General features: G+C 50.6%; 13 protein-coding genes and 2 long non-coding RNA genes across 33 annotated transcripts; 5 read left to right on the top strand and 10 right to left on the bottom strand.

Annotated features, from left to right (window-relative positions):
* Positions 1 to 14,097: 14,097 nt before the first annotated feature.
* Positions 14,098 to 74,055, bottom strand: SMOX (spermine oxidase). Of its 2 annotated transcripts, none has more exons than XM_063401387.1 (7): positions 73,945 to 74,055; positions 37,517 to 37,751; positions 33,502 to 33,728; positions 25,474 to 25,647; positions 21,980 to 22,679; positions 15,870 to 16,030; positions 14,098 to 14,566 (listed from the first exon to the last, which is right to left on the bottom strand). In XM_063401387.1, the coding sequence occupies exons 2-7, from the start codon at positions 37,722 to 37,724 to the stop codon at positions 14,429 to 14,431; spliced, it is 1,608 nt and encodes a 535-aa protein (XP_063257457.1). In that variant the 5' UTR covers positions 37,725 to 37,751; positions 73,945 to 74,055; the 3' UTR covers positions 14,098 to 14,428. The 2 variants fall into 2 exon arrangements, with proteins under 2 accessions (XP_063257457.1, XP_063257456.1); XM_063401386.1 differs by lacking the exon at positions 73,945 to 74,055 and adding an exon at positions 63,008 to 63,200.
* Positions 74,056 to 130,548: 56,493 nt separating this feature from the next.
* Positions 130,549 to 159,544, top strand: RNF24 (ring finger protein 24). 7 transcript variants are annotated; one of them, XM_063401385.1, is made up of 7 exons: positions 130,549 to 130,659; positions 138,865 to 138,947; positions 148,099 to 148,248; positions 153,593 to 153,635; positions 154,529 to 154,570; positions 156,483 to 156,562; positions 158,344 to 159,544. In XM_063401385.1, the coding sequence occupies exons 3-7, from the start codon at positions 148,106 to 148,108 to the stop codon at positions 158,480 to 158,482; spliced, it is 447 nt and encodes a 148-aa protein (XP_063257455.1). In that variant the 5' UTR covers positions 130,549 to 130,659; positions 138,865 to 138,947; positions 148,099 to 148,105; the 3' UTR covers positions 158,483 to 159,544. The 7 variants fall into 7 exon arrangements, with proteins under 7 accessions (XP_063257455.1, XP_063257453.1, XP_063257452.1 ...); XM_063401383.1 differs by lacking the exon at positions 138,865 to 138,947 and adding an exon at positions 132,527 to 132,661 and having other exon boundaries at positions 130,550 to 130,659; XM_063401380.1 differs by lacking the exon at positions 130,549 to 130,659 and adding an exon at positions 132,526 to 132,661.
* Positions 159,545 to 160,754: 1,210 nt separating this feature from the next.
* PANK2 (pantothenate kinase 2) lies at positions 160,755 to 177,021 on the bottom strand. Of its 3 annotated transcripts, none has more exons than XM_063401376.1 (7): positions 176,549 to 177,021; positions 168,289 to 168,641; positions 166,924 to 167,177; positions 165,814 to 165,990; positions 165,451 to 165,574; positions 163,810 to 163,935; positions 160,755 to 163,159 (listed from the first exon to the last, which is right to left on the bottom strand). In XM_063401376.1, exons 1-7 carry the CDS (start codon positions 176,757 to 176,759, stop codon positions 163,109 to 163,111), a joined length of 1,296 nt encoding a protein of 431 aa, XP_063257446.1. In that variant the 5' UTR covers positions 176,760 to 177,021; the 3' UTR covers positions 160,755 to 163,108. The 3 variants fall into 3 exon arrangements, with proteins under 3 accessions (XP_063257446.1, XP_063257445.1, XP_063257447.1); XM_063401375.1 differs by lacking the exon at positions 176,549 to 177,021 and adding an exon at positions 176,291 to 176,385; XM_063401377.1 differs by lacking the exon at positions 176,549 to 177,021 and having other exon boundaries at positions 168,432 to 168,571.
* A 2,015-nt stretch (positions 177,022 to 179,036) lies between these two features.
* MAVS (mitochondrial antiviral signaling protein) lies at positions 179,037 to 186,341 on the bottom strand. Of its 2 annotated transcripts, none has more exons than XM_063401373.1 (7): positions 186,285 to 186,341; positions 185,517 to 185,646; positions 185,226 to 185,406; positions 184,674 to 184,891; positions 183,755 to 184,313; positions 182,514 to 182,653; positions 179,037 to 182,068 (listed from the first exon to the last, which is right to left on the bottom strand). In XM_063401373.1, exons 2-7 carry the CDS (start codon positions 185,631 to 185,633, stop codon positions 181,409 to 181,411), a joined length of 1,875 nt encoding a protein of 624 aa, XP_063257443.1. In that variant the 5' UTR covers positions 185,634 to 185,646; positions 186,285 to 186,341; the 3' UTR covers positions 179,037 to 181,408. The 2 variants fall into 2 exon arrangements, with proteins under 2 accessions (XP_063257443.1, XP_063257442.1); XM_063401372.1 differs by lacking the exon at positions 186,285 to 186,341 and adding an exon at positions 185,842 to 186,275.
* Positions 186,342 to 187,970: 1,629 nt separating this feature from the next.
* On the top strand, positions 187,971 to 303,033 carry PTPRA (protein tyrosine phosphatase receptor type A). 3 transcript variants are annotated; one of them, XM_063401368.1, is made up of 24 exons: positions 187,972 to 188,139; positions 214,744 to 214,878; positions 244,559 to 244,630; positions 279,259 to 279,337; positions 279,749 to 280,117; positions 282,077 to 282,094; positions 285,812 to 285,896; positions 287,123 to 287,196; positions 288,926 to 289,062; positions 291,526 to 291,616; positions 292,097 to 292,173; positions 293,004 to 293,040; positions 294,131 to 294,228; positions 294,357 to 294,476; positions 295,392 to 295,558; positions 296,295 to 296,430; positions 297,280 to 297,429; positions 297,543 to 297,636; positions 298,657 to 298,733; positions 299,986 to 300,120; positions 300,359 to 300,484; positions 301,521 to 301,672; positions 301,864 to 301,999; positions 302,680 to 303,033. In XM_063401368.1, exons 3-24 carry the CDS (start codon positions 244,619 to 244,621, stop codon positions 302,752 to 302,754), a joined length of 2,445 nt encoding a protein of 814 aa, XP_063257438.1. In that variant the 5' UTR covers positions 187,972 to 188,139; positions 214,744 to 214,878; positions 244,559 to 244,618; the 3' UTR covers positions 302,755 to 303,033. The 3 variants fall into 3 exon arrangements, with proteins under 3 accessions (XP_063257439.1, XP_063257438.1, XP_063257440.1); XM_063401369.1 differs by lacking the exon at positions 214,744 to 214,878 and having other exon boundaries at positions 187,971 to 188,139; XM_063401370.1 differs by lacking the exons at positions 187,972 to 188,139; positions 214,744 to 214,878; positions 244,559 to 244,630 and adding an exon at positions 244,650 to 244,672.
* LOC134552483 (uncharacterized) lies at positions 227,127 to 230,417 on the top strand. Of its 2 annotated transcripts, none has more exons than XR_010080875.1 (3): positions 227,127 to 228,155; positions 228,308 to 228,371; positions 229,677 to 230,417. It is a non-coding gene; the product is annotated as an uncharacterized LOC134552483 (long non-coding RNA). The 2 variants fall into 2 exon arrangements; XR_010080874.1 differs by lacking the exon at positions 229,677 to 230,417 and adding an exon at positions 228,514 to 229,670 and having other exon boundaries at positions 227,130 to 228,155.
* A 4,954-nt stretch (positions 303,034 to 307,987) lies between the features above and the next one.
* Positions 307,988 to 311,236, top strand: MRPS26 (mitochondrial ribosomal protein S26). The gene is made up of 4 exons (XM_063401371.1): positions 307,988 to 308,277; positions 309,087 to 309,221; positions 310,280 to 310,403; positions 310,647 to 311,236. The coding sequence occupies exons 1-4, from the start codon at positions 308,015 to 308,017 to the stop codon at positions 310,776 to 310,778; spliced, it is 654 nt and encodes a 217-aa protein (XP_063257441.1). The 5' UTR covers positions 307,988 to 308,014; the 3' UTR covers positions 310,779 to 311,236.
* Positions 311,237 to 311,702: 466 nt separating this feature from the next.
* Positions 311,703 to 312,957, bottom strand: LOC134552482 (neurophysin 1-like). Its single transcript, XM_063401168.1, has 3 exons — positions 312,755 to 312,957; positions 312,473 to 312,674; positions 311,703 to 311,752 (listed from the first exon to the last, which is right to left on the bottom strand). Exons 1-3 carry the CDS (start codon positions 312,872 to 312,874, stop codon positions 311,703 to 311,705), a joined length of 372 nt encoding a protein of 123 aa, XP_063257238.1. The 5' UTR covers positions 312,875 to 312,957.
* A 2,462-nt stretch (positions 312,958 to 315,419) lies between these two features.
* LOC134552481 (vasotocin-neurophysin VT-like) lies at positions 315,420 to 318,414 on the bottom strand. Its single transcript, XM_063401167.1, has 3 exons — positions 317,121 to 318,414; positions 316,479 to 316,680; positions 315,420 to 315,839 (listed from the first exon to the last, which is right to left on the bottom strand). The coding sequence occupies exons 1-3, from the start codon at positions 317,238 to 317,240 to the stop codon at positions 315,667 to 315,669; spliced, it is 495 nt and encodes a 164-aa protein (XP_063257237.1). The 5' UTR covers positions 317,241 to 318,414; the 3' UTR covers positions 315,420 to 315,666.
* A 4,083-nt stretch (positions 318,415 to 322,497) lies between these two features.
* On the bottom strand, positions 322,498 to 339,918 carry UBOX5 (U-box domain containing 5). Its single transcript, XM_063401367.1, has 5 exons — positions 339,787 to 339,918; positions 331,056 to 331,152; positions 328,665 to 329,841; positions 325,330 to 325,491; positions 322,498 to 323,322 (listed from the first exon to the last, which is right to left on the bottom strand). The coding sequence occupies exons 2-5, from the start codon at positions 331,107 to 331,109 to the stop codon at positions 323,108 to 323,110; spliced, it is 1,608 nt and encodes a 535-aa protein (XP_063257437.1). The 5' UTR covers positions 331,110 to 331,152; positions 339,787 to 339,918; the 3' UTR covers positions 322,498 to 323,107.
* On the bottom strand, positions 333,065 to 339,871 carry FASTKD5 (FAST kinase domains 5). The gene is made up of 2 exons (XM_063401361.1): positions 339,787 to 339,871; positions 333,065 to 335,778 (listed from the first exon to the last, which is right to left on the bottom strand). The coding sequence occupies exon 2, from the start codon at positions 335,738 to 335,740 to the stop codon at positions 333,356 to 333,358; it is 2,385 nt and encodes a 794-aa protein (XP_063257431.1). The 5' UTR covers positions 335,741 to 335,778; positions 339,787 to 339,871; the 3' UTR covers positions 333,065 to 333,355.
* A 1-nt stretch (position 339,919) lies between the features above and the next one.
* LOC134552621 (uncharacterized) lies at positions 339,920 to 347,945 on the top strand. The gene is made up of 2 exons (XR_010080905.1): positions 339,920 to 340,257; positions 340,358 to 347,945. It is a non-coding gene; the product is annotated as an uncharacterized LOC134552621 (long non-coding RNA).
* LZTS3 (leucine zipper tumor suppressor family member 3) lies at positions 342,663 to 389,045 on the bottom strand. 4 transcript variants are annotated; one of them, XM_063401363.1, is made up of 4 exons: positions 388,838 to 389,045; positions 354,146 to 354,634; positions 351,810 to 352,640; positions 342,663 to 350,675 (listed from the first exon to the last, which is right to left on the bottom strand). In XM_063401363.1, the coding sequence occupies exons 2-4, from the start codon at positions 354,593 to 354,595 to the stop codon at positions 349,965 to 349,967; spliced, it is 1,992 nt and encodes a 663-aa protein (XP_063257433.1). In that variant the 5' UTR covers positions 354,596 to 354,634; positions 388,838 to 389,045; the 3' UTR covers positions 342,663 to 349,964. The 4 variants fall into 4 exon arrangements, with proteins under 4 accessions (XP_063257433.1, XP_063257435.1, XP_063257432.1 ...); XM_063401365.1 differs by lacking the exon at positions 388,838 to 389,045 and adding an exon at positions 363,757 to 363,910 and having other exon boundaries at positions 351,810 to 352,571; XM_063401362.1 differs by lacking the exon at positions 388,838 to 389,045 and adding an exon at positions 363,757 to 363,909.
* Positions 389,046 to 424,222: 35,177 nt separating this feature from the next.
* DDRGK1 (DDRGK domain containing 1) lies at positions 424,223 to 457,441 on the bottom strand. The gene is made up of 9 exons (XM_063401360.1): positions 457,278 to 457,441; positions 450,648 to 450,812; positions 441,963 to 442,069; positions 440,331 to 440,432; positions 433,114 to 433,236; positions 431,074 to 431,112; positions 427,945 to 428,001; positions 427,212 to 427,260; positions 424,223 to 425,722 (listed from the first exon to the last, which is right to left on the bottom strand). Exons 1-9 carry the CDS (start codon positions 457,366 to 457,368, stop codon positions 425,550 to 425,552), a joined length of 906 nt encoding a protein of 301 aa, XP_063257430.1. The 5' UTR covers positions 457,369 to 457,441; the 3' UTR covers positions 424,223 to 425,549.
* Positions 457,442 to 530,272: 72,831 nt separating this feature from the next.
* On the bottom strand, positions 530,273 to 545,215 carry LOC134552615 (5-hydroxytryptamine receptor 7-like). Of its 3 annotated transcripts, XM_063401357.1 has the most exons (5): positions 544,911 to 545,215; positions 544,704 to 544,760; positions 541,385 to 543,289; positions 539,958 to 540,505; positions 530,273 to 532,560 (listed from the first exon to the last, which is right to left on the bottom strand). In XM_063401357.1, the coding sequence occupies exons 4-5, from the start codon at positions 540,464 to 540,466 to the stop codon at positions 531,789 to 531,791; spliced, it is 1,281 nt and encodes a 426-aa protein (XP_063257427.1). In that variant the 5' UTR covers positions 540,467 to 540,505; positions 541,385 to 543,289; positions 544,704 to 544,760; positions 544,911 to 545,215; the 3' UTR covers positions 530,273 to 531,788. The 3 variants fall into 3 exon arrangements, with proteins under 3 accessions (XP_063257427.1, XP_063257428.1, XP_063257429.1); XM_063401358.1 differs by lacking the exons at positions 544,704 to 544,760; positions 544,911 to 545,215 and having other exon boundaries at positions 541,385 to 543,551; XM_063401359.1 differs by lacking the exons at positions 541,385 to 543,289; positions 544,704 to 544,760; positions 544,911 to 545,215 and having other exon boundaries at positions 539,958 to 540,574.
* Positions 545,216 to 551,524: the final 6,309 nt, after the last annotated feature.

Here is a 551,524-nt window from a genome sequence, read left to right as displayed (position 1 = left end):
ACTCACAACACACAGTGGCACTAAGGTCACTGACAAGTAGGTTTGGGGTTTTTTGGTACCTCCTGTGGGATTCAGCTCATGGATTAAAACCTTTTCATTCCAATGAGGTATCCGTGCATGAGTCATGTTTAAATTCCATTAGAGAAAAAAAAATAATTAATTCTGGATTGACTATGGGCATTTCATGGCATTTGAGCCATTCTAGGCTGTCCAAGACATCTGCACATGTCAGGAAACAGGACAGAAAAGCTGATGTGCAAAACTGGCCCAGGATCACGGCAGAAGGACTTGGGCTGGGAGCTGGGTATGGAAATGTTGAGCAAAAACAGAGAGAAACTGAAAGTCTGAGCCCTCCTTTTCCTTGGTAAAAGAGGACACAGGATATTTACTGTGGTAGAACTCATCACCAAAAGTTAGGTCAGGATGGACCACACCACCCAGCCCCTGTGACATCCCAGGACACAGAGTCCTGCCAAGAGGCTGGAAAGGACAAACCAGAGAGTGGAAATCACACTGAGGTCCCAGGAGATCATTGGGACAAAAAAAAAAAGTTTAAAAAAAGTTTATAGCAAAAATGTTTAGTTCTGTTCAGTTCAATAAACCAAATTTGCCTGAATTTAAAGATTTCCTGTGTGCAATGCTGGTGGATAACAGATGTCTTAGGGTTTGAGGGTTTGAGGGAAGGGTGTAGACATCAAAAATAGGTTTTATGCACTTTCTGAGAACATTATCTGGCATTTATTGTGCCCAGATCTCAAATTTAACTTTTTATAATACAGCCTCGAGCAGGACATTTCACACAGTTTGGAGATGGCTGGACTTTGTTCACGTCTCTCTTTTGCCTTCAAAAAGACTGAGGCAAGGAGGGACTAAGCCCATTTTAGTCCAGCTCACCATGGCTAAAAAATCTCACTAAAAGACAGCATTTGGGATTTTCACCAAAAAATCAAGGCTTGATCCTGTTCCTCTGCTGAAAATTTACTTTTCTGTCCTCCACAGCTGCAGTTTTATGGATGAAAAAAAAAAAAAAGAAAAAAAAAAAAGAATTCCCTAAAGGCTATAGATGATTCATAAATCTCACAGAAATGTGACATAATTAAGTTAGCAGCACTGCTAACCCCTCTTCTCTCCCCTGGCAGATCCATGGTTGCTTTGAAACCTGTCAGAGCAATGGATGGGTCTGGAATTTGGGTTCAGCTGTGGCAGGAGAGAGTTTTTGGAAAGAGGAGGTCCCAAATCTCAGCCCCATCCGTGGCCAGGAGGCTTCAGCTGGGATCATTGGGAGAGGAACACCAAGATCCTTCTCCTCGTCAGTGGAGACTTCCCAAAGTCTGCAGGAGGTGCTTGAACTTCACAAAACTGACAGGAACACAAGAAAAAACCCCCAAAAGTCCTAAACCCAGCAAATACCTACAGGAAAAAAAAGCCAAACTCCACCTAGGTCAAGGTATCCCCAAATCCTCATTTTCAAGTTGGAAATTGGAATTTCTCCACACATCCTTGGGAGAAGGGAATGCCCTTGGGTAGCCCTGTTTTTCTCACAGTGAGGTGGTTTTCTGGGTTTAAAAGGTTTGCTGCCTTGACAGCACAGTTGTTGATATGTGAGTAAATTGCCATTGTTTTCTGCATGTTTATTACTGCAGTCCTCAGCAGATGATTCACAGAGCAAATCCAATTTCCCTTTGATTGCCGTGGGGCTCTCATTTCTCAGCTGTTTCAGAGTTTCAAGCTTAAATGCTGCTTCTTAAAGCTTTAGGGGACAGGGGAGGGGGGTTGGCAGGGTATAAATGTGTTTTTATGTAGGTGTATATCCATATATTTGTATTAATAGATATGTCTGCTCAGATCTGCACATAAGCACAGATAAATATGTGTAGAATTTATCCTTCTCACACTTTCTCTGTGCTCTCTTTGCCAAAGCACTCATGGAGCTGTGTCCCATGCCCTCCTCAGGCTACCCAAAATTCCGTATGTTCAGTGCAGCTGCTGAATCACCACATAATTGATGCAGGAATCAATAATGAGTGTTCTAATATTCCATTACTGAAATCATTTGCCCAGCTAGGGTGTGGATTCTCCACCACTGGAGTCCAGGCAAATATTAATCACGGGTGGCATCTCAGATAGGATGGAGTTTGAGGTTTCTGAGGACACAAAATGAACCACACTGGCCCTGTGAATTCTCAGAAGGCTAGTAAAAAAAAAAAAAAAGGGGGTTATTCAAAATTTGATTTCTTTATATACTGTTTACAGAGACCCATATGATTGGATGGGCAGGGTTAACACCTCTTCAACCACACTGGTCAAGCCAGAGGGCCATCAAGAAGTCCCTCCTCTAAAAGGAATGAACAACATAGGTACAGTTAGCAAAACATTTCTTTTTGTGTACAGCAAATAGCCTGGGAAAGAAATTTCACAGACCAAAGTATCTCAGACATGAAACCAGGGCTACACCTGTGAGCTGCAAAATTCCATATTCTGTACTGTTCCATGTGTTTGCTCTCACCTTTTTTTTTTTTTTTTTTTTTTTTTTTTTTTAGGAGATTGTTGAAAAGGGGGAGAGCAACTTTTTAGATGAGTAGATGTAGTGACAGGACAAGGGGAATGGCATTAAGCTGAAAGAGGGCAGGTTTAGATTGAATATTGGGAAGGAATTGTTCCCTGTGAGGGTGGGGAGCCCTGGCACAGGGTGCCCAGAGAAGCTGAGGCTGCCCCTGGATCCCTGGAAGTGTCCAAGGCCAGGCTGGACATGGCTTTATTCTTCTCCACAACACACTCCCAAGGAATTAGAACCTTTTTTTTTCTTTTTTTTTTCAATTTTTGTGACTTGGCCATCTATTTCTGGTTGCACAACAGGTATTTATCCCACCTCCATCTTTTCAAACTGTGCAAAAATGAATAATTGTGCCAACAAATTGCCTGTGAAAAGGAATAAACACACCCCTGCTGATTAATGTACCAGGAGATGTGATCTAACTTTGGTTTCCAGCCTCCACTTTCTCCAGTCAGCCTCTGAATTATCATCCTTGCTCTGGCACAGGGCTGTTCCTGAGGGTCTCCCAGGCTCCAGCTGACCCCAGCCTCTCGGGATCTGGGAAGCAGGACTGTCATTCAGCAGGCAAAGGAATGGAAAATCCACTGGCAGGGAGATGAAAATTTAAAAACTAAAATTAAACTAAAATTAAAAGCAAAAATTAACACAGGGAATTATTAACAAACAGAGAAAAAAATTCTCAAAAATGTGAGGGCAGAAGGGTTGAAATGTAAAACTTGGGAGAAAAGAGAGGATTATTTTGCAATGCATGGTTTAGCTGAGGGAAAAGTAATGGGTTTGATGTAAAGATTTGCTCTCCTGCCCTGCTTATAGAGGAGGTCAGGCTCAATTATCAAAATATGCTGTCTGCCCTTAAAAATATAAGTTTTTCTGCCTGACTTGGCAAGTCCTGCTGAGCTTGAAGTACTGGCCAGAAATTTCCCCTGTTTTGCAAAGGAGAAAATGCTGTGGTGAGGCATCTGCCACTGACCCAAAGGAACCTGAATAAAAGGGCAGGACTCCTCTCTCCTCTCCTCTCCTCTCCTCTCCTCTCCTCTCCTCTCCTCTCCTCTCCTCTCCTCTCCTCTCCTCTCCTCTCCTCTCCTCTCCTCGAATCTCCTCTCCTCGAATCTCCTCTCCTCGAATCTCCTCTCCTCGAATCTCCTCTCCTCTCCTCGAATCTCCTCTCCTCTCCCTAACTTTTACTTTATTTTTAGCACCCACTCTCTTTGCATTACATTTTTCTACCAAGAGCCTCCTCAGCTATATTTGCTGCTGGATATTGGCCAGATCAGTTTGTTGTTGGTTTTTTTACTCTTTTCATTTAGATATTTGTTCTGGGGGGATTTATTAGCAGAGAGAAGAACCTGACTGACAGCCTGAGAGGTCTCTCTCTCACTCCATCCTCTCTTTAAACCAAGGAATTGGATTTTGACACTCAGGGCATGCAAAGAAGGGGTCACCCATGGGCCTCAAATTGCTGGGTATTTCTAATTCCTTTTTCATCCTACATCTCCTTTCAGGATCCAAGCTATCCCACTAGAAACAAATGAAAAGTGTTTCCTCTGAGCCCAGTGCAGCCCTGGAGCAGGGATCCACAAAGGCTGTGCAGCTGCACCTTGGAGATGCCTGAAACCACCCAGAACAAGACCCTGGGCAACTTGGTATTGGCCCAGGACTGAATTAGAGACGTCCAACATCATTAATTCCTCAGTCCTATGATCCTTTGGAGATGGGTTTTTCTGCAGGCCACTGTTTGTCCTGTGTGAAATTCCTCTGAGGCTACGGTGAGAAATGCCATCCCTTTTTCCATGACATGCAGAGGGCAGAGCTTTGCATTTTCTCCTGGAGAGAAACAACCAGAGGCTCTGAAAAGCAGCAGCTCTTATCAGGCCTCAGAGCTGTTCACAGACTCCTCGAACAGCCTGACTTGGCTGGGCACAATTTTAAGGACATTTCATTTAAAAACACTGGCTGCCATCCAGGATATTAAAAAGATAATAAAATAAATTAAAAATATATAAAATAAAAAAAAGAAGTAAAACTGCTCTTCTCCCCTGCTGGTTTTGATTTGTTTACAATCATGGGGAGAACTCAGTCCCTGTTGTTTTATTTCAGATGTCCTCCGGAGGTCGGCACACCCTGCACCCCGGCAGTGCTCGTAAATCAGGGATGACCTAAGTTTTCATCACCCAAATCTGCTCTGGCCGGTCAGAGCTTTTTGTTACATCTTTCCCATCCAAAGGGTCAAAAGGGCACCAAGGTCAAGTGATGTGTTTCCAAGGGAAAGGCTCTCCCAGCCTGATATCCCATTATTTATGTGTGAGTGTCACCAAGGTGGGTGCCAGGAGAGAGGAGAGGAGAACGTGGAGCACAGCAGGGCCTGGCTGTGACTCCCCTCCCCAGGACACCCCACATGGGTGACAGCAAGCTCTCATTTCAGCAGGGTCTGGGAACCATTTGAGGGCACAAACATCATTTACCCAGGAAAGGGAGAAAGTTAACCAAAAATGCCGCCCTTGGCTGGATTAGTCTCACTCTCCCCAAAACAACAACAAAAAAAGTGTGTAAATATCACCAGCTAGGAAAAAAACGCTGATGACTGGAAGTGAAATTTGCCGTTCAAAGTGGAAAATAAATGTGGTGCACTCAGAAGCAGCTAGACTTAGAGACTGAGTCACTTTTATGCTAATACATCCTCACCGCCTCCCCAGTGGATACAAAAAATGGTCTTATTTGTTGTAATTGATGTTTATGATAAAAGCACTTCCATATTCTCTGTGAACATACACAGTTACTCAAAAAAACCCCTTATTTTTCTCTCCTTTTTTGTTTTCCATAAATTCTTCCTTGTTTTCTCTTTGGAAAGTGTGGCTTTCATGCACAGCAAGCAGCAAAATCTGCTCAGGAGTGTGAAGGCAGAGGTTGGCTCACACCACATTTGCACCACCCTTGTCCCTGGTCAGCTGTGGCTGGTGATGTGGCACTGATTGACTCTCACTGATGAGGTGCACAATTTCATTTTTCGTGTCCTTCTCCTCCTCTTTATCCTCCTTAATGACTCTGAGCTAAGGAGAAAATGGTTCCAGTTACTGGAGGGCTGTTGCCCTGATCTACGAGAGTTGCAGTTCAATAGAAGCCCAAAATGCAGCACTCAGCTGCAGAAAAATAGCTCTGAAGGGAATAAATAAATTCTGACACTTGTTCTGATCTCTGGGAGGACCAGCTGTGAGCATTCCCATATCAGAGCCCACTGATCCTGATCTCTCCCAATGTTTTGTGCCTCTCAGTTGTGGCTGGCTCAGATCTCTCTCAAATTAGGAGTTTGGAACCACACAGCACCTTTTCTTCTCTCTCTACCTCCTTTCAAATCCTTGGTGGTGCTCAGAATACTCTCCATTCATGCAGGAATTGGGAAAATCTCCCATTCCCAAATTTCTTCCCCAGTATCCAATTTATACTCTCCAATTTATCTCACTCCACTCTAGCAAGGAGATCTGCTCCAGGCCACCATCCCTCCTCCACTCCTGCACTGACACCCTGGAAATCATGAAAATTTGCAGGATTTATGATTCATGGTCTCCTTGCTTTAAGAAATCCACGAGCATCTCTGCTCTGGTCCTGGTGCTGAAGTGGAAGGGGGCCAGAGGATAAGGCAGAGCCAGGGGTTGGAAAGACATCTTGTGCTCCATGGCACTGCAGGACCTGCTGGAGGGCTAATGTGACGTGGACATCACAAAATCCCACCAGATTAAACCACAGATACCCCAGAGGGCTGAGTTCCCTGCCAGGTGCATGAGAAGGATTTCAACATTTTGATTGTATCCCACAGACAAACACAGAATATCTCCATTTGGAAGGGATCCAGAAGGATCACTGAGTCCAGCTCCCTGCCCAAACCCATCAGTGAGGAAAGCTGAATAATCACATGTGAAGGGACAAAATTGAGAGCAGGCTCACCAGAAAGTGCCTGTGTCAGGAAAAAAAAAAAAAGTCCAGCAAAGAGTACTTTGCCCTTCCATGAAAGATTCAAACTATGCAGAGGAGCTGCCAAATTTTTCATATGGCTGATGCTGCCAGGGGTTTTGACATCTTGGAAAAGGGCCAGTGCTATGATCAAGCATCTAAAACTTGTGTTTGGTCAGAGCAGCAGCACTCCTGGCTCTCAGAAGCAAACAGGCTCTACCAGGCAGGCACGGGGCTCCAGAGGGGCTGCCACCACCCGAGTCCCCCTGGCATTTTGAGATGACAGCCACTGGCAGGAACAGATGTGAAACTAAAAAAAAGAAATACACTCTTCTTGACAGGGGAGCAGGGACTGTCATTCCATGGCCCGGGAGGTGCTGCATTACTGAAAGCAGTTAGAGGGAGCTTGTAAAAAAAAGAGAAGTTTCTAAAAACAGAAGATAGTGGTAGGAAAATGGGGATAGGAAAACTACAGGAGGAGAGAATTTAATTGGACTTTAGGAAGAAACTGTTCCCTGTGAGGGTGGTGAGGCCCTGGCACAGGGTGCCCAGAGAAGCTGTGGCTGCCCCTGGAAGTGTCCAAGGCCAGGCTGGACAGGGCTTGGAGCACCCTGGGATAGTGGAAATTGTCCCTGCTAAAGGCAGGGGATGATTTTAAAGGTCCTTTCCAACTCCGAACCTCCTATGATTTTGTCAAAATTTCTCTCTGAAATGGAGAGTGAAAACACCATTCAATTGAAAAAATGAATTTCTTCCTGGTGGTATTACAATCCACAAACTCACATGCGTGCAATTATTTTCAGAGCCCCTGCCTCCTGGACAAGTCTCACTCAAATATAAAGCTCCCTCTATAAATTACAAAGTCATTTCCTTCCTCTCTAACTTTAGGAACACTTTCATTTAGGAAAGGCAACAAAGTCTTGCAATTTCAGTGAAGATCCTTTGGGCAAGCTTCGGTCCCTTTCCCTAATGGGATGACTTCTTGTCATCCCATTCATTTGCATTGCTTTTGATTGCTTTTGAAATTTTGCTTTTTTTTATTTAAAATTTTCATTGCTTCCAATTCCTCTCCTCTCTCTTCATTTATATTTCTTCCCTGATTTCAGGATTTGAATTGGAGCCATTTAGGCAAGTTCTGCTCCTTTTCACTGCTCCTGCTTTCATCTCACTCCATGGGGCACAATCTCTTCAGTGCCAAATTTTCCCAGTTTTTTCAATTGCCCTGTTTTCCCTCAGATCTCCTTTGCAGAGCCTTTGTCAGATTTTGTTCTCTGATTTCAAGATTTTGTTCCCTTTCCTGAAAGGAATACTTTCCTTTCAGGAAAGGCAATGAAATCTTGCAATTTCAATGAACCTTCATTGGGCAAGCTTCGGTCCCTTTCCCTGCACTTCTTGTCATCCCATTCACTTGCATTGCTTTTGCTTGCTTTTGAAATTTTGCCTTTTTTCATTGGAAGATTTCATTGCTTCCAATTGCTCTCCTCTCTCTTCATTTATATGTCTTCCCTGATTTCAGGATTTGAATTGGAATCATTTAGGCAAGTTCTGCTCCTTTTCACTACTCCTGCTTTCATCTCACTCTAGGGGCACATGGACCATCTCAGCAGCACATCAATAAATCCACTGCCAAGCCAAGGACCCTGCCCAGAGAGGTCCCTCAGTGTCCCAGCAGGACAGCACTGAGAGCAGAAATCTGTGCAGGAGCAGAGATTCCAAGGTGAGATGGATTCTCCTGCTCACCCTACAAAGGGGTGCGAGCTGATGATGACGAAGGTGGACACCCCAAAAAACAGTCCTTTGCTCAGGCACGTTTTTGGGACTGCAAATTGCACGGAGACCAAGTGACTCCCCAGCTCTGCAGAGAGGCCAAAATACCTCCTGTGCCATTCTGTGTGACAGCTGGAAAGGCCAACCACCATCCTCCCCATGGGCACTGGGGTGAATGGAAACATCGCCCCAGCAAGGAAGCACACGGTGATGGACACAGCCAGCACACACATCCCACCGTGTGTGAGGGAGGTTCAGATCTGCTCAGGTTACCAAGGAAGGGGATGCAATGGTCCAGGTGAGAGGAGGTGGCAGGGAAGGACTGGATGGGACCCTGGAGAAGAGGACACTGAGGGGAAACTCCTCGGGGTCTGAAGCTCCTCCTGAGGGACGGCGCAGGGGCAGCTCCACTCTCTGCTCCCTGTGACAGTGACAGGACCAAAGGGAGTGGCTGGACCTGTCCCAGGGAAGGTTTAGGTTGGATATCAGGGAAAGGTTCTTCCCCCAGAGGGTGCTGGCACTGCCCAGGCTCCCCAGGGAATGGGCACAGCCCCGAGGCTGCCACAGCTCCAGGAGGGTTTGGACAGCGCTCCCAGGGACAGGATGGGATTGTTGGGGTGTCTGTGCAGGGGCAGGAATTGGATGACCCTTGTCAGTCACTTCCAGCTCAGGATACTGCATGACTCCTGGCTTTTGCAGGAATCTTTTGTTCCTACCCCACAGGAGCACAATGGTTGTCATCACAAACACTCAACCCATTCGTCCAGGGAACGGGAGCGTGACCAGGAACAAGCAAAGATTGCTGCCTGCATTTATGGCCACAAGGACATCCAGGAGGTACCGAGGTGGGCTGAACGCCCCCAGGTCAGGGAGGAAGCATCCATTTGGATTTTGAAGCAGGAAAGAAGCATCCATTGGGACTTTGAAGCGAGTTACCTGTAAGCAGGGACATTCCGGGTTTGCAGTGAATGAAGCGAGGCAGGGCAGGGAAGGAGAGGTTTGCTTTGCTGTGTGCTGGAGTTTCCTGGGGATTTACAGCCCTCAGCTGGTGACTCGGGGCACAGCCCCGCTCTATATCCGTGTTCCCATCTCAACACGGCTGAGTGAGCTCTCTCCTGGCTAAGTCATCATCTGCACCCATCCACGTTACCCACAAAGCCAAAAATGCTCCCCTGAGCATCCCAAATTCCCTCCCAGTTCCTGGCATCTACCAGCTCATCCCTCACCCCCTGCGCAGCCAAATATGACATATTTAGTTCCACTATATAGATATATAGATATATATCCTTATAAATCAATAAATCAACTTTTCCAGCCCCTGAATCCCTGCCTCTGCTGTTGTCTTTTCTCTTGGCAGTGCTCAGTTGCCAAGTGCTTGATAAACGACCCTCAGGTAGCCACCCTGGCCAGAGCCACACTGCCCATGAGAAAAGAGATGCTGTTGCTCCTTCTCCAAGCCTAATTCCACCACCCCTTTTTTCTTTTTTTTAAATTTTTTATTTATATATTTATTTTCTGCTGTCCCACTTGTGTGACTCACTTTCAGGCAAACCACCTGCTGTGAACCCACCAGGATCACAGGATTGGGAAATCTCTCCCTGTGCTTCACAAAAGGATTTTGGAAGGAGTTTTGCATTGGGTCGGGTTGGATCAGGCATCAGAGTCCTTTGTTTGGAGAAGTTCCACACCAGTTTCTCACCCTTTGTGGTTTGTCCAGTGGAAGGTGTCCCTGCCCACGGGAACGAGATAAGCCTTTAGGTCGCTCCCAACCCAAAATATTCCATGATTCCACATCCCTGGAACTCACAGGAGTTCTGCATATCCTCCACATCATGGCTGGATCCTCACACAGGACCTGATGAACCAGTTATTTCTCCAAAGGGACACCCGAATTCCCTGGGAGATAGGAGGCTCCTGAGCCACATTCCTGAGACACCGAGCGCTGGGCACAGGGTGTCCTGGTGATGCCTTGGGAAGGCTGAGCTGGAACAGAGACTGAACAGGGCTAGAAAATAAAGTAGATATTTATTAAAAGGCCTTTAAGGATACACCTTGGGCAGGACAAGAGCCTGGCCAGGGCTACACCCAAGGTGGACCCCAAACAGTCACAAAATGGATGACCAGTCACACACTTTTATAAGTTTTGGGCGATTTGCATATTGGGGTTTAATTGTCCAATTACAGCTTCGGGTTGTGAAGTCTCATCCTTCTGGTTTTCTTTCTTCAGTCCACCATTGTTTGTGCTTTTGAGCCTGAAATTTGTATTTGTTGTCTTTGGTCTCCATCTGAGAAAGGATTTGTTCTGTCTCCCTGCTCTGTGAGGAGAGCTTACCAGCACTTAACAGGCTCAGAACCTCTAGGCAGCACAGAATCTGAAAAACACAAAAGCTAAAGCTTAGGGCATCACCAGGGAGCCTGCAGGGTGGCCAAAACCTCACACACGTGGCCTCTGAGAGCTCAGAGATTGTCCAGCTTCTTCCACCCACCTTCCACAGCTCCTGCCAGCCCTCCAGGGATACCTCAGGGCACTTCAGGAGTGGAAACAGAACCCACTGCCAAAGGATCAAATCTGCTCACCCCTCTGGGCTCCCACTGCTCATCCTTCACTCACTCGTGTGTCAGTTTGCAGGTATTTCCTGAAAGCCTCCAATTCTCAATTCTCCAAGCCTCTGTTTCTAGAGAATATTTTAGTGCCACGAGATGGCAGCACAAAATCACCTTTCCCTGGGTGTGCTCAGCTTGCAGGAGGTGCTCCAGACGCTGTGCCACGGAGAAGGCAGTGGTCTCACCTCAGGGAGGGCTCCAGGAGGAGAAAATATCCAACCATTCCACGTTTTCCATCCCTTTAACCACCTGCAATTTCAGCACCCACTCATTGCCAGCTCTGCTGTTTCACTGAGTTTGTCTCAGAGTCTCCCAATGGGTCCCAGTCTCCTTTTCTGCTTCGTGTCTGTGTTTGCAAATAAATCAGCACATGGGGAATTCCCTGGGCGCTAAACCCCATCCTTTTCTCTATTTTATAATCAGAATCCTCTGGAACAGCCCATTTGCAAGGTTCAGAGCCCAGTATGGATCCTGCGACACTCCTGCCATGGGGAAAGGGCTAAATTCTACAAATATCCACAGCCCTGTGACAGAAAATCGTGCTGGAGACCTAAAATGTGCTGGTGCAAAGTCCGGATGGTCCCCTCTGTGCATGGACATCCACAGGTCACTTCATGCCACCAGCCAGGCTGGATGAGAGCTCAGAGCTCTTCTCCAACCTTAATTCCGTGGTTCTGGGATTGGCCACACGGTGACACCAGCGGGGTTTTCTGCTCACCTCGGATTTGGGCGAGGAGAGCTGTGAAGGCAGCAGCCAGGACCTGCGCCAGAATCCCACCACTCTCCTGGTGCAAGAGGGTTCTGAGCATCCACGTCACAGAAATCCACTTTTTAAAAAATCCCCCTATTTTAAAGCATTTCTGGCTGCTGAGTTCAAGGAACAGAACCACAGAACTGTTTAGGCTGAGAAATTCTGAGGCCACTGAGACCCCCAGCACTGCCAATGCCACCACTGACCATGTCCCCAAGTGCCACATCCACACGGCTTTTAAGTCCCTCCAGGGACAGGGACACCACCACTGCCCTGAGCAGCTGTGCCAGGGCTGGACAACCCTTTCCATCATGAAATTTTTCCCAATAATTCTCTTATATAAAATTTTGTGAATGATTTTCCCTGGATCACCCAGGAAAGGGGTGGCCAGGGACAGCCATGGCCACTCTCCCATGGCACCATCACCCCACCTCTGCCAGCACCCTGCCTTCCCCACACAGCCAGCCAGGAGGAGCAATAAATAATTAATTCTGGGTAATTAGACGGCTCTTACCTTCCCAGCACCCCTTCATCACTGAGCTCGTGGTGGGCACAGCTGGAATGAAGATGCCACAGAGAAGGGAGAGCGGCGTGGAGGGTCACAGAGCCTTGTGGTGACACCACCTCTCCTTGTCACACGCTCAGGGTGGCCTTTGCTGCTTATTTTAAATACCCCTTAGTAAACAGCTGCTAAATTTAGTGTCCCTGGAACATGAGCATCATTTTAAAGGCTGGATTGCTGGTGAGTGATGGCAGCAGAGGAGAGAGGGGGACTGGCCTGACACAGATTCCTGCCCAGCAAAGCCAGACACCATCATCATTCTGACTGCACAGGGCACAAAAAGGAGCTCTGAGACTCTGGCCACCAGCACAGCAGCTTTCCTTGGATGTCCTGTGACAAAGAAGCCACAGGAATCACAGAATAATTTAGGTTGGAAAAGACATCTGAGGTCATCAAGCCCAGACTTTGACTGATCCCTACATTGTCGCCCAGACCAGGGCACTGAGTGCCACATCCATTCATTCCTTGGACTACTCCACCAGCTCCTGGGCAGCCCCTTCCAGTGTCTGACCACCCTTTCAGTGAGAATTTCTTCCTAAATTTCTTCCCTGAAGAGAAAAAGCAACTCCTTGCATTGTCCTGTGTCGTAGCCTCATATGCCCAAGGGATTTGGTTTTCTCCTCAGATTCCACTTTGCAACAGATCTGGCTGCTGGGGAATCAGTTCTGGCTCCTTGAGGCTGAAGGTGATTGAAGCTGAACAGAGTTTTTATGTCTCTTCAATCAAGTGTGCTGCACTTTCTTCCTGCAGCCCAACTCCCTCTCAACACAGTAACAGCATGAAAAAGAGATAAAACGGGAGAAAAACAGCAATAAATTCAACATACCACCATCCTTTCCAGCCAGGAAGGCATCCCACCTCCACACTACAGCAGGGAATCAGCACAGCTCAGCTGAGCTTGGAGAGAACCAGAGCTGGTGCCTCCTCTGCAGACATTTATCTTGGGATGCACTGACTCACCCTCTGGAGGGGCATTTTTCCCTCTCCCTGTCCCTTTTCCTCCCCTCTGTAACTCATTTATCAACACAGCTCCCACCCCACACACACGAGGAGGGAAGGGAGGCTTCACATGGGGCAGCAGATGCCAAAGCAGACACATCCCTCACTCCTCACATGAAGCTCTGGCCAGCAGCCAGCCAGATGGAGAAATGGAATGCAGGGAGAAAGGCAGTGGCTGAACGCCCATGGTCTTCACCCTGAAAACTTTTATTTTTGGAAACTGTTTAGCTATCTCTAAACTGTGCTGATGGCTACATTGTGCTCACTTGAGTTTACAGAAGAACACGATTTATCTCTCTGAGGAAGTTAAAAAAAAAAAAAAAAAAAAAAAAAAAAAAAGAAAAGGGAAAAAAAGGGGTTTTCTCATTCCTGATGGCAATTTCCACATGATCCAGACAAAGCCTTGGGAGTCACTAACATTAGGACTAAGTGACACACATTTGCACAGTCCAGCAGCTGCTTGGATGGAGGTGAGTGCTCCTGTTACACTGGAGGACACACAATTAAAAAATAAGGCAACAAAAGAATATCCTGAGTTGGGAGGACCCCACAACAATCCTCAAATCCCACTCCTGGTCCTGCACAGAGCATCCCAAGAATCCCACCCTGGGCTGAGAGCGTTGTCCAAGCTCTCCAGGAGCTCTGGCAGCCTTGGAGCAGTGACCACACTGCTGCCAGCTCTGCCCTAACCAGACCTTTTTGGTCAGGATTGTATTGCTGGCAAAGGAAATCTCCATTTCAGAAAGATTCTTCCATACAAACACCATTTGTGCAATGTGTTTCTGACCTATTTTCAACCTGTTTTCCTCCTACTCCAAATTTTATAGGGAAAGAAAAAATCCTATTTTTGTAACATTGAATAAAAGAGTTGGAAGTTACCAAGTCAAGTGTCCAGAAGTACCACAGCACCCAGTCTTTCTATTACAACATTTATTTTAGTATAGAAGGCACTTACAATACAGAAAGAAAAAAGAAACAAAACAAACATGATAGGCACCAAAAGTGAAATTAGAATTAAAATGACAGAGAAACAGTTTACCAGACCAAAAGGAGCACCCTTCCCTGTTAATACAGCACATGGAAATGAAGCTATTGATGACTAACATTTTTAACAATCGGGGCTTTTTATTATTTTTTTTTAATAGAAAAGATAAAAGGCTGTTCTACTGCGAACTGAAATAAAACAGAACCCCTCCCCACAGCTGCAGGAGGATTTGGGAGGTGGTGGTGGTCAGGCAGGGCTCCCTCAGGCCGGGCACTGCAGCAGGTCCTGGTACATCTCGATGAGCCGAGCAGCCTCCCTCTGCCCGGAGAGCACAGCACCGTGGGTCGTGGAGTAATACTTCCTGTGGGTGGCCTCCCCCGAAAACATCACCTGCATGGGCTGCAGGGCACAGCAGAGGGGCACAGATCAGCACAATTTATTGGGAAGCAGCTGGGAGGCTGAAAGGAGACAAACTTTCTGTGCCCTCCCACACAGGACGGTTTGGGTTGGAAGGGACCTGGAAGATCATCCAGTTCCAGCCCCTGCCACGGGCAGAGACACCTTCCTCTATCCCAGGTTGCTCCAAGTCCTGTCCCACCTGGCCTTGGACACTTCCAGGGATCCAGGGGCATTGATCTGTTTTGGAGTGCTGGTTCTCAAAACCCCCATGAGATGCACCACAAGGTACCAGTTCCAAAAACCTTAAACAAACCTGCACGAGGCACAGAGCACCTGCTCTGTAACATCTTTTTTTGCTCCCCTAAATTACATTTCAGCCTTTTAGGCATTAAGGGTATTTTTCTTTTAGACAGCAGCTTCAGAAGAGTAACAGTCATGTCTCAAAACCCAGAGGGTGAGACTCAGCATTGTATCTCTCATACCAATAGTGAGGCGCTTGCTAGAACTGCAACTCGGATTTGAGGCAGGAATTTCTGGGAGGATTTCTCTGGGAACTACACAGAAAGATTCCTAAAGCTCCTGCTGGGTCTTCTCAAGTAGATTTCTGCACTGAATAAAATTATTTTTGCTGGGGCCAGGCTCTGGTGGAGGAAATGGACTGGGCTGCTGCTTGAAGGCTGCATTTTCATCAGCCTTTGGATTTGGACACGTAACCCTGAGTGATGGGGTGAGTTTGGCTTAATGTGCTCCCAAGCTGTGTAACCACCTCCATGTGTGCTCCAGCCCTCCTTGCTAAATTCAGAAAGCAAAAGCAGTGTCTGGGGAGAGAATTCATCATCCCCTGCCAAAGACTGGGCCTCCCTCAGCCTGCACTGCAAGCACAGAAAGATTTCCTAATATGCACCCCTGACACATCCAGACCTAGACATTAGCAGGGTCATAATAATAATAATCTTTGGAACAGTTTAGCATGTGCTTTCCTGAGGAATTCTGAACTGAACAATAGGGCTGATGGTCATTAAATGCAGATACCACAATTCCAAGAGTCACACACATGTGCAGCTCTTGATAAATTCAGGGAGAGATGAGGGAATCCCCGAGACACTGGCATTCCAAACGTTAAAGAGGCAAAATGCCACACACGTTACTTGTCCATAGAGGCATCATTTGTACAAAAAAAAAGGGAAAACACACTCCTGGAGGCCAAAGCAGGGATTTTCCCTTTCAACCTCCCTCCCCAAAAAGCTGCTACCCAGTGTCCCATCAGTTTTACTGCCACAGACCCCATCTGGGCCATACTCACAGGACTTTTGGAGCTCTCGGCGTAAGGCAGAGGTTTCGCCAGCTTCTCCACGTCGGCCCCACTGGAGCCAACCTGGGTGTAGGAGTAGGACCCACGGAAGTGGGGATTGCTGCCCCAGGAGGACCGCAGGATCCGGCGAGGTTTCGGAATGTTTGGATTCCCTGGGTGGAGAGCAGAAGGAGAAAAAGTCAGGCTGTGTCCAAGAGGGAAGAGGGCAGTGCCTGAGCAAGGTGTGAGTGATGGGGATTCTGATTTATTCACCATCCATCCTAGCAGAGCCCCCAAACCAGATTTCTCTTCCATTATGGAGTTTTACCTATTTATGTTACAGATATTGCCTCCCTTTTCATCTCAGCTCTTCCATTTTCCAGGAATGTGTTGGAGTTCCCATCCCTGGAGGTGTCCAAGGAATGACTGGATGAGGCACTAATTGCCCTGGCCTGCTTGATAAGGTGGGGAATTGGTCACAGGTTGGACTCCATGACCTTGGAGGCCTCTGCGATTTATTTTGGAAAGGATCACTACAACGTTTAGGTTCCTAAAAGACTGGGGAGCTTCAGGACACATTCTGGTTGGAAATACAAAGCATTTGCAGTAGGGAGCCCAGTGGTAATCATGATTGATGTCACCAAAATTTAGGTATTTAATTGAGTACCCAGTCTAAACTGGATATTTAAGTAACCTTGTGAGAGAGATGTGGCTCCAAAGAGGAAAGAAGGCAAATCTTCATTATGTGGGGGCATTGAAAGACCTGTCCTAAAGTTCTCAAAACCTGTGTTAACTTATTCCAACAGCTTCCCATACAGCTGCCCCCCACACCAAGCTACAATCCAGGAGACTCTATATATTTAATGCACAAGGCATGGAAAGCAGGGGTTTGAAGCTGGAAGTAGGATTTTGAGATTGCTGTAGATTCCCACTGCTAAGAGATTGTAGGACCTAGAGGTGACGAATGCATCCATGACAGGGTCACCATCAGCCACTGTCCCCATCCCAAAGACCCTGGAGAACACGAGATCCAGGACTGCAGCCTGGCAGCACAAGAGCCTCAGGTACAAACAGGCAGGGTCACACTCTGGAGATCCTCTTGCTAGGCTGGTTTTGGACCATCCCAGTGCCACTGCTTTTGCTGGAGTCCTGTGATCGTATCTGGCGTGGCAGGAGAGGAACACAGGGACATGGAGAATTCCAGTGGAGAGAAATTCCCCCTCCAGGAGCCAAGATCCACCCCTGAGACAACATCACATATCCAGGCAAGGTTCAGCTACTTGGGTTGAATCTCAGTCTTCCACAGCAAGGGGACTGGAACTGGAGGATCTTAAAGGTCCCTTCCAACCCAAAGCATTTTGTGATCCTTCATGGAAAGGGTTGTCCAGCCCTGGCAGAGCTGCCCAGAGCAGTGATGGAGTCACCATTCTTGGAGGGATTTAAAAGCCATGTGGATGTGGCACCTGGGGACGTGGGTCAGTGGTGGCCTTGGCAGTGTTGGGGGAATGGTTGTGATCGATGGGCTTAAAGGCTTTTCCAACCTTAGGTAATTCTGTGATTCCAAAAGATAATCAGCACAAAAAACAGGAGTTTTGAGATGTTCCCATGCTCTGCCTGCTTCAGACCCTGACTCTGTGACAACTCAGGAAGTACAGCCTGCTATGAGACAACTCAAATTCCCCGACTTTCTTCATCCCAGTTTAGAGAGAGACACCCAAAAGCAAACACTGGTTAGGCACTGCATTATTCAGTCCTCATAAATTATCATTTAGCTGTGCCTTCAATTCCTTACAATCGAGAGCAGGTTCAGGAGTATCTTGTCAGCCAGAGCTATGGAATAAGGGGCTGGAACAAAGCAGGGGATGACCTGCCCAGAGTACTCTGTGAACACTGTAAAACCAGGCCACAGATCAAAATATGGCACGGACTAGCAAATAAATACATCCCACAAACAAAACACATCCTACAAAGCAATGTTGTTTCAGGAGCAACAGCTTTGCATAACAAAGGCCTCTAAAATATGTTCCTGCAAGCCTCTTCAAAGCAGGAATGCCTGGAAGTGGAAAGCCCAAGGGAGTCTGAGAACTGGGAGCTCTCAGATGTGTCAAGGAAATAAGTTATCGTGTTTTATTTTTGAGGGCTGTGGGAAAGCCCAGGGGAACACACCATGGAAGCCATCAGAGAACACTCCCCAGGCAGGGCCAGGGCAGCCACCCATCCCACTGCACTGCACAAAAACAGCACACGAGGTGTTTTCAAATAAAAGGAGCTTCTGCAGTGCCCTGGTGCATGTTTCCATATCCAAATCCATTCCCATGAGCTCCTTCAAAGGTCTCCAGCACACGAGGCCACGTTAGCAAGAACCAAGTGTGCACTGTGCAGCTCTGTGCCCCTACACTCTGCATTTCTGCACCTTTTAATGCAAGCAGCTGTTTCTAAGAGCAAAATCAGGAGACCCAGAGGGGGCTTTGGTTCAGACAGGAGCACGTAGCACAAGCTCTGATTCTGAGCTGTTGTTTGAAGACAGAAACTACAAAGGCTGAGAGCCACAGTCCTTCAAGAATCACACTTCACTGGACTTTCTCTTTTAAATTCTGCTTTTAAACAGGGTAAACATGCCTCTTTCTGCAGTGAAAGTAACAACACAGATGTGGAAACTTTTCGGTCTCCACCACCCAAAGAGAGATTAAATGGCTAAAAAAAGGATGCTGGCCTTCACTAAAACAGGAGGGCACATATCATCATGCCACAGATTTCCACTTGTGATGCTATGGAAGACAACTCCCTGTGCCTCACACAATCCCATCTTTCTTCAGCTCCTGGGAGGTGTGGATACAGAGGTTTATTGGTTATGGGGCTGATTGAATTGCCATAAAACCAACTCACCAGTCTAAATTAAAATTTATTTGAGAGCAGGGATCTAAGATTCCACCAAGGGAGATCTGTGGTACTTCCCCCACACCAGTGACTACAACCACCAGAGTGGCTACCCCAGACACCCACATGGGACTGGGAGATGTCATGCAGAGCCTAAAACAGATCTGTTCCCCTCCAGAGAAATAGCTGGAGGTCAGGGAGGAAAACTCAGGCACCTCCAGCTGCAGCCTTACAGGCTCCAGTGATGCCTTCAGCAGGGAGCCTCTGGCTTCTAACTCTGGGAGCTTATCCAACAAAGAAGGCAGAGTAGGCTCCTAATTGCTCAGAGGTATTCCATTTAATCAGATTTGGAGGACACTGCTTTTCACCATCCAGTTGTGAAAAGCAGTGATTGCTGATGGTTCTTAGGTTAGAACAATCCTCAGAGCTTTTCGCAGCAAAGCCAGATAATCCCCAACACCAACTTGAGAGGAAAATTCAAGGTCAGTTCTCAGCGTGAGCCTAAAAGAATGGATTTAACTTAAAACTGGTATAACATACTCTGAAGCCAAAGGAAATGCCACCATGAGCAACAGACTGGGAAAAAACCAGTGAAAGATGGGAACCTACCTGCTAATGCATTAATTCTTTCTCAGAAGAATAAGAGCATGGGGCATTTCATACCCAGAACATGAAAGCCACAAAAGGCAAAGCGAACAATAAAAGGCTCAAAGCATCTGCTTCATTACTGAATACTCCATACTCAGTAGAGAAAAGCTGGTTCCGCTGTCACAGAGTGAGGTGTAGAAGTTCTGAGCTGCCTTATGGAAGATCCAGGCTTTCCCCAGAGATCAGGATCCTGGCAGGACTGGTTTCCTAACTTGGTTAGCTGACCTGTGTGCACTTGAGTGGTGGGAGAGGCTTTCAAAGCTGGTTTGGGTGGTGCCAACTGGACCAGGGGAGTGCAGCTGTGCTCAGAAGTGACTCTAAGTCTAATCCCCTCTCACACTCCCCCTGGAACAGAGCAGCAGGGACAAAGGGAGGTGCACAGAGAGCACAGAGAGCTGAGCACACTTCTGTCATTTCAGCCAGCCTGGCACCTGGCCCAGATCAGCCCTGAGGTATTGCTCCTTCTGGGAACCTCTAGAGAAAACGGGAGCAAGGGAAACAGGATAAACCCAGGTCCCTCAGCCAGGGAATCCTGCAAGAGCTGTGAAAAGGTTTTCTACCCACAGGGAGTTTGGGGGCAGAAAGTGGAACAGGTCCCATTGGGTAGTGGGTGCTCCAAGAACAGGTTCTCCTCTCACAGTTTTGAGCAGCTGCAAGGCCACTTCTCAGCTGATGCACAAAATGCTCATTGCAGGGCAAGGCCCTGGTAAATCCAGTCTGGAATTCTCCAGGAAGAGATAACCTGGGATTAGCTCCATGGAAGGGCCTGATGGACAGTGACCAGGTGCAGCATCAGCTGGAAGAGCAACTGCAGCACAGACCCATGGCCCAGGGCCAACACATTTCCATGCTGGGAGGAGAGGAACACCCAACACACGCAAACAGTAACGCTGAAGAAGCCCAAGAAGAAAGAGGGAGAGCAAACTCCCACGTGCCAAACCACAACAGACCCAAAGAGCCACATTCCCATTGATGAACTGGATTTTTTTTTTTTTAAACTAGGCATTAAGCAAAAAAAGCTCCAACAAACCAGTTGTTTGTACATTCAGCACTGCAACAACTTGGCCTGTGAGAGAAGAGCCTCCTGCTAAGCCTGTGTGAAGCAGAAGTTCCCTGATGGGGTCAGGGGAAAGATGGCACATAAGGACTGAGGTGACACGGGACATGGGGACACCCAACACCCCTGAACACCAACAGCTCAGGAGGCATGGCTGAAATAAGGATGCAGGCTTGGGCACTGAATCAGAGTGTTTGAATCCAGTCTCTACCCTACAGCTCCTACAGAGAGTGGTAGAACCTCATCTAGCTGTAGTCAGTCATGCAGCAAGTCCTCAGATTCCAGGGCCCTTTCAGGAAAAAGGTTCTTCACACAGAGGTGCAGGAACAGGCTCCTCAAGGAATGGTCACAGCACCAAGCCTGTCTGAGCTCAAGAAGCATTTGGACAATGCTCTGAGGCACCAAGGGATTGTTGGAGTGTCCTGTGCAGGGCCAGCAGCTGGACACGATGATCATGATGGGTCCCTTCCAACTCAGGATATTCTGTGATTGTGACTCTCTGGATCTCCACCTTGTTAGCTGCAAATGGTCAGCAAGGACAGGGGAAAGCTGCACTTGTGAAGGCAAATTTCTCCAGTTATCTGGAGCTCCACGGACAAGAGGCAAGGTTGGAAACCCACTGCGTGCTAATACCAGCTAGCAGGAAGATATAAATCATTTAATCCCAGGAGCCATCTCTAAAATAGCCTAAATCACATCTAATCTTGGAGGATGCTGCTCTTATAACTGCTTGTAATTCTGTATAAATTCAAAACCCTTATTTCAAAACTGCTATTAACTCCACCACTATTTCTTTCAGTGTTACTACCTTACACCTGCACTTGCACAGTGTCTCCCATCAGAGGATGTCAAAGACTCTCAGATACAAAAATCCTTTTTCTTGGGAAGGTGTGTGACCTCTAGAGAAGTGACTGTGGACAAACTAAAGCCCAGCATCCAAGTATTATTGCTTTAAGTGATTTCATTTGGATTTTCTCAGTGTAATACACCTAAGATTTGCCTTAGTCCAACTGCTGCCCTTGAAGTGATGTGTGATCACAGAACATGCAATCTGTGAAGTCCAGGAAAGTTTTAGTGATGCACCCAGAAAATGGGAACTCTCAAGATCAATGGATTCTTTGGAATTTAGGCCATTGAGATTTCCACAGAGTTGATACTGAATGGAAGTCAGGGGTGTGATTCAACCACACCTCAGCTGATCTAAACAGATTCAACTTCAAGGGGCCGTGCTGCTCTCCACAGCTGAGATCAGCCCTCAGAGCCCGACAGCTTCAGCTGCTCCAGAGTTATTTGTGATTCAATAAAGCAGAGGATGTGGAATCCTCCAGCACTTCTGCCCACCACTTCCTGAGCTGGTTTATCAGCCCCTCTGTATAAATAGCTCTCAGGCACACCCAAGCAGGAGTTATGCTGGAAGCACACGCACATTCAAAGGGACACGAAATGCCAAAGAACTAAAAATGACTTTAAAGCATTTCCTTCCTCGTGGTTATTGGATCCCCCAGCCCCACGCTCCCTCTCCCACCAGAGCAGGGCTGACCTGTAAATTTACGTAGCATTTCGGTGCAGGTTTCTGCCACAGTTTCATCATCACACTTCTCCATAATCAAAGCCTCCTCTCCACAGATCCAGCCACTGAGGACGTGGCCGTACCTCTCGGGTGGGTAGAGCACATCAAAGCTGCAGATCTTCTTGTACCACAGCTCCTCGGGATAAGTCAAGCTCTCGCTCTCCGCCTCATCTTCCCAGACAAACTGGATGCTGTTGCATTCAGAGCTCCAGAAGGGCTCTTCGAACTCCAGGAAGATCTTGTCAGTGGTATTGATTCCCAGTTTCTCAATGGCCATCACCTTCTCCTCAGGCAGGCGGGGATGGAACAGGCTCTCGTGGCGCTTCTTCAAGACTCCCAGGGACACGGTCACAATGACGTGGTCAGCTGGGATGAACTCACAGTCCTCGCACTCTACGAAGACATTGGAGGCCTTGTTCTCCTCGGGGAGGTCACTGTTGTGGTCAGCCACCCTCTCGATCTCCTTGCTGACCGACTGGTTCCAGTGGATGCACTTGACCGGCTTGCGGAGCTGAATGACAGACTTGGGAATGGAGCGGGCCAGGATCTCCACGATTTTAATGAAACCACAAGGAATGACGTGATGAGCCCCGGGGATTTCGGTCCATTCCCCAAATTCACTCAGCGAGACTTCATCCATGCTGTGGGAGCTGCTCTCACAACTCTCTACCTAAGGAAAAGCAACACAAAAGCAACATTGCCACAGAGCAACTCCTTCAGCCACAGCGCAGCTCTGCAAGGGCACAGAGGAGCTGCATGAGATGAGAGTGTTGAATTCCACTCTGAAACCAGATTAGTTTCGCTAGGAAAGAAGTGCTTGGCCATAGGATCTGACAAAAAATCAATCCTCAGCCTTTCTTGCAACCAGAGAAACCATTTTGTCACGGTAAAGAGTTTGAGTTGCATCATCCAAAGTTCAGAGACCAGAGGGCTGGAGCCCTTCTGCTCTGGAAACAAGCTGAGAGCTGGGGCTGTTCAGCCTGGAGAAGAGAAAGCTCTGGGAAGACCTCCTGACACCTTTCAGTACCTAAAGGTGCTAAAAAGAGCTGGAGAGGGACTTTGGACAAAGTCATGGAGTGACAAGAGAAAGAATTATGGATCAAACTGAGGGTTGAATTAAATTATATATGAGGAATAAATTCTTCCTTGTGAGGGTGGAGAGGCCCTGGCACAGGTTGCCCAGAGAACTGGGCAAGAACACTTGTGGCTGCCACAGCCCTGCAAGTGTTTTCAAAGCCAGGATGGGGCTTGGAGCACTCTGGGATAGTGGAAGGTATCCCTGCCCATGGCAGGGGATGAAACTGGATGGTCTTTAAGGTCACTGTGAATCTGTAATTCTATGATGTCTTTGCTTCAGCACAATTCTGGGTTCAAGTTCTATTTTCTATCCTTTAAAACCCTCTGCAGTACCAGGGACCTGCTGCCTGGTGCTCCTACAGCAGAACCTGGAGCTCCATTAATCAGATGCTCATTCCAGTGCTAATAAATGTTCCCACGAGGAGCCACAAAAAACTTCTGGCAGCTATTTCTGCTGTCTGCAGCTTTCAGCACGCTGTCAAACAGTCAGCAAACAATCTGCCAGAGGTGAGAGGAGCCGGGCCAGGAGGAACTGATGGAGACGGGAAAGGGAAATGCCAAGATGCGAGCCACGTGTGTTTGATGTGATTACCAAAGCTTTAGAGCCATTAACCTGTTGGTTAATGTTTGTAGGAGTATTAAGCATAGCTGTAGCTCCCAACAATCCCTGGAACAAAGGCAGGATGTTTGGCCTGTCTTGTGATAAGCTTCTAATGATAATCCTGATGCACGGGACACAGTGATCTTAAAATCTTCACATCACCAGAGTCACAATCACTCACACACTGTAATTCTCTAAGCATTTCAAGGAATATTACAATTCCTTGCCTCACCCTTTGACCTGTTTTCCAGGCCTTTCCACACTTTAATGACTGTGCTTGGAAGCCTGGCAAGCCTAGACTGTCTCCCTGTGGAGCACCCTGGTGCAGGGCAGGAGTCTCTTGTGCTTTGTGGGACAAAGCGAACAGGGCAGGGCTGTACCCAGGCTGCTCCTGTGACTGCAGGGACAAACTGGTGCCTTCCCTGTCCTGGTCACTGCCTGATGACTCCAGTGGGGACTGAGTGAAGACCCATCCTTGGACTGTGCTGTGGTTCCACCCCACCCAAGCACTTTCCAGCCCTCCCCCAGGGTCACACAACACAAAACCCCGTGGCACACAGCAGGATCCTCATCCTGCCTGGATGCTCCAGCAGGACACTCGTCATTATGAAGTTAAACACTGGTGGCTGCTTGATTCTTTCAACCATGAAGGCAAAATGCCCGGGGGAAAAACAATCAACTACCAAGACTCTAACCCAAGACAGGTTAACCCCCACTGTTGTCATCTGATAGTCTTAAGTATGAGAAGCTTTGCTGTTCTCAGGTATTTGCATGAGAAGGGATTTGCAAGACTTGCAGGAACTGCTCTGCCTGTGGCAGCCCGGAGCAAGCACAGGAGAAACCACCAGGAAACCCAGGGCTGTATCCAATGACTTAACCCTGTCTGCATGGGTGCTTTATATGGGTAACACAATCAATAACTGAGCTTTACGTGGGAGCTGTGGGGACACCCCGTGATAAAAGGTTTTGTGTGAGGATGCTGAGGTATCAGGGTCAGGACACCAGGGTTCAAACCTCAGCTTTTATCTCAAATCTCCTGTGAAACTCTTTAGGTCTTTATTCCTCTTTGGTTCAGCTTCCCACCTGAAAATAGTGAACACATGACAAAGTGCTGCTTGCCTCCCCTGACTCATTTCAGAAGCTTTTAAGTCATTCTAATTGAAATAAAAATGACTGACACACATTACTCGTGGAGTGCTTGGTGCAGCATTAAGTCCTCATCCCACAGAGAATTCATGTAGCCAAGGCACCAAGGAGATAAAAAGAACTATGGAAGCCATTTGGAAAGCTGGTTTTATACAATCTATCTTGGATTTTATTGCTTTACCATCAAAATGCTTTCAGGGGATTTCTTCAGCAAATTACTGGTTTCAAAGTTACATTTCTTCTGGTCTCTGAGAGGTGAAAAACGCTCAGGCAGGATCAGGGAGTGCAGGTGTAAGTCACAAGGTAAGACATTACTAAAAGAACCTGACAACAGAGTAGCTTCAGGTGTTAAAAAAAACTAAATCACATCAGAAAATTTAACAAGGCCTAGGAAAGCCTCTTCTATTAAGAAAATTTGGAGTTTAAGGTAAGAAAAAAAATAGTAAAGGCATTATTCTTTGCAGCCCACTGTCTTTGGATCTCATCAGGAGGGAAAATTGTCAACAGAAATGCAAACCGCAAGAGAGCACAGAAAGCAATTTCCAGGGCTGGGCAGGGCTCAGGCAGGTGCCTGAGGTTCAGGATTTGTTTGCTCCTAGTTTAAACAAAAAGAAAACACCTCAATGACGTGCACACATACCTTCAGGTACTGCTGGATCATGGCCAGTTTCAACCTCTTGACGGCCTCCGTGTCATCCGGGTCGGCCTTGACGCGTTTGCGCACGACGTCCCGCGTGAAAACGCCCACGCTGTTCTGGCTCTCAGCATTGACTGGTTTACCTCGTTGGAAGAACTCCTGAGTCAGGTTATAGACCTGCCAGAGACAGGACACCAGGATGGGCCACGGGATTCCCAGCAGGATGCTCTTTCACCAGGTCCCAACCCTGTGCACTCAGATCACCTCCTCCTCCCAGCAGCACCCACGTCTTTCCTCATTTCTGACAAAAAGCACCAGCTCTTCTCCCATCTCCGTGTCCCAGGTGCAATCCCAGGCTGCTCTAAGATGAAAACAGCCCTTCCACCCTCTCCATTATTCAGATGGAATCCACCAGAGTAGGTGAATTCAGTTTCACATTTGTTTTTCTGTTGTCCCATGAAATTAGGAAGCGACAAACAGCACAGGAATTCTGTATGCACACACAATTTACTTGAGCACAGAGCAGGCAGAAATCCATGGAAAACAGTGACATCTCTAGAGCCCCTCACCAGGAGCCACAGGAAAAATCCCTTGTAACAAATCATTCTTCTTTGAAGATATTCCTGGTTTTCTTTAACCCCAGTTTTTCCATACGAGCTACTTAAAGTCAAGGAAACACCATTAACCTCGGCCCTCTACTTGCAGCTGCCTGGAATAATTTGTGTTTCTATCTACAATATTGCCTGCAATTGCATCATGGCTCTTCCTTTCTATGGAAAAAAAAACTCAAGAGGAATCTTTTAACACAGGAAAGCTTTCAAAAGATGCCTCTCAGAAATGCAGCACATCCCATTAATGACTTTGCCCAGAATGTGTCCACTTCTCATTCAGACCATGCCACAGGGTGCACAATAAATACTCTTATAAGCACAGGGGATATCCCTGCTTGGGAAGATTTTCCTGTCAGAGATGGTTTGATTACAGCTTATGATCATTTTTTGGAGACAGATGATTTGGGTATGTCGAGAAGCTGAAGTCTACAGTACAAAGCTGGTAAAACTGTGGCAGCCTTGCCTTCAAAAGCTCCTGGAGCTCCCCATGCCCTGCTGATGGGGCCAATCCACTATGGTTTATGTTCTTCCCACTCCAACTTTCCCCAAGAGCTTGATTTTATCTTGGGGTTTAGGAATAAAGTGAATTCGAGGAGGCAAAATAGAGGGAAGAGGAGGAAATGGAGGGGGATAAACACATTTCACTGGTTGGAGTGAGAGAGAGGAGGTCTGTGAGCTAATGGAGGAAGGCGAGTTGATAAGTAAGGGATGAGGAGGGAATTGAAGAAAAGTGAAAGAATGAAAAAGAAAGGGGGTAAAATAAACTATAAAAACAAGAGAAGAAACAATCACAACGAAAATGAGTGGGAAGACAGAAGAGTACTGCAGACGCTGCCTGGGACACGGCCATTCCAAGGAGATTCCCAGACAAGAAAGGTGGGGCCCAACGCCCTGCACGAAACAAAGGCTTCCAGCAAACGGAACTTTGGCAGTTCCAGCATCCCTTGGCTCTCAGGCCCGTGGATTTCTGAGGCCACAAGCCCTTGCAGCAGGCCCAGGCTGCACAGACCTTGCGTCAGCACAACCAGCTCGGCTTTCATAAGCTGATTGAGCTCTGTAAGCAGATAACACACTCACAGGACAAGCAAAGCCCTGCTAAAACCCAGCCACCACTTGGCCCACAGGAGAAGTGAGCCTGGCTATGTTTTTGTTAACCATTACACTCTTCACTGCCCCACAGGGATGAGAGCAGGGAGGCACAAGGTCTCTGTGCTGTAGTCATCAAGGAAAGTCTTTCCTGGAGGAGCTATTCCATTGATCAGACAGCAGGTAAGTTTATTCACATCAGGATTTCTTACTTCTCCTGTTATTTCCTTGCTTTTCAAGTTCAAGGAGCATTTGGACAACACCCTCAGACACAGGGTGTGATTTTGGGGGTTTTCCTGTGCAGGCACAGGAGCTGAACTTGGTGATCCTCCTAAGTCACTTCCAGCTCAGGATATTCTATGATTCTTGGGGGTACTGAACTATCTGAGGAAGAACAGGAGGCAAAGCTGTTGCGGGCAAGAAGCAAAAGGAGAAACAACAGCAGGTCCTATACTGAGAAATATATTGTCAGAATAAATTAATGAAAAAGATGCTCAAAATGTGTGTTTTAATGAACATGAGCAGCAAACACATAGAAGAAGCTATGGAGAAGCTGCACTAGGTTATCTCATTTAAGGTTGATTTCCAACAAAGCAGGAGCACAATTGTGCTGTCTGGAGTTGGAATTATCCAGGCTTTCCCTTCCCAGATGGGGAAAGCACTGTCATTCCTATGGGATGACCATTGTGGTCCCTGGGAATAGGAACTTGTAGTATCTGAAAACCCATGTTCCTGCAATCACTTCAGCATTTCAGCAGCAGGGTTCCTGAGAGAGTAGAAATGGGCTTTCCCTCAAAGATCCTGGGGAAAGGTAAGAACAAGAATGACCTCAAAGATTCTGCTGATTTTCTAATTAATTCTTCAAAATCTCCCTACACCCAAACCAGAGCTCCATGTCCAGCAGCAAAGAGAGCTACACCACAGACAGTCCAGACCACCTTTGCTTTTCTATTATCACACACCTGCTACAAGCAGGGAGCGAAACCAAAGGACAGAGTGCATCAACTCCCATCTCCTACCACTGAAAACCTCACATCCCAGCAGAATGACCTAAACATTTCTCACTCCAAAGCTCCCCTGGGTTGGGACTGAACAAGTGGCCTTGAAAGCCTGTCTGAAAAAAACAGAAGTAAAAAACAGAGAACATCTCAAATAACCATTAATTCTAAGCAGTTTTCCTTCCCTCATTCTGAAGGTTTACATACAATCCTCCAGGGAATTCACAAAACCATAGAATGGTTTGGGTTGGAAGGGATCTTAAAGCCCATCCAGTCAGGGACACTTCCACTCTCCCAGGTTACTCCAAGCCCTGTCCAGCCTGGCCTTGGACACTTCCAGGGATCCAGGGGCAGCCACAGCTGCTCTGGGCACCCTGTGCCAGGGCCTCATCACCCTCATAGGGAAGGATTTCTTACCAGTATCCCATCTAACCCTGCCCTCTGCCAGTGGGAAGCCATTCCCCCTGTCCTGTCACCCCATCCCTTGTCCCCAGTCCCTCTCCAGCTCTGTTGGAGCCCCTTCAGGCACTGGAAAGTGCTGGAAGGTCTCCTTGGAGCCTTCTCTTCTCCATGCTGAACAACCCCAACTCTCTGGGTCTGCAAGACAGAAGGGGTTGAAGGTAAGAAATTAAAACCAGTTAAGGGAATGTCTGTAGTCCTAAAACAGCTTCACTTCAGCTTCCATCTTCTGTCCTCTTTCTGACCAGCTCTGGGGCATCCCACAAGCAGGGTCTGTGCAGGGAATGTGGATTCCAGCAGGCATGTCCCCCTTTGTTACCTACAGGCTTCCTCCTCTACGTGTTTATTTACTACCTACGTGCTCCTCCACCACAGGAAAAGGCAATTTCTTAGGAAGAACAAAGCTAAATAAAGAAGTTTCTCCGCACTGAAGGAGGTCAGGAAAGCACATCCCCGTCCACACTCCTTCCTGTCAGCGCCGGTGATGATGCCCAGCATTGTCTTTTTCTCACTTGGCTTAAAAACTGCTGTGACTTAATCCCTGTGCAGTAAAAAGCCCCGATGGAGATAGGGCTGTGCTGTTCCCAGGCCAGACATCTGTCAGTGCAATAGAGGCAGGGAGGGAACGGTGACTCTCGGTGGCCCTTTGGTCCTGCTTTCCATGATAACTGCAAGGCAAGGCACTGGAGCTTAATTGGGGATGGCAGGAAGCCCAGCACGGGGTGGGGGTGAGGAGGATGGAAAACGTTGTCATTCTTTGGCTGCATCCCTCCCCCAGAAGCTGTTGCAGCACACAGGAGAAAGCTTACTGATAACGAGACCATTAATTAGCTGATTGTTAAAAAGAGGGTTCCTGGGAGGCAGCTCTTTAGGGACCACATCCTTGCTGAAAAGCTGAAATAAAAGCAGGCACTTTTCCTAAATCAGGCTGGTGATGGACTGTGTGATTTTCCAGCTGCATTTAACCTGTCCAGCTCAGCACTTCCCTCCCACTTTTCACTAATACCTGGGAATCAGCTTTAAATACCTCTCTGGAAAGGGAAATGAGGACTTAGCAGGGACAGAGGAACAACTGTGAGATGAATTCTCCCTGTTCACATTTTCTGAGGAGTTACACACACACACAGACCCTGAAGCTGCAGGCATTACCCTCAGAGGTCCCACTCTGGTCATCTTTCTGAGAGTCATGTAGATGTGGTATAAGGAGGGCCAAAATCCTCTCCCAGCCCCAGGATTCCCCCTGTTATCCTAGGAGGAGTGGAGAGGAAGGTGGGAAGATTACAAATACACGGTTATAGGCATCACATCCTGGGGAACCTCCCCGTGCTGATGCCTCTTTCCTTTTGAAGAGTGACCAAATGGAGTGACAATGACCCTGAGCAGTGCCAGCCCCCCACAACTAAGAAGGGCAATCCTAAAAGTCCTGTCCTGTCTCAGGGTGCTTCCCTTGGCAGTGAGTGGCTGGGAATCCAGGTGGATGCTCTGCAGGACTGGAGACCTTCCTTGAAGGCTCTCCTTCCACGAGGAGAACTGAGGTCACCTCGGTCACAAGCTCATGACAGATCCTGACTGACCCCAGTGCAGGACAACAGCCTCTCCTAAGGAACTCTCTGTTGGAGAAATTGAGAGCTGAGCAGTCTTCAGGCAGTCTGACTGCTCTGCTTCCTTGTAAACAAATAAAGGCTTCTGTCAGACATCCCTACAGCTATTAAAAATTCAGGCTACTGCAAACAGAAAAGCAGCAAAACTTAGTATTGAGGTAGAAGAAGCCAGCCAAAAAAGACTGGATAAGTGCCTGGAAAAAGCCTAAGGACTGTCCAGATGAATTAGTGAGGCAAAGCTCTGGAGGTACAGGGGTGCTTTGCCTTTCACTCCAGGAAAATTCAGCACAGAGAGACCTTGCCTTGCTAAAATCAAGTTTCAGAGACTTCACACACCCCAGTGAAACTCAAGGGAGAACGCCTGCACTTTGAATTCCCTAGAATTTGGTGTCCAGATGACAAGATAACCGGGGCTAGAGGGACCCAGATGGAGAAGCCGGGCTGAAGGCACAGGCTGGAGCCCCAGCAGCAGCTGCAGGGAAGGCCAGGCAGGGTGTGAGTGCGTGGGGAGCGAGCCGGCTGTGCACGGAGGGCAGGCCTTTGGAATGGTGACAGATTTAGCCCTGCTCATTCAGGAATACATTTTCCACTGTTCATGCCAGTCCTACATCCCTGATTCGGCTCTGGGTTGCTGTCTGTTTTGTGGGGAGTTCTTTCTTTCCAACTCAGGACAAGGTGTGTCACAGCCTTTGCTATCTCAGCCTCCTCTGAAGGAATGATAGTGGGATTGCCAAGAAAAACCTGAGGAAAGCCTGGGACCTCCTATGAGACAAGGAAGACCCTGACCTCAGGATTTAGTGATCTGTAGGATGACCTTTTTACCCTGGATAAGTTCAAAATGCCTTAACAAAACCAGTCATAAAACCCACCTCCCCAAAAAAAAAAAAACCCAGAGATGCAGAACTGAAAATTCCTGTTGCTCCTCCCCAGCATTCATTTCACCACCAGTTAAAGCAACAGAACTTTGGCCAAAAGAAAAGAGATGAAATAAACTGTAGTGAACATGCAAACCCCCCGCCACAGAATCACAGAATGGTTTGGATTGGAAGGGACACTGAGGATTGCATTGTTCCAACTCCCTTGCCATGAGCAGGGACATGTTCCTTTAGACCAAACTGATCCAAGCCCTGTCCAACCTGGCCTTGGACGCTCCAGAGATCCAGGGGCAGCCACAGCTTTCTCTGGGCACCCTGTGCCAGGGCCTCAGCACCCTCACAGTAATGCTGGGGAAGTGGGGGACATCACAAAACACAAACCAGAAACGCCCCTGCCACACTCAGCACGTGTGGAACACCCTCTGCACTTTGTACCAGAGGAAAATGTCCCCAAAGCCACACGCCTGCTGCACGTGCTCCTGGCTGCCCTCGCCCCAAGGCACTTATATCTCCCACAGCCATTTTAACTGGGTATTTTTGTGAGATCACACAGCTCCCCTGAATTCCCACTCTTCCTAGGCAGAGCAGGGAATAAACCACGGCCAAATGTCTTAAATCAGTACAGATCCTCCAGCCTTGCACCCTGAAGTGCTGGGACAAGCAGCTCAACAAAAGCAAGAGCTGCTCCTGCGAGGAATTCCAGCAGGCTTTAGAGGAAGGCAGAGAAAGCCCCTCCCTGCAAGAGCAATTAAGGCGCTGGCTGATGTCCCCTGCTTGGCTCCAGCTGTCCCTTACATATTTTTTATCGCCACGAGTGGCTGCAGACATTTTTACAGGCCGTAAATGTGAAAGCCTTTTCTGTCTCCTAGCGATAAAGATATCCTGTGGCAATGATAAGCTAATTAGGTGTTGTGTAAAGAAGATTAACTTTTAATGTGCTGTTCTCTCATGTCACTGGCTGCCCCCTTCTCTCCCCTTTAAAAGAAAGGGTAGATTTACCAAATTAATAATTTCTAAAACACTGGTACCTTGTTATGGACTTTATCTTACCGGGTTTATCTCCCAGCTAAGTGGCTCTCATCTTTGTATTCCCTTCTCATTTTGGAGTCTGCCCTCCCTTTGCTGGAGATTTTCCTGTCATCTTCCAGACAGGATGATCACCAAGCCCTGCATGCAGTTTGGCAGTGTTCCATTTACATAAATAATGCTGCTCACTGCAGTATTTTCATTTACTCTTTCTAGTCCCAGTTGCTGTTAATCTTCCTCCACACACATCTCACCTGGGTTTTTTTTTCCTGCCTGGAAAAATTCTGATTTTTTAATCCACTAATAGGAAAAATTGTTCAGATGAATTATATCCACCTGCACTTGTCCAAGACATTGTCCACAGGTTGACAAATCCTTCCCACAGCGAGATTTCTTTGAAATTCCTACTACTCCTCTCTAAAACTGAAATGATTTTGTGCCATCCCATCACTGATTCCAGTTCAGAAACACAGGACAGTGCCAAAAATCTTTTCAAATGAAAAAAAATCCCCTTCTCTGCTCCCCACCCAATTCTTGATAATTCTTCACAGGCTACACTGACTTTTGTAATGCTCCCAGACATATTTTTAAACAAAGTATGCAAGAGTAACCTGAATCTAGTGAGTGTTCAGCCAAGAGTCAAATACTGAGGTTTGCTGTCAGATGAAAATCTGAACTGTTTGGGCACAGCTACAGCCTGATGAAAATACTCATGTTTTGTTCCATTTTCTACAACCCGCTGAGAGATCACATTACCTGGAGGGCCAGACAGTCTGCCTAAATGTACTTCACAAGCAACATTTAAAAAACGTGGGGAATAATTATAATTAACTTTGGCAAGCAAAGGAGTTAAAATAACCTTCAACTGAAGCCCATGCTGGTCTGAATCTCCCAGAAAAGATGTTCCTTTCCTTCTGATGCAAAAAAAATTACAATCCCTAAGACACGACACTGACTTTGGCACACACCACACAGTATTTTGTAGTATTTATAACCAATAAAAAGTCACAGAGATACAATATTTAGCTGGTTGTTTTGCCTTCTACTTTGTTTAGCAGTTTGATCCCACCACTACTCTTTTAATTATGCAACTTTCTCCAGCACATTACTGGATCTCCCTGGAAATAGTTGCTGGAAGTGATTAAATAGATGAAAAAGGTGGAAAAATAGTTTTTCCTCACCACAGAGAGTTAATCCTACATCAGGAACAAATGAAGTGCAGTGAAGCACATGAGAGAAAACCTAGCATTGATTTTTTTTTTTCCAAGGAAATTAAAGACATCGCTTTTTTTCTACCTTTGTCCTGGAATGTTCTAACTGGTCTCAGTGTTCCAGGCAAACCTAGCACTTGACAAAGCAGCAGCTGGACACCAACCTCGTTGTATAAATCACTGAATTCTTCAACCACATCTTTCGGGATCCTCTGCCCGCTGTTGGTGAGGTGATAAGCCACCCCATTCTTGGAGTAAAGGCTGATCCGCCCAACGCTCCTCTCGCTGTCAGTGGTCTCTTCGAGCAAACCATTGTCTTCTGCTAGATGATAGACTGGGTTTCCATGTGAACCATGAATCCACGTAGCTCCCAGTTCAAAAGTGGCATGCCCTGCAGGAGAGGAAGCCAAGCAAACTGGTTACAGAAGCCTGTTTTCCTGAGAGCTCCTCACGCTCAGCCCTGAATGAAATGTGCAACAGCAGAAGTGCCCAAGGACAACACACGTTTGAACATCCCCTGAGGGAGTTTTCCCTGTCAGCATTGCTCAAACTGGTCCTCTGGGATACAGGTTTGGGTATTGCCAGAAGGATGGGATGTTGCAATAAAGATCCATCACAGTGACACACCTCTGATACTGAAGGAGAAATTCAGCCCTGCTCCCTTCCCAGTTCTCACAGTTGTTGTTAGCAGGGAGATGCAGGAAAATATGGACACCAACATTTGCCTGAATACTGAATTTTGTCCTGACTAAAAATGGTTGTTATTTACAAATACACCACGGATTAACTGTAATAAAAATACATTTCCATTCCCCAAATGAGTAAATAGGCTGTATTTTGTTATTTATGCCTTTGGAGATTTATATATCAGGTTCTTTAAAATGAGGCACTGTCAGGCTAAACACCAAAAGCATTTTGTTTTCATCACCTGTACTCTCTGCTTGAAAATCACAGAGAGTTTGGTCAGCCCCACTCTCTCCATCCCTTACAACTATCAGGATTTGCACCAGGGCTTTGTCCCTCTCAAATCCAGCACTGCCAAACTCAGCTGAAAGCACAGAGGGATGCTCAGCAGCTGAAAGGAGGTGCTAAAAATAAGCCTGGGTCGTGTCTTCCCCCCATATTTTGACAGATTCTCAGAAGTCCAAAGCTGTTCTAAAGTCTGACAGAACTGGGCATCTCCCAGCATCCCCACAGCAGTGTGGGAATGCCTGATCAGGCAGGGTGGTTCATAGGATCCTGCCTGATGAAGAAAGGATGGTGCAGTTCCCAGCTATCATTTGCTGTTTAACATGTAAATGTATGCTCAGACTGAGAGGCACTGCAGCACCGAGCTGTGCTGCAGTCAGGTTTAAAGGGTGAAAGCTCCAAGGAATGCTGTTCCCTGGCTGAGCCCTTGCCTCTGAGGAAAGCTCCACGGATCTCATTTTCCAAGCAGCCCCTTTGTCAGTGAGAACTGCACTGACTGCCCTCCAAAACCTGCAATACAGCACGAGGTTTCCACACCACAGCACCAACACAAACACGAATACTTCAGATGCCACCGGATCCCAGCACATCCCAGAGCCCCCAGGCAGGTGGAAATGGCAGCCAAAGGTAGAGAGCTCATCAATATTGCAAGTGGCAGTTCCCTGGTGAATGCAATCCTCCTGCAACGCAGCCCGTGCCAAGCAGCAGCAGGAATGCTGCCTCCTGCCCTAGGCAGGAGCTTGTTCTCTCCTGCACAGCAAATCCTGCTGTGACACCTAATCTTTGAAAGAAAACAATCTGTCAGCAGGTCCTGCTGCTGCCTTAGTGCTTGGTGATAGTGATGATGTGTTCCAAGTTCTCCTTGTTTAGCTGTGTGGAACATAATCAAATACCAACAAATTAAAAGCTAATTCTTACCTGTAGTACTCATCTATCTAGTGAGAGTATACTCACTATTATCAATACCAAGCAGATAAGCCAGGTCTTACCAGGTGTAAGTTAAATGATTAATTATTTAAAAGTGTAAAATTAAATAAAATTCTTTTAAACAGAGACAGTCAATTTACTTTCAGGGCCTTAAAGGATTTTAGGTTCAATATTAATCTACTTGGAATGAATCATCCCATACAACAAAAAACCCCAGAGAAACACACAGATTGTGCATAACACCCCCTGGATAGGGATGGCAACTTTCACATTTCCCTTTGCAGCCCTGGCCATTTCTTGGGTATCCTGTTGTGAAATAGCTGCAGTGGATACAGATGTTATAAATCATGTGCAGGAAACACACAGTGCACAAACAAAGCCTCTGCCTCACCTGTGCTAGAATCAAACCTCTGAATATCCAAATTACTCCCCTGGGTTGAGAAGCAACAGTCTGTGCACTTGAGGGAAAATACTGTGCCCTACAAGACGTGGCTCAGTGAGGGGGAAGGATTCAGATCTAACCCTGAGAAGATACCACAATGCCACAGAATGGTTTGGGGTTTGGAAGGGACCCTAAAGATCATCTCATTCCCACCCACCCACCTTGGGGCAGGGACACTTTCCACTAGCCCAGGGTGCTCCAAGCCCTGTCCAGCCTGGCCTTGGACATTTCCAGGGATCCAGGGGCAGCCACAGCTTCTCTGGGTACTCTGTGCCAGGGCCTCCCCACCCTCACAGGGGAGGGTTTCTTCCTAATTAGTAGCTCTGCTGAAATTTAAACCAGATCTTTAGTCAAGTGTGCAGACAGGGGAGAGGCCAGAGCCAGAACACAGATCCACCTTGGCAGAGAACTGCAGCCCACACCCACACAGGACAACCTTGAGAGCTTGCAGAAGATAAGGAAGTTTGTAATTTAAAATACTATTAAAAGACTGAGACTTTGGATGCCAGCCTCTGCTCTGCAACCAACAGTTAGATCTACAAACTTTGAGATAGCCTCCAGACTGAAACACCTGCTCTCCTCTACTATTAATTAAGAGGTGTTAATGAGGAGGAGGTGGATTCCCAGCGAAAGCAAAGATGTGACTTACTGGTGAAGGTGGGCAAAGGTAAGAGAATCAGTCTCAGTACTAAAACACCAGAACTATTTCACAAGTGCACTGGGAGAATGATCTGCTGCTCCCCAAAGATCTCAGCTCTTTCACACTTCCCTCCTCTCACAGGCACGATCCAGGATATTTTTAACACAGCGGATTGTGAGTAAAGGACACACTTCCCATCCTAACCTCTATGCCAAGTCTCAGCAGAATGTAAAGTGCCCCACTCAAACCCCTGGAGATTAGATTTTTCCGACTGCCTTTTCATTGGTTTCCCTTCTGCAAGTTCACAGGAGGCTGCTGTTTATTTACTGTGGTGAGTTCATTGAGTAAAACAGTAAGTGATGTAAGCACCTAAGAAATAAAAAGAAAGAAGGGCAGCAAGAAGGCAAAGGTAATATCCAGAGTGGAATCAGACACAGAATTAATTAATTGGAATCAGGAAAACAATTCAGGAAAAGTTGAGAGCTTTATGCTCCTGCAGAGCAGAGACAGGCACCATCCTTCTGGATACCAGGAAAAGCTTTCAGTGACCCCTGTGCTGCTAAGGGCAATGTTTGTTTCAGGAGTTTTGCCTGTAGAGATTTTTAAATTGACCTGGCATTCAAATATCCAGAGTCTGCACCTTTATTACACACTAAGAAAGGAGGCTGCAGAGGTAGGAAACCTGAAAATCAGGATAAACAGATACACTGAAGATGTTTTTCCAGCGGCTTGATTCCCAGTGGGTAGCACCCTACACAGTAAATTAGTTCTAGGGAAATGAATGGGTTGTTTGTGAAGCAGAACAGCTCGGGGTTTCCCCTTTCCAAGGGCTCTAAGCCTTGAGAAACAACCCTTCAACAGCCTGGAGATTTACTGGCTGCTCCTGGGAAAGAGTCAAGCTGGAAAACCTGGGTGGAAACCGTCTGCGTGCAGTTACTCAATCACAGACCTGTTACACGGAGCTCTTCCTGAGCGAGAGAAAACAATCACCCAGATCTTTTATTCCATGGAAGCACAGTTTTGGAGCAACGCTGGGCCAGAACCGAGGCACCAGACAGCACAGAACCACCCACCCCACCCCACGAGGCACCCGAATATTCACACTCCCGACACCGCCGCACCCCAAACCATTTCGCACACGCGCGTAACCCCGCTTCCAAGTTAATCTGGAAAATTTGGCCACACGAATCCCCCCTCTCACCGAGCTGGACGCTCTGCACGCGGCCCCCGATGCGGTCGGTCGCCTCGAGGACTGTTACATCCGTGAATCCGCTTTCCAGGAGCGCCTTGGCTGCCGACAGGCCCGCGAGCCCAGCACCGATCACGACTATTCGAGGCTGCCGCTTTCTCCGTAGGCCACTACTAAGAGGATCATCCGTGCTGTCTGCAGATATTTCACAACTTTGCATGCCGTCCAAGCTCTCTTTCTAAGGAACCTGCGGGAGGAAGCAGACAGCTGTGCTCAGGGAGCCCAGATCCAGCTTAGCCTCTGCTGTTAAAGGGATCAGAAAGGAAGAAGTCCAGTAGGAAAGGAGAACTTGGTGAATTAGACCCAGCCTTCAACACTGGATGCACAGAAAGGATAACTGAGGTCAAGCTGGGATGCAAAACAACTTTTTAGCCTGGAGCACCAAGAATTCTGGAAATCTCCACCCTTTCGTGCCATGTAGACTATTTCCAAACAAAGGACTTTCAAACTCCCATCTTTTTATATAACCTCCAAAAGTGGTAGTTTTGTGGTGAAGACATTTGAGGATAGAGAACCACGTTCCCAGTGCTGACAAGCTCCACAACCCAGCAATGAAGGTCCACTTTGCCACTGTGGCAACCACAAAGCCTGAATTTCAGATCTTAAAAGCAGGGGAGGAGGTAAGGAGGATTTAGCTCAAAGCAAAGAGATTGGATCTCAAACCAACCATTACAGAAATGGGACAAACAGGAAAATGTTTCAAGTGATGAAAGTCAACAAGGGCCAGTCCAAAATTTCACAAAATGCAGCCAACACTGTCCTGCCACATCAGGGTCAGCCTCAGGCTTAGATGAGGAGAGTTTCAAACCCACACCAGTCCTGATTAGTCCAAATTCACCCAAATCTCTACCTACCAACATATTCAACCCTGTTCTCCTTTGCAAACTCCTAGAAGACACCTTTTTACTGCTATCTGCCCTTATTTCTCAGATCCCATCACATAATTTTAGTAGGTGGGACCACAGCCTGAGCCCATGGTTAAGGTTCAACCCTAATCAAGGATGACCAGTGCAGGACGTCCTTAATCACAAAATCCAGCGTGTACTTACCAGGTTCTGGATGGTTCACACCTACCTCAGGAGCACAAAGAGCAGGGTGCAGAGATTCCTACCCCTGCAGACCTGAGCTGACATGAGTCCCAGCTTGCAAAGGATAAACACACAGCCCAGGATTTATCAGCCCTGGAATCAGCTGATGCCCAGTGATTTGGATAAAGCACACACACAATTCCTTGCCTTCCCCTCTCCCTCCCAAAACAGAGATAATCAAGGAGCTCGTAGTGTGCTGTCTCTACCTGCTGCCAAGCTGCTGGATATGCATTCTGAACTCTTCCTCAATTCTCCCAATATTTGGCCACTGACAAAGATTCCTACTCCTCTCTTCCATCACCAGAAGGGTCAGCTTAAAACCCTGCTGGCCTACTGCAGTATACAACCACAGGAACCAATGAAGCACAAAGCAAACAGCAGTTTCATTTGGAGAGTCCCTTTTTCTCCAGGATTTTATAGAATTTATGTATGTTGACCAAGCAATATCCACTCTCTGCAAAGGAGCTGACACCAGACTGCAGCCAGCAAGGATTTGGGCAGTGGTATGAAGAGGAGGGTGGTCCCACTGGAGCTCGGACAACTCTTTTGAAAATGTTGGGTTTTGACTGAAACAGCTTCAGCTCAATGCACCCTTCTGTGGACTCACCTGCAAGAGGGATTTGCACGGTGTGTGCAAACTCTGATTGTGCCACTGCAGCTCGTCCCCACAGGCCCTGCAGCAGCTCCAACCGCCACTGCAGCAGCTCCCAACGGCCACAGCCCAACAGAAGGCAGATCTGAGAATCCTGACCCATGGGACCTTCAAGATCATCCCATTCCCACCTTCTGCCATGGGCAGGGACACCTTCCACTAGCCCAGGGTGCTCCAAGCTCCCTCCAGCCTGGCCTTGGACACTTCCAGGGATCCAGGGGCAGCCACAGCTTCTCTGGGCACCCTGTGCCATGGCTCACCACCCTCACAGGTAAGACCTTCATCCTAATGTCCAATCTAAAGCGCTCTCCAGTTTAAAATTGTTCCCTCCTTGTCCTATCACTGTCTGCCTGTGTAAAAAGTCACTCTCTACCTTTTTAAGCCTCCTTCAGGCCCTGCCAGGGGCTCTGAGCTCTCCCTGGAGTTTTCCCTTCTCCAGGTGAGCACCCCCAGCTCTCCCAGCCTGGCTCCAGAGCAGAGGGGCTCCAGCCCTGCAGCAGCTCCGTGGCCTCCTCTGGACTCTCTCCAGCAGCTCCAGGTCCTGCTGATGTTGGGGATCCCAGCACTGCAGGTGGGGTCTCACCTGAGCAGAACATTAGGGGAGAATTCCCTCCCACAGACATTCTACAACCCTCTCCCGCTCTCATTCTCCTGATAACACTTTGGCCCGTGTATTTTCATTGCCACAGTAAAGGAACATCTTTTCTGCCATTTATATCCAGTAGAAATTGAAGGGGTTTAGCTCAGTTCTTTAAGCACAGCTTTCTAAATCCTGGCTTTGGAGAGCTGCTGTGAATTCTTCACATGACAGCTCCAAGAAAATGTTTCCCCTCCTGTTTCAGCATTTTAATACTGGATTGGGTGACCTGTCTAGACAGATGAGAAAATAACAGGGTATTTTGTGTGTACAGAACCCTGATTTGGAAACCTCCTTTAATTAGCCAACAACCTGTACCATATGATCAGCGGGGAAGGGCAATTACAATTTAGCAAAAGCTTGAGCTTTCCAACCAGGATCCACATTCCACACTGGAATGAACGGGTGATATAAACAGAGGAAGCCCCCACTACACTTTATTTCAGTATCAATTAGTCCCTCTAATTGATAGGTAGGTGGGCTAATTAGGTAGGCTCATAAGTGAGACAAGCACATAAAACACAGCCCAAAGTGTGCAGTGCTCTCCCTTCAGCACTTGCCAAGCCACCTGTCAGGGCTCTGAGCCACTGGGTATTACCAAGTCCTCTGACACAAAGACAATTTGGCTTTTTTCTTCTTGATTGCCAAAAAGGATCGTTTCTTTTTTTTTATTTTTTTTTTGTCTTTTAATCACGAGGTAAGAAGTGTGTTGGCTCTTGCACTGTGAATCTCTCTCAGACTGTAATTTTACTTTGTGTCCATCTAAGAGCAAGGGAAGCACTAAATCACAGCTCCACTGAGAATAAAATTCCCTTTTGTCTTGCTTACAGCGTTCCTGTGAGACAGCCAACAGGCACTGGTTACCCACAATAAGAAATTATCCAAATACACATCTTCCTTTTGTCTAAAACATACAGCTTTGATCCTCTTAGCTTGTGTGCTTGTGTCTCACTCAGGATATTTTAATCACTTCTACTTGCAGACTTGCCCCCTTTTCTCAGTCTCTATCACCCTTCTGTCCCTGAGTCCTTAGGAGAAATTACCCTCCATTCATCCCCTCACTCCTGTCCATTTCCTCCACTCAAACAAAGACCAAAAACCAACCAAACAAACAAAAAATCACCCAAAACACCTTTAAAAAATCCCTACAACCAACCCCTCCCCATCCCAAAAAAAATCCTGAACATAACTGCTGTTTTTCAGCAGACAGATTTTTGCAAAAAAATATATTTTCTAAGATGGGCATCATTCTACCCACCCAGAATCATGGGTTTCCATTCCTGGCATTTGTACCTGCTACAAATTCAGCGGGGTGATAACTTCATGATTTTTTTTCCCCAATTATTTTGCCAGTAAAACCTTGCAGGTCACAAGGAAGAAGCCAGAGAATTAAGGCAGTTCACAACTGCCCTCCTTGCTACAACAATACTCTCTGACCAGGCAACTCTTCCAGGACCCTTCAGAAAAAGGTTGCTAAGGCTCCAACTACTTAAAAATAGAAAACCAAAATAAACAAAAGCATTTCTCAAGGAAATCTGCTATTCTTAGCTCACCCAACTGCTCCTGTGGCAGTATTGTTGTAGCCCTGATGACACAAAGACTTGGGCAGGGCAATGATCTAGAAACAAGTGTGCTTGAAGGCTTGGATGAAGGTTGGTTGGGATTTGGGGGATTGTTTGGGGTTTTCCACCAGGAATGGTTAATCTTTAAAAAGTGACCTTCCTTCTGTATCACACAGCAGGTTGTCATTTACCCATGAGCTGGGACTGCTGCCATTCCCAGAGCAAATTCATGGTTATCCCAGAGGGACCCATCTCATCCCTGTCATTATTTCAGGGCATGGAGAGGAGCAGTGATCCATCCTGCTGACCTCTGCCATTCCTGTCTAAGGATGGCCAAGCCGAAAGGGAGCTTAACAGGCAGTTTAAATTGTCACCTGACCTTTCTGAGTGCTCCTAAATTGTGTTGAATCGACAGCCTCCACATTAACAAGTGTAACAGGCAGTCTGGAGGGTGAGAAATGCATCATCAACGCAAATAACTTCCCTGCTGACCGCACAGACCAGCAGAAAAATTTACCAGAATCACTTTATTCCCTGTAGGTTTTTATTTGATGAGCATTCAGCATCATCTCTAATCAGAAAGCTAAGCAATGGTATTGCATGTGTTTGAAAGGAACTTGGATAAAAGCAACAAGAGTCAGCTGAAAGACTAAATGGAAGCACAAGAAATAAACACACTACTATTTCCTCATTATTTTAAGTGCAGCTATTCAAAACACTATCAACACATAAAGGGACACTGCATTCACATGTGTTTATAATGCAGGTTTGTCATCACAGCCTGAAAGTGTTTACAGAGAAAATTTGACACCAAATTAATTCAATCTAAGCAGAGACAAAGCAAGATTGAGAAACCAAGAGCAGAAAATAGAAAAAAAATCACAACAATAATAAAATATCTAATTTTAACAATGCCACTAATCAGCTGTTGAAATAATTTTCTCTAAAGAGAGAGGATAGAAGCTTTCAACTCAGGATCCAATCTGTCATAAACATTTACACTCCAGTACCAGCAGAAGAAAGGGCTGTGGTGTTGGGAATTATCCTCCCAATTCAATGGAGATGGCCAGGTTTGAATTGCAAAACAAAATTTTGTGGCCTTTACACCTCAGGAATCTACTATGATGAAAACAGTAAAACAAACAAACAAACAAAAAAAAACAGCTTTTTTTTTTTTTGATCCAGAGTTTCAAAAGCCTTTTTTCAATAGATGTAATAACCTCTATTATTTCATCAGCTGCATAAGGAAAAGTGCTTATCTGAAAGCACTGTTAACTGGGCCCAAAGGCAAAAGCTCCATGACAGAAACAGAAAGGTGACTTATTCAGTAGAAATAAAGACACTGCAGTTGTTAGGACATTAACTCATTACACTCATTAACTCAGCACTGCTTGTACTGAGCACGGATGTATAGAGTAACCCTCACCTAAGTAACTGCAATAACAAAATTTCCAATCTTCATCTCTAATGCACCTTTTCCCCTAAGCTGTGGGAGAAGTGCTTGGAAGGATTATTGTGGTTGGAGCAATTTTATCTCCACTAACACCTTTGCAGGTTTCAGACTCGGGCTGTTCCCTGAGCACAGGTCAGGACAGATCATATCTCCGGGCAGATACAGCACTGAAGTGGAAGGGATTCCTGGGCTGGCTCCAGCACTGCCTGTCAATGCCTCCCAACGCTGTGAGCTGTGGCTTTCCACAGCTCCTGGCACAACAAACAAATATTTTGTAACCTCTCCCTCCTTCCCCCTTTCATCAGCCTTCTCAGACACAAGCACATTAATCCTTACTGCCTGTTATTTCAAGATGCTCTTTCCAAGCTCTCCGTGTTGCTAACATTTCAAACTGGGCGATGTGTCTCTTTTCCCCTCCTCCCTTCCTTTTTAACCCAGCAGGCTGTACACCAAACTCATAACCCTTTTCAACATCACCATTGACACCCCTTCAGGAGTGTTATTAATTGATCCCAAGTCTTCCACATCAGACACAGGGAGTGACAAATCCCTGCTTTTCCCATCAGTGAGGCTTCATCCCCCCATCACCTCTTCCTGCCTGACCAGAGCAAAGATCCTTGCAGATGCTGCATGGGGACAAGCCTGAGTGAAAATCCTGCCTGGCCTCAAGGAAGTTTTGAGTGAAACATCTCCACCATCTCTGCAGCACCCTCTGTACTGCATCCCACACCATTTATCCTGCATGCCTCACCTCTGCCCACCAGTTCTCATGATGGAAAGATGACCACACTCATCTTCCTCATGGTGGCACAACCCAGATTCACAAAACTAAGCCAGCATTCCAGTGCCAACAAGCAACTTGTGTCCTGCCTTGTATTTTCACAGGCAGAACCTGAAATGAAGTGGTTTGATTTCCAGAGAGCTGCTGGAATTTTAGGGGTGGCTGTGAGAGAAAACCAAGCTGGAACTGAAGAGAAATGCTACCATCCACTGCAATTTATCCCTGTGAAAGCCCAAGCCATCAAGCATGGCTCGGGGCACTGAAAACGCTGATCTTACATCAGCATCTACAGCTCCATTTACAAATTACAGGCCCACCCCAGTGAGTGACACACAGGGAGTGCAGGCTGGATCAGACAGCAAGGAAGGAAAGGCATTAATGACACACCACGTGCTCTCCTGGACAGCAGCGTGCCAAAATGCTCCCTGTTTTTCCCACACACCAAACCTGCAGTTCACTCCCAAACCTCCTCAGCACTGGTTTTTCGAAGGCAGCAGGGACTTTCAGGCTGGCTCTGTGCTCTTCTTCCTCTGGACACATCCCAAAAGAGACAGGGAAATACAGCATTAACCTATGCCTACCCAAATGCAGGTCTCATGTACTCTGAGAAGTTGACCTTACCAAGCCTTAACTTCATTTTCCTCCTCACTTCCAGGAATATCCCCTCCCCTCATCTCAGGAGAGACAGGGAAGGAGCCAAACAAAATTGTCTCCTCTTCCCAAACTGTGCTTCTTCAGTGCTCACAAAACAAATAGCAAACCCTGTAAACTACTCCAAAAGTTATGAAAGAGAAGAAGCCCAAAGTTGGTGGACATTTAAGCTGAGGCCATCAGACCTGATGCAGAATACACTCTGTGGTCCTGCAATGCTGGCCCACAAGTGAAGCAGAAATGTTTGAGCTCTTCAACAACGAAAAAATTGTTCTGAGAAATGGTATTCTTCTGCAAGTGTGATCCAGGACAGCCACCCCCTTTGCCTCTTTCCACAACACCATCATCCAGGAAAAACATCGAGGGGAGGCAGAGAATAAACCACAGCACTCAGAATACCCCTTAGGGTGGGAAAGACCCTTAACCATGATGTCTGACATTTTATAATTAACTCCAAATCAACGAAGATGGTGGAACAAGCTCCAGAATAAGATTTCCTGCTACTTTGGAGGCACCATACCCTCCTTTGCCACTTGATTTTTCAGAACACACTGAGTGGTCCCCAGAAACACTTGCCGCAATAAACCTCCTCCACCCTCCAAAATCACCAACTGGGAAAATCTCTGCACTTTTGAAGTTTTGAAGGAGATTAAAACAAAGCAAAACAAAACAAAAGAAAAATGGGTCACTGGATGGTGCTTTTGATCAGGAAACTACTGCACATTTTTACCACTGTGATCCAACTTGTTTTAATGCCTGCAAATATCCCTTGAGTCAAATGAACTTGTTCAAAGCTGATTCACACCAAGGCTACTTTTTAAATTGGGTAGTTGTTGACAAGTAGAATATATTTAACAAGCCCCAAGCGTCTTGGCATGCAGTATAAAGACTTCCTATTATGAGCTGGGTTTGTTGGTTTTTTTTTTTCAGGGAACATATGGGCAGAGCAGGTTGTCTGCCACCGGGCACTTCCATACAGAGCTTGCCACTGAGAAAAGTGCACAGATACCCAAAAAAAAAATAAACCAAGAACACAGGGGATGAATCACACCATTTAAAACTCCCTGATAAAACACACCATTATGTGTTTTTCAAATCCTCCTAATCTGAGGGAAAACAAATGAAAATAACTGTGTTCCTCTGGCTGAAGGGTACCATGAGAATGTGGCAGGTTCTGCCAGCTCCAAGGGGCTGGGACGGGAGCTGCCACCAGGAACACACCTCGGTGAATGAGGCAGCATCTTGATTTATAGTGTGGGGATAAAATGAAGGACTACAGGATTCTCTCCACCATCAGAAACTCCCACTGGAGGCAGTCATCATCCCCAAGTGATTTCCAGAGAAATGGGCTGAGGATGTAGTCTGGGCTACCCAGCTTCGCCTGCCCCCAATCCAGCAAGATCAGAACTGTAACACTGTGGTTCATGTGCCTGAGGCTACATTATCACACAGCTAAAAGGAGTCCCACAACAGCGACAGAAGGAACAGCTTTGGCATGTTCCTTGGGCAACAGAGAGGCAAATCCAGTAAATACACTGCTCTGCAAATCCCCTGCACAGAGAACAAGCACGTGCTGCAGCTGGCACATCAGCATCCCCTTGTTTTGGATGCTGCAGACAGGTAGAAGGTCCCACCTAGCCAGAAGGCATCACACAATATCCACCCATCACAGAGCCAGCTGTCACTGTCACAACACTCCCCTGCTGCGTCAGGAGAAGCTGCAGGGTACGGGGACACCAGCTGTATTCAACATGCTGCACTGAACAGGATATTCCTGTCTTAACCCTGGTGACAGGAATTGTCATCTAGCCAAGAACTCCAGTGCCTTCAGTTTCCAAATCCTGCTGACCACCAGGGATGAATCTACAGCTGGCCAGAACCTACACCAGTGCAGCAAGCTGCAGTTTGGCTCTGTCAGCCTCTGACACGACAAAGGGTTGACAGCTCAGGAACAACTCAAGAGTTGTTGAACTAAACGGAGCAAACAGCAACCAGTCCCAGACTGGCCTGCCTTTCCCTGTGTCTTTGAGAGCTTGCCAAGCTCTGGTGGACCCTTGGTGGGAGTTTTTGCCTGTTTTCAGCTCTGCCAGCCCCTATTTCCAGCTCCTCAAGCACACTGAGCATTGGCAGGTATCTGCCACTCCTATACTGCTGGTAGAAGCAAAGCTTGGCTTTTCAGGACTGTAAAAGGAAGGAAAGACAGACAGTAAACTACAGGAAAAAAAAAAGGTTGTAAGCTAAAAACACTGGCATAACTGATAGAACAATGCTGCAAATAAATTTCCTGCAGAAGTCATATTCCAGCTGCCAAAAAGAGCTGTACCCTATCCCATCTGCACAACCTTGAGATCTTACATCTTCCACCCTCCTTCTCTTTACAATTGTTTGGGAATCTTGATTCATAAAACGAGCCTTAATTAAATAGGAAATATGCCTGTGTTTGCACAACTCAGAACACAATTGTGTCTCAGTCAAATAAACACTGGTTTCCATATTACACTTGGGAGTTTGCTGTGGTTTGGGGTTTTAAATTCGTTGCAGCAAGCTTGGGAGCAAAGTTTCAACGGGAATCTTTTCTTCTCCTCCCATCTTCTGTACCAGGAGGGTGAGACAGGGAACAAATCCCCATGCAGAGAGGCTCAGCACTGGTTCCAGCTCTATGTGTACATGAGGATCATTTCAGGACACACCATATGAGACACGATAGCCAAAAGCAATTATTTTCCTCACCACTTCTCAGAACCCAGACCTACCAAACTGCCCTGAAATAGCAGCACAGCTCTCGAAATAGCCCTTTTTCTTCTCTTTTTGAGGAGCAACACCCACACTGAATCTTTGATTTTAAGCCATCCCCGAGCAGTTACCACATCTTTACCATTCAAGCCACAGGGAAAATCATTAAATCCAACAGCAACACTACGGGAAGAGAACCAGAATTAGAAAAGCCAAACACCACATGGATTTACTCCCACAGTAACTGGATCGACTTCAGCCTGGAACAGACTAGACATGACTCCAGGAAAAATATTCCTCTCCAGGTGCAGCTGTATCAAAGAGACTTTCCCTGGGCTCGTGCTTTGCTGGAGCATTAAACAAACCACATGTTCCAGCTTTGAGGCAGCAGACACGTACCCAGGGCTGGCCTCAGCATGCTGCGATTCACGCAGCCCTCTCCATCCTGCTGTCTGCACAAACACGCCCCTGGAGCAGCACAGAGCCCAGGGCAGGGGAATTCAGGTTGGGAAGCAAGTCCTTAGATCCTGTAGGCTGGGTTATGGTTGGCAGACTGGCTGTCTGGTCCCAGCAAAAGCTTTCCTTGAAAAAGATGGGAATTTTCCCCACGGGTTTGAGTACAGCAATAAATATTGTGTACAAAAGGAAAGAGATTCTCCTCAGTACAGACTGTCTACATTCAGGTCACCCGGAGAGATCCGAAGGAAATCAACACTGCCATGGAAAATCTCTTATACAGGACCACATCCTTGCTGTAAAGCAACAGGAGCAATTCCCCCCGCTGAGTGATTTTCCTCCTGAGTGCAGAACGGAGCAGAGAGCAGAAAGAGCTCATGAATCATGGAATCACAGAATAGTCTGGGCTGCAAGGGACCTTTAAAGGTCAAGACAAGAGACAGAAGGGTAGGTGAGGAAAGAGATGAAAACACAACAGTGACACCTTCACCTTTGTTCCCATCTTGTCGCAAACTTCAAAACAAAGCCCGAGGATGAAATTTTGTCTAGAGATTCCAACAGAAAAGCTCCTCCAGTCGAGGAGCAGCACACTCCTTCTTGTGCTTTGAGGTTTTAAGTGCCTTGCAGGCAAAGTGGAGCCTGGAGTGCTGTGGGATGCACTCCAGTGATGGATTACCACTGCTGCAAGGTGCCTTTCATTTCCCCTGACACACCTGAACTCCAAACGTTTCTTCTCTGCGACAATCAAGACATTTTACCAAAACAAAGGGAAGTTTACTTTAGTATTGATCCTCTGCATGAAGCTGCACCTCAAACAGCTTCACAGAACTGAGATAAAGTGTTGCTTGGAAAGAGAATAATTAAATACCACAGGCTGGGGGAAGAAAAAAAATGTATTATAGATCTAAGACATTTTTCAGAGAGCAGGAAGATTTGTCATATGGTAAACAGTAGAAACTGTGAATTGGGACACTTGTGATTTATCTCTGTTTCCACAGCCTTCCCATGTGACTGGGGTAAAAGAACAACAGTCCTACCTATAGCCTGCTCAAAATAAAGCCCATTTTCAACGTGTTTAGGTGGGAGCTCATTTTATTCAGCACACCACGCTTGATCCTTTCAGTATCTCAGCTTCACCGAATGTAAAACAGCACAAGCACCTGGCTGTGCCAGAAAAGCATTTCCATTAATGCCCTCAAATGAAAAAGCATCAGTGTAAGGTATTAAATCCCTACCAGAGCAGAGCTATGTGCAAGTCTGATGAGATAACAAGCCAGTAAATTTCAAATTACCACTTGCATCCATCCCATAACTACACGCTGAAATCCCTCCAGCTAGGCTGGCGTGTTGGCAGGAAAAAATTGTCATTGCTAAATTTAGCAGACACCTCAATCATTGTGCGATGTTTCAAAAGCAATGGAGATGTAAAGTGGAATTTGTAGGACACCATTTAAAGTGAAATGAGAGCTCCGCTCGCTGAGCAAAGGCTTTTCTTAATTCCCTTCCTGTTTGGACAATTTGATCCACTTCTTTTTTTTTCCACTATAACCACAAAGGTCTGTCCTGCAGTGAATGGATAGGCTTTTTTCTGGGATAACTTCCAGGTTAAAGAGAAAGGATTTACACTTGAATGAAACATAGGCACTGTATTTGGAAAATTTGTTTTGAAAACTTGGGAAGGAAGCAAAGCCTCCTTCATTTAAAAAGGGACTCAATTAACATTCTCCAACAAGTCTTCCTATCGAAAGGACAGTATTTGCTGGGGAACATGTGATCTGAAACTTGTTCTTCTCGCTCACAATGTTCCTTTCTGAAATACAGGGCACTGCTTTGGAGAGACACGAGGATCTTTGCACGGCTTTCCAAAGCACTGCCTGTCACAGGCCAGGCCTTGACTTCAGACATCAGATCTTCTGTGACTTAAGCTCAGGAAACTTAAAATAGTGCTTAAAGACCCTAACGAAGACCTAGAGTGACACAATCCTGCTGTGGCTCCCTCTACAAGGACAGCTCATCCATGCTCAGCCACAAGGGTGAGATGCATCCACAGCGTCACAAATCTCACCTCCTCACTGTCCTGAAAAAACACATTTGGAAAACTTTCTGGAAAGAACACACTAGAGGCCAACCAAGCAGGTGTTCTACTTTTGATTCCTACCTGTCTTGGTGTAGATTTGATCTGTAGCAGGCAGGACCACCCTAAGGGTTATCTTGGGTTTGAAAAACAATCCTGAGTGCTGGGCATGTCTAGAAATTGCCCACGCAGGTGGAAGAAAACAACCCATGCCAATTATTTTTTTTCCAGATAAAGAGGGGAAAAAATGCTGCTGACGGATTAATATGCACTTTTATTTCTAAATTCCCTTATCAAATGCATATGACAGAACATTCCTCACTCTTTAATAAGTACAGGTCGAAGTCAAGCCTGACTCGAAGATGATGATGGATTGAGAGTCCATGTCAATACCCAGCAGATTTGGGAGGGAGACAAAGGCAATATTGGTGTGCATAGCTACAGAAAACATGCTATCAACACATCCAACACTTTGGGGAGACCATCTTTAGCAGCCTACTCTCCTTCATTTCTTCTGGATGCCTCCAATTGCAGAATGACCCAGGCACAAGCAACAGAAGTGAAGTTACCTGCAGCTACCCCCCACCAGTGCCTCAGAGGGACTACCCAAGCAAAACAAGAACACAGGCTCTCTCCAGAGCCTTTCCCAGGAATTTGGCTGAGATATGAGCTATCCTTTGGAAAAAAACACTGTTTTTCCCTCCTGATCACACTTTTAGTGCAGGCACTATATCAGGTGTGGATAACCATAAAAATTCTTCTGCATTCAATCACTATTCTTTAGTTCCTCCATATGGGAATTTGTCTACACCAAAATGGACCAAACACCCCAAAATGTCTTCCCTCCATCCAAACTAAAAGCAATTTAGGGGTGCTGTTTTTAAATAACATTTTCCATGGAAAGTCAGCACACTTTAAATTCACAGTACAGTGGAATGGTGTCCTCACACAGACAAGAGCCTCGCTCTTAACCCTTGCTGGTCACACAGATGTCAGGACAAAGGAGCAGAGAATCCTCTGTACATCCCATACAAACCAACCACAAGCTGCTTTTCACAGCTGGGAATGAGCTGCTTGGTGATAAACACACTTAACTGAGTTTACATTTGGTTAAGACTCTTGCAGATTAAGAGGTTGGCTCCTGTCTTTCCTGCCAGCTACAGGCAGATGCTGGACAGCACAAAGTGAACATACTTCTCCTATGAGGTTCAGTAAGAAATAAATGAAAAGCTATAGGCACTTCACACAAGATCCAAGGCCAAAAGTTGGGCTCAAGTTGAGGTTTCTGTGAAAACCCTCCATCGGCCCCAAGGGAATCCAGAAAATACATGGAGAGGACACAGTTCACACAGCCATTCTCCCGTTACCTTGAGCTAAAGATCCCCTTGGCAGGTGCATCTCTTGCACCCAGAAATGTCCCTTGCAGGTCCCTTCTCCTGAGAATAGAACAGGTGGTGACAACTCACGAAATGTGTTCATACCCACATCTTCCACAAGAATCTGTCTTAGGTTTCATTGCACCTTTGGCAAGAGCAACCCACCCCAAAAGTTTAAAACTGGGTAACTGCAGTAACTGCATTTTTTTTCAGGAAAGAAAGGGAAGAGTATTTAGAAATTGAATAGCTTCTCTCCACATACAAAACTATGGAAGCTTTCTCATCCTGCCCACTGTGCATCTGCATGTGCTGGAAACAAGGACCAGGAACTGCAAAGTCCAGTATCACACACACACGATGCTTCTCTCTGTTCTACCACGCTGGAGTTAAAAACAGGTATTATATTATACTGCACATTTTATTAAAAAGAAATTAGAAATGGATCTAACTACTAGAAAATCCATGCTGTTGAAGGTGAAGTTTTCTGGCCAACATGGGTAAAGTGCTGCAACTCTCTGATCTGGGACTCCAGCATTGATGTAAATGCTGCAGACACAGAGATTCTCTGCCTCAGAAAGTTTCTGGGACTCCAGTGATGGGGACACAGCCCCATATTTACATCCCTGCCTCACTGTCCCTCTTCTTGAGTCCATTTGTCACCGAGCACATCTTCCCCTCCCTGCTCCAGAGCAGATTAAGCTTAATATACTTATGCAGTTGTGAAGTGTCCTGCCTATTATCCAATTAGGCAGCTAACGAGATCTGAGTAACAGCACGTAGGCACCGATAACTGCTGCCTGATATCAGTACAGATTAGACACGTTCTTTATGTTCCCAGCCCTTGCAGAAGAAGGCTTGGGATTCGTTCAAAGGCTGCTCCGAAGACTGGATTCAGGTAATTGTTTAATTTTGTTTGGGATCCATAAACACATCACGTTTGTTTCCTCTTGATCTCCTGGAGCTGTCATGTCACAACTGTCCCGTTACAAAACTCCTGATCAATCTGGTGTGGCTTGCTCTGCTGAACTTTCAGTGTGGACAGGGGCAGGATTCATCACCTGTATGGTCCCTTCTAGTATCAGAGATCTGTGGAGTCATAAAAGATCTGTGCATCATCAGGAAAAAACGTACAGGATTGATAAAGAGATTCAGAAATGCAATCTTTAGCTCTGACGCTGCTCCACATGACATTCCCATAAGATCCACCTAAGAAAACATTAATTAGATGTAATCACCATAAAATGGCTGCATGTCAACATCCTCCTCGGAGCATAATTACCAAGGGTTTGTTATCTAATTGGGAGGGCACTGGAAAGCGGGACCAGCCAGGCATAAGAGCAGTGCAATATTTTCATTACCAGTCGGGATGACAGACTGGAATGTACGGCCATAAACCAAACAGATGATTCAGCTGGGAGGATCTGCAAGCACCATGGGGTATAGATTTCAATTTCTAAATGATCTTCATGCACTGGTCCAGTATCAACATCAGGAAATAATTAAGAAAGAGGAGCACCAGGTACAAGTACAAAAACAGGGAGCAACTCTCTATTCAGCAAGACTCCAGAAAACACTCTTAGAGAGTCAAGGCAAAATGGTGTTTTTTACTGTCCCACAGGTGGATGAAGGCAAAGCCCAAAGGGATCAGCCATGGAAAGCACTCAGCTATGCCTTGCAAAGTCCTGCCCTGAGCTGCTCCCTGCCATGGTTTTTGGAACAGCAGACCTGAGAGCACCTTGTGGACAACAACAAAATTAAAAACCACCACGTGTGACATTTAGCTGCATCCATTTAAGCCAGAAATGTTCCTAAGAACAGACTAATGCAGGCAAGCAAGCAGGACACAGCCTGAGGGGAGACCTCTCCTTCCAAATTCAGCAGGAAAATTCAGAGTTTGGTTCTCTTGAATTGAACCCTCTGGTTTTAATCTCTGAAAACAAGATCACAGCCATCAATGTGGGTGGAAAGAACAAGAGTCAAGGGTTTATCAACGTAGAAAAATGGGGAGATACCAATTGGATGGGTGAAACACACAACTTTAAACTGACAGAGGGCAGGGATAGATGGGATATGGGAAACAAATTCTTCCCTGTAAGGGTGGGGAGGCCCTGGACAGGGTGCCCAGAGAAGCTGTGGCTGCCCCTGGATCCCTGGAAGTGTCCAGGGCCAGGCTGGATGGGGCTGGGAGCAACTTGGGACAGTGGAAGGTGTCCCTGCCCATGGCAGGAGGTGGAACTGGATGATCTTTATAGTCCCTTCAAGCCCAAACCATTCTGTGGTTTGTGATTCCATGACTCTGTGGTTCAGATTTGCTTGGATCACTAAGCTGGAAAGGCAGCAGCCAACAGAGTGGAACACCTGATGTGAGAAGGGAATGAGGGAATGGGTGCTGTTGAACTTGGAGAAGAAACAGTATTTGGTGGGGGATCCAGTTACTGTCTTCAACTTCACTGAGGTTTACTGAGCAGGTGGAGCCAGACTGGATGGCAGAAACAAAAGGACAAGAAACAATGGGGATTACTGACAGCGAGGGAAATACTGATCAGACAGGAGGAAAATATTCCTCACCATGAGAGCATTAAGCACGGCATCAACCTGCCACTCTTGACTAAAAAAGCTGCAAAAAAAGTTCACAAGAAACCTACCTTTGATCCTGGCCCTCTCTGAAGCAGGAGGTCAGATGAGAGAGCTTCAAATCTCCTGTGCCACTTCACTTACTCTTCACATCTAAGAAATCTTTATCAAGGGACTATGGAAAAGGGATTTTGCCCAAAAGTCTGCATCACTCTACACCTCTTCAGTGCCAGCAAGTACTTCAGACTCTAAAGCTGTCAATAAAATACCTTCCACATGACTAAAGATCCCAGTGTCTGCAACTGACAGAGAAAAAAAGTAAGGAATGAAACACCAGAGCTTTCACTGCAATTTGAAAGAGAACAAGAGAAACTGGGGACTCACATTACACAAGTTATCATACAAAGATTCTGCAAGAAAACTGAGGAATTCAAAGATACATCCTGATAGTTCAAACAAAAAAAGCCAGACTGCTCCTCCCTACCTGCTCTTCCCACAGCAATAAACACAAGTTGATGCCAAAAGATGTTTCAGACCTGTCCAGACCAGCCTTCATTTTGGTGAGAGCTTCTTCAGTTGTCTCAGGACAAAGGCTCTCTGTGTGCAGACAAATCTTTCACACAAACTTCCTACTCTCTCCCACTGAAAAGTATAATAGAGGTGTTAAAAGATCCAGAGAAAATGCCTGGAACAACACACACAGCCAAGTTTGGGGTTTTTCTCCCCCCCGGAAAATAAAGTGAAGGAGTTCACCTTAGCAAATAATGCTTCTAGTGCTGGCTGATGGTTTTTGTCATGTTTTATATTTGAGTGCTACCTCAGAATAATCTTCACATTCACTTTTTACCAGCTTTAGAAATGCATGAATAGCTGAATCCTTGAGGGGAACAAAGGGACAGTAGGCACAAAATCAGACGCACAGAGTGTAATCACGGCAGGGAGGGAGAAGGGAAGGTCACTCCTAAGCTACAGCTGACAGGTTCAGAGCAGGAAAGCACAATGGCTGAGCTGTAATCGAGCTAATCACGGGGAAAGCCTTGCTCAGGGCAGCTGGCAAGGACTTCCCTCACCTTACAGCAGGGAGGAATTATTCTGGAACAGTCAGAGATCCGGAACATATCCCTGTGGAAAAGACAGAGCTTGAGCAAGAAAAGCACGTGCTCTGTTTCTATAGCTGGTAAAGACACAAAGCCATAATAAAACCTTCCATGACAAAACACTTCACCACTGCTCTGTCCAAAACTAAAATGCATTCATCACACCCCAAAAGTCTGCTTGAGAGTCACAAAATGGTGTTTGCTGGCTCAGTACTCGCAGGTATCAAGACACAGCACTCCAGGCAAGTTTTGGACCCCGCAGCTCAAGGAAGACACGGCCCAGAGGTTCCCAAAGGCAGCTCCAGAGGACTGAACAGCTCGCTCTGTACAGTAACAAAAGGGCAAGAGGGCAGCAACTCTCAACTGCTGCACAGAAATCCAAGTCAGACACTAGGAAAATCTCAGTAATGGCAAGAACAATGACCGACTTTGAAGGATCACCCAGGGAGGATGAGGAAAGTCCATCACTGGAGGCTTTTAACAACTGCTTTGGACAAACATCTGCTGGGAAAGTTTAGATAGATCTGACCCAGCCTTGGGACAGGAAGTCAGATTAGACAACTTAAGGTCCCCTCTGACACCGCAGCTCTTTGCTTGTACCAGAAATATGACAACAGAACACGTCAGCAGCAGCCCCAAAGCATGCAAGCCTCCCTGCTATTTCCATCATACACTGGAGAAACACTGTAAGACCCCACGTGCAGCAGCTGCCTGTTCCCACATGGCACCTTCTCCCTCCATTCCTGGAGGAGCAATACAGGGAGAACACAAAGAGCTGGACTCAGAACAGGCACAGAAGGAGGAGCTCCCCAGCACAGCCTTCCCAACAACACAGTCCCTCTCACATCCCACAGCATGGGGACAATTATTAACAGGAGCCCAAACCCACTGTCCCTCCCATTTGCCCGCTTCCAATCTCAGCCTGCAGTCTGAGCACTTCTCTCTTTTTTCTCTTCAGGCCTTTCTTCTGTTCCTTCCTGGAATATTTTCATGTGTAAGATCTTCAAGACTGGATCCCTGCCCACCACACAGCCCTGGATCCCACCCCAAGGGAATCAGGGGACAAAAAGAGTAATGACCCGGTGCTTCACTCCAAAGCCCGTGGTCACACTCAGCCCTTTGTCAAGTTCTCTCAAAGCCCAAACAGAGACACCAGATGCCATTGTGACACTGCAGCGATGGTGTGAGCTCCCCACGACTAGGAAAGGACATTTAATTTAGTCTGCTGGGAGGATTTTATGCTCCTGCAAGCATTAATGAACGGCACCAAGTGTCCTGTGGGGTCAGAGCATCTGAGCAGCAGAGTGCAAACTGCAACCTCTGAAGTACCAACCTTTATCTCAGGGTTAAAGCTTGACCTATCAAAGCAGTTATAAGAATTTTTGATTCCTTGTGTGCCCCCTCACAATCCTCCTGGCTCATTCTTGAAAATCCAAAGTCAACCTCCAAGCTCTGTCTAAGGAACAGCACGGGAGGAAGGTGACAGAAGTGGCCCCAGGGAGAAATACTCCCACGTGTGAGTGTTTTTGTGAGCACACCCCAGCTATAACCACACGTGTGTGTGTGTCAATACAACCTGACACATCTAAGGGCACAGTTATGCAATCCCAGAAAACTTAGATCCCAGTTTGTGCTGTCCTTAAAGGACAGCCCTGACTGTACATGTAGTGCTGACAGCAGCAGTCATGGGACCGTGGGATTGGATCCAACTAAAAAAATAACCCCATAAAAATAATCATCTTCTGCCAGGTGTTGGGCTCCCTGACCGAGATCTCGCACCCACAGCCACAACAGAACATGCACAGGAATAGGATGACCCCTTTTCCTAGAAGTAGCATCTTAAATCTGTGTGTGTGACCCGCCAGCCTGTGCTCTGACGGCTGGAAAAGAGTTATGCAAGAGAGGAAACAAGCAGTCGGAGACAGGACAGCTCAGAGAAAACATCTCAGGGCAGCTCCACTCCTAAAGCCAGGCTCTTGCAAAACAACCCTCGTGCCAGCTTGCCAGGCTTTCCCAAAGGGTCTGGGAGCTTCAGGTCAACCAAAGGATTACCAAGCACATCTTCCTGGCAGAGTCCTCTGGGATCACAACAGTGACTGATTTCAGAGAAGAAAATCCTGTTAAAAGACTCGAGATCAAAGCAGGAGGTTACATCTATATCCTGGAACATGCATCCCATGGCACAGGAGAATTTTTAATTCAGTTTCAGACTAAATACTCATCCAACAGAAACATCAGGTGAGCACACTTGAATGCCTCATCCGTGCAACCTCTTTGGGAGAAAATCCATTCCCCACCTGCCCTGAGAAATTAGTTTAACTGAACCAACTCTTATAAAGAAAAAGAATTGCTTTCCTAGGCAATTGCCAGTTTGGGGATAGGCTAGGACTATCTGCTTCACTTAGCACAAGGCATTTTCTGCCTACATCAGCTATAAGGGAGCTTGAGTAAGTACTTCACAACACAAATGATGTAAAATCAACACGCTTTTTTTATTCCCCCCTTCTCAAAGTGTGTAAACATCACCATATCCTGTCCAATGTTTCGGTCATTCCAAGCTTGCCAGCAACCTACACTATTCCGTGCCACTCATCTCAATCTAGAGGGCACACTTAAGGAAAATCTGGCTTTATGAAGAATAATGAATGGTGAAGAAATGAATAACTAAGTATCCATTCTTCAAAAATTATCTACATCATTTGGTTTTCTACTTCATCAGCCAGGAAAATAAATATTTTCTTATTTCTTAAAAGGTAGTTCCTGCCTTTGAACTCAGTAAGTACACACACACACTCTGAAAGTGGAATTAAATGAACTTTTCAAGCCATTATAAAGGCTTTGCAGCCCTTAAAAGACCTATTGGATAAAAGAAATGTAAGTTACCAAACCAAAAATGCCCCACAAGCTGAAGTTATCTGGGTTTACATCAGTTCAGCTCTTTAGGGCCCTTCACAACTGAGATCTCCTCACACCCTCTCTGGCACTGATCTATTCTGTGGCCCCCACTGCTCCCCCCATTCTTCTACTCCAGGAAGTGAGAGAAACGTGGTCTCAGAGCATGATGTGTTAAACTGCCCCAAAAATAGAATATCCAACAACAACTCTGTAAATCTCTACTCTGGGGCTGCAAAATCTGCCTCCCTCAGACCCAGCAAGCTGCCAGCCACCACCATTTGGAATTAGAGAGCACCAACAATAAGTGCCTTGTTTAACTGAGACTTTAAAGCAGGGCCTGGTAGCAGAGAACTACCCGAGAACAGCTCGGGGATCAAACTCCAGTAGGAAAAGCAGGGAGGGGCTTTTTGACCCTCTTGCATTACATTCCTGCTGCTGAGCTCATCACCTTCAGAGCAACCCAGGCCTTTCCCAGGGCCAAACCATTCCCTGCTGCATCCTTACAACTTCCATCCATCCTTGCAACCTCACGGCCCCGGCCCCAACATGTCACAAAACAAAAACGTCAAGTCACCATTAAAAATAACACCAAAACTGCACTTAAAACGAAGAGCGTGATTAAAATTCACCAAACACCACCACATTCACTGCATTTACAGATTTCCAGAGGCAAAGGTCACCGGAATACAGAGCACATCTCCCAGAGCTCGTCATGCTGCTGTCGGGTTCAGACAGCAAATACATTGTTATAAAATCCCTGTGCGCTGTGTTATCCACAGCTCAGGGCTGCTGGCTGAATCACAGGATGGTTTGGGTTGGAAGAGATGTTAAAGATCATCTCATTCCCACCCCCTGCCATGGCAGGGACACCTTCCACTAGTCCAAGTTGCTCCAAGTCCTGTCCAACCCAGCCTTGGACACTTTCAGCATGGGGCAACCACAGCTTCTGTGCCAGGGCTTCATCACTGTCTGACTAAAGAACTCCTTTCTAATATCTAATCTAGAAGTCCCTCTGTCAGTGGGAAGTCATTCCCTCTCATCCTGTCACTCCAGGCTTTTATCCAAAATCCCTGAGCCCCTTTAGGCACTGGAAGGAGCTCAGAGGTATCCCCAGAGCTTTCTGTTCTCCAGCTGGACACCCCAGCTCTCTCAGCCACCCACCTGCACTGCTCCTTCAGCCTCCAGCCCAATCCTATCCCAGGGCCCTTCAAGGGCACAAAATCCTTGTGCCCTTGGTGGAAACACAAAAACAGGACCTCAAACTAAGGTCCCTCTAAAGCCACTCTCCAAAGCAGAGCCACACACCGTGTGAAACACCTGTAGCACACCAGTGTGCTCCTCAGGTGCCACCCACACTCATGGTCGTAACTGGAGGCACCACGAAGATTTATTTTCCAAGTGGTTCATATTCCCACCCACGGTATTTCTGGAACTTTTTGTTAAAACAGGAAAAAACCACTGAAATATTCGATTATAAAGAGGGAAAAAAAAATTCAACCAATTTCCACAGTGACTCCTGTAAACTTAAGATTTATTACAGGGCACACACCCACATGCCCTCAACACAGAGCATGGAACGCGCAGACACAGCAAAGCCAACACAGCAAAGGAGCCAGTGAAAACAGGACACAAAATCAAGGTAGCTGAAAATTTTCATGTTCCTTCAACAGGAAGACAACAAAGATGATAACACGGTCTGGAAAACACCATACAGGTGGTTTCGAAGTGTCACTTGTGAAGTATTTGTGTCTTAGGATAACATAATTTCATTAATTGGTCACATTTGGGATTTTTATGCTTCTATTCTCTATTCTCATGGTGGCTTACCATCTCTCTCTCACATTACTGACGTGTTTGGATCAGATTTTGCACGCAAGCAGAGCAGGACAGATCCCTCAGCCACATCTTAAAGCCAGAGGTTTAGAGTCTCCAAAGAAAGAAGAGTTCAAATCCATTTTTCACCCACATCAATTCCAAGAGGAGATCTTTACAGCTCTTTTATTTCTTATTTATCATGCTGACACAATGTTTTAGCTCACCAACAGAACTAAAAGAAATCAGTTATTTAATTTCCACAGACTTGACTTCATTAACTTCTAGAGAGGAGTAATGTTTGTGGCCAGTGGGAAAGGGTATTTCTACATTTTTCCATTTTCTGGTCTGTTAATTACAATTACTGAGAGAAGGAGACAGCGGTGAGGTTTGTGAAACACAGCAGGCTGCGTTTTAATATTTGCGAAAAAGAACAGAGAAAATAATGTCTCTTTTTTGTATAACCCAATCATACAAAGTAATTCCAAATACTTCAGAAGTCAGCATTACAATTTTCCTTAGACACTCACTTGGGCCAGCAGGAATTTGGCTGGAGAACCTCAGATTTGATTAGAAGGGATTACTTTTCATGAGATGATAGGAACAGAAAACATGAAATGATGGAAGTGGGGTTGAGAGACAGGCAGATACACTCCTGAGGCTGGCAGTGAGATGCAGAAATACTCCTCCAAGCTTCTGAGGCAGAGATGGGCAGGGCTCCAATAGCTTTTGAGGATGGATGAGTGAGAAAAACCCAAATTACACTACTTGGCTAAGGTGGAGGTCAGTAAAAGCACCATCACATCTCTTAGATGCTGTAAGGAGCCCAGAAACCACCACGTCTGCTGTTTGTAAGGAACGTCAATTTGACAGAATTCTCCAAACTCCACCTCAACCCCTCCAGTGCCACCAAGTCAACCAAGATTCCTCCATCCCAACAAAACCCTGAGTTTCAGAGACACCACAGCGAACTCATGACACTTTGGTGAGAGAGACACAACGGCAAGAAAGCACTTCCAGCTCAAACCAGAGAGAGACAACCACGAGTGGCTGCAGCAGGGCTGGGGACACGGGACCCCAGGACACGTGCAGCATGTTTGTGGTGTTCCAGCCGCACACTCCAGAGCTTCAGGGCAGCGTGGCACAAAGAGCCACTCCAGAGCCGCTGCTCCACGGAGCCAATGGATGGAGAGGGATAAAGGACTGCAGCACCAACACCAGCCAGCACTTTTAGCATTTAAAGCCTCAGACCTCTACACCCCTTTCCATACACAGCTTAGCCAAAATATCAGCTGGATGCTGCTCCAAACCCAAAGAAGTCCAGGTAAACATTTGATCAGCCACACAACGATTTGGATGCAGGCACTGAGTCAGACCAAGCCTGTTGCATTTTTGCCAGCTCAGTAGTCATCCAAACAGGCTTCCTAGTCCGGCTACCCACTCCACAACAGCAGCACGAGGAAAAGGCAGTGCTGGGGTTTTTTAAAAGGCAAAGCCAGCTGAAACCACAGAGCTTGCTATTCCCTAAAAAACACGGTACATCTGTTCCACAGCAATGCCATAAAAGATTAGTAAGTGCTGGCCTAACAATCTGGAAAGGGAAAAGGACCTACGAGAGCAAAATGTTATCACTAAGTCAATAGAACAACATCTGTAAAGGACTGAGAACATAACAGCATTCTTGCACAACACACAGAAATGCTCCTGGGCTGATTTCTTGTTCTCCACTAAACCTGTCTGGTAACTCTGGGAACAAGACTGCGTCGTACAGGCTACAGGAAAAGTGGATCAACAGGGTGAGCTAAGGACAGGGCTCTGGGCTCGACTTTGTTTGTGCAGGATCACAGAGTGGACATGTGTTAGCAGATACATATGGTTTCACTTTTATGTAAAGCTCATGTTTACATCTTCTATAACAGGCAATTACAGCTGGTCCCGGCACCAGGTTTGAGACAGCGTGTCTATAATCGACAAAAATCATTTTTTGGGATGAGAAGAGTAAGGATGCAACAGAGCAGCTCTGTGTGTGGGGCTGAGAATGTAAATAAAAGTTTTGTTTTGAGGTCAGTTTCAGTAATTGACAATCGGCTTTGTGCATTTGACTACCCGGCATTCAGGACTAATCCCTCATCTACCGATCTCAAAGACAGAGCAATTCCGCAGAAGTCGACGCCAGATCGGTGCGAACAGCCAAGCCCCCGGTGTTGTAACAGCTTTGTATAAACACGAAAACACCAGAAACACAAACAAGCCGCGAGTGAGCCTTCTCCGCTCGTCACTCACATCCCCAGCGCGGTGATTCCCGCTTCACCCCCGCTCCCGGTGTCATCACCGGCAGCGCCGGGGCGGGGAACGCGCAGCAGACTCGTGTCACATGCGGGAGACGCACTGACATCAACACACGGGAAAGGAAAATAACACCCAAACCAGCCCAAAATCCCAGCACGAGCACGCCTGTTCTGCCCTTAGCCGAGAGAGCGATCCCTTCTCCCGCGGTCCTCATAAAAAGCGGTCGGGATGACACCTGCTCCGCACCTGGGCTGGGGTGTCAAGGGGCGGAGGAACGAGGGTCAGCGAACTCCTGGGGTGGTTTTGGGGCGCGTAGGAATGGGGAACAAGGAACGTGACCCCTGGAGTAGTTTGGGGAGATGGGACTGTGGGATGGGGCACGGGGAACGGCCCCTCAGGGCGCTGTGTGGGATGGGGCACAGGGCTGGTTCCTCTGGGATCAGGAGCGGGATGGGGCACCGGGCTGAACCCTCAGGGTGGTGATTGGGATGAGGCACAGGGAATGGCCCCTCGGGCAGCTGTGTGGCACAGGGCACAGGGAATGACCCCAGGGGAGATGTGTGGGACGGGGGACAGGGAATGGACCCTCGGGCAGCTGTGTGGGACAGGGCAAAGGAAATGACCCCAGGGGAGATGTGTGGGACAGGGCAAAGGAAATGACCCCAGGGGAGATGTGTGGGACAGGGCACAGGGAATGACCCCAGGGAAGATGTGTGGGACAGGGCACAGGGAATGGACCCTCGGGCAGCTCTGTGGGACAGGGGACAGGGAATGGCCCCAGGGGAGCTGTGTGGCACAGGGCACAGGGAACGTCCCCAAGGGAGATGTGTGGGACGGGGGACAGGGAACGACCCCAGGGGAGATGTGTGGGACAGGGCAAAGGAAATGACCCCAGGGGAGATGTGTGGGACAGGGCACAGGGAACAACCCCAGGGGAGATGTGTGGGACAGGGCACAGGGAATGACCCCAGGGGAGATGTGTAGGACGGGGCACAGGGAATGACCCCAGGGCAGCTGTGTGGGACAGGGCACAGGGAACGGCCCCTAGGGCAGCTTGGCGAGGTGGGCGTGTGGGACGGGTCCCGGCTCCGTGCCCCCAGACAAAGCCCCCCGCCCTCTCCCCGCCGCTGCCCGGGCGCCCTGTGCGGGGACGGAGCCGGGCAGCCCCGCCGAGGCGGCACCGGCCCTCCCCGCCGCAGGTGCGGGCTGAGGGGGCCGAGGGGACCCTGCGAGGGGACCCTGCGAGGGGACCCAGCGAGGGGACGCTCCGAGGGGACGCTCCGGGGGGAGCGGGGCCGCCGCCCGCCGCGTACCTCTCTGTGCGGTGCGGTGCGGTGCCGGAGGGGACTGTCGGGGTCGGGGCGCCCGCCCGGCTCTCGCCTCGCTGCCTCCCGCGGCTGAGCGGCTCCCGGCGCGGCTGAGCGGCGGCTGCGGGCACTGCGGGCCGAGAACCAGCGCCGGCCTGTTTTCCAGCCGCCTCCCCTGCGGCCCGCCCCGGCTCCGCCTCGAGCATCCCCCGCCTCCGCCTCCTCCTCTTTCCCCTTCTCCGCCTCCGCCCCCTGCGCCGCTTCCTCCGCCCCGCTGCTGCTCTTGGGCGAGTTGAACGCGAAACTCTAAGGATATCAGCGCTTGTTTGGTGGAACAAGCACGCTAAACCTAATTTTCTTCCTAAGAGGGACGGGTCTTTTTCACCTTTTGCTATTGCCGCTGTTCTTCAAGGCTGCTTTGATACCCTTGCTCCGGGGCGTTCACCAAACTACAGCGCAGACCCAGCGTGGAAAATAACTTAATTCCTGCACAACTTTTTCCTATTCCTGTCCAGACAATGAAATTAATCTCATCGGAGTCCACCTCAAAATTAAAGCCCGGCCTGTGCACCAGGAAAACACAGCCCTCCAAAATCCTACCCAGACACCGTCACACTTTTCTTATCTCTCAGCATCTGGTTTCTGCCACTCACTGATAACAGTGTTCACGCAATTGCACGAGGCAGTGTGATATACTGAAAAAAAAGAAATATAGGCAATAAAAAATAGGCGTAGCTTTAAGCATTTTTTTGTCTTGAAGACCCCTAAAAGCTAGCAAAGGACCTTCTCCAACATTATATATATAATTATTATATATTATATAATTATATATTATATATAATTATATATATATATTATGTATATTATATATTATATAATTATATTATATATAAACCCTATAATATATATGCATGCATTATATTGCATATAATGTATATGCAATGTAAACATATACATAATACATATTTATATTTAAAAATATACATATATATCCTGCATATATATTATAATACACATTTATATATATATTTATTAAAAATAAATGTTTTGTATATGTGTATATTTTTATATATAAATATATACACACAAAATGTGTATTGGGGACCTCATCCCTAGAAATAATCAAAATCAGTTTGGACAAAGCTCTGAGCAACCTGGTCTAGTGGAAGGTGTCCCTGCCCATGGCAGGGGGTTGGAACTGAGTGATTTTTAATGTTCCTTCCAACCCAAACCACTCCGCAATTCTGAATATAATAAGAATACTCTTAAGTGGCTCTGGGCACAGAGCCTGTGCCATAGTGACTCTTTCCAAATGGAGGGGAAAGTCAAAAAAATCCAGTTCCAGTGTCCCAATTTGGGAGATGCCACTCAGAGCCCTAAAGCAAAGGGAAGATATCCCTGCTCCTTTTGAATTTTATGCCTTTCATGCAGCTGCAAGATAAAAGTCTCTCCAAGCAGCAGCCCCATAAACACAGGTTTTATTAAATTACAGCTTCTTTCCAAAAAAAAATTTTTGACCAGCATTGAGCAATGTGTAACTCATGGGATGCAAATCTACCAAGGAGCTGGAACACTCAGACATCCCACAGCCTTCCCATTAAACGCTGGCTGGAATTGCTTTTGGATGCCTGGAGGGAAAGTCTGGAGGAAAGACTGCGCCTTGGATAGAAATCAATCATGTCTGCACGCCGCCTTCAAGCATTTTAAGGTTTTATAAAACACGCTCAGCCACCTGCCAGAGGTTTGCACCTGCACGGCTGGGCTGAGGTTGCTGAGCCAGCCAAAACATCTGGGGAAAGCAGCAAGAATAACATGGATTTGGGGTTCCCAGCTTCCATCAGCTATCAGACAACTGTGTAAGCTTTTCAATTTCATATATGCAATGCTTGCAGGCTGTTTTCCTCTAGACCTTGAGCTTCTGTGACTGCCCTTCAGTGCTGCCATCACTGCTGGACTTAAAACCCTTCAGAGCCCCTTGAAGCACCCAGATGCTGAAGCCACTGTAGTGTTTGACAATCAGTGTAGGATAAGGGACAATGCAAGAAGGATATAAAGCTGTTAGAGAGCATCCAGATGAGCAGCATGAAACTGGGGAAGGGTCTAGAGGGAAAGCTTTACAAGAGGGGACTGAGGTCCTTTAGTTTGTTCAGCTGGAGGCTGAAGAGGGAAAGAGAGGCAGCTCCAATCTCTGCTCTCTGGTGACCACTGACAGGAACCAAGAAAATGGCATGAAGCTGTTCCAAGTGGAGTTTAGTTGGATATCAGGGAAAGATTCTTCTTTCCGCAGAGGGTGCTGGGCACTGCCCAGGCTCCTCAGGGAATGGGCATAGCCCCAAGAGTGCCAGAGCTCCAGGAGAGTTTGGACAACACTCTCAGGGACAGGGTGGGATTGTTGGGATTGTCATATGCCAGAGGGGCCAGAAATTAGACTGGTTAGTCCTTGTGGGTCCCTTGCAGCTCAGAATATTCTATGATTCTATGGCCACGTGGGGATGTGGTTTGTGAGCCTGGCAGCCTTCGGGGTGGCTGTCTCCATCTAGCACACCCCAGGAGCCAGCCTGTGCCTGGTGCTGGGCTCTGCCCTCCCACACGTGCCTCACAGCCTCAGCACTGGGTCTCCACCAAGCCTACAGATGGAAGCAGAGCTTTGCAAATTAAAGGACTTCAGGGAAATGAGCCATATCACTGTTCTAACCAGCTATAGCTAGAAAGAGAGGAATTGGCAACGAGGCTGGAAAGAGCAGCCTTTCCCACCAGAGCGGACAACGTTGGAGGTGATAAGGAAATGGGAACAGTTTGATGATCCAGCTTGGAGATATTTATCTGCAGAGGATGGAGGGGAAGCCAGGATTTCCTGCCTGGAGTTCTCAGCATCTCACAGAGCAACACCTGCCCCTCAGGGCTGCCTCAAATCCAGGCTGTGTTTGTTCATAGCCGGAGAGGGGCCACGAAGGACAGACTGGTGCCCCCTGTACCCGCAGAGAAGCCAAACCATGAGGGATGCTTGTCACCCAGCAGCTGGGAAAGCTGGTGAGCCAATTCCTACTGAATGGCACTTCTATTTCCTCCACAGCAAATAAACAACCATGCTGGAGGGCTGCACCAGCTCTGAGCTCGCCTGGCTGCAACGTGAAGGATTTGAACTAAATCTAGAAATCTCTGGGTGTTAGGAGTCCCCTGGGCTCTACCCTCTTTCTCCAGTTTAGATTTGGCAACAGAGCCAGCCCTAAATCCTAGGAATGCTTGTGGGGTGTTTTTAGAGTACACAGAAATGCAATTACCTGTGGGAAAATAAAGCTAAAATACCTTGCAAGCCCGTGTTTAATACAGTGTTCGATGCATTAAGGAAGAGTAATTGATAGATATGACTGAGGCTGGTGCCTTGTGCAGACAGTAGTTCCAAGGAAATTTGATGAAATCCTAAAATCAGCACTTTTTGTGCCTTTGACATTTGTTTCCTATGAGCAGATGACACAGTGAAAAAAGCATCTTTCCTGGGAAGCACTAGTGAAGGACAAGTTTATGACTGAAATGTAAAGCAAATGGTAAAAGTCTGGAGAGCCTAACCTAAAAGCTAAGGAGGAGAAAGACCTTGTGCCACACACCTGAAAAGATTGCCCAGAGCTGCAATCCAGAGATGTAATTGATGTGAAGAAAGAAAAACGTATGATTGCCTGGAAGGTCTCTTTCTGGAAGGGTTTTTTCACCACATAATGGACAGAAATAGCTCAAGTCTCATGTCCTTCAACACACACCTTCAGACAAGGAAGGAATTCTAGCAAACAAATCAGGGGAGCTCATGGTGGGCACAGGGAGGGTGGGAGGGTACCTGGACTCTCTATGAAGCTGTATTTCTGTTTTTGGGCATGTTTGAAGTCTGGCCAAGGAGATCTGTTGGATTGACTGATGCTGCTTTTTTTTTATATTCTGCCAAACAAAATAATGACTTAAAGCCATTAAGTGATTGTTCTCTAGATTCCTATTGACCAACATAATGCCCCATTCCTAGAACTGTCAGGTGAGATGAGCATTAAGCCTGGCGTGAAGCTTTTTTTAGGAAGATAAGGATCCAGCTGGCTGAAAAAGAGAGCAGGAGTGGCAAATGAAAACAGGCAGCACAGAGTACCCCTCTGTGCTCCAAAACACCACATTCCTGATGTTTGGCACAAAAAGGTTTTGCCTTTTACTGTTGTTGCACAGCATTTTTCATCCTCGGATTTAAAAATGTTGGGAAAAGTGCTGTTATCTACTTGAAGTCAGGAATCTCAATGCAAAGACCCCTGACATGAGCCACAGGGTGTGCTGTGCTTCAGAGGTTGCCCACTCTTGCCAAGATTTGGCTTTGGCATTAGGAGAGGGTCTGCAGTGAAAAGGCCTCACAAGTTTGGCTCAAATTTTTGGGTGATCCACTCACACACTGACATCTGGCAGGATCCTCCTGAAGTTAAAATATAACTTGAACAGAAAATATGTAAGTCAGAAGAGAGATTTCCAGTTTTTTAACCCAGGAATTATTATCCTAAGGGTACCTGGGTACTGATTTTGGCTTCTGCTCTGGGCAGGGTGACACACAGTGACAAAGTTGCTTGTGTTTCCCCAAGAAGGACACCACGTACAGTCTGAAAAAAATACTTGTGTTAAATAACTACAGCAACTCCAAACAAGCCCAGCTGGCTTTTCCATCCTCTACACTGTTTGTTTACTAGAGAAAGACTAATCCCATTTACCTGCAAAGTAGGCAAAGCAAACTAACCAGGAGGGCCCACATATAATGCTTTATTGTCTTTCCATCCGTCCATAATACGGAATTTCCATGATTCATTCACCCACTTGAGGAACACTTGAGCACTCAAACAAAAACATACATTCCCAGGAGAAAAACCAAACCCACGTCCAGTGCAGGAGACAGAAGCATTCTAACAGAAATACAAAATCCCACCAAAAATTTTATCTGAATCGAGGCACAAGCACAACGAGGAAGGACAGAGATCAAACAGTATCGCCTCTTGTGGGTGTTTCTCCCCTTTTCCTCACAATCCTCTGGCAACAAGTCAATAAAAGGTTTCACCAAGGCTACAAAGGGAACCTGAAAGCCCAGCAGCTTCTCTTTGAAAGTGAATTCAGGCTACAGGCAGTTTCAAACCTCACTTCAGAGAGTCTGGCCTTTGCTAAAAAAGCCTCTGTGACCTTCCAGTCATCCCCGTGTAGCTGCAGCAGTTTGTGGGAATGAGTAACAATGACCTTTGCTATTCAGTCATCATTTGACAGGCTGTCCAAGAGGCAGGGAGCTCTCTCATAAATATTTCCCTGTGATGATGAACAATCTGGACACAGAACAACCACTCAGCTCACCTCTGTGGTTAAAAATAAAACTAGTCCAGGTGAGAAGGAGAAACTCCCCTCCCATGTTTGTTCATCCTTATTCCCTTCTAGGGAAGTGATTGCTGGAATGAGACTGATAAAGCAGTAATTTCTTCTAATATTGTGAGAGCTACAGGCTTTGATGCTTTCCTGCATGGATGTCTGGAAGGATATAGCTGCTGAGAAAAATATCCAATCTCAACAATGGGAAAAAAATTCCACGTGTGGAAGATCCTTTGCAATCCTCAATAAATTGGGGTAGCAAGTACACACCCCAAAAGCTTGAAATGTGCTGCTCTTTCTGGGTTATATCTGTCGAGCTTCAAGTCCCAGTTACTTATCCTTACCACAAATTTCTCTGCTAAACTTAAAAATCCTTCGTGATTCCATTTCTGTGAGTTCTTGTACCTAAAGTTCCCTTTTGGTTTCATTTGGATGAGGAAAATTGGAAATGCTTTCCCTAGAGCACAGGCAGAAAGCAGATTAAAAGGTGGCTGTATCTCCTCCACACTCCTGCGTGCTGGCAAGGGAACAACCTGAGTCTCCACAAGTGGGAGAACAGCACTCACCACTCTCAGCTCCCAGTTATTTTCTGTCAGGGACTTTGTGGGGTAGACATGGTTCCTCTGTATTTAATAACCTTCTTTGGATTATGTTTCCACAAGCTGGTCTGTTCTCTTCAGGTAAATATTGACAGTGAATCAAAGAATAGTATCAGTGGCACATCCTTTGATTTGCATGGAGCTGCCTATTTCCATTCAGCATAAAATCATATTCATGGAGTGGTTTGGATTGGTAGGGACCTGAAAGATCATCCAGTTTCAATCCCCTGCCATGGGCAGGGACATCTTCCACTACCCCAGGGTGCTCCAAGTCCCATCCAACCTGGCCTTGGACACTTCCAGGGATCCAGGGGCAGTCACAGCTTCTCTGGGCACCCTGTGCCAGGGCCTGCCTACCCTCACAGGGAAGGATTTCTTCCCAATATCCCATCCATCCCTGCCCTCTGCCAGTGGGAAGCCGTTCCCCTTGTCCTGTCCCTCCATCCCTTGTCCCCAAGTCCCTCTCCAGCTCTCCTGGAGCCCCTCAGGCACTGGAAGGGGCTCTGAGCTCTCACTGGGAACTTCTCCAAGCTGAGCACCCCCAGCTCTCTCAGCCTTTTCTCGTAGGAGAGGTGCTTCAGCCATCAACCTCTCATGTCCTCACATTGTGTCACACAGTGAACAGCTGGATTCTCAGCAATTTATCACTCTTTTGTGTGATCCTTCACAAGTTATTCCCGGGAGATCCACTCTTATCTCACCCAACATGTCTTCTTGTGGAAGCAGCTATGAACATTTACACCCATTTGCCGCCAATTCAGCACAGGTCGCTTGAAACCACAATCACTTCAACTATTCCAAACACAAAAGGAATCCAGGAAATTAAAATTTGGCAGGTGCAAAGGGACAGGGTTGAATGTGGAAATCTGGGAGGAGGCTTTGCCGCTGACAGCAGCACAGCTCCTGTCTTTATCTCTCAGCAGGTAGAGGAAAGCGAGGTGGAAAAATGCAAACTAGCCCCATTTTGGATCTCCAGCACTCCAGGTGTTTCAGATAATAGATCTCTCTTCCAGGCATTATGTTACTGGTTTGGACATTTCCCTTCAAAAGCCAAGGGCTGATACCTGCAAAAGCCAGAGGATGATCCTGGGAACCTCCCCTGTTCCCATCCCAGTCTCTGCAGCCCCTGCCTCCCTTGCTCTGTTTTGGTGGTGCCCACAGCAGCCTCCAGCAGCTCTCAGCCCTTCTCCCTGCCCAGAGCAGCTCTATTTCCCTGCTGTGCCCTGTTCCCTGCCCGTGCCTGGCTCCCAGCTCCTGAGGGTGCCGAGCTCTGGGCTCAGCACAGAGGCTGCCTTTGTGCTCTTGGCAAGCTTTGTTCGCTGCCAAGAGCTCTGAGCCATCCTGGCACTGCGCTCCCTAAAAATAGCCTTGCCCCACGGGTAACCCACGGCCTCTCCGAGCAGCAGGGCCTAAAGATAAACCCTCGGGTAAACCCGCACAAAGTGAGGGCTGAAACACCCCTGGGGACAGAGCAGAGCTCTGAAGGAGCGGCCTAAGAGGTGTAATAAATACCACAGGCAGCCAGGAAAGCAGCGCCAGGGGGCCTGGGGAGCAAGTGTTGTGTACAACCCGCACACGGACGTAAAACGACAACTGCTGAGCTACAAGGGGCTCTTTTACAGTCAGCTCCAAGTTCTGTGTGGGAAGACACAAGACTGCCAGCGAAAGTAATCCAAAAGAACAGCAATCCATCTGAAAGAGCTGAAAAAACACTTCTTCTTCACATAGGGATGCGTATTTTGGATAGAAAATACACCCAGATAGCATTTCTGCCCTTCCACGACTTGCAATATATCCATTTACTCTTTCACATTTTATTTTAATAACAGGGGAGTCAAGTGAGCTCGACTGACGGGCTGGTTCCCAGGGAAACATGAGCAACTTATTTCTCTTAAATAGCAGGCAGAAATGTTTCCTGTGTTAAACTGCACAGCCTGCTGTGACATTCAGATCCCCAGGATATAATCCCAAAAGAACAGAATGTGTTTGCCTGGCTCTGAGGTGGGGAAGGAGAGAGGTAGCAGCACACTACAGCTGGTCAGGGGTGCTAGCAGAGATCTGGCACCCAAATAATTTTTGAGAAGCTATGTCCTTTGTCCCAACCTCCAAAGGAAGGGGAAAAATGAGAGTTTAAAAAAACAAAAAACGAAAAAAAGGTAAAATTACCCAGTGTTGCTGGGAGTGAAATGGAAAAAGAGAAATCGGTAATAGCAAGCCTTTAAAATCTCAGTCAAAATGCCAGGCTGGCTGCCCAGAGTTGCTGGGACACATTAAGGGAATAAAAAGAGCCACACTGCTCTGGCCCAGGTTCTATCCAGCTTGGGAAGCTGCTTTGGCTGGTGCAGATGAAGATAGGAAGGGACCTGGAAAAGAAAATGTAAGACAAAGCTGAGCATCCTCGTGAGGTGCCCTCTGGTATCACTTGGGGCACCCCAAACACCTGGCATTACCTCCATAAAGGACATTTTCCTGCCCTTTGTGCCCAGGGATGCTGTTCCCAGCTCTGATCACATGGTGCAAAGTACCATGGGTCTAGTGGCCAAGCTCATTTTTCCTCCTGCTGCTTCAGGTTGAAGTGATGGAAAAAATAAATAAAACCAGTGGCTACGAGCAGTTGCTGGAGGTCGGGTCAAACACACAAAACACATCTCCCCAAAGCTCTCCTTGCTTTCTTTATATTCACCTCAAGGGATGTCCTGAGCCTGATGAGATTTATCTGCTTAGTAAATCCCAGAAGAGATCTCTCAATAAATTCCATCATCTCAGTTGCCCATTTTCCTCCTGAACCCTTTTGTATCCACAATATCCTTCAGAAAGATGTTTCCAGCTCAGCTATACATGGCATGAGGACCCACCTTCATGGATGTATCCCACTAATTTCATGTGCTGGCCACTAGTTCCTGTAGAGCCAAGGCACTGGCTGGCTGTTCCCTCACTACCCTGTGCCTTGAATATAGGATTTTTCCAGACCTCTTTTGTGTGCTCCTTCAGTTCTTCTTTTACCTATCTGAGCCAATATTAAAGTGAGCAGGTGATAATTTGGCCTTGGAACAACTTTTCCCCCTCCTTGCAGAATTTCCTTTTTGGTTGAAAAGAAAAAAAAACCTAAACCTTTTTTCCCCTCTGTTTCCTTAGGATTCAGATGAGAAGGGAAAAAAAAAAAAAAAGGTAATGAAATACAAGTTTTGCTTGCCAAAATTTCCAGGTGCCCAAAGTCTTGTTACTGGGACGCTGAACAAACAGCCTTCAAACACGATCCCTGCCTTTGTTCTGCCAGCTGGAAACACAGGTCACTCTGCACCCAGACACCACCTCGGAGCAGAGATATTCCACTGAGAAAAATTCTCCTTTCATCAGGAAAAGGGTGCCAAAAAGGAACCTGGATTTTTTTTTTTTTTTCTTTTTTTTTTTTTTTTTTTCTGAGTTCCTGGTTCCTGGAGCAGTTTGTTCACCAAGGAATATTTTCTGTGAGGTCCTTGTCCACGCAAGTGACTCAGCTCAGCAAACAGCACGGGTGATTCACAGCTCTGGAGCGTGCCAGCAGAGGCTGGAGACCTGCGTGGTGCTGAGTCTGTTCCTCAGCAGGAAACAGCCCTAATAAATGACATCAGCAGTGTGATTCAGTCCCTAGGACCACAGGCTGCAAGGCTCACACTCAGATCCCCCTTCCCAGCCAGCTTTTTCTCTCCTGTGCCCTTCAGCTGCTGGATCCCAAGGATTGGCTCTTGCTGCACAACTAAGTGGTCTCCAAGATGGGCTGTAATGCAAATCCCAAAGTGACTGAAAGAAGGAAGATTTAGATGGGATATTGGGAAGGAATTCCTCCCTGTGAGGCTGGGCAGGCCCTGGCACAGGGTGCCCAGAGAAGCTGTGGCTGCCCCTGGATCCCTGGAAGTGTCCAAGGCCAGGTTGGACAGGGCTTGGAGCAACCTGGAACAGTGGGAGGTGTCCCTGCCCATGGCAGGGGATTGGAACAAGATGGGCTTTAAGGTTCTTTCCCCAAACCATTGCATGATTCTACAATTCCATGACTGCATGGTGAATTCACTCAAACAACAGAATTCAAACCACTGCCCTGAACTTTTCATGGAAAGTTTCTACACAGTAAAAAAAATTAAGTTACTGAAAGGAAATGAAGTGGACCGGCCACCAAAGGTAGCAGGCAATCCTCCATGGAATTATCTCCTCACAGATGCACATCCCCCAGTCCACCTCCAGCTGGAAACATCAAATGAGGTCATTGAAACCAATCAAAATAGGAGACGAGGCAGATTTTTGGTGCAGTCTGAGAAATTGTGAAAGCACATTTAAAAAGTCATTCTTTATCACTGCATTCAGGACAGCACCCAAACACCCAGTGGTTCTCCACGTCCTGATGCTTCAGGTTTGTCTGAATCTTGCAGGTATTTTCCACAGAAAGAAAAAAAAGTTGTCTCAAGTAAAATAACCACAATCTTACGCAACTCAGTTCTTCAGAACTAAGAATGAAACGAGCAGCTCATGACAAATTTTCTTTGTAAATATGAATATTCTATGTAAATATTTTCTTTGTGAATATTTCACATCTTTTTGCAATTGCTACTGTACACCTGCTACCAACACATTGTACAAGCCACAGAGCAGACACAAAATGGCATAATGCTTAATTCCTGCACAATTTTTCCTTGTCCTGTCCAGATAATGAAATTTATCTTATCAGAGTCCATCTCACAACTAAATCCAAGCCTGGGGAGCAGAAGATCACAGTCCACCACAATCCTACCGAAACACTATCAGGTTTTCTTATCTCCCAACATTTGTTTCCACTCAGACACATCAGTGTTTATGCAGTTCCACAAGGCACTGAGAAGAAAAAAGCTATAAAAAACCAAAAACAGGCATAGCTTTTAACTTTTTTCAGCTCAAAGACCCTTAAAAGCCAGCAGAGAATCAGCTCCCACTTGTGCATAGCTCAACCTACAGCCCACAGTCCTTTGTTACCTTTTGCTGAATCTTGCTGCTGGTGGAGGTGTCTCAAAGCAGGTCCCTTTAAATCCTTTGTTGTGTTTGCACAAGTGGAAAACAGCTCCTATTAAAAAAAAAAAAATCCCCTGTGTGTGCCAAGCTGTGTGTAGAGATTATGAATCACTAAATGGCAGCCACGTGTCAGCAAAAGTAGCAGGAAGTGTCTTGCCTTTGACCCTTTATTTATTGTAGCAAGAGCACTTCGTAGCATATAGTTATAGAGATCTAATCATGCCTGCTGGCCAAGAAACATCGGATTTATTGCCTGCATAGTATGCTTTGGCTATTAAAATTGAATTAAAAAGAATATTCAGCTTATCTGGCTAATAGTTTTCGGTCGGGAGAGAATTGGAGAGAGGCCTTTGAGTTTGCTGCTCCTGTGTGTTTGGAAGGCAGAGATTCCTCTGGAGATTTCCTGGGCTTGCAAGGGAATGGAGGGGTTTGAAATCAAGGTGAGCCTGCTGGCCTGTCCTCTGGCCCATCTCTCTCATTCCAACACACATCCTTGTTCCACAGAACTGAGCTGTGAGCTTGGGAAGCAGGAATGTGCTGACCCCTCTCCTTGTTGCACTCCAGGAATTTGATACATGTCCTTATTTTTTTAAATCCTACACACCAGAGAACATTTCTAAATCCGGACAAAGCCCCTCTGGGCTGCAGTCCAGGAGAGAGCCTGGAGATCTTCTTGAATTATGCAGCTTTGTAAGTGCTGTGCCTGGTTCTTCCTCAGGTGCAAAAGAGAATTTTGACATCTTTCCACATTAAGGGCAGCCAGGGTGCTTTTCCCACAGGAGAGGGGGGTGCAGTAGGGTCCTGAAGCATAAAGATTCATCCCTTAGGATCCCCAGACCTTTCTGCAGAGCTGTCACTGATGTAATCTACCAAGGAGATCACAGAATTATATATTCTTAGAATCACAGAATGGTCTAAGTTGGATGGGACCTTAAAGGCCACTTAGTTCCAACCCCCTGCCATGGGCAGGGACTCCTTCCACTATCCCAGGTCACTCCAAGCTCTGTCTTGGACACTTCCAGGGATGGGGCAGACACAATAATCCATAATAATGCCATCCATCCATAATCATGCTATCCATCACTGCCCTGTGCCCACCACACTCTGCACCTAGAAGTCCAAACCTGTCAGGACAAAAGAGCCCCAGTCTCTGCTGCTCCATGGTCTTTCTCTGCCTTCCAATGGGATCTTCTCCATGAACCCCCAAATAGAGACCGGGCTGCCTCACCTGGATTTTTTTTAATTAAAGCTCTTCTAATGACCAGGAGGTCTCTGTTCTGCTTTCAGTATAGCTCAGGGGTGCAAGAGCAGCCTGTGGCCTTCCCTCCAGCACTGGGGTCTCTGTGCTTGGTCAAACCAACTCAGCAAGAAACTGAGTGGTGTCAAAGCTGAGGTCAGCTGGTGGCCATTCCCAGAGGTGGCAGCAGGATCAGGACTCTAATCACACTGTTCTCCATGATCCCCCTCAAACTCCTTTTGTTGCTCTCTCCTACACTTCTCCTCCCCCTGCTTTTTCTGGTTTAATGCTGAGCTCATCCCTGTGTCCTGTCCACCCTGTCCAAGGGCTTCAGCTGGGACTCCACACCCCCCAGCCACATTCCTGGAAAGGGCGCACACACCCTGATGCTGGGGTTGCTGCAGCAACCTTGACATCATCACCTTCCCCACGTCTGCCACTGCCACGCAGGAGGTTGTGAAAGCCTCTCTGGCACCACAGCTGCATTTTTGGGTGGCTGGGGAGGAGACTCCTGCTCCAAACCAGGAGTGCAAGGAGATGTGTCTGCAGAGGAGCAGGGTCAGAGGGTGTCACAGGTGACACGAAAAGAACCACACGAGGATACGCAGGTGTGCAGAGCAGGAAAAGGGCTGACTTCATTTACAAAACTCAATTTTATATGTTTCCTATGAGGCCTGTGAATTGGAGGATGGAATTCCACCTCTCAAACCATATTGGTCAAGCCAACTGTCAATCAACTTTCTCTGCCCACTTAAAATATGTAGACAATTAAAGACAGTTAGCAAGACATGGCCATTGTTTATAGTACAAACTGTGAGAAAGTAAAAATTCTGACTCCAATATGAAGAACATTACAGAAGGCTTAGAAAAGTCTTCAAAACCAGGGTGACAAGAGGGTGGCTTGGCAGCACCTGGATTTCTCCGAGGATGCCCCTGGCTGGCAGCATGGAGCTTGCTGCTCCATTACAAAGTGCATCTTTCCTGCAGGGTGCAGCTGGGACAGGAGTCATTCAGCCCAAACACCGCCAGCAGAGGGGACTCCATTCTCAAATGAGTCTGGCATCCCTGTGGGACGTGATTCCTGGAGGAATCCAGACATCCTGTGTAGGTGTGGACAATGTGTGACTCTTGCTTTTGGTGGTGGCTGTGGCCATTTTACAATCAGGGCAGAGTCCGGATGCCAGGGCTCACAGGTTTTATCAGATGCCAGAAAATATCTCCTTTCTGTGTTGATGCATTTTGTTCACCTGAGATGTTTCTAGGACAAGGGACATCGCCAGCTCACACCTTGTCATCAGGAGTGTCCAAATCTTCATCACCCTTCCTAAACCCCACCCTTGCAGTTGCTCAATTAGGGGAGAAACCCAGATTTTATCAAGTCACATACACACCAAAATCCACTGAATTTTCCAGGCTTCGGCTGAAGGGCTGACTTATGACTTCCAAACATGTGAGCAGGTTGCTCCTGGAGCCTCCCTGCAGTCCCTTGAGGAGCACGTGAATTTTACAGCAGGAATGTTTATTGTTTCCACATTGTAGGCTTCTGGACAGCGAAGCCAAAAGTGCTACATTAACATGAAAAATTAATTTCTCCTCCTTTTATAAAGCAGCTGAATCTCAGAGGCTTTTGGAGGCCAATGCAGGATCTGGAGAGCAGCTTCATGGGCTCTGCTCTGCAGAGCAACAGCCAAAGGGGAAAGCAAAGGGACCCAGCCTGACTTGGGGCTGGGGAGAGCAACTACAGACCCCAGACAGAAGGCAAAAGGGAGATAAACCCTGCAAATTCCTTTTTCCAGCCATGTGCACCTTCAGTCTCACCCTGCAGGGACAAAAAGAGAAGTGGAGAGAGAATGATAGTTCAACATGCAAAGCTGGCAATGTCTCATGATTCCATGTGGATTTGTGCCTTGTGATCCCACTCTGGTGCAAGTCAACCACCAGCTTGTAAAACCTTTATATTTGTGACTCTGGCCATGAAATCTGGTGGAAGTTGGTCAAATGCTTCAAGGGAAGGTAAAGAACAAAGGTCACAGATGAGGCCAGGCCTCTTCCATACTTGAACAGAGTGTTCTCAGGAAAGATGAGTTTCCTTAGGAGACCAAGATAAAGATATGTTCATGGCAGAAATCTGTAGAAACAAGCTCACTGTGGACAGGGGAGCCAGGGCAGAGAGCCAGAGCCTCTATCCAAGAGTGACAGGTTATTCAGGTCTGGGATGAGGTTACACCCAGGGGATGGGATGGACAGCATAATGCTGTCACATTTCTTAATAGCACACAGAGCCAGTCAGGATGCTTGGGAATTTTCCAGGCAAACTTTTTTTTCCCCATCAGAATGTAGAGATTTGAGGAACGCTGGACATTTCACAGGAAACACATAGCATTTGTTGAACTTCTGATACAGCACAGCCAGGGCTGTTTCCACTGGACAGGACAAATTTCCTTTAGCAACCTGACTGCTAGTTCATGGGATGGTGTGAGGAACTCCTCACAAACCAGTTCCTCCTATTCCCAGGGAGCCAGGCTTCTTGATTTGCAGTCAGGATCCCAGGCTGATGATTTGATGCGCTCAAGACTTCTCCAAAAGTCTCTTCTGCAGTTCCTGATCAAATACTGGGTTCATCTTGGCAGTTCATGGCCCTGGAGAACCTACAAATTCATCCCTGTTCCCATTATCCCTAAGCTGTTGGGCTGTCCTGTAGGGAGCTGCACTGCCCCATCAGTCAGGTAACCCAGTGACCAAAACAGATCTAAATCTGTTTGCACTGGTTGAAGTCATTGCTCCTTCTTTCACCCCTAAAAATCTCTGCCCTGCCCCTGTTCCCACTGCACACAGAAACCTCCAAACCAAGTCAGGCCAGGCCAGGCCAGGCCAGTCCATTACCCTGGTCCAGCCTCTTTGCAAAGTCCTTACAGCTGCCTGTCCTTATGTCCAGTCACATTTCCTGCCTGTAGCTACTTTCTCCAGGGCCCAGACCTTCCCATTTCACTGTGTAAAACAAGGCCGTGGACTTTTTCCACTACAAAAGGTCAAGCAGGTCCTTCACACCTTTTGAACCAGCTACAAATGATCTCATTAGCCAGGACTCTGGTCACACTGCCTGAGTCACCCTCCCCAGGAAGCAGTTCCTGGTTAAATGCTGTGGACTCTTGTCTGTGCTGCTTGCCTGGAATAGATTAACCATGTCCACTCTGAACTGGGATTGCTGCATGTCCCTTCTGGGTCACCTGCTCCTTTTGGGCACTGAATGAAATTATTATTATTCCTTCAAACACCTTGTGAGGGCTGTCCTCAACCCCCCAGAGCAGTGTCCAGGGAATGTGAGAGTGCCCTTGGACAGAACCTTGGCCATATGGACATGGCAGATGGTGCAGGACACGCTGGGGTAGTGCTGGAGAGCCCTGGAGGTTGGCAGGAGCCGGGCTTCAACTCGAATGCTTTGAGCCAGGATGCCCTGACGAGGAAGGAATGGAATGAAGGATTGTGTGCAGCCCCCAGGCACAGGTTACTCAGCCCCAGCACGAGCCCAGAGCTGACACACACGGGGCAGGACACGTCCCCATGATCAGGGATTGTGTCAGTGCCCATTACGAGCTGCAGCTCACAGCTGTCACCACGCTCAATGGGTTGCTGGTCTCAATCCAGGGACTGGTTCCCTACCCCCAGGACAGCTCCAGTAGCTACATGCACTGCTGGGAGCTCAGCCCCACCCAGCCTGGCTGGCCCAGAGGTCCTGGCAGGTCCACGTGAGGCACAGATGTGCTCTGCAGGGCACCTACACACCTTCCCTTGTGCTGTCACCATGAGGAGCATCACCATGGAATCACAGGGTCATTTAGGCTGGAAAAACCCTTTAATGTCATCAAGTCCAACTCTTAACCCAGCACTGCCAGGGCCAGCACCAACCCAGGTGCCTCGCCTGTGTGTTTTTGAGCACTCCCAGGAGCTCCACCACTTTCCTGGGAAGCCTGTTTCAGTGACTGACCATTCTCACAGTGAAGAAATTTTCACTGAGATCCAGAGAGATTTACCCTTCTGGAAGCCAAATCTTTCCCTCCCACAGCTGCCCTCCTACCCCAAATCGTACATCTACCTTTCTCTTCAAGCTGGCAAGCCTGTGTTACTCAAGGTCAGGCGGTTTCAACCCCAGCTGCAGCTTTGGTCTTGCTGTTTTGTCGAGGAGACAGTTTCAGCATGTACAGCACTTCCTCTTCTGGGACTTCTGAGGACTCAGGCTGTGACCTTTGGCTGCTGTTTGGGTTCAGCAGCAGAGGCAGCAGTCCCAAGGGTGAGTGGGTTGAAAGAGAAAAGTTCTCTTCCTCCCCCTCCATCTTCTTAGGGACAAACTCAGACCAAAGCAGGCAGCCAGAGGTGGGACACTGCAGAGACCTGCTCAGCACAGACCACAGCTGGAGCAGGGAATTGACTCATCAGTGTCTCAAGCACAGGAGTAAATCTCAGCCCATCCTCTGAGCCTGGGCAACATTTAGATTCCATTCCTGGCTTTCATGTGGCCAGAAGTATGGCCCCATCCCTGGAAGTGTTCAAAGCCAGGCTTGGAGCAACCTGTTCCAGCAGAAGGTGTCCCTGCTCATGGCAAGGGGTGAAACTGGATTGTCTTCAAGGTCCTTCCAGCCCAAACCATTTTAGGATCAAAGTAAGGGAAATTAATCCTAATGGAAAGTCTTTGCATGTAAATATTCAATAGTACTTACCACAAGGTACCTTTTTTACTCAAGCTTTTACGTATATTCACCTGTAGCTGAAGCTTTATAAAGCAGGAGTTATTCAGTTTACATCACAGCAGGATAAGCCCAAAGGAAAAGGCTGGGGAGGTCGGGAGCCCCACGTTTGGAGTGACTTTGGTTAAATCAGTAGCAGAGGAGGCTCAGTGCTCCCCAGGAAGAACAAAGATGCAAAACCTGACAGACTCATCCCTTTCCTAAGGCAGAGCCCAGCATGGACAAGGGAGCAGGCAGGTAATGTGGGGCTGTCTCCAGGAGGATTTTCCTGGCAGGAATCATAGAAGAAGATTATGTCCCTTTGCCCAGAAACATTTACAAAGCTGCTGATGAAAATGGAATTGACTGCAGAAGGTCAAATGGTACCATCTGCCTTGGCAGGGCCTGGCAGGACTCGGGGTGCTGCAGGCTGGCTTCTGGCTAAGGTGTGAAAACAAATCCTTCTCTGGGCTTTTGAAAGAAAACAAGAGGAAATCACCATCTTGAGAGGCATGACCATCCTTCAGCTCCACCTCAGTTCAGCCAAATTTGTGAGGAATCAACACTTTTGCAACCCTGTGCACACACACACCATCACACACAGACATCTGCATCATCCAAGGGGTCTGGGTCTTGCTTAGGCACCAAGGCAGAGCAGATTTTGAGCACAGTGTGAAGCAAAGGTCAGAATTACAAACCATGACAGCCTGTGGATCACAATTTCAGAGCAATTCAGAGTCCCTCCTGCCCTACACAAACCTCTCTTGTCAACCTGGTGACTTGGTTTGATGCAAAACTAAAATATGGCCTCAGAGAGGAGGTGGATTTTTTTCAGACATTCAGCCTAAGATGTCCTGCCTGGGCATGGACTGAGCACACCTAAACTGGGGTGAACTCAAGGGATGGTTTAACTTGCTATAAGAAAATTCATGAAACCAATCTTAGGTGCTTCCTCAGTGACACTTGGCAGAACATGTTGTACAAGTTGAAGAGAAGAAAAGCCGAGGTCTGGCCAGAGTGCAGAATCCTGGACTCCCGAGTCCTCTGTTCATGATGTCGACATCCTGAGAAAGCAGAAAAACCTCCAAAGTGTTTCATGCTGCCAGGTGCAATGGGTCTGGAGCACATAGAAACTCACAGCTTTGCACACTGAGTCACCTCTCCTTCTACCAAGGCTTCTGATAGCTCAGCTTTAAAACTGACATGCAGTAATAAATTATAATTTACTGCAGTGTGCAGCCATTCAAAATTTACATCTGCTATGAAAATGGCCTATGAACCTCACACCTCTGAATCCCAGTAAGGTCCTTTAGCTCCTAACAGGCTGATTGTTGGATTTGCATCTCCCACACCCTGGATTTGCAGCCCTGCCCCAAAGGTTAATGGGTTGGGAACTTGCAGGCATTTCTGATCTGAGCAGCACAGAGAGTTTTGGGCAGAAATGCCTCCTTTGAGCTCTTGGGAAAGTAAACATGAAGTAAACTGCTGAATCAAAGTGGTTTTTTGTCAGCCTAAGGAGCAGAAGGACCTGAAGCTGGGGTGTCCCAGCTAGTTGGGATGTAAGAAATGCCACCTTCAACTCTGCTCAGTTGTGGCTTCACTGATGATGCCCAGAGGCACCAGAGAGATTCAGGCTCTCAATGTGGTGATGGACTGTAAAAAATTCCTCCTGCCCTCCAAATTTCAGCCTGTGTTTTGTGCCTTAGGCTCCAACCTCCAGACCCTCCAGCTGCCAATCTGCAAGGCTGTCCCAGGATAACTGAACAGCCTCATGTTCCAACCTGGGGACAAAGACACCTCTCACGTTCTGCTCTGAACAGGGCAGGGAGTTGTCAGCAAGATGAACCTTTTGGCTTGTTCCAGGCTTGCTGGAAATGCCCTCCTTGGCCCCATGGAGGGAAGCCAGATGGAGGGGCTGATGTGAATTTGCAGCTGCAGCACAGCCGAGAATCGGAGCTGTCAAAAAAAGCGAGTGCCAGCATTGTGACTTCCCCCTTGCCTTGTGACCCATGGGAAATGGGAGCAGCAGGCTCTGCACGGGCAAACTCAGCAGCCTAGAGCTTCCCAGGCACAGGACCCTCTTTCTTTGCTCAAAAGGTCACTCCCTGGGAATGTGCTGTGTCTCTAAATGTCACCGAGCCAAACTGCGCTAGCAAGGACCACAGCCAGCACTCCCAGCACAGGGCAGGGAGTGCTTTGGTCACCTCCTGAACCTGGGGTAGGGATTTCCATCCCTGCTGATTCCTCTGTACTCACCCCGAGAGGCCAGTTTTACAAGGAAATTAAAAGCCTACCTCAAGCCCCTGTTCTTCTTGATCAAAGCACAGGTCCTGTCTCGAGACACGTGGAGCCAGAGGTCACCAAACCAGCACCCCTGATGATGGCATTGTGCAAACGCCAGCACACCTGGAATCTGAGGCTTCCCAGCACAGAGTCTTTGCAGAAAAACCTGCCAAAAGTATTGCTGCTTCCTCTCTCCCCACCCATAAAATCACCAGATGGATGGTGTTGATGTTTGGACGTTTTTCAGGTGGATCAACCCCCATAATTGCACCTCTGAATGGTCAATAAACAAGAGAGGAGATGGCAGGGATAAAAATGGGGATGGGCACTGGGAAGGGGGAGCATATTTGTGTTTTAGTAGCACTGAGGAATGCTATTCAAATCCAAAACACAGCGCTGCACCAGTTATTAAAGAGGAAATTAACTCTATCCCAGCTGAAACCAGGACATGAGGCACTCAGGCTAAGCAGACACAAGGGCAGGGAATTGCCTTCAGGTCCCAAAGGTGCTGATCTGATCAACGCTGCTGATCCACACAAGGCTGGGGAAAAGGCAGCAAAAGCTTCTCTGATGTGCCTTGACTAGAAAATAAATATTTGCTCAAAATGGCAAATGGAGAAATACGTAGAATTAGCAAAATTTAGTCTAAGCCTTGCTTAGAGATTACTTGAGATTACTCCTGTGAATTGGGAGGGGCGAAATGATGAAATGTTCCTCACAGCCATCCTGGCTGCAGGTGGCCAAACTGGGATGGCTCCCATTGAAGCCAGGATGGGTAAAGGACCCACAGCTGATCTGCAGATGCAGCTTTAACAAGCATCAGGATGGGAGCATGGAATGCTGAGGACACAGGGATGGCACAAAGAATTTCCAAGCCATTTTATGTGTGGTCCCTGTGGATGTGACTGAAACCCCTACCTGTGAAAAACCTCCGGGCTGTAATTTGTCTTAGCATCATATCCACAAAAAGACAGGAGAAACACCCATGGCAAGCTACTGAAACCCCTTCAGCATCCTCACAAGTCCTAGGACCTAAAAAACAAACAGGCAGACAGGCACAAAAATGTGGGGCCTGCAGAACAGTTCCCACAGTTCCCAACAGTTCCCATCAGATCCCGTTCTCCCCAGTGACTTCTTTTTGGCCACACCCAGAAATGGATATCAAGAGAACAGTACAGCAAATAATTTGAGATAATTCCCCAAAATATCCAGTCAGGCTCTAATTTGTGGGTTCCTGTGCCATGGAGATCTATTTCGTATTTAATTACCCACAATGATTTTTTTCTTCCGTCAATTTATCTCATTGCTTTGTGAGCTCCCATAGATTTTCAACATCCACAGCATCCTGTTGCGAGGAGTTCCACAGCTTAATTACACACTGGGGGAAGAGCCACCTCCTCTTGTTTGTTTTGGATTCACAATTTCTGGTTTCATCTGATGTCCTGTAATTCTTGCAGAGATAGAGATGGGGAACATTCTCTTCCTGTCCACCCTTCCCACACCACCCAGTGATTTACAGATCCTCTGTCACAACCCTTCTGATACATCTCCCTCCCAGCCTGATGAACTTTGAGCATCTTGGTGCCCTGGGTCTTTTCCAGGTTCCCTTTTTGTTCTCCTGCCTTTTGAGACCCTGGAACCATCTTTGAGATGGACCCTCAAAGGGAGTATGAGGACTTGAACTCTCTTTCCATGAGCATCTGCTTGTCCTATTCAGGCTCAAAACAAAGGGGTTGCCCAACGTGGGAGCATGGAATTATAGAATCATGGAATGGTTTGTGTTGGAAGAGACCTTTAAAAAATCCAGTTTTTTAAAAACTTCCACAGTGGAATGAACAGGGACACCTTCCACTATGCCAGGTTGCTCCCTGGAAGTGTCCAAGGGCTTGGAGTTCATTTTGGAGGATGGAACTGGATGTTTTTTAACATCCCTTTCAATACAAACCATTTCATGATTCTATAATTCCATGGTCCCAAGTGTCCAAGCCCTTGGACATTTCTCTGGGCAGCCTCTGCAGGGCCTCACCACCTTCACAGGGAACAATTTTTTCCTAATATCTGATCTAAATCAGTTTGAAACCTCTCCCTCTTTCCTATCAGGATCTACTGTATTAAAAGTCCCTCTCCCTCTTTTACATAACCACCCTTCAGGCACTGGAAGGTGCTGGAAGGTCTCCCTGGAGCTTTCTCTTCTCCAGGCTGAACAACCCCAGCTCTCCCAGCCTGGAGCATGGAAGCCCATCAGGCCAGAGCAGCTCTACCAGCTCTGCTGACACATTTCTTGCTGCTCCCCTCAGGACTTTGGAGCCAGCACACAGCATTTGAAAATGGTCTTGGAAAGCTGCATTTTCCAAAACCCACACTGCCGAGGAAGCGACGTGTCCACGGCACAGAGCAGGACAGGGCGGACCCCACACGTGTTTCACGGGGCAAACACTCGTGTCTGCCTGCTGTTTGCACAGCCAGCAGGGACAGGAACCAGCCCTGGGGGGACAGGTTGGTTTTACAACCATGGACACACCAGGAACCTTTAACAGCCAAGGCAGGAGGCACCTTGATCTCAGTTCACAGCCTGGGAAGGTGGGAATTGTGAGAGTGCTTGTTGAGTATTTCCTGCCCCGGCCACAGAAATCACAGAGCTGGTGTGAGATCATTTCACCTCTCTCCCTGCTTCTCTGTTAAAATCAGAGTATCTAGAGAGTGTTTCAGCACTGCAGGGTGTTCAGGGGTGCACAAACCAGCCCCTTCCATGAATGCAGAAATGCCTTTAAGAGGCTCAAACTGAACTACAAAATCACCAGCAGATCCTGTCTGGGACCAGCTGGTGCTGGCTGGCAGTAACAGCCTGCCTGCCAAAAACCAGCCACCTGTCTCCCAGCACCTTTGTGTCCTTTTGGGCAGCATCCCACACCTTTGCCTGTCAGGAGCTGGGCTTCGTTGATCCTTGTGGGTCCCTTCCAACATGGAATATTCTATGATTCTCTGTTCTATGGTTTGCCTGCCTGGGACACCCCAGGAAACTGAACTTACTGCTGTTGACATCACAACTCCACCCAAAGAGATGTCTGGATTAAATTCACTTTGTCATTGTAGTTCCTGTTCATTCAAATTGATGCCTTAAGTTTCAGCTTTCATATTTTCCAGATTCTGTCCTGTGTTGGTTTATAACTCTGAACTTCATATAAAGGGTCAGCAAGTTCTCTTCACAGCTCAGACAAAACAATCCTTTTCCAGCCTGAGAACCAAGGACACCATTGCAGCTTCAAGCCCAAGAAGTGCAAACAACAGGGAACTGAGGAGAGCAAACTGGGAGGATGGGACTGCATAACCTGAATCTGTAATTGGACAATTAACCCCAAAATGTAAATGGACCAAAACTTATAAAAGTGTGAAAATGTGTGACCAGGTATCCATCTTGGGCAGAGCCACAGCCAGGCTCTTGTACTGCCCAAGGTGTATCCTTTGAAGGCCTTTTTATTAAATACCTATTTTTTTTCCCTTTAACACTGTCTGGTCCCTATTCTATGTAGTCTCTCAAGGCATCAAAAATCCCACAAGTCCACAACTCAACTCCATACAATCAGAGACCATCAGCAGACACCAATATGAATAAAACCAATTATAAAGAAGTAAAAGAGACAATGCTGGGTCTTCCCAAACCTTTGATTTCATTGCCATCCCAGTGCTTTGCAAAGATACCTAAGGGGGAATAAAGATAAAAAGAAATTCCCCCCACCTGGGCTGCAAGAGGCTGCAGACACCATGGGCTGAACAGAAACTGGGATCAGCCATTCCGTAGGGAAAGGCAGTGGCCAGCCACAGAGAATCCATGGAGTGAGGAAGGTTCCAGATGCCCAGGACTGTGGGTGTGCAGAGGGGTGGGATGGACACAGCACAGAAACACCATCAGGGTTTGGGCACAGCAGGATTTGGGGGCTGGGATAAGACCTGTGTAAGCAGGAGGGGACAAATTCACTGTGTCAGCAGCCCCAGTGGTGTCCTCAGGCTTCAGGAAAGCACAGGAGGAACAAATTAACCATGCTGGGCACAGCCCAAAATCCGTGAGGTTGTGTCAGCCAAGGTTTAGTGAAGACATGAGCTGGGTGTTGGCATGGTGTGTGCACAGAAGTGGCATCCAGGGAGGAAATCAGAGCCGAGGGAGAGTTGTTTCAGATGGGAAAGATTAAAATGTGCTCGGGCTGCGAGGAGCAGAACCAGAAGCCAGCGGAAGGGTAAGCAAAAAGAGAGCCAAAGCAAAAGGGAGCATCAGGTGACGGAGCGAGGAGGATGGTGGGGACAGTTCTGGGGCAGGAAAGGGCTGTTGGAGGGAAAGGAAGAAATGTGCTCGTTTGCCAAAGTCTCCTTGGAACACAGAGCTCCTGTTGAGAGCCAAAGCAGGGGGAGGATGAATGAGGAAATCAGCTCCATCACGAGATATCCCACAGCAGGAGTGCAGAGGAGGGAATGTGGAGGCTGGAAAGTGGCCAGGGCTGGTGGGATGGCCTGGGGGACCTGCAGAGAGCCACTGAGGAGTTATTCTGTCCCTTTTCAGCAATGGCCTTAGCCTATGGCCACCTCCAGCCAAGGGACAATGTCCTTCAGGTGATGCAATGTGTTCACAGGCAGCAGTGCAAGTCCTACCTAGAGACTGCAATAACTGAGGGGTGCAGGCTCATTACATTCCCTGACAGCATCGTGGCTTTCAAGCAATAACCCAGAAGGCAGAGTTTGCACTGGCCTGGGTGTGAGGCCAGGCTGTGATGCAAGAAAATGGAAACTGGAGCTTAGGAAACTGGCATTTCATCTCCAAGCTGGTGGAAATGTCACCTGGGTGTCCCTGACTTGGGAAGTTCAGGAGAATGATGGCCCTGCCTAGACCACCACCCCATTCTCACACCTTTCCTCTTCTTCCTTCCCAGATATCCAGACACCCCTTTGTTGGAGTCCAGGACATCCCTCTGGCCACCCTGGAGGGTTTGGAGACCGGACAGGGGGTCTGGCATCTGTACAGGGGGGTCAGTTAGACCCACACAGATCCCAGGAGGACACTGCCTCTGATTCCTGTCCATGGGAGTGAACACTCACATGCAGGAAGAATCACAAACCCTAAGAATTTAAAATAAGTAGTGGCTGGTTTATTATAGAATATAAATATAGAAATTAGGATTCTTAGTATATGGGGCTGAAGAGACAAGATGGAGGAATTGGGGAGTAGCCCCTGTGCTCCTTGTTCTTGCTCTCGTCCCCCATCTTTTCCTGAGTTGGATTTTAGAGATTGGTTTAGAGTAGAATTGACATGTTAGCATAGGTAGTAGGTATTGGTAAAATTTTGTAAATAAAAAGTACATTTTGGACAGTGGTTGGGTCAGGGGTACCGTACATAAGGTGCGGGGCTCTCTGATCCGCCCCAGTCCCCCGCATGTCCTGCTCTGCTGGGGACACCTTGCAAAGCTGGACAAGAACTGAGAGATAATTAAGAATAAACAACCTTGATAACACGAACTGCTGGACTCAACTTGTCGTCTCTGGCTTCGGTGGGAAACACCTAGGGTGAAGAGAAGACTGAAAACCTTATTACCTCGGGGAACAGCAACCCCGAGGAGAATCTCAGGGAGTACCAACCCTGAGACCCCTTCCCCTCCTCTGATGCAAGACAGGAACAGCCCTTGCCTGTCCTTCAGCCATCAGGGTGTACAAAGCCTCGCTCAGATCAGAAATGTGGCACCTGGGCAGGTCACACTCCCAAAGGCAGCAGCTCATCCTGGTGAGGTTCCCGATGCCCCAGGAAGTCACTGTCCCCAAGGGCAGGGCTGCCTATGGCATGGCCACCCTCTAGTGGCCACCACTCCTTCACAGAGACATCTCCTACGGGAACATCCATGGCTTATTCCTCCGTGGTAAGAGGTTGAGTCAGGAGCACAAAGGAACCTTTGTGGAAAGTCTTGCTCCCTCCTGCCAACCATTTGCAGCAGCTCAGTGCAAGAGTTCACTGACTGTGTGTTCCAAATGTAGGAAAAAAATACAAAAATTAAGGTTCTCACAATGATCACATGAGTTTGTCCTGATTTGTGGTCCAGCAGAACATTTGCCTTTGTCAACCTGTGGCACCAGCATCACAAAGAGACCAGGTAGAGATCAAATGCTTTTGGTAGGGAAAAAACCCACAAGGTCTGCTTGGGTGCACTTTCTTTCATGTTTTGGGGTGTTTTTAATGGAATATTCTGATTCTCAAACATTTTTATGGGCTCCATCTGTGGATTTGTGGAATTCAGTGACATCTGTTGAGTGCCCCATGCCTGGAAGTTCAGGACCTGGCTGGACAGGGCTTGGAGCAACCTGTTCTAGGGGAAGGTGTCCCTGCCCATTGGACCTGGTGGTCTTTAAGGTCCTTTCCAGCCCAAACCATTCCATGATTTTTGCCTGTTCTCTTGCAGAACTCCATATAGATCAACCCATCTACACCTATACAGTCACCTGTCAAATTAGGCAGGCATGAACACCCAGGGGAGAGTTTGCTGGGCTGGAAGGCACAGTGCAGCTCCTCAGGGATGAGCTCCCATGTCCTGCCCTCCCTCAGGATGATAAAACATGACACCACTGAGAACAGAATTCCTCTCCCCAGGATCTGGAGGGCAGCTTGAGCACCCCATGGAACCAGGGCTTGGTTTCCCCTCTGGTTTCCCCTCTCGTGTCCACTGAGCAGCTCCCCCCACGATGTGTGTTGGCTCCCAGGACAGTGAAGGTTGCCCAGTGAGGTGCTGGGTTGGGACCAGAACTAAAGCTGCATCAAATCAGCTGAGGAAAGGAGTGTAAATGTTTTCAGACAAAATAACCCTGTGGTGCTGCTGGAAAACAAACCCACCCTGCTCCTGTGTGAGTGAGCGAAGCAGAGCAGGAATCAAACTGGAAGGCAAAAAGGAAGTCAGCAGCCCAGGGGTGATGTGGGATTCAGGTGTCTTGCATCACTCAGTGTCAAGTGGAACCCTGTGGGGTTGATTCCTCCCTCACCAGCAGCTTGAGCAGCCAGGAGTCACTGCAGACAGCGAGGAGAGGCTTTGGAGCCCCGCTCCACACTGTGACAGAGGAGGAGCAGTGACACAGGGCAGGGTGCACCATGACAGTGAAGTCCTCTGCAGCCACCCCCAAAGGATTTCCCACTTTGAAGAGTACTTCCAAGGCAGGTGGATGCTGTAAGGGATGCCTGTCAACCATCAGGCTCATTCAAATAGCTAACAAGTAATCGAAACACCAGCGAGATGGGGGAATCATCTCTGGGATTGCCTGGAGTTTAAAGTGTTTGTCCTGTGAGCTTCACATGGTCACCCCTAATTCTTGAGCTGTATGAGGCAGAGTCCTCATCCACACTCTTCAGACTATCCATGAGTTTCTAAGCTGCTCTTGAGTCCTCCCACAGCCATCTTTCACAGACAAGAAGTACTTACCTGGCTATTCCTCATGGGAATAGAACTCCCTCCTTCCACCTTCCTCAGTGTCCTTCTCCAGACCTCTCCCAGCTGCAGCTCCTCTGGCACACAACGCCAATCCATGGCACAACAAAGGCTGTTCTGATGCTTCCCTTGTGTTCTTAATTCCAGCATGAGATTTCCTGGCACCTCAGCCGTGCTGGAGACAGCTTCCCTCGAGAGTGAATTTATCCGAGCAGGAAAGGCATGGAGAAAGGGACTCAGCAGCAGGGAATGTGCCTTGGATGGGGAAGGGGATGGGGATGGGGACACCTGAACCATCTTCCCCCTGCTCTTATAACCTGCACAGGAAGGAGCCAGTGAGCACAGACGCATCTCTGTCACAGCTAAACAGGCAAGACTGCTGGGCCATTAGCTGTGAATTTGGAGGGTTCTGGCAGTGCAGGAGAGGACAGGAAAACATTTGGGCTCTGACAGAGCTCTCAAGGACATGCGTGTGACCCCCTGCCCCACGAGGTGGGAGCATCCAGTGTGAGTTTACAGCAGTGGGAAGAGGTGGCCGGCTTGTCCGAGAGGAGCGGAAAAGCAGGAGAGGTCAATTCCTGTGTTGTTCTTCCTCGGGAAAACCCCTCTGGATATCCTCTAGCTCTGTGCTGACATTGCTGGGTCTCTGCCTTTTGCAGGCTCTCTGTCCCCTCGTGCATGGAGGGTCACAGTGGTGACACCAGGGCTCGGTCCCCTGAGGAGGACAGGGGCTGGCACTGCCCATGGCAGGGGATCACTCAGGACTGGTCAGCTTGGAATGGTCACCCTGCTCTTCTCCACGGTGCTGGGACTGGGACCAGCACAGCCACAGCCCACCTGGGCTCTGCCCTCACTCCCCCAACAGGGCTTGGGGACAGGTTTGTCCCCAAGGTGACATGGGCTGTTTGTGTCTTCCACCCCCTTCTTACCACCTGTTTTCTGCTGCTCTTCCCTGCTCAGATCCCTTTTCCTCCCCACAGAGTTGAGCTGATAAAGCTGATTTGGAATCACTTATTGCTTAGCAACATTTATTATCCTTATTATCCCTGACAAGCTTACTCTGGCTGCCAAAGGGAACCAGAACGACACAAGCCTCACCCAACATTTCAAGTGAATTTTCATCTCTGTGCATGCAGACATCACAAGGACACACAGTGCTGCTCATCTTTCCTCTCCATCACTGCCCAAAGACCTCTACCAGGACAGGGACTGGCATCTCCTGGGATGACAGAGGTTTCCAAAGGGATGCACCCTGTGAACGAGCTGAAGATCATTTACAAGGCAATGGCAGTAGGGATGGGTCACCTGTGACAGGCAGGAAAAGCCTCCTGAGATATGTCAGCAGCCCCATGAAATGCTTTCAATCTTTCAGGGCTTGGAGTGGGCACAGTCCTTTGGAGCCAGCAGGAATGGGGTTCAGTTCACAGGTGCAATCCTCACTGCCTGGAGTCTCAGGGCAGGACCCAGCTACCCAAATATCAGCATCCCTTTCCATCCCCTGGGCTTTGGCCCAGGAGCACTCTGGGATCCAGGATGCCCATTCAGCAGGTTTCTAAAAACGCCAGCTCTCCTTCCAAAACAATGAGCTTCACCCACGGAGGAGAGGAACCATGACTGCTCTGTTCTCCAGCAGCTGCAGCAAACAAAGGCTGTGTCAGAGCCCGTTCCAGCAAGGAGGCACAGAGGAGCAAACTGCCCAGGAAAATGCAAGGAATTTCCTGGCATGACCAGCCCTCCTAGCATGATCCACGCTCACAAGCTAGAAATTCAAACCCCTGTGTTGTTTGCTAGGATGGGATTTAAAATCACATGTAAGCAGCACTGGCAGCAGTGCTGTAAGGTGGTGATGCCTGGCAGAGGAAGGGATCAAAAGAAAATGCATTTACAGGGCAGGAGGGGGTTTCTGAGGGAAATTCCTTGGGATGAGCCAGGACAATGGAGAAGTGAAAATATCTGGAGCTTGTTTTGTAGTAGAAATCAGAGCAAAATCCTCAGTGCTGGGAGAAACACCCCTGTGAATGATTCCATCCCTGCGTGGCAACACACCTCTGAGAAGATCACAGATTTTCAGGAAGGCACAAGGAATATTGTGAGTCCTGCTTCATGAAAAAGAGAAAGCACAGAGACTCCAGGGACAAGCAAAAGGAGGAGCACAGATGACAACCTGACAATTTCTCCTTGACCCAGCCATGAGGACAAGCTGTCTCCTCCTTGGGCTAAAAATCAAAGCATCCAGGAAGGGTTTCTGGAGCTGCATCCAGGAGTTCCTGCAGGTGGCCACAAAACATGGAGATGGGCCAAAATCTTCTCCTTCTGAGCAGAATAGAAAACACAGGCAATGTGTAAAATCCCCTTTCATTTTCTGCCATGGCCCCAGAAAATCCAGGGGAAACCACTCCCTAGCTTCATCCCTGGGGGGAGCCCAGGCAGCACAACCTCCCCAGGGCATGCAGGGGAGCTGAAAACCTCACCTGGTTTTTGGAGCACATCAGCACTCAGCATCAGGCTGAGCCTAATTTCAGGGTTTCCTCCACTACATCAGTTCATTAAATGGGCAGAAGCCCAGTGAGGCAGCAAACCAAGCCACAGCTCTAACAGCAATGACAGGAGGGAACCAAGCAGCCTCCGGGATGTCCTCCCAACCACTTCTCCCCATTTTCCACAGCAAGAAACGGGATGAGAGTGTTGGGATGTGCCCTGATTACCCCGCTCTGGAAAATGCTTTGCTGTGCTGCTGTTTCCTGCCCACCTACAGCCAGTGGCCTCAGTGTTTGTGCTCTTGGCACAGCCCGAGGAACCCGGGAGCTGAGGGAACATTCAGAGGGCTCCAATGAGTAGCAGCCCTGTGTTTGGGCTGAATAGCAAAAGCTTGTGTGGGTTTCCTTTTCAAAGCTGGCTGAGGAAAGGTTTTGTTGCAAATCCCAAGCCAGAAGCACTGAAGAGCCTCGAATTCTGATCTCTGTGCTTGTTTGTGCCCATTTCATTTCATTTCATTTCATTTCATTTCATTGTTTACTCTTCAGCTGCTGGAAGGGCTGAAGCAACTCAAGAGTTCTTGCAGAGAAGGCTCCTGCTGGTCCTGGACAGGTTTGTTTTTCAACCTGGATACCCAAGGAACCCCCTCCAGGACCCAAACACCTTCATCATTGTGGGAGTGGGCCCATGATGCAGCTACAGTCCTGGCCCAGACCCTCCCTGATCATGGCAGGGTGTTGGGAGGGTCCTCTTGCACTCAGGGTTTTTTTCCAGCCCAAACACAGCGAGAGGAAGAGAAGCAGAGACAGAGTGTGGGTGGAGTTGCAGCCACTGGAGATTTTCCCCTTGTCCAGGACCTCTGCCCTCAGAGCATCACGTCATCCCACAGCTTCTGTGTCCTCTTCAGTTCCCCCAAGCATCTCAGCAGCCGTGGTGGGAAAGAACCACTCCCTCCCAGCCAGCCCTGACCTTAACCTGACACTTCATCAAGTGATCCTGCTGCTGTTTCCCACAGATCACAGCTCTCCAGGCTTGATGGCTCTGCCTTGGCCTGGAAACACTGTCATGCCACCAAAAATTATCTCCTTGGTGGACCAGCACCAAGGGAAGCCACAGACAGCCTGGTGCTGGCTCTGCCAGACATCCTCCTGTGTCTTCTGAGTGCCTCCATGGCCAGCACTCAATGGCACAAGGCTCTCATGAAATGGGGACAGCCCTCAGCCACGCACAGCCTTCCACAGGTTCTGTGGTGGCCTCCTGGCTTGGAGCTCTCTGGTGACCAGTGACAGCACCCAAGGAACAGCTGGAGATGTGTCAGGGAAGGGTTAGGGGGATATTAGGGAAAAGTTCCCCACCAGGGGGTGGTTGGGCACTGAATAAGCTCCCCAGGAAATGCTCATGGCCCCAAGCCTGACAGATTTAATGGCATTTGGACAATGCTGTCAGGCACAGGGTGGGATTGCTGGGGTTCATCTGTGCAGGGCCAGGAGCTGGACTCGATGATCCTGGCCGGTCCTTTCCAGCTCAGGAAATTCCATAATCCCATGATTCCAGTCATGGTCCCTGTGGAGAGTGTGTGATTTTGGCTGAGCCCCTCTGCTCCCCTCCTCGGCACATGTGCTCCAGACATTCTTTCCTCCTTTCAGCCAGAAAACAACCAGGACAGCACCTTCATTTCTGCAGTAAAGCTCATCAGGTGCATAGAAACACAGAGAAAAACTTACTCCAGCTGAGCTACAAAGAAGGGCACCCCAGGAAGGGTTTTGATGATGCTGATTGATGGTCTCATCTTAATTTACTGAAGGAGAAGTATAAAGGAAGGAAAGGCATGGAGTGGAAAAGGATAAGGATAAATATTACTTTATGAGTATTAATATTTAGTAGCCAGAGCCTCAGTCCTTGAACAGTCTTTGAATTCAGATATGAAGTTCTTGAAAGGGCTTGGAGGGATTTTTGTGCCTCATATTCTCATAGGTGTCAATTAATTAGATGAGCCAGCCTGAGGTGAAGCAGGATAACCAAAACCAGTCTGTATGAAGAAAAATAATTCTTCATGAATAATTCAGAAGGAACGCAGAAACCCTAATTAAGGCCAAACCTCACAGAGGGAAATGTGAATCTAAGATTTCGGGTTGGTTGTTTTTTTGGTTTGTTTTTTTTTTTTCCCACTGAATTTGAAGTTTGAGTTCAACTTTGGAGCTGCAAAGACATGAATTGTGGCTGCTGGGCATCCTCCCTCAGTGCCACGTGTGCTGTGTTTATCATCCCCAGGGGCTGTCACTGCAGCAGTGCATCAGCTGTCTCCAGGGACATTATCCTTCCTGGAAACCTCAGCCAGGCCAGGCTCCAGCTGGGTGTACTGGTTTGAAAGCAAAACCAGTGAGAATCCAAGTCAGAAATACAATTTAATAGAGAGAGAAGAAACAACAAGAAAGATAAAAATAAAATAAAAATAAAATAAAAATAAAATAAGATAAATGCAATGGTACAAAGGACCACTGACAGAGTCAGAATGCAAACCTGACACCCTGTTGGTCAGTCCAAGATAAGCCCTACCAGAGTGACAGATGTGGCTCTGTTGGAGCAGAGATGATCCTCAAGGAAGGGTCCAGTCATCCTCTGGGAATCCAGTGGGAACAGGCTCCCTTGGGGTTTGGGATTGCTGTTTTATCCCTGTGGAAAGGCTTTGGCTCCTCCCGCTGGGTGCAGCATCTCCCAATGGGATGAGGTGATGTTATCAGTCCTGTGAGAGCCTTCAATGGCCCATTCACAGGGGATGTCCCTGGGAGGAGGGTGGGTGCAGGAAGAGATAAGGAGGCCCTGCCTTATCTGGTGTTATCAGGTGTCCATTAACAGAAGGCATCGCCCTCTTTCCACCCCTAGAGTTACAAGAGATAAAGAACAATATCTCCCAACCGGCTTCAACAGATGAAAATAGAATACACATTTTTGGTTACATTTTTCAACCCAAGACACGAGGGAACATCCCGGCCCTCTCCCCACAGTCACCCTGGCTGACATCAGGATAACCCTGGCGCTTTCTAGGGAGTGCCTCCCGCTCTGCTCGGGAGGGAATGCTCTGGAATTCTCCCCAGAGAGGGCTCAGTGTCCTGCAGTGCCTGCTGGCAGGAGCTCCCTGCAGTGCCTCACATCACACATCCAAATGAGCCGTAAATCCCCAAAAAATGACATGGAGGGGGGTGTTCCTGCCCTGGCAGAGAGAGGGGACCTTTCCTGCCCTTAGACCCCTAGCATTTCGTCACCTGCTGAACCACAGTTGCCACCTGCAAGCCCAGGTGTGCTCCCAAGGCATCTCTCTGCAGCTCCTTCCCTCGCTGCCTCTTGCAGACCACTCTTCCAGCTGGAGGCACTGGAGTATTTCCCACCTACCAGAAAAGCTCCTTCCCCGCTCTCCAGCCAAGCTCTGGTGTTATCCTGAGGGGTGTCTCTGGCTGGGATGAGCTCAAGCTCTCCCAGGTCTCTCTGGAGCTCCCTGGTGAAGCACAGATGCTTCAGACACCGTGGATGAACCCCAGACTCCTAGACCATCCCTCCCCTGGTGGTTTCCTCTCCTCAGGATTCTGAGCATTCACCTTTTTCCAGGGAAAAATGAACTTGGCACCACCATGGGAGGCTCAGCAGCCTCGTGGATGAAGCCCAGACTGGGGAAGCTTTCACGGTGACTCAGAGAGGTCCCCTTCCCGTCCATCCTAAAATCTCAATTTGCAATGATAACCAGAGGCAAACGCCCAAAGAGCCAGTGAGGGGGGGAGGATGGATGCTCCTGCCTCCCTTTCCCCTCTCCATCTTCCCACTCAGTGCCTTCAGAAAGGAGGAGAAGGGGGGAGGGAAGCAGATGTGTCCCACCCCAGGCTCGTGCATTTTCACCCATCAGAAAGCAATTTTCTGTGATTACAGAGTTTGCTATTCTGGGCTGCAGCTGAAGGTTTATTAGTTAAGAGCACACCAGTAACTCTGGGTTGTGCCTGCATTAGGAGAAGCACTCAAACCTCATCATGCTCTGAATGAGACACTTCAGGAAACAGCCACGGCCTTTGATGGATCTGTGCCTGTGGCACCACTTAATGAGCTTGTGGTGGGAATAAGGAGAGGGGGAAGAGGGCGATGCAGCTCCCAGAAAATCACACCCATCTTCACCAAGGAGGGTCGTGAGATACCGATCTGCTCTCAATATTTAAAGCCCAAAAAGGGAGTCAGGTTTAAGCAGGTGAGAATTCTCCTGAAAAGTGCAGGAATTGTGAAAGCTGTGTGGGAAACACAGAGCAGGCAGGAGCTCATCAGAGATTTCCATCAGCCTGCACGGCCAAGAGAATTCCACGCTGGGATCCTCTTTGCCAGGCCGCAGGGAGATGGGGCAGGGGGGGACAGCACAGGACAGGCTGTGACACCACGTCGGGGACGTGGCCAAGGGGATGCCCTGCACACACAGCCTTGCTGCCCGGGTGGGAGCTCCAGAGACCCCTGAGCATCTCCAGCAGACAAATCCTCCCAAGAGCCCGCCGGGAGCTGGAGCAGTTCTCATTTCACAGCCTCAGCATAAGGCAGGACAGATTTAAACCCAACCCCAAAGTACCCAAAGCCCCTTGGCCAAATGGTTATTCATTTAAGGACCTAAACTTTGATGGACTATCAGTGCTTGATGTGATATAAACTTACCAAGATCACTCCGATTTATAGCAGGACCAGGGGACTGCTTTTATTTTTTCCCCTGAATGAACAAACATTTTTGTAAATTGTGGAGCCAGCCTTCCACTCTGTAACTTAAAATAAGTGATTATTAAAAAAAAAAAAATATCCAAATACAGAATAGAAACAAAATCAAAGCAAGCTTCAGGGACATGAAAATTTCGACCAAAATCTGCTATCCTGAAAGGATAATCTGAAAAGATTTAATTTGAAAAATAAAATATACTAATATATTAATATATGTAAAATATAATCTACCTATTTATTAACATCTAATAAACTTAATTAACATGTATGTTAAATGCTTTTTCAAATGAAATAGAAAAAAAGTTCTAGAGGAGGAGTTTAGGTAGCCCTCTCCTGCAGCAGAGACAAAATCCCGTTTTCTGGGGAACACAGCCAGCGTGGATTTATCCCTAAACCCGGCCAAGGCTGCCCTTCAGGAGGACCCAGGTGGGACGGGGTTTTTACCCAGCTCGGGCTGTGCTGACCAACTTCTCCTTCCCGTGGAGCCCAGCCCGGCATCTGCTGCCCTCCAGCATCCCCGGCCCTGCATCCCGGGCCGGGCTGCGAGGACACGAGGAGATTTTTCCCGGTCACCACGGCTCCTGCCCAGCCCCTGAAGGGCTCTCGGTGAAACGAGAGCACCTTCTGAGCATCAATTTTGCAGCATCCACCGGCCGACCAGCTCCCTCTGCTGCTGCTGCTGCTGCCAGCCTGAGCCAAAGTGCATTTCCAGCGATGAGGAGGAGGCAGCGGGATGGATTTTGGACTGGGATGGAGTGAGCAGCTGGCTGCCTGGTGACACACAAATGCTCGGTGACACCTGGAACATCCCCAGAGGTCCCAGGTCCTGGAGGAGCTGAAGGAGACTCACCACAGCTGGAGGCCAGCAGATCCCAGGACGTTTCCACTACCCGTGGGAACAGACTCCAGACCAACTCCAAGTTTTTTGGGTTTGTTTTCTGTCCTTTGGGTGTGTTTTTAGAGAAAAAAGTCAGGCTTACCCAAAATCAAACAAAAGCCCTCACTGCATCACTGGGTGCAGGAAGATCCTCTGGCATCTCCCTCACTGTCTCTGTGTTCAGATTTGTTTGTTTGTTTTGTTTTTTGGTGTTGTTTTTGGGGGGAGTTTTGTTTGGTTGGTTGGTTTTGGTTTGGTGGGTTTTTTTGAATTTTGGGTGTTTTGTTTTGGTTTGGTTTGTTTTTTGGCGTTTTTTTGTGTTTTGGTGGGGTTTTCTTGTGGTTTGTTTTGTTCTGTTTTTGTGTCCTTTTGTTTTGTTTTGTTTTGTTTTTGTTTGTTTGTTTGGGGGGTTTTTTGGGTTGTTTTTTTTTTTGTTTCCATTCCCAGATCAGATGAGCAGAAATCCTGGGCAGGGGTATCAAAAGAGCCTTTTCCTGGTTTATTTTGGAAGTGTTGCATTAACCACTGCACACTCTGCCTTCAGACTCAGTTGCATCTCCTGAACCAAGGCATTTTATCAATCTGGCATTTGCATTCCTGCCCTTGGAGACTGCAGCATGCCAGACACCTGCTGAGCTGGCAAACACAGGGACTGGCAGCAAAAAGGTGAGAAAAATGAGCTGCTGGCTTATTGCCCATCCCAGGAAGAGCCACCATGGTCCTAGTGGTGACAATCCTCCAGCCACTTGTCCCCAAGGAAACCCAAGCCCCTTGATGTGCTGGGCAGGGTGTGTGACCCAGCAGGACACAGCCTGCGTGGGGCTGAGGCTCAGAGGGGTGACTACCCCCCTCCAAATCACACGGGGAGAAACTGAGGCCCAGGGTGGCTGGAATGGATCAGTGGTAAATTAAAAATGTGTCCCCCAGGCTCTGCCACGAGGATGGAGCTGCACAGAGGCACAGCTGGTTCACCTGCAGCCAGAGAGGTCCTCGAGAGGCAACTTGAGGACAGCCTTCAGCTACAAATATTCTTGGTTTCATTGCTCACAGTCAGACCTTTATTGTCAGGAAAAGGATGTTGTGGTGAGCACTCTCACTTCCAGTTGAGAAGTTGCCTCCAGCCAGCTCTCACACTGCCTGGAGCATTAACCCACATTTGCTTTCAGGACATTTATGAGCATCCCTGCCCCTGAACCACCAGGGCCAGGTAAACTCAGGCTGTGTGAAGCAGTGACCCAGGGGTGAGTGGCAGCAGGGTTTATCTCAGAAGGTTTGTTTTGACAAGGGTGTCCACTCTACAAAGAAAATAAACTGGCATCCTGTTTTAGGGCTGAGCAGCTCTGGGTGGGAGCAGGACAGCAAAGCTCTGGGTTTTAGAGCAGAGTTGTACTCAACATGACCTTGGATCCATCTTCCCAAGACTCTGCAGAGCTCTCAACATCTTTTTCCAGCATCTTGTCCTGCCTGCAGACTGTGGCCACTAAGGAGCAGGGAGGAGGTAGGACTTGCCCCCAGAAAAGGAGGAATGGTTGGTGTGGAAGCACAGGGGCTGCTCAGATCAGAGATGGCAGCTCAGAGGAAGAGCTGCAGAGATGGGAGAGGGATGTGTCCCACGGCTGCAGGGTGGAAATGTGCCTACAGGAGAGATTCATGATCCTGGACAGGGCAGAAGACCCAGAGGAACAGAGAGATTTGGAATGATAAATGAAAATCAAGTTCTGCTTTTCACAGCAGCTACAGAGCCCCTTATCGGGAGCGTGAGGAGGAGCCAATTTTAGGATGCTTCTCATATTTTAGGACTTTTCTCTCACTGAGGGCTGTCAGCTCCTGGAGGTATCTAAAATTATTGGAGCACAGGTTCATGTGCTTCACCACCATGGGTGAGAAAACCCAGCCTCTGCATTTCACAGCACTGACATCCCAGCAAACCCTGCCTGGAGCAGTGGCAGCTCCTCGGGGTTGCTTCTCTGCTGGCTCTGCCTGCTCTTAAGTGGAGCAATTTGATGATGTCAGTCCAAAAACCCTGGGAATATCTTAAGAGGAGTCATAAATAACTGACAATAAGTTAGCTAATAGCTAAGGCAAGGAATACTTTGTTCTAAAATGGAGAAAAAAATTGCCAGGTTCAAAAAAAAAAACCCCGTATTTCTCCTCAGTGCTTTCTGCTGTTGTTGTTGACAAAAAAGTGATCCTAAAAGAGATTTCCTATGGAATTGCTGTCCCCCTCCCCACGGAGCAGAGGGAAGACAAAAGCAGCTCTTAAGGTAATTCCAAATTTAAGCTCTTATGCCACCAGGTCGTTCAAGAGGAAGACTTTGCAAAAGAACAAGCAGGATAAAAACCCTCTATCACATCACAGGGCAGCCTTGTGTCAGCTTTCACCTGAGGATGTACAAATGCTGTAAATGCAGCAGGGTGCTGCCCCTGTGCTCCTGGAGCAGCACAGAGTCACCCTTCTTCCAAAGGAACACAATGGGATGCTTCTTGTCCAAGGCCAGAGTTGGTAAAAAAAAAAAAAAATCATTGCATCAGCTGTGTCTTCCTCTTTCTTTGAAGTTTGACTGGGCTGACAAAGAGGTTGCTGCCTGGAAATGTTTATGAGGGCACTTTTGGGAAATCACCATTTTTGGTGATGGAAAGCTGAGCCAGGGGATTCTTTTGCTGTTCCACCAGCACACGGAATCCTCCCCAGCAATGCAAAATGCACAGACACAGTGCTGGTATAGGAAGAATCCTGCCTAAAATTCAGCCAGAAATTCCTTTGAGAAGTCCTTTTGGGATGAACAAGTTGATCCCTCCCACCCCTCCTTGTCACACTGGATTGATGGATGGACCTACTGTGTGTCCCCTTTTCTTTCCCAGCTAAGAAGTCCTGCCAGACCTTTTCCATCTTCACAGGTTCATCTGAGACACCTGCCTGAGCACCTACAGAGTGTCCCCCTGAGCCAGCAGCCAGGGGACAGCCAGGGCATCCCAGGTGACATCAGACAGCCCTGGGCACTCACCCTTCACAGCTGGAGTGAGCTGGCTGGGATGGGGATCATCCACAGAAGCCAGAGGGATGGTGGAGTTTAGGTGAGTGAGGCACCTGCTGTCTTGCAGATTTTCCTCCACCGGAGCACAGAGGATTCTTTCCTGATGGATTTGTTCCAAAATCTTAATCCCTGACCATAGTTCTCACCCTTTCCTCCAAATAATGGTTCTTTAAAGTGAAAATACCCCCAAAAAATCAAGGACCATCTACCTTGGCATATCAGGGCAACTTTGCCCCCTCTGCAAGCAGTAAGCTTGGACAGAGGACACCAGAAGGGAGGCAGGCTGAGGGGGCCTGCTCATTCCCACCCAAATCCAAATTTTTGGGCAATGACCAAACACTGGACTCTAAAACCCAAAGAAACCCCATCAGTGAGGGGGGTGGGAGGACACTTCTCCTCACCCTGACCTGTCTGTGAGGTTTTTCCATGTTTTTTCACTAGCCCTAATTCCTGACAGATGCATAGACCTCCCAGGCTAGGTCAGCACAGGAGAGGGACCAGCCCTCCCTGTCCCCAGCTCTCTGGCAGAACCACAGTCGAGGGGGCCAGTCCAAAATAAAAGGTTTCATGGTGCCAACCTTCCTGAGGAAGCAAGTTTTCTCCTGGAAAGAACAGAGTGTGTGTGGCAGGAGCAAAGAGCTCCTTGGGAGCTGCCTGAGCAGGAAGGAAGATATTTTGATTTATTCTAGGTGTGAAACTTGGCCAGGGAAGCTTGCCAGGTGTTTGTGTTGGCTGCCCTTGGTCACCAGGCTGTGCTTCCAGCAGGAAGCTTTGCTTTTCAAAGCCAGGCTCTTAATATCCATGATCAGGAGAGGAAGAGTGGACAGTCAGCAACAAGGTCTGGCTTACCCAGGGATGGGGTTGGTGGAAGAGCTCAGGTAAGAGTCATAGAATCAGAATGGTTTGGGTTGGAAGGGACATTAAAACTCATCCCATTCCCATCCCCTGCCATGGGCAGGGACACCTCCCACTATCCCAAGGTTGCCCCAAGCTCCATCCAGCCTGGCCTTGGACACTTCCAGGGATCCAGGGGCAGCCACAGCTTCTCTGGGCACCCTGTGCCAGGGCCTGCCCACCCTCACAGGGAAGGATTCCTTCAAAAGAGGTGGCTCAGAGCAAACTGGTCTCGATTCTGCTTCAGGCCTCTCCCAGCCCTTTCCTTTGGATGAAACCGAGTGTGCTGAGCATACACAAAACATCCTGTGCTTCCCTGACACCTGCAGCCAGAGAGGTCCTTGAGAGGCGACTTGAGGACAGCCTTCAGCTACAAATATTCTTGGTTTCATTGCTCACAGTCAGACCTTTATTGTCAGGAAAAGGATGTTGTGGTGAGCACTCTCACTTCCAGTTGAGAAGTGGGCCTTGCCTCCAGCCAGCTCTGACATTGCCTGGAGCATTAACCCAAATTTGCTTTCAGGACATTTATGAGCATCCCTGCCCCTGAATCACTACCTAATGGAGTAAGAGAGTCCTGCTGTAACAGAGACCTGGGCCACCAAACCCACCTGCTCAGGCCCTGATGCCTCCTGCCAAGGCAGACACAAAAATTTCTTGAGCAAAATAAACTCCACGGCCAAGAACCACCTGCAGCTGAGCCAGCAGAGCTGCAGAGGGAAGAGCCTCAGCTGTTCATCCCTACCTCCTGTTTTTCTAGGGGAAGAAATAAAATCATTCTAAATTCTAACTCAATTTGAGGACCCTCCTGAGTCTGTGGTGGATTCACCACACTTAAATGGGCCCCACAGGCTGGGTCAGGGGGCTCTCAGCAGTGCAGGGTGAAGCACAGGGGAAAAGAGCTGTGAAGAACCATCCCGAAGGGCTCAACCTGGGGACAGGCAGCAACAAAGCCCCAGCTCCACGGGAAAGCCCCTGGCAGCCCTTCCCTGCAGAGCAGGAGATCAAACACCCAGGAGCACAGGTCCCAGAGCCCCTCCTCGTGGGTTTTCCAGAGTGGGAGCAGGGAAATGTGACCCACTCTGAAAACAGCCAGGTTTGGATCTTCTCTGGTGAATCCTCACCTCTCTGAGCTGTGGAGGTATCTACACCAAGAGAGAGGCAGGGGGAGCTGGCCTTGAAAAGCCCCCAGGTGGCCAAAATCCCATGAATAAATGGAGTTTTCAGACTAGTTGGGGTAGGAATGAACCCCCAGTGCAGGACAGAGCTCAGATGCCACATACAAATCCCTTGGATCACACCAGAGCTCCAACAGTTGGAGAGGCCTCAACATGGAAACCATTTCCATCCACGCTCCCTTTGGACTTTGCTATGATCAATATTTCCTCTGCAAAGAGCAGTTCCCATCCCAAACAAGCCTGTGGAGGCAGATAGGGGCTGTTTATCCCACAGGGTGGTTTTTGTTGAACTGGCTTGTGCTACTTGAAACAAACAGCCCAGTTCAGTCCCCTGCTACCACGGGTGCCTGAAAAAACAGCCACAGCCCTTGGAAATGGGAACAAAACTTTGAAATAGGAAAAACAGAGATGGAACATGCACAGATTGAGGACACATTTTCTTCCTGGGATCCCTTGCTCAGGACACAAAGGGGCAGATCAAGACTCAAATTTACTGTGGCCTGTAATCATTTTAGAGTCCCTTGCCATCATGGCTAAGAAGAATCCCACAGGCAGGAAAAAAAATCCCCTAAAACTGCCAAATGCCTCAACTTACCTCTAAAAGGAAAGAAAATATTCCCTGTCTTTCTACCCCCTTCCAGTCCAGGGAAGGTGCCCATCCAGGAGTGCAGCAGTTTAATCCCAACCTAAATCCCAGAGCAAAGTGATTTTAGCAGTGTCTGCTCAGGGCAGAGGGATATTCAGGAATTAAAGCCCCACATGCAGATGTGGGCACTTTTGGGACAGTCTTGCTCCACAGCCAGTACAAAACATGTGTAAAAGTGCTGCCAGCACCCCTCACCCAGAGGAAAAGACGTGGAGATTAAACAGGTACGTGTGAAGCAGCAGGACAGGACTGAGGGAGTGTGGGATAAGACACCCTGCCTCCTGCAGCCTGGCAAGGAAATAAAAAATTCACACAAAGGGAATCAATAAGGAAAAAGAGAAATCAATGGTATTTTAGGACTCCTAAATGAAAAACCCCAGAAGCCACATTCCAGAGCCCAGCTCTGTTTTTCCTGGCCTGCAGGAGCAGGGAGCACATTTCTCTCCCAAGGGAAGGGAGCAGAGCTGCTGGGAGCAATTCCATAGCCCCTGGCTTCCACCTGGTGACGTTTTACAGCACAGGGAATTTCCAGAGATTAGAAGATCTCTATGCTTTGTTTGCTAATTATCCTCTGCAAGCCGCTTCCCTTCATCTCTGGCTTTGTTTTAACACATTTATTGCCTTCCTTTGATCTCCACCTTTGCAATGACACCACAGATGATCATTTCCAACAAAGGATGAAATATTTTGATGCCTCCACAAGCAGCATCTGCTGTCACTCCAGCCCTGAGGCAGCTGCAGCATCTCACAGCCCCCATGCTCCAGGGCACAGAAAGGTGATCACCAGCTGAGGGCATGAAGATCACATTGAAGGGTTGGAGAGAGTCCAGGGCAGGGAACAGAGCTGGGGAAGAGTCTGGAGCACCAGGAGAGGCTGAGGGAGCTGGGAAGGGGCTCAGCCTGGAGAAAAGGGGGATCAGGGGGGACCTTGTGGCTCTGCACAACTCCTGACAGGAGGGGACAGCCGGGGGGGTCGGGCTCTGCTCCCAGGGAACAGGGACAGGAGGAGAGGGAACGGCCTCAGGCTGGGCCAGGGGAGGGTCAGGGTGGACATGACTGAAAATTGCTTCCCAGCAAACCAAGAGGTTCCAAAATGTGGTTTCATACATAGAATCACAAGGTTGGAAGAGATCTCCGAGATCACCGAGTCCAACCCAGCCCTAACACCTCAACTAGACCATGGCACCAAGTGCCACATCCAGTCTTGTGTTAAACACATCAGGGATAGTGACTCCACCACCCCCCAGGCAGACCATTCCAGCACTTTAGCATTCTTTCCATAAAAAACTTTTTGCTAATATCCAACCTGTATTTCCCTTGGTGCACTGGAGGCTGTGTCCTCTTGTTCTGTCAGTGCTGCCTGGAGAAGAGACCAACCCCACCTGAGCACAGGCACCTTCCAGGGAGCTGTAGGGAGTGATGAGGTCACCCCTGAGTCTCCTTTTCTCCAGGATAAACAATCCCAGCTCCCTCAGCCCTTCCTCACAGGGTTTGTGTTCCCAGCCCCTCACCAGCCTCGCTGCCTCCTCTGGACGCACTCAAGAGTCTCAATGTCCTTCCTAAACTGAGGGGACAGAGCTGGACACAGCCCTCAATGTCCTTCCTAAACTGAGTGGACAGAGCTGGACACAGCACTCAATGTCCTTCCTAAACTGAGGGGACACAACTGGACACAGCCCTCAATGTCCTTCCTAAACTGAGGGTACACGGCCCTCAATGTCCTTCCTAAACTGAGGGGACACAGCTGGACACAGCACTCAATGTCCTTCCTAAACTGGACACAGCACTCGAGGTGTGGCCTCTCCAGTGCCAAGCCCAGGGGAAGGATGACCTCCCTGCTCCTGCTGGCCAGGGAGCAGCCAGCTTCTCCAGACCAGACCAGTAAGAAGAGGAAGACAGACACGTCAGATTTGCCTCCAAATTTGTCCTGGTAGGCAACTGGGGATAAAAACCCCTTCAATTTAGAAAATAAAGAAAAGGTTTTACTGACAACCTATTAAGCTGTAGAACTCACTGCTGAAGGTATTTCTGAAGATTTTGAGGTATTAAATTTCATTGTTTAGGGTTGATTTCCACCATAAATCAAGCCAGGTTGGACAGGGCTTGGAGCAACCTGGTTTAGTGGAAGGTGTCCCTGCCATGGCAGGGGGGTGGAACAAAATGGTCTTTAAGGTCCCTTCAACCCAAACCATTCTGTGATTCTATGAAATACAATCCCTCCTGTAGGTTTCTTTCAGCTTTGTCAGAGTACTCACACAGAGGAAAAAAAATCTACATTGAGGTAAAACAAAGATGCTGATTTTAAAACTGTGGGAGATGCCTTGATTTGGTGAAATTCCCCTCCTCACCCTGGGTGCTCAAGACACATTTGTCTCTGCAAGACCTTGCTGGGACAAATCAGCTCCAGGACTAAATCTGAATTGTGTCGTAGGAAATCAGGGTCTGTAGGTTTGCAAGGAGTTTGAGGGACAGGGTCACATGTGAGGGATGGGACATTAAAGATGAGGACAGCTGCTTTCCCTCTTTAGGGCACTGCATGTTGGATGCAAGTTCTGCAGCCACCTCGCCTCCTGTGACATTAAATCACATGAAATGAGGAGGGGACAACACCCTCAGTGGTGTTAGAAGGGTGAGGGGGGGGTCTGGGAAGGCTTTTACAGGCTTGAAAGGCAGGACATGAATATAGAAATGGATAAAGCTGTACAGGTATTAGAGAGCATCCAAAGGAGGGCCTGAAGGGTCACCCTCAAGGAGTGGCTGAGGGCACTTGGCTTATCCAGCCTGGAGAAAAGGAGATAGAGGTGAAATCTCACTGTGATTTTCAGTTTCCTCACAAGGAGAAGAAGCAGGGCAGGCACTGATCTCTGCCCTCTGTGACCAGGGACAGGACCTGAGGGAATGGTGTGAAGCTGTGTTAGGGAAATTTGGTTGGATATCAGGAAAAATTCTTCACTCAGAGGGTGGTTGGGCACTGGAACAGGCTCCACGGGGAAGTGGCCACAGCCCCAAGCCTGACAAAACTCAAGGAGCATTTGGACAAGGCTGTCAGACATCCTAAGAGACACCAATCCCACTGCCCTCAATCCCTGGGATTTGCTGACTGCCCCACTGCCAAGCTCTGACTCCTCAGTGCTCGTATCCAGCAGCTCCAGGCTGTGCTATGTGCCCCTCTCAGGAACCCAGCCTGAGAGCAGGCAAAATTTAGCTGTGCTGGCTCACATTACAAACCCTGAACCAAAACCACCGGCCTGGGAAAGCCCAGGGGCACCTGCCAGCTGTGCCAGAGCCAGCTGGTGACAGGAGCATGGCCCTGGTTCAGCTCTGGGTGGCACTTGGCCAAGGTACAGTGCTTGTGATCCCACCCTGCAGAGCACAGAGACAGATTTCTGGCCAGCCTCCCTTGGCTCCTCACTCACTTTGGGACACGGGGCCACGAGGCTGCCACTCACAGGGCAGAGCAAGCAGCTGGATGTCACAACACTCAGGATGCTGGAGAAGGAAACACCTCACCAGGACCTTGATGCACGATGTTGGCACAAGCAGGGCAGAGGGGTTGGGAGCCTGAGGCTCAGCCCCAAGACCAACACAGAACCATAGAATGGTATGGGGTGGAAGGGACCTTAAAGGTCATCTAGTTCCAAACCCTGAGGGCAGTGGATCCATCTCCCCCTGTGTCCTCACCTGCCTTGGGACACCCAAAGTCAGCGTGGGGGTACCCCAGTCCAAGGGCACCTCAGCCCACGGGCCAAACCCCACACTTGGCTCCTGCACACAGATACTTGGAGATGCTGGCACGGAGCTGGCAGTGGCCAGCAAACAAGGACCAGGGGGTTGTGCAGGCTCCTGTACTCAGTCAAGGCTGGAAGACACCCAAGAGACCTGAAAACAAAGTCTCAAGGCAGAGAAAAGGAAAGAAAGAAGGGAAAAAACAAACAGGCAACCAAACCAAGCAAGCAAGCAAGCAAGCAAGCAAGCAAGCAAGCAAGCAAGCAAGCAAGCAAGCAAGCAAGCAAGCAAGCAACCAAGCAACCAAGCAACCAAGCAACCAAGCAACCAAGCAACCAAGCAACCAAGCAACCAAGCACTAATGGACAAGCCCAAGACCCACACCCTTCCTGAGCAACTCTACCTGCCCCAGGCTGAGCTTAAATAGAGCTCCAGGGCCCGTGGGTGCTGTGGAGGCTGCAGGTGAAGCTGCTCCTGGCCATTAAGGCTTATTCATGTCCTCAGAGCCCTGACACTGAGGATGTCTCTGAAGGCAGAGACACCTGCAGGTGGGCAGGTTGTGGAGCTCTTTCCTGGTGGATTACAGCTGGGATTACATTTTTCCATCCAGCCACATGAGCAGAACACCTCAGCAAAGGTGACTGAGCCATAAATGTGACACTAGCTCCAAAAAGCCCATCAGGAGCCCTCAGAAATGTCCTAATACCTGGTTTTCACATGTTACAGACACTCTCCTTCACCCCTCCTGCTGATCTCAGATATTTTAGGGGTGGTTCCCTTCAGCCTTCCAACTCCAAGGCTTGCACAGTGCTCAGGGATGGGTTCAGGGCCCTCAAGCATGGTGGTGCCCCCTCAGCCCAGAAGAGCAGCCCACAGACCTGTGTCATCTCCCTGGAAATCATCTAATCAGTGAGGAATGTGACTGGAAATTAAGGAACTTGGAAAACCTGGCATTTCACCTTCCAAAGTGCCTGTTTTTACTGCAGGCCAGCAGGGAAATGATGCAGCTGTGACGCCAGCCCTGGCTTTGGGGATATTATCTCTCGTGAACATTAATACCCACGGGCACACAAAGGCATGTGGCTGGAAGGGAAAGAGTCCCACCCAAGGAAGGAAGGCTGTCTCCTTTTTATGCATTTACACTAAAAACAGGTTCTAAATTCAGCTTTAGGAAAGGTCAGTTCCCATGCAGGCATCCCTGTGAAGCTTCCCTGCCTGCAGGAAGGACCATGGGCTGTGACATTGCTGCCAAGGGGCTGCTCAGACCTTCAAAGGCCTTGGTTTGTGTGACAGAGCACTGGAGACTTTACAGTGAGCAAAACCCTCCTGCTGGTTCACAAAGCCAATGCTGTGACAGCGTGAGCTGTCCCAGGAGTGTTCATGGCACTGAAATGAGTTGTGACTTCACATTCCAGGGACATCAGCACTGGGAAGGGGCAGAGCTGAGTCCCAGCTCCCCTAACCCAAGCCCTCTGTTTGAGACTCTGCATCCCTGGAGGTGTCCAAGGCCAGGTTGGATGGGGTTTGGAGCAATCCAATCTAGTGGAAGGTGGCCCTGCCCATGGCAGCACCTCTCCTGTTTTTAGAAAGACACACTGACGATGGTAAGGTCAGGTTTTACCTGAAATAACTCAGTAGGTGCTTCTAGCTGGTGTTTTTTCAGGAGATTTTCACCTCTAGGAAAGATGGAAGGTGTCCACCAGGACACAAACTTCTGCTGGCAATGTAAGAGTGGGACGATGAGCTTTGCCCTGAGCTGGATTTTTGCTGTTCTTCAAAGCCTCTGCAGACACCCTGCTCACTCCAGAGACCTCCCGGTCACCCCAGCCTGAACCTCCAAAAATTTGGCTGCTGCTTCTGCCCTGCAGCTCAAGTTTCTTGGCTGGCTGGGAGCCCCTGGATGGCTGCTGGGTCCTGGAGGGATTTTTAGTGCCAGTGGCTCCAGCTGGTCTGACAGTGCTGGGGGGAGCTGGTAGGGCAGGGAGGAGGAAAACAGCACAGGGAAAAGATGTGGCCGTGGCGCCGTTTTGTAATCCAGGGGCTCTCTGGTTCTATTCTAGCTTGGGAAAACCCTGAGGGACATCTCTGTGAGGAAAATAAAGAGGGAGGGCACTGAGCTGTCAGGGTCAACCAGCTCCTCGTGTTTCAAGCACAGGCAGGGCTGAGCCCTGGGCAGGATCCTGCAGAGCAGCAGCACAGCCCACGCTGTTTCCATCGTGCTGGGGTGGGGTGAGGCCAGCACAGCCCCTGCAGTCCCCCAGCCTGGCTGCAGCCTCTGCCCCACAGCAGGGATCAGCCAGAGCCTGGATACTGGGAGCGCCCCAGTGGAGGCAGCCTGGCCCCACAGCACTTCCAGTGGGGAAGGTGGCACAGAGGGGCTTGAGCAAGACCCTCAGCACAGCACAGGCAGGCTGAGAATTGCCCAGTTTAGCCCAATGGCTCCCCTCATGAAGGTGTTGCTGCCCAGGAAGGAGCAGGTTAATCCCAGAGCCACAGCATCCCAACCCAGGCAAGATGCCCTCCTGCTCATCCCAACAGGGTGAGGAGCAGGTCTGAGTCCTTTGAAATCCAATGTCTGCACAGAAACTGAGGGACCCCAGAGCCCACCCAAGGTCCCACCCTCCTCATGCCACCTCCAGGTGAGATCCAGGCTCACATAAACTCCTTCCCCACCATGCCATGATTGCCATGAACGTAAAACCCTACAGGGCTTAAACCCAACCAGCCTCCCCTCAGTCTCATGTCAAGGGTTGGGATGCTTCTTCCTGGCCCAAAGGGAGGTTTGGGGCCACCCAGGAGCTTTCATTCCACTTGGTTTTGTCCCTTTCCTGCCCAACTGTAGCTACAAGCCAAGGACATAATTTGGAAGATACAGGCACTTGCCAACTCCTCTGTAAACCTTACAGGGCTCTGCCCACTGCCTCCAGGCTTCAGGCAGTCAGGAATATTGGGACAGACTTGGATCCCTTTCCCCACAAAATTATACAATTTATAGATATATATCTCAGGAGGGATAGATGATATGTTATATATATAATTTCCTTTCCCAGCTCAGGGAGTTGGAGATGAGCTGGGGTTCTGCACGTTTTGCATCCTCCTGAAATGCAACCTTTTAGGTGGGAGGAGGAGCTTTTTGTGTGGTTTTACTGGTTTATTTCGTATTTCAATGATTATTGTTGCATTTGCAGTTGTCATCACACCAAAAGTTTGGGGTGGTTTAAATCCCATTGGGCTGGGGGGCAAAGATTCAGAGCTCAACCTTTCCTTCAGGACACACAGCCTGTTTCTTTTCCAGGTCAGGGGTATGTGCAGGGCCCTTTGCTCCCACCATCCCCATATAAATCTGTGTCATGGGGAGTGTATAATAATAAATAATATTTGCCCTGTCCCACTTTGTCTCCAGCAGCAGCAGAGGCTGGAGGCAGCTCCTCACACAGCACAGCTGCTCTCCTCACACAGCCCAAACCCACCCTCTCAGAAATCATCCTCCAAGCCAGCTTTTTTCCCTTGTGCCAAGCTCCAAGTGTCTTTTTCCCCCACCCCTCATGCTCAAACAGGGACAGGGAGGAAGGCAAAGGGTTGAAGAGATGAAGCAGGAGACCTCTGGGATGTCCCACCTGCAGCTTGGAAGGAGAAGGAAGGAGGGAGCTGAAATCAGACACTGGATCTTTCCACAGCAACATGGCCCAACACTGCCAGGAGGGTTTTTTCCACTGTACAGCTACTATAGGCTTGATGACAGGAAAGCTAATTATATCAACATCCTGTTTACCCAGAAGCGTGGAACAGGAGCCCACAAACACTTGGGCTGTGAGGGCACGCTCTGATCCGGTTTCATGACAGAAAAATCTCATCTGTGCCTCTGGGTCATTTTCTTCTTCTACCTGCTCCTACTGCCCCAAAATTTGTTGGTTTTCCCAGACAAAGAGCCTGGAAATCAAATCATAGAATGTCTCCCTTGTGCAGTTCCTCCCTGAGCTGGGAAACTGCTCACCTTGCTCTTGCTGGAGCACATGGGCTTCACTGGAATCCCTGGAGGTTCCAGCAGAAAGCCCCAGCCCTCCCTGGAAGGGAGCTTCCCCCAGGAACACCCTGACCAAACAGGACTTGCAATACCCAGCAAAAGCCACCCAGCAAGTCCGGGCACCTTGTCTCAGTTTCTTTCTCTGTCAGAGTTGTATAAAAAAAAAATCCTGATGCCTTTTCCCCACCTCTCCTTGCTCCACGCTTCCCACTCCTGGCTGCAAGGCCAGGTGCTGCAGAGTCCTCTCCAGATGTGGTTTCATTTTAGTTTCTGCTTTTTCCACCAAATTGCCTCACATCAGGCATGGCCCCTGTGCTCATCTGTGCTGCCCTGCTCCAGGGCTGTTTGTTCTAGAGAAGGGAAAGCTCCAGGGAGATCTTCTAGCACCTAAAGAGGGCTTATGAAAAAGTAGGAGAGTGACTTTTTGCATGGACAGGTAAAGGCAGGACAAAGGGAAGAGTTTTAAACTAAAAAAGGAGGGATTTAAATTGCATATTAGGATGAAGATATTCCCTGTGAGGATGGGCAGGCCCCGGCACAGGGTGCCCAGAGAAGCTGTGGCTGCCCCTGGATCCTTGGAAGTGTCCAAGGCCAGGTTGGACAGGGCTTGGAGCACCCTGGGACAGTGGAAGGTGTCTCTGCCCATGGCAGAGAGGTGGAACAAGAGATCTTTGAGGTCTCTTCCAACCCAAACCATTCTCTGATTTTATGATTCTGCTCTTTCCCAAATTTTCCCTCATTTCACTTCTCCTCCTAACCCTGCAGCGCCGCGGGGCAGCCCAGGGATGGCAGGGCTGGAGGAAGGAGGATGATTTGTTCCTTTTGCCAAAGGAAGGCCCAGTCCTAATTAATGTCAGGCCAAATGCCATGGCCAGGGCTTCAGGAGCTCACTCTTGTTGCCAAATCCTCTTCCTTCCTTCCTTCAGAAACTGAAAGGGCCGCGGTTTGTCCAGACTTTATCACGCATTAGCAAGGCCCAGCTGTATTTATTCTCCACAGAAATGTGCCTGAAAAACACCCTGAGCCATCCTTCCCCCTTCTCTCAAATCTTCTTTCATCAAGACCATGGAAAGAGGAGGGAGAGTCACTCCCTGGGCTCTGTGACCCATGCCACCTCATGGAGCACCAAAATAGGCTGAATCCAGAACAGGAATGACAAATTCTGGCAGTGCCAGCAGGATCTGGGGTGGCATCAGAGCATCATGGCCCATCAGGGATACCTGCTGGATTCACAGAGAATCCCAGGTCACCATCTGCCAGGGGCTGGCGGTAGGACAGAGAGGGACAAAGGGACATTCACACCTTTCCAGGGCAGCATCTGGAGGCCAGAGCTGAGGCAGGACTGCAGGCTGGGTCCTACGTGAGCCACTGCACCTTCATCTAAAGGGGTCTGGCTCATTCTGCCATTTACACTGAAAAAAAAAAGTGGATTTAAGTGGCCAGAAGAATATATGAATTTGGCAAAACTCTCTAGCCAGATGAAAATAGAAGAAGAAAAAATACACAACAGATGAAAAGAGGACAACATCTGCCACAGCTTATTCACACCAGCAGTACTAAATCAAAACAGGGTTAAGGGCTAGAAACAAAAGCAAAATAACTCTTTTGGTTTGGGTCAGATTTCATTTTTTTTTTCCAGTCTGTGTTTTCAGTGGAGGGGGTTCTTCTGTTTATTTACTTTGTTTGGCTCGGCCTCAAAACTCCCTTTGATTTTTCAGTGTAAGCTGAGGGCCAGATGGGGTTGTTTGCACAGCTGCCTGCAGAGCACGAGCCCCTCGGCACAGAGGGTGCAGGGCCAGACACTTGGGGACAACCCAGAAGTGCCACACGAGGTGTCCTAGGACAGGAGGGGTGGACTCAGTGTGTCCCAGCCTTTCCCTTGTCCTCCAGAGTGCAGCCCATGGCACCCTGCAAGGACAGGAGCATCAGATAATCAGGGAATGGTTTGGGTTGGAAGGACCTTTAAAGCCCATCTTGTTCCAAGCCCCTGCCACGGTCAAGGACAGCTTCCACCAGCCCAGGGTTCTCCAAGCCCCATCCAGCCTGGCCTTGGACACTTCCAGGGATCCAGGGGCAGCCACAGCTGCTCTGGGCACCCTGTGCCAGGGCCTCACTACACACACAGGGAAAAAATTCTTAATATCCCATCTAGCCCTGCCCTCTGGCAGTGGGAGCCATTCCCTGTGTCCTGTCCCTCCATCCCTTGTCCCCAGTCCCTCTCCAGCTCTCCTGGAGACCTTTAGCCCTGCCAGGGGCTCTGAGCTCTCCCTGGAGCCTTCTCCAGGTGAGCACCCCCAGCTCTCCCAGCCTGGCTCCAGCCCTGCAGCAGCTCCGTGGCCTCCTCTGGACTCTCTCCAGCTCCAGGTCCTGCTGCTGTTGGCCCCAGGGCTGGGGCAGCTCTGCAGGTGGGGTCTGAGCAGGGCACAGGGGTAGAATCTCCTCTTTCCTGCTGCCCCCTTTGTGGGATGACCCCAGGAGGGGTCTGGGCTGTGCATGCACATGGCTGGGTCATGTCAAGTTTCTCGTCCATCAACATCCCCTTTGCACGAGGAACAAGATGTAAAAAAGAAGACAAAATGAAGACCCCCAAGGCTCCAGTGAGGGTCACAGGCTCTGCACTCATCCTGGCACAGCGTTACAGTCCCATCCTACCTCTGCAGGATGTGGATTAGGACACCATGGCTTGGCTGAATCGTGTGGAGGTGTTGGAGTGGGATATCCCACCTGCTGTTCCAGAGGAACTGCAGCACCTTGAAGGCCCTGTGCAAAATCTACCACCTCCTCAAGGTGCCCAGGGCATCCCCCCAGGGCAATTTAGCCTCAGCTGGATTGATCTTTAGAGAGCTGGATCTCCCTTTTGAGAGGGAGGAAGCGCCGGGTGCACGGAATGCACAAAATACAAACTTCTCTGGGACTGATAAGGGATTTCAGGAAGAGGTAAAGAGCTCCAGGCAGTCTCCAACAGCTCTTTCTCACTTTTCCCTGATGGAGCAGTGCAGGAAGGAGCAGCCTTGCCCTACCAGGAGCAGTCACAGCAGGCTCATGGCCAGCAGGGGCGAGTGGCTGCCAGACAAGGACGGGATCTGCTCAAGGACAGTCCCATCCTTGGCAGGCTCAGCTGGTTCAGTGAATTCAAGGACCTTCCCTGTCCTCAGTTTTCAGGGCCCCCTCGGATGCACACCAGGGATGAAATGGCTGCAGAAAACAGCTGGAAGCTTCCCACTCAACTGGAGCAAAACAGTTGGGTTTGTTTTTTGGTTTTTTTTCCCTCCTAATCTAATTCTTGCAAAATGCTGAACTATTTTAGCTGAAATTTTCCAAAACCATTTCAGCCTGGAGGCAGCCAGCCAGCCTGGGGAAAAAAACGAGTAGAGTCTGGCAGATTTATCAGTAATTAAAGGCAAAGTCTTAGAAAAACAAGGAGTGTGTTAATGATAGATCCCAGGTCTCCCTTTAGACAGGCAGCACCATTGAAATAGAGCTGCCCTGGGGCACCAGAAAGGAGGAATGGATGGATGGATGGATGGATGGATGGATGGATGGATGGATGGATGGATGGATGGATGGATGGATGGATGGATGGATGGATGGATGGATGGATGGATGGATGGAGGGATGGATGGATGGATGGATGGATGGATGGATGGATGGATGGATGGATGGATGGATGGATGGATGGAGGGATGGATGGATGGATGGAGTGATCAAAATGGGAAAAGAAAAAAAGCAGAGGAGCCCATTTTCCACTCAGACAAAGGGCATGATACCCTTCATGTGCTCCAGATAAAATCCCACAAGCACAGCCTCAGTCAGAGAAGGTCCTCTCAGCCCCTTCTCTGTGGGTGTCACAGAGCCATCAATTGTCATCTCACTGGGAGAAAAGTCACTAGAGATGCAAACTAATCCAGTTCAGAGTTTTCTGATATCTACAGGAGCCTTTGGTGTTCTCCAGACCATCAGCAGTTCCTGGGGTGATGCCTTGGGAAGGCTGATCTGGAGCAAAGATTGGACAGAGCTAAGAGAATAAAGTACATATTTATTGAAAGGCCTTTAATGACACACCAAGAGCCTGGCCAGGGCTACACCCAAGGTGGACCCAAAATGGTCACAAAATGGATGACCAGTCACAAGGTCTCACACTTTTATAAGTTTTGGTCCATTTGAATATTGGGCTTAAATTGTCCAATTACAGCTTCAGATTATGAAGTCCCATCCTTCTTGTTTTTTCTCTTCAGCCCACCACTGTTTGTGCTTTTGGGCCTGAAAACTTGTGACAGTTGTCCTTGGTCTGCAAGGAAAAGGATTTGTTTTGTCTCCCTGCTCTGTGCAGAGCTGAGTGACCCTGAGTGTGAGCTCAGAACTGCACCCCTGGGCAGCACAGAATCTAAAAACACAAAAGCTAAAGCTGAAGCCATCAGGGGCACCAGGATTCGCAGAGGTGATGCTCTCTCTGAGCTGTGAACAGAACCACAGGGAAATCACACGTGGCCTTGGACCATGGAAAATGTCATCCTCAGCAGAAAAGAGATCAGCTCCTGAAATAAGAGGGATGCTTTGGGACATAGCAAGGGTCCAGCACAAACAAATTAATTCCACAAACAAAGCTCTGCTTGGGTAGCTTGTTCCAAATGAACAAAGCAGCCCTCTTTACTCTGTGAAAAGCAGAATTATGACCCATAGACCTCAGTGAGACCACGAAAAGCCTCACCAGGATGCACATCCCAAATGTCACAGACTGACCTGGGGTTTCCAGCCAGCTCAGCCCCTGAACACGTGTGAGGACATCACTGCAGAGCTCTGGTCTGGCTCAGGGCAGTGGGGAATGCAGCTGGAGATGTAATCCAGAGACAGGCAGCTGGAGGGAAGCAGACTCCCATCGAAACCGCAGAACGGCGGAATTGCAGAGGCAGCAAAAGCTGTGAGCAACCTGAAACCCTGCTTTGGCCAAGGATATTTACATCTCATTTGGGACCAGCAGCACGGACAGGCCAGCACGTTCAGGCCTCTGGAACATTGACTCAGGAATTTTTGGCATGTTAAACTATCTCTTCTGGGTTGGTTTTTTTTTGTTTGTTTGTTTGTTTGTTTGTTTTTTTGGTCTGTTTTCTTGTTTTTTAACCATCTTTTCAGGCTCCTCTGTGCAGCTGAAGGGACCAGGCGTTTTTGTTGTATGAAGATCCATTCCTGCAGTAGTTCTGTGGACACTCACACAAGTCAGAGTGGTAAGAAAAAGCACCAGGGATCTCAACTAACAGCCCACATCATCTGAACCCCTGGCATATAGCTCTGAATTAGTTGCTGTGATAATTTCCTTATTAATTTATGCTATTACTTCGGCCCCTCAGCTCTCCTTTCACAGACCAGGATCACGTTGTGCAGGATGCAATGCAACAAAAATGTAGTTTATTGTGCGAAGAAATGGATTTCCACCACATTTTGAAGCTGTATTTCAAGTTTGCACCAAACTTCAAGAACTGAGCGAGGTTTCAAACCTTTGTACTCTCGGACAGGGGAGTGATACAGAAGTAGGGTCAGGATCCAAAGGGATATTTGCCAGCATTTCCATGCAAGGACAGGTTGGATGGGGCTTGGTCTAGTGGAAGGTGTCCAGGGATGTGGAAACCAGATTATCCATAGAATCCCTTCCAACCTCAACCATTCTGGAGTTCTGTGGTCAATCCCCATCCCTGCTTCCCCAGTTCTTGTATCCCTTGCCATCAGTGGGTGAGCAGAGGGGAGGTCAGTGGTAGCTGGGACAGATGTGTCTATCACAGCAGGAAATCCTGCAGGGAGAGGAAGGCAGGGCAAACGAGACTCTCAGGATTCAAAGCAAATATCCTGTGCCAGCCTCATCACAGGCTCTACGACACTCATGTCCTCACCAGAGTTCTGAGATTTGGCTCAGAGCCCCATTTCAGGTCCTGTTTTAAATATATATATTTGCTTTAGAGCTCCCTTCTGTGGTTACCTCTTTTCTGCCCCCTTCCTCCCGCCACTCTCCCTCCCATCCCTGCTCTGGGTTGTTGGTGTCCTCTGTGAACCCCAACAGGCACCCAAGCCTCCAGAGAGGCTTCCCCAGGGAATGCTCCCAGCTCCAAACCTGCCAGAGCTCAAGGACAATCTGGACAGTGCTCTCAGGAACAGGGTGGGATTTTTTGGGGTTGCCCATGCGGGGCCAGGAGCTGGACTCAATGATCCTTGTGGCTCCTGCCCACCTCAGGGAATTCTGTGATTTGGAAGTCACCACTTTTACCCCTTCATCTCCCACCCAAACCATCCTGGGACCTCTTCCTGGTCCTGTATCCCTCACTGAAGAGGAAGGAAGGGTCTTTTCTGTCCTCCCCAACACTACACAACCCCCACACAGCTGCAGTAGTTTCAACCCGAGAACACTTTGAAGATGTGGCTGAAGTAAAAGGCAGAGATGACAAGACCACAACCTACAAAAACTTCCCAAAGATGGGAGCTTGCATTCCCACCTACCAGGACTCTTCATTCCAGACAATCCCAAGGAGTTTATCGGGATGAGTGGAGTTTGCAGGCTGCCCCCAAATCCACCTATCCTTGGAGGGCCAGATCCAAGACGTGAAGGAGGAGCTTGGTGTCACTGACAAAAAAATCTAAGTTTACAGCGCTCACTGGGAATAGACACCAAGGCCTTTTCCAGCAAGAAAAGCTGCTCCCCACCCTTGCTGGGCGTGGAGGAAAGGGGAACATCCATGAATGTCCTCCCCACCCCACACTCCAGCCCCCCAGGGAGGAGCCCCATGCCCTGCCTGGTGCTGTGGCTTTGAAAGTTTCTGCACACCAGCACTCCTGTGCTTCTGGATACAGCCACTAGAGGATGGCAATGTCCCAGGCCACGCTGGGAATCACCAAATCCTGCTCTGGAAACCGACAGCACAGAGATCCATCAGTGCCAGGGCCCCAGAAATACCCACCCCGAGTTCCTCTGGTCCAAATCACAAGCTGGATGTTCCCAGCCCACAGCTCTGCTTAGCATCCCAAGCAAAGGCAGGCCCTTTGGAGGCTGGAAATTGGGATTTTACAGGGGATCAGCCCCCATGTGCTTCCTGTCCCCTTGGGACGCAGGTTTGGATGAGTTACCTGGTGTGTTTCCAGACCTCACTGTGCCTCCTCTCCAGTTTCTGTGACCACAAGGTGATCAGAGCCCTGTTATCAGGCAGTTCCTGCCACCTCCGTGGTTTTCCTGCACCATCAGATGTTCTGGCCTCTGGGCTCTCCATGGGATGACGATTTCCAGCAAAAAACAGAGCCTGATGAGCCAAGGAGATGGAGGCAGCCCAGCAGCTCAACCCCACCATCCCCCCAGGACCCCTTCGAGGGGATTTTCAAGGCAAATATCTGGAAATTATGAATGCCAAGGAGAAGCCAAATTATGCCAAAAATATCCTGTCTGAGCCACAGCTTGAAGGACTATTCTCCTCCTGAGGAATCATAACAGCCAAGCTGAGCTGCAGAATGAGATGAGCTTTGAACAAGAGCTCCTTGGGGAATAAAACATCATTAGTTGTATCAAAATAAGATCATGGATGTGAGTGTGCTGCGACTTGAGGCTTCCTCTTTCATGGGTGTCCATCACCCTGCTGCAGCCAGAGATCCTCAACAATCCTCTGGGAATCCACCTCCCTGCTTCCCTGGGGCTGAATTCTGCCCAGTGGCATGAGCGTTTTGCTCAAATCAGAGAAGAAAATCTCCATTTCTTTATGGGTTTGAGCAAAGCAACCAGGACATCAGAAAGAATTCATTGTCCAATATGCAAATGACTCTCAGTATGCAAATAGACTGGATTTGCTGGTGTCTCCTTGGAGTGAATACTGGCAGTGATGGTGACATTTCCTCACAGGTCACCTGGGGCTTTCCCATTCCCTCCCACAAAGATTCCAAGTGCATCCCACCCTGCCTGGTGGATCTGCTGGGCTGGCCCCAGCACACTGAGGGCCAGGAGGAGCCCAAAATGGAGCGTGGGATGGTTCCAGGCTTGGTCTTGCAGTGCTCCCAGATGCTGCTCTGCAGTGTCCAGCCTGTCCCAGGATGTGACATCAGCCTCTGCTGAACTTCAGCAGGGTCCTGTGGGCCTCATCCTCCACCCTGCTGCATGGCCTCCCTACTCCCCAGTGTGGTGTTATCCACAAAATGCATTTAACTCTGGGAAACACCAAGACAAATCCCAGAGGCTGGGGAAAAAAGGGAATAAAGCTCCTTGAGTGCCCCACACATGTTGGGGACCATCTTCGCAAACCATTGGCTGCTTTTGGGGTATGGTGGCACTTCTCCCTTCCCAAGATGTATCCCAATCCTGGGGAGGGGGATCTGGTGGCACAGAATCCTTCCACAGCATCCCTGAAACACTTTCCTGCTGCCAATTAAAGCCTCTGACGTCAGTGTTTTGATTCCAAGCAGTTGCATAACACCTGGAGGTGTCCAGGGCTCCGCGCCGCGCCGAGGGCAGGGATGGAAATAGATCCTCCAAATTCCAGCTCCCTGCCCCTGCTTCCCTCCTCTGCAGCCACGCCTCCATCCTGGCATGGGGACAGGAGGGCTGGATGGCCCTTGGGAAGAGGTTGTTCCTCCCACAGGAAGGTGGTAGCACAAGCACTGTTGTCCCACCCTGTGGCGCCTTCAGAGGGGTCCCCAGCTCGGTGTCCCCTGCCACCCTCCCATGGAGCATCCAGACGAGCATCCAGACCCCTTTTCTCCCCAGTGGGAATTTCCATGTGGTGGCTCAGCTTTCCCCACCCAAACAGAGTTATAAAAAGGCACTGCAAGAGCTGAGGCCCATCCAGCAAATTCCTCCAGCGCCAGGGGTAGGTTTTCACTAGGGACTGGGCTGAAGTCTTGGAGCTGGAGCCAAGTCCAGCTGAGTCAAAGCTCCCTACCAGCTTTGCCAGCTGGATGCAGGGTGCCCCAGTTTTACGGGAAAGGCATCCAGCCAGAGGCAGATGAAGCACAGCCCAGGTGAAGTGCTCCTCACCCGTGCACAAAACAAGGCGTGGGGTACGTGAGTGGAGTCAGGAGCATCCTGCCCAGACCAGCCCTCTCTGTGGATCATAAACAACCCCAGGGATGCTCAGCTCAAAAATTCCTGCTCCCACATGGAAAAGATGATGGCTGGAAGGGCATCATGAGCTCCCCTGGCTCTGCCTGGGACAGCTGGTAAAGAGCATCTTCTGCACCCAGGTTCAGCGTGGGCTTTGGCCAACAACTGACCGAGGTCACCCAGCGCCACTGACCAACACCAACCTCAAAATTCTAAGGACACATCCCAAGTTTTCTTTTTTCCACCCCCAAGGCCTTGGGACAACCTTGTGTTGAGTGCAGGCCTCCCAGCCCTGCTCTGCAGAGCCAATAATCCTCTTCAGCTCGAGGCTCTGACTTTGAGTTATCCAGATTTTGGGGAGCTGCAAGGTTTTCCAGAGCCTCCTGCTCTCTCCCCTCCATGTGTTGGTGTCCCACCCATCTCCCCTTTTGGGGAACTGCTGATCTCTACCCCTCTGTTCCCAAGGGCAATGTGAAAAAGCATCACTCAGTGCCCTGAGAAGGACAACATGGCAAAGGCAGATGGCCCCAGGGAGAACAGGTCACCCCAGAAACTGTGCCTCAGTTTCCCCAGCTATCAAAAGAGGATTAGTTCACTTCCAGGATGTCATGAGGCTCAGGAATAAACACTCCTGGGGCAGGATCAAGCCTCACAAAGGCAGCAGCTTATCAGGACTGCTGCAAGCTCTGCCCAGGAAGAGGAGATGTGGCGGAGCATCACCTCCCCAATTAGCCTGGTGACAGGCAGGGACACCACGGGTGTGGGCACGTGAGGAGCTGGCTTTCCCTGTGCCAAGGAATGACTCCGATTGCTGAGCCCTGGTTGTTCCAGTCTCCCCATTTATCCAGAGAGTAAACACAGAGAGGATTTATGGGCAGAGAGCTGATGCCACACCTGTGACCTGCCACGTGCTGCTCTCCTGTCAGGGTGGGAGAGCAGGTGGAGCCCTTTCCTAGCACAGCTTCCATTTATGGGAAGCTGCTTCTGGGCTGGGATTTCTCCTGATGGAGAAACGTTTGAGGAGGATTTCACAGCAAAAGAGAGAAAACACCGTAAGCATCATCCTGTTTATGCAGCCCCAAGCCCACTCAAGAGCAAGGAAACCCCTCCTCGAGGGTTTTAATCCATGTTACACCTGGGGAAACTGAGGCACAGGGATGCAGCTGGACCAGAGGGCTCCCAGCAATTGTTCCTCTGCAGGCACTGGAGGATTTTGGGGTGCAGGTGGGACCTTGCATCTTCCCTCACTTTATTGCCCAGCTTGTCTCAGACACCAATCTCCCCATCCACTCTGTCCTTGTAAACTGCCTTAATTACAGCTCCAACAGAGGATCCCACCCTTCCCTCCTCCCCCACTGCCTCCTCTACCTGCTGCAAGTCCAAGAAGGAGCCAACCTTCTTCCCTTACAGGCTTGGGATCTCTTCCCACAGCACGGGGTGACATCTGGGCTACTCTGCCCAGGCTCATGTTGCAAACCCAGCGCCACTTCCCACCTGCTCAGCCTCAAAAATATCTGAGTGACACCGATGCCAACTTCCCAAAAAACCACCTGCTCCTCTCCATGGCTCCCAGGGCCGGGGCAGCTTTGCAGGAGCACCAGAGCTGCTGTCTGCACACGGGAAGCCCCTTCTCACCTCGCTTCAGTACTAGAGAGGGGTGGTGGTGCTGTGGGGAGCTGCAAACCCTTGTTTTGGGGGGTAAAGACAGACCCAGATGGTCAGGGCCAGCATCTCATCATCCTGCTGCCCAGCACAGCACCATGTTTTGGTGTTTAGTGGCTCGGTGTGGACACTGAGAAAGAGAAATAAACTCTTAGAAATGACCCGTGGGCAAGATTCGTTGACTCAGCGGGTTTGTGTAACCACCAGGCAAAGAGCTCCAAGAAAGGCCAAGACCTTGGCCAAAAAAAAAACCAAAAACCCTTTGGAGGAGGGCTTAGAGAAGAGTCCTTTCGGGTGACTGCTGGGGCATCCAGCATTTCCTTCTCCCCGCTCTCCCAACCAGGTTCATCCGGCTCTGCGGGGAGGCTTGGCCAGCTCCCTGTGTTTACATCCCCGTGAGATGCTGTCAGGAGCTGAGGCTCTGCCTGTACTTGCAGGAGGTAAATCCACATTTGGTGTGAAGGGTGGGGACTTTCCTGTCTCCCAAGTTAAAAGTAGCTTCAGAAGAGATGCCTCAGTGCCCGCTCTCCTCAATGCACCGGTGTTTGATGACCACTTCCATGGATTCTCAGATGTGGAAGAGGGGTTAATCAGCCCCTCTGGCTCGTGCCAAGCAGCAGCCAAGAGAACAGGGCTGCAGATGAGATTTCTGGCAGAGGCTCCAGAGGATTTATTTTTCATTAGGTTGTTTTTGTATTATTATCTGTTTGTGTTAGATAGAATTTGCTCTGCACAATCATTTGCCATCATGCAGGACCCACTCTTCCCGTGAGGCAGGAGGGTGTGGTGGGCCCCAGATTCAATGTCCTCAGCTCCAAAAGCATTCAGCCATCAGATCTCTGGTCATCTCATTTGCTGGATGGTGGCTCCTTATACCCAGAGACTTTTGATATTGTCCATCCCATGAGCTCCTCACTGAATCCTCCCAAATTAGAGATTCAGGGAATCTCTATGGAACAATTTGGGATGGAAGGGACCTTAAAGACCATCTATGTCCTCCAATTTTCACCTCCTGGGAATTTTTCCCTGTTCAAAAGTTGTCCCTGGCCTTATCCAGGAGCCCTGTGGATGTTCCTGCAAGGTTTTTGCCAGCCTAATCTTAAATCAATCCTGGTTTATCAAGTGTAGTCCCAAACAAAAGCAATCATGGAACAAGTCTGAGGAAGGGACACTGTTCAATAAAGTTGGTCTGAACTCTCTTGCTCCCCTCTTTCTGCTTTCTTGCCTAGACCCTATTTCCACCAAAAAAAAAATATCCAAAAAGCAAATTAGCCTCAACCCCAAATTTTTTGTCCATCACTCCACCCTACAACTAAATCCATGTGTTAGAGGGAAGTGGCTGCTCCTGGTGAGGTGGGAATTGCCTTGTATTTCCAACAGAGCTGCCCAAATGGGAGCAAAATCCCTGAAACTGCTGAGTCTTGGGAGGATGCCAGTGGCAGAACACTGGAGCTGTCAGCTCCAGCTCCTGCACAGCCTCGTGCCCAAGCACACCCCAGAAATGTGCCTGGGATGGATCCCACCTGCAAACCCCAAGCTCCTGGACAGGATGTTCCTAGCAAGAGCCCAGTCCAAGGGCTGGCAGAGCTCTGGGATGAGGCAGTGAGTGAGTGTGTGTGTGACTGTCTGAGCCTGCAAGGGACAGCTTGGACCCATTCCCAGTTTGGAGCATTCCTGCGTTTTTATGGCTGATGTTCTCCAGATGTTTTGTGTTGCAGCCTCATGTGGAAACCCTCTGGCCCCAGGGCTGAATCCTGCTCAGCCCTCCACGTTACACCCGGCAGAGAGGAGGAGGAGGGGGGTTTTACATCGCTCTCTCCACATCATTTATTATATTTAAAGCATGAATCAACCCTGGGATGCACCACAGCTGCCTTGAAAGTGCCTGTTCCCATGCCTGCTTATCCTTTTGAACTCTTTTTTCCCAAGGAAACACCACACGTGTGATCAGCCCCTCTCCACAAGCCCATCAAGTGCTGCAAAGCAGAAAGATACGGATACAACCTCTGGCTTAGGAAGTCCCGAAGCAGCAAATTGCCGGAAACGGAGAGAATATAATGTGGAAAGCATTCCCCTGGCTTGGCCCTCGCATTCCTGCAGAACAGCTCCCCCCAGTCCCAGCCAGGGGAGGGATACCAGCAGAGCTGGACTGTGGCTCTGAGCCAGGAGGAGCTCCCATGCCACTGTGCATGCATCTTCCTTGTCCGTATTATCCATTTCTGGTGGATTTTGTTGAAGAACCCAGCTGGTTTCACTCCCTGCCTGTGTCTCTGTTGAGTGGGATGAGGTGTTGGAGCACTGCTAAGGGATAAGGGGGAAGCTGGTTACCCTCCCTCAGGTCCTGGCTCTGGTTTGGTCCCTGAAGTGACCATCCCCAGCAGGGACATGGGTCTGGCAGCATGGATGCAAAGGGACATCCATTCCTGTGCACCAGCCGATGGACACGGTGTCTCCAACAAACCAGTCTGACTTCCCATTAGGAAACTTCCCCATCTACTATTAATAGTTTAAGACACCCCTCCTTTATGCATCTCCCTCCTCATTCCTCCATGCTCCACACCTCACTGAGGGTGAGAGCAATCCTGCCCTCTACCCTCTGCAATCTCCCCATGACTGGGGCTGCTTCCACCCGAGCCCACTTTTCCCATTTGCCACCCATCCTCTGCTCCTCCCTGCAAGCCCATCCTTGTGCCAGGGCTGGCTCCTGCCAGGACAAGGGCACTGAGCCTCAGTGAGGATCTTTTTCCCAGAACAGGAGGGTGCAGGCAGAGCCCAGTGGGGTTATTGGGGTGAGGGAGGGTCTGGCTGCCCAACGGGAATTCCCGACTGCTTCCTTGCCTCTCAGGAACCACCTGCATCCTCCAGCAAATGCTCCCTGCTCCAGAAGAAGGCACTTGAAAGGTTTTCCTGACCTCAGTGGTAGGAAAATGCTCACGGTGATCAGCTCTCCATCCTGGCAGTGCTGAGCCCAGCTTTGGGCTGTGCCAGACTCCCCAAACTGCCAGGGACATTCCCAGCAGGATCAGTTCCAGCCTGGGCTCTGAGCCCCACAGCCACATCTCCCCTAAATGAGCTTTTAGCATTGCCTGGTGTTGTCCAGGTTGATAATTTTTCCCTGGCCCATTTTTGGTCTGGGGCAGGAACAGGAGGAAGAGGATGGACCCACACAGATACAGGTTGTGTCATTTCATCTCGAAGCACCTGCAAACAGATGCTTGGGGATGCAATTTGAAACCCAATTTACTTCCCAGCGTGGATGCAAGCAGTGACTGCCTGAACTCCCCTTTCCCATTGGGGCTGGCAGGATCCTGTGCTGCAGCCAAGCCCCTCGGGGCACAATGAAGAGGAAGAGCTGCAGGGTTTTGGTTGCCACCCAGGAGCAGCACCTGCTCCACTTGCTCAGCAGGGCACGATCCTCGGGGCAGGATCGCCCTGGGTGGATGCAAAGGCCAAGGAGGGTGGTGGGAGGTGGGTCAACCTCGGGCAAGCCCTGCCAAAGCAGTGTCATTGCTTGACTCACAAAGTCATTAATGAATCAAAGCTCCCGGGTAATTGATGTTATGAGGAAGAGGAAGAGTCTGTGCTGCTCCACCCTGCTCTGCATTGGGCTGGCCAGGGGTAGAAGCACCACGAAAAGGGCAGAGGAGAGGTGAGAAGGCAGAGCTGCACCCCTGGTGGCACCGGCTGAGCAAGGCCAGCGCAGCGGGGAGGGAACCAGGGAGGCTCCCACATCCCCCTCGGAGGCAGGGATGGGATGGGCACACGCTGATATTTATAGACTCATAAAATCATTAAGGTTGGGAAAGCGCTCTGAGATCATCCAGCACAACCATTGACCAACAAGTGTCCTTGGCTGAGAGGGGACAGGGTCAAGGCCACCCCAGAAACCAAAAGTGAAAGGACGGCAGAAGGGGAGGCAAGGAGTGGGGATGGATGAGGAAGGGAAAAAACAGAAGAGGGAGAAACCAGAAGAGTGGAGTGGATATTTTTCTGGTGAGGGACTGTCCAGGACTTGGCAGTGCTGTGCCATGGGCACTGGGACCAAGGAAGGAGACCTTCCTCTGCCCACCAGGTCTCCCATCCACACTCCTCTACGATTGGCTTGGCCAGGCTGGTGATGCTGAAGGTCCCCTTGATCAAAACAGAAAAGATGTGGGGGTAGATCAGAGAATCATGGAATCATTGAGGTTAGAAAAGCCCTCTGAGATCATCAAGTCCAACTGTTCCCCCATCACTGCCAATCCCACCACTGACCCATGTCCCCAAGTGCCACATCCACATGGCTTTTAAATCCCTCCAGGGATGGGGATTCCTCCACTGCCCTGGGGACCTCTCAGGGCTTGACCATCCTTTCAGAGAAGGAATTTTCAGAGGAGAAGGAAACCCTGACAGGCTGTGGGAGGCACTGCCAGGGCTGCTGCCACCACTCCAGCCCCCACCTACTTTCCAGGGACACTTCAGTCCCATCCCTGCACTTGTCACCCCATTTAAATTGGGGTGACAACAGATCTGTCGTGGCATTTGTAGTCCAGCACTGCCAGAGAGGAATGAGAGGAGAAAGGAGCCATCTTCCACCTTCCCATGGGACAGACCCACCCTCCCTTATCAGCCCATCTCCGTGAGGTCCAGGCACGCAGCCGGGCTGGATCAGAAGCACCTTCACTCATCGAGCAGGAAAACAGGATTTTCTCATACATACAGCAAGGTGTTATTAGCAGGAACACATGGAGGAGGGAGAAAATGAGCAGTGTGCTTCCCTCCATGGCCAGGGAGGGAATCAGAGCTTGGATATACATCCCCACACCCCCAATTAGCTGAATTTGGGTGCCCCCATCCCACATCCTCCCTCTGCCAGCAGGCAGGCAGGAAGGACTCTGCCCATCCAACCTTCCCTTTCCACTGAGGGGACTTCCTTGGCCATGCCCCCATGCAGGCAGCAGTGATTCTGAAAGGGAAACTGAGGCAGGAAGGGTGGTGCACCACAGGAGCTGCTCCCTGAAACTGGCAGTAGATCCTGGGCATAAGGCAAGGTCCAGGAGCCCTGTTCCAGCTCTGAAGTCATAGGGGACACCCTGCCTTGCCCATGTCCAGAGGGCCATGGGGACATTTTGGGGTGGTTTTTATTTTCTCTCATCCAGGGAAAGAGGCTGGAGATGTCCAGGCTTTGTGTGCTGGCAGCCCAGAAAGCCCCCAAGTGCCCTGGGCTGATCCCCCAGCGTGGGCAGCAGGGGAGGGGATGGGATTTTGCTCCTCTGCCCTGCTCAGGTGAGACCCCACCTGCAGAGCTGCCACAGCCCTGGGATCCCCAGCATCAGCAGGATGTGGAGCTCCTGGAGCCAGTCCAGAGGAGGCCATGGAGCTGCTCCAAAGGCTGGAGCCCCTGTTGCTTTTAGGTAGAAGGCTGGTGACTTGGTATTAAAGGACAGCACGGCAGCTGAGCTTCGCCCCAGCCCCTCGGGCTATAGACAAACACTGATACTAGTATGGTGGATGGTCAAAATGGCGATTTATTAGCTTGTATCTTTGGGTTAAATACTCGAAGGGATTTCGCTACATTACAAAGGGATGGTGGGTCTTAGTAGTTAGTAAAGGGGAATGGAAATCTACTGAAGTTAGAGGGGAGTTGCATACTTCAGAGGGACTTTTTTCGCTTATCTCTATGGACAAGGTTGTGGATGAGGGGGAGGAAGAGCCCTAGCTGCCTTCCCGTTACATTCCGAAATCTTCCGCGGCGCCTGTGTCCTTGCCTGCCACAGCCCCTCTGCTCTGGAGCCAGGCTGGGACACCTGGGGATGCTCATCTGCAGAAGAGAAGGCTCCAGGGAGAACTCAGAGCCCCTGGCAGGGCCTAAAGGGGCTCCAGGAGAGCTGGAGAGAGACTGGGGCAAGAGCCTGGACTTTTCTCATCAGGGAAAAGTTTTACAATGGTTTCACAATGACAGAGGGCAGAGTTAGATTGATATTAGGAAGAAATTGTTCCTTGTGAGTGTGGGGAGGCCCTGGCACAGGTTTCCCAGAGAGACTGTGGCTGGATCCCTGGAAGTGTCCAAGGCCAGGCTGGGAACAACTTGATCTAGTGGAAGCTGTCCTTGACCATGCCAGGGGGGTTGAAACGAGATGAGCTTTAAGGTCCTTTCCCACCCAAACAATTCCATGACTCCGTGCCAAGGACAAGGCTCCAGTACTCCCTCCCCTCCAGCTGCAGCTCCAGGCTTTGCCCGGCAGTGCCCAGGGCCAGCCCGTGTGGGAGGAAAGGCAGAACTCGATTTCCGAGTGCATTTGCTTCCCACATCCCTCAGCTGCCGGCAGCGGCTCCCGCGGGGCTCCGCAGCCTCTTCCCAACACCAGGACTCCCAGCCCCAGCGTGCCCGGGCGAGTCCCTCCCATGCTGAGCGGGGATTCCCACAGCGGGAGGAAGGCTTCACCCAGGGAAAACATCCAGCGGATCCACTGCCTGCCTCATCGCTCAGGAATCCGGGGTCAGGGCCGCCGAGTGCTCCCAGGGCGGTGCATCAGGCGGGGAGCACGGGATGCTCATCCCAGTGTCCATCCTGTCACAGCACCTGGGATGCTCATCCCAGTGTCCATCCTGTCACAGCACCCTGGATGCTCATCCCAGTGTCCATCCTGTCACAGCACCCTGGGTGCTCATCCCAGTGTCCGTCCTGCTGTCACAGCATCCTGGGTGCTCATCCTGGTGTCCATCCTGCTGTCACAGCACCCTGGGTGCTCATCCCAGTGTCCATCCTGTCACAGCACCTGGGATGCTCATCCCAGTGTCCATCCTGCTGTCACAGCACCTGGGTGCTCATCCCAGTGTCCATCCTGTCACAGCACCTGGGATGCTCATCCCAGTGTCCATCCTGTCACAGCACCTGGGATGCTCATCCCAGTGTCCATCCTGCTGTCACAGCACCCTGGGATGCTCATCCCAGTGTCCATCCTGTCACAGCACCTGGGATGCTCATCCCAGTGTCCATCATGCTGTCACAGCACCCTGGGATGCTCATCCCAGTGTCCATCCTGCTGTCACAGCACCCTGGGATGCTCATCCCAGTGTCCATCCTGTCACAGCACCTGGGATGCTCATCCCAGTGTCCATCCTGCTGTCACAGCACCTGGGATGCTCATCCCAGTGTCCATCATGCTGTCACAGCACCCTGGGATGCTCATCCCAGTGTCCATCCTGCTGTCACAGCACCCTGGGATGCTCATCCCAGTGTCCATCCTGCTGTCACAGCACCCTGGGATGCTCATCCCAGTGTCCATCCTGTCGCAGTGCCCGGGACTGCTGCAACTGGCCCAGCGCAGCCTGGAGAGGGAAGGAAGGGGGAAAAGAGGCTCAGCTTCCCTTGCACGTCCAGAACATCCTCGGGCCAGCGCGTGACGCTGGCTCTGGGTGACATCCCAGCTCCAGGGTGATGTCATTTCCTCCACAAGTGATGTCGTGTCCATGGGAAAGGGGCAGGGATGGGGACAAGTGGAGGGTGTGATGAGCAGAGCGGGACAGTGCCCTCACACCACCCCCGGTGCCACCTTCTGTCCCCTCCTGCCACCACCCCCTGTCATCCACTTTCACCCCTGCCATGCCCTGTCCCCATCTGCACTCGCTGCCACCCCGTCCTGTCCCCACTGCCACTTCATGTCCCCAAAGTCACCTCCTGTCTCCACAGCCCTTGTTCCCACAGCCACGCCATATCCCCACCACATCATCCCCTTTCCCCAGTGCCACCCTGTCCCCAGCATCACCCTCTGTCACCTGTCACTTGAGGTCCTTACTACACCATCCCCGTCTCCAGTGCCACCCTCTGCCCAGTGTCAATGCATGTCCCCAGTGTCTCCTTATGCCCCCACAGTCACTCCCTATCCCCTGCCGACCCTCCGTCACCTTTGTCTGTCCCATCCCCGTGACACCCCCTGCCACCCCTAGTCAGCTCACTACCTGTGTCACGCCCGTCACCTTCCCCTGTCCCATCCCGTGTCATTCCTTGTCGCCTGCTTTCCTTGCCATTTCCCCGTGTCCCCTCGTGTCCCCGTGTCCCACCCTGTCCCCCCGGCGCTGTCCCCTCGTGTCCCCGTGTCCCCTCGTGTCCCCGTGTCCCCTCGTGTCCCCGTGTCCCACCCTGTCCCCCCGGCGCTGTCCCCTCCTGTCCCCGTGTCCCCTCCTGTCCCCGTGTCCCATCCTGTCCCCCCGGCGCTGTCCCCTCCTGTCCCCGTGTCCCCTCCTGTCCCCGTGTCCCACCCTGTCCCCGTGTCCCACCCTGTCCCCCCGGCGCTGTCCCCTCGTGTCCCCGTGTCCCACGCTGTCCCCCCGGCGCTGTCCCCTCCTGTCCCCGTGTCCCCTCGTGTCCCCGTGTCCCACGCTGTCCCCCCGGCGCTGTCCCCTCGTGTCCCCGTGTCCCACGCTGTCCCCCCGGCGCTGTCCCCTCGTGTCCCCGTGTCCCACGCTGTCCCCCCGGCGCTGTCCCCTCGTGTCCCCGTGTCCCACGCTGTCCCCCCGGCGCTGTCCCCTCCTGTCCCCTCGCCCCACCCCATCGGCGCTGTCAGCGCTGTGCGCATGCGCGCCGCTCGCGGGGAAGCCGTGCCCGGCTCCGGGCGGGGCGGGGCGGCTCCATCCGGGTCCTGCCCGGGCCGGGCGGTGCGGGCGGCGCGAGCCCCGGCGGGACAGCGCGGCGGCGGGTGAGTGCGGGGGGCGGGAGCCCCCTGAGGGGCCGGAGGACCGGGATCCCCCCGAGCGCCCATATGGGGAGCGGGGACCCCTCCTGGAGACCCCCATGTGGGGTGGGACCCCTCCCTGTGCCTTATTCTGTGGGGAAGGGACCCCTCTCCATCCCCCCTGGTTGCCTGAGATCCCTCCCTGTGCACCCCTCTGTGGGGCAGGGTCGCTCTTGCAGCTCCGCTTTGGGCAGGACCCTCCTTCTGTGCCTTGTTCGGTATGGAAGGGACCCTCTTCCAGTCCCCCTGTGGGGTGGGACTTTTCCCTGTGCCTTGTTCTGTGTGGAAGGGACCCTCTTGCAGCCCTTCTGTGCTGTGGGACCTCTCGCTGTGCCTTGTTCTGTAGGGAAGGGTCTCTCCTCCATCCCCTCTTCGGGCTGTACCCTCTGTCTGTGCCTTGTTCTGTAGGGAAGGGTCTCTCCTCCATCCCCTCTTCGGGCTGTACCCTCTGTCTGTGCCTTGTTCTGTGGGACAGGGTCTGTTCTCCAGCCCTCAGGGCAGGACCCTCTCCCTGTGCCCTGTTCTATGGGAAAGGGGTCCCACTCCATCCTCGCTGTGGGGCAGGGGCATCCCCTCCTCAGCAGCTCCCGTGGGGGACAGGGTCCCTCTGTCTCTGCTCCACGGTCCCCTCCGGGGCAGGGACCTCCACGGGGCAATGGAGCAGTCCCCATGTCCCCTCAGGGGACACTCTCAGGGGGTCTGGGCTGTGCTTTTGGCGTGTCTGGCAGCACTGTGGGGCTGCCATAAGGTCCCGCTTGTGGGGCAGAGGGGACAGCCCGGAGCAGGGCACAGCAGAGGCTGGAGCCATGGACTGGGACTGCATCACCCCGAAGGGATGGAGGAGGGGGCTGGGGCGGCACAAAGGGACAGGGGCCATGTCCCCACCCTGCCTGGACCCCCTGATGAGGGGGAGATCCGGGGGTCCCACCCCACGCTTGGCTCAGGGTCCCCAGGTCACCTCTGTTCCCGGTAGCTCGGAATCAGACACGTCCCCTTGCTTTCCTGGGGGCCGGGACAGGACGCTGCAGGTTTCTTCTGCTTTAAATGAAAACCAAAAAAAAAGACCGAAAACCAGCCAGAAATGGGAAAAGCTGCCTTTTTTGAGTTACACTGGGCTGCTGTTCCTGCCGTGCCGGCACGTCCGTACCCTCCCTGCATCCGCCGCTTTGGCAAGGGGACGCGCGTGGGACCCTAGGGACTGGAAACCGAGGGATAAAAATGCACCTCCTGCGGTTTGGGGTTTTGGTTTTTGTGTTCGCTCAGTTCAGCCTGCCTTTGTTCTTCGCCGGGGTGCTCGGAGGAGGACACGCGTGGGTCCGGGTCACCCCACGAGCGGCGCCGGCTCCGTGGGATGTGCCAGCGTGTGTGTCTGGGGCTTGCTTCCCCCCTCCCGTGCGCACCTTTGGCAGGAGGCTTGGATGACATCTTGCTCTGGCACGCTCCTCGCCTTTGATCTCGAGTTTCCTGCCATGGATAACGTGTTCAGCAACACGCGAGCCCGGCTCCGCAGCTGCCGGGGAGGGTGATGCGGGTGCCTCCTCCTCCTCCTCCTCGTCCCGGTTTTCCCCAGCTGGTTCCTGCCTACAGCTCCCGGCTTTCCTTTGTTTCGGGTGCCGCCAGGACGGGCTCTCACAGCCCAAGGATGCTCTGAACGGAGCAAAGCCAAGCACAAAAAGACACCCCCCCTCCCAATCCCTTTGTTTCCAGGCGTTTGCGGGCTCAGCTGGTTTTTACACGGCGGCGTTTCGTGTGCCCAGGCACATAAACCGACTACTCAATGTCGTGTTTTGGTTTTTTTTTATCCCATTCTGAGTTATTTTGGGTGCTTTAGTTTGCAGGGAGCACATCCCGGCTGCAGGCTGTGCCGGAGGGATGCGGCAGCTTCCTGGGAACGGGGTGAATTTGCCAGAAGCATAACTGGAACATCTCGTGGTTGTCCTCTGGTGTCCTCCTCGCGTCTCCTCGGGTGAGCAGAGCCATAAGCTCTCAGCACCACACTGAAATCCGGGATCACCAGCCCTTCTCCTGGGAGAACTCTGACCCTGGTTTGCAAGACCCGCTGCCAGCAGCAGCTTTGGGAACAGAGGAAGGTGAACAAAACCCAAGCCCGTGCTCAGCAGTGATGGCTGAAATCAGCCCTTTTTTAAATAATATATCCTTGCCTTTACAGAAAGCAAAATACAAATTCTAATATTATTATCATCATTATATTTTAGATTCCTACTGCTGTTTCATTTCCCTCAGGTGTTGGGTTTAATAGCGAAACCATCACCTGAATTCATTTGAATGCTATTTCTTTTTGCACGACAGATGTACACAAAGCACGTTAAGCGTGTCAAACAGCCCCTGAGTAAATCATGTTGTTTGCTCTATTACTTTATTCATACAGGTTCGATGCTCCAGCTGATGCATCTGGAGTGCTGTGCCATCTGGAGCAAAAATTAAATACAAATTTGGCCCCTGGCCTGGAAAAATAACAACCCCGTGCCCCACTAATAATTGGCAGTGGAAGGATAGAGCCCCTGACAGAAGAACTGCTTGGGGGCAATGTGGAAGGAACCCAAAATGCACTAATTGAGGTATTTAAAATGTATTAAAAAAGGGAAAACAAATGCTTCCAGCCGTGTGTGCCAGAGGCAGGCAGGAGCAATGTGATCCTGTTACCAAGTCACGGGGCTGATACTGGCAGATGATGGTCCTGATCCTGAGTGGGTGGAGGGGTGTGTGGTGGTGATTTCCCACATCTCCCAGCCTTGCTGCTGAAGGAAATCCCCTCCATGACCTCCCACCACCTCTGTTCCTCCACTGCTCAGCTCAGGTTTGCTAATTTTGTCCCTGTTCACCAAATCTGGGTTGGACACTCCTGGTCTGCTGCTTGGGTTGCTGGCATTGCAGTTTGGTGAAAGGCTGTCTCAGATTTGGGGAGAACAAGATGTGGAGGTGGGTCAGCTCTGCTGGAACTTGCTGCTTGTGCATCCCAGCCTCAGATCCAGTCGCCTGCAGGTGGGATTGGAGATAACTTTGATGGACCAGCCGTGAAGGACACCTTGGGGTCAGCGTGCTCTCAATGTTGTGGGATCTGTTGGACCTTCAGATGAGCAATACTGTGTGCCACATGGGAAATAAGATGATGGCTGCTGGTTGCTGCCACTGTTCTTGGCTGGAGAGTGGTCCTGGCCCTGTCCTGAGGGAGAGGCAGGTGATGGGGTGGAGGAGGAGGATGATTCCGTGGCGAGGAAGCAGCAGAGCTGCTCAGGACTATGGAGCTGAACCAAGCCTGGAGGTTCTACCCAAGAAGAGCCAACTTCCAGCTGCTTTCCTGGACTAAACGATGTGTGGGATTATAGGAGAACACCCAAATTTCCTAGGAGGGCTTTTGTGCTTTTGAACCATCTCTCCAGGTTCCCCCTTGGGTCACCCCTCCCAGTGACCTGCTGTCCCTTCCACTTGTATGTGGAAAAGGTGGAGAGAGGCACAGCTGGTGCTCATCTCCTGTTCCCACCACCTGCACCTGGAATTCTGCCTTGGGATAACGTGGCTGAGACATGGTCCTCCCCTAGATTGCCAGGCTCCTGCTGCACAGTAAACCCAAACAAGCCCATCCTTCAGGCCACGGCAGGAGGTGCAGATCCTTCTGGTGGTCCTCAGCCAATTTGGACCATCGGTGTGGAAGCCTGGAGGGTATTTTGGGGGGTTGAAGCCCCCCAGTCTCAGCAGTGGTTGGTGTGGCCGAGCTGGGTTGGTTTGTTTTTGTTCCTGCAGCCGTTCCCCTCAGAGCTGAGCGTTGTTGACACAAGATAAGATCGGCTGTCGCAGCCATCCCCTCCCCTGCCAGAGTTGCCCTGGAACCGATCAGTCAGGTCGGGAGTGGCCGTCCCGGTGTGCCCGCCCCGAACCGCTGACAGGGCTCTAAAGCGGCACCAGTGATGATGCGATAGGGGCTTAACTGCGAGTGCGCCCCGTCATCGCCTGAGCCCGGCGGGTGCTGCTCTCTGGGCTGAGAGATTCCAGCGATCCCATGGAAAACGTGCTTCAGGAGCCCATCCAAACCCGCGTGCTTTGCTACAGCTGTGGGCAGGGGTGATTTTCCTCCTGACCTGAGGGGTGGGAAAGCCTTGACATTGACGGGGCTAGAGCAGGGCTGTATCCTCCATCCCGGGATGCAGCGGTCCTTGCTGGAGGTGGAACTGCACCATTTTTGGATGCTGTTCCCTCTGGAACAGTAACACGGGCAGTGTGTCAGTTTTCTACTTGTCTGGCTTGTTTAAATTCCATCAAAGAACAAAAAACAATCCTAAAGGGTTCCTACCACATGTGGAGGGCTCCTGTGTGCTGCTCACAAATGGTTGTGGTGCTGAAGGAATGACGAGAGGAGACGAGCCTGGCCCTAATGCCAGTGTGTGGATGGGCAGTGGGAGCTCATGGACCAAATTAGCTGGAAGTAGCTGGCTCAGCATAGCCAAAGACTGTCAAGTCTCATGTTGCTCCAATGCTGTGGCTGGATCAGGCTGTGGAAAGAGCAGAGACACCAAGAAACAGAGGGAGCAGAGAAGGCAGGGTGGCAGGAAGCCTGGACAGGGACATCCTACTTTTTCTGCTTCATCTTCAGGACTGTGAGAAGCAAGCAGGAATGACTTCTCCAGGCTTATTTTGGCTTTTTTTTTGTTGTTGTTGTTTGTTTGTCGGTGGGTTTGCAGGACACCAAGACTGCTGGCAACTGGAGTTCTCCTGGCTCCGAAAGGGAAAAGGATCTTTATAGGGATAATCCTGGAGGCCCACCCCAGTGTTTGAGGGACAGTGTGCTGGCCAGGTCCTTCAGTGTGCTGTCTCCATGGAGGCAGGGGATGGAGATCCATGTGGCAGCACAGCCACAAGGGTTATCGATGTGTTGGAAACCATGAAAGCCCCTGAGAAAGGTCACAGAGGAACTGGGACTTCTCCAAAAAGGTGGTGGGATTGATAAACCAACTGAAGTGCACCTGCACCAATGCCCACAGCTTGGTCACCAACAGGAGAAGGATCTGGAAACCACTGTGCATCAGGAAAGCTGTGACATTGTTGCCAACACAGAGTCATGTGGGATGACTCAAACAAATGGATTGCTGCAATGGAGGAGATAACTTTCCATGATTTACCAGCAGCCCTGGCTAACTGGGAGGTCTCAGCTGACTGGAAGTGAGCAGATGTGACACACAGCTACAAGGGCAGGAAGGAGGATTTGGGCAACTACAGGGCTGTCAGTCAGGTCACAGGAGCAGAGCGCCCTGATGCATTGCCAACGGGGCAATCAGAAGATCTAGGGCAGCCAGGGTGAGTTTGTGACCGGCAGGTCCTGCCTGACCAACCTGATTTCCTTCTACAACAAGGTGATCTGCTTAGGTGGATGAGGGAGAGGCTGTGGGTGCGTCTGTCTGGACTTTGGCAAGGCCTCTGACTCCACTCTGACACCACTTTTTCGTCAAAAGGGGCTGGAGGTGTTTAAAAGCTGTGTAGAAGTGGCACTTGGGGACATGAGTTAGTGAAGGCCTTGGCAGTGCTGGGTTAGCAGTTGGACTCGATGGCCTCAGAGGGCTTTTCCAACCTAAACGATTCCATGATTCTGTGATTTTATTATCCCTTCAGAGGATTAATCCCGCCGCTAATGCAGCTTTTCACTGCAAAGCGCTTTAGAGGAAGTCGCGCCAGGAGAACGCTTGGAGAGAGAAACTGAAAGTGCTGAGCAGGAGGCAGCTGCCCTCCTGATTCCAGCCCTCCCACTCTAGTTCTCCCAGTCTGTGAAGTAGGAGTGGGTTTCCCAGCTTCTTGGCTCACGGGAATATTTCAGGGAAAATATGAGAGCTCCGTAGTTGTGCAGCTTCCCAGGCGTGGAACCAGGGCATTTCAGCTCTCCCATCGGACACTGAAATCCAGGAGCAGCACGGCAGGTAAGAAAGTGGGTGAAGCCAAATTACCCATCCAGACTGGGTGGGAGGATTCAGAGTCTCCCACCCAACAACTTCAACAAATCCAACTGAGTGAATCGAGTGGATCGTGCCTCCTCGCTGACCGGGCTCTCAGAATTAAATCCTCGGGGTATTGGAAGGTTCGAGTGATATTTGCCTGCTCTGTCCACGCAGAGCTTTGTCCCAAGCTGAAAAATATTTCCTCAGTGCTTTAATGACCCCCATTTTCCTATTGTTCCATGTAAAAACCCGTTGCCGGGCTGGGCTTCCCCTGAGGCGATTTCCTGGCTCTGCTCAAACGCAGCTTCGGGGTTGAGGTTTTTCTTTCGCTTTTAGTTGAGAAGGGTTGGATGAGGACCCGATGTTTTGCTGTCTTGGGGTATGAGATAAAAGATAAGTTTTGGAGACTGTGGGGTGGTGGCCATCTGAAGTGGGATGGGGTTGTGTGGTGTTGGGTGGTTTGAGGGCTGAATAAATTGGGATGAGCTGGATGGAGCCTGTCTGGTGGTGCTCCTGTGGGTTGGGTGTCTGTCAGGTGAGCCCTGCACCCCAGACTTGCTTGGCATTCACACCAAAACACCTTCACCGTTGTGCTGAGCGTTGTTTGGGGGCAGCACTTTGAGAGTAAAAGCAGGAAAAATGGATCATTTTATCAGTTCTGTCTTTATGTGAGGGATGCTGAGTTGTCCTGTGCTGCTTCTGACGGTTCTTGGGGCTTCCTCCTTGTATCCTCCTCCTCCTGAAGCGTCTTCCCCATGCAGCTGCCAGTGATGCAGCAGGAGGAACAGGTCAAGGAGGTGATGGGAAAGGTGATGTGTTGCAGCCAGGTGAGAGGGATGGAGCTGGGGAGAAGCCTGACATCAGGTGGTTTCCTCCAGCCTTGGACACTAAAGCTGCGAGTGGGAGTGTTGCAGGGAGTTAGGAGATTGGACTGCATGGGGACAGTGGGTGTTTTCCCAAAGCCAAGCAAGTATTTGTGCCTAAAGACTAAAAATGATATGGTCCTGCAGGAAAATGGGCTGGAGAAGAGGGATTCTGCTGCTGTCTGATCAGGCCCCTCCAAAAGGAGAGTTTTTAAGACAAGCGGGTGAAATTGAGGGCTTTACACTGAGGTTGGAACGTGAGCCTTTCTGGATTTGTTTTTTGGATGGAATTTAAAAGAGGAAGGTAGTAAGCACTGGCAAAAGTTTCATTTCTTTCTTAGAAAACTTATGTTTTCTAGCAGAAGTTGCTTTTCCTCTTCGAAGGATCCCCTGAATCCTTTCTGCTGCCTTTAGGCTGGATTTATCTCAGCTACCGATGTTCTGTGCTGCAACACTCCACTTAGTAGCAAACTGCTTGATATCAAAACCCAGATTGTACATTGCTGCTTCATCTTCTAAATCAAATAATTTATTCTTCAATATAATGAATCACTCACTGTGAGGGTAGCAGCAGATCCCAGTCTGTTTCCATGAGGGTGCCGTGTTACATTTTCCTTATTAACCCAGGTCCTTGCTGCAAGGCCGTGTGGATGAAGGCTGCTGCCAAACTGGGCACAACTTGGGTTTTGTTGTTCAGAGATTTTTCTCTTCTTTCTTTTAATTAAAATGATGTTTTCCTAGGCCAATGCAGAACAAGTTGGGTGGTTGGGATGGGTTTTTTTAACTGAAGCATCCATTTCCATAAGAGTTGGAGCCCAAAGATGAATTGTGAAGCCCTGGCAGGTTGCTTGCCCAGGATGGGATCCTGAATTGAGCTTACTATGGATGGACTGATCAGGCTTGCCTTGGATACCCACATCATTCCAGACAGCCCTGTGCAGCACTGGGTTGGAAATCCCCCTTTTCCACCCCAAAACCAGCCCCAATGCAGATTTCTCTGCGAGGACTCGCTGTGTGGTAGCCGTCTCTGCAGGCTGCTCCGCGCTTTTGTTTACATCTGGTAGAAAACTTCTTAAATTTCCTGGCAAGGGAGTAATTCTAATCCCTTTCAATGAGATCAACGGATTAGTGTCTCAGATGCTTATAAAATTGTGAGGATTAGCCAAGCCTCCCCCCCTATTCTTCTATGCCACGTAACGTCATCGCCGCATTTTAAAAGGGGATCTCTCTGCTGTTACCAAGAGCTGAAGCAATTTCTGGGAGCTTCTGCAAATCCAAGCATTTAAAAGTCATGTCTTCATCCTCCCTCTTGCTCCCTCTGGATTTTTGTGCAATTTTTAGGGTGTTTTTCTCTTTTCTTCCAGCATCCCTGGCACCAAACCGCTGTAGCTATTCAAGCAGATACGTTGGGTTTGCGTGGCTTGGCTGCGTTGCGGCACCCGTGCAGGTAAGTAGGGAGCTGAGCCCAAAGTTTTCCTTCACACAGACTTTCAAATTCCCATCTTGAGACGACCAGATCCAAAAAAACCCGTGTCATTTCACAAGTTTGCCCCTCATTTCAAAGAATTTGGCCTTTTGTGGTCCATCCCCAGAGGGGAACGGCGCTTTTGGGCCGAAGGGATACTCTCACCCCAGCTCTTGGGAGCAGGGTGAAACTCCACACACCCACATTCCTGCATCCTCTTAATTACAACCTGCACTTTCATTAGGGCTTGCTCCCTAACCAGCTCACAGGGAGCTGACAGGGAGGAGGGTTGCCTCTCCCCTCAGGGCAGTTCTTAAATGCCTTTTCTCCCGGGTCGATGGCTGCGTGGTCGCTTGACCTGTGCAAGCAAAGTGATCCTGAGCTGCCGAGTGGTAGGAGCTCGGAGCCAGGAATTCCTGGCCCCGACCCAGTAGAGTTTCAGAGGCGAGCTTTTAAATATATACAAAGACAAGCTCATAATTTCCACTCTACTAATGAGGCCACGGCGTTTTCATTGAAATGTGCCAATAGGCGCCGCGGTGGTATTTTAGCAGCCTTGTACTGTGAATCCAAATGTGATTTAACATGGCAGCCCCCGTGGAGCCGAGGAAAACCAGCTTCTCCCGCTGAATTTCAATGATGCACTTCCCAAAAAATCCCCTCCGTGGTGGGACTTCTCCTTGTGTTTCATCCCGACAAAGTTTCCCCCAACCCCCCACTTTGGTGAAGGTGGGAATGGGTTGAAAGGGGATTTTAGGCAGGGAGAGTCTTAATTTAAAGCCTGGGTTTAACAGATGTGAGGCTGGCTGGTGCGAGGCAGTGATTCAATAACCAGGCTGGCCAGAAGTATCATTAAATTGTAGTAAAAAAATGGAACGTGAGGGCTCCAGACATCGTGTTCTCTCTTGACCTTTAAAAAGCCACTCAAAGCTGCCAGCCTGCTCGTTGCTAAGCCACCTCCTTAGTGCCACTCATATATTTTCCCTTCTAGTAGGCGATTCAGCACCCGGGAGTTCGAGGAGATCCAGCAGTAAACTGTTACACGCCTGAAATTCCCACTGGTGGTTTTTAACTTTGTAGCCTTGAAGCATTCAGAAAATATTTAGCAGGTTTTGTTCAGTCAGCTGCGAGAAAAATGTCGATTTGAAGTAACTCTCACAAAAGGTGTTTGGTTTGATTTAAAAAAAAAAACAAACATTGTGCAGCAGCAGCACAGCTGTAAATTGGGGTTTTGCTTATTTAGGGCTCAATTTATGAAGAACCCCTGTAGGAAGCAGCATCCCTGGGTAAAGGAGGGATGTGGGTGGGTGATGTTGAAGATTTACATTTGGTTGTCCATCTCCTCCTGGTTACAGACCCCTGGGGTATGGGTACACCTAGATTTTAGAATCACAGAATCATGGAATGGTTTAGGTTGGAGGGGCTCTTCAAGGCCATCTCATTCCACTACCCTGCCATGAGCAGGGGCACCTTCCACTGGGCCAGGTTGCTCCAACCTGGCCTTGAATATTTGCAGGGATAGGAATTCCAAACCTCTCAGGACAACCTGTGCCAGTGCTTCACTAAGGTCTCTTCATTTTCTGCCTCCCACTAAGGCCACAATTCCTGGAGAATAGGGAAGAAGGATAATATCCCATGGCATCACCTTCAGTGCTGAGACTCTGTGACAGAGGAGATGCATTTGTTGTTTGGTGAAGGTTTCTCTCCAAGCACCTCACTTGGCTGTGCAAGTCTGGCTGTGGAGAAGTTCCATTTTCCATTTCCAACTAAATTCTGAGGTGTTTTCCATCCTTACAGCCACCTTTCTTGTGCCAATCCCGTAGAGGTGAAGCAGTTTTTGTCCTGTTTCCATATGACTCCCAGGAGGTTTTTTTGCTGGACTCTAAAAAGTGTTGCAAAGCCATCCTAGTCTCTGTTAGCAAGGGAGAAGGAATGATAAAAAAATGCTCCCCTAAATCCCAGTACTTGGGTCAAGGCCAGGAAAGGCAGCTCATTTTTTGGGAGTATTAGGAAAAACTGGAAACAGCAGTGATGTGGCATTGGTGTGACTTCCCAGCAGGCAGGGGTTTGGGATTGTCTGTGTTTCCCTGAAGCCTTTTTGAGGCTGTCAGGATGGTAAAATACAAACCTGGCCAGATCAAAGTGGGACTGGGGGAATGGCTGTGCCGTGGGATTTGTTTAGGGACTTTTTTTCCCGGTATCCAGTCATCAGCTTTTTCACTCTTCTCCATCCAGTTACCTCTTCCTCTTAATTTTTACCTCAAATATAAATTAAAAGGGTCCACGGAGTGCATTCCTGAGAACTCAAACCCAGGACCCGGGAGCAGACAGCAGCAGCATAAAGAGGAATTCTTCCCTCTCTGGCCTCATGCTGCTTTTCCACCAAAGGGCTTTACAGCCATCTGGATCCCCTTTCAGATTATGCCCCCCTTCCCAAAAATCCATAACCTAGCAACCTTATTTAGTGTAAACCAGATCATTCTGCTTCCCTGTTCCCAAATTGTGCTTGGCTCCTCTGACTGCCTTTATAGTTTGGCTGCTGGCAGCTGTGATACCATCACTGGTGCAGGGTGCTCGTCTCCAGCAGGGTTTTGTAGGATTATTGATCACTGTGTGTTGCACTGATAATTATTCTTTTTCCCCCTCATTAAAAGGGCTTAGGAAATGGGAGGAAAAAAAGGGATTTCAGGAAGTTGTTTAATCCATCTGCTTCTCAGTATTAGAGTGGAGAGGGCAAGTTGCTCATTGGCTCCATGGAAAGTGATTGGTTTTGGTTCAGCCTGAAGATGACTTGATCCAAGTGGGATTTTTTTTTTCCTTCCAGATGTGATATTTTGGGAGTCCCCATTGCTTCTCACAGCTCTGTGTCATCACCCAGGAATTTTCAAATTCCCTGGAGTGTTTAACACCAATTTCTCTGCTCTGACCCTTAAGCTGCGTAGGCTGAATGTTTCTCATGGAGTTTCCAATTTGCATTCCCCAAGGAGCCTGTTCATTGGGGAGCACTGCAAACGAGGAAAAGCAACCACAAATGAAGGTGGGAGATTGTTCCCACTTGCCTGTGTTCTCATTGCTCTTTTTGGGCTGAAATACACCCAAATTTATTGTGTGTCCCACCACCATCAGCCCATTAAGGGAAGTGGTGGCTCCTGCTTTCTCTTTTCACCTCAGGAGTACAAAGAAGGCTGGGGGCAGGAGCAGGCAGCAGCACATCCTTTCCCACCACACTTTTGGGAGGAAGAGTGAGCTCACCAGGTCATGACGTCGGAGCTGTGTGCCAGGAAAAGGGGGGGAAAAAAATAATTACCAATCCCCAAGGCCAAAGGGGAAAAATTCCTCAAGTGTTATTTCATCTCCGAGCAGTGAGTTGAGCTGTCCTTGGGAAGCTCGTGTGAGCCTTTCCAAGAGAGGCACTGCCAGCTCTGCTTCAAACCCTCCTGGGAAGTGATTCCCAGCTCTCATTCCTGATGGGAGCTCAAGCAGGGCGCTCCTCCAAACTCTCCTTCCTCCTCCTCCAGACTGTATTAAATAGCGCTATTGATTTTATTTTTTTTCTATTTATTTTTGCCTGTTTTCCTGGAACTTGCAAAATCAGCCCTGAGCAAACCTCAGGTTTGCTTTTCCAGCGGCGCTGGGAGAAAGAACTTGACTTCACAGTGGGTGATGGGAGCTGCAGCTGACCCATTTCTGCACGTTTCTCTGCCAGTGGTAGCAAAAACATTTTCCCACTTAAAGGTTCTCTTCAGTTTTAAAGTTCTGGGATTAATTGTTTCTTAAACTGTCTGGAATCAGAAGGACTTGCTGGAAATTGCAGCAGTGCAGCCGTGCTGCCGGATGCTGCTTTCCCTAGACTTTCCTATTTTTTTCCAATTGCTGTGTCGTGTTGTCACATGTCATGCTGTGTCCCCTGCCCAGAGGCAGTGGAGAGGGTTAAGGTTTTGTGTTTGGTGTCAGCCAGCTGGGGAACAGAGCCAGGAAATTTCCTGATTCCAGTTCAAAAAAAGCATTGGATCTGCTCTCAGGGAGGAGGGATCAAAGGTCTGAAGTGCTTCGTGCTTGGAGGTCAGTTTGGTTCCTTGAATGTCCAGGCCCACCACAAAAACCCACCACTACCACCCCCAAGCCTGCACGCAGCCAAAATGGGTGAAACAAATGGATTTTTGTACTGTTTGTCACCCTGAAGTTCTTTCTGTTGTTGTTTGTGACGGTGCCACATCGCCCCAGCCAAGCTTTGCTGGATCCTGGTACAACTCTGTGGTGTGAGGGCCCTGTTGGGATGTTCCTTTTCCCAGCACATGAATCCCACTAGTCAATAACTCTGCCAAGCCTTGCACCACCCCTCATGCTCCCCCTTTCTGTGCCAGGTTTGTGGAGTGAAGGATCTGGGCCAGGTTGGATGCTCGGAGCTGGCGCTGGATGCGGCATCCCCATGGTGGCATCGGAGCTCTTTGAAACTGCATCGTGCCAAGGGGTTTTGTTTTCCCCCCTGTTCAATCCTGTTGTTCCCTGGCTTTGGACAGCCAAGGAGCAGCACTGGCTTTTCCCCCCAGTCCATGCCAGTCCATGCCAGTCCGTGCAGCTGTGTGGCATCTCCAGGGCAATGGTTTGGGGCTGGCTCTGCAGCTGCCTGTGATTTTCCCATCGCCACGCTGCGGATTCTGGCGCTGGACCAGCTCCAGAGACAGAGCTGAAGGAAATTCCTTCCAGCTGCTTGAGGTCAGGGCTTCTCTTTGCTTTTGGGGTCCACGAGGGGGATTTTTTTGCCTGCAAGTTAAACGAGGGCGTCTCTGGCTGCTGCTTCTTAACACCTGGAAGAATCTTTTTCTTTTAAATATTATCCCGTTAGTCATAGCCATTAAATAACCTTCCTCTTGTAGAATCAGTCCATGGAAGAATACCCTGCTTTGCAATACAGCTTGGGCTGTTTCAGAAAGGTCTTGTCAGCTGCTCCCAGTTTAACTTTCAACCGAGTTAATAACGCTTTTGGTTAAACCTGTCTGAAACACGTTGCGAAACGCCTTTGAAACTCGAGACGCCGTTCACGCCCGCTTGAAACCTTTCCCATCGATAAAATATTTCAGCTTGGAGTTTGGTCACGGCTTAGCATTCACTTTTCCCTGAGATTGGTGATTTCAGGCCTGCCTGTGTCTGGCTCTGCTGGGTGTTTGAAGCTCAGTGTTTCCTGGAGATTGGTTGGCTTTGCCAGCCTGGCCGGACCACCAGCTCCTTTCAGTTTCCCCAGTTAATGGCTGATCCAGTCTGAGTTTGCTTTGAACCCCTGTGGAGAAAGTTGTTTGTCTTGAAAACATGGAGTAAATCCATCTAAAAACAGGAGTTTATTTACAACAGCAGAGGCAGGAGCCACCTCTCCACCCAGCATGTGGGTTGTGTTTAGGTGTGAGGATGCACAGCACATGCATGGCCCCTTTATGCACTGGTGTTATAAATAAATAATAGTAATTTTTTTTAAAAAGGACAAACAGCTCCTTTTAATAAGTAAAGCCCCAAGAGGAAGCACACAGTTCAAATCCACGTGGCAAAACAGCAGGAAAGCAAAAATCTGCAGCTTTCAGCCCGTGGCATTACTTAAAGTGGCATCCCTGGTGTCACCCCCTGGCTTGAGGGACCACAGCTCTGCCTTGCTCCCCTCGTCCTCCCTGCCTCAGTTTCTCTACCCATGGGAAGACAATTCCATCCTTTATTAATCCCTGTTAGATCTCCCGAGGAACACTCTGGGTACGAGGTTGGCCCCACGTATTAAGGGCTTGCTGTGGCTCTAATGGGAGTTAATCTGGGACGTGGCTTGGTGAGGTTTACCTTTCACAGCCCGACTGTAATCAAAGCGCTGCCAAGCTCACGCTGACCTGTAACACTCCTTTTCTGGCTGCTCGATGGGCCATTAACCAGCACTTGGCTTTTAATTAAAGCTGGGTTTTGTCCTCCTTGGATGTGCTTGGCCCCACGTAGCTGAGTCGTTGGAGGGTGTAAGAAAGGAGATGTGGAGCTCAAGTTGTTCTGCCATTTGTGGCTCTCTGCTCTCTGTTCTTTGTTATTTTTTACAGAATGAGGGTTGGAAGGGACCTTAAAGACCATCCAGTTCCACCCCCCTGCCATAGGAACACCTTCCACTATCCCAGGTGCTTCCAAACCCCATCCAGGCTGGTCTTGAACACTTCCAAGGGATAGCCACAGCTTCTCTGGGCACCCTGTGCCATACCCCCTTTTCCACATGCAGACTGTCTCTGCCATCACAGGGGTTTCAGGGACCTGCTGAGGGCTGTGGATGCCCCACAAGCATCTTCTCCCTGCTCTGAGATGCCTTGACCATGGAGAGAGCAACAGGGAGGCTTTTGTTCTGCACTAGAAACTTTTCATCCTTCTTTATGGCTCCTTTTTTATTTCTTTTGGCTGCACCCTTGCAAATCTGAAGCAGCTTAAAATACAGTTCCTCCCCCCCTCCACTCCCTTTAAAAAAAAAACAACCCCAAAGCTTGGCTGCTTGAAATCATCAGATTTCACTGCAGTCTTTTAAAGTTAACAGTTTCCTGGATCCTGGGCAGACTAACTGATTTTTCCCCTTTAACTTCCGTGTTTTTTGCTGTAACACTTCTTAGTTGTTACAGCAGGAGGGAGGGAGGACCAGGGCAGCTCCAATGTGGAGAAGGTTATTTCACACGGGGCTTGGATGAATCTGGTGTGGGATTCCCTGGATTTGCACCACAGGGGACAGAAGGATTGTCCCCAGGAGATTGAGCTCCCACGACATGGCTGGCAGGTAGGTCATGGCTGTATTTGTGACACCTTTTTGGGGCAAAATATCAGGGAAATGGTTCCATAGGAAGAGGATAGTGGGATGCTGGGGATTGGTCTGAGCTCTGTTTCTGCTCACTTTATTTGCTGAGGGCTGTGATGGTTTCTAGCTGTGCTCACGGATGTGGGGAGTGGTGCAAGAGCAGCACAGCTCTGGTGCACAGGAGCATGAGGAATTTTTCTGGCTTGATGGAATTTGCTGCCCCAAATGCAGCCCTGGATGTTCCTTACCCATGGAATCTCCTGGTGGGATTGCTCAGAAGAACATCACAAGTTTAAAGTGTTGTAAAAGAAGGAACAACAGTCCAGTGCTGGTTGGTTTTGTTGCCCGTCCTCCAAGAGTTGTCTCTCCTTCCTTGCAAAAAATCACCTGGATCTTTCCCAGACTGAGGACGTTTCTCTCGGGAGCTGGAGGAGCTGGAGGCAGCCGGCCTTGGTGATTATCAACACAGCCCAAGGGCGAGGTGGGGCAGCTGAAACATCCTCATGCCCCCAGTGAGCCCGAGGGGAGCCCCTGAACCGTCCCAAATCCCTCTGACCCAGCGGGACTGAAACCCAAACCCAGCCCTGTGACGCCGAGCTGCGCATTAACTCCGCCGCGGCTGGGAACAAAGGTTTGGGGGCTGGATTGGGCTTTTTTTAATTTATTTGCAAAGCAAACCGGCTCAGCTGAGCGGAACAGGCGTCGGTGGAGGAGCGTGAGCTGCCGGGTGGTTGCTGGGCTATAAAATCCCATCCCCACCAGCGCTGGCAGGGGGATGTGGCGGCTGCCCGAGCTCTCGCAGCGCTTCCACGTTGGCCGGGAGAGGTTCTGAACATGCGTGTTGGTCTCTGGAGGCTTTAATCAAATCCAGGCTTTACCAGAAATCGCCTCGAAACTTCCAGCGAGCTGAGCAAACCGAAAGCAGCCGGAGCAAGGAGGCTCCCGGGCGGGTGTGTGGGGCTGGCAGGGATGTTGCCTTCAGCAAGGGGGTAGTCCCGGTGAGGCAGCCGGGATGAGAGGTGAGTCTGCTCCCCGTGGGAAGTCACAGGAAAGCCCACAGGGTTTGGCAAAAAGGGGGCCTCAAGGGGGAAAGGAGATTGGGGAGCGAGGATGCTGCTTGGATGGACGCTCAGAGGACACTTGGATTTTGGAGCGTTGCTCTCTGGCGTGTGTGGGTTCAGATCCTGCGGTTTCCCCACTGTCTTCCCACTCTGTGCAAAATGAGGGGCTGTGCAATTACTGCACCGTGGAAAACTCCCCGCTCCAGGGGAGGGCTTTGTTATCCCGTGGTGATTTTATTTGGGAAACAGGGCTCAGACTGCAGGTACTTTCCTTGCTTGTAAAACTTCCCTGCACGTTGCTCTCCCGTGGGCAGAAGGGAAAACAAGGTGTATTTTTAACTTCCTTTTCTAAGCTGGGGGCAGGGGAACTTTATGCCTGGCCAGCAACGGTTGTGATCATCCGAGAGCGAACGGTTCAGAGAATGATAGGAAGATAAGAGATAGTAAATAAATAAGTGCAATTAAAATCCCGGGGGAAAGGATTTGCTGAAGTTGGTATCCCAGACAGCTGCTCGGGGCTTAACTGGGGCTCTCCAAGGGGAGGGAGGTTTTGGTCACGGGTCCCAGACGTGGGACGTGACAGCCAAAATTGCTGCCTCTTCCTCTTGGCTGCTGCTCGCTGCTGCCTTGGGGCTTTCCTGGGGGGAAGGAGCCTGGGGCTGTGCTGAGGAGTAAAGCTGACAGCTGCAGGAGTGCTCTTAAACCACCAAACCTGCATCTCAGGTGGGAAAAACAAGCAAAGCCTCCTTTACAGGGTCCATAGTCTCCCCGTAGTTCCTCCCGGCGGCGCTGCTGTGTGTCCTGGGAATGTCCTTGTCCTCTTCATCTTTGATGATATTGGTGGGGGCTTTCTATGGATTGAGGAGTCAGAAACCACTGGAGGGGAAAGGAAGGCAAATTTGCCTTGCTCCAAGGCTTCCTGACTGCTTTCAGTATTTTTACCAAGTTACTGCAGGGTTTGAGGGACACTGGCTGCAGCTGGGGCTGCTTGGATGCAATTCCCACCGTCCATCTCATCCAATGTTTAACGTGAATTATGTGTGAAAGGAAAGGAGCTGGAGGAGAAGCTCACAGTGGGAGAAGGAAAATCCCAGCCCCAGCTGATCCAGCCCTGCTTTGTTTTCAGTTACCAAGATGGCAAATTGGTTTTGGGCAAGGAGAATGGGGATGAGTCAGAAGTCATCTCCAGCCCCCTTCACGTCCATTCAAGGCACCACTGGTCTGCAAAGTGCATCCCTAAGGAATGTCACATCCGTGTGTTTTCTCCCTGTCTCCACAGCCTACCCATGAGCTCAGACTTCCAGCATTACAGTTTCAGGATGCCGAACATCGGGTTCCAGAACCTTCCTCTCAACATATACATCGTGGTTTTCGGCACGGCCATCTTCGTCTTCATCCTCAGTTTGCTCTTCTGTTGCTACTTGATCAGGTAAGGGAATGTTGTGAGGGAATGTTTTCCTGCTTCCAGGCCCATCACTGATCCCTCCATCCCAAAAAGAGGATGGCAGCACCTGATTTCTTTGGCACAAGTCAACCTGATGTCCCACCAAACAGTCACATTATCCACTTAAAACCAAGAGATTCGCATTTGCTAAAATAGATATGGAATTGTGGTCAGCTTCTCAAAAAACCTGGAAAGGGATGTTTTATGCTCCCTGCTTTCTGCTTAATGTTTCAACACATTTCCCTCTGTAATGAGTAACCCGTGTGCTGCGTGCCTAAGGAATGTTTAATACCTGCTCCGTTGGTTATTGAACACAAATTGCTCCTTCAACAGCACAGTTTGGAGATTAATGATGCAGAGTTGATGTGTTAATCTGAGCAATGGGGGAGCAGGACAGCAGGGTTAAAGGTTGTTCCAATTTGGGGCTTGTTTTCGTTATTTTATGGGCCATTGGGGAGATTGTTGGGCTACTAATTGAGAGGAGAAGCTCTTCCTGAGGGAGGGAAAATGAGGCAAGTGGGGAAAAACTGCAGTGCCTGAGAATTGAGGTGGTGATGGAGATGAGTTGTGCTGATAACCCAAAATGGGGGCTGGCTGTGCTTCGACCTGTGCCTGGGAGCAGAGGTCATCACTCTGCCAGCAGTGGCAGCCAAAATTCTGCATTCCCAGAGGTCTCCCCTCCAGCTTTTCCATGCCTTTTCCTTCCCCTCTGTCCTTCTAGCTGGCCCCAGCTCCCTGCAGGCTGTGCATCCATCACATCCCTTCCGTGTCTTCCTGTAAAACAGGTACCCAGTCGCTCCTTGCACAACAGCAGCCAGTCCCACCAGGTTATCTATCCAGAGGGTGTTAAAAATATTTTATCCTGCTCTTGTAGACCAGGGAAGCGAGACTTCAATGTCAGCCTTCTAAATACTTGATAATTTCCACCCATTTTCAGTTCTGTACGAAGCAAAACCTCATAAAACGTGCAGACAACTCCAAACCCGGGTTTACCAAGGGATGATTTGGGCATCATATCTTCTTTTTTTTTCCCCACAATTATGAAAATTGTGTTTTGAAGGTGTATGAAAATAGACCAGAGGTGTTCAGAAGGCTCAAGAATTGTTGTGCTCAGGTGGAGCTTGAGCCTATATGGCTCACTTAGAAAACTGAAGAGGTGTTTGGCCTTTGAGAGTATTTTCCTGGGCACTCGCTGGGTGTGTTGTGCCCCAAAGAAGGAATAACAAGGAGTAATGTCTGGAAGGTTAAGCCAGAAAATCTTTAAATTTAGAAGCTGGAGGCGTGTTGTAAGGGAGAGAGAGGGTGAGTAACCGGTGAGAGAAGCCAGCAAGGAAGTGGCAAGTGCTCCTTCTCTTCACGTCTTTAAATCAAGACCGAGGACCTTTCTGGACGAGACGTTTTGGCTCCTGTTCCCGAGGTGCTATTTAGCAACCCATGATAGATGGGGAGTTGGATTAGGTCATCCAGTGATCCCTTTATAGCCCAAAACCCTGGAGAGACTCTACAAATGGCTCTTCAGACTTCCTCCCTCAGCTCTTTTATTGGCAGAGCAGAGCCAAAACAGGATCCTCCAGCCCCCATTGGGGAGGGTTCTGCCGTGCTGTGGGTTTCAGCTGTGCCGGTGTCCCAGGAGCATCCACCTCCACGGAAGCTGCTCTGTAATCTCAGCTCGTCTGGGATATAAAAGTCTGAGTTTTGGTGGCTTTGGGAAGCACTGTAGGTGGACAACAGGATGAGGACCACCCACCTGCAAGGGCAGAGAGACCAACAGGAGGACAGGGTGGTCCCCTCCAGAGCGCCAGGGCTCTGTTTCCATCCCTGGGGGTTCTTTGCAGGTAACAGCAGCTCCTGCCTTTCCCACAGGTGCAGCATCAACCCAGCCCCTCCTCTCCCTCCTTTCCAATAATTCCACATCTCCAAATATTTGGTAAACACCAAGCAAGGCTCATGACACCACCCTCAGGCCTGGTTCTCATCTCCTGCTCTGAATCAGAGCAGCCCCTGCAGCTCTGCTTGCATCTCCATCTGGGGAGGCATCTGGAAGAGCCAATATCAGGTATATTCACCTCAAATCACAGAGATGGTGGCATTAAATAAAAGATGGGCTGGGGAAGGAGAAAATGTGGGCTGTGCTTTGCAGCTGTGTCAAAAAGTGACATTTTAAATTGGATTGGCTCAAAACAAGAGTCCAGTAGGAATTCCACAACAAAAATCCTCATTGCCTGTGCCCTGTTCAGGTGAAGCTCGAGCTGTTCTGGTGCTGCAGACCACTCAGGTCAGCTCAGGTCCCTCATGGCTGCTGCCTCTGCTCGGCAAAATTACAGATAAAAAAGGAAGAACAAGGAAATGAGATTTTGCAGGCAGCTGGTCCTGTCTGATCTCTGGTGAATTAATGAAAGTGATAAACTCGTGTTGCCTTCAGTCCCATAAAACCCAGTGCAGAGGGATGCTGAGCTGAGCAATGCCATCCTTGCTGTGGGTCGAGTGTGCAGCATCCTCTCTGCTTTGCTGTGGATCATCCAGGGCTCATCCCTGCCCAGCCTGGAGGTGCTCAAAGTCTCTGGGAGCTGCAGAGTACACAGGCCCTAAAAAGCCTTTTTTTTTTAGGGCTGTTTCATTCTGCATTCAGACCTGCCAGGATCCAACACAGTGGTTGAGTTTTGTGTTCAGAGAATGGAACAGAGCTGGGGAAGGGTGTGGAGCACCAGGAGCAGCTGAGGGAGCTGGGAAGGGGCTCAGCCTGGAGAAAAGGGGGATCAGGGGGGACCTTGTGGCTCTGCACAACTCCTGACAGGAGGGGACAGCCGGGGGGGTCGGGCTCTGCTCCAGGGAACAGGGACAGGAGGAGAGGGAACAGCCTCAGGCTGGGCCAGGGGAGGGTCTGGGTGGATGTGAGGGAAAATTTCTTCACCCAAAGGGTGGTCAGGCACTGGCACAGCTTCCTGGGCCAGTGCTGGAGTCCCCATCCCTGGAGGGATTTAGAAGCCGTGTGGATGTGGCACTTGGGGACAGGGGTCAGGGGTGGCCTTGGCAGTGCTGGGAGAACAGTTGGACTGGATGATCTTCGAGAGCTTTTCCAACCCAAACGATTCTGTGATTCCATGAAGAGCCCAGGGAGCCTGGCTCAGCTGGGGACAGCAACACAATGATGGGATAAAAAGCCAGTGCCCAGGACTTTTCTACTCCTTCTATTATAAAGCATCTAATGTGGAAATCCCAGGGGTAAACCTGCAAAGAATTTTTCTCTGTATTTTATACCCGTAGTTGTTCACATGCTGTAGGTGACTCAGTCACCCAGAGAAGCAGGGAGCTCCCACTCCTGCGGGAAGAGATCCCAAAGCCAGGAGAGGCAGTTGTTCCTTCAGGGAGGGTGACAGCACACAGGATCAGCAGCCAGGCACTGTGTGGTCCTTGTCTGGGTCAGACATCTGCCAGGAATTCCTCGGGAGTCACAGCACTGACACGACAGGGCTGGAGCCAGTTCGGACAGGGAGTAGCTTGCCAGGATCTGGGGTCTCCTCCCGCCAGCTGTACCAGGCCCCACCAGGATCCATCTGGCCCGGGCTCCTGGCTCAGAGACAGGGAGGAGCAAGCTGAGCTCGCACGCTTCAGCACCAGATGTGCTCGTGCTGCTCCCCAGAACCTCCAGGAAGGGTTTTTTTTTGAAAATCTCCCTGTCTGGCTCAGCTCAGAGCAGCTGGGTAGATCCACGGCCAGGTGGGCACTTCTTCCCCACCACTGGTCCAAGGTGCTGCAGTGGTCAGGAGGGCCAAAGCCTTGGTGGCCTCTCATCCAGAGGGATGTGCTTCCCATTCCAGGCGAGTTTTCCCTGTCTGTGGTCTCTCTGCCTCCCTCTCCCATCTGTGTTTCATAACCGCCTTCCCAGGCACCGGCTCCCTGCGGATGGGGCCGGTTTCATCCTGTTTGCTCCATTGTTCCTGCATCTTCTGCTCGTGGTTCTGTTCAGGGTCACTGCCACAGGGATGAGACCCCAGTCTCCTCCTCCTTCTCTTCCTCCTCCTCCTCTCCTCCTCCTCCTCCCTGCTGCCGCAGTGTTTTCCACAGTTCCGCAGGCGGGTTCCTGCCGGGCAGCAGTGTTGGAGCAGGAGGGATGGCTCCTGTGAAATTTGGGACTCAGGAGCTGACTTTCTGCAGCTCTCCCTGCAGCATCAAGGTGCATTTTTATCCCTCAGCTTCGAAGGCCCACGACATTTTGGGGGAGGGTGTCAGACATAAGGAAATATTTTTCCATCCCATTTTTATAACTTCCCCACTGCAGTGTGGTAGGCTTGGAAAACCCCCAGGAGCTCAGGCTGAAACAGCCAGGGATTTCAGACAGCCCTCAGAATATTTCTGGAGAAGAGAAATTCCAGGCGAGGGGGTTTCCCATCTGAAATCACACTTGGGGCTGGCTGGGGAAAATACTCCTACGGCTCTCCAAGCCCTGCAGCCACACATTGACTCCATATTGAAAGTCCTTGGCTCTTCAGCCCTGGGAACTTCCCCCCTGAGTTTTCCAAGCACTTTATTAAATGCCACGTCTGGTAATGAGAGGCAATATTGGTTATTTTAATTTTAAATGTATTTATTTTAGGAGCATAATGGGTTTCTCCAGCCAGGGAATGCCTGTGGAGTGCTCTGCTGGCTCTGACTCTGGAGAGGGGAGACTGGAGAGGGAGGGGAGGGGATGGAACCATCACTTTGCTTGTGGCCTAAAATTCCTGCTGGACTTCCCAGTGCAGCAGCTGTTTCTGGAATAGGTTCATGCCATTCATCTCCATCCCTCAGTCTGCTCCAGGAGTGGATGTGGTTTGATTGATCGTAGAACTGAGGATAAAGCTGAGTGTGAGGAACCCAAGCAGTGTGATGAGGGCTTTGGTGGGAAACCTTCCCTGTCCCTGCTGGAGGAGGAGCAGGGCTTTCCTCAGGTTGAACCCTCATCACTTGAACAATGGTGCTGCATTCAGTGCTGGAGTTGTTGCCAGCAGAAGTGGTTGGAAACTGAGGGGATTTATGGCAGATTGGGATTTCCTCAGTCACTTTTTCTGGTGTTAACCATGTGGGTGATGTCTGCTTGGAGAATCAGGGGGTCAGAAGAGGGATAAGGGAGGAGTTGTGTGGTTTGGGATGGAGGCACTGCCCTCCCAGCGACAGGGAAAGCTGGATGTTGCCTAAACATGCTGTTTCCTGTGGCCATTCTCATTTCTGAAATGCAAAACTTTAAAATATAACGTGAAAGCTGGAAAGGAGGGAAGTGGAATGTTGGAGGTATTACAATAATCCTGATTTTTTTTGCCTGACCTCACATTTCTCCCTGGTTTCATTGCAGGCTCAGGCATCAGGCACACAAAGAGCTTTACGCCTACAAACAGGTGAGATGATCCTCTAACTCTTTTTTTCCTCTTCCCTTCTCCCTAGTGCCAAATCCATCAGTTTTCCTTGTGCTGTTGCTCTCCTTGGGAGGTTTCTGGCCCTCAGAGGGCAGTTGTAACACCCAGGGCCAGTCTGTCCCTGCTGATTTTATTGTCCCCTGTCAGCTGGGCCCCCAGGACCATCCCTCACCTGCTCTTCCACAAGTCTCCCAGTTTTCCTGAAGTCCTGAGCAGTGGGAACATCTCTACCTCTGGAGCACTCCAGCCTCACCCACTGCAGAGCAGTGATGCCATCACTCCCCCAGCCACCAAACTTGGATTTTATAGGGTCTAGGTCTGCTCCCAAGGTTGGACCTGGCTGTTCCAAATCCCTGAAGCCAGAGGGCTTTTCCAGGGAACAGCTCCAGCTCTTCCCTGCACCCACCTGCATTTACCAATTAAAATAAACACAGCCCAAGGGTGGGTGTCAGGCTGCTGCTTCCACGTCCTGTTTTCTCCAGGATTTGTGGGATTTTCTGCCTCTGATCCCTTGATCCGTGCAGGAAGCTGGGTGGAGCTGGGCTGAAGACACACAGTTGTCCTGGATTTATAGCCCCTCTCCAGGTGTTCAGCTTGGATGGAGGGAAAAGGAAGGGGTAGCCCAGGAGGGTCAAATTTGGGAGGAAACCTCCTGGATTTGGTCCTTGTGGTTTTATCTTTCCCAGTGCTCCCTTCCTCCTGTCCCTGCACAGGGCCCCTCGTGCTCCCTGGCTGTGCTGGGTTCACTGGGGGGTTTCCAGTTCTACTGGGGGGTTTCCAGTTCCACTGGGACACTCAGTGGGATCCCTGTGGAGATTTTTCCTGGGAATGCTCACAGCAGAAGCTCTGTCCTGACCCCACTCTTTGCCTTGCAGGTCATACTCAAGGAGAAGGTGAAGGAGCTGAACCTCCATGAGGTGAGCACATCCTGGGGCAACAAAAGCTTCCCTCACCCTCCTCTTCCTCACCCCGGGGAGGGGGCAAACCCTCAAATTCAACACCACTGGGAGCAGAGCAGGCAGCCAGCTGTGCTTTGAATCCTCTGCAAAAGCCTGGATTAAACCCTCCCTCCTCCTGGCTCCCTTGGGTTTTCCTGCTCCGTTATTGTTATTTATTGTGTTCTTATCACGCTGATAGAGGCTGCTGGATAAAGGGAGGCCAAGGCCAGCTGGGCCTTGTATAAACAGTGTCCCTGGGTGGGGACATCCCCTCTGGCCCGCCACCGTCGGGGTGTGACAATATCCACACAGTTCTGGGCAGGGAAAACTGGAATCAGGATAAACACGCTCTCCCCGCTCCTGGAAGAGGCAGATCCGCTCCTCCCTCCTGCCCCTGAGGGCTGAAACACCTCAGTCTGTCTCCATGGCCTTCCAGGCTTTTTGGGGCTGAGCATTTCTAGTCACAGCCCGTTTTTCCTGATGAATTTGAGCAGGAATCTGCTCAAATCCCGCGTCAAAGCACGGCCTGGATTTATTTATTCTGCCAGAGATAACAAAAATGCCCACCCACATCCGGGCACGAGGCTGCTCATCTGCCCAGCACCAGCTCCAGTTGTTTATAAACCACTATTTATTTTATTTTAATCCCCTGAGCAGAGCCCATCCCACGTTTTATCCTGACCCTCCGCCCCCCACAGCCCCCGGGGTAAATCCCAAGGGCCCCAGGGTTTGGAGCAGTCCCTGCTGCAGGCCCCTGTTTCTGATCCACTCTGTTAAATCGACCTGCAGCGGGGTTTTTGTCGGCACACAGGCTTCAAAGCACTTCCTGGGCTGAGAAATGGGATGGAGGAGGGATTTGGGAATGTGCCAGAGCCAGGACTGGCCTCAATAACGCTCAGCCCTCCTCCTCCTGCACCTCTGTTCCCAGCTGGCTGCAGCTCTCCCAGCTTTTGGGGAGGACGAGGCCTCTGTGGGGAAGAGGACAGAGCTGTCCAAGCTCTTCCCTGGGGTTTGGAAGAGGCTGGAAGGATTTTGCTCAAAACCATCCCATTTTGGGCATCTGTGTTTTGGCGTTTGCAGTCAGTGTTTCTGGAAGGCAGAGGTCGGGATGGGAATTTTCCAGAGCCCTGGGGAGGGAAAGCAGAGCCCACCCAGCTCTGCCCTCCCTGTCTCTGGGGCTGGTTTTCCCCTTTTTCCACCACTCTGCCCCTCCCAGGCCCTGGGGGAGCTCGGGGTGTGGGTGTTCCTCAGGGGGTGACCCCAGCAGCTGCACCTGGCCCCGGTGCACTGAGAGATCCCAGGCCAGGGAGGCTGGGAAAACCACCGGGAATATCCAAAATCCCCCGGGATGTCCAAAGTGAGTCAGGAGGGATTGGCTGTGAGGGGGAAGGAGGCTTTGGCTGAGAAAAGGCCACCAGCTTTCCCAGCCCTGGGACAGGCATGGCATGGCCCACTGCCCTTTCCTCATCCCAGGGGTGTCCCTGCAGTCCCAGGGACCGAGGAGCAGCGTGGATCCCTCCCCCTGCACCCCAAAACCTCAAACACATCCCAGCTTTGGGGCTCTCCTGGGGGGGCTCCATGGAAAGGGACACCCGAGCCTCAGCCTGTGATCCTGAGGCTTGGGCAGGAAAATTTGGGAGGGCTTTAGGGGGAATTTCATTCCTGTGAGGGTGGGCAGGCCCTGGCACAGGGTGCCCAGAGGAGCTGGAAGTGTTCAAGGCCAGGTTGGACAGGGCTTGGAGCACCCTGGGACAGTGGAAGGTGTCCCTGCCATGGCAGGGGGGTGGCACTGGATGATCTTTAAGGCCCTTTCCAACCCAATCATCCCACAATTCCATGACTGGGGAGTTTTTGTGCTCCCTGAGCAGTGACATTCCCTGTGCCCCTGCAGATCTGCGCCGTGTGCCTGGAGGAGTTCAAGCCCAAGGACGAGCTGGGGATCTGTCCCTGCAAACATGCCTTCCACAGGAAGTGAGTGTGGGCACGGGCTCTGTATATATATATATACACATCTATATATATAAAATATATAGATTTTATATATATAAAGAAATATATAGATAATATATTTATATATAAAAAGAAATATAAGGAAATATATAGATAATATACATAAATATATAAAATATAAATATATATATAATATATACATAATATATACATATAATATAGTATATATTTATATAATATATATTTTATGTATAATAAATATAATATAATAATATATAATAATATATAATAATATAAATATATATAGAATATACAAAAATATAAAAATATATAAATACATATATACAATATTTATATATATAAATATATAAAAATATATATAAATATATAAAAATAAATATTGGTGTGGTTTATATAAAGCAAACCCACTAAAATTTATGTTTCTATATATCATAATATTTTATATAATGATACTATATAATATTCTATATGCTAAAACTACATAACATCCTGCTGTGTATTACAGGTATTTTTATGTACTCTGTATATTTATATTTACTTTCTACTTCTATTTCTATTCCTATTTTTATTTCTATTTCTTTATATTTATATTTACATTTACATTTACATTTACATTTACATTTACATTTACATTTACATTTACATTTACATTTATATTTATATTTATATTTATATTTATATATTTTACACATTTATACATACACTATACTGTATATACTATATATAACTATATATTTTACATAATATATATATTATAATATATACATAATTATATATAATACATAACACATAATAGTATGATTATATCCAAATTATTTACATCTTTTTTTTTTATTTATTTATACACATTATTTACATGATTGTGCATTATTGATATATTATTTACATATTCTGTGTTTATAATTTCACAGACACCTTTTGTGTATATATTTTTTTGATTCCTTTTGGTAGGCGTATGCATTTTTATATCCCTATTTTATAAATATAAATATAAAAATATAAAAATAAATACAAAAATAAAAATTAAAAAATATAAATATAAATATAAATATACTATATATAAATACAAATTATATATAAAACATACCTATACAAAATCCCTGGACATCTACACAGAGAACCCCCCCAAAATCCCAATAGAACCTAAAGGCACCAAATGGAGAATTAAAAACTGGGCAGCAGCAAAGCTCCAGGGGGGTAAAGGGGCTTTGGGGGGATTTTTGCAGCTCCCCATCAATGTCAGGTGTCCCCAATGATGTCAGGTGTCCCCAGTGATGTCAGATGTGTCCAATGATGTCAGGTGTGTCCCCACCGATATCAGGTGTGTCCCCAGTGATGTCAGGTGTCCCCAATGATGTCAGGTGTCCCCAGTGATGTCAGGTGTCCCCAATGATGTCAGGTGTCCCCAATGATGTGTCCCCAGTGATGTCAGGTGTGTCCCCAATGATGTCAGGTGTCCCCACCGATATCAGGAGTGTCCCCAATGGTGTCAGATGTGTCCCCAGTGATGTCAGATGTCCCCAGTGACATCAGGAGTGTCCCCACCGATATCAGGAGTGTCCCCAATGATGTCAGATGCCCCCAGTGATGTCAGGTGTGTCCCCACCGATATTCAGGCATGTCCCCACCGATATCAGGTGTGTCCCCAATGATGTCAGATGTCCCCACCGATATCAGGTGTGTCCCCACCGATGTCAGGCATGTCCCCACCGATATCAGGTGTGTCCCCGCCGGTGTCGGGCGTGTCCCCTCTCACGCGCCGTGTCCCCGTGTCCCCGCAGGTGCCTCATCAAGTGGCTGGAGGTGCGGAAGGTGTGTCCCCTGTGTAACATGCCGGTGCTGCAGCTGGCGCAGCTGCACGGGAAGCCGGACCCGGGCCCGCCGCAGGGGCCGCTGCCCGGCTCGCAGAACATCGTATAGTCCCTGCCGGGCCCGGCCCGCGGCGCTCGGACACAACCAAAGCACTTGGGCCGCAGCTGGGCAGCCCCGAGCCGTGCCGGGGTGAAGCCTGGGCTCGGACCCTCCGCCGGGGCCGGGCGGGGACTCGGCGTCCTCGGCACGGATCCTTCTTCCAGCACCTCCCTCCTGCAGCCCCGCGGCCGCCGGGAAGCGGCGCGGTGGCACCCAGCGACCTCCGGGACATCGCCACGGCCCCCGCAGGACGCGGGCGGACCCCGGAGCGCCGCGCCCGGTTCCTGCTGCCTCCTCTCCGCCCTCGGTTCCTTCGCCTTTGCGGTTCCCACCGGGAGATGGGGGCTCGCCCCCGGAGTCGTGCTGCGGTCGGGTGTCCCCTCGGCACCTGGTGTCACCCGCGGGGGTGGCCGTGTGGGGTCTGTCCCGGGTTTGGATTCCCGAGGGTGGCTGCCCCTCTTCCTCGGCTACCTCAGGGGCCTGGAGTCCCTGTAAGGGGCACGGCAGCAATCCCGGCCTGTGGGATCATCCCATCGCTTCCAGCCTGGCCCGGGGCTCTCCGGGCACGGTTTCCCTTGCCAAAACACCCCGAACCCCTCAGCGGCGCCTGGGGCCGCCCCTCGCCTCCCCGACCGCGAGTTTTGGGGCTCGCCCGGCATCCCCAGCACCGCATTCCCGGCCCTGGGAGCGGGGTCAGTGTTACACGGCAGCGGCTTCCCCGGGCAGGGCTGGGGGCTCCTGGTGCCGCCCCCTCCCGAACTCCCGGGACTGTTTATGGAGCGTGGAGCCTCATAGACGTGTTTGTACACTACAAATTCTGCAGCAGAATATTTTTTAAAACATTCGCTGGTTTTGGTTTTTGTTTTGTTTTGGTTTTTTTTTTCCCTCTGTTTGTTTGGGTTTTTTTGTAAGCTCTATTTTTGTATATTTAATTGCTATTTGAAAATTCTAATAATGCGTCTTTTTTGCTAATCACACTCTTCTTAAGGAAAAACCGTGAAAGAAAAAAAAAACCAAACAAGAGTTTGCATGTGATTTGACTTGAAATGTAAATAAAAGCAGGTTTTGGAAGCGGGGTGTGTTTGCAGGGGTCTGTCCCCATCCCTTGTTCCCTGTCACCCTGGGGATGTCCCCAGCAGGGGAGGGACCACAGGGCTGGAAGAGGGGCGGGGTTGGGGTCACCCTGTCCCTGTCCCCTTGCCCCAGTAGCATCAGAGCAGAGCCCATGGGGACAGCATCCAAAACCCCCAGCTCGGGGGGATTTTGAGGATCCAGGCACGGGTGACCTTCCCGGCCTGGGGAGAGGATGTTCCTCCAACCTTCCCTGCCCAAATCCCGGCCCAAATCCCGGCCCAAACCCCTGATGCCGACCTCCGGCAGGGCTGGGCGGGGTTCAGCCCCCAGCTCAGCGCTGTGGGATCTCCTGGGGTGCAGCTCCAACCCCGTCTCCTGCTCCTTGTTCCACTCCTCCTCTCCCTCAAGGCTTGAGCAGGCGGGTGAAAAAATCCCCCTGGGTTGTGCCCTGGGGGTGGCTGAGCTGGGGTCACCGCAGGCTGGGATCCCTGCGGACCCCGGGGTGAGGGAGGCGGGACTGGCACGTCCCTGTCCCCCTGTCCCTGTCCCGCTGTCCTGTCCCGCTGTCCCTGTCCCGCTGTCCCCCGGTCCCTGCCTGCGGGGCTGCTGCCCTCTAGTGCCGGATCCCACCTGGACATCACCGAAACCGCGGAACCCTTTGGATGAGTAGGAACTTTAAACCCCACCCCATTCACCCCCTGCCATGGGCAGGGACACCTTCCACCAGCCCAGCGTGCTCCAGCCTGGCCTTGGACACTGCCATGGATCCACGGGCAGCCACAGCTTCTCTGGGAATCCATTCCAGATCTCCACACCCTCACAGGGAACAATCCCTTCCCGATATCCCACCCAGGCCTGCCCTGTGGCAGTGGGAAGTTCCCTCCACGTTCTGTTCACCTCCTCCCGAAGGATCCTCATATCAATAAATAGCAATGAAGTTTTTCGTCAAAGCCAAAAATGCTGCCGTTTCCCCCAAAATAACTAACGCTCTTCAAAAAAAAAAATTCCCCTCCTTTAAAATGTTTTGAAATACAACTGATTCCCAGAGCCTGAAACACGCAGGGATGGAGAAAGAAACAAGGATTGCCAACAATTATTTCTAATAAGCTAAAAACCAAGTGGGGTCAGCTCCAACTTCCCAGCACATTCCTGCTCATTCCCACCAATGTCCGGAGCTCCAAGAACGAGACACAAAGCAAACAAAGGATTTGAAGCATATAAAAATAACTAATATTTTATAACAAGAAAACCCCAAGCAGTTTACAAAAAAAGGAGAGACAACAAACCAGGAACTTTGGTGCTGGGATCAGAGCGTGCTGATCTACTGAAAATCCAGAGGAAAAGGAGTTACACGCACTCATGTAGGGAGTGAGAAGTGGAAATCCTGCAGGGTGCTGTGCCCGGGGACAGCAGTGCCTCAGGCAGGGACTGTGGGGTTGCTGCTGCTGCGATTTCCCAGCTCTGCACAGCAGAACCATGGAAAGGTGGCTCCCAAAGCTGCTGTGCTTAATGAAAACCAGGCTTTTTCCTGTATCCCAAGGATTCCCACATCCTCCCCAGCCCAGCCTGTCGCTGATCCATTACATCAAGGAGCCACACAGGTCCCAGCACACGGACATTCCAAAAAGCCAAAGTTTCTGTGCCTTTCCCATGAGTTCTGGCCGTGAGGGTGGGTGAAAGGCCAGCCAGGGGCACGTGTGTTAAGCTTTAGGTGGTACAGCAGGAGCTGAGTGTAGAAACCCTTCAGTCAGCACTCTGGAAATGGAGATGTCTGTAATGGAGAGTTTGGGAACCTTGTGTGATTTCAAAAATGAATAAAGGATAAGCTGTGGCCGCTCTGGATCCCTGGAAGGTTTGTAGCACCCTGGGATAGTGGGGGTGTCCCTGCCCATGGCAGGGGTGCAGTGAGAGGGCTTTGAGGCCCCTTCCAGCCCAAACCATTCCCTGAGCTGTATGAGCCTGCTCCCAGCCCTCACCTCTCCAGCACCACAGAGCAGGACACAACTGGAACTCGTGTTAGGCTGCAGGGAAAACATTTTCCTCCTCAGCCAGCACAGATCACCTCCCACATGAGCCCTGTGTTCTCTTCCCTGATTTTGCTGTGATCAAATCCCTGGCAGTGTCCAGAATCCTCAGCTGAGGTTTAGAGACAAACACAGAGGTTTAGAGACAAACACAGATGTACCCAGCAAAGCAAACCCCCTCTGAACCTGCTTTTCCTCCCTTTTCAGAGGGAGGTGCACAGGTTACCCACCCTGGAGTGCTCAGATCTTGGGATACAGCAACGGGCAGGGAAGGGGGGGGTTCACAAGGCAGGGAAGGGCTCGGGGCTGTCCAGCACTTCCAGCCAGGCTCACAAGGGGATCAGAGCTGGAAATTGGTTTCTCTGGGAAGAAAGCAGGACTGGAAGGGTGTGCTGGGGTCAGGGTGATGGTCACTCTGATACCCTGGGATAAACCCTGACACCATGACCTGATCTGAAGGATCTGAAGAGCTTTCCCTGTGCTCCATGGAGCTGCTTGCTGGGAAGCCAGAGCACTTCCAAAGCTCTGTCTCCATGAGCTCACATCCCCAGGGAAGCTGCAGATACCTTGTTGCTTTTAGAGAGCGTTTATTGAGCGTGCAGGATCCATTCCAACCCCCCCATCCCAGGGGTGCAACTTCCACAGGGGCTCCCCACCACAGTATCCTGCTCGCAGGCTGTGTGGCAGCATGCACAGGGAAAAGAGGGAGTACAGCATGCATGGAAAGGGGGGAATTCCCCCAAAACAGGAGTGTAGCCATTTTAAAATGTAACATGGGATATCACAGAGTTCCAAGTGTGACTGAAGGAATTGTCTCTTTGGTGGAGCTTGGTAACAGAGAAAACCCCAGACAAACAACAAATATCCCTATTCCATCCTCAAATCCAGATCTCAAGGCTGGAGCTGACTGACACCATCCCAAAGGGTGCTGGGGACTGTGCTGGAGGCTGACAGGACTCACCCTGAGGCACAGATCTGTGCTGTGCTGCCCCTGCCGTCCCCAGGACAGAGATAAGGACATGTGGGACAGGGGCAAAGCTGTGTCCCAGCGTGGATTGAGGCCATTTGGAGTCAGATACACCCAGCAGGGCTGTGTTGCTGCTCTTCCCCCTGCCCAGACCAGCTCCCAGCACATGGAGAAGCTCTGACTGCAAACACAGAGCCGACCTGGGCACTCGGCACTCCAGGGATGTCACTGGGAGCAGCACAGTGTCCCTGCTCTGCTTTGTCACTGTCATTAAACATGGAGTAAAACTCTCTAAAAAGGCCAATTCCATGTGACTGGAATGCCCCACAGACCTTCCCACACACCCCCACGTCCAGCCAGTGTATTCCAGTCACATCCTTTGCAACAAACCTGCGCTGTAATCCCACATGGATTTCCAATCTTACAGATGCCCATCCCCACGCTGTCCCCACAGGCCACCTCAGTGGGGGCTGTGACACAAACCATGGGCTCAGTGACCCCCCAAACCACGGGCTCGGTGGCCCAGGGAATGCCCTGAATCCATAGGTCCAACACAGATCGTGCCCGGAGTCAGGCTGAGTCCAGGAGTCCCAGGAGAGCACCCACTGCGCCGAAGTAACCCTGGGGAGCAGAGGGGAACACCCAGTGAAAATCCACAGGCACAACCTGGCACAGGAACAGCAATGCCCACAGAACCAGGGCATGGCTGGGCCTGGAAAGGACCTTAAGGACACCCAGTGCCACCCCCTGCCATGGGCAGGACACCTTCCACTGTCCCAGGTTGCTCCAAGCCCTGTCCAGCCTGGCCTTGGACACTGCCAGGGATCCAGGGGCAGCCACAGCTTCTCTGGGAATCCATTCCAGAGCCTCAGCACCCTCAAAGGAAGAATTCCTTCCCAATATCCCATCTAACCCTGCCCTCTGGCAGTGGGAAGCCATTCCCCCTTGTCCCATCACTCCAGACCCTTTTCCCAAGTCCCTCTCCAGCTCTGCTGAGGCTCCTTGAGGCCCTGGAAAGCCTCCCTGGAGCCCTCCCTTCTCCAGGCTATTACACACACTGTGTAATTTTAACAACACATAAAGGAGAAAGGAAAGCTATAACTACAGGGAGGTACATTATATAACAGAAAATAAAATAGAGCTGTGGCTGTAGCAGCAAAGCCCTGAGCACCTCCTGCACTGTGTGCACCCAACAGCTCCACGTGGCTGTTTCCGGAGAGCCCCAAGGATTTGCATTTTGCCATGAGACAAATTTTAAACAGGAATTTTACCTCATGTTCCAAGAAAAGTGCTTTTAACTGTCCCTTTGACCAGTAGTCCAGGGCGTAGGCCAGGAGCCTCATGGAGATGGTGTTGATCCGAAGGAAGTTGCCCACGAACACCACACGGTTGATGTTCTGCAAGTGTTGAGGGGAAAAAAAGAAGGAATATTAAGACTACATTCTGTTTTTTGTTTGCAATGATGAAAATTCCATGTGGAGAAAGGTGTGGAGCCCCAGGAGCAGCTGAGGGAGCTGGAAAGGGGCTCAGCCTGGAGAAAAGGGGGATCAGGGGGGACCTTGTGGCTCTGCACAGCTCCTGACAGGAGGGGACAGCCGGGGGGATTGGGCTCTGCTCCCAGGGAACAGGGACAGGAGGAGAGGGAACAGCCTGAGGCTGGGCCAGAGGAGGTTTAGATTGCATATTTGGGAAAATTCCTTCATGGAAAGGATTGTCCAGCCCTGGCACAGCTGCCCAGGGTGAGTCCCCATCCCTGGAGGGATTTAGAAGCCGTGTGGATGTGGCACTTGGGGACATGGGTCGGGGTGGCCTTGGCAGTGCTGGGGGAATGCTTGGCCTGGGTGACCTTAAAGGACTTCTCCAGCTCTGAAATTCTGTGAATTAAGTTCCTGCTGCAAGTGTCTGGCAGAATGTGCAGAACACAAATCCATCAAAAGGCAGGCCCAGGCTATTTTAAGCCACCCTCTTCCTCAGACTCTCCCAGACCAAACTACAGCCTTTGTAACTGGGGAATTTGGATACAATAGCTGATTTTCCTACAAAATCCTCACACTGCCTGGGAACACTGATCATCAAGTGCCACCTCCCCCCCTCCTCCCAGCTCTGGCCTTTGATTCATCATGAAATAGCTGAGTGACTCTACTGTTAAACTGGGAAAAAAACTAATTAGGAGCCCATAACCAACACAATTTTTAAAGAAAGAAAAAGACCAACCAAATAGTGATTATTTTGGATTTAAATCAGACCTCCAGCCTTACTTTTCCATCCCAAAATAGTTCTGATCCAAGCCCTGAAGCTTCCTTGTTCTCCAGCATGAAAATAATTGAGTTCCTCCTCTTTCTGAGGAATCAGGATTAAGTCTTACCTGCTCCTGCAGTCATATCCTTCTATGGATTTTCCTTCCCTCCCCACACTGATTTACACTTCCCCTGAATTATTCAGGATCCTCTTTTCGTTCAGCTGAGCTCCAGGACAAGGAATTAGCAGATATATTATGAGCAAGGCTTTTCAGGACATGTCTTGCCTCATTTTGGCTGCAATGAAGACAGAGCCAGAGGAGTGAGGAGGATGCTGGATCCCGTGGAAGCAGGCTCAGGATGGAGTGCAGAGCATGTCTCTGCTCTTTCATAGCCCTGTACAATGCTGCTTGACATGAATGCAACAAGGCAGCACTGTAAAGAAGCTGAAAGCACAAAGATGCAGCAACTGCCGTGGCAGTGGTGGGGCTTGGCCAAGAAATCCAGAGCAACTCGTAAAAACAACCCAGGAGAAGATTTCCAGCCTCTACACCCCCTGTCCCTCCTTTCCTCCTCTCCCACCGGCTCCCAGAGCTGTTCCCAAAGAGAGGCACATTCCTCAAGCACACAGGTGATGTTCCAGGCAGGGAGAAAGGGAAGAGATCCTCAAAATACCTCGTTAAGGGCACACATCCGTGCTATGGAGCCAATGTTGTTGGTGATGGTGATTAAAGTGGCCCTGGCCAGGTCCTCTTTGCTGACAGATTCCCTCTTCTCCTTGCTCATCATGTTCCCAAAGCTGTAAAGACAATTTTGGGGGTTAAAGGTCCCATCAGAATTCCAGGAGAAAATGGGAACTGCTAATTTAAGCAAAGTGATTCATCTTGAAGGACTGATTTCTAACTTTCAAAAGCACTGCTCTCCATAACTCAGATCTCTCAGAAACGGTTGCTCTCCTAAGGCACCTAAATCCAGTTTCTCACATTTGTAGGATCGCCAGGGGAAACAAAACAAAAATGAGCCCAGGGAGGGCCTTACCTGGATGCCACAGCCCAGCCTGGCAGCCCGAAGCGCTCGTAGTCTCCTCCGTAGATGTCCCTCACCAGTTTGTCCACCTTGGTGCTGTCCCCGTGGGATGCCATCTCCAGGGCCTCCTCAAACGTGGAGCAGCCCGTCAGAAGGCAGCAGAGGCCAAAGAAGGTTCCCCCTCCAAGGCTGCAAGTGAAGCAAAATGAAAAGGAAAGCTTGGATTGTTCAGCTCTGCATCCCCGTTAGCTCAGGTCCTGAGGTTATCCAGGATATCCCAGGTCCTGAGCCCTTTTTTTCAGGGATAACCATCCTGGAAAGGTGCATTCTCCTTAAAGTCTGCTCCTCTCACGTCACCTACAGCCTGTAAGGAATCCTTCACAGCCTTCTGCACAGGCCATGCTGTGAAATGAGACCTTGATTCTTTTATGTTACACTGTCCACTCTCATCCCAGCATCCAGAGATGTTAATCTTAAAATAAATGTTAGTCCTGAGGGATACTCGAGTGTCAGGGCAGAGATATCCAAAAGTCAGGGGGAAACCCTGTCTTGTTCATTTTACAGCCACTAACAATGTCTAGTAAGAGTGAGAACCGTGCTGAGAGAATTTTAAATTATTATTATTATTACTACTATAACCTTTGAGGGAATCCAGGAAAGCTTAAAGCCACAGAACTCTATGGTTTTGCCAGGGCATAAAAGCCACATCTTCAAGATGGGCAGCATCTGGGGAATTACTGCTATGCCATTATCCCTTCCACCAAAACCTGGCAACTTTTGGAAGGCAGGATGAAAATCTCGACCTCTTGGAACAAAGCTAAGAGTTGTTAACAATCCCAAACTACATGACCTCATCAAATAAATAAATGAAGATCTTAAATTCCTGCAGCAGAGCAACTGAAAAAGCAGCTTTTGATGGAGACTGGCTGCAGTAAAGACACCAAATCCAGATCCCCTGTTCTAGGAGGGATCTTTGTTGGCAGGGAGTAACTGCAGCAAGAGCAGGAGCTTGGTCATTCCCCTCAACCCTTTTGTGGCAGCTTGTCCCTGAAAATGCCATTTACAAAGCAGGAATGTTCTCCAGAGCCTAAAATCCAAGCCCCTTCACCCCCCAGCACTCACCTGGTGCCTGTTACCCGTTTATAGTTGTCTTTGGAATAGACAGCCAGGATGCTGACCCCTGAGCCAATGTTCACCAGGAGCAGGGGGTAGGGATTCTCCAGGTTGAACGGGAGCTTCTGGCACCTCTCAGCATCCGTGGGGTTCTCGAAGTAGTAACACTCGGAGTGGCCATTGAAGCCCACGGAGTCGATGTACAGCACGCCCCTAACGAGGCAATCCAGCTCATCCAGCTTACAGAGCTCCAGGTCACCCATCTGGGGGAAGGAAAAAAGAGAAATGTTGAAGGAGCAGCCGGGGATTTGAAGCGTTTATGCTCAGGGCTGGAAAAATGCATTCGATGCCAGCTCAATCCAGCTCTGTCCGTGCTCCCTGCAGAGGCTGAGGGGGATGGATCACAGGAGGGCACAGGGACTCACTGCAGCCCTCAGGTGTGGAACAGGGAAAACAATCTGGATCCACAGAGAGGATTCCAACCCCCTCCACAGGCCTGATTTAGGCCCTGATGTGAAAAGCCACAAAGAGGGACTTGCAGTGTTTGACCAAAAGATCCCACAAAACCCATCTAAAGGAACATCAGAAATCAGCAAGGAAGTTGTAACATCCTTTTCCCCTCACGTCACTGCCTTGACCACGCAAAATTGGGTATTGGGAAAAATTTAACACAGAGGGTTGTGTTTCCCAGGATTGTGGCAGAATCCCCATCCCTGGAGGGATTTAAAAGCCATGTGCATGTGGCACTTGGGGACATGGGTCAGTGGTGGCCATGGCAGAGCTGGGGGAATGGTTAGATTTGATAATCTCAGAGGGCTTTTCACCCTTAATGTTTCTTTAAAAGCCTCTTTATTTGCATTTTTCCAAGCCCTGACTAAACACATATTTATCACACATTTTTCACCATGAACATTTATCACCATTTTTCACCATCCCACTGAGAATGAAGCCACATGAAGATGTCCAACCCCAACCAGAACTTCCTGACAGTTCCATTCACAATCTGCCTGAACCTCAACCAGCTCATTCACACAGGTGTTAGAAATGAAACCAGGTGAGCAAAGGAAGAAAATAAAGCAGGAAAAAGACAGCAATGAGTTAAAAAAAAAATCAAAGAGACTCAGATTAGCACAAGAAGAGATTAAAAGTAGAGAGAAAGATTTGTAAGAAAGATCATTAGTGAATAATTTTAGAGTTACGTTCAGGGCAGGAAGTGTTTTAATTTGGAGACTCCACACGCCAAGTTTAACTAGAGTTAGGGACAGCGTCAAAACCAAGATTTAGAGAAGTTTTAGAGGAAAGTTTGCTAGTTTTAAAGCTTTCAAAGAAACGTCACTACCAGATCCTAATGGTATAGAAGCCAAAAATGCCTACTGTGCGAAAGTCCTGCTCAAATTTGTACGCTCCACCTCCCGTGGCACATAAGGTAGTATGGAGGCTCGAGAAGTGCTTTTCGCTTCCCATTTGGATAAAAGCAGGCATGTCATGAGTAGGAAAGCGTATAAAGTGCAGATTGCCTTTACGTCCACACAGGGTAAGGTCCTTGAGCTCAAGGTGCACATCCCGAATGCCTGTGGAGCCATAGGCTACGTTGGATGTCAGGTATTTGCGGATGCTTTTGAGGTTTTCCACTTCTTCCTCTTCCTCTTCGGCCGTGATGTCCTTGGGTTCAAAATAAACCAGTTTTACCAAGGTGCCTCCGATGTCCAAGCCAAACCAGGGAAAGACTGGAGAGAGAAAACAGAGAATGAGACAGGGTATGGCACAGCCATAGCACAAGCACCTTTCTACTGGAAGGAGGAGTTCCAACCACCCATGGGAGGAGGTTGGAACTTGATGGGTTTAAAAGTCCCTTCCTACCCAAACCATCCTGTGATTCTATGAAAAGAGTTTTCATTGAATGAATTAATGCAGTTCTCTAAGGGCTCATGTGGTCTCTCCATTTTCAGGAATGCTGTCTTTGACAAGACACTCCTCCAACATGAGCACAGCCCCTATTCAGAGAGCCCTCATGGTCAGAAGCTCCTCCAACACTGACATCCCTCCTCACAGGTCTGACAGCTTCCACTGCCCTGCCAGATCCTGCTGAAGGTTTAATCCCCAGCTATTCCTTTTCCCAAGTTCTGAACCAGAGCCAGGGCCGCGGATAACACCAAGTGCTTTTACATCAAAGGGATGTACAAGCGTTCCCTAATTACAACACGGAGCTGAGGTAGACAAGTAATCTAAGATGCCGCAGGGAGACAAAAACAAATGTCTAATTGGATTATTTTATTAGTCAAATTCCCCCATGGTACAAAATATGCATCAGTGTCAGGCCCAGCAACATTTACAGCTGTGTTAGATAATGAGCTTCTTGGAAAAGATCAAGAGAAACCCCCTGATCTGATGGAATCTGCGATTAGAGCTGGGAACTGGAACAGATTAATATCACTATTAATGAGCTAAAGGAGAGGCTGGAGCTAACGAGATGCACAGGCTCCAGAGCAAAGGGAAAAATGTAGCCAGATGTTAGGGCTTATAGGAGCAGGATCCAATCATTAAGGTAGATTCCAGAAGGAAAAAAGGAATTTTTAGAAAATAAACCTGAATAATGGAATCACAAATGTTGGAAAAGACCTCCACATTCCCCATCATTCCCCCAGCACTGCCAAGGCCACTGCTAACCCCTGTCTCCAAGTGCCACATCTGCACGGCTTTTAAATCCCTCCAGGGATGGGGACTCCAGCACTGCCATGGGCAGCCTGTTCCAGTGCTTGACCACACTTTTGGGGAAGGAATTTTCCCAATATCCAATTTAAACCTCCCCTGGCCCAGCCTGAGGCCGTTCCCTCTCCTCCTGTCCCTGTCCCCTGGGAGCAGAGCCCGACCCCCCCGGCTGTCCCCTCCTGTCAGGAGCTGTGCAGAGCCACAAGGTCCCCCCTGATCCCCCTTTTCTCCAGGCTGAGCCCCTTCCCAGCTCCCTCAGCCTCTCCTGGGGCTCCAGACCCTTCCCCAGCTCTGTTCCCTTCCCTGGACACGCTCCAGCGTAGATGTTACCAATGTTCCTTTGGAAAACAGGATTTCGGGTTTTTAGTAAAATTCCTTATCTGCAAACAGATAAGGGTGGAACATGGAGAAGCCCTCATTCCACTCCCTTTGGAGCAAGAATCCCTTGTGTCAGGCTCTTCAGGGAACAATCTTTGCACAGGCAGCAGCCTGACAAGTTGGAGGACACATTCTCTCCTAGGCAGATTTTTCTGGTGGCTGTACAGGCCCTTCCAGAGCGTTCCAGCTCCCAGGAGCTGCTGGCACCAGCAGCTCCCCACAGTATTTTTAATCCACCAAGTTATTTTTATGTATTTCCAGAGAGGACACCCCCAACCATCACCAAAGGAAATCGTGAAAGATGCAAGCTCTATTTTCAGAGACACATCCAAATCCCAATCCCTCTCCACTTCAGAGAGTTCTTTCAAACAAGAACAGACACAAAAATAACTTTTCATGAATGAAAGGGAAAGGAATCTGAAAGGCAGCCCAACAGAGGCAGGGAGCAGGAGCAGTCCAAGGACTTTTACACAGAGAGATAGTGGTAAAACAAAGGGGAAAGGTTTAAAACTAAAAGGAGATATTTATATATCAGGAAGAAATCCTTCCCTGTGAGGGTGGTGAGCCCTGGCTCAGGCTGCCCAGAGCTGTGGCTGCCCCTGGATCCCAGGAAGTGTCCAGGGCCAGGTTGGATGGGGCTTGGGGCACCCTGGGAAGTATCTCTGTGTCCAAGGCAGGGGCACTGGAAGCAGATGGTCTTCAAGGTCCCTTTGCACCCAAATCATTCCACAATTCTATGATTTCTTGTATGTATTCGTTCCTGTCAGAACACGGCATTTGATTCCTGCATTCTGAAGTCCACTGGGTTTTCTTTAAAGCATCCCCACCATTGCACTTAGACAACAAACCTCCCCCAAACTCCCTGTGCCAGGCTACACAGGGGTAAAAATGGGGACAGAGCAGAGGCTGGGGACTCAGAGATGGCCTCACTGATGTGCAGCAGGAAAGACAAACATCCAAAACCACGGTGCTCTGAAGCCACGTGCCTGAAAATGCCACAGGGGCTGCTCCATCACAGGCTAACAGGCTCCCACTTCCCAGCACTCAGCTGGCAGCACATGCACAGCTTCAGTAAAATAACATATTTGTTTTAAAGTTGGTACTGAAGCTTACAAACTCCTACACTCAGTGACACAAACCTTCCAGATTTCAGGGCAAACACCAACTGGGTCCATCAGTTTAGGCAGCTTTACTGGTCACAAAAAAAAAAACAGGGGCAGCTCCTTGGAAATTTCATCCCAAACCCAGTACCATCATGACCTTTGATTTTTTATTATACATAAATTTCTTTTTTATTTGGGCAGAACATGAAGCATGGAGTTAAACCACACCAGTTATGCACTATCTGCCTCACCAGGAACAGGGAAACAGGAATGATGCCAGCAGAGCTGGGAGGAACTGCAGCCAGGCTGGGCTCAGGGGTCACTATCTCCATTCAGCACTGGCCCTAAAAAGAAAACCCAACCCCCTGAGGTGGGACACAACCTCAGAGCTGGCTCACACCTCCCTGTGGCACCAGCTGGAAAGGCTGTGCACAGAGCAGCTGGTGCTCTCCATCTGCCAGCAGCTCAGCTGTACCTTCCCTAAGTCACCAGGGACAAATTCGAAAAGACAGACTATTAAGGTAATTAACTTACCCCAAAAGATGGTTAATTATGGATCCCTCATTATATACATCCCAGCCACAGGTTAAGAATCCAAGGAAGAAGTGTGTGAGCTCAAAATTAAATACTTCTTTCCCAGGCTGTGGAGGATTCCCTACGCAGTAACACCTGTTGGAGAACTCAATCCATTACAGGGACAAAACTCCCCTACAAACCCTTTTTTGTAGGAAAGAGGAATGGCACACAAAGAAGAGGAGGAAATTATTCCAAGGACATGAAGAACTGGGGTTTTTTTCCTGACATTTACAGGAAGTCATCCAACAGGAACATGCAGGGCAGCGACAGCTCTTCCATATCTGAGAACTAGAAAAATCCAAGGGAGGGAGGAGGAAGCTCTCCTGGATCAACGCCACCACCATCTGCCACCAAGATTTCTCCTGAAACACTGATTTATTTTTTTTTTTCCCAGCAGATGAAAGCCATGCAGAGATCTCTCCCTTTTAAGCCTCTGAAGCAATTTTTCCAAGAGAGCTGCTGCAGATCTGGAGGAGCAGCAGGAGAACTGCAGGCATCCAGGAGCCCTCTGGGCATCCCTGGGGCTGATTCTGCTCGCTCAGAAGGTTCTGCCGGAATAACCAGACACCAGCACCAAGGGCCAGGGCAGGAAATGCAAAGGCTGCCTCTCATCACCTCCTCCCTGCTGCTACTTGGAATTCTCTGAGACGAAAGAGCCTCACACATCTCCTTTCCAAGCACTCAGCAGCCACAGAACGATGGGAAGGATGGCAAATCCCAAGGCTGGCATGGGAAGCACATCACTGTATGGACCACGGGGCTCTCCTCCTGCCCAGCACCTTCTGGGAAGTGTTTAGTTATTCCTTGGGTGTTTGGGCATTTCCAAGAAAGGCAGAAAATCCTCTGCTCTCAGCTCCAAACCTCCTGCAATCTGTCTCCTTAAAGAAACTCTGTTGCTTTTTGAGAGGACGATTGCCATGAATCCCATTCTCAGAGCTGGGCAGAGCAGCGGTGCTGCCCCATTCCTGGAGTGTCCAAGGCCAGGCTGGAGCAGCCTGAACTAATGGAAAGTGTCCCTGCCCAAGGTCCCTCCCAACCCAAACCATTGGCCTGACAAACTTTTGCCTTCCTTGAGCAATTTTAAAAGCAGCTCTCTCTGTGTATTTCATGTAAACAGCTCTTTGTCTTAAAAACAAACCTTCTTCTCAGGGGCAGATCTCTGGATATGCAGCAACAAACAAAAGACTGGTCTGCCAACAAAGTTAAGGGCTCACAACTCTGATTAAATAATCCCAGATTATTTAGGGATAAATAAAAACTTCGTGTGCCCACAGCAAGAGCTGCCACCCTCCCTTCAAATCCCTTTTGCAGTCAGACTGTAAGATCTTCAGGGCAATAAAAAGAAATTGCCTTTATCTGATATGTAAATTACTTCATAAAATTGGACACTGTGTAAATAAAAAAGCCCTCAACAGATTTATTCTGGAAGCTGCAGAACTGTCAAGATGAAAGAGGTGACATAATTAAAGATCTCCATGGTGGATTTTCAGCACAAAACAAGCAACTCGAGTTGTACTTCAGAGTGATCCTTAACTTCTGAGCCAATTATATCAGGAGCTAAAAAGATTAGTCTGATGATTTAGTTCAGTGTGTGACAGCACCTCTAGGCTTACTCTGAAATATTCAGTATTATATTTTTATAGTGTTACACCATGCTGGAAATTTTACAGCTGAGAAAAAAATACAATTCATTAGCATTTAATATAAAGTGACACAAAGTCTACATCTCCTCCCATCCCTAAAAACAGGCTCTCATAGGAATTCATATTTCATACACTGTTCCAAACCAGAAAAAGATACTTAAACATCAAAGGTTAAATTTTGTACTACTTAAGAGGTGACAAAACAGCATTTTATTTTTACCTTTTCTTGGATACTTTGTAAATTGAAAATTTCAAGTCATATGTCCATTACATCTTTGTATGATTCTGATAAAATATGCTAAAACTTTTAGAAAAGGTATTGGTTGAAAGAATGTTTTTTTTCTCAGGGAACAAACAAAGAAGCTACAGAAGGAGCAGCACATTTTGCTAACCAGGGAAATAACCTAAACTCAGCTCTGCTGAATACCCAAAGATCTCAGGAGGAGCAGGGAGCGATGGAGCAAGGGGAAAAGGGGGAAAGCTGATGAAATGAAACACTGATCTCTTTCTCTTACAAAAAAAAGATTCATTAAAAAAACATTCCCCTGCTCATTTTGACCATCATCAGGTTTCTGCCTGGCACCTCACCCTGCCCACAGCCATAGTTCCCTCATGAACCATGATGGGAATATCCTCTTTACTCATCCGGGGTCTTCCCAGCCCAATTTTTAAGCGTGGATTTCAATAATGGCACTGATAATTCAGTACTAGAAGGGAATTCTCCTGTATTGTTCCAGCAACTGATAAAGTGTTTGTGTATGAATAATCCTGAATAATCCTGTCAGACTCCCCTTCCCAACGTAACACTCCAAAGCTTCAACAAATCTCACTTCATGTTTTCAGGGACACTTCTCAGTCCCTTCTGAGAGCAACAGTATCCTTGACTTCTCCCTCTTCTGCCATGGGCACATGGAAATTCCCAGCACCTGCAGCAAAGCCCCTCAATACACCAGGAAACGTTTCACAGAATCATTCAGGCTGGAAAAGACCTCCAAGATCGATTCCAGCTGTTAACACAGCACTGTCATCTTCACCCCTAATCCATGTCCCTAAGCACCACTTCCACATGATTTTCAAACAGGGAATTTAAATTTCCAGGGAATTTAAAAGCCCAAAGTGCACGAAGACACAGAGCTGGCATACTGAGTGCACTGTTTATTTCAGCTCTACCCCAAATCCAGTCCTCTCCCCTGCTCTCTGCAGTGAAACAGCCCTGGGTGTACATGAAAGGCTCAGAGGGGCCAGGAGGAAGGAGGATCACGAGTCTGCTGAAATCCTTTCATTCCTGGGGAGCAGGGCTCATCTGCCAGGGCATCTGCCAGCACAGCCAGGCAAGACAAGGCTCAAGGTCACCCAGCTCGCTTGCCACATGCCAGAAGCAGACAAGTGGGAGCTAAAGAAGGACATTTTTCATCCCACACCCATTAGGGTTTTCCTTCCATTTCAGCTTGAGTCTTCCTTAAGGTGAGATGGAGCGTTTTAAGTCCAAAACATGACTGATTACGAAACCAGGCATTGTACCTGCTAAGGGACACACTTGCTCCAGCACACTTCTCTTTCACTTTATCACAAGAATAATTTCCCCAAGTCAGACTACACTGTAACCCTGAATCCCACCACGCTGACTTTCCAGACTCGATCCAAACCCTTTCTTGGAAGCTGCCAGAACACCTCTTTTCCTTAAAGTATCCCGTGCCACTCTCAGCACCCACCTTTAATCCACATTTTCCAGAGATGACACAGAAACAGCCCTGAGCAAGGCAGAGGAGAATCATCACCTAATGCAGAGCTCCAAGTCCTCCCTCATTTCCATACCACAGATCTCCTTCATGTCCCTGCAGCCTTTTAAAAGGTCTCTAATTAAAAGCCTCATGGACCTCTATTCCTATTTTTCACACTAAGGGCAGAAGAGAAGCTGCCTTTTTCACCAGCAACCACAAAAAAAGAGCAGGAACACTCTTAAAACTTCCCATAAATATGGTGTCTCGGCACTGCCAGTCACAGCCAAGATGCAGCAGAATCCTGATCCCCGTTTTCCGCCTAGACTCTTTGCTCACGTCTTTTTAATAGCTGTGCAGGTATCAAGGAATTATACCAAGGCTGTTTCATTTTCAGGGCTCATTTTCAGAGCAATTCTTTTCCAGGAGGAAGGACTCCAGCAGAAGTCAAGGAATAATCTCTCAGTTATTCCTCAAATATGGCTGAAGTCAGGGACAGCCACGGCACCTGCACAGCAGCTCCTGCTGCTCCCAAAATGAAGGCTGCCATCCATTTTGCTGTTTCCAGTAGGACATTTACAAACGTGGTTCTAGGGATTTTTTTTTTCCTTAGAAAGCCTAGTTTGATCTGTGTCCAGCTCCTACCAAACCTGTTGGGTTCTTCCTTCCCAAAATTTAAACTATTTCCTTTGCTCTCCATTACTTTGCTTTCACCATTACCAGTCCAGCCCCACAGCCTTAAACCCTGGTCCCTCCATCTGTCCTGCTGTGCCCTGTTCCTCACCCTCTGGGTGAGGGGAGGGTGGTCACTGGGTCCCCTCCCTTCCTTCCCATCCAAGGTCCCCAGTTTGAGAACCTCAGCATCTGCCACAGCCCCATGCCATTTCCTACCCCACCGGGCAGGAGTTGCCTCACCCTAAACCTCCTACAGCTCTTGGAGTTCACCTTGTCCCATCCTTCAGCCCAACCTGCCGAGCCCGCATCACTGTCCCACCATGTCCCCACCGTGCTGTCCCCAAACTAGCCGTGCTGTGCCCATGCCACCACCCCACAGTGCTGTTCCCAAGTTGGCCGTGCTGCACAATTATCACCCCATCGTGTCCCTCAGTGCTGTCCCCAGACCGGCCACGCAGGACATGTCACACTGCCCTGTGTCCCCACTGTGTTCCAGACTGGCCATGCTGTGCCCATGTCACCACCCAGCTGTGTTGTCCCCAGACTGTGTACACCACGCTGTACAGATCCTCACCCCGCCGAGCTGTCCCCACACTGCCCATGCCGTGTCCATCTCAGGGGTCCCCGCGCTGTCCCAGTGTCCCCTCCCCGCTGCTCCCTCACGTCGCCCCCGGCCCCACCTCCCCAGACCACGCCCCCACAGCCCCGCCCACCGCAGCCCCGCCCACCGCGCTCATTACCATAAGCCCCGCCCCCTCCCCAGCCCATCCTCTGAGCCCCGCCGCTCCTCTCCCCCCCACCCTCGCTGCCGTTCCCGCTCCCCCGCACTCACGCGGGCGGTTCTTGCGGACCGAGTCCCGCCGCTGCCAGCTCACGGACCCGCCGCGTTCGCGGGGCTGCGGACCGGTCGCGCTGTCCACGCCCGCCGCGCCACCGCTGCTCCGCCGCCGCGGCTGGGAGGGCCCGGCGTCCGCACCGCCGGTCCGCCGCCGCGGCTTCTTCTCGTCCTCCGCGCCATCGCCACAGCTGCGCGACGGCTCCATCGGCAGCGCGGCCCGGCCCCATGGGCCGCCCGGCCCCGCTCCGGCCCCGCTCAGCCGCCACCGCCGCAGCCACCGCCCCCGGCGCGCCTGCGCCGCACGGCCCCGCGGGGCGGGACACCCAGTGAGTCGGCCGCCAATCCGCGCCCCCCGCGGCGCGGAGCGACAGGAGGAAGCGCCAATGGGAGGCCGGCATTGCGCGGCAGCAGGGAGCCGGACCCGCCCCCTGCTCTCGGCCGCGTAGAGTGACAAGCGCGGCTGCCCAATCGGAAGCGTGCACCTGGGTGAGGCGGGTCGATATGCGGCAGCTCTGGCCTATGGGCTTCCTCTGGGCCGAGATTGACAAAACAACCGCCCAATGACTGAGAGAGCTGTCCGGGTGGGGCGGGAGAAGGCGCGGTGATTGACGGCTGGGTAACTATGGCAACGCGGGGGCCGAAGGGAAGAACCGCAGTAGGCTCGGCGGGGCTGGGCCGCGCGGAGGGGCTAATTTAAATATGATTTGCATATACAGATAACGATGCTTATAGACGAGGGGCGGGTCTGCATCCACCATGGCGGGCCTGAACGGACCTTAAAGCCCATCTCATTCCACTCCCTGCCATGGGCAGGGACACCTCCCACTAGCCCAGGTTGCTCCAAGCCCTGTCCAAGCTGGCCTTGGACACTTCCAGGGATGCAGGGGCAGCCACAGCTGCTCTGGGCACCCTGTCCCAGGGCCTGCCCACTCTCACAAGGAAGAATTTCCTCCTAAGATCTTAGAATCCTCAGCTCTCCTTTACATCCCAACATAATTCTAGTTGGATACATCCCTGTTCCTTAAACCGTCATCCCGCGTTTATCAACAAGCGCAGCAGGAAACCTCCAGGTGGCAGAAAAAAATGAGGCAACCATTGAAGAGAGGTGTCAGCAACAACCAACGGCATGGAAATTCAAAAGGAAAACACAGATTCCCAGACTACAGGACGCCATAACAGCTCCCGTTGTAACGTTGTAACGTGATGGAGATTCCCGTGTGGAATGTTAATTGTCTGACACACCGAGAGCACAGCAAGCATGGAAGTGCAGCCCGGTGACCCAGGGTGCTCCTCACCTGCCCCGGGGTAATCCCAGCTCACCACAATCCTCAGGCATTATTTCGATACCTGAAGGATCAGCGACCCACATGCCACAAAGGTGTGATCATTTCCGTGAAAATTTGCTAAATTCTGGTTGCTGCAGTGAAAATTGGACAAAAGGATCGGTCAAATTCAGCTGGTGTATTTTAATATCCTGTTGGGTGAGCGGAGGAAGTGGATAAATGGGGTCAGCAGTGACAAGAGATAAAGAATGAGCTCTCGGAACACAAATAATCTCCTTCAGAGCAGCGCTGCTTTCATTTGGGTAAAAAAGGAACTCGCTGAGCTGCCCAAAGCTCTGGAGTATTTTCAACCCCTGTTTGGCACATCTGGGCTGTAACAGCTGGAGCTGGGAAAGCAGAAAGCAAGGGAAGCCTGCGGGGTGTGTCAGCTGCTGGGACAGAGCAGAGCCCTTGGGAGCATGGAGAGGGCACAGGAAAGGGCTGTTCCCTCCCAAAAGCTTCCTGTGTGTCCCCAAAAGGCACACGGGGGGCTGAGCGGTGGTTTGGGGATGTTGGTGCCTCTGTTCTGCAGGTCAGAGCTGTTCAGGGCACAGTAAGAGAAACCTGGGGAGCGGCCACCTCCACAGCTGAACCCAGAGTGGCTAAGGTGGCCCAGCATGGAAAAGGTTCCCCTTTTCTGGGCAGGATCCCAGGATAGAATTCAACCAGAAACCCTGGATAATGAACCAAGCAGCATCCTGGCCTTGGTGGTAGGATGTCCTGTGCACTGTGTCCACCTGGTTATATCCAGTCCAAATGGTCCTTCCAGCCACAGCTCCTTGTGGCTCTGTTTCACCCTTCACGTTTGCAACACTTTGCAGATGCTTGGTGCATTTCTCCTCCCAGAACTCGTCCAGTTCCTCTTTGATGGCAACTCCTGACTTGTGCAGCTCAGCTGTTTGCTGCCTCGGGAACCACCTTCCCTGTTTTCATCCTGGGCATCCCACCCCAAACAGGAAGACCTGCCATGGTGGGCATCCTCTGGACCAGGTCCTGTGCTTGCTCCAAAATGAGGTCTGGAAGCTGTCCCTGAACCCTGTCACCTCCCCCTGGCACCGATGGCCTCAGTCTCTCAGTGTCACTGCCAACAGAGCATTCCCTGCAGCCACAGCATCATCAGCTTCCCGCTCTCCTTCTCACAAATCACCACAAGTCAAGTGTGAAGCATCAAACCAATTTATTATAGTTAGTAAAAGGCCTTTTAGCCTGTTAGTAAAAGATGTGCAGGGACACAGCTCCCTGCTGCACCACCTCCTGCTAATGAGGCTTTAAAGTGCTACGTAACAACTGTGAAAATCCCGGCAGTTCACAGCAGCAGTCTGAACATGTGCTCCCCTCAGTCTGAGGCGGTGACAAACCAGCTGTTCCACAAGACAAATCTGACATGAAAAGGCAAAGCGTACAAGCTGTTGCTTAAATGTATGGAAAAACATGCGAAGAATTTCACAGGCAAGTAAAGCATCAGAGAAGAGGGCCTTGGTATGGATGTGGCTGGTTTGGGATCTCGTGGATCTCCCCTGAATTACACAAAGTAGGAGAAGGCAAGTCCCTTCCTGTCCCTCCTGTTAGGGAGTGATAACTGTTTTATCTTTTATGGGAAGAGCAGCCCCCACATTCCCTCTCCTAGCAGAGGGGTTTGAAGTGTGTTTAAAGGACTGTCCCTTCCTCCTTCAGCACCGGGCACTGAGCAAGGAATGAACACCTCTTCCAGAAAGCAGCCCTGACACACCAAAATCAACACCTCCCTCTTGCATATATTGGTTGTCTTTAGTTTTATGGAGGCACTTCTTGGATTTTTGGGCAGAAGGGAAGTATTGGGAGGGAGGAGCAGCCATTCAGGGCTGATGGACCTTTCCCACCACAGGCCAAGCTCCGGGCACCATGACTGCACTTTGCAGCCAGGCCGCAGGGGGCTGAGCGCCCTGCTGCTCCCTGCCAGCAGGAAGAGCGGATTTGGGGAAGCTGTGCTGATGGCAGGAACTCAGGATCAGTAAGTTACCGGCCACAGGGGGGTGAGGGAAGTGATTCTGCTCCTCTGCTCTGCTCAGGTGAGACCCCACCGGCAGTGCTGTGTCCAGCTCTGCAGCCCCAACATAATAAAATGTGGAGCTGCTGGGCTGAGTCCAGAGGAGGCCACAGAGAAACTGTGAGGGCTGCAGACCCTCTGCTCCGGAGCCAGGCTGGGAGAGCTGGGAGTGTTCAGCCTGGAGAAGCCTCAAGAGACCTTCCAGCAGCCTCCAGTACCTAAATGGGCTCCAAGAGAGCTGGAGAGGGACTTTGGACAAAGAGTGACAGCACAAAGGAGAATGGCTTCCCACTGTCAGAGGGCAGGGACAGATGGGACACTGGGAAGGAATTCTTCCCTGCGAGGTGGTGAAACACTGACACAGGTTGTCCAGAGAAGCTGTGGCTGCCCTATCCCAGGAAGAGTTCAAGGCAAGTTGAACGGGGCTTGCAGCAATGTGGAGCAATGTAACTACTTCAAGCTGTTGCTTCTTCATTGCTTCACTTTCTGTATTTTAGAATCACAGAACGGTTTGGGTTGGAAGGGCCATTAACGAGCACCTCACCCCAGCCCTGTGCCATGGGCAGGGACACCTTCCACACAACCAGTTTGTTCCAAGCCCTTCAGACACTGCAAGGTGCTACAAGGTCTCCCCACAGCCCAGAGCATCTCAGACTCTGGTATGGCCTCCCTGCAGTGCGTGGTTGATCCTGTGTGTGTCCCAGCCTGGGCAGAGGGTTCCTATACCTTTATCCCACAGCAACAGGTATCAGGAAGGGCAAGAACTCCATCCACCCTTCCAACCAAGCTCCAAAAATCCAGCCCCAAAATCAAAGACACCCAACAACCTTTTGTGGGACCAAGTCTGCTTAAAGCTGGCATTGCCTGAAACATTCCTCTTAAATCAGAAACGCCTTTCCTTGCCTGGAGGGGGTGAAAGGAGGCTGATCCTTGACAACACTGATCAGATGCAGCTCTTTCCTGACCCTCCTCTTTATCCCCAGGGTCAGTACTACAAGAAGCAATCCCAGAAGGAGCAGCAGAGCCAGAGACACCAAGTAAGGCAAACTGAACATGAGACGTCCGGTGGAGGCTGCTGCACCCACCCTTGGGCACATTTTCAAGCCCACATGAGCAGAGCCAAGAAAATCAGCTCCACTGTTACAGGATATCTGCACAACTGCTCCTGGCTGCACTGCACAGAGGGACCTGGAGGTCACCCTGTGGATCACCAGTACGTGTTTCCCTGAGGCCTCCTGCGACAAAACAAGGAAGACATGGAGAATCGCCATGACTGCTTCCTTTTGGACTCAATGGAACATTTTGGAGCGAGATCCTCTCCTCCAGGGGTGTGAGAAGGCTACAGGAGATGGTTGGGAAATGGGAGGGAACAGACCCAAACCCGACAGCATCGTCTACCAAGGCCTCTTTCAGCAGAACCTTCCAGAAAAAGATTTAACAACACCCCTAGTGCCCCCCGCTACTCTTCAGGCTTCAAATGCATTGGCCAAAATCCTGCTGCTGCTGCTATTTCCGCAGCCGGGTGTAGACGGCGAACGCCAGGGCGGAAATGACGCCGAGAGCCGGCAGGATGTACAGCAGGGAAGGGCCACCTCTGTCCGCCTGGTGGACAGCGGCCACGGGTGACCTGGTGGCAGCAGCGTGGCCATTGCCAGACTTGGAATCCGTGGAGCTTCCACCAGCACTGACTCCGTCGCTGCCGGCTCCAAGCTGGACGCTGGGGGCATGATCCACACGCACCTCGTGGGTGCCCACGGAGGGGCTGTCCCAGCGTGGGGCAGGACAGGAGTCTCTGCTTGCTCCAGGTGCCTCCTTTTCTCTGGGGTCTGCAGGAACCGAGGAGACTCTGGGGAACGCTCCTCCTGAGCTCAGGCTATCCCTGCTCATCAGGATTGGGTCGCTGCTGAGGCCAAGGCTACTGGAGGTGGTGGAACGGGGGTTGTTGGGCTCCCGAGAGCTGGGGGATCTGCCGGCCACCTCTGGGCTGCCCCGAGGCATGGACTCGAGGACGCCCGGCTTGCTGAGCTCCTCCTCCTTCTCCTCCTCACTGCGAGGTGCCCAGATGCTCGTGGCAGAGCTCCCCTGGGAAGCTGATCTCCCAGCCACGCCTGCAGAGCCTCCCACCACAGCTGTGCCCAGGACAGGGTTTGCCGAGGCCGGGAGCACCTTTAGGAGACAAGGAGAGGGGCTGGGTGTCAAGGGAAGCACCCAATAGCCTGGTCTTGGGCACACAGATCACACATAAACCCCCTTCAACACAGGCCCCACATCTGCCTGGGTCACAGGTAGCAGGGAGGTGAAGAAGGGAGCCAAGGAGGGAGGCAGGCAGTGAGGAGAGCAGTGGAAAACAGCACCTGGAAGCCAGGAGACTGAGAGGCAAGGTAAGGAGGAGAAATAAGGAGTCAAAACCCAACAGTTTGGCTCCCTTCTCCCGTGCTCCATCACACAGCGTGTGGATGGCAACGTAAATACCACGATGGAGGAAAAAAAAATTCCCTGAATAAACTCATCACCAGCTCACAGTGTGACACTGCAACAGAAAATCTCCTGACCAGGGAGAGTGCACGAAGACATGAACAAAATGCAAGTGGCAAGACGAAAGGTCACCTACTTTCTCCTTGGTTGGCACAGAGGGGGTGCTGCTGGCTGTACTCCCGACGGGCAGCTTCTTCTCTTGTGAAAATGACTTCACAGCAGTGTCACGGGGTGTCACAGGGGGAGCACCCAGGGGAGTTTTTTCCATCAAGGCACCTGTCAAGGAGAAAAAGCACACTGTGTTAACCAGCGGGGCTAAAAGGCAAGATTTGCTCTTCCTCAAAGAAGCTGTGACAGGACAGTCCCCAGGCTGAGCGGGTGGCACAGGGAGCAGGACCCAGTGCCCTGGCTCTGCTGTGGCACCCGAGCTTTCACTGCAGCTGCAGGTAACTCATGCAGGGTGGGCTGCAGGGCTGGGGAGCACCAAGGGAAACAGAGGATTTTAAGGCTCCTGAAACTCCACGTCTTCCCAGGCAGGAGGTGCTGACCCCACAGGGCAGGGGGGAAAGGGCTGCGAGGGATGGGTGTCTCTTTCCCCACCCCTGACCCTGAGGACAGGGCTTTATCCTGATTCTATGATACCCACCGGTGAGGGATGTAGGAGATGCTAAAATTCTCCCACATGCACAATGCAAACATCTCTGCAAGCTAGGGGAAGGAGAAAAGTTTCACACCCCAAAGCTGCTCCACTGACAAAACAAAATTAAAATGCAGATGGACAAGATGATCGTTGTGTGTTCCTTCCAAACCAAATATTCCATTCCATTCCATTCCATTCCATTCCATTCCATTCCATTCCATTCCATTCCATTCCATTCCATTCCATTCCATTCCATTCCCCCAGCACTGCTAAGGCTACCATTAACCCATGTCCCCAGGTGCCACATCCAAAAGGTTTCTAAATGCCTCCAGGGATGGTAATGACCATCACTGGTCTGGACAGCTTTTTCCAGTACTTGACAACCTCTTCCAAAAAGAATTTTTCCTTACAATTCAATCTAAACCTCCGATGACACAATTTTCGTCTCATCCTGTTGCTTGTTACCTGGGAGCAGAGCCCAGTCCCCACCTTGCTCCACCCTCCTGTCAGGGAGTTGTAGAGAGCAAGAAGGTCTCCCCTGAGCTTCCTTTTCTCCAGACTAAGCTCTCTCAGCTTCCTGAGCTGCTCCTCATCAGACTTATGCTGTAGAGCCCTCCCAACTCCATTCCCTTCTCTGGACACGCTTCAGCATCCCAGTTTCTTTCTTGCAGTGAGGGGCTCTCAGCAGCACTCCTGCTCCCTAGTGGCTATGTGATTCTGCCAGGAGGGAAACCCACCTCCACTCCCCGGGTGCTCCTGCAGCATCTCGACTCGCTTCTTCTCCGCATCAAACTGCTGCTGGACGAGGAGGGGGCTGCGCACATCCACCAAGCTGCCCGTGGGCTCAGAGCTTGGCACAGGCTGCTTTTTTGGCTCTGAGTTTGGGGGCTGCTGTCCCCCACTATGAGAGGCCCCCTCCAGCCTCGGCGGTGACTCTGGGGAGATATCCGAGTTCTCTTCGGGCTCGTTCCTGGGCTGCCCGGGGCTGTGGGCGGCACCCGCGTCCCTGGATGGAGCAGACCTGCCCAGGGCCAGGCCCGGCGTGCCGCGGTGCAGGTGGTTGGCATTCCCGAAAAACCCGTTGTCCACACACACGGGCCGGCGGCTCAGCCAGTCCCGGCCCTGCTCTGGGGACACAGCTGATGGCACGGCCACCCCTGGCGTCCCTGCTGGCACCGGCACAACCCCCGCGGGCTGTGAGGGATTCCCCTCTCCGCTGTGCCCAGCGCTCACTCCGCCTTTGCTCCCGGGTGGAACTGGCCAGGGACTCTCTTGCTCTGGGAGTTTTTTGGGGAGCTGGAAGGAAACGAGTTGTGTTAAATCACTGGGATGAGGCGGTCTGGGACCATGGGGGTGTCCCAGACCCTGAGCAGTGACCCCCACAAGGTGGGTTATGAAGGGGATTTGGGGTCTCTCCTAGGGACCCACCCAGAAGCCTGGACTGGCAAAGCAGACCCAGCACTCCCCCCATGGAGGGAGACAGGAGAGGGAGCAGTTACAGGGCCATTTATAAGCTCCAAGTTAACAGATGCAGCAGAGATCAGCAGCAGGCAGCAGCTTGGGGTGGCCCTGAAGGAGCCTGCCCCTACCAAAAGCTCCCCATAGCCAATTAAAAGGGACCTTTTTGTGTCCCCATCCAACACGTGCCCTGCTCACCTCTTCCTGCACCGGCAGTCTGGCCTCCAGGTCCGTGCTCGTGGTGGTGGCAGCAGTGGGCAGGACAGGTGGATGGTCACCAGCGGGCAGGTCTCGGCGTGGCTGCCCAGCCAGCGGGGCAGGATTTGGCCCCCGGGGTGGTGTCTGGGCACTGGCAGAGGAGGCTGAGGGATGGGCATCGCTGGGAAGGGAGGGGGCAGCAGCAGGAGCTGAGGAACCTGGAAGAGACAAGCAGATCATTGTGGGAAGAACTAAGGAGTGGAGGATAAGTGTGGGGCTGAGGCAGCCCTGTGTGTGTCCCTGCTGTCCCCACATCAGCCAAGCCCACAGCATCCCTTTGTTTATCTCTCCTCAGGTGAGAACTCCAGCCCCACCACCAACCCAAGCACCTTCAAACATGGACCCGTCATCCTCAGACATGTCACCACAGTGAAGGACATCCCTGGGACAGACACAGACACCTCCTGTCCCTGGAGGCAGGGACAGAGACTAATTCATGTTCCCACCTCCAGCACCCCATGGGGCACACCCAGGGAGGATGAGGCTACATACGAGGTCGAGGTTGCCACGTGTTATAGACTTCCTGCAGCTCATCCGCCAAGTGCCCCGCGTTGTTCTGGTGCAGCGCCTGGATGAGATCCTGCACCCAGCCCTGCCGGCACCTCAGGTGCTGATAAAACCTAAAGACAGCTGCCTGGTTGCCCCGTGTCTCCTCCCGGGCAAGGAGCTCTTCCTAGGAAAAACACACACGGCATCTAAGAGAGGGTCTGGCTTAGAGATAAGACAGGCCTATGTTGCCATTGGGGAAGGAGCCTGGTAGAGCTCAGCAAAACAGGAAATTACTCTGTCAGAATCGACCAGGCAGGTCAGGGAATTGGCCAACGACGCCACTCGGATAGTCCCGAACTTCTTGAGGTTTCTCGTAATGTGGGTGTACACTTTGTCTTCAGCCAAACCCATCCTGACTCCGCGCCTGCAGAGACACAGAGACTGAGGGTGAGCAGAGGCTGCTGGTGAAGCTCGGGCTGTCTCCAGAACCTCGGGCTGTTCCCTAGGCACCCCTGCCCTGGCACAGACACTGCGATAAAGATGGGAAATCCCAGGTGGAAAACGCGCACAAAGAAGATGTTTGGGTTAAAGTTCAACGCTCAGCTTCACTTCCACAAACCTCGCTTTTTTCTACCATCGCCTACTCCGTGTTTATTCCCACGCTACTTGTTTGGATTCTGCCGGCGGGCTGGGGGCCGGCCTGGTGGCAGGGTCACGACAGCCGGCAGGGAAGAACAGGCGACAGGGCCAAAGCAAGCACCAGAGGCCATGGCTGGAATCCCGCATAAGCAACGCAAAAACCAAAGGGGAAGGCATAGGGCTCCTTCCCACAGCGAATGGCGGCCCGCAGGCCGCGACGTGGCTCTGCGCGCCCTCACGGCGGGGGCCCCCCCGCCCTCAGCGCGACCTTCAGCCCTCGGGGGAGCTCCGGGAGGTTCTCCGCTCGCAGATCCCCCTGGCAAAGCGGCCGGGGGTGGCGGCCGGGGCTGTGGCGGCCGCGGGGGTCGGTGCGGCCCCGCTGCCCCGGCCCCGCTGCCCTCACGGCCCCTCAGGGCCCCTCACCTGCGCCCGCCGCCGCCGCGCGCCCGGCACCGCTCTCGCCCCGCCCCCTCGTGTCGTAACCGCCGCTGATTGGCTGTGAGGCACGCCCGTCACGGTGATTGGCATGTAGCGATTGCCAGGGGGTGTGTCCGGTTCCGGGTCTCCCGGGACAGCGGGGACAGGGACACGGAGATCCCGGAGCGCGTCCCGTGGTGAGAGGGACAGGAGCGTGTGTCCCGCCAGGAGACACTGCCGGAGCGGGCCTGCTCAGGCTGGAGAAGGGCATCTCTTCTGTCCATATAAATATCTCCAAGGAGAGGGTCACAGGATGGTACCAGACTCTTCCGAGTGGTGCCCAGCGACAGGAATGGCCATAAGCTAAAACACAAGAAGTTTCACCTCAGCATGAGGAAGAATTTATTTATACTGAGGGTGGCAGAGCACTGGAACAGCTGGCCAGGGAGGCCGTGGAGTCTCTCCCCCTCTGGAGACATTCCAAATCCACCTGGACACATTCCTGTGTCACCTGCTCCAGGTGACACTGCCTTGACAGGGGGTTGGACTGGATGATTCCAGAGGTCCCTTTGAACCTCAGTATCCTGTGATTCTGGGAGCTGGACCTGTTCATCCTCGAGAACAGCATCTGAGAAGGGACCTCATTAATGTGTATAAATATCTGAGGGCTTACCAAGAGGATGGACTGGGCTCTGGCAGTGGGACAAGAGGCAAAAGACAGAAACTGATGGAAGTTCCACCTTGATATGAGGAACATGCTCTTTCATGTGAGCACTGGCACAGTTTGTCCAGAAAAGCTGTGGCTGCCTCATCCCTGGAAGTGTCCAAGGCCACAGGGGATGGGGCTTGGAGCAACCTGGGACAGTGGAAAGTTGTCCCTGCCCATGGCAGGGGGTGGAACGATGTGGTCTTTAAGGTCCCTTCCAGCCTAAACCATTCTGTGATTATAATTAATTGAAGCCAGCTTTTCTCATTCAAAATTATGAAAAAGGATCATATTTCTGGGTTGTTTCTAATTAAGAAGAGATATTTGCAACGATCAAAACTTACCTCATGGAGGAAAAAAAAGGCACTCAGTTGCACCCAGTAATTTCTGTTCACAGAATCAATCAAAGAATCATACAATGATAGAATCATACAATCACAGAATGTTAAATGTTTGGAAGGGACTTTAAAGACCATCCCAAGCCGCCCTACCATGGGCAGGGACAACCTCCATTACACCTGGTTGCTCAAGGCCTTATCCAACTTGCCTTTGAAAACTTCCAGCGTTGGGACATCCACAACTTCCCGGGACAACCTGTTCCTGTTCTCACCATCGTCACAGCAAAAAAATTCCTCCTAATGTCCTACATAAATTCCCCCTCTTTCAACTTTTACACGTCACTCCTTTTCCTGCTGCCCGTTCCCAAGAGTCCCTCTCCGGCTTTCCTGTAGCATCCCACCGAAACTTTTCTGTTCGTAATTAATTCCCTACTCCGTAATTTTGGGACGCGGGCTCGGGGGGCGCAGTGGCGCCTCCGCGCCACCAGGGGGCGGCACCGCCCCGCGCCGGGGGCCGGCCTGGCCACGCCCCGGCCACGCCCCGGCCACGCCCCTGGACACGCCCCCGGCCCGGAGCCGCACGATGGCGGCGGCAGCGGGCGGGCGGCGGCGGCGGCGCCGCTGAGCGCCGGGAGAGCCCCGAGGGGCGGCGGGGGCTTCCCGCACCCCTTCCCCTTCCCTCGCATTCCCCTCCCCTCTTCCCCCGACGCCCCCTCCCGCGCCCTCCCCAGCTGCGCCGTCCATGGTTACGAGCGGTCGCCGCGGCCTCGCAGCGGAGCCGTTTGGGCGGGAGCCGGCGAGGGAGCAGCGGCCGCAGGTGAGCGGGGAGGGGTCGCAGGTGACCCCCGGGGACAGGCACGGGCTGGCGGTGGCGGCGGGCGGGTGATGGAAGGGGCGCGGGGCGCGACCCACGCGTGTCCGTGGAGTTGGGTCACCCCCAGCCTGCCCACGCTGAACTCGGGGTTTAGTGTTTGCGTGTTTGTAGGTGTATTTGTGAGTGATAATGATGATTTCCAGAAGTGATCGCGGGTTGCGGCTCTTGGATTTGCTCCCTTGGAGCGAGTCCAGAGGAGGCCACCAAGTTGATGGGAGGGATGCAGCACCTCTCCTGCGAGGAAAGGCTGGGAGAATTGGGATTGTCCAGCCTGGAGAAGAGAAGGATCCGGGGAGACCTAATGGGAGCCTCTGAGTACTTGAAGAGAGCCCGCAAGAAAAATGGGGAGAGACTTTTTACAAGGGCCTGGGGTGACGGGATAAGGGAGAATGGCCTCACACTCAAAGAGAGTATGGTTAGATTAGATATTGTGAAGAAATTCTTTCCTGTGTGGATAGTGAGGCCCTGGCACAGGTTGCCCAGAGAAGCTGTGGCTGCCCCTGGATCCCAGGTTGGATGGGGCTCTGAGCACCCTGGGCTAGTGGAAGGTGTCCTTGCCCATGGCAGGGGATGGAACAGGATAGGCTTTAAAGTCCCTTCCAGCCCAAACCATTCCATGATTCTGTGAATTTCCATCCGTGGGTCTGCAGCGGCCCACAGGGTCCAAGCTGGGGACACCCCTCCAAGACCCCGAAAACAGGTGCAGGGCAAGGCCACCATGGCCACAATCTCCTGCCACCACCCACCCACCACTCCCTGCTGCAGGACGGCCGGGCTGCTGGACACCTCCACTCAGGACCCTGGGGCTTCTGGTCAGTGGGAAACCCTCCTGACCCACGGCCTGACCACACATCCCTTGGCAGATCCAGGCCGTGCCGGTGGCCAAAGGCTTCTTTTGGGACCGATATTCCAGCTTGGGGGCTTGTGGCCTGGCTGCTCCCTGTGCCATCCCTCTGGGAGATGCTCCAGGCTGGAGCTTTGGAAGGAACACCCTCCTTGCTGTGAGGTCCGAGGGCTGTGTCCCTTCCTTCAGGGCTCTGTCCCCTCCTCAGTGGCTCTTCCCGCTTCTCGAAGGGTGTGTCCCCTCCTCGAGCATCCCAAACGGGAATCCCAAATGGGAATGTCCGTGCCGCCCCTCTCCAAGCTCTCCCACGCTCGGGTAGCTGCATCCTCCCTCCTCGGCCAGCGCTTGCTTGTTTCTGATCTTGGATGTCATCGAGGGTGGAAAATGTGACAGGAAGGAAGGGAGGCTTTTTTTCCCTCCTGCTAAATATGGACTGACATTAAAAATCCAAATACTGTCGCGAAAGGAATCCCAACCTCTGTTTGTCGAGGGAGAGAAAGCGATGTGTTCTGGCTTTTCAATTCCAGCTGGGAAGTTTCGCAAGGAGTGGCGGAGTCCTTGCCGGGAGCCTCAGGAATTTACTGAGCTCGTTCACAGGACGCTCTCTGCAGCGTCTTACGCTAAAAAAAAAAATTAGTCATCCCTTCTCTGCCTGGCAGTGGCTTGGGGGGAGCTTGCTGCGAGCATGCAGGATGCTTGGAAATATGTAAGGATTTTTTTTCCTCCTGTACAAGGAGTTTTAGAAACGACAGGAAATAAAACTGCGGCCCCAAGAGGAGTTTTTCATCTTTATTTTAATTCCTGTTGCTGCAGCGGCCAGTGGCAGGGAGGGGAAGGATGTGCTGGGGGGGGCTGCAGGCAGGTTTGCAGGGAGGATTTGTCTGTCTCTGTCAAGCATCAGATGCAAACTCACACTGTTGTTCCCAGAGAGACTGGGAAACAGGCTTGATGTTGAGCTCTGGGAGGAGGAGTGGGATCACAGGGATGATCATGGCACTGCCAACTCCCCGATGGCTTCTGCTGTGGCCAGGATGAAGAGCAAGGATGCTTTTTGGGGAGCAGGGACCACAGCTCCCCTAGGACCTGGGGATGCTGGGGAGACAGACTTGGTGCAGGGCAGAAAGAGGCACCACCACCTTCCCATTCCACGTGTTTCTTTCCATCCCTGTTGGAGAGTTTTGTGGGGGACTGCCTGCAGGAAGCTCCAGGGGTTTTGCCTGTTCTTTATTAAAGCAGTTGGTTAAAGCTGCTGTTGGTTACAGTTGTCAGTAACTGGTGACAGTGGTGGAGTCACCGTCCCTGGAGGTGTCCAAGGAACAACTGAGTGTGGCACTCACTGCTCTGCTCTGGTGACAGGGTGGGGATTGGTCACAGGTTGGAGTTGTCAGGTGATGATCTTGGAGATCTTTTCCAACTTAAATGACTCTGGGATTCTGTGCAAGCAGTGGGGATCCTGGGAGGTGCTGGAATAGATATTTCCCGTTTCCAGGGCACTGATGCTGTGTTGTGCCCAGACTTAGGAGACACAGCCCTGCCTTCCTGAAACATCCCTCACAGATAACTGCATCCGTGTGCTGCTCTGTGATACTGGTCCACATCCAGCATCAACATCCTCGTGCACGAGCAGTTTGAATTCCCTCTCTCCCTGTCTCCTCCTGCTGCCAGCCCACATCTGTTCTGCTCCAACCCTCTGTATTTCCAGCAGGGTGGTGGATCCCAATCCAGCGGGGAGGGCACGGGTTGTGTGTGACCTCTGCTGTGCTTGGCTGAGCCAGTGGCACTGTCGTGGTCTGTGTGATGCCTCACAACACTGGGCAGCAGTGGAATGGGATATTTTGTGTGGAACAGGGCACCTGTGGTGCTTCCATAGGGTCAGGAGTGGCACCAGCTGCTGCCTGGTCCTCCCCTCCTGGTGTGACACGGGCAGGAGGTCGGTCATCCCTGCCAGCTGCTCTCTGGGCTCATTCACAAATCGCATTTTCCTCTGGAAATAAAACAAATCCCCAGGCTTTCCTCTCACGGTGGAAGTCATTTGAAGGCAACCAGGTCCGTAAGCATCCCCAAAGCCTGCGGACAGGAAGAGACACTTGAGTGGAGAGGTAGGAAATGTCCGCATTTAGAGCAGTGGCTGATTCATCTCCTGCTCTTAACCCTTTCCCCCCTGACTTTAGTGGGATGCAGCTGGTTTTCTTCAGGGCTGGGAGCCCAGGGAGGCTCTGGCTGGCTCACAGAATACTGCTGGGGTTTGTACCTCGTGTTTACGTGGTTTGGGGTGGGAAAGGAACGGGGTGTGCGGTTATCCGAATTGGATAACCGGAACGTCAGCACTCACGTTAGGGAGGATTAATATTTAATATGTAGGGTATGAACCACTGTGCTTAATCACTGTCTGAAGGGCTTAGGAAGAGATTTAGCGATAAGCAAGTGATTCCTGAGTTGTCCAGAATGATTTCTTGCATCTTCCTCTGGAGCAGCTGGTCCTGGGTATCACTAGAGGCTGGTGCAGTCCTGTTCTTCCTGACGCCTCCAGTTTCTGTAAGTGGGTAGAGTGGTTTTCATCACGAGTGTTTGCTTCTCATTAAACTCACAAATACTCTGGAAACCCTTTTTTCTCTGATGCAGCTCACGTGGCTGGACTGTCAGCTGTGGTACCTGTCAGCACTTGAAACTTCTGTGTGTGGCCAAAGCTCGTGGGAAACGTATCATGGGATCCATGGACATTGTCACTGTCACACACATCTGCTCAGGCACTACTGCAGAGGCAGCTCATTCATTCTTCTTTGCCTGACCTCTTTAGGAGTCCTTTCATGTCATCTGCAGGCTCCCACCATGGTCCTGGAACTCCCAGGTTGAGAGTGCTTTCCACAGCTGCTCCATGTTGCCTTACATGGATTTTTTTCTGCAGCCTGAGGTGTTTTGTAGTACACCCCCCCCGGGAAGGGGATTGCTGTGTTTGTGCAGGAAGGAGGTGATGGTGGGGAGTGCTGTGTCCAAGGCTGGGCTCCTCAGCACAACAAGGACTTGGAGCAACTCTAGAAGAAGCAATAAAGATGCTCCTAGGGCTGGAGCCAGGCTGAGAGAGCTGGGGGTGTTCACCTGGAGAAGAAAAGGCTCAGAGCCCCTTCCAGGGCCTGAAGGGGATCCAGGAGAGCTGGAGAGGGACTTGGGACAAGGGATGGAGGGACAGGACAAGGGAAATGGCTTCCCCCTGCCAGAGGGTAGGTTAGACTGGATATTGGAAAGAATATTTTGTCTGTGAGGGTGGTGAGGCCCTGGCACAGGGTGCCCAGAGAAGCTGTGGCTGCCCCTGGATCCCTGGAAGTGTCCAAGGCCAGGCTGGACAGGGCTTGGAGCACCCTGGGCTGGTGGAAGGTGTCCCTGCCCATGGCTGAGGGTTGGAACTGGATGCTCTTCTAGGTCCCTTCCAACCCAAACCCTCCTGTAGGCTGCGGGAGGGTGTGTGCCTGCACCTCCCTCCCTCCCTGCCCAAATCAGAGCTCTCCTGGCTGAGAGCATCAGCCACAGCTGTCACACCCTCCCTGCTGTGGTTGCTCGTGTGATGCCTCTGTGTTTATGGCTGCTGCAGTTTTGATGGTGGCAGTTAAAGAACCTGAGTGTGACTTGGGTTTTGGCATATTGGTCATGCAGAAAATCCTGGTGTTTACTGTAACAGGCATGGAGGCTGGAAATCTTTTTAAAATTGGGACTGCTTTTTTCCCCAAAAGAACTGTGGAAGAATTAGAGAATCAAGGAATGGTTTGGGTTGGAAGGGACCTTAAAGCTCATCTCCTTCCAACCTCCTGCTGTGGGCAGGGACACCTCTCACTAGCCCAGGTTGCTCCGAGCCCCATCCAACCTGGCCTTGAGAATCCTCCTTTTATTCTCTGTGCAAACAGATCACTTGCTTAGGCAGCAGTAACTCTTTATTCCAGGATAATTTGTTGTCCTAATTCCTTCCTGTTGAAGCAGCTCCATTTTGCATGGAATAATTAGCACTAATTTGGGCCTGGGATGGAAAACAAGAGTCCTCTGACTTCAGAGGAGCAGACAAGAGCATAACCCCTGCTTTTCCCGCGTGAGTCAGGTCATGCCGTGCCATCCCTCCTCTGAAGCAAAATTAAAACCTGTCCGTGAGACCAAACATTCCAGGTTGGTAGGAGGGAGCAGGAGGTGGAGGTGTCACCAATTTTAAGCCTTCTGCTGTTGCAGGGAGCTGAGGATGAGTGTGGTGAGGGGGGGGACGGAGCAGCACCTCCTTCCTTCTTGGCTGACACCGAGGAACAAATAAACAGAAATGTTCTCACCACGCTGATGTGAAAAGCTGCTTCTGAGCCAGCCTGGCCTGTTGGTGGATTCCTGGCGCCCCAGCCAAGTACTTGAGACCTTTTTATTGCCATAACGAGGACTTCCTCATCCTGCCCCGCAGTCTGACTCGATCCACTGCTATTTTCTGGTCCTTCCAGGAAGGCATCCCTGCTCTGCCTTCCTTTGTGTAGGGAAGGGAAACCAGCCAAATCCCTTCCCTGCTCCAAATCCTCGCATATCTGAAGAAGGGGAGGTGCAGGGCATCCTTCCTTTACCCACGAAGCATGAGATGAGTTCCAGTGTGAAGCTGTTGCAGGCAGGATCTCCCCTGCCTGTCTCCCAGCTGCCTTGCTTGATTCTGGCAGGTTCAGTGTTTGCTGGTGGGGTTGTGAGCACTGAGGCCATGAACATCTCCTCAGGATGAGTCCTGGAGGCAGTGGAAATGGGAGATGTCCAGCCTGGAAATCCCAGCTGGGAGAAAATGGGCTTTCACTGGCTTGCTACCTAACCACCAGACACCTTGGCTGATTGATGCTGCTTAGACAGAGAGTTTTAAGTCCTGGATTTATAACTTGGCACTTGCTGGCACTCCAAACTCCATCAGTAAAGGTGTGTTGCAGGCTCATTGTGGAGGTGCTGCAGCAGCATACCTCTCTGAAAAACAGGGTTTGGCCTGTTGGAACTTGTAGGTTTTGTGTGTCCAAGTTAAGTAATAGGTGACAGGAAGGCTGGATGCAGGTATGAGCAGTGAATCAATCAGCACTGGATTGCTGTGGGGTTGAACCAGCCCCCCCCAGGATGACTGTCCTCCCATTTCATGCCTGATGTTTCGAAATAATTTCTGATTGTTCTGATGATCTAAACCCCAGGGGTTTAGCTGGGCTCCACCCCATCAGCAGTGACCTTGCTCCAGGGTTGAGGACAGCAGCAGTTCCTGGTGTGAGTGCTGAGGGCAGGATGTGTCCCTGGGTCTGTGCTCATGTGCTCTTCCCCAGGGAGTTGGGGATCATCTGCCCAAAGGAACTTGTAGAGCATCTCCCCAAAACTGACCTACACTTGTCCTCTGGGAACACTGATAATGGAATCACAGAATCACAGGATGGTTTGGTTGGAAGGGACCTTGAAGATCATCTCATTCCACCCCCCTGCTATGGGCAGGGACACCTTCCACTGTCCCAGGGTGCTCCAAGCCCTGTCCAGCCTGGCCTTGGACACTTGCAGGGATCCAGGGGCAGCCACAGCTGCTCTGGGCACCCTGTGCCAGGGCCTCACCACCCTCACAGGAAATAATTTCTTCCCAATGTCTAATCCAAACCTACCCTCTTTCAATGTGAAGCCATTCCTCCTTCTCCTGCTGCTCCAGCCTCTCTCCATCTTTCCTACAGGCTCCCTTCAGGTCCTGGAATGCCCCACTTACGTCATCCCAAAGCCTTTTCTCCTCCAGGCTGAGCAATCCCAATTCTGTCTTTCCTCATAGCAGAGCTGCTCCATCTGTCTGATCATCCTGGTGGCCTCCTCTGGACTCATTCCAAGAGGCCACAGAGGTGAATTTGCCAGTGAAGCAGCAGATCCTCCTGGAATCCCTGGAACTGTGTGGGCTCCATCTCTGCTTTCCACCTGTATTTTTAGACATAGTGTGTCACTTCCTCCTCTAGGGATTTCAAACGCTTCAGTCACAACCTCAGGGCTGGTAGTAGTGATTTGTGTTAGTAAATGCCATCGTGGTCCGTGTCAGAGAGGGTTCTGCAGCCAGGAAATCTGTTCCTGGCCCCGGTGTGATTGCAACCAGCTCAAAGTGCTGCTTGCTTCCAGTCAGGCGTCTCTTACTCCATCCCCAAAAAACTCTGCTACACCCAGTGCAGACCCAGCCCTGCACCAGGGGCAGCAGCAGCAGGACTGGAGGAAGAAATGACCAACCAAGGCAGGGAAACAGGTGGCAAAAAAAGCCAGGAAGGAACTCAGGTCTGGCAGCTCAGCCAAACCAGGAGCAAGAGGGACAGATCTCCCTGTCCCGATGCTGTTAGAGCTTTCTAGAAGGCTGGAAGCCTCAAATAAGTAAATCTCACTGAGTAAGAGGAGAAATATGAAGAACAGGATTTGCTTTTTTGTGTGTGTGTGGGTTTGGGTTTTTTTTAACAAAGCATTTTCGTGGTTTATAAAGATTCCAGCAGTGCTCTGGGAAAGCGCAGCCTCCCGTTCCAGGCACCGTGTTCAGCACAGGAACATCCTGGCTCTCGACCTGCAGGTCTTGAGGTACCATAAATTTTTCTGGTGATAGTGTGTGGCAGGCCAGCATGCAAAACTTTTCCTGCTGCTTTACAATTTGAATCATGTTTTTTATCACGCCAGCAGATAATCATCTCGCTCGTGTTCCAGAAGCGAAGCTCTTGTGGATGTGTTTGAGAAGCCTGAAAATAAATATATTCACATGTGTTTGCCAGTGTTGTTGAACACATGGCGTGTCTCAGAGCCTCTGGATTTCACTCTCTTGCAAACTGGCCACTCTTGAAAGCTCAGAAGTAAAACTTTATTCCACATGCTGTAGTTTCATACCCCTTCCATAGCAGACACTAATGCCATGCCCTAAATGATGAATTAGAGATGAACAGAGATGAGTTAGAAATTAATAATAAATTGGAAAGCATGGATAATCCTCAAGATTTTCTCTTGAGGAGACTTTAAACCTATTTGGCTACAGGCAAATAGATGTTTTTAATCCCAGTTGCCGTGTAGAATTTGCATCCTCGTTCTGGTGGCAGGGTGGGATCTTTGGGTGACCTGGTGGCAGCAGCTTGTCTTTAGATACTGAGACTGGGATTACAGAGGTTCAATTATTTTCTAATCTTATCTAGGAGTGTGGTTGGCCACCCTTTTCCCTTGTATCCAATCTAAATCTCCACTGGTGTAACTTAGGGCTGTTTCCTTCTGTCCTGTCTCTTGTTCCCTGGGAGGAGAGTCTGACCCCCACCTGGCTCCAACCTTCTGTCAGGGAATTGTATTCAGCCAACTCATTTATCATCTTTCTATACCTGTCTTGGCCCTCAGTGGTTGTGTGGGAGTTATTTTTTGACTCCAGCAGGTACCTGGAGGTGAAATCTGTGGCCCAGCCGTTTGTGTTGCAGCAGTGCTTAAATTGGGGCTGTGCTTCAGCTCTGGCTGTGCAGGTCTGGCCTCCCAGAATCCAACATCCAAAAACAGGAATAATAAAACAGGAAAAGGCTAGCTGAGAGAGAAAAGCAGCTTTGGAAGGGCTGAGGTGAATCTCTGCTCTCCTGAGAGGTGAATAAAAGTTACAATCATATTTTCTCATCTCTCTCATCCCCTCCTCAGCCGAGGTTCCAGAAAGGATGACAAACCTGGTGGCTGTCTGAGCATTTTCCCCCTTGGATCCATCAGCATTTAGGATGGTTTGGAGGATCTCCAAGTGTCTTCATCTCTCTTGGTGGCTGTCGTGAGGGTCCTTGTGGGAGTTCATGTCCCTCAGCCAGGGCTGCAGGGGAACTCTTGGTGATAAATGTGCAAAACCAGTGCTGCAGGTGCTTGTTCCACAAAGGTGGCACATCTCCTGACCCACCCAGGAGAGGCTGTGGAGTCACCTGAGTACCTGATACTGCTTCTTGTGCCCAGCTTTTATCCATGGCATAAAGAAGAATTTACTCCTCACTTTCCTTAAAATGTTCTAGAGCAACTTCTGTGCCCGTGCAGAGTTATTTGCCTTTTTTCCCAGGATATTCTGTGGGGGTTGTTGGAGTTTATGTAACTTCCCATATGTTGCCCTCTTCTTGTAGAAACTTGAAGATAAATTGTGAAACACAGGGAGCTGCTTGAAAAGGATACATCCTCAGCTGGAGTTTGGCCTGTTTGTGGCCAGAAAGGGGGAACCTGGGAGCCCTCTGTCCCCGTTTCCTCTGTGGCACAGCTGAGCAGTGCGGGATGGAGCATCTGATGCTGCCCCATTGCCCAACGCTGGGATGCTGCTGCAGGAGGAGCCTGTGGTGAGCTGGCAGCAGGCTCCAGAGCAGGCACGTGCTGTCAGGGTGGTGGATTCTCCATGCAGGGGCTGCAGCCCCGGCATTGTTCCCTGCGAGCTCTTTTCTCCTTTGCAAAGCTGCTGCGTTCCCTGCAGGGCCCCTCTGCCCAGCACAGAGGGTGTTTCAGGTGGAGCTTTAAGTTCAGTGTTTGGTGAACCACTTTGCTGGGCCTGATCCTGCCAGGTGCTGCTTGGTCTGCATTCCCATGTGTGTCACAGAACCATGGAATTGGTTGGGTTGGAAAATTCTCTAAGATCATTCAGCCATTCCCCCAGCACTGCCAAGGCCACCACTGACCCCTGTCCCCAAGTGCCACATCCCCACGGCTTTTAAATCCCTCCAGGGATAGGGGCTCCAACACTACCCTGGGCAGCCTGTTCCGATGCCTGACCACCCTTCCCATGAAGAACTTTTCCCAAATATCCAATATAAACCTCCCCTGGCCCAGCCTGAGGCCGTTCCCTCTCCTCCTGTCCCTGTTCCCTGGGAGCACAGCCCGACCCCCCCAGCTGTCCCCTCCTGTCAGGAGCTGTGCAGAGCCACAAGGTCCCCCCTGATTCCCCTTTTCTCCAGGCTGAGCCCCTTTCCAGCCCCCTCAGCCTCTCCTGGGGCTCCAGACCCTTCCCCAGCTCCACTGCCCATGTCAAGGGGGTCTGAGAGTGCTCAGTGGCTTGCAGATCCACATTTGTTGGCTCCTGTGGGACACAAGCTCAGCAGCTGGTGGGAGATTCATGGCTCTTGTTCTCTGCAAACTTGAACAAAGCCCTTCGGTCATCACCCTGGTCACTTCTGCTTACCATTTTTGAAAATGGTTAAATCCCAAGTGGAAGAGGAATTGTAGGCAGGATGGTGGCAGAGCTTGGAGCTGCCTTCCACTGAGGAATTGCACTGTGTGTGATTAGGGTCTCCAAAAACCTCCCTTTCCATTCCCTCTCCAACCCTCCCTGGAGCAAAGCCAGGAAGCCCAGGCACTGAACAAACCCCTCTTTTGAACTTCAAGGCTGAGAAACTGAATTTGTCCTCTGACAATTGCACTTGTTTGACTGATGGACACAGAACGAGGAACTCTGTGCACAAGTGGATGGGAGAGGTGGAAAGTCCTGAGGGGAAAAATTGCTGCAGGGATGAGCCACGCCAGGTCTGATGGGAACTGCCTGGAAACTTCAGCCAGGGCTCCTGGGCAGCCAGGCAGGCTCAGCAGTGCTGGGAAAACTGAGCTCCTTCCCATCCAAACCCAGGGTCTGACCTATTCTGTGGGGTTTTTCGAAGTTACTGCAAGATCATGAGTGTCTTTAGGAAGCCAGGAACTTTGCAGTTGCTCAATACTCGCTCAGCTGCTTTGGCGTGGGTTATTTGGAATGGTTTTATTTTTGTGGGATGGATTCAGAGTTCCCAGCATGGGATCTTTGGAGATGAGTGTGTTTGGCTGCTGTGGAAAGAGGTCCTTGCGAGGTGGGGCCTGGCTTGGTGACTGTGGCTTCGCTGGAGGTGACATGACAGCAGCCTCTGGGCAGCACAGCAGACTGGAACAGCAGCCTTGGAGTTTAATCAGTTTAAACTGTCTCTGCTGCACAAAATAAGTTCCTGCCTTTTGCTGCCCAGAATGCCAGAGTTTCCTAGAATCATTAAATCCTGGAATGGTTTGGGCTGGAAAGGACCCTAAAGACCAACTGGTTCCATGGGCAGGGACACCTTTTACTAGCCCAGGTTGCCCCAAGCCCTGTCCAGCCTGGCATTGGACACTTCCAGGGATCCAGGGCAAGCCACAGCTTCTCTTGCGTTTGAAGGATGCAAATCTCACCAGCTACAATTTGGCTCAGTTTGGGAGAGAATCTTTAAAATTACATTTTGAAGCTTTTAAGGGTTCATCCTCTTCGGGAACTCATGATGCTGTGTGTGTGCAAGGGGATTTAATTTTGGGCTGTTCAATGCCCCACAGGCCAAGAAAAGTGCCATGGATTTAAGGGAATTTGAGTTCCTGAAGCCCTGAAATTCCACCCAGCTGTGCCAGAGAAGGTATTGCTGTCCAGCTGAGACCACTGCTTTATATTTGATATTGAATTCTCCCTCCCCTGCTGCTTCATTAAGGCAGAGGAGTTGCAGAAATGTCAGTAATTAACTAATGAAGAACACGGGTGGTAGCACAGTAACAGCTTCCATAGGTGCACAGCTGTTCCTCCAGGGCTTTCAGTCCAGCATGGAAAGGTCACCTCTGCCACGCTCATCACGGCTGTGACTGTCCCATCCTGCATCCAGCACCTTCTGTGCCACCTCAGCTGGTTCCTGGATGGTCATGGCAGGGCATTCCATGTCCCCCCTCCAAAATGGGGCTTCAGGCAGGCTCCCAGCCCATCAGATCCTGAGCCCAGGGGTAGGAACAGAATTGCCACTTCCACTTTTATTTTCCTGTTACAGGAATTGTTGCTGATGTCTTCAAGCATTCCTTGAGCTTTGTCTTCACTGGCAGGACTGGGCTGTTGGCACAGGGCATTTCCAGGAGGATTGTTTTGCTGGGGAGATGACAAACAGCAGCTCAGCTCCTTTGGGATGCTGTGACCCAAGGGAGCACCTGGAATGCAGAGCTCAGGCCCCCGTGTCTCTTCTTGTCCTTATTGAAATCCTTTTTAAGGTCCTGCAGGCTCTGCTCTGGGGAGATTCAGCCACTGGATTCATGAATTTTGGTGGATTTTTTGGGGAAGCAATCCTGTGTCAAGCCTTGGGAGGCTGTGTGGCCTCTGACAGGTGCTGAGGCACAACCCCACCTTTGCACTTGGGCTACCAAGTTCCATCCGTGGGCCAGCTCTCAGATAACAGTGACTTTTGCCAAAGACAGGTTGGTATTTTGTGTCCTTCCTGTAGGAAGCTCTTGCAGTGACCCTCCTGTGCCTCTTCAGGCAATTGTGAAGCATCTCTGGCTACCCCAGTTTCACTGTGGTCACTTGATGTGCATTTCCAAATGACCCTGTCAAACTCTGGTGTTAGGTGTTACGTTAGAATCAATTTTTCTCATTGCTGATGGTGTTACTTCATATATTTTTAGAAGCTGGGCCCTGTTTTACTTTGAAACAGTCAAAACATTGACTAAAACACTCCAAAGCTTTCAAAGCATTTGAGCTACGTTACCCCTTCACACAATCTCAGTTATTTCCATCCTAGACTCCAAATACCTGCTCTGAGCTTTGCCCAGGTTGCAGAGCTCCTTGGATCTACCTCCAGAGAGAAACGAGAGGCCTGGGGAACATTGGGAATGATGGTTTGGGGGAGAGGAGCTCAAAATGAATGTGGTGGTTAAATCTGTTCTTGCTCAAGAGCCACTTGAATTTATTTTTGGGTGCAGTTCTGGGTCCATCCTATTCTGGAGCTAAATTCATGTCTTGCTTTTTGGATTGTCTCCTCCTTCCCCCTTAGCCTCCAGCTGCCAAACCCTCCCTTCTCCCCCCATGCCCTGGCACACAGAATTGCAGAGCTCCAGCACTGCAGATGTGTCAGATGGAGACACTGAGCTCGTGCAGGTCTTAGTTTTGGAAGCAACTAAAAAACGATGACTTGAGAAAAACCGTCTTGAATTTTGTCAGAGCCCAGCGATGTTGAACAGGCACCTTGGAAGCTTCGTGCCACAGAGCTCCCAAGTGTTGCTGCTGTTCATGGAATGGTTTGGGTTGGAAAGACCTTAAGGACCATCTGTTCCAACCAGCAGGGACACCTTGCACTAGACCAGGTTGCTCCAAGCCCCATCCAACCCGGCCTTAAAGCCATAAACATCCTCTGCTTTTGAAAACCTGTCCCTTAAATGGTCTTTGTAGACAAAATCACACATCAAACCCTTGCCCACTTAATTCTCACATCTGTTATTTTTCTTTCCTCTGGGTAGGGTTGTTTCTCAGCAGCTTGGAGTGCAAAGATGCCTATTTGTTAAGTGTTTCCTGGCTGCAGAGTTGAAACTCTTTAATATTCCTGTCTCCTGCAAGTTTTTTTCCAGGAACTTTCCTTCACTTGCCACCCTCCTCCCATTTATCAAAGCCTGCCTTGCTCACAGATTTGGTGCCTGATGAGGGTCTGGGGTTATTCCCATTGTGTCACACCAGGCTGCCTGCTGTCCCCAGGGAAAAGGGGATAGATGTGAAATAAAAGGAGGAGTTGGTGCTTCCACACTTGTTGAGAAATGCTGGCTTTTGAAATCCCAAAGCTGAAGTCTCTTGCTTGGAGAACAGGTCTGATGTGCCTGAGGATGCTGGCCACTCCCCACTCCAATTCCCTATTGCTTGCTCCAAAAGGGATTTATTCCCTCAGAAGTGGGGGCTCATTCAGCCCACTTCAGGTAATGTGCAGCTGAGGAAGCAACACCTAATTTTTTTCCCTAGAATAAAATATCCTGCAGGGGCTTCCATGTTAAATAATAATCTACAAAGCCTTGTGATCTTTGATTTCAAGTGCTGTGAGCTGAACTCAGTGGTTTGGTCTTAGAATCATGGAATGGTTTGGGTTGGAAGGGACCTTTAAAGACCAGCTCATTCCAACCCCCTGCCATGAGCAGGGATACTTTCCACTAGACCAGGTTCCTCCAAGCCCCATCCAACCTGGCCTGGGACAATTCCAGGGATGGGACAGCCTGGACAACCTGTGCCAGTGCCTCACCCCCCTCCCAGGGAAGAATTTCTCCCTAATATCCAATCCAAACCTGTTCTCTTTCAGTCCTGTCCTCCACCTTCCCTTTCACTGTAGTGTCAGCTGTGCCTCTTTCACCATTAACATCTGCACTTAATATTCCCAATTCTTGCTTAATAACTGGGGGGCTCAAGCCCTGTCTTGTCCAAATTGGATGTTCTCTGGGGCCAGCAGCAGCATTGGCCCCTTCTGGCTGAGCAGGGAGTGCTGCTGCCCCGGTGCTGAAAGGAAATAAAGGTGCAAAGAGCTTTGTTCATGGCAGGGGTGAGCTGATGGAAGATGGAGCTGGTGTTGTTTTGGAAAGTTTGTTTTTCTGTTCTCTCCTTTCTGCATGTGTTGGACCACGTCTGGTGGTGAGTGAGGTGGCCCAGCTTGCTTTCCTTGGCATGAACGCGGCGCTCCGGCGCAGCACCCTGTCCTGGCCAGAGTTTTGGCAGGCTGGCAAACGAGCTGTGGCTGTCACAGAGCCTGGCACGGGTGGCTCTGGCAGTCCTTGGGGTGGGAGGTGATGAAAAAAGAGCTCTCACCTTGTGGCAGTGACCTGTGTGATCATCCCCCATGGAATTCCCAGCTCCGTTTGGTGCCCTGCGTGCCTGACTCCTGCCTCTGGTTAGGCTGAGATGAAAATGTGGGAACCAGATGTGACCTGCCAACACTGTCTTGTTTAACACCCTATCTCCAGATGTTTCTAGCTTGTAGTGCTAATTTCCACTTGCAGTTATCCAAGATGCTTGGTTCATTGAGAAAAAAGAGAACAACTGACCTTAACTTTATCTCTTGCTTTGCTCAATCTCACATCTCTTGCATCCAGGCAGGACAAGCCTGTCCATCTCCAAACTGTCCCTTCCATCTCAAAATCATCTTACAGTGACATTTTTTCTTCATTATCTGTGTAAGAGGATTGAAAAGCAAGAAGAATCGGATTTTTGCCCAGGAAATTTTGTACTTTGCAAGGGCAAAGTTCATCAAGTCCTTTTTTGAAGGCTGTAAGAACAGCTTTCTCCAAGGGATGCTCTTCCCTTGGGACTGCACATGCTTTTCTTAAATTTCACCAGCACGTGACCACAGGGCACGGAAGGACACGCAGGAATGTTCCTAACTCCCTTTGAAAGGCAAGCTGTTCCTTCAGCCTCTTGCAGAATCACTCTGACAGGAGATGCTGCAATCAGGCTGCAGAGGTAATTGCATTTGTAATGTGAAAGACAGAACAGGGTCTACAGTCCTCATCCTCTGCGGGGACTCAAGGTAGTCCAAAAAAAAAAAAACCCAAACCAACAGACCCAACATTTGTGATTGGTCTGGGCAAAACATTAGGAAACAACATACTCAAGGGGACAGGATGATCTCATACAGCTGACTTTAAAGCAACATGCTCCCGTGGAAACTTGTTTCTGTGCCTAGTCCAGAGCACTGGCTGCTGCCTGGATCTATCCTGCCCCCTCAGCCCAGCTCAGCTTAGTCAGCAAGTTCCAGTTCCACTTCTGCCTTCTATTTTGTGCCTGTACCTGAGTTAGCTCCATTCCTCAGTAACCTTTGTCAGAGGAAAGGCTTCCAGGATGCTGCCAGCGACTTGTTGTCCATTTCCTGAGGAGAACTGCTTGCTTTTAAGTAGTTTGCCTGAAATCTTGACTGTTCCAGTGCATCTGAGGCTTCCTGTGTTGCTTGGCTTTCTTGGGATGAAGTTCCAGCCACCCACATGGCGCTGTCTGCCTTTAATTCTGAGTCTGGAGAACAAATCTCTGCCGTAGGGTTTCGCCATCGCTGTGTTGTTGTTCCTCTGACCTTGTGATATGTGACCATCTTCGATGTGGCAACTGATTTACAAGCAGTAGCTCCCCACTGTTTATTGCTGTTGGATTTTAAGGGGGGTGGAGGAGACAGGAGCTGGGCTGGAGCAAGCTACAGGGGTTGGACGGAGCAGTGTTGAAGGAATTCCCATTTGGTGGCTTGGGCAAGGGATGCTTCTGGTCCTGGTCCTTCTTCAAGTGCAGATCAGACCTTTATGATGTTCACAGCTCTTGAGTACGAAGGCAGTGGAAGGATCTTGGCATCCCAGGTGGAGATGAGCTTGTTTGCATCCAGGTTCCTCAAGGTTTTCCTCTAATAAAACCTTGGCGTTCCCCATTTGACTGGCTGGAACGCCAGCCTGGTTTCGTTCTTCTGTGTCATCAGAGGTGTGGTGTGGCCTTTCCCAGTAGAACACTGTTCATTCAATCCCCTTTTTTTAAAAAGAATAGACCAGATTATCTTTTCAGGGCCTGACTCTTGTTGGTTTTTCGGGAGCAGGTGCCAGCAGCTGGTGTGGCCATGAATGAAGTGAAACAGGAGAAGCTTGTCCAGAACCGACTGTAACTTCCTCTCTGCCCCTGAAGGATTTACCCTCCCTGAAAGGTTTCCATTTTCATTAAATCCACCTGTAGCAAAGAAGCCTGAAAGCACCATCAACTCCCACATCCAGCAGACTGGCTGCTGTTGGTGTTGTTTGGTTTTTTAACCGGGGAGAATGAGTCAGCCTGTCCTCAGAAAGCACCAGGACTATCAGCCCCGCTTGACCACCAGTTTCCTGTTGCTCCCTTTTGTTTCTCTATTTTTCCTTTTGTTGAAGCTTTAAGGGCCTGGGTGCACATTTGTGAGAGTATCTGGATGTTTCCCACTGCTGGGATTCTACTGTGTGTGTCTTCTCTGCTTACGTTTTTCAAAAGAGAACCAGAAAGATGCAGAGATCAAAACCTCGTCCAAACCTCAACTTCTGGAATCATAACTCTAGCTGCTGGCCTTAGGGAGCTGTCAGGTCCTCAAATAAATCTTTATAAATCAGCATTTACACTGTAGAAATTCGCACAACTTGTTTGCAGAGTTGCTTAAAGCAGAACAGAATAAAACATATTAACTGTTTTGGGGTAAAGCTTTAATGGCAGGTTAGGTCACAGAGGACTGATGATTATGAAGTTATGGCAGAGTCATACCAAACTCTTGTGTTTGGTCTCTGGGATATGGCCTTGGTGTCCCAGACCATGCTTCGCATGCTGAGCACTCATATTTTTTATTTTTCATCCCTTTTTCCTAAAGAAAGGAAGGCAGGGCTGTGTGCAGGAATGCCAGAGCAGAGCATGTGTGCTGGGGTGCTGGAGGCACATCCTTGCCTTGTCAGCACGTGGGGATATCTGTGTGGAAAGCGGTGCTTTTGGGGATGGAACCATCCCCACTGAAACCAGAGCAGATGGGACGCGCAGCCTGAACCAGCCCGGCTCGTTTATGCTTTATTAATTAGACATCTTATCAGAGTCATCTGTGTTTTCTTCCCTTTTCTCCTTTCCAAACCAGTTCTGCTGCTTCGCTGCCCGCAGAGGCTCTGATGAGGAGCCCAGTTTGAATCCCTGAGAGTTGCATGGCAGCACTTGTTCACTGTGGTCTGTGTTAGCACCGTAAAAACTTCAGGGAGAGGACTCAGAGGAGTTTTGTGAGTTCTGAAGATCAGAATTTTGGGAGCTGATGGTTCTGTCCTGGTAGCACCCTGTGTACTGTCAGTGTTTGTAAGAATTTCCACCACATGTGTTAATCACAGAACCACAGAAGGGTTTGGGTTGGAAGGGACCTTAAAGATCAACTTGTTCCAAACCCTGCCATGAGCAGGGACACCTTCCACTGTCCCAGTTTGCTCCAAGCCCTGTCCAGCCTGGCCTTGGACACTTCCAGGGATCCAAGGAAGGATCCAAGGATTCCACCCACAGCTGCTCTGGGCAAACCATGCTGCTGCTTTCTGTAGGATGCTTAAAAACTGACATGAATTAGGAAGGTGGCTGGATAAACTCGTGGAAGGAAAGTATAAAAGTCCCTGGGTAGAAACAGTCCGTGCTAAAGACTGGGAAGTGTTCTGGAGAGAAAATGGTCCAGACTGGTGTGGGTCTGACCTTGCTTCCTAGACCTGCTGCTGATTGCTGTTGGAGGTATTGAATTAAGCAGATCTCAGATGGGGACTGTCCCACTGGGACAGTGTCAGACTGCCCCTGTGCACCCTCAGTTTTAAGATTTTACTGAAAGAGAGAAAAGCCTTTTCAAGTGCTGGGGTAGCAGCCAGGAGAAGGGATTTTTCCGGATTTCCCTTTGAACCTTTATCTCCCAGGAGGTTAACATCTGAATCCTCAGTGTCAGTGCCCTTTATTTGTGTGTGAGGGTGAAGTGGGTCGTAAAACCCTTTGAATGAACCCCTTATAGTCTCAAGTTGCTCCAGTGGAGGTTCAGGTTGGTCACTAGGAGGAAATTCTTCCTAGAAAAGGTGACAAAACACTGGACTGGGCTGCTTAGGGAGATGGTGGAGGTCCTGTCCCCAGAGGTGCTTAAGGAAAGACTGGACCTGGCACTCAGGGCTCTGGTGTGGTTCACAGGGTGGTGATGGGTCACAGATTGGACTCAGTTGTCTTTGAGGTCCTTTGGAAGCTGGGTGAGTCTGTGTGTGCCCATCTCTGAGGTGGGAGATGGTGAAACAGGAGCTGGACTCGGTGATCCCTGAGTGGGTCCCTTTGAGCTCAGGGTATTCTGTGATTCTCTGAAACCCCATAAAGCCAACCTGAGCATCCCTTCTGACACCTGGGCCTGTTTTATAGCCACCATTTGGCGAGGTGAAGGGAAGATCTATGGATTTGCTTTGTCTGATGCCCTTCCAGGGAAAATTCCCACTCACTGAAGGAACAGCAGGATCATCTCTGCGCACACGGCAGGGAAATGACTTTTAAGGATGGGCTGGCTTGGATAGTGCCCAAATCCCTTCTCTTACAGCAAGATGATGACCATGTCCAGGCTCTTTGCTGGCACACACACTCAGAATATGTTATCCTTGAAGTCCTTTTCCCAGGCGTGGCAAGCCTTTGTGCAGGCACAGCGTCTCCCCTGCTAATTAGGATGCTGGTGTCTTCTATCAGCCAGTTAATTGGGTCCCTGGGTGCTGGGATATTTCCTGCTGCTGCATCCTCTTCCCGGAGCTACGCCTCCACCTCGGGAACTTCCCTGCTGCTGAAGATGAAGATGAAGATGAAGATGAAGATGAAGATGAAGATGAAGATGAAGATGATGTGGTGCTGAGCTCTCTGCCGTGCCCGGAGCCAGCAGAGGTTAAATCCCAGATAAAGCTTTGGGATTGCTCACAGCTTGGGGCAGGGGAGGGATGCACACACTGAGGGATTTTAATTGTGTTGTGTTTATCGAGCTGGCTGTAAACACAGCAGGAGGTTGCTGCTCCTGCAGAGCCTGGGAGCCAAAGGTGTATCGATCCCAGGGAGCTGTGGGATCCAGGCTGGAGATCTCAGCCAGGTTGTTTCCAGCTGAGGATGAAATTTCTCCGTGTTCTGCACTTCCTCCTCAACTCCTGTCAAGCTGTAAGGATTTTATAACCCAACTTTGTCAGCTGATTTCCTCCCCAAAGCAAGAAGCCCTGTTGCTAGGAGTGGGGTGAGGGAGGGGAAAAACACCTCAGGAATATTCATCTTCAGCGGTCCAACGCTGCAGATAACATTGAGTCACTGCTGAAAGCCTCAAAGCAAAACAGATGTTCAGTTTCTAGTGACTAAGTAAGTATTAAAGGTACCAGATGAGCAAAGTTTTAACTTTGTATTTAATTTGTGGTTGGCAACTGAGACAAAGCATGAGCAAACAAGGTGCCATGCAGAAATGGTCTCGCTCCTGTCTTACACATGCCGGTGTGTTTTCATAAAACCTTTTTTGTTCCATTTTTTCCCCATTTTTAAAATGTGTCTTTCCGGCTTGACTCACTCTCTCTGTAGTTGTAACCTTTAGTTCTGGGTGGGAAGGCAATTATTTTGTGAGACATGAGACCAGTGGCTGGGTGAGTGGGCTCTTGTTGCTGCCTCTGTCATCTCGTTGTTTGACAAGTCACTTCTGCAGGAGCACTTTGTGTCTCTGAAGTCAGGGATAATTACATGTGTTCTCAAAAATAAGGAAACTGGACTTAATGGTGCATCTGCTCAACCTGACTTTTGAGTTCACGAATGAGTAGAAAACTTGGAATGTGGCTGTCATGCAGCTGCTAGCCTTCGAGCAAGAGACAATTTTTGGTGACTATATTCTTAAAAAAAAAATTACGACGAGGATTGTGATCCCAGGATTCTGGGCTCATTGGGCAGCCAACACTAGGAGCTTCTTGAGCTGCTGCTGCTGGAGGTGTTGTGTTCCCATTGCTTTGATCCCTGGTGAGGAACCTGCAGCACTGGCTGGCTGTGTGGAGCAGAGATGCTGAATCCCTCCTTGCCACTCAAAGCTGAGCAGGTGATAACATAAAAGGGAAGGAATTGTGTCCTGGTCCCTGTTCTCAGCATTGTGTGCAGCAGGAGAGCTTCTGGATTCCTCAGGTCCAATGAACACCTAATGTAAAACACATGAAAACTCTGAGAAGGAGGACCCTGATCAGAAGTTCCCTCCTTGGTAAGTCCATAAATCAGCTCACTCTGTACTTTCTGGAGGAGTGACTCTCATTTTGGGGTGTGGGAAGTGGATTTGTACTGCTAAGCCCACATGGGAGCTGAAGCCAAGGCTCCATCCCTCCAGTCCTGCAGGATTTGGGGATTTTTGGCAAGTTCTGGATGGTTTCTATTAAGAAAAAGGCTTTTTGGATCTCTTTTGAGGGTGCCTCCCTTTGGAGGCTTTCTCAGGAGCCCATGTGCTGAGCACTTAATCTTCCACCCCACTTAAAGGAAGAGGGGCAGACACCAAACCCTGTTGGCACCTTCTTTCACTTAATTCTCGCATTTAATTGTTCTTCCTTCTGCTTTTAAGAGAGTCCCTGCCAAAATCAAGGAGCTAAAAATTAAAGTAATTATTGTGGTGATGGAAGCAATCAAAGAGGCCACCAGGCTCCTGGTCTGAGTGCTGTGGAGGAAGGAGCAGCCTGGGATTGAGCTCATCTCCTGGGGCACGCTGAGCTCCAAGAGTTAATTTTGTTCCCGACTTCTCTGTCCATGAGTAATCCATTTGTGCTGGGAGGAAATGGCAAGTTCTTGCAGCGAGGACAGGCTTCACTGCTGGAGCAAATGATGCCTATTTATCATATGATGCGCTCTGTGCCTTTTTTTATTTGTCCTTCATCTGAACTAAGCTCTTTGGTGATGAGCTTCCCTGTCTGACAGCAGATTTTGTAGAGGCCTACAAGTGTTTTTCTTTTCCTGCATTTGCTGTTTCTCTGCAATTCCCTCACACAGCCCCAGACACTCAGTTTGTGCTGGGCTCACCCAGCTGGGAAGCAGCTGGACAGGAAAGGACCTGGGGATCCTGTTGGACATCAAATCCACCCTGAGGCAGCAATGTGCCCAAAAGGGACAGTGGTGGCCTGGGCTGTGTGTGACAGAACACTTCCAGCAGCTCCAGGGAGGGAATCCTGCCCCTCTGCCCAGCACTGCTGAGGCCACACCTGGAGCTGGCTCCAGTCCTGCCTCCCCAGGACAAGAGGGACATGGCCAGGCTGGGGACAGCCCAGGCAGGGCACTGGAGCATCTCTACCCTGAGGAAAAGCTGGGAGAGCTGGGGCTGCTCAGCCTGGAGAGGAGAAGGCTCCGGGGGTCTCATCACCACCTGCAAGGAGGGTGCAGGGAGGACAGAGCCAGGCTCCTGCCAGGGTTGGCAGGGACAGGGACAGGGCCCATGGGCACACAGTGACCACAGCAGGGTCCCTGGGAACACTGGGAACACGTTTTGGCTCTGGGGTGACTGAGCACAGACACAGGCTGCCCAGGGAAGTTGTGGAGTCTCCATCTTTGGGGATATTCAGCATTTTTCTGTCTACAATCATGGGCAGCTGGCTCTGTGTGACCCTGCTGGGAGCTGGACCAGACAATCACCAGATTTCTCCTCACCTCCACCACGCTGTGGTTCTGAGAAATGGAGATCAAGGTCCTCAGGAGATGCAGGGCTGGGCTGAGCCCTCTGCAGGGGTGGGACTTGTGCACAAACACGGCTACATTTGGCATCGACAGCACTGTGTGATCACATCTCCTTTGCTGTAAGAATGTAAAATGCCTTAATAATTCTTCTCCTGCTGTTTCGGATTAATTTCTATCTTTATGCTATGTGTTTTCTTTGCTTGCTTCCTCCTTTCACCTTCCCAGCTGTCTCCTCAGAGCAAGCTTCCGTGACTCTTATTGTTCTGCTTGTTTTCATTCTCCTTCTTGGGTAAATGTTTTGGGTTTTTTTTTTTTTAAGTGTGGTTTCCTAAAACTCTGAAAAATGCTCTTTCCCTGCTGCATTTTAAAGTATTAGTTGCAAAAGAAAGGGCAAGGAGTCTTAATTCAGGTGCGTGTCTTCCTTTATCTGCACTTCTTTTAAAAAGTGACTAAAGCCACTGATAAATAATGCTAATTTTTGCTGCCATCTGTGAATGCAGGACCAAGCTGTTTTCAGAGCAGCATTTTTATTGCTTTATCTGTTCAGGGGGGGAAGGAAAAAAGCTCTTTGCTTTAGCAGCAATAACCTATCTCCCACAAGTTGTAGTCTGTGCTCCCATCTACCACTAAAACCCAAAGCAAACAAAGATTCGTGCAGAGACAGGAAACCTTTTGGGTGTAATTGCTGGGAGGTCTTTGCTTTCGTGATTTTTGGGTTCACCCAGCAAGGCAGCCGGGCAGGGCTGCGGTTCACTGGGGTGGGTTTGGGATGAGCTCTCACTGGGCTTTAACTGGACCTTTTTGGCAGCTCTGGGAGTTTCAGAGACTCTGCAAGAGTCTCCTGGCCACGCTGAGTGAAAATGTCCCAGGGAGAGAAGGAGGGAGGGAGGGAAGGGGCCAGTGAGTGGAGGCACAGCTGAGCTACGCCCTGACGACAGCCCTGCCTCCAGGCTCCTTTCTTTTGGCCTTGAGCCTTGGTTTACATAATCCTGCGCTGATCCCTCGTCTTCAGCATGGATCAGCCTTAGAAGAGCCTCCAGTCTGACCAGATCAAACTGGGAAGCAGGTCTGTCCCACCATCTGAGCTGAGAAGTGCTGGTGTTGGTGGAATCACGTGGCTTTGGCAGTATCAGAAGATGCCACCAGTGCCAGGACTTGATTTTGGGGCTCCTTTGGAGGTTGAGAAAAGGAAATCAAACCTTGAACATGGTCTGGAGAACTACAGAACAAGTTTGGCTCCTGGAGCCTGTGTATTGAATAGGTGGAACCCTACACGAGGGAGGTCACCTGCAGAGTCCATGTGGCTTTTTCTCATGTGTTTATCTCTGTGTTGTGTGAGTTTCCCAAACCAGAACTGGACTGGGATTTAGGATGAGTTTCCCAAACCAGAACTGGACTGTGATTTAGGATCAGTTTCCCAAACCAGAATTGGACTGTGATTTTGGATCAGTTTCCCAAACCAGAACTGGACTGTGATTTAGGATCAGTTTCCCAAACCAGAACTGGACTGTGATTTTGGATCAGTTTCCCAAACCAGAACTGGACTGTGATTTTGGATCAGTTTCCCAAACCAGAACTGGACTGTGATTTAGGATCAGGTCTTTAGGGAAGCTTGTCACGGCGATGTGTAATAGCATAATAAAACCCTAACTGCTTCACTTGAATGTGTCAAATGACTCATTTACAGTGTCATCTGGGAGAGATGAAGTTCTATGAGATAAGTAAGGCTTGCATGGGGAGGGAATATTGAGTAATGGACCCAGAGCTATAATTGGAGGAGGAATAGATCTTCCATTTCAGGTCTGAGGAAGTGGTTTATCTGCCCAGTCTGCAAGTAAATGATTCTTCTCTCAACTTCCTCCACATATTCCCCACTTCCTCTGTGTAATATTCCTGTTATTTGTAACTGCTGCATTGAATCCTAGAGGCAGATGCTGCCTGCATTTCTGTATTATATAGAAGTAGAGGTCCAACAGGTTGGTGGACCTCTGACCTTCTGGGAGCAAAGAACTGATATGGAAGCAGGGCAAACATTTATGTCTCTATAACTAACCCCCTTTTCTCTATATTTATCATGTCTGAATATAGAGTAGCCCCGTCCATCTCTTCCCATCCCACAGGAAGCAGGGAAGTGGCAGACAGACATACAAAGGATTATTATATTTGATCAGGCTTGGAAATGGGCTGGAGATAAAGCCCTTGGTGTTTACTGGACCATTAAACATTTATTATCATCTCTCCTGCGTGCTGGTGGTGCTGTAAATAACAGCTGTGACAAAAGAAAGGGGTCAGCAGTTGCCTTTTGCACTGATGTTTGTAAATGCAGAGGCAGGTCCTGTGATTTTGAAGAGCTTGGTTGGGGGGAGCATCTGCCCAGATGCTGTGGAGAAAAAGGGCAGATGAGCCAGCAGGCCAGAGCTCCTCTCTATCACAAGGAAATGCTGAAATCCTAGGAAGTGGGAGAATTTAAACAACAATGAAAAAAAGATTAGGGCCAGAGTTAGGAGTTGATTTATCTCTGCCCTTGCTAACAAAAAAACTTAATGCACTCTGATCAGAACAGCTTTTGGATCTGGATTTAATTAGGTGGAAGGAGGGTTCGGGCCTCTCTCCCCCAGCTCAGCCACACTCCACGAGGCATTTCCAGCATCAGACTTTGATTTCCCTTTCCCCCCTTGCCAGGTTTTTGCAGGGAGAGGAGAAGCGTGGCCGCAGGGCTGGAACACGGCTCGTGGGGTCTGAGCTGCAGCACCTGGTGGGACGATGGGGCTTTTGGAAGGGGGAACATGAAGGGATTACTCTGTTGCTGGGAGGCCACAGCCTGGTGATTCCTACCGCAGGCAATCCCTCTGAAGTCAATGAGATTGGAAAGCGTGTAAATCAGTATGGAATTCGGCGTTTTCCTGGAAAAGTGGGGGGGATATTTGTTTAACTTGCATATAAATTACTTCTAATAAGGCTCCACAGACACGACTGATGCTTCTCCTCACACTGTTGCTCCTTCCAGTCCCAGAGTGGCTCTCGCTGCCCTCTCATTTTTAAATAATTTTGCAAAAAAAGCCTCCTGCGTGGGAATTCTCTGTGGCTGTGAAGCGTTGCTGGGGATGACTCAGGCGGGAGCGAGTCCTCGTGCGCTTGGGACCTGTGGTGCGAGCGGAGAAAGGAGACGGGCTTGTTTTCACACTCTCATTTTGTGTCTCTGACATGTTTCTGTTCCACCATTCAGATGTCATCAGGCTGAGGGATAATTAGAGGGAGCCTGTTTTGCTGCAGAGCCGGATTGGGAATCCACATTGCCGTGAGCAGGCCGGGTTATTTGTTGGGGAATGCAAAGCGTGGAGTGGGTGCACAGGGAGCACTGCTGCACCACCAGGGAGAAGATGCTCTCCTTCCCTGTGCCTGCAGAAAGTATCTCCTTTCTACAGCTTAAAATAAATCCATGGAAACACAGAATGGTTTGGGTTGGAAGGGACTTTCAAGGTGGTTTAGTTCCAAGAGAGGTGGCAGGGACATCTTCCCCACGTTGCTGCAATCCCCATCCAGCCTGGCCTTGGACACGTCCAGGGAATTTGGGTGTGAGAGTGTTGGTTCTTGCAGTGCTGCTCTCTAGCCTGGCAGTCTCCATCACCTTCACCAAAATGTTTAAAGGATTCCTGGAAGCTGCTGTTGGAGCTCTCGGGCATGGGTTCTGCTGCTGCCTTTGCTGTGGGTGCGTGGTTTGGGTGTTCATTCTGTGTGAGGCTTTAATGCCCTAATAAAGCACTGGAACAAAGAGCATCAGCTTTTCTCTTGCTCCGTTGGGGAGGGCATTGAATTTTGCCAGATGTTCCCACGGCACAGGTGGTTTCAGCTGTTTTAGACTCACCTTACCTTAAAAAATTCACCTTGCCTGTTTGTGCTTTGCACAGCACGTGGAAGATGGGGCCGACTTGAAAATGAGATCTAAAACTGGAGGAGTCCTACAGAAAGTAACTGAGGAGCCAAATATATACATCTGAATAACTGAGGAGACAACCAGGTCCCGTGAAGCTGGTTGCCAAGGGAATAATTCACTTGTCTCTCCCCCAGCCTGATGGAATATTGTTTTCCTCTTCTCCTTGCCAGCATACCCACAGCTCCAGAGGAGCCACTCTCACTCCTGTAGATGCTTTAACTGATACATTCCTAATTCCACCCTGGGGCTGTTTTCATGAGCAGAACATCCTTTGAAGGCACCTTCCCCTGCCCCAGGCCTCCAGAAGGGTTTGTGCTGTCCAGAGGTTTGTTCTCTCTTCCCACTGGTGCTGGCTGGCCTGATGAGTACCTGGCTCCTGCCCACAAATGTTCACTTTCCTCCCCAAAAATAAGGGTGTTTTTAAGGCAGCAGTCTGGACTTGGATCCAGCACAAAAAATCCAGTAAAATCCAGCACAAAAGATCTGTCCAGCTTCAGTTCAAGTGGTGTTTGATCTTTGTTGTCCTCTCTGCAGAACAGAACAATTTAAGACTAATTTTTTGTTGTTGTTCATTAGCTGTTGGTGTATTAACAGGCCCTGTAAACTTGGGTTATTCCCTGAAATATGAGTTGTGCTCTTCAGTCTTCTTGAGCGTCTCCACATCTCCTGCAACCTGGTTTCCTCCATCTGAGCTTGAAATACTTGGATAAACTTATTTTATATGGAGACTCCATTAGTGGCTGGGACAATCTCAGTTTAGTGGAACAATCCCAGTCATCCACAACATTTGGGGCAGAAAAAGTCTGTTTTATGTGGCTGATCCGTGTGAAAGGACTCACTCATCTTGGCCCAAGCCACTCAGTGGGTGTTCCTCTCTTCCAGGGTGCATCGAGAATAATCATCAGCCTTAACAAGGATTGATTGTGTGCTCCTCATCCTCCTGGTTTGGTATTAACCGGGAAAAGCTTTGGCCGTCGCGTTGGGGAGGCGAAGAGGTGGATGAACGTCCCTGTCAAGGTACAGTAGAGGCATGGATGAGGGGTTTGGGGCATGGAGCTGGTGCTGGTGTAGCTTTTGGAGGTTCCAGGGTGTACAGCTTCCTCGTGGATTCACATCCCTCAGTCCCACATGGAGAAATCTGCACTCCATCGTTCCCTTGTTCGATCCTAGTGAGCGCAGGCTTCTTAGACCAGGGGTGTTGGCTTTGTTTTGGTGCAAACTTGGATAAATCCAGTGTTTTCTCTTCATTTAAAGAATCTTCCATTTTGAAACTTTTGGGTTGTGTCATGAGTAGAGTTTGGGCATCAATATTTGCACTATTTTGAAGAGAATTTTTCTTAGGATTCTTTTTCTTGTCTAGACAAACCGGTATTAGACTAAAGTATACTGGATTAGTATTAGACTGAAATATATTCTTACCTTGGTGTGGATGGGCACGGAATTCTTGCATGAGTGATTTATAAAGGAGGGGGAAAGAAAAAGCTGAGAGTCTTTTTGAGGAAAGGAAGGCTGTGGAGTAAGAAGGAAGGTTCCAGAGTAAGAAGCGTTTCTCAGGACATTGGTGAATCAAAACCCAACATCCGTCAGGGAGTTTGTGGGAAGTTTTTCTGGTCGAAGTTCTTCCCATGGTCTGACCTGTGGAAAAGATTGAGGAATGCTTTTAAAAATTAAAAATAAAAACTCTACTGTAAGATTTCTTGTGGGGTGATTCAAAGGACTCGTTCCAACCCCAGTGGCTTCAGTGCTGGGACTTTGCAGCTGGAGCAGCAAAGGGAGATGTGCGTGTGAAACCTGGGGATTTGTATAAACAGGGTCTTTTCCTAAAGCATTGCTTGTTGCTGTGGCTTTCACAGGTTCACCCAGTCTGCAGAAGTAGTTTGTATTTGTGGTTTGATATTTCCTTAAAGCCTCCACACAAGGTCCTGCTGACACTGCCTGCTTCACAAACACAACCAATTTATGGTTTCGTATAAAAATTCTTTGAACTCATTGCAAATCTGATTTGATACCTCAGTGCCAAACTGAAGCCAATGCTAACTTTTAGGGTTGACTAAATCCTTCCCTTGGAATATGTGTGATATTTCAGTGAGTTTCAGATCTGTTTGTGTGTGTTCCTCTCTGTACTTCACCGAATTTCATGTTGTGTTTTGCTACTTGTATTTTTAAGTTGGGTTTATTAGTTTGGGTTTTTTTTCTGCTCACTTTTTTGATTTGGGGAAAGCTCCTGTTGAGGTCAACAGCTGAATGAATCCCAGTAATTAGGGTTGTCCTGTGCAGGGCCAGGAGTTGGATGATTCTTGTAGGTCCCTTCCAACTCAGGGTATTCTGTGATTATAATTTACTGAGAAGTGGCCAGCTGTCCTAGGAGATAGACTTTGTCTTTGCTGCTGCTTTCTCCAGAGATGATCCCAGAAAAGGATTAAATTCAATGAGACTGAAGCCTCAGAAGTAATTAGTGTATGATGCTCAGCATAAACGTTAATAGACTAAACTCCATTTATTTTTAAGTTTTTGCTAGTATGAGAAAAGGATTTTTTAGAGAAGCAAGAACTTGGATGTGCCTATCAGGCCTTTGGAGCTGTGTGGGGTTGGAATTCAATGGCCAGCTGGAATCCTGAAGCTGCAGGATTGGCAGGATGTGCCACGTGAAGAGGAGTGGCCATGGGCTGATCACTGTGGCCACTGCTGTGACTGGCCAGGTGACATGGCCCCAGCAGAATTGCTGGTGTGTCAGTGGTTTGTCTTCATAAAGTCCCATGTGGATGTGACTCTGTTGGCTGAAGTGAAATAGTCCCACAGCACCTTCCTTTTAAAATTTGGATTAAAACAGCAGCTTCTGCAACAGAGTCCTTTTGAAATAAGACAGCAAAGTCCACACTGAGCTCATGGGACTTGTTCAGCTGCCTCAGGTAGTGTGGGGTTCTGGGTGGGATTCAAAGCTGGAGTGTCAGAGGTGTCCATCATACCCAGAGCCTCCTCACTCCTTTAGGCTACTGGAAAGACATTTTGGGCTGAGTGTTTTTTCTCTCTCTGAAATGGGGGTTATGAAACAGCTGATGGGAGCTGGAAGGGCTTGTGCACCCATTTCTGCTTGTGTTTCATTATCCATCACTTCCTGATTGTGTCACAGGGCCAGAGCATTCAGATTCAGATTATGGAGGGGTGAAAGTGATGCATTAAGCCTATACAAAGCTGCCCACTCAGATTTCTGAGCTTTGTTTGCACGAGTCGCATTCACTTGTCACAAGTTACTGTCTTCTTTTTGTGAGCTATTTCGGCAATGTCACACATTTATTCCAGCTCAGGCATAGCAGTAGTGGTGCAGGCAGAGCAGGGAGCCTGTGTTTGCAGAGCACAGGTGAGAAGACTGCTGAATTTAGATCTGAAATGTTGATTAGATCCTACAAGGTTCTTCTTGTGCGATTGGAAACCTTGGGATCCTGGACATTGTAGTACTCCCAGGTGTGGTGGCACCTCTGAGGAGAAGTCATCGTGGTCTCAAATCAAAATTGGCATAAAATGCATTACTGGAGGAGGGGAAGGAGGGTGGGAGGTAGGAACAGACCCACAACCAAACAGGTGCTACCTGTCCCAGAGGGTATGAGTGGGAATTGTGGAATATTTGGTTGGAAAGGTACTTTAAAGATGATCTGGTCCCATCCCCTGCCATGGGCAGGGACACCTTCCACCATCCCAGGTTGCTCCAAGCCCCATCCAACCTGACCATGGACACTTCCAGAGATCCAGAGGCAGCCACAGCTTCTCTGGGTAGCCTGTGTCACGGCCTCCTCACCAGTCTCATAGTCAAGAAATTCCTTCTAAAATCTCAGTTCACCCAGGTTTTTCCATCATAATTATTTCCATGATCCCAGCAGGTTTACAGGAGGGGTAGGGGGGAAGCATTCCTTATGCCGTGCAAAACCTGGAATGGGAATGTGGGCAGGATCATCTTCTCCAGGTCCTTAGACCACCAGCCCTGCCTTAGGCTCACAGAAATAGTTTTGTTTGGGAGAATCAAGGGCCTTGTTCAGAAATGCTGGAATTCCTTTGGAAGTTCAGCTTTCAAAATCCGCAGAGAAGCCACCTCTGCTCCCCGCAGCGGGTCGGAAGCTGGGTTTTTTGGGATTGCTGCCAAGAAACATTTCTTGGAAACCCGTCCGTGTGCAGTGTGAACAGCAGGACAGGAGGTCTGGGTTTGAACTCTGGATGATAAAACCAGGGAGGTTTTGGCAGGGCTGTGTTCAGATGCCTCATTCTTGGCCTTTCTCCTTGGGCTGTGCGGGCAAACCCCCGCCTGGGCTGGCTCAGAAACTTCCATCTGACTTTGTAGCAAAGCTGAATTTTCCACTGACTAGGGAAGTTTTTCGGATTGAAACAGCTCTCTAATTTTTTGGATGGGTTTCTCCATCCCATTGACTACACCCATTCTGTGTTTTTGAATGAAGCTAGTGGTGAACCTTCCCTGCAGGGGCAAGAATTTTCATAAAATCATGGGATGGCTGGCATTGGAAGGGGCCTTAGAGACAATCTGCTTCCAACACAGGGACATCCTCCACTAGACCAGGTTGCTCCAAACCCCATCCAGCCTGGGGATTCCCTGAAACCATCCCCTGATTTTGTGATTCTTTGAAAACGGATGAAGCCGTAGCCTGGAGTTCCAATTACTCTTTAATCCAGGTCAAACTTTCCCCCTTTTTTTTTCTGTACCAGTTCCCCATTGCTCTCTCTGAATCCCTTCTTTCTATTTTTTTGGGAAACTATAAAATTTATGTGGAGAAGGAAGGAAAATCTCTTTCTTACTGCAAGGGCCAGGTCAGCATCTTTTTTAAAAATCCCTGTGAGAGCAATTTGTCAGAAAACCTTGTGGGAAGCACAGAGCTTGAGCCTAGTGGAGCCAAGCTGAACACTCCCTTGATTTGAGTTCGTATCACCAGCAGGAAGAGAAATCTTTTTATCAGTGACTTTACAGGATAAGGAGAATTTCCCAAAGGATGGGCTTCTTCCCAAAGTTTCATTCTCCAAGGAGGCCCTGAGAAAAGCAGATCCACTGGGAAGTTGGAAGCTCCAGACAAGTAGGTGCATGCACTGGTGTGCATTCTCACCTGTAGGTACACAGAGAGCCTTCCCAAATTGCCCAGAACCTGAGAAAATGGAGATAAAATCAGAAAGGCAATTGCAGTTAATTATGCTTTCAAGGCAGCTGGAGATTGGTTGGAATCCTGTGGGATTTCTGAGGCCTCCCAGTGCAGTTTCAGGTGCAGGGTGGGCAGGAAGGTTTGGTGTCTGTGGTTGGAGACGTCTCAGTTGTGACTGTCACCTCTGGCTGTTGGGCTGTGCATGGCACGGTTGTCACCACCAAAACACAGCTATTGTGTCGTGGCAAATTCTTTGTAGACATTTTGAGTTTCAATTAAAAAAAAATTAAAAAACCATTTTGTGCATGACTGAACTTTGTTGTTCTTTTTCCACCTGCACGCTTTCCCATTTCTTCCCATCGTCACCAAAACCTGAATTTTGTGTTTTGGGCAGCGGGAAGAAGCCACATCCTGAGAAATCTTGGATACCTCTTTGGTTTGTAGAGGAATTGGGATGTGACCAAAGAAGTGGGATGCTCAGGGAGTTGTAGGTGAGGTGGTGTGAAGTAACAGGTGTAGAAATCCATTGTGACAGTCTTGTTTTCTATGATGTGAGCTTGGAAAATTAAAGGAAGAGCCTGACTTTTAACTCCAAAAGAACCAAAGTCTTGAGGGATTCAGCAGTGGGAGTCACAAATATGTAAAGCTGCATGGGACAGTATTTCTTGCTGTGCCCTTCTGTTCCTGCAGGAATTTAGGTCAAAAAATGCTCTGGTAACTTCAGAATTTTTCTTGACCCAACCTTTGGGTCTCCAAACACATTGTAACCATTCAAACTCATTATTACCTGAAATTGCACTTTTTGGGAGGTCCATGTGAGCATTTGTTCAGGCCTGGGCTTCACCAGTAGCAGAAACACGTGATGTTTTTTAAAAGATAACACAGACTTGTTTTTATTCCCTTAAGATGGCAAATCTTTCTTCAAAGAATCATGAATTAAACAAGACAGTGCCTCACAGCGGGTATTAAGGAAAAAATAATAATTAAAAAAAAAAGCCTTTGGAATGGTCTTTCCCTCTGGCATCTTCACTCAGGTTCTGCAATCAGTAATTCAAAGGAGGTTTTGTGGGAAGGGGAGGCGAGATGCAGGAGCTGATATGACTTCCCCAGGGGTGAGAACTTTGAGAGCTGGGGCCTGAGCATTAATCTCCCTAATTCCAGCTCAGCACTTCACTGTGAGATCATTACTTTGTGTGATTAATCTGTGCAATGCCTCCAAAGCCTCTAAAACCATAATGCTGCATTTGTATTGAGGAATGTTGCTGCCAGTTGGAGTATTTGGGAGTCTCTTGCATCCCTGATACCTTTTGCTCCAACTTTGAATACAGGGAAGCATTCCCTGGCCTTGGTTGGTCTTACCCTGTTCTAATCATCAGGGCTGATATAATCTTCTTTGAGGAATAGTGTTTTCAGTAGGGATAAAGTGTTCTTAGTGCAGAAATCAGCTGAAATGCATTTGATAAATACAGGTACAACTGCAGCCATGACGGTTTTCTTGCAATGGTGATAACATCTTGACTTCTTAAAACTCATTTCCTAAAGACAGGAGAGCAGTAACAGGACAGAGTCTGTGTTCATAGGCCCCTCCATCCCAAATAACCTTCAGATCCTCTGAGCATTTCCAGCCGCGTTTGAGAAACTTCAAAGTCTTCAAATCTTGCAAATTCTGTGGAAACAGCGTAGCAGTGGGGGGAGGTGGTTTGAGTGGAGAGACCTTGAGACTTCCCCGACTTGATGCAAATTCTGCAGTGTAATTTTACTTCTTAGGTAATCCCTGTCTGATTTTGAGGATGCTGCCAGCTCCTCAGTTGAAGTCATGGCATTACCAAAGCCTCAAGTGTGATGCTGGGCAATCACTTCGCCCTTCCGCCGCATTAACCCCAATTTTCTGTAGGATGACTTCATCCTCCTCCTCCTCTCAGAGGCACGTGCTGCCTCTTTCACATTGGCAGATTTACCAGCAGCACCTCACACATCTCAAACTCCCTGTGAATCCTGTCGGCGCCCAGAGCCCCGGGAGTATTTGATGCATCACGTCGCAAACTGTGAAATCGAAGATTCAGCCCCACTTTGATGCTTTGGCTCTGTGAGCAGCAGAACTAATGTGGCTCAGCATACTAATGAGGGGAGGTATTTATTGTTCAGGGCCTGGATGGTGTTGAGCTTCACCCTTGAAAAATTCCTGGGAGGATGGTCTTCCTCTCGGGATGGGCCTTGTGGAGTCCTTGGCAAACAACTGGCGTGGCAGTGGCAGGGGAAAAACCCGACTTTCAAGGAAATAGCCCCAAAATTAAATCCTCCAAGTTTATAAATCACCTGAAGGAAGGAAGGAGGAGGGATTGAAGTGGAAATTGTTTTTTGCTTTTCATGGAGAGAAAGTGAGGATGAGACTAAAGAGGGACCTAAGCCCACAGGTCACCACAAGGATAAAATTAAGATGCCAACAGCTTTCGGCATCGCTGGGGACATCAAAAATGTTGTTTTCATTTTGGAGAAGCCCTTCTCCAGCACTGTCTATTTGGATCACTGACATCTGTTCATTTTAATTGGAAAGGAACCAAAATGAGTGAAAGTGTCGCTTTTAACCTTGTCTGGGCTTGGTAAAAAAGCACTTAGAACTAAAAGCTGGTGGTGGTGGTATCTGGAAATACTGACTGGAGAAGGCTTCACTGAGGTAAAACTTCTTTATGGAGACAGGACTTGAAAATTCTCTGTGTTTGTCAGGTGCCACATCCTTTGGGGTTTGCTGGGAGAGAGGAATCCCTTACACTCCTCAAATTTGTCATCTGGGTAGTTTTAATTCTCTAGAAAGGGGTGGGGGATTAGTTGGGAGAATTTTGCTTGCAAGGATGGGTTCCACCAGGAGGGGAGAATGCCATGGATTAAGGGCTTGTGCAGGAGGGCGTGGTGGTTTCTGGGAATTTGAGAGATTTCCCTGGAGGCTGGCCAGGTTGGACACCCAAACCTCTGAATTATGTGTAATGTAATAGCTGAATTAATGAAAAATCACAGAATAATTTGCGTTGGGAAAGATCTCCAAGGTCATTGAGTCCAACTTGTGACCCATTCCCACCTTGTCACCCAGAGCAGAGCACTGAGTGCCCTGTCCAGTCATTCCTTGAACACCTCCAGGGATGGAGACTCCACCTACAGTGCTTAACAACCATTTCCATGAAGAAATTCCTTAAAAGTAGATGGTCTCCTGAATATCTGTCTGTTTGTCTCACCTGGAGGGCCTCCAAAAGCCAATTTGATTTTGGTTTAGATCACCCTAGCAATGAAACGTGCATCAAAAATCACAAACACACAAATTCTACTTGATTTGCTTGTCTTCTCCACATCCAGCTTTTATATCCCTGGGATGATCTTGATTTATTTCCACCAAGAAGATTAAATTCCTTGTGGACCACGCAGTCCAGAACTCAGAGCAAGCACCTTGACACGGTGCTCCTTGGGGAACCCAAAGAGTTTTAGGAGCCTGATGGGAAATTCCAGCACACCAGCACTGTTGGTTTGCTGGAATTTCCAACTTCCAACTCGAAATGGCCCAGGAGCACAATGCACTACAATTATAGCAGCATTCCCGGGTCAGGAAACAAGCACAGCCACTGCTGTATTCCTGTGTGTGATATTTCTGACACACAATGTTATCTTGGGGATTGTTACGTCGGCTTTTATGTGGCTGGGGGAGGGTGGGGCCGAGGTTAATTGGTCACGTTAATGGTTTTCATGTTCCTGATTTAGGCTCTGGGTGCTGTCCTTGGGTTTGGAGTGAGTTATGAGAATTATTCATTCTATTGTGGTGCTGTCACATCTTTGGTGTGGGGAGATGGCTCCAGCTACAGCCCAGATCACTGAAAAAGTTCATTCAGTCAAGTTTTGGGGTTTTCTCCTGCTTATACCACATTAGAAAATCCTGAGAATCCTAATGGATGGACTTGTTCTGAAACCAGACCTGTCTGTACAGACCTACACCCAGCAGAGCTTCAGCTGGGGGACAGGAACTGCTCACTGGGTATTTGTTCAAATATGTGGCAAAATGTCTTTAATTCACACAAAACGTGTCTCGTTGGACATGTGTTCTGAAAATGTGGAAACTAGTGCAGAGTTCATGGTTTTGTGGTTACAGGGCTTTTTTCCTTCATAGAATTACAGAATTATATAATTGTTTGGGTTGGAAAATGCCTTTAAGATCATTGAATCCAACCCTTAGCCCAGCACTGCCAAGGCCACCACTAACCCATGTCCCCAAGTGCCACATCCACTTGGCTTTTAAATCCCACCAAAAGTGGTGCATCCATCACTGCCCTGGGCAGCTGGACAGCCCTTTCCATGGAGAAATTTTCCCTCATATCCAATTTAAACCTCCCCTGGTGCAACTTGAGGTCATTTCCTCTAGTCCTCAATGTATGAAAAAGCCCCAGAAGTTAAAACCCCAAACCACTGCAACACCCAAACCCTCAACTTGTTTTGTTTAGTGACCATTCCTAAAATACTTCTGCTCACCAAAGCTATGGAAAGAGGTATCTAATGCCTTGGCTGAGGGGCACAGCTCAATGAAAAATGGAAAAAGATTGGCTTTTTTTTTTTATTATTCTTCAGTGAGAGCAGAAGAATCAGTGAGGAAGTTAAAATTTTGGGATCTTCAGCTTCCTAATGGCTCAAAATGCACCTTTTTTGCATGAATTTAAAATTTAGAAGTGTTCCAGGCCAGGTTGGACAGGGCTTGGAGCTACCTGGGAGAGTGGAAGGTGTTCCCTGCCCATGGCAGGGGATGGGACCAGATGATTTTTAAGGTCCCTTCCAATTCAAACCACTCTGTGATTCACAAAAGATATGAAATTTTGTCTCTTTTTCTAGAAGCTGAAGTGTCACAGCCATCGTGGGGTGGTTACAGAAGAACCACACACAACCATTCTGCCGTGGATCAAACTTCCTTTTTATTTATGATGTGCTCCTCTCACACATATAAAGCTTATTTGTAAAGACCATTTGCTTTTCTCTGGCCAGACCAACAAGGCTGTGCTCAGGAAGCACCACAGGGATGGCTTCATTTTATAAGAATTTTTTAAAAACACACTTCTGAGAGAGCTCATCATGTCACACTTCCTCTATTCAGGACTCCAAGTCTTTCACAAAACTGAGCAGAATCCCATGGGGCCACAGCCATCCCGGAGTGGTGGATTGAATGACTTAAGTATCTTTTTCTGGCTGATTTGTGACTGTAGCTTTAATTTATTGCCTCCTCTGTAAACCACAGATATGTTTGTTATTTGCTATTACATGGTAAAAAAAAAAAAAAAAAGAGCTTTATTTGGATTTTTAAGTCATTCTTGTTCTTTTCAGTGGCATTTGTTGCAGTGAAATCCTTTTATGAGACTTGTGGGGAGAGTCCCTTCTCAAAGGGACACGTGACAGGCAGCGGCTCAAGGAAGGGATACATTGGAAATTAGGCAAAATTCCTTCATGGAAAGTGTGGTCCAGCCCTGGGGAACTAAAAGTTCTGTGGATGTGGCAGTGCTGGGGGAACAGTGGACTCAATGACCTCAGTGGGCTTTTCCAACCTTTATGGTTCTCTGATTCTGAGCATAATAATTAAGTTTTTATCCCTTTGTGCTGCCAGAGAGCTGAGTTCCTCTAAATCTATTTTGTACATGGAGTATTTGGAATATTCTTTTTTTTTACTGTAGAAACCCTCCCACCTGAAATTTAAACACCTACCGGAGCTGAACTTGGGTTTCTCTTTCAAAAAATTGTCTCCGTGACGGGCACCTCATGGTCTGATGTTTGTGGTCACCATATTCACATGCCTCGAGTCAACAACCTTGTCCTTGTCACTTCAGAGAACTTTAAAATGTCCATGCTGAAATTTCCCATGTGCGTAATAATTTCTCTGTTTTGCTTGACTGAATCTGAAAATTCTGCATTTTTAGAGGAGGAAGAAACTTATGGTCCAGATCCAGAGGTTAGTGATAAAATAATTAGGAAAAAAAATTAGGTTGAAAACGTTGGTTTCAAGTCCATCAATCCCTTAAAAAAGCAGAAAGAGAGGATGCCCAGAGAAGCTGTGGCTGCCCTGGATCCCTGGAAGTGTCCAAGGCCAGGCTGGACAGGACTTGGAGCACCCTGGGATGGTGAAAGGTGTCCTTGCCATGGCAGGGGGTGGAACTGGATGAGCTTTAAGGTTCTTCCCACCCAAAACATTCTGTGATTCTCACAGGATTTTGTTCCAAAGGACACAGTTACCAACCAGTGCTGATTTTGGGAGGCTCTGCTCTCTGGGTTCCAGGCTGTTATGAAATGCATCTAATCCACGATGTGGTGCAGTTGTGGGCCCAGTGCATGGAGCAACCAGGCGTGAAAAAAATCAGATTGCTCATAAATATTTTACTGTATTTTTAAAAACATTGCCCAGTAATTGCTTTCCTATCATTACTTTCTGCCTGCATGAAAATAACATATGCCAGCATGAACCCCAGTGGCAGTGGGGAAGGATTGAGGGGGAGAAAATGAGGTTATCTCTTGATCAGTATTTTATCAGCTCAATAATAATATTTTGATTAGGAGAAGTAGTGCACTGTCCTTCAAAGAGGCACAAGCTTCTTGTGATTTCTGTGTCACCAGAGTTGTTTGAGGAGCGTTGAATCCCACACGGCTTAAAAACACCAAACCACTAAGACCAAAGGATCATCTTTTAACAACTCTGTCATCTGCTTTAAATCCTTTGCATCTCTCCAGCCTGAGTGCCTGGAAGGAAACTGCAGCTCTTCCCTAAGTGGTGTGGCTGCCTCTGGCTTGCTCTGAACACCTTTCATGTGGGAGAGGAGAATTTGTGAGCAGAGGAAAATCCAAGGGCTCTGAGTTAAGGGATTATCAACCACGAGGTCAGGGTGGTCTCAGGAAGCTGCTCCTGTTTCCATTTGTCCTGGGCATGAGCTGGCTCCAGTTAGAGAATCACAGAATGGCTGGGATGGCAAAGAACCTCAAAGAACATCCAGTTCCAAACCCCATCAAGGTCAGGGACACCTTCTTCCAGCCTGAGTTGCTGACAATAACACAGCTGAGATCTCTTTGTTGGGGAGATGAAAATAGAGGATGAATTGTGAATAACATGGCAGGGCTGAAAGTCAGTCGTCCCAGGATGTTGGTTAATCACTTCAAAGATAAGAAGGTGCATTTTAATTCTATATTTTTCAGAACTACTGAACATCAGGTTTTGTGTTGGTATCAGCAGGGTTTTGTAGCCACTGGGGTGTTTAGGAGTGGTTCTTACAGTTTTGAGTCAGCAGGAAATATGTTTATTGCAGTGATATTTGGTTTGTGGTAGGTTTATAGCAAAATCTATGTATAATTTGTAGTAGCTATATTATATTAGGTTTATAATAGGTTTATGGATATATAAATCTTAGAAACACAGAATCACAGGATGTTGTGAGTTGGAGAGAAGCTTAAAGATCATCCAGTTCCACCCCCTGCCATGGGCAGGAACACCTTCCACTATCCCAGGTTGTTCCAAACCCCATCCAATCTGGCCTTGGACACTTCCAGGGATCCAGGGGCAGCCACAGCTTCTCTGGGAAATCCATTCCAGGGCCTGCCCACCCTCACAGGGAACAATTCCTTCCCAAGATCCCATCCAGCCCTGCCCTCTGCCAGTTCAAAGCCATTCCCTGTGTGCTGTCCCTCCATCCCTTGTCCCAGTCCCTCTCCAGCTCTCCTGGAGCCCCTTTAGGCCCTGGAAGGGGCTCCAAGATCTTCTCATCACCAGGAGAACACCCCCAGCTCTCCCATTTGTCTCCAGAGCAGAGGGGCTCCAGCCCTTGGAGCATCTCCATGGCCTTTTCTGGACCTGCTTTAACAAATCTGTGTCTTTCTTCTGCTGGGGATAAATGCCACTGATGAATGCCTTGGCACAACCCTGCAGCTCTTGGTGTTGGGATTGGCTGGAATCACTGAGCTCAGCCCAGGCTCCCTTTCCTCACGCTGCTGGAAATGAGGAATAGCCCAACTATTCCTCATTTTGCCAGGAGTTCTGCAGGTGCAGAAGGTGGTCAGAGAGAGCTGCAGGTCCTTTGTACCTCCCTGCCCTTCCCTGAGCACTCTCCCCATGCTCCCTGCCTGCTGCAGATCACTCCCTTCGGGTGCTGAGAGCCTCTTTCTCCATCCCATGGCTCAGGAGGCAGCAGCACCTGCTGGAAACAGCACCATGGATCATGGCACTGTGCCACCAGCCCCACCAGTGACCTCAGCAAAGCCTCTCTCCCTGCTCCTGCTGCTTGAAATCGAGGATAAAAGGCAGGATCTCATAAAAAGGAAGGTCTGAAGGTGATGCTTGTACGTAGCTCTCTTTGTTGTAGGTGTCTGCACTCCCGACATCCCTCTCATCCTCGGAAATCTAAAGGCGGCGTTCAGCAAAGGACTGCAGAGCACAGGGCTGCTGGCAGTGTGCAGTTAATCACCAGGCTACATCCAAAGGAAAAGAAAAACCCTTTGCTCATAAAAAGGGTGGAAAAGGGATCAAGATTTTGCATAAATCAAGAGATCTCTGCAGCAGCCTGGTGCCATTGCTGGGAAAATTCATGGGGACCTCAAAGATAAGGGCAACAGGAGTGCTGAGCACCATAGGGTTGCATTTTAAAAACCCCGCAGTTTGTCTCTTTTTTTTGGATGTTAGAGAAAATTGTGTGGGCAGAGGCAGTGGTAGAGTCTCTGAACTTGTATCAGGGAAGCTGCTGATGGGTTTCACCAACCATTTTCATGGTGAATTGAGATTGTGGAGGAGATAAATGATAGAGCTCTCCAAAACGCCTTGAGGCTCCTTGTGAAGGGTGGCAAACTGGGATTTCTGGGCTTTGAGGGTGCAGCCATGGGGGAGTTATCAGAAAGACAGAGAGATAAATCCAGAATTACTGGCAGGATGTTTGCTGATACATAAATACACCCATGAGAGGTGCAACAGCCGCTGCAAAAACCGCGAGCACCGATGCTGGGTCCGGTGCAAATATCCACAAATTGGTTAAAAAAAAACCCCAAACCCTCAGTGTTTACAACGAGTTCTGCAGGGAGAAGAGGTGGAGATGCCAAAACTGGGAGGAGCTTTGATAGGCAGCGTTGAAAAGCCATTTCCTGAGTGGGAGGCTGGAAGGATGGATCCTGCAGGTTGGAGTAACACGGGAGCGCTGCCTTTCCTATTGCCCCCCGCATTCCCTTTTTTGCTGGGCCATATTTATTATTTCACATGGGTTATAACTTCCTCGTCGGCGCACGGGGGTGTGGGAGGGGGAAGGAAATGACACTTGCTTTCTTTGCAGGGCTTTGGGAAGAGCTGCAGAGTAAAGGTTGGCTCGAAGAGCTCAGTAAAGCGAATTCCTGCAGGTACATCGGGTGCAGTAACCTGAAACCTGGCATTTGGGGTGCGGCACAGGAAGATTGCAACCTGTCCAGTTTTGCCTTGTAACGTAACACACCGTGGCAAAGGGCCTGACTGGGCTTTTTTAACACTTTTTTTGTCTTTTAGGCTTGTAATGGCTCGATGGTTTCGGGGCGCTCCTAGCAGCCGAAGGTGGCTGGGTGTTGTTTGCCTCCAGAGCCCTGTTTCCCTTCAAACAGTCACAGTCAGGCAGGAATTGGGTTTCTTGTCCAGCCAGCCTGGTTTTCTCCACAGCAAAAGCTGCCTGGGTCCTGCTGGGAAGCTCTCCAGCTCTGCTCACCCCCGTGCAATTCCTCCAGAGCAGCACCCAGCCCAAGCTCGGACTCACCTGCCTCTGCACAATGCTTTTCTACCTTTTACCTTAAAAAAAAACCCCATCCAAGCAGCCTTGCCTGTTCCTTTTTGTGTCACTGTACAAAATGCAGCTGTCACACCCACCGGCTTCCTTTTAGGTTTTACCCAGCTCTAGGCTCTGGGTGCCTTGAATAAAGGGATTTATGCCTGGACATGGCAGTGGCAGGCTTTTCTCCTGGCATGACCAGACTCTCAATGTGACATTCAGAGCTGTAAAACACTCCCTGACAATAGCTTGTGTTGTTCAAAGAGCAGCATAAATAATTGAGGGGGGTTTTTTCTCTTGGATTTTTTGGTTTTTGGGGTTTTTTTGTGGGTTTTTTGTTTTGTTTTTTTTTGTGAGAAGAATAACATCTCTCCAGGCTGGCTGGGGAGGCGAAGGGCAGGCACTGTTGGAATGTGGGGGGGAAATTCAGGAAGGGGTGACATGGCAAAAGGGGACTTGAGGTTGTTTTCTAGAAGGTTTTTAATATCATGACGTTGGGATATCTCTCAAACAAGGCGTTGGGGCCTCTGTTGCTTTTTACACACATTTTTATACAGAATAAAATAATACCATGATCCAGGCTTCTGTGTGTTTGCAGGGAACAGGAGGGGGCAGCCAGGGGGGGATCAGGCTCTGCTTCCATGGAACAGGGACAGGAGGAGAGGGAACAATCTCTGGTTATGCCAGGGGAGGCTTAGATTGGATATTTCTTCTTGGAAAGGAGTGTCCAGCTCTGGTACAGCTGTCCAGGGCACTGGTGGAGTCCCCATCCCTGGAAGATTTAAAAACCATGTGGATGTGGCACTTGGGGACGTGATTTAGTGGTGGCCTTGGCAGTGCTGGAGGAATGGTTGGATTCAGTGATTTTGGAGGGCTTTTCCAACCTTTTTGATTTGATGATTCTGCCCAGGGCTTTATCCATCTTGAAAACCTCCAGGGGTGGAAATTGCCCAACCTCTGGGTTCCCAGCTTGACTGACCTCATGGTGGAAAAGCTTCTCCCTGCACCTTGAACATCTCGATTCATCTTCTGCCCATCACCTCCTGTCCTCCCACCCAGGCTCTCCCTTCTCCCCAGTGTCCTTGGAGGTGCTGGAAAGCTGCTCTAATTCCCCTTCCTCGCCTGGTGCTGGTAGCTAAATATGCCCAAAGAGAAAAAGAGACAAATATTTGTGTTTGTGCACCTACCACGTACCTCAAATTAAAATTAGGAAAGGAAATCTTTTGAAGAAGTTAGCAAAAAGATGCATTAGCAATTCAGTGACATTTCTCCTGGCTCATGAGCCCATGTATCTGGTGACTTGCCTCTTCTGAAACTTTAATGGAAAAATGGTTATTTTTAATTTTGCATCAGTCTTTACATTCCTTGCTATCAGTACCTAAGAGGTGACATAATCCCAGCATTATTTGGTCAATTAGGCATCTTTTTGGTGCTGTGACCTGAATACAGGGCAGAACAACTACTGATTTAATCCTCTTCAATACGATTTATATCTTCTTTCTTGTAATTATTTTATTAAAAATCAAGAATTTTACCACCAAACCAGCTTCTTTTTTTGTTGCTTTCTCCAATACTGTGAAAATAAAGCACTGAATAAATGTATTTTGTATGATGAACGTGCAAAGTGAAAAGCTTTTGTGCACCCTTTAGACACAACCCGATCCCAACTTCATCTATTAAAATTTTATATTTGCAAAAGAAAAACAACAAACTTACTTAAATATGCTTATTTTCTTTAAAAAAATGTTGTTAAGATGAGCTTAAACTGGGGGAAAAAGAAACCCCCCATGCAGTAGTTGTGGCCATGCCCAGAGTCTGCCCAGCACGTGCCGTGGGTATGAATGAGCGCTGGCACTTCTGTCTCGGGGCTGGATTAGGCACAGTTGCTACTGGAAACTGCACAGCCCGGCTCAGGGAGGCTGTTCCTCTCCAAAACACAGCCCCTGCCCATGGCAGAGGGTTGGAACTGGAGGATCTCTGAGGTTCCTTCTGAGCCAAAACCATCCTGTGATGCTGTGAGAGATCTCGCTGGGTGACGAGGGCATGCCCCATCCAGCATCACTAAATGTCACTGACTGCATTTTGACCTCCAGCAGCATCCTGGGGAGGCTTTTCCTTCTGGGATTTGCTTTGAGCTGCAATGTTTTTAGCTTCATTTTTTTTAAAAAAGTCTCTTTTCAGGACTCAAACCCCACAAAGGCTGGGTTTTTGCACGGTTTGTGTTTCAGCTTGCACGGGCAGTTGTCAGACCCGGAGCAGCGACGGTGGCTTGGTTTGGAGATGTAAAACAAAAGCTTTTGTGCAGCATGGCTGTGTGTGCTGCTTTCTGCTGTCAGAAGGGAAGCTGAGCCTTGTGCTCAGCCCCTTCCACCCCTGCCCTTCCTGCGAGTCCGTTGAGCTGCCCCTGTCAATCAGCAGCGCTTTCAGAGCGAGTGTGTGGGATAAAGCTCCAACCCTGTCTGTGTCAGCTCGGGAGTGGTGCTGCACTGCTGGGTTTGGGCTGTGCAGGGCTGCCCACGTGCAGTCAGTTCTGCACAGTCATTTTTGCCTGTCGGAGGAGTTGGACTCAATAATCCTTGTGGGTCCCTTCCAACCCAGGATGTTCTGTGATTCTAATCTGGGATCTCTGATCTGTAGCAGAGCTCAAGAATTTTCTTATCCACAGCTCCTGGATCCCATTCATTCTTTATAGACTCAATCTAATAAAGCCAGCTTGTGGCATTTTAGTACTTAAAGGGACTTAAAGAGGGAGAGTGACTTTTTATACAGGCAGATAGTGATAGAACAAAGGGGAAATGGTTTTAGAATAGAAGAGGAGAGATTTAGATTAGATTTTAAATGCAAATTCTCTGCTATGAGGCTCTGGCACAGGCTGCCCGGAGAAGCTGTGGCTGCTCCATCCCTGGAAGTGTCCAAGGCCAGGTTGGATGAGGCTTGGAGCAACCTGGGATTGTGGAAGGGGGTTGGAATGAGATGATTTTTCAGGTGCCTTCCATTCCAAACCATTCCATGATTCTCTAACACCTTTTGCTGCAGGGAGATCTCCCCTCCCCGTGCTGACCTGCCCTTTGCAGGCTGAGAAAAGCACAGTCAGGTTTAATTTCACCCTGGCAGCATATTTTAAAACCAGGCTGACAGAGCAGTGGACCTGAGAACAGAAAAGATGTCGAGGCAGTGGTGCTTATTGGGAGTGTTAGAGCAGCATGGGGAATGCAAGGATGCAGAAGTAGTAAGAATCCTATTGGGTTGGGTTGTGAGGATCAGAACAACTACTTGCTTTTAGGGTTTTTTCAGATATTTGCTCGTATTTTTCATCATTGATTGCTGTGCTTGAGTGAAACTCATCCTGCCCTTGCCTTGGGAGGTGCTGCTGCTGTCAGGAGCTCTTGGGGCAGCTTTGCCACCAGGCCCAGCCTGTCCTCCTCTCTGCTGCCAGAGAAAGCCTCAGCTCTGGCAGAGCAATGACCTCCAGTCTCTACTTCTGTACCTGGAATTCTCCCTGGAGCTGTGTTGTGCAAGAGGGAGCGTGATCCCACATGTGCTTTCTGTAAGCCAGAGAGGATTCCGGGTGCTGTGCTGGAGAATCAAAGCCCTGTTTGGGGGAACCTGCAGTCTGACTATCCAGTTGGACAAGCTCAACTTTCCCTGCAATTTAAATAGACTCTGCCAGAATGTTAATTGTGCCAGGCTCCAGAACTCCCTTTTAACTCCTTAGGGGCGTGTAGGGTTTCCAAGCCACCCTCGCTCTCCTGTGGAAATAACAGCTTTGGATGTCTGTGTCCATCACCCACTCATTCCCCTGGGAAGCTTTTATGGCCTCAGTGTGTCATTTGGGATAATCCAGGACATTCCTGCACAGCTCAAGGAGGTCCTTTCCTTCCCCGTTGTGTGGAAGTGGAGATCTCCCTCAGAGCACAGTTTTTACCTTTATTCATCCCAGAAATTCCTCCTCCTTGAGGCTGATTGTTTGATACCCATAACATCTTGGCACTTCAATTCTGTTTACTTGTTCTCAGTTTATGGCACTTTCCTAACTAAACTCAAGCAGAACAAACAGCATCCAGAGAGAGAAATTCCAGTTTATTGTGAATATCAACAACAGTGGAGAAACAGCTGTTCAGATCCGGGGCAAACTCACTCAAAAATCATTATCTCCTTTATTAGAAGGCAAAAAAAGAGCTTGAGGTGTCAGAGATAGAGAAGGGATCATCTGCAGTTTGGTTTGTTGTGGTCTTGTGGGAACACAGGTGTGCTCAGTCCCAGCTGGAGCTGTGGCCAAACCTGTCCCCTGGAAATGCTGGAAGCTTTGCTGTTGATTTACATGGGTGCAGAGTGCAACCCTGCCTGCTCACAGATTGTTATTATTTTACCATCTGTAAAAGTTTCTGCAGCAAAACCTTCCTTTGAATAAAGGAGGTTTAGGATAGTAAGAAAAACAGGCATAAATTAGGGCAAAACCATTTGGGTTTGTTCTTGCTGCAGGGCAATAGTGGGGAAAGAAAAAGAAAATTATCCTCCTTTTTTCCCAGGATACTGCCTTACCTGGAGCGTGTACCTTCCCTAAGAGGTGGCAGATGGATTTCTTTGTTTTTCTTCAGGCTTGTGAAGCATCCAGGATTTTTGGAGGAGCAGCTGTGAGCCTCAAGAGGTAGATTTAGATGTCTCCTTGTAGCCTGGCATATTCCTGCTGCTGGTAGGGTGGACTTGTCACAGGCAGGATCTTCTGATGCCATCCTGGCCTCTGTGGCAGCTGAGGAGGATCTTTATGGTCCCTTCCAACCCAAACCATTCTGTGATCCCATGTTATTGGGGGTCTGAGTACTTGGCACCTTCACTGTTAATTATTTCTTTAAAGTTTAGGTAATTAATAATCTCAGATTAGTCCTGGTAGCTAAGGTAGGACAGAATATCTGTGTGGGAAGGCAGAGTCCTTGTTGGACACTTGGCGTTCACTTAGGGAAGGACCTGAGTGAATTTGAACCAAAAATGTGTGGGTTTAAATTTAATAATAAAAAAATATTTTAAACAAAGAATACAGACCTGTGGATGGACTTCCAGAGAAGCAAAAAACTTATTTTATTGTTGGAGTAGAGTCTTTACTGATGAAACAAAACTGAAACCCCTGAAAGGACCTGAGACCTGCGGTCGCCTGAAGCCTGCAGGAGATGACTGTGGTGGATTAAGGGGAAGCTCCACAGCTGCACACAACACCTGCCAGCACAGCTCAGTCAGTGCTTTTCCATCCACGAGGAGCTCTTCTGGCTCCACTTTCCATCTCCAGTATGTCCAAAGGTTACGGAATTCCCATGGTAGGACTCCCCTTGCAGAGTTGGAAGGATCCCGTTGGGGATTTGGTGAGTCCTGCAGTTTTAGTCCTGCTGTCCACTGTGTCCCCCCAAAAGAAACATCAAAAGCTCTGGCAGGAAAGAAATCAAGTCCTGGCTCTTTTCCTGGTTTTGGGAATCTGGAATCTCCTCCAAGGCTGCACCTCCAGAAATTTGCCCTGTAGCCCCTTTGTATTGTAAGGACACCCTTAAAGCTTCCAGAGCCTGATGCACCTGAGGGTTTGTGCCACAGTTCTCCTGATCCTTATGTCTGCCGAGTCCCCACGGACTTCAGTGGTGTTTGTGGGGCAGGAGGATTGTCAAAACTCTGAATTTCATCCTAAAAGCTACATCAGAGCCAACATTACCATTTGGTGCAAAGTGCTGAGCAGAGAACAGCCTGGTTCTGCAGCCTCGTTGGAGTTACCACAGGGACACCCCTGTCATGTGTGGGAGTTGTGTCCAGGTTTAGGTTGGATTTTAGGGAAAAGTTCTTCACAGAAAAGGCTGTCCAGCCCTGGCACAGCTATCCAGGGCCATGGTGGAGTCTCCATTCCCAGAGGGATTTAAAAGCCGTGTGGATGTGGCACTTGGGGACATGGGTTACTGGTAGCCTTGCAGTGCTGGGGAAATGGTTGAATTTGATGTTCTTGAGGCTTTTTCCAACCTAAATAATTCTATGATTCTACAAAATTGAGTGTGTTTATTCACAGACTTTACTTTGACAGTGAACTCAGAGCCTGATGGTGAGACCTGGAGATGAAGCTCTTCCACGAACACACTGAAGTGGTGCAGTGACAGTGGCAGAAATGAGACACATTTTCCTTTGGTCTCTGCTGCTCTGGCTTTTTTTTTTTTCCCCTCATGTTTAGCTTTGTTAAAAGCCTTACTCTGCACTCTCATCATCTGCTGGGGGTTTGTTTGAGGTTCAGCTGGAGCAGGATGAGGTTGAGGTGTCACCAGGGTGTGTAGGTGTCCTGATCAGCACTGATAACAGATGTGGAGATGCAGACACCTGGCCCTCAGAAAGAGGCCACCAAAAAGGGTTCTGAGGAACCCAAGTGTCAGTGACAGGCAGGGAGGAGCTCCTGCTTTTTGGGTAATTCTGATCTTGTGTCTCCAAGGAGAGAGGCACAATATCCTGGCTACAACGATGTTGTGTTTATGTCCACAGCTCAGAAATCCATCTGTGGGAGGAATGAAGAATATCCTGTTGCTGTCCAGTGCTAGAACTTGCTGGAGCTTGATCCTTGGGTTGCTTGCTGAACAGTCAATTCCCTGTCCCTGTCCCAACTCCTTCAGGCACAAAAATCCCAGCCAAAACCACCACTTGACTCCTGCATCATGTGCATCTGCCTTAAAACCAGATCCTGCTTGCCTTCAAGTGGAGAAATCTCTGCCTGGGGTTTGGCAGGCTGTGGGCTGGGGTCTGATGGAATGATGGGCAGGGAAACCCAAGTAAAGCTCTCCCTGCAGGAACAAGGATGTTTCCACTGCGGAGCAGAGCAGGGAGTGGCAATACAGGATGTGGGTTAGGACAACCCATGTGTGCCTTGGTCAGCCATGGATATTCTTGAATTTGACATCTGGCAAACAAAAAGCGTGATGGGATATGGGATTTATTTCCCCAAAACTTTCAGGGAAGCACAAATCATACAATCCTGGAATGGTTTGGGTTGGAAGGACATTGAAGACCATCTCATTCCAACACCCTGCTTTGGGCAGGGACACCTTCCACTAGCCCATGCTGCTCCAAGCACTGTCCAGCCTGGCCTTGGACACTTCCAGGGATCCAGGGGCTTTTCTGGACAAGCTTTTCCACTGCTTTCATTCACTCCCCAAATCTACAGGACACAGCACAGCCTCTTGGTGTGTGTCCCACCTGCTCTGTTCATGGCATGGCTCAAATTAAGACACCTTCCCAAAAATGAAACCAGCCCTGAGCCATCAGCAGAAGTTGAAGCATTTTGTGAGGTTCTGCCCCACCTCTGCCCCGTGGCCTCTCGTGTCCCCAGTGCACTGCTCAGACTCTTGTGTCCATTCCCCCTTCCCACCTGCTCCCACCAAACCTGGGCTGTGCAAGGATGACTGGTCATGCCAGTGGGGTTTTTCCCCCCCTTCATACGTTTGTTTATTCATTAAGGAAGTCAAAAGAGGAAGAGGAATAGAAAGGTTGCAAATGTTTTGCTTAGAAATGAGACCTCAGTGACTGGGCTGCACGTTGCCCTGCGTGGGCAGCTCCAGCGTCCCCCGTGAGAGCTGGGTGAGACCAAGGAGCCCTCCCAAGGTGTGCTCAGGTAGGGTCACAGCTTGTTTGTGTATCTGCTTGCATCCACATGGCCCAGAGTTCCTATGGAAACGGGCTGGGAGAGCTGGGCTTGTTCAGCCTGGAGAAATGAAGGCTCAGGGGAGATCTCCCAGCACCTTCCAGTGCCTGAAGAGGCTCCAGGAGAGCTGGAGAGGGACTTTGGGCAAGGGTCTGGAGTGACAGGACAGGGGGAATGATCTTTACACTGACAGAGAGTGGGTTTAGAATGGATACTGGGGAAAAGTACTTTACTCTGAGGGTGCTGAGGCCCTGGCACAGGGTGCCCAGAGAAGCTGTGGCTGCCCCTGGATCCCTGGAAGTGTCCAAGGCCAGGTAGGACAGGGCTTGGAGCAACCTGGGATAGTGGAAGGTGTCCCTGCCCATGGTAAAGGGTGGAACTGGGTGATCTTCCAACCTTCCAACCCAAACCATTCCATGATGCTGATTGCCAGTGTTTGACTGTCAGATCTTCCCTACAGCTGTGCATCCACGGGTTTCCCAAATGTGGCTCCTAAACCAGTGGCCACCTCTGCATCCCGGGATTTCTTTTCTTCCCAGCTGCATCACTTTAATTTTCACAGGATGCCTCTTTTCAAATAGCTTTGCTCTGTCTCTTTGCACATTCCAATCTAAAAACCAGCAAGGTCTAAATTTCACAGGCACCAGGAGATCGTGGGGTGCTCCTGCTCGGGGAGGAGGCATCAGCCCTGCATCCCATCCATGGGAACAGTTCTGAGACTGTAGCTCAGAAAACGCCAGGGAATGCTTTTACTGCACACAGAGAGGGCGAGGAGAGGAAGGCAGAGAGCTTTGCCAAGGGAAATGGTTGTGTTCCACACCGAGTGTTTTCTTTGGGTGTTTGTTTCCCACCCCTCGCCCGGGATGCGGAGCTGCGTTTGGGACACGGAGCCCGCCGGGTTTATCTCGGGGTGTGGCCGTGCTGCAGGCTCTTATCAGGTGTGTCCTGGGGAGCAAAACCATTCAAACAAAAGCCTTTCACCTCCATTTGTGCTCAGTTCCTGCGCTTGGCCAAGGGTTGGTGTCTGCACTGGGGAGGGATTGGTCCACAATTAATGTGTGTGCAAGAAAACTGGTGGGTTTTTTGGGGGGATGGAAATTCTAGGGTGGATTGGTACAGATAAACGAGGTTAGAAACACCAGTGAGGCTGTATGGAAGGACCAGAACCAAAATTAATTAGATTAGAGTTACAGAACATTAGAATTACAGAATCATTACAGTTGGAAAAGACTTTTAAGATCAGCTCTGGAAGGAGTTGCCGTGGTTTAGAAGCGTAGGAAAGCTTTTCCTCCTGCAAACTGCCGGCTTGTTCAGCTGTCAGGAGAGAGCTGGATGCTTTCCTTGCTCTCAGCTGCTCCTTTAGCTCTGACAGGCTGTTTGCTGGGATGAAAGGAGACACATCAACAGGCAAAACTGCGAGAGCTGCCGGCGTTTGTCGCTGTCACACCTGCGCCGTGGCACTGCCAGCACGGCAAACAGGCAGGTAGAGTAAATAATGCTGGATTGTTGGGTTTTTCTTTAGTTCTTTTCTACAAGAAAGGAGATAACAACTGGATGCTGTCCCATTTTCAGGCCAGGAATTGTTTGCCAGACTTGAATTACAGGAATTGCTGTGGTGAGGCAGAGCAGCTCCATTAGCTGGGAGCTGGCAGGGGCTGGGGGAGGCTGAGCACGCCTGGGCCCCTCGTGGTGCTCCCATCAGGAACGATTGAAGGAGCTGTTTGTGATGGAAACAAAACCAAATTGGGCTGATGCTTTAAGGGGAAATAAAACAGGGAAGAATAACTTTATTGAGCTTGTTTATTAAATCTTGCTGTGTTCCCTTCTGAGCAGCAGGAACTGTTGGAGCTGCTGGTGCAGCCAGCTCGTGTTTTGTCTTTCCCTTTTTTGAGCTGATTTGGTGTGGAGAGGCTTTGGACAAAACCTTTTCATATCCCTTTGGCTTAGTTGCAATCCTAAACTGATCTGCTGGTGCCAGACTAAAACTAAATATGACCAAAGAGTGCAGAGAAGAGGTTTTAAAGCTGTAGTTTTGATAAGATGGTGGGTGTTCAGAGAGGCTTGGGAATTTCTGGGTGTTAAGATGCTGATGTTGGCCCATGCCAGTATCCATATTCCATCACAGGGAGGGAGAGATGAGTGTGCTTTCACTGCTAAACTACTTAGAGAAGGTTCTGCTTGAAGATGGAGGGGAAAAGCCACCATCCAGCCACTCATGCTCGAGGGGAGCAGCAGAAGGAAGCTGGCTGCAGATTTTTTTTCCCTATGTATCTCACTAATTCCTTTGGGCCTGCAGCTGAAACATCTCAGTTCTGCTCCCTGCTCCTGCTGGTTATGGAGCATCTCCCAGTTCCAATGCTCCCCTGCCCTTTTAGTGTTTCATCCTTCCACCTCATTGAAGACAGTTCAGTGCCACCCCCTTCCATGGGCAGGGACACCTCCACTGTCCCAGGTTGCTCCAAGCCCTGTCCAGCCTGGCCTTGGACACTTCCAGGGATCCAGGGGCAGCCTCAGCTTCTTTGGGTAACTTGTTCCAGGTTGTCCCTGGGCTGGTTTGGTGTTTCACACCCTTGTTCTCTGAGCAGTGATGATTTTTTGGTGCTGTAGGGAGCGTATTGTGTTTGCTCTCACCTGTGGCACAGTGAGTGTTACCAGATGGTTTGCTCAAAGTTGATTTTTTTTTAGCACTTCTAGTAGTAGTAGCTTAGTGCTTGCTACTCTTTACTGTATGTTTTTTAGCCAGGCAAAGTGCCAGCACGTCTGTCAGAGGAAAAACTCCTGGCTGGATCCTGGAGAATGAACCCAGCTGAAATTCCCTCTGAAGGGAGAGAACTCGAGTCCCACAGGGAGGATTTTTCATCATGATGGTCCCATTTGGTAAATCAGTGCCCAGTTTTGGAAGGAAAACCAGATGACACTGGGAGCATCCCCAGGTATCCATAAGGAGGAGGGAGACGTGGTGCAACACCAGCCCCTGGAGCTGGAGCTGAGCATCACCAGCAGCAGCAGAGCCATTCTCTGGACAGGGACACCAAGCACAGCCCTGCAGGCTGCAGAGACCTGTGGGATAGCTAAAGAAATCCATGTTTTGGTGAAAGCCCCTGAAGGTCCTAACAAAAATCCCTTGATAGTTACTACTCCAGGCAAACCTACCTGTGTATGGTGATTTAATGATTTAACCAAGTCTCTGCTGTGATTCTTGGGGTGTCCTGTGCAAGGCCAGGAGTTGGACTCGATGATCCTTTTGGGTTCCCCCCAGCTCTGGATATTCCACAATTCCAGCAGGAGAAGCAGTCACTTTGCAGTTTATTTGTTCCTCCCTTATACTTGCTCATTCAATTGCAAAGATTTAGGGTTGTTTTTTTCTTTTAGGACAGGGATCATCAGGTCACTCTTAGGATACCTCCTTGATCCCAGCCATTCCTACCTCTGTTGCAATTCAGGTGGAATTGGAAGAGGTACAGTGGAGTGGCTCTGGGTTTTGTGAGGATGACTTGTTTCTTCACATAAATTTGATGCAGCAAAATGATTTGGGTCTCCTGCTCTTTATTTGGTTTACACACACATCAGGGGGTTGTTTTTCTAGCAGCCTCTCTCTGCAGCCACCTATAACTCGACCTGTTTTGTGAATCAGGGGGAGCTTAGGATGGGATATTTAGGAACCAGAGAACACAAACCAGCATTCCAGAGAGGGCAGATCAGACCAGCTCTCCTCACCCTTTCTCCTCAGTTATTTGGGGTTGGTTTTGGGTCACTGTGGGGCTGTGCCTGCCCCAGCAGGATCCCAGAGGAGCTCCAGCCTTTTCAGAGGCAGCAGCGCTGTCCCAGAGGGCTGTGGCAGATTGCAAACACTCTCAGCACAATCATACCAGCCCAATTAGCATAATGATGCTGCCTAATTTATGCACAAATTGCCCTAATTTATGTGTGTCGATACATATGATTAAACCAAGCACAGGTGGAACAGGGTTTGGTCTCACCCAGCCAATGAAGCACAAAGCTGCATCCATCCCAAAATGTGTGAACGGTCCAAAATTCCTTCTTTTTATTACTAAAATATGGAGGTTTGTGTTGTTTTGCTCTGGCAGCATGAATGGGGTGCAGGGCAAGGCTAAACTCGTGGCAGGAGGTAAGAGAATAAAGGATTCCTGGGCTGAGATTTGCATGGATTAAAGGCAGCTTTAATTTGCCTCGATACACTTGGGTTTCAGGTGGATTAACAGGCGGTAGGATTTGGGGCTGTCTAGCCAACTAATACCTCCCTTCCTTTATTTTAATTATTTTAATAAGGGATGGAGGACTGCTGAAACTGTGGGCCACCTTTGCCAGCCCCAGATCTTGAGCATTTTTGTGTGTAACATTTTATACCATTAATATTCCCTATTAACAAAACTGCTGTCATCATCTGAATTCCCAGAGCACTTTCTCAGCAGGGCTCTTCCAAAAAAACCCTCTCAAACTGTAACCTTATATTCCTCATTTTAATAAAAGAAATAGGTGATTTTTTTCCATAGAATCACAAACTGGTTTGGGTTGGAAGGGGCCTTAAAGATCATCTTTTTCAATCTTAATCTGACATGGTCTCCATCACGTGTGAAATTCTGTGATTTTCCTGCACTCAGCACCATCCAAAGCTGTGTTTGGAATCTGTCAGCCTTGTGAATGAAGGAATTAATTGACCATGAAAGTATTGACAGCACATTAGCTTATGCCAACTTCCTGATTTGGTCCCATAAAATTTACTGCTTTGTTTAAATGCACAGAACTAACCATATACTCCCATCCTAAATCCAAAACACTGTAGCAGCTACTGAGAAGAAAATGAACTCTAACCCAAAAATTACCTCTCTCCCAGACAAAGCCAGGACAAGCTGGTCACAGCACCAAGCCTGTCTGAGTCTGAGAAGTTTTTGGACAATGCTGTGAGACACAGGGTGGGATCCTTGGGGTCTTCTGCACAGGAGTTGGACTCAGTGATTCTGATGGGTCCCTTCCAGGTCAGGAATTCCATGATTCCAACCATCCTGGAAGACACTTGACTCTGAGTGCAATGATCTCTTTCATAACTGGAATCTCTTTCTGAAGCAGCTTTGTGTAACAGCATTATCAGAAGTACCTGGAACAGGTCAGTGCTGGATTTCCCAGTGCTGCCAGGCTTAAAAAACTGAATTTTTGTGGTAGAGAAGGGAAGTTCCTTCCTCTATCCAGCATGTCTTCCTTACCACTGGTGTAACAGCAGGTTAAATTGCTTTCATCCAAATATATACAAGTGGTATACAAATAAAAATTATGAATTATGATGGCATTCCCGAGGCCAGTGGGTTGCAGGGATGGCTTTCCACACTCAGATGCTCCGGATGCAGCTTTTTGGGAGGATTATCTGGCGGGAGGATTACCCTGCTGGGGCACAGTGGGGTCAGGAAAGGCAGAGCAGTGGAAAGGATTGTGTGGGGTGCAGGAACCGAATGTGGGACGCCCTCAGCTGCGTGCCACACTTGGCAGTCACGCTTCCTCTCTGCACAGAAACCCGTTTCTGAGGGCAGTGAGTGATTTCTAAGAACAGATGTGGATGTAAGACACTGCTGTGAGGGTGTACAATGAGATGTTCCTACCCTGCCATGCTGGAGTGTCACAGGGATGAGGGCTGTGAGTCACTGCAAGTCACACATCCCCAATATCCCTCTGCTCCTGTCTCTGATCCTTCTTCTGGCTCTACACCATTCACACACGTGCCACTGACGTTCCTGAGCTTTCTTGTGTTCATTCTGCCTTTGCATTTGGTGGTTTTTGTTGTCTCCCAGCGTTTGCTCCTCTTTCGGGAGATGTTGTCCTTGTCTTGCGGGGAGCCGTGAGCGTGCACTGCAGGAGCCTTTGGAAAAACTCAGCTTCATTGCTGATTCCCTTTCAACTCTCAGATGCTAGCAGCAGGGGAGCTGGAGAGGAGGAGGCTTTGGGGAGACCTTCCAGCGCCTGGAGAGGCTAAAACAGAGCTGGAGAGGGACTTTGGACAAGAGCATGGAATGATGGGGTGAGGGGGAATGAGTTTTAGCTGTAGGAGAGTAGATTTAGATGAGATATTAGGAAGAAATTCTTGGCTGTGAGGGTGATGAGGCACAGTATCCAATATCCAGAGATATTGTGGACTTCCAGTCCCTGGCAATGTCCAAGGCCAGGTTGAACAAGTTTGGAGCAACCTGGGATAGTGGAAGGTGTCCCTGCCCATGGCAGCAACACTGGACTTGATCATCTCCAGAGGTCCCTTTCATCCCATTCCATCATTCTGTGATTCTCATGCACTCAGCACCATCCAAAGCTGTGTTTGGAATCTGTCAGCCTTGTGAATGAAGGAATAAATTGACCATGAAAGTATTGACAGCACATTTGCTTATGCCAGCTTCCTGACTGGGTCCCATAAAACTCACTGCTTTGTTTAAATGCACAGAGCTAACCAAAGGATGGCAGGGCCTCCCTCCCCCTGCACAGGGAGGAGAGGACAGGCTGAAGGCTGGGCTGAATTCTGGTAGCCCTCAGAGCCCTCTTCCCCAGGACAGCAGCATTCCTGGGAGGTTTTGGGAAATGCTGGATCATAAGGAAGAAAATGCAAGTGGTATGTGGGAATACCAGCGAGCCTGGCACATCTGGGGTCACTCATTTAGAGCCAGAGACGAGAGAGAGCAGATTCCTCAGCTGTTCTCCAGTTCACTTAAAAAAGAAGTACCAGGAAAATAACCCAGCTCTCCTCCTCCCTGGCAGATCCAATGTCCTTTAATCTGCTCTGTCTCACAGCTTCTCTTACCATGGAAGTTGCTGGTGGTCTGCTCGGGCTGAGCAGCAATTCTGGCAGACTTCAGAGCAGACTCCAGCTCTCGTTGCTTTGAAGCTCCTGCTCCTATCAGACTCAACTAAATCAGATTTTTCCCTTTCCATGGAGGTAGAAAATCAGCCCATCTGATTGCAGTGCTGAGACTTGTCTAATTGAGCAAGTGCTGGAGTCAACACTTGAGCAGGATGAAAAACAATGAGGAGATCACCCAGGGATTATGTCTGAGCTCCACAGCTCCTGGCACCGATGGAGCAGATGGCTGGGTCGCATCCTGCCCCAGGCCAGGCAGGAAAGATGTCAATAGGAAAAAAATATATATTAATTTGCTTTAAATGTATTCAACTTGAAATCTGGAAGTGCCTCAGGTCTCTAATTCTGCACTTCACAGCAGCAGCCCAGAAGATGGGATTAGCTGGGGGTTGGCTCTGCAGACTCCTGCAAGGAGCCCCACTACTGCCTCAAAGCTGATGTGGGTAAAAATATTTTGGAAAGGGGAACTGGGATGCAGGGAGTGGAGACAACTTGGCTGGTCATGTAAAACTGGGGCACAGCCAGGAACAGTGTGGATGTGGCAGGTGAACCATGAGCCCCTGTGGTGTGGCTGATGGAGGCAGGAATCCAAACCCAAGAGCTGGTGGGGAGGGATGTGGTTTGTGCAGGTGTCAGAGCATCACAAACATCCCTGCAGGTCTCCAGCCTGTTCCTTACAGGATCACACTTGATCCTACAGCCAAAGTTTGTATCCAAAGAGGTTTGGGCTTGGGGAAGTTGCTGGTGGCTGTCCCATGGGTACGTGGCCACCAGAAATTGTGGTGACCTCCATGTGGCTTTCTGTCCCCTTCCCTTGGGGTGGGAGTAAATGAACACACAGAACTGCTTTTCCCAATGCCCAAACTACTTCTGTCTGGGGTAATACACCCTCAGAGGAGCCCAAAGTGATTGTGGTGCCCTCACTGCAATAGAAATTACCAATTTCCTCTGGACCGTCCTAAACTTTATCTGCTTTTACCCAAACACAAGCTGGGAATATCAGAGTCCCTTCATCTGTAACTGCAGCTGCCTTGTAATTCCCTCCTGCCACTTCTTCCCAAAAGCACTTCTAACCTGGAAACTCCCAATTTTGCTTTCTGTATTTAAAAGTTATTTTCATTTTTTCGAGTGTGTCCACAGCTTGAGCAACAATGAAAAACTGCATTTTGCATCAGGTGAAATGAAATGGAATTGCCTTGCTGGCAGCAGTAAAAACGCTGTTTCCCTAAGATGCCGCTGTATTTTAATTCTTTGGTTCTAAAAGCTTTTTTTATTTGTTTGTTTCCAGGGGGCAGCACTGGAAGAACCTTTATGGGCTCCTCATGACGTGCAGGTGGACGATTGACCGATGATAATTAAGGTAGGAAGGGATGCTGTTAATGATTGACCGATGATAATTAAGGTTGGAAGGGATGCTGTTAATGACTGACTGATGATAATTAAGGTTGGAAGGGGTACTGTTAATTTTGGCATCTTCTCATTTGTCCTGTCCTTGAAATGGTTCTGCCCAGTGGCCTGACGGTCATCACTCTATTTTGGGGTTCAGTACACAACTATGGCACCATGGCCAAGCAGTAACTTGTGCTAAAGTGTCCCTTTAAACACAGAGGGAAGGCAAATCTTATTTAAGAACTACCTGGGAACGTAACTAAGTGGAAAAAATCTGACTTCCTCCCCCAAAGGATAATAAGGTCTCTGTTGGTGCGGAGTTGGAAGGGACATGACTCGTATTTGAGAGCACTCAGCACAGGGATTTTTTTGTTCTGCTGAAACCCAGTGGTTGGGTTGGAATTCAGGTTCTAACTTGCCATCTCAAAAAAAAAAAAGAAAAAGAAAAAAACCTCAAACTAAAAATATGTTTTGTTCGTTTATTTTCATCATCTTGAGCTTCTGTGGAAAGCTGGTCTATCTCCAAATGTGGCAAGAGAGTGCTCAGTTCTTGATTGATGAAACAGAGGAAAATCCCTGATTTAAAAGCAGTAAACAGTTGTACAAACTTGAAGAGGAAAACACAAATGTGAGCAGAGTTAAATGGATTTTTAAGGAGTTTTTGTGCTGCTTTAGTACCTGGATTCTTGCCTTGCTGGGTTGTTTCTGCCGTGGTGGTTGTGCTTGGAGGCATCACCAGGAGGGTGAGATGGTCACTGCTGGTCTCTGCCTCCTCTTCCTGAAGCAAAGAGGGTCTTCACCCCTTTAGGAGTCACCACAGAGACTCCCAAATTTCTCCTGTAACAGAGGCTTAGCTTCCTCTCACAGTTTGGGTTTTCCCTTCTGATTACTGGGTTCACTTAATGCCTGGTTGGTTTTTGGTGTCGGCAGAGTTGTTGGAAGGGAAGGGGGAAATTCAAGCTGCAACAAGAGCAAATTCTTTGAGCGCAGGTTTTACCATTCTCCAGTGTATTTGTACTGTTTGTTTGGCTTGTGATAAGATGCACTGCTGTGGAATTTGCTTGGAGCAGGGATTTGCATGAATTATTGGTTCTTGCAGCGTGCACATCTGTGCGAGCCCTCTCTCCGTGCTCCGTGGTTCCCGAGCACCCCTTTGGAGGAGGATTTGTGTGCCTGAGTGCAGTGGTCAGCACAAGCCAAGAGCTTGGGGGAAGGAAGGCTGCAGTGATAAAAACAAAGTGCTGAAATGAGGGGAAAACTCCTTCAGGGCTGTGCAACAGCGTCAGGATTTGTGTGTTTATTCTGTGTGCTGACTTCTCATCCCAGCGTGGTTTTGTGAAAGCAACATCCCCCTGTTAGGAAAAACCCAGGGCAGTTGTGCTTGGCCTCTTGCAGGGTTCACTTTTATATTTAGGAAGTGTAAATGGCATCAGTCACAGCTGCTGATTGATAGAGTGTGGCCCAAAATTGTGTATAAGAAGGGAGTAAACAGTCATTGGGGATGGTCTCTTGATTCTGCTCTTGGAGCTTTTCATTTGAAGGGTTTCCCCCTTCTCCTAGAGAGATGTTTCTGTAAATCACTAATTAAGCAAATGAGCTACAGTGACATCAGTCTGTCTCCAAAAAGAGCTGGCGTTTTGGAGAAACCTTCAAGCTGCAGACTCAAATTATCCAATATTTGAAATTATGGTGTCTCATAGGAATAGAAAGAGCGAGGAGAGAATTACTGGAATTTTGGGTGACTTCAAGTTTCATGTACAAAATCAAGTTTTTTGTTTAAGTCTAAATTCTACATTGATGCTAAATCTGGTGTCCTCACTAAAATTGACTAGATCTGATGGCATTAAAAATTTGCTTGTAATTGTCTCACTTCCTTTTTTGTAGAGAGTAGAAAAGGTTAAGGCAAATACATTGGGATGTTCATCTACAATACTTTGCGTAATGTATTTATTTTCTGAAAAATTGGCTTTGATGGGGAAAACTGGGGGATCTTCTGCCCCAAGAGCATCAGGGGCAGGTGTGAGTGATGGAGCAGGTAGAGCATCAGTGGTCCCACCATTTGTGAGGTCCTGGGTTGGGAAGAGCACTGGTGTGTGTTGAAAACAGCCAGAGCAAGGTGCTCAGTGTGATGGAGACGTTGTGGCATTGTATGGAGCTGTATTTGAGTGTGCAAAACTCAAACTCAAAACTGCCAGAGCTGCTCAAAAGGACAGAAACCATCGGGGTGTGGAGGGGACAGTCCCATGGCACCACTGCGGTGCCGAGTGCCGCGCTTTTGAGAGGGGGAGTGCTAAAACCACAGATCTTGTTTCAACAAAGCCCATCCAAAGCCATCCACAACCTCTGCACCATCCATGTCCTCCTCCAGCTGTGTTGCCAGCAGTTTTTGGGAGGTGAGAGCCACGCTGACGTGCCCTGTGGATTTGCAGAAGAGCTCGACACGTGTGGTTTGCTGCACCAGTTCCAGCAGCACCCATCACCGAGCTGTTGTTTTCGGTGCTACCCACAATAACTGAAACGTCTTTCCTGCAAGATAAGTTAGTAATTGTGGTTGGCTCCTTCCTCTGTGTTTGTTCTCTGGGTAACTTGAAATCTCATTTATCACCGGGGTGCTGCTGCTCCCCTCCAGCACTGGCTGGCCACGGTCCCACAGCCTCTCCCTCAAGGATCGCTCCTCAAAAAAGTGCCACAGCTTCATCTTCTCCCCAAGCACGTGCAGTTGTGACCAAATTTCATGAGGTGAGACAGGAGGTGATGGCTCAGGAGTCATCCCAGCCCTGCACTGCTTCATCCTGGTGGATTCTGCTTTGGTTGGCCAAGGCATGAAGTGGCTTTTCCCCCACTCGGATTTGCAGTGTCGGTCAAAGCCACCACCAGCTGCAGTGCTTCTGAACCCTTTAGAGATTGCTGTCACATTTTGGGACTACGTTTTGGAAACACAGAGTTTGCCCAGAGACCAGAAATCACAAGTGAGTGGTGCTCCTAAATCCCACCGGCATTTCTCCCCACCTGTGGAGCTTCAAATTTCTACATGAGATTTGATACTGCTGAGGTGAGCTCACCTGCTGCATCCTAAAAAACACCCTGGGATTTGCAGGGACTGCTGCACAGAGTACAGATCATCGTGGATTTCCCTTCCCAACACACACCTCCAGCGCTGGGTGGTTGGAGCTGAGCGTGCAACGGGGACAGGAAAGAGAAAACTCCAGGCAGAAACCACCCCAGGCAGCGTGTCAGGACCTGCAGCCCCTACCTGGAGCTGCTGGGTATAAATAAACACATCCACCCTCTATTTCTGGCAACTGCCTCCCTGAGGAGTAATTTATTTTTTTTTCCCAGTAGCTTGTTCTGCAAGCAGGTTTCCTCTTGCAGGTGATTAGGAAAACCTCATTTTTATGTTAATTAGGCACAACGATCAGTGCACAGACATCAACTGCTCTCACATCCCTCTGAGACTGCGATTTTTATTGAAATTCAGTCCTGAAAAACCGATACCAGCAACTGATGTACCTGTTGCCTGAGCAGATGGGAAACTGCACCTAAGGGGTGGTTGCCTCAAAAATAACATTGCCAAGGGTGTAGCAACCACAGGTTCAGCTTTCAGGAGGGTTGCAGCTGCAGCCAGTTTAGGTTTTTAGTGCTAAGTTTATGGGCTTCCTCAACAGCTTGTCTTCACTGAGATCAAGCCATGCCAATTTAGGGAATTGCAGCTAAGCACAGCTACTGCTGACACTGGTGGACCTATAGGAGCAAATCTTTTCCATGTTGATTTCTCCATACACATCCTTGCTTTGATTATATTTGCTCCAGTGGGAGGGTTGAGTTGATCCACATTTTCAATAAAATAAATCCTTCGTTTTGGCTGCCCCATCCCTGCAAGTGCCCGAGGTTGGGTGGGGTTTGGAGCAACCTGGTTTAGTGGAAAGTGTCTCTGCCCATGGCAGCAGGGTGGAAGTAAACTATCTTTAACATCTCTTCCAACAGAAAAGAAGAGGGAATTCAATCATGTGTGCTTTGGGTTTGTTGGTAAAACACAAGTGCAGCACTTGATGATCAAGCCCAAAATAACCTTTTTTTTTTTTTTTTAATAAATCAGAATAGCTTTTACCACCAGACATGGGTATAAAATCCTTTAGAGAAATAGGATGGTGGTTGGAGTAGAGTTTTCCCATCCTGTGCTTTTCAAAGGACATTTTCAGTCAAAGCCATTGCATTTTGGATGCCCTTTATCAGTGTGTGCTTCACCTCCAGCCTGGTGGAGATTTGGGGCCTTTTTTGCCTCTTGCAGCCCTTCCAGTTTTTGTGAACAAATTATTTTTTCTTTGGAGCAGCATTTGAGCCCTCAGTCCTTTTTTCTCCAAGCTGCTGCCCACAGGATGGCCACACCTCAGCCTTTCTCCTTGGGATCTCTGGGAAGTGTTTTCCTTGGTGACATTTTTTCACAGTACCAAGCACAGAGGACACCAGAGGTGGAGGGGCCAGAGGAGAGCATCTGGTCCCAGCTGATACAACCCAAAATCCATGAAATTCTGGAATTGCACTGTCTTGCCCCAAGGCCATGTGCTGTGAACCACATCCAGGTTTCAGGAGCACAGGTCAGCAATGGGATTAGCCAGGTCAGTGGTTGCTAACACCATTAACTTCTCCTATCTCCTTTTCCAGAGCTCAGTTCTCGTGATGTTATTTAAGGCTTTTGTAATCCAAATCCTTGAGGTTTCTTGCTGAAAGCTAAAACAAATATATCCATCTTATCAGGCCTTTCCAAGAGCAAAGCATGGAAATCCCCTGTCAGGCTGGCACCGACACCGGTGTTTTCCTCTCTCTGCACCAGCGACTTTTCCTTTAATATTGCTGTGCAAATCTTCCCTGGATTATGCAATGATTAAGAAGAAAGAATGAAAAATTACGTGGGAATTTGGCAAGGGACACGCAGCTCCAGTGGGTGGTTGGATGGATTTGTGATGCCCTGAACACATGGACGATCTCCCTGTGGTGCAGAACCGCCGGTGCTTGGTCAGGGACCTGTTCCCTTTTCACACAGAGTCACTCTGAGGGCAGGCAGGTGTTTGGGTTGGGGATTTTTGTCTGTGGATGTCCACAGGGAGATAAGGCAGGCTGGAGAATTTAATAATTCCGTGTATTTCCAAGGGCTGTGATGCTTTACCTGAGGTGGGTGTGCATTTCAGGGGAAGTGATACCTGGCAGCAGGTAAACAGTTGCAGAGAAGCCAGACAAGCTTTTGATGCGTAAATCCTCCAGCTCTGACACAAAATGTGATATTTGTCTTACAAACTCCACCAATTCATCGATATATAACAGCACTTGGGGTGAGAGAGGGCACAGTTGGTACCTGTGGAGCCAAGGGATGAGCTCGGAGGTAAATTATTGCTTGGGGAAAGTGGAAGGGTGATCTGGGGAGATCCAAGAGGGAAGAAAGCTTTAGAGAGAAACTAGATTTTGGTTGACAATTGCTGAGGGAATTTAATTCCCAAACTTGATTTTTAATGCATTTTATAGATGCCCATCCATATGCAAGACATTTTCCCTTCCTCTCCTGTCCTCTCTTACCCAGGTGCTTCTGCCCAGCGTGCAAGTTGTAGTGCAGGAAGTGGGTGGTGTAGCAGCTGAAATGTACAATATTTGGGGAAGGAAATACTGTAATCCACAGTTTTGCTGCTGCAGAGAGCATTTGTGGGATGGGGGCTGTGTCTGAGCTGCTTGGCCAGGTTCTGCTTCCTTTGGATGTGGTTTGTGTGCCTTGGTGAGCAATTCTCTCTTTGCAGAGCTGGAGGGAGGGGAGAAGCTCTTTAAAGTGAAACATTTCAAATATTGATGGAGCTTATACTACAATAAAGCTGTGTTTTACCTCTTCATGGCTCATTTTCCCCTGTGGAAGGTGCCCAGCTTGGCTGCACCTCGCTCAGCAGATTCTTGGCAACCTCAGGTCTTACCTTGGGCTGAGCTTTGAGGAAGCACAAGGTCAAACTGCTGTCACTCTAGAGGAAGTTTGTAGGTTCAAAATTCAACTAGACCTGATCCTTAATTAAAACAAAACAAAACAAAACAAAAAAAACACCCCTAAAAAGCAAGCAAGCAAAAAATATTAGTATAGGCTGCTTCCAGTCTTGTACAAGGGGGTGGAGAAGTCATAGAATCACAGAACCATAAAATGTTCTGAGTTGAGAGAGACCTTAAAAGATCATCAAATCCAACCCCCTGGAAGGCAGGGATGCCTTCCACTAGACCAGCTTGCTAAATCAACAAGATCATGTGAACAAGACCATAATTTTGCAAAAAATTTGTATTTGAGACAAACTAGTTTGTAGAATAAAATGTTGCTCTTTCTCCTCCAAAATACGTGGATGTTGGGGCATCTGAACTGACTTCTGAGCTTCTGAGGTACAGCTGGGACTGAGCAGGGAGGTTTCTGCAGCTGCCTCCCTTTTGGCTTTAGTTGTTTAAGGTTCCTCCTTGCAGAGAAACCTTGTGGGGAGGTGAGAGCTCTGCAGGAGGGGGAAATGGTGCAAGCAGCAGAAAGGTGGTGGAGTAATTTGGAAGCTGAGTTGGGTTTTTCAGGAGAGAAGTTGGTCAGGATTCACGTTGTTTTGGTGTTTTAATCCACGTAAGAAGACTGAGGTGTGTGGAAGTGATGGGAGTTCAGCAGGCTCTTGCTGGGAGGTTTGGGATGTTCAGTGTCTCCCTGCCTTCATCCCAAAAATGAACTCAAAATTGCAGGTGGTGACCAAGAAGAGTGTGAGGGAAAGGGTTAAATCTGAGTGAAAATGAAATTATTTGGAAGGGCTGGAGCTCTGTCCTTCAAAGCCTCCCCAAAGTGAAACATGCAGGGAGCCCCAGGAATGGCAGAAACCCCTGGGGATCCCCATGAAGGGAGGTGTTGGTCGGATTTTTTTCTTCCCAGTCTGTCCTGGGATGAACACTCAGCAGAGAGGACAAGGATTGTGCTTTTGCCAGGGCAGGTGTCCCTCACAGACATCATTTACTGTCAAAAAACCACCCTGAAACTCCAGCTGCAGTGGGTCAGTGGCTCCAGCTGCCCCAGGCCACCACATCTTCCCAGGCTGCTGGGGAAGGAAAGAGCCCTGCTCCTGCACACCCTGCAGTTCTGGGGGGACAAAAAGACCTCAACACCCCCATTGTGGTGCTGCCACCTCCTCCCAGAGCTGCCAGAGGCTCCCTGTGGCTGTCCTGGAGCTCAGACACGCCTTGGGCAGGATGGAGATTTGTTTCCTCAAATGACAGGTCCCAGGAAATGAATGTTCTGCTCCTCAGCTGCCACTGTGGTCCACCCAGTGCCATGAGCAGCATTGGAAACACCCTCAGACATTTCACCAGGGATGCTAACAGGTGTCCACAGCATGAAAACCAGTTGGGAAGCCCAGTATGGCACTGGTTTGGAGCCAGCTGATCAATGGAAGGTCAGCTTTGCTGGAGGATGCTTCCCAGCTACTGTTTTGCTTCAGAGGTGAATCTGTTAAAAGTCCTTTTCCCAAGCAGCCAGAGGCTTGATCAAAATCTATTTAATAGCTATTTCTTTATTTTTATGTGCTTTGAATCCCGAAATGTACCATTTGGGAAGATGTTTTAGTGAGATGCTGGCTGGCAACCCAGCTCTCCATTAACAGCTTTAAAACATCTCCTCCCCGCTTCACTTTTATTTGCCCTTAAATAAAAAAGAGATAATATCTGCTGGACACCGCTTTGCTCATCCCTCAGGCAGGTGTTCAGGAGTTTTTTATTGTTTTTAAAGCGGCTGTTTCTGGGCTTTTGGAGGGGAAGAAATTCTTCCTCAGTGCTTCATGTCTTGCTTGTGATAAAATGACTTTTCCTTATGCAGCAATCATCATTTTCATACATTTTCCCTGTCATGAAAAGGAAGAAATGTCATGAACTGATTTGCTCCTTCTCTTCACCGTGAGGCAGATTTTGCCTTTTCAAAGGAAAACACCTTTTAAAACATTTGCTCTTCCTTTCAGCTTGAATGATTTCATCCATACTCTGATTTTTATTAACAAAGGCTCACAGTGAGATGATTTCCAGCCCTTTCAGCTGTTGATTTATCCCAGTCTTTATTCTTGGGAGCAAAAATATGGAAAAATTCTCTGTTACACAATTTTTAACATACATTTTCAGAGTTTCATACCACAGGGCGCTGTGGTTTTTTTTTCCCCAGTGATGCTTTAACATCTGAATTTGCTACAGTTCCCTGCTTTTGAAGCATTTGGTGACTTTTGCTTTGTGCTTGATCCAGTTTTGATGTGAATTGTCCCAACTTCTGTTTCGGGGGAGGAGCAAAGTTATTTTTTTTTCTCACCAGCCTACATGGCATTTAATCCATCTGGAGCACGTGGCTGCTGTAATACAGAAACCACACTTTTTTTTTCTTTTTTTCTCTTTTTTTTTCTTTTTTTTCTTTTTTTTTTCTTTTTTTTCCCACAAATTCTTCCCTGTGTGACTTCAGTAGTTAAAGCTGGTTCAATCTCCTGCCCCAGGACTGCCGTGCTGGAAGCCGAAATCTGTTAATGTTTAAAGATGCTGCTTCTATTTTGGTAGGAAAATGCATCATCGAGAAGTCTTTCTTCCCACTAGCTGCACTCTCAGCCTGGACTAAGATTTCCAGGGGCACATCCTAATGAAATAACCCACTGGGGCCCAAAAATTCCACCCCTGAGAGTGGGATCAAGCTGGATGTTTCCCAAAAGGAGTAAGTCAAAGTCTTGGGTAGCAGAGCTTGGGCACAATCGAGGTTGGTGGCTGCTGAGATGGTGTTAGGAGAAAGTTGTTGGCTAAACAAAGTCTGATGTGTTACAGGATGGGAATTTTTATATGGGTGATGTACCTCATCAACAAAAATAGCAGGGATATGGCAGCCCTGAAGGTTTTGGGGATGTTGGTGGATGAAAGGCTGGACATGCCCTGGCTGATCTCACATGGTGGGCAGCAGGGAAGGGGAGATTCAGGGCCTGAAGAGGCTCCAAGAGAGCTGGAGAGGGACTGGGCAAAGGATGGAGGGACAGGACACAGGGAATGGCTTCCTACTGAGAGAGGGCAGGGATGGATGGGATATTGGGAAGGAATCCTTCCCTGTGAGGGTGGGGAGGCCCTGGAATGGATTTACCAGAGAAGCTGTGGCTGCCCCTGGATCCCTGGAAGTGTCCAAGGCCAGGTTGGACAGGGCTTGGAGCAGCCTGGGACAGTGGAAGGTGTCCCTGCCCATGGCATGGGTGGCACTGGGTGGACATTAACATCCCTTCCAACCCAAACCATTCCATGATTCTGGTTCTAGGATGATATTTTCACTCAGTTCAGATAGGCTGGGATGCAGTGAGGGTCATTAACAGGGGCAGGGTGATTAATTAACCCAGGAGACCCCTGCAGAGGGTGTCTGGACACGGCCATTCCACCCAGGAGCACGGGATGCACACAGGAACAGGAGGGGTCGGGCTCTTGAACCGAACTTCAGAAGTTGACAACGTGGTGAAGAATAAAGGCATTTCTCCCCTAAAAATCAATGCAGTTGCACAGAGGATGTGTGCAGGGGCTGAAGAAACCCCCCTGCAGTCATTTCCATCACCAGTGCCTTCCTCATGTGGATCAAGTGGTGAGGACACAGCACAGGGAAGGGCTTGGGTGTCCCTCTCTGGAAGCCACCACCCCCAGCAGCTGATGGTCCTGCTGCTCTTATCTCACATCACACACCCCATCCCTGCCACTATTCCTAGAGGGATTTAGAGCCTCTGAAGTGATTGAAGTGCCCACAAGGATTTGAATATCCCAGTGAGTATTTATCTGCAATTAAGGCCTTGGAAAAACATTGTGAAACGCGAGCTGTCATGGAGTCCTGCTTCCCTTTGTGTCAAACTGGCAAATGCTGGCTTTGATCCCCTCTTATCCCCATGGATTGGAGCCATCTCCTTTCTTCTTTGCACGGAGGACCCACAGAAGCATCTGGGACTGTGCCTGGGCCCCAACAACAGCAGCCAGGCTCATCTCAGCAATTTTCAGGCTCACCAGCGCCTTTTGTGAGACAGTACCAGCTTTGGTACTTCAAAAGAAAGGTGTCAGAAATGCAAAAATGAGCAATTAAGGATTAATCTGCTTGTGGGGATGGGTATCTGCCTCCCCCTCCTGATTGCAGTGTAAATTAGTGGTTGACTTGAGCCCTGCAGTGGAGCTATTTATACCTTGAAGGTTTGAATTATAGCTGGATAGATTATATCATCCCTTTGTTTAATCCTTTTTCCTTTCTTCTGTCGGGCTTTTGACCTCAGTGATTTTCAAAGCAGTCACATTCGCTTCCTACGGTTTTCTTGTGATGGTATTTGTATCCAGGAAAGGGGAGGAGAATTTAGATGGCTTTTTCTGTACCGTTTTATTTTCTCTTGCTCTCCCTTACTCATTTCCTCATTCAACAGCCCAGTCCTTTTTTTTTTTTTCTTTTTAACCTTTTCAGGCGTTTTCATTCCACAACCGTCATTGCCTTTCGAAGGCTTTTTATTTTCTAGGGTTTCAAAACAGCAGAGGTAAGGGGCAGCCAGGGTGAATATTCCATTTTATAGGCTTGAACTCTTCCCAAAAAAGCTTTGGAGTGAAGATCTCCTGCCATGCACCTGCCTGCTGGTCAGACCTGCAGCTCTCCTTCATTTCCCCCCCACCCAAAGACCGAGCAGGGTGAGGGAGGGTGTTGTTGCTCTCGGATTTATTGGCTGTGATTTTGCAAATAAATGCTTTATAATCACTTCCTTGCTGCTCCTTGCAGCCAAGAAAGGGAGACGTGCAGCCAGGGAAGGGCAGGCTGCCTCCCTGTGCTCCAGCTTTCCCTTTGGATGTCACTTCCTATTTCCAAAACTGCTTTCTTTTAGACCTCTAATAAGTGTTAGAGGGTTTAGAATATATATTTATTCTTACAGCTCTCTGAAAGTTGTGTTTTAAACCAAAACAGCCCCAAGCTGGCCCCGGGTCAGTGGCTGCAGTGGTTCCTGGCTCTTTGCTGCAGTTGGGATTTTTCCCCTGCTTCCCATCCAGGAGAAGCCGTCAGAAAAACAAAGAGCACAAGAGATCTGGAAGTCAACTGAATATTTTTAAATACCAGAACATGCTGTGCAAGGGTGGGAATTAAACTTTGCTGCTGAAGCAAGCAGAGAGTTCCTCTGCAGTGTGAGCTCCTCTCACATCTTCCCTGGTGGGTTTTCCTACCTGGAGCAGCCCTCCCACCTAAAAAATTCCCCTTGCCCTTCAGATCCTCGTGTGGCACGGATTTACACACATGGATGAATGTTTTTGAACTAAAGGGAATAAAGATCTCCAGCAAAACTCCTGGCAGGAGTGGAAACCTTTAAAAAGTGACACTGAACTGGGCCACCTGTGGGGTGGGAACAGCCTTTAATGACTTGTAATTCCCCATCTCTGTATTTCCCCAGCCCTGGAAGTGCTCAAGGCCAGGTTGGATGGGCTTGGAGTAACCTGGGCTGGTGAAAGGTGTCCCTGCCCCAGAGGGAGGACCTTGAAGCAGCAGCAGGCTCTCAGATCCAGTGGGTCATTCTTTGCTGAAGTGATGATCAAGCCCAAAATAACCATTTTTTTTGTAATAAATCACAATAGCATCATAAATAAATCATCTTTTACCACCAGACATGGATATAAAATCCTTTGGGGAAATGGGATGGTGGCTGGAGTAGAGTTTTCCCATCCTGTGCTTTTCAAAGGACATTTTCAGTCAAAGCCATTGCATTTTGGATGCCCTTTATCAGTGTGTGCTTCACCTCCAGCCTGGTGGAGATTTGGGGCCTTTTTTGCCTCTTGCAGCCCTTCAGTTTTTGTGAACAGATTCTATTTCTTTGGAGCAGTGTTTGAGCCCTCAGTCCTTTTTTCTCCAAGCTGCTGCCCACAGGATGGCCACACCTCAGCCTTTCTCCTTGGGATTTCTGGGAAGTGGAAGCTGTTTCCTGGTGCAGAAAACCCAATTGTTGGATAAACTCAGATCCTGCATCTGGAATGAAATTGGGAATATTAATCAAGCAACACCAGTATCATAACCTCCATTTTCAGACACCTGGGGAGTGTTGGAAGCAATTAAGGCCAATCAGATGGGATGGGTCCCTCTCTCTCCCTTTATCCCACCCTTCCTTACTCTTTTCTCTGCCTTCTTTCCCTCCCCTCTAAAAAAGGAGAAGGGGCAAGAAAAGCAAAGTAGCTTGTATGGATAGAGGGGAGGTGTAATTATGAGCAGTGGGACCAATTTAAAAAGGAAGATTTCAGAGAGACTCAGACTTCCCCTGACATGTTGAGGGGTTTTGGTAGAGGATAAAAGGAAAACAAACTAATTTATTCCTAAATTGTAATTCCTTTTTGGTATTAATCTGTTTCATTAGTGTAGTTCACAAACGCACACAGGCAGGGGAGAAGAGGGGGGCTGCAAATTGAAATGAAGACATTTTCAAAAGGAAAGTCTTGCTAGGAGAGGCTTCCTGCAGGGAGAAATCATATCCCAGGAGAAGAGCTGGAAACTCCATCGCTTTGGATTTCTGTAAGTGAGACTGGATAGAGCAATTTGGGAAATTTCTTGTGGGGAGCAGCTTTTGCTGCGTGGTTGGTAGGACCAGATGAGCTAATCAATCCTTCCCTGGCCAGTCCATGTGGTTTTCATTTCCTGCTATGAGAGGTGGGGAAGGGCACTGGACTGAGGAGTGTGGTGGCCTTAGGGATCCATCACTGCTTACAGGCTTGCTGTCGTCCTGGGTGGTGATTCTGCTACTCTGAAATGTGTTCAATTAAAATAGTTTGGTTTGGTTTTTCTTTTTTTTTTTTTTATGCTGTGACTCTTTCTAGGCTTAGGAGGGTGTAACCATCTTTGCAGGGAGTGTTTTTCACCTTCCCTGAATCTGCAATTGAGGCATTTCCCAAAACTGCCTGGTGTCCATGGGTGTCAGCTCTGGAACTTGCAGGCTGAAAATGGTTTCACTGAGACCTGAACAGCTTTTTCTTGGATTTCACCCACAAAAAATCCTATTTTGTATTTGCTCCATGGACAGAGCTCTGAGAATGGGTAAGAAAGTGGGGCGGAATGTATCATCATAGTAAAGCTCAGCTCATTCCACCCCTGCCTTGGGCAGGGACACCTTCCACCATCCCAAATTGTTCCAAGCCCTGTCCAACCTGGCCTTGGACACTTCCAGGGATCCAGGGACAGCCACAGCTTCCCTGGGCACCCTGTAGCTGGCCATGAACTTTTTATTTCCCTTCTCTTTTCCCCTTGGTCGTGGTGCAGGTTGGTGATGGGAGAACCTTGTGAAGCAGGTTAGGGTTTGACCCAGTTGTCACATTAAATTCCCTGGCTGCTGGCTCTTGGCGTGTCGTGGCTGAATCACAGCTTGATGCTCATCACTGCTTTGCCACCAACCTTGTTTATCTGCCTAGGTGAGTGTTGTGCCTGTTGGTGGGAAGAAAAGCAAGGATCTGTGACTTGGTATGGATTTCCAAGGAGGAATGGGGGGTCTGAGAATCATTTGTTACCTAGGAAGGATGGTTGTGATGGAGGAAACAGTGTAGGACGTGGGAGGAGGGAAAAGGTGAGACAGTGGACTGGGGGTAGCATTTAGGAAGGAGGTGGATTGAGTTTAGTGCTGAATGGGAATTCTTGGGATGGAGAGAGCTGGAGCAGGGAAGATGAGGATTATGGAGCATTGGATAAAGGAGGAACTCGTGGGGGGCAGTTGAGCAGTGGGATGCTGAGCAAATACAGCTCCACGGTTGTGTTTGTTCTGGAGGCACGGGGATACATGTGAACACAGTCCACACGTGCCTGGTTTTGAGGCTGTGGGGACTGCAGTGCCCATCTTTATTTGGTTCTGTACTTCAGGGCTCATATTTTTTCTTATTTCACATGCAAGAGTTGAACCTCAGTTCCGCCATCCTCTCCTAAGGAAAAGCCTGTGGAGATTCCCCCTGGATCTGTGCTCAGAGCTCCCTCACACAAGTTCAAGGTCAGGTTTCTGAAGGATCTGGTTTACCCTCAGAAGAAGAGATGGCTTTTCAAAGGAAAAGTCCTCCTTGACACTGACTTTATCCCCTTGACAACTCCTAATTCCTCCAGAATTCTCCCAGTGGTCAGGGACAGCAGGAGATGGATGCTGCATAATCTCCGATCCCCTGCCGGTTCTGCATCCCTCCTCTCAGCAGTGATTTGTAAATATTATTTTCTCCCCAGTATTTTAAAGCACATTTTCATCTCCCCTGGCAGAAGGAGGAGGATGTTTCTGGCACTGCTGTTGTATCAATTTTTGCTTCTTGTTTAAGATTAATATTAAAAATAATAACAGCACCAAAGCAAACACAATTTTGGTGTTTTCCTCTTAATTTACCCATTCACTTAAAGTCCTGGAACTGCAGCTTTGCTACCACTTGAGACCCAAAATGCAAATTTAACTGACGATCACATGGAAATCAACTCATCCATTTTCTGTGTGATGAGCGAAGGTGCATAAAGGGAAAACCATACTGGAATTTAAATCTTGGCAGAAAATAGGGAAGAACTGTGGGCTGCTGTCATGTTGATGGTTTGGGCAAGGCAGTTTTGATTTTTGGTGTGTTGTTTCTATTTAGCTAATTCTTAGCAACATAGTGGCAGTTTTAGAAAAGTTATTTCAGTGAGCAGTGAAACTGCAACACAATAAAGATAGATTTGTTCCCCTGATAACAGTTTTGATCAAGGTTTCCTTTTATCCTGCAGTTTTTAAATAATTGGCCCGCTTGCTCTTGGCTTTTTATTGTACTGGGGGTATTATAAACTCAGATTGTTTTGTAAACCTCTAATTTTAGACACATCTTGGTGCTTATTGTTCCCTTCATCCCCTTTTTTTAATACCATGGAACAACCTCTGCAGAGAGGCGGAAATCATCTGCATCCTGAGACTTTCATGTCTAGACTGGATGAAGGGCATGAAAATGCAACCAGAGCAGTTCCCCCACAGACTTTTTTTTTATAAAGACACTTCTCCCTCTCAGCCCCAAACCCCACAACCAATTCCTTTCGCCAGGAAGGACACCAGGCAAAAATAAGTGGATAAAAACAGTAAGCGTGGTTTTATGGGGTGAGTGTGTGAAATGAGGAGCAGCTTTCCAAGCCAGCAGCTGTGTATAAAAGCCAGCACAGGCATCAGGGATACAATTGAGTTGCTAGGGCAGAGTTTTCCGTGTTGTCTCATTATTCCGCTCCAGCGTCAGCCCACAATGGGGGCGAGATAAAAGCCTGGCAGCCCGTTTGCTCGGAGGGGTCAGCTCATCCCAGCCCTTTGTGGGCTGAAATTTTGGGCTTTCAGGCAGCACAGAAATCCTCACCACAGCTCTTCCATAAATAGGTCAGGAGGGGAGCCGCCGTCGGGAGAGCGAGGCCGGGAGCGCACCTTGCTCAGAGGGAATTACGTTTCCTCAGTGAAATTAAGATGGGTTTTGTCCTCATTCACCCGGGTTGTAAAGGAAAAAAGAAGATATGGGTTAGTTGGGCAAGGGCTGGCGCCGGCGGCGCGTTTCAGTGTGCTGGATTTGGGATGGAAAGCATTTGGGAGCATTAATTTGAGATTAATGCTTTCTGCAGCAGCAGCAAGGAGTGGTGGGGTTTTTTCCCTCCACAGGAAATGATATATAACAGGTGTTTCACCTTCCTGAACCTTGTTCTGATATAGTGGATTTGTTTGGCAGAGATTATAAAGCGGTCCTGGGGGCTGTTTATCAGCTCCAGCACTTGTGGGTGACCTTGCATCTCATCTTTGGAAGCAGTTTAATCCCTGTAACATCCCAAAAGAAGGATCTAAGTGGTTTTATTGGTAGCTTCTGTATTTTGCAATACTGTGACAAAGTGCAGGTGTTGGGCATGGTCAAGGGTTTGGCCACAGTGACAAAAGACTTGGGAAAAATGGGGTGAAGTTCTTTATTCCTCCTCTCCTCACTGACAGGCTATTAATTAGTTACTCAGGGAGGAAATAGGAGGACTCTGGAAGGCAATCAGGTGCCAAGGTAAATACAGCCTGGCCTTTCCTTTAACTGACTTTCACAAGGAGTCCTCCTTGGAAGGAGCTGGGGTAAAACAGCCCGAGGTGAATAGAAGGCTTTGAAGGTCCATGAGCAGGTGATGCAGATCCCTGAGAGGCTTCCTCTGTCCCTCAGGATGGGAACAAGCAGCAAGATGGGATCTGTGCTCCCAGGGCTGCTAAGAGCACTTAGGATCAGAGCACTGCAAAGGATCCATAAAATAAATTAAAAAAAAAAGAAATCCACTTTTCTCTGCCTTATCATGGATTTTGCTCTCAAACCACACCAGAGAGAGATGGATGTGTGGAGAGACTGAGGAGTTGCAGGGAAACCTTTAGTTGTTCTTCCACCCAAACCACAGATGTCCTGGTAGGCATGGGGTAGCCAAATGTTGGAGATGCTTCTCATTTTGCTGGGGTAAAGGAAGGAAAAAGACCACTTCTGTTAGTCCATTATCTGGTAATGCCAGGGCTTGGTTCAGCAGGGAATTAATTAATTAATTAATTAAAATGTGTTTGCTTCACTTCCCAACAGAGCTTCTTCCATCTAGTGCAACCAAAGGACTTCCAGGGTAGGACCTGAAATCAAATTTTCCTCTCCCAGTAAAACCTGGAGTCGTTTGAGGATGACCCAGAGCAGTAACCCTGAGGAGAAGCAGGAACTCTTCCTTTCCTGCAGTCACCCATTATTTTCATCAACCCAAACAGAGCTGTTTTTCCCTCTCCTTCCTCTGCTGCTCAGCATCATCTGTGCTGCCACTCGGGTTACACGGCCAGAGGCTGCAGCACAAGGAACAGCAACCCCTCACTTTGCTCAGCGCCGTCTCCTCCTCGCTGTCACCTCTCCAGTCCCTGCCCTTGCCCATCAGCCTCTCACCCAGGAGCCTCCTTTGATGCTGGCACTGATTTCCTCTATAAAAAGGGTGGGAAGAGCCCGAGTGGCAGCTCCCTTGGGCTGGGAGAGGGGAGCTGAGTGCACAGTGAGGCACACAAGAACCTGATGCTGTTATTCTGCCGTGCTGAAACAACATCTGGCTCCCTGGCGCCGAATCTGCCGCGCAGCGAGGAGGGATGGAGGTGATGGCAAAGCTTTGGGACACCTCGCTGTCCTCGGCTGCCCAGCTTGTCACCTGCTTCCAGGCTGGCTCCCTGGGTGGTGGCAGGTGAGCAGGTCCTTGCAGGTGTGGTTCTGGGAATGCTTTGCTCCAGGGACCCACTCGGTGTGAGCAAGAGGCGCCAGATTTCCCTCCTCCCACCCCAGCGAGCCCTCAGGTTACTGCAGGGCTTGTGCAATTTGATGTCCCTGAGTGCTCCTGTGCTTTGTGACTCATGGTTTTACCTGCCAAACCCCCAGTTTTGGTGTTCCACATCTCAGCTCTTGTAATATCTCAGGTGTTTTGAAATGTGGAAGAAGCAAAAGCCACACACACAAAAATGCTGCTGGGCCATGAGAACCTCGTGGGGCACAGGGAAAAGCCTGGAGTGGTGCTGGGCAGCAGGGCCAGGTTTAGATGGGTATTGGGAAGAAATTCTTCCCTGTGAGGGAGGTGAAGGGAGAAAACAAGAGGGGATGCTGGTGGTGGGACACAGAGTGTCCCTCTGATGGGGGATCCAACCAGAAGCACAGATCATGTGCCCCACACTTGACCACAAATCAACACAGAAATATTTAACTCTTGTCTTCAAGTGAGGGTGGGGATGGGAGTCAGCAGGGAGCAAAGGCTGCTCCAGCTGTGAGGGCTGATGGAGAGCTGGGAGGGAGGAAAAGCAGAGCTCGTGGAGATTCATGGAGCCCCTGAAGCCAAACTGGAGGGATCCTGTCATTGCTTCCAGTGAGTGCCCCGTAAGAGCAGGAGTGGTGCACACACCCATGGGGTAAGCCAGCACCCTTTCCCAGTTCATACTGGGCTGCCCAGGTGGTCCTCAAAGCCCAGACCCCCGGTCAGGTGCTCTCCTGAAGTGGTGAGGCAGGAAGGGGAGATGCCAACTTGCAGGCTGTGGTTCTGATATCTCCTCTCTGACTTAACAGGAAAAGACTGACCACAGAAAATGTACAATGTTGTTTTTGTCCACATTTTCCTGAAATCTGTTGAACTGCTTTGCCTGTGGAGGGGTCACATGGGGGATGGGGAGGAAGAAATAATGGTGGCTCTGTTCAATGGAACTCCCCTAACAGACAGTTTGTGTTGTTATTTTCCCCCTCCAAACACATAGATCTGATCTGAAAATCCCAGGCTTAAAAGCACAGATGTTTAGTCTGACACACAAACGTGGCATCGTTCCAGCAAGTGGAACAGCTGGAAAGTTCCTGCTGAGTTCCGAGGAGCTAATCTGGGATGAGAGGAGTTAAAGCTGCTCAGCAACAGCTGCATCCTTCAACCAAATCACCTGAAACTTCCCTTCCCTTCCCTCCAGGTCTTTCCCTTTGTAAAGCAGCTTTCAGAGATGTGTTACAGCTTCTCCTGTCCCACAAAGTGTCCTCTTTGAGGAGCAGGGGAGAATCAGTGGTGAGGATAAAAACAACCCATGGCAGTGCCACCAGGCTGGATATTGTGAGGTGTTTTTGGGGGTTCTTATCTCTGTGCCCAGAGAGGTCAGGGGGAAGATGGTGTTGGTTTGATTCTGTGTCTACATTAATGTCACAGCCAGAGATGTGTGAATTGGGATGGGTGGCCATTCATTTCAAACTCATTAATTTTAATTTCAGTCCACGCCAGCAAGGATTAAAAGTCACCCCACTACTGATGTTCTTTCCTTGACTCTTAATAACTGTCTCAGCATCTGCCATGAATAACTGGTTCCTCCAGGTGGTTTAAGAGTGTCCCACACCTGAAATGCCCTGCAGCTGCCAGGAAAGGCCACCTGGAGAGAGCAGGGGCTGTCCTGCTTCTCCCCTGTGCTCTCCCTTTCCAGTCTTCTCCAGTGGTGCAAAAGAGGCTGAGCTGTGCCTGTCGTCTTCACTGCTTTGGAGCTGAGGGAGGGTCAGAATTCCACTCAGGAATCCTTTGTTTTCATTGCCATCCTCTTCAAAGTGGTGGTGGAGATATGGGGCTTTCCTTCAGCAAAGTTAATCCCTTTCTTGCACTGCTCATGGCATAATTCATTAACTGAGAATGAAGATTGCACCCACCAATGTTTTCCAAAGACTCCAGGTGTGCCTTTCCTACAGCTTCCAGAGTGGGAGGCGTGGTGCAGTCAGCATCCAAATGTATCATTGTACAAGCATTTGTACATTGGAGCATGGGGGATGTACAGAGGATTTAAAGAGATCCCATAACATCTGGCAAACTTGGGTTTTAAAAGCAGGCAAATCACACCCAGAATCCACGGGATGTCTGTAAAGCTGTGGGGGAGAGGAGTAGAGGAAAGTACTCCACAGAGGAGTAGAGGAAAGTACTCCACAGAGGAGTAGAGGAAAGTACTCCACAGAGGAGTAGAGGCTGGTTTGGTCATATTTAGATTAAGTCACCTCTGGAAATCACATTTAGATCTCTGAAGTTACATGGAGATGGATCCTTTGAGAACAGTGCCCTAACATGAGGGTGTTATTAAGGTAGAAATAGAATCCTAGACTCATTTGGGTTGGAAAAGACTTCTCAGACCATTGAGTCCAACCATTAACCCAGCACTGGTGTGTCCAAAAATAACCCTGTAATGAACTGACTGCTCATAACGTCCCTATTGCTTTGTCTGTGTGTTAGACATTGCCCCATTTCCATCTGTAGGATTTTGGTTTTAAGCCTTTTGCACCTCCCAAAATGGCATCTTCTCCTTTTCTCCCTGCTCTTTGGAACATCCCTGCATTTGGTTATGGAATGATTGCAGGAGACCTTTCCCCACTGCTGTACAAGCAGGGGATGGTTTGGGGTACAACATCACCCACTGAGGATGAACCAGTCCCACAGATAATCCAGGAATGTGCCTGGTTTGGGACAGGGCATAGCTTGGAGATGGATGTGTGTCCCTGAAGGATGGGACTGGATTTGGTTTGGACTAAGGGCAGCAAGGAGGGTTTGAGCCAGGATGGCCTCAGGGTGCATGGAGTGGAGTCAAAAGGGATGGCACCAAGCTGAGAGGTGCAGGTGGTTCACTGAGGGGCAGGAGGCCATGCTGAGGGACCTTGGCAGCCTGGGAAGAGGAGCCTTGGGATCCCCACGAGGTTAAACAGGCCAAGTGCAGGATCCTCTGCCTGGGCTGGGGCATTCCCAGGATCAGAACAGACTGGGGGATGAATGGACTGGGAGCAGCCCTTCCCAGAAGGATTTGGGGATGCTGGTGGATGAAAAATGAGCCAGCTCACAGCCCAGAAATAGAATCATACCCTGGGCTATGTCCAAAGGGTGGCCAGCAGGTCAAGGGAGGGGATTCTGTTCTCTGCTCTGCTCTCAAGGTGCTCCACCTCCAGTGCTGTGTCCAGCTCTGGGATCCTCAGTACAGGAAAGACGTGGAGCTGCTGGAGCAGATCCAGAGGAGGCCATGGAGATGCTCCAAGGGCTGGAGCCAGGCTGGGACAGCTGGGAATGTTCACCTGGAGAAGGGAAGGCTCCAGGGAGATCGTAGACCCCTGGCAGGGCCTAAAGGGGCTCCAGGAGAGCTGGAGAGGGACTTGGGACAAGGGGTGGAGGGACAGGACACAGAGAATGGCTCTGGATTTGCATAGGGCAGGGAGAGATGGGATAATGGCAAGAAATGCATCCCTGTGAGGATGGGGAGTCCCTGGCACAGGGTGCCCAGGGAAGCTGTGACTGCCCCTGGATCCCTGGAAGTGTTAAAGACCAGGTTGAATCAGCTTGGTCTAGTGGAAGGTGTCCCTGTCCGTGTCAGGGAGGTGACACTGAAAGGTCTTTCAGGTCCCTTCCAACCCAACCCATGGCACGACTCTGTAAAAACGAGATGAGTTTGTCAGGCTGGGCCCTCGCGCCGCCAAACACCGTCCTGGCCTCGAGCAACAGGGTTTGTGTTGTGTCCCTGCAGGCACAGAAAGCCCTCTCTGTTGTGTGGGAGCTCCTGTACCATTTCATGCCTGGTTTGGGGGGTCTCTTATTTAACAGAGACACTGAGGAGCCTTCTGTGTATTATGTTCCTGTGCAGGGCGTGATGGGAATGGGTGTCTTTGTAGGAAAGCTGCTTTTCAAAGCCTTTTGAAAGGAACAGCAAGGACTTTCAAGGATGGGGATGTCTCGGGTGCTGTCGTCTTCATTGCTGTTGGAATGATTTAACCTGAGTGGAGGGCTCTGTGCTTCTGGATGGGATTGAAATGAATTTAATTCAGCATCATTTTGTTTGGCTTAGGTGCCTAATGCAGGGGGATTTGAGCTCTGTAGTAGCCTCTTAATGTTTATTTTCATATCACTAAAATCTAAGTGACAAATGGTGACGTTCAATGGCTGCTCGGGGAGACTTTGTTTATTGGAGAAAAAAAAAGCAAAATGGGTCATAAAAAACTGAATTTCAGCATTACCTTGACTCTGTTGTCTCTTTGATATGCATCCAGGCTCTGCTGTCATCAAGGAAACTTGAAATTCACTCTCTGTATTTTCTTTTGCACATGAAATGGCCAGGATTCATCTCTTCACCACTGCCTACGTGTGTCCAAAAATACTCGTGGTCCCAGTGCAAATACACTCTCCAAACCCTTCAGAGGAGCTGTTCCTTCTGGCAGCTGCTGCCCCTGTGCTGCCCTTGAGCACAGCAGCTCTCCCAGGCTTCTGAGCAGGTTTTCAGCACAGAATTGCCTCACCAAAGCATGGGGGGCATTATTTTGGGGGGCTCTGTGTGTTTTTCTGATTTGCTGTGATGGGCGTTTTACTGGTACATGAAAGGATGGAATAATTCAACTGGTGATTTGCTGGCTTTCACAAAATTGCCTCAGGAACTTGTTCTCTTTTCTAGCACTGAGCTGCAGGTGACAGGACAAAGGGGAATGGCTACACACCTACAAAGGGCAGGGTTGGGTATTGAGAAGAAATTCTTCCCTGGGAGGGTGGGCAGGCCCTGGCACAGGGTGCCCAGAGCAGCTGTGGCTGCCTCTGGATCCCTGGAAGTGTCCAAGGCCAGGTTGGACAGGGCTTGGAGCAGCCTGGGACTGTGGAAGGTGTCCCTGCCCATAACAGGAGGTGACACTGGATGGTCTCCAAGATCCCTTCCAACCCAAACCATTCCATGAGTCCATAATTCTGTTCTTGGAGGTGTTGGGGTGCATCCACCTTTGCTTTAGGGAGGGACTTCAGGCTTCTCCTGCAGCTCCATCTAGAGGGGAGGGAGATGGGCTGGTCACGGAGGCTGGTGGCCTCTGTGGCCCACCATGGCTCTGCTGTCCCCTCACCCAATGTCCCACCCTGCAGCACCTTGCCAGGGCTGTCAGTCTTGCTTTTCCTGACCCCAGAGCCACGTTGCTGCTGGAAATGTTGTGTTTAGTGGGGAGGACACCACAGCCAGACCCAGCTCCTTGCCCAGCCACTGCTGGAGAGGAGCATTTCTCTACTGAACCCCAAAAGCAGAAGCAGGTGCTGCTCCCTTTGCTGAGGATGTGGAAGCCACACTCAGCTGCTCTGCGGTCGCTTTTAGGGTAGATCTCACAAGAGAAATCGTTGTGGTTTGTGCTGGGGCTTTCCTGGACAGGAGGTCTGATCTGGACCTCCCCAACATCTGCATTGTGGCTGTGTGGGCCAACATCTGCATGGACCTCTGGGCTTGCTCCTCCAGCTTCAGCTTTCCTCCCAACCATGAGCTTTGGTTTTATGTGATACTTTTAAGTGCCGTCCTGGAGGGAAGAACACAGCAGTGCTGAATGTCAGGTTACTTCCCCTATCCAAGTCCTAATTCTCCCTTTTTTTTATATATAGGGTGTTCTGGAATTCCCAGCTACCCAACTGTGCCCAAAAGAAGGCTGGTTTGGACCTTAGCAACAGGGTATTTTTGTTCAGATTGTATTTGTTCTCCTGTGAGAGCCATTGTTCTGTCCCATGCCTTGACCGCTCCAAAGGCTGGAGATAAAAGCCCTGGCTGACAATAATACAGTTGAGTCCAGCCTTTTGTTGGGGAGATGAAAATAGAGGATGAATTATGAATAACATGGGAGGGCTGAAAGTCAGTCGTCCCAGGATGTTGGTTAATCACTTCAAAGATAAGAAGGTGCATTTTAATTCTGTATTTTTCAGAACTACTGAACATCAGGTTTTGTGTTGGTATCAGCAGGGTTTTGTAGCCACCGGGGTGTTTAGGAGTGGTTCTTACAGTTTTGAGTCAGCAGGAAAAATGTTTATTGCAGGGATATTGGGTTTGTGGTAGGTTTATAGCAAAATCTATGTATAATTTGTAGTAGCTATATTAGGTTTATAATATGTTTATAGATATATAAATCTCAGAAATACAGAATCAGAGAACAGTTTGAGTTGGAGAGAAGCTTAAAGATCATCCAGTTCCACCCTCCTGTTATGGACAAGGACACCTTCCACTATCCCAGGTTGCTCCAACCTGGCCTTGGACACTTCCAGGGATCCAGGGGCAGCCACAGCTTCTCTGGGCACCCTGTGCCAGGGCCTCAGCACCCTCACATGGAACAATTCCTTCCCAATATCCCATCTAACCCTGCACTCTGGCAATTCAGAGCCATTCCCTGTGTCCTGTCCCTCTGTCCCTTGTTCCCAGTCCCTCTCCAGCTCTTCTGGAGCCCCTTTAGGCACTGGAAGCTCTGAGCTCTCCCTGGAGCCTTCTCCTCTCCAGGGGAACATTCCCAGCTCTCCCATTTGTCTCCAGAGCAGAGGGGCTCCAGCCCTCAGAGCATCTCCTGGACTCCTCTGGATTTGCTCCAGCAGCTCCACATCCTCTTGATGTTGGGGATCCCAGAGGTGGACACAGCACTGGAGGCAGAATCCCCTCCCTTGACGTTCTGGTCACATCCATAAATACATTTTTACATAATGTTTTTATAGCAGTAGCAGTGGTAGAAGGTGCCCAGCTTGGTTTGGCTCTGTGACCTGTGCCACAGCATCACTTTGCTTTAAATAAAGACACCCCTCTTGGACATGGAAAATGGAAAGGTGAAGAAAAGGCAGAGTAGAAAAATTGATAGAAAACAGATGGGGGGAAAAAAAAAGATAAAGGTGGAAACAGGCACTGGAGGCAAGCAGGGTGTGGTCATTTTTCAGAAGCATGGTCTGTTGAGAAGAAATATTTGGGAGACTGACCTGCTCAAAATGCTGACACTGTGAACGATAACAGGGATCACCCCTAAACTCCACAGGAAATCCTTTCCTTGCTGAGGGTGTTTTGGTGGCACTGTGAGCAACAGCTCCTTTTTGCTGAGATATTTATGTTTCAGGGGCACTTCCTGCTCCCATCAACTTCCAGCAAAGCTCCTCATCCCTCCTGGCACATCCTCCCTCACCTGCCATCCGTGTAATTGGCAATAATTTCCCTAAATGCTCACAAAAGCAGATGTTCTCTCTGTGGTCGCATCCAGCCGGCTTACACTGCACTGGATACAGGAGCACACGGCATTAAAGGACTAATTCCTGTAAATAAGCCTATTAAAAGGTTGGAAATAATGCCTCCAGCTAAACCATCAAGTGCAGCTGAATCCCACTGGTTGTATTAATTCGTTATCTGCGACGTGCCAATCCCAGTCTGCCCAGGACTGGGTGCCCTCGTGCTTGGCCAGTCACTTTTATGTGGTGGTTGGTGGGTGTCTTGTACTGTTTCCAGCTAATAAATCACATTTATAGGTAATTAACACTCCATCTAACACTTCCTCAGTGTTGCTGATGAGTGGGAGAAGAAATTACTCTGTGCAGTTGTGAGTGGGGGACTCTGTGCTTTCAAGGCTTTAGGTGATGCTGCTGGAGAAAAAAATTATTCTCACTTATTTTCCTGCTTCAAAGCAGGGGATAAAAGGTGGATCCCCAGTTATTCTCAAATTCTGGATGTAAGGAACATGTTTGTTACAATGAGAGTGCTAAAACACTGGCACAGGGTGCCCAGAGAAGCTGTGGCTGCCCCATCCCTGGAAGTGCTCAAGGCCAGGTTGGATGGGGACTTCAAGACCATCCAGTTCCACCCCTGCCATGGGCAGGGACACTTTCCACTATCCCAGGCTGCTTCAAGCCCTGTCCAACCTGGCCTTGGACACTTTCAGGGTTATAAACTCTCTAAAATCCATGAACTCACTTTTCCCTGGCCCCACGTGTTCAGCAGCATTTCATCCACTCACTAGATTGGTCTTCTGAGAAAATGGAAAAGTCGTGGCATTTTGTTGAGCTGACTTTTTCAGGCAGCATCTCTCTGGGCTTGCAGCTCCAGAAATACCTGTCAGGCAATTTTCCTTTCACCTGGAAACACGCTGGGATGTCTTATTTGTGGATTGTGCTGAAGAACAGTTGTGTCTGGCAGCACAACTGTTCCAGTCAGACTTTTCAGCTCGAAGCCTTCAGCAGAAGACGTGCCTCACAATGCTTTTGGCACTCACATAAGTCAGGGAGGAATACGCTTCAAATCCACATCCCCTCGTTTGCAAACCTTGCTCATAAACCCTCGCAGCCACTGGTAAAATCATGATTTTGGTTTATCTGGAGAACAGAGGAACAGAGTTAATGAGAGATGCAGGGGATGCGTCTCTGGCCCCGCTCTGTCACCATTTGTACATCATCCTCAACCCTTATTTTTTTTCTTCCTAGTCTAATACATGCAAATATATGTAAAGAGTAAAGACTGTTCCACTGAGTCTTGCACGTTTTTTCAAGGAGGAGGAAAACAAGTCGATCTTACAGGGAATTTGCAGGCTGAATTTTTAAGACCTGTCCATAAAAAAAAGACCCCAAAAAAAGGGCAGCTGCTGGCCACGGGTGCCGACCGAGGTGATTCTTCCCGGCATCTGTTTTCCCTGCGCTCGCAATCGTAATGTCATTAATATGGAGCTTTTGGAGAACTGGAGTATATCCTAATTAGCAGCCTCTGATTTTTTTCCTAGTTTCATAATCAGTGATCTCGGCTACACCACAAGTGTTACTGTGGCAACAGGGCTGAACGGAGCAGCGGTGCAGAATCACCGCAGGTGAGGCGGTGAGCTCACGGCTCCGCCGCACTTTCTTAGCCCGGGGGCTGCTCCGTGGGACGGGCTGGCTGCTCCCCGCACCTACAGGTGTCCCGGGTGGATCTCAGGGTAAGCACAACCACGGAGATTAAAGCTGCATGACCGAACGCATGCGTTTTAATTGGGGCTGAGCCTCTGTAATGAGATTTTAAGGCTGTCATGCGAGTGATCCCCTCCGACACCTTTGTTTTAAGTAGGATGCTCCGAGCCCTCGCTGCCCGAGCGCTCCCGGCTCAGTCTTGGCGTGGAGCTGGGACTTCATCCCGGTCCTGCAGAGAGGGCTGAGCCCAAACGCTGGGCTTTCTTTTTCTTTTTTTTTTTTCTTTTTTTTTTTTGTGGGGGTTTCTTTTATTTTAAGCCTCGTTTCTCCTCCCCACGCACCGTTCTTTCTCTCTGAAAGGCACTTTGTTAGGTAGGGATGTTGTCATGCTGAATAATGGCCATCCTTCATCCTGCCTCCTCCATCAAAAGCACCCGGTCCTTTTCATAGCTGGAATGGGAGCTGTGCTCGTGTTTCCTTTGTACACGCCTGGGACTCAGGAGGGGACGTTCTAGAGTGGGATATTTAAGGAAATACGTTCCCGTGCGCCTTGACTTTTTTGTTGTTTTGATTATTAATTAACGGGTTTGGATAACGAGCTGAGCCAGCTTCTCCCGTGCCTCTCCCGTGGTTTTTCTCCGTTTCCTGGTGCCTTGTTGCGGCTGCAGTGCTGATCCCGTGGGGAATGCACTCCAGGAGAGTGGTCCTGTGCTAGCCAGGGGTTTTTACAAGCTCTGAGGGCATTTCTTTGGCAGATCTGTGTTAACCATCCCAGAGAAGGTCTCACTCCCCTCTCCCACTGGCAGCACAGCTCCTGCTGTCCCCCCATCCCTCACCTCCATCCCAGCACCTTCCTCCTGGTCCAGGCTTGGACTTGGTCCTTCACCTTCCTCCTCCCTGCCCTGACAGTTCCCTCAGGCCGAGCTCTCTGCACTGCTCCTCAAAACTTCCCCTTCTCTTTGCTCTCAGCTGTCTTTTAGGAAACCCTCTCCAACTGGTGATTCTCCATTGCTACATGCCCAGGAAACTTTTCATCCCCTCTGTCTCTTCCACGATTTGTTCCCCAATCCATCCCCGTTTATTCTGCAGTAGCAACTGGCGTGTGTTCCCCTGAGCACACATCTGTGGCGCCAGGAGAAAAGAGTGGCTGAGGGCGAACTAAACCTGTCCTAATTATGAGAGTTATTAGGAAAATTATTATTAGGAAAATAATTTGTATTTGTAGTTCTTCCCCTCTGAGGCACCTCGGGTGGTTTCCAGGCAGTGGCTGTGGCAGGGCTGCCTTTCCATGGACAAGGATCTTCGAGAGCCTTGGTCTTGGATGTGCCACAGATCTGCTCCTGGCTTCATCCAGGGGTGCAGCCTCATCTTTTACTTCCATATTTTTAGCATGACACCATCAAGTCTGTAGGCTCTTCGTTACTATGTGCTCAGTTTTAAACATGCAGGGACAGAATTCTTTCCTAAAAGCAAAATACTACACAAGAGTAAGGTCTGATGTGTCAGTTACAGGGGTCTAATTGTGGGAGTTGGAACTGGATGATCCTTAGGGTCCCTTCCAACCCAAACCATTCCCTGGTTCAGTACTGGTGCCCACTGTCACTACTTCTGCATCTTTCTAGGAAGTTGAACTATATCATGTCCCAAAAACATCCACATTTATTGCGATATTTGAGGGGGGTTGTTTGTTTGGTTTTTATGTGGTGTTTTTCGGGGGGGGGGGGGGTGTTTGTTTTTGGTTTTGTTTATTTCTGAAAACCTCATCAGGTTTTTTTTCAGTTCCAGAAGTATTTGGACAATGCTCTCAGGCACATGGTGTGATTCTTGGGGTTGTCCTGTTCAGGATCAGGTGTTGGACTTGGTGATCCTTGTGAATCCCTTTCTGCAGGGTGTGGGGACCTACTCAGTGCTGGGTGCTTTCTTACTCCAGTATGAGCTTCAACCCCAGCAGCTTTGCTTTTTGAAAAGTTTACAGTACAGGCAGTTACAGAATCAGAGTGATTGATTTTGGAAGGAACCTCTGGAAATCATCTGATCCAACCTCCTGCACCAGCAGAGCTGCCAGATCCGGTTGCATGGGATGGTGTCCAGACAAATTTTGAGTATTTCCAAGGAAGGAGAATCCACAACATCCCTGGGCAGCCTGTGTCAGCACCTGGTCACCCTCACAGCCAAAACGTGTTCCCAGTGTTCCCAGGGACCCTGCTGTGGTCACTGTGTGCCCATGGCCCCTCGGCCTGTCCCTGCCACCCCTGGCAGGAGCCTGGCCCCGTCCTCCCTGCACCCTCCCTGCAGGTGGTGATGAGACCCCCGGAGCCTTCTTCTCTCCAGGCTGAGCAGCCCCAGCTCTCCCAGCCTTTCCTCAGGGCAGAGATGCTCCAGTGCCCTGCCTGGGCTGTCCCCAGCCTGGCCATGTCCCTCTTGTCCTGGGGAGGCAGGACTGGAGCCAGCTCCAGGTGTGGCCTCAGCAGTGCTGGGCAGAGGGGCAGGATCCCCTCCCTGGAGCTGCTTGGGGAACCTCCTTCCAAATTTTGGCTGGTGAACACCTGATCCTCTCTGTCCCCCACTTTGGCCTCGCACACGCTGCTGCTGCTGGGTGGGCTTTGAGAGAAGACCCCCATGGGATGGGTTAACATCTCACTCGAGTTCATAGCCACAGGAAAGACTGATCCTGGTTCAGACTAGCAGATTTAAACAGTATCCCAACAGTGACAGATATTTCTGGGTGCTTAGAAATCCAGGTGGGAATAGGGTTGGGTTCCTTCCTTGCACATATCGTGATGTTACTTTTTGAAAGATGAGTGTGTGTTCACCTGTTGAACTGAAGGACATGAAAATGCTCCAAGAGCTGGAGCCCCTCTGCTCTGGAGACAGATGGAAGAGCTGGGGGTGCTCACCTGGAGAAGGTTCCAGGGAGGCCTTCAAAACCTTCCAGTGCCTGAAGGGGCTCCAGGAGAGCTGGAGAGGGATTTTGAATAAGGGCATGGAGTGATGGGACAGGCTGAAATGGCTTCACACTGCCAGAAAACAGAATTAGGTGGAGAAATTCATTAATGTGAGGTTGCTAAAGTCCTGGCACAGGCTGCCCAGAGAACTGTGGCTGCCCCTGGATTCCTGGATGTGTCCAAGGCCAGTTGGACACTGGGGCTTGGAGCACCCTGGAATAGTGGAAGGAGACCCTGCCCACAGCAGCAGGTTGGAACTGGATGGTTTTTAATGTACCTTCCAAACCATGCCATGAGCAAATCCTGATATGCAGGAAAGCAGTGATTTGTGGAAGATTGAGCAGGTGGAGAAAGCCAAGATCCAGACCCTTCCCATGAGCTCATCCTCCTCCTCCTGCCCCGCTCCATACAGGGGCTGTCACTCTTGGGGAAGTTGCCTGTTTATTTAAAAGAAGAAAGAAATAAAAAAAAAAAAAGAAGAAAACTAAATGGATTTTCAGAAAGGGTGAATGGCTGCTGTGATTCATCTTTTCTGGTGAAGAGTGGAACAGCAGAGGGTGGGGGATAATGTTCAGTGACACATCAAAGGCCTCTCTTCAGCTTCGGAGACACATGCAAGGAATTAGTCACTGCGTTTTAGTGCAACAAAACCCTTCTTCCTCCCTAAATTCAATTCTTCTGTCCCTGTGATGGCCAGTTCGCCACAGCTCTCAGCTATTCCATGTGTGTTTTTACATCCTTTGCATCTCATCGAGAGGTTTGGGGTTATGATGAAGTTGCCCTGCTATGGGACAAACTCCTCTGCTGTGGATCACAGCTCCAATGAGAGGCTGGAAATCCACAAACAGGATTTAAAAGGAGCAGGGAGGGGGAGAGGGAATGGCAGGTTTGTTTTCCAGGGTGGCTGAGCCATGCTGATGGCTTGCTGCCACCAAAAAGAATAAAAAAATGTCCTTTTTTCCCCTTTCTTTATGCTCATGCTTGTTCTCGCCCTGCTGTGAGCTGCTTCAAAGAGCCAACCTTGCTCCCAGTTCTGCACCCTCTCCTCCTCACCAACAAATAAATAGGAAAACTGCACGTTTATTTTTATTTTTCACTGCAGTTGCAGCCAGCACAAGGCAGTCAGGCAGTCTCAGCTGAGCCACTGCCTTTAAGCATCCTCCTGGTGACAGCAGGGATGTCTGGGGTCCCGGGAAGGCTGGTTAGAATTCAGGTTGTGTCTCCTCAGTGCACACAGAAAAAGATTGCCTCATTTTCCAGGAATTAGGAATATGTCAGAGGTGGGGGTAAATCCTGCCTTTGATTGTGGACGGCTGTATCCGGGTTGGATCTGGGCAGTTTCTGCAGCAATAAACTCTAATTCTTTGCATTCTGCAAGCACGGCAGGGTGATCCTGCAGCCTGACCCCCCTGTAGCACCAGCACAGGCATTTTCAAGCCACTTATTGCTTTATAAAGAGATTATTTCCTTTATTTTTTTCCCCCTCCGGCATCAATCATCTTGACAAGAATCTGCTTCTTTTAAAACATCCATCCTGCAGTTTAAAATCCAGCCTCTCCTATCAGGAAGATCCCAAGCAGTTTATGGAAGAACGCAGTGCACATACACTACATATCAAAACCTATCTAGATCTACAGAAAAAAATACACATATATATACTATTTATGGGCACACCACTGACAGTTATCAAGGTTATCTTTGAAAAAAGGAGGTCCCAGACAGAACCACGGTGCTGAGCATCCCGACCCTCCGGAGCAGCGGTGCCAGAGCCGGCTCCTTTCTGCTGGGCAGAGCCGGCGCCCTGACGTCAGGGTGTTTTTCTGCAGAGCTCGCAGGATGTTGCAGCCGGCCAAGAGCTGTGTTTATGTTGATAACATTACAAGTATTTCCTCCCCGTTTCCGAAACCAGCAGGGAGGGAGCCGAGGGGGAAGGGAGCCTCGGGTTTCTCCAGCTTTGGGGTAGGACTCTGGAGGCCTTTTATGTTAAGGAGCGGGGAAGGACGAACCGCTGGCGTTTGTTTGTGCTGCTTTTGGGAATAGGGAGCGTTCAGGAGCAGGGGCTGGGAATTGGGAGCTGGGCTGGCTCAGCCCTCCCCTGGTGCAGGGCTCTTCGCCCGCTCCCTGCTCCGGATCCGGCTTTAAGGTGATAAAGCAGCTCTGGCAGCTGATTGCCGGTCACAGGAGCAGCTCCAGGGATTTGGATTTTTGGGTAATGATGTGCACGGCGAGCCGGGATGCTCCCAGCATCCCATTCCCTCTGACAGTCACGGTAATAAAGCCATAAAAACTCAGGTTGTGCACAGACCGCCCGCATCCAGCTTTCTTCACGAAAGCAGGGAAAGGCTCGGGGAAATCCAGCATTATCTCCCCTTGCCAAGCCCTTCCTCCTCCTGCAATCCATTCATGGATCAATGAACTGATTAAATGTAGAATCCAGAGGGGTTTAGTGCTCCCTGCGTGGTGATGTAATCCCAGAGCACCGGAGCTGTGCTGCCAGCTCAGCGAAGGAGGGACCCTCATCAGTGGCTGGACTTGATGAGCTTAAGGGTCTTTTTCAATCCAAACGATTCTGTGATCATCCCACCATCCCAAAGGGGCTTTGCCTCCAGTCCAGGAATGTCCTGTAGCTCTCATCCATGTAGCAATCACAGTTTATGGAAATAAGCCCAAACTCTATTATCCTTGTGAGTTATTTCCCAATAATGGAGAGCAGAGAGGGGATTCACGGCTTTTCCTTCTTTCCTCCCACCCTCCGTGTCCTGCTTTAATTCCAAAGGAAAGTGTGGTGAGAATGTGGGGAGGCTCTGACACAGCTTTCCCAAAACAGGACCAGAAATGGGATGAGTGGGATCCCAGATGAATGGGATCCCAAATGAACAAAGATCTGATGTGAATAGGGACCCTAAATTAATGGGATACTGAATGAATGGGAACACCAAACAAATGGGATTTCAAATGAGCGGGATCATGAGTGAACAGAACCACAAATGAATGGGAATCCCAAATGATTGTGAATCCCAAATAAAGTGAACAGAATCCCAAATAAACAGAACTCTAAATGAATGGAGATCCCAAATGAACAGGATCCCAAACGAAGAGGAGCTCTTGTTTTGAGAAACAAGTTGGGGGAAGAGAAAGGAGCCATAGCCACCTCTGTGAATGGTGTTTCTATGCAAATATTCATTCAAACACAGCAAGTGGTCACCTCTGTCCTAGTAGTGCTTCCAGAAGAGCCGAGTTTTTCCCTTTCCCTTTCCCTTTCCCTTGCCACTGTGTCCTTGCTGTGGCAGTGATGGGCTCCCAGTATGGGAAGTGGTTATGAGGACAGGACCTTGGTGCTTTTATCAGCCCTTGTGAGGTTTTCAGAGCATCTCTGTGCCATCATTTCCATTCTCTGGAGTTTCAGTGTGTGTTTAACTTCCTCCTGCTTTTGCACGTCAGTCCTGCCAGGATGAGCACCTTATTTCTGTGGGATTCCACAGTGGGATGCTTGGACAATCCCAGACGTGCAGTGAGTTACAAAGATCATGGAATTATGGAATGGTTTGGGTAGGAAGGGACCTTAAAAACCATCCAGGTCCAACCCCTGCCACGGGCAGGGACTCCTTCAACTAGCCCAGGTTGCTCCAAGCCCTGTCCAGCCTGGCCTTGGACACTTCCAGGGATCCAGGGGCAGCCACAGCTCCTCTGGGCGCCCTGTGCTAGGGCCTCAGCACACTCATAGGGAAGAATTTATTCCTTACAAACATTGGATTTTCTCCCCAAAGCCAAACCTGTGTAGACCAGGCTCATCTCAGACCCTGGCAGGCGGCTGACCAGGCTGAGTGGGGTGTGTTAATCACCGTGAGTGGAATGTGTCATCAAACCATCAAAGGACTGGTTGTGGCTTTTTCCCGACATCCCACCCTGGAGCACAGCCTGGGGGAGGTATTGCAGGCCCAGTGCTGCTGTCACCAGTGACAGGAGAACTGAATCAGTTCAAATTCATGCAGACAGATATTTTAACTGGTGATGAAACCCTCTGGAATGCTGACTGCTCACACCAGTGGGACCCTTGGAGAAAGCCCTGCCCTGCAGGGCTGGCCGTGGACGGAGCCTACGGAAAGCTCTTATCTCCGGAGCTTGGTTTCCTTCTGGTTCAGGGTTTGTCTGACCTTTTGGTCACTGAGTAAGGTCGATTTTTGCCAGGTTTTCTTTTGGAGGGGGAGGAAAAACATGTGAAGTAGGTGGTGCTGGTGGGAGGATCCTCCCGGGTGGGGTGGGAGGATCTTGTGTTGCTGATAGTGTTTCCAGCGCGTGGATGACTTCAGTGTTGTCCTTCTGCCCGGAGTTTGGGACGGGTCTAGATGAAGCAGATTTAAATAAATAGAAGAAGCACAAACAACGCAAGATCTATTAGAGGGGGAGGGAACAAAACTCGTTCTTGGCAGCGCCTCAGGTTGACTTGGCAGCGAGATCTCACAGCCCTGTCCTGGGAGATCCTGGAAATGCAACTGGACACAGGACAAAAGCCTGAAGGACGGGAGTCGTGCAGCAGCTGCCGGCCCATGGCACGGAGCAGAGCTGTGTCCAAGCCCTCTCTGGGCTCAGAGCAGAGAGGAGGTGTTGGCCCATCCTTGGAAGGCCCCGTGGCCACGTGCTGGTCTGGACTTGGCAGCTCTGGGCTCTGTCCTGGCCAGCACGATGATGTCTCACATCTCTGGGCCTCTGGATCCGTAGGTGTTTGGGAGGAGATAATGATACCCATTTCTCAGGAGCGTTCTGAGGTCTTCAGAGGAAAGAAATCACCATAAAAATCATGTATTAGAAAGGGTTGGGGAAATGATTTTACTGATGTCATCGTCCTGTAATTTTGCTGGACATTTCCTGGAAAGTACGTTCAGTATGGGTGTGCAGCCTGAGCTTGCTGATCTTGGATTATTTGTGTTTGTTCTGCCCACATGCACAGGGAATCCAGGGGGGTTTGAATGGAGCTGAGTGTTCTGTCCCTGCCCAGTAACATTTCAGGTGTCAGTGAGCCAGGGGAGCTGACCTCTCCTTCATTCCTGCCTCCACTTTTGGGGCATTTGGGATCAAGGCTCTTTGCCGTGGTCTTCACCTAAACTGCCTTTGAGTTTGCTCAAGGTACACTCATTTGCAGGCCACTAAATGAACCATTTATTGATCTCCTGTAAGATCAGATACTTGGTTTTAGTGCTCAGCTTGTTCTTCTCATGCTCTCCCACAGTTCACCCATTCTCTGATTCATCCATGGACACTTTTGCTGCTCCACCAGACTGGGATTTCTCCATGTTCTTTCCCATTGTGGTTGTATGAACTCCCCCATAAATCCTTCCCATCCAGATGCCTGCAGGGACTGCAGCCACAATTCCACTCCTCCCTCTGAGCTTTACAAGATGCACAGCAACGTCCCCACCTTGGATTATTTTGGGATAATACTGCATGAAGGTTTAAATCAGTGTTCTGTGCTTTCCTCCCCAGGTCAACATGGATTTGTGGTTCTTTCTCCTTTTGCTCGGAAGTGGCCTGATAAGTGTAGGTGCTAACAACATTACAACAGGTAAGCTGTGCTCCTCATCTCTCTTTTATCCCATCTTTAGGATGAAAGGAGTGAGTGTTAATGTGCTCAGTATCTCATTCCTGCTGCTCTCTGCATAACTGTAACATAAAATGTTGGAAAGAGGGTGATGAGCTTAGGTGCTCATAAATGGGGCCCACAGGTTTAGCTCTGATTGATGCTGATCCTCACCTCCAGGGGCTGTAATGTTTGTACCTCGCCATAAATAGGGAGGTTCAAACCTGTTCAAGATACATTTTTATGACTTTTGCATCACCTGCTGTGACCTGCGCTCAGGATTTGTTGGGTGTTTTATCCTTATAAGTCACACTCACGAGAATCTTCAGCATCTAAACCCCTCAGCATCACAGAAAAGCATCTCACAGAGGTTCCCCTGTGCTTTTCCCTTCTCAGAGCCACCCACAACAGTGCCCACCTCCCCCAGGAGCTCCACCAAAAAAGCTCCTACAGCAGGTCCTGAGGATGGGACCACGCCCAGCACAAACAGACTCAACATGAGCACTCCAGGGACTGTTTCCACCACAGCACCAAAACCTCCTCCAACCACAGCCGCCAGGATCTCCCCCAACGCCACCTCTGGCAGCCTCAACATCTCCTCCACGCTGGGGACAACCGTGCCTGTGCCTCCAGCCCCATCCCTGCTCCCCAGCGCGACGCCGCCGGCCCCGCGCACCGCCGGCCCCAGCACGGAGGCGGAGGCGACGGAGAGGAACTCCAGCTTGGTGGTGACAACACAGGAGACCTCCTCTGCTTCTCACAATGGTAGGCACCTCCTCCACCTCTTCTTCTCCAGGCCACGCTGCCTCTGGGTTCGTTTCTTTGCTCTTCTTTCCGCTTTGCTGAGCAAAAAGTCACTTTGGGGCTGAATCCGTGGTGATATAAAACAAGAGAAGTCCCTGAATGGCCCAGATCAGAAGAGATTTATCTGAGAGGTTTGGGCCAAGATCATCTAGTGAAAAATGTCCACAGGTGCTCTGGATAATCTTTGCTTCCAACCCAAACTATTCTATGATTCTCTCCTTACATTATCAGTTTTCCCTATTACTTCAATCTTTGAAAGGTCCAGATGAGCCAGAATTGTCTCTGTTGCCATCCTGATCTCACTGCCCTCTTGGCACATCAGGAAAGTGACCCCATAAAACACAGTTTGGCTGCTCAGTCTGGGTTAAAAGCAAAAAATCAGGCAAAAAGAGGCTGAGGTGACCAGAAATCTTTGCTGAGCTGTGGCTCTTCAGCCATGGTTTGCTCATTGTATTGTTTGAGACCCAGTTTGGGCACTACGCGTCTCCAGCTTGCAACGGGAAGATGGCAGTGCCTGCTAGACCTTGGGATTTAGTGGAAAAGCAGGATTGGTAGCTTGGTTGTGGACTAGAAAACCCTGAAACAAGATAATGGTGGAGTTAATGCAGGGAGGTGTCAAGTGTATATTGCTTAAGAACCAAATTCCCAAGGGATGTTGGGTGTCTGTGCAGCTCAGTGAGAAGTGTGTGCCCTTTTCCTCTGGGAATCTCTGGCAGCCACAGCCTGTGAAGCTGCAGTGAGGTTGTCTTTGCCACCAGCATAGGAAGGGATGGGGCTGAAGGAAGTTCACAACCCAGCTGTTGTAGTGTTCTGCCACCCCTGAGCTCGTGCAGCTTCCTTCCAACACAAATCCTTTTTTGGAGAGTGGGGGAGTCTGCCACAGACACACACATGGGGCCGGTTTGGTATTAATGTAGCCTAATACAGGAGAGATGGAGGCAAAAGCCTTAAGTGCTGCTGATAGCTGTGTTTTGTAATATGATGTCTGCTTCTGAGGGCACTGAATTCACCATTTTTTTGTGATTTGTGCCTTTTTTTGTGGTTTGGGTTCCCAGTTTTGGTGATCTCCCCTGGTGTATGCCATGACACACTGGCCATTGCACCATCAAGGCCAGACATGGCTTCTCACATGATGTCACCCCAGAGAACAAATGATCAAACCTCACTCTTTCTTTATCTCAAGTGATTTGTCAAGGACCAAAATCACTTGTAGGGCTGCCCTTGCCATTAGATTTAACAGGAAATGTTGGTGTCAGTCATGGCAGAATCAAGTGGTGCTCGAGAAAGGGACTGGGGCAGGAGGTCACAGGTTGTACAGGCAGTTCCTCCTGGTCCAAACCCACCAGGACTGTCCTGAGCCTGGGCTGCAGCTCCTCACACACAGCTCATGGCCACGGGGTGCCTGTGCCAGCAGCACTGCCCCAGCAGAGCCAGGCTCTGCTGTCCCTGGCACAGGTTTGTTCCAGTGTCCTCTGGATGAGACATCCAACCCAGCAGGTCGAGACTTTCCTTGGATGCTCCTCGCCCCCATCCCTGAGCCCAGCTGCTCTTAATTGAACTTTTGGCTCAGCCACTCTCTTAAAATTATGCACCAGTGTTATCTCTTGATGTTTAAGTGCTAATGAATTACACCAGTGACTTGCTGGTTATGGGTTTAAACAGTGAGTTGTGTTTATTGGTGTTAAAGCTTGGCTTCAGCTCCTTGTTCTGCTGATAAAAATTCAGGATTTGTTCCTTTTTTCCTTACTCAGAAATTCATTTTAACACGCTGGTTTTATAGCTAGTGTTTTAAAGGAAAGATTTACAGGCAGATGATGAGAGTTACTAAATTTGTTCCTGTCTTGGTCTTTGATCCTTCTTGACTTACTAAAGTGTCTTCTTCCTTTGTTGCTAAGAGACTTTTGTTTTCTTTTTCTGCAGGTAACTCTGACAGAAGAGGTAAGAATGTTATATTTCATTGCTCTTTACTCAGTAAAAACATTTCTAGAAGCATTCTGCCATTAGAAAACTCTCCTTAGGACTTCCAAATGTGCTTTTGTGAAGCCTCTCAAGCTCTTTAGAAGAGCTGGTGACACGCTGATATCTTAATTTCTGCTGAGCTTTTCTTCTTAGAACGCAACAATCCCATTCCAGTTTGTACATGTCCTGTTAGATACAAATTGTTCCTGCTCTGAGAATGTCAGCACGTCCCTAGAGCTGGATGACCAAAGTCTAAGAAGCCATTCAGGCAATTTGGTTTTGTTTTTTTTGTTTTGCTGCTGAATTGTCTTTATTTGCTGTGACTTACGCGATTTCATCCAAACCCATCCTGCAGATGATGGGAATAATTATTGTTCTCCTTCCTTCTGTTGGCAAGCAGCAACACAAACCCATTTCTTGTAAGAGAACAGCACTTTAGGGACATTTCTCCATCTCTCAGCTCTGAGAACTGGCATCTCTAGCAGAATATTTGCAATTACTCATGGCTTTAGCACTCCAGGAGCGGGCAGAGCCGGGCTGGCTCCCACCTGGAGGAATCAGCTGCCTCTCTGTGTTCCCATCCTGGCTCTGGTGGTGTTGCAGCTTTGCAAACTCTGCCTGGTGCTGCTGGCTGTGCCCGGTTCCCCCAGCCCCCTGATGGTCCAGGGAGCAGGCAGATGCACATTTAGCAGAGGGAATGAAAGGGATGCAGGACTGGGGGGACTCATTGGAAATTGTGGCTGAGCCTCTGCAGAAATGCTCAGTGTAATTCCCTCAGATCTGGCCTGATTTTGTGCTCTCTCTGCTCTCATTCATCCCTGCTCCTGAGAGCAAAGAAAAAAAAAAGGGAGTACATCTGACTTCCTAACAAGATTTATACTAATATTGCTAATATGAATATAAATATAGTTAGGACATCAGATGAAATAAGGGACTTTTTACAAGAGCATAGAGTGATGGGACAAGGGGAAATGGCTTAAACTGTGAGCAGGTTTAGATTAGATATTAGGAATAAAATCTTGACTGTGAGGGTGGAGAGGCCCTGGCACAGAATGCCCAGAGATTTGTGGCAGCCCCATCCCTGGAAGTGTCCAAAGCTGGCTTGGAGCAACCTGGGGTGGTGGAAGGTGTCCCTGCCTGTGGCAGGGAGTGGAATGGGATGATCTTTAAGGTCCCAAACCATCCTGTGACTGGTTTTGTGGGCAGATGTTGCCAGCTGTGAGCAGGGAATCGGGGCTCAGCCCTGTCCCTCTGCCGTGACTGTGCCCAGGTCTGGGGGATGTGCAGGGAACAGCCTGTGGAGCACCTCTGCCTGCAGCTGGACATGATCCCAAGCACCAGAGGAGGGTTTGGTGGCTCCTCAGAGGGGCCAGGACAAGATTTAAGCTTCCTAATGCCTTCCAAGCTCTGCACTGCAGTGGGTGCTCCAGCACTGTGGGAGCAGAAGGTTGAGTGGATTTTTTCCAAGTGGATTGTCAACATGAAGCCCTCAGGCTGAGGCTGGAGCAGGACAGGAGTTGTGGAGGGGTTGGCACAGCTCAGCAGGGCTGGCAGGGCAGGGAGGGAGCAGCTGGGGACCCTCCAGCTCATTTCCTCCCTGGGCTCTGCTGGGTGGGAAAGCTCCGACTCCTCATCCCAGATGTGTGGAAAGAACAGCTGGAAAAAAACCCCAAAACCTCCAAGCTCCCTGCACCCTTCAGCCAGAGCCACCCTGCCCTCCAATCACACCTCACTCACAAATCACCAGCCACTGGCTCAGCACTGCTTAGGCTGAGCTTAACTCCAGCCAAGGCAGGAAAATAATGGTCCAACGGTGACTTAACACCACAGGTTTTGGCAAGGCAGCTCTCCTGCCTCTCCTGCAGCCAGGATAGAGATGGTGGCTGTGCTCAGAAGTCTCAGTGAGAGGCCAGGGCTGGCTGTGGTTGGGCCAAGATCAACCTGTCCTTGCTTTTGGAAGTGTTGAGATGAGGAAAGCCAAGGCTCATCACCTGCTGAGCTGTGCAGGAGGCAGAATTCCCAATAAATTCCTTTGGGGCTGTGGGAGGTGCTGCCACATTAGGGCAGTAGATGAGAAGGACAAAGACATGCAAAAACCAGGATAATTTAACTTATTTCTCACACTGGGTCATTGCCTTGAAATCATGACACAAAAATCATATGTTTTAATAGAAAAAAACATTCCCAGACCTCACACCACAGAGGGACAAACACAGAAATATAATCAGAGTGCCCTTGGGTACCTCAGAGATGGACAAAACAAACCCCACCTTAGGAAATCTGCTGGCTGAAATTGCTGAGACACATGGAGCAGGAATCTGCAGGGAATGGATGCACAGAAGGTGGGGAAGGGAGTCGTGCCCTGCAGCCTCTTGGGGCTGTGTAGACACAGTGTGGTGCCCCCCTCAGATGGAGGGAGCTGATGAAAAATGGAAATAACCCCAGCTGGCATGGCTGGCATCCACATTTATCTGAAAAATGCCCTTCAGGGCCATTCTCCTCCCTGGTTGGAGCTGCTTGGCTTCCAACCCATCTGGGTGATTTGCCAGCACCGACCACTGGTTCACTGACCTCCAGCACAAGGTAGAAATGGCTTATTTAAAAGAAAAAAAAATCTGTTGTGGAAGTGGAGGATGGGAATGTTTCAGACTATTCTCAGTGTTTTTGCAAGGGGATTTTGAGGTACGTGCCCTTGAGGAGCTTCTGCAAGGGAGCCAGATTGGGTCACCCTTGGTGGCCTGGTGGTGTCTGAGCTCTCCTGCTCTCTAAACTCTGTATTTCCAGAGAGGAAGGAGTAGGGGGTAGGAGTAGATGGTCTTTAGAGATCAATTCCAATCCAAATTATTCTATAATTAGCGAATCACAGAATGGTTGGGTTGGAAAGGATCTTAAAACTCATCCAGTGCCACCCCCTGCCACGGGCAGGGACAACTCCCACTGTCCCAGGTTGCTCCAAGCCCTGTCCAGCCTGGCCTTGGACACTTCCAGGGATCCAGGGGCAGCCACAGCTTCTCTGGGCACCCTGGTGCACACCAGATCTCACCCTGGAGGTGTTCAGATCCCAGGTGCAGCAGGAAACTTTGCCCTCTAGTGCCGTTTGACAAAGAACTGGAAGCAAAATCATGGTGGTGTTACAAATGTATCTGGGATCTTAGACAGGCCGGAATTTTCACTCATTTTAATATAAATTCCTTATCATATTACACCAAACTCATGGGCCTGTTAGGAACTCCTCTGGAGCCTTTAGTCTCAGGCAGAATATTTTGTAGATCACCATCTGACAGGAAATTTCTGCTGGTGGCTGCTGGGCCACCACGTGCACATTCAGTTGTGCAGAAGGAACCCCCAAAGCAGCCCAGTCCCAGCTTTCCCCATCACTGTTTTTATCTGCAAGGTCACAATTTCACAGTGACCAACTCCTGCAGAAGATTGAGATGCTCTGAGTGGTGGTTTCAGGTTTTAATCTGACCTGGGAGAGTCTGAGGCACATGGTGCTCACTCATCCTTTTCCGTCTTCACTCTCAGACCGAAAAAATGCAACATCACTTAATACTATTTATTATTTATTATGTTTTTATTACTAATATCATCATCAGAATTGTTTTTCAAGCAGAAATTGTAGAACTCTGCCCTGTTAAATGATGGCTCTGGATGTTTTCCAGTGTCCATAACCACACCTTTCTCTTCCTCTTACAGATGAGACTCCCATTATAGCTGTGATGGTGGCCCTGTCCTCCCTCCTAGTCATAGTATTTATTATTATTGTTCTGTACATGTTGAGGTAAGAGCTGCTTTAATGCTGGATTCCCTTGTTTGACAGAAACAATTCCTGAATGAACAGGAATGAGCCTTTTGTGCTGTCTCCCAAGCTAAAGGCTGACACAGCTGGTGCTTTGAAAAGAAACCTGTAAGGACAATGAATGAAAATGATGTTTGGGGTATCTGGTGCGTGATGCTCATTCCTTTCTCTGCAAAGCTGCTCCTCATTTGGGGAATTCCTGTTCTGCCTCTCAAAATGTCACATTCAGCAGGGTAGATTGAACTGAAGCCCTGTCAGTGTGGGGAAAAGCAGGTGAGGTTTCCTTTGGAGGCTGAAAAGGATGGATTGAGCAATCCAGGAGGGCTGAGCACAGCCACAGAATCCTTTCAGTGTGTTGTTATTCCTTGATTTTCATCATGATAGCAACCAGGATCCAACATCCAAACTCTGTTTTGGGTACCAAACCTTACGTGGTCCTTGTGCACTTTTCACTGTGAGTGGCAGGAGCTTGTAACTGAAATTACAGCATAATAAAGCCTTTTTAGGTCCATTTTCCTTTGCCCTGCTCAAAACGAAGCATTCCCAGCTCCTGAAAGCATTGCTAAGAATGTCTTTATTCACCTGCAGTAAACATTTTAATTTACTCACCAGTTTGGTGATTAAGTAAGTCTTAAAAAAAAAAGAAAAAAAAAGAAAAAACAATTTCCTTAGCAGTGGAAAACTTCCCTCTGTCTCCTGGCTCCAGGCCTGCCCTCACAGCAGTGAACCTGAGGAAAGTTTTGCCTCAGGAGTTCGGCAGCAGCAGAGTTTGAGTCCTTCCCACCTGGCTTCCAGCCTGAGGAAAAGAGTTTGTGTTCACTGCCCAGTGATTCAGCAAAACTCCGAATTTCAGGCAAAGGGAGCATGAGCAGCAGTTAAAAGCGCATGGAGCAGGGATTTGCTGCAGGACAGATCAACCTGGGCTTTTTGTGCTCTGCTGGATCAGCCCAGGGAGCAGGGACTCCTGGGGGTGTCCTCTGTAAGGAGCACCCTTAAAGCTCCTCCTGGTTCCCCCCTGGCTCTGGGCTCCTGCAGCTGCTCCAGATGTGCTCAGCCAAAAGCTCTGCTCACAGGCAGCATTTGAGAGCTCGTGCAGCCTCCTGCTGATCCATGAAGCCATGAGAAAACGTGGCATCTCTCACCTGGGAGGGCACCTGGCCTTCCTGGTGGATGTTTGGTGACTTTTCCACCCCAATTCTCTTTGGCAGGTTCAAGAAATACAAGCAGGCAGGGAGCCACTCCAACTCCTTCCGCCTGTCCAACGGCCGGACAGACGACACAGGTGAGTCCACCTGGGACACACAGGCCCTCCCCCACCTCATGTTTTCGTAGACAGGTATTTTTTAATTTCTATTTTTTTGTTGTTGTTGTTTCCCGATCTCCTTTGTTCCATGTTTGCCGTGGTTTTGGCAGACTTTCACTGAAGGAAGGTTTATTTCCCAGCTTTTTCATTCCCGCTGACGAAATGTTTGCCCTCAAGTGGTTGATATTAAAATCACTTCCAAAATCACTATTCACATTCCTCTTGAGTTTTCACAGTGTTTCTTTGACTCAAATAAGAAGCTTTTTGGAAAAAAACCATATCTTTGGGGAGTCATTAAACATTCTTCTGCTCTTTCGGATTAGGATGGTCTCTGATTAAAACTCAGATCTTCATGCTAACTGTGGACACCAAACTAACATATCCAGGAAAAAGAGGGAATACACTTATTTTCATTATAAAAACATTTTTGTACCTCCTAAACATGCACAGATGCAATTTAAAGCCTTGTGTAATGTCTAAATTCTTCTGCCCCTAAGCTGTGAGCCAAAGCTGACACTGAGGGTCTGAAATTGGGCATCTCCATCCATGTTTAGGCACAGATTAAGATCTGAGGAGACCTCCTAAGCTCACTTCAGATGCTTTTTCAGCACTCCTTCCACATAAACTAAACACCTTCTGAGAAGCACTAACTGGAATTCAGCACCTTTTTTATTTTATGTTGGCTGCTAAGACCTTCCCTGCCTGTCTTACATCACTGTAAAGGGAGGTGTGAACTTCATAAACCCTCAGCTGTGTTGGTGTAACCCTCACAGGGCCTTTCTGGGCTTTGCTGAGCAGCACAAGCAGCAGCTGCCTTTGCTGTGCCCAGCTGGGAATTGTGTCACAGTGGTGGTGCCAGAATTTCCGTGTGAGAGAGGAGAAAGTTGGAATTCCTAGTGAGGTGCCTCCAACCCCAGTATTGACTTGGTTCTCAGTGCCCTGTCCTGCCTCTGTGAGAGTGCAGATCCCAGAGTGTTAATCATCATAGGATCACTGATTTTTTGGGGTTGGAAAAGCCCTTTGAGATCATCCAATCCAACCATTCCCCCAGCACTGACCCACGTCCTCAAGTGCCACATCCACACAGCTTTTAAATCCCTCCAGGGATGGGGATTCCACCTCTGCCCCAGGCAGCTGTGCCAGGGATGGACAACCCTTTCCATGAAGGAATTTTCCCAAATATCCAATCTAAACCTCCCCTGGCCCAGCCTGGGGCCGTTCCCTCTCCTCCTGTCCCTGTTCCCTGGGAGCAGAGCCCGACCCCCCCGGCTGTCCCCTCCTGTCAGGAGCTGTGCAGAGCCACAAGGTCCCCCCTGATCCCCCTTTTCTCCAGGCTGAGCCCCTTTCCAGCTCCCTCAGCTGCTCCTGGCGCTCCAGACGCTTCCCCAGCTCTCTTCCCTTCTCTTGGCACCCTCCAGCTCCTCAAGATCTTTTTGTGAGAAGCCCAGAGGTGCCCACAACCCTGGAGGTGCCCCAGCAGTGCCAGCACAGGGGACAGGCACTGCCCTGGCCCTGCTGCCACCCCAGTGCTGCCACATGCCAGGTGCCACCATGCTCAGAGCAACCTGGTCTGGGGTGGACGCTGGTGGAACAAAAGGATCCTTGAACATCCCCTCCACCCCAAACACGAGGACGACCCTAAAACGCTCAGCTGGGTGGGCAGTGCTGGGCACGGGGGACAGCTGGTGACCCCCGGGTGTCATTGCAGAGCCCCAGAGCATGCCCCTGCTCGCCCGCTCCCCCAGCACCAACCGCAAGTACCCCCCGCTGCCCGTGGACAAGCTGGAGGAGGAGATCAACCGCCGCATGGCCGACGACAACAAGCTCTTCCGGGAGGAGTTCAACGTGAGTGCCTCTGCTGCTGCCCTGGGGCCGGCTGTGGGGTCTGCTCCTCGGGGGTTTCTCCAAGTCCTGAGCGGTGGCAGGGCTGATTCTGCCCCTGGTGAGGGTGGGGATGAGCTGTTCATCCTCATGTTCACTGCAGGAGACAGCGGGTTTCTAGCAAGCAGCTCTTCAGAGTTACATTTTCCTGATCCTGAATGATCCTGGATGTCTTGGGGTCTTCCAGAGCTCCTCTGCTCGCTGGTTGCTGTCTTGGTTTGGAGAGACAGGTGTCTGTCAGAGAAAACTGGAGTTTCCCTTGGAATGGAGAATGTAAACCCCCCTCCCTGCAAATTATTACAATTTTGCAATTAGGAGCTTTCAGGCAAAAAATATGGGAATAGGAATAACAGTTCTTTACTAGGAATATTTAAAAATACAAATGCAGTAATACCAAAAAAAAAAAAAAAGGGCAAGCAAACAAAAGTCCTAGAAAACCCTGATGGAGTCAGGAATACGACCTGACACCCTGTTGGCCAGGGTGTTGGAAGCAGCACAAATAAATCCTCCTGGAGTGACAGATGTGGTTCTGCTGGAGTAGAGATGATCCTGTAGACAGGTTCAGTGGTGGTGAGATGAGTCCGGTCTTCCTCTGGGAATCCAAAGGAAAAGGGGAATGTCTGGGGTCCCTGTGTCCTCATTTTTATCTGGGTAGGGAATGCCATGACACATTACATCATCCCACAATGGGATGATGTAATGTGTCATGGCACTGGTGAGCCTCAATGGCCCATTAACAGAAGATATCCCCTGAGGGTGGACACAGTTGATAAAAGAGATCAGAAACACTGCTCCCCCTGGTTTAACAGCTGGTCTGTTCTCAGAAGGCATCCACCCTCCTCCCCTGTGGAGTTACAAGAGATAAAGAAAAAAGAAACCATCCCCCAACTTCTTTCTACAGATGAAGTAGAATATATTTTTTCTTTCCTGGTTACATAACCCAAGACAGTTGCCTCCCAAGCTCTGCCCCTCACCTCCCAGTCCTCATGGCCTTAAATCCACAGACAGCCAAATAAAAAGCTTTGACAGAGAAACAGGAATGACCCCATCTGATTTCAGTGAGCTGTTAACCCTGAAACACAATGATGACAATGTGTGGGACAAAGGTTGGCCTTCAGCTGTGAGGGATTCAGGTATTGTGCTTGTCCCACAAGCCCAGAGCATTTCTTCAGCCTCTTCTTGACATTGCTGAGCTTTGCAGCTTGGGACAATAAATCTGTTTTGCCTTGTCAATAGAAAAATAGATTAGAAGAGAATTGAATAGAACAGGATAGATTCATTAAGGTTGGAAAAGCCCTCTAAGGTTATTGAATCCAACCATTAACCCAGCACTGCCAAGACCACCACTAAACCATGTCCTCAAGTGCTACATCTACACTTTTTTAAAAACACTTTCAAGGATGGTGACTCCACCACTGCCCTGGGCAGCCCGTGATGGGTCTTGACAACTCCTTCTGTGAAAATGTTTTCCTAAATATCCAGCCTGAGCCTCCCCTGGCCCAGCCTGAGGCCGTTCCCTCTCCTCCTGTCCCTGTTCCCTGGGAGCACAGCCCGACCCCCCCGGCTGTCCCCTCCTGTCAGGAGTTGTGCAGAGCCACAAGGTCCCCCCTGATCCCCCTTTTCTCCAGGCTGAACCCCCTCAGCTGCTCCTCATCAGCCCTGTGCCCCCAGCCCACGTCCAAGCCATGATTTGGCACCATGAGAACGAGGAGAAGATTAAAAAAAGCCATTCAGCTTTGTCCACCTGCTACAAAACTTGATCCCTTTCCTGGCCGGGCTGCGGTGAAACCAAATAGGTGCAATGAATGCCCAGGGAGGGGGATTTTTAGGGTTATAAATACCTGATTGCCCTGGACACTTCCTGCCATCCTGTCAGCTGGAGGAAGGGATGGTGGATACCTCCAGAACATTCTTTGCTGCTCAGAGAGGATGTGGAAAAACAGTGCTGGGGAAGCACCTCCTGTGCACGACTGGGGACTGTCCCCTGTCACCCCAGTACCCCCCAGCAAAGGTCCCCTGGTGCTGCTCCTGCCATCAATGGGTGAGCTGGGGCGGTGGGGGCTTGATCAGGTCACAATTAGCAGCTCTGTTAATGAGGGAAGCCCACAGGAGCCTCCGTGGAATCAGGAATGAGCTCGTTGGTGCTGCCGGCTGGGTTTGGAGCAGGAGGCTTTGCTGCCACCTCGTGTCCATGGATCAGGAGATCCCAGACACCTTTCCAAAGGCATGGAAAGGGACTCTCCTGTCCAGCCCAGCTATTGAAATGGTCCATTGGAGCTCGGTGGGGAAGAGAGCTGCTGCTGGGGTGGAGGTGAGGGGTGTGGGTGGCCCGGAGGGGCAGGATGCTCGGATGTGGCATTTGCTAGCACATTGTCCCCGCTGTGCCATGAAAACATCCTGAAAACCCTTTTACTTGTGCCATTTCAGGCTCTCCCAGCGTGTCCCATACAGGCCACGTGTGAAGCTGCTTCCAAGGAGGAGAACAAGGAGAAGAACAGATATGTGAATATTTTGCCCTGTGAGTGTCAGAGCTGGTTGGATGGAGGGAAACACTCAGGGGCTCCTGCCAGGACTCCCCATTCCTGGTTTTGGGATGGGGAAGGGCATGGTTGAGGGCATTTCACCTCCCACGTGGGTGGCTGTGTCTGCTTTAGCTTTAGGTACCTGTGAGGAGAGGCTCCATGGAGCCCTCAGCAGCCAGGAGGCCGTGGAGAGCGAAACAAATGGGAAATGCCAGAAGAGGCAACTCTTGCCTGGTGGCATTGGGCAGTGGGCTGGCTTGGGGTGTCCTCAAATATGCACCCTGCAGAAGGAAAACTGCCTTGGACAAGATCTAGGACCTCTCTGGGTTGGAGCAAGAGGAATTTGGGGCCATGAAGGTGTTTTTGCAGCAGAGCCAGCAGTGTGGGCTCCACTCCAACACCTGGATTCTCACTACCCCAGGTGCCAGCAGAGTGGAGGGCATTGTCTTTAATGCAGAGTTTTGATTTCCCTCCAGATGATCATTCCAGGGTTCACCTGACTCCCGTGGAAGGGGTCCCTGACTCCGACTACATCAACGCCTCCTTCATCAATGTGAGTTCTGTGATGGGAAGGGGAATTCCCTTTGCCAGGAGCAAAGCCAAGCTTTGTTTTGGAAAGGGCTGGGGCACCACTCCTGCTGGAGCTGGGCATTTCTGGTCAGCAAACAGCTGATGAATCAGAGAATCTTTGAGGCTGGAAAAGCCCTCTAAGACCCACAAGTCCAATTGTTCCCCCAGCATTGCCAGACCACCACTAAACCATGTCCCAGGTGCCACATCCACGTGGTTTTAAATCCTTGAAGAGTGGGGCCAGTTGATCATCAGTGCTGCCCAGCTTGCAGGGCTGGATGTGGGAAGGGGGTGAAGAAGAAATGAAGGGATCCAGCTAAGATGGAAGCAAACCTGCCCTGCTCTGCCCCTGGGAGGAGATGGGTCCTTTGTGGTTTGTCACCCTATGGCTCCAATCAGCTGGAAGGGACATGTGAGAGATGCAGGCACATGAAGCAAAGCAAGACTCAGAAGAGCTTTTTCCTTTCCTCCCCAGTAAATAAAATACACTAAATCAATCCCTGTGAGTTCTACAGCCCCTCTTCCAGGGATCAGTGCTGATTTTCACGGGATGCTCTGGATGCAGGGTCCTGCATTATGTGAGCATGGGGAGTGTTCCTGTGGGAAAACAGCCCTTTGCACAAGGATTTTCAATTATTTCAGCCCAACTTTGGAGCTGATTCTCCCCTCAGAGGCTGCAGCCCCTTTTCTGCACAAGGGAGAATGGGCAGCAGAGCAGATGCCAGCTCTGTTTTTTTCCTGAAGCAGATGCATTTCATGACTTTTGTGTTAGAGAAATACTGATTTCTCTTCCTTTTTCTTCCTTTCTTGCAGGGGTACCAAGAGAAAAACAAGTTCATTGCTGCACAAGGTAAATTCTGGACTATTCCCATTGCTCTGTTGGGGGCAGCTGGGCTGGGCCCCTCTGCTCTGTGCCCCTCTACCCACAGCACAGCATCTTGCAGAGCTCCCCTGGTCAAAAGGAAGCCTGGCTGCTCCACAGGCTGTTCCCAAAATGATTTTCCCAGTCAAAGAGCAGTGCTGGATGTCTTGGTGGACAGCAGGAAGTCCTGCCTGTGCAATCCCATTGCTGGAGGGTGTTGTGACCTCTGGAAATACTGCCAGGAGCTGCTTCATTAAATTCCCCAAATCACAGAATCATGGAATGGTTTGGGCTGCAAAGAACCTCAGAGCCCATCTCATTCCACCCCACTGCCATGGACAGAGACACCTCCCACTGTCCCAGGTTGCTCCAACTCCCTGGAGCACTCCCAGGGATGGGATAGAGAGAAACGTCCTTAACATCTTCAGAAGTTCAAACACATCCTTAAAACCAAAATTGCCACTCACAGGATGTTACCTGCCCAGGGGAGCGTCTTGTATTTCCTCTCCTGACTTGCCAGTGGGTCAGGGCATTCCTGGCCAGTTTCCCTGGCTCTGGCTGGAGAAGGAGGCTGGATCAGGTCTGTCAGCACGTCCAGGCTCAGGTTAAGCTTTGGCTCTGCTGTCCTCTTGGCTCACCCTGAGCCTCAGGCTTGGCAAGGGAGGGTAGGCTGAGTTAGCTCTGTGTCTGGCAGGCAGCAGGGAACTGTTCCTGTGCCACACTGAAATGGGATCCCGTGGCTAAAACCCAAAATCCCAGAGCAGGACTTCTGCAGAGTCTGGGACAGCCACAATTTCCCTGCATGACCTTGGGCAAGTCCATGCTCTGTTTGTCTGGTTTCCCCTTCTTGAGGTAAATATGGAATGCCTGACCACAAAACAAATCCAGAAATTCCAGCTATTGTGTGATAGGATTATTCCTTGGATCAGGCATGCCCAGGCACCACAGCACCTCCTGTGACTATTGGCAAAAAACGTGTTGGATCATCCGTGACGTGTGACCTCACAGGCTGAGGTTTGGCCCCAAACTGTGAGAGGTTGATCCCTAAGAGGACTTTTTTATTTTCCCTTCCCCTCAGGACCAAAGGAAGAGACAGTGAACGATTTCTGGAGGATGATTTGGGAGCAAAACACAGCGACCATTGTCATGGTGACCAACCTGAAGGAGAGGAAAGAGGTTGGTGCCAGGAGGTTTCACAGGCTGGGATTTGACCCAAACTGGGCCAAATCCAGCATGTCCTGGAGCCATTCCCAGCCCTGTGAGGGTGTCCAGAGCTCACCTGCAGGTGTTTTCTGCCCCCACAGTGTAAATGTGCTCAGTACTGGCCAGACCAGGGCTGCTGGACCTACGGGAACATCCGCGTGTCCGTGGAGGACGTGACGGTGCTGGTGGATTACACCGTGCGCAAGTTCTGCATCCAGCAGGTGCCAGGGGTCCCCTCTCCATCCCTTCCTGCCCCATCCCTCCCCTCTCCACACCCAAAGGTGCTGGCTCAACTCCTCCAAGGCTCTGTGAGAGCAGAGTTGGGGTGAAATGATCCCCAGCACCCATTTTTATCCAGAGTTGTTAAGGATTTATTCCTCCCAAGAGCCTGTTCCCAGTGGTACCAGCATGGCTGTGCTGAGAGCAGGGAAGCTGAGGGATGCCAGGGCTGAAATTGCACCCTGCAGTGCTCCAGCACTTGCTGTTACCAGTGTTGGTTCCTTTTCTCACACACAGACACTTAATGCTTGAAAATAATCAGATTTATCCCCTCAGCTGAGACAAAATCCAGCGCCGTATGTGTTGGGTCTGATTGCTTTCCCATCTGTCACCACATTTCTTTGTCCTCCAAGGAGGCTCTGGGTGTTTTAGTCACTCTTGTTTGTTTTCCTGCCACTCTCAGAGGCAGGCAGGGAAGAGTTGGTGCTTGCAAACCTGTCTGGACCCTGAGGGTGATTCTCCTGGGCCTCATCTTTCACTCCAATGACCTGGATGTGTGTGTTTTCCTCCCCTGCCTTTAATCTGAGGATGATCTGGACGGAGGAGGGGGAAAAGATGGAGCAACAGCTTCTGTTTGAGCTTGTTGAGGATGAGATATGGCAGCTGCTGCCAGGCTGGATCCACAGGCAGGGACAGACTGGCATCTTACACGCCTTGGATGTGGGATGTGGTGCTGGGTGGTTCAAATGTCATGTTTTTGGAGACTGGTTTGTCCCCAAGCCTGAGCCTGTCAGCTGTGGATGCTGCCATCCAGCTCCATCTCAGCTCTGCAGCTCCCTCTCTCTTTTAATTTTGGGGGAAGAAGGGAGACCTGAGCATTTCTCATGAATTAACCTGAGCCCAGCTTTCCCCTCCAGGTGGGAGATGTCACCAACAAGAAGCCTCAGCGCCTGGTGACCCAGTTCCACTTCACCAGCTGGCCCGACTTCGGGGTGCCCTTCACCCCCATCGGGATGCTGAAGTTCCTGAAGAAGGTGAAGACCTGCAATCCCCAGTATGCAGGAGCCATCGTGGTGCACTGCAGGTGAGTCCTGCTCACAGCCAACCCCTGCCCGTCCTGGGTCACCTGGAAAGCTTCTCCTGTTTGAAAGGAAATTTTTATTTTTTTAGTCAGGAGTTTTTCATTATCTTTATTTAACTTTCCTGTGTTAAACGGGGACGTTCCTCACAGGGACATGCAAAAAAAATGCATGAATTGAAGGAAGTCCTTGTAATCAGGGATGTTGGGGTGGTACAACTCAGCTGGAGGGGTCATTTGGCTTGGCTGGATGCTGAGTGGGGCAAGCTGAGCATGGTGGCATCTCCCTTGGCTCTTCACTGCCCTGGCATGAGAAGATCCCATCCCTCTTTGGGAGAAGGCAGTACTGGGCCGTGCAGCCTGGCCTCCCCTGGAGTGGCTTCAGGCACAGCAGCAGCCCTGGGGGAGCCACAGGGGCTTCCACACTGCAATAAGGAGAAAGCCCCGTGGTTAAAAGCAGAGATGGTCACATTTACACCACCCCAAGTTCATTTTTCTTGCCTTCTTGTGAAGCAGCTCATTCCAAGAGCTTTGTCTTTCTTTAATGACTGCTGGTCTCACTGAGGACAATCTAGTCTGCCATGGGTAGGACACCTCCCACTAGATGAGGCTGCTCCAAGCCTGGCCTTGGACACTTCCAGGGATCCAGGGGCAGCCACAACTTGTCTAGACACCCTCTATCCGTGCCTGCCCACCCTCCCAGGGAGGAATTCCTTGCCAACCTCCCCCCCTTGTCCCGCAGCGCCGGGGTGGGACGCACGGGCACTTTCATCGTCATCGACGCCATGCTGGACATGATGCACACGGAGAGGAAGGTGGATGTCTACGGCTTCGTGAGCCGCATCCGCGCCCAGCGCTGCCAGATGGTACAGACAGATGTGAGTGTGGGCTGCCCTGCCCTCTGCAGGTGCCTTTCCTTCACCCAGTCAAGCCTGCCTGAGGGCTGAGTGTCATCCCTCATTCTGGGTGACGCGGCATCAAGGGAGCCCTTCAGGGGGTCCTGCTCTTTTTAATCCTCTTTGGAGAATCATTAAATCATCTGGGTTGGATAAAGTCCTTTAGATCGAGTCCAACCATTCCCCCAGCACCTTTTTTTCCTTCCTTTAGTGTGTGTTTAATAAACCTGTCTTTATAACCTTTAAGTTACAAGTGGTAGTCCCAAGGCCACCACTGACATGTCCCCAAGTGCCACATGGCTTTTAAATCCCTCCAGGGATGAGGACTCCAGCACTGCCCTGGGCTGGACAACCCTTTCCATGAAGGAATTTATCCAATATCCCACCTGACCCTCCCCTGGCACAGCTTGAGGCCGTTCCCTCTCCTCCTATCCCTTGTTCCCCCCTGACTGCCCCCTCCTGTCAGGGAATCTTGTGGAGCCACAAGGTCCCCCCTGAGCCTCCTTTTCTCTAGGCTTGGAGAACATTTTGTGTCACATCTGCTTTGTTTGGTGTGGTAAATAAAGCCCCAGTCCCCATTTAGTGGCAGGAAGGTTGCCACTCATTTTTCTGGGGTCTCAGAGGATGGCCAGGGGAGTGGTGGGTTTGCAACCAGCATGTGCTCACTGGGCATGGAACATGGCAGAAAAAAAGGAGCAGGGGGAAAAAAAACCAAAGTAACTTTTATGGATAGAGGGGAGGTGTAGTTATGAACAGTGGGACCAATTTAAAAAGGAGGATTTCAAGTGAGACTCAGACTTCCTTTTACGGCCTCTCCCTGCGACCCTGCAGATGCAGTATGTGTTCATATACCAAGCACTGCTGGAGCACTATCTCTACGGTGACACGGAGCTGGAGGTGACCTCCTTGGAGATCCACCTGCAGAAGATCTACAACAAAGTGCCAGGGACCAGCAGCAACGGGCTGGAAGAGGAGTTCAAGGTGAGCGTGGTCCTTGTCCTGTGGATCTGCTGGGGTGGAGCAAGGGTCCCCATGGGCTGGCCTGGCACTGGGGGCCTCTGAAACTCCCCTCTGCTTTGCTCCTTGCCCCACAGAAGCTCACTTCAATCAAAATTCAGAATGACAAGATGAGAACGGGCAATTTGCCGGCCAACATGAAGAAGAACAGGGTGCTTCAGATAATTCCATGTAAGGCTTGTTTGGCTGTGTGTCCAGTGGGTGTGGGGACAGGAATCAGGCTGGAGAAATGGGACAAGCAGGGACCTGGTGATGTTCAGCAAGGAAAAGGGCAAAGTCCTGCCCCTGGGGAGGGACCAGCCCAGGCACCAGTCTGTACTGGGGTCACCCAGCTGGGTGGAAAAGCAGCTGGGCAAGAAGGGACCTGGGGGTCCTGACAGGCTCCAGCCTGAACCTGAGCCAGCAAAGTGCCCTTGTGACAAAAGGGACAGTGGTGGCCTGGGCTGTGTGTGACAAAACACTTCCAGCAGCTCCAGGGAGGGGATCCTGCCCCTCTGCCCAGCACTGCTGAGGCCACACCTGGAGCTGGCTCCAGTCCTGCCTCCCCAGGACAAGAGGGACATGGCCAGGCTGGGGACAGCCCAGGCAGGGGTCTGGAGCATCTCTGCCCTGAGGAAAGGCTGGGAGAGCTGGGGCTGCTCAGCCTGGAGAGGAGAAGGCTCTGGGGGTCTCATCCCTGAGCATCACCACCTGCAGGGAGGGTGCAGGGAGGACAGAGCCAGGCTCCTGCCAGGGGTGGCAGGGATAGGCCGAGGGCCCATGGGCACACAGTGACCACAGCAGGGTCCCTGGGAACACTGGGAACACGTTTTGGTTGTGGGGGTGACCAGGTGCTGACACAGGCTGCCCAGGGATGTTGCGGAGTCTCCATGCCTGAAGATATTCGAACTTTGTCTGGGCACAGAGGGGCAACCAGCCCTGTATGGCTCTCTCTGCTGGTTTCTGCTGCCAAGACTTTCTGCCTCAAGGGAAGGGAGTCCCAGTACTGAGCAGGTCCTTTTCCTGGAGAGCTCAGCATCCCCTTCTGCCCCAAACCACGCATGGCAGAGGGGGGAGCTGACTGTGCTTGTCCCAGCCAGGTGCACTGTGCTCCCCTCCCCTTCCCTCTGTCTCACACTTAGGGCTTGGTGACTCCCCAGCTAAAGGCCGTGCAGGTTATCCCAAATCTCAGATGATTTTGTTCTGTTCCAGATGAATTCAACCGAGTAATCATTCCAGTGAAGAGAGGGGAGGAGAACACAGACTATGTAAACGCTTCCTTCATTGATGTGAGTCTTCTCCAATCTTCTTTGCATCTTCTCCCAATGGAAACCACCTCAGGCTGCTTCCTTTGGGAAGAATTTGTCCCAAACACTCCTTTTGTGGGTTTTGTGCAGCTCCCTCCACGTGACTTTGCTTTGTGTCACTGGATGGTGCTGGTTTCTTTCTCCAAGAAACCCCCAGGTTTATCCAGCTCCTTGAGGGAGAGCTGGAGCCTGAGCAGAGCCTCCAAACCCTGGGCTCACTTCTGCCCCTCTGGGCTCTGCTGATGGCCGTGGAGAACAGATCCACATATCCATGGAAATAACACAGCAGAGGCCGTTTGGTCAGAAAACATCCCCCAGATGGGATCAGGGAGCAATACACCATCCCAAAACCTTGGAGAGGAGCCAGGTCAATCCCATTACACCTGTCTGGTGGCGAGGCAGGGAGGTTAAGTGCTGTCCTCACTCCCAGGAGGAGAGAAGTGATTGCACATCCTTCTCTCCTGGGCAGTGCTGTTGACTCCAGGGAGACATCTCGGATGAGTATTGATCTCCATGCAGTGACAGACCCTGCTCTTTTCCATCTCCTAATGACACAGGGTGCTTTTTTCCCCCAAAAAAAGGCAATCACTGCGTTTGCCCACTAAAACCAGTTTATCCCCAGTTCTGACATCCCTAATTAATTGCTCCCTGCAATCTCCTTTGCTGGGTCCCTGCTGTGGCTGGGGGAGCAGCCAGGAGCAGCTGTCTTGTTGTGCATCCAGATCAGAAAGCTTCCGTGGCACGTCAGCAGTTTGGGCTGAGGATTCAATTTCCTGCCTCTGCTGAACTTTGCTTAAATGACAAACTCCAAATGACGAAGCATCTGCAGTCACAGTCTGCAGGGAGGGCACAGGGGAGTTGGAGGGGGTTGGAAACAGAAACTCTTTGTGGCTGTGGCAGAGCCAGAGTCATCCAGCCTTCCTGCTGGTTTTCATAGATCTTAGAATGGTCTGGGTTGGAAGGGACATTAAAGATCATCTAGTTCTGTTTAGTTCTGCTTGCTTCTTCCAAAAATCCCCAATAAAAATCGTGCCTGGAGTACTTGGAGCTAAGGCAAAGCTCTGCTCCAGCACCCAGAGCTTGCAATATTGCTCAGGTGTGCTGGAAAGCCAAATGGATAAAGCCAGGTGTGTGCAGGGAATGTGAACCTCCCAAAATTGAGCTGAGCTTGGTAGGCCAGCAGTGTCCAGGAGATTCCTGCTGCTGGTCCACTGAGCCTGTTCCCAAATTCCAGGGGTATCGCCAGAAGGACTCGTACATCGCCAGCCAAGGGCCGCTGCAGCACACGATAGAGGACTTCTGGAGGATGATCTGGGAGTGGAAATCCTGCTCCATAGTGATGCTCACAGAGCTGGAGGAGAGAGGCCAGGTAAGCTCCCAGGATCAGCTGCAGTAACACCAAGGAAATGAATGAATGAGTGGCAGGGCTTTGGGATGGGATGGCCCTTAAGGTCCTTTACAGCCCAAAGCAGTCTGTGATTGTGGGAGTTTGTGAATTCTGTGGGGTCCCACCTGGCATTGGGCAGCTGCCAGAGGATTTTTCTATCCAAACCCGTGGGGATAAACAGGGGTTCCTCACCCTGTGCCCTGCTGTGGTGCCCCCTCAGGAGAAGTGTGCCCAGTACTGGCCATCCGACGGCTCCGTGTCCTACGGGGACATCACGGTGGAGCTGAAGAAGGAGGAGGAGTGTGAGAGCTACACTGTGAGGGACCTGCTGGTGACCAACACCAGGGTAAGAGCCTGCCTGCTCCCTCTGGGGGCTCCTGGGTTTCACTGCCGTGAGCCCCTGCTGGTGTTCCCTCAGCTCCAAGAGGTCCCCATTGTCCCAGAGGGATTTTATCCCTGTATCCTGCCTCCCACCCCTGAGAGTCCCTGTCCTGCTGCTCGCTCCTCAACCATCCCTCCGTTCTGCTGCCCTCACCTCCTGCTCCTCATTCCCCACACTTCCCCTGCTCCATGCCCTGGGAATGCCACTCCTCCACGAGCAGCTTTCCTACACGGATTGTTTGCCTGGCCAATAAATGTATTTGTCCTGGTTTAGGGCAAATCTGGGAGAAAACCTCCGAATGGGGTCCCTCTGGAAAGCAAACCCAAATGGCCCCTCCCCTAATTGGTCTGTGAAAGAATTTCCTTGGAGAAAAGTGGAAAAAACTGTTTATTTAACAAACAAAGTGCCCACGAGCATAAAAAAATGAATAATATGAAACAGTAAAACCTCACACTGTTCTGAAGAGAGATGGCAAAGTCCTTGCCGTGGGTTGCAGCTCAGCTCGCTCAGTCTCTTATCAGTCCCCTTACCATTTCTTATATCTCCCAGTCTCTTATCAGTCCCTTACCATTTCTTATATCTCCCAGTCTCTTATCAGTCCCTCTAGTGCTGGAAAATGCTGTCCCTGGGCCCCAGGTGTGAGTTCCAGGTGCTTCTCTGGGTTTTCAGTCCAGAGCAGGTTTAAACAGTCCCAAGGAAAAGAAAAAAACCAACAATCCAGGGAACTTCTGTGCCTCAGCTAGCTAAAAACTAACTAAAAGCAGAGATCTCTGTCCTGCTGTCTGTCTGTGCTGCAGATGACAGACAGAGTGATGTTCCTCCATCCCCTCCATTCTGCCGCCCTCTCCATTCCCCACTCTCCCCCTGCTCTGTGCCCTGGGAATGCCACTCCACACAAGCAGCTTTCCTACAGGGATTGCTGTCCCAAAGCCCTGAGCCCGTGGGTGCCTGGGCACAGATCCCAGCAGCTGCCTGAGCTGCAGCTGTGCCCTCCCAACAGGAGAACAAGAGCCGGCAGATCCGGCAGTTCCACTTCCACGGCTGGCCGGAGGTCGGGATCCCCGGGGACGGCAAGGGCATGATCAACATCATCGCCGCCGTGCAGAAGCAGCAGCAGCAGTCTGGCAACCACCCCATCACTGTGCACTGCAGGTAAAGCCTGCCTGCAGCAGCTGGGCCACCCCTGCCACGGGATCTGCTCCAGCAGGGGCTTGGGAGGGGGGCAGAACCCCAAAGAATGGCCTGGGTAAACTGGGAGAGGCTGGGGCAGGGCTGGCTCCTCTGGTGCTTCCCGTGTGGATTGTCCCCTGGGTTGTCCCTCACCCCTGGTTTCTCTTTGGCAGTGCTGGAGCAGGAAGAACGGGCACCTTCTGTGCGCTGAGCACTGTCCTGGAGAGGGTGAAGGCAGAGGCCATCCTCGATGTCTTTCAGACAGTCAAGAGTTTGAGACTACAGAGGCCACACATGGTGCAGACACTGGTAGGTGCCTCCTGCCCCGCCAGAACCTGGGCTGGGGGCTCAGTGTTGAGCAAAAACCTCTTTGAGTGAAGGTTTTCACTCTCCATGAGAGAGGGAGTGAGGGAAAATGTGAGATCATTATCCCTGGAAGTGTCCAAGGCCAGGCTGGACAGGGCTTGGAGCAATCTGGGCTAGGGGAAGGTGTCCCTGCCCATGGCAGGGGGTAGAGCAAGGTCATCCTTAAGGTTCCTCCCAACCCAAACCATTCCAGGATCCATGATCCTGAGGAGGTGGGCCAGGAGGTGTCTCCCCTTCCTCTTTAAGTGCCTTTTAAGCACTGCCAGAACCTCCTTGGAGACACTTTCAGCCACATTCCCTACATTAATGGGCTGCACCACCGGGCAGAGTGTCCTGGAGGGGCTGTGGAACCCTGCTCATTGCTAGGGTTGGAGCAGGTGGGGCTGGGCGAGGTCTTGCAAGAGGGATTTACTCAGGGTTTTAAAAGAAAAGCCTTTTGGGATCTAAACAGAACCTCAGAGAGGGAAGGGGAAGGCAGAGTTTCTTTTGCCATCAGTTTCTTGTGCCCCCAGTTTGGGGGTCCCAAGGAGGTGGGACCTGCTCTGGACACCTGACCACGCTTCAGGTGCTGTCTCAGGTGTGGATTTTCCTGCTGTGACCCTGTTCTCTCCCAAACCCCACAGGAACAGTACGAATTCTGCTACAAGGTGGTGCAGGAATACATCGACGCCTTCTCAGACTACGCCAACTTCAAGTGAAGAAAAACAGGAACAAAAAATCCACACCCACCTCCCCCCAAAAACAAATGACAGAAGAGTTGCCTTCTTTAATATTTTGTAATATTCTGTTTGTTAATATACCCCCCCAAACAAAAAAAAAAACCTATGTGTATATATCTTAACTGTTTTAGAGGTTGGTACCATAAGCTTCATATTAGCTGGAGATTTTATATGTAGCAAAGTGTTAGTGCAGATACTGTTGGCTCCTTTTTTTCCAATGTTTTATTGGGGAATTAAATAGCGTGATGTTTGGATTAATATTGTCAAACCATCTCTCTTCTGGAGAGTTGACACAGGCTGTTATTTTGTTTGTAAATCTCTTTTTTTTTTTTTTTTTCTTGAGGGAGTAAAGCCTTTTTTAAAAAAAAAGGGAAAGAAAGATATCCTGGATCTCATCTGAAAACAAAACCCGATCCCCCTGCCCAACCCCACCAGCACAAGCTTTTCCAAACCTGCAGGGAAATGGTTTCACATTTTTCTGCTGGTCAGCTCTTAAAAAAAATAAGGAGAGAAAGAAAAAAAAAAAAGCTCATTCTGTGTGTGTGTTTATATATAAATACCCTCATTTTTGTACCGAAAGCTAAAAACTTTCCTCCCTCAGAGTCGGGCCACCATGTGCTGCTGGTTTGGAAACTGATTGCCACAGAGCAGCGCCCAAATGTTGGGATTTTGACCCCAAAAAAGCAAACTCCAGAAAAGCAAAAGGATTTTTGCTCCCTGCAGGAAAGGTCTGGGTGTTTGGAGCTGGATTTTGGAGCAGGGGTTGGGCCTGGCCCTGAGCTGAGGGTGATGACAGTGGCCCTGCCATCCCTGCTGGTGCTCCTTGGGCCGCGTGAGCTCCATCCCCAGCTCTGGAGGAGATGTCAGATGATTTTTCCTGGCATCCTGAGAGATCACAGAATGAGGGAATGGTTTGGGGTGGAAGGGATCTCACAGAATATCCAATCCCACCCCCTGCCACAGGCAGGGACACCTTCCACTGTCCCAGGTTGCTCCAAGCCCTGTCCAAGCTGGCCTTGGACACTTCCAGGGATCCAGGGGCAGCCACAGCTTCTCTGGGAAATCCATTCCAGGGCCTGCCCACCCTCACAGGGAAGGATTTCTCCCAAATCCCTACTCCAGCCCTGATCTCTTTCAAGAATTCAAAAGGTCAAGAAATATCCTGAGGACCAGGGGTGCAGCACTCGTACATTAGAAAAAGAAAACAGGTTAATAGGGTTGATTTTAATGTTTTCTTTCTCATAAAGGAGTGCCTGAGGAAACACCTTCCTTGTTCCTCCTGCAGTCAGGGGCACCACACCCAGGTTAATGGGGGAGCTCCATCCCCACTGCAGGACTGGGAGAACTGGTTTGGAGCAGAGACTTCACCCCAGGGATTTCTCTGGACACCCCAAACAGTGATGGGGAGCACAGGGTGAGTGGCAGGGTCCAGGAATATTGACAGCTCTGCCCAGGGATGTCCTAAACTCAGGATATGGGGTTGAAATCTAGGAAATTCTGGGTAAAAACAGCCCATGAGTCAAAACTATCCAAGTTTTCCAGCTTTTTCCATCCAGGCAGGATTCACAGTGGGTTCAGTGGAGGCACAGAGGCAAGGGGAAACCCTCAGCCACACAAAACACCCCCAAAAGTTCCTTTGCTGCTGCCATCATCCCTACTCCATCACCTGGTGCCACTCATGAGCCCCAACTTCACCCCGTTGCTAATAAATTCCAGCTCCTAAATTTTGGGGGCTTTGGGCCAAGGCTGTCAGTCACACTCAGAAATAAATGTGGTGACCCCAAAGGAATGGGGACCCTCCTTGAACAGGAGGGCTTCATTTGTCCCCACGGATGCTCCACCCAGGAACATGGACCACTCCACCAAGTCCCTCCATCCCACTGCCCAGTGCGTGCTGGCTGCTCTCTGGTGTTTTTAATGAGTTTTCCCCCATTTTTTTTCCTTCATTCCCGGGATCTCAGGGAACTTGGGGAAATTTTGGGCTCTGGGGAGCTGCCTGGAGCTTTTGCCACAGCATCTGCCCAAGCCCCGTCCTGCAGCCAAGTGCAAATATCAGCGAGATGAGCATCTGCTGGAGATAATCCAGGGCCAGAGCCTGCCTAAATCCCCTTCCCGAGCTCTGCCACATCCCCTGAGCTGGGAGCTTCGGGTTCCATGGCCACGGCCAGCGTCCAGCCCCACTTCGGGGGTGACAAATTTGAAATGTGTGGGGAGAACCGGGGCAATGGGGGAAACTGAGGCACGGGGAATTTGCTCCCCTCCTTTCAACAAGAGCATCCCTGGAGCTGCAGAGGGACCATGTGGGTCCATCCCTTTCCCAGGAGCCAGGAAATGGGAAATGAGCCCGTCCTGGGGAATGTGGTGATGGGGCCACACCAGGGTCAGCAGGGCAGAGTCCCCAAAAAGGGGTGTCAGGGTGCTGTCCTGCGGGGTTTGGGGGGAAGGACACGCTGGACACTGGCACAGGGAGGCCGACGCCATCAGCGAGGTCACGGTCCCCCGTGGGAACGGTGGCCAGGCCGACGTCACTGTCACCGAGCCCTTCAAATAGCGGAGCGTGCCCAGCCGGACACCGCCACCACCACCGCCACCACCGCCACCACCGGCCCCGGCCCGTCCAGGTGAGGCTGCCCCGGCCACGGCACGGGGAGGGGGGTCCTGCCTGCCCCACATCAGACCGCACTGGGGGGTGGAGGGAGTGTCCGTGCAGGATCCAAACCCCGGCAGCACCCCGGGGTGCTGAGCCCCTCGGGCTCCTCCAGCCCCAAAGGGCACCCAGGGGTGCTCATTCCCTCTGGATCTGCATACCAAAGAGATGCTGGGTCAGCCCCTGCAGCACCTGCACTCCAAACCCACCCAGCACCACCCAGGGGTGCTCATCCCCTCTGGATCTCCATCCCTCCCACTCAACCCCTGCGGTTCTGCCGGACCCAAACCACCCCAGGCAGCACCCACGGGTGCTGAACCCCCCCGCAGCGCCCCCGGGGAGCGGATGCCGGTGGGACAGGGTCCCCCGTGTCCCCGCAGCCCCCCGGCCATGGCACCCCGCGGGTCGCTGCTGCTGCTGGCGCTGCTGCTGCTGAGCTGCGCGCTGCCCCGCGGCCGCGGCCAGCACTGGTCCCACGGCTGGTACCCGGGGGGCAAGCGGGACCTCCGGAGCCCCGCCAACCTCCAGGTAGGGTGTCCCCCGCGGGTCACCCCCCCGCAGGTCCTTCCCGTCCCTCCCGGGGTGATTCCTCGCCGCCCAAGGGTGATGCCCACCCCAGCCGTGTCCCCCTGCCCCAGGGTTTGTCCCTCCCTCTGCTCCCGGGGTTATAATCCCTCTGGATTATCCCCTTGCTCGAGTTACACTGCCCCAAATTATCCTCCTTGGATTATAGCCCCTCGCAATCCCCTTCCCGCGATTATCTTCCCGCCGAGTTCTTGGATTTATCCCCGCTCCTGATTAAACCCCACTCCGGTTTTATCACCCCCACGGGCTATAACCCCCCCAGTTTATCCCTCTCCCTGAATTATCCGGATTTATCACCCCCACGGGCTATAACCCCCCAGGTTATCCCTCTCCCTGAATTATCCGGATTTATCACCCCCACGGGCTATAACCCCCCCACCCCCGGTTATCCTCCTCCCTGAATTATCCGGTTTTATCACCCCTACGGGCTATAACCCCCAGTTTATCCCTCTCCATGAATTATCCGGATTTATCACCCCCACGGTTTTCCCCTTCCCTGAATTATCCCCCTCTTAGATTATCTCCTTTTCCCGCGGTTTTCCTCCCCACCGATTCACCTCCCTCCCAGAACCCCCCTCAGTTTATCCACCCTAGAATTCCCCCCATCCTCGGGGTGATCCCCCCATCCCGGCTGGTTTTCCCCCACGCGTGTCCCCCTTTGTCCCCGTGCCGCAGGTCCCGTCCCCTGTCTGGCGCTGCCGTCCCTTCCCGTGTCCCCTGCGGCGGGAGGAGGCGCTCTCGGTGAGCGGGAACGGGGCCGGGGGGTCCCGGGGGGCTCCCCCGGACCGGGACTGAGCGATGCCCCCGCCCCTGTCCCGCAGCGACCCGCGCTGCGCCCCTGACCGGAGCCACGGAGCCCCGCGGGAATAAAGGGGCTGGGGGGATCTGTGCGCAGTGATGGTGCTGGGGAAGGGCCCCGCGTGGGGTGGGAGGGTGGCACGGGGATGAGTGTCCCTTGGGAATGTCGCGGGGTGGGGGGAAATCTGCCCCGAGGGTGGGATTGGTGTCCCGAGGGGGGCTCTGTCTCTCGGGGGGTGTCTGAGAAATGGCACTCGTGTCCCCTGGGGATGCCGTGTCCCGTGGGAGCGGTGCTGATCCTTGGGAATCCGTGTCCCGTGGAGTGGGGTGTCCGATGCCAGCTGGTTGTGTCCTTTGGGGTGCCGTGTCCCGTGGGCGGCTGTTCCCTGGGGGGATTCCCTGTTCCTCAAGGCTCCGCGTCCGTGTCCTGCGGGGGTTCTGCGCCCCGTGTCCCCTTCCGTGGGGGTGCCAGTTTCACCAGGGGGTGTCCCTGCCCCACGGATGTCCCCCGGCTGTCCCTGTCCTCTACACGGTGTCCTTGTCCCCATAGCTGTCCCTGTCCCGCGTAGGGTGTCCCTGCCCCACGGATGTCCCTGTCCCGCGTAGGGTATTCCTGCTCCATGGATGTCCGTGTCCCACGGGTGTCCCTGTCCCGCGTAGGGTGTCCCTGCCCCACGGATGACCGTGTCCCCTGGCTGTCCCTGTTCAGTGCAGGATGTCCCTGTCCCACGGATGTCCCTGTCCCACGGGTGTCCGTGTCCCACGGGTGCCCGTGTCCCACGGGTGTCCCTGTCCCGCGTAGGGTGTCCCTGCCCCACGGATGACCGTGTCCCACGGGTGTCTCTGTCCCGTGTAGGGTGTCCACGTCCACCCCACTTTCGTGTCCCCTGGCTGTTCCTGTCCTATGCAGGGTGTCCCTGTCCCACGGATGTCCGTGTCCCACGGGTGTCCCTGTCCCGTGTAGGGTATCCCTGCTTCATGGGTATCCCTGCTCCATGGATATCCCTGTCCCCTGGCTATCCCTGTCCTGTGCAGGGTGTCCCTGTCCCCACGGATGTCAGTGTCCGTGTCCCTGTCCCCACGGTGTCCCCCTCCTCTCCCGGACTCCATTTCCCATCAGGCCCCGCTCCCCCTCCCTTCCCGTGGCGCCGCGCGCTGCCCCGCGCCGTGACGTCATTCTCGGCGCCGTGACGTCACTGCGGCGCCGCCATGCTGCGGGCGCTGAGGCGCTGCCGCCCGGGGCCCGTCCCGCTGCCGGCGCTGGCGGCCGCGCTGGGGCCCGCGCCCGCCCCGGGGCTCTGTCCCGGCTGGTCCCCGCGGGCCGTGCCGGCGCGGGGCCGCAAGAGCCGGCACGACCCCCCCGCCAAGTCCAAGGCGGGCCGGGTGAAGCTGCCGCCGCCCGTGGACCCCGAGGAGCTGCTGGTGGTGCTGGAGCGGTACCGGCAGCACCGGCTGGTGCTCAGCGCCCTCCGGTACCGGCACGGGCCGGGGCTGGGGATGGGGTTGTGGGGCAGGTCAGGGTCGGGCTGTGGCGATGGGGATGGGGGGTTCTGTGCGAGGGGGGCTGGAGCTGGGCGCTGCTGTGGGGCAAGGGAAGGTCGGACACGGCTTGGGCTGGGACTGGTTATGGGGCTGGGGGTGGGTTTGGGTTTGGGTTTGGGTAAGGGACTGCCTGTGGGGCAGGGAGGATTGAAGGGCTGCATGCAGGGCAGAGGGCTGGTGTGGGGTCTCTGCGGGCGGACTGGGCTGCGTACAGGACCGGCTGCAGGGGAGGGGACTCGGTGTAGGGCTGTGGGGCTGCTGTGGGGCACGGGAAGGTCGGGGTTGGCTGTGGCTCTGGGTATGGAGCTGGAGGCTGGGTAAGGTGCTGGGGGCTGGTGTGGAACAAGGGAGGGATGGTGCTGGGTGTGGGACTGGCTGTGGGATGGACATGGGTCTGTGAGGCAGGGGAATGTGGCCATTTGGGGCTGCTGTGAGGGACAGGGCTGGCTGTGGGGCAGGGGAGGGTCTGGGACACTTTGCAACAGGAGCAGGTAAATCCTGGGATACTGGGGGTGGGAAAGGGTGATGGGGCTCGGATTGATGATGGGCAGGGAAGAGTGAGGGTGGTGGGACTGGGAGCACTGGAGCAGGGAAGAGTGAGGGTGGTGGGACTGGGAGCACTGTGGAGCAGGGAAGGGCCAGGGGGGTGGGGCTGGTTCTGCTGTGGGGCAGCCTGGGGAGAACTGGCTCTGCTCCCAGCCGCGGGCAGGAGCTCAGTGCCCTCCCCCGCTGCCGACAGGGCGGAGTTCAGGGCCGAGGTGCTGCAGAAGAAGCGGGAGGAGCGCCTGGCTGAGGGCTCGTTGGAGGAGCTGGAGGAGCACCGGCGCCTGATGGCCTGGAACGAGGAGGAGAACGCCCGGCAGCAGGCACGCAGGTCTGCACGGCCCCTGCAGCCAGGGAGAGCCTGCCCTGCTCAGGCAGAACTGGGCTCAGTTAGAGTCTGGTTTGATACTTACAGAGGAGCTTGGGCAGGGTCACTCTGGGCTGGGTTAGGAGCTGGTTCGTGGCCAGTTCAGGGGCTGGTGGGGAATGCTCACAGGCAGGCACCAGCAGTGTCCCCAGGGATCAGGGCTGGGCCCAGTCCTGTTTAGTGTCTTTGCTGATGATCTGGACGAGGGGATCGAGTTCACCATCAGCAGATTTGCAGATGGCACCAAGCTGGGTGTGAGTGTGGGTCTGCTGCAGGACAGGAGGGCTGCACAGGGCCCTGCCCAGGCTGGATCCAGGGCGCAGATCTAACAAGGTGAGGTTTAACAAGGCCAAGTGTGGGGTCTGCACTTTGGCCACAACAACCCCTGCAGTGCTCCAGGCTGGGGACAGAGTGGCTGGACAGTGGCCAGGCAGAAAGGGACGTGGGGCACTGAGGACAGCAGGCTGAACATGAGGCAGCAGTGTGGCCAGGAAGGCCAGTGGCTCCTGGCCTGGATCAGGAATGGTGTGGCCAGCAGGAGCAGGGAAGGGATTCTTCCCCTCTACTCAGGACTGGTGAGTCCACATCTTGAGTGCTGTGTCCAGTTCTGGGCCCCCCAGTTTAGGAAGGACATTGAGATCCTGGAGTGTGTCCAGGGAAAGGCAACAAAGCTGGGGAAGGGTCTGGAGCACAAATCCTGGTGGGAGCAGCTGGGGGGACTCAGCCTGGGCAAAAGGAGGCTCAGGGAAGACCTTGTCACTCTCCACAACTCCCTGACAGGAGGGTGCAGCCAGAGTGGGTCAGGATCTGCTCCCTGGGAGCAGAGGACAAGAGGACACAGCCTTTTCCACCCTAATTGATTCTGGGAAATCCTCACTTTTTAAATAAATCTGCCTGTGCAGCTGTCGTGGTTCCTGTGCCTTTTGCTGCTCAGGGCCAAGTCAGGGTGCTCTGGGCAGCTCCTGCTCTCCTGGGGGTGAATCTGTCACCTCATTCATCAGATCTTCCTTTCTGTCTGGCAGAGAGGAGAGAGTCAGGAAAGAAAAGGAGGAGCAGAAGAGGAGGAGGTTGGAGATTGCGGAGAAACAGGCCAGGAAAATGGAGGCTTTCGTGGAGGAGAAGGAGAAGGAGGTTCTCCAGCTGCAGGTAAGAGCAGCTGGTGCCTCCTGGGAACCAGGCTGCCAGAATTCCCTGCCAGGGAGCCACGTGGGAGCCATGTGGGAGCTGTGGGCTTTGTTTTCCACGGATTTTTCAGTTGGCAGCTGGGAACACAAGCATCAACACCTTCCAGGGGCGTTGACAGCGCGTGGATGGGAGAGAGGTTGAGCCAGAGCTCTGGGAACAGGGTGGGATAATCCTGAGGGGGGTGATCCTTGTCCTTTGGTTCAGGAGGAAGCCAAAAACTTCATCACCCCCGAGAACCTGGAGGCTCGGATCGAGGAGTGCCTGGACAACCCACGCAACTACAACTTCGCCATCGACAAGGACGGGCGCATCGTCAGGCGCACGGTGCTGTCCTAGCAGCCCTGGCACGGGTCCAGAGGGCCCCCAGACAGCACAGATCCCTCCTTTGAATGTCTCAATTGACCACACAAGTGGTGGGGAAGGGCCACGGGTCTGGCTGTGCTGCTTCCAAAGGGTTAACGCCTGCGGGAAGGGGGTGAGGGGGAGCTTGGAGGCTCCAGCCTGGCTCAGCCCTGCTGCTGTGCCTGTGATCCCACCTCCCACGTGTTTGGATCCCTTCTGCCTTCACACACAGCGTGTGGGAGCAGTCCTGAGGCAGAGCCTGGCTCAGCTCCCTGCTGTCAGCTCCTCTGGATGCTTCCAAAGGCAAATGAGGGCTGAATGAATTTGTAGGAAACACTGACCTTCCCTTTTTTTGTTGTTGGGAAGAAATTAATTGTAATCCTGATTTCACACTTTAAACCCTCCTTTGCACATCCCTTGGTGTGGCTCAATAAGAAAATGTGTCTGAATGATCCCGGATTTCTGGTGTCTCCTTATTCCTCCCTTCAGGCTTAATTTATTCATCACCTGCAGCTGCAGGTGTAGATAAAATTGTAATGACTGTGGGTGTTCTGGGTTCTTGGGGTCTTGCAGGCTGTCAGCTTTGTGCTAAAACTTCTGGATTTGGGCTGCCCAGCGTTGAGCCTGGAGTTTGCTGTGGTTCAACTGAGGTCTACAGGTCCCTCTCCCTCCCTCCCTCCCTCCCTCCCTCCCTCTGTTAATTGACCTGAAATCCTCACTTTTTACCTCCACTTTTCCCTAAAAGTTCTTCTCCCAAGCTTGTACCTCAACTAGGCGAGCACACAAAACCCACAGACTTCTGTCTGGGTAGTTTTTCTGTCCAAGTTTTATTTCTAATTAATCTGATCACTTCAGTCTGAGTCTCAGCCTGAGACAGGGCTGGGGCATTGATGGAGGTGGGATTCTTTCCGGGGTGGGCTACACGAACAGCATCTCCTGGTCACAGGATGAGTCAGTGCCACAGCCCTCTGAGGGGAGAGAGAGGGGAGGGTGGTGGGAAACCAGACAGCACCGACCAGCCCCCAGGGACCCCCAAAAACGGCCCCAGAGATCCCTGAAACAGCTCATAGGAACATCCCAAAACAGGCCCCGGAGATCCCCCAAAACAGCTGCCAGGGACCCCCCAAAACGGCTCCAGAGATCCCTGAAACAGCCCCCAGGGACCCCCAAAAACGACCCCAGAGATCCCTGAAACAGCCCTTGGCACCCTCTGAACCAGCCCCCAGAGATCCCCGAAACAGCCCCCCGAAATCCCCAGAACACCCAGAGACCCCTGAAGAGCCCCCAGGGTCCCCCTAGCACTGGGGTTTGATGAGCTCATGCTCACTCCATTCTCTGATGCTTCCCAGGATTTCCAGCAGGATCTCTGGGAGTTTCATTTAGGGAGGAGGGTGGGATTTTGAGAAAAACTAATGAGACAGGAGGGGACGTGGGTCCTGCGCTTGCTCAGCCCCCTAAATTTGCAGTTTCCCCCCTGCCCCAAACCTTCGCGGTCTCATCCCTTCCCAGGGGTGTGGATAGGTCATGGAGCGTGGTCGGGCTGTCAGGGTGCTGGATGGACACACAGACGGGACAAAGACAACCCCTTGGGGACTGTCCCCTCTCCCACTGCTCTGCAGAACCCCGAATTCCCTCCCGGCCGTGCGAGGGCTCCGTGACGGGAATGCCGCGATCCCGTGCAGCCTCACCGGTGCTGCAGCAGATGCCGGGAGCGGCGCAGCTCCCTCCGGAGCCGCAGGGTTTGCGTCCCGCCTCGCAGGGGGTGGGCAGGAAGGTCTCCTCCTGGCAGCGCAGCGTTTCCGAGGTGCCGATGTAGCAGCCCAGCTCCTCCCCGCAGCAGATGTTGGGCCCGAAGCAGCGGCCCTTGTTCCGGGGCCCGCAGGGCAGGCACTGCTCGGGGAACGTGGGGGAAGAAGGTTGGGAGAAGGGGAGGATGGGGTTGGGAGCGCTCCGAGCCCTCCAGGACCTACCTTCCTGATATCCATGTCCAGCACAGCGCGTTTGCCCCCGATGGGGCAGTTCTGGATGTAGCAAGCGGAGGAGAGAGCCAGGAGCCCCAGGAGGCAGAGGGCCAGAGCCTTGCAGGACATAGCGGCGGGACAGGGGGGATTTTTGGCTGCTCATCCCAACCACAGGCCCTGTATTTATAGTCCTGGCTCCTACTTGGGGAGTCTGGCACCGGCGTCACCCGTGTTCCTTAAAAACCACAAGGCATTGCTTCCCACAGCAGAGGGCTCGGCTAATAGCCGGAGGTCGAGGACGTGAGGTCAAGGACAAGGTGTTGATTTTCTCCTCCCTGATGAGTCCAGCGGCGGTGGGAACGTGTGGAGGCTGTGAATGGAGCTGGATGAACGTGTGGAGGTTGTGGATGGGGCTGGATGAACGTGTGGAGGTTGTGGATGGAGCTGGATGAACGTGTGGAGGCTGTGAATGGAGCTGGATGAACGTGTGGAGGCTGTGGATGGGGCTGGATGAACGTGTGGAGGCTGTGGATGGGGCTGGATGAACGTGTGGAGGCTGTGGATGGGGCTGGATGAACGTGTGGAGGTTGTGGATGGGGCTGGATGAACGTGTGGAGGCTGTGGATGGGGCTGGATGAACTTGTGGAGGCTGTGGATGGGGCTGGATGAACATGTGGAGGTTGTGGATGGGGCTGGATGAACGTGTGGAGGCTGTGGATGGGGCTGGATGAATTTGTGGAGGCTGTGGACGGGGCTGGATGAACGTGTGGAAGCTGTGGATGGAGTCAGGGGCGTGGGGTCCCTCTCCAGCAGTCACTCCGGGCTGCTGAGCTGTGGTGTTTCCCGTTGGGAGCCCCTCTGGCATGGAGAGGGCAGGGATGAAGGAAGGCAGCTGTAGGTGGGATGTGTCCACCCAGCAGCAGGTGAGAGGAGAGTGTGCTTCCCTTGGCTTCAGATGCCTTTGGGTGGGATTTGAGGAAGCAATCCCGTATCCTCTGGGATCATCCATGGGATCTGGGGTGGGGAAAGTCCTTGTTGGCCCTGCCTGCCCATCTGTGCCTGGCCTTTGGGGGATGCTCAGCACTGGGCTCATCCTGCTCAGGGTCAGCTGTGACATCCCCACTGACATTCATCCAACAGCTCCAAAGCCACCTGAGAACACCAAACCTCCTGGGCAAAGGCCTGAAATCCCAAATTTCCCCACTGATTCTCTTGGAGCTGCACACAGGGATTGAGTGTGGTGTCCTGAGCCACATCAGCAGCAGACAAAGCCCCCCCTCCTCCCTGAGCAGCAGCACCAAGGCTGATGAGGCCAAAGGCTGACGCAACCACCAAGGGTCCTGCTCACCCCGGCCCCTCGCCTTCCTTATCCCAATTAGGAGCTTCCCAGCTTGAATAAATTTCCCTGCTGAGGACAAAACTTGACATCCACTGAGATCATTACCCTGCACCGGCTTAATTGGGAATTAGGCAGCCCAGAGCTGGACAGTCGTGACCTTTTCCTGTCCTTCTGGCTTGCTTTGAAATCCGCCACTTAGTGCAGCTGGCGCGAGGGCAGCCAGGTCCCTGTCACCCATCCGGGGTCAGTCCCCATCCCTGGGGACACGGCAGGCGCTGGGATCCTTGGTGAGAGTTGGAAATGGGGCTCAGCACCTGCTCTGTGCTGTCCCAGCAGCTCAGCTCCGGCCTCAGCACGGGGTGGAGGGAGGGAATTGTCACCCCAGAGCCCCTACGGCTGCTCCAGGGGCACCCAGACCCCTGCAGGATGTTTCTCAGGCAGACAAGTGGGGAAAAAACACAATTATCAACCCCTGGTGCTTTTTGGGGAGTCGACTTTTGCCTGATTTTGAGGTGTTCATCAGATGGAGCGTTCCCAGCTCAGCCACACATTTCCCAGTGCTGCAGGAATGTTGGGGGTTCACATCTTGGAAAAGTCCGAGTGCTAGAGCTGGGCTGAAAGCTCAATTCCCTCATCCCAGCTTGGAGTCCCCCATCCATGCTGGTGCCACCCCTTTCACCCCTTTTGGGGGTAATTTGGGGTCACCCCCTCCCCAGCGCTGGAATAAGGTGCTGGTTGAGGGAAGCAGTCCTGGATCAATCCTGCGTCCCCCGCGGGGAGCTGCCGTGGGCAGGATGGATCCCGCCTGTGCCAGGGAGCTCCACCTCCCCGGAGGTGTCACCTCCCTCAGGGACAGTATAAAGGACGAGCTGTCCCCTGTGCCGGGGCCAGTCCCAGCCTGGAGAGCCCCTGGAGCAAGGACCCCTCAGGGTAAGAGAGCCGGGAGAGGGTGGGGATAACTGTACCCCAAATTTTGGGGGTGACTGTGGCATAACAGCGACTGAACCTCCCTGTCGGTGTCTGGAGGGGATGGGGAAAGATGAGACCAGCTCCAGAGAGCATCTTTGGAGCTGGGATACCAAATCTCTCTGTTCTTGAGGGATTTGGGATGCTTTTCCTTACTTTTTATCACTTTTAGTGGCTGCTGTGCTGATTCCTGAAGGCAGCGAGGCCCCGAATCCGCCCCAGAGAGGGACTTGGCCACGAGGTAACGCAGCGGTGGCACATCCCAGCTGTCCCCATCTCCTGGGGCTGCTGCTGGGGCTCCTGGCTGGGACTCGATGATCCCAAATCCCAAATCCCAAATCTCAAATCCCAGCTCTGCCTGAGCTCCTTCCCCTGGGAGCTGCAAGGACGGGGCCAAACCCTGCAGCCAGCCCTGCCAAACCACCCGCGCTCTGCGGGGATCTGGGGACAGAAGAGGCTCCAACACCCCCATCCTGAATCCCCTGGAGCCCCCAGGAGCCACCCCCATGCCCAGGACGAGGCCACCACAGTGCACGAGGGCTTTTATTGGGTGTCGTATGTACAGAGCCGGGGTGGGGGGTTCGGGCAGGCTCAGGGGGACTCCCCAAGGCCTGGTTCAGAGCAGGGGGTGCTTGCCCTGCTGCTGCTGCTGCCGGTTTGCCAAGTGCATGAGCTTGAGGAGCAGATCTCCGGCCGAGCCGTCCAGCACCGTCAGGTTCTTCTCGTCCGCCACCTCCTGGGTGCCGTCGCTGTCCTCGTCCAGGCAGCCGCTGTCCATGGCGCACGTCTCTGCCGCGGGAAGCAAAATTCAGAGATGGAACGGGGTTTTTGGGATCGCCAGGGGGTGGTTTTCGGCTGGGGAAGGGGTTGGTGGCAGCCGGGGGGACCCGCACAGCTCGTGCTCCGGTTTTGTCTCTCCTGTTAACCAGGGAGCGGGGCTGGATTTCCTGGCACATCAAGGGAGGCTGCGCTGGCCAGGGAAAAGCTCATGGTGGGTCAGGAAGGAGCTCCGAGCCCAATCCTTTAGAATCAGAATGGTTTGGGTCGGAAGGGACCTTAGAGACCACCCAGTTCCACCCCCTGCCATGGGCAGGGTCACCTTCCACTGTCCCAGGTTGCTCCAAGCCTCATCCACCCTGGTCTTGGGCACTTCCAAGGGACTTAGGGGCAGCCACAGCTGCTCTGGGCACCCTCTGCCACGGCCACCCCACCCTCACAGGGAACAATTCCTTCCTTCCACTCAGCCTGAATCCACCCACCCCCAAATTACCTCTGAATGGCGCCAACACCTCTTCCCCTCCCCGCCTCAATTTCCCCTCCCTCAGACTAAACCACACCACCAGATAAGCATCACCTGGAGCGTTCTCCCCTTTGCCACACCCCCCCACGCTCCTGGCCCATCCCGATCTCCCGGTGGTTCCCGGTTACCGGCGGTGCAGCAGATGCCGGGCGCGGCGCAGCGGCCGCCGGCTCCGCAGGGCTGCCCGCCGGCGCGGCACGGCGAGGGCAGCGAATCCTCCTCGGCGCAGCGCCGCGTCTCCGCCGTGCCCAGGTAGCAGCCCAGCTCCGCGCCGCAGCAGATGCCGGGCCCGAAGCAGTTCCCTCTGTTGCCGGGGCCGCAGGGCATGCACTGCGGGGAGGAGCTGCCTCAGTGCCCGCACCCCAAAACCCCCTCCTTGCACCCCGTTGTATTGGAAACCCCGATTAAATGCACCCCTGCGCACAGAAAGCGGCTCCCCTCCAGCTCTTGGAGGTGCCACACCGCCACCAACGCCGCCACCGGCAGCGGTGACCTCGTGTGCCCGCTTTGGGGTGTCCGGTGACCTCCCTGTCCCCTCTCTGTGCTCTGTCCTGTCCCGCTCCCCCCAGCCCAGCAGGACCCCCAAGCCCGAGCCTCTCCCCGAGGTGCCAGCAGCACTTTGGAGTGGTCACTCCTGCGCCACTGCCCATCGCCTGCCCTCGGGGGTGTCCCCAGCCACCCCAAAAAACCCCCACAGCTCCGGGGAGCGTGGCACAGCCAGGTGTGGGTCCCTGTCCCTCCCTGCGTGTCCCCAGGCGCCCATCCCGTACCTGTCGCAGGGCGGTGTCGGCCAGCGCCCGCTTCCCGCCCCGCGGGCAGTTCTGGATGTAGCAGGCGGAGGACAGGGCGAGGAGGCAGAGGAAGGAGAGGGGCAGCGAAGGCTCTGCCATGGTGCAGGGTGCTCCAGCTGCTCCAGCTGCGTCTGGCCCCGTGCTGAGAGAGCTGCTATTTATGCTGCCATCGCCCCTTCCCAGGGGAGGAGGAGGAGGAAGAAGAGGGATGGGTTGGGGTTTTTTTGTTGTTGTTTTTTCCTTTTTTTTTTTTTTTTTTTTATTCCCCAAATCGCATCCAAGCAAGTCTGTAATTGAGATGATTCAGTGCGGCAGCACTCAGGGCTGGTGAATCCCATCCTTGGTTGCTCCGAGGGGTGCGGGCCGGCCCTGGATGGGCTTGGGAAGGGCATTGGATGGGCTGGGGGATTCAGGGAGAAGTGGCACTGGTTTGGGGAGGGTTGTGGGTTTGGGGACAGATGTTCAACCAGTAGACGTGGCTTTGGGAAGGAGGAAGATTTTGAGAGAGGTGCTGGTTTGAGGGGTGCTGGTTTGGGATGGATGTGGATTTTGGGAGAGTGGCTGGTTTGGGGTGTGATGATTTTTGATGGATGCGGATTTTGGGATGAATGTGGATTTTGGGATGATTCTGATTTGGGATGGATGTGGATTTTGGGAGAGGTGCTGGTTTCAGAGGGATGCTGGTCTGGCAGAGATGCTAATTTGGGGAGGGATAAGGATTTGGAAGGTGCTTTAGAGAGGGTTGTTTATTTAGAGGATTCTGATTAGGGATTGATGCTGGTTTGGAAGGATGCAGATTTTGGGAGAGGTGCTGGTTTGGGAAAGGATGCTGGTCCAGGAGGAATGCTGATTTGTGGAAGGATGCTGGTTTGTGGGATGTTGATTTGTGGGATGCTGGTTTGTGGGATGCTAGTTTGGGGAGGGATGCTGGAGGGGATTGACAGGGTTGGGGCTCAGAGAGAACCCCGGGTGCACAAAACCACCCCAAACCCAGGGGCTGGGCTGTGGCATCGGGGTGCAGGGCAGGACCCTGTCCCCAAAGGGATCCATCAGTGCTGCTCACGGCTCTCCTGCCTCTTCCCCCTCTTCCCAAGAAAGCAGGAGGCAGGGAAAGCAGCAGGAGAGGGGGGGACCATAAGAAAAGGCACCTTTGGGGGTGGCAGCAGCACATGGGCTGTCAAAAACATCTGTACAGGAAAAACGCCATCAACAACCCCCTGCCCCAGCCAGCCATGAATATTCCTGTTGTTCCCAAATCCCTTTTCCAGCTACACCGAGGGCAATCTCAGCAGAGGGAAATTAATACACAGAGAGGAATCTGGTGCCTGTGAGTATCCACCCTCTCCTTCTCCCCCCAGAAATGCTGGGCCTGGCTCACAGTGACCAGGAGGGGCTTGTTTGGGGGGCTGGACAGTGTGAGGGTGCTGCCAGCTGTGGGCCCTCTTCTGGAGTGGTTTTGTCCTTTACTCATCTTCACGTAAGGTGGGGAATTGAGGCAGAGAACCATAAAAATCAGCCTGGACATCACTTGGGATGGCTGAATATGTTTTCCCCCTGCCCCTCATTAGTTTCCTTCATTTTCTCCCCCTCATTAACATCCCTATTCTGCTGGACAAACAGCCCAGCCTCAGTCGGAGTGAGGGGAATGGTGGTGGGGAAGGGGCTGCCTTGCTCAGGTATCCCAAAGGAAACAGTGATCCCACACAATCCTCCCTGGAAAACCTTCATGTTTGTTCCAAAGTGCTTTGGGAAGCTCCACAGGAGGCAGGGAGCAAGGCTGGAGGGGGCTGAACCCCAGAGCATCGCTTTGCCCCCCCAAGGGAAACTGAGGCACACAGGGAAGCATTTCATGTCTCAGTGCTGGGGGCTCCCAGCCTGTCCCAGCTCCTGCCGGGTGATTTTGGAGCATGGATCCACCCCGGGGGTGACAGTCTTGGGTTTTGGGGCTTTTGCTGGATAACATGAGGGCAATTTCCTCCCCTGGAGGGGGGTGAAGGTGGCCACAGCCCCTGACTCAGCTCTCCCTGGGGCCGGAGGGAGCGGCGAGTTCCCAAATTTGCCCCGTGACGCTGAATCACCCACGTGGGGCAGGCGTGGGGGATTTAATGACCAACATCATTAGCACCAGCCTCGTTTCCCCATCCAAACCCATCCCTGCACAGCGGGAGCCCGAGCCCACTTACGTTGCAGGGCCGAGGAGGACGCAAAAGCCCTCGGCTGGGAAAACTTTTCTTTAAAAGAACCCCAAATGTCAGCTCTAAATTGGGTGTTAGGCGCTCGTGCTCCGTCTCTTCATTACTGTATCGTAAAATTACATTAGCCGGGAACGATCTGCATTCAAATGACTCTGTGTCTGGAATGATAACACAGGAATATGAGATTAAAATGTAATTATGCTCTTTAAAGTCAAGGAAGGTTAATAAAATGTTTTTCCAAGTTGCAGAGGCTCCGCAGCCGCAAAGCAGAATCACTTAGGGGAATCAAGGGGAGGATGAGGTGGGAACGGGGAGGGGGAAAATGGGCAGAAAACACAAAAAAGGGGGTTTTGGAGAAGGAAATATTGGGGTCACCTGGGGTGAGTCACGGGATAAGTGGATCTCCCAAGGGTGGGCAGAGCCAGCCCTGCTGGGTTGTGATGCTCCCTGGTACCCGGGGCACTGCTGGGCCCCCATCCCACATCCTGTCCCAGCCAAGGCTTTGGGGCCACTCAAGCCCTACCCCAAATCCTCCAGCAGCAGCCCCAGGGTCCCCTCTCTGTGTCTCCATCACTGGATTTGCTCTGCCACGTCCCTGCTCTTCCCCAGGCTCCTCCCCAGGGGATGCCCCTTCCTGAGGGCTGATCTGACAAGGAGTGGCCGTGCCAGGGCACTCACAGGGGCTCTGGGGCTGCCGTCCCTATCCCAGCTCCCCTCGGGAATGAGGGAAATCCCAAAGGCCTGACCTGGGCTGGGAATGGAGCAGCACCCTCCAATCTGCCCCCTGCTCAACCAAAATACGGCCCCAGGTCTTGTAGACACCAGCAAAGGGGCTGGGGCAGCCAGAGGGGCTCAGCCATGGAAATAATGGAATCTTTGAGGTTGGAAAAGCTCTCCAGGATCACTGAGTCCAACCATGCCCCCAGCACTGCCAAGGCCACCACTGACGTGTCCCCAAGTGCCACATCCACATGGCTTTTAAATCCTTTTAGTGATTGGGACTCCAGCACTGCCCTGGGCAGCTCTGCCAGTGCCTGGCACCCTTTCCATGAAGAAATCTTCCTTAATATCCAATGTGAACCTTCTCCTTCCTTCATTAACAGCGGGATTCGTTAGCTCTGGAGCCCCCAGCGAGGTTTGTGGAGCCCTTTCAGAGGCAGGAGAAGGATGGAGGTGAAGGAGCTGGGTTGCAGCACACAGAGCTCCCAGTGCCAAAGGTGAACCAGGATAAACGGGAGTGACAGCATCCAACCAGGATCAGTCAGAGGATGTTGGAAAATGGGATGAATTTCACTGATTTGTGCATTTCCTGCCTTTGCCGTGGCTGGAGGGGGATGCAGCAGGGATGGAGAAACTTCTGGAAGATGTCACATGGAGAGGGTCAGGCTGGCAAGGGAGAGCCCTCTGCTCCTGCCTGGGAGCTCTAATGATCCTCAAATGGATCTGTCACTGTCACCACGGCCCCGTGGCTGACGGGGTTAATGGCTGGGGGGTGGTGGGGAGGGGGATCCTGCACCTCCTCCCTCACATCACGGATAAAGATGCTTCTCTGCTTCCCTGACAGCTGCAAAACAACTTTGATGCCTCTTTAAAGGCAGCACAGCCAAGACTAAGATTGGCTGGGGCATTTCTTTGATCATTTCCGTGGGCAAATCCATCCTGCTGGGACGTGGACATCACGCCGGGAGGTCACTGACCAGCAAGGGATGGATTTGTCCAAGAAATGCTTGAGGGACAGCATTAGAGGAAATTGCTCAGGCTGCAATCAATTCCACCCCCCAGCTCCCAGGGAGAAGACAGGCTTGGTGCTGGGAATAAACGTGTTGGAGCTGATGAGGGACTGCTGCGGGTCCAGGCAGAGGCAGCCACAGAAATTCCTGGCTCTCCACAACATCACAAAGCCCCAGGATGAGACCAATGAGGAGCCAGAGAGAGAGAGAACCTGACTTTAAACATTTTATTAAGGCTTAAATGTCTACCTTGAGGGGCAGAGGGGGTCCCTGCTGCCCTCAGGGGGTTCAGTGCCCTGGGACCAGGGGGATCACACCCAGCTGGGGCAGGTGGGCCTTCCCTGAGCTCCAGAGGGAAACTCATCCCTGGATCTTCTCCAAGAGGGGACACAGGGGGTGAAATGTGCCGCCAAGGGTCCCAGAGGGTTTAGGAGGAGAAATTGAGGGATGAGAACCTGCTGTGAGGTGGAGATGAGCCCTGCTCTGATGCCCCAACACCACCCCTTCCTTCCAACCCCGCTCGTGTGGCTCCTGCCCCTCCCTGCAGAACGAAGGGGACCTGGAGAAAATTTGAGCTCCCCCTGGATCGCTGCCCACTGGCAGGACCCCAAAAGGAACTTTTGGGCACTGGAGAAGCTTGGCAGAACCGGTGGCTCTGGAAGCATCCGAGCTTTGCCAGCTCTGGAGAAGGTGATGGGGATCCAGAGGCAGCCATCCATCCTCTCCCCTGCCTTGGGGGAAGTGTGAGAGCTGAATCACCCTGGGATGGCTCACTGCAAACACGACACCACCACTGCAGTGGAGTGGATTTACTGCCTCCCAGTCGTGGGGCTTTTAGGAATTTTGTGCGTATTTTCTAAGTGTTTATTATTTTAAGACGTGTGATTTTCTATTTTTGCTGGGAATGGAGACAGGCTGTAAACTCCTGCTGAGGCAGACAGGGAGCAGGATCAGTGTGGGGCAGCACAAAGCCAAGTTCCAGTGGATGAGCAGCTCCCTCCCGTGCCAGGAACACGACAGCGTTGCTCAGGTGCCTTTTGAGAACAAATAAAGGTGTGACCGAGGTGAGCTGAGTCAGCTGGAGGCTCGTTATGGCCCAGAACATCAATGAAGTGGCACCAGCAGGGTGCTGTAGAGGTGACAAACCCTTTGAGATGTCACCTTACCCTGGCACATCCAGGACAGAACACATCCAAGCCATTTTTTGTCTGGCTTTTTTTCTGGGCAGCTCTCTGAAGCCCCCACGGGTGAGTCTCATCCCTGTGATGCACGAGGATGCTACCACAACCCCTCTGCACCCCTGGCCTGCAGCTCCTCCGTGCTGCTTTGGCTTTTTCCAGCCCGTTTGTTCCCTCCTCTGCCAAGAGATGCACTCCACAACATCACAAAGCCCCAGGATGAGACCAATGAGGAGCCAGAGAGAGAGAGAACCTGACTTTAAACATTTTATTAAGGCTTAAATGTCTATCAGCCAGCCAGGAGCTGGGCTGGTCACACGACATAAACCAAAGGGTGGGATGGGATGGCTTTTCTACAAGAGTCTGGATGAGCAGGGCGAGATCACTGCCAGCTCCTCACGCCTCACTGTTGACTCCAGGACGAGAGACACGCTCCCAGCAGGGAGGGGAGGGCCAGGTGGGCAAGGGGAGGAGCTCAGAGGGGGTTTTTGTGTGTGTTGTCACTCACAGGGACTTTACCTGCTCCACAACCGGGCGGCTGCTGGTCAAACGTGGCGTGAACTGGCGGGGGAAGCCGAGCTGGTCCGAAAGGCACCTGTGCTAAACCTCTGGGCCTCGGGGCAGTGCTGGAGACCAGTCCTGGATAAATACATCTTCCTCCATAAAGAAGCTATGGCTTTTGTCATCCTCAGGCTCCGGCGCCGCGCTCCAACCCCCGTCAGCACAAGAGCGAGTCCTCTCCGCTCTGGGGCGGCTCCGTGCGGACACGGCAGCAGCAGCAGCAGCAGCAGCAGCAGCAGCAGCAGCAGCAGCAGCAGCAGCAGCAGCAGCAGCTCCTCCCCGTGCTCCTGCAGCCCCAGGGCTCAGAAATGAACCCTCCTGACGTCCTGCGTGGCCGCCGCCCTCTTGCAGCTCCCGCAGTGCACGGGGGAGGCCGGAGCCTTCTGGCGCTCGGCCAGGCAGGGCCGGCACAGCAGGTGCCCGCAGGGGAGCTGGTACACGGGCTCTGCCTTGAAGTAGCAGGAGAAGGATTTGCCACAGGAAGCACATCCCTGGGTCTGGCTGCTCCTGCCGTGCTCTGCAAGGCCAGAATCACAGAGTCAGCGGGCTGGGAAAAACTGCAGATGTTGCATTCCCCTGTGGGAAGGGTTTCTCCCCACTCAGGGACTCCTAGAGCTTGTACCATGTAGTTTGACCCTTCCTTTCCTTTCTGACCCCACTGGCTGTGTCCCAAACTGCCCCTCCTTGGCAAGAGCTGAGAAAAGACCCTAGTCCTCTGTGCACACCCTCTTTCCCTCTGGAGACCACCTGGAATAAACATCTTACTGCAGCTGAGGGTCAGAGCCTCTTTTGGGTCCTTTATTCTGCTTATGAAATATTCCTCCAAAGCCTTAGAAGGCCTGAGCTAGCTTGGAACTTCGGAGTGGTTAAAAAGAGGATTTATTTCATGCAGAGATCAACCCAACACCTCCACCTCCCTGGGCAGCCCGTTCCAATGTCTGATCACCCCTTCTGGGAAGAAATCCTTCTCATGCCCGGCCTAAACCCACCCTGGCACAGCCTGAGAGTGTAAAACAAAGGGACAGAAGTGGATTAGGCAAGGGAGAGTGAGGAGTCCAGGCTGGGCCACCCTTTCTGTGCCAGTCGTGCAGGCTCAGGGCACGGCTGTGCCTCAGGGCTGCGCCAGCTTCCTGTCAGTACCACAGGGAAAGGGAACGCTCCCAGGGCAGGGCGTGCTCAGAAAGGGATGGATCACATCAGCACTTGCACTTTTAATTGAGGACAGATGAGTGTAAAAAAGGGCTTTTCACTGTGACTGAGACCATCCTAAGTCATCTCCCTCCCGCCCTTCCGGCCCGACTGAGAGCAGCGATTCCCAGGTGGAAGGGCTGAGGTGGCACTTGGCATTCCTGTCACACGCCACCCATCCAGGGCCACTCAGCTCTCAAACAGCAGCGATTTCAGAGGGCACAGGAAAAAAAGCTTAAGGGCTGAATGTCACTGTGAAGCAGCAAAAGCTGTTTGGGGAGGGGGAGAGAGGGAAAAACAGGCACAGAGAGATGGACAGACAGACACAGCCCTTGCCAGGGTCACCTGGGCACTCTGAAGCTCCATCTCAGCCATGAGCAGGCAGAGCCTCGCCCAGGGGAAGAGAAACCAGGACATGTGGAGGGACAGCTGAAGGTTCAGAGCTTCCCTGCACCCCAAAGGAACAATTCTGGGAATGCATACATGGCTGGAGGAGTGGCTGGGCAGCCTGGATTGTGTGCACCCAGTCCTGCTGGGATCCTGGAGGTCACACGGTATTTCAAAGAATCATGGAATGGTTTGGCTTGGAAGGGATCATAAAGCCCATTCCACCTCCTGCCACGGGCAGGGACATCTGCCACTGTCCCAGGTTGCTCCAAGTCCCATCCAACCTGGCCTTGGACACTTCCAGGGGCAGCCACAGCTTCTCTGGACACCCTGTGCCAGGGCCCTTCCTTCACAGGGAAAGATTTCTTCCCAATATCCAATCTCACCCTACGCCTTTAGTTTACAAACATTCCCCCCTGTCTGTATAAATTGCCTCTCCCTCTCCTTCCCAAGGCCCTTTAAGCACTGGGATTTGCTGGATTTACACCTCTCCAGCAGCATCTCCACACCAGACTCATTCTCCACCCACGTGGCAGCTCCCCAGCCTGCTGCAGGCAGCTCACAGGCAACGCTGAACCCCTCAGCCCAAACTGCAGAGCTCTGGGAGCAGCCTGAGCTCAGCTGGAGCTGGCTGAGCACCGTGTCCAAGCACAGCACATCCCAGAGCAGCCAAAACCACGGGAAAATCACGGGGCTGGGGCCACAGCCTGCTCTGACTGTGGGCACAGACAACATCCCACACCTTGTGGGGCTCAGCAAGGTCTAACCTGCCTCAATGGGAGAATAAAGCAGCAAAACTGCGGAGATGGAGGCAGGGATTGCGAAGTAAAGCTTGCTGGGAGACAATGAAATATTTTTATACGGAATATAAAATACTCTGGGCTCTGACCAACTCCCTGTTAACCCAGCCCCAGCTCCCAAAGGTGATCCAGAGGTGCCTGTTGCTCACCAAGGACCGTGCCCACGCTCCAGGAGCTGCTGCTGCCCCCCTCTCCTGGAGCCTGCTGCTGGCTCTTCATCAGCTTGGCCGTGAAGGAGGGCATGGAGCTGAGAGCAGAGGTCAGCGCAGTGTCCAAGCTCTCCGACAGCTTCTGCTCGTGGGACACCAGGTCTGCAAAGGGTAAAAACAGAGCAGGTCTGCAAAGGGTAAAAACAGAGAGAGCAGCTCTGCAAAGGGTAAAAAACAGAGAGAGCAGGTCTGCAAAGGGTAAAAACAGAGAGAGCAGGTCTGCAAAGGGTAAAAACAGAGAGAGCAGCTCTGCACAGGGTAAAAACAGAGAGAGCAGGTGTGCAAAGGGTAAAAAACAGAGCAGGTGTGCAAAGGGTAAAAACAGAGAGCAGGTGTGCAAAGGGTAAAAACAGAGAGAGCAGGTGTGCAAAGGGTAAAAACAGAGAGAGCAGGTGTGCAAAGGGTAAAAACAGAGAGAGCAGGTGTGCAAAGGGAAAATCAGAGACCAGGTGTGCAAAGGGTAAAACACAGAGAGAGCAGGTCTGCAAAGGGTAAAAACAGAGAGAGCAGGTGTGCAAAGGGTAAAAACAGAGAGAGCAGGTGTGCAAAGGGTAAAAACAGAGAGAGCAGGTGTGCAAAGGGTAAAAAACAGAGAGAGCAGGTCTGCAAAGGGTAAAAAAGAGAGAGACCAGGTGTGCAAAGGGTAAAAACAGAGAGAGCAGCTCTGCAAAGGGTAAAAAAGAGAGAGACCAGGTGTGCAAAGGGTAAAAAACAGAGAGAGCAGGTCTGCAAAGGGTAAAACACAGAGACCAGGTCTGCAAAGGGTAAAAAACAGAGCAGGTCTGCAAAGGGAAACAGAGAGAGCAGGTCTGCAAAGGGTAAAAAACAGAGACCAGGTCTGCAAAGGGAAACACAAGGACCAGGTTTGCAAAGGGAAAATCAGAGACCAAGTCTGCAAAGGGAAACAGAGACCAGCTTTGCAAAGGGAAACAGAGATCAGGTCTGCAAATGGAAAATCAGAGATCAGACCTGCAAAGGGAAATACAAGGACCAGGTCAGCAAAGACAAGAAGAAGATGGAGAGGCAGATGCTGGGAAAAAGAATCTGTGCTGCAAACACTGGCTTGGCTCTGGAGGATTTCAGGAGCCCTGCCACTTGTTCAGAGGTGTCTTTTCCCCACCAAGGGGCTGGGATTTGGGGTGGTGCCTCGTCTCCTTTGGGTCCTAGAGGTGGAATGCCCTATGGATCACCACCAGACATTCACGTGGTGTCTCAGTGCCAACCTACACAGGATTAGAATTGTTTAGGTTGGAAAAGTCTTCCAAGATCATCGAGTCCAACCCTTAACCCAGCTCTGCCAAGGCCACCACTAAATTATGTCCCCAAGTGCCACATCCAGACGGCTTTTAAGTACCTTCAGGGATGGGCAGCCTGTGCCAGGGCTGCAGAACCCTTTCCATGAAGGAATTTTCCCTCATATCCACCCTAAAGCTCTCCTGGCATACCTTGAGGTCGTTTCCTCTTGTTCCCTGGGAACAGAGCCTGACCCTCCCCTGGCTGCACCCTCCTTTCATGGAGTTGTAGCAGGCTGCAGGACTGAAAAAGGGCAAAACTCCAAATCACCCAGGAAGTTGTTTTCCCTTGAAATCCCAGGCACTCCTTCAGCCCAGTGCTCCCAGCCTGGCTCCATGCAGCTCACAGGGAGCATTTCAACCATTAATAAAATCTGTGGGACTTGTTTTTCCCTCTCTGTCCCAGTTCTGAGCCACGGGGCCAGGGCTGGACCCTCCCTGCAGGGCTGCCCTGTGCAGCACCGACGGCGCTAATTAAGACAGAGCATTAAGAGAATGTTGTCTGCATCACTAATTCTGTTAAACCCAGCTCCCAGAGGAAGAGCTCGCACTTGGAGCTGCACATTTGCTCCACCAATCAAGGCTGATGATCCAGTGAAGCACGAGCTCCGTGGGCTGAGCACTCTGCTTTTATTTATGTATGGACACGGCAGCTCCCGCTCCTGTGGGGCTGGGGCACATCCTGGTGGGAGCTGTCACACACCTCCACAGCCAAAATAACCAAAGATTCCTCCCAAAACAGGGAACGAGCTCTAGGCTGAGGGATCAGAGCAGGAATTTGCTGTCTGACTTCTCCCTACTCTTCCTGGCACCACCTGGCATCAATTATTTTCAACAAAATGATTTGTTTAAAATCAAAAAGCCACCTGAGCTTTGTCCTCAAAACATTTTTTGGCAGATTTGATTAGGGTGAAGGTAGAGACAGGTCCCAGCAGCTCTGGGTCACCTCTTGACATGTCACAGAGCACTGGGTTAGAGCAGACCAGGAAATTTGGCTCACCTGCCTAGAGAGCCAACCACAAAATACCCCCACACCTGGATTTACACCCTTTGTCCCCAGGTGCCACATCCACACAGCTTTTAAATCCCTCCAGGGATGGGAACTCCACCACTGCCCTGGGCAGCTGTGCCAGGGCTGGACAACCCTTTCTGTGAAAGAATTGTTCCCAAAATCCAACCTAACCCTCCCCTGGTGCAACCCTTGTTCCCTCCTGTTCCCTGGGAGCAGAGCCTGACCCTCACCTGGCTCCACCCTCCTTCCAGGGAGCTGCTGAGAACAACCAGGTCCCACCTGAGCCTCCTTTCCTCCAGGGCTGCAGAACCTTTTGCATTCCCAGCAGTGCTGCTACCACATCACTGGGAAAAGGATGGATGAAGGGAAACCAGTGCCCATTCCCCTCCCCTGCAGCCACAAGTCACATTTCTTGTCTAATTTAGCCTCTACCAGGTTTTCTGCTTTAACCACCTGCAAATTCTGTGCAAGTCTCTCCCAGTGCTCCCAGTCTCTCCCAGGCTGAGCTGTCCCTCCTGCCTGCAGTTCCCTTGCTGTGGTTTGTTCTGTGTCCCATTCCTGCTTTCCCTCCCACCTCCCTCCTCGTGATGAGCCAGGACTCCCTGTGCCATCACCACTGCACCACCAGACATTTCTTTTCCTGTTTTTGCAGGATGCAATAAATCCTCCTGGATAAAGAAACTTCACACCAGGATGGTGAGAAAAATATTGTCTCCACATGGAAGGAAGAGAAAGGAAATCCAAACTTAAAGGGGAACAGGGAGACCTGAGCCAACAAGGGCTGTGAAACACTGAACAGGGGAGGTGGATGAAATGACCCAGCTCCACCACACCCATCAACAGCCAAACACAGCCTGGCAGCTTTCTGGAGGTGTGATGGGAACTGGCACTGGATTTGCCCTGATTTGAAACCCCAGCCTGGGGCTGTGCCAGCTCTCAAGGAACAGAGGTGACGTGTGGAGCCACGATACCTGTGGAACAGTCCATCTGGATCAAGTGGGAGTCACTGTCAGTTCTCATTTTTTTAGCACTGTTCTCTGAGGTAGCCGTGACAAGTAAGTTTGTAGCAGAAAAATAGGGCGGCTGCAAGGAGCCCTGATCCATGCAGTCCATTTTCCTTTTCAGAGAAGACATGGTGATGGAGGAGGGCACCGGGCTGTCCGCGGCATGCGCCCTGCCCAGCAGGTTGGTGCCAGGGATGCTGTGCTGCAGCAGGAAATGGTCTATCCTGGCCTTGAGGGTGGGGTGAGGTAGGGGCTGCGAGTGCTGGCTGAAGGCCACCCCCGTGAAGGGGTCGCTGGGGACGCGGCCCCACGACGCCTCGCTGCGGTTGCATTTCTCCAGGGTGGTCTGGTCAATCACCTTCCCAGAGGGCAGGAGCATGGGTAAAGTCATGATCTCCAGAGTGATGGGGTCCAGGAACTCTTCAGGGATGTCTTGGACCACATCCACCAGCTTGTGCAGGGTGTGCTGCTCGCTGGCGCTGAAGGGGACGCAGTCGCTCTCCATCGGTGTCCAGGGCTCCGGCTTGACGCTGCCGACGTCCTGCGCCAGGAACTGGGAGGCCACCTGGAAGACGCCCTCGATCACCTCCTGCGGGCAGGACTTGGCAGGCTGTCCCCACACCTCCAGCCTCTTGATGCTGGGCAGGCCGCCCCCGGCCACGTGGGTGATGCAGATTTTCAGGTGGGACACGTTGCTGAGCGAGGCCGGCCCTTTGTTCCAGAGGTCTTGAGACACCGAGCCGGGGTAGGAGAAGACGTTTTCCATCTGATGGAAGGGAGGCCTGGGCTTGAAGCCTCTGTGGCCAAAAGTCACTTTGCTCTGGTTTTTTAAGACGGCTTTGCCCACCAGGGTGAAGGTGTCCTTGTCCGACACAGGCTGCCCGGCCAGGCCTGAGCACTGCCCCTCGGGGCTCTGCCAAGAGGTTTTGTTGCATGAGGTAGAGGTGTAAACTTCCAGCCCGGAGAAGGTCTGGTAGCCCCCCGAGGAGATGTCGATGTTGATCCTGCAGATCTCGACGTTGAAGGGGAAGGAGATGGTGACGTGCACCGGGGGTTTGATGAAGTACTCGCTGCGGAAGCCGCGGTTCCTCCGCGCCAGGTCCTCGGAGATCAGGTTCTCCACCTCGTAGCCATCGGCAGAGATCTGTGAGCCAGCACAAAACCCCGTTCAGTTTGGAGCCAGGAAACACAAGGAGGACAATTTCACAAGCATCTCCAGGGATTCTCAGGACAACACCAGCCAAGGGTGAGGTTTATGTGCGGCTCAGAGCAGGCAGGAGATCCCTGCTGTAAGGCAGACCTCACACCCTCCTCCAGCCACTCTTCCTCCCATCCCCTCTTCCTGCACCCTCTGTCCCCCTGTGCAGGCCTGATTTAACTGCTGGAACCATGGAAAATTAGGGATAATTCATGGTTTTTGGCTGGCTCCGTGAAATACTTCACCCCAATAATTCCAGGGTGGCTGGGAGCAGAGGATGAGCACGGGGGAGATGGATTCTCCTCTTGCAGCCTCCCTTTTCTGGTGGGAGTCTCCTGGTTTTCTTTGTGCCCACTTATCCATGTGGAAATGCACTTGGAATCACAGTTACAGGACCCCAGAGGAACTCTGGGTGTGAATCAGCCTCTGGGAGCCACCCCACCCATTCTTGAGGGAGAATCCATCAAACCAGGCAGGATCTGGTTTGGAACGTCCAAACCCACCCTCTGTTCTGCTCCTGGGCAGACTGGTTCAACCCATTCCCTTTCCTGGAAGCCCCAGGCCCTGAGAAATCTGCAGCCCTTGCTGAATGGACAAATAAAAACGAGGAAAATCTATTTATTCCACCTGTTTAATATGGTCATGATCACAACAATCACTCCAAACCTCTGTGGCATGGCTGGGTCTCTCCACAAAAAATTCCAGCACTGCTGCTTTTGCAGCACAGTATTTGCAAAGCCAAGGCTGTCCTGGATTTTGGGGTGAGTTGGTGTGGAAACTTACAAATAAAAAATAGATTTAAATAAAACTTGATTTTCTTAAAAAGATTCTGATGTGCTGAGCGAAATCAGAAATACTTGGAAAGTAACCTCAGTAAATATTACCAAGAGCTGTGTTGTCCAATGGGCAGAGGGAAAAGCTGGAATATTGCAGGGAAAAGGGATCTCAAGGCAAGGAACTTACACCTGGAAGCACATAATGCTGTCTGGTCATGAGATCCTGCAAAATTAGGGCTTTTCTCTCCAAAATTTAGTGTGTGCCACAGCAGAGCAGTGATGCTGATTATCCCAGAGCAGCAGTGAACAAGCTCCTCCCTAGAATAATTCCACCTAATCCCTCCCTGCCTCCCACTCCCCAAAACCCCCTCCTCACTATTTTACCTTGTTGCAGTGAATTCTTGGCTTGAACTGTGGGAGACAGACGTTTATTACCATCTTGGAAGCTGGAGAGAGGTCACTTGCTGAGCATCAGAGTCAGCTTGGAAAAAAAAAGTTAAAAATAAAATAAGTGAATATCCATGAGCAGTGAAAGGATCTCGTGTTTTGGGTGAGTTACAGGCTTGGGAATTCCTAAAATGCAGCTCAGATTTGAGTCCAGGAGGTGAAGCCAATATAAACCCAAATGAATGTGGTGGAGAGATGTGATTGAATGAAAAAAAAAATCACACTAATATTAATTAGTGAGCCTGTGAAGAAAAATTAAATTTAAAAAGCCTATTTTAACTAAAACCACCTATGAACAGCCCAGCAATTAAATCTGAAGGTTTATCAAAGATGCAGGAGTTTTGTAGGTGTAGAGAAGCACCAGCACAGCACAGGAGGCTGTCACAGTGAGTCAAGATTAACCACAAATATTAATAATTGGTGTTAAATAACTCCAAGGGAGCAGAGGGCACGGAATAGCTCTGAGGGAGATGTCTGGGATCTGAACACCAAATTCTTCTGCCAGCATTCATTAAAGAAACTCGAGTGAATACACCTTCATTCCCATTGAAAAAAAATGTGCCTGGAATTGGCTCTCTCACATCCCTTCTAAGAATGAAATTATCTTCGAGGTGAGAGCTTTAACCTCCTGTTAACCCCAGCTTTAAAATGTCACCGCCCTGGGCAGCCTTGCAAATCAGGGGCACGCTGCCTGCTTCAAGAACAAGCAGCTCTTTAATGATTTTCCACTGATCTGTTGGTTCAGCCCAAATGAAATTGGCCTTCTGGGGGCATGTTGGAAAGGCAGAGTTAATGAGCTCCCTGTGCTGCATCTGCAAGGAGAAAGGTGGAATTCAAGGCACAAATCCCACGGATAAAGCCCAACCCAACACGGAATTCCCACAACTGCAGAGAGCAGAGCGTGGTTACAATGCCTTGAATGAAGCAGGTGTGAACCTTGCAAGAGGAACAGCAAGGTGAGCAGCACTTCCATCCCAAAATCTGGTCTGGCAGCCAGGAGAAGCAATTCCTGCTCCTCGAGGAGCAGGACAAACACACACCAACTCTCCTCCAACACGACTCTCCTGGCTTTGAGTCTGAGAGGTTTGCAGGACTGGGCTGCCAGTGAGGAAATGTTTAAACCGGTCTGACTTTTGGCACTCACATCTTGTAGGAGACTGACAGTTCAGCCACAGGCTGTGCCTCAAAACTGCTCTTTTTGATCCAAAATGAATTTACCAAGTGGTAAATTCACTTGGCCCTCAGCACTGGTGTTGTGAAAAGTGGCAAACCAACTCTCCTTGCTCCCTTTCTTGGGAACACTCAAGATTCTCCCCCTCTCTATCTCTCCACTCTTTTCTGGGCTGAAGACTTCTCCTGCAACATGAGGAGCTCTGTATGGGTATTTTATAGGATTTTCTCCTACCTGTTTGTGTGATCCTGAGAGAAAGAACTCAGGTTAATTTTTCCAGTCTCAATACCTCGGTATGAAAATGGATTATTCTGCATTTCCAAGTCACTGCACTCCCTTCTGCTGCAAGACTCTGCTACAAATCTCATGGTAAAAGCTGAGCCACCAAGTTGCTTTTACCCATGGCTGGGTTGTTTTTTCCTCTCTCTTTGCTGTGTGCCTTCCCTAAGGTGAACAAAGATCTTTGGAGTGAGGCAGTGAAACGCAGACTGAAAAAATCCTCAGTGGTTTTGGCCAAGGAATTTTAAACCAGACTGTCTGGAGTTTGTCACCACAACTCCTCCTGGTGTCCTGCGTGGGACTAGGGAGCTGCTGCCATAAGGAATGTGCATGGTGGACACCAAACAAAGTCTTTGGAGCATGAAATGAACGTCCTGAGGTCAGAGCACCCCAACCCTCAGTCCCATCCTAAAGGAGAAACCCAGGCTGTGCTCTCAGCTCCAGCCCCATGGGGATGGAAACACAAGGAAACAGCTGGGTGTGCTCCTGGCACCCAGCTCAGCCTCACGACTAAATATCCTCTGTTCCTGCCCTCACAGAGGCACCAAACCCAACCACTCTCATCTAGGGCGGAGAAAGAAGCAATCACAGAGAAAAATGAATCATTAGCAGGTTTTATTTGTGGTGGAAGCATCTGAGGATCCAGGTACAAAAGCAGAGCACGGGAAGTCCGGATGTCAACAGAACAGAAACTGCCAAAAACCGAGCCAAACTCCCAGAGGCCATTTTACCCAGCACCCAGCCAGGGAGCTGCACTGGGGAGGCTCTGGGCAAGCCCTTGCCCCCACTAGCCAGCCCTGGTGAGCAGGGCCGGGCAGAACACCTTGTAGTGGAGGTAGCTGAGCTTCTCGGAGCGCGTGCGCTTGAGCAGAGGGAACCACTCCCAGAAGGGGATCTCCACCACCGTGTAGCCCAGCAGGCGCAGCTGCCGCCGCTTCAGGCAGTGCAGCCCCAGCAGGCGCCTGGAGCCGTAGCAGAAGTGGTTCCTGTTGGACACCTGCAGTGCCAGCCTCACCTCCCGAGGCTGCCAGCGCCCTGGGGCAGGCTCAGCCTGGGATGTGGCACCCGCAGGAAGGGCTCCGCCCAAGTGTGGCGTTCCTGCAGCGTCCCCTCGCTCCTGTCCGGGAATCCTGGCTTCATTCCCCACTTCTGGGGGACTCTGGCTATGAGCTCTCCCCTGTAGGAGCTGAGACATTAAATCATCTGTCAGACTGACTCCCATGTCTTTCAGCTTCTTGGCTGCCACAGGGTCCTTGAAGTTGAAAGGAATGGGGTGTCCATCCGGGGCCAAGCGCACCTCCAGGTCGCAGGACCTGGTGTGGGGCAGGATCATGTGGTTCTTCACAAACTCAGGGCCTCCCAACATGCTCTCGAGGAGGGACGTGGCTTCCACAATCTCAGGCCTGATGTAGATTTCCCGCTCTGCAAAGCTTGAAACCATCTCAGTGAACTCCTGACAAAGCTGAGGTGGGAGCTGGCTGCCTCGATAGGTCGGGCACTCGATTTCAACGCTCTTACCAAGGGTGAACAGGTCCTTGTTGAGCTCGTATTTGCTACCTCTGGTTTTCTGGACAAACTCCTCCTTCAAAGCAAAGTCTATCAGCTCCTCTGGAAAGCGTTTGACAAATGCCAGGCCAAGCAGAGCAGTAAGGAGATGCTCTGGAAACTTGTGAAACTCATGGAGTTTTGCATGCAATTGCTTGATCAGGCTGGAGTAAAACTCCTCGTTGGGAGGTTCATAGTCCAGGCACCCAAAAGACCACAGGAATTTGGCAGCATCCTTGCTCCGGCAGTAGGACACCTTGGAAGGCAACGAGGTGGCTACAGCAGCCAAGACATCCTCGTCAAAGAAGTGCAGGGATGAATAGGTGAGGGTGATGTGCATGATGCCCTGGATGTTGGTTGCAGGGATCCGAGCAGGAATCACCTTCCCCAGCTCCCTCATGAGGGGCAGGTGGTCCATGCGGGTGTAGCGCAGCATCTTGAGCACGTTCACCAAGGCGTAGGTGCTCATGTCCTCCATCTGCAGGGACACCCTGTCTGCAATCCTCCTCATGACGTGGTCAGAGATGCCACTGAGCGACTTGAAGAGCCCCAGGCAGATGGCACCCAGCTCCTCCAAGGTGAAGGCGTCCAGGTGCTTCAGGATCGTGCTCTCCACCTTCTGCGCCAAGTCCGCGGGCGCCCTCCGGCCCTCCCCGACGATGTAAAGGAGCTGCACGAACTGGGGCAGGGTGAGGTCCCTCCAGTGCAGGTTGGCATAGCTGAACAGAATGCCCAGGTAGGAGGGCACGCTGCGCTCCAGGCAGCGCCAGCAATCCGCCACCAGCAGCAGCTGCTCCAGCCCCATGTCCCACGCCCGCCGGCAGAACTCAGCCTCGCACGCGCTGAGCAGGGGGTGGGAGGCTGGCACGGCCAGAGGGACACAGGCCTTTAAAAGCTGGATGAGATCTGGGGTGCTGAAGAGCCCGATGGCCGTGACAGCACGGTGACACAGGGCGCTGAACCTGGGGTCGGACGGCAGCGCCGCGCGTCGCTCCGCGGGCAGGCGGCTCAGCTTGAGGAAATAATCCGTGAGAGTTCCCGGGCTGCCCTCACAGCCCGCCACACTCTGTAAAATCGAGTCCCCTTCCTCTGCAGGGAGGGTCTGTGCTGGCTCAGCGCTGTCACAGCTCAGAGATCTGTACTCAGGCCTCCCCTTCTGGAACACGCGGGGGTCCTCCTTGGAGTTGTGCACTTCCCATTTTTCCTTCTCTGCCTCCTCCTTGGCCAGGATGATCTGCTCCAGGGGCGTGCTGGGCTCGGGCAGGGCATTCCTGACGGGTGACAAAGCTTGGGAAGAGGCAGTGGGGAATGCCTGCGGAGCCCCCACGGTGCCAGGGCCGGTGAACGTGTCACCGAGGGCCTGGCTGCTGTCCCTATCCACGTGCTGCTGGGAGCCAGCCCTGCCCCTGGCATAGGCAGCTGGGTTATACAACACCCTGTAGTCCTGTGGCTTCAGCAGCTGGATTGTAGCCCTGGATTCAGTCCTGGTCTTGGCTGCTCCTGGCTTATCTCGCTTTTCCTTCTCCTTTTTGCTGCTTCCACGCTCGGCCTTGTGCTTGGCTGTGGTCGAAAACGCTGGCACCCTGCTCAGCCTGGGCAATCTTCGGCACATTAGCACCACAGCCATGGAGCTCAACTTAGGGGGCTCAGAACTGCTTCCAGGTACTGAAAAAAGGGCAGACGGAGAGTGAGTGGCCTCCACCTCACAGGCAGCACCTTCTAACCAATCCTTTATGCTACCTCCTTTCAGGGCAGCTGGGTCCCTGAAAAGCCACTATGGAATGTCACCTCATGCAAAGGCAGCTTGGGACCAGCACCCAGGTGACCTGGGGATGGAGCAGGAGGCAGCCAGGCATGGTCTGCTGCTCAGCAGACACAACAAACCTGGCACAGACCAGCAGAGCTAAGAAAAAAAATCATTGTTTTTTCATTTTTAAGAGACCCAAGCTGCTTTTCTTTCATTCTGAACAATAAAAAATTTTTTTTTTTTGCAGAAGAGCTGCAGTTTCAAGAGGCTTTATGTGTTCAGACAGAGCATTCTGCTGCTTTGGTCATCGTGGTCTGAATCACTGACCACCACTTGAGAAGTTGTCCAAATATCCAGGGTGCCACACTGCCCTTTGCACCTGGAGACAGGATGTGGAGCAAAATCTCCACAGAGCCAGCGCAGAGAGTGAAAACTGGCCCAGAACCTGCAGAAGGAGGTTGGAGGAATGAAGAAATGTGGCCAGAGCGAAGTGGGGGAAGAGCAGGGGAGAAGTAACGTGAATCATTACGTGATACTACACCCCAGGCTGAGAACCAGGGGGGACAGAGCTTTAAACTTCAGATCTGAGAGCATTTCCCAGAGTTTTAGGGTACAGGAGGCTTAAAGATGGCTGGTGCCTTCCTAATTCCTGCCTGAAGCAGCTACAGCTCAGAGGGTGAGGATGAGAAATCCGTAGGAGTCCAGCTGGGTGCTGCCAGCCTGCACTGGCTGCCAAACCAGCCCCGTTTACCACCATTCAGACGCTGATTAAAAAAACAAAGCACCGGGTCAGATTTTTCTCAAAAATCCTCATCCCACCCACACATCCATCACACAGGTGTTATCCACATCCTTAAAACCCCTCAGTACCACAGGGAGCTGGGCAATCAGGAAAGCCAAGGCCTGGCAGGGATGCTGCCGCTGCAGCATGCTCTGTGCTCCCCACACGGGGAAATAAATCCTCACGGACACCCCTCGGAGCTCTGCGTGTACCCACGGCTTCCTGAGCAGGGGTGGAGCAAGATCAGTGCAGGAAACTCAGTTCTGCAGCAGTAAAATGGGCACTTTGGGGCAGAGGAGGTGGGTTTGGGGTGTGTGAGTGGGATGGGGGCTCATGAGCAGCCCTGGCTGAGCATCAACTGGATTTTGTTGGTGTATAAGGATCCCCACATCTCCCATGATCCAGGGACACCTTCCACTATGCCAGGTTGCTCCAAGCCCTGTTCAACCTGGCCTTGGGACACTTCCAGGGATGGGACATCCATGCTTCTCTGGGCAACCCGTTCCACTGAAGCAGATGAGGACATCTCACATCCTCTGCTGCATGGACAGAGCTTGGAGGCAGCAAACAGCAGCCAAAGAGGGAGGAGAAGCTGCTGGAGCAGAAACCAGCCCAGCAGAGAAGTGAACAAACCAACTGGGCTGGAGACCAAGAGGATCTTGGGGGGAAGGAAAGGCAAACTGAAATGTGGACTTGTGGGGAGAGCCATGCAAGGAGGAGGGTACACGAGAGGCCACTGTGTTTTTAGGATGATCAGTAAATGATGATCATTTTAGGAGAGGCCACTGTGTTTTTAGGATGATCAGTAAATATTGTGAGCTGCTGCCCATTGGGCACCTTATCTGTATCTCCAAACACCCTGAGTCAGTTCCAGGAGCAGATCAGGCTCTGTCCCACAGACCCCAGGCTGTTCCAAGGCTGTGACTGTCACACCCCAGCATGAGAAATCAAATTGTGCCAGGCAGGAGAGACTCTGCCCCTGCCTGCCTGCCTGGGGAGCAGGGAAAGGAAAAGCCTCCTCAGAAGCTGGACAGGAAAACTCGAGCCAAGAGCTGGATTTCAAAGCTCTCCTGTCCAGCTCAAGGGAATGTCTGATAAAATGATCATTCCTGGCTCTATTGGCTGTGGTGTCCAGCCTGAAGTGGCTGCAGGTGACAGATGCTGGAGGCAGGGGACAAAGCTCAGACTGCCCCTGCCTGGGGGAAGGAGAAATCCCCTCCAACATCTCCTCCTCCAGCACCCTGCAGAGCCTGGACCATTAAGAGGGGCTGGATCAAGCTCCAAAACTCATCTTGAACACGAGGAGGTTTATCCAGGCAAGGCTTTCCCAGCGATTTCCTTGTCTGACTCAGCTTCTGAGCGTCTTTATCTATTTTTCTGCTAACAAACCCCAGGTTATTTATACAAACCAACTTCTCTCTGCTGTGAAAGGTGATATTCCCCAGGAAACCCAGCACTGCTGCTCCCAGAACCCCTCCCAGCAACACCAGCCCCGCTTCAAAGCCAGGGAATCAAAGCCCCGGCAAGGCTCCGAAGGCGAGCGCCGCGTGCTGCCAAGAATATCCTCACGGATTGACGGTGGAGCTGTGACACATTTGGGAATCCAGGCAGTGCAGAGATTGCTTCTCTCCTCCTTTGCTCCAAATCCAGCCAAACAGAGGAGACCACGCACAGCGGAGCGAGGCTGGGATGGGACAAGACAGTTCCAAACACCCTCCAGGGCAATGGGCTGCTCCACGTGATTTTTCCATGATTTTGCCCACCCCCGGCCCAAATCTTTGTGATCTTTCCAGTTTCCAGCCCAGTTCTCTTCCAGCTCCACCCACACCTTCCCTGGATTGGCCTCTCTTCACCTTGAGCAATCAGCCTGCCTTCCTTCCCCCTCCCACTTCACATCCCAACACAGCCAAACTCTTCCCACCTCTGGGCAGGTCTCTCCAGAATTTTCACTTCCAGCAGCTCCAAGGAGCCAGGGAGTTTTGGAGCTGGGCCCTGCAGGCTGGGAATGCCCTTTGAGGAGCTGCTCAGGCATGGAAACGCCTCTGTTTAAGAGTCACAGCTGAACATCACTAAACACCTGGAAAAGAACATTCCCAGAGGGATGCCACCCACCCCAGGGCCCAGCCCTGTGGAAGGGGATGTTGGTGCATCCCAAAATGCTGTCAGGGCTTTTGTTCCTTCTGGAACACTCAGAGGGGCTTTTGGAAACCCCTCACCCTGTGCTCCCACTGACAGCCAAAGGGCAGAGGGAATCTCCTGGGGATGTGTGAGGAATGAAATAAAACATAAGGGGATAAAACAGCTCCTTTTGGCCTAAAGTGAACTCCTTGGCCTGGGCTGGAGAGGAGAGCAACAGCAAAGGGATTTTATTCCCCCAATGGGTTATGATGTCAGGGCGCGAAATTGTCACTTTTTGGTTTGTTTGTGCTTTTTCCTTCTTTTTTGGAGCTCACAGAATGGTTTGGGTTGGAAGGGATTTAAATTCACCTCATTCTGCCCCCCTGTCATGGACACCTTCCACTGTCCAAGGTGGCTCCAAGCCCTGTTTAGCCTGGCCCTGGACACTTCCAGGGATCCAGGGGCAGCCACAGCTACTCTGGGCACCCTGTGCCAGGGCCTGCCCACCCTCACAGGGAACAATTCCTTCCCAATATCCCATCCATCCCTGACCTCTGGCAGTGGGAAGCCATTCCCTGTGTCCTGTCCCTCCATCCCTTGTCCCCAGTCCCTCTCCAGCTCTCCTGGAGCCCCTTCAGGCCCTGCCAGGGGCTCTGAGCTCTCCCTGGAGTTTTCCCTTCTCCAGGTGAGCACCCCCAGCTCTCCCAGCCTGGCTCCAGAGCAGAGGGGCTCCAGCCCTGCAGCAGCTCCGGGGACAGGGCTGGAAACCCCAGTCCCGCTATTCACCCCTGTGGCTGCAACTACAGACACATAAGACGTAAATATATCCATACACACAGACGTATATATCTATATATGTATATATAGATATGGATATGGGGCAATGCAGCTCAGGGCAGGACGAGGGCGGCCCCGCCGGCTGAGGGGGTGGTTCGGGCAGGGGGCAGAGGACGGGGACAAGGGCAGAGGAAGGGGAACGGGGATGAGAAGGGAAAGGGAACGGGCAGGGGACGGGGCCGGGACTCACCGGGGCCGCTCCGGCGCCGCCGCCGCCGCCTCCTCCTGCACCCTTCGCCTCCTCCCGCCGCTTCCGGTCGCGCGCCGCTGACGCCACTTCCGGTTCCCAGCGCGCGACCGGCTGGTGGCGCCAGAGGCGCGCGGCGCTCCCCCCTCCCGCACGGCCACGTGACACGAGGATCACGTGACAGCTCCGAGTCACGTGGGCGCCCTGGGCGCCGCCATGGCGGTCCCGGGGATGCCCCTGAAGCGTCGCGGCCGCCCCGGAGCCCCCGAGCCCTGGGACCGCCCCTGGATCCCTGGCAGTGCCCAAGGACAGGCTGGACAGGGCTTGGAGCACCCTGGGACAGTGGAAGGTGTCCCTGCCCGTGGCGGGAGGTTGGACTCGGTGGTCCTTGATGTCCCTTCCAACCCAAAGCATTGCGCGGCTCTGTGGGTCTGTGGTTACAGGACACCTGTCTTGGCTGCAGAAACCCGCTGGGTACGTGCACACCTAGTGTGAAAAATGTGAAATGATTAATTCATGTTCTTATGGTAAATTGGAAAACTATAAAGTTGTATAAATTTGTATTGGGTAAAAGTATGTTTTAGGAGAGCTTGCAGCAGATGCTGAAACTAACAACCCTGAAAAAGCAGGCGCTTCCATTCAGAAAGGAACAAAGGATTTTCGGGAAAAGCCTGCAGCCTTCTCAAGTACTGGGAGGAGACCCATCAAGATAAGGTGGCCCAGCGACTCACACCTTGGTTACCACCTTCACAGACCATCAAGCGACATCATCCTTATCTCGATCATTCATCAACCATAAGGATCTATAGAAATTGGACATTAACACATGAACTGAAAAGAATTCTTTTCTGCCTGGTCGGGGAAACTCCTGAATTTGTATTGGTCGGGAAACAAAGGGAAATATGGGAAAATATTGCCGGGGGCGGAATAAAGTGTATAAAAACCAAGCCCCGAACCGGGCAAATTTGTGAACCTTTGGGGGAGATAGCAGACTGCCAGACCCTGTATCTCACGGTTCACCCTTGACATTTCCCGGGAAAAACTCTGTCAAGTGTCTCCGCTGTTGGTGGGTTTTCGAAATTCTGTGATTCGATCTTTATTAATAAACCAAATTATTATTTTAATTGGAATATCGTATTGGCATTTATAACACCAGGATGTCCTTTTTGTGTCCCCAGGGAGGCGCCAGCCCCCTCGCGTGTGTGGGTTGGCGTCGTGAGTGGGGTGTGTAATAAATGTAGTGGGTTAATTCGTGTTTCTTGGGGATAATGACATAATAAAATCATGGTTTGGTAAAATATAAAATAAATTGTAACTTAAATTCCAGCCAGCCATGGAATTAGAGTTCCTAGGCGGCTCCACCCAGTAACTACTATTCAGGGGTACACAATAAGGTGCCGGAACTGGAGATGATGAGATTGGCATCTGAAAGAAGGACACATTAAGATAAATCAGTTCTTTTCCCGTGGGCAGCAGAGCCATCAGAGCACCATCATCACCTGGAGATCTGGAGAAAAACGCCCTTCCATTCACAAACCTCGGTTTCCATTCACCCAGGGAAGCCCGAAATTGGCACCTCGAAGTACCGGAGGAAAATCTCTTCATACCCAGTCCTGGGAACAAAGAGACTGTGGGTAAACCTTGTGCCAGGGGCAAAATAAAGTGTATAAAACCCGAGCCCCGAACGAGGCAACTTTGTGAACTCTGGGGGGATTGCAGTGTGCCAGATACTGTGTCCCAGTTCACCCTTGACAATCTCAGGTATATTGTCAACGTAACTCCACTGGGTTTATACCGAAATTCTGTAATTTGATCCTTTAATAAACCAAATTATATTTTAATTGGACTTGTGGATTGGCATTTATAACAGGTGTATGGGAGGCTGGTGTCCGTGCTGACACTTGTCACTGCAGCTGTCCCAAGAGAACGGGGGGATTTGGGTGACTCTGGACCTGTGGAGGTCTGGCCCGAGCCCCTGCTCCAGCAGAGCCACCCATGGCCCGTTTCCCAGGGCTGTGCCCACACAGATTTTGAGTATTTCCAATAATCACAGCTCCGCTGTTCCCAGAAATCTTTCTCCTGTCTGCTGCAGGCTTTCAGCAGTGGCAAACTATTTAAATATTGCCCTGAGCCTTACATAGCCTTGTGCTCCTTCCTGATAGTTCTACCAGGTTTGCTTCCTGTCCACCTCTTCCTTCAGGTCAGGCTTTTATCCCCTGGCAAGTGAGGAATTCCCGTTTTCCGGAGGCCAGGGCGGTGTGGAGGGGAGCTGATGGCACCTCAGGCTTTAAACCTGAGGGAACTCACGGAATCCCGGACTCACTTTGCCCTGGGAGGCATCAGCTTTGTCACCAGAGGGCAGAAGACCTCTCCAATAAATCTGCCGTCGGGAAAAGCGCTGGAATTGCAGGGTTTTTAAAGAAAAACTACGTTTATCTGTTTCTTTTAGTGACGCTGACGGAGTTGGGTAGGATTCATTCGAGTTAAAACCTGCAGGAGGTTTTGGGCGTGATGTTTCCTCCCCACTTATGAGGGAAGGTGGATGGACCTCAGCCTCCAAATCCTCGCCCTGAACATCTGGGATCCAACACAGATTTGCTGCGTTTTGAGTGTTTTCCACTCCTTCAGGCACGTGCTGGGGAAATCAGGGAACCCCCAGAGATGCTCCAGTGGGGGATGTGGCTTTTCCAAGCGAGGTCTTGGCAGGGGAGGGAAGGGGAATTGCCTTCCCACCACTGCAGCTGGATTGAAGCGTGCTGGTCCAGCCAGGGTGAAGCTTTCCCCCAGTTCCCCAGCCCAGCTGTGGATCCATCCCCAAAACCCCCCTGGTTCTCCCCGCTTCTCCCACCTGTGACACAGCCAAACAAACCACGCAGTCCTGTTTTTAAAACGGGGCCTTTCTCCATTTTATTTTGCCCAATAAAAATCCTTCACAGTCAGGTCGAGAGAGGAGAGCTGGAGATACGTATACATATAGATCTGCATGTCTATTTATATATATACATACCTCTGTACAGATATATTTATATATTCACCGTAGAAAATGGCAAAGGCAGTAGCTCTTCACATCTGGATAACCCAAGGGGAACAGACAACAGACCAGCAGGGAACTGGGGAAGTGTGGTGGAGTTTTAACAAGAACCTCTGAAACAGATACACCTTGGCTGTACAAAAGAAAAAATCCCAGAATGCTGCGTGTCACCTCTTTTTTCTTTTTTTTTTCCTTTTTTTTCTTTTTTTTTTTTTTTTCCCTTCAACTTCTTGTCTTTTAAACACACTTAACCAGAGGCAAAGTCAAGACAACGGTGTTTGGAAGTGACCAGGAGGACAGGAGAGACACCCGACTTTATGGAGTTCTTTTTTTAAATATTTTTGTTATTTTTTAAAGTATATATATATTTATATATATATATAATTTTTAAGATTTTTTTTTAAGTTTTTTTTTTCTTTTAGGGTTTTTTTTGTGGGTTTTTTTTGCAAAGTCTCGTTTAAACGCAGTTCGGAGAACCAGCAAACAGTCGACGCGGAAACAGAACAGTAACGGAGTCGAGTTCAGAACACTTCTGGTTTGAATTCACAGTCAGAGGAAAAGAGAGAGAAAGAGAAGAAGAAGAGAAAGAGACACCGAGGCGTCAGGAAACGAGAGGGAGGAAAGCACGAGGCTGAATTTACACTCGGGGAGGTGCGGGGTGGGACGAGGGCTCTCCCGCAGGAGAAGGGCGCGGTGCCAGCGGAGCTCCTGTTATTGCTGGTGAAGCCGGACAGCGGCCTCGCCCCGCACGGAGCCGGGGCTCCGGGGCACGGCTGTGCCTCTGCCGGAGGGCGGAGGATTCGGGTTTGGGGCGAGCGAGCCCCTCCGCAGCGCGGCTCCTCCGGGCTCACAGCGATACCGGGTCCCGGAGAGTGCAAACGAAGATGCCCCGGAGGAGCGGCGGCCGCCTGGGAAGGGACTGCATAGACACTTCAGCCGGGTGTGCAGCATCGGGCGGTGCTGGGGCTCTGCCCGCACGCGTTCTGCTCCCTGCAGCCACGGGAGAGGGGGTGAGGGGCTTCTCCTCCCAGCCTGGCTATCAGGAGTGGCAGGACTCACTGGGTGTCACCGAATGTGGCTCTGTGAGCTTAGACACCCCAGGGGCTCCCTGCTGCAGGGACCCAGTGACAGCCATGGGGGTGGGTCACACCTCCGGGGTGTCCAGGCTGGTGGTCTGCTGGATGTGGGGAGCTTTGGGCTCTCCGGATAAACGGGGCCACCGAGATCACACCACTGTGGTTATTGAGAGCCAGACTGGACCTTGCATCCCTTTCCAAAGGAGGTGAGGCCAGGGCTGGAGCTGTGAAGGTGTTCACGGGAATGTTGGCTCGCCTGCAGGTGTCAGAGTTGGGAAGAGCCCCTTTTAAATCTCCCTGGAAAGATCTATTGCTTTGGGACAAAAAGGAGAGACTTCCTGCCGGAGAAAACAGATTTGTGAACGAGCTGTGGAGACACAGCCTGGTCCCAGGCTCCAGACCTGACACGATCCCCGTCATCGGGAGAACCAGGCAGGAGGATTATCCTGAAAATAAAGGAGCTTGGTGCTGACGGCCAGCATGGAACATTTTACTGGGAAGCCAACATCTGCAAACAGCTGGATGTGATCCTTGATACACTGCGGGGTCCTGCGTGCCCCTAAGGAGCTCGCTGACCCCTCACACCCCTGATTTTTCTAGAGGGTGGAAAGACCAGGGAGCTCCAGAGCTGGGTGGTGATGGTGTGAATCCCCCTGCAATGATCCCTCAGGATTGCAGGCCATGGGAATGTCCTTCAGCAGGAGGCCAGGTTGTCCTTGGAGGTAAAGCAGGGCTGATGGAGCTGCCGTGGGAATGTCAGAGGGGAGAGGATCAGTGTTCTGGAAAGCTCCTGAGAGCAGGGTTGGGATAACCCATTCTCAGTGGGGGCTGTAGCTCCAGCCTGTCCAGATGTGCCGGGGAGAGCACTGGGAGAGGCACTGACTGCTCCAGTGGGATGGGGATGATCCAAAAGGAGGCAGGAGAGCCTGGAGAGCTGCAGCAGAGGAGCAGCAGGGCACAGGCAACACAGGAGCAGAGATTTAGCAAGGGGTCTTGGTGAACAGTAACTTCTATAAAGGGGTTTCAAGGCTTAAACTGAAGGTTTGGGTTAAATTAACAGTGAGTTGGGCTCTCTCCCATCCCAGGGATGGAGTGGAGAAGGCTCAGCACGGCTGGGGAGCAGAGGCACAGTGAGAGGCATCTGCCCAAGGCCCAGACCCACCTGAACAGCCACCTGCAGGAGCACAGATCTCCCACTGGCCTCCTGCCAGGCCCAGGAGCCTTCATGGGGCAAAGATGGGCGGAGATGCCTTCAGCACCCCAAGCAGGAGAAGCGAAGAACACGCTGCCTTCACCTTGGAATGTGGTTCCTTGGTAAGGAGGGTGCTGAGGATGCCCTGGGGTGAGCTGAGGACACCAAGAGGGCAGCCAGCAGGACCACCAGGCCTCATTTTCCTGGACAATTCCCACTGAGCCAGAAGAATTGACTGGACCCTGTAGTGGTGTCTGCTGCTAACCTAGAGCAGACCTATTGCTCTGAAGACGAGAGGCATGAAGTTGCCTGAAGACAAAAGGATGCATGGCTTGGTGTGCATCCTCTCTTCTCCTCAAGAAGAAAGGGAATGGCATCCATCCCAACTCCTAGGGACAGCCCCTGGCCTTTAATCTCCACGGGAAATGTGTGGAGCTATTTGCTATGGCTGTGGAGGACACTGGTGTCAACTGGGGACCATCACCTCACCCAGGAACTCCTTTCTGTCCTGTCCTGTCTCGCACAGGAAAGGCCCATATGGACCTGCAAACATTCCCAAGTGGGACACGGGGAAATCCTGTCCCCTGCCAGTTCTCATTCCCCTTTTCCAGCCCACACCAGCCTCATCTCTCTGCAGGAAAGCAGAGACACAGCTCCAAGTGTGCAGCCCAACGCTCCCCAGAGATCTTTGGTCATGTTGCTTGTGAGCTCACTGCCTTGAGCGAGCCTAAAGTGCCACTGCAAGGTGCAGGAGGGGAGCAGGACGATCCTGTCCATGGGCAGAGCTCAGGGGACACCTCTGGGAGCCACTGTCTGCGTGGAGTCTGGGTGTGACACCAGACGGGCACAGGGGGCTTCACCCTTAACCAGGGGGCAATTGCAAACCTGGCCCAGGGTGACAGCAAGTGCCAAAGCAGGACAGAGTGACACCAGGCTGAGCTAATCCCAAGTGGATTGGTTTCCTGGGAGGTGCTGAGGCCCAGATTCCCACTGCAGCCAGGCACAGCTCGGGGTGCTGACACCCCCCGTGCAGCGCTCAGCGCCGCTCGCCAACAGAGAAGCCACAGAGCCTTCTTGTCTCCATTTAATCATCAACACACAGAGCTGGGCTCTTATTTACATCCAAGTACACTTCTCTCTGTACAACAGCGTGAGAGCAACAATTCCATTCCTCTGTGGAGCGTGGAAACCCGGAGGTGAGTGCCCACCACCAGTGACAGCAGGACTGGGGCCACCAGCTGCCAGCAGACAGTGGCAGGAGCTAAGTGGGGCTGCGTGAGGCACAGCAACATGCCCTGGTTGTGGTGTTCACCCTGGAGTGAGAGGGGAGTGCTGGAATCAGCCCAGCTGGGGTGCTGGGACAGCAGGAGCAGCCAGCCTTGGTGGTGGAGCAAAGCAACCCCACTCACAGCAGAGCAAGACCTTCCCTGGCACTGGGATAGCCTGCTCAGCCCAAATCCTCATGGATGGAAGCCACTGGAGCTGGTCAGTGTCCTCTGTTTGCCATGTGGATGTGCCTGGAGCATGACTGGGCTCTGTACATGGGGGTGCTGTGACACCAGAGCTGCTCCAGGACTGCCACCACTGGCCTGGCTCTCCCAAAAATCTTGGATCATATTGTCCAGCTGCATGTGTTGGGTATCCCAGAGCATCTCTGATGCTTGTGGACCCCATGTGTGGGCAACTGAGCTGAGACCCTCATGGCCACAGCTTGTGGTGGTGGCCAGTGGCAAGTTAGAGGTAGGACTTGGAGAATGACACGTGAGCCAGGATGTCACACTGAATTCCACTAGCTCCAAGGTGGAGGAGACAGCTGGGGGATGGTCAAGCCCAAGTTCCATGGGACAGGAACAATTCATCAGCCCTGCCTGAGCCTCCAAGAGACACACCTCCTTGGCCATTCCCAGGATATGTCACCCAAACACCAGCCTGGCACCCCTTGGCTGTCCTAACCCAGGGCTAAGACCCCAGAGCCTCAACAAAGCTTTTGATGAGAGATTTCATCAACTTGTGAAAGTGTCAAGATGTGGAAGGAGCTGGGTGAGCTCCCACCTGGGCACAAACAGCAGGAATCCAGGTGTCACACCATCATTTTGCTCCATCTCTGCTGAGCAAAGGGCTGGCACAGGGGAAAGGACTTGAAGGGGAGCAGCACATCCAGCTGTGGGGAGGAATCCTGAAGCACAGGAATGTGGCAGTTTGGCTCCCAAAACCATCTGTATTTTCCATAGCACAGGCGGGGTGGTTTTTGAAGGACAGCCAGATGCTGGGGGGATCCTGGGTGGGAGGATCCCGAGAGAGGGAAAAACCAGGAGCAGAGTGTCTTAATGGATATCTGCAAGGCTCTGTCAGCCAGGGAGTGTCCACAGTCGAGGTCTCTCAGATCTGGCTTGAAACTCTGGATTGATGTGATGCAGTGAGGAAGGGGAGCGGGCCTTTCCTCTGAGATGAACAATCTTCACAAGAACAGACACCAAACACCTGCTTTGGGAGGGAGGACAACGTGGGCCTGTCTGATGTGAAAAGAAAGCTGAGATGGTGCAAGACACCAGATCTCCAACCCTGACACTGTGGGGTGTTAGAACTTTGTCTGGAAGGCCTGGAGTGTGACACGGAGGAAGCTCTAGGATTTGCCTGGCCAGGTAGGTGTGGGTGTCTCCCTGGGCATGGCAGAGTCGGCAGCTGTGTGGCACTGGCAGGCAGCTGCACTCCTTCCCTGCTGGGGTGCACGGGATGACGTCCAAAGTGCTGGAGCATCTTCAGGATTTGCAGCAGGACTCTTCCCCACACCCATCAGGAGTCAGGCCTGACCTAATCCCCCTTTTATGGCTGGTCCAGGGAAAGGGGCTTAGCCTGAGCAGCCCCGGTGTTTTCCATGAGTTGTCTTCCTCCAGCTCCAAAGACATGGGCAGAAGTAGTGGGAAAAGACAGGAACTGTCAACTTGGATCTTGAAATGCCCTGGTCTTGTTTCACTTTTCCATTTTCAATGACTCCAGGGGTCTCTGGCAGCCACTCCCAGCTCCTGGCCGATGACTTGGGCTGGTGGGACTAACTGCAGTCTCCACTCTGCTCAGTCTGGAGCTCATCACAACAATATTTGTTCTCAAACTGAAGGTCAGGCCTGGTCATGAACAGGAGAGCTTTGGGGAGACAGAACATGGAAAATGTGCAGCTTCAGGGCTTTTGTTTGGAAGGTCTTCAGCCCCCCAGTGCCTCGAGGTTCTTCCTTGGTATGCACATGAAATGTAATCTGGCCAAACTCACCCTGGAATCACCTCACAGACATTTCAAGACATCCCAGTGCTGATTCTAACTTTTATAGCTGCTCTCCAGGGCAAAGAGCCAAAATCCCCACTCCTATTGATCCTTCGGCCAGTGCAAACTCCACTTTGCAACGTTTTTCTCCTCTTTGTTGTGACTCATGGTAAAAAATTGTCCATGACAGGAAGAACCGAGCTCACTTTGCCCGTGTTTTCAAGCAGAATGCCAGGTTTTGCTGCCTCAGTGACTGTGCACGTAGGATTTGGTTTATTATTCTGCCAGGGCATAAGCACTTGCGTGATCTTAAGCATTTTCCCCTCTTACGACTTCTTTCATGCTCAGAGTTAGTAGCTGAGTATTTTCTCGAGCTAGGCCTGCGAGTTATTACCTCCATCCCTGGAGTGTGGGATGCCCCGTGGGATGGCCGTGGGTGCTGTTTGGAATGGCAGTACTGAAGCCTGACCATTGCAATCCAGCTGTGATGCTGCTGTGCCCCCCCTGCAGCTCCTGAGTGAGGCTCGAGTGCTGTTTTTAAGCAGACCCTGGACCAAGAGAGTGCACCAAGGTGTCACTCGTTTGGGGACAGGGTGGCACAATTGCCCGCTTTTGGGGCAGATTGCTAAAGCTTCAGTTTGCATAAACATCCCATGGGTTTGGAGGCTTCCCCAAACCTCAATTCCATTGACTTTGGGAAGTAAGAGGGCAGTTGGGAAGGGAAACCAGCTCGGATTTCCAAGCTTTTTTCTTGCTGTAGCCAGCTTGGGTATAGAGTAAGAGTAAGGGGACCAAGGCAGAGGTGAGAGGGTATTTCTGCTCCCGGGGTTGGTCACAACCTGGGAGAGGAGTGGAACGGCAGGAGGAAACCACAAGGAAGTGAAAACGCAGCATATGTTAAGCTCTGCTGAGCCTCCAGAGAGGCTCCTGCTGGGACATCATTCCTTGTTGGCTCCTGTTACCAGGACAGGCTCATCCTGCTCCTCAAGGATATCCTACCCTCCTGCAGCCAGGGCAAGAGGGAGTCGTCTGGTAGGGATATGTCTGGTTTCACTGAAATCAGTGGCCAAGCTCGCACTGACTTCACTAAGACCACTGTCTAGACAGGATACTTGATGCAGAACACTTGAGTTTGCTCATGATCCCGAGAGCTTTGCTCCATTAGCCAATGTGGCTAAAAACATCCTGGAAAAAAAAAAACCAAACCAAAAACCAACAAACCTGCCACTTTGAACTGTTTTGCTGCACTTAAATGCTTGGAAAACCAAATAAACCAAATACAACCCTCCAAAACAACCAACCAAAGAAGGGTGAATTGTAGGAGAGGGGGTGGCAGCCTCTAGTGAAGTAACAGTCAGGGCAGATTACAAAAGAGCCAATTGACCCTCACCGGCTGTACTAGGAGAAAACCCAGACGAGATGTCGCATTATCGATAGAAAACCAACGCACATCCACAGTTATTTTACCTACAGAGCACAGAAGTGGAGAGTAAGGGTGAGGGAGCCTGGTGGGAGCACGCTCACACCGCTCCAACGGGAGCGCGTTATCCTTCGGAAGATCACTGGCTTGAGTAGGTAGTACATGCACAGCAATAAAAAATTCCGTGGTGTCGCCTCGGTCCCTCCTCAGATCTCGGTGGACTCTATTCGCTCGAGTCTGGAGGGAGTCCACGTCTTCTTCTCCTCGGTGTGCGGGGGGCTGGTGGTCTTCGTGTTCATCTCGTTGACCTTGTGCTCCAGGAGCTGGTTCTTCTGGTACATCTCCACGTAGTTCAGCTGCAGCTGCTTCTGGTACTTGATGACTTTCTCCTTCTCCTCCTGCCACGTGCGCCGCTCCTCCTCGAAGTCCATCACCTGCTGCTCCCGCTGCTGCCGCTCCAGCTTCAGCTCCGTCTGGAGCCGCTCCACCTCCCTGCGCAGGGTGTTCACGCTGTCCTCGCTCTGCCGCTGCATCTTGGCCTCGTCGCTCTCGCAGGCCAGCGGGTCCCGCAGCTTCTCCCCGAGGTCCCCTCCAAAAGACCCCGAGGGTCCCATGCTGGCAAGTGTCCGCTTCAGGCCGGAGACCTCCAGCTCACAGTGGTTCAGTTTTTCCCTCAGCACCTGGACCTCGCTCATCTTCCTCTGCAGCTCGCCCTCGCAGATCTCCAGGTTGACGCTCTTGGAGCTGTAGGAGTCCTTCAGGGTGAGGATCTGCTCCTCTTTCTCCCGTAGGAAGTTCTTGCCTTCCTTGAGCTGCGACCGCAGTCCCACGATCTCATTGAGCTTCTGGGAGACGTCGGCTTGGGAGTCCTTCAGCTGCTGCTTGAGCAGGGAGATCTCCCCTGCCTTCTGGCACACCTGTGGGGAGAGCACTCGTGAGGCTGGCGGATGGCAGTGAGGAGCTGCTTGTCCCCTGCACTGCCCAAGAAATGACCCTGCTCAAGGACCCGGCCTTCACCAGGCACCAGACCGTGCCACAGACCGAGAGGCTGTCCCCACCTCTGTGTTTTTTCCTGGCTCTCAAGGACCTGATGCTGTTCCCAGCTGGCGCTGCCCAAACAGCCAAGCCTAGTACTGCAATCCTCACCATGCTCCTGCCTTCATCTTACTCTCCCACCCACAAAGCCGCAGGGCTCAATCCCAAACCTTCTGCTGAACATCTGCAAATGCCACATTTCAGAGCCTAGTTAATCCCAGCTTCATTGACTTTCCATCAGGATTAGCAGAATAAGGTCTTCTTGATTCTAGAGCTATGTTTTCCCTCTGCACTCTTAATAAATTTAAAGTTTCTAGCCTGTGCATGGAAGGATTAAAATTCTTCACATGATCAAGCTGAAAAAAAGGTATGTTAGCACTGGCTATACAAACAGACCTTGATAAAATGTTCTAAAAATAGGAACAGTAGGAAAAAGTTATGTAGGACTCAGCAGGAGAACTAGAAGGAGGAATTTGTCTTTCAGCCTTTTAAGAGAGACAAACTTATTAACAACTGAAAACATTGTGTTAGAACGGAAAACATGAGGTAGACGTGGCTATCCATGTCATTCTTAGCTCAGTTGCTTTTATATCTTCAATTTAAAAAAAATCAAATATCTGAAAGGCGGTTTCAAGGTTTTCCCAAATGCAAATGGTAAAAGAATTAATTAAAATAGACTTAAGCCCATTTTTGGCTGGCACAAGTACCTGTGTGGAAAGACCTGTGTCCCCTGAAACTGGATTTGAATGTCACAACTTGGAGTGACCAGACTGTGAAGTCAAAATATTAACCAGCACAGGAGGGTGCGCACAAAAAGTTGTGCATTTTTTAGCTTAATTGCAGTCAACAGGCCTGGGACTCCGACAAGGGAGGTGACAAGTGTCACCTGTTAGCTGGAGGTCACCAACCCACGGCTGTTACCTGTGGGCTCCACTTAGGGCACGGGGGAGGTACTTTGGGTCACCAGATCCCGTGATGGAAACCTCATTCACGGCCTGTTACAACAATGCTCTTACCTCCCACTTGGTCTCTTCAATCTTGGGGAGAAACTCAGCCTGCTCCTTCTTGAAAGCCACAAATTTCTTCTCCAGCTCCTCTCGTTGCTGCAGGAGTTGTCCCATGTCTTCCTGGAGTTTTTTTTTCTCCTGCTGGAGCTTGAAGATTTGGAGCTGCAGAGCCTGCTGAGCCCGCTGCGCCTTTTTGGAGACCTGCTGCAACTTGTTGGCATAGTTCTGCCTCAGGTCCTCCATTTCCCTCTCCCAGATCTTCTGCTTCTCCTCGAACACCTGGAAGATGGCCGCCTCGCTCTTGTCCAAGTTCCTCCGCATCTGCAGCACCTCCTGCTCCTTCTCCCACAGCCGGTCCTCCAGGTCCTGGATGATGTCGTCGGTCGAGGGCGAGTGGAAAGGCATCGTTTCGTTGAGATGGTTCAGTCTGTTGAAGGACGAGGTGCTCTTGCTCGAGGACCGCCCGCTGTCTGAGGTAGATATCCCGTTGTATCCCACGATGTTCTTCTCCACGTAGGTGGTCCCGATGCGGTTGATGTGGCTCGTGGAGGCGCTCATGGGGCCCACGTGCTGGCTGTAGCCCGTCCCGTAGGTGGGCAGGCTCGTCAGCGAGTTACGGCCCGAATCCGAGAGCCCCCCGCCTTGGTTTGTAGTCCTGTTAAGGCTGCTCTTGTCGAGTCCACCCTTGGGTGCGGACGGGCTATTGCTGTTGGCATGGTTCAAGCTCTTTCTGTTCTCTGCCATCCCGTTGCTCTGCGGCGGGCAGAGGTTCTGCATGGAATGGAAGTTTTTAGGAACTACTGGTTTAAAGGCTGAGGGTCTAACTAAGGGCTCATTGCTCTGCAAAAAGGAAAAAGGACCACGCGTCAAACACGGCAGGAGGCTCGGTAACAACACATAAAAGAGACACAACGGCACAGGGCAGCTTGGGCTGGCTCCTCATCCCACCCTGTTACACCCTGGAACATTTGGGGTTGCACATGAGGGATATTTGGTCACTCGAAGGGCAACACTTTGCCTTCCCTTCCCCCAGCTGAAACGAAACCATCTTGACTCACCCCAAACCCGTGTGATTTTTCCCTAGAATACTCCTTGGGTTCACCTAGTGCTTTCACAAGGGCTGCCCCTTGCTTACCAGACTTGACCAAAAGAACTCTAATTTTTGCTGATTATATTTCTAGCCTTGAGGTTGCATTGCCCTTTTGCTGAAAGCTGAATCAAACCCTTGAGTTGGCAGTCATTTTTCCTCAGAGCATCACATCTCCCTGCTGCCAGCAGTGACCTGTGCCTGTGGGGACCTCGTGTCCTGCTTGTCCTCGGACAGGAGCAGGTAGAAGCTGTGACAGCAGTGAAACCGGGCAAGGAACATGCTGGAGCTGCTCTTCATTTGAAATTTGTGTTTTCTATGGCATAAGCAATGCTGGGGGACAATAGACCACAGCTGTGAGGGATTTAGAAAGGATTTTAAAGCCTTGCACATCCCTCACCCCATCAATGCACCATTAGGAACAAAATTTTCCTCAAAATGGGATTGAGTCTCCCCTACTGCAGGTTGGACTTTAGGTAAAAAGTAAACTGGAGGAAGCAAAGGTATTTTGAAAATGCCTTTTAGGAGAAACAGAGTAAGCCCCACTAAGGGCTGGAGACCAAGTGTGAGACTGAGATGGACTGCAGGGGCTGTTGGATTAACAACCCAGGAGAAAAGGCCATCTAATGCTGTAGAAATAATACTGGACACAAATTATGGAAGTCACTGGAGCAGAGCAGCAGGCTACATAAAACAATGCTGGCTCCTGGGCTCTGTTCCTCCAGTCCTGGGATATTTTTCTCCCTGAAGCCATGAGGACTGGGCTGGGAGATAAATGTTTACAGGGGCAGTTCCCAAGCCTTTTCCCTCACAAGGGACACTGGGATTGTGAACAGATGCTCATGGCTGCTTCCAGGCAACAGCTTTAGGTGGCAGTGGGTGGTTGGAAACCGCCTATAAAAGGCACAAAACACACAAAACAAGAGTGGGACTCAGATGCTGGACCTGCTGAAATAGGAGCCAAACCCAGCTCCCTCACCATCCTCCAGAGGGATAGGTACAGCATCTCAGGGAGTTGGAATAGTCAGTGACTTAAACCCAGGCTTAAATGGGCTGTATGTGGATCACTTGTGGTCACGCTCTTGGGTTCCTCAAGAACAAACAACCCCCCTGAAACTCATAAGAATTACATCATCGCTGCATGAAAATGTACAAAATAAAAACGAGACCATCAAGACTGCACCGCTGCCCGAGGCCTCCCGGTCTGTGCTTCCAGAGGAGCCCCGTGGCCACCCAGCTCCTCCAGGTGGGTCCTCACCTGGTCTAGCTTGCCGGAGATTGGCAAAATCTTTGGTGGGTTACCGGGCTCTCGGTACTGCGGAGGCGGCGGCAGGTTCTTCTCGTTGTTGGTGGTCACGTTGCCGCAGATGTCCATCTTCACCTTCTCGCTCTTGCGCAGGTCGCCGTTGATGTAGAGGGAGTTGGAGACCTTCTCCGACTTGTAGGTCTTCTCCTCGCCGGAGTAGCGGTTGGAGATCTCCCGGCCCGCGTAGCCGTTGCGGGGCCCCTCCGCCTGCCGGCCGCTGCTCTGCGTGCGGGTGCCCACGCTCTTCATGGCGAACTCCTGGTCGTTGGCCACTCCGCTGCCCACGCTCCCCATGGCGCCCTTGGGGATGGTCTGGGAATACCGCGGGGAGAAGCCGTGGAAGTTCTCCGGGCTGGCGTAGGCCGGGTCACTGAGGACGGGCAGCGTCTCTAGCGTGGCCATGGCAGCGTAGGGGTGAGGTGGAGGCACAGCTCAGTGGCACTGGGATGAGGAGGGGGAAAAAGGGTTGTTAAAGAGATGGCTTTTTGTCTGCCGTGCCCTTTGCAGATCCAAATCATGTCCCAGTAATTGGGACTCCTCTTCTGTGGGCCCCCCCCCCAGACCCCTTGGAGGAGCAGCATTCCCCAAATCCCACCCACTGCTGTCAAAAAGAGCTCCTATTCTTCTCAATCCAAGACTTGTGGTTCCCAGGGGAGTGAGTTGCATGGATTTTAGCAGGCACAGCTCTACGTTGGTGAGACACAACCATTTGCTGTGCCCAAGCTTGAATTATTTCTGTCACTTTTCCCAGGTTTGAACAAGTTTGTGTTCCATGGGGATGGAAGGTCTCCATCCGTGGTCCTGGCTCATACAAATGCTCCCTCCAGCACATCCCCTAGGCATGACACCACAGGGTTTAAGCACCACAATTTCCATCTCTTTCTTGGGATTGTTGCTTGCCTGAACTTGAGCTTTTAAAAAGATGCTTTTGTGCAAGTGCCATCCTAAATTTTCTTTTAAATCATTATTCTCCTTCTCCATTTGATTCTTACTTAGGCTGTGCCTTGGTTGGCCAAAACTAGGCCATGGGACATGGTTAACATGCAAGTAATGGTTTCAAAAGTTGTCTTTCACTAGGGCTGTCCTGGGACCAATTATCCTTGGGACCAATTCTCACATGTCTAGATGCTCTTCATCAGCTTTTATACAAAGGGGTAAAATCCTATTTAAGAAAATAAAAGACCCATAACAGTTTGTTGTTGTTGTTGCCTTATCGAATAATGGAGAATTTGAACCTGTACAAGCCAAGAATCTCATTGCCTGAAAGAAGGGAGAAGGGGCATTGCAAATTTTGAGTGACTGAACCAAACCTGGAGGAGCAGGGTCAGGAGCATGGTCAGTGGCTCATGGACGGCTGTGGCCACTCAGCTGACCACTGTCCACCCAGCCCTGAGTTCACTGACTCAATCCCCATGGGCCAGAATGAATGCTTTCCTTTTGTCTCAGACACTCTTAGTTCCAGGCTTTCCAGGATAAACCATCCTAGCAGTGTGGGGACTAAAGCAGGACTCAAGGACAGCAGAAGCTGCTGGTTTTCCTGTGGATGGGATAAAAATAGTGAGGCACTTTGGAGAAAGGTTCGGGATGGCAGAGGTCAGGTAAGACCAGCAGGAAGGGGAGATGGAGAAAATCCCCATTTCCATGGGGTTTTCCCTCTCTTTGGGGTAGGGATGTTCATTCAGCCCTCCCTGAGCAAAGCAGGACTGGGTTTATTTCCCTGGAGAGCAAGCTGAGGTCTGGAGCTCAGCTCCCATGTGGTGTCTCACAGGGCCTTGCTATTTGCACTAATAATGGAATGGAAAAAGAATTAAAAAGGTTAAAGCAGGGTCTGTGCTGCTCAACTTTGCTTTTATTAAACCGCGTTTCTGGAGGCTTCTCCTCCCCCTTTCCCAGCATCCTGCCCTGTCCAAAGTACAGCCCGAGGGGCAGATGTGGCAAATGCTGTGCCACAGGGAGAGGACACAGAGCTGTTAGATGGGATTTAAGGTCCTTTCCAACCCAACCCAACCCATTCTGGGGTTTTATGATCCACGAGCATTAAGGGAACACTTTGTGGTCTCTGCTGAGGACACCCTGCACGTTGCACCTCTGTCCTGCCTGATGATCTCATGTCATTCCCTGATGAAAGTCTAAAGGCCAGGCAGTAAAGGAGGATGATGTGAGCACGTGTGGGGATCCACTACAGCCAAAACAGGAGTGTTTATTAGTCACAGGTGACAAAACCTCTGCCAGCAGCAAGCAGTGGCAGGGCCTGGTCATGTATCTGGCATGTGACATTTGGACACGTGCTCTGAGCAGCACCCAAAGGCTCCTGACCCCCTCCCACCCTAAAGATACTTCCCAAAGAATATCACCACTGATAGTTCAGGAGTGCACAATGCCCAGGGGTTAATCCAGGTGCCTGCTGAGCACCTGGAGACTTGGCTGGGCTGTGGAGTGATGAGGAAGGATGGAGAGCACCCACCTCAACCAGCGGTGCCTTTGGATTTTATGAGTCAAGGGAAGAGATTTTGTCCTCCTAATTTTGGAATAACCTGCTTTTCAGTGACTTTGGGAATCTTTATAGGCTGTGACTTCTTTTTATGGGACACCAGGCACCATGGGAGGGATGTGCTGGAAGGTCTCAGCTCCAGACAAGGAAGTAGCATTGTCTCCTGGCAGTGCTCCCCAGCCAGCAAGGAAGAAATCCAGGTTACTTTTCCCTCACTGGGTAAATTTCACGGTGACATTTGCACATTTACATTGACTCTCTGAGGGCAGGATGAGGTCACTGGAAAGTTTGATCCTTCCAAAAGGAAAAAAAAAAAAAAAAAAAAAGAAGAAAAAAAAAGGCCAACACAACAACAAGCGTTTTCTTTTAACTGGGAATCATCCAAGAAAATATTCTGAAACCCCCCCTTGTTCTTAGCTTATGTTTACTGCAAACCCGGAATCTGATAAACAGAGCATAGAGACAAGTGTTACAAATATGTTATGAAGGAGATTCCAGAAGTGCCAACAGATTCCTGACAGTACAGCTTTGTTTGCCAAAAAGGGCCATTTTTTTCCGAGAACAACAACCCTTGGGTTTGTATCTTCTGGCCAGCTCCAGTTCCCAGTCAGGTTTTACATTGGTTGTTCCTCAGCCGAACTGTGAAATCAAATTTTGAGCACAGGAATAACGTTGCCACGCTCTGGCACAGAGCAGGAGAGTCTTTTTTTCTCCTTCCAGGTTTGAGGGAATGTGTGACTAAAAACTTCCCCAGGACATTTCTTCTCCTTAAATCTCATCCTCTCTGGGGCAAGAGGACAAGAGGGAATGGCTTCAAACTGACAGGGCAGGGTTAGATGGGATATTGGGAAGAAATTTTTGACTGAGGGTGGTGAGGCCCTGGCACTCACCAGCCCAGGGAAATTGTGGCTGCCCCGGGATCCCTGGAAGTGTCCAAGGCCAGGCTGAAAGGAGCCTGGAGCAACCTGGGCTGGTGGAAAGTGTCCCTGCCCTTGGCAGGAGGTTGGAACTGGATGATCTTTAAGGTCCCTTCCAAACCAAACCATTCCATGATTCCATGATAACTGCCTCCCTCCCATGGGAACAGGAACTGAAAGTGGGTGATCCCCAAGGGTGCTGAGCCTGCCCATGAGCACAGGGAGGCTGAGGGAAGCCAAGTGGTTTCCCTTTAGCAGCATTTCATTCCCAAGCTGGTCCTTTAGAAGGAAAGAAGAGTCACCCTCGAGCACACACTCCACATTGCACCACCTCCCCATCCCACCCAACTGCAGCAGCCTCGCCTCAGAGACAGCAATATTTTGATGTCTGATGCAGAAAATCTGGGGTGAAATGTCCTTTTCCCCAGCTGTGACAGGCAAACTCTGCATGTCCACCTCTCACCAAGGTTTCCTGCCGTGCCTGCAGCTCCAGGACAGTCCAAGGTGTTTTTGTAAATATAGTAATTTGTAAAATAACAACTGCATCTTCGCACTCCGCTCTACCCAAACCGTTCAGTGAATACCTTTCAGTAAAAAGAAAAATTGCTCTGAGATAAGCAGCTGAATGGTTAACTAAGACTAAATGATGGAGGCCTGGCTCTGTTTCTGCCTGGGGAGGTTAATTGTTAACGCTCTCCTAACAAAGGCCTTGGGGAGGCAGACGTACCCCAGCTCTTGGCCACGGGAGAAGGGGATCAATCATCTCAGCCATGGCTCCTGGGCACGGAGAGCTCCAGCAAGGAGCCCCAGAGCAAGGCAGGGCCCTGGCACACGCAGTGCTGGCAGCACAGGCAGCAAAGGCATCTGAAGGTCAAAAATTCACCCCCCTTGCCAACTGTGGTAACAGGTGTGCCCCTGACCTTCATTAGTCAGGTTTGTTTGCCTGGGCTTTAACGAGTGAGCAATTACTGACACCACAAACCTGCTCTGTTGTTTTTACAGGGGCAGGGCCCACACCTGCCCCGTGTTTACGGCTCGGGTTGGCTCTGCCGGGTTTTTGGCAGCGCTGCCAAGGGGTTGGTTTGGCTGGAGGAGAAAAAGTCAGCGTGTCCTGGGGTGGTGGAACAGGTTAGGAATGGTGGGAAAAGAATGGCTGTGATAATTTCAGCTCCATGCAGGAAGGTGCGTGGAGTGGGAAGGGAAGGACAGGAATGAGTCAGTAATAGAGACACAGGCCCTGTGGGGAGCAAAACCACCCGTGTCCAGGGAGGCATTAATGAGCCCTGGGGAAAAACCACCACTGAAACCCAAGATTGGCAATTGCACTTGTAGAATCACAGAATTATTCAGGTTGGAAAAAACCCTCTAAGACCATGAGGTCCAACCATTCCTCCAGCACTGCCAAGGCCACCACTGACCCATGTCCCCAAGTGCCACATCCATATGGCTTTTAAATCCCTGCAGGGATGGGACTCCACCACTGCCCTGGGCAGTTGTGCCAGGGCTGGATAACCCTTTCCATGAAGAAATTTTCCATGAAGAAATTTTCCCTAATATCCAGTCTAGACTTCTCCTGTTTAGAGGCTCTCTTGCCCTCTTAGTTTCAGGTGCAGGTTTCAGTCACATCCTTCTTCTTCTCCCTCACTTTTTCTTGTACATCACGTCCTCCAAAAAGGCCGCTCAGCCACCACTCTGCCTCCTGTGTGTCACAGGCCATCATTGCCACCTCCTATGGCCGTGCTGGACCCAAACCTGGCTGAGAGCTCCTGCACTGGGATTGATTCAAGAGGCAGGGACCCCACAGCTCCCCTCCCACCTGGTTCCAGTGCCCCAGCACCTCCTGTTCTCCTACACCTTTCTCAAGTTGCTCAGGCTGAAGAGGGGAACAGAATGAGCTTTTCTTGTCTCTCACAGGCATTTTTTTCCAGCCCTCAAATAACTCTTGTGGCTCTTTTCTGCACCTCCTCCTACTCCTTTCCCCCCATCCTGGCTTGGTGGCTGCCAGGTTTTCCTCCACCACTGGAATACGGCACAAACACACTTGAACCTGTCTGCAAAAACATGCAGATCTCCAGCTTTTCAACCACAAGCTTTTTCCACAACCAGAAGCCAAATGAAGTCAGAAGAACAACTCCTCCTCCTTCCCCAGGACCTCTCTTTTCCCATTTATCCCTGCACTGCAGATCTTCTTCTCCCCATTCAGAGCTAAAAAGCAAACTCAGGAAGGCAGGTTGGAGGGTCAAGTAGTGGCAAATTCTTGCAGCCACCCTCAGACACCTCTTGGGCTGTGGGGCTGCTTTGTATCTGCACATTTTCTGTCCTTCTGTGCAAAGGAATTATGATTGGATTCACTTTTGGACACGATCCTGAATAATGTGCCCTAGGGCACCCTGCTGGAGCAGGGAGGTTGGACTTGGACTGCCCAGCGTGATGGTCCTGCCTAGGAACACCAGTTTGGGAATGTGGGGGGCATCCTGTCCCTCTGTGATCCCCCCACTTCCCAGCTACGCCTGTCCCAGCACCTGAGAGCACTGAGGGGTCTGCACAGCATCCTCTGGGTAACTGGGCCCAGTTCAAATCCCTCAGCCCTCCCAGTACAAACCCATTCCCGAGACAGGAGGATCACACTTTGCTTTTCTCTCCTGACAACGTGGCAGCATCAGGAGGGGGTGGCAGCATTAGGGGCAGGCAGGTCCCGGGTTTGGGGGCTGCGCTTCCTCGGGCCGCTGCGGGAAATAAAAGCGAGCCCGGCTTAGAAACATTTCCTTTTCCTTTCCGCCTGCTAATGAGATAATTAGAGCCTTTTGTATTCTGGGAAACCACTTTCTCATTATGGGGGCCGCATCAGCTATTTACATAATAAGCCTGGAACAAAAGAGATGAGATGAAAAGACCCAGGCGGCTCTTCGGGGGAGCTCTTGTTGAGCTGCCAAGGGACAGCCCGAAGGATGACAGATTCCTGCATCCCCAAAGCTCCTCTGGTCTGCAGTGGGTGGCAGCACTGGATTCAGGATGGCCCCAGCGTGGGATGCTCCTGACTCCCAGCTGTGAGGGTCCCCAGGGTCCTCAGAACCAGCTCTTTCTTCAACCACTCATTGCAATTCCTGATGCCAAAGGATTTGGGAGGGTGGCCATGAATCCAGGCCCACATCAAGGAGTCATTGTGGGGCTCACAGTGGCATCTGGGGACGAGTCCCACCACCAGAGGATGGTACCAAACTGGCTCATCCCTTGTCCCATCTGCCATGTCCCAGTTTCCTCCAGCTGTGGTCAAGGGACATTCTGGGTACCAACCTGTCCCATATCCCATATCCCATATCCCATATCCCATATCCCATATCCCATATCCCATATCCCATATCCCATATCCCTCTTCCCTGTTCCTGTTCCCTGTTCTCTGTTCCTTGTTTCACTTTCTGACCAAAGGACATGATGGGTACTAACCTGTCCCATCCCATTTCCCATTTCCCATTTCCCATTTCCCTTTATTTCCCTTTATTTCCCATTATTTCCCATTATTTCCCATTATTTCCCATTATTATTTCCCATTATTATTTCCCATTATTTCCCATTATTTCCCATTATTTCCCCATTCCCCCAGCTGGCCACCCCATGTCCCAGCCCCCTGCCCCCACAGCTGGCTAGGGGGACACTGGGTACCAAACTGTCCCATCCCACAGGCCGCTGCCCTGTCCCCCAGCTGGCCAAGGAATCTCTGTGTACCGAACTGTCCCTGCCAGCCTGGCCACCTCCACTCCCCAATAAAGGCCCCATTGTTCTCCCCGACAAAGCCTGGACCACTGCAGCCTGCTCCACCTTCCCTGGCCAGTCCTCCCACTCTGCTATCAGTTTTCCTCCCTCAGCTGGTCGCTGTGTTTAAGGGACACAGTCCACTGCCACACTGTCCCATCCCCCAGGACGTGGCAGGAGGGGGGATCGTGGCAAAGCACAGCCTCAATCTGCACTGTGGAGCACACGGCCTTGGCTCTGTGCCCTCCTGCTTGTCCCTCCTTCCCTCTCAGCTCCCGAGGGTGTTCCTGCAATGGACACCCTGCCACAGCTTCCTGGAAACCTTTTACTGACAGTAAAATAATCAGTAAATCAATCTGGGCATGGCTATTGCTCATCCTCAACAAGCTGCTCCACCAGCCCCAAGCCCACCTCCTCCATCCCAGCTCCTCATCTCTGGGGGTTCCTGGTTTTAATCCACGGGATTTTTGGGATCTGAAAAAGCAGGCAGAGCGGAATGCAAAGCCAAGCACCTGGCAGGCCGTGCCAGTCTTGAGCTGTTCCAGTGAGGGGAGAAATCAAAATTACTCTGGAGGCTGCAGCGAGGTGGGCAAAGCCCCAGAGAAACCTCGGCAGGTGACGTGGAGGTGTGACAAGGTACATCTGTACAGTCCCAGATTTTTTGCCTCATCCTTGGAGGTTTTTAAGCCCTGAATGGACCAGGCAGGGTCCACCAGCAGCAAGATGGCCTGGAGAGCTCCCAGGGTCCTTTCCACCAGGAGTTACCCTGCCATGGATTTATTGCACACCACACTGGATATCCACCAGCATTCCTCATCCTCAGCGGGATTTTCCCCCCTTTTTCCCATCTGCTCTCAGAGCCCTGGGTTTGGATCCGGGCTGGATCCTCCAGAATGCCCCTGAGGGCAGATAGGGAGGATTTTCCATGACCTGCCTTATCCCAAGGGGCTGCAGGACAGGATGGTTTCCAGCTCAGCCCAAACTGCCATCCCAAATCCCGTGTGTCCATCAGGAGGGGTTCATCCATGGTCTCATCTGTGACCTTGTGACTGCCCCCAGAAGATACTCAGGGCCAGCAGTGTCCTTGTCCCCAGTGAAGTCCTGATGGCAACCTCTGCCCAGAAAAGCACCAGGTGGCACAGGGAAAACTCCCTGGATTCCCTCCGTGCAGGGAATGGACAGTTTGATGGAGCAGCCTCATTGCTGGCTGCAGCCCTGAGGGTCTGGGAAGCCCCATGCCATGGGCTGGACTGCCTGGGCTCATCCCAGCTCCGTGTGCCTCAGTTTCCCCTTGTTAAGGGGTTGCCAGTGGGATCCGGGGTGAGATTTCCCCACCCTGAACAATCCATCTGTGCTCTGACCCCCTGGTGCAAACATAGCCCAGCAGGTACCTCCCATCCCTAAAAAGCACCTGGAAAGGGTCTCACGGGCTCAGCCCTGCACTAATCCAGTGAAAATCCTTTGGAAAGGTGGCTGGAGATGAGGTGCTGGCAGCTGAGCCTGTGGCTCCCCAGCACAGGGGACAGGGGGAAGCTCCTGGTCACCACTGAAAGTGTCCCAGCATGGAGCTACATCCCCTGCCTGGCTCCCCAGCATCTGCCTGAGCACCCTCACACATCCCACACCCCAAATCCCTGGGATCCCAATGTGACCTCCTGCTCCAGCCCAGCTCCACGGCCCCAAATTCCAGGAGAACCCCCCCTCTTTGTCACCAGACCCCCCCTTGCACGGTTTAAACCCCTGCCCCGGGCGGGATGTTTTGGGGGGAGGCTGATCCTGCCCTTTGGGATGAGCCATCACCCCTAGAGGCGCCTTCCCACGAGCCCTGCCTGGCTCTGCCACCCCCAAACTTTGCCCAAACCTCTGTCCCCGCAGGAAGGACAGCGAGGGACCCGCCACCAGCTCCCCCCGCCGGCCCGGCCGTGATTTATCATTAACTCGCCCCGAGGAATTTCTTGGGCGCGGAGCCATCCCGGGAAGCGCTCGCTCCTCCCCGGACACCGCGCTCCGAGCAAACCCCCCCGGGGGCTCGTCCCGGCCGTGCCTTGTCCCCCACCGCCGGGATTAGCGCTGCTAAACCGGAGAGATGCCCTAAAATCCTCCGGCGTGCCAGGTCTCGGTGCTGGGGGGGTTCCAGCTGGATCCAGGGGGGTTTATAGAGGGGGAAATCGCGGCTTTCCCCACCCAGCTCCGCGCACCCCATCTCTGCCCCGACCCCCGCGGCGAGCGCAGCCCGGTGTCCCCCCCAAAAAATCACCGGCAAAGGGTCGCACCAGCTCAGCCCTGCACTAATCCACAGAAAACCCTTCCCTCCCCTGCCCGGCCCCAAACAAAGACACCCAGCCAGACGGGGAAGGAGAGAGAAGGAAAGATCCCACCAAAAGCCGGCACCCACCGGGATTTACCTGGGGTGCATCCTGCAGCTCCCCATCCTCCGCCGAGCGCCAAAGTCATTGTTTCCCTGCGTGGTATCCCGGGAAAAAGTCCAAAATAATACCTGCGGAGAGCAACCTGCTGCTGGGCTGCGGCCAAGGGCTGCCCTTCGCTCGGAGGGATTGGCCACGGCGCCCGCAGGAGCTTTAACTCTTTGTGCCCACCTCCGGCAGGAATTTTGGGAAGGGACGGCTCCGTCTTCCTCATGGGAATTTGGGGCTGATGGTTTCTTTTAGGAGGAACTTTGGCTGATGGTTTTTTTTAAGTAGGAACTTTGGAGTCAGACGCTGGGTTTTCCTGAAATAAGGATTTGGAGTTTGCTTTTTTTTCTATTTTCAGATGGGGATTTTGGGGTCCCATGGCTTGTTGCTGCACAAAGAGGGATTTGTGGATTTGGGAGGTTTTGGGGGTTGCTCAGATAGGGATTTGTGGGTTTGAAAAGTTTTCGGGTTTGCTCAAATAAGGAATTGAGGTTCAGGGTTCATAATTGTTTTATCTCAGGCAGGGAATTTGGGGTCAGACCGCTTGTTTTTCTTCAAATGGGAATTTTGGGGTCTGAGAGTTTGGTTTTGCACAGAGAAAGTTTTGAGGGTGAGCTGGTTTTGCTCAACTGGAATTTTGGGATGTGACTGTTGGGTTTTTTTGTTTTAATACTTTTTTTTTCTCAAATAGGGAATTTCAGACTCTCAGAACTTGGTTTTTCTCAAAGGAGATCCAATTTGCTCAAACAGGATTTTAGGATCAGACAGCTGAGGTTTGGGCTATTTTTCAAATAGGGAATTTGGGGGTCTGATGGCTCGGTTTTGCTCAAATTGAGATTTTGGGATCAGGTAACTTATTTTGGCTTAAGGGGGATTTTGGGGTCTGGCAGGTGGGTTTCCCTCAAATAGGGATTTAGGGTCTGTCTGCTCATTTTGGTTAATTTGTTTTTCAAAAGGGGATTTTAGGGTCTGGGGGCTTGTTTTGATACAAATAGAGATTTGGGGCTCTAACAGCTGGGCTTTTTTTAAATGGAATTATGGAGTTTGACAAATTTGGCATTTTTTCAAGTGAGGATTGCTGAAAACAGGTAATTTTCACTCAAATAGTTATTTTGGGATCTTTCTATCAGGGAACCATTCTCAGCTTTCCCATCCTTCTGGGGATGCTTCCCAGCTGCCTGGCTGACATGAAAGGCTATGAAGAGCTCTCAAAGAAGGGCAGAGAACTGGGCAGGTGGGATGAATGGGACGCTGCATCCACAAAATCACGGAATGGTTTGGGTTGGAAGGGACTTTAAACCTCATCTCCTGGTGGCAGGGGCACCTCCCACTATCCCAGGTAGCTCCTAGCTCCATCCACCTGGCCAAAAGCTGGACCTGCACGCTGCCCTCCTTCCTTTCCATCACTCAGAGCCCAGCCCTGTGACACAGGATGGCCCAGAGCTCCTTTTCCCACTTGCCCAGCTGCCAGCGCTGCGGCAGGAGAGCAATCAGGCTTCCCATCGGGGGCCCGTCCAGCCTCTGCACTCACTCTGGATTATTTGCTGCCGTGGAGGGAGGGAAAGAAAGCCACACAAAGCCTCCACTAATTTAGACACATTTGCTCAAGTGAATTTTCTGTTGGCAGGATGTCTGCGGATCAAAGGAGTCGCCGCTCGGGGCCTCGCGAGCGGTGCCGGTGTTGGTGGGCAAATAACAGCGAGAGCAGTAAAACAGCAATAATGCCAAAATAATCAAATATGGGCTAATGTGCATTTAAACCCGGGGAAAACACACTGCTGGGGTGCATGGGGAAGGTGTAAATTATACCAAAATGCATTCCTGTGGAGATTCAAGCTCTTAATTTTGCCCTTAAAGCTCCAGAAGCAGAGAATTCTTTCAAATAGGCTGGGTTTGGGGATGTGTGTGTGCCTTGGAAGTGGCAATGCAGACAGAGAGCCTTTTCCATCCCTGGCACTGCTCTGGCAGTAACCAGAGCTGGCTCAGGAGCTCTGCTGGGATGTGGATCCTTCCCAGCAGTGGGATTTGGGGAAGCTGCCCGGCAGGGAGCTGCAGCAGGCACAGGAGACAGGCGGCTTCCTGACACTGCAGCTGGTGCAGGCTGTGCTCGTGCTCCCTTTGGGAGCTGAGTTATGTCTTAGTGCTTCCCACAGATGAATAAATCATGATAGGAGAGACTTTAGAGGAGGCTGGAAAACCCAGGATAACCCGTGCTCCTGGCGCTCTCAGGTGGGGCGTAAACTTTTGAACTCCCATTTCTAACCCAGAGCCAGGAACCTCTCTGCCCACCCAGCTCACCTCCAGCAGAGCCTCTCCATCACCTCTGAGAGCCAGAAGAGACACCCAGTTCTCACCTAGCACCCCTTTGTGCCAGGGCTCCTGCACAGCCAGCTGCAGCCAGGCCACCGTGTTTCCCTGTCCCCATGGGACACAACCACCAGGACTTGGCCTCAGCCCTTTGTGGGGTTTGTCTTTCTCTGCTCTGCCCTTTTTGGGTGGCCATGGCCAAACTGTGCCACCCAAACCCATCCACCTGAGGTGATCTCCAGCTTGGGACTACAGGGTTGGGTTTACCCACCTAAAAATCCTTCCCTACCCAGCCACGATGGCCTCGCTCTGTATTGGTGCTGGGGCTTTGAACATCCACCCAAACCCAAGGGTTTCCCTGTGTTTGTGGGGAGATGCTGCCTTGCCTGATTTGTTGTGAGTGATCCCTGCAGGGATCACAGGGAGCCAAATGTGCAGGATGGGGCTGGTAGGGAGAGCGTGACTACCTGGCCATGCCAGGAAATCCAACCTTTCTGCTGGGAAAGCTGATAAAATCCAGCAGCCTGCACAGCCTGAGCAGGCTCTGTGGGCTGAGATTCCAGGAGAAATGTCAGGATGACACCCAGAGTTTGTTTGTGCAAGAAGAAACTGGTTGTGTGATAAAACAAACCTTCTCTGCATCTGGGGGTTCACCAGCACAGGGACATCCCACTGGTCTGGGAGTTAAAATGCTGGGAGAGGCTCTTCCTGCTCATTAAGTGGAATAATTTGAGCCTGTGTGAGACCTCTTCATACCCACACCGAGCTGGGGATGGGAGAGGACCTTCTCCAAGCTCCCACAGGGGGTGACAGGGGGGCCTGAGGCTGGGCTGACCCCAAAAGCTGAGCTGGTGCCAGCTGCTGCAATGGGGGGACACTTTCAATCTGCAATCCGTGACATCTGCCTGCTCAGCTTGAGCCAGCAGGAACAAGCAAAAAAACTCTGGTTTATGTCATCCAGAGGGATGGCTTCCTATTCTGGAAAAAACATCCCTGCTGGTATAAGCTGTCTCCTCCTGTACCTGCACAGGGCAGACAAAGCCTCGCAGTGCTGGCAAGCCACAGCCTGGAGCACGGGCCAGGTCTTCCCATAAATCAGGAGAGGCTCCTGCATCTCCTGCTGTGGGTGCTGAAAGCCCAGAGCGCGTGCTGGGTGTCCTGGCCATGGGATTTGGGTCAGGTCTGAGCTGCCTGGGGGGAGGATGTGAATTCTCAGCTTTTCCAAATAATGTCTGGACCAGAGAATGGTGGAATCACAGAATCATCATGGAATGGTTTGGATTGGAAGGGACCTTAAAGATCATCCAGTTCCACCCCCTGCCATGGGCAGAGACACCTTCCACTAGCCCAGGTTGCTCCAAACCTCATCCAGCCTGGCCTTGGACACTTCCAGGGATCCAGGGGCAGCCACAGCTTCTCTGGGCAGCCTGTGCCAGGGCTCAGCACCCTCACAAGGAATAATTCCTTCCTAATATTTAGTCTAAATCTCTCATCTTTTCATTTAAAACCATTTCTTAAGCATCCTTGGGTGATTATCCAGAATGAAGGAAACAAACCTCCCACCACAGTCCCAAAGCATCAGGCCAGGCCTAGTCAAAATAAATTGGAGCAAACCAGCTTGCAGCCAGGAGGGCCAGATTTCCCCTGAAATCCCCAGGTGTTCCAGGATCCTGTTTGGAAGTGCCCTTCCTGTCCACATCAGGAATTAGGGGTTTCTCACAGCTCCCTTGGCTCAGGCTGGGAGGTGTTTTCCAGGGAGGAACATCAGGCTCAGGACTAAGTTTTGTGTGCTCATGTTGTTCCATCCATCTCCATCTCCATCATCTCCATCTCCAATGACCAACCTCTGCTCTGGGGAAGAATTGGTGGCTGAGTGGCTTCAGCAGAAGCAGAAGCATGAGAATCCTCAAGTCTTGGGAAAGATCTTCTGGAGAGGCAGTGGAACACCGAGCAGGAATCCTGGAGCACCCCTGTGGTGGCTCCCAGGCCTTTCTGAGTAGGACTCAAGGTTGACAGTCCCTTTCCAGCTCACACAATCCAGGGACCACAGGAAGGGATTTGGCTGACTGGAAATGGGCAGGGGCTGAAGTGCCACCTGAATCCATGAACATCTGATGGCCCTGGAATCCTGGGAATTTGGAATTTGCAGTTAATAAATGACCTGAGTGCTACAAACACATTCCCCATGGCTCTTGGTCCTTGGAGGAATGTGGGTATTCCCTGCCCTGAGGACAAATTCCTTTGCAGTCACTGGCACTGAGCCAGGACTGGAAACCAGTTTTCCCAGTGGGTTTCGCCTCCAGTTCTGCTCCAGCCCCTGGCTTCCTTTTCTTCAGGCTGTGTGGCCAATTCCCCATTTCCCAACTCCCTGAACTCTGCTTCCCAGCCACTGAGGGATTCAGCCTTGTTCACCTCCAGGCTCATCCTCCTCAATCCATGCCCTGGCTCAGATGCCAAGCAGAGAAAAAAAGAAGGAAAAGTCTTCACAAGCCAGATTTGCAACTTGGGTGGCATCAGGATGGCCCAGAACTAGGAATCAACCCTCTGCATCATGTATTAATCCTTGAAAACAGCAAGGAAGGATCCAGTTTTGGCCAGGAAAAGGGATAGAAAAGGGTGGGAGCACAGAGGTGCACAGCCAAAATATGTGCTGCCTCTGCAGGGTGATGCCTCCAGGCTGCTTACCGACCCTTTTTCCTGAATATCTGTGGCCAAGGCAGGGTTTTACTGATTGTGACAGGGGATTGTGTGCCCCCCGAGCAGCACTGGTGGTGGGGGAAGCCTCTGTCCTGGGGACAGCCATGGCTTGGACCTCAGGGGCCTTGGGCAGTGGGACAGAGGGACTTCAAAGAGACAAAATGGAAAACCTCTGAAAGGATCCACAGGAAGAAGGAAAAGCACAAAGAGGATACACAGGAAAAAGGGAAAACCACTGAGAGGATCCACAGGAAAAATGGAAAACCTCAGAGAGGATCCAAGGGCAAAATGGAAAACCTCAGAAAGGATCCACAGGCAAAATAGAAAACCACAAAGAGGATCCAAGGGCAAAATGGAAAACCTCAGAGAGGATCCACAGGAAAAAGGGAAAACCACAGAGAGGATCCACAGGAAAAAGGGAAAACCACAGAGAGGATCCACAGGCAAAAATCCCTCCTGTATTGGAAGCATTTCTGGCTGTGATCACGCTGTGATTTCGCCCTGTCAGGAATGATTTTGTGGGTCACCCAGGAGATCCTCCTGCCTTCTGGAACAACTTTTTGGAGCAACTCAAATGTTTGTGACCCACCAAGCCTTCACCCTGCAGGGACAAACCAGCTTTCCTCTACAGTTTTCTTGCATCCCCAGCACCCCCAGCCTGTTTTTGGGAGGTGGCTCAGTGCAGGTGCTCCTCCACAGCAGGAGGATGGAGCAGTTGTCTCCTGGTCCAAGCCACAGGAGATGCCAGGGATGGGGGAACCTGGCTCCAACGTGACCCCCTTCAGCCCCCAGGTGAAGAGGGGCCTTTTCCCAGCCCTGCCAATGCACAGCCATCAACTCTTCCTGCTCCTTCACGGAGGGATGATGGATGGGGAAACCCAGGAATGGGATTTCTCTGGAGCTGCCCTGCTCCCAGCCAGCCTGTGGACCTCATCCCATCGCCTTCTGAACGAGCCACAGAGAGTTCAGGGTGAGGGACGAAAAGAAGGAGTTGAGGGGACGGGCCAGGGAGGGAAAATTTCCATAGCTGCATAATAAAGGTGATTACATAAGGGCATCCTGCGTCATCTGCGGCTGGCATCTCCGGAGAAGTAATTACATCTGCACCACACATCTAAAGAAAATATTATCACGTTGGCTTCCAAATTCTATAATTAGCTCTGGCAAGATGCGTGCCAGGGGCTTTATCATTCTGTGTACGTTGGCTGTAGAGCCCAGGCACAGACACACGGAGTTTTTTTCGTTTGCCAGCTAGGAAAATATTTGGAGTTTAGCGTGGCAGCTGACCCCAGTCCCCCTGGAAAAGGGCGGCTCTGAGGGTTTGAAGTGGTGTGTGAAGAGTGAAATGTTTTCCTGGTCTGCCTCGGTGCCTGCTGGGCCGTGGGGATCCAGCAGGAGGGCAGGAATGGCAAAGCCAGGGCTTGGCTTTCCCTCCTCCTTCAAATACTCTTTGATTTGTGCCCTGATGCTCTGAGCCTGGGGAAGGCTTTTTTTTCCCTCGCTAAATAAATGACCTGATTTGCAGGGAGGTGTTGCCCTCACGGGTTCCTGGGCTCTCTGCTCTGTCATATAAAACAAAAACCCTTTTGCTCGCCCAGCTTTGGACTTCAGAACCAACTTTGGGGCTTTGAACACTTCTCCCATCCCTCCAGATCCTCGGCAAAAGGAAAAAGAGGCTTTGAAACGGCAGCAGAGGCTGCAAAGCTCTTGGTTTGATGGACAGCTTTTCATGTGGGGCTGGAGACGGCCACGGGACGAGCTGGCAGCGTGAGGGATGCAGCAAGGGCAGGGATGGATGGGAGGATGAATGAGGCAGGGATTTGGTTCCTTTCTGTTTTCCTTTTGCTCACAAGCAGCCTGGGAGCCCTGGAAAGCACCAGCAGCTCTGCTGCAAACAGAACAGCGAGGAGATTTATCCACATCTCCTCCAAAGGAGCTCCTCCAGCAGCGACTTCAGCTGGAAAGTGGGGCTGTGCACGACCAGGAGAGTGGGAGGGGGTGCCAAAATCCCAAGGGCTCGGTGAGAAAATGGTTGTGGTGTGTGTGTGAGAGCGTGTGTGAGCAGCTTGGATAAACCGTCCTCAAGTGGAAAAACATCCTCTCTGTGCTGGCCTCGTGGAGTGGGGTGGTGACAGCTCCTCCCTGTTTCTCAGTTTTGTGTTATTTCCACTCAGGAGATGCAGAGAGCTGGAGGATGGGGAGAGGGGAGGACTCCAAGGCTCAGCAGAGCTGGCATTAGGGCCAGATCTAATCAAACCTGTGAGCTGCCCTGTGAGGGCTGAGTAACCAACCCAGGGGACACAGCGTGAGACCTGCCCAAAAGGATCATTTTTCTCCTGTTCATGACCAGTCTGGGGAGCTGCTGGGTGTGACAGTGATCAGAAATGATCTTTCCAGGAGAGGAAATCCCAGAGTCAGAAAGCAAGCATGGAAAAAATCCATGATGTCTCTACTGAGGTATCTCCAGCCGTGGTGTTCTCTTGTGCTTTCCTACAGCACCCTGTGATTGATATAAAACCTTTCTCCATTTCCCCAGCCATCCTGAAGGTCATCACCACAGCTGAGTCACAGAATGGTTTGGGTTGGAAGAATCCTTAAAGATCACCCAGTTCCAACCCTCTGCCTTGGGCAGGGACACCTTCCACTGTCCCAGGCTGCTCCAAGTCCCAATGTCCAACCTGGCCTTGGACACTTCCAGGGATCCAGGGGCAGCCACAGCTGCTCTGGGCACCCTGTGCCAGGGCCTCACCACCCTCACAGGGAAGGATTCCTTCCCCAAATCCCATCTAACCCTGCCCTCTGGCAGTTTGAAGCCATTCCCCCACATCCAAAGTCCCTCTGGAACTCTCTTTTCACCTCTTTAGCTTTCTGACTTTCATTGCTCACCTGAGCTTTGCAGAGCATCTGATGGGGCTCCCCAGGATGTGGGGTTGTGTTGTGTGGCTGCACCTTTGGGGACACAAAGCTGCTGGCCTTCTCCTTCTGCCCTAACCCTGTCATGTCTGGTTTTCACTGCTTCCTTCCCAGTGCTCCTGGGGAACCCTTAAAAAACCCAACCCTCTTCTTTGGAAGTTTTCCCTTTTCAGCACCAGAGTCCCAGGGAGAAGGTGGGGAACGATACCCCAGTGACACAGCCCTGGGCACATCGTTCTGTGTGGGAAGGAGAGAGGTGGAGAAGGGTGAAGTGGGAGCAGGGAGGAAGGGAAAGCAGCCTTGTCAGTGATTTGCAGGAGAGAAAAAAAGCTCCTGCATGGTTTGGGTGGTTTCATGGTGAGCGTGGGGGTGCTGGGTTAACGCCTGGATTTGATGACCCGTAGAGGTTCTTTCCCAACCTCCACCATTCTGTGATTTTATGTGTCCAAAGGAACACAGCAATTCCCAGCTGGGGCTGTCCATCCACCCTGAGCTAGCCCAGAGTCTGTGCCCTCAATGCAGGTGTCTTGGATGTGGCCAGGGGTATGTATTCTATTAATATTTGTTGAAACCAGAAGTGTTTTTTTCTCTTCTATGACCCATTCCTGGTGACTCTGGTGGGGAGGGGACCTTCTGCTAATGGCCCTGCTGTTAAACCCAGCTGGGGCAACGTTCCTTATCCCTTCCAGGACCTGTCCTCCCTCCAGGGGATCTCTGCTGTCCATGGGCCATCCAGGCTCCCTGCAGGGCTGATCCAATTCCATCATCCATGGGAGATGCTGCACCCAGGGGAGGAGCCCGGCATTCCCACCTGGATAAACCCTGGGATTCAGAGCCCAGCACAGCCTGTGTGCTCTGCATTCCCACCTGGATAAACCCTGGCATTCAGAGCCCAGCACAGCCTGTGTGCACTGCATTCCCACCTGGATAAACCCTGGCATTCAGAGCCCAGCACAGCCTGTGTGCACTGCATTCCCACCTGGATAAACCCTGGCATTCAGAGCCCAGCACAGCCTGTGTGCTCTGCATTCCCACCTGGATAAACCCTGGCATTCAGAGCCCAGCACAGCCTGTGTGCACTGCATTCCCACCTGGATAAACCCTGGCATTCAGAGCCCAGCACAGCCTGTGTGCACTGCATTCCCACCTGGATAAACCCTGGCATTCAGAGCCCAGCACAGCCTGTGTGCACTGCATTCCCACCTGGATAAACCCTGGCATTCAGAGCCCAGCACAGCCTGTGTGCTCTGCATTCCCAGAGGAAGGCTGGACCCATCTCACACCACTGGACCTTCAGAGGAAACTGCCCCTGCTCCAGGATCATCCCTGCTCCAACAGAACCACATCTGGCACTGCAGGAGGGCTGGACTGGACCTGACCAACAGGGTGTCAGGCTGTGTTCTGACTCTGTCAGGGTTTTCTTTTTATTTGTTTGCATTTTTTTTTTGTACTTCTCCATTTCTATTTTTAATTTTCCTAGTGAAGAACTGTTATTCCCATTCCCATATCTTTGCCTGAAAGCCCCTTAATTTCCAAATTACAGTAATTCAGAGGGAGGGGGTTTTACGTTCTCCATTCCAAGGGAAGCTCTGGATTTCCCTGGCAGACACCTGTCTTTCCAAACCAAGACACCAGGCAAAGATTCCTGGTGTTTGTGCACGGATTTGCCAGAGGAGCAGCGTCTGTCTGCCAGGGCTGCAGCACCGCCTGCTCCCTCCACTCCTCCCTTTCCTCTCATCCCTACCTTGAGTTTGGGGAAGCAGAATTCCTCAGGCGTGCATGTAAAACGGGAAGCACTTGTGAAACAAGCTCCAGAGGAGCTCGGCACATGTTACAAGCTCGCACTTCATATATTTGGGACAGAACTCAGCCCGGCACAGCAATCCTGATTAATCTGTCTGAGCTGGGAGCGATCCCACGCTGTTCATCTCACCTGTGCTGCTGCCAGGGGCTGCTGTTGGATCTGCCTGCGCAGACACCAGGAGTATTCCCAGCATTTTACACCAGGAGTATTCCCAGTGTTTTTCCTCGGCAGTTTGGGGTTTTTTTTCAATGAATTTGTGCTGACAAATCGCTCAGACATTCCCAGGAGGCTCTGCAGGAGCATCGGCAGCTTTGGGGCAGCGCTTCAGACAGGACCAGACACACGGCCAAATGACACCCAGATGTGGAGCTGTCTCCTTTTTTCAGCTTTTTAGCACCAAAAAAACCCCATCAGAAAGCAGGTGAAAGCAAAAAGAATGGGAGAGAAGGAAGAAACCCCTTCGTCAGGCAGTGGTTGGTGGGCTGGAGAGCTCCCTGCTGTGGGATGTTCAGTGCTTGAGGGGAAACTTGGCAAGTTCATGGACCAGAAATCCATCAGGATCCCCTGTAAGTCGCACAGAAGGCAGATCTGGGGGTGTATTAAAGGAATATAAAGCAGACTGGTCCCTTTTCCACCTATCCCTGCCCATTGCTGATGGAATTGTTAAGGTTGGGAAAGACCTTTAAGATAACTGAGCTCAAAAATTTATATTGATTTTCATCCCTAAAACGTTAAGTGCCCCCCATTGTGTCCCAGGAATGCAACAGACTCTGCAGAAAGAGCCGTGAAAATTCAAATTGTTGTAATCCAGAGGTGCTTGTGGTCATGATTCCACAAAAACCAAAACCAAAACCAACCAAACAACCAAATAACAACAAAAAACAACAAACCACGCCCCCCAAGAAACCCCCCCAAAACCCAAACAAACCCCTCAAAATCCAACACAAACAAATCAAAAGCAAAAACCCCCCAAAAACCCAACCCCCCCCAAAAAATGCAAACCATTCCAACCACCAAACACCTTCATATTTTGCTAAACTGAACTAAACCAGGGAATTTTCCACACTGACCATGGATTAACTGCCATGGAAGTAGCTAAATGTGCACGGTAGGACAAGAAATGCATCTCCAGCAGGAAGGTGGGATGGTGAGGAAGGGGAGATGGGGGCTGATTTTTTGGGCAAGCCGTGGGAAGGAAGAACATCTCTGGGAAAAGGCTCCCATGAGGAGATGCTAAAGGCCCAGATTCCCTGGTAAGGACAGGAGCAACAGCCTGGTGCATCCCAGCCACCCTAAATGTGGTTTCCTAGACACAAGGAGAGGAATTGCTGTCCCAGGGCCCAGCTGGAAGCTGGAGAAATCCCATGATGTCACTTTTGCAGGTAGAGGGGCCCCAGGATCTTCAGGAGTCATCATGCTAGGCTATGATAGACATGGCCCTTAGATCCAGGAGGAAAGAAAAATCTTGGAAAAGCTCTCTGTGACTTGGTGAGGGGCTTTAAAACTCAATCCATGTGCATTTATAGCAGGGGGATCACCCTGGTGCAGAGAGACCTCTGAGTGCTCAGAGGAGCAATGGGGAGATTGGGAAAAACATCTTGAAGGGCTGGAGAGAGTTCAGGGAAGGGAGCAGAGCTGGGAAGGGTCTGGAGCACCAGGAGCAGCTGAGGGGGCTGGAAAGGGGCTCAGCCTGGAGAAAAGGGGGATCAGGGGGGACCTTGTGGCTCTGCACAACTCCTGACAGGAGGGGACAGCCGGGGGGGTCGGGCTCTGCTCCCAGGGGACAGGGACAGGAGGAGAGGGAATGACCTCAGGCTCTGCCAGGAGAAGTTTAAATTGGATATTAGGGAAAATATCCACCCCAAAAGTGTGGTCAAGCATTGGAACAGGCTGCCCAGGGCAGTGTTGGAGCTCCCATGCCTGGAGGGATTTAGAAGCCATGTGGATGTGGCACTTGGGGACAGGGGTCAGTGGTGGCCCTGGCAGTGCTGGGGGAATGGTTGGATTCGATTATCCTGGAGGTATTTTCCAGCCTAAACAATTCTAAGATTCTCTCTGTGCACGGCTTCTTGCTTTGTCTCTCTGGCTCTTGGCAGCCTCTTCCTGGTCACCGTGATCCTGCTTTCCTCATCTCCTGATCCCAGGGAGCACCACCCCCCGAGGCTGGCACCTGGGGAAGGGTCCTCTATCCCTTCTTCAAGCAAGGCACTGCTGAGAGGCCTCAGTGGGAGCAGGGAGAGGGGTTAAACCCCCCCAAATGTCAGTGCTCCTAAAAATAGCCAGGCTGTTCCCGCTCACATTGACTCACCCGTCACAGACCACAAACTCCTGAGTCACAGCAGGGGCTGGGGGGAAATCGTCCTTCCCTGCTCTGCTCTGCTCCAAACAGAGCATGTTTGTGTCCAGAGTGTCCCCTGGTCACCCTGGGAGGGACAGCCCTGTCCCCGTGCAGGGGTGGTGGGGTGGGAGATGGTGCTGGGGTGTGCCAGTGCAGACGGAGGGTGGGCTGAGCATCCTCACCCTCTCCTGCTTCCCCTGGGATTCCCTGGGGTCCTGTCTGGGGTTTCCATACCTGCAGGGGCCTCCCCCTCTGGAATAAGGTGCCCAGCAGGAAGTAGCACCTTGTGTGTGTCTGTTCCCACCCCACAGCTGGCTCCGGTTTGGCTCCCACTCCCTCCTGCAGTTTGCAGTCCTCTCCTATCCCATCCCATCCCATCCCATCCCATCCCATCCCATCCCATCCCAAGCGCCAGAGCTCTAACCCCGCAGGGGAACAATCCAGAATATCTTTCTCAGAAAGCCTCACTTTGTGTTCCCAGCTAAATAGCACAAATAAAGGGGAAAATCCCAAATTATTCTGGAGGTATGGGGACCAGGATTCTGTGCAGTTGCCTCTGGGACCTCAGCCAGGAGCAACACAACCTCTAAAAGCCACAACGTGACCCCAGGAAACCTCACAGCCACCAGGGAAGTGCTGATCACAGGAAATGGGGCAGTGGAGGGGGTCCATGGTCCTCTGGACCTTTGGCCAACCCCCTTTTCCCTGCAGCAGACTTCCCACCAAGGGCTGTCCCCTCTCCAGCACCCAGATCCTCATGATCCTAACCCAGCATTCCCAAAATTCTGCACCTTGGTCACCGGGGCCCTCTCCCACCAAGAGGAAGGGGCAGAAGGACGTGCTCACCTCTGGCCTGCTCAGTCCCACCGGAGTGGAGACCCCATCCCACAGCTGGGGTTAAAGGAAAGGTTCTCATCGATATTTTGGGAGCTACTTCCTTCCCCTCCCCTCCTCCAGAATGGCTTTTTGTCTTTGGGTTTATTTTCTTTGTTGCCTCATAAAGGTTTGACCCTGGCGCGTTTTGAATGGACTCGGAGGCAGCATTGAATTCCTCCTGGGATGTGGCTGCCCCGGGCACGGGAGGGAGGAGGGAATTTCATTGTGTCCAACCTTGCAGACCTTCTGGGAGGGAAAGCAGCAGCTTCTCCTGCTGCAGTGTCTGTCTGTCCTCTGCCAGCTCCTCCCCTGGCTCAGCCCATCCAGCCACCCCCACTCGTGTCACTTGTCCCTGGCAGAGGTGCCAGGTGACAGCTCCACCAGCACAGCAGTGGGAAAACGGGATGTCCAGCCCCTGGCCAGCTCCAGCTCCATCCCCTGGCCAGTTCCAGCTCCATCCCCTGGCCAGTTCCAGCTCCATGCCCTGACCAGCTCCAGCTCCATCCCCTGGCCAGCTTCAGCTCCATCCCCTGGCCAGCTCCAGCTCCATCCCCTGGCCAGTTCCAGCTCCATCCCCTGGCCAGCTCCAGCTCCATCCCCTGGCCAGCTCCAGCTCCATCCCCTGGCCAGCTTCAGCTCCATCCTCTGGCCAGTTCCAGCTCCATCCTCTGGCCAGTTCCAGCTCCATCCCCTGGCCAGCTCCAGCTCCATCCCCTGGCCAGTTCCAGCTCCATCCCCTGGCCAGCTCCAGCTCCATCCCCTGGCCAGTTCCAGCTCCATCCCCTGGCCAGCTCCAGCTCCATCCCCTGGCCAGCTCCAGCTCCATCCCAGTCAGTTCTCACCCAGACTCTTCACCCCTCTGCTGCTAAAAGCTGGTAAAAGTCACCACAAAATCCCCATGGACCCCACGGATGGATCCAGCTGCTGCTCGTGTGTTTACAATGTTATAAAATAAAGAATAAAAGCTCTGGTCACAGAATCTGATCACAGAATTCTAATCACAGAATAACCAGGTTGGAAAAGACCTCCAAGATCATCAAGTCCAACCCAGCCCTAACACCTCAACTAAACCATGGCACTGAGTGCCACATCCAGGCTTTTGTTAAACTCATCCAGGGATGTTTTTTGTTAAACACATCCAGGGATGGTGGCTCCCCAGGCAGACCATTCCAGGACTTCATCACTCTTTCTGTAAAAAGCTTTTTTCCTAGCATCCAACCTGAGGTGGCCTCCTGACCCACCAAAGGGTCTTGGAGAGCTCAGTTTTCATTTGGGCTCTCTCTTTTCCACCCAAAATACTTAAGAACCAACACTGGCAACCAAGACAAAACTTACTGGCATTTTGGCTCAACAAAGTTACGGAATTTACTGCACAATTCAGTTTGTAATTGGCCATATCAGGTCTCTCATGGATGCTCACAGACAGCAGGGAGGAAACGACTTTTAATTTGATTTTACAAAATTAAGGGCAGCAAAATAACTGCAGCAGCATTGCTTGTCCTCAAGCTGGAGATCAGAAAACTGCTGCTAACAACGGGGTGGGGGGGGGGGGAAAGATAAAGCTCAATAATTTCTGTTCTGGCTTTGGAAAAAGCAGGCTGATGTTCTCATGTTGCACAGGGACAACGAAGTGCTTTCTAGTCCATTAGTAACCCAGGAAGACACTAAATGGCATGGCCTGAGGATAAACATTTTTAAACAGCGGGTTCAGATTAATTTGCTCCCAAGAGCCCCGTGGAAGCAGGACGAGGAGAGGTATGGGCTGCTGCTCATCCTCTCTGAGAAGTCCTGGGATTTCTCTCAGATCCCAGAAGAGTGGAAAGATGATAATCACAGGGCAATATTAAAAAAAAAAAAAAAAGGGGTGGGGAGAGAAGAGTTGGAATGATGCAGCTTAGCCTGGCAGAAAGGGATGCAGGATTTGAGGGATGGAGCGTGGGAAGCTGTCAATATAAATAGATGGCTCATAAAAAACCAGCAGCATTTCACAGAGTCCTTCAGCCTCACCAGGGGCATGTTTGGATCAGGTGACCCCGGCAGCACCACAGATGGAAATGTGCTCGTGTGAGGAGCTTGGGTTTGGGGTGTCGTGGTTAATCTGGTTAAAAAATGAGTTATCACAGGACCATGGAATGGTTTGGGTAGGAAGGGACCTTAAGGCTCATCCCATTTCCAACCCCTGCCATGGGCAGGGACACTTTCCTCTATCCCAGGCTGCTCCAAGCCCTGTCCAGCCTGGCCTTGGACACTTCCAGGGATCCAGGGGCAGCCACAGCTGCTCTGGGCACCCTGTGCCAGGGCCTGCCCACCCTCACAGGGAAGGATTTCTTCCCAATATTTAAGGTAAATCTGCCCTCTGGCAGTTGAAAGCCGTTCCCTTTGTCCTATCACTCACTACTTACCCTTGCTATCTCTCTTATTTTGTCACTGAAATTCCCAAAGGGAAGTGTTGGATCTCAGCTGGATCCCAAGGGACTGGGGCAGAGATGCTCCTCCCGGCCTCCCTCCTCCCTGTGCAGCTGCTGCTCAGAGGGAAAGGGGCTGGGAGGATGAGAATCCCACGGATCCCACCCCATTCCCCCTGAGCCTCCGAGCTTTTCAGGGATGCCTCCCACCCAAAGTTGTCTTCGGATCCCCCAGAAGGTTTGCTGCCATCAGAGCACACTCTCCCTGATGCTGCCTGCTCCCTCCTCGCTCAGTCTCGTGCTGTTTCATCCCCCATGAATTTCTGGGAGGGAATTATGACCTCTGAGAAAAGCCTCTTCCCTTGGTTTGTCTTTAACCCAGCCTTTGAGTCATCTCCAGCTGCATTTTGAGATGGAGCAGAGTCACATCCCCTCATCCCTTCACCCCTTTAACCCATTTTAGGCTCTGTAATGGCTACTTTGGACATTTTGGTGGCCCTGAGGCACTCCAGGAGTTAAAAATCCCCTCTGGAAGCTGCTCTGCAGCTCCACGAATCACCGGGATACCTGCAAAAGGCGTCCCTGGAGCAGGAGCCACCTCTCTGCTGCCATTCCCACCTTTCAGTGGGACACGCCGGCCACTGGCCGCCCCCGGGGAGGCAGAATCCCCCAAGGTAATTCACGCCAATTACTGCAATCAGCTAATTAGCAAACAAGATCGATTCAAATGAAGTTGCGGTGTCAACAGCCATTATGCAAGCTCGCTGTGTGCTGGAGGAAAGCCATGCCGAGAGTCCCGGCGGTCAAAAAGCCCTCGGGGGTGGGAATGGAGGGATAAAAGGGATGTGGGGGGCGGCAGGAAAATTAATGGGGAAAAAACCCCATCGCTGAGACAAATAAAGGAGGAAAAGTGTTGAGAATGGAAAGTGATCCGGGTAATTGGCTGTAAACACAAAAGGGACGGTGGAGAGGGCTGATCCCCACCAGCCAGGCTGGGATGAGAGGGAGAAGTCAGCTCTTCACTGGGGAATTACCCGGGCCCTCTGCAGGGATCCCCAAAGGTGGGAGGCAGGGCAGGCTCTCCCTCCTGGACAATTCCAGGGTGAGACATCCCGGGAAGAGCTCTCTGCTCCCGGCTACAGGGCACCCATCAGCCCCGGCTCTCCGGTGGAAAATGATCGCCACCTTTGGGGGCGAGTGGCCCGCCGGGGCTCGCCCGGGGTGCAGGGATTTCCCGACGGGAATCAGAGCCAGGCTCCAGCGTTTTTCCTCCGGGAAGCGCAAGCCTGAAGCTGGGTGGGACACCGGGAGCCGGAGCCTGGTGTAAAGCCTGCAGAGACATCTGCTAATCCTCCCCTAAGCCCGCCGTGATGGATTTAAAGGGTGTTTTTGTCGCTCGCCCCCGGGATCGAGATCCTCAGAGGATAAGGAAATGAAGGGATTCTTCTCCCCACGGTGGGGCACGAAAGGGAGACGCGGGATGTCCCCGGGGGGGTGCGGGTGTCGCCTCCCCCGTGCTGTCCCTCGGAGCGCAGGGATGCTGCCCGAACCTGGCGCTGGAATTCGGGCAGGAATTTCGCTGCCCGGCTCCGGAGCTGACAGATGTGCCGGGTTTATCCCAGCAGCTGGCCCAGAGGAAACATTATCCGGCAGCCCAAATCTCTGCCTGCCCTTTAAACCCCGGAGGGGTGCGAAACTGCTTTGCGCTCCAAAGCCGAGGGTGGAGAGCTGCAGGAAAGGGTTTCCCCTGGTTTCTGTGCCCGTCAAAGCCGGGCTTGGGGCTGTAACACCACGTCCTGCCTGTGCTCAGCTTCTCTTCTAAGGATGGGAGGGGAAGACGTCGACAGATCTATGGGAAAGTTCATTAAAGAAGGAAAAAATTTTAAGTTTTCCAGCTTTGAGGAATAACCGCACAAACGCTGGGATGGCTGTGCCGGGAACGTGGGCATTCACGGCACGGGGTGGCTGCCCAGGGATCGCTGGGGTGACTTGCAGGACTCGTTTCGAAAGCAAACAGATCCTTTTTATCGCCTGCAAGCCCGCACCTCCGCCAGGAGGAAACGCGTGGAACAAAGCAACGCCACCATCAATCAGCTCCGGAGCTGGGGCTTGGCGGAGGGACCTCTTCCCAAAGCCACGTCCCCACCTCCCACGGCCCTGCCTGGAGCCGGGCTGGCTGCTCCTGCTCACCCCGAACACTGCAGCGAGAGGGAAATAATCCCTCCTTTCTTTTCCAGCTATCGGGAATGCACCACACCTGGTGCCCCTCGGGGAGTGTTTGCTGTCCCGGCGGGCGCCAAGGCCGGGTTGTTTGCCCGGGGATTTTTTTTTTTTAATGAAATATTGTTATTAAAAGCTAATTTGGGCTCCTGAGAGCGTGGAGGGGAAGGCAAAGCTCTTGGCTGGCACTGAGGAATGTCAACAGGCCGGGGGTGGGTTTGGCTGGTCCCAAAGCCCTCCTGAGCTGCAGGAGATGAGTTTGTCTGGGCTCTGCTGGAGAGCAGACAGGGGGATTACCCACCCCAGACACGAGCATCTGGCACATTCTGCACTTCAGCCACAAGATCGGGTTTTGAAATACCTCACCCTAGCCCCTAGATCAGCTCCTGTTCCCTACAATCCCTGGGGAGGCTGCGCTGCAGAGGGAAACTGAGGTTAAGGGACGTGCCAAGGACGGCAAGTGCCAGTAGCAGGGAGCAAAACAGATTAAAACTTTCCACTTGGGACTCAACAGCGCTGAAACCACTCCTGTGTGTTGGGGACACCCTGATCCCCAAAGAGATCGAGCCCTGGGGCTTGGAAAAGCACCGGGAGGGAGGGAGGAAGAGTGGGGCAGGTGGGAGGAAGAGCACAGCAGATCGGAGGAAGGAGCGGAGCAAACTCCTGCCCTGCTGTGGCTGGCTGGGCACCAGCTCGGCAGCAGTGATTTATTATTTACATTACTGGAGGGACTGGGAGAATGTCAGGGTCTCCCTGAAGCTGGCACCACCTTTATGGCACCGTCCTGGTGTTTCTGTCCTTGCTGAGCTGCACCGGGTGGAGGTGTGGATTTTCCTAGCAGAGACCCCTTGAGAAATGTGTTTGTTGGAGGAGGGAGAGATCTGAGCCAAGAACGGATCCCGGCCTTCCCAGAGCCCCCCTCCCCTGGGCAGGGACCACCAGGGCCCCCCTCCCCTGGGCAGGGACCACCAGGGACCCCCTCCCCTGGGCAGGAGAGCCATGGGGTGCGTGGCCTGTGGGGATGCAGCTCATCCCAGCATCCCTGATGATTCTGGGGGATGTTTTCATCCTCTCCTTTCTACCCTGGAGTCTCTGAGCCACCCCGAGGAGCTGATCCCCACAATGAGGACAGCCTTTCCCGTCCTCCCATCCCACACTTTGAAAGGTAACATGCACACAGCCCGGCCAAACCAACACCAAAGTGTCCCCTGTCCCCTGTCCCCTGTCCCCTGTCCCCTTGCCATTCCTGGCAGTGCTGGAGGCAGGGACTGCACTGCAGGGGAATGTCTGAGGTGAGGCAGGCGGCTCTGCCATCCCAACATCTCCTCTGGGATGGCTTGGCTGCTCCTCCAAGTGCTTGCCAAGGGCAGAGCCGGGGATGCGAGGAAGGCAGCGGCCCACGGGGAGTGGAAGGAGCCTGTGCTAGATCAGCTGATATAATTAGAAAGCAGGGACAAGGAGATGAGCTCCTGTGCCCGAGAGCTGGGCTGGTTTGTTCCCAGCTCCAGCAGCTGGGCTAATAAAAGCTCCGACCTCCCCCTGTGCATCATCTCCAGTGCCTGCCTGGGGGCTCTGCCGTGGCTGGGAGTGCAGGGAGGAGCTCCCACATCGAAGGGATGGGGCATCTACAGCAGCTCTGGGCAACACCCACCACCATCACCTCGGTGTCCTCTGGCCCCCTCAGCTGGCCCCAGTGGGACTGGGCAGTGTCTGTGCCCCCAAAACCACTCTCCAAGTTGACTTTGCCAAACAGCCTCATATCTAGGTTGTGTCTCCTCATGTTTTTGTTCAAGCAAGAACCCCCAAATGGCCTCCAAATGGCCCCAAAATGACAACCTGCTCACAAAACCCTCAGGCCAAGCCCTCTGGTGAAGGTGGGGAGATGGTGGATTTGTGTGGGAACATCTCCACCAAATGAGAGGACAGACTGGGAGTGCTGGGGGTGTTCAGCTTGGAGAAGAGAAAACTCTGGGGAGACCTTCCAGTGCCTAAAGGGCCTCCAACAGAGCTGGAGAGGGATTTAGATGGGATATTAGGAAAAAATTCCTCTCTGTGAGGGTGCTGAGCCCTGGCACAGGGTGTCCAGAGGAGCTGTGGCTGCCCCTGCATCCCTGGAAGTGTCCAAGGCCAGGCTGGACAGGGCTTGGAGCACCCTGGGACAGTGAGAGGTGTCTCTGCCCATGGCAGGGGATGGGAAAGGTTTTAAGGTCCATCCCAATCCAGATCATTCCTCGATTCCATGAAATCCCAACCCCACAAGCCAGAATTTCCCCATGGAAGAAGGAACTGGATGAGAGATCCAAACCCACCTGGTCTCCTCTGGCAGCACTGACCCCTCCTAACAACCCCCAAAACCTCCAAACTGACCTCACAGCAAGGATTTGACAGGATTTAGCAACAGGGAAACCCTGGATATTTGAGCAGTGCAGAACACACCTGGGCAGCCTGGGGCAAGCCATGCTCCTCCTGGATTTTTGGGACATACCCAGCTGGTTGGGAGAGGAGGGAATGGACCCTTCTCAGGGCTGGAGGGAACATGGAGAACAGAGAGAAACACGGGAACACAGAGAGCCAGGCTCTACAACAACAAGGTACCTTGAAATCCCGAGCCTACAGAGAAGATGAGTCCTGTGGGTGTTTAGGAGAGGCAGGTGGGTGCAGGATGAGACCCAGCCTGGTGCACTGGGCTCCTTCTCACCTCCCCTGCTGAATAAACCATCCCATCCTGCTCCCAACTTGTCCCTGGTGGGATCTGTTGGGCATCACTCCACAGACCTTCCCGGCAGGGAACCAATTCCCTCCAGTGCTGGACAGACAGTCAATCACTGCTTATCCCAGGTTTTTATTCCTGCTTTGGATCATTATTTTTCTTACTGGTGCTGGGCTTCCAGAGGAAAACATATCTTTGGGCCACATACCAAGGGATTTGGTTAATTCGTCACCCGCAGACGCACAGATATTTATTTAAAAGCGCCTCTTGTTATGTTACTTGGCAACTCCCAAGCCTGTGTGTTTCTCCAGCTGATAAATATTTGTGAGGTTGGTTGTGTGAAGAGCAGCATGTGTTAATGATCTGATTGCCTTTTTCCCGGGCTCCCTGCAAAGGGAACGGGCTCCGCTGCCCGGTGGTGGGAAAGGACCTGGAGGTGCTGCTCAGCAGTGACTGGACAGGAGCCCAGGTGGGCTCAGGTGGGCAAGAGGGCAGTGGCAGCTGGATTTTGTCAGGAATGGGGTGGCAGCAGGGCCAGGGCAGTGCCCGTCCCCTGTGCTGGCACTGCTGGGGCACCTCCAGTGGTGGGGCAGCTCTGGGCTTCTCACAGAAAGAAAAACCTGGAGGGGCTGGAGAGAGTCCAGGGAAGGGAACAGAGCTGGGGAAGGGTCTGGAGCCCCAGGAGCAGCTGAGGGGGCTGGAAAGGGGCTCAGCCTGGAGAAAAGGGGGATCAGGGGGACCTTGTGGCTCTGCACAGCTCCTGACAGGAGGGGACAGCCGGGGGGGGTCGGGCTGTGCTCCCAGGGAAAAGGGACAGGAGAGGGAACGGCCTCAGGCTGGGCCAGGGGAAGCTCAGCTTGGCCACCAGGAAGAGTTTCTTCATGGAAAGGGTTGCTAAGCATTGGAAAGGGCTTTCCAGGGAGGGTATGGAGTCACAGTCCCTGGAATTACCCAAGGAATGACTGGATGTGGCACTCGGTGCTGTGGTTTAGTCGGGGTGGTGGGTGGTGGTGTTTGGTCAAGGGCTGGTGCTCAGTGATCCCGGAGGTGTTTTCCAACCTGAAAGATTCTGGGATTCCACCTGTCTAAGCCTGGAGCATCCTGCTGGCTCTGGAGCACCTCGCTGGCCTCTGATCGGGGTTTGGCCCTGAAGGAAAGAGAGGCTCATAATGGGCTCAGACAGAACTCATCCTTCTGACTCAGGAACCAGATAAAGCCAACAGGACCCACATCTTCATGGCAAAGCCCCCCAGTTTTGTGAGGTGGAAACTCAGCCAAAATCCCTGTGATCCTGACTGCCAGCCCTGCAGCCTGGCAGGAACTCCTGCAGCTCCTGCACGGCTCAAGGAGACTTTCAGCTCCCTCTGCCAGGACAGCTCTTGGCTCAGCCAAACCTGGATCATGAGGACAAGCCTTCCCAATTTCCTGATGGCTGCCTTAACAGTTATCTCTGCTTTCTTTGCTGTTTAGGGAGCTCCATGGAGCTTCTTCCCACCCATGGTGGGCTCAGCCTGGTCCTTTCCCCCATGGAGCTGCCCAGGGCTGTGGGGTGATGGAAGAGCTGAGTTTTGGGTGCTTTGGGGGGACACCTGGATTACTGCAGGATCTCAAGGTGCTTGATCCTCCAGCACCTCCAGGAGGGAGCATCACAGCCCGCCCATGGCTCCTGGTGCCACCGTGTCCTGCAGGAACCGTGGAATCCTGGAATGGCTGGGATGGAAGGGACCAGGGGTGCCACTCCCTAGCCCAGGCTCCTTGGAAAGGCCTCCACAAGCAGAGGATGAATCCAGCCTGGCTTCACCCCTGGAGCAGAGGTGTGGGGAAGCCAGAGGGGCTCCCTGCCTGCTCCCCTGCGCCCAGGGCAGGGATGTCTGGGCTCCTGGCCTCGTGCCTCCATTTCACTTTCAGATCCCTCAAATAAGAACCGTGTTTGCCAGCTCCTGTGACAGGAATGACTAATGGGAAAGATCCTCTGCGAAGGGAAACAAGAAATCTCCTTGTTTCACCCTTTGTCTGCTGGATTTCTCTGACAGCCCCAGGCATGGCTCAGTTCCTCTTCGGCAGAAAGCAGATTTTAAACCTTTCAACAGCTCCAGCAACACCCTCTTAACTCTTAACCTTCCCTGTCGGGATATAACTCCCTCCAGAAACTTTTCATCCACAGTTTATCCACAGTTTATCCACATTCCTGCTCCATCCACATGGAGTTATCACGCAGCGAGTGCCTCCGACTGCTGATGCAACGTGGTTTTCACAGTGCATGTGGAGAACACCCTGCCCAGCTGCCTGCTTTTCTGCAAGTCAGGGGACCTGTCTCTCTGCCTCTTTTCCCGTTTTTCCTCGGGATGGGTGATCAAAGGTGCCGGATGGGTGATTCTCGCGGTGAGGGCAGCAGCAGGGGATGCCCAGCGCTGATGCTGCAGCCCCCAGGGACGGGGGGCTCTCCCCATCCCACCTCTGCTGCTCTCCCCCAGGTATCTACAGCCAGAGGCTGGACTTTGAGATGCTTCTCTCCCTGCTCCTTTTGGGTCTGAGGGGGCTGGGAGCTGATCCCTGGGGGCGCCAGCCCGGTGACCCAGCAAGGAGGAGTTTGAGGAGGAGGGGATCTCCTCCGTGCCCGGAGCCGTGAAGCCGCACAGGCACCGCGCTGCTTTTTAAATGCCCCGAGGAGGCAGCGGGGACAATTCCAGCCCCTCCACACATCCCTCCTCCTCCCCGCTGCCATCACAAGGCCCACCCTGGGGACAGCGTGAGCCCGGACCCGGCAGACAGGGGCTGCACACCGCTCCACGCCTGTTTCCAGCCCGTTCGCCTCCCAGCCTTTGCAGAAAATAAATTCCCCAGCCGGGCTGAACTCGGATGACAGCATCGCTGCTATATTTAGATCGCCGCTCCAGCCAGGGCCACACATAAACAAACCCGCGGCGCACGGAGCCCGCCCGGGGAGGGCACGGCCGGGGGATGGAGCATCCTCCCGGTGCCGCCTGCCCCGAACCCGGGGTGCCCCGGTTCCCCCTGAGTGCCAGCACCCACCCGAGGGCTCAGGCTGGCACAATCCGCCGCCGGAGCGGGTTCCAGGATGAAGGATGCGCTGGAGGGTGTTGGGAGCAGAGCGCGGCGAGCTGAGGGAGTTGCCAGAGGTTATCCCGCGGGGCAAGCGGCATCCTCCGGCTGGGAATGCACCCGCCGGCTCCCTGGGAATGCGGGGAGCTGCCGGCATTCCCCTCCTCTCCCGTGGACCGTGCTGCGGGGCAGAAAATCCCAGAAAATGCCCCGCTACAGCTGTGCCCGCCCTTCCTACCTCCGCTGCACATCTCCCTGCAGCCTTCCTGCCGGCGCCTGCCTGCTCCTCTGCCTGTCCGAGCCTCTGCCATGGCATTCCCGGGGTGTGGAGCGGAGGGAGGAGGTGGTGGATGAGCAGCAGGGCCCGTGCCAGGCTCACTGGCAGGCCTTGCCCTCCTCCCCCGGCTCCCCGCGACGGGAAGGGGATGGGGATGCTCCGGGAATGCTCAGGGGGATGCTCGGGGGTGCGCAGGGAGCGCTCGGGGGATGCTCTAGAAATGCCCAGGGGGATGCCCTGGAGCACCCAGCGGCCCAGCACCCTCCTCTGGAGCGATCATCAGGCCTGGGGGGGCCACAGCCACAGGTCCCCGAGGCAGCCTCGGCTCCGAGGAGGGGACGGGGTGGCAGAGAGGGTCCCTGCGCCCCCCGGCGCCCCCACAGCCGCGGATGGGGCTGTGCCCCGGGGTGCGGCGGCCCCAGCCCCGCTGTCTCCCGGGGGGGCGGCAGAGGGGATGCCACCTTCACCCTCCCTCCACGGCAGCTCCAAAGGCGGCCAGCCCGCGGGGCGAGGCGGCGGAGGAGCAGCGCCCCGCTCCTCTCCTGCCGGGGATGGAGCCCAGGGCCCGGCATCCCCGGGAGCAGCGGGCTGGGCGCGCACCCGCGGCATGGGGGGCGTGGGGGAACACTCGATCCCTGCAAAGCCTGGGAGGCACCGGGACCTCCTCGGGTGATGTCCCGTGTCGGGGTGGGGAGGAACGCCGGATGCCCGAGTCCTCGGCAAGCCGGGGAAGCATGGGCGCCTGCCGGGGTGAAGCCTCGGGCGGGGAGCCCCATGTCATGACGTCCCCCCACGCCCTCCCTCCCTCCTTTCCTCCCTCCCCACCGCCGCTGCTGGGTGAGGGCCACCCAGCACCGAGGCAGATGACATAATTCCCAGCAACTGCACGTTAATCACTCGGCCGCCAGCAGCCTCCTTGCCGTGAATCCAACCCCCAGCCCCAGCCACCGCTCCCCTCCCTGGCATCGCTGCCAGAGAAATGAGGAAATTCAGTCAAAGAAGACGAGGAAAAGGTGACGAGGGGGAATAACCTGGCCCTGGCACTGGCACACGGGGCTGCCGCCCCCCCCCCCCCCCCCCCCCGCCGCTCCTCCCCGCCTCGCACTCTATTTTTGGGTGCTGCCACATCCCAATGGCCCCGCGGGGCCAAATCTAGGCAGCTGCGACTTTAGGCACAAACACGGCTCCCTCCCCTCCATCACACCCGAAATCGGCGCTGGCAGCCCATCCTCCACCCCACCCCCTCCCCAAAATCCTCCCCTCCCCCCCCAAATTACATCTGGGTGGGTGGTTCAGGCGAGCGAAGCTCCAGCATCAGGTCCCCCACCTCGCTCTCTGTGCACCCCACCTCTCTCCACCCCCAAGAGACCCCCCCCTTGTCACCCCCCACCCCATCCCACCTCCCCCCTCTCCCAGCAGCGCTTCCCAGTTCCTCCCAGTCGCTTCCCACCCCGAGCCTTACTCTTGGCGGGGATGCTGGGGCTGCGCCGGTGCCCGGCGGCGACGGCAGCGATGCGCAGGGGCGGGCAGGGCTCGGGCAGGGCTCAGGGACCGCAGCCGGGCGGCCGCTCCCGTGCGAGGGGTCTCATCTCATTCTGTCCTGTGTCACCAACACACGCACACGCACACACACACATTCGCAGCCACGTTTCCCCCCCCTTCTTGCGGCAAACGGCGGCCAGCCCCGACCCCACCCCCTGTCACAGCAGCAGCCTAACAGCGAGGGCCGGGAGGATGGAGGAGGATCTGCTCGCCTTCCCTTTAACTCTTCCCTCGCCGCCCCCCCAGGACAGGGCTCTGTCCCCGTGGAGCCGGCTGGGGATGCTGCTTGGACCTCCCTCCCCTCGGGGGTGTTCGGGGTCTGCCGGCGCCCTGGCTCTGTCCCCCGCGGCCTCGTCACACTCGTGCCCCCCCAAAAGAGCCCCCGAGTACAGGTGAGCCCTGACATTGCCCCAGCAGTGGGGCAGGGGCAGCCCCTGGGTGACAGACAAGGCTGGGGGGTGGCAGCCTTCTGTATCCACCATGAAAATCCTATTTTGGCCCCTATTTCCCCCCATTTCCAGGAGCAGAGCCCTTTGGGGTGAAGGGAGCACAGCCTGAACCCCTGGGGGTCTCCAATGGGAGTGGAAAATCAGTGTGAGAGAGGAAACAACTTCTCCCATCCCACGGAGAATCCAAGGACCTGAGCTCGTGGTGGGGGGAGACAAATTCCCCAAATTCCCTCTTACAGGATGAGCTGAGAAAGGGACATCCAAATGGCCAAGGACTCCAGCTGAAGGCAGGGCAGCTCCTGCCTGTGACATTCCACGGAGTTGCCTTCTCTAAGGAGAAATGAGAGGTGCCAGAGGGAAAAGGAAAGGGGAAAGCTCATGGTGCTGTCCGTGGAGAGGCTGCTGGCACATGTCCCTGCTCCCACGTTCCTGCAGCAAGTTCAGGTCCTGCAACACACTCTGCTTCTCCCCTTGGCCTTTCCATGGGTATAGGGAGGTTCCACCCGTCCTGCTGCTCTGTCGGGAGTCCCAGGAGGGAGGAAAGAGGCAGGAATTGCTGCCACTGAATTCTGCTGCTTTCCAATGAGTTGGCAGGGCAGGTAATTAATTATTCCTGCTAACAGTGCCGGACAGGCCCTGGGCTGCTGCCCCAGAAGGGCAGGCTGTGAGTATCTCCTGCACAGGCTGCTGCTGACAGCGCTGCAGGGGCTGTGTGTGATCCTGCCTGGATGGAAAGGGCAGCTGAGGCTCCCTGATTTACTTACAGCCCGTCACCTTTGAGCACCGGGATTAGACGGGCTGGGCAAAGCCACCTCTGCCGTGGGTGGGATTCTGCTGCTCCCCACCAGCACTGCCAGGCCATGGAGCCATTTCGGTCCTGCACGGGCAGCTGGGGGGTCCTGTCCTGTCCTGTGCTGTCCTTCTGGGCAGCCTGGTCTGCTCTGAGCCTGCCAGGGCAGCCTCTTCTGGGGGTAATGCAAGGGTAGGGGGTGTCCCATGGAGCTTCTCGTGCTGCTGCAGCTTCAGAGTAACCCTGCTCCAGTTGTCACCTCCAGGACTGAGCACCCGATGGGAGAGGAGCTCCAGCTGCCCTCTGCAAGGGGCACTGCAGTGCTCCTGGACACCCTGAGGGGATGAACAGGGAGCCTGCACGTGTCCCCCTCCCCAAAATGGGTCATGCCTAGGCTGGGGCAGGTCCAGTTTTGTAGCTGAAAATCAGAATCACAGAATCGTTTAGGATGGAAAAGTCCCCTAACATCACTTGAGTCCAAAAGTTAACCCAGCCCTGCCAAGAAGAGATGCCCTGATGGTGTTACAGTTCCACCAGCCCAGCATCCTGTCCCCAGCTGTCCATGGGCACCCAAGGAAGAGCAAAACAGGACAATATTTCCCCTTGGCATTCTCCAGCATCTCCAAGGGAGAGGTTTTTGCCAGGTCCAGGCATCCCTGGGAGCTGAGAACCGTCAGTGTGCTGTGAGTCCATCCCCAGTGCGAGGTGCTGCCTCCTTGGGTGGGTTGAAGCCCAGAGCCAGTAGGACACCCCCCTTCACTCCCCCACTCCAACCACTGAGCCTTTTGATGAAGATTATCCTGGGACCAGCACTAGGGCTGCAGGATTTTCCCTCTCCCCCTCTACACCAACCCCTCTCCAAGCGCCTGCAGGTGCAGATTCCCTGTGGCAGGCTGGGATGAGCTCTCCCCACAGAGGACAGCGCTCTGCCCCCACTCCCCACGCTCACCCCGGCCCTGCTAACACCCCGAGTGGACTTTGTTTTCCCTGCTTTGCCGGGTGCTTTGCGTGCCTTGCTGTGGTTATCATGCTCCAGCCGTCAGCTTGCAGCGAGTCCCCGGGAGAAGGTGCCAACTTTAACATATGCCTGAACAGTTCTTTTCAGACATATACAAACTGGAACAATGCCTCGCTGGGAATATGCTTGTTGGTGCAATTTGCCAACTGTGGCTTCAGATCTGCTCTTTTCAGCACGCACCGAGGATTTGTAGACGGTGCAAAAGCCGGGATGGGATGGGGTCTCTGGAAGGCTCTCCCCAGGCATGCAGGAACCAGCAGGGAGAAGGCAATCAAGGGCTGGCCAAAGCCCTCTGAGTATCACAAATAATGATCAGAGCAAACATTTTGCTTCTGAGAACCTCCATCCTTTCCCCCTTTGCTTTAGGAAAGCCAGCACTGATTTCTCCACCACCCGAACCATGGGCACGTTCTCACCTCGTGCAAGCAGGACCTGGCTCATCTCTCCCCATTTCCTGGGTTCAGACATCTCCCAGTGCTTCCTCCATCACTGGTGTTCACCTTTCAGGTGGGACATCATCGGGATGTGGCTCTGGTGCCACTCAGGGTGACTCAGGGTGTCACTGCTCTGTCACCCCCTGGGAAAAAAGGACTGACCAACCTTGGCTGGGCATTCCCCGAACTTCTTCCCGTGGGTTTGTAGACACCATGGCAATGTCCAAAGGAAATCTGGGAAGGTGATAACAAAGTGAGGCTGGGGCTGTGTCCAGGGCAGTGAAGGCCCAGTGGTGGTGGTGAGGCAGAGGAATTTTCTCCCCAGCACCGATGAGGATGCAGCTCTGCCCTTGCCCACAGGCCAACCTTTGTTTTGCAAACTCCCAGGGCAGGGATCCTCGTCCCTGGAGCACCCCCTCGGTGGGCAGTGCTGGATGTGGAGGTGCCCAGGAGCGGGAGGGTCAGAGCTTGGACTGCCTGTTCCCCGTGGAGGGCTGCCAAAGGCAAAAGTGTTTGAGACAGCAGATCATCAAGGGACCATTGTTCATAGCAACCTCGGTGGAAATGTTTGTGTGTGTGTGTGTGTGTGTGTGCTGGCATCCAATTTGGCAATGGTTACTCAGCACAAGTGGGCGGCCTGTCCCTTTCTCTCAGCTGGAGCCTCCTCCTCCTCACAGGGACCCAGAAGAGGGATGAAAGGAGAGCAGATGGTTTGGGGGTGCTCAGAAGTACCAGTGCCAAGGGCTGTCTCATCATGGCAGGCTGAACATGCTCAAGACCTCAGGGAGGTCTCTCCAAGTGTTGGGGAGATGCAGGAGGTCTGTGAGCAATTCTTGGGAATATTGATGGTTTTTGAGGAGAAGGAGCAGCAACTGAGATCTTTGGGGTATGAGATTCTGTATCAAAAATTATCTTCACAAGTCCAAAGGAATTTGAAGAACTGATGCTGGAGATGGGCTTTGGGCAATGCCTGGAGTGACAGGACACAGGGAATGGCTTCCACTGCCAGAGGGCAGGGATGGGTGGGATATTGGGAAGGAATTGTTCCCTGTGAGGGTGGGCAGACCCTGGCACAGGGTGCCCAGAGAAGCTGTGGCTGCCCCTGGATCCCTGGAAGTGTCCAAGGCCAGGCTGGACAGGGCTTGGAGCAGCCTGGGGTAGTTGAAGGTGTCCCATGGCAGCAGTGGGACCTTTAAAAGACTTTTGCATCCCAAACCAATCTGTGATTTTTGAGCTGAAGGGACACTGCTGACTTTGCTGGGAAGAAGCCTCAGGGCTTCCTCCAAGCCAGGATCCATGGTCAGAAGCCTGGTGAGCTCCAGGTTATCTCCTCTCTCAGCACCTCACCAGACCTGTCACCGTCCTTTCACGGGGAAATTCCCATTGAAATCTTCACTGCTGCTCTCATCCCTGCAAAAGTGAATGGAGAGATTTGTCCTGACCTCCATCCCCCTCCGCAGCTCCCGGCATTTCGTTTTTCTCCAAAGCAACACTCTGCTGCTAGAATCAGCTGAGATGAAACCGAGCTGGCTCCTACACACCTTGGAGCTCAGGCAGGGCTGCTTCCCACACAGTGTCTTTCACCCAAATTAAACAGCTCCCAGCTGAGCCCTGCCATCCATCACGCCGAGCCGCAGGCACAGCTCGGGTTTGGCAGCTTTTACACCTCGGTGGGTTCACGTTTAGCAGGGAAAGAGCAGGGACCTTTTATTTGTGAGGAGTGTGCAGTCCTGGAGGCTGCGGGGCCACCCTTGGGATCACTCTGGAATCAGTGGGAGGCTGGTTGCTGTTAAAGATAGCAAAGGGCACTGAGGGCTGCTCTTTTGGGAAGAAATCCTTCCCTGTGAGGGTGGGCAGGCCCTGGCACAGGGTACCCAGAGCAGCTGTGGCTGCCCCTGGATCCCTGGAAGTGCCCAAGGCCAGGTTGGACAGGGTTTGGAGCAGCCTGGGACAGTGGAAGGTGGAAAGCCCCAGGTTGGAATGAGATGGCCTTTAAGGTCCCTTCCACGATTCCCTGATTTCCAGGCTGCAGTGCTGGACATTCCTGGCTGCAGAGTGACCACTCCTGGGGCTGTCACTCCTCAAGGACGCATCACTGACCACACCTTGGTGTCCACACCAATGCCAGGGGAGCAGCAATCCCAGCTCCTTGCCCGTGATGATCTGAGCTCAGTTCAGTTTTCCAAGTGGTGTCCAAGAGCTCTGTAGCTGTCCCAGAATATCTGAGGCACCTACAAGGAGCAGGCAGGCGTGGAATGGGGTCTCCATTGGCATCAGATCCTTGCTGGAGACAGCACTGCCTGCTGTCTCTGTATGAGTCGAGGGTTTTGTTGGATGTTTGGAAAAATCTTCTCACTGAAGGAGAAGTTAATCATTGATTATTCATTGGAACAGGCTCCACAGGAAGTGGTGGAGTCACCATCCCTGGAAGTGTTCAAAAAAAAAAAGATGTGGGGAGCTGTCTTAGTGGGAATGGTGGTAGTCAGTCAAAGGCTGGGCTTGATCTGAGAGGTCTCCTCCAATCTGAATGATTCTGTGAGTTTAGGACAAGTGTTTCCATGTATTTGGGGTGGGAAATGGAGTTTTGGCCACCTCAGGTCCCTGAGTCTGGCACATCTGGTCTGTGCCCATATCCACACTCATGCCAGATAGCCACAGCCAGTTTTCCTATGGACCCCCCTGCACAGAGGAGTGATTTTTGGGGTCATTTTAGCACCTCTCCCCACACCTCTGAGTGGCAAATGAACATCTTCCAGCTCTTCTTAGCGTAGGCTCTGGGCTCTCCAGATCAGCCACTTCAGCAAAGAGGAAATCTCTGCCTCTTTGCCACAGAAAGGCTTCAGGGAAAAAACATCATTATCCTGATTTCTACCTTTTTTTTGGGATCTGCTTGCAGGGAGAGCAGCCTTGGCTGGCAGATCCTCCAGCCCCTCACAGTCTGCTCGCTGGAGAGCAGCCTGGGGGAATGACCTTGGCCTCAAATTCCATTAGGAAAGGTCCTGGTTAAACAAGGCTGTTCTCAGAGTCACGGTTTACAGGCATCCTAGGCAACCACCTTGGGCTTTTTCCAGTCCTCCAGGGAGAAGCACAGCCCCAGAAATCAATAACTGAGTTCTTTTGAAAGTCAGCAGGCCTCCAGTGTGATCCAAGCCACTCTCTTCAGTGCTTTCTCTCTGCTGAAAGCAAAGAAGGGACCCTAAATGAGAGCCCTGGGCTCCAGCAGCCTGGAGGGGAGCAGCCCTGGCCCCCTGCCCCATCCCCAGGGTTGGTTTGCTCAGTGCCCACTGCCCACACTGTGTCCCATCCTTCTGGGAATGGGACTCCCCCCAGAATGGAGCCAGGCAAGGGGAGCCAAGCAGGCTTTGAGGGAAAATCCCTTCATTTTTTAGTGGGAACACCACACTGAGGCTCTGCTGAAGTAGGGAGAGCAAATCCCTCCTTGTTAGCCCCCAAAACTCATTTCATTTTCAGATATTCTCCATCACTCTCTTTAAAACTGGGGTTTCTTTCCTGGCTCCGAATGCTCCTTATTGAACATGCAATAAACACCCAGACCCTCCCACATCTGTTTTCCCCTCCCCAAAACACCCATAGCTTGCTTTATATTAATTTTATATTAATTCCTCTCCCAGCAGTGCTTTCTCCACGTGTCTGGACTGCAAGGCTTCCCCAGAGCTTCAGTTACTGACTTGGAAAATCTTGTTCTCCTGCCTCATTCCCACCCTGCACCTCCCTAAAAAACCCACCACAAACTGCAGGTGAGGACACCCCTTGGTGCAAAGGTGTCCCCTGATGTTGGGACAAACAACTGAGGCTGACAAATTCCCCTGCCCAAGGACGGGAGCTGGGCTCAGAGCCTGGAGAAGACACTTCCCTCCCATTAATGGGATGAACTCATGCATGATTGTGTGGAAAAAGCTTTGTGAAGGAGGGCAGCCAGGAGGCTGAGGGGTGCACCAGCACAGGAGCTGCACATCCCACCAAAGGCCAGCCCTGCATCCCCCTCCTGTGCCAGGGGAACAAAGGAAAACCTTTGGAGGAAGCTCAGGAAAACGCCACATTTTTAATGCCTGAGAAAGGTCATGGTCAGGTGGGTTTGTGCAATAGCAGGGGAAGGGGTGAGGGGCTCAGGGGCTGGTCCTGTTTGAGCTGTGAGGACCTTCTGGAGGGTTCATGGCTTTGCCAGAGGAGCTGGGAAAAGGCACAGGGAGAGGCCACGATGGGAAGATGGAGCCGCCTGGATTCCCAAGTTCACCCGTTTTTTAGCAGCGAGGGTGTTTTACCAGCTGGACAACTTACAATTGGATCCTCTCCCAGTCTTTAAACTGAGCCCATCTGTGTTTTTAAATACGAAGTTTAACCCCAGAAATGGTGATACAGACAGAAAAAATCAGGCTATTAGCCACTTTCTGGAAAGGTCCGGATTCATTGCACTCCGTGACCCCTTGGAAAGCACAAGGAACCTCTGCCCCTCTCAGAAACAAACTCCAGGATGTTTGAAAATCTGGTTTGTGCTGCGTCCAGAGCGGTGTGGCAACAGCTGAAGGTCACAAGCAGTGTATAAATAGAAGGGAGGTTTTATTGTGACATGTCCATCCGGAGCCATCGCTCCTGGGCATGCCATCTGGGATGGGAGCAGGAGCCTGTGCATCCCCACTGCAGCAGAGAGAGAGGGATTCTGTCCTTGCAAGGATGGCACCAGGGAAAGGAGCGGGGAGAACCACGAGGTTGTAACTTGGCTCCTGATTTTACCGGTTTTGAAGGAAAACCAGAGGTGTGCTGGAGCTTTGGAATGGAAATTCCTCCTGTGGGGTTTCAATCACTAACCCAGGCAGGGAGAAGGAAGTTTTCCACCCATGGAGAGCGTTTTCTGTCTGGGGAGTGGTTTGCAGTGACTTTCCTTCTCATCTGGGGATGTCTTGGTTTGGAAAGGCAGGTGTCTGTCAGGGAAAACTGGAGTTTCCCTTGGAATGGAGAAGGTAAAAACCTCCTCCCTCCAAATTATTGTAATTTTGCAATGAGGAGATTCGAGGAGAGGAGAGGAGATTCGAGGAGAGGAGATTCGAGGAGAGGAGAGGAGATTCGAGGAGAGGAGATTCGAGGAGAGGAGATTCGAGGAGAGGAGAGGAGATTCGAGGAGAGGAGATTCGAGGAGAGGAGATTCGAGGAGAGGAGAGGAGAGGAGAGGAGAGGAGAGGAGAGGAGAGGAGAGGAGAGGAGAGGAGAGGAGAGGAGAGGAGAGGAGAGGAGAGGAGAGGAGAGGAGAGGAGAGGAGAGGAGAGGAGAGGAGAGGAGAGGAGAGGAGAGGAGAGGAGAGGAGAGGAGAGGAGAGGAGAGGAGAGGAGAGGAGAGGAGAGGAGAGGAGAGGAGAGGAGATCTTGTGTTTCACTCAGAGATATCTCCTGGTGTTTGAGGAAAGCACCTGGAGAGGGACACAGCCTGTAAACTTCAGATCCTCTGGGAGTGCTCTGGCTGCCTTCTCTTGGTGATCCCACTCTTGGGAGGTCTCTTTTAGCCACAGATACAGACCAGGAGCAGCACCCTGCCCCCAGGACACCTCTTTTCCAAGATCCAGGTTGTCTGCACCTCTTTGAGCATGAAAAATGTGGATAACTCCCCACATTACCATCTCCTGCTGCTGCTGGCTGGAGGGAACTTGCTGATCCAAGGAAGAGCTGGAGGTCAGGGATGCCAGAGCCCTGGCAGGGTGATCCAGGGCTGCAGCAGCACAGATGTGTTCCAGCTTCTCCCACTTCAGCACAGGCTTGCTGGATCCATTGTTATCTTCCCACAGGATTATTTTTACCAGGTGATAGGGATGGGATCTGGAAGTCTGTTGAAGCACCTGAAGGTGGCTTGTTGGAAACCCACGGGAATAAAAGGAGGAGAATCCCAGCTTTTCTTTGCAGCTTGAAGGGAATGACTGCTTCTCCCCCTCCTTGAAGGACAGCTGGGTGTGTGGCATTATGACCACAGGGAGGAAAATCCTTTCTCTCCTGCTCTCACTGCTGATCTGGTATTGGATTGTGTGATGGGTCACACCTATTGATCACAGCAGGCTAAAAAAGACACAACCCATAAATAACTCCTGACGTCCCCAGCTGGGCCACAAACCCTGAGCAAAGGGCTCTGGGGAGAGCTGTGGCTGCTGTTTCTCTGTCCTTCTCCTCGGGGAAATGCTGGGGACAGGTTTGGCTTGAGCCAGATGCTTTGGGCTCGCTGCAATGTTTTTGCAGGTGTTTTCTTAGCTGGGTTATCTCAGTCCTTGATCCAGCCCTTGCTGGGAGAGCCTCACCAGGCAGGCTGGAATGGGGCACTGCTGCTGTTCCCATGGCAGTGCTCACCAGACATGAAGGCAAAGGTGACTCTCATCTGCTCTCCCTTCCCTGAAGAAGAAAGAAGATTCCTTGTGCTCAGTCTGTCCTCCAGTCATTCCTTGTGCTCTGAACCCATGGAACTGCCTGATTTTGGCACGAGGAACTGTGAGAAACTCACGGCAGAGAGACCAGAGCAGGGGGGATCAGACTCTGCTTCCCTAAGGAAACAGCCCCAGATGGTTCTGAGCTGGAGGAGCAAAGCAGGGCACCAGGGACCCACCCAAAATCCGGGGCAGCTGCTGGCCAGGGCACCAGGGACAGCAGCAACCCCCTCCTAAAAGCTCTTCCTGATGCTCCACTGGGGCCTGACCACGGTGAGGGACATGTGAGGAGAGGAGAGGACACAGCCAGGCACCGTCCCTCTCCCTCCTCCCCCATCCCCTTGTTTTTACACAGCTGAAAAAAAGAAAAACAAAAGCGTTCCCCACGTAATGAGGATTCGGCCAACAGGTCAAGTGGAGCATGACAGATCTCATTCTGGAGCTGGGGTCAGGCAGCAAATTGCCTCAGTGCTCTGGCACCGAGATCCCTGTGCCGAGGGGCCACTGGGGTCCCCCTGACATCCTCTGCCTGCTCACCCCCTCCGTGCCCTGGGTTTTTGGGGGTCTGGGAGGGCTCAGCTGCTGTAAAAGAGACTTTGGGAGCAGCATTGTGCTGGTCACTCCCAGCCTGGGGGCATTTCCTGCTTTATCAGAGCCTGTGGCAACATTTTTGCCTGATCCAAGAGTTTTCTCAGCTTCCAGCGTTTTAGGGGGCACGCTGTGTCCTGCATTTCCCTGGCAGTGGGGAGGAGGCAGGAAATGACTCTGCTGCAGCAGGAGAGCTCCAGGGGGAGAGAGGAGATGCCAGGTCCCTTCCAGGGAGCCAGGCTGGTGCTGAGAAAGCTCCAGAGGCTGCCCAGGCCCCGATCCGAGCCCGAGGAACAGAATCCATCCCGGAGCAGGGAGATGGAGAGCCAGGGAGGGGAAGGTTTATTTAGAGAAGCATCCGTGGGCTGCCTGCCCACACCAGGCTTTCAGCTGATGATCTGCACGTGCCACGGCCGGGGGCGGCTGGGGGAAGGAGTCCACTATTAAAAGCCTGGCAGGATCTCTGCTGGATCCTGCTGGAGCTCGGGGAGGGCCTGATCCAGCAGGATCCCACCTCCAGTGTCACCTCACCCGACCCTGGGACCAAACCAGGGACAAACCCAAGGCAGCTGGTCCTCTTCTCTTCCAGCAATTCCTGAGAACCCGGGTCCTTTAAAGGATTATCCAAGGTTTATGGCATGCCCAGAGATCCACGTAAGCCCTGAGCATTTCCCGGGAATAGGTGGGGAAAGGCTGTGCTGAAGGGAGGGACGGCCTGGAGAGGATGGAGCCGTGCGGATTCCCGCACTCCTGATCTGGGTGCAGCCTGGAACACCGACAATCCTTGGAATTCATGGTGATCCCTGGGCATTCGTGGGCACTGAACCCATCCCCTTTCCACTCCTCATCCCTCCAGACACCTCCCAGCCCTGTGGATCAGTGCAGGATGATTCATCTCCTTCCCTCCCCATTCCTGCCTCCCTTAAGCGTGCCCTGCTCTGGGGATGGCTCTGTCCACAGGAATGAGGGTGCAGATTCCTCCTGCACCCAAGGGCGCTCCCCGGCTCCTTAACACCTGGAGGACACAGGAAAAACCGTGCTGGGGGTGCTGCTGCCACCGAGGGAGACACGGGGACAAAGTGCTCAGAGCTTTTGGGACCTCAGGGTTTGTGGTTTGGGGTCAACCACGCCTGTTTGCATTGGAGCAGTGGGGAATCAGCACAGAACCATGGATTGGCCACTCCAAAGGACTTCTGCCGTGGAAAGGGAACCTTCCCCTATTCCAGATTGCTCCAAGCCTTGTCCAACCTGGCCTTGGGAAGCAAGATGAGAGGTGAGGAAGGAATTAACACCACCAGGAATGAACACCACCAGCAGGACCAGGTGGGCTGCAGCAGGACTGGGGGCCGTGGGAGCAGGAGCCCACCTGAGCACATCAACCTCCCCTGGGATGCCTGAAGTTTGAGCTTTCACATTTTCAGACTCTGTGCTGCCCAGGGATGCAGTTCTGAGCTCACACTCAGGGTCACTCAGCTCTGCACAGAGCAGGGACACAAAACAAATCCTTTTCCTGCGGCAGACCAAGGAAAACAGTTACAAGTTTTCAGGTCCAAAAGCTCAAACAGTGGTGGGCTGAAGAGAGAAAACAAGAAGGATGGGACTTCATTATCTGAGGCTGTAATTGAGCAATTCAACCCCAATATTCAAACTAACCAAAACTTATAAAAATGTGAGACCTTGTTGACCATTTGTCCATTTTGTGGCCATTTTGGGTCCACCTTGGGTGCAGCCCTGGTCAGGCTCTTGTCCTGCCCAAGGTGTGTCCTTAAAAGCCTTTTAATAAATATCGATAGATTACTAAATTGTAACTTAACTTAGACATATATATAAGAAATCACTCTAATTAAAAATTCATTTCTATTTTTACTTTTATTCTCCAGCTCTGTCCAGTCTCTGCTCCAGGTCAGCCTTCCCAAGGTAATTCTGACACAGAATTTGTCTGTGAAAGTGAAGAAAGTGGCCATTTCTTGCCCCAGGCACAGACCTGGCCCCTGCAAAACCCATCCCAGCCGGTGCAGAAGCAGGGAGTGCTGCTGTCACAGGGATGGGGCAGGTCCAGGGCCGTGTTTTTGTGGCTCTGGGAGCTGCTCCTCCTTTCTCCTCCCAGCTCAGGGGCTGGGGGAAGGATGCTGAAGGACTTGCCAGCGTCACCCCACCAGGCTCTCTTGAATCCAGCAAGAAATCCTTGGAAATACATTAAAGGGATAGTTTGCCACAACCTTTCCTTCTCAATAAGAGTAGAGGTGCTTTTCCTACTCTGAGTTTACCTGCAGCAGGTGAGAAAAAGGGAAAAAAAAACCCCAAAACCCTCATTTGAAGCCTTTTCCCTCAAAACACAAGCCCTGGTGCAAACCTCATATTCTGGATGGCCATTCCCACCTTCGCTCTGTGGCACCAGGACCAGTAAAGAACAAAGCTGGTCCTCCAGCAGGGAATCAACCACAGAATCACAGACTTGTCTGGCTTGGAGGGGACCTCAAAGACCCTCCAGTTCCACATCCAGTTCCACCACCCCCACAGGTAGGGACTGTCCCTCTCCTCCTGCCTCGCTCACAGGGATGTGCTGTGCCATAACCCCCCAGCAGCCACCTGCGGTGGAGGAGGGGAATCCAGGGTCATTAGTGCAAAGAGGAATGAGGCCAAGAGGGCTTTCATGCCTCAGCATCTTAATTGAAATGGGTTTCCCACCCTCCTCCTCCTGCTCCCAAGCCCAGCTCCGTCAAGGGCATCTCCTGTCCCAGTGCTGTGCACTCTGCATCCCCATGAACCACTCACATCTCTTTAATTAAATGTCAAGATATGCAGGGTTTATTTTTTTTTTACCTTTTAAGCATCCTCTGCTCAGAAAGATTCCTGGAGAGCTCAGTTACCGTGTGGTGAGGAGCGGGGGAGCTGTGGGTAGGAAAACTGTGGGGAAACTGTGATCACAGCCATGCAGGAGCCCCTGGAATCCTCTGGGTTGTTTATTTAAAGGGCTGGGTATCGGGGAAAGGTTCTTCCCCCAGAGGGTGCTGGCACTGCCCAGGCTCCCCAGGGAATGGGCACAGCCCTGAGGCTGCCAGAGCTCCAGGAGGGTTTGGACAATGATCCCAGAGACAGAGTTGGACTGGATGATCCTTGTGGGTCCCTTCCAGCTCAGGAGGCTTCACGGTCTGTGATCTACCAAACACAGCCTGAGGTGCAGCTCCTCCCTCTCCAGAGCCAGGGCTGGTCCTGGGGCATCACCCCTGGGGGAAGCCAGTCCTGTCCTGCATCAGTGTGGGACATCCTGAAGGACCCAAATTGCTCCCCTGCAGCAAAGGGCAGCCTGGCACCACCCCCAGGGGTCTGGGGACATCATGGATTCCCAGAATCCCAAAATCCCAGATGGGTTTTGGGGTGGAAGCAACCTTGAAGCTCATCTCATTCCACCTCCTGCCATGGGCAGGGACAACTTCCACCATCCCAGGTTGCTCCAAGCCCTGTCCAGCCTGGCCTTGGGCACTTCCAGGGAGGAGAATTGCAGACTGAGGCGCTTCCAGCCTTTTTTGATTCTCCACACTGAGTCCCCCGGGGTCACCTCCTCCCCCGTGTGCTTCCCTTTTCGGATCTCCCTGGAAAAGGCGCAGTGTCCGACATGGAGAGGTGCCAGATGCTCTTTCTTGCAGCTGATGGAGGGCTGGCTGCCGAGTGCTGGCGCTCCCAGAGGATGTTTCTGTACAGTTTGTCCTCCCAAGGAGACCTGGAGACGGAGCAGGGGAGGAGGCAGCAGGGCAGGAAGCTGCAGGCAGGACACATCCATCACCTCCATCCTCCTGCAGCCCGGTGCCAACCAAAAATCCACACAGCTCCTGTGCCAGGCCACCCAAATCCTGACCAGCCCTGCTCCAGGGCCTGCCCCACTGGCCAGGGTCAGTGCTGCACCTGGGAAAAGCCTTTTTTAGCCCTGATAAACTTTTAAATCTCAGTGGAAATCCTGTGGCGGTGGGATTTGGGGGTTGCCCTGGCAGGATGAGATGGGTTTTTGTCACCTTCTGGGGAGCCCACAGTGGGAGTCAGCTTCAAAGTCAGAGAAGTTCAGTGTTCCAAACCAACAACAATGACTCCTGGAAGGCACTTCAGGAGGCTTCTCTGGTGGCAATATGAGCAGGCAGCTGACTCCAGCCTGGATTCCCATCCACATCCATAGGCTGCAGTGGGAGCTGGCACCTTCCATGAGCACAAACACCAAAATTCCGGAGAGGAGAGACCCAAATAAGGAGAAGAAATGGTGCCTCTGTCTGGGTGGAAGGCCCATGGCTCAGGGAGAAGGAGGCTGGAGAGAAACACATCCCATCTTTGGTGAAACCCTTCAAAATTCCCAAGTGCTTGAAGATAAAAAATTCAGATTTTAGAAACTGCTTAGGTTGGGTGCCAGAAGGACGTGGGCAGCTGCCTGGACTCCCAACACCGGCGTGTTGATGCCACCCCAGTGGGAACCACGAGCTCTTCTGGGATGCTCAGCCTTGGTGGAGCTGCTCCTTCTCCCCAGTGCAATTTGGGGACTGGGTCGTCTGGGAGGCATCACAGTTCCTCTGGTGGGATCTCATTATGTGATGAGCTGAACATCTGGATTAAAATAGATCAAATAGTCACTAAATCCTAAATAAGCCTGGGAGCTCAGCGGCAGCCATATGCTTCCCACTGACAAGCTCAAAAAAAAAAAAAAAAAAAAAAAAAAAAAAAAAAAAAAAAAAAAAAAAAAAAATCTCCTTGCCATTACCTCACACTGCAGCAGTGTTTTATCCTCCTCCAAGCCAGCTCAGGGACAAACCTTCCTGCTCTGCCTCCCCAGCCCTCCCTGCTCTGGCCATCCCCTGGACCAGCAGCCTGAGCCTCTTTTAGGCAGGGATGACTGAAAATGGGAACTTACCCCACTGTGCAAAAGATTTGGTGATGGGAATGAAAGGAATAATATTCAAAGGAAGGTGAAGAAGGAAGAAAATCAGAGCTTTGTTGTTGAGCATTCGAAGGATGCTAAATGTCCCTTCATGTTTGGGATTTTAGGAAAATCCCGTAGGAACACAGGGAATGTTGATGTTTTGTTGTCTGCATCCTTCTGGAGCCAAGAGGAAAGTGGAGGTCAGGTGGCCTCCAAGAGCTGGATGGAGAGCGTGGAGGGTGGGATGGACCCAAGGGTGCTGCAGGAGACTGCAGGACTCATGGAATGGTTTGGGTTGGAAAGGACCTTAAATTCCATCCCATTCCACCCCCTGCCATGGGCAGGGACACCTTCCACTGTCCCAGGGTGCTCCAAGCCCTGTCCAGACTGGCCTTGGACACTTCCAGGGATCCAGGGGCAGCCACAGCTGCTCTGGATAACCTGTGCCAGGGCCTGCCCACCCTCACAGGGAGCAATTCCTCCCCAAAATCCCATCTAAATCGCCCCTTTTCAGGGCAGACTCGAGGGATAACACATCACAACACTGCCCTTATGCCCTGGGAGCACAAAAATGAGCTGTGGCCACTACCTTTAAGTCATGCTCCTTATTTAGCTTGGCAAGACAAGGGCTAAGGTCCTGGGAGGCCTTGGCAGGCTTGTCCTGGAGCTTTTTTTAGCCCTTTCCAGCTGATTTTAGCTGAAACAGTGCATTGCCCAATGGTCAGACGGGCCTTGCTGGTGTGGCAACCAGTCTGCCCAGCAGTCAGGCCACCAGTGACCAACTTTCACCCAGCCTTTTGCAACTGTGTGGTTTCATCCTAAAAACATTCAAGCAGCCAGTGAGGGTCTCCCTAGAACCAGGGGTGGTCCTCTGACCCAGCTGCCAGCAGCAGGTTGTTGTGTGAGGTATGGGAACAGCACCAACCAGGCCACCCTCCCACCCTCCAGAAAAAAATCTGGGGTTCAAGGGAATGCTGCGCTTATGATTTTTGCTTACTTGCTTTTAGTAGTGCAAATTTGCCAGCTAGACAACCTAAGGCTTTAGCTAATGCATCAGATTGAGATATCCTATGTCTCTCCTATTGTGCTGGTTTGAGAGCAAAACCAGTGAGACTCTAAGTCAGAAATACAATTTAATAGAGAGAGAAGAAACAAACAACAACAACAAAAAAGGGTAAAATAAAATAAGATAAATGCAACAGTACAGAGGACCACTGACAGTCAGAATGCAAACCTGACACCCTGTTGGTCAGGGTGTTGGAAGGAGCCCAAGCCCTCCTGGAGTGACAGATGTGGCTCTGTTGGAGTAGAGATGATCCTCAAGAAAGGGTCCAGTCATCCTCTGGGAATCCAGTGGGAACAGCTCCCTTGGAGTTTGGGATTGCTGTTTTATCCCATGGAAAGGCTTTGGCTCCTCCCGCTGGGTGGAGCATCTCCCAATGGGATGAGGTGATGTTATCAGTCCTGTGAGAGCCTTCAATGGCCCATTCACAGGGGATGTCCCTGGGAGGAGAATGGGTGGAGGAAGAGATAAGGAGGCCCTGCCTTATCTGGTGTTATCAGATGTCCATTAACAGAAGGCATCGCCCTCTTTCCACCCCTAGAGTTACAAGAGATAAAGAACAATATCTTCCAACAAATGAAAAGAGAATACACATTTTTGGTTACATTTTTCAACCCAACACACCTATACACAAAGACAAGCGGTTCAGAAAAGAGGGGGGGATTCTGGGATTCTGGACACTTGGATTTTAAGATTTTAGCCTGTGATAATATGTGTGGGTCAAGATGGAGGATTCTGAGCGTTGTCTAAGTCCTTCTTCTTCACCTTCTTCTTCCTCCTTCTTCTGGGGTTTTGGTGATCTTTTTTGTTGGGTAGTGAAGGCCCACATTGCGGATATTGAGTGACCTCTAATTGGGCCGTAAATAAAAATAACTTAGGTGTCACTTTTTATTGGTTTTGCTTATTGTTTAAAAGCCCTTGAAACCAGTTAGAAGGGGCCGTTTTTCTGCCTTGTTAAACAGAGCCCACACCTCGTGAGACTGCAACTTAAATAAGAAATAATAAACAACCAAGTCCGAACGCAAAACCAACATTTCTATCGTCTGCCGTCCACACCTAGCCAAGAAATAACCACAGCTGGTGACTCTGAGGAGGGGCCAGCACAGGAGGTGCTCAGAAGCCCGTGTGCAACCACCATAATTGCATTATAGATGGGAATTAGCAGTAATTGGATAATTTGGGAGCTGCGTGTTGGATTTGTTGCGGCGAACGCTGACAGAGCCGCCGCGGCTCGTCGTGGTTTGCTGGTTAATGAGAACGACCCGGACTCCCTGCCCTGGGCACGAGGTTTTGCTGTCTTTCTTTTTTTCTTTTTTTCTTTTCTTTTTTTTTTTTTTTTTTTGCCTTCTAAATTTTCTAAGTGTAGCACTTCAAAGATAATCATCTGGAAACGGCGTGGAGAAATCACGAGCTGAGTCAGCTGGAGAGATTCTCCTTCCTCCTCTGGTCTGAGGGAGAGGAGGATGGTGATGGTTGAGCCATTGATTGCGGATTCATGATGAGATCAAATGGGGGCACGGAGGTGTCCCACTGGTGTCCCCTCCTCTCCATCACCCCTTGGTGTGGCTGGATGAATGAGGCAATGATCCAGTGAGGCCAAATCCTGCTGGGAAAGATCCGAGGGCCCAGTTTGGGCTCGCTGGTGCCTCTCAGCAGAGGGAATTCTCCTCTGGGATGCACAGCCTGAAGGAACCAGCTCTCCATTTGCACACACATCTCCCCAGCATCCTGTTTTTTCCTCAGAAAATTGTTTTTTTGGTTTTTTTTTTTCTGTGGAAGGGGCTGGCTGTGCCGTGGCAGTGTGGGATCCACACACTCCTTTTCCTTCTGGCCGAGATCTCGTGCTTTTGCACCTGATCTCCCATTTCTTTCAGAGGGGAAACGAGGGGGCAGGAGAGGAAAAGACACCCCCCAAGGAGAGGAACTGCTCACCAAGTCGCCCCCTCAGGCTTTTTTCCAGCTGTGAAACACCTTCCTCCCCCTCTCCCTGCCTGCTTTCCTCCCCGCATCCTGGGAAAGGCCGGGATTTGGGGCCGGGGGAGAAGCGCTGGGGGAAGGAGCGGGGCTGATGGGGGCAGGGATGCTCTTCCCGCATCGCCTGTGCCGCCCGCGGTCCTGTGTGCTGACGGTGATGCGCGGCGACACCCGGCCGTGCCGGCGGGGACACGGCAGCCCCCGCCAGCCGCTGCCCCTCCCGCAGCCACCGCGCCCCGCAGCCGCTCCGGCAGAGCCCCGGTGCCCACGTCCAGCCCTGCCAGCTCGGGGCCGGGCTGGCTGAGGGGTCCCGGAGGTGTGGGGTGTGCTGGAGGGAGTGGTAAATGGGATGGGGAAAAGGCTCCGGGTACTTGCTGGGGGAGAGTTCCCCTCCTGATGGGGCTGTGCTGGGGGACAGGATCATTTTTGGGACAGGGACTCAGCTGCCTTGTGGATTGTGGTGATGGGCTGGGGAAACACACCCGATGGTTGAGGGTGGAAGGTACCTGCTCAGTCTGGCCGCAGCTCCTCGTGGTTCAAATGCAAGCAAGGCCATCCCCATCCCCATCCCCATCCCCATCCCCATCCCCATCCCCATCCCCATCCCCATCCCCATCCCCATCCCCATCCCCATCCCCATCCCCATCCCCATCCCCATCCCCATCCCCATCTCCATCCCATCCCCATCCCCATCCCCATCCCCATCCCCATCCCCATCCCCATCCCCATCCCCATCCCCATCCCCATCCCCATCCCCATCCCCATCCCCATCCCCATCCCCATCCCCATCCCATCCCATCCCCATCCCCATCCCATCCCCATCCCATCCCCATCCCCATCCCCATCCCCATCCCCATCCCCATCCCCATCCCCATCCCCATCCCCATCCCCATCCCCATCCCCATCCCCATCCCCATCCCCATCCCCATCCCCATCTTCCCTTTCCCCATCCCCATCTTCCCTTTCCCCATTCCCATCCTTCCTTCATCCACTCCCATCCTCTTTTTTTCCATCCCCAGCCTCCCTCTCTCCATCCCCGTCCTTTCTTTCTCCATCCCCAGCCTCTCCTTCTCTTTTCCCAGCCTCCCCTTATCCATCCCCAGCCTCTCCTGCTCCATCCCCAGCCTCTTTCCACTTCCTCACCCTCCCTTTTTCCATCCCCATCCTCCCCTTCTCCATCCCCAGCCTCTCCTATCCATCCTCAGCCTCCCATCTCCTTTTCCTCACCCCGAGCTTGCCCCTGGCTGTCTGTGCTGCCCTGGGCTTCACCTGGCCCCATAAATCCCAGCCCTACAGGATGCAGGGCCGAGCTCAGGCTCATCCCTCTGCCCCAAAGCCTGGAGCCGGGAGCAGGAGCAGGGGAATCTCCCCTTCACGCCCAAGGCCAAGGCACAGCGACACTAAAACCAGTGTGAGAGCACAGCCCTGATTTCTCACCCCGGCTCAGGAAGACACAGGGACATGACCCAGTTATTCGATGGCAGCATTTAATATTTCCCCTGCGAGGCAAAGCCAGCCCGGCTTCCTCTCCCCGCCGCTTCCCAGCCAGGCAGCCCGGGCTGGATCGCTGCCTTCCCGGGGCTTAAGAGGCTCGCCGGGCTGGGATGGAGGGGAAAATGTGACTGTGCAGCCTCATCAGGCGCCCAGATGTGCTGCTGATTCATCCCATAATTGCGCAAGCCCCGGCAGCGCTGGCTCCAGCCGGGAAGCAGCTGCTTCCTCCGGGCTGTGCCCTGGAACGGGGGTGCAGGGGGGGACCCCCTCCAGAGGGCAGCTCGGGCTGCCGAGGCAGAGGGCTCAGGGTGGGGGGCAGCACCCCAAAAACTCCGCAGAGAGGTGAAGGGGCTGGAAATGAAATCACTGTCACGGTGGGAACCAGGTGAGCGGATCCAGGAGCGCTCAAAAAGGTGACCCAAGGTGGCCAAATGGATCCTCCCAGAGGATCCCAAATGCCCAGAGGGGTGTTTGGCCTCTCCGTTTGGCCTCTCTGAGAGATCCAGTGGCCCTCCTGAAGGGACAGAGGACAGATCTCCCTGGGGTGCTCCGTGCTCTCGTCCATGTAATCGTGTGGATATAATTTGATTATCCCCTCCTTGATGTTTAGCATCACAAAGGGAAAAGCTGCTTCCGAGCTGAGCCCTTGGAGCCACCACTCTGGGGCTGCTCTGGGGGAAGAAGGGTCTGAAACAGCTGGAGATGCTGCAGCATTTGGGAAGGCTTTAAAAATGTCCTGCCTCAGTCTCTTGCTGTGCCCCAGCTCCTGGCTGTGCCCGTGTTCAAGAGACATTTGGACAAAGCGGGCACACGGTTTGATTTTGGGGATTGTCCTGTGCAGGGCCGGGAGTTGGACTGATGATCCCTGCGGGTCCCTTCCCGCTCAGGAGATTCCGTGATTCTCCCAGCAGCCAAATGCTCGGGCTCTTCTGGAGAAGACACAAAGCCCAGGTACTGCTTTTGCTCCAGGGCCCATGAAAATGAACTTGCTTTCCAAAAAAGACACAGGCATTGATAAGAAAGACCTGGATTGATCAGGGTTTCTACACAGCCACCCTGAAGAGCAAAGAGGTTTCAGTGAGGCCCCAAAATCCCTGATCTGCCTTAGCAAGGGGAGTTTAGCAGGTGGGATTTCACAGAAAATGTGTTTGTGTGCATCATTGAGTGTGTTTACACACAAATAACACAACAGAGGTTTTAGAGAACAACGTGGCACAAAGAGAGAGCAGGACATGTTGTGTTTTATGAAAAATTCCCTGGAGAGATGAGACTGTGTCAGAAAAACATCCCGGACCTTGTAAAGGGCTTCAGTGCCCCCTGCACACCCAATCCCACACTCAGCCTGAGCTGCCGTGTACCTCTGCAAGTTTAGGATTTATTTTTGGGATGGGGGTGGATTTGGCAGGCTGGTGTTCCTGAGGATGACCAAGACCTTGGCCAACCCTTTGAGGAGGCCACCTGAGCATCTCCTGGGCAGCAGATCCCAAACCAGAGTCACCACACAGGGGAGAAACCACGAAAACGCCGAATCTGCTGCAGCAAGCGGGAAAAAACCCACCCTCAGTGCCAGAGGGGGTGGGTGAGCACAGGGAGAAGGGGGTGGCAGAGCTTTTTGGGATGCTGGGAGGAGGTGGGGAGGCTTTTTCTTGCGAGGAAGGTGCTCAATGAGTCACCCAGGACCAGAGCAGCGTCTGGCTAAGCCGGGGTTTAGCGCCGCTCTAAGCGGCTTTAGGAGCAGCGAGCGCGGGAGAGGCGCACGCGGAACAAAAGTCGGGAAAAGAAAAACAAACGGCTCCAGGGGTTATGTAAGGGATCAGAGGCTGCCCACGTGCTCCTTGGGGTCTCCCAGCCTCCCCACTCCCTCCCCGGGAATGCTGTGATGGTTTTGGTTCATCCTGATCACCCCGCATTCGGAATTTTTGGGGAGGGTGCATAGAGGAGGGGAGGAAGGTTCAGAGGTGGGATGGCTCCTGTCGGAGGGGTGACAGAGGAGGATTTGAATGGGACTGAAATGAGTTCTAAAATTAAGGGTAATTAATTTACCTGGGAAAAGGACAGGGACAAGTCCTGCTGGCCCCTCTGTCTGTCAGGACACAGAACTGGGGACAAATGAGCAATCAAGTGACATTTGGGCAGGACAGATCAGACAGAACAGAGACCTGCTCCCCATCACCTGTACAGCCAAACAAGGAGTTATTGCTGCAGGATGCTGCAAATATAAAACACTTACATGGATCCCAAAAGTTTAGCATCTGATAATCCCAAAAGGCTCTTCCAAAGATTCAGCTTCTGGGTTGTGAGAACGAGGGAGAGCAACTTTTACATGGGCAAAGGACATGGGGGAATGGACTTAAACTGGCAGAGGGCTGGGTTAGATGGGATATTGGGAAGGAATTGTTCCCTGTGAGGGTGGGGAGGCCCTGGCACAGGGTGTCCAGAGAAGCTGTGGCTGTCCCTGGATCCCTGGAAGTGTCCAAGGCCAGTTTGGATGGGGCTTGGAGCACCCTGGGATAGTGGGAGGTGTCCCTGCCATGGCAGGGGTAGGACTGGATGAGCTTTAAGATCCTTTCCAACCCAAACCATTCCATGGTTCAGTGATCATTCTACAACTTTTCCCTAGGAATTGTCTGAATTTGAAGTTGCTGGAGGCTGTAGATAATCACTTCATATTGGCTGGATTTTTGTTCCCCTCTTCCCTGCTCTCAGAGGTTGGACACTGTGCAGGATGGACCATTAGCTGGATGATCCATAGGATGGATGTTCTGCCAGCGTGTCCACTCCTACAGGATGTGCTGTGTTGAGATTTAAGCCCTTTTTGGGGGGTAAAGTTCCCCATGGATCCTCCCCATTGCAGTGTCCAGGAGAGCTGCACACCTGGGTGACCCTCACCTGCTCCTCCCAGCCAAGAGAGTTATCCATGGATCTGCTGGGTCTGGAGGAGGAATCCTGATGCCTTGGGAGGGCTGACCTGGAACAGAGACTGGACAGAGCTAGAGAATAAAGCAGATATTTATTAAAAGGCCTTTAAGGGCACACCTTGGGCAGTACAAGAGCCTGGCCAGGGATACACCCTGAACCAAAATGGTCACAAGATGGACAAATGGTCACAAGGTCTTGGACCAAAACTTTGATAAGTTTTGGTCCATTTGCATATTGGGGTTAAATGTCCAATTACAGCTTCAGGTTATGAAGTCCCATCCTTCTTGTTTTCTCTCTTCAGCCCACCACTGTTTGAGCTTTTGGGCCTGAAAGTTGTAACAGTTTTCCTTGGTCTCCATCTGGGAAAGGATTTGTTTGGTCTACTTATTCTGTGAAGAGAGCTGAGTGACCCTGAATGTAAGCTCAGAACTGCACCCCTGGGCAGCACAGAATCTGAAACACATGAAAAAACCATGAAAAACTTAAGGCATCAAACCCAGGACAGGACTGGACTTGGGGCAGCACCGTCCCTCCTTCACCAGGCACCCTGAGACACCAGGTCATGGAATCCCAGAGCAGTGTGGGCTGGAAGAGACCTCAAAGGCCACCTCATTCCAACCCCCTCCACGGGCAGGGACACTGGAGGGAGGTTTCTCCCAGGCTGGAGCCTGCAGGGAAGCAGCAGAGCAGCCCAGGCACCCCCACAGTGAACATCCCCACCAGTGTCAGCAGAGTTCACTGCAGGCAGCCAGAACAGCGTGTGCTGAGCCTGTCTCGCACAGACCTGCTCCAGCACAGACGCCCTGAGCCTGCCCTCCGCGCTTCCTGCTTTTTTTTCCTCCCCCCTGTGCTTCTATTTAAAAGATTAATTCCCTCAGATGGAAAGTTTGTGCAAGCCTCGGTTGCATCACGGCACCGCCGGGCTCGGCCAGGGCAGCAGAGCAGCCAGGAGAACCCTGAGTTATCCAGGTCACCCCCACTGCAGGGACACCCAGGAGCAGCAGGGAGGGCAGAGGAGGGGGGATCTGTTTGGAAATCCAGGAGACACCTCTGCCTTCCTTCTGCAGAGTCCCTGCCCCGGGCTGCGAGTGCTGCAGCTCAGGCAGGGAGGGGTTAATTAGAGTGAGAGGTGATAAATAAGAGATGAGATTCGTGGGGGTTTTCTTGCCCTCTGGCCCGCAGATCTTCCTCCCTAAAAGGAAGATGATGTCAGGACTTCAGGAGGTCTGGCATTGAGGGATCAGGCACCCAGCACCTTTTATAGGAGGCGGAGAGCAGAGATCTGCTCAGCAGGGAGCTTGTAAGGACAGGAGGGGGAAAATGGAGCCTCTGCTCTGGAGACAGGCTGGGAGAATTGGGTTTGTTCATCCTGGAGGAGAGGAGGCTCCAGGGAAACTTTTCAGCACCTTGAGTGCCTGAAAGGGCTGTAAGAGAGGTGGAGAGACTTTGGATATGGGTCTGGAATGACAGGACAAGGGGGAATGGCTTCCCACTGCCAGAGGGCAGGGTTAGGTGGGATATTGGGAAGAAATTCTTGTTCCTTGGGAAGGAATTCCCTGTGAGAGTGGAGAGGCCCTGGCACAGGGTGCTAAGAGAAGCTGTGGCTGCCCCTGGATCCCTGGAAATGCTCAAGGCCAGGTTGGATGGGGCTTGGAGCAACCTGGGCTAGTGGGAGGGGTTGGTCTTCGAGGACCCTTCCAACCCAAACCAGTTTGTGACTCTATGATTCTAAAATCAATTGCAATGTTTTAGATGTCAGAGGTTACCTGAATTCCCCCTTTGGGCTGTCCTGGGCAGGTGCCTCCACATGTCACCGTGAGCCTTTGTCACATCCTGCTCTGTGCCTCAGTTTCCCTGCTCTGGAGCTGGGCAGAGTCCCACACAGTGTGTGCTGCAAAATTTGCAAAAGCAGCTGGGGTGGAAACTGATGGAGTTTGCTCCGAAGAGAAATAAATCCTTGGGAGGAGATGTTTGCTTTCAGCCTGCCACGAAAGCAGAGCCAAAACCTGCCTCTTTTGGACAAGGCCACGGGGAAAGATTTCCACCTCTCCAGCTGAACAGGAAGCAGCCCTGCAGCTTCCTAAGGAATCCCACCACTGCTGATGTCCCCGTGGGGCAGAGGACACCTCTGGCCACCCCTCTGCCTCCCCCCAGCCATGCCCGGGGGTCAGGGAGAGCCTTGTCCCACCAGGAACCTCTGAAATTGTCCCTTTGTGATGGAACAAACACAGTGGAGACACAAGAACCCCCTGACCATGCCTGAGGACCTGTAGGCCAATTCTGCTCTCCAGGTCTCCTTTTCCTGCAGTGACTGCTCCTGGCTGGTCCTTTCCTGCTCCCCAAATTCCACCCTTTGCTCACCCTTCTGTTTTCTCCCTGTGGAGAGGATGAGTTGTACCCACTGTCACATCCACCCTGCTGCTGTCACATCCACCCTCAGTTTTTCCCTGGAAATATCATCCTCATCCAAGACCATAAAACTCCTGCCTGAGCCACTCCTTCCCATCCCCTCCCAGGGTGCACCACCCCGAGGAAAAACAGGATGATACTGTCAAAAAAAGCCATTTCTGATGAAGTGTCAGCTCCATCCCATTGGAAAAGGGCGGATCTCTGTCCCACGTCTCCTTGGGCATCCAGATTTGTCTCATTCCCAAGCCAGCAGCTGCTCTGGAGAGTCCTGTGAGGTCTGGTCTCACCCCTCACCCCCTTTAGCTGCTGCCTTACCACATCCTGTTTTCACCCTCTCCCAAATTCTGGGTGCTCCCACCTTGGCCTCAGCGCCAAGTGGGAATGAGGCAAATTCCTCCTGCCTTTTGTCCCCTGGAGGGAGGAAGGACCAGGAGTGGGAACTGAGTCCTGTTTGGGACAATCCCACCCTGTTTTGGATGGGAAAAAGGGGCTTCAGAGGGGTTCAGGTGGTGGCAACCATCTCCTGGATAGTGGGGGGAGATGGGGAGAGAGCCCAGGCAGGCAGGTGGATCCCATGGCTGGATTCATCCTTCCAGAGCCTGCTGAGAGGGATTTTAGGAATGCCAAGAGCAGTTTGGCTGTGTGACAGTGGAGCTGGCACCCGTCCAATGTGTTGGGACACCTGGCCTGGGATGAAATCATCCTCCTGGGTGGGGGGGGCTTTGTCACCAGTCCTAATTAGACACAGCAAGCTCCGTGATTAGTGCCTGTGCTTGGGACAAAACATCACAGGGGCTCCACAGAGGGGATGGAGGCAGAGGAGAGGCCCCACCCCTCTTCACCAGAGGGGCCAAATCCACCCCAAAAGGGGGGGGCTGAAATGGGGAGCACCGGGTGGGGACTGTCACATCTGCTGGGACATCGGGCGCTTCTCCTGGCTGTGCTTCCATGTGCAACCTCACCCATCTCCTTCCCATCCCATCCCATCCCATCCCATCCCATCCCATCCCATCCCATCCCATCCCATCCCATCCCATCCCATCCCATCCCATCCCATCCCATCCCATCCCATCCCATCCCATCCCATCCCATCCCATCCCATCCCATCCCATCCCGTTATCCCATCCCGTTATCCCATCCCACTGCAGGCAGACAGGGCTTCAAGGAGCTCATTGTTTTTTCCATGCCCTGAGTGTTTTTGGACGCTGATTCCTCACCACACATCAGAGTGATGTTTTTAGGGTGTTCAGCAGGCTGAAGGCAGACATTGTGTAGGTTTTGCTTTTTTCTAGCCCGTTTCCAAAGCAAACCAGGTGTTGGAGTCCATGGAATTGCTGGGTGCCCTGAGCACAGCCTTTCCCAGAACAACAATTCAGAATGAAACCCCAAACTGCTGTCATAAAAAAAAGTGTGGGGATAATGAAATGGCTTCAAACTCCACTCAACATTCAAAAATTCAAACATTCCTGGGTTAGATGGGATATTGGGGAGAAATCCTTCCCTGTGAGGGTGGGGAGGCCCTGGCACAGGGTGCCCAGAGAAGCTGTGGCTGCCCCTGGATCCCTGGAAGTGTCCAAGGCCAGGCTGGAGTACCCTGGGGCGGTGGAAGGTGTCCCTGCCCATGGCAGGGGGTGGAACAGGATGATCTTTATGGTCCCTTCCAACCCAAACCACTCCATGGTTCTCTGATTCCATGGTTCTGTGGGATTCTGTCCAACAGCATCAACCCCACCCTGAAATTCATCAGAGCCAACAGTTGATTAAAAACTGCAGCTTTATTAAAAACTGCAGCTTTATTAAAAACATCCCTAAATATTCTGATATTGGGGATGGATAGAGAGGGTGGATCTTGGTGGGGTTTTTTGGAGTTTTTTTTCCAAATGAGAGGCTTCCTGGCAATATTTGGCTGCCTCTGCTCACTCATATCCCCAGCAGCCTCCAGGACACGCAGATGTGAACAACCCTGGATTCAAGGGAGATGGGAATTGCTGTCTCCACCTCATCCAACAGCACCTGGAGCTGGGAAACACTCGTGGGCTCCAGTGAGACCCGGGGCTGCCCTCACTAATCCTGGCTGGGAGCACATTCCCGCTGTGCTGCTCCGCTGCCAGGCGTGCAGGGAAACCTCTGCTCAGCCCAAAAACCCTCGGCTGGAGGGAGCAGAGCATCCAGCAGGACACGGGGAGACAACATCCCCACGGTTTCCATGACAACAGCTCAGGTGTCACCGGAGGGATGCAGGTGGGGATGCTCTGGAGAGGGGACGGGCACACGGCACCACCAGGGATTCGCATCCAGCGGGGAACGGGGCTGGAAATCTCCTCTGGCAAATGTCAGGTGGAGCTGGGAACGGCCTTGCTGTGTTTGGCTCGGCTCAGCCATGAGCTCACGTCTCTGCAGAGCCCAGGACATGCAGTGACAGCGGCCACGGGGCTGGGAGGAGCTGCCTGGGCCTTTGGTGTCCTTCCTTCTCCATCCCCAGGGTTGGCTCCAGCTCATCCTTCTTAATGGGATCTCAGTAAGAGGCCTGAACGTTGGCCAAAGTGTTTTCCCAGCTGCTGGCACACCCAGGCACTCTCCCACGAAGGTGGAGAGGGAGGAAAAGTGAGACAGAGCCATTTCAGCCTCCAGCACAGCCTCAGTTCTGAATGCACCTGAAGCCTTCCTCTGTCCCCCTTGGATCCACCCTGCCACCCTCCTGTCAGGATCTGCTTCCAGAAACGTTGAAAATCCCCCTCTACCCAAGGGACCTCTTGGATTCTGTGGTGGTGCAGGTCATTCCCGTCCTGATGGGTCCTTGCCCTTTTTATGTTAAAAAATACAATTTTATTTAGAGCTGTTGGCAGAGAAAAAGCCATGGGAGCCCAGCTGCAACCACTCCACCCAGTGTGGGATTTTTCCTCACAGAAGGTGTCTGGACATCTTAAGAACGTGCCAACTTCAATATCCAGAGGTGGAGAGGAGGGATGTGGTTCCTGACAGTCTGACTTAAGTCTTGCAGAAGAAGAAAAACTCCTTTTTTCCTGGCCTTGGCTCAGAACAGGCTCCATCAAATTCAAGGTTTGATGCTCCCTGTTGAGCTCTGGTGGTTTGGGAGCACAGCAGGACTCCTGGCATGGGTCAAACCCTCTGGGGAGGATCCTTCTGCCACATTTCTGCCTGAGATTATTGTCTGCAGTAGACACAGGGGCTGGGCCTGGCAGGAAGGGTGGAGAAGTGCAGGCTGGTGGTGGAACCCAGCCCCTGTGGGCTGCGAGGGAGGGAGCCCCTGGTCCTTGCCACAGATGATCCCTGGGCATGTGAAACGTGGGGCGACCCCATATCCTCACTACAGAGCTCCATGAGGGGTTTAGAGGGGCATTTTTGTGCTGGAATTTTTCCTTTTCTGCTCTTCCACACAGAGAGAAGCCCCACAGGCTGAGGGGATGTGTCAGGACACTCCCAATGGCCACGGCTCCCTCGGATCCAGGGCCTGGGGTTTTTCCTTGGGTGGGTTTTAAGAACAGGACAAACAGCTGGGCTCTCCTGGGTTTTTGTGAAGCTCCTCAGAGATCAGAAGTGGAACTCAGGCTGCTTTGGACAGCGGGCTGGATGATTTTCCTGGCATGATCAACCTTCTAGCAGAGAATACCAAGGTCCTTTGCAAACCTCCCTGGTGCTTTGTGCTGTCTGCACAAGCAGTTTGCTTTGCATTCTGGCTTTATTCTATTCCATTTCAGTTTACCCAAAATATCTCGGCATGCTGGTGAGTGGCAGCTCTCTGGGATGAGTGTGCATGTGAATACACTTCTGCTAACTCAGTGTGAATCCTTTCTGCCAGTCAGGCAAATAATGACAGCAGGGAAAATCAGCAAGGGGAAAAAGGAGACAAAGACATGCAGCATCTCTGGAGAACGACCAAGCAGCCCAGCAGGGCTGATCTGTGCCTTTCCCACTCTCCTTGAGCGGGTCCCATGGAGCTGGGCAGCACAGCTGAGTCCCTGTCCTGTCCCTATGCCATCCTCCTCCACTCTTGGCTCTCCAGACCTTGGGGACACTGCTTGGGACAGTGCACATCACCCACTGCTGAGCTGGCAGAGCTGCAGCCTTCCAGAGCTGTTCAAATCATAAAATGAAATTAGTCAGGATCTGTCCAATGAAATCTCCAAAGAAAGACAGGAATAATCCTTCTAGGAAAGAAACCTGAAACTGCACGAGAGTAGGAGCCATGTGGCAGATTCCTGAGGATCCCAAAGGCCTGATGATGATGATGATGATGATGATGATGATGATGATGAGTGTTTTTCTGTGGGGCTGTATCTGCTGTGTCAGTCCATCTCTGGGACTTGAAGCCACAGCAGCTGCTCAGCAGGGCTGGGACAACAGCAGGGCTGGGACAACAGCAGGGCTGTGCTGTGCCAGGTGCCAGCAGGGTGACACAGGCATGGTCAGCACCTCTGTCCGGAGCTGAATCCCAGAGGGAAAGGTGGAGCAGCTGGAGAGCGGCCCCGGGATGGGATCTGTGCTCTTCCTGCTCTCTGCTGGGGGGATGAACCAGCCCCAGGGCTCAGGGAGCAAATCAGGAGTGCTGAGGGGAGTAACACAGGGGTTACAGCAGGGGTCTCAAATCCCATCTTGTTCCACCCCTGCCATGGGCAGGGACACCTTCCACTACCCCAGATTGCTCCGGCCTGGCCTTGGGCACTTCCAGGGATGAAAGCATCGGATTGAGCAGACAAATGTAATTTACTGACACAACAGAGCAGCCTTGAGGACTTGATATGGCCTCTTCCAAACACTGCCCTTGCCCTCCTTGAGCAGCACCTTGAGCTGTGCCCTGACTCCAGGGAAAGATGGGAATGGCTTTCCACTGCCAGAGGGCAGGGCTGGGTGGGATTTTGGGAAGAAATCCTTCTCTGTGAGGGTGGGCCTGGCACAGGGTGCCCAGAGCAGCTGTGGCTGCCCCTGGATCCCTGGCAGTGTCCAAGGGTAATTTGGAGCACCCTGGGGCAGTGGGAGGTGTCCCTGCCCATGGCAGGGAGTGGAACGAGATGATCTTTAAGGTCCCTTCCAACCCAAATTCTATAATTTTATGGGAAACCCCTTCCTCGGAGCTTTCCAGCCCAGCTCGGAGCTGCATCCCAGGGCTCTGCCCGGGATTCCCCCTCTGTGAGCGGCATCAGCCACAGACGGAGGGACACATCCTCGGCGACAGCTCAGTGTCACATCGCGCCTGGTTGCCAAAAATTCTCCGTGCGAGTCCCCGGGGCGAGGCGCGGGGCTCTGCGGGCTCTGCTCTCCGGGCACATTAACAAACTCTAATGAGCTCCCAGCGCCGCTCCCGCCGCCAGCCCGGCCCTGGATTACACCGAACGCGCTAAGCAGCTTACTCGGGGTGCGAGGCTGCTTCCCAAACACTTGGGAGCTGCTGTTCAGGAGCAGCGGGATCTGAACTCGCACATAATTCCCTGGCCGCGACGCTCTGATGATGCTGCAAAGCTTTGGTGCCAATCCTGCCCTTTCCAGCGCATCCAGGAGCGGCAGGGCTTCTCCAGCGGCTTTCCCGTCCCGCTAAAAGAAGCAAAACTCGGCAGGTTTGGTTAATTTACCGCCGATGCCCCGGTGGTGAGCAGCAGGGGCTGCCTGCAGGCTGTCCCGAGCCCCGGGCAGCGGGAGAGGCGCTCTTGGCCGGGGTGCCACGGCTCTCCCTAACCCCGCGCTCGGGGATGCTCCGTGGCGTTGCCATAGAAATGTGCGCGGGAGGGGATGCGAGATCTGCTGCTGCCATCTCCTGGAGGAGCCGGCACGGCGAAGGGCTTGGGAAGAGCGCGGGATGTCCCGGGCAGAGCTCGGCTGGGCAGGGACATCGGTACCGAGTGGTCCGGGCACAGCAGAGCTCACCCGGGCCACCGGATGATGGCAGGATGTCACCCCTGAACCTGCGGGCTCTCCCAGGAAAACATCAACAATTCCGATGGCCATGACCCCAAATCATAAAGTGATTAAAGTTGGAAAGGCCCTCCAAGATCATCCAGTCTGGTAACTCCCCCAGCACTGCCACGGCCACCACCGACCCCTGTCCCCAAGTGCCACATCCACACGGCTTCTAAATCCCTCCAGGGATGGAACTCCAGCACTGCCCTGGGCAGCTGTGCCAAAGCTGGAGAACCCTTTTGGTGAAGAATTTTTCTTAAAAATCCAACCAAAACCTCCCCTGGCACAGCCTGAAGCTGTTCCCTCTCCTGTCCCTGTCCCTGCGAGCACAGCCCGACCCCCCCGGCTGTCCCCTCCTGTCAGGAGCTGTGCAGAGCCACAAGGTCCCCCCTGATCCCCCTTTTCTCCAGGCTGAGCCCCTTTCCAGCTCCCTCAGCTGCTCCTGGGGCTCCAGACCCTTCCCCAAATCCTTTTCGTCACAAGGAGGCAGATGTGCCCCCAGAAGGACTGGAGGTGCCCCAGCAGTGCCAGCACAGGGGACAGGCACTGCCCTGTCCCTGCTGCCACCCCAATTCTGGGACAAACCAGGGTCATGCCCAGAACTGCCCAGGTTATATTTTGGGGGCTTTGGGCACACCCTGTGCAGGACTGTCCTCCCTGGCAGGACCCTGGAGGTCTGGTGAGGTCAGCCCCAGGATGGAGAGTGGCTCGGGGGGCTGCTCTAGGGAGAGAACCCCCGAAGGAGTTAACCCCACCCTCGGTGCACCCATGGCAGCGGCAGCAGGGGAATAAATGTGGCAGCTCAGGGTGCAGATGGGAGGGGAGGGGTGTGAGGTTTCTGTGCCTGTGTGGAGGCGCCTCAGTGAGCGTGGGACGTGTTGGAGCTGCAGCTCAGCCTCGTTTCTCAGGGTTACAACCGTGAGCTGCAGCTTTGCTGCACTTCCCCATCCCTTCCCACCCCTCCTGGCAGCAGGAGCTGGCAGGGATCCCAGCCCACAGGATGGAACCCTCGGCTCCTGGCCATGGAGGTGACACCAGACACGTGCCAGGCTGTTGGGTGGCAGGGACACAGCCTGGGTTCCTGGGACTGACTATTTCAGGGACAGAGGGACAGGGGCTGGAACAGGGCAGTGCTTGTGCTAAAGGCCAAGAACACTGAGGCATTAAATGATTTTAAATGGGGTAGCCTGACCCTGGGCTTGGTGGCCATCACCCAGGGAAAAGTGTCCTCAGGAGCTGCCACGGTCCTGTGGGATGTCCTCATCCCTTTTTTGTTTGTTTGTTGGTTTGGTTTGGGTTTTTGGTGTTTTATTTTGTTTTTGTTGGCTTTTTTTTTTTTTTTTTGGGTTTTGTTTGTTTGTTTTTGTTTTTTGTGGGTTTTTGTTTGTTTGGGGTTTTTTTGGTTTTTGGGGGGTCTTTTCTTTGTTTTTTTGGTTTGGTTTGGTTTGGGGGTTTTTGTGTGTGTGTTGTTTTGGTTTTTTTTTTCTTTCCTCCAATGTTCTTGCATTGGAGCAGATGAGAGCAATTTGTATTATTGATGCTGCCAGCTCTGCAGCAGCACCTCCTGCAAAGGTTGTCCCGTCCCAGCCTTCTCCTTGCTTGGACATCCTGGCCCTGTGATCCCGCAGATCCCCTGGGACACTGAGCCCTGCCCTCCCAAGGAGCTCCTGCCAAGTGGGAGAAGTTTCCACACAGCATTCCAGAGGAGCATTGAGGATGGGGGAAAACAAAGCCACCCCAGTGTCCCCCAGCCCTCCTGGGTGTGGGAGATGGCCAAAGGTTCCAGCAGAACCAGGAATGTGCTGCTCCGAGCTGTGGCAGCCACACTCCTGACCCCAGAGTCCCCTGCCAGGCTCTGGCCCCTGCTCTTAATTCCATGCTGGCAGGAATTTTCCCCTGAGACAAACCAGGAATCTCTGTCCTCTGCAGGGACCCTGGATCCACCTGGCCAGGAGGTGTTTTAGGAGGTGCCCATCCCTCCTGCACTTCCCATCTGAGCACACAGCAAGGTCCCCTCAGCAACCATCCCAACCCTGCTTTTAGGTCATCTTAAACAAATTCCAGGCCACTAAAAGGTCTGAAAAAGAGAGACCAAGGGAAATTGTTCCTCTCTGCTGCTGGACTGCATCCCACAGGACCTGTGGGTTTTAGAACCATCTCAGCTGGGAAGGGCAGGTCTTTGACTCCAGAAGAGAAATGAACTGGAATACTGGAAAAGGAGTAAATCTCGAGTTGTTCCTCTAACCTCATCACCCAACCAGTTCATCCCAGCAGGAGAAGCCTTTTGAAGAATCATTTGGGTTTGGGTAGGACCTTAAGCCATCATTCAGGGACATCTTCCACTACCCCAGATTGCTCCAGGCTCTGCCCAGCCTGGCCTGGAACCAGGATGGGTGAGGAAGGCAAAACTAAACCTGGACCAGGCGGGCTGGGAAGGGCTGGGGCGCTCCAGGTGTGGGGTTTTATCCCAGGCCAGCTGAGGAGCCTCCAAAACCTGGCCCAAGCAGCAGCTGATGTCACTCTTTGTTCCACCTTGTCCCCAGGGACAGAAAATGTCATGTTTGATGTCTCCAGAGAGATCATAAAATATTCTTCTGTCTTTAGGGCAGGAAGGAGGTATTTTCCCCCTCCTTTGTTTTACTTCTGTTTCAAAGAAGATGAAAAGAATTAAAGTCCCATCCCTGCAGTGCTGCAGGCACAAGACTTCTCTGGATATCAGCTTTTTTTTTTTTGCAGGGATCCCTGCAGCCACAGATTGGTATTAATGATCTGGATTTGCTTTTGGGGTTAAAAAGAAAGAAATCTGTGAATGCAGAATGTGGTTGTTCCTATTCTCCTGTGCAGAGGGGAATATTGCAGCTTTGTGATTCACTGCCATCTTGTGATATTTAACATTTCCCTAAAATGATGAACATGTAACATGAATTAGAACAGAACCCCAAACAAGAAGGAAAAAAACCCCAAATCTGTTCCTAGTATCCATAGTTACAGAGAAAACTCAGAGACCTTGAGGGTGATGGGTAGAAAAAGTCCTATCAAATAATAAATAAAATGAGAAGTTGTGGCATTTGTTGCTTTTATTTTTTAACCTGTAAACACTTTGCATGAACTCCATTCCTCCATCAGACAAGAAGCTGGAGTTTTCCTTGATGAGATCTCACCTTGTGTGTTCTGGAGACAAGGTTTTCAATCTCTTCTCCTTTTTTTTTTTTTTTTTTGCCCTTTGCCTTCAGGTGGAATGGCAAAATTAGGACAAGCTCGCTCCAATGAGCTCGTAATTACTGTAATTATTATTCTTTCCGTGTACAGCCAGAGGACCTGGGAGTCCTGTGCTACTTCAGGGGGGAAAGTGATGGATAATGCAGGGAAATTTTAACAGAAAATAGGGAGTTTTTGGAAGATTGTAGGGGGATGTTCCACCTTTTTAAAGCTGATGAAAGTAGATTGGACAAAGCAGCAGGAAGCAAAATATCACCACCATCCTGTCTTTTACAAGGAGGGGCAGAGGGAGGAGCTGCCCTTGCCCATGGCTAATTTTGATGAGTGATTTGCATATGGATCATCCCAAAGTGAGGAGCCCAAAATCCACTGCCCGGAATTTTACTGTATTCACCACTTTCCAATGTTTTACTGCCCCATATTTGGTGCTGACTGTGCCAGACTGTCAGGGCTCACCCCAGGGAATGGGATTTGGGGTAAAAGTGAGAAAAGTCATAGCTTGAGACCACAGAATGATGGAATGGTTTGGGAAGGGACCTTAAATCCCACCCAGTCCCACCCCCTGCCATGGCAGGGACAGCTTCCACCATTCCAGGCTGCTCCAAGCCCTGTCCAACCTGGCCTTGGACACTTCCAGGGATCCAGGGGCAGCCACAGCTGCTCTGGGCACCCTGTGCCAGGGCCTGCCCACCCTCACAGGGAACAATTCCTTTCCAAAATCCCATCCAACCCTGGCAGTGGAAGCCATTCCCTGTGTCCTGCCCCTCCATCCCTTGTCCCAGTCCCTCTCCAGCTCTCTTGGAGCTTTAGGCACTGCAAGGCTGGAGGGAAAAGAAGTTTAATATTCAAACACCGGGGTTTATTAGGCATTAGGAGAGGAGAGCATTCCAGTACTCCCAGATTGTTCCACCTCTCCCCCAGCCACCACCCTCACCCAGGACATTGGGGACAACTCCCAACTTAGCCAGGGCACCCAGGGGTGTTCCCTGTTTCAGTGCCAGCAGGGAGGGAACAACTCTCTTCCCATCAGGTGCCTCTTTGGGATATATTAAATGTGTGTTTTCAATTCAGCCAGTGAAGTAATTCTGAATTTCTTCCCCCCTCCACTTCCACAGACACAGACTGAAACAGCAGCTTAGGTTTGAACTGCCTCATTTATAAACCATCCAAACAAATGGCCTGAAGTGATTGTTCCAGACTTTCAACTGCCTCCCAAGATTTGGGAAGTGAATTCCTAGAAAACACCAAACCATTCCTTTAACAGAAAATGGGGTTTTCATGGAAATGGAGTTTAATAGAAATGCAGTTGAGTGGATGGCTGTTCCCCAAGGCACAGGCTCAGAGCACCAACACCCCCCTGTCCTCACCTCCTGCAGCCCCTCAGGAAACTCAGGGAAGTGCAGCAATTCCTCCAAGGCAGAGCAGAGGTTGTTCTATGGGAGTTTTCAGCAGCTGGAAGGCCACTCATGTTTTTTGTTACTTTCAAGATTTTCTCCTGGCTCATGTAAATCCCCAGCCCCACAATTCACATGCAGCAAAGCACCCCAAAATGAGAGGAAAATGAGTTTTCCTGAGTGCTGAGAGGATGCAGCTGAGGGAAAAGAACAGGAATGGAAATGGTGGGAGAGGATCAGGAGAGCAGAGCAGCTGCTGGCAGAGCTCAGTCATGTCTTACCCCAACCGTGTCCCTGCTCATTTCTAACACAAGCCTCTGCAATTCTTTCAATATTGTTGATTTTATTACAAGTGTAATTTAAGGCAGAACAAAAAATAACAGCAAAGCCAAACATTTTTTAAAAATTTACTGTGAAATCCTTAAGTAAGAGACTTTACAAGCCTCAGATGTTAAATAACCTCTTTGCAGGCTGTGGTTGTACAGCACTCAGGATGTGCTGATCTTTCACACCAACACGTGCTGCTGGTGGAACTCCCCTCTCCTGCACTCTCACTTCCAGCAGCAGTGCAGATTAAAAGGAAATGTTTCTTTCCATTGTTTTATTGCTGTCTCATCTCACTGATAACGTGGCTTTTAGCCTGCTCAAGTTATCTCTAAGTTTGGCAGGGACAAAACCTCTTGTCCTCCCCACTTACTGTTTCTGCACATAAATTTCTGCTGATTTCAGAAAGGAGAATGAATGAATGACTTTAAAAATAAATATTCTTATGCAGGAAATACACTGACCCATACAATTAATAAATTAATAATCATTAACTTAGAACATTAATTGCATGACTCAGAAAGTTTTTGTTTAAAAAACCCCAAACCTGCAGAACGCAGAGGCCACAGGGTGGGGATGTCTGAGGCCTTCAGACAGTCTGAGCTGGCTCTGACTTCAAAGGATGAATCACCAGGATCTGCTTGGTATCAGCAGAACTGGCCTGCACAATAAATGAGCCCAGTTAGCCCTTCCCTGGAGGGCTTTCTGTCTCTTGGCTACAGGGAAATGATGCAGCTTGTCTGCAAGCAAACTTTTTATATTACATAAACCAAGGAAAACATATTTATACAGCAAAGGTTTCCTGAAATAGCCCCTGGAATTTTTAACAGAGCAACCATTCTTCCCAGAGCTGCAGGATATATTTCAGCAAGAACAAAGACACACAGAGAGTATTTTCTTTTTACTCTTTCCTTCCAATGTGGGTACAGCAGCCAAAACCTACACACCTGTGGCTGTGTCCATCACAAAGTTAAACAGCTCCACAGTGCAGAGAAAGCCTGGATGCAATCAAGCCCAAATCTATTTGATGCAGACACCAGAATCTGGAAACAATGACAAGTTTGCTTATAGCAACGTGAGACTGGCTGCCAAGGGATAAATTCTGATCTTCCTGGGCTAAAGGTGCATCAGTGCTTGAGTTCCTGGCCAGTCCCTTGGACAATCAACTCCACCATTGAACACCAGTTCAAACAGAAGGAAAAGCAAAACTTCTGAGCTTGCAGCTGATGCTTCAAAAGAGCATCAGGCACCACGAGCCGACTGGGGAGGTTCTCGTCTGCTTTTAATGACGTGGTTTATTCATTAAGAGGTTAAACCCTGCTGCTCTCAGGCCAGGGTTGGAGCCACAGCTCTGCTGTCAGGCTGGAGGTTGATGAGGGAGTTGCTGGCCTGGGCCAGCTCTGCGATGGAGACTCGGCCTCGCTGCTTGATGTACTGGGCCACGGCCGCCATCTCCTGGGCCGTGATGTAGATGAACTTTCCCCTGTCATCGATCACACCTGCAGGGCACAGACAGCAGCAGCACTCAGCACTGGGCTCCCCTCACTCCCCAACAGGCACCATCACTGCTCTGGGATGTTCCAGCTGCTCAGGCAGCTCTTCCCATCCAGGCCAGGCGGGTTTTTATCTCCTGGCTGCTGCTGGGTGCTGGAGCAGGGCTGTGCCAGCAGCCCAGGGCCCTGGGAGTGCTGTTTTTGCTCAAAGGAACACGTTCTGTGCACTGGGAACAGCTGGCTGGGAGCTCTGCACAGCTCCTGCAGGTGCCTCGTTTTCATGGGATCACAGAATACCTTGAGCTGGAAGGGCCCCACCAGGATCACTGATCCAGCTCCTGCCCCTGCACAGACCCCCCAACAACCCCACCCTGTCCCTGGGAGCATTGTCCAAACCCTCCTGGAGCTGTGGCAGCCTCAGGGCTGTGCCCATTCCCTGGGGAGCCTGGGCAGTGCCAGCACCCTCTGGATGAGGAACCTTTCCCTGATATCCAACACAAATCCCCCTGACACAGCTCCAGCCACTCCCTGGGTCCTGTCCCAGAGCAGAGATCAGAGCTGTCCCTGGGGAGGAAGGTGCAGAACTTCATGAATCTCCCCTCAGCCTTCTCCAGGCTGGCCAAACCAAGTGCTGCCCCCCAGCTGCTCCTCGCATGGATTCCTCTCCAGACCCTTCCCCATCCTGGCAGCCCTGCTCTTTTGGTGCTCATGTTCTCAGCTCAGGCAGAGCAGGAGGCTCCAGGAGGGCACTGAGAGCCCTCGTGGGGCCCAGCTCAGCCTTTCCAGCTTCCCCTCTGAAAGGGAATGCAGCTCAGTTTCTGTATTGCTCCAACCAGACCGAGAACAGAACTCTGTTTTTATGTAATGACACCAAGGCAGAGCCTCCCTGGCTGTGGGCACAGCCAGCCAGGACAGCACACACCCTCATCCCTGGATCCCAAGCACTTTAGGGAGTTTGCAAGGGTTTCCATGAGGACTTGCTGAGACAGTTGTTCTCCAGCCACGAGCACACGATCAGCTCAGTAAATGTTTGTGCTGGCACCTTCCCCTCCTTCCCCTTGGAAAGGACAAGACTGCCCAGCACTGAACCAGCCTTGCTCATGCTCGGCCTCTGCTGCCATTCCAGCTTGGACTGGCTGGGTGCAGGGCTGGGAACCAGCACTTCCCTGACTCCAGCACCCTGCAGTGCTCTGGGATCTTTGCCTCTCCCAGTCCTGGCTTTAACCACCAGGCTTGGAAACCACCCCAAATCATCCCAGTGATCCTCTCAAATTCACATTTCAGAAGGCCCCATTTGCACCTGGCTGCTCAGCAACCCCAAAAGGCCTTTAGCAGATGGGTAAATAAATAAAATATAAATATCTAGCTCTCAAGTCCTACTAGATCCTTAAAACAGGAATGACACTGGAATTCTCTCTGCCAGAGGGAAGGCATGTTCTGCACCACCACCTCTTCAGCAGCTACACAAAGATCCCCTGTGAGCTTTGGCTGTCACCTGTCAGGGTGCCATCTGCCATCAGGTCCTGGATTCTGTTAATTGCATCCTGTGCAGAAGAGAAAAAGGAATAACAGACTGATCAAAAAGGAAGCAAAAAACATTTCACATGTTCAGATAAACTACAGAGGTTTACACTGAAATCCCTCAGGGTTAAGGAATTCAGTACTCCCACACAAAGAGATGCAATCAGCCCTTTGGTCTTCAAGGGATGATTTTTTTTGGAATTTTGGGATGTTCAAATTAAAATCCCTGTCCCTTAAAGGAGACTTTTATTGCTGTTCTTTTATTGCCTTGAAACTCCTGTTTCAAGGAGCAGGGGATTATAGGAACCTTCCCATGGAAAGGCTCTACAGTGCCATAAAGTTCCATGAAGCACACTGAGGTCCTTCTCCAGGATCCTTGCTGAAAAATTCCATGTTTTTTGTATCTTTTCCTGCTCCTTTTACGAGCAAACCTCTCCTACCAACCCAAAGCAACAACTTGTTGAACTTATGGTTGGGTTTACTCTACAGCTGCTCCAAGCATGCAGTTCCACTGCACCTTGAGTGTTGGTTTCTACAGTTCCTCTCTCTTTTTCTTGTTATATGACTGCAGAAGGAAATTACAATTCAGATTTTAACCAGATAAATTTCTTTATGTAACCCACTGCACACTTAAATGGAGTTCTAGTTTAAGAGGGAGGCAGGGGCCCAGCAAAAACGAGTATTCCAGCCCTGAAGTCAGTGCTTACCTGTGTCCTCAAACCCATATGTGAAGCCAAGTCCTCCAGCTGGATAACTTTTGTTTTCTGTGGAAACAAGCAGAAAGAGTTAAGCTGATGAATTAGAAAGCTGGGATATTTTTTTTCTCCATTCAAGACAAAGCAGAACCTGTGGCTGTAAGTAACTTTTCTTAGCAAGCACTTTCCTCTGATGAAAAACTCTCGAGTTACCTAAAGCAGGGAGCTCTGTGGAAAGACTGAGTGCTCTGACCCACTTAGGGCAAGACTCAAACACATCTGCCAGCACTGATCCTGGACTTTTCCTGACATTAGGATGAGCACAAGGAACAGCCACGACTCTGTTCCCCCACCTCCTCAGTTTCTCAGCTGCTGCCTTTAATTTCCAGTGTGTTTTATCAAGATCCCTTTTTTCTTTGAGGGATGTTTCAAAGCACCTTTTAAAATGATCACTGGTGTGTATCAGCACTTACATAAAACCCAGGCAAGACTGGCAGCATTAAGTGCTTTAGTCTGTTTTACTGATGTCATGTGTATTAATGCCATAATAATCTTCCTAAGCAAGCCAACACCTTATTCAAATTGTCAGTGTTGGAACTGCAAATTGTCATTTTGCTTTTGACAGATTCTTCCTGCAGCTTTTCTCAGTCAGGGCACAGCCACACTGCTCACATCTGGTTTTGTGCTTCTCTGTAGCTCCAGAGAAAACACCTGCAGTGCTTGTCTGGAGCTGCTTGGTTCCTGTTCTCTCCTCTGCCAAAGTTTTAGGAACTCGTCTGTTTAGTTGCAAAAGGATGCAGTGTTTGTGAGGAGCTTGGAAAAGACAGAACTGTTGGAAAGCTCAGTTAATATTCAGGACTACACTCCTAAAATCCACGTATGTACAGCCACAGGAGCTGCATCTCCATTAACAAATTAAATACAACAAACAATAAAGTCCTTTGTTTCTGGTCTTGAGAGCACACTGGGAGGCCACTGAAGAAATAAAGAGAGGCTGAAATAGATTAATGTCTTTCATTAATAAAATCAGACCAAAAAGAAAGCCACACACAGATTTAGCAGTTGTGAAGTTCGATGCAGCCAAGCTAGAGAACTGAATACCATGGACTGAGCACATGGAACTGGAACCAGTCCATGGAATTCAGTTCTCAGAGCTGGGAACTGCCAACATTCGTCACATCTTCTTTTAAAGGGACTGGGGGGGTTGGTGCAAAGCCACATGAACAAGAAAAACAGGACTTAAACCTTCACTTAAAGATATTCCCCCTCAGTGACCAAGTTTAGTGGAAACTTTCCAAGACATTTCCTGCTGGGAATGAGAGCCCGAGGGGGTGGGGTGGGGTTAGGATGCACCCCCACACTCTGGAATAAAACACACCGTGAGGTCCCAAGGAATGAAACACTTCCCCACATGCACCATGCTCTAGAGACAGGCTAAACCTTCCTTCAGCAACAATAAAACATCCACATTTTCCTGAATTAATTTCATTTCAGGGGTGATGCTGCTGCTGACCTCAGCAAGGGATGAAACAGAGGCTGCATTTTGCTTCCAACACCCTTAAGAATGAAAGTGTGAGGTGAGCTATCTCCACTCAATGATACCAGCATAAGAAATTATTCAACAGAAGAGCTAAATTCAATTTTATTTTTTAAAAAATGCCAATTACTCTTAATTTATACATTTTTGCAGACAGCTACGAGCAGCTCAGCGCTGCTTCCTGTCAATGGTTTCTGTGAACAGAACAGAAGATGAGGGCAATACATAATCTATACATTAAGCACACTTTCAAGATTAAAGAAAAATACTTAAAACTTGTGAAAGAAAGCGATGCCCCAGTTCTGCAGCTCAGCTCTGCAGAGGAAATCAGGTGTCAAATATTCAGACTTTGGTTTCCAGCCCAAGTTTAATTTCTCTGACGTCAAGATGAAGTGACTGATACAAAATTTAGTGCTGAAACACTGAACTAGGAGCTTTTGTCTAATCTGGTCCATCCACCACAACCCCTGGGGCAATGGGCAGAGTCTGCCCTGGCTGTGTCAACCCTTGGAAACCTCCAGGTGTTTGTGGAAGATCCCAAGAGTCACTGGAATCTCCTTTTTAATCTACAGAGGTAAAAGAGAGGCAGAGAGCAGCCCAGCAGAGCTTTTTGCTCTTTTTTTGCACAGAGCTCTTGTCCAGAACTGCCTGGCAATCATTCCAAAGGACTCCCTAAAGAGAGTTATCCATGAGGCAAATCTCAGAGTCCAGGAGATAAATCTGCTGTAAGTCCAGGGTTTTGCTGGGATAATGGACGTGCAAAACTGGCCCAAAGGGTGACATTTTGGAATACAAAATGATTAGCAGCTCCCTAAATATCCAAGTGATTTGCTTGCTAGAGAAGCCTTTCACACACTTCACCCATCCTGAGAGTTCAGATTCCAGTAAGGGAAGAAAGGGATTCATTAGGAATAAAAGATTTGCATGACAGAGTTGGAGTGAGAGGAGAAAAATGCATCTGACCTTTGATACAGCAACAGTGGAGAGCATTTGCCCTCACAGATCAAAAGCACAAACCCTCATGAGCACAGCCCAGGTTTTAAATACAATGGGATGAAAGGGAGACTGACACACCCTGCTTAAAACAAGGGAGCTGCTGCTTAAACTGCCCTGAGCATTGAGACAACACTGGAAGCTGCGTAGAGAGAAAAAAGTGAAGGAATCACAGGAAAAATCGGGACTGAGCCTTCCAGTGCCAGCGTTGGATGCCCAGAAATACCCTCCTGATACAGCAACTCTGCTGAGCTCACATGGACAGGCTGTTTTTAAATCAGTGGCTGATGTTCACACACAAAAACGCCTGAATGTCCCAAATCCCAACCCACAGCAAAGATTGCTTCCATGAACTCTGAGGGAGACCCACCAGGCCTGTCTCAAACCACAGAGCAAGAGCCACATCCTGCCCCAAAGCCAGGACTCAGCTGGAATTAAACTATTTTAGCAATGATGGATGTGCTCATGCTGGTTCAGTAAATAACACTTATTGAAGGTATCACTTTTGTTACTTGTTGAATATTTAAATAAATGAAAGAGGAAGTCAAGACGTCCCTCTTTAACAAAAGGCACCTCACACCATCTAAGGAGAAAAACCAAAGGCACCTTACCTTAATATATTCCAGGAATTCCATAAGAAAGCTGCGAGACTGGAGACAGCAAGGAAAACAATTGTTATTTTAAATTCATGAGCATTAAATGCATCAAAAACTTGCTGAGTATAAATACTATAAAAGTGTTTAGAATTGCATGATTTCTAAGTTTTAAGTACAAACACACTCTGAGATATTGAACTGGCAAGAAAAATAATCTAGATTTAACTCCACAAGGGATTTCTGACAGGTATTTTCTAAGACCGAATGTGGCTCAGGTACAATTTAAATGTTTCCTGAAAGGTTATCATACATTTTTTTATTCTTGCCATCATAAATACCCTGAAATAACCACATCTGGGTGAGTTTAAGCACCACTAGGTCCCAAACCAAGGACATTTTGTGCAGAGGAAAACCCAGAGTGAGTCAGGGCCTGCAGATGGCCAAGGGCAGCACAGCTGGAGCATTTCAAAGCCATGCACCTGAAATCCAGTGCATGAACGTGGGCAGCTCCATCTCAGGGGCAATGCAAACAGGGTGCATTGAAGCTAAAAGGAGATCAGGTCACTCTGCCACCCTGCAAATCAATCAGCCTTAATTAACTGGAGCTCTGGAGCCAGGAGCTTCATTTTCAGCACAAGCAGCCCCAACACAAGGCAGAGCCAGCTTTTCTAACAGGACACTGAAATGCTTCAGTGCTTCAGCACCACGAGGCCAGGGAGACTGCTTGATTTTCTTCTCATTTCTACTGTCTCCAGATAACTCTGTACCTGTTATTATTTCTGAATATGACTTTTAAATTGCCTGCAATTCAAGTTCTAACTCCCCACCTCTACCAAAGTTATCTCAGGTTGAGATCCAGGCATCATCAACTGCCTGCAAGCTCTTTTAGGTGAGGAACACCCTTCTCTGTCCTGACATGGAGGGAGATTAACTTCTCCTTGACAGGCAGCTCAAGGAACACGAACAATCAACACATTCCAGCTTTAAAGGGTGTTTAAGTGGAACACGTCAATATTTAGGGATAATCTCATCTCCTAACAGGACAGGCACAGATTTTTGAAGGAATTGTCAATAAAGGTGTGCATTTTGCTGTTCACTGCATCTTAGGAATTCCCCATCACCAGACAGAACTTTTCTTGGTGTTAATCCTGGTCTGATAAAGGAATTTTTCTTGATGGGAAGGGGTCCATAGCGAGAACCTGTAATGAGTCAATGGTGCTTGACACTGGGCACAATCTGCTGTGCTCAAAGCCACTCTCAGTCACACTAAAGCAAATCCATTTAATTCCAGAGTCTCTTCAGCAGAGGAGCAAATGCACACATGGCTCTGAAATAAATCCTTCCCAAGAAATGCACTGGACAGCTCAAATTGGCAGCTACAACCCAAGAGCAATTCCAGGATGTGATAGCAAATAAATTGTGTCTAACAGGTTTTCAGACAAAACAAGAACTCTGCCTCTCACAACAGCAAAAGTTTTTCGGGTTTGCTGTGATTTTATATCAAGAATCACTTTTCAACCACCATCCCCAGCAGCTCTGCAGGCAGCCACAGGAGCAGCAATGTGAGTTTGTCCTGAGGATTCCCTTATCAAAAGCCTTGTGAGGCAAGAGCTTGCTTTTTAATTTGATTTCACAGCAGCTCTCCTGGTGTAGAAAATAAAGCCAAACCCAAGTAATTGCCCCCAAGGTCTGTGGGCACTTTCAAACTCCAAATTCAGCTTTACTGGCTCAGTCTCTGTGGGTAAGGCAGAGCTGCTGACAGTGAGAGATTATCTGAATTCCAGAATGAGTTTTATTTCAGTTCTTAGACACAGGGAGGACAGAACTCATTTCCAGCAAGCTCCCTCAGAACTCCAAAATAACCCGTAGGAGTCTGGTATGAGGAACAGCAGCATTCCCCAGGAAATATTCCAGGCTTAACCTGTGCCACAGACACAATTTAGCTTTCACAAGCAGAAACCTTTGGCTGACTCCTACTTTCAAGTTCATGTTACACGAGACAGGATGAAAAAGGAATTGCAAGGAAAGGGGAATTGCAGAACCAGCCCCACGTACCTGTTCCTCTGTCATTGACTCTTCAACCCCTTCCTCTTCAACCACAAAACTCTCCTTCAGCTTCAGGTACTCTTCATATTCTCTCTTCTCCTCTTCTTCCTTTGCCTTCCTTTTTTCCTCTTCCTGGACAGAAAAGATGACAAGTGGTCAGTTTGCTCCTTCCCAAGTCAGCTGTTGAGTGAAGCAGCATCTTCTTTTCTCTGCACATAAAAAGTTTTTAAGACAAACCTAAGTTGTCCCTTGATGGCACCATGAGTTTCAGAAGGCACCCCTGAGGCAGAGGCCATCTCACACCCAGGGCTGGCTCCTACCAGAGCTGGCAGAGGGCAGAAAATCACTCTTAAATAGCAACCTGCCTGCTCCATTTGCATGAATCTGCTGCTTGTGACAGGAAGTCCCTGCCCCTCCCTGCACTTTGATGCAACGTCCACATTTTTGGTTGCTGGCCCCAGTTCTGCTCAGCCACTACAGGACACTGGGACTGCTCACAAGGAACAGAGGAGTTACACTGGTGGAGAGAAGAAAACAGCCTGTAGAAGTCTGAAGTAAAATCAACTTTTCAAGGAAAATCTCTTTTTTATGAAAACTTTCTTCCAGCAAACTGTGCCTACATGGAATATAAATTATTATATAAAGTATTTTAGGAGGAGGCAAGGCATGATTGTATTAACAAAAGGGGGTATTTACATGCTGTTTGTTAAACAGAAGCTTCAGGCTTTTCGTTATCTGCAATAAAAACTTCATGGCCTACCCTGAAATAAATGCTAAAGCCTTAAAGCTCACAACAAAGCTGACCCAGAAAACTCCAAGCCCAGCATCAGTGACATGGTGATGGCTAATTCTGTGGAATTCACACCTTCAAAATGGTGATTTAAGGTCTGGGAATGTGACAGATTACTTAGAAAATGTTTCAAATAAGAACAGGTTTTTACTGGGAACTCCTAAATTTGCAGCTTGCCATTATTTTAATTTAAAATCTGTGTTTTGCACTTCTCTGGAAGTGCAAAGGACTAACTTTGAAGGTTGGACTCGATGATCTCAGAGGCCTTTTCCAATCTAAAAGATTCCCTGGCTCACAGAGAATGAACAGTTTCCCTACAGAGCAGTTTCTTCCACAGAGGAATTCATGTTTGTGCAGCACCTGGTACAAAGAGATTCCAAAAGCATCTGGCCTCTGGCTCCATCACATTCCAGAGGCTGATTAAAACAAACTGAGGAGTTCTTCAAATTTCAGTGACAATCCCAGGGCATTCCCCTGGCATTAGCAGAGGAATTGATCTTTGAAAGAACAAAGGTATTGATTTCTAAATGCTTGCCATGCTACATCTTTGACATTAATATGGTAATTGCTTCCTTAAATAGCTGGGATGTAAATATTTGTTCCATTAAAACAGGGAGAGACAGGAACAGGTCATTCAGTATATGAAAAATATATCCCTATTAAAAAAGATGCCCTTTGATAAAAAACAAAGAGTATTTGGTCTGGTTTTTATTTCATCAAATTCCCAGAAAATTAGGAGAAAGAATCCTGCCAACATCCAAGAATGAGAAAAACAGGACTGAAAGAATCTTAGTGTATCTGCAAAGCCAAATCCATTTTTTAAACTGCTATCTAATGAAAAATCTACAGATCTGAGGAAGCTCGAGACAAAACAAGATCATTTTTGGGTCATTCATCACCATAACAATTAATCCAACAGCAGATTTTTTTTCCTTATATGCACTTCAGATGCCAAGAACAACATAACCATACTTCATTTGGAAGGAACAGCAATTGTTCTTTTCTTGTAAGTGCATTAAATTTAATCTTGATCCTGGAAAGACAAGAATAATGTTCTTCCCCTGGTCTATTAGAGAGGTTGTAATTCAGCAGGATTTGAAATAAAGGAAAAAAAAAACAACCACAAAACCTCAAAATTGCTTTGGTAAATAATTTCTAGATGGTTCTGCAAAAAAAGAAAAAGATCAGAAGACAGTGTTGCATTTGTAACTGAGAGCAACAATGACTAAAACACATTTCCCTGCTTCTGGAAGGTCTAACAAATGAGCAAGGCTCGTTCCTGTGGTCCCCCCCTACCTGAAAAACAGCACCTTGCATTTTCTGGAAGTGTCCCAGCACGTTCCTGTCAGCACTTCCATTCCCAGCACATGCAGGAAAGCAGCCCTGCTGTGAGGCTGGCAGAGCACTCAGCTACCAGCCCCTCTTTTGCCAAGAGGAGTTTGTTTTCCACATGCTGAATTTTGATCAGCAGAGCATTTCCAGGTGCTCTGAGCCACTGCTTTGGTAGCTAAAGTGTGTCAGCCCTCAAAGCTTCCTGGTGGTTGAAAGCTTCCTTTCTCCACAACACTAAGTATTTCCAGCTGCTTTTTTTCATCTAAAATTTAAAAATTCATGCAGAGCCTCACATGCTTTACAACCTAAATTCACCTAAGATTCAATGCGCAGGGGAAAAAAAGGATTTATCCAAACTAAAATCTACCTGCACCTTGGTTCAGAGCACGAGGAAAGATGACTTTGCACAAGTGCCCAGGGAGAAGCAACGTGGAGGCTGAGCAGGGGAACAACCCTGGCATGGTCAGGATGTCTGGGAATATTTATTCCCAGCTTTTTTTGTTCAACCATCTCTCTAACAGCAGCTGTGTGGGAGCTGCAGGGTCAAACTGAGGCAGCAGCATTCCCACAAAACTCGGTGTGTCCATGCAAATCACCCAGGCATGGAAACCCCCCCAGCCCCTCAGGGTTTCCTCAAACTGAGCCCAGGATTTTGTGTCAGTCCCACAGAGGGCTCAAACCCACCTTTCAAAGCCCCACCTCAGGTTCCTTCTGAGCTCGTGGCTCAGAGCAGAGTGGCTGGGCCACTCCCCAGCCATGGGTGGGGTGCTGGGGAAATCCCAGCAGATGGAAATTTGGTAACTGCAGATGCTCATCTTCAGCTGCCAGCTTTTATTTTTTGGTTTTCTTTCTTTTTTTTTTTTTTTAAGCAGGTTTGCCTCTTTCCTCTACATATTACCCAGACTGGGGGCTTGAACAGTGTGTAAAGATTTCTTTTTTATTGGTTTATTCCAGTGCATGTGAACAAATGATCCCACTTTGACCACATTTTTATTGAACAAATAAAATAAATAAATAAAGGAGTCACTCAAACCTTTGCTTTCTGTTCTTTTTCTCACCCAGTCCCCCCTGCCCACCAAGGACCTGGATGTGCTGTGAGGCTCCTTTCACATCATCACCCTCTGTTTGCCTCTCACCTCGATCCCAGGGATTATTTCCAAACACATTCCCTGTGCCAACTGCACAAGAGCCCAACTTTTTACCCACAGCACCCCAAGAACTCTCTTAGGGCTTCCAGCTGGAAGCAAACCTTGATTTTTGGGATCACACATTGCTCAGGAGTTCTGGGATGCTGCCTGGGTGGAGAAAATCTCACTGGTAGTGAGGAAGGCAGAGCAAACACCAGACACTCTTCAGCCACTGTCTGCTCCCTGTCATTCCTTTATTTGTGGCTGCTTCCCCAATTTTTAGGATGAGGAACAGCATCCTGAATCTTTAGAGGGCAAAAAAACCTTCCTTGTACAGCATCCAGTTTTTGTATTGTCAGGTTCTGCAGGAAGCCCAAAGGGACTTTGCAGAGAATAATTTGGCACAGAGCAGATGGATCTGTAGGATTTCTCCCCCCTCACTGCTTAGACAGAATAAGTGTCCTCATCCCCTCAAAATCAGAGGAGAATGAGGTTTTTTGCAAGGTTTTCAACTTGTACTCCCTTAGGAGAAATTAATTTTGAGGGAAGCATACACACTTGAAAACTGATGCTTAAACTGAAATTATGGAGTGGTTCTCCATCAGCCTCCAGAAATGCACTGTTTATGCAGGAAAAATGGATATAAATATCAAACAGATAATGAAGAGCTCTGCTGAGACACACACAAATCTTGATGTTCACATAATAAAACAACTAAAATTTGGTGCCTCTTCTTACCTGATCAAATATCAAAGAGTCAAAACTTTAGGGTCAAATCTTCCAGAGGATCCTTGTGATCCTGGCTGATCCCCATTTCTACAGCTCTGAAGATTCAGACCATTTCTATTTAGGTACTTAAATACAAATTGACCAAAATCTCTGTGCACAGGCAAAGGAAAAAGAGCTTTTTTAATGTGTGCAATCTGCCAGGTTTTGTCTGAAGCCTCTGTTTTGCAACATCAGAGGAAGTTCACTCTCATTGATAAGGTGCCGGCTGGTAAACCAGCTCACCACCAAAAAACTCCAAGAGTGAAAGGGAAATCCCCAGGGTAAAGCAGAGCTGAAGCAAATGCCAATTAAAAAGGAGCTTCCTCAGGCCTGCAGCCAATCAGCTCAGCAGAACACAGGAAAGGAAACCTGAATTTAAAAATGCACGAGCTGGTTTGCAACACTCAAGCCAAGGGGCGACCACATTTTATTTATAAGTGCATACAGATCTATTGAAATAGGAGCAGAGGGTATTTTTCTCAAGATTAGGCAAGACTGTAGCACCCACAACTCCCCCAAGGTGCAGTTCCCACCTGTCAGCACAATTTTAATAGCACTTTTTGGGAGAGAGACTGAAAAAAAAGGGTTCAAGTGGAATTTAGCTACCAGAGCTGGCTGTGCTCGTTTGGGGACCTGCCCCTGTCAGAAATACTCTGATGTACTGGGAAAGGAAGGGGAAAGTGAGATATCTAACAACTGTAACATTTCTCAGGCAAACTTCAGTGATAAACTGAATTTTCTGTGCCTTGTGGGATTATAAAAATGACAGCAATGTCAGTGACCAAAATGCCTCTAAAAAAACAGCTCCCCCCTGGTTTTTATCTCCTGGCTGTCAGTCACTGCTTGAGGTATCTTTCAGAATTTTGCTTTTCCACCTCCTAATTTAGATGAGGGAATGGAATCCTCACATGTGCAGTCCACAAGGCCTTGCTGGTGACAAGACCTTGCTTGTGGCAATGAAGAATTCCTCCTCTAGAGGAAAATAAATGACATTTTACCCTAGGTATCCCACAAACCCAATGATCCCCTCACTGCTCACAGAGGCTGTGCCTTTTCCATCACACCTTCAGTCTGTAACAAGATTGGAAAGATGAGATGCTTTGAGCCTAAGGACAGGCTCTCTTCAGTTGTTCTCTTTCCTGTTACAGACTCCACAAAAATAGATTTAAAATTACTAGAAAACAGCTGAGCATGGACATTAAACATTGTCAGACACATTGACTTTGATCCATGCTCCAAATGTTCAGCAGTTACTGGATTATCAACTTAGACACAAGCAAAAAAATTAAATATTGAAAGCACTTTCCTCTGAGAGGCAGAATAATGTTCCTGATGTAGCCTGGTGGGTGGACTTGCTGTCCTGATAAATACTGGGAAAACAAATAATTAAACCAAACTAAAATAGCTTAAAATTACAAGAGTTAAGTAGGTGGGTACTGGTTAAAGTGACCAAGCTGGATTCAGGCATTTGAGCAATTTTCCAGGTTCTAGGAAGTACTCTGTGGACTGTTGTGCACAAAATTTAAAAATAAACAACAATCAAATAAATAAAATCAGAGCCTTAGTTTGTATTCCTCTTTTTCCCTGAGCCTTGTGAAGTGCTGTAGTGCAGTCTTTCCTAGGAACACAGCAATTTAAACCAGAAACAAACCTTTCCTCATTTAACCAAAATAAATTACACAGCCCTCAACTGAACAGAAACAAAATTCAGAGTAGGTAGATAAATATTTCTGTGCTCAGAGATGCCTGGCTGAAATCTCACCTTTATTTTCTACTCAACTTTTCGATTGTGCCAGTTGAAAAACTCAAGTCTGCTAAAACCTAACTTTTTAGCTGAGTTAATCCAGCTAAATTGCTCAAACCCAGGTCAAATCCCAGGAGAACAACTCAGTCCTGTGCTACTCGGACAAACTGGTGCAGCTCAGGTGGAATTTGCTTAAAACTTCACCTGCTGTGCTGTGCTGGCTGCCAGCCTGCAGGGGACTGGAAGTTCCAGTGTCACTTAATGTCAGTGTCCAGCCAGAGTGTCACAATCCCCCAAGGCACTGCAGTCATTCCAACTCGTTATTCAGGGCTTTGAGAATATGAAATTCTCACAGCTTCAGGAAAATATTGAGGAAATAAATTTGTACATCTCTCTTGGAAGGGAAGCTGGGGAATTATTGGTGTTCTGAAGTTTGGTCAAGCTGCTTGACAAAATCTCAGACTTTTCTACATATCCTGATGTTGTAGTGCTGACATTCTCCCCCTCCAATTTCTGAAATTCAGGACTTCTACTGATGGAAAGGAACTGAGAGTTCAGAAGGAAAAGGATTTATGGGGAATAACTCCAGAGCTAAATGGACATTCATATAAAGATCTCATGGATACAATCTGTATGTGTAATATATGGATTATTTTTCTAAATTGCTTTATCCTGCCTTCATGTCCTCAACAGAGGAAAGGAAAAATTGTCTTTTCCTTTTTAAAATATTATCAGCAACACACTCCACTTACACAATCTGCAACTGGAGCAAATTAAAATACACCTCCACAAAGCAGAGACACAAATTTCAAAAAAAATCCCCCAAAAATCACAGTGAGAGCTGGGGGCTGCAATTTTTCATCTCAGAACACTGCAGAACACCTCTGTCCTTTCCTCCAGAAGAAAAGCCACCACACACAACTTGCAGCAAGGCCAGAGCATGAAGTTCTCAGTCAGCAGCACTGATGGCCTGAGTACAAAAAGCAGCTCTGAAGTCAAGTTTTCCTCCCTCACTAATGAAAAATATTCAATGAAAGCATTTCAGCTGAGCAGTACCTGAAATATTCAATGAAAGCATTTCAGCTGAGCAGTACCTGTTTTTCTGGGTCACTCCTGCTAACATATGCACAGCTCAGGAATCTTTCATTGGGAAGCACATGCAAACACATAAAATTAGAATGAAATCATACAATTTCACATAACACTTGCAAAATCGGTTGCTGCTGCTGCTTTCACTTTCTGCCATGGTGGTTCCAGCTGGTAGCTCAAAGGGAACAGGGGAAGCTGTGAATTTCCACCCTTGGGACACCCTCAGAGCTGGGCTGGTCACAGTCCTGAGCTCCAAATCCTGGACATGGCTGGAGCAGGACAGACCCTGTGGTCCCTGCTCACAGAATTTCCCCAGCAGCAATCCCAAAAGCAAGCCTGGCTCAGAATTTCCAGGGATAAATCCAATTATTCCCACCTGTCGTTCCTCCTCCAGGCGAATTCTCTCCTCCTCTTTCCGCCTTTCTTCCTCTCTTTTTAACTCGAGCTTCCTCCGTTCTTCTCTCTCTGCTTCTTCAGCCTAAAATAAACATGATGCAAGCCAAGCCTTACTTTTTAATCCACATTTTAAAATTTCAAATTATGATGCCATGAGGGGGTTTCTTACCACCTTTTAAATGCCTGCTCAGAAAGAAACATCAAAAAGAATAATAATAATAATAAAGAAGCCTTATCATTTCACTTCCCTTCAGCACACTCAATATTGTGATAAATTTAGAAATCACCCTCCTCACTTGTCTTATATCTCAGTAACAGATAAAGCTTTGAATGTGCTCATGAGCTTATTACAACAGTGATGTCAAGCAATGTTGTGTCATGGAATTCCATTTCTCCTCACTTGAGGTTTAGTTAGAATATACCCTAAGGAAGAAAAAAAAAATGATTTGGAACACAAACTGTAAAAAAAAAGTGCATTCAAGTGTATCATTAACCTGGGCAGAATCTCTTAGAGAGAAACTCCAATGGTCTCTTGAAAATTTTTATTTTTGTTGCTGACACAAAGAGGTTGTTGCAAAAGAAGGGAAAAATAAAAAGGGTGTTTAGCGTAGTTTTTAAGGATTTTTTTTCCCCAGGCTCTTCAGGATACTTAAATTTGAAAATATATTAAGAGGACAAGCAGAAAATATTTCAGGGAGGATTTGGCTTTGAGTGTTTCAGAGAAAAAGCCCCATCCAAGGAATTCACCTGTCTAAATGGGAAAATAAAAATCAGCATGTTTTAAAATGAAACAGAAGATTCCTTCCTCCACCAACTGATGCTTATCCAGCTTCACTCAACTTTGCTCAGATTTTCCACCAAAAAAAACAGAAAGAGAAAGAAAAATTAAATACAATGAGTGTGGAAAGTAACAAAATGATTAAAACACTGAGTGAAAAAAGATTCGTAATGGAAGTTTATATATAAGTAGTAATAAAGTTTATTACCAACTGCTCCATCTACTACACTGGATTTAAACCTCAGGTGACACTAAAATTCCCAACTTGGGATTTCACAAGCTCTAAAAATGTTCATACACAACAATACAGAGTCTGCAAAAAAAAAAAAACCAAAACAACAATTCCAAGGAAAATGCACAAACTGCTGCCTTCAGAAGGCTGAAAAGCTTCCCTGGAATTAACACTAAAATGCTTTTCATGTCCCTTAGCCTGTCAGAACAATATATATGGCTGAACACAAAACAAATCCAAGTTTTTACACTCTTAGAGCACCTGAACCACTGAACACAACTGCCCAGGGTGTTACAACACCACCACGGGGTTGGGGAGGATTTTTAAGGGGAGACAGAGCTGACATTAAGCTGGAAGGCAGTGGAAATATTCAAGGAAGAACATTCAAGAGTTTAACTCCTCTCCTCCCCACGAGTCTGAATGGAAAGAAAATGAGACACAGTTTTCCATGGCCCTCTTGGGCCAGCAAAAGCTGAATTGACATTTTTAAGATGAAACAACCATTTAGTGATGACACTGCCTTTGCCTTTCTGGGCTCTGTCATCCCCAGTTCTCTGCTGAGCTGTTCAGGCTCTGCTCAATACGTGGCAGGAAATACTCACCTCTCTCTGTGCTTTCCTGGCTTGCTTCTCTTCTAATTTCCTCTGCTTCTTTGCTCCAATTTTCCCAGACACCTGAAATTCTGGCACCTCCTCAGCATCCTCTTCCTCTGCAACATTGCATAAATGACAAATTTTAAATCATCTGTCAAAAAGTCCCCTGGAGAAACTTCAGTGCTGCCTAGGAAAGCAGCAGCAGATGAAAAGGAGACACACACACACACTTCAGACAAGATGGAAAAAGGGAAAAAAAATCACACGAGACTGCCAAAGCCACAGAACAGAAGTAACAAGGCAAACACACACTCAAGTGAAGGCAGAAGTAAAAATTTCCTTGATCCTTTGAAAGAAGGTTTTTCGTAAGTATTTCTTGCTTTCCACAATTAAAAGAGAGACTTCCTCTGATACATAAATTGTGCTGATGGTTTGCATTATTTATCATTATTTATCTATTTATCAACACTGGCCTGCAGAGACTTTCTTCTCAGTCACCCTCAGGCTTTGCACAACAGATATCCACTGAAAAAGTGGGATTCAGAGGCACCTCACTCATCCACTGGTTCTAGCCTGACAGAAATAACCTTTCAGGGATGAGGGGGAAAAATCCTTGAAATGCAAATCTCGGGTCTGCCTGCAAGAAAATGACATGTAAATATTTGCCTGCCGTATGACAAATGGTTGTTTACAGAGGTAATTTCTGCAGCAGTGAAATATGAAAGGGTTTTATGCTCAAAGGGTGTGCAAATGAGGATTTCTGCTCACTCTAGGGGCTGAGGAAGAAGAGCTTTTAAAGGCAGCCACTTCCTCCCTACCCAAAGTTCAGAACATTTTTATTTGCTGGTCTAAATCAGTCCTTGATCCCACCAAAGCCCTGGGGACTGACCTCAACGCTCCCAGAGAAATCCTCAGCTCAAATATTCACAGTCATGGCAGGCTCCAAATGAAAGCTCCTCACAGATGGAGCCCCTTTTTGGGTAAAATAATCGGTGCCTTGAGCATGCCCAGTGCTGCTCTGCTCGATGCTGACTTCGGATCCAAACTGGAAGAGATTTGGCAGGGCTGGTGCCAGGATGGTTTCTGGAGGGAGCTCTCTCCAGAGCACCTGGTCCCCTTTTTTGGGAACCCAAAAAGCTGCTATGAAAGGAACATATGGATGAATGACACTCTCCCTTCTTTTTTATGAAGAATTAGGTTGGAAACGCTCTTGTTTTACTAATTCCAAGACACAGAACAAACGGGACTGTAGTTAAACCACCAAGCCATCATGAGAAATAAATGTATCTGAGAGCTGTGTAGGTGGCTCTCAAATAGAAGCTGTTTTCAGGAGATGGAATTAGTGTCAGCCAGGTTGCTGAGCTGGGCTTCAGACAATTACTGGAGTCTGATTAATGAGATGATCCAAAGGATTCCCCCTCCCTGCATCACACAGAGCAAGGAGGGATATTCAGACCTGACACAGCTGCTTCTATAATTTTAATGATGCTTAAAATAGCTTTATTTATATTTTAAATCTTAAATTTATGCTTAAATTTAAGCATCAAAGGGAGTTCCAAACACAATGGGTGAACACACCCAGCACTAGCAGTTATTACTCCAAATTAACAGCTTGGTTCTGGTATTACTGTTTAGAAAATTATTTCTTGCAAACACCACAAGTATAAAACACCACCCATGACACCTGAGGGCTTCTCAGATTTCATCTGTATTAAGATTACCTGAGCCAGATGGGAGGCAGAAATCTAAGGAAGGCTTGTTTTAAAGCCTTTTTTCCCCCCAATCCTAGATCAAACACCCCTTTTGTTGTTCAGGAACATTTCTTTCCTCCTGTTTGAAGCATCTGCTGTGACCCTTTAAGCACCACTTCCTCCAGTGTGTGGAGTAACATCCAACAAAAGGCAGAGCTGGGGATGCAGACACAGCACATGATTCAGCAGAGCTGGAAGGGTCACCAGGACACTAAACCTGGCTGCAATTAACAGCTGCTAAATTAACCTGAACTGTGCTGACAGCAACACAAACACACGGTCAAAGCATTTGCTGAATCCATTTGTTGTTACAGCAGAACAGCTCCACCAAAAGCAGCGAGGGTGCTGCACGTGGCCAGCAATTCTTTATTTCATTTTAATGAAGCACTGATGGTTTCGGCAGCTTTTAACCATCACTTTTCACACTGTGAGACTCCGTGGGGTGAGTCCATGGGAATTTGGACTCCAGCTGTCCCTGAGCTTTGGGGGTGAGGCAGGAGGTTCAGCTCATGGTGACAGGAGTTTAGCATCCCCCAAGTGCTGTGCTTGGACAGCCTGGGTTTGTGCTCAGCTGGGAAACCTCACACTGACAGCACTAACACTGAAAGAAAGCAGGTTTAGATGGGATACTGGGAATGAGTTTTTCCCTGTGAGGGTGGGGAGGCCCTGGAATGGATTTCCCAGAAAAGCTGTGGCTGCCACTGGATCCCTGGAAGTGTCCAAGGCCAGGCTGGACAGGACTTGGAGGAGCCTGGGACTGGATGAGCTTTAACTTTCATTCCAACCCAAACCATTCTGTGATTTCAACAGTCCCACCAGCTCCCATCTCAAGAGTCAGAAACCAGTGTGGCATATTCTGCCTTACACAAATGTGGAGTTCTCAGCTGGCCAAGCTTTGCTTTTCCTTCATATTTTGAACATATTGAGAGGCAGCACAACAGGGAAGTTATCAGTCAAACAGGTGTCTGAATTTCTAGAAATTTACAGATTTCTTTTTAAAAATGCTTCCCAGTGCCTTTAGAAAATGTGTGCTGCTGTTCTCTATCAGGACAGAAATTTAGCAGAATTCTGTACTGTGTACAGAATGGGCAGAAACTTCCAAAATAAACAATCAGCATTGTGTGTTTTAGTTATCCCAGAATGGTTTGGATTGGAAAGGACCTTAAAGATCATCTCACTCCAACCTCACTGCCACTCCCATCTTCCACTAGACCACATTTCTCCAAGCCCCATCCAAGCTGGTCTAGCTGTCCTTGTCTTGCTTCCTTTTAAATTTTGGGTGAAGCAAATGGATTCCCATCCATGAAAGAGAATGAGAGTTGCACAGGTGGTTACTCACAAAAAGTCCTTTGGGCACACCAGCTGCTTTATTTACTATTTATGCAGCACCTAACAAAAGGAATAAGAGAAAGGAGGGGGGAAAGATGCCAAGCAAAAGCAGATGATGTTATTAACAGCATGTAATTAATACCCAACAGATGTGTGACACCAGCCACTGAAAGGTGTGGCCATTCCTCAGTAACACAGTCCTGTGGTTGGATTAATTTATAGTAAGTCTAATAATTAGTCTTTATTTCTGTGATTTTTAGTTTTTAATTTCATTTGGTAGCTATCCACTTTAGAAACTGAACAAGAAACTAGTTTATTAAAAAGCAGGCAATACTTAGGGCAGAAAAGTGCAGCAGACACAAAGGACAGCAGAGCTTCAGAGCAGAATGTGAAGTTTATTCTCAGCTAAAATCATTTGGCAGAAGTGAGAAACCACAGATCTTCCCCTTCCACAGCCTGTCTGTGCCTGAACAGGATCAGACACTCACCGGGGGCACTCCGGCAACACCAAACTCACTGGATGAGCAAGGCAAAATTGACTTTTGATTCACTGGTTGGGATATTAGTCAAAGTTTAACTGTACTAGAAAGGTTTTCCTACTGATTAAGCATTAAAATAATTTCAACTACTACGCCAATTAACGCAGCTCCATTTCACAAGAACAGCGTGGGACCACATCACTGGTTCTAAATTTACACATTTTCCAGATCGTTCAGCGCTCAGAAAAAGTGCTTATTTTAAGAGATTTCAGCATAAACACATTCTTCTTGAACTTATGCATAATATCCATCACTCAATGGGGATGAAGAACTATTTTTGTATTATTTCCCCCCAAAAAAGTAGCAGAAAACACTCATACAAGATTTTTTTAGCTGCAAGATTTGAATGCTGAGCTTAGATGCCACACAAAGCAATAAAGAGCATTTAAAAATGCCCAATTATTATAATTTTATAAATTTTATAAACCTTGTTTTTTGCTTTCTTTCCCAATAGTGATTAACACAAAGAAAAATATGAGATTGTGATCTCCAAGCCTTGCCACGCAAAAGAAGAGAGGAACTTAGGATTTCATTTATGTTACACTCATTAACTTTTCTTTATCATGTTTTATTTTACAAGCTCGAGCACTCAGACTGTCAAAAGCTGTTGGATTTATCATTACTGATGCTGTGGAAGTAAAATAATTTAACCAAATGTTCACTGTACTTGTGCTCAGATGCACAATGCTAAAAGCTCAGGGAAAAGCCATGCAGATGTTGGGATATTTAATCTTTTGGAGTTTTATGTTGGTGCCAGAAGCAGAGAGCCCACAGATCGCAGGAGATAATAAAAGCCTGACAAAACCAGATTATTTCTTTGAGGGAGTCCTTACTTTCTGTTTGTTAAAAAAACCAAACCAAAAAAACCTGATCCACACAAAGCCCCATTTTTTGGCAACACATTTTGCAAACAAGTCAGAGAGGTCATCTTGAAGATGTGAAGATGAGTGCCTTTCAAAATCAAACCCTTGAAAAATACTCCCTGGAAATGGACTGGGCTGCTGAGGCTCTTCTGGCACATCCTTTCCCTTTTTCCTCTTTTTTCACCCACAGCCCCAGAGTGTTGCCCAGTGGTCCCTGCTCTGTGGGACACTTTGGAAAGTGCTGGCATTTCTTAGACAAGTCTGTTTCTTGCTCACACCACACCATGATTTAGGGCAGTTATAGTCACCAGTTCCTCTCTCCCTCAAGTCAACAGCAGCAAAGTTTTAGCCTGAGACATCTCCAAGTGACAGGAAACCCTCACCCTCATGATTTTTACCACAGCTGGATCAAGACAACCCAACCTGTCATCATTACTTCATCCTCATGAGGTGTTTGTCACTTGAGAGGAAATTACATTTTTGGCATAAATACCGGATGGATGGGTCACTTTCTGCTCCAAAGTGGAGTCTCAAGAGAAGCCCCTTCTTCACCTCTGAGCTCTTTTCAGTGTTCAAGGACAAGGAGCAGGTTTGGAGGGTCAAGTTCAGCTTGAGAGCTGGACAAGTGTTTTTTCTGCACGTGATCAGCAACCAAGTCAAAGCTCTCAACAAAACACCCTTATGTCCACCCAGAGGTGAGCAGAATCCAAGTGGATGCACTCAGAGCATCAGTCAGGCAAAAACAGGAGCCAAGCACACCCTCCTTGGACAGTAAATAAAAGGAATTTGAAACTGGAAATGGGTAATGCTATTTATTTACACTACCATATGCCCCAAACAACCCTCAGTCCAACTCCAATTTATCCTCTCTTCCCACTGCTTAGCTTGGCCTCTCTTGCCCTAAATGAATTAATGCCTGAAAATCCTCACCCATTTATGCCTTGCAGCATTTTCATCTTGGCTGTAGCCAGTCCACAAAGCCACCTCTGTCTGGGTTCAATTTAAATTAAGACACACAGAGTTAATTAAGTCTGCTAGCTGGGATCTCAACCTCACCACATGAATACACAACTCTCCCTCCAGACTCCTTCTGCACAGGGAAAGGAGCAGGCACCCTGCCCCAGTGTGCACAGAGGCTTTTAGCAAGGCTCCCAGATTGCAGAGGGCTGAAGGAAAGGCAGGAGTGTTGTGGCTGGAATTAAATCGGGCAATTTAAGGCAATCAAACCCATTTTTCTAAAGCCAGCCTGAAAGTCACGCTGGGTGGAACAGCTCAGGGGTCTCAGTCATTTTGAGAATTACTTTGTCACCAAGGAGAAGAACCATGTCCCAGCAATCTTTGGTCATCAGAGGGTATTTGCTGATGTTCTCCTGACAGGTGACCTCCTTGGAGCACTCAGTCCCCAAGGAGAAACACTGCTCAGTGACCTGAGGCAGGGTGGGCCCTGTCCCATGGCACAGCCCACACGGATCCTGGGAATCAGGAACCCTGTCAGGCTTTCCTTCTGGGAGGAAAGTCAAGATATCTGCTGCTGCACTACTGTCTGTGACAATCTACAACTAATTTAGTTAGCTACCCCAGCAAGATGAAGAATTACAACCTGGTTTAGCTCCACTGGCAATGGGTGTAGTTTTGAATATTGAAAATAATCATTTACTATCTCTGTCTGTATTAAATGACTCCTTATCCAGACCTACAAGTAAGATTTCAGCTAAAGAAAGGACAATTAAGTTTTCAAGGTTTTGATCTCAGTGCCCAGGGTTTGGGGTTGTTTTTGCTCCCCCACTCCTCTGTGAGAGATTTGAGTCCTGGCACAAACACAGCAGCTCAGCACAGGCAGCACAAACCGTGGGCTACAACTTCACCCTCAAAGCTTCTTTCTCATTCTGGAATTGAAATCTGATGGTTAGATGGAAAACAGAAAACCCTCACACTAACCACAACTCCAAAGTCTGCAAGTGCTGCTCTGGGGACATTTCCTAGAGTCAGCAGAACTGGCTCCCAATGGGCAGAACTCTCTGGTGGCAGCAGCACTTCCTACCTGACTGCACTTTGTGACTCTTACAGGGACACAGGGAAGGTCAGGGCGTCCTCACACTCTCCCTGAGGTCAGTGCTTGGTTTCTCGCAGCCATGGGTTGGTGAAGAAATCACATCCTGGCAGAAGTCAGTGACACACGGAAGGATCAGCTTTGCCCAAAGTTCAGCACAGGCCCAGAGTGGAAATTCCACACACGGAACAGAAATTTATCAGTAAAACATTGCAACAATTCCAACAAACAAACAAACAAAAATCTATCTGCAGAGATTCAGAAGTTTTCAGAGCATTTACAAGGCAGGAGTGGAGAAACCAGACTGGCTTGGGTTTGGTGTTTCTGTTTAAATTGCCAAATAATTTTGCTCTTCAGCCCTGGTGCTGCACTGGGCTCACTTTCCAAGGAGCCAACAAATTCTTCAGCCCAAAGCTCTGCTGTGGAGAGAACTTGCAATTCCAGCTGGTTCAAATGCAAGCAGCAATTAGAGAAAACTACTCTGTACTGCAGTGACACAGAGAAAATGCAAAAAAAGGGATAAATCCAAGAGCGATTCCAGGCTTGTGCCACATGTCCACAGAGAGGGCTTTAAAACATGCAATACATCCTTTTGTAAAGAGAAAACCCAATCCCACACTAAGACAGGTAGCTCAGGGCCAGGCTGAAGGATTTGCAGCACAGAGGGTGGCTAATCCCAATTAATAATGGCCACTGGTCACTGAGCACCTCAGCACTGGGGAGTCAGGGACAGATGCTTCTCTCCACAGCTCCTCTGCTCGAGTCTGTGCTCACTCTCCAAAGGCTTTGCTGCTCCTGCTGTGCACCTGTGCTCAGCCATTTGGAAAAGCCATCCCAAAATATGAATAAAACCGCCCACAGAAGCAGCACGAAACAGAAGCAAAGAGCAAGAAGCTGTTTTAATTTGGGTAAGAAATTAGAGAAAACAAATAGAAGAAGGCACGGCATTTCAAGGGGAACTTCATGCAAAAGCAGCAGCACTTGCATCTGATGTAAAGAGAGCTGCAAAAGAATTATTTATAAAGCCCAATGACACAAATTCTTCTATTGCTTAAGTGACAAAGTAAGATAAGATAAGATGAGCCATTTGCTTTGACAGCTTCACTATCGGCCTTCACCATTCAAACTTTTGATGTCTGGAGTTGAAAACCAAGTATTTTTAGATCCCATTTTCTTTCCAGGATGTTATCACACGAGAAGAAATAACCAGAGTTGAAAAGTTCACACCTGTCCATTCTCCATCTGTGGAAGTGCTAAACATAATTAGCTGGAAAAGCACATTCACCTGCCAACGTGAGGTTTCTTGGAACTGCAGGGCAAGAAAAGCTGGAAAAAGTGCAAACAGTCCCTAATGAAGCTGTCACAGAGGTTTGTGCTCAGTGCCTTCACCTCCTGCACCCCACAGAGACACCCTGATCTCCACTGCAAACCCCAGTGCAGCAAAGCCCACTTGAGCAGAAAGCCTGAACACTTCACCCACGAGCTGAAAGTAGAAAGAATCCAGGGGGGTGAATCACGGTGATCTCATCTCTTCAGCAATAAAGAGAATAACGTGTGAAGCCTCACCAGAAAAGGGAAATTATACTTACAGGGCGTACAGAGATGTTATTTATCACCATATTTTTTGACAGTGAAATGTAGCTGTGAACTGTAAATCCAGCACAGGATTCACACAACACACTGTCAACAACCTGCTGGCAAAATGCTGCAGTCTGTGGTGACCTCCTGGCAATCCATTTGATTCTAACCACCATGGAGAGAAAACTCCACATTGTGCAGAGATTACATTGGGGAATTAATGCTTCCCACCAATTTAAAAGAAATCAGTAATTTACTACAGCTTGTTATTCAATGCAAGGTGTGGATTCTGTTTTAGCGAATTTAGTTTAATTCCCTGCGTGGCTAAGCAGGAAATACAAAAGTTTTTAGGAAGGATGTGAAGGGCAGGATTCACCCCAGGAGGAGGCAGAGGTTTAATGTAAGGGGTATACAGAGAAAAGAGGTGAAGGAGGGAGAGAAGACAGATTATGGTCAAACTGCAAATAATCCATCAGCAAAACTCAACAGCTTCCCCCAGGAGGCAGCTGCGCCCTTCCCCAGCTTTAACAGCTGCTCTGGGGGTTGGTTTCAATGCCTGCAAGAGGAGCTGAAGCCAGTGTTACCTTCCAGCCACTCCTCAGCCTGCTGGGCTCTCCTCTGGGCCATCAGCCTGTTGCCCATGTTCCTGCGGCGCCTGGGCATCCCCTCCGCCCGCTCGTCCCCGTGCGCCCGGGGCCTGGCCCCTGCTGCTGCTGCTGCTGCCACATTCTGCTGGTGCTCCTCGTCAGCTGCAAGAAGGAAAAAAAATACTCCTGTTAAAGCTCATTTTCCCTGAGTTACCAAACAGCAAGGACCCAAAAGTGTGGTTTTCTTTCTGAAGTGTTTTCATTTTTTTAAAAATTTTAATTTGTACTTGTGTAACGTGGATGCATCTGATTGAAACCTCAGAGCCTGAATGTTTCAGAGAGGAATGTGTAAATCATTACACACGAAACAAAACCTGAAGAGGAAACAAGAATCACAAATTATAGCAGAAATAAACACAGTTATCACATCACTTCGTTCTACCCCGCTGATTTAAACTCCCCAAAACACAGGCAGGTACACACAGGACACTAAGGGTCACTGCAGCTCTCACTGCCATCCTCTCTGCATCTGCTGCAGCTACTAATTAAGATCTGGCAAATGAAGAATATCCTAACAGGAGTATCTGGGAGGATGGAACTGACCAGTGGGTTTATTTCAGAAGTTTTCCATAGAAAACTCTCAGAGTTTTTTAAGGCTTTTTAATGCTTTCAACTGGCAGTAATGCAAAAAAATCAGATAATGGTAAAGTATCATCACCCTTGGTACCTGCTTTGCATATGTCAGCAAATATAAGCCTACCTGATATTTGTTACCTGCTCAATCCTGCAAAATATTAACTTTTAAGCCTGAATTCAGGCAAATATGCAAATGGTGTCACAGAAAACTGCATAATTACTCACTCCAACTCAGGACACATTTATTTTGTGATCTGCCACATTATCTTGTGTCCCAGGACTCCAGCATCCCCTGAGCCAAACAATGCCTTCCTAAAAAAGCTCCTATTAGCATAGAAAATGGGATTCGTTGTGACTGAATCTGTGCAGCACCAAGGTGTGCCTGCAGCTCACCTCAGTTATCTCAGCCTTCAAAGAGCTGATTTTGGGGCTGCTAAGGACACAGCTGCAGCCCCGAGCTCAGCAGAGCCCGCAGCAGCTCGGGCTGCTGCAGGAGATGTCACAGGGATGTGACAGGCCCCCAAAAACCCCAGCCCAAACACACTGTGACACTTGGAACTGAGTCACTGCCCTGTCACACTGCTGTCACCCTCCTGGTCCCATCCAGCTCTGCAGACAAACAGGGCTCTGAGAAATCACTGACTGCAGGCTCCAGAGATGCTGCTTCAAGGCTTGCCCAGTCCTATCCACAGCTTGTTTGGAATGCTATAGGGAACATTTTCCCCAAGAAGCAGAGCAGCAGATCCCTTCTTGGCCACTGATAAATGCCAAAAACGCTCTGCAAAAAGCTTTTTATACAAATGCAGTACTTCTCTTCCTAAGTTCTTGAGATATGCTGCAATTCAAACCTCAGCATCCTTTCACCTGCAAGCTTCAGTTCCCAACATGGTCCTGCCCAGCAGCTCAGCTGTGCAGTTCCAGCACTCATTCATTCTGGTTTTGGTTCCTGTTGTCCTGTGAAACAGAGACTGCTTTGCATTTTATGAAAGAGGAATCTATTTATAAGCCATGTATTTCTTTCAAGCTGAATAGCTCAACCCTCACAGAGAAAAACATGTGAACCAAGCTCTCTGCTCTTCTCCATTTAATTCTCTACAGGAGACTCAGTAATTCCTCAAAGTGAACAGTGTGGACAGGGCTCAGGATGCACTAAACCCCACCAAACCTGACCCATATCAATGTCAAACACACAGGGACAATATCTGTCACATCTCCAAAACGTGCACATTAACAGAAGACACCAAGCCACTATGGATTGTCATTTAGTAGGAAATGTTTTAATTCAGCTTTTTTCTTCCTCCCAGTCCCTAAAATATTTCTCTTGACTGCAGTTTCTTTTTCAGCAGCATGCAGCTGGTTGAACACGAGCCTGTGGCACCTGGCCTGTGGCAGCAGGGCCAGAGCAGTGCCTGTCCCCTGTGCTGGCACTGCTGGGGCACCTCCAGGGCTGGGGGCCCAAAAAGAAAGACCTGGAGGGGCTGGAGAGAGTCCAGGGAAGGGAACAGAGCTGGGGAGGGTCTGGAGCCCCAGGAGCAGCTGAGGGAGCTGGAAAGGGGCTCAGCCTGGAGAAAAGGGGGATCGGGGGGGACCTTGTGGCTCTGCACAGCTCCTGACAGGAGGGGACAGCCGGGGGGGTCGGGCTCTGCTCCCAGGGAACAGGGACAGGAGGAGAGGGAACAGCCTCAGGCTGGGCCAGGGGAGGTTTAGATTGGATATTTGGGAAAATTCCTTCATGGAAAGAGCTCTCCAGCCCTGGAACAGCTGCCCAGGGCAGTGGTGGAATCCCCATCCCTGGAGGGATTTAAAAGCCGTGTGGATGTGGCACCTGGGGACGGGGGTCAGGGGTGGGGGAATGGTTGGATTGGACCATCTCAGAGGGCTTTTCCAACCTTTCTGACTCGTGCCTTCTGTTTGCCAGGCACTCAGCTGGGCAGGGATTTGGAAAACATGAATGTTACCCACTGCATTTCTCCCTGTCCTTCGCAGGAGGAGGAGAAAATCCTCTTTTGCTCTGCGGTAACTCCTGGAGCTGCTCCCTCAGGGCTCAGGGCTCTGCCTGAGTGACTCCAGACACAGCGTTTGCTGCAGAATGCTGAAGTTCAGCTGTGTGCTCTCCCTCCCCCTGAGCTGTGTCACACACTGAGGCACAGAGGGGAGGCTTCACAGAACTCAGGACACACTTCAAAATCCCTTTTCCTTTTTCTTGGGACTGGACAGACCATCAGATCTGAGCTCAAGATCTCAGGTCTGGCTCTGCTGGGGATTTTTTTCACCTCCTGCAGCACAGGGTGGGGTTTGGCTGCTGCACTTATCTGAACACATCTCTTCATTTTCCTGGAGCTGCAGAAGCTCAGCAGTGGCACCCCAGGCTAGTCAGATCATGCAGAGATTAGTCACACAAGCACTAATTAGCCTTGATCCAGAGCCATCTGAGTGAAAATTAATGGCCAGCATTAAGGAGGTGAGACAAACGACCCACAAGCTTTGCAGAATGGCAGGCCAGACTGAATTAATGAGATTAAACTCTCAAATTAACAGGTAATACAAACAAAACACTCAACAGCTGTCTGGGAAATGGACACAGGCTCAGTTTGTATTTGAAGCTGTGATGTCCAGGGTCTGACTCAGCCCTCAAAATCCAAGAACATTTTTGTGCTGGGCACAGCAGCTCTGCCTCGGTGTTCAGGAAGCATCAGTGCAGGCAAGAGATTATTTCAGCTGACTTGACAGCCAGGGCACAGCAGCAGTTCTCAGACTAAGGTTGTGTCTCCTTCCTGAAGGGAGAGAGAGAACAGAAATGTACCCTGCAAGCAGAAATCTCCCCTGAACTGGATGTGAAGCACCACTGCAAAAAACACCATGGAACCATTCAGAGCCCAGATCCTTTTACACTCTCCAGGGGGGAATCTGCCCCTCCACAAAATCGTGCAAACTTTTGCTTACAGCAGAGAGGCTTTTCCAGAGAAGCAAACCCTTGCCCAGCACAGCACCTTCCTCTCAGTTCCATCACATGAGCAGGTGGCTCTGGGCTGGCAGGTCTGGAGGCAGCTCAGGGCCAGAGCTCCACCTGCTGCACCTCTGGTGATGGCACCCCCCAGCCCCTTCTGCCTCCATGCAAAACCTCCGAAATTCAGAAAGGGATTCACAATTCAACAGGGGAAGCCTCCCCGGGAGGTGCCCTGGCCCAGGGGAGCTCAGCAGAAAGAGAGGTGACAACCACGTGTAAAATCAAGAAATGCCACTTTTGGTTTTCATTTTCAGTAGAACAAGTCCAGGCATGATCCTGCTGGTGCTCCAAGTGACCTTTCAAAGGAAATACAAAGGTACAGGATTTACCTGTCCTGATCCTTAGCTCCCTAAAGCAGGCAGGTCTTGAACGTTTTTAAAAGCCAATTTCCCTGAGATGACACAAAAGGAAGCTGCTGCCCCAATCCCTGCACATTAACAAGGAAAGGTGAGAGCTCCCACAACATCTTTAGTTCCAACATTCCCTGGTTTCAAGTCCTTTCCAGGTGGCAACACAGATTTATTGGCAGAATTGTGGCAGCTTCCATTTTCCACCTAAGAAAATGGAACAGGAAAGCAAATTCCTGCCTAAAACTCCGTTTTGTGGCTATTAAATACACCACAGTCCCAGCGGTTCTGAAAATTAATTTCTGTTGTGCGCAGAGAACAAAGTCATCCCCAGCAGCTGAAATTCTGTGAAGGGCTTTATCATGACATATATTAAAGTAAAAAATATCTTAAAACCACAGTTAAAAAAAGCATGACCAACTTGGAAGTGTCAAAAAATTACCACTAAAAAGGCTTCAACATGATTAAATTGTCCTGAACATAGCTTCAACCAACTTGCTCAAAATCAGTATTAATTTTTTTTTTTTTTCTATAATTCCCACTATTTAAAACAAATGCTTGGGCTTCAGTTTAGAACTTTGAATGCTTAAAGAGAAAAGAAATCCTCCCAAGTCTCATAGCCTCTGATTTATCTAAATCATGACAGGAGTCAAGCTCAGGAAATATTTCTCCAGAACATGCATCCCTCACTTTTACCAAAAGTTCATCTCTTCATTCACAGGAATCCAATGAAATTACATCAGTTTCCAAACCTTTCCAGAAGAAAGATTTAGACCAGGTCTATGGAAGCAGAGGTGTGTGAGAAATGTGCTGGAAAATTTAATTATTATCAGCAAAATCTGCTTTTAACACAGTGCACAGTGTTGCACTGAGTGACTGCGTTTATACTGAAGGTGTGGTGGTTTTTCCTCTTAATTAAAAGTTATCAAAGCAACTTCCCCAAACTTAAAATAATACAAATTCCAACCCCAAAACACCCCATATCCCCAAAATCTGTGGAGGTATTGACCAGGAGCTCAGAGTTTGTCCTGGCTAAACATCTTAATTTGACACCTGGCAGCCAAACAACCTCGCTCCTTGCACTGTGAGAACACAACAAGGTCAGTGAGTTCACACACCTGACTCCTTCCCACAACGCTCAATTCCCACCCACACGAGGTCACCTCTGCCACAGTGGAACTGGCACTGCTGGTTATGGTTGGACTCAGTGATTCTGAAGGTTTTTTCCAGCCCAGAGGATTCTCTGATCTAACAGTGCTCAGCAGTGACACAGGGCTGGGAGTGCTGCATCATCCACCTGCTTCCCACACCTGCCCTGGGTGAGGAGCAAGAGGAGAACAAGTGGGACATGGCACAGGATTGAGTCCAGATGGCTCTGGAATATCTCCAGTGAGGGACACTCTGCACCCTCCCTCTCTGGGCAATCTTTTCCAGTGCTCCAAGTAAAGAAATTCTGGCTCAGGTGGAGCTTCACTTCCTGCCTGTTCCTGCTGGGCCCCCAGAGCAGAGCCTGGGCCCTTCTCTGAGCCCTCCCTGCAGACACTGATGGACATGGATGAACTCTCCTCTTAGTTTTCTCCTTCTCCAGGCTGAACAGCCCCAGCTCCCTCAGCCCTTCCTGGGCAGGAAATGCTCCAGCCCCTTCATCATCCTCACGGCCTCTGCTGGACCCACTGCAGCTCCCTCCCATCCTGAGGAGCCCAGAGCTGGACACAGCACCCAGAACGTGCCTGCCAGGGCTGAGCAGAGGGGCAGGATCACTCCCTGCCCCGCTGGGAATGCTCTTACCCCGGGATCTCCTTGGCCTTCTGGGCACAAAGGAGCGCTGCTGGCTCGGGCACAGCTCGCTGTCCAGCAGGACACTCAGCTCCTTCCCATGAGGTCAGACCGCAGTGTTTGCAGTGCTCGGGGCTGTTCCTCCCCACCTGCAGGACCCTGAACTGCCCTGTGCTGAATTTCAGAAGGTTTCTCTCTGCCCCTCTCTCCTGCCTGTAGAAGTCCCTCTGAAAGGGACTCTGAGACATCGGCCATTCCTTGTTTGGCGAACTTGCCGAGGGAGCATCGATCCCTTTGTCCAAGTCACTGCTGAACAAGCTACAAACACGAAGAACCCTGGGGGACACCACTCGTGACAAGCCTGCACCTACACCCTGTGTCCCTCATCCCGAGCCTCCGGGACCTGTTCTCCATTCCCCTCTCATTAACAAGAACCTCAAGGACAGCTTCCCAGTCCCACAGCTCCTGGCAGAACCCCCGACAGAGAACTCGGACTTCCAACCCGCCGCCCCTCACCCTGGGGCCGCCCTAGGTCGGGAACCCCCCGCAGCAGCGGCACCAGGCCTCGGCGCCCCCACCCCGCGGCCTGCGGGGCAGCCCGGACGCAAGGCGGGGTTAAAACACCCCCGGAACCCTCCCCGGGTCACCCCAAACCCCCTCGGGACCCCCCAAATCCCCGCTGCCCCCAACATGGCGGGTCCCCCTCGGGGGCTGCCCGAGGCGCGGCGCCCCCTGGCGGCTCCCGACAAACGCGCCCCCCCCGCCGGTGCGGACACGATTCAGAACAAGGCCGCGCCCACCGGAACGGGCCGCGAGGGGGCGAGGGAGGCGCGGCCGCTCCGCTCGGCGGGCAGGACCCACCTGCCCTGGCTTGGCCGCGGAGGCGGGTGGCGAAGAAGAGAAGGACGGCGAGCAGCACGGCGGCGGCGGCGGCGAGCAGAACCGCGTCCATCCCGCCGCGGCGGCCCCGCCCACATCACCCTTGGTACGCCCCGGCGCCTTGGCCTGCCGCAAGGCCCCCCGCGCGCGGGCTGCCCCGCGGGGTGCCTGTGGCGGCGCGGCGCGGCGGGCGCGCTGCGATCGGGCAGGCGCGGCGCGGGCAGCCCGCGGGAGGGGTCCTGCCTTGTCCCTGAGGCGGGTGCTGAGGGAGGGCGCGGAAAAAGGAATTAAAGACGGAATAAAAGCAGGATTTAATGGAGAAATTAAAAGCTATGAGGCAAAACCGGCCGTGAGCGCAGCGCCCGTGGGTCTGGCAGCTCGGCACGGCTGCTACGGGCTGCTGGTGACGCGTTCGTCCTCCACACACGGCGGGGCGATCCTCAGCCGTGACCCCTCACCGGGTCCAGCCCTGACAGCTCGGGGTGTCCCAGGCAATGGTGAAACTTAAGTTACACCTCTGAGTAATTTCTGTCTTCTGCTTTTAGGCCTCAGGAATTTGGGAATGGGATGAAGCTGGAGGTGCACGGATCAGCAGCGTGTCAGGAGCAATGTTCTGACTTAGCCTGAACCAAATATGCACAAAAAGATGCAGAAACTTGTACTGGAGATGGAGAGGAAATTTCCCCCTTTCGCATGGTCACCCACTGTTAGATCTGAAGCTGTTTGTCAGGTTCTGCCCTAGTCCTATCAGTGAGGAGAGAAATGTTTAAAGCTTTACCCATTTTCATTTTGTGGCTGTGAAGTTCCGGCTGATCAAGCCCTTTCTTGCTTCAGAAACGCTTTCAGTGTGACTGTTAAAAGCACTCTTGGGGGACGTGTTTTAATAAATTGAAAATGCAAATGAGAGGCTGTGGGACATCTAAAGGTGATCAAAAGCACTGTTTTAGCTAATTAGTCATGGCTGTGGCCTCCACAGCTGCCTGTTCCCTGTCACGAGCTCGAGATGAGTTCGGATCTGTCAGCACATGAAAAGCAGCTTCTGCTGAGGGCTTTGCTGAATTCGAGCAGTGTAGAACCGGCAACGCAGTGGGAAGCTCTCAAAAAAGAACCGAACTGCAGGCTGAACGCTTTATGGCAAAGTTTTATTTTAGTAATAGCCTTTCAAAAACCTTATTTTGGGAGTCATTCATAGAATTGTAGACTGGCTCGGGTTTGAAGAACCTTAAAGCTCTTCTCGTTCCATCCCTTGCCATGGGCAGGGACACCTTCCACTGTCCCAGGTTGCTCCAAGCCCTGTCCAACCTGGCCTTGGACACTTCCAGGGATCCAGGGGCAGCCACAACTGCTCTGGGAAATCCATTCCAGGGCCTCCCCACCCTCACAGGGAAGGATTTCTTCCCAATATTCCATCTAACCCTGCCCTCTGGCAATGGAAGCCATTCCCTGTGTCCTGTCCCTCCATCCCTTGTCCCCAGTCCCTCTCCAGCTCTCCTGGAGCCCCTTTAGGCCCTGAGAGCCCCTTTAGCCAGGGGCTCTGAGCTCTCTCTGGAGTTTTCCCTTCTCCAGGTGAGCACCCCCAGCTCTCCCAGCCTGGCTCCAGAGCAGAGGGGCTCCAGCCCTGCAGCAGCTCCGTGGCCTCCTCTGGACTGGCTCCAGCAGCTCCAGGTCCTGCTGCTGTTGGTCCCAGGGCTGGGGCAGCTCTGCCTGTGGGGAATCACCTGAGCAGGGCAGAGGAGCAAAATCCCATCCCCTCCCCTGCTGCCCACGCTGGGGGATCAGCCCAGGGCACGAAGGGATCTGCCTGGGCCGTGTGGATCTCCTCATCCCCCCACACCCCCTCACGTTGGGCTGTGGCTAAAGCAGATGTGGGGAAGCCGGGGCTTCCCTGACCCTGTCTGTCATCCAGCCCTGCAGGCAGCACGCACTCCTGTCGGTGCTGAGCGTTTTATTTCCCAGCCTTTAATGAGGAGATGGTGTTAATTAATGCTGGGATGTCACCCGCTCCTCTCTGGGCTGCAGAGGGAGCAGAGGAGTTTTTCCTGTAGGTGTCACCAATATCCCGCGTAGAAACTGAGCTGTAACTCCCGAGGAAGGACCGAGCGTGGGATGCTCAGGTTGGTTTGATACAACACCAGACTCCTCTGAAATATTTGGGATCCCTTGGGTTGTGTTTCGCAGAAGCCTTTTTGTATTTTCCCAATAAAAGTGTGGAAAAATCCCTCTGGTTTCTTCAATAACCATGTGAATTCCAGAGGATTTTGCGGCTGGCTCTCTACCAGGACACTGGGAGAATGTGTGAAGGCTGTGATGAGCTGTGGGTGGTGATTGAGTTTGGTGACTGCTGCTGGAGCGTGACTTGTTCCACTCAGTCATGAAAATACTGCAAGAAGATCATGGAATCATGGAATGATTTGGGTTGGGAGGGACCTTAGAGATCATCTCATTCCACCCCCTGCCATGGGCAGGGACACCTTCCGCTGTCCCAGGGTGCTCCAAGCCCTGTCCCAACCTGGCCTTGGACACTTCCAGGGATCCAGGGGCAGCCACAGCTTTTCTGGGCACCCTGTGCCAGGGCTCACCACCCTCACAGGGAAGGATTCCCTCCTTAATATTTAATCTAAATCTCCCCTCTTTTCGTTTAAAAATGTTTCGCCTTGTCCCAGCAGTTGTAAATCCTTAATCACAATAATCCAGTATTTGCAGACCTATGGAATTTTCTCACCCAGCGTGGGAGCAGCCTCTGATCCCAGTACAGGCTGTTTTAAGGAGAAATGGGTCTTTATTCAGTTTATTGTGACAAAAGGTAAAATAGCACATTCCCTCTCAAACATGTCATTGTATATAGGAATTACATAGAATCACAGAATCATTAAGGTTAGAAAAGCGCTCTTGCATCGTCAAGGCCAACTATTCCCCCACTGCCAAAGCCACCACTAAACCACCCTGAAGTTCCACCTCTACACCTAAAATCCCTTTAAATTTAAATTTAAATCTTTGTGGGGCTGGAGGCACATCCACGTTTGAGTGCTCATCACTTTTTTTGGAGAGCTTGCCCAGCTGGCAGAGCAGCCCCGAGGCTTCCATTATGGATGGCCGGTAATGAGGCTCTGAGGAGAGGCAATTCCGTGCTAATAAACTAAAGTGCATCCAGGAACTCGGTGTATCCCGGGCCCTGGGGCCAACTGGCACAAACCGCCCTCTTCCACACTTGTCAGCTCGCCTCGCCTTCCAGGAGAGGGTGGCTGGATGCAAACTGCCTGCTGGGAGCTGTTCCTGGACTGCTCTGAGCCGGGAATTGTCTAGGAAAATGCAGCTTGGCTCCCAAGTTTGTGCAGAGAGACTTTCTAACCATATTCTCCCATGGATGTACTTCCCAGTGCCTGGGCTCGCCTTATTTTCCAGCAGGGATGCAACCTTCGTGCGGCAGGATTTATTTTCAGGGAGAAATGCTGCAAGTGCTGCCTTCCAGCTCCCGCCCACTTGGATATGGACCTCGGCTGTTCTTCCAAATCCTCTCGAAATGTGCTGATGAAGGGGAGCGTTTCTGCACCACTCCTGTGTGCCAGTGGGACACGGCACCTTCCAGGAGGCGCTCTGGATTGCAGGATCACACTCTGGGGAGGAGCACAGTGCCAAAGAGCTGCAGATTATTTGGTAACTGCAGGGCAGTGAGCTGGTGACCCTAAACATGGGGTGAGCTCCACCCAGGACCCCCCTGCACAATCTGGAGCTTAGCACCTCCCCAAAGCCTCTGAAGAAGCTTCTGAGACCTATCTTGGTCTGCTCTGGCCCTGCTGCTTCCTTCTCACTGCTCTGCTAGTGTCACTTGTTTTAGGAGAAATAAAATGGTTTATTGTTGCTTGAGATACCTTCCAAATCCACCTTAAACGGCGAAATTTAAACACAAGTAGTAGTTACAATCAAAATAAAATCTTACTTCTTGAAAACGACATTACAAACTTAAGAAATGCATGAAAATTTGAAGGTTTGAAATAATTGTGAGGTGATTCTCTCTGTGTTGTGTTTTATAACAGCTCAGTTCTGCTCTGAAGGTTTGTGCCTGGTCTAATTCAGCCACAGCTGCTTGTGGTTCAGGATGTCTGAGTGATGCAGGGAGTGAGGCTTGATCAGATAAAGGCCTCTTTTGCCTTAAAAGCTGGGGGAAGTGTTGAAACAAATAATGCCAGTAAAGATATAAATCTCAAAGAAATCCAGCCAGGCTAAGGATTCCTTTGAGCAGGTCTTCAAAAATATTTGGAGATCAAGCCTGTTGTGCTGACAGGGGATTTTAGGAAAAAATAGTGGTGAAGTGAAATCCCTACAAGTGAAATTCAGATGCTTTCCCTCCTGTGGCCACAAAACCAAAACCCTTCAAAGGCTTTTTGGTGAACAGTGAAGCCACAGAGGTGGTGGATTTGGATGTCCCTGGTTAATGCCCTGACCACAGGGTTCAGCCTGTGTGGCTGTAACTGCATCTGTGGCTGTCTCTTCAGCAATTCATCCACAATATTTTCTTCATCTCTTTTGGCTATAAACTATTCCAGAGGACTCTTATCCAGTGTTTCTTGGGAATGGACACATTCCTAGAAAAGACCCGTTGTAGTTCCCATCTCTGGAGGTGTCCGGGGAATGACTGGAGGTGACACTGAGTGCTCAGGGCTGGTTGGCAAGGTGGTGATGGGTCCAAAGTTGGACTCGATCATGGAGGTCTTTTCCAAGACTTAGCTCCAGCTGCATTGTCCCTGAACCGGGCAACCTCCTCTGGAATGTGGTAACTGAAAATCAAATATAAAAATACTGGTTTTCTTCCCAGAGTCAGTCCTGGGGAGGGCACCCATCACAGAAACAGCGGTGGTGGAAACGTGCAGAGGTTGCTGCTGTTCTGGGTGTCTTTGTCATTCAGAGCTGCTCCTGCTGCAGAGCTCTCTCCCCTGCTCTCCTGCCCATCGAGCTGTTTGTCTGGTGCCTTAATGAGTTTCCTGTATCTTTTCAAAATGTAAATTGTAACCAATTTAGAAGTCATTAGTTGAGAAGTCGGTCACTGCAGCCCCGCTTTGATTTCACCTGTCCTTTCCCGTGTTTCCATTAAACCCCGTTTAATTACAAATCCTATCTCATGCTCGGGGCATCAGCTGCATTTGCAATAAATGTCCCTCAAAGCCCGTGACTCAGCTGACAACACAGGAGCAGTGACCAGGACCTGGATGAATGGGATTTCCAAATTAACAAAGATCTGTTCTGTCTCCAAAAATCCACCAGCACGAAGGGGAAAGAAAACCAGAGATGCCAAAATGGAATTTGGTTTCTTTGCTGCAGGTGAAGAAAAGGGGAGCAGTTGTGACCCTCAGGTTGTCGCCAGGGACCACGGGGACTTGCAGCCGTAATGGCTTTTCTGTCTGAGGGGAGGCTTTTAGCTGCAGAAATCCACCTTTCTAGCCAACTGCCGTAAATCCACAGCGTTCATTTGTATTGCAGATTCTGCTTAATGGGGATGTTGCTCACCATTTCACATCCCGGTTTTGGCATGAGGGGCTGGAGTCATGGGCTGCATTTCTCTTTCTGGGTGCAGCACAGAAGAAATCACTTTTATTTTGGTTTGGCTGTGGGGTGCCTGTTGTCTTTGGGGCAAAGCCTCCCCTCCTCTAAAGGCTTTTCCCCACCATTCTCAGCATCTCTTTACCTCTGCCTCACCTTGTGCTCATGAGCATGTGGTGGAATGGGCCAGAGAATGGATCCTGGCTTCTGATAACCCTTTTATCAGCAAAAGGTGTGTCTGTGGCACAACAGCATTGCTGGTGTGACCCAGGGGTGGGTGTTCATCTGCCTGTGCTCATCTCCCTTCCAGACTTCTTCAGCAAGGCTGGACAAGCCCAGGTCCTCTTGCTCCCTGCCCTGGTGGTGCCAGGCTTCCCTTATCTGTCCACCTTTCTGTCTTGCATGTGAACAGCTTGGCCAGTTGTGGTTTTCCCTAGTGAGATCTAATTTCTCTTTTCATCTTCGTAATTAAGATTATAAAGAAGGGAGAGCCTGACTGCCCTCAGAGGTGTGTGACAGAAGGATGAGAAGCAACAGGCACAGGCTGCAGCAAGGGCAATTCCATCAGGTGAGGAGCAGTGTTTGCACTGTGAGGGTGGTGAAATGCTGGAGCACGAGCCCAGAGGGGTTGGGGGCTTCCCTTGGGGGTGTCCCACACTCAGCTGGACAAGACACCACCCAGCCTGAATTTTAGTGCAATTCTGCAAATGCCCATGAACCAGAGCAGAAGGAATTGCATGTCCAAGCAGAGATGAGTGAGGATGCAGCCTGCAGAGTCTCCTTATCTGTCTTTGCAATACCACTGCTCCATGCTCAGCAGCTCCGTGCTGACAGCAGGCCAAGAGCTGCATCAGCGACCGGGAATATTCGCTTTTCTCCTCGGACTGCGTGGAGCACACAGATAACTCTGAGAGCAGCAAGGCTGCTTTCATCTTCCCAGAGCTAATCCAAATGGATCACGTTGCTGGGGGAAGCCAGGGGAGAGCAGGAGAAGACAGAGTATCTTTATTTAAAAAGAAATTAAAAGAAATCCTGGAAATCAAAGCGCTTAGCAGGGGTTCAGCAGGATGAGGAGGCAGCAGTCCTTGCTGGTGCTGAATTTATTGCCTGTGTTAAATGTCTGAATTGAATTGTCTCATCTTCCCACAAATGGAGCTGCTCCTACCTAGTGTTGGTTGGGCAGTGGGGAAAAGGGAGCAGAGCTGTCTGTGCTGTCCTTGCTCTGTGGAATTGTGAGGACTGTCAGGCTGGATTAGGCTCGAGGCAAATGTAATCCAGTTCCTTGCTTTCTTTGATGACCTGTACAGTGATTTCCAGGAATCATTTTTAAAGCTGTACAGAACATTTCAGAGGAAAAACTGTTTATTTTGTTCCCCTTTCCCCCAAAATATTATCCTGACTGCCATCCTTGCAAGGTCAGCTTTAAAAAACCAGGAAGATTTCCAAGAGCCTCTGGAAGGCTGTGGGTTGCTGTAGGTGGTGTGGACCCACAGTAGGTTGTAGGGACAATAATTGGGGTTGTCACAGCAGCCTGGGCTGTGGGAACAATCTGGGGAAGGCAGCTGGGATCCCCCAGGGAAGTGGGGAAAGGTCAGATCTGAGACACAGGCTTTGCCAGAGGTACCAGGAGTCTTTTGCTCCCCTGTGTATTTTGAATCATGAAAGCCTGGAACCTGCAGGTGTTGGACTTGGATGGTCCTTGTGGGTCCCTTCCAGGTCAGGATGTTCCATGGTATTCTAAAGGAAAGGGCAGGGAAGCCCAGGCAGCAAATGTCCCTCAAAGGCAGCCAGGAAAACACCTCTGCAGGGCTTTCTTTCTGCAGGGATCTGTCTCCAACAGAAACCATGATGCTCAGAAATATCTTTGCTAAAGTGGCTGGACTGGATCCCCAGGAGAGATACAAAACCAGTAACCCCATGAACAAGATTCACTGGATTTTGCCTGCCACTGGCAACCAAATCATAGAATTACAGACTGGTTTGGGTTGGAGGCGACCTTAAAAATCATCCAGTCCCACCCCCTGTCATACAGGGACACCTTCCACTATCCCAGGTTGTTCCAAGCCCCATCCAGCCTGGCCTTGGACACTTCCAGGGATCCAAGGGCAGCCACAACTGCTCTGGGCACCCTGTGCCAGGGCCTCACCACCTTTACTGTCAAAAATTAAATAATTCTAATCAATTTAAATCCATTCTCCACTCAGCCTGTGTTTGTGCTCAGGATTACCCCCACCCAGGGTATTTAATGGAATGCCTCCTGTAAGGCAAGAGGAGGGTGTGGATACCTTGTGAATATCTATGGGAATCAGGAAAGTGGATTCCAGCCAGAGCTCCCAGGGCTCCTGTGAGTTTTTCCATGCTCATCAGGCACTTCCCATCCTACTGCTGGGCAATATCCCAACTCTAAGCTGGATGAAAAGTGGGGAGATGAGCTCAGTGTGGCTGCTGGAGGATTTCCTGGATATTGATGAGTACATCAGGGGGATGGGGACAGGTACTGTCTTCAGTGCCATTAGTGCAGGGCTGCGCGATGAATCGATGGCCAGAGATGACTGCCCAGGTTACTTTGTCTCCTCTTTGATTTAAGCACTGTACAATTAGTCCAGAGCTTGAAAATTGTGCTATTAAACATTGTGCTGTCCTTTTTAATGGATGGCTACTGGGAGAACTTACTGGAAGATTTCCAGTACTCCTGTTTCCATAGGAAGTGTGCAAAAGGACAAGGGCTGCTTGGGATCCCACCTGTTCACCCCAAATCAGCAGCACCTCTACTGCTGCACCCCTAATATTTGTCTGTGTGCTGGAAAGCCACATGCCCTGTCCCTCCTCCAAACCCTCCCAGTTCATCACTGTCCCTGTCACAGCAAGGGTTTCCTTTATTCCTGACCTAAATCTTCCTGCAGACAATATAAGCCCGAGATCGTCCCCATCCCATAATGAATATTCATCATTTTCTGTAACATAATGAAGGTCAGTGTTCTTTAATAAGAGAGAAGAAAGGCACACAGGAGGTCCATTTAATAACAGAGGTGACTGGTACATAAAGCAGGGAGATGTTATAATTAATATCACAAGGGTGGGAATGTGCTCAGGAAAATCCTGGCAACCAGGAGGAAGGGATGCCATGAAGTTTTAGCTTCGAGAAGTTAAAAAAAGCTTTGACTGAAGTTAATGGAAATTCTGCCCGCATAAGAAACACAGGTGGAAGGAAAATCGGCTTATTTTAATCAAAGCAGGAGGGAAAAAAAACCAACCCTAATTTAAATCAGTCCAAGTGATTGCAGGCTTAATTCTCTCCCCTTATTAGACTCTTCAGTTCTAACCCTACAGCCCTAAGACATCTCTTTACACTGGAGGCATGGGAATCTGATTTGTATGCGGGCTGACCTCAAAGTGATAGAGTGAACCCATCCTCTGTCAGTGGGGTGGATTCCAAGTTAAATCTGCTGGGAGAGATGATTACATGACCCCATCCTTGTCTGGAAGTGGGATGGGTGGGGAGGTTCCCCTCTGTCAGTGCTCTCAGGTCTGAGGTGCTGGATAATGGCTAGGGATGGAAAAAGGAGGAGGAGGTGCTTTGCTCCTGTTCTGAGCTGGAGGGAAAGGAGGGGTGAAGCATCTGGCCGTGAGGAAAGGCTGGGAGAACTGGGATTGTTCAGCTTGGAGAAGAGAAGACTTTGGGGTGACCTCACTGCAGCCTTTCAGTACTTGAAGGGGCCCCAAGAGAGGTGAAAAGTGACTTTGGACAAGGGATGGAGTGACAGGACAAGGGGAATGGCTTCAAATGGAAAGAGAGTAGGTTTAGACTGGATATTGAGAAGAAACTCTTCCATGTGAGGGTGTGGAGGCCTGGCACAGGGTGCCCAGAGAAGCTGTAGCTGCCTCTGGATCCCTGGACGTGTCCAAGGCCAGGGCTTGGAGCACCCTGGGACAGTGGAAGGTGTCCCTGCCCGTGGCAAGGGTTGGAATGAGATGGTTTTGGAGATTCTTTCCAACCTAAAATATTCCATGATTCCGTGATGAAATTTTAAAGGGAGGGTGGGGAAAGTAAATCAGGACATGTTTACTTCATTAAAAAAAAAACAAAAACTCCCAAAACATCATTATTAAAAAATAGTGAAAACAAACCTCACATCTTTAGTTTTCTTTTCCTCCCTGCTGCGATTTTTATCTGCTCAGAAAAAAGAGAGAAGCAAGGAAAAGGATGCCAGGTAGGTGTTACTTTAGAAAGCCCTGATCAAAAGCCCTGATTTACCTTAGCTTAAATGGGGTTCAGCCAAAATTCCTACCATGACATAAATGTGAACTCATTCCTTTCCTTCCCATTTCACTTTTCTTTTCCATCCCAGAAATGACACAGGCAGGGAGGTTGGAAGCAGCCAATTCCCATGAATAAGTGGAGGAGAGACCCCATTTCATCCTGGCAGCCATTCTGGAAACGGGGCCAATTCATTAGGCAGAGATCTCCTCATCCCTGAGCAGAACAGCCTGTTCTGCCTGCCCCGAGTGCCTTCTGCTCTCCCAGCATCCGCAGAGGTTGCTGCTTGGAGAGGGACAGCCTTGGAATCCTACCCTGAGATATTCATATGGATTTGTGTGTGGGGAAGAAAAAAAAAAGGAAAAAAAAAGGAGCTCATTTTGTTGCAAAATTTTTAATTTTTCACCGCTCCCATCCAGCTTCTTCCCCATCCAAAGCATCCAACCTGAGAGGATTCATCCAAGAAGAATGATGTGTTTTGCAGTTACACTGGTTTTTTTCTTCTTTGTTTTTTGGAGGGGGAGGGGTGGTTTAGGGATAGCTTTTCTGTTGAAAATGAAAAGATCATTTTACCTCTCCTCATACCCGTCCCTTTGCAGCCCCAGGTTGGGCTCTGCACTGCCAGCCCCAGGCCTGCTGTGTCCCGGTGCCAGCAGTGGTCCCCAGCCAAGAAGGACCAGGAACACCAGGCCTGGGGACTTGCCCAGTGATGGATTTTGCTGCCATCCCATGGTCACTGCCCTTTGAAGGCCCTGGACTGATCTCGAGGCAGGGACTTGAGGGTCTGGCAGTGACCCTCCCCAGAATAGGAGCTGGACAAACTCCCAGTGAGCCAGCAGAGAGAGGTGGAAGCCAGGAGAAAGGGACTGGGATTTCTGCTCCCATCTCCTGCTGAAGCACAAGGACAGGTCATGAAGGGGCAGGGGCTGAAAAGGTGCTTCATCCCCTTTAAGGATAAGAATGCCCTTCCATCTGTGTGTATCCCCAGTTTTTTTAAGAATTATAGACCCATGGAATCTCCTGAGGTAGAAGGGACCTACAGGGATCAGCGAGTCCAACTCCTGGCCCTGCACAGGACACCCCAACAATTCTGCCCTGTGCATCCCTGGGGGCATTGTCCTTCCAGGGTCCTGTCAGTGATGGAGTTGTGCTCATCTGTTTCTCCCATGGCACTCCAGAGTCACTCACCCTTTCCTGACTTTTGCTTTGCCTGCAGAGAGAGGAAAAACATCCTGGGTTTAATTTTAGCCCTTCCCAACAAGAAAGACTTGGAGGGACTGGAGTGTGTCCAGGGAAGGGAACAGCACTGGGGAAGGGTCTGGAGCACAGGAGAGGCTGAGGGAGCTGGAAAGGGGCTGAGCCTGAAGAAAAGGGGGATCAGGAGGGACTTTGTGGCTCTGCACAAGTCCCTGACAGGAGGGGACAGCCGGGGGGGTCGGGCTCTGCTCCCAGGGGACAAGGACAGGAGGAGAGGGAACGGCCCCAGGCTGGCCCAGGGGAGGTTTAGATTGGATATTGGATATTGGATAAATTTCTTTATGGAAAGGGTGTCTAGTCCTGGCACAGCTGCCCAGGGAGATGGCAGAGTCACCATCCTTGAAAACTGTTCAAAAACTCTGTGGATGTGATACTTGGGGTTGGTTTGGTGGTGAGCTTGGCCATGCTGGGGGACCAGTTGGATTCGCTGATCTTAGAGAGCTTTTCCAACCTTAAAAATCCTGGAATTCTGTGGTTCTGTCCATCTGCCCACTCACTGCTTTAATGCATCAGGTCTTTGGTATGAACCAAACTGAACCTTTATCTCCCCAACAGTCTGGGTCAGAGGGAAGCAAAAAGTGCAACAGGACCCGGAGGAGAGCAGCCACTGCCACCTCCTGGCTCATGAGGTGACACAAATAGCCCCACGATTTTGGTCCAGGCCCCTTCAATGAGCTTGGCCCCAGCATGGACCAGGAGCTCTCACACCCAACAGCCTTGTGAGGGATTTCTGGGTTCTATCAGTGAACTATCCAAGGCTTGCTCTTTTCATCCAGTCCAGGTGACCCTTCCTCATACATTTCAACACCCTGAACCCCTAAATCAGGCTCAAACATCCCGGGGGATCTGATCCCCTGGCTCCAGCACTGCCACTGAAGTGTCTGGGCCATCATTTTCCACTCAATGCTTGAGTGGCTGGTGTGGATTTAGTGTGTCAGAGCAGAGACTCCACAAAAAGCAACATTTCCTGCATGCAGCACCATATTTCAGCATCGAGGATAATTCTGTATTCCCATCTGCTTTATTTTAAGCAGCCCCAGGGATGGAAAGAGCCACCTTAAGAAAATACAGCCAGCGCTATCCTGCTCCACCGCCCACGGGCTGACAGATTAAATCTCGTTTGCTTGTGCCAGAGTCTTGCTCACTTGTTTGTCATTATCTGGAGTTTTGTTAGGCTGTGTTAAAAAACAAAATCAGCAAAACAAAACTTTTTTACCTTTTTCTTTTTTATAAAAATAGGAGCTGTGTCAAGGATGAAGAAGAGAGCAGGCACACTCTTGGAGAGCAGCAGAGCAGCAGTGATCTGGTCCTGCCGAGGGTGTGTGGTTGGGAAGCTCTGGAAGACTGACAGGAGGAACTTCTGGCCATGCCTCACCTTGGATAATCACCCATCCCCACAGCCTGGCTCCAGGGCTTGCATGGCCACCTCCACTCCTAATGGGATTTAAAAAAATTCTTCCCAAAATTTGCTGTTCTCTTTGGAGTTCTCTTATCATGCACATCTTCTTCCACCCACGCTGGACACCAGAACGACGCTATCACAGTGAATTACATCCTTCTCCATTCAAATTCAAGTGGAAGAAATCCAGTGAAGAGCTGAGCAGACACATTTTGCCACCCTACATCAGCTCTCCGTGCTGGATTCACATCTCCCTTTCTTCCCCCTTTTTCTCCTCGCTTTCTGTATTTTTTCTTCTTGCTGCACATCCTGATCCAGAGAATAAATCAGATGGACTGAACTTCATTACTTGGGAAGCCACCACTTCCCAGACCACAGAATCCCAGAATCTTGGAATGGTTAGGGTTGGAAAGGACCTTAAAGATCATTCAATTCCAACCTCCTGCCATGGCAGGGACACCTTCCACTGTCCCAGGGTGCTCCAAGTCCTGTCCAGCCTGGCCTTGGACACTTCCAGGGATCCAGGGGCAGCCATAGCTTCTCTGGGCACCCTGTGCCAGGGCCATCCTCAAAGGAATGAATTTCTTCCCAATATCCAAACTAAATCTACCTTTTTTTCAGCGTGAAATACCAGCTTTTCATAACCTCACCATTTGCTGCAGTATTTTTGACAGCTCCAAAAATATTCAGGCCAGAAGAGCCCAAATGTTGCTGCAGCTCATGCGGATCAGTCTGGACCCAATCCTTGGGATCTGTGAGGTCACCTGAGTGCCCAGGGGAAGTGCAGCTGTGTCCCAAAGCACCGCCAGTGTCCCCTCTGTGGCTGCAGGAGAGGGGACAAACTGGTAGAGGACAGGTGAAGGTCTAAGGTGGATCCAGATTGTGTCTACAAGCCCTAAAGGAGGGTTCTAGAGAAGATGGACTCTTGGGAGTGCACAGGGAAAAGCAGGAGGTGACAAATCCAGTGAGAGGCCAAGGGAAATGCAAGAGAAAAGTTTCCACCGTGAGAATGGTCAAACGTAGGAAAAGGGGGATCAAAGAGGCTGTGGATTCTCCATCCTTGGAGGGACTCAGAATTCTGCTGGACATAGTCAAGGGTGATAAATGGATGTTAGAAGAGGACTCATCTTTAATCCAAAAGTTGAACTGGGGGTGTTGAAAACCCTCTTCCCACCTCAATTATTCTGCAATATTGACACATGGAGCAGATGGAGGCACATGAAACTATTCATATCAAGCTGCTTGCAAAGCAAGACAAGGAAAGGGTTGTCCAGGCTGCCCAAGGCAGTGGTGGAGTCACCACCCCTGGAAGTGTTCCAAAAACATGTGGATGTGGCCCTGGAGGAGGTGGAGTAGCAGTGAACGTGGTGGTGGTGCTGGGGTGACTTGGTGATCTTAAAGATCTTTAGCAGCCGGGATGATTCTGTCATTCTGTGCCTCCATGGTGAGTTTTTCCACCCAAATCTAAGCCTGGGGGACCTTCTGGGGGTCATGGGGTGAGTTTCTGGTAGGGCTAGCTGCAGATCCAGGCATCTGAATTCCAGAGGGTTGAAATTCCACCTGGATGTGCCATAGATAGGAGAGTTTAGATCAAGAGCAAGGCCAGTTTTAGGACCATATAACTGCCTGTGGTACATAAACCTCTGTGGCACAATTTTTAAATCCTCCTTTTTTATTAAAGGGAAGCAAAAATCCACAAGTAAAATCAACTTTTCCCTTTTCCACCCCTCTCAGATAAACTGATGAAAATGACAGTGAACAACCAGCACAGAATTGAAGAGAGGGAGCTGTACTCATCTCTGGTTCTGTGGGTGATACATGAGAGCAAATAGCTTGGAGGACCTGGGAGAGCTGCACTTTATCACCAGGGATGGAAGGGAAAAGGGACAAACACAGCCTCTGGACAGACTCAAGCACAGAGCATCTTGTTTTGTCTTCACAGCCCATTGCAGTGTCGTTACATCGACTCAAATAAATTGCCCAACAATCAGGACGTGCCTTCTGTTGACCTCTGGGGACCACAGACAATGAAACCTCCAGTGCTTGAACCAGGCTGCAATGAGAGGATTGATGTTTTTGGGAAGACTTGCTGACTGCAGCCTGGATCACTCCGCCAGGAGCTGGGTTTGAGGGCCGGGATTTGCCAGAGCTGCCCCTCTCCAAATCGTTTTTCTCATGGAGAGGCTTTGCTGGGAGCAAACATCTTCCAGCATCCTCCTGCTCTTGGCTGGAGCAATTCCACTTGCAATAACCTCCCTGGCTGTGCCGCTGGGTGAAGAGAGATTTATTTGCATGCATAAGAGTGCTGGAGGAAACTGCCAGAAAACTACTTCGATTTTTTTTTTGGTTTTAATTTGTTTCCTTTTAAAAATTATTTTTATAAATTTTGTGAACGCAGACTTGTGGTTCCAGTTATACCAACAGTAAATCCTTGAGTTTTTGTACAGAACGGAATAATTTAGGTTGGAAAAGCCCCCCAAGATCGAGTACAACTGTTAACCCAGCACTGTCAAGCCCACCACTTAAATTTTTATATCTCTAGATATAAAAATAAGGGGGGTTTCCAGTTTGCCCATATAAAATATTTTTATGCAGTTCCGTTAAATCTGTCTGCAGTGATTTCACCTGATTTGCTCCTTTCTCCACTGTCAGAAATGTCATTTTCCCACCCTGTCCCAGGCTGTTGTGCCAGATGTGACCATGGCTCCCACACCAAGGGTGGGCACATCCCACCTGCAGCCAAACCTGGATTTCCCAAACTCCCCCAGAGCTGTGCAGCCACCACTGCTGAAAATGTTCATCCCACCTGGAAAAGGCTCTGGGCAACCAGAGCTTCAAGTTGACCCAAGGGTTGGACCTCAGAGGTCCCTCCCAACCTCAGTCCTTCAATAGCTTGTGAAGGTGACCTTGAAAATGGCAGAACCCCACTGAGTCAAGGGCAGGAAGGAAGAAACCCTACACAGACTTGCATTTAAATCCCTTTGAACTTCTCCAAGATCAGCCAGAAGCTCTGATTTGATTTGATTTGATCTTGCTTCTTTTTTTTTTTCCTCGCTTTACAGCCTTGACTTGAACTGAACTAAAACCCGTGGAACTGTTAATTGAAAACTGAGTGTCAACAGCAGTTCAGTGCAGAAAGAGTTTCAATTAAAAGCAATCTCTTCTTGCCATCCAAAGTAATATTTTCCCTCCTGGCTAAATTTTAAGTGAAGCACAAAGTGGTTGCTTGTCAATGCTTTAATGGGATCTGAGCTATTGTGTGGGAAAACTTCACTCAGAGGCCAAGGAGCTTTTCAATTTTTGAGCTGAAAGCAGAGGAATTGGGTTTTTTTTGGTGTGATGTGGCTGATTTGCTTTTCTCTTCTGGGTTGTGTGGGTGAGGAGTGAGGTGTGATGAAGAACACTATCCAAAAATCAAGGCTGGGTGGGAATCAGTGCTTCTCACTCCCCACCCCTCCTGGATCTCCATCCACTCCTCTCCAGGCTGGTGCTGAGCCTGGCTCTGGTGTTTATCCAGGGTGGTTGAGCTGAGTGGGGATAACGTGGCCAGAAGGTCCCCAGGTGCCCTCAGGAAGGTTCAGCTGGGTTTTTGGCCAGTGGATTCTGCCTCACCCACGGGGATGGGACACCCAGGGACAGGAATTCTGGAGGGTTTCCAGAAGAGGGGAGCAGAGAAGAAGGAGATACTGAGAGGATGTAAGAGGGGAGCTGGCTCTGGGGGTGGGGGCAAGGCTGCCACCAAACCTGGTGACATCTCCTGGGAAAGGGGAAGGTTTTGGGTCGTTTTCCCTGATGCAATCAAGGATGGAGACCATGTCAGAGTAAATTGCATTCAGGATGAGAAGAAACAGCCTCAGATTGTGCCAGGGCAGGTTTAAGTTGGATAATAGGGAAAAATTCTTTGCAGAAATCATTGTCCAGCCCTGGCACGGGCTGCCCAGGGGCAGTGGTGTGGCAGAGTCGGTAATTAAATCATCCTCACAGCTTCCAAAGATCTGGCCTTGCATCCTGCTCCCTCCAGGGCCAGCCTGGGTGTCCTTGCACCAATCCCTTCTCCTCGTGGTCCCCAGACACAGCGAGGATGTCACAGGGTGTCACCTTCCGGCTCAGTGCAAAAACCTCTAATGAAGCATGTGGGGGATTCAGAGCATTCCTGAAAAAGCGTCTGAAACACCCTAAAAGGAAGTGGTGAAAAATGACAGCTGATGAATAAACTGCTCCTCATCACTGGGAAATGGAGAAAAATGCTCTGCCTGCTGTTTTGGGGCTTCCATGTAAAAAGCCTTTGGGAGAAAGTTGTGGGGGCTGCATCTCTGTGAAGTGTTCAAAAACAGGAGATCATTTTAGGAACAAACCCACTGAGTGCTTCTTTGTGCACCAGCTCCACTACCTGCTTTGTTTTCTGATCATCACTAAAATGCTCCTTTACATGAAATTAAGGATGTGAGGTTCATATCAGTGATGCTTCCAGGCGAGCAGAAAGGATTTGAAGGCACTCTGGGTTGTGTCAGGACCTTCTTTTTCATGTTTTAATTAATTCTATTTGACCATTAACTCTGTGCACCCTGTGGCTGCTCTGCTCCGTATTTTCTGGCCAGATGTGCTCCACATGCTCAGATCTGGGCTTCCAGACTTGTGTTTGTGTGGGGACAACCCCAAACACAGGGAATAATCAGGATATGTGAGGCTACACCAGTCCTGGGAGCAGCAGTATTGGCCAAAAGAGCTGCCTGTCATGGTGGGAGCATTTCTGGTGGAGCATTTTCTGGGGAAAGTCAGAATTGCCATGCTATAAATGAAATGTGTTATCTGGTAAATTTTTTTCCCCTTTCAATTGAAAGGAAATTGCTTGAGATTAGAAAGATGTGTGAGCTTGAGCTGAAACTTGCACCCAGTGCACAGTCCTGCTGCTTTTTGTTCTGCAGAGTGAAGGGATGTCTAATGCTGGGGAAATGTGTCAGCAATCATTATTATTATCTGGCACTTCTAACTATTTATTTTTGTATGTATTTATTTATTTATTCAAATCCATTAACGCTTTCATAAGCAAGTGGGAACAGCATTTCCTATCTCTCTCTGTTTTCTCATCTCTAAAACAGGGAGATGGCTCCTGCAGGTTCCCTCACAGGTCTTGAGATCCTGCAGAGGATGGGTTACCCCGAGAATCCCCCCTTTCTCTGAGCTGGTCTCTGCTTTAGTTTTATTAAAAGTTAATTTATTTAAATTTTGGATTCTTTTTCTCCTTCTTTACTTCAAAGGTGTTCAGGAGATGAGCCAGGCTGAGATTTATCTGTGTGTGCACACAGCGACACCCATAAATCACTCCCGAGGCAGGTAAAGCACCAAGAACAGGATCATTTCCATTTTATTTTGCTACAAAGCCTCCTGGAAGAGTCGTGGCAGGTTGCCTTTGTGCTGAAAGACACCGTGAAGTTGATAAAAGAAATTCCGCCAAGAGCCGATGTCAAGAGAAAATCCTTGCGAGACAGATGGGGCTTGGAGCACTGAATGTAGATAAATGATACCAGCAGAGTTCAAAAGCAGCCTCAACAGTTGCTGCTTGTCCTGTGGCTCGTAAAGAGGATGATGATTGCTCTGGATGGGGCCCCTGAGTGGTGTTTGTCACGGCAGAGCTCAGGCTGGTGTTTGGCACATTGGGCTGGGCAGGAAATGATGGGGAATTGGGCAGCTGTCCCCTGGTCCTTGGTGCTGATTTAACCTGGGCCCCTCTGCGGGCAGGATTTACAGGGCTCTGCCTGTAAATCACAGGAGGAATTCCTGCCTGTTGTTTTGGGCAGGATATTCAGCAGGTTTATGTCCATCTGTCCAGTATTATCCTGTCATGATCCATCCAGCATGTTCAGACACCGGTCTAGGAGCAGCGTGGCACAGGAGGGAAACAGAGGTTCTGCAGTAGGCTTGGGCTTTCCAGGCCTTTGAGTTTGCACAGAGCAAAGGATTCTTCTCCCTGCTAAACCAGGCAGGCAATTCCCTTCATTCCCAGTAATTTCCCATCACCTTGCAGCACCCTCTGTGTTTTGGTTTGCAGACAGGTTTGTTGACCAAAGGATGTGGGAGACCTTCCCCTGTGAAATCCTTGCTAAGTGTCCCTGGAAGTGTCCAAGGCCAGGCTGGGCAGGCTTGGAGCAACCTGGGATAGTGGAAGGTGCACTGGGCACTGGGGAGTCTTTAAAGTCCCTTCCAACCCAAACCATTCCATGTTGTACTATTTAATTTTACATGTACACATGTAAAATTAAAGTTAAATAGTACAACACTTGTTCAGGAAAAACGAGCCAACAACCAACCCAAACCTTCTCATTTTTATGTTTTTCAGGATTTTCACTTCCTTACAACCTTGACAGGACAGCAAGATACGATCCAGCTGATGATTCACAGCTCTCTGGTGCTCCCAGCACAGAGCTCTGTCACAGGGCCAGGGTCACAGAGGAGTCACAAAATCAGTGACTCCTTTGTCTGAGCTGCTGTTGGTCCTTCCAGTACCTGAGGGGACTCCAAGAGAGCTGGAGGGGGACTTTGGGCAAGGACATGGAGTGACAGGATAAGGGAGCATGGCTTCACACTGACAGAGGGAAGATTTAGATTAGATATTGGGAAGAAGAAAAAGCCTCGGTGTATAAGTCCAATTCATCTTCTAGAGTCACCCTGGCACCTGCTGTGAGCAAGGCTCCTCCCCAGCCTTCCTTGGGGACATTCAGGAGCCCAAAGGACAGAACAAGAGATGGGCTGGGAGAGCTCTGCTGTGACAACTCCAGTGAGTGACCACGGTGGTGTGTCCTGGCTGCTTGTCACTGTCCCAAACTTCGCAGCTCTTACATGGCCCTGAAGCCACCCACTGTGGGCCACAGTCCAGCAGGGCTCCAGACAGACCTTTGCATGCACTGGGGAGGTTTAGGTTGGATATTGGGAAGAATTTTGTCACTGGAAAGGTGCAGGCTGTCCAGAGCAGTGGTGGAGTGCCCGTCCCTGGGGGGATTTAAAAGATGTGTGGACGTGGCACTTGGGGACGTGGTTTAATGGTGGCCTTGGCAGTGCTGAGTGGACTGGGTGATCTCAGAGGGCCTTTCCAGCCTGAAGGATCCTCGGGTTCTGTTGTCTGGACTCGCCTGTGGTGGATCAGCTCACACAGAGCTCAGCCCTGCCCATCTCCTGGCTCTGAGCGTGCACACAAGGGAGACCAAACGTGGTCAGCCTCTCCCAGGAAATTCCCCAGCCAATATCCCAGGCAACTTTCAGCCCTGTTTTCCTTTAAGCATTCATGAGCCTTTCAGTCATAGTGATATGCCATCAAATTTTGATGTCTAACGAGGGAACAATCATCTCTTCACTTCCCTTTTAGAGCAGCTGAGACTTTCAGTAACATTATCCTGCCGTGTTTTGACATCTGGCTTGTCAGCAAGAACATTATCTACCCCAATATGTTTTTTCCAGGAGCAAAATCTTTGACATCAATTCCCTGGCAGGCTGGAGAGATGCTGCTGCATGCAACACCTCCTGCTCCCAAATAGTAAACACACTCCCAGACACAGGGCTTGGAGCCTCCGTGCCATCCCCAGACAAACTGAGATGTGAAATCTTGCACCGAGTGACTGCCCTTGGACTGTGCCATAAATCCCAGGGATCTTGCTGGGCCCTCTTTGGTGTAGGCTCTGGGGACAGGGTGATTTCTTTCAGTGTCACCACCACCAGCATCATCACCAGTGTGAGGTTTTGCCAAAGCTGAGACACTCACACCCGTGTTTGCAGCACAGGGCTGTGGTTTGGTGGCCTGGTCATTGTGCCAGAAGCCACCTGAGGTGCTCTCAGGAGTGTGGGAGGCTGTGGGGTGTGACACAGGTGGGAAGGGTGGGGTTTCCAGCTCTGAATGCACATCCAGGCCCAGTTGCCATCTCCAAGCCTTGCTGTTGGCCAGTTTTTAATGAGTGATTTTCAACCTCCGTGGATGCAGGTGTATCCCTGGGATATTCCCCATCAGGAGAAGAACCAGCTTGCTGATCACTTGCCTTTCCCCCTTCTTTTCATTCAGGAAAGGTGTGTAGCACCTCAACATCTTCCCACCTCATCATCTTCCTGCCACGGTGGCATTTCTGGGACTCGCAGGCATCCACATCCCCCCCGCCAGCAGCGCTGCTGCCAGGAAGGATTTAACATCTCCAGTGACTCCCAGAGCACTCCTGGCCCCCTTCCACCCCTCTCTGCACCTTGGGCCAAGTGCAGCTGAGTTGGCATCTTTGGTCTCTTGCCACTGTATCCTGGAAGGCCTCGGCAGTGCTGGGATTTGCCAAGAACAGGGATCTCAGGAGCGTCTCTGCCAAGCCCAGATGGCATTTCTGCTTCCCTTCTCCCCCAGGCTCCTCTCCATGGCCTGCCCAGCACACAGGGTGGGCGTCTCCAGATCCCAGTTTGAAGATCACTGTGGATTCAGGATAAACCTCCACATCTTTCTGCCCAAAGGCCAGCAGGGGTTAGAGCTGTGCTCACTCCTGTCCCATGGCAGTGCTGTCCCCTTTCCCATCAGTCTGGACATTTGCCCCATGTCTCATTGCCCACCTGGGAGTAGAGAGACCAAGGGGACAATTTCAGGGCCATCTCTCAGAATCCCAGAGTGGTTTGGGATGGAAGGGACAATAAAGTTCATCCAATCAGCTGAATTTAAGGATGATGAGGCCCTGGCACAGGGTGCCCACAGAAGCTGTGGCTGTCCCTGGATCCCTGGAAGTGTCCAAGACCAGGTTGGATGGGGCTTGGAGCAACCTGGGACAGTGGAAGTTGTCCCTGCCCATGGCAGGGGTGGAACTGGATGATCTCTAAGGTCCCTTCCTACCAAAACCATTCCATGATTCCAAGACACTCGTAGGGCAGGAGGACACATGGGGCCAGCTCTGTGTCACACCCCTGTGTCTCGTTGCTGTCCAGCCTTCCCAGCCAGGGATATTTTGTTCTGTCTGAAGCTTCTCCCACTCACCAGCCCGGAGTGTTTTCTCCTCCTAACGAGATGTGAAGGCAGGCAGGCCCTTTGCTGGTGCACACAGCTATTTTTGGCTGCAGGAGGACTGACTGTAGCTCCTTCTAATTGCATAAGCATTTGTATAATTCATTGGCACTGGGTTTCCTCGCTGGGAGCCCGGGCACACGGAATGCAGAAGGACTTGTGCGTTTCCTCTCCGTCCTTTCTTTCCTCTCCAGCGACTGTTCTGCAGGCAGTGTGTTTAGTGCCAGGTCAAATCCCCTCTGCTGGCAGGAAACGCTCTGTTTCATCCCTTTCCCAGTTTCTTGAGGAGTTCAGGGCAAACCCGGGAGGATCTGAGAAAGTCTTTCCTCCCACAGACTGCAGAGCACATGCCTGGGAGCTGCGGATCGGGAGCTGGAAGCCGAGCAGCCCAGCCAACTCCCAGGGAAGAGCTTCTGAAATGGCACGGGTGGGTTTGGTGCTGGGAATGACTCACACATCCGAAGCTTTGGGATCTCCAAACAACGCTGGAAAACAAACCTGGGGCCACCTCTCCCTCCTTGGTGGCACAGGCTGGGGACACGTGGTACCCACGGTGGCTCCGGGGACACCTTTTAGTGGCCTTTCAGCACTTAAAGAGGGCTCCTGGGAGAGATGGGGACAGACTTTTAGTTGGATCTGTAGCAACAGGAGGAAGGTTGATGGTTTTAAACTAAAAAGAGGAGAGATTTAGATGAGCTATTAGGATGAATTTTTTTACAGTGGGGATGTTAAAGCATTGGTGCAAGTTGCCCAGAGAAGTTTCCATCTCCGGGAACATTCAAGGGTTGGATGAGGCTTGGAGGAACCTGGAATAGTGGAAGGTGCCCCTGCCCATGGACAGGGAGTGGAACAAGATGAGCTTTAAAGTCTCTTCCAACATTCCATGGCTTTATGATGTTATGATTCTGTGGCTGCTGGGGAGGCTTTTGAGGAGGAAAATATAAATCTTCACTTGGGGAACACAAGAAACGTGAATGCTCCTCACAACCAAGAGTCTGGCTCATGATGATCATCCCCTGTGAGTGGCAATGCCTGGAAGGGCTCCTACCTCCTTAAGATCATCCCTTTGCTGGATATTTTCACTCCATTCCACTGCAAACTGGTCAACAGGTGGCGAAGATCAAAGCAGAGGAGTAGGGGTGAGCAGGAGGGGAGTGACATGGACAGCTCTCCTTCCCTCAGGAGCCTGGGGAAAAAAAAAAAAAAAAGATTAAATGATGATAAGACATAGATTAGCAACCATTAGCCCTGCTGGAGCTGAAAGGAGCTCTGCAGCTGCAGCCACCGGGCTGTTCTGGGTGCTGAGCAGAGCCTGAGTGCACCGGGATGCGGCGTTCCCCTAACGCGGGGGCTCCGCTCTGCCTCCCCTCCCCTCATCACACCTGCCTGGGATACCCGGGATGCACAAAGCCAAGGGTAACAAAAATTCGGATTTAACACCTCCAAAAGGAGTGGGATTGCCTAAAACAATCCATGACAGAGTTGAAACTGCAGCAGGGCTTTTGGGATGGAGCTGAGGCAAAATCCACGCGAGTGCTGACTTGGCTCACGACAAAAGGGTTCAGAGTGCTCACTTTGTTTTAAAAACCAGAAGTTTTCCAAGTTCCAGAGCATTGTATTTTTAGGCAAATAATTGCTGTGCAAGAGGAGACTTGCTGGCTTCGTGACAAGAAAAAGAAATACCTGCCTGTCTCACCGGCTGCCTCCTTCTAACAGTGCTCTGTGTCGTGCTGGGGGACCTGAGCCTCCTCCAACCCCAAAGATACTCATCAGTGGCTTAATTACACCTGGATCGTGGTCATTTGTGTCCCTGGTTTTCCATACTTGAAACCTTAATGTCCATTTTGATTTTTAAAATGTTCGTTTTAATTTAATGCTGATTTTAAAAGTCCATTTGAATTTTTTTATATTTTATTTTTTTAAATTGCAGCGATCCCTGCTGCCTGTTCTCCCATGCCTGCAGCCTGGATGCAGAGGGCTCAGTCCCTTCCCTTTGGCAGTTTCATCCTTTGACTCTGGCTGCCCCAAATTTCATTGGGATTCCCTTGGGATGAATAAAACATTGTGCTTTCAGGATAGTTTTCAGGCAGCAAAAGTGTTACAAGCCAAGTTTACCTGTCCAGAGGTGTCAGGGGACTTTGAGAAACAAACTCAGCTCAGCTGAGGGGGCTAAAACTCCAGCTGAATTTTTGGATGTCCCAGTGGATATGAAGAGGCTGTCCTGGAATCTGAAGAAGGCGTAGACAAACCTATAGGTTTGTCCAGGAAATTCCTGTATACAGGAAAGTACAGGAAATCCCAGAGCAAAGGCAAAACAACTCATGGGAGGAGCACATGGGGAGGAAAAACGAGCAGCCACTTTCTCCCCAGGCTGAGGTTTTATCCTCAATTCCTTTATTTGCAGTCTTGTGATATTTCAAGGCCTCTTGGTGAAATCTGTGGGGAAGATGAGAAAATCCTGGAAAGCAGAGGAGCTGTCCTGCCACGTCTCAGCTTCACTCTTGCTTCAGTGAGTGCCATGCATTTTGGGAATGCCCGCTCTGGTGGATGTGCTGGGAGCCTCAAATTGGGTGGAAGGTGATGCAAATTGACACACTTCTACCTATGGAGAACTTCTAAAAGCAGGGAAAGCTCTGAGGGGAGAAGGGAGGGTGGGGATGAAGCTGCTGCTGAGCACAGTGGAAGTGTTTTGATCTGCAGCAGTGCTCAGAGTCACAGCGGTGACATGAGGGGGCAGACACAGCACAGAGCCCTCTGTTCACCTGGAATAATGCCACTTCCCATGGAAATGGGCTGTAGAGGGCCTGGAAAGGGCTTGTTCCTGTGTGGGTGTTACAGGAAGGCAGGCTGGAAATGGGATTTGCTGTGCACCAGGAGAGTGTAAACTCCCCGTGATTTGGTCCAGCTATGATGGGGCTCCTCAGGGGACACCTTGCAGTGACACCCCTGTCCTGTGTGTTTACACCAATCCTTGGCTTTTTTAGGGATGATGAGATGTCCTGTTGAAGCTTTTTGACTGTGTAGGGCTTTGTCTGTGGGCAGATCTGCTAAAAAGTGGTGGCCTCTCTCCCTGTGGCCCCTCTCTTCCCGCTGTAGAATCAGAGAATTCCCTGGTTTGGAAAAGAGCTCCAAAATCATCAATCCCAACCACTCCCCCAGCACTGCCAAGGCCACCACTGACCCACGTCCCCAAGTGCCACATCCACACAGCTTTTAAATCCATCCAGACCTGGGGGCTCCAGCACTGCTCTGGGCACTGTGCCAGGGCTGGACAACCCATTGCATGAAGAAATTTCCCTAAAAATCCAATCTAAACCTCCCCTGGCACAACTTGAGGCCGTTTTCTCTCCTCCTGTCCCTGTTCCCTGGGAGCAGAGCCTGACTGACCCAGCCCTCACTCCACGCTCCTGTCAGGGAGTTGAGGACAGCAAGAAGACCCTTCCAGGGCTTTGAACACTTCCCATGCCTTGCCCAAAAGTGTGGAGACATGGAAACACTCCAGCCTCTCCAGCAGCCAGGCCCTGTGGGCTCTGCAGACGCAGGCAGGGTGTCAGCAGGACGTGGACAACATTCCCTTGTCTGCCTGATGTCCCTGCAGGAGAATGAACAAATATGTGGAAACCCTCCGTGCTGGATGGCAGAGTCAAGAGGAGAAAATAAAAGAGATGTCCAAAGCCACTCTAACAATCTTTCTAGGGCTGAGCTGAGGGGCAGTCAGAGATTATCCACCCAGGCAGGTTCTGATCCGGCTGTTTTATTAATAATACCTTTGCTAATTAACTGTGGTTCACTTCCCCGCCTTGTCTGTGGACAGATCTAACAGTGCATTAGCAAACTCCAGCTTAATTAATCCTCCTGTTTAAAGAGAGCAGAGCAAGCGAGGCTTGGCTGGCTCACCAGCCACAGGGGAAATGTGGTCAGAGCATTATCCGAGAGGATGGGAGGGGAATACTTCCATGGAAAGTGTCTCCATGCACCAGGTGCAAAGCTGACAGGGAGAGGTGCTCTTGCATCCAAAAAACACAGCGTGATCCATGTCCAAACAGAGGCTTTATGCATATTTCACACAGCAGGATGTACCTTCCAGGGAGGACAAGGTTTTATGAAGTGCTGGAGGCTCTTTTTGTTGTTTCTGGGAAGCTGAGTGCTCCCAGCTGTCAGGAGAAAAGCGGCGATCCCGGCTCTGTGTCCCTTGTCCCTCCTCCTGTCCCTGCTCCCTCTTCCCGTGCCCTGTGAGTTGCCATCTGCAGCCCGGGACAGCCTGGCCTCAGATGAACGCCAGGGAAAGACTCTTACATAAACCTCTTCATCCATAATGGATGAACGGCATCAAAATTCAACGGCAGCCTCCGGAGCCTTTCCGGTGCCTCGCCTACAAATTTCTCCAAGAGGCTGGAAAACCTCGATTTAGCACCACACAGTGATTAGAGAGGAGCCCGGGAGTTCTGGCTCCCCCCTGCCTAGGGAGTCTCCATCCTCAGAAGGTCTTTTAATGTAATCAAGTCCTTTTTCAGCAGGAAAGTGATGGTTTGGCCTGGGCGTGCACAAGTCCAGCGCTGGGCTCGTTCAGCCCTGGAGAGTTGGGATGTGGGATGGCAGCTGGGAGTGATGGTGCAGATAAAACCACCGGTGGCAGGAGATCCTGGCACCTTCCCCTGGTTTTTCAGCTGCTGTCTGGTTACACAGAGGCACTTCCAGGCCTGAAATGTCCCTTTAAGCTTTATGGTGAGGTGTGGGAGTGAAGGAGGATGAGAATTTCAGTGCTATCATCTCGAATTGCTCAGCTTTGACAGCAGCGTGGAGAATCCCTGATTTTTCCCGTCTTTAGATCTCTCTGCTGGTCAAGGTTTGTAGGTAGAGGCAGGACTTTCTGTTAAACCACCTGGGAAGGAAATCAAACTGATTTTGGAGTTAATGCCGGGGTTTGAAATAGCAGATCTCCAAACTGAGACTGTTTGTCTGGGGAGAGTTGTGCCTCTGGAAGAGCAGGTAATGGGGGTCAATGGAGGAGAGCATGGGGGGGAAGGGAAAAAAAGGGATAATAGAGAAAAGAAAAAGGACAATATATGAAAAAGGATAATAGAAGGGAGATTATAATGAAGGATAAACAGACGACATTTTAGCTTTTGGTTTCCAGAAGTTACGAATTTTAGTTCCTGAGTTCCTTTGCACCAAGCAGGGTGAGGGGGGAAAATATTTCCCTATAAAACCCATCAAAGGAAGACAGAGAATCACAGAATGGTTTGGGTTGGAAGGGATCCTTAAAGATCATCCAGTCCAACCCCTGCCATGGGTAGGGACACCTCCCACCAGGCTGCTCCAAGCCTCATCCAAGCTGATTTGGACACTTCCAGGGATCCAGGGGCAGCCACAGCTTCTCTGGGCACCCTGTGCCAGGGCTCACCACCCTCACAAGGAACAATTCCTTCCCAATATCCCATCCATCCCTGTCCTCTGGCAGTGGGAAGCCATTCCCTGTGTCCTGTCCCTCCATCCCTTGTCCCCAGTCCCTCTCCAGCTCTCCTGGAGCCCTCTTTAGGCCTTGGAAGGTGCTGGAATGTCTCCCTAAAGCCTTCTCTTCCCCAGGCTGAACTTCTGGGGGTTGGAATGTGGCACCTCTGGAGCTGCAGCGTGTCTGGCTGAGCGGGCAGAGCTCAGGCTCTGGCTGTTCCCAGTGCCCACCGTGTGGGTTTGGGTGTTTTCCATCCTTCCCACCCATCTCACACACAGCCCCAGCTCCTTTGGGGCACCGTGCTCCCTGCACCGAGCTCTGCTGGGCTCACTCTCAACACCTCAACACTCTCAACCCCAACAAATAAATGCACAAAAAGCCACAAGCCCCACACTGGAGCAGTGCGAGCCAAGCTGGGTCTGGTCTCACCCCAAGAGCCGCTGGATTTGTCAGAGCAGCAGCTCCGGTTTGTGGTGGAGCAGAACCCGAGCTGCTCCCTCCGGAGCCGGGGCAGGGGGAGGTACAACCAGGAGAGCTCTGCCTGTCAGAAACATTCCCTGAATTCCTGCTAGCACACCCGTCACTTCAGCTGGAAAGATGCACAAGCTGAAACATTTTGACAACTGGAACATTTTAGCAGTCTCGCATGAAAACGCTTCAATTTTCTCATTTAAAAGTTCCAATTTTTTTTTTTTTCCAGCTTACTTTAAAAGATGCTCAAAACACCCTCTGGGAAAATTAAAATAAAATAAAATAAAATAAAATAAAATAAAGTAAAATAAAGTAAAATAAAATAAAATAAAATAAAATAAAATAAAGTAAAATAAAATAAAATAAAATAAAATAAAATAAAATAAAATAAAATAAAATAAAATAAAGTAAAATAAAATAAAATAAAATAAAATAAATAAAAATAAAAACAACAAAATACAACAAAACACAACAAAATACAATACAATACAATAAAATAACATATTTATATCCCAAGTAATTTTTAAGAACTTGACTCTCAGTGTCACAAATGATCAATTTTTTTAATACTTTTTTTTCCAAGTGTGGTTATAGGGAAAGCTCTGATAAACACATTTAGGCCAGAAGAAGCAGCACATCTGGGCATCAGGAAGAATTTTGGACGTCAGGGAGAATTTCTTCATGGAAAGGGTTGGTCAGGCATTGGAACTGCCCATGGAGGTGGTGGAGTCCCCATCCCTGGAGGTGTCCAAGGAAGGCCTGGAGGTGGCACTGAGTGCTCTGGGCAGGGGACAAAGTGGGGATTTGTCACAGGTTGAACTTGATGATCCTGGAGGCCTTTCCCAACCTAAATAATTCCATGATTATGTGCAGAGGTTTCTGTTGTTAAGGGCAGAGCTGGACCTTGGGAGCTGTCACCCCATGGATGGAGCCACCCCAGTTTATTCCTGGTGTTTCTGAGGCACACAACAAAGCTGACACAACACAATAAATTCACAGCCTCCCTTATTTCTTTCCATCCCTAAACTTCATGGAAGCCCTTGTAAGTACTTGGTTGCACTCATAAAAATCTTTATTTTTACCAGAGACAGGAGATGGGCACCAGAAGAGCTCATTCACCCCCTTGGCTTGGGGGCATGTGAAGAAATATTTTTTTTTCTGGAAAGACATTTGCTCTGCAACACCCCTGCACTGAACGTGGGCACGGGCAGCGCCAGGACTAGTGCTGGATATTAAAAATTCAGCTGGCTGCACAGAGCCTGGGGCTTTTAGAGCTGCTCAGAGCTTCCTGTGACCCTTTGTCTTGGTTTCCTGGGAGTGTGCAGGTCCCCCAGGACCGCTGGCAGCTCGGCTGCTGTGGAGGAAGGAGCACTGAGGAGTTTGGTGATGCACAGATGAAGCACTGCTGTCCTTCCTGCAAGGATGGGTTTCTCATGGGACCTCTGCTCAGTCCTGCCTCCTGTGGCTGCAGAAATCTCCTCCAAGGGCAAATCCTTTCTGCAGCTTCTGCTCCCAGCTTTTATTATTATCTAATAGCTGTTCCCGAGACCAGCTTGGGATGGAGCAAAGCTGGACTGGGCTGAAGGCTGGGGTTCAAAAAGGGAGATTAAACAACACAAAATGCACTCTGGTGGTGATGGAGAGTAAGGAAGAGAGGTCTAGAATTTCCCCAGAGAAAGAATTAGGGATACTGGATTGGGAGGCTGCACGTGGCCAGGCTGGAACTAAAATACAGAAGCTGGTAGGGTGAAGATAGAAAAATAAAAATGCTCATAAGATGGTGTTGAATTTGATGATGAGGTTAAAATGGTGACAATGTGGGCACAGTCCTCTGAGCCACCGTGGGTCACCAAGTCCAGGTGGCAGAAAGACTGGGCTTGGGCAGGCAAAACATCTCAGGGGATCTGGGACAGGGTCTCTGCATCTCAGGTCTCCACCTGTAAGAGATGAAAATCTTGTGCCAGTAACCCCACCTAAGGAAAGGCCAGGAGATGAATCCCAAACACACCAAAGGCTCAAAAAGCAAGGATTTGGGCTGCTAGGAGAAAAAAAAAACCCAAACAAACCCATTATGCCCAAACCCCAGCTGAAGGTGACAGTTTGTTAGATGAAATCTACTGAGGTGCTGGGAAGGGAAAATAAAGCAAAACTCCCCAGTGCTCTGGGGCTTTTAAGATGTATTTTTGCACAATAGCTGCCTTTTGAAATGTAAAAAGGAATAAGGGGATTCACAGGATGAGCTGGAGGGTTCTCCCTCTCCAGTTGTACGGAGATGAAAGCGAAAGCTCTGCGATCTTTTATTCAGGAAGGCAGGAGTAGTTAAGATGATTAACTGTTCCTCATGAAATGCTGTCCAAAGCACTGGGCTGGGGTTTTTGTCCGGCCCAAAAATGAGCTGGTGAGTTGTTTTCACAGACCTGGTGTGATAAGGGTGGCCAAGCCAGGGAGGGGGGAAACCTAAAATGTGTGTTTTGTTAGGAATATTCATGAAAAAACAAAGACCCAAAGGAGTGAAGGTTCATAGTTAAAATCATGCATTGCTTGTAATGAATTTGTTCTATAGTGCCATGGATCATTGATCTGTACAAATACAGCATCCATCACATCCCAGAAAAGGCTGCTGAGGGCCATGCTTTGCTTTCTGGTCTTACTTCCCCCATCCCTGGCTCTCTGGCTGGATTCACCATTTAAAATCACACAAAACAGGCCAGTTTCAAATCTGCTGTTTGAAATCTGCGTGGGGGGAGTCACCGAGGGGAGCTCCATCAGCACAGAGTGTCTGTGAGTGCTGGGAGATCAGGGCATCCCAAATCCTTGGGGGGAGCAGCAGTAATTGAGAACTTGATTGTCTTGGGCTGCAATGCAAGATGGAACCAAAAGAATGTATTCTATTATCAGCTGTTAAACCCAGGGTTCTTTATCCCTTCCAGGACCCATCCTCCCTCCAGGGGATCTCTGCTGTCCATGGGCCATCGAGGCTCCCTGCAGGGCTGATCCAATTCCATCATCCATGGGAGATGCTGCACCCAGGGGAGGAGCCCGGCACTCCCACCTGGATAAACCCTGGCATTCAGAGCCCAGCACAGCCTGTGTGCACTGCATTCCCACCTGGATAAACCCTGGCATTCAGAGCCCAGCACAGCCTGTGTGCTCTGCATTCCCACCTGGATAAACCCTGGCATTCAGAGCCCAGCACAGCCTGTGTGCTCTGCATTCCCACCTGGATAAACCCTGGCATTCAGAGCCCAGCACAGCCTGTGTGCACTGCATTCCCACCTGGATAAACCCTGGCATTCAGAGCCCAGCACAGCCTGTGTGCTCTGCATTCCCACCTGGATAAACCCTGGCATTCAGAGCCCAGCACAGCCTGTGTGCTCTGCATTCCCACCTGGATAAACCCTGGCATTCAGAGCCCAGCACAGCCTGTGTGCACTGCATTCCCACCTGGATAAACCCTGGGATTCAGAGCCCAGCACAGCCTGTGTGCACTGCATTCCCAATGGATAAACCCTGGGATTCAGAGCCCAGCACAGCCTGTGTGCACTGCATTCCCAGAGGAAGGCTGGACCCATCTCACACCACTGGACCTTCAGAGGAAACTGCATCCTCCTACAGGATCCTCTCTGCTCCAGCAGAACCACATCTGGCACTGCAGGAGGATTTGACTGGACCTGACCAACAGGGTGTCAAGGTGTATTCTGACTCTGTCAGTGTTTTCTTTTTTGTTTGCTTTTTTTTTGTATTTCTACATTTTAATTTTCATTTTTCCTAGTGGAGAACTGTTATTCCCATTCCCATATCTTTGCCTGAGAGCCCCTTAATTTCAAAATAATAATAATTTGGAGCAAGGGGGTTTGCATCCTCCATTCCAATGGAAGCTCTGGCTTTCCCTGGCAGACACCTGCCTTTCCAAAACAAGACATTGACCCAAACTTTGTCCCGAGTCCACTGTAAGGTGTGAAAAGGAATAAAACAGTGAAACCTGAAAACAGCACTGGGTACCATCCATGGGTATCACCTCAGGTTCCTCTGGGCACACCTGGGTGTTTGGAGGATTCACTTTGCTTAACAAGAAGTGCCTGGCTGGAAAATGCATCTCTGAGCTTCTGACCCTGAGCTCCTGCTGTGGTCCATGGAGCGAAAAAGTCACTGGAAGGACAGACTGTTGGATTTTTGATGTGTGTCTTACTGTGCCCAGGAAATGTGGGTTTGTTTTGGTTGGCAATGGAGTGAGGCAGCAGTGGAGACATCCATGGTAAAATACTTGTGATGGGGCAGAGTGATCCTGCCCCAAAACAGCAGCAGCTCCTCTGCCTGTGCTCCCAAACAGCTCCTGAGCCCCACATTTGATGGGAGGGGAGTTATTTCAAAGAGGAATCCAGAGGAAAAGGGATTTGTCTTTTATGGGAGTTATTTCAAAGAGGAATCCAGAGAAAAAGGGATTTGTCTTTTCCGTTGTGCACAAAATGATGCATTTTTAAACTAAAACAAATTATGCATTTGCTGTTGCAATTGCATCATTGCTGGAGAGCCCTCCTGGTGTGATTTTATCATGGAATCATGGAATGGTTTGGGTTGGAAGGAACCGTAAGGATGATCCTGTTCCAACCCCCTGATAAGGACAGGAACTCCTTCCACTATCCCAGGTTGTTCCAAACCCCACTCCGACCTGGCCCTGGACACTTCCAGGGATCCAGGGGCAGCCACAGCTTCTCTGGGTACCCTGTGCCAGGGCCTCACCACCCTCACAGGGAACAATTCCTTCCCAATATCCCATTTATCCCTGCCCTCTGGCAGTGGAAGCCATTCCCTGTCCCTCCATCCCTTGTCCCCAGTCCCTCTCCAGCTCTCCTGGAGCCCCTTCAGGCCCTGCCAGGGGCTCTGAGCTCTCTCTGGAGTTTTCCCTTCTCCAGGTGAGCCCCCCCAGCTGTCCCAGCCTGGCTCCAGAGCAGAGGGGCTCCAGCCCTGGAGCAGCTCCGTGGCCTCCTCTGGAATCCTTCCAACCAATCCATGCCTGAGATGTGAAAATCCCCACAAAAAAACCCCCCAGGGTTTGTTTCTCTGAAGAGAAGTGTCCTAATGCCATTGGAGAAGACCTGGCATCCCTGAGCCATCTCAGCTGCACAGGAAGATTTGTGGAAAACTCCCCCTGTGATGGAGACAGGGCTGGAGGTCAGCTGGGAGAAGCCAGAGCTTTTCCCCGGGCTGTGCTGAGGGAGCTGAACCCACTCTCCGTGACTGCTCATTATTGGAGTTCACTTTCCTGCTTATTTTTGTGATCAGGGAGTGTAAGGCTCCGAGGGAACTGGAGACAGCACGGTGTGATTGGCAGGGCGTGGGAGACGTGAATCCATAAATCTGTGCCTAGACATAATTGCTCAAAAGGGGGTTTTTTTCCTTCCTTCCATCCCAATAAATGTTATATATCCCAGCATCTCTGGGTGAGCCCCTTGAGGACTGGGGAAAATCACTTGCTGCATGCTGTGGGAAAACAGCACACAGAGAGCAAGAACTATGATTGCAATGTGGATTCTTAGCTGGGAAAACAATGTCCTGTGGCAGAAAGAGCCACACTGGGTGGCATCTTTCAAAAGGAGACTAAAAAGGGGAATGGACTAAGTTGGGGGAATGGCTTAGGCTGAAGAAAGGCAGGGTTAGGTGGGATATTGGGAAGGAATTCTTCCCTGGGAGGGTGGGGAGGCCCTGGCACAGGGTGCCCAGAGAAGCTGTGGATCCCTGGAAGTGTCCAAGGCCAGGCTGGACAGGGCTTGGAGCAGCCTGGAATGGTGGAAGATGTCCCTGTCCCTGGCAGGGGGTTGGACCAGATGATCTTTAAGTCTCTTCCAGACCATTCCAACCCAAACCATTCTCCGGGTCTGTGATTCCATAAACGTGGGTGTTTGTGGTGAAGCACACTCAGGGCAGAGGAGAGAAGCTCCTCTGGAGAGTGGCTCTGCTTTCTCCCTCAGGGTTTGTGTCCACCTGGTGTGAACAGCCCCTGGCAGTGCCCTCTCCTGTCCCTGGACACCAGCTGGCACCGCAAGGCCCAAGAAGTGGAGCCCAAGTGCATCAACTCAGGCCTCTCCAGAGGCTCTTCCATGAGTGGGAAGCTGTCCCAAAGATGCCTCTCCTTGTTGGATTGCAGGCTGGTGTTCAGTGCCCATGGAAGTGCCCAAACCCTGGGGGTGAACACACAGAGCAATCCTTGAGCACTTGATGTTGTAAAGATCCTTTGCAAATTTGGCAAAGCTGAGGTGGTTAACCCAAAACTGGAGGGAACATCTGGTTTTAACCTCTTTGGCTGGCTGGAGTCAAAGCCCTGCCCTCACAGAGCCATGGCAGAACTATAAATAAATCTTCCCAGACAAGCAAAAAGAGGTTCCCTCCCCTACTTTCATCTCTCTCCCTGTAGCATTACTTGTCTGAGACATGGCTTGCTCTGTTGTTTGTTGTTGCCTTTGTTGTATTCTTGTTTGAATACTCAAACCCTCAGAGGCCAACTTTGCACTGTAACAAGCAAAATCCAGCTGACAGGTAAAGACAGGCCTGGAGAGGAGAGCTGGGTCATCCTGACTCATCTGACTCATGATTTGGGAGGCAAAAAAGTCTTCCTGCCACTTTCTAGACAAGAAAAAAAAAAAAGGTGTCCCCCCCATTATTTTTCTCTCCCACCCTGTGGCATTGGTTGTCTCAGAGGTGGGTTCTGCCTGCTCTCCTTTCCCATCTCCAATGTCAGGAAAAGTCTGATGTGGTGGGAAGTGTGTGCCAGCAGAGATTTGTCTGGGTCTGGTGACTGGTGAGGGAACGGGAGGAGACAAAGTCTGGAAAAATGTCACATGGCTCCAGAGGCACAGAGAAGGGCAAGGCTGTGGCGTGGTAAAAGTCTGCTTGGTCACCAGGCAAGTGCTTTGTGTGCAGGCTTTGTGTCTGGGTCTCAGCGACCTGGATTTCTATTGGTTTTTCCAGTTAAGAATTAAGCTGGACACCAAATTTCATCTCCCTCGCTCTTCTCTCCTTGCAGATAATTGAAAATGTTTGGGATCCTGGGTGAAACATGAATGCTAAGTTGGTACAACAATCCTTTAGCCAATTGCATGGTCCCTGATGGCGGTTTCTATCCACCCCTCTCAGACACCATCACAAACATATTTTCCAGCCTAAACTTCACCTGTCCTCCCACAAACTCTGAGTTTACAGACCTCCACCCAGCAGTTTTAATGCAAATCTCACCTGCTCTTGATTTCCACGAGCAGCAGGGACATTTCTTGGGCACTGGTTTAAGTTGGGTGAGGAACTTCAAGCATCGCCACTCCAGAGAAAAGCAAGACTGGGGCAGAAGTAAGGCTGGGGTGGATGTGGTGTGGAAACTCATCTCCCAGAGAAAGGAGATGCCATGTGGATCAGGAGATTGGAAGGAATAAGCACCAAGGAGCAGAGGACAGCAGCTGGAGGATGGTGGAGCTGAGCTGGGAGGTGGAGGTGGCTGTGAGGGAGCTCAGTGTTGGAAACCAGAGCCCAGGAGGAGAAGAGGAAGCTTCAGTAGAACCTGGAGGGGAGAGCAGGGAGAAAAATGAGGAGAAAACGGAGGGTTGGGGCACTGATGGAAAAATCTGACTTTGTGTCAGCTCTTTCACAACCAGGGATTTTTTTCATCCCTGTTTTGGTTGTGTGCACATTTCTGGAAGAGCTCTTCTAACAGCAGATTTATCCCACTCCAGAAGAGACCAAGTGCTTGATCAGGAGGGGCTCCAGCCACAGCCAAGCTCTCCAGGAAGCCTCCAAGACTTTCATTTGCAATCTGCTTTGAGTTCCCTGGCTGGACCAGGCCATGCTAAGGGAGTTGCCATTTGTCCCTGGCAGGCTGGTGACACGGAGCATGAACTCAACTCCTGCTGCTGTGGCTGCTGCATTAGCTGAGATTTCCATCCCTGTCTTGGTTTGGAAAGACAGATGTCTGCTAAGGAAGGCAGGAGCCTCCCTTGGAATGGAGGATGTAAACCCCTTCCCTCCGAATTATTATTATTTTGAAATTAAGGGGCTCTCAGGCAAAGATATGGGAATGGGAATAACAGTTCTCCACTAGGAAAAATTAAAATAAAAATGCAGTAGTTAAAAAAAAGCCCCACTGACAGAGTCAGGACACAGCCTGACACCCTCTTGGTCACGGTGTTGGCAGCAGTCCAGTCCAGCCCTCCTGCAGTGCCAGATGTGGTTCTGTTGGAGCAGGGATGATCCTGGAGCAGGTGCAGTTTCCTCTGAAGGTCCAGTGGTGCTGAGATGGGTCCAGCCTTCCTCTGGGAATGCAGAGCACACAGGCTGTGCTGGGCTCTGAATGCCAGGGTTTATCCAGGTGGGAATGCAGAGCACACAGGCTGTGCTGGGCTCTGAATGCCAGGGTTTATCCAGGTGGGAATGCAGTGCACACAGGCTGTGCTGGGCTCTGAATCCCAGGGTTTATCCAGGTGGGAATGCTGGGCTCCTCCTCTGGGTGCAGCATCTCCCATGGATGATGGAATTGGATCAGCCCTGCAGGGAGCCTGGATGGCCCATGGACAGCAGAGATCCCCTGGAGGGAGGGTGGGTCCTGGAAGGGATAAAGAACCCTGCCCCAGCTGGGTTTAACAGCTGCTAATAGAATACATTCTTTTGGTTACATCTTGCATTGCAGCCTAAGACAATCCCAAAGCTCAGCTCTTTGCAGTCCAGTAAAGAGAAAAACTCACCTCCAGTCATAGCTTGAAGCTGTGCTCTATAAGGCAGCAAAAGCTTAAAATTTTGGGCTTAAAAATTCCATAAATAGTTGCTCTCAGACACACACGAGCAGCTGGTGCCTTGCTCCAGCAGCTCCAAAAATACCTGGCTTCTTGCTCCTTCAGCTCACAGGAAAATCAGCAACTTGTATGGGTGTGTAAATTCCCTTTCACCTCTCCCAGAGCCCCTGTGATGGATGGGGACACAGACAAGCAGCACCAGTAGCAGGATGGAGGGGGGGTCTCCCCAGGCTTTTGGCCAGGCTTCCTGTGCTGCCGATGTTTTCCTTGGCATTTCTGCCGGAGTGAAACTGCTCCAGGGAAAGACTTGGCTGGCAGCTTTCCCAAACCAGGCTTCTGGAACTGTTTCCTGCAATCAGAGATTCATTCAGGGTGGGAAAGGTCTGAGACCGTCGAGTCCAACCCTTGACTGCCCTGTCCCCAAGTGCCACATCCACACTCCAGCACTTCCAGGGATGGTGTTTCCAGCACTTCCCTGGGCAGCCTGTGGCTATGCCCTCATTCTGTTGCCCTCACTGCCTCCTGCAGTGATTTTCAGAGTCAGGGAGGCAGCTGGGTGATCCTCAGGTCCCCTTTTCCCTGTTCTGGTCCATGGCTGAGCCCTGGAGTCACCAGGAATTCTCAGCTCAGCAGCAAAAAGGATCCAGTCAGCCCGAAGCCTTCCCAGACCTTACCCCAGGCTCTGTCTGCTGCTCCTCAGAAGCTGCTGAAGCCTGAGGCGTGGTTATCCCAAGCAGATCCTGCTCATCTCTCCTAAGCTTCCTCTCCCAGCTCCTGGCAGCACTCTCCTTTTCCAAAAAGGCAGGGAAGGAAGGAAATGAAGGAAGTTCAGAGCTTTGGGAGCACCAAGCCAGCTGGATGTGGGCTCTGCGCCGTGCTCAGAGCAACAGCAACCCTCGTGTCCCGCTGCCATCAGGACCATCCCTTTCTCCAAGCATGGAATTACACAGAGCCAGAGCTGGTGCCATCAGCAGCATTGAAGGAAGCAATAATTTCTCCTTTCTGACCAGGTTTCCAAAGTGCTGAGTGCTTCCCAAGGTTTGGAGCACCAGCAGGAGCTGCTGTTGTAAAGGGGGCTCCTTTAACGTGACTCAACTGAAACACAAAATCAGCCTGAAAAGGGATGAGTTGGAGGATTTGAGCTATTCTTGCCTTGATATTAATTCTTGCTTTGGTATTAATTCTTGCCTTGGTATTAATTCTTGCCTTGATATTAATTCTTTCCTCGGTATCAGTTCTGGCCGTGTGTCTCCTTGCAAGGTTGCAAGCGCTGTTTTACAGCTTGTGCCAGGCACAGACACACACACAGAGCTAATTTTTCACAGTGGTACAAGTGGCAAAGGGAAAAGCTGGGTCATGCTGTCCCCCAAAAGCAAAGGTTGGCTTCCAGATGACTCAGGAATGTCCCAGAGATCAGCTTTGCCTATTTATATATTTATTCCGGCTGGCATCCATGAATCACTGCTAATAGCAAACGGTTGCATAATTTTAAGGAGGATGCTTTTGTGATGCCTCTGACCAGAGAAAATACATCTATTTTGGCTTGTGTCTATGAATAGATCCCCTGCTCTGACTCTGTGCATTCGCAAACCACAGATACTACTGAAAATAAGGCATGATTGGCAGGTACAGCCTGATTAGCATATACAAATTGCTGTGGCCTTTCTGCCAGCAATCGTTTGTACAGATTGTTTCCTCTGTCTCCGAGATGAGAAGAAACAGAGCTATGAGGTGACTCGAGACTCTGAAAGAGTCAGAACAAGGTTAATGCTCACGCCAGCTCAGTTCACACCCTTTGGAATGTTCAGCTTTTACTGAACCATGTATTTTTTCCCCCTTTCTCAAGAAAAAGGCCAAACATGGGCTTTGGGTGAAGAGGCGTTTTTTACCCTGAAGAAAATCCTTGCTTTTTATTTTTTTTTTCCCCACAGCTTCTTTTTATTTTTTTCCCCTTAGAGCAACTGTTCCTAAAATATTTGCTCATTGTGGTTTTCAAACACATGAAAAATTGCTGTAACAGTTTCGATTATATGTTTTTTATTTTAAAATCGCATCAAAACGGAAACAGAGGCTTGTGAGAGAAAGAAAACCTCGCCTGATGAAAAGTGCTTCGGAGTGGGCTGGGATTACGTTCCTCCCTCCATCTTCCAGCCAGGAATAGGTTTTGTGAGATTTTTTGAACTGAGTATATTATTGCACACTCCCCCTATGATGTTTGATAGCACCAGTTTTGGAGGTTCAAACCACGAGGCAAATCCACCAAGTGGCTCAGACTGGCCCCAGAGGTGCAGAATAATTTGGTTTTTTCCCCTTTTTTTGTGCACATTGAACCTGGAGATAGCATTGAACCCTTCCCTGTGGTCAAGAGCACTCAGCTGTTGTTATTTTTGTGGTGCTGAAGGTTTCCAGGATTCCAGAGGTCCAAGACCCTCCTGCTCTCTTAGGAAATACAGGGGTCAGCTGGAGGGTCAGTGGGTCACTGAGTCCTTTCCAGCGGGGACATCTCTCCAGAAATTTAATCCTACCCCAATTCAATCCCAACAAGCAGCATCACTTTGCTGAACTTCACTTTGCCATTCAGATTTCAGAAGCTTTTGAATCCGTAACGAGGCGTCTCAGCGTCGGTCACGAACGCCAGGCGGAGTTCTGGCTGCAACCTTAATTAAAAACATCTCGCAGCAGGGTAAATAAATAATTCCCTTTTAAGTCTGAGGCCGGATCGTGTTTGAGACCCTGCTGGGCTGGTGTGTGGGAGAGTTGTGATAGCTCTGCTGGGGTGAGATAAGGGGTGGAGGAGCTGTTTGCACCCCCCAGTGTGGTCCCAACCACATCCTCAACCACGCCTCACCCCTCGCTGGGCACTGCAAACTCCCTGGCCACAACCACTCGGCTTTTTCCACCTTGTCTCAGAGATGATTTCTTGTTTCTCTCTCTCCTGCTTGGTTCTCTGGGGGCTTAAATAAACCGAGTGTGAGTGGGTGTGTGGGTGAGAGGAGGAGGGATGTCAGGAAGGGAAGCTGAGCGCTTCTCTTGGCGCAGGAATCTCGTGTGGTGCTGCCTGCCCGAAATTCGTGGGTCATTCTCCAACCCCAGCACAGGAAGGGATGGATCACGGCTTTGCTCCTCGGCTTCCTGGCCAAAATCAGGGAAGAGCAGGTGCTGAAGTAACACAAGGAGCTCTCTGACCGTCACATTTCTTCCAATGACCCAGCTGATGGTACAAAATCACTGACAGGGGTGTTTGCTGCTGGGAAAAAGATTGCTGGTGTAATGTGCAGTGAGGCAGGACACACAGCGTCGCAGGGAGCCACGGAGGTGAAGGTATTTCAGACTTTATTTTGGAAAGAAAAAAAGAGGTTTGAGAGAATGCAGTTTAAAATGAGCTTGGAGCTGATGTGTTTATGTCAATTTAGCTGGGTGATGGGGGAAAAGCAGAACCCCAAATTGAGAAATTCCTCAAGGAGCAGCACTGAGAAATTCAAGTCAGTAAAGGTTTTCAAGACGCTTTGGTGAATGTTGGAAAATCTCTGAAAATGGGTACCTGGCTGACAGGTGACCTTTAAAGGTCATCTAGTCCAGTCCCCCTGCCAGAGGCTGCACCAGAGCCCCATCCAAAGTGACCTTCAGTGTTTCCAGGCATGGGCCAGCCACAGCTTCTCTGGGCAACCTGTGCCAGTGTTTATCAGCCTCATAATAAAAAACTTCTCTCTTATTTTTAATCTAAATTGACTGTCTTTTAGTTTAAAACCATCACCCCTTATCTGTTGCAACAGGCCCTGCTGGAAGATTTGTCCCCATCTTTCTTAGAGGCCCCCCTGTAAGCACTGAAAGGTCACAGTAATAAATAAATAAAAGCAGTTTTTCCTGCAGCCAAGTGATTTAGGGAGCAATTAGTGCAGATTCTGTGGAACAAGCACAATCCAAAAGCTGGGATCAGGGTCCCTTTCAATCTCTGCTGGTGGAACCCACAAATTAAACACAAAATCTCCAACCCAACTCCTGGTTCCATCAGTGTGAGATTCCAGGACAAGGATGGTTGAGAAGTGCTGAGGGAGGAATTTCCAATATCCTGAGAGGATGAGGAAAGAATTCTCCCCTTTCTCCCCAGCTCATCCCTCTGACACCTCACCCATGTTGGCCATCCATCTATAAAGTCCTGGAAAAAAAATAAAAATATACTTATATACCTAAAACTTATATACATATACTTTATAACCAAAATAGGGGTTTTCTATCCTTGTCATGCTGATTAATTATTCAGCAGAATATTTATTTATTTAAATATTTATTTAATCATGAAGCCAAACGTGTTTGGTCAGCCATGGGATCACTGGGAGCTGGACATCTCCTCCCCAGCATCCAGAGGGCCTGGCAAGGTTTGGGAACATCCACATGGATGCTTTGTGCCAGGTCCTAGAGGAGCCAGCATCATTCTAAACCTTTCTTGTAGACTGAATGGCACAAATTATTCCCCTGTAATATTGAATACCTTGCCATGGATCCTGAGGAACATCAGCCTGCCGGATCGTTGTAATTAATTATAACAGCACCCTGCAGGGAAAACACCTCGTCTAAATGCTCTCAATTGTTAATGACTCAGACCTCGAGGTTTAATTCATCCTGTTCCCTCCTTGTTAATTAAAGGCACCGGTGGTGTCAGCTGGATTAGGAGCAGAACAGCTCCCCACTGCCACAACAGGGAAATTGCAGGGAGTTATCCCAGCCCGGGACACCCTGGAACGGGGAACGGACAGGAGCTGGCTTTATCTGGCAGCAAAGATGGGAAATGTGGTGATAAACTCTCTTCCCAAGTCCCTGAAACCCTTTTCTTTACAACCCAGAGGTTGTGGCTGGGCTGATTTCTGCCCCCATTCCCTGGTAGTCAGGAATTATTCATTTTGCAGCTGTCAGGCCGAATCTGCCACACGCGGCGCTTCTCTGCTTCGCCTCTCTCGGATATCCTGGGGGTTTATAACTGAATTTATGTCCTCTGTGGCTCTCTCAGAAATACAATGAAGCCAAAAATGATCGTGCTTATTGCAACTCAGATGGAAGATTTTTCTGCCAGGAGGTAGCAGAGCTCAGGACCTGCTGGGACGATTTCCAGGCAGAAAAAGGGTCAAGTGATGAAAAAAATCAATGGATTTCATAAGCACAGGTCATTTATTTGCAGCAGTGCTGGATCAAGTCATAACTTCCCAGATTTGGGAAGAATCCTTCCTGGGATCCACTTGAAATTACAAAATTAATATGAATTAATTTTTTAATATGAATTAATTTAGCTAGCAAGATTAGGGTACAAAACAAAGTCACCTTCAGTCGACAGCAACTTCTCTGCCCCCCCCTTCAATATGAATTTATATATTTTAGTCCTCCAAGCCTTGTAGTGGTTTTGTGCAGGAGCCAAGAATGCTGTGGAGTAATGGAAAGCTTAGTCAATCCCCTCCTGGGAATACATGTAAATAAGGAAGGTTTGGCACGGGGACGAGCTGACGACACATTTCTTGGGCAGTGCACAGAAAAGGGGGAAAAATAAATCTCCAATACTTTTTCCTCACTTGAGAAACTGGTGCTTTCATGTTAGGCTGAAAATATCCTCCTGGTACCTTCCTATCTCCAAAGTAGTTTGGAAATGAAAGCAGCTTTGCAGACAGGGCTTCTGAGGAGAATTCGTAGTGGTCTGAATTACCTCCCGTGGTCCTGCCTGGATTCAGAGAAAACTTGGAATTTCTTTTACTGGAGGAGTTGAATTCTCCTCAGGGATTTGACCCTGCCTCCCTCTCCTCAGACCCCTCCTGCCCTGGGAATCCCACACATCCTTTCCCCCCTTAAAAGCAAAAATAACCCCTCAAACCCCACACAAATTAATTCAGCCTTTGCCACTCAGAGGATGCAGAGGAGTTTAAAATCTCTGCACATTCCACAAGATGCCACTACTCCATTTTCACCTCCCTCCCTGCTGCTTAGAACTAACTCCAAACAGCCAGAACCAAATTTTTTCAGTGGTTAATCCTGTTAGAGGGACACGAGCTGGGGGATTAAGTGAGTTCTCTTCTCCACCAGTGTCCACCAAGATCCAGAACCTGAGGGTTCTTCACCTCCCCTGGGATGTTTTGTGGAAAACTTGGTGGTTCACCACATTCCAAAGTTCCCAAGATTGACAAATAGGCAGAGATTTCACCCAAAGGTCAGGGCATCATTTCTTTCTGAGAGAGGAAACACAAAATTTTGGAGGTTTGTGCAGTTTTGGGGTGGTTTGAGCACACACAGCTGGAGTGTGGTGATCCTACAACTACCCAGGGCCTAGGAGCCCACAGCTGGCTTTGCCTTGGGTTCATAATTCCACATCAATGGCTTTGGCTCAGAGAAAACCTTTCTTCCCAAGAGCTCTAACCATAATTTGATGTTATACCACATTCTGAGTCCAGGCCAGCTTTCAAAATGCACATTTTGAGAGGAATCCTACTCAAGGTGCCTTTCAGCCCAGCATTTTGCAAATCATGGGCAAGGCAAATATGGAAATCCTTGAATCAAATAAATGTTGAACATTCCTGGGGACACCTGGAGAGACCAGGAAGTCCAGCAGAGCTGCTGTGGTGGAGCTACAGGTGACTGGGACATTCCTGGTCTTGTTGAAGAGCTTTTCTAATTGACCACATGTCACAACAAAGCCCTTCCTCTGGAGGCTTGGAATCCGGGAAGAAAATCAGAAGGATTTGGGGTTTTTAAGCTGGATGATGACTTATTTAACCTAGTGGAATTATAAAATATTCTGAGTTGGAAGGGACCCACCAGCATCTTCCAGTCCAACTCCTGGCCCTGCACAGACACCCCAAAATTCCCACCCTGTGCATCCCTGGGAGCATTGTCCAAACCCTCCTGGAGCCCTCCACAGCCTCAGGGCCATGCCCATTCCCTGAGGAGTCTGTCCAAGAGGGAATATGCCAAAAGAGAGGAAAAAACATTGAGAAAGCCCCTCTGGACTAAATTGATTGATCTGATTGATTACAGAGTTAAGTGTTACTGGCTTTTTAAAATGAAACAGGGTGAGTTATCCTGTACTGAATTTTTTTGGATGCTTAAACAACTTACCCACGGGTGGAAAACCACCTACAACCCCCGGCCCAAAAGTGACCAAAAGCAGCTTCTGTCTTCAAACTCCTCAACTCCTGGGCCTCTGATGTGGAGTTTGGCAAGTCCTGCCCCGTCCAGCTGCACACAGGATCCGGGGCTGGCACTCTGTGGTTTTAGTGGGCTGTGAAAGGCAGATGTTACCAAAAACCAGCCCCACTAAAGCCCTCAAGACCCCGGGATCTGCAGCCATTGCAGCCCTGGGAATGCCTTTGGCAGAGCTGTTTGAGTATGTCACAGGGTGGGAAGGGGATTGGGGGGAAAGGAGGGTTTACTGAGGGGGATTTGGGTGCAAAGGAAAAGCAGAACTGGAGAGGGGAGCAAGGCAGGGGGGAGATGGGATGGGGAGTTGATCCCAGCAGCTGCTGGGTGGAAAGAAGCCACCACTCCTGCCCTCAGGCAGGGCAGCCTCGTCCTCCGTCGTGCTGGGAATGCCTCAGGGGGGCTTCAGGATGGACAGCAGGAGGAATTTCTTCATGGGAAAGGTGGTCAGGCCTTGGAAAGAGCTGTCCAGAGAGGTGGAGGAGTCCCTGTCCCTGGAGGTGTCCAAGGACGTGGCACTCAGTGCTCTGGGCTGGTGACAAGGAGGTGACTGATCCCAGTCTGGACTCGATGACTTTGAAGGCCTTTTCCCATCTAAATGATTCCATGGTTCTGTGAGTCAGGCTGGCGAGAAGAGGAATTTGGACACAGCAGTTTGGTTCGCGGTTGCTGGGTGCAGACTGGGAGGAGATTCAGGCCCAATGTATTTATATTTTTATATATATCTACATGGAGGATACAGGGGTGCTGAAGGCACAGAGCAGGACAGTTCAGATCCTGCCTGAGGCTGCCAGAAGAGACAGTGCCCCTGAGGAGAGGTAAAAGATTCAATTTGTTAAATGAGCTCCCTGAGCTCTGGATTGCTTTGCCACTGTGGCCCCAGGCTCCCAGCGATCCCCCAGGACATGAGGAAGGGCAGGAGAAGTCTCACCACCATCACCCAGTTCTCCCCAAGCCTCTGCTGCATCCAGCTCATTCTCCCCACCGTAAATATTCCCAGGGAAAGGAAAATTGTCCTTCTCTGGGATAAACTCTCCCACAGCAGAGCAGGAAATCTGTGGGAAGAGCCGGGTGCTGCTGTGCCTGTCGGGAGCTCAGAGAGTCCGGGGTGTTCAGAGGCTACACATCATTTTTAGGATCACTGAGCATCCCTTCCCCTCCTTCTGAGGGTCAGCAGCAGCACAGGGCAGAGATTGCAATTTCTCCTGGGAAGTTCAGAGCAAGGTTTTGCTGTGGAAAGGTGAAAAGTAAAGATTTCCCCGTGGAAGGAACAGCTTGGAAATGCCTTTGAGCTGTTCTATTCTGACAGTGTCCAACTGCCACTAACAGATGGGGCCTCCTCTGATAACACTGGTGTCAAGTGAGTGTGATAAGCCCCAGAAACAAGTGACTCCCAAGCAGGGGTTGTCCCTCGTTTTGTTTTACAGGGACAGACATTTCCAGGGAACGCCATCCTTTTCAATTTCCCTCCTCGCAACAAACATCTCTCCTGAAAGTGATGGGCACAACCCATTCCCAAAGGGAAGCCACTTCAGGAAATGCACTTTCAAGCAGCTGCAGCCAGGAGAAATGCCCCAGCTCAGCTCCATCTCATGCAGCCCCTGGCACTCGATCCAGCCTGGGAGAGATCCCAGCTCTGGGTAATTAAGAGAACACACGCTGGAACTGAGCCCAGCAAAAGCAAACATGTGCTCCTTAAGTGCATTGACATTTATTATGGTAAAATTCCCTTTTCTTGTCGTTTTTTCCACGTTTCTGCTTCCCAGCATCATGGCCTGGAGGCAGGAAGGGGTTGCTGAAGCAGTTGGAGTTTATTTCAGTGAGCTGAAAGAAGATGAGCTGTTATTTTATACATGAAGCTGCACCTACTTGCTCCGTGGTCCAGGAAAAGAGAAAAAGTGGAAATAAACCCAAAGTCAGCAACTCATCCACAGGAGAAGGTTGTCTCAAACATTCAAAAGGCAAAAACAAAGGGAAGACCAAGGGGAAAATGGGATTATTGGGCATTTCTTTAATTCCTGGACGAGGTGGCTGGTAGCACCAGCCCTTCTGCAGGGCCATCCTGTGGTTCTCTCTAAAGTTTCCAGCAGTGCTGGTGTGCACTGGAGGTTATCTGGACATCAGCTGGTAAAACAAGCCAGGGGGACTGTGACAGAATCCTCCTTCCCAACCTCCAGGCCAGATGGGGGAGAATGGGACTGGTTGGTTTCTTATCCCACGGGGTGAAACTGAGGGACTGGAGGGTTCACAGGGGCTCCACACTGCCCTTGGATGTGGTTTGGTGTCCACACTCGGGTCCTTTCCATCAAAAAGGACCTTGAGAAGGTGGACAGTGCATCCAAGTGGGAGGAAGATTCAACCAACATTTACACAGCACAAAGCATGAGGGATGGTAAAAGTGGGATAAAGGAGGAAAGGAAAAGATCAGCTTTGCCACAGTTAGAGCATTGTGATGTGTAGAACTCACTGGATGCACTCACTGCCCACTAAAGATTCAGAATTTAGTTTGGTAGTCAGGAAGCACTAAAGGCTGGGAAAATGCCTGGAGCTTGCTGTGAACATTTCAAGCCCTCTCTGGGAGCAGGGGGCAGAAATCAGTTTGGAAAAAACCTCCTGAGGGAGGTCTGAGGCTGGGCCCTGCTTCTGAGGAGGTGCTGCAGATCTTTCTTGCAGCTCTCACGGTGGGCACAAGTTCTTTTGGGGTTTTCACAGGGTCACCTGTTGTCACTGCATCGGTGCCTTTCCTCCTCCTGCCCCATCTCATTTCCAGCCACATGCAGGCCATGGGATCATCTTAGAATCAGGGAATTCTTTGGGTGGGAAGGGACCTTAAAGCTCATCTCGTTCCAACCCCCTGCCCTGGGCAGGGACACCTTCCACTGGGCCAGGTTGCTCCAAGCCCCATCCAACCTTGTCCATTTTAGACCCCTGACAGTGGTGCTGCCCTCAGGATGGTGCTGCTCTCCTCAATCCTCCATGGAATTTCATCATTTAGGTTGGAAAAGACCTGTGAGGTCATCGATTCGCTGAGATCCCTGCCCGTGTTCAGACACATCCTGTTCATGGCCAAAGCAGCTCGGGGTGACCCCGTGCTGTGGGACCAGAATGCCAGGATAAACTCCACTGGCTCCCATCTCCATCCCAGCAAGGAACCAGAGGGAGCAGATGCCTCCTCTGAGCTCTCCAGATGGTTCAGAGGCTGCAAAAGGCACAAGAAGGATCATAGCCCACGGCGGCTTCCAAATGGCCAAACGGATCTGGAGTGAGGAACGACCTTCATCAGCCTCCTGAATGGAAAATGTGTCCTTGAGGAAGAGGAGGAGGAGGAGAGGAGGAGGAGGAGGAGGAATCTCTTTCTCTGCATCTCTCATGCCGCAGATATTTTGGCTGTGCAAACATTTTGAAGTGAGGCCAGCGTGCAGTTTGCTCTCACCACTGGAAAATCCACTTTTCCACCCCAGTTTTTTGCTTTCTAGGCAGCTTGCCAGTGAGCACCTAATCACGTTAGAGGAAAAGCACTTCCTTGGGATGGGGGCAGGCGTTGGAAATAAAGGAGAATGTGGGATGATCTCTGTGAGGGAGTCAAAAGCTCCACCAGAGGATAGGCTTGTGAAGCTCATCACTGCAGGAATGGCATCTTTGGGGTCCAAATGATCTTTAGATTGAGTAAAAGTGGGTCTGGAGGCATTCAAAGAGGAGATGGATGAATGGGATATCAGGAGTAAATGGGATGTCTGGAAGTCTTGATTGCAAGGTGCTCAAAGCAGCACTTTAGTGTTGAAATGTCCTCCCCACAAAATATTTCTCATTCCAAAATAATTCCAATGAAATTAGAGAAGGTGCCCCTGCCCAGGGCAGGTGGTTTGGAACCAGAGGGGCTTTGAGGTCCTTTCCAACCCAAACCATTCTATGATTCTGTGATTTCCCATGGGAAAATCCAGACATTTCAGTGAAAGGTGCCCAGCCATCTCCTGTGTCAAATCTCCTCTGAATGGTTCATGTTCTCCAGATTCACCTGAATTCACTTTTGCAGGACAGAAAGGACTGGTTGCTACACTGAAATTAAACTGGGTTTTTTTGAAGGGCTCTTGACTACCAGAGTGAGGGTGCAGATAAAGCTGCTCCCTGGGCAACATCAGAGGTTGTTTGTTGGTTGTTTTTTTTTTTTTCTGTGTTCCTAATCCGGATGAGGACAGGGCAAACGTGACAATTCAGGATTCTTGCTCCCAAGAGGCTCTTGGAATGGATAGGAGAGGGTTGTGCTCTGTCAGGACCTGTGAAAGGTCTGGGTTTGTAGAGCTTGTCCACTGGAAGCACAGCATCCCCCTCGGATGTGAGAGGATTTGTCCAACTGCTTGGAAAGCAGATGGAAGAACCTTCCTCTGGTCACTCCTATTTTAAATTATGCATCCTCCATCTGCTGCCTCGAGCACAGACGTGCTCACAGAGCTGCTGCCTGCCCAAAATAACCCAGGACTTTGGGAGAGGCTTTGCACACCCCTGCCTTGCCTGGCCCAGCTTCTCTCCTGTGCTGGTGTCCCTGCAGGTGAAGCTTGGATGTCACCTGGAGGGAACGGAGTGGTGCAGGTTTGGCCAGCCCAGCCCAAATCCACCATGCCAAAGGGAGCTGCTCCCTCTTTCAGCCCTCTGTTGGGAATTTTGCATCCTTTGCTTTGGCTGCTCCAGGAGACCTCACCTGCACGGAGAGGGTCTCAGTGTGGCACCTGAAAATGTCACTGGGGGGCCACAACCGCACCTTGAGCCCTGGATGGGCTCTGAATTTGGAAAGCTCTGGATCACAGCACTCCCTAGGATGGTTGTTGGCACCCTCAGGAGGCTGCTCCTGCTTTCCCACCAGCTCAGAGCATCCCTGGATGAAGGTGGAAATGTGTTGGCCCAGCACATCCCTGGAGCAGAACCTTCTCCCTCCCCTCAGGTCCCCTCCATCCCTGCCAGCCCTGCTCCACCACACTGCACATGTTTCATTCTTTGCCTCTTTCCCCTGACTCTAAATCAGTCCTGTCAGCTCCTTAATTATTTTAATTTTTCTTCATTCTCCAAATCCCTCAAATATATTTTATATATAGGGTACAGGCTTAAAAAAGAAAGCTACCGCTGTGCCCTTGCCTCTGAAATATTACCAGAAAAATGTGTGTATTTCATCTCTGCCTTTCATTTTTCCAGACATTTTCTGCTTTGAAGAAGCTTGAAACAGTAATAGACTGATGGCTACCCTCCAACTCTATTGATTAACTGTGAGTGGTCAAGCTCTTCAGTGCCTGAAAATACGTCCAGAAACAGGGACAGGTGAATTATTGCATTTTCCCGCAGATGGAAGGAGTGAGGGGAGGATAAAACCTACAAGGGGGACTTCAAAAGACCTGCCCTCCCCAGCCCAAATCCCCACTGGTGCGAAGTCCTGGTGTGGGGGAGAACCAGTGATTCTTCCAGAGGCTCAGCACAGCCCAGGGCTAAATCATTTATAAATATTGCAGCTCCAAATTGCCTCTGTTTAACGAGAGGAGAGCAGAGGAGGGAAGCAAGTGGGAACACTCTCCCACAGTTTCAAGGAAAGAGCTCAGTGCTGAGAGCAGGAATCTCTTCCCAGCCATTCCAGTCCTCACAAAAGGTCACATTTTCAGTGCATTTTGGGACAAAAAAATAAAAAATAAAAAAAGAGGAAGCATTGCAGGCTGCAGGATTTGCAGAAGCCCAGGGGCTGTAAAGAAATTGTGCTGATGGACAGGGGGACAGAGGGCATTTTCTTCCTTCCAAGATCCCTCTTTAGAACCTTGGAAGCTCTTGGAGCTGCTGGGCTCCAGGGATAAGAGCCTGTGGATTCCTGTGGAGGCAAGGAAGAGGAGCAAAGCTTGGAAGAAGAGTGGAGACCTCACTTTAAGGTTCCACGACCACATCCCTCCCCATTCCTCCACCTCCTGCATCATCTGTTGAGGTGTTGGGGCATGGGTTGGGCTCGATGATCTTGGAGGTCTCTTCCCCATAGTCAGTCTGTATTCCTTGATTCTGTGATCTGGGAGAGGTCTGGAGAGGTTTGGTGAGGTTGCACCGAACATCAGAGAATCCATTTTGCCTTCAGAAAGGTGGGGATTTTTTTTTTCCTTTTGGAATCTGACTTCTGCTGGGCTGGGAAAGCGCTTTTCTCCTCTAATCTGAATTCCAGTTCTGTGCCCCGGCTGAGGGCAGGCAGGGGCAGGTGCCAGGGGGGGATGATGAGCAATAGGTCACTGCAGCTTGCAGGGTGAGTCAGGGAGAAGCCAGGAGAGTTTGCAGCTCCTCTGCTGCCCCTGCTGCAATCTTTGGCGTACTTGAGAGTGTTTCTGAACTGTCTTTCAACTGAGCAGACAAGCAAAGTTTTCCCCTTGCATTTCAGGTGCCGTCCAGGGCGTTCCGAAACTGCCATTTCCAATCTTCCTGCAGTTAACTCTGAGCGATGCTTGCTTGGCTGGAATAGATCACCAAACTCAGGTCCTGACAGGATTAATGCACTGGAAAAAGGCTCCAGCCCTTCCGTGAGGCCGGGTGCTCTCTGAGCACAGCAGCTTTATGAGCCCCACGTGTGGCTGGGGAGTTTTGGAAGGAGCAGAAATCCTCCGGTGGAAAGATGCTGAGGGGAAAAAAACAGACCAGCAACAGAATGAACAAGCAACTGTGGGAAGGAGAGATATGAAGGAAATGTTTTCATCTGCAAAAACCCCTCAGTGAACAGCTGGGTAAGAGGCACTGATCTTAACACACGTCTGAAAGCTGGGGAGTCCAAAGGAGAATGGATCTTTGGGCACAAAAAACTGAAGGAAATTCAAAGGAGAATGGATCTTTGGGCACAATAAAATGAAGGAAGTTCAAAGGAGAATGGATCTTGGGGCACAAAAAACTGAAGGAAATTCAAAGGAGAATGGATCTTGGGGCACAAAAAACTGAAGGAGGTGATGATACAGAAGTCCAGGCAGCTGAAACACTACAAGAAAACAAAGGAGTAAAGGCCCATTCTCTGTCCTTCTACTTAGTTTTTAATAGAATGGGATTTAACTTGTGTTACCCTCATTGCATCCAAGAGACTTTGCCGAGGGGTTTCATCTGTTCTGCAGAGCTCTCAGCCCCCATTTCAAGAACAGTTCCCATTTTTGCAGAGGAACTTTCTTGGAGAGTGGGGCTCTGAGCATGCTTGTGACAGAGAGTGATTCAAGCCTTGCCAACTGCTCTGACCCCAGTCTCACCTTGTTCCTCCCAAGCCTGTATTTGCACATCTCTTTTCCTTTCTGCATGCTTGAATTCAATAGCTTTTTTTTTTTAGTTTGTTGCTTTTGGGGTTTTTTTAAGGACTGGTAAGGGACTGTTTATCGGATGGTGACAAATCTGTTGTCTGAGCAGCCTTGCTAATAAACCAGATTATTTTCGTTGATGGTGATAGCTACAGAAGCCAGTGTCTGCCATGGATCTGCATCATCTGTTTTGGCTCTACACTCCTCAGGAGAGCGTCTGCTTGTTCCCCACGTTGTGATCAGGAGCTGCAACACTCACAGGGGGTGACTCTCCCCACTCCACTTCCATCCACTGATTTCCACATGGGCTGCTCAAAACCCTTGGGAATTCCCCCTGATGGATGTGGGACTGGGATCATATTAAAACAGATGAAGGGGAAGCAATAAGCAGCAATAAAACCACATCCATGCAGCTTTAATACCAGCAGTGGAGCAGCATCCCCGAGCACAGCCTCATCGATTTTAGTGGAATTATGTCATGCATTCATTCGAGCCAGAACCACGACATATATTCCAGTGCTCCTGGAAACCCTCTTGGAATTTATCCTCCGGTGGAGGAGGTTCCATTAGAATAAAGAGACGCCAGTTTTAACCATTGATCAGGAAATATTGTAGCAGAGCCCAGCAGAGGGATTGCAGAGGACCTCACAGCAGACTGACCTTTTGCTGTGTGGCAGGGAGATTGCTGGAGAGAAGGGAACAATTAAAGAGTTATTTGCTGAGGGCACCCAGGGGCACTAAAACCCCTGTATTAAAACAGGCCTGGACTCTGCCTGTGCCCTTTATATTCAGCTTGCAAAGGAAGCTCCTCTCGAGAAACAGATACAATATTTTTGCAGCCGGTGACAAGAGAGCCTTGACAAATTTCAGATCAGCTCACTTGGAGGGAACAAAGGCTGCCCAAGTGAGTCAAGTTCACTCCTCAGTAGCCATGACAACACTTTCAAGAACTCACAGTTTAGGGAAGAGGGGAAATAAATTCTGATTGGCGACACAAAGTGATCCATTAGTGTTCCTCGGTTATCTGCAAGTGCCTGGACGGCTCCAAAGTTGAGAAGGGGATGCTCGGTGACATCCTGGGAGGAGGGAGGGTGTGTTTTATCCCAAACGATTTCAGAGCTCAGGGAAGGGCAGGATGGGGTGCTGCAGACCCTTCCTGAGTGTCCTTGGAAAGCAGGGGAAGGTGATGGGGCTGGCTCCCTCCAGCTCCTCACTTGGGTGCTCCTGGAGGATGTTTTGACTCCCAGCTCCTCACTTGGGTGCTCCTGGAGGATGTTTTGACTCCCAGCTCCCTCCAGCTCCTCACTTGGGTGCTCCTGGAGGATGTTTTGACTCCCAGCTCCCTCCAGCTCCTCACTTGGGTGCTCCTGGAGGATGTTTTGACTCCCAGGACTGCCTGAGAGGAATGAAACAGGAACAAAATGTTCATCCTGAGGTTCCTCAGTGCCAGTCCAGGAGGAAGTCTGAGATGCTGCAGGAGTGGCTGAAGCAGAACAGCCAGACCTGCAGGGGACCCTGGGATGTCCTTCACACCCCTTGTCCAGGGTCACAACCAGCTGCAGGTCAGGAACCTCATAACACTGCAATTCCTTGCCCAGTGGAAGTGTATCCTTGCAAGTGCTTGCCTTGCAGGTCACATCTGCTCTTTGAAAGTCAATTTCCCTTCTTTCCGTTCCCTCAGGAAGTTTGCTACAGTTTTATTAGGGTTTTTGTCTTCTTTTATTTTTTTTTCCCTTCATCTTTTTGGTTGTAATCGCTACCCTCCAGCTGTATCTGTTTTTTGCTTCTCATCCAGACAGCTTCTGCCAGTGTTAGTACCCATCTGGACTATGGGAAACCAGAACCTTCACTGGTCAGTAAAGGGTCAGTGGGAGCTCCAGAGCATTCACAGCAGAGGAAAAAGGGATTAAGATCAATGGTTGCTTCCTCTGCCAGTCCCAAAAGGGGTCAGCAGGGCAGGAGACAGGGTAATGTCCCCTGTGCTCTCCTGGAAATGCATCTGCTCCCAGCCAGAGGGTAAGGAACAGTAAATCCATTATTCTGTCCTGTCCAGCTTCATTAAAGAAGGGAAAAAAAAAGAGTGACAAGTGTGGGATTGATGGGGGCCACGGTGATGCACTGGCCTGTTCCTTAGGAGTGGAGCTGAAGCAGCCACATCGATTCCAGGGCCTCCTAAAAGCCTGCTGAGATGGTCCTGGAGTCAGCCCTGTTCCACAGGGGGAAGGGATTGCACCCCTGGCAGATGAAAATATGGACTGAGCACATCCTGAGACACCTGGAGCTGTTTGTCCACCAGGGTGTGTGGGGTATCTCCACCTCTGCACCTCCAAAGTCTGGGATAGGTCACAAGCACAACACCACCCCCAAAAATTCTCCTCTCCTCTGTCCTGCCTCAGTGCAGCTCCGAAATCTCCTTTCCTTGCACTGAGAGCTCTCCAGACACAACTGCAATTCATCTAAAATGTGAAATTTCCACTAATTCTAGAATATTGATGAACAAACCCCACTCTCCCAAGGAAAAAAGGCTGCCTGTGCATGGAGGTGACATCTAGCACCCCATCAAGAACTAAGGGGAGGATTTTTGCCTTCAGCTGTGCAGGAATCTGTGATCTCACCAATTAGTTTTGCTCCAGGTGGGATCAGCTTTCCAAACTCACCCATGAACAAAAATGTTTTCCATCAGACCAATGAAAAATGCTTCCACTGCATTCAAATGAAAAAGCTTCATTTCAATTTCAGTCTTTTTTTTTTATATATATAATTAGGTTTTTATCACCCAGAAAGAAAACCTGGTGAGGGCTTGCATTTCTGTGGGGTTCGACATAATGAAATGCAGCAATAAAAAAAGAGTCTTTTAAAGGGAAGGAATCATATTAAAGGGCAGGCACAGTTACAGGCTTTAGGAGAGTCAAACATCTCCAGAATCACTGTGTTTTCCAAGAAGTGGGGATTAACAGGGATTAATGGCCCTTAGGAGCCCCACTGGAAGCGTGGTCATGTCCTAAGGGAGAGGGGGAGGTGACTGGGGCAGTCACCAGCACCCTTGGAGTGACCTTCAGGTTCCTGATCCATCCAGCAGCATTTGGGAGGTCTCCTCATCAGTCAAACTTCCAGCAGCTCATCCCGGGGCGCTGGGGCTGCAGATGCTTCAGGTGGAATCACTTTGTTGTGGGGGAAAGTTTCCTCTCCGTGCCCTGGATGGGCTGAGCTGCTCTGCCCCCTCTGAGGGCACAGCCACGACCTGCAGGGATCACCAGGGGCCCCTCAGCAGGTGAGTGACAAGCAGGTGACAACACGGAGACCCTCCTAAATGAAGGGTTTTTCAACTTGAGCTGTATCCCGCTCATCCAAACCAGAGAATCATGGAATAGTTTAGGTTGGAAAGGACCTTTGAAGGTCTTTTAGTTCAACCCTCCCTGCAGTGAGCAGGGACAACTTTGGCAGGGTCAGGTTGTTCAAAGCCCCATTCATCCCTGGAATGTTTCCAGGGATTCTGATTTTCAGGTAATCATTAAGGTTGGAAAAGCCCTCTAAGATAATCAAGTCCAGCATCCCCCAGCACTGCCACGGCCACCACTGACCCTTGTCCCCACACAGCTTTAAAATCCCCCTGGGGATGGGACTCCAGCACTGCCCTGGGCAGCTGTGACAGTGGTTCATAACCTTTTCCATAAAGGAATTATCCCTAATATCCAACCTAAACTTCCCAGCAGCTGTGGCTTCCAACCTCAGTTGTCTCCAATGCTTTTGGATACTTTTTTCTCTAGAAAAATAACATTACAGCCAGTCTGTTAGAACTCAGCTGCTTCAGAAACGAAATCCCTCCAGAACTCACAGCCTGTGGATTGGAAACCAACTCTTTAAAGAAAATACTCCTTGAAATCCCTCCCTGTGCCCGGGGCTTTGCAAACCTCCACTTACTCCTGGCATCCGTCTCCGGATTGTGTCACTCTCCAGCTCGGTTAAGAAGTTGATTTGAATATTGTTTTATCACACTGTGCCTTGCAGACAGCATTGAGTCAGCTTAAAACCAGCGCAGTGTGTACTGGCTCCCAGTTAATTATAGGCATAAAACATCATTTACTCTGCTGAAAGGAAAGACTTGGAATCCAGAGGGCTCTTTGCTGCAGACGCCGGTTCCTGCCCAGGGTTTTGTTTCCTCTCCCTTATCTCAGGGACAGTTTTGTGGCTGGGGGATTATAAATCTTTGAGGGCCGTGTTCAGACTTCCCCCAGCGCAGGGGTGAGGGTGTTTTGCTGACAGTTTTTGGTCCTAAGAGCTTTTGATCCAATCCTCATGGAAGAAAGGAGGAAATTGCACCCTTATTGAAGAATTGCCTGTCTCTCACTTGGGGTTTCTTAGGTACCTGTCCCTCCTTCAGCAGGGTCTGCCTTGGCCCCCAAAGAATTCCTTCACTGGGTTGGTGTTTCCTCCTGTTCCAGCTCTCCAGGCAGCAGATGGTCGTGGTGTTAATGCCCTGACTGAGGATTTGTTTTCCCAAAATCTGTGTATTTGCACTGGGCCCCCCTCTCAAACCATCCACAGGAGCTGCATCCTGGTCATTGCTGCCTGAGCACTGCAGGAAAGGTTCTTTCCACCACAGGGCTTGGATCACCTCTTAAACCTGTGTACTGGTCTGAAAGCAAAACCAGTGAGACTCCCAGTCAGAAATACAATTTAATAGAGAGAGGAGAAACAAACAACAAGAAAGGTAAAAATGAAACGAAAGGGAAAGGGAAAGGGAAAGGGAAAGGGAAAGGGAAAGGGAAAGGGAAAGGGAAAGGGAAAGGGAAAGGGAAAGGGAAAGGGAAAGGGAAAGGGAAAGGGAAGGGAAGGGAAGGGAAGGGAAGGGAAGGGAAGGGAAGGGAAGGGAAGGGAAGGGAAGGGAAGGGAAGGGAAGGGAAGGGAAGGGAAGGGAAGGGAAGGGAAGGGAAGGGAAGGGAAGGGAAGGGAAGGGAAGGGAAGGGAAGGGAAGGGAAGGGAAGGGAAGGGAAGGGAAGGGAAGGGAAGGGAAGGGAAGGGAAGGGAAGGGAAGGGAAGGGAAGGGAAGGGAAGGGAAGGGAAGGGAAGGGAAGGGAAGGGAAGGGAAGGGAAGGGAAGGGAAGGGAAGGGAAGGGAAGGGAAGGAAAGGAAAGGAAAGGAAAGGAACTGTTATTCCTATTCCCATATCTCTGCCTCATAGTCTCTAAGTGCAAAATTACAATAATTTGGAGGGAGGGGGTTTACATTCTCCATTCCAATGGAAGCTCCAGCTTTCCCTGGCAGACACCTGTCTTCCCAAACCAAGACACACGGACATGACCCAAGTGCAAACTCAGAATTATTCTGGGGGGGCGTTTGCACGTGTGGGAGTTTCTGGAGAAACTCTGGAGAGGCTTTGTGGCCACAGGGCAGCCCTGAGGGTTGCCCAGGATGTTCAGGGTTGCCCAGGAGGTTCAGGGTTGCCTTGGCCGGGTGCCCAGGCACAGGGAGGCCGCTGGGGAAGGAGCGCGGCTGGGGACATACGGAGGAGCTGCAGCAACAGCATCCCACCCTCTCCCTCAAGCTGTCAGGAGCGCTTCAAATCGGTGGGAGAAGAGCAGGCACAAGCTGGAATATCTCGGGAAGCTCCAGTGGGAGCAGGAATTTCTGGTGAGCACTGGGAAGGCTGATCTTGGAGGGGGACGCTTTGTTCCCGGCAGCGTTTGAGGCGTTTGGGAAGGGCAGGAGTGAGGAGGGAATGCTTTGCTCGTGGAAGGGCACGTAACCAAATTCTCTGTCCCCACCTCCTGCTCCTCGCTGCTGGATGAAAAAGCAGCTCGTGCACCTGGTTTTTAAAGCAGATCTGGTGTGGAATTTAGGCCTTCTCAGGTTTCTTCCAACCAGAGTGTCCGCAGGGAGGGAGGCAAGGGAAGGATGTTTCCATTTTTCTGCTCTCCTTGAGAGAGGCATGGCACTGTGATGTTGAACTCAATCCTATTGAAACACTTCCCTGGATTCCCTCCCTGGTTTTGCTGCAGGACTGATGCAGAGGGAAGACCAAGCTGATTAGAGGGAAGGAGCAGCTCTGCTGGGAGGAAGAGCTGAGGGAATTGGGATTGTCCAGCCTGGAGAAGAGAAGGATTTGGGGTCACCTAATTGTGGCCTTCCAGTGCCTGAAGGGAGAAAGATGGAGAGAGGCTGGAGAGACACGACAAGAAGGAATGGCATCAGACTGAAGGAGAGCAGGGTTAGATGAAATATTAGGGAAAAAAATCTTTACTGTGAGGGTGATGAAGCCCTGGCACAGGTTTCCCAGAGAAGCTGTGGCTGCCCCTGGATCCCTGGAAGTGTCCAAGGCCAGGCTGGACAGGGCTTGGAGCAACCTGGGACAGTGGAAGATGTGGATTGAGATGATCTTTAAGGTTCCTTCCAAGCCAGACTATTCCATCATTTTGTGATTCTATAAATAGAATGGCCCAAATCTATAAAGCTCAAACTTCCTGGGGAAACTGAGGCACTTGGTGCACTTGGGACACGACCCCAAATCCCAGCAAACCTTTAAGCAGTTCCAAAGATAAACCGGCACTTGTGGCTCCAGCAAGCACTGCCAGCCACAAACGAGCTTTAGGATTTATTTAAATATAAAATAAAAATTGGGAAATTTGGTCCAGAAATTGGGTGCTCTTCTTCCTCACCTGAAGAAGCACATCCTGAATCCCACAGCATCTCTCAGAGGAATCATCCTGTTCCAGCACTGCTGGAATGTTTTCTGGGTGTCTCCAATCAGCCTGCCTGGGGACACCAGCAGCACGACCAGCAGGGAAATAAAAGCTCTTAGAAGAGCCCATCACATTCTGTATTTTGTCATGATTCCACTTCTCTTTTTTAATGTGCTCTGAGGAGATGGGAAGCGTTGCTCCAGGTCTGGGAAGAAAAGACCCCAAAGGGAAAGAGAAGTTGCCCACAAGCCTTGTGAACCAGGGAAAAATCAAAGGCAGAAATAAATTAACAAACAGGGGGGAAAAATTCAAAAACACTCTTAAAATATTGTTTTATTTCTCTTGTTTTTCTGCAGAGGATTTTGAAGTTCTTCATTTCCTGGGTGTGCTACAGGAGCAGCAGAGTTGAGACACAGGCTTTTAATGAAGTTTATGTAAATTTGGTGATGTTTATACTTAGCAGAACAGATTTAGGAGTACTAATAAAGCAGCAGATGAGGCGTAGAAAAGAGCTGGTGAAGTTTTCCCCCACTGTTATTTTTTACCTTCCTCCCACCATTCCCAACAAAAAGAGTCTGTTTCTGTTGCCAGTTTCTCTTCACAACAAGAGCTTCTGAAAAGCTGTTTATCCCTCAGTGCTGCTCAAGCATCTCCCAGCTCAGTTTTGTCCCACTGCCTTCCCTCCAGGAACAACCGAGAGCAACCCAGTCCATGCTTGTTTTCCCTCCAAGCAAATCAATTTTCCCCCAGCTCCACTTTGGGATCTTTGTTCACTGCCAGGATTTTTGTTAGGTTGGAATTGAAGCAGCCTTTTCCTTTGGGAGGAGGTGAGGGTTTTACCTTGGGATGGAGTCAGGGATGTTGAGGATGAGCAGGATGAGCTTCATCCCTGGGGAGGAGGAGGAAGAGCTGGCCCTGCCCAGCCATGGGTGGTGATTTCTGGTGCTTGTGGCTCCAAGGAGAAGAGCAGGGGCCACCAACAGAGAAAAGTGACCCAGAAAATCCCCAGAAGAAGGTGCTGGGCAGCCCCACCCCTCCTGTCACACCGCCACAACCTTTCAAATATTTTCTGCTCACCCCAGGAGTTTTTCTGTGAGGAAATGAAGCAGATTTGGGGCTTGTCAGCATTTGTCCAATGCAGTTCACTCAGGATAATCCCTACTAACGCCCCCCTCATCAGACCCTCCCTGGGATGGGGTTTCCAAGGAGAGTTGAGGGGATCTCAGGATCCCTTTTGAACAAACCTGTCCTTATTTGAACAGGGCAGAAGTCCTTTGAGGAGTTCCCATGGAATAAAACACCCAGGAACTCAATGGGGTGAACCCTCTGGACACGATCCTGTGCCCTGTGCTCTGGGATGTCCCTGCTGGAGCAGGGAGGTGGCACCAGGTGACCCCACTGTGGTCCCTTCCAACCTGACCCATCCTGGGATTCTGAGATTTTCGCTGGGTGGATGATGGATCCTCCCTGGGCTGATCCAATCATCCATCCCTCCCTGCCCCTGGCATCCCACAGAACTGCTCCATCTGCTGAAGGAGAGCAATCTTTGATACCAGAGATATTTTAATTCATCAGAGGCCAACGTGAAATTGAAGGTTGTGCTATTTATTAAAAGCTACCAGGCACTGCTGCAGAAATAACAAGAATTTTTCCTATTTATGGCGCTTTCACGCTTTGCTTTTCATTAAAGGAAGGGACAAGGTCTAAATTTAGGACTGGCGTGGTCAAGGCTTAGCTTTGAGATGAGGTTTCACCACATCTTTTCCTGTAACAAGAGAGTCCTGGAAAACATGAAACCCCCCATATATCAGCAAGCAATCATGATATTTAATTAATTTTTATGGGAACTGATAATCAGTTTTCTTCAACATCCACCAGTGCTTTGATGCCCACCAGGGAGAAACCTTGCAGAGGTTTCATGGCAGTAAATCAACACCACCCACATGAGCTGAACCAAGTCCAGATTTTCATGGAATCACAGAATTCCAGGTTGGAAGGGACCTCAAGGATCATCTGGCCCAAACTTTCTTGGCAAAAGCACCATCCAGACAAGTTGGTCCAGCACCATGTCCAGCTGAATCTTTTAAGTGGGAAAATTCCCCCTTCCCTGTGAAGATTATTCCATTGTCTCCTTGTGGAAATTTTTCCTCTTATATCCAATCAGCATCTCCCCAGGAGTGACTTTTCCATTATTTGTCATTTTTCCTTGTGACTCCTCAGAAAAGGAAAGTCTCCATCTCCTTTGCAGCCACTCTTCAAGCACTGGAACGTGGGGCTGAGGCTCCCCAGACCCAGTTCTCAGCCTTTCCTCACGTGGCAGCTTCCCAGCCCTTTGATTGTCCTTCTCCAGCCTGTCCATACCTCTTTGGAATGGCAGGGACCAAACCTGGACACACCTGGAATACCCCAAAGTGGAATAATGGATTGTCCATCTCTGCTGGGTCTTTATTGGCACAAGGAGGCAGGAATTGTGATCCACCAAGATCCTTTAATTAGGCAGAGCTGCTGATCAGGGAGTTTCGTTCCTGGCAGGGTTTTTGAAGCTGTTGGGGACATCTGGCACCATCCCCTGCCAGGGAGGGCTCCAAAGTCCCAGGTCAGAGCTGCAGGAGAGGCCCGTTCATGGTTTTTATCTGTTTTCCTCCAGCTCATCTGGGAGAAACCAACAATCCACTTGATCCGTCAGTGACATCCAGAAACCCCCACGAGCAACTTCAGGGCACCCTCCTTGCCATGGGCATGAACTCGTGGAATTTTCAGGCATCCCAACACTTCCCTGGGGAAAAAGGGGCAGCACGAAGGAGTTGGGTGGGGAGATCCTTGAAATGGGGCTGCTTCTCACATAATCAAAGACATATTTGGACAAGATGAGCTTTTCCAGACTAAAAGGTGCCTGAGTGATCCCGTTCCATGCAGTGACACAGGGGTGGGAAAGCAGAAGCCACTGGGGAGTGATGGATTCACAGCATTTTCACTCAGTGATGGACTTCACTTGAATTTTCAGCTGCAGCCTTTATTTCTCTGCCACCTGTTATGAACCTGAGCATCCCTGACTTCAAGTGCTGAAGGAGGAGGAGGAGGATGCTTCCAGAAAAAAATTTGTTCAGTCCAGGAACCAGCTGTGATTGCTAAATGAGGAGATTTAGGCACATGGGGAGAAAAAAAAAGAAAAAGAAAAATGACTGAAAAGTTAAAAATACAGCCTGAGACGTGGGAGCTGCATTTCACCCTTCTTTACTATCAGATCCTATAAACCAGGGGAAAAGGGGACAGAGCAGACACACAGGGTTAAAACCTACAGGAAAGATGAGACAGGAGGAGATAAATCAGTCCAAAATTCCCCCCTTAATTATGACACAAAAGATTTTGCAGAATTACAGGCATGACTTAATCACCTTTGGGACAGAAGGTGCTGCCCACAGAGGAGATGTTTTCCTGCTCTATTGGTCCTCAGTTCCAGGACAAGTTGATTATCCCACTAATTGCTGACCAGATACCAGTGTGGTGCTGAGCTACCAAAATTCCTGAGGGCTTCTCCTAAAGAAATCCCACCTGGAATCCTCTTCCCACCAGTTGTGGTGGTCCAGGAAGCAGCTGGGGGAACTGGAGAGCAGGGGATGTGCAGATCACAGCAGCCAGCTCCTGACACGTGGGTGAGTCTCCTTAATCCGAGTTTCCATTTTAAAGGGAGAATAGGAACTTCCAGGCAGGAGGATTTACAGGCAAGGACTTCACAGTTAAATTTATTCATGGCTAAACTGAGGAGCCCAGAGTCATTAAAGCATGAAATTGTGCCAGTCAATTAAAGCGTCAATCATAGCTAGCCTCATTTAGGAGAGCTGCTTTAATCCCGAGAAAAGAACAATTTTTTGGCCTGGTGAGAGAGCACAGTGACTTGAAGTTGGTTTTAGTGAAATAGTGCTTCCTCTGTTACCGTTCAGGCTTTTGCCAATGGTTGTGTTTTTTTTTATCCACATGGATTATTTCCTGCTGTGCTCCTTCCAAGGTGACTCGTGTTTCTGCTCAAGTAGAAACACACAGATGCAATTTGAGCTGGAGATGGAGTGACTCGAGTGGGCTGCACAGCAAACAAACAAGAGAGCTCCTCAAAGAGACATTTAAACCAGCAGAGCTCAGGGACAGCCCTTGCTTCTTCAGCAGATGATGGATTTTCCTTTTGTTTTTTTTTTTAACTCAGCAATTAGATTATTCTGCCTGTCACTTCATGCAACATGTGTTTATTTTATTGGCTTTTAAAGCATTTTTTTTTTCTCCCCTCTGTGTTGAATTCCTGGAATACCCACTGGTGAATTTTAACAAATGGTGACTATCATTTGGGTACCTGGTCACACACCTGGCTGAAATGAAAGAGAAACATCTCCAGAGGGATTTACTGGGAGCTGATTGGAAGTTTTGCAGTTGGAGATGATCTTTTCTTCCTTACCCACCAAAAAATCAGGGAAAGGAGATTAAAGAGACTCAGGTTTGGAGGAGAAACTCAGGGAGTGTAACAAGGGGTCAGGGTGGCACTGTGACAGAAGTGGAGCTTGGTGGAGAGCTGAGGTGTCCTTCCCACTCCTTAATGGGGGTATTTCACCAGCTGCAGGTGTGTCTGGAGGGATTTTGGAGGTGGAAGCAGCTTGGGGCTCTTCCCAGCAGGGAATTTGTGCCATGAGAGGAGAAGCAGCAAGGCTGGGCAGGGGAGGAGGTGGTGGCTGAGCTGCCTTTGCCCTCACGTTTCCTTTCCTGCAGAGCTGCACATCCAGGGACAACCCTGGCTGTGATGGGAGCCAGGAGAAAGCTCTGGGTGATTTTTTGGTGAAGTTCAGGCTGCAGGGCAGCTCCAGACCCTTCTGTGGCTGCATTGAGGCACTAAAGCTTTGCTCCAGCACACCTTCCCCTGGTGAGAGCCCTTCTTGTGGGTTAGGGCCTCTCTCTGAACCCAAAAATTTACAAAACCCCTAAGCTGTGGCTGGCACACACCTCTCCTGAATTTCTGGGAGTCTGCAGCTGTGCTTTGTGCAGGAAAGGAGGGGGATTTTTTTTTTGGATCTGCTGTGGGCCATGGAAAATTTTCCTTTTGGGATCTCCTGGAAGTGTGCACAGCCCAGCTGGTGAGGCAGCACCAACAGCAGTAACATCCAGGACTAGACACAGTAAATTTAGGTAGCTTGGCTTGAAATTCAAATTCCTGAGGCCAAGGAGGTCGAGGAAGGTGCTTTGGTATCTGCTGGGGGAGCAGGGCCTGTGGGTGCACCTTTCCCACCTACCTCCCCTTCCAGTTTGTTCCAGTGCCATGGACTGGTTGCCCACATTAATGTGTCTCACAGGATGGTTTGGGTTTAAAGTGACCTCAAAAATCATCCAGTCCCACCCCTGGAGCAGGGACACCTTCCACTACCCCAGGGTGCTCCAAGCTTTATCCAGCCTGGCCTTGGACACTTCCAGGGATCCAGGGGCAGCCACAGCTTCTCTGGGCACCCTGTGCCAGTGCTTCCTAACCCTCACAGGGAGCAATTCCTTCCCAATATCCCCAATATCTGGCAGTTTAAAGTCATTCCCCCCATTCCATCACTACATATCCCTGTAAAAACTCCCTCTGACCTCACGAGAAGAGCACATCCCACTGTGTCCGTGCTCTCCTGGTCACCTCTGTCCAGCCAGTGGATCCAAACTGGAGCAGCTGAGAAGCACAAGAACAAAGAGTTTTTCCTGTAAGAGGAGACAAAAGGATTTTTTTTTTTTGCCTCATCCTGCCTTGACAGCGAAATCTAAGGCGTGGTATGATTGCTCTCTATAAATATCCTGAGCAGGGAGTGAAGGAAATCAGTGCTGGAAACAAAGAGCCACCTCATGGAAAGGACTTTGCTGCCGAGCTGGGAACTCAGACCTTCCCCTTGAGGCAAAGCAGTCCAGGCTGGGATGGAGAGGGGGCTGAAAGGGTAAAAACACAGCACAGAGCTTGATCTTGGTATGCCCAGAGAGGTGCTGTGTATCAAGGTGTCTGTGGGGGTCCCTCCCCTCCTTTCCCTTCCTCTGGAATGGGGATAAGGGCAGGACCTGAGGACAGCAGCAGGGGAAGAGCACCAGGGTGTGACAGTGGCTGGAGCATCAGAAATACCTGAGACAGCCACATCTCGCTGTCATTCGTGGTGTTAAAACCAAACCTGGTTAATTACCAGGCTGCAGACTATTTTTTCCCCTTCCCACCTGCCGTGAGATATTGTGAGGTGGGAAAAAAATAGCACAAGTGCAAAGAAAAGCCTTAATGAAAGCTTGGGAGGGATGTAAGTGGGTCTCCTCTCCGTGGGTATCAAGGTAACTTTTCTCAGTGCTCAGAAGAAGTTTTCCAAGGCTGGCTGTTTGATTTATTGTCCAGATCCTAAACTGGAACATTTCTGCCTCGGTTCTGGCAGTAAAGAACAAAAGTGCTAAGTGTGAGGTGTCCACATTGTGTTTCATTTCGCTGATGGATGTTTTGACAGCCAAGAGATTTCTCACTATGCTCTCTTCTTTTTTTATTTTTTTCCTTTTTTTTTCCTCCATCACTTATTTTTATAGGACGTTGGGGGGTGGGGAGAGAACTGAACTTCCCATCAGCTGGTGGCATCGTGTCAGTCAGAGAGATGTTTTCTGGTTAAATCCCAAACAATGTCTTCTCAGCTTTCCAAAAGCTGTGATATTTTTGAAGTGTCACCGACTTAGTCCTGGTGGCGGGCGAGATGTTGCGAGCCTGTATTTTTATTTTAATCCCTGAATTAAAACCAAGATCTCTCCTGATGACCTCGTTTGAGGCTGCTTGGACCCTCCCGGGTCAGCCTTGACCCTGATTTGTCACATCAGTGAGGCTGAGTAAGCTAAATTTGCCAGTAATGAGCCAGAAAAGCCCAGGAGATGTTTCTTTGGGGTCAGCTGAGGGAAGGCTGAGGTTCCCCCAGCCCCTCTGGGGACTTTTCCACGTCCAGCTGAGCATTTGTGCTCTTGTCACACTCCAGTGAAAACCACGGGACTGCTCTAAAGGGCCCCTTCAGCCCAAGGTGTGGGGGTGGGCAGAGGAGTGGAAAACCAAGTGGCATCTCCTGACACATCCCCAGGAGACCCAGCTGGGGCAGGAGGGGCACTGGGATCTCCTGCATTGGCTTCATCCCACCTCTGACCCCAGGAGAGCTTCCAGCAAACACCTAAAGGTTTCCCCTCAAATGGAAGACCCTTATTATCATAGAAGTATTGAAGGTTTAGGTTGGAAGGGACCGTAAATCCCATGCCAGGGGCAGGGACACCTTCCACTGTCCCAGGCTGCTCCAAGCCCTGTCCAGCCTGGCCTTGGACACTTCCAGGGATCCAGGGGCAGCCACGGCTTCTCTGGGCACCCTGTGCCAGGGCCTGCCCACCCTCACAGGGAAGGATTTCTTCCCAGTATCCCATCTCTCCCTGCCTCTGGCAATGGAAGCCATTCCCTGTGTCCTGTCCCTCCATCCCTTGTCCCCAGTCCCTCTCCAGCTCTCCTGGAGCTCCTTTAGGCCCTGCCAGGGTCTCTGAGCTCTCCCTGGAGTTTTCCCTTCTCCAGGCTGAACTCTCTCAACCTCTCTCCATAACAGAGGTGCTCCAGCCCTCAGAGCCTCCTCCTGATCATTATTTCCCTCTACTTTTCTGTGTCAGGAATTGAAAGGTTTCTAACCCATTTTGGGGTCTGATTTTAATGGTGTCACTCACACAGACCACAGCAGTCCTTGTCGCTGTGGAATTCCTGGGTCAAAGCCCTTGGCAATCATGCCAAATATTTGGATTGAGCTTTCCAAGACACACAGCTCCAGCTGTGGCAGAGTTTTACACAGGAGAGGATTCAGAAAGAAAATAAAGTATCTCCAGCACTGCTGTCTCCTCTAAGCAAATCCCTCAGGGCTCTCTTTATTGTGCCTGGAAAGAAGCAGCTTGTTTAGGGTGAGATTAATCTCATCCCTACCACACATCTCCGTTTGGTCAAGGAAATACCTCCCCAACTTTATTTCTCCCCAGCAACTGCAATGGGAGCATTGTGGCATTACCCTGAGCATCAGCAAAACATTAAAATTAAACGTTTCCCCCTGTGGTCCCTGTGAATTGTGATGAAGTGTTTTGGTGACTGTGAAAGGCAAAAGAAGCTCGTTTTCTAGCAAGTCAGGTCCATATCCTTTTGAGGTGTTCCCTGAAAGAAATTCAAGGAAACATCTGGCCTTTCATGTCCAGAGACCCTCCCTTACAGAGTTTAGATCCCAAAGCTCTCCCCGGCAATGGGCTGTGGGAGGAGACAGCTCTGTCCTGCTGTGATGTGACCCAGGAGAAGAAAGGGAGCGTGGCCACTTCCCAGGGCAGCAGCTCAGGCCTTTCAGCTCCTTTTCACTCCCCCAGTCCCTGTTGCTGTGCTGACAAAGCCCATTGGGGTGGCCTCAACCCCATTCCCAAATTCCCCCATCCAGGAGTGGAAGAGCTGCTGTCGAAGGTTGGGCTGATCTCTGTGTGAGTTGTGGCAGGAAAAAAGTAAATTTTCACCAATTAACACCAATTCCTGCATGGGGAGGCTGCCAGAAGAATATTTCCCCAGGCCTGACATGGCTGAAATATCCCCTGCTTTGGGAATATTTATTCCCAAATATATAAATTTTCCCTGTTCTGGGTGGCAATCATATACAGCAGTGACCATGCCTTGCTCACCTCTAGGTCTGATCTTTTATTGGAAAATATTATTGGAGTTTCTACTCCAATTCCAGCTCTTTTTGAGGATTTAGGACTCTGGATAATAGAATTTAAACCTAAAAATGGGATGGTGTTGATGTATTGGTTTGCTGATGGTTGAACAGGTTTATTCTTTTCTAGGCTCCAGTGTTAACAGTATCTCTTCTTTGTTGATGTATTTTCCTTAAAGCCTTTTTGAAAATAATATACCAGTGATTTTGATAAGAAGGATCTGCTATATTAAAAAAAAAACCAACAAACCAACAACAACAAATCAGAGGTGGAAAGGCTCTACATCACTCTGATTTCAAGAAAATATCTGGAATTGCTGGATTTTTCTTCCCCTGATCTTTGGTTCTGGCAGCTTTTTCTCACAGGGATATTTTTGCTTTCTCTGTTACATCTCTATTGCTCCTGCCATCCTTTTTCTAACCACAGACACAACCCTAAATCCTTTCTCAGAAATGTATCATGGGGTATTTGCCTGTTAGAAAACAACCTTGCATTGTGAATTAGTGGGAAATAACTATTGAAGCGTTTGGAGGCTAAAATCTGGTGCTGTCAGAGGTTTTTCTGATTAGGACCAATTTTCAGAGCTGTATTGGGTGCCCAAGAGAAAAATGTGTTTTTGTCATTAAATTACATATTTCTATTGCCACTGGGCAGGTTCTTCAGCCATGGCTTTGTGCTGACAAAATCTTAAAGTCTCAAAGGGTCTTTTCACCCTTCTCCCAAAATTTTTCCACCACACCAGGAGGAGGACATTGTGCCCTGACCTGGCTCTGAGAGCCAAGACAGCTCCAAATCTTATCCCCAGAGCTGTTTGAGGTGTTTCCCATGGATTGTTTTGCAGGGGAGGCCATGCCCAGGTCAGGGGGCAGGGCTGGGTGAGCCTGGGTGGTCCCCAGGGTGCTGAGCCCTCAGGCTGCGTCCCAGGAACAAGATTTGTGAGGAACATCCCTCTGTTTCCACGCAGGATCTGTTCTTGCTGGGGGCTGTTGGCATTTTGATGTCTCTTGAAGATACAGCAGAGAAATGGCTCTTGAGAAGTGACAGCACGAAACTCTGATTAATGTCTCCAAGGAGAGTCAACCAGAACAGTTTCCTTTGAGCTGCCTCCATTTCCATATGTAGCCCAGACTTTGCTTGACAATGCTGTAGAAATGTGATGCTTGGAAAAAGCACGGCTTGTTTTCGGGAATATTTCCCCTTCAGCCTCAAAGGAGAGATGAAAAAACCCTCCCGAAGTGCTCCATAAAAAATCCTGGAATGTTAATTCCCAAATTAACAGGTCCAACACTCTCCCATGCCACCCCTACCTGAGGGTTTAAATTCTCATTTAGGACACCTGCACAGGGCCTTGGGATGGGAAGGAGCATGGGAATGGGAAGTTAAAAGACTGGTGAAACCACAGGTGATCCTAGGACCACACTCATGACCTCTGATTGCTTCTAATTTACCACAGAACCACAGAATGTCCTGAGCTGTAAGGGACCCACCAGGATCACTGATCCAGCTCCTGGCCCTGCACAGACACCCCAACAACCCCACCCTGTCCCTGGGAGCGCTGTCCAAACCCTCCTGGAGAGATTTTGGGGCTGTGCCCATTCCCTGGGGAGCCTGGGCAGTGCCCAGCATCCTCTGTGGGAAGAACCTTTCCCTGATATCCAAAATAAACCTCCCCTGGGACAGCTCCAGCCCTTCCCTGGGTGCTGTCACTGTCCCAGGGAGCAGAGAGCAGAGCTGTCCCTCAGCAGGAGCTGCAGACCCCGATGAGTGTCACCTCCATCTCCTCTTGTCCAGGCTAAACCAAACAAGAGACCTCAACCCCTCCTGGTACAGCTTCCCCTTTAAACCATTCGATATTTTCATGGCCCTCCTCTGGACACTCTGACAGCTTCGGATCCTCCTTTTCTCTGGCACCAACTCCCGAGAGGTGCCCACGGTTTGTCCGGACACCTTCACCCCGGCACTCGGCAGCAAAGCTGGGTCCTGGGAGTGGAATGACCGAGGCATTCCAGGGTCTGGAAGTGCACAAAGACATCCAGATCACCTTCACTGAGCAGACAAATCCCAACCCCTGAGCAGAGCCCTGCTGAGCCGCGCTCGCGATTCGCGAGCTCCCGGCTGCGTTGTCACACGCTGTCACCGAGTGTCTGGCACTTGGCCACTCTCTGCCTCCCCCTTATCCTAACTGCTGTGTTAACAGACCCCTGGCCAGGCTCAAAGGGTCGGAAATGTGAAGCTGAGAGAGGAAAAGGAGCTGGAAAAGTGGCTTCAAATAAGGCAGCTTTTCTCATCACCCACAACGAGTTAATTTTCATTGTCTTGAGCGAGTGCTGGGAGCTCCCAGCTCCCCCCTAGCACAGCACACGCTGCAGCCTGTAAAAATTTTGCTTTTTTTAATTGCTAGAGCGGCTCTTGGCCGAGCGGTGCAGCAGCAGAGTCGTGCTGCTGCTGTCCATGGTCCCTGTGCGTGGTGGGAGGAGCAGAAAACACCCGGTGAGTGTTGGCTGCCCTGAGCCTGGAAATAGCCTGGGATTAGCGGTGGAAAAGTGTTGGAGAAGGGTGAAAAGACCCTTTGAGTCTTCAAAACCTTGGCAGCACAAAGCCAGAACCTGCACAGTGGCAATAGAAATAAAATACGGAATTTAAATTAAGAGCAATTAGCATGGAGCTTGAGAAACAATAAAAAAATATAAAAATAATAAATAAAGAGTCCTCCCCCCTTAGAAGGGCAGGCTGAGGGTTGGGATTCAGCACTTGGATGCCAGAACACAGCAGAGTTAGCACAGAAATCCTGGGACCTTCTCTAGGTGTGGTGGTGTGAACATCTCCTGACAGGAACCATCTCCAGGATGGGTTTTCCTGCCCACCCAGGTGATGTTTTTGTCCAGCATTCCCAGGATGTGGAGCTCACCTGGATTTGTATCATCCTCCCTCGGGTTGGATGTCAGGCCCTGGTGGGAGTTTAGGCTGCAGAGAGAGCTCCTGTCCCTCCTTGCTGGGACACCAACCCAAGATGCTCCTCCACCTTAGGGAATCCCGGAATGGTTTGGGTGGGAAAGGACCTTAAAGCTCCACACTTGTTTGTGAGGGAGGTCCAGCTCGTCACAGATTAAAGCATTTTTATAATATCATCTTTCAACTCCTGCATTCTTCTGAAATTGTGTGTTCTACATGGAAGATTTTGTCATTAAAAAAAACCCAAAAAAAAAAAAACCAAAACCAAAACCAAATCAAAACAAACCCAACAAAACAAAACAAAACCAAAACCAAAATAAAAACAAACCCTAAAAAAAGTGGAACTGCCAGAGCAGAGCTGTCTGCTTCCTTCCCTGGGTGCCAGTGCTCAGAAGGGCTGGAAGAATTCTTTGGAAGTGAATTCCTTAAAGCAGAATTAATTTCCAAGAATTCCTTGAAGGCCAGGCTGGACAGGGCTTGGAACAACCAGCTTTAATGGAAGGTGTCCCTGCCTGTGGCAGGGGGTGGAACTGGGTGACCTTTAAGGTCATTCCAACCTAAATCATTCTGTGATTCTATGAAATATCCATTTTTTGCCTTAATTTGATGATTTTAAAGCAGTGACCAGCCCGTTCATCTGGTGGTGTTGGGGTTTTGCTTAAGCTCCGTCTCAGAGTAATGCCCAAGATAGAGAAAAGAAATAGTCAGGGCACTGAAGATCTTGCACGGTGAATGTGAAACATTTCCAGATTCAAATGGCAATAAAATAAAGAATAAACCCCGTTTCTTACCTAAGAACACAGGTGGAAAGTGTCTTGTGGCTGCCTTTCAGTTTTATTGACACAAGACTCAAAATAGCCGGAGCTTTTCCACATGGCAGGTCAGAGATCTGTAAATCATCCTGCCAAAAGAATCTGGATGGTAAATCGAGTGGGAAATTAAACAAATCATCCAAATCCTAAAGTACTGAAGTTGGAAGGGCAGCCTGGAGGCCTCTGAATCTGTGCCAGGCTCAGAGTCAAGTCAGGTTCAGAATAAAGTCAAGTTCCTGAAACTGAGGTTTGAACTTGGCCAAAATCCCCCTCAGTTGCCACCATCAGCCTTCTGCTTGCCAAGCTCAGCAGTGCCCTGGGCGCCAGCTCCTGCTCATCCAGGGCTCTGATGTGGGGTTATCCAATCCCAGATGAAAGATTGGGCATTCCCTGTGGAAAAACAGGGGGCTACACTGAGCCTTGCACAGAAATTGTGGACAAACAGGGAATTTCCTGAACTAAATATGAACTAAATACCATAAATATGGTTTGGTGCCTTGAACAAAGCAAAGGGTGGGAAGGCACATGATCCAGGCTGTCCTTGTCCCAGTACTTTTCCCGAAGCTGGAAAAGGAACTATGGGTTGAACAGATTTTTATTTCAAAGGGAAGAACACGGCAAAGGGCTGCAAGGTCATAGCTGGGCTGGAGAGGGTGAACAGGGGTGGTCACTCCTTCTCCTTCTTGAGGAAGGGATGAGCCAGAGCCTGAAGAGCTCAGCAGGTGCTTTAAAACAGGGAAGGGAGACACTTCTTCACCTCAAAAGTAATTAAATTGTGGAACTCCTTACTTCGGGATGACAGAGTGGGAAAAAACTTAAATGGAGGGGAAGAAGAGCAGGAGTTGGAGGTTATTAAACATTCCAAGAGCGCTCCTGGCTCAGTGAGTTGCTGAACCTCAAACTGGTGGGACAGGGAAGGATTCCACAACGTTTTCTGTTGATGTGGCTCTGTAAGAATCCAGCACTGGTCTGTGTCCCGGGTTGGATCATCGTCCAGTCTGAGGTGGTTGAGGTTCCTCTGTCCCCAGGAGATGGAGGAGGTGGCAGGAGTCCCGTGGACACGAGGAACAAACAGGGTGGCTTTGCTGAGCTGTCCCTGCAAATCCCCAGCTCTGCCTGTCAGTCCGTGAAGTGCCGAGCTCAGAGTGGGGAGATTCAGGTTTTTTTGGGGGAGAAACACAGGATTTTACTACTTGGGCTTTACATCTCTTGCCTGGCTTTGCTCAGAGTCGTTACCAAAACCCTACAAACCCCCCTGGAGGGTTTCTCAAAACTGCCTTTTCCAAAACTGCCTTTTCTCCCCAGATCTCCCTGCCTGCGTTCCTGTATTTCCCCTGCACAGAGAGTGGAATAAAAAGCTGACTTGAGACCTACTCATTTAATGCCTGAATTAGTTCAATTTTCTCTGCCCGAGGCTCCTCATTCTTTTCCACTGTCTTGCTGTTGGCCTGCTGGGAATCTCTCATCGTCCACAGAAGTTTCTCTCATCCTCCTAAATTGATGATTTTCTCCCCGAGCTCAATTTTTTGCCTAAATATGGACTCTTTCTGAGCTTCTTCATAGTTTGCTTAGGCACACGTGTGTGTGCACTAAAATCAGTTGCAAAATGGCTCAGGTTTATTTTTAAGACAGGTTGTGGGTTTTTTTGGTTTTTTTTTTTTGGTTTTTTTGCAGATGCCAAAAGCATTGATTCCTGTCTGATTAAAAATTTAAAAAAAAATAAAACCCACGGAGTATTTTCAGCATGATTTAGCAGCTCATCTACAAGGATCTTGACTGGCTTAACTAAATGGTTGGTGCTCACTCGTGTGTGGAAAAGGCCCTGGTGTCTTGGGATGCACATTATTTTATTTAATCCAAACACAATTTAATCTTGGGGAGTTAGAAAACCAGAGTTTAGGCTGATGTCTCAAAGCTTGAGTCAATCACTACTGGGAAAAGAAACCTATCTCATTTTTTTTGGAGCAAAATATTTTGTTTTAATGGAGCTGCTGTCTTTAAATATTTTTGGATGCAAACTTCTGGAATTGTTTCTGGGAAGAAAGCTTTCCTTTTAAATTTTTTTCCTTCATGTTTTCATTTTAAGCTGTAGAAGCATTTATCAGGTGCAGCAAAACATTCAATTCCAAGTCAAGCCAAACACCGATTTTCTTTTGAGACAAATGAACTCTTTTGCTTGATCCCTTGCTTAGAAGAAATTTGGGGTTTGGATCATCCAGAATCCTACGCTTTCCCTTATTCTTTTAATTCTGGAAGATCCATCATAGCAGAAAAAATCAGTTGTTTGTATGATTTCATTTAAAAAATGAAACAACTGCAACACAGCTGTTTCATAGCTGTGTTGCAGAATATTTTCAAAGAGTGATAGAAATGCCATCAGAATAAGGATGTTAAGAGGAATTAAACAAAATTATAAATTTTTAAGGCAGTTTTAAGCCCTCTAACACAGAAAATAAATAAAACAATGACCTTAGGCACAGCAATGAATACACTGCAGCAGCACAAGCAGATTTTGTTATGTGCTGGATGTGAAATGGGCTGTCTTGGGGCTCTCCACCCTGCCAAGACAGGCTGAATTAGCAGCTGGTCAGTTTTAATGCAGCCAGCTCTGTCAGAAGGGCAGAGAAGGAGCTGGAGGAGCCGAGGGAGGAAATGGGAGCCTGCAGGAGCTTCATGTCCCCGTGGCAGGACAGGAGCAGTGACAGCTGCTGCTGAGATGTTGTGGCAGAGGAGATGCTGGCCTGGAGTGTTTTCTGGGAGAAAAACCAGTTGTTTTTGTGAAGCAGGACCTGAGATGGGCAGTCAGAGCGTGCCCTACAGACGTGGTGTGTGAGACTCCAGTTAAATCCTTTAGGATCATTCCTGATTAGGTTCTTCAAATCTCTGCTCTGTCTTAAAACATCTCCCTCTGGAGACAAGAGCTGCAGCCTCTCCTGCTCCCCTGTGCAATTCTGACTCCATCTGTGAGGCTGAGCTTGAAGAACATCTGGGCACACTGCTGTGTCCAACCTCCCAGTCCCTCAGGACATTCCCAGTGGGCTCCAGCTGCTTTCCCTGCCGTGACCCACCAGTCCAAACTGGAAATCTCGTTGGGCATCCCTAGAAAAAAGCAGGTCTAAAATGAGGGTAGAAATGGCTGCTGAGAAGAGGCCTTGTGAGAATACAAAACACATCACAGGAGAAATATTGATTGCTAAGCCAAAACTTGCCAGCAGTCAGCCAGGACATCCAACACCCAGCTCAGATATGAATGGAGGCCTCAGAATTCCTGATGGTGCCAGAGGTGGAACTACACCACTCACACCAGATAAAGCAAATTTGGAGTAAAAAGACCACTAAAAACAACTTTCCCTGAGCCTCTGCGCAGTCTGGCTTTGACAAAAAAAACCCAGAGATGTTCAACAAGAACTGGAGCAGACATCAGCTACCCTGGAAGTGTCCAAGACCTGGTTGGACGGGGCCTGGAGCAACCTGGGATAGTGGAAGGTGTCCCTGCCCATGACTTTTAAGATGATTTTTTAAGGTTTATTCCAGCCCAAACCATTCTGGGATTTTATGAGTCTATGATCAAGCAGGCAAAGATTTGTGGGGCTGCAAATTTATACTACAGTGCTGATCATGAGAAAAGACAATTGCAGGAAAACAAGGCCACCACCACAAAAAAAGCGAAGAGACGCTTTGAAGTCAGAGAGACCAAAGATTTTACACCAAAATAAGGAAACCAAACCTTTTTTTTTCTTTTTGTTTTTTTTTTTAAGAAAAAGATAACATCATTCAGTGTATTTTTTCAAGCTTGCTGGACATCATACTGAAACACCATAAAGCTGTCAGGGAAATTATATGCTTTTTTCTGTTGTCAACCAAAGCGTGCTTTTATGGAGTCAATTAGCCACAAAATGATGAACACACGTCACTCGTCTGGGAATGAATTACAGTACAACCCAATAAACACAACTGGCTTCTCTCTCTGATCCTTGCCCTGCTGAGGAGGAGGCGTCAAACTTCCCTATCCAACCACAAAGGAAACTCCGTGTTCGTCTGTGTTTCATCCCGCAAATCCGTCTCCTTCAAGTGCTGCAGTGCTACAGTGTGGGGGGAAACGGGGTCATTGGTATTTCTGCTCTGACGTGCAAACCTGGACGTGAGCTGGGGGTGTGAAATGCAATTACATCGGGGAGAAGGGTTCGGATAAGCCGGGATGGCACGGGGGCTTGGATGTACAACGGAGCTGCTGTCAGATTCCACAGAGAAGTGCAGCCAATCTTTACACAGGATTTTGTGTGCCCTCCACAGACCTTAGAGCCCTTTTTGAAGGTGGAGAGCCACAGTCTTATCAAGTTTTTAGCATTATTTTTTTGTTTGGTTGCTTGGCTGGGAGGGCTTCTTTTCCTCCTTTTTTTTTTTTTTTTAAACTTTAGTAACAGATGGGTAAACTGAGGCACAGAAAGGTGGCGTGACTTGCCCACAGTCGTTGGTAGGCCTTGAACCCCCTAGGTCTTGCTCCCACCAGGGACAGAGTGAGAAGGAAGAGCTGTTCCCAAAGTTCCCTCCATTTATTCCCGGGATGAGGAGAACCGTGGCTCCTCATGGGGTGAGGGGAAGGGCCGTCCCTCTCAGTGGCAATGTCTGGCAGGGCTGGGCAGCTCCTGCCAGCCCCTGGGAGGCCGGGGAAGCGAGGAACCCGGTGTGGAGAGGCAGGAGCCGGCGTTCCAGGCACTACAGGATGCACTCGTGCCTCTCCGTGGCTTTCAGGGCCTCGTGCATGCTGGCGGCCGAGAGCCTCCTGTTGATGTTCCTGTACCTGCAGCGCAGCAGGTTCCAGAAAGTAGTCCTCAAATCCCGGTTGAAGAAGGCGTAGATGAGGGGGTTGATGAGGGAGTTGGTGTAGCCCAGCCAGAGCAGAGTCCTCTCCAGCCGCAGTGGCATGCAGCTGCAGCGGATGCCGCAGATGAACGGCCGCGCCGTGGACATCAGGAAGAAGGGCAGCCAGCAAAACGTGAAGGCCCCCACGATGATGCCGAGGGTCCTGGCGGCCTTCTGCTCCCGCTTGAAGATGGAAATGTTCTTGCGGTCTTGGCGGAGCAGCTTGGAGAGCGTGGCGCACTCCTCCACGGCCTTGGTGCGCCGCGAGCTGTGGTGGGCGCGGCCGGAGGCCTCGAGGCAGTAGACGCCCTCCTCCTCGTAGTGCTTGGGGAAGTTCATGAAGCGGTGCTTCTCGGCGCTGACCTTGGCCGCCTTGTAGATGCGGCCGTACATCACCAGCATGACGGCCATGGGGATGTAGAAGGCCACGCCCGTGGAGTACACGGTGTAGCCGAAGTCCTGGCTGATGAGGCACACCCGCTCCACCGTCACGTTCTGCGCCCAGCCGAACAGCGGCGGCAGCGTGATGGAGGCCGACAGCAGCCACACGATGAAGACCATCTTGGCCATCAGCTTCCCGTTCTGCCTCACGGGGTAGGTCAGCGGCCGCGTGATGCCCAGGTACCTGCGGGGAGGAGGAGAGGGCAGGGGTTAGGGGCTGGGTGCTGCTGGGCGGCTTTTGCTCCTAGTCATTCCCAAAGTGTCTCCTGAAGTGAGAGAATTTTGGCCTTCAGAGGGGACAAGAAATTAATTCACCAAAAGAAAGTCTCACCAGTCATGTGATCTCTTGATTAAACACCCCAATTTATTCCCCACTTGCTTGCCATCACCCCATGCATGGAATCACGAAATGGTTTGGGTTGGGAAGACCTTGAAGACCATCCCATTCCACCCCCTGCCATGGGACACCTTCCACTATCCCAGGTTCGAGTGGAATTCTCTCCCTTTGAATTTTTTTGTAGTTTTTCTCTGTGTGTGTGTGTCGTGCTGCTAATCAAGTTTAGGGGCAATCGGGTAACAAAAGGTAATTCCCAGGATTTTCGGGCACTCAGTGTGGATTTGCAGGGCCCCTGCCATGCTGAGCTGATGGTGCAGCCACTCATCCCAGCTGCAATAAATTCCTGCCACATCCCTGATCCTGCAGATCCCAGATTCCTGGCTGTAGGGTGGGAGATCTGCCCCAGGCTGGGCTGCACCAGCAAATCCCATGGATGAGCCAATTCGGAGTGTTCTACACTCAGTGGGAATCATGGAATGGGTTGGGAGGCACTTTTTAAATCCCATCCCATTCCACCCCCTGCCATGGGACACCTTCCACTATCCCAGGTTGCTCCAAGCCCTGTCCAGCCTGGCCTTGGACACTTCCAGGGATGGGGAATCCATAGCACCGGGCATCACTGAACTGCTGAGTGCAGTCTGAACTCTGCATGGTCTCCTGGGGAATAAAAATGCTTTAAAAAGCTTCATTTTCAGGAATAAAAAAAATGCTTTAAGAATTTTGTTTTTCCACCAGAACTATTCTGTACAGAGGACATGCAACAGCTTCCAGCCACGGCACATTAACTCACTCCTTCCCAAGGAGACGCCCAGGAATGGGGTGGGAGATACTCACAGTGATGTGCCACAGGACTGATTCCAGATGAAAGGAATAACTCCTGGCAGCGTTTAATGGGAAGTGGGATGTACAGCAGCTTTCTCTTTGTTGGTGAAGAAATACAACCTGCAGCTAAGAAGGCCCTGGGAGACCAAGAAATAATCTTGCCTATGGGAAGACTTAAAGATGTGTCTGGGTGAGCCCTGCAAGCACAGCTGAAGAATGGATGATGCTGTTTGGGGGCACTTTTTGGGCCTCTCATGACAAAAAAGCCATTGAGGGGCTGAAGAGTGTCCAGGGAAGGGAACGGAGCTGGGGAAGGGTCTGGAGCAGCAGGAATAGCTGAGGTAGCTGGGAAAGGAGCAGAGCCTGGAGCAGAGGAGGCTCAGGGGGGGATCTTGTGTCTCTCCATGACTCCCTGAAAGTTGTTCACCTCTGGAAACTCAAACAGGCATGACCCAAGCAGCTGGAGCCATCTGCTCTCTTGCACAGCCAGCAGCTGCCAAAATGATGGAGTCCAGCTCTCCCTCAAGAGGAAAATGAGTGAAGTTTGGAGTAAGAGATCCCAAAAACACCTGGTGACCTGCAGATTCCCCAATCCTGACCCCTGGGATTAGGAGTTACCTTGTTATTTTGCCTGAAAGGAGCTGGAGGCTGCAGCCACCATCAGCTCCTCATTGTGCCACAGGGCACATCCTTTTATTGGAGGGGTTTGTGTGATAAATTGTGTCAACTGTTGGTAAATTAGAATTGTAAATCAATAAATCAAGGGGGGAGTTGTCCGCTGTCAGCCGGCGTTCCCCCTGGAAAACATCTGCCTGCTACTCAGCTCCAATCAATCCAGCAAAAACCTCGAGCCACTCAGATGGATTTCTGTTCTGTTACAGCCTTTTTGATTCCAATCTCCTCCTGCCAGGAATTTTTAGGCAGGAACACATCACCTCTTAATTGTTCTTGGATAAACGGCATCACTCCGGAGGGGCAGTGAGAATGGCAGCTCTCTGAGTACTTTCTGCTGAAAGCTGAACCAAAAAAGGAAAATATCTGTGCAGAATTTTCCCTCTGCTGTATGGTTTTTATTCTGACAGTCAGTCTTCCTGGGATAGATTTTCTCTTCCCTGATAATTTTGCTTTTCCAGATCGCCCCTCAAGATTAGAAGACGGAAATAAAATACTAAAAAAAAAAAATTTAATTTCTCCTCCCCTCCTGACTGCTAAATCAATTGAGAAACTAAAGTCTTCTCCCCTGCCTCCCTGATAAGATGGTTTTGAATTCATTCACTGAGTTGCTCTTTCCTTATTTTCCTCTGTAATCTTTTTTTTTTTTTTTTTGAGCTGGCCTCAGTCACAAGAACCAAGCAAAACTCTCTGTGGCCATCTATGTTCAGAGAGTTCCAGGATGGTTTGGGTTGGATGGAATCTTCAGGATTATGGATTTCCAACCCCCTGCCATGTGCAGGGACACCTTCCACTATCTCAGGTTGCTCCAAGCCTCATCCAACCTGTCCTTGGACACTGCCAGGGATGGAGCATCCACAGCTTCTCTGGGCAACCCATTCCCTCCTGATGGCCCTTGATGGGGCCAGGCTGGGAGAAAACCCTGCTCTGCTGCTGCAATTCCCAAACCAACACCCCCCAAATCACCCCTCTGTGTATCCAAGCTGAGAACTTTGCCAATAAATCTGTGCTGTGTCGTGTGCCATCCTCTCTTTACTCTATCACCGCGTTTCTTTGGAAGCCGATCCGCCTGGGATTTGCTGAAACTTCAAGGAATTTCCGCGCTAGCCGAGGAGAACGTTCTCTGACAAGGTTTAACAAGCAGGCAAAGCTGACACATTTCATCCACGAGTGCCTCGTGCAGCTGCTGCTGGAGGAAACGGGGCCGTTTTGAGGTCTTTGTAATAATTTCGAAGCGAGCAGGAAGCCCTCAAAACAGGGCAGCGTTTACAGGAGGTGAGGAGGCACCGGCAGGCAGTGGGATTTGAGTGGAATTCTCTCCCTTTGAATTTTTTTTTTAGCTTTTCTCTGTGTGTGTGTGTTGTGCTGCTAATCAAATTTAGGGGCAATCAGGTAACAAAAGGCAATTCCCAGGATTTTCGGGCACTCAGTGTGGATTTGCAGGGCCCCTGCCGTGCTGAGCTGATGGTGCAGCCACTCATCCCAGCTGCAATAAACTCCTGCCACATCCCAGATCCTGCAGATCCCAGATTCCTGGCTGTGGGGTGGGAGATCTGCCCCAGGCTGGGCTGCACCAGCAAATCCCATGGATGAGCCAGTTCAGAGTGTTTGTTCTACACTCAGAAGGAATCATGGAATGGGTTGGGTTGGCTCAGCTTGGCTTAGGTGACACTTTTTAAATCCCATCCACTTCCACCCCCTGCCACGGGACACCTTCCACTATCCCAGGTTGCTCCAAGCCCTGTCCAGTGTGGCCTTGGACACTTCCAGGGATCCAGGTGCAGCCACAGCTTCTCTGGGCACCCTGTGCCAGGGCCTCCCCACCCTCCCAGGGAACAATTCCTTCCCAATATCCCATCTAACCCTGCCCTTGCCCTGTCTTTACATTTCCTGATGAAAAGTCCTTCTCTGGCTTCCCTGTAGGATCCATTGTTGGATCATCATCTCAGAGATTAAATAATAAAAACAACCTAAACCTCTCTGAGGTGCCCCTTTCTCCATCCTGCAGCTTGTGAACTGGGAAAAGGTGAATCCCCACTCAGACAGGAGGACAAATGAGCCCAGAATTAGGGTTTCCTTGACCCCACTCTTTTGCCACAATTTCACACCTCCTCTGCAGCCAAAATTAGCTCTTTCCCTGATTTCCAAGCCAATGCCATTCCTGCCCCATCCTGCTGAAGGAGAGGAGGAAACAAAAGGCAGCTGGAGGTGCTACACCTGCCCAGGCCCTCAGTCAGAGCTGGTGGAGCATCCCAGGGATCCATCCCAAATACAGAGCAGGGATCTACCCAGCCTGGGAAACATTTGGATGGGAAAGGCAATCCAGCAAAATGTTGTGCAGTTTTCATCCCACTGCCTTTTGGGAGGCGTCCTTTTACTGAGGGTGATTCCAGTTTGGAGCATATAATCTGATTTTGGGTGGAAAACACTTGCCAGGGAAAGGGGAGAGCCCCAGCAGAGCTGCCTGAGAAATGGATGGAGAGTTTTTTCTCCACCAGGAATGCCAGAAGTGATGTGTGGGCTTTGGGGAAGCTCCTTTTGTCAGCTCCTTGGCATTTTTATGGAGAGTTTCATCAAAGCTGAGCAGCCAAAAGAGGGGATTTTTTTTTGTTGGTTTGTTTTTGGTTTGTGACATTAAAAAATCTGCAACATTGGCAGGCTTTTACATAAGGAAAATATAAGGGGAAGATGGATGTTTCCAGCATTTTTCTTTTCTGATTTGAAAGGAAATCAATCAAATCTCGCTTCAGACAAGATTAGTTCTACCAACTTCAATCGAGAGGCTTTTAGGAAGCGCTCGGCATTAATAATCAATAACAGCAGCCTACATTTTAATAGTCCTCATCATCCTGGGCAAACCAAGTGGCTTTTCCATCGAAGCTAAGCAAAATATTGAGGACACTTCAGCCATCAATAAAACAGAGCCTCCTCCTTGGCAGGAGCAGGTCTGACAGTGCTGACCAAGTTGGATTCAGGACAGAGCCAGAGGAAATGTTTCTATTTCCGAGAAGCACCAGGGTTTTTCCTCTTCTTCCTCACAGGGCAGGAGAAGGAGCTGGTCTCCATCACTGGGAGAGGTTTGGGTTGATGCCTCACTGAGATAAGGATTTAATCTCTTTTGGAGCAGGTTTTTCAGGGACTCTGCAAGCTCAGCTCTCCTTGAGCTTTAGGTTTTTGGTTGTATCAGCACAGAAATTGAGAATTGTGCTTTTGGAGATGTTTCTATCAAGAGTCAAACCGAAAATCCTGCCCATTCCAGGCTTGGGGGGGGAGTGGAGATCCAGGCATGATCCTGGATCCTCAATCCAGCTCCACGCACTGCCTGAGGATGCTGGGGGGATGTGGAGCGGTGATGCTGCACAGGATGCTTGAGACACTGCCCTGGGATGATTCCCAGCCCATTCCTGGGCATCCCTGAGGGGCAGAGCAGCAGGGCAGTGCCCCACTCACCTCCTCCTCTAACGTGCACCAGGGGACTTCCCAAAAATTCCCTCCTCAAGCTCCAGCACAGATTGACCCCACAAGCCCCCTGCACCTGCAGCTTCCCACCACAGCTGGGTGGGCACGGCTGGGGGGGTGGTCCAGTCCCTTCCCTCTGCCCAATCCTTGCTGGTTTTCTCCTTTCCCAGCTGGAAATACATTCCAGACACTGCACTGCAACCACTCAACCTCCCCATCAGGCCTGTGGCCAGGGGAGGGTGAAGTTCTGGGAGCAAACAGATCACGGTGCAGTTCCTGTGCCAACACGTGAGGGACAAACCCCTGCCAGAAAATTCAGGCTCTCTTGGGACACAGCTTTTCCCTCTCTCCTTCCCAGGAAAGACAAAGTGACATCAAACCCAGGATCTGTCCTTGGATATGGATCTGCTCCCTGGTGACACTGGACAGGAGGGACGTGATGGAGGAGTGGAATCCATGGCGAGGATTTTTTGGGAAAGATCTCTCCTATTTGTGAGTGTGTTTGGAAAATTCTTGCTTCAAGGGATGGGATGAGGTGGGGTGGGATTGGTTAGCTGGGGAAGGAGGGGAAGGAAATGGGAAGAGAAGGGGAAGAGAAAGGAAAGGGGAAGAGGAAGGAAAGGGGAAGGGGAGGAGGAGGAAAGGAAATGGAAAGGAAAAAGGAAAGGATTGTGTGTATTGGGTTTTGGGGGACTTGGGATGGGGTGGGGAAAGTTATGGACATGCTTGGCTGAGGAAAAAATGAAAGGAGAAAGGGAAAAAGAGAAAAGGGAAAGAGGGGAAAGGGGAAAAGGGAAGGCAAGGCAAAAGGAAAAGAAGGGAGGAAAAGAAAGGAGAAGGAAAAGGAGAAGGAGAAGGAGAAGGAGAAGGAGAAGGAGAAGGAGAAGGAGAAGGAGAAGGAGAAGGAGAAGGAGAAGGAGAAGGAGAAGGAGAAGGAGAAGGAGAAGGAGAAGGAGAAGGAGAAGGAGAAGGAGAAGGAGAAGGAGAAGGAGAAGGAGAAGGAGAAGGAGAAGGAGAAGGAGAAGGAGAAGGAGAAGGAGAAGGAGAAGGAGAAGGAGAAGGAGAAGGAGAAGGAGAAGGAAATTTTCAAGCAAAGCCAGTCTGGTTAGTGTGTAGCCACTTCCCTGCTCCTCACCCACTGGGAGGAAGCAGTGACACATTTCATTCCTGCATTCCATCCCTTCCCTCTCACGGAGTCAGGCTCCTGCCAGCTCTGAGCACACCTGCTTTTCTTTCTTTTTTTTTTTTTTCCCAACAGGAAAACTATTAAAATAAAGCAAGTTCAGCAGAAGAGCTGAACCGTGCCTGTGACCTGGCAGGGGTTTTTCTGTCTGCCAGCAGCTCTGAGCTGCCCAGGGCTGTGGATCTGCAGCTCCCAGGGGAGCAGTGGCTGGCAGGGGTGAAGGTTTTGGAGCAGGACTCACTGCTGGCGTGCCCTGGAGGGATGTCAGGCAGCAGCAGCAGCATCACCTCTGTCCTTTCTGCTTTGTCACCCGCTGTCACACCTGCGCAGGTGACCGGGGAGGTGGCACAGCTGAAAGGGCACATCTCAGGTGTGGGACGTGTCCCTCCCCTGAGCTGCTGCCCCCAGAGCAGCCCAGCCCAGCAGTGCCAGCTCAGCCCCAAGCGACCCCCAAGGAGGCAGCGCACGTCAGCCCCGGCCAGCGGCTGCCAGCGCCACGGCCCCGATGACGCAGCTGCTAAAATTAGAGCCACCAAGGTGCTGACTTGTCCAAGCCTGGCCACTCTGCCAGGCAGGCTTAGCCTTTCCCTCCCAGCTCCAGGTGTGGGAGGTGAAGCCGGCAGATCCTCACGAGTGAGCTCACTGAGCTGAACCAGGGGCTCTGGGATCCTGGGATGGGGCGTGGGGAGCTGCTGCCATCCTTAGCCAAGGCACGAGTCCAGGGAGCAGCAGAGGCTCCCACAGGAGTGGCTCCAGAAGCCCTGGAACCTGCATTTCCAAAGTGTATCTGGGTGGGTTTTTCTGATTTCTTGAATGGTTTCATGGCCCAGGCACCTTCCATGGAGAAGGTCAGGTGCTGTTCCTCAAGAACAGTGAGGAGCAGCTGCCAAAAGGGGGAAGACTAAGGAAGTAACTTAGGGAAGTTACTTGAGGGAACACCCTGAGCCCAGCCCTTCCAAAGGGAATGAATCCCCACAGAAACCCCTCATCACGTGGATAAAACACCTCCAGGAGCCCTGATCCGAGCAGGAAGACAATTCTAGCAGCCCCCAACCTCCCGAGACACCCCGAACGCCAGAGCCCCCCTGAGCACGGGGCCCTGCCTTACCTGTCCACGCTGATGATGCACAAGGTCATGATGGAGGCGGTGCAGCACATCACGTCCATGGCGATGAAGACGTTGCAGAAGACCTTCCCAAAGAGCCACTCGCCCCCCACCAGGTCCGTGATGGTGACGAAGGGCATGACGGCGAAGGCCACCGACAGGTCGGCGGCGGCCAGGGACACCACCAGGTAGTTGGAGGGCTGCCGGAGCTTCTTGACGATGCACACGGAGATGATGACCAGCCCGTTGCCAGCGATGGTGGTGAGGATGATGATGGAGAGCACGGCCCCGATGACCACCTTCTCGGTGTCCCCATAGAGCAGGATCTCCTCGCCGCAGTCCGTGCCGTTGGTGAGGTTGGAGGGCGGCAGCTCGGGCTCGGCTGGGGCGGGAGGTTCCTCAGTCATGAATGGATCCGGGAGCGGTTCCCGAGGCGGCCGCTGCTGCTCGGCGCTCTCCACCAAGAGAAGGTGCTGCTCCAGAAACCTCCCGGGGCCGGCCCTCAGCAGCATGCTCCGAGCTCGGCACCAGCGCTCCCCCAGCAGTGACACCTCCAGTGACAAACCAGAACATCTTGTCACAAACAGGGGCGAAGAAAAACCGAATATCGTCTCATCCTCTCCCCCACCGTCACCACCGCCCCCCCTCCGCCCCTCTCGGCTCTTGCCTCCCGAAGCTGCGGCTGCATTCTCACGTGCTCGGCAGGAAGGCGCTTCCCAGGTCTCCTTAAGGACACGCGTTTTGCCGGGGGATGCTCGCAGGGAGCCGCTCTCCGCTTGGGGAAGGAGCGCGGGCTGCCTGCAGCACCTCCCCGGCCGTCCATGTGCTCTTCCAGGAATGAGAACGGGCTCTGGAATGTGTTTCCCTGCCGAGCTGTGCCCGCTGCTGTTGCACTTCTCCTCTGCATCCATACATTTAATCCCTTGCGGAGCCTCCTCTGTGGATGCGATGCGACAGCCCGAGCCGCGGCACAGCCCCCGCCGCCCGCATCCCCTGCCCGTGGCGCGGGGCAAACTCCAAAGCCGGGGCTGCAAACCCCTGCTCCCAGCCCGCAGTGGCCACGCACGGGCTGTCAGTAGCCACAGGAGCGGGTGGCCGGCGTGCAGCACCCCGGGGTGCATCCGAGGCTCCCCAGCTCCTCCAGCCCGAGCATCCCCGCCGCGCACAGCCAGAGGCTCGGGGAGCCGCGGCCGCGCTCCCCGGGATCCCACCCCGGCCATCCACAAGGAAACTCCAGCGCAGGGCTCACCCCTGGATGCTCCGAGCATCGTGCACAACCCCGCATCCTCTTTTCTTTTTTTGATTGTTGTTGTTTTGTTTCAAAGCCCGTTTCCCCCTTGAAGTTTTGTTTCGTTCCAAGCCGGATTGCGGCCCCTTCCTCCCCTTTGCAGCATCCCCCGGCTGCGCCCATGGGGGGGTCCCGGAGTTACCTGTGCCGAGGGGGTGAGACATCCTCCAGGCGAGCCCCTGCGAGCTCCGGGCGGGCGAGGAAGCCAAGAGCCACCCCCGGAGCATCCTTCTCCCCTCCCCGCCTCGCCGGTCCCTCCTACCGCCCTCCCCTCGCCTCTGCCGGGCAGGGACCCAGATGGTCCCCGGGAGCCCCAGGGAGGAGCAAAGAGCGGGCGGGGGGGTCCGGGCCGGATCCGGCAGCGATGGGAGGGAGCGGGGAGCGTGTGAGGATGTGGAGGGAAAGGCTGGAAGTTGAGGAGATGCCTTTGGAGAGGCAGGAGAAGCAGCCTGGAACCCAGCAAGTAGGGCAGGCACAGGGAAAGGCGCCCTTCCCCATGATTATTTTTTTAAGGGTTATTTTACAGGAAAGGGTTTCTTTCCCTGTTCCATGCATTTTTTCCAGCCCATCCTGGCTGGTAGCGGGTCCCGCACTGAGGAGCAGCGAACAGCCAGGGAGAGGCAGAGCCTTCCCTAATCCTAGGAAAACCGCGGGAAAGGACGTGGAGAGATCCACATCCACTTCCCTCCTCACCAAATGTTCCAAGGGGACTTTGGGGTCGCTCTGGTGTTTCAGCCCAGGGCAGCAGAGGTCGGTCACAGCTCGCTGCTCCCGGGGTGGAGGATGCGGGGCAGAGCCATCTGCTACACGGGCTGTTCCCAAGGGTCATTCCCTCGGGAATTCAGCCCCTCTGCCGCCTTCCCGGGGGGATGGATAGCCCATCCTGCATCCCTCGGGATGGGGGAGTTCGGAGGGGGGAGCTGCGGGGATGTGACCCCGGAGCTGTTCGCAGGCTCGGGAGGCGATTCCCGGCGCTCTGCCCCGAGCTCAGCGCTCCGGGAGTGCTGGAATCTCATCCCGGGACCGTGCAGGGGACAGCCGGGAGGGCTGAGTCTGGGAAAAACACCTTGAAATCGCAGTGGCGCCAAGCACTGCATTGCCTCCGGGGAGAGCCGGCAGCGATCCCCGGGGATTTTGGGGGCAGATGTTCCCGGGGGAAAAAAAAAAAAAAAAAAAAAAAAAAAAAAAAAAAAAAAAAAAAAAAAAAAAAAATCACCCCAAAACCCCAACAACAACAAAAAACCCCAACAAAAACAACAACAACAACAAAAACAAACACCAAAAAAACCCAAAACAACCACCCCAAACCCCACCAACAAACAAAAACCCCCGCACATTCAGAAAAGCGCGCATCTGCAAGGCAAGCGCCGGTGAGCTAAAGCAGGGCTGTTAAAGCTGTGCTTAACGCTGGGGTTCCTCTTTGCTGCTCGAGCATCGCAGCGTGTGTGGGAGGCTGGTGAAAATAGCTTCCTCGCCAGGCCACGACGTGCTGGAGGAGCTCCGGGATTTTTTCCCCCCTTTTTTTCCCATGACAGGTGCGGGTTTTTGTGGTTTTTTTGCCGGCCCCTCCAGAACCAGGGCGGGATGGGGCTGATGCACAAACCCTGCACGGCCTGGGGCGCGGGAGCTCGCTGGGATTTGCCAAATACACCCGGAATTTCCAAGGAGGAGAAGAGGAACTGCAGAACTCCCTGCTGCGGGAACCGCCGGATTCTGCAGCCTCCAAACCCAGAGAAATTCAGCCAAGGATGAAAACACCCCCCGAGGAGCTGCTCAGGCAGTCTGTGGCCAGATGCCCGGAGAATTTCAGGGAAACAATCCTTGCCTGAGCCACAGAGCTTCTCCCACCCCTGGGAGAGGGGTTAGAGGAGGCACACGGGGTGAGGGACAGCCTGGAGGGGTTTTTCCAGCTCCCCTGGAGGATTTTTTTGGGGGAACAACACAGCAAGGAGCTCCTATGCATTAAGGAGAGACAGGGAGGGAATTTTTTCCTCTCGAGGCATCACTGGGAATCAGCTGGTTCACGCACAGAGGTCGAGTTCATGTCCTGGCAGAGAGGAAGGAAGGAGAAAAGCTGATTTTAGAGGTGAGGAGCTTCCTGGGCCCTTTGCTTTGGCCTTCCAGGATTTTGGCAGAGTCCTCAAAATCCAGCCAGAGCTCCAGGGAGCAGAATTTACCCCACTCTGTGTCCTCCCAGCCCCATTTCTGTAGGATACAACCATCAGCTTTACCCTTTCAAACCTCCTGCAGCTCTGGGAGCTCCAGAGGGGATTTTCCTCCAATTTTCCAGGGAAATGAGCTGCTCTCATAACTTGGGGAGCACAGAAATTCCTGCAAAAACAGGAGCAGAAAGTCTCATGGGACACCCACCAAGCAGCCCGAGGGCACATTCCTTGCTTCGGTGGATATTGGGGAGGACAGAAGGGAAGACGCCAATTTTCATGTGAAGAAATAATTAAAATAATTCTTCTTCTTCTGGCTAAAACTCTCGGTGCGGCGTTTCTCCAGCCCCAGGCCACGGTGACCTTGCTGAGACACTGCTTCTGGGGCGAGCTGGGAAGCGCTAATTGCATTTAATGGTAATTAGGGGAGGAAATGGCCAGCGTGCCTCAGCTCAGCGCTCACTGGAGTTTTCTGCCTTCGGCTGGGAGGGCAGCACAGGTTTGGAGGAGCAGGGAAGCTGCTGGAGCGAGGGGGATGAACCCCAAAGAAGATTATCCGTGCCAAGAAAAGCCAGGAAGCAGAAAACACCAAATAAAAAGTTTCCCCCTGCACCTGCAGCAAGGTCCTCCCAGCACTTCAGGAAGGCAGTGATCTATTATCCCATTCTCATGTACAAATGGCCGCGAAGGGGGCGATTTTATTAACAATTAATTGTTAATATTACGCCCTATTAAGCCTAGTGGCGAGGCAATAGGCGCGGTTATTAATATGCAAATTTGGAGAAATCTCATTAACTCCAAGGGCCTCGACCTCCCGGCGTTGCCAGGACCGGCAATCCTCCCTGCAGCACAGATGTTGGCATTTCTGCCTCCTGGCAGGCAGAGCCTGCCCAGATGGGGAAAATTAATCCCTTGGGACTCTCAGCTTTTAAGGAGCATCCCCGAGGGTGGATTTTACCCGCAGGAAAATTCGGGATGAGCCGGTCTGGGGCATCCAAACCTTCTCTGCAGGTGCCACGTGCTCCCGTGGTTGTGACCAGGAATAACAAAAGCCGAGGTGTTTTAGTGACCCAAATCCCATCCCCTTCTCTCCACGGGCATCTCCTGCTTTCCCTCTGAGGCTCTCCCACTTCCCAAAACTGCCCTGATGAGCATCAAGGAACATCTCCCCAGAATCACCCAGCAAACAAAAAAGAAGTGATGGGAACCTGGTACCCAAGACAAGGTTGGATCTCCCAGAAATTAATCCCTTGCCTTGGGGTCCAATCCCATCCCTTGGGATGTAATTTAATGATTTACCTGTGATTTCAAACTCTGAGATAGGATTTGGGGGTGTTTTTTTCTTATTGGTCCTGCCTAAAGTAGAAAAAAAAAATAAAATGAAGCTTTACAGATGTTTTTAAAGGCTCCCAATGCATTTTGCTGTTTGAGCAGGTGGGGAACAATTGGAAATGTCACGGGAAAACGCCATCCAAAGGAGACATCCCAATAATTCATCTCCCAAACCTGGATTTGCTGAAGGCAAGAGCGTTCTGATCCCGTTCCGTGCAGCCACACTCCCTCTGCTGGAGCCTGCACAGACAACAGGCAGCTTTTAATCACCAAGATTTACAAATTCGGGTTACCTGCAGGGCTCTCGGGAGCTGTCCCCGTTCTCCATCAGGGCCCAGAGCCTCCTCCCAGCCCGGCTGGGACTGACTGGGGACACGGGGAGGAGCTGCAGGGGACATTTGGGGATGAGGTGGTGGAAGAGAAGCCCCTGCCAGCAAAGCTTTGGCTTTTGCAGCCCCTCCCGTCCACCCTGAAGCTGCCCATGGTGGGTGCCAAAAGGATTTCCAGAGGAGCTGATGAAGTTAGGGGGAAAAAACTCTAAAACCTGAAATAGGAAAGAGTGGAAAAAAAAGGTGATTTAGGTGAAATCTCCTACACGAACCCCTCAGCCCTGCAGCTCTGGCTCAAAGGCTGCAGTCACGGATTTGCCAGATTCTTATTGTTAATTTTATTTATTATCCATAGTGATTTATTCAAAGTGATGGAAGTGCAGCTTTTCCACCTTCTGCTCTCCCATCCACCTTTTCCAAAGGTTTGGGAAGGGTCTGCTTGTAGGCAGGTGCAGTAAGATGAGAGATTTATTTGGGGGGGCTCAGATAGAGTTATCCAAGAGAGAGAGCCTCTCTTTGGTGCCTGGAGAAAAACCTGGAGAAAAGGGGGATCAGGGGGGACCTTGTGGCTCTGCACAGCTCCTGACAGGAGGGGACAGCCGGGGGGGTCGGGCTCTGCTCCCAGGGAACAGGGACAGGAGGAGAGGGAACGGCCTCAGGCTGGGCCAGAGGAGGTTTAGATTGGATATTTGGGAAAAATTCTTCATGGAAAGAATGATCAAGCATTGGAAGAGGCTGCCCAGGGCAGTGCTGGAGTCCCCATCCCTGGAGGGATTTAGAAGCCGTGTGGATGTGGCACTTGGGGACGGGGGTCAGGGGTGGCCTTGGCAGTGTCTGGACTGGACAATCTCAGAGGGCTTTTCCACCCAAAATAATCCTGTGATCCTGGGACACCCCTGGACCCTCCCCAGCAGGGAAGCAGGGCAGACACTCCTGGCCAAAGCTCTGCTGAGGAGCAGCAGGACAGGTCCCCGTGGGGAGCAGCAGAGGAGGGGACAGGACACCCAGGCCAGCCTGGATGGGAGAGGGAGCTGTGCCCGAGGCTTGCAGGCCTCTGCTCCCCTTGGGGAAAACCACTCAAGGGAAAACTTCTCTGCCAACTCCTTTTGGTGCCTGGCTTTGGGCAGAAGGGGCTGCTTGAAGGGAGTGTCCAGGGCCAGGTTGGGCAGGGCTTGGAGCACCCTGGGACAGCGGGAGGTGTCCCTGCCCATGGAATGAGGGGGCTTTGAGCTCCTTCCAACTAAAACCATCCCCTCATTTCTGCTTTGCACCCAGGATTTGGTTGAGCTTGAGTCAAGCCCTGCACCTGTTGGAGCTCTGGAAACTTAGATTTTAAGATTTTAGTAGATAATGATACCTTTGAGTGTCACAAGTCAAGATTGGATAAAGTCTTACAGTCTTCCTTCAAGATTGGAAGACTTTAGGCATTGTCTGTGTCCTTCTTCGCTTCCTTTTTCTTTCTTCTTTATGAGTTTGGCTTGGTGTTTTTTGTAATTGGGTAAGAGAGATCTACACTGCAGGCCTTGGGTGGTTATTATTGGGTTAAAAGTATAAATAATAAGAATAATATAGTTAACTATTAATAATATAGTTAAAACTATACATTATAATTAAATAATAAATAATATAGGTCTCACCTCGTTATTGGGTAATTATCTCTTAAATAACTTTGGAAAAAGTTAGAAGTACTCAATTTTTACCTTATTTTTCTAGCTTGCTCAATAGAGCTCACGACTGAAGAGTCTGTAAATAGATAAGAAATAATAAACATCCAAGTTCAAACATGGAAAAAAAAAACCCCTAACGACAACAATAATAACAAAAATCTAACAGGAAACCCCACCGCCTCACACAAAATCAAACAAAATCAAACAAAACCAAAAAAACCAAAGCAACCAACCAACCAAACCCAAACCAACTTCCCATCCTGTGCTCGGTGCCCGGGTGATGGAGAGGGCTGAGGGCTGAGGCTCTGCGGAGGCTGCAGCCGATTTTGGAGGTTTGGGAGTGAAATCCGTCCCTGTGCTCTGTCCCTGTTCTCCTCTCTGTCCCCTAGATGGCACCGGCTCTCAGCACATCAAATCCCCGATGAAAAGCAGCAGGTTTTGGTGCCTGGGAAGGTCCAGGGGCCAGAAACAAACACGAAATCCACCCCGAATATTTAAAAGAAAAAAAAAAGGGGGGGGGGGGGAATAGAAAGCGCTACAATTAATTGCTTTTTTGGCTCAGACACTGAAAAATTCAGATTTCTGACCCTTAGCTGGCTGCAGCGTTTCTGCTGCTTTCCCTTCTGGTCCATCCCTGGGTTCTGCATCTCCCCAAAATTCAGGGGACAGGGAATAGGTGGTTCCTTCTCCCCGGCTGTGGGAGGCTGTGACAAACCCTGTCACACCTGGATCACTCCAGGAAGAGATTTCAGTCCTTTTTAGGGCTGATAAGTGCAGGGAGGAATATTCCAACTCCCTTTTTAGTTTAAACCAAAGCAGGAGATTGAGGAGGGAAAATTACTGACAAACCCATCAGTCTGAAGATGCAGCCACCCTCAATAATCCCTTTTTCCATGCCCTCCATGGCACAGGGCAAACCCACACATCACATCCCTGGGGCCTGGCTCTCCCTTGGACAGTTTATCCATGAAATTTTTGGCCATCTCACATTTCCAACCTCCTGCAAAGCTCCTGGCAGAGCACCACCTGTGTCGTGGTGGGAGAGGAAGGACAAAGTGAGGGAAACCTGTCCCCACCCAACCCTGACCCTCCCCAGCTCTGCACCAAGCACCAGCAACATTTAAACCAACAAAAAAAAAAACCCAAATAAAACAAAATCTGCTCTGAACAGGGGCACTTGGCACCTTGCAGAGGCTCATCCAACAGAAACCCAGGCAGTGGCATCCAGAAGATCCAGTGGCATCCAGAAGGTGCCAAACACGACCCTGCCACCCCCTTGCTGCTGCTCAGCACCCACCCCCAGGGATCCCCACACCTCCCAGAGGGCTCTGCTGGAGCACAACCACGTCTCACCCATTTTCTTCTGTCCTGTTTTGGGGCTTTCCAGCCTGGACAGGGACAGGCTCAGTGCTCTGCTCTTGGCACATCCCAAAAGTCCCACTGCAGAGCAGGGAGCATCTCCCACCCCCAAAAATCAGAGGCACCCCACACATTCGACAGCCCCCTCCAGATTAACTCCATCCAATCTGCTCCTCCTTTTCCTGGGAGTCTGTCCAATTATGATTTGGGATATTTTTTTTTAATATATAGATTTATATGAGGGTCACCAGCATTGCTTCAGGGCAGCTCATGCTGATGAAGGCCAGAGCTGGAGCAGGAATCCCCTGAACCTGGGGAGATGCAGTGCTGGAATCCAAAGTTTGCAGGCTCTGGATTGTCCCAGATCCTGCTCTGAGACCCACACAGCCACTCCCAGCCTCACCTCAGTCTCGTGTCCTCGAGCTCCTCCAGGATCCTTGAGTTAAAGGAGGCTGGATCCAAGCCTGGATCCTGTGGCAGGTGACCAATTCACTCCATGGAGAAGTGGCTCATTCCCAGGCTCCCCATGACAATATCCACCAGGATTTGGGCTCATCTCTGGTTTGGGTGATGCCAAGGAAGCCAGAGCCAGCTCCCAGTGCACCAAATCAGGCAGAAGGTGCAGTTATTCCCCATTAAATGATGAAATAATCCAGTTTGTGGCTCCCCAGACTCTCACGTGTCAGACTCGTGCTCTTACAGTCACGGCTGAGATGCTCAAATGCTCCAAGTGCTGGGGGTTACACAAACATCCCCAATCCCCAGAGAAACACCCTCAGCACTGGGAGAGAAACCCAGACTGTGATGGGAACTTTGGATTAAAGAAAAGACAGGGATTGGACAAAGAGTAGAAGTTTATAAACAGCATGTTTCTTTTCTATTTCCATTTTAAATACAGAGCTTGCTTATACAACCAAGGAATTCCCTCTCCCTTCCCCCTCAGGCAATTCTTATCAAAAGAAATCCTTCACTGGAAAATCAACACCAGATCAGGGACTTGGGCTGGGAGAGCCTCTTCAGCAAGTGCAGTATCTGGGGGCCAGAAATTCCTGAACAGGGATCTCCCTCACTTCAAATCCTTTCTCAGGATCCTGGGACAAACCTCCTGGTCTCCCAGTGCAGAAGGATTTAACCAGTTACACATCATGGGGGGAAATAAACCCAGCACTGCTACACATCCCTGGAAATGCACCCCACGCTGCAGGGAAAGGGGATGCAGGGCTGGATAAGGGCTGGATCTGCCCCTGGAAGGTTTCTCCTCTTGAACAGGGCTTATCCTGCATTTACACTCCCTCCAGGGAAAGCAGGAGGGGGAAATGAGGGAATATTTAAGGTATTTATATATTTAGGATATGCCTTTCTCAGGTGGGATCATGGGGAAGGGGCTGGTTTGCATTAATTTGAGGGTGTACCTTGGATAAAGTTTGGGGTTTTCTAGCAGCTGAACTGTTGCTGTTTTTAGTAACAGAATTCCTGTTTTCTGGGGTGACATCTCACAGGATCATGGAATGACCTGGCTTGGAAGAGACCCACAAGGATCACTGAATCCAATCTTTGCTTTGTGGGGACAAGGTACAAACTCAACCCAACAGAGAGGACAGGGAAAGGAGGGGATAAACACCTCCAAAACCAGCAGAGCCCTCGGTCACTGATGAAAGCAGCGTGGCCCCACCAGACACTGCAGGCTAAACCCTGCCAGGGTCCCTCAGCAGCTCCTCAGCCCCCGGTGGCTGCTGTGCTTTGCACCTGGGTCATTCCTTCTCCCATGGGGACAGATCCACTGGGACCTGCTGGGCACCTCAGGGCAGCTCCAAATGGACACATCCAACACCCCCCAGGGGCTGCAGCTTCCAGCCTTGGCCACTAAACACCAGGATCATAATTACTCTTTAATATCACAAGTGGTGGAGATGGGAGGGAGCTGCCAGAGCCTGGGCAGGCAAGGGAAGCTCTGCAGTGAAGGACAGGACACAGGGAATGGCTTCCCACTGCCAGAGGGCAGGGAGGGATGGGAGATTGGGAAGGAATTGCTCCCTGGGAGGGTGGGCAGGCCCTGGCACAGGGTGCCCAGAGGAGCTGTGGCTGCCCCTGGATCCCTGGAAGTGTCCAAGGCCAGGCTGGATGGGGCTTGGAGCAGCCTGGGACAGTGGGAGCTGTCCCTGCCCTGAAGGGGGTGGAATGGGATGGGCTTTAAGTTCCCTTCCAACCCAACCCATTCCACGATTCCATGAAGATGTGAATCCCATAAAACCCCGCTCAAGCAGGCCAGCACGCCCTGGAGGTGCTGCCTGAAATCTGTGTCTGCTCCCAAATTTGAGAAATGTGATGCTCTGAACATCACAGAGGTGCCAGCAGAGCCCCCAGGGGAAGCTGCTCCCCAACAGGAGGGGACACAGCCTGAGCTCTGTCACTGCCATCAAAGAGCTCCTCCCCAGCCCTGGGGGTGCTCAGGGCACCCAGGGCTGCCCCTCCTGCCCCAGCCACCTCTGCTCTCACTCCCACCAGCACCCCAGAACCACCCAGCTCACCCAGTCATGGAAAACTTACCTAAAACAAGTGCCCAAGACACCAATTCTTGCTGCTGGGTGGATGAGAACTGCTCCCAGCCCTCCCAAAAGCCTCCCCAGCACTGGAATCCATCCCTCACGTGTTGAATCCCACAGAAGGATTTCCTGCAGGCCCCTGATCACATCACAAACACCTCACTGTGCTGCAGAGCTCCTGGTTCCCCCCACGTGCTAAGAAGTGCCAGCATCACTCAGATCTGGAGGGAGAGGCTTTATTTTCAAACTGTTTTCCCCAACTCTTTGCATTTTGCTCCCCTTCTGTGGCTGCAGCAGCAGGACTTTGTCTCAGGGATGAAGAGCAGACTCTCCAAGTGAGCAGCTCTTTGCAGGAGAGGCAGATGGGGAGCAGAAGGCAGCAGCTCCCCCAGGACAGGCTCTTCAATATTTAATGTGACATCAGAGCAGAGCCAAGAGATCCGAGCTCACGCAGCGTTTTGTACAAGGCAAGGAAAGACACAGCCAGGGAAGTGTGGAAGGAAAACACTCAAAAGCCAGAGGAAAGTGCTCATTTGTGATTCTAAAACTTGTACTGCAACAACTCCCTCCCCTCTGCTCTGCCCACCACACTGGGGGTTTGCTCTTTGCAAGCAGTGCTGCAGCCACGAGTGCAGTGGCCAGGGTTTGGTCCTTCAATGCCTTAATTAGCCAGGAAAACAATTAATGATGATTCTCTTCCAACATTCACAGGGCTCAATAGAGAAAACAACCCAACCCCATCCCATTATGTGTATTTAGGCTGTTTTGGAAGCTTGGCAGATGAAGGAGGACGTCCCAAGTGGAACAGGGGCCATAAAGGAGATTTCTGGAGAGATGGGGAGGTGCAACTGCTGGACAGGGATGAATCCTTCATCATTGGGCCAGAAACT

Source organism: Prinia subflava, chromosome 7 (genome assembly GCF_021018805.1).
Source record: "Prinia subflava isolate CZ2003 ecotype Zambia chromosome 7, Cam_Psub_1.2, whole genome shotgun sequence".
In the NCBI taxonomy this organism is placed as follows: Eukaryota; Metazoa; Chordata; class Aves; order Passeriformes; family Cisticolidae; genus Prinia; species Prinia subflava.
The sequence above is the reverse complement of the archived record's forward strand: the minus strand, read 5'-3'. Positions and strand labels throughout refer to the sequence as shown.

What these genes read in the sequence shown, in the direction of transcription:
- SMOX (XM_063401387.1), bottom strand. Translation starts at nt 37,724, where the DNA reads ATGCAAAGTTGTGAAATATCTGCAGACAGCACGGATGATCCTCTTAGT. An exon ending in TGATCCAGCAGTACCTGAAG is followed by an intron (nt 22,680 to 25,473) that starts GTATGTGTGCAC and finishes GCTTTTCCTTAG; the next exon opens with GTAGAGAGTTGTGAGAGCAG. An exon ending in AATGCTACGTAAATTTACAG is followed by an intron (nt 16,031 to 21,979) that starts GTCAGCCCTGCT and finishes CTCTCCACCCAG; the next exon opens with GGAATCCAAACATTCCGAAA.
- RNF24 (XM_063401378.1), top strand. An exon ending in TTCTGTTGCTACTTGATCAG is followed by an intron (nt 148,249 to 153,592) that starts GTAAGGGAATGT and finishes GTTTCATTGCAG; the next exon opens with GCTCAGGCATCAGGCACACA. An exon ending in AGGAGCTGAACCTCCATGAG is followed by an intron (nt 154,571 to 156,482) that starts GTGAGCACATCC and finishes GTGCCCCTGCAG; the next exon opens with ATCTGCGCCGTGTGCCTGGA.
- PANK2 (XM_063401376.1), bottom strand. Translation starts at nt 176,759, where the DNA reads ATGGAGCCGTCGCGCAGCTGTGGCGATGGCGCGGAGGACGAGAAGAAG. An exon ending in TTGAGCAGGACTTTCGCACA is followed by an intron (nt 167,178 to 168,288) that starts GTAGGCATTTTT and finishes TCCTTCCCCCAG; the next exon opens with ATGGGTGACCTGGAGCTCTG. An exon ending in CACTTTTCTTGGAACATGAG is followed by an intron (nt 163,160 to 163,809) that starts GTAAAATTCCTG and finishes TCTGCTCCCCAG; the next exon opens with GGTTACTTCGGCGCAGTGGG.
- MAVS (XM_063401373.1), bottom strand. Translation starts at nt 185,633, where the DNA reads ATGGGTTTGGCTGAAGACAAAGTGTACACCCACATTACGAGAAACCTC. An exon ending in GACTGCCGGTGCAGGAAGAG is followed by an intron (nt 184,314 to 184,673) that starts GTGAGCAGGGCA and finishes GTTTCCTTCCAG; the next exon opens with CTCCCCAAAAAACTCCCAGA. An exon ending in CTGTGCCAACCAAGGAGAAA is followed by an intron (nt 182,069 to 182,513) that starts GTAGGTGACCTT and finishes TGTCTCCTAAAG; the next exon opens with GTGCTCCCGGCCTCGGCAAA.
- PTPRA (XM_063401369.1), top strand. An exon ending in ACCTGAAGGAGAGGAAAGAG is followed by an intron (nt 294,229 to 294,356) that starts GTTGGTGCCAGG and finishes CTGCCCCCACAG; the next exon opens with TGTAAATGTGCTCAGTACTG. An exon ending in GGTGCTTCAGATAATTCCAT is followed by an intron (nt 297,637 to 298,656) that starts GTAAGGCTTGTT and finishes GTTCTGTTCCAG; the next exon opens with ATGAATTCAACCGAGTAATC.
- MRPS26 (XM_063401371.1), top strand. Translation starts at nt 308,015, where the DNA reads ATGCTGCGGGCGCTGAGGCGCTGCCGCCCGGGGCCCGTCCCGCTGCCG. An exon ending in GCCCGGCAGCAGGCACGCAG is followed by an intron (nt 309,222 to 310,279) that starts GTCTGCACGGCC and finishes TCTGTCTGGCAG; the next exon opens with AGAGGAGAGAGTCAGGAAAG. An exon ending in AGGAGGTTCTCCAGCTGCAG is followed by an intron (nt 310,404 to 310,646) that starts GTAAGAGCAGCT and finishes CCTTTGGTTCAG; the next exon opens with GAGGAAGCCAAAAACTTCAT.
- LOC134552482 (XM_063401168.1), bottom strand. Translation starts at nt 312,874, where the DNA reads ATGTCCTGCAAGGCTCTGGCCCTCTGCCTCCTGGGGCTCCTGGCTCTC. An exon ending in TGGACATGGATATCAGGAAG is followed by an intron (nt 312,675 to 312,754) that starts GTAGGTCCTGGA and finishes TTCCCCGAGCAG; the next exon opens with TGCCTGCCCTGCGGGCCCCG. An exon ending in CGGCATCTGCTGCAGCACCG is followed by an intron (nt 311,753 to 312,472) that starts GTGAGGCTGCAC and finishes CTCTCCCCTCAG; the next exon opens with AGGGCTGTGGCACTGACTCA.
- LOC134552481 (XM_063401167.1), bottom strand. Translation starts at nt 317,240, where the DNA reads ATGGCAGAGCCTTCGCTGCCCCTCTCCTTCCTCTGCCTCCTCGCCCTG. An exon ending in CCGACACCGCCCTGCGACAG is followed by an intron (nt 316,681 to 317,120) that starts GTACGGGATGGG and finishes TCCTCCCCGCAG; the next exon opens with TGCATGCCCTGCGGCCCCGG. An exon ending in CGGCATCTGCTGCACCGCCG is followed by an intron (nt 315,840 to 316,478) that starts GTAACCGGGAAC and finishes TTCCCGCGGCAG; the next exon opens with AGACGTGCGCCATGGACAGC.
- UBOX5 (XM_063401367.1), bottom strand. Translation starts at nt 331,109, where the DNA reads ATGGTAATAAACGTCTGTCTCCCACAGTTCAAGCCAAGAATTCACTGC. An exon ending in CAAGAATTCACTGCAACAAG is followed by an intron (nt 329,842 to 331,055) that starts GTAAAATAGTGA and finishes GCTGGCTCACAG; the next exon opens with ATCTCTGCCGATGGCTACGA. An exon ending in CCAGATGGACTGTTCCACAG is followed by an intron (nt 325,492 to 328,664) that starts GTATCGTGGCTC and finishes TACCCTTTGCAG; the next exon opens with ACCTGGTGTCCCACGAGCAG.
- FASTKD5 (XM_063401361.1), bottom strand. Translation starts at nt 335,740, where the DNA reads ATGGCTGTGGTGCTAATGTGCCGAAGATTGCCCAGGCTGAGCAGGGTG.
- LZTS3 (XM_063401363.1), bottom strand. Translation starts at nt 354,595, where the DNA reads ATGGCCACGCTAGAGACGCTGCCCGTCCTCAGTGACCCGGCCTACGCC. An exon ending in TCTCCGGCAAGCTAGACCAG is followed by an intron (nt 352,641 to 354,145) that starts GTGAGGACCCAC and finishes TCCTTTTTGCAG; the next exon opens with AGCAATGAGCCCTTAGTTAG. An exon ending in TTGAAGAGACCAAGTGGGAG is followed by an intron (nt 350,676 to 351,809) that starts GTAAGAGCATTG and finishes CTCTCCCCACAG; the next exon opens with GTGTGCCAGAAGGCAGGGGA.
- DDRGK1 (XM_063401360.1), bottom strand. Translation starts at nt 457,368, where the DNA reads ATGGACGCGGTTCTGCTCGCCGCCGCCGCCGCCGTGCTGCTCGCCGTC. An exon ending in GGCTGAGGAGTGGCTGGAAG is followed by an intron (nt 442,070 to 450,647) that starts GTAACACTGGCT and finishes GCAATGTTGCAG; the next exon opens with AGGAAGAGGATGCTGAGGAG. An exon ending in GGCAGATGGCACCCTGACAG is followed by an intron (nt 425,723 to 427,211) that starts GTGACAGCCAAA and finishes TGTGCCCTGCAG; the next exon opens with GTGTGATCGATGACAGGGGA.
- LOC134552615 (XM_063401357.1), bottom strand. Translation starts at nt 540,466, where the DNA reads ATGCTGCTGAGGGCCGGCCCCGGGAGGTTTCTGGAGCAGCACCTTCTC. An exon ending in TGCATCATCAGCGTGGACAG is followed by an intron (nt 532,561 to 539,957) that starts GTAAGGCAGGGC and finishes TCCTCCCCGCAG; the next exon opens with GTACCTGGGCATCACGCGGC.